The sequence below is a fragment of the Nesoenas mayeri genome (assembly GCF_963082525.1).
Source record: "Nesoenas mayeri genome assembly, chromosome: 4".
Classification (NCBI taxonomy): Eukaryota; Metazoa; Chordata; class Aves; order Columbiformes; family Columbidae; genus Nesoenas; species Nesoenas mayeri.
Genome location: NC_137540.1, coordinates 59938134 through 60514849, shown reverse-complemented (window position 1 = coordinate 60514849; position 576716 = coordinate 59938134). Strand labels below are relative to the sequence as shown.

The window sequence follows — 576716 nt, the reverse complement described above, 5'->3', positions numbered from 1 at the left end:
AGCCCACACTGCCTCCCCCATCATGCTCCAGAGCACATCAAGAACCATGGCCAAGCCTGGACTTGCACCCAGATGTGTTGGATGTGTGACAAGTCTGGGTTCAGGCATATGACTTTGGTTAAAAGGCAATTTATATATATGTGTATGTATGTATATGTATCTACACGTAACCCCACTTCCTTAGATACTTTTATCATAATTATCATAAGGGCATGTAAACATTAAAACCCAAAGCATGCAAAATGATGTCACACAGGTACAGTCATTCCATAACAAAACACATACACATAAAAACTCTGAAAACTACCAAATAGCTTGTCCAAGATTTTTGGAGAAAAACATCCTATTTTAAAAACAACAGGTATTTAATTTCTTCCAATCTTGACAATGTCTGGCTTGCTCTGTAATTATAATTTACCAGACATAAAGCCAGAGGATAATTTTTCCCTGATGTTCCCCTGATACAAATGAGCAGGGAAGTCAGAAAATACACCAATTTTCTTTTTATTAAAAAAAATGAAAAACATAGTTACCTGCTAGGAACCATCTCTTTGATGTAATTTATGCATACAAATAAAACACCAGATCTACAAGTACTACATAAGAAACAAGAAAAAACAGGGGGGAAAAAAAAGCAATTGAAGTGTGTTCATGAAAATACAAAAAGGTAATGGAACATGTGAGATATCGAAGATAAACCCCCCTTGAATTAAGCTAAATAGTTCAAACATAATAGGAGCAAGATAAATTCTGAAACAATAGACCTAGACCTATTTGTGAATGGAGAAGGTGAAAGCTTAATAGATACAGAAAAGGCAGAATTGAAACATTTTTTCCTTACACAATTCAGAAGTAGCAAGTTCAAATATACATATCAAATGAAAGAGAAGATCTTTTTAGCCCATCAGTAATTAAGGAGAAACAAAACTAGTGGCATGAACAGTAAGGATGGCTAAGGGTATTAAATAGTACACAGTGACTCATAAAAGAGATAGCTGAGAGTCTAGTTTCCATCTCAGGCTGGTTGATAATTTGTTAAATAATGTATATGAGAAGCAAATTGGTTTGACCAGCTTTGATATAGATATTGTTTATTTTTTAACAATATAAAAATGTTTGAACTTGATCTTATTGCTACTAGGAGTTAATACAAGGGATTTATAATATCATAAACATTTTTCTCCAAATTAGATTGCTATATAAAGTTAGTGGAAATTAATCTCATCAAATCATGTGAGAAATGTGGAACCTAGACATCCATCTCAGCTAACAGTCCAGATCTTTCATAAATTGGTAAAGAGAAACAGCTACCTACAGAGAAATGAATTCCTCATACCATAAAAGAGGTATCTAACCTTCCATTGATAGCTATTCAGGTTTTGACTGAGTGTTTTGAGAAGCCAGACCATGGTGATTTATGTGGATTAAAATATCTACTTAGGCATCTTTGAAAGTAAGACTTTTCTTTAAATAAGAATGTTTATTACTAGAATTTATACCACTCAAGGTTATGAAGAACAAACAAATAAACATAGAATTATTCACAACGAGTTGTTCAACTGCTTAAGTGAAGGCAACATATAGCAAAAAATATTCCCAGAAGTTTAAAAGTCATTCTAAATTTTCTTACACTAGCTAATCTGAAAACAAATTAAAGCTCTGAAGTGCAGAGCAATTGACTTTCTCAGATATTATATACATCATTTATAAAGCTAATTGCATTTTAATTGGGTTTCACTAAATGGACAGTTTTGCAATGAGATTTTAGGTTTTAAACATTTTTGTTTGTAATGAATGTTAATTTTACTGGTGATTTCCTTCAGCATAGAAGTATCATGACTCAACTCTGTCTGAAGTTATTGAACATTTTAAGGTCATAAATGTTGACAAGTACTATAGAAGATAAGAAAAAAAAATGGGAAGTTCTGCTCAGAAAGAGAAAAATAGCTGGATAAAACTCTTAAGTTGTATTGGCTCTGCAAATATTCTAGGAAATGCATTTTGAGCTGCAAATGTTTTCATATTTTAAAGTAAATTTGAGGAAGGTTTGACCTTTTCTGTCTCTATGTTGTCAGCAGAACCCCGGATTAAACTTGAATACATGAGATAGAAATGTTCCTCTAGCCACACAGAGATTTAACATTGTACTTCTGGCTTCTATTCACTTGACAGTGAGTCTTTCCTACCTGAAACTTCTCCTCATCAGCTGTTAGTTGGATTCCATGCATGTGCTTTATAAAATCTCCTTTTTCCACTTTCCTGGGAGCACTGACCCTTCCTTTCAGGGACGGACACCTGTTGCCCAGTCTATGATCATGACAGCTGGAGTCAGATAACCGAGTGGTTGGGTCTCTTGAGACATTACCCAGAGAGGTTGCCCTCTGAGGCCTTTGCCTCTCAGGGAGAGCATCACTGAAAATCTTTCCCAAATGCTTTATGTCAAAGTTCAGCTGCAGTATCTTTCAGGACAAATCCCAAGACTCTGTTTCATTCGTGATTTTTGTTGTTTGCCTAATTCTGTATGGTCTTGCTGCATGTAGGACTCCATTATGCTACTAGCTGCTACTGTGTCATTTAATTGAACCACATTGAGTTTTTGTTATGTGTTATCTTGTCTCATCTGCAGATGCCACACTTAAGGGCTCCTAATGACAAATAAAGGTAACTTAGAAGTTGTTACCATTCATCCTTATTGCAGTGATTTGATATTCTTGCCTAACAGGGGAAACGTTAGCCTTATAGAATAGTGGTTATGAAATGACATAATACTATAATCAGATAACTTATACTTATGAATATATGTATTAATGAATATGCTTTTCTGTGCATACATGTGTAAAACAAAATAATAATAAAAAATTGGACATTCTTGTGACCATAATTGAAAATTGTTATAATCTATTAATTTCTTCAGCATGTTGTTTACTTTCCTTTTAATGGAAAATAATTTAATAGACTAATAAAGTAATATTATTACCTGATAGAACTGTTAGTGAGAATAAATATATTAAAGATTGTTAGGGGCCGTAGTAGTATATTCAGATGTAAATATATGTACCTAAAATAGACATTTGCCTAGTATACTTGAGGTATTAAACAAACTTCAGGCTATTATCTTTTGATATGATCAACAGATGCCCTTCATCAAAAATGTTACTGTACACAAAACTTCAAATATTTCCATTCTATATGTAACAGCTATTTTAAATTCTACTTCATTTAAGAGTATTCAAGGAATGTTCTTCACTATATAATTATGAACATATACATTATTTCCTAATGCATCTTATTCAGAATAAAACCTCTGAAATGACTATTCAAAGAGGCCACAAACATTTTTCTTTGGCGGCGGGGGGGGGGGGAAGCAGGATTTATATAGTTATTTTAATTTTTATATTTATGGTTCTTTATTTTTCATCTACATGTTTTTCTACCCAAACAGGCATACCATATAATGATGTTACTGTGGGGAAGTCTTTCTGATTCCAGAAATATCTATCATTAGTGGATCAGAATGGTTCAAATTAGCAATATTTGTATTGAAAAAAGTTTTGAAATGAACCTATGCCAAGTAAAACATCTGGAAAGTCAGAATACCAACAATCATAGACTGAAGTACAAAGGGAAATTTTAACTAAAATATAGAAGGGTTCAGTTATAGCATGAATAAGGTGGGTAACCTACATACTGACCTAAAAGACCATTGAAAAATGCGTACTCATTTAGGGAAATCATTCAGATCATATAAAAATCAAAGATCAACAGCTCCAGATGTGCAGCTTATGTAAAGGCACATTTGTACCAAAAAGTGAGCCCTGGAAATGGGTCTGCAATGGAGAAACCTTTATGTATGCTTTCTGTAAGCAAAAACAAAGGCTAAACGGCTGACATTCCAGCAATGCTTAACCACATTTTAACTTTCTTAACTGAAACTCAGTCCTAATGTACCTGTTTGTGTCATGCAACTCCAGACACTTCTAATAACGCTTGGACAACTCAAACAACTGGTTGAATAGGCAGTACATACTAAGTACTTCCAAAATCAGATGGCACTGTGAAAGTTTAGAGGATTTACATTTTTTTTTTCCTGCTAAATTAGTGAACTAAGCTGAGCTGTTCTCATGGAGGAGGGGGAATTATTTTCATTGTTCCAGTTTGTATTTTAAAAAAAGAGTCCCAAGCAGAGTATTGGCTTCCAGATAACTTCTGCTGGAACATCTGGACTGTAGGTCAGCACAAAGAACTATACAAAACATTAAAACTACTGAATCACATGTTCCTTGAGGTTTACATGGACCAGGACATGAGACTGTACTTAGAAATCCTCAGCCAAACGTCTTCAGTCTAGGATTCTTTATTAAAATACCTTCAGTTTACACACAAGGACTCCAACAGAGAATAAGCCATTGACTTCAGAGGAGCTGCCAATAAATACGGGAACATGCCTTGGAAAAGCAATCTATAGAACTTGGGGCCAAAGCACCATCCAGAGGGAGAACTCAAAGGGTGATGATATTAGATTTATGGAGAGCCATCAGCTGGACATAAGTGTGCTGAAATTCCCCTAGACGTTTTGTAGAGAAGTCTTTTCCTTGCTCATATGTTAGGTGTTAACAAACCTTGCCTTTCTACTTATCACCTTGTATTTGTAATTCAAGGGCTATTAACTTTTGTTAATTTTAAAGCTCTTTTAGAAAAAGAAATAATTTTATTTTTATTCAGCTTAATTTGTTCAGCTCAGAATTACATGCAGATACAGACACATGATGGCCTGCAGCAAATTAAGAGCCAGTAACTCAGTTAAAAATATAGCATGGTAGAAACATACCACTAACCACAAAAAACCATGGGACTTTCACTGGAAAGATTAAGAAAAGTATTTTACTTTTAAACTTTTTGTAATACCTCAGTTTTATAAATATTTAAATTTTAAACTGATTTTATTATGGGCAGATCCCCATCTGGTATAAATCAATGTTGCTTCTTTGAATTTGAAAGAGCTGTGCTGATTTGCTCCAAGTAACTCCATGTCTGTCCCTTAATGTTTTTTATATCATTCTTTCAGAGAACCTTTCAAATTCATAGTTTCTTTTCAAATACATGGGAAGCTGCGTTCTGCCTCTCTTTAAACTATTTTACCCATAGACAAATCTGTGCTGTCAAAACAGGCTTTTAGAAGTTGAACAAAATCCAAAAAGCCCAAGCTACGTACATAGTAAAAGTTGGCACCAGTTTATCTATAAATTCTTAAGCACAAGAACAACAGTAAAATCTTCTACGTAAGTGAATTTGCAGGCTATCTTTTTTAGCTCAAGGGCAGTTGCTAATGTAGGCAATCTCACACCTCAGATGCTAAGGATATAAAGACATCACATTTATGCTTTATATTTATTTGTTATGACATTGCCCTGAAGAAAACTAACATTGCTGTTAAAGGAGTAATACACATCATGCAGTGAATGATAGCTTGATCTGTCATGACAGAAGGTACAAAACATGCAAAGTCTGTTATCTTCATATTGGGCTCCTTGATCCTTTAGTAAAAAATGTGTTCCATTTGTGGCAAGTGTAATTAAAACCACACTGATTAATGCAAGACATAACCAAACATCCTAAATCCTGCGAATAATTTACATAGCATTCTGTAGTCTGCTGCTTTATTCATTCTATTTACTACACATGGAAAATGCAGCCTCATCTTCAGAAACACAACTCAGAAACACCATGAAAGGTTCTGGTACATAAAAGCCTTTTTAAAGGTAAAAGATAGAAGAAATTAATGTAATTTTAACAATTCTTCATAGAGTAATCTCAAAAGAGGATGAACTTCAGGGCAGGATCCAGGACAAAGCTGTCCAGTGATACCAAAGTTCTGGTTGCATAGCAGGGTGAGCTAGATTGCAGTCTTCAATACATATGGCATAAAGAGAACCAATCAACACCAGATGAAAGTTCAAGTATTTTGCATTAATTACTGTATGAAGTCACAGATCTTTATGTGTTTTGTGGAGTGCAATATGCACAGATTTTTCTCTAAACTCTCTATTCCAAAGCAAACAGCTATGCTAAACAAACCAACAGAACCACAGTGATTAAGGTTATGTCAACCCCTTTCTGCAGTTTTTCTAGGGACTACAGTTCAATTAGGAAAACTCTACCCCAGCCAGAAGCCTAGTTCAAAGATAAATCAAAGCTTGCCTAATTTGGAAGAAAAACTTTATGACATTTTATCACACACAGGAACGAGGGGAGAACATGACGTTAATGATGTTGCAGGATCTATTTTGCATATACTGGATAATGAAGATATTTTTAGAAAAAAATCCCATGTAATTTCTCAAGATATTTGAGGCCTCTCTACTCACTGCCTTGTGGGCAGACATTGCCTATGAAGTACCATTCCAAAAGCTGTGTGAGTGTACTGGTATTGGTTTAAAAAACAGACTAATATACTCTGCTATGACCACAAAGGTAAAAGTTATATCCTCCCCTGTGTAATCCTTTTAAGGATGCCTTTTGTGCAAACAAATATCAAGAATATTTCTGTCAGTGTTTTGGCTAGTAGCTCTATTTATATGAACATTTTGAGTGGAAGAGGCAGATAAGGATGAGTGAAGAGTAGAACTCTGCATCCCTTGTGTTTTGGGATGCGATGAGGGACAGATCTGCTTCACTTTAAAAGAGATAAAAGCACTGTTTCTGTGAAAAGCAACATAGACTAAGAAAAAATAAGGTGTTTATCTAAACAGAAAGGGAATGAGAGGAAGCCAGGCACAGCAATGTGTTTCCTTTTCCCCATTACCTCTGCAATGCACAACATCCTTACGGCAGAACCCCCTTCTCTTTTTGGAAGAGTGGGTCTGACTCCCTTCGCATTCTTGTCATGCTGAAAGTGTAGGGAGGGCTGAGGGTACTTTTTTTAAGTGTGGAATTTGTGCAGGGCTGACAGGAAGATTAATAGAGGGAACCATAAGGATTCCTGCTGAGCACTCTATTAAGCCAATAAGCACTGAACTAAGAAAAATTTGCACAATGGGCTGTAATGGTTTCTGAACAGCTGTTCTGGTTTACAATGTCCTAACACTGCTTTTGAAATAATTTCTAAAGTCAGCTCCTCTTTATAAGCAAATTCTTCCAGTTTTCACTATAGAACAAGTAAATTTAACACACTAATTCAACAGTTGGGCTTTTATTTTCCCTGATTATATATGGAAGTGATATTCCACCTTAATATATACTCTGCTCATGTTCACATTAATTCCAGTCTCCCTTTCTCTACTGTACCTCATGCCTTTTCCCATATTCATGACGTTAGTCTCATTTTCTTTCCTAGCCTGTGCTTTACATCTTCTCCAGAATACTTGTTTTCCTTTAGCCTTTTTGTTCCTCTTTTTTTTTTTCCCTTTTCTTTTCTGATTTACAGCATATCGTGTTACTCCCTCCCAACTTTGCCCTTACTCTATTTCTGCCTTCAGCTTAACCTCCTGTTCATAAGTCCATAAACTCTAATTTATCTTCCACTCTAGTGCTTGCTTAAGTAAAATTTAAGAATTTTTTGCCCCCCACCTCCAGTATTGTAAAACATGAGAGTTCTGGGGCCCTTAAAAAGGCATCTGGTCCCATTTTGTAAGGAATTAATGCACAGGTGCTTGGAATCATCCAGGGCTAGTGGGTTTCCAGCCCCTAAAAGGAGTAGAAATTTACATATATGTTTGTGGTCTGGAGAGTTTTTAGTTTTTTTTCCTTCCCCTGGGAGGGTTTTGAAACAGGTTAGTACTGATAAAAAAAAGGACTGCGGATGGCAGTAGGATGAGAGGGACTGCTTTCCTATGACAGTCTAACACTATCTGTACTTTGGGAAGTAGTTACCAATTATTGTTGGTCTTTTATATTTAACAGACTGCTATGTGCAAAATATGACATTTGAGATGTACCCTATGTAGCTGTATCAGCAAATTGTGTCTGTGACTGGCCTTGTTACGAACACACACAGGAACACAAGCAAAATGAAAATACTCTGTAACAATCAAAGGAACAGTAAAACACTAGAAGGTTTACTTCTAAAAGGACATTAGAGGATGATCTTGAAAGATGGATTACTATGTGTCCACCTACATATCATGAAGGGTTAATTACTCTGGCTAGGCTCACCTTGTTGTTTGAGCAGATCACCAGGTGTTAAATTGAGGTGTTAAATTGATGAGGTAGTTCCAGATTTCAAATTATAGGTTAAGTCTTTCTTTGGGTAAGGGGAATCACGGACAGGATGATATAAGGCTTTTAAATATACCTTTTAGTTTCTCAATGTATTAGAATTTGGTCTTTTGCCTGATTTATGACATGTGAGATCAAACCATCTGTGGGAGGGCAGATCTGAGGCGTGGATGATGACCTGGCTTCTGACCTAAAATCTGTGGCCCAGAATGTCAGCTGATGGCCTAAACCCTTCGTTCTAACATATGACTTCTTTGAAAGGTTTGAGCAGAGTTTGTGGTTTTCTGGAAGCCACTATGAGTAAGTACTTATAGCTGTATAGTATTGATTGACCCACGTGATATATTCAGGTTATGATGTAAAAATATGTTAGTGGAGGAACTCAAAAGCTCAGCAGTCCTATCTTGTCTGAAATAGAAACCCCAGCCCCAATTAAAGGATTTTCTGGTAAGATCCTCTCTTGGCAGATTAGTAAAATAGTTTAGTTCTCTGTGCTGGGAATGTTTTCAAAATTTACAACTATGAAATCTTGGATATGAGACAGTATCTTAGTTAATCTATCATTTGCTATTAAGGAGCTATCACAGATGTTTATTGGTTTCTAGACACTTGATTTACTTTATAGAAAGCTAAAATTATTTCAACAGACCCACCACAAAAAACAAAGTATGGTCTAAAGAGGATCTACTATATCCTAGCTTTGAGGACAGACCTAGCTTTGAAGTTAGACCTGGTCAGCATCTTTGTCAAAGCAGATTTTAGCCAGCACAGCATTCCTAGGACGGGAACAAATACCCACGCATCTATGAAAGAGAAATTACTTCCATTCACACAGAAATAAATAGCCAAGTGCCTGAGGTTATGAGACAGGCTTGGAGGTCAGATTGTAAGGTTATCCTGATAAACCAGATCTCTGAGGTAAAAAAAGTAAGTGTTGTATTAGGTGTTTTAAGGTAATGTTTGGGTTTTATTGTAGAGGAAAAGAAAATTAAAACATAGATCAAGTGCTTTGTTTCTTCTTTTGGAGGTATTAGGCAACTTCATCTGTATTTCTTAAGGAAGATCTAGTGTGAGAAAAGGAAATAGCTACCTAGCTGTAAGTAGGAAGTATAAGATTTTGAATATTATTTTATTGGATGTATTTTTAATGTTATGCCTCATAAACAAAATAGAGGCACATGACCAGAGTAACATCTGTCTGGACCCTTTGCAAACTGGCAGAGCTCTTGACATTGGCATTAGCACAGTGTATTTGAAGGAACCAAAACCAGTAGATATATGCTGCTCAAAGGGCAGTTCCTTGAAAAGAGAAGACTTAATATCTCACCTAAAGAGACTTAAGGGCAATGCTTCCTGATTCAAAGAAGAGTGTAGAGCTTTTACTTCCCATAGAGTGATTAAAAAAGCAATTTTGCATTAGAGTAGCAGAACGTGAGACCAATTAACACACAAAAACACAGAAACAAAATTTAGGAATGAAACCATTTACTGACATTATCTTTTACCCAACACCCTATTTCCTGTGTGTTGATGAAATTGAAATATGAGTTGCCTGACTCCTTTTATTGTAAAACAACTTTCTTGTAAAACTCCCAGTGAAAATTCTTCAAAACTGATAAATTGCCATTGTTAAGGTATCCATGCTGTGACACAAACACTGAGTTTGAATATGTTATTGGATGCTGGCCCAATTTATATGTGTACTTTGCCTTTTAAAATTAAAATATTTTAATAAATGTGAAGTAAATGTGAATTTTTGCTTGTATTACAGTGGTAACACAAGTTCAGAAGCAGGACAGTAAAACCTGAAATAAAGTAAGACTGCTAGGAGGTTAGTGAATTCTGCAGTGTCTCAGATTCTGTATCGTATTTCCTTCATAAAATTTATCCATTCTCTTCTTTTTCCTGGGGCTGAAGGTACAATTGAAATTTCAGCTCTAAACAGAAACACTCATAAGAAATAAATCTACACCTACACAACAAAAACAGACAACAGACTGTATGCTAGCACTATTAAGTATTTTTGGTAGCACATAGCAGAAATTTAGCCCTTCATTGTGGAGAGGCGTTTCTCAAACTGTTACTGGGATTTCTACAGTTAAGTATAAAAGAAAGCAGTATTTAAAGGCCATGATTTTCTTTTCAAAGCCACACATATACACTCATCTCACCCATTAGTTATTTCTCAGTGTCAGACATGATGAATTAATTCACGTGAGAAAATTAAATCGAAGGCTGTCAACAATGGTGATGCTCCCCCATTTCTCTTTCCCCTAGGGAAACAGAAAGAACTGGGCAATGAGCTTCAAATTTGCAAGAGTTCATTTCGGGGACTGAATTGATTTTCTTTAATCTCACCATGCTCCATATTTTCAATCAAAAAGCCAAGTGTTTAACAAAGGCTCTCCTCCTGAATAGAGGCATCCTGGAAATTGCCCGTTTCCTGCAGTAGCAGTGAGGTTCCCAGCCACTTGAGTTGTAAGAGGCAGAGCTCCTGAACAGGTCTGTGTGTGGCTGCCAGTGGCGATGTGGTAGTGTTTTTCTTAGCAGCTGGGGAACTTTAGAAGTTATAATGGAAAGATTTTCAACGGCTTCCCAATTATATCTGAATATGATTGGAGTGCTGCTTTGATGTTCCCAACATCGTATATGAAAGAATCTGAGTTTTCCAGATGTTTCCTCAATAAAGTAGAGCATTTCAGCTCACGTTGACCAAATTTTCCCTACATATTTAAAGGTCTTTTTCAAGCACAAAAAAAATCCTAAACCAATAAAATTACAGTTAGACAATTCTGTTATCTGTGTCCAAGCTGGGCTGGAGTTCAGAGCATTGAATAATCTAAATCTATTAAGCTCAAACCTTTTCCTGGATGGGATCTAAACTCAAACCTGTTCCCTTTGTACCTGTTGGAAATTCAGGTATGTTCATCCTTCGGTGGCTTCTTACATCAGTTTTAAACTGAGGGGAAGAGAAAGTGTTTTGCACCAAATACAATTTCAGGCCCTCAGGTAACACCACGACATAGATATTTGCAAAGGATTTATTATCCTGCTATGTTAAAATTTAGCTTAAAATAATGAGTTATTGAATGAAATTCTAAAAATAATCAGGTTGTTTACTGAGGAAGTACAATGATGCTGGATTGGCTCTCCAGACATAAGGACAGGTGTATTTTGCAAAGAACATTTCAAAAACCTATTGAGAAGAGATAATAAATTTAGATATGTGCTGCTTCTGTGTCTTGGGAATTCTGTATTTGAGAACTATTGTCTTAAAATATCAGTTATTAAAACTTCTTGCAGCAATGGTTGCAATTGCAGCACAGTTTTCATCACCTCCAGGACAAAATTTCTTACCTTATTTTGGAAGAGGGCCCCTTTTAGTGCCTGGTATATTGAAACTCCATCAAGCAGAGAATGACTTTAACAAGATAATGAATTAAACTTGCGTTACTATGAACCCCAGTTGGAAGTTCATCTGTTGTAACAGGTACAATATTTAAGAAGCTTCAACCATTGCAATGAAAATATTTAAGCAGCTCTTTATATATTTTATGTTTGTCTTATGGTAACCATCCACCATAACTAAGACATCTGTATTCTCATGTGAATAGCAAAAGAAGATAGTCAGTTTTCAAAATTATTTGAAACTGATCATTTAGAGGTTTATCCATGTTTTTATTTCACAAAAACTTCTAAAACACCTCTGCTGCAAAAATCTGAGTAAGTTTTTACTATAAAAATAATAAATATTATTGCTTTAATGTTTTACACAAAATAATTTCCTACCTTTTGTGATATTGGGTTTTTTTAGAGTAGTTTAAAATCTGAGTGAATTGTTTAAAGACTTAGGGATGAACTGTGTTGTCTCTGAGCCTGGTCGTAAAACTCCCATTGTCATCTCTGTTGGTCAGGATTGCAGTTTTCTATGTTTTGGTCTTTTGAACCCTCATCCAACGCCATTTGGCCTATGATGCCTCTGGGGATGGTCCTTAAATTTCTTCCAGTCACATTCAACAACAGTTACTGACAAAGCTACCTCCTTTGGAAATACAATAGGGGTTTTATATTTGTGAATGCAATTGTATCAGTTGTATCTGCAAATACAGTTGACAATTCAACACTGATATTTGCTCACAGATTTTCACTCTGAATGTTTTCAGTCTTCAAAGTGGCAATTATAGAATGAAAGAGTTTGTTACTGGTGTAACTTAGAATTTACAATAGATATCAATAAAACATGGCATATTCCAGATTGATACAATAGATGGATTTAATGCAATCCCTATTTGGACTTTTCCTCTTCTAGATGAAGAAAGTCATAATTTTAGGAAATGGAGTTTTGGGTAGCTCCTTTCAGATTTAAGCTAAAAAAAAAGATTGAAGTGTCAGGGAGAATGTTTAACACTTTTCTCCTCATCCAAGAGAGGTCACCCTTGTGTGTGGCATAAGATGAATCTAAACTCTTTTTCTCGTCCTTCAGAAATTAGTGGCTTTGGTTTAAATGCAAAAATATCATATCCACGCTCTCCTGAATTTGGGGGGCTTTTGGAATCTAGATTGGACCCAGGTTCCACATCTCAGTCTTGTTTACTGGGCAAAGGGGTTCTGCTGATAGTACAAGTGCCTTTCAATCCCCACCATTACCTGAAGCTCCTCACTTGTTTCTCCCTGTGACAAGAATCACATCTTATCTATAGCTGACATAGGTGTAAATGAGGAAAAATGTCTCTGAGAGCAATATAGTTATGTTAAGCGGTAGTTGGTGATAGGTGAAAAGCAAGATTATATCTTTCAGGATAGAGATTTCTTTTATTATTTAGTATTCATTTTTTAAAGGATTATTTTCAACCTTACAAAACTTTTATTTAAAACAAAAAATTATCACAATAAACTTTGTTTCCGCTCCTACTGTTAAGAATTGGAGAAGCAAGAGATATCTTCTTAAGACTATGGTACATTCCTCTATTCCCTAATTGGGTGCAGGGGTTTCTAATGCAAATTCAGTTTATCCTTCTTCTCTCTGGGCACAAAACTATGACTGCTCATCTGGGATTTTTTTTCTTTTTTCTTTATTTCCCTTCCGTAAAAGAAAAGCAGTGTCCTTTCACATGTGTAACCAAGATCTGGAAGTCTGCCAACATCTGTCTGACTCATCATTTTCAAAAGATACTGTGAATGCTGGGAATCAAATTCTAGCTGTGAGACCAAAGGTAGACACTTGAGTGCCAAATTCCATTGCCACTTTAACATTTGAGCCCACTTCAATGAAAGAATGCAAAGCAGAAAGCAAAACAGCTCTTTCTGTTGCTACCCTACTACCAATAGTCACAGAGCCAACATGGCTCTTTATACTAAGAATATGAATAATGTACAAAAGAATTTTAGAAAAATACCTTTAGGCTAGAAACCTGAAACTAATCATATGATTGTTTTTCATGAAAATAAGGCTTGCTTTGAAGTATTTATGCTACTTCCTTACCATTCCCTTGGGTATATTTTGTTTTCATAATGTTTATTCAGTTAAGCTAGTTATTTTTGTACTTACCTGATCTTAATACTTTCTCTTCCCACCTCCCCCCCTCCCCCTTCTTATTTAATTCATTATTTTTTTTCAGTTTTCTCAGGCTAATTTATCTCTGTCAAAAATTGCTTCATAGTGCAAGGCATCAGACATAAGTCCTTTACTTCTGGTGTGTTTATTGCTGCAGAAAAATGTGTTTCACATGGAAGCGGTTTGGGGGTTTTTTTGTTTTTTTTGTTTGTTTGTGGGTTTTGTTTGTTTTGTTGTTGTTGTTGTTGTTTTTCTTTTAATTTTTAAACACTGTTTTCCATTCATAGAGCATGAGGACTAATTTTTAAACACAGCAAAATATGACCTAGGTGTTGAATTTTTAAATTCTTGCAGTCCTAACTTAACATTTATTTCCATAGTGTTCAGAAGATTGTTCTGCTGGGGGTGTTCAGATATCATAAGTACTAGTCATAAACTTTAATCCATATGTAAATTAAAGCTATGCCTTCGGGACCTGCCTATTGTTTCTTACAATGACTGTCGTGAAAAGTTCAGACTTTCCTTCACATTTTCATAATACATTTCAAATGGTGGAAAGAAAATATTAGCTTAGCATTAGGAGAGACAGTCAACATCTACTGGAATCATAACCATAAGAGGCTAATATTCTCACTGGATCTATTTAGAAAAAAATTACTTGTATTTCTGATACTTGAATATAACATAGGGACTGGAAAACCCTAAGCAAAATCAGTAGTGTTTAGATTGCTGAGTCTTGCAGATTACATATCTTGTGGCAAAGGGGTTTTTCTTCTGTATTTAGTTGTCTCATTTCTTAGGTTCAGATCACTGTTCTAACACATAAACACATATAAGCTTAAGCCACTGAAATTAAGGACAAAATTTCTGTTGATCTCAGTGTGTTCAAGATTTCATCCCAGACATCTTGGGAGACAGCACCTGAACTTCACTACATTTCTTTTGAACAGTAACTAGAACAAAATGATATATTTTAAAACCTGTTGTTTGTAAACTGATGTGTTGCTGTGACCAACATTACTCAGTCTTTCAGTATAAGTTGAAAACTGTTAATTTTTTTGCAATAAGGGAAAATTGCAGACATCTATATACTAATTAAAGTGTGTATTTATATATGTATATATGATGCAAAAATCATCATGTTCATTTATTAAAGTCTATTGAAGTAATTGTTATTTGAAGAAAACCCCTATTTTTTCCCTTCATTTGACAACAGGAACAGATTAGAAACTGCTTGAAATGTCGAACTGAACCTTGTGGTTAGTCAAAGTGAACTGCCTCAACCTCTTTGTAAAATGACAGTGACTTCTTCCCTTTCTGTGTTGGAATTTGAATAATATTCAGCCAAAGATTCAAATGTACTTTGATTAAATGTATTTAATAACATATAACATATCTCAGCTGTTAGCTCAAAGGTGTGTATGGTAAGAACAAAAAGTACTTTTACATTAACTGTATAAGTTACTTAAACAAGGAACCAGAACTGCTGTCATTGTTACATGTTGTCTGCCTAATTTCTACAAATGTAAAAGTTAACATGCGTTCCCAAATAAGAAAGTAAATAAACTACCTATTTACCTTCTTGTGCTTAGTTTCTGCACCCATCTCTTATCATACAGAAAACAGTTACTTTCTCAACAAAAAAGCCATTAACCTGGATGTTCAAGACGTGATGAATTATGCAGCTATTAAGTGCATGAATCATATGAATCTAAGATGGTATATTCCTTGCAAACACTGGAAAATGTAAAGGAAAAAAACAAGCATTTTTGCAATATTCATCACATCCTTTCCTAATTGAAAAGTGAGCTCAAATTCTATTCAATTTAAACGGACAAGGCAATATTTTGCTTACTGGAAAAATCAGGCATTTTTCAACTAATACTTGGTGAAAGTGTTGATTTGGTATTGTCAGTATGCACCTGAAAGAACTAAACATGACAAAGTCTACTGGCTTTCAGAAGAAGACTTTCCCCTGTTTTCTTTCTTGTTATGCTTTTAGTGGGTAAATTGCCTGTAACATTATATCAAGTTTTGGTGTGAATTGTGTTGATATAAAACTCTGTGGAAAATTATGTACTCCTGTATTAATTTTTTTTTCTTTTCATATAGGATGTTGTATGTCTCATGTAGAACATAGTTGCTTTTCAAAGACAATATAATATTATTTGGTCTGTATGGGGGAAAACACATTTGATGCTCCACTTTTAAGTAATTGAAAGTTTTTCCTGAGTCTTTGGTATGTACAAATTTGATGATTACTAAGCACATTCTTCCCCTCATTTTTTGTAACAAATATTGCTCACTGAATACTGTTTGACAAAACAAATATTTACCTGAAGTAGAACTTATCATCTTATTGATCAAGTTTGACATTAACTATCTTGCTAACTGAGAAAGGCAACCAATGTGTGAATGTGAATTCAAGGTCACAGCAGTTCAGTCTATAAAACATTATTTGACAGAGAACCTTGGGAAAGATTTACAATATATCTCTCTCCTTTCTAAATGGCACATTTATTATATTCTTCCAGATGTTCTAAGGAATAATGGTCTTCAGAATTAGCTGTTGAAATTCCTCTGAACACCATTTTTTCTGTAAATAATGCTGCCTGAGGCAGACCTCTAACAAGACGTTGACTTCCAAACTGCCTCGAAATGTCCCTCATGTCTTTCTTCCTTCCTTGCATGATCACCCTCACCTCTAGAATATTTTTAAGAGAATCTTTAAACTTCTTCCTGAATGAAAAAAGCAGAACTGTGTCCAGTTCTGGGCCCCTCAGTTTAAGAAAGACAAAGAATTACTGGAAGCAGTCCAACAGAGAGCTACGAAGATGATCAGGGGCCTAGAGCATCTTTCTTATGAGGAGAGACTGAGAGCACTGGGTCTGTTCAGCCTGGAGAAGAGAAGACTGAGAAGCGATCTCATAAATGTTTATAAATATCCCAAGGGTGGATATCAAGAGGATGAGACCAGACTCCTTTCAGTGATGCCCAATGATAGAATGAGGGGCAACGGGCACAGACTGAAGCATAGGAGGTTCCATCTGAATATGAGAAAAAACTTGTTTACTTTGAGGGTGACAGAGCCTTGGAACAGACTGCCCAGAGAAGTTGTGGAGTTTCCTTCTCTGGAGATGTTCAAAACCTACCTGGATGCATTCTCATGCAATCTAGTCTAGGTGTACCTGCTTTAGCAGGTTGGTTGGACTAGGTGATCTCCAGAGGTCTCTTCCAACCCTATCCATTCTGTGGTTCTGCGATTCTGTGATTAGGAAAAACATATCCTCAACAGGTCCAAAAATACTTGGAAGGATGATCCCTTGCCAGACTGCCCATCTGCCCATCCTTCCTATCACAATACTTCTCCAGAAAAAGGAAATGTGTCAAGTATATGCTATGCTATGAAGATACGTACAGAGACATTGTGCACACAGCATTATGGGTTCATCAGTCCTTACATATTAGGATTCGCTGCAAATACTAGTGTTGCCTCTCTACTCTCTTCAGCCTCTTCAGTGACAAGAGCCAGCCAAACTTTGCATTACAGGCAACTCTTCTCAAATAGAGGCTGAGCTCCAGTAGGGATCCTACAGCTGCCTGCAGAGTCTGCTCTTGAGTACTCCAGAAGTGAAGTACTAGTATCAGTTTTCCCTGTGCTGTAAGTAGTTATTATAAAAACAACAAGCACCCTCCTGTCCTGCTCCCTCGCCCTGCCCAATTAGAAAAAATACATGATAGATGCCCCTCCTAAAAAATAAAAGAAAAATAAAAGAAAATAAAAAATAAAATCAGTATCCATTTGATTAGAGAGTAGATAGGCATCTGTGTAACTTGTAAGAAACACTTTATTTTCAAGAGAGCAATGAAAAACTGTCTTGTTCATACTTATTGTCCCCTCCAGTACATATTCAGTTCAGGTGGAAATTCATGCGTACTTCTAAGGGAGGCCATTTTTTGGTAGAGGTCAAAGGAAGACAGGGAAAAGATGGATGGATGCTAATATTTTCAGTATCCATGTCTGAGCCTTTGTCTTGTGAATAATCAGTTACCTTGCACTACAGCTGTATCTCTGACTCAACTGCACAGCTAGTCTTTGGTCTTGTCTTAGGCATATTGTTTTACAACCAGTGCATACAGCACAAATACACTTAAAGGCTGTGGGGCAAGTGAGCATATTAAAGGAAGCAAATTTTCTACCTGAGAAAATTTTTTCTACTCCTGCAAATATATATAACAATGGAAAAAACAAATGGAGACATTGTGTTACTAATGTCTATAAGTATATAAGAAAAAGAATAAAAGTTAAAAAAAGAAAAGAAAAGAAAATGAAACAAAAAAAGTCAGAGAAAGTCAAGAGAAAGCAGACAAAAATCATGCCAGTGAGACAAAGGACATTTTCTGGAGAATGACTGAGTTTCTGGTAACATTGAGTCTCTGGTAACATTTTAGTTAGTAGGTACAGGAATATGTAAAAACATTTAGGGATTCATTTTTGCAACTACTTTTCTAAGTCTACTACAATGAAGAACACTTTTCATACATTTAAATTCTAATAAGGTTTCTAGTACATTTTCTATTAAGTCTTTCTCCTCATTTTATGAACAGAATTTGAAGAACTAGGGAATTCAAACAGGAAATATTAACATTAATTTACTGATCTTTCCTGACAATTTGATTATCCTCCTACCACCAGAACAATCTTTTCAACATGCTGATGAGTAATTTGATGCCAAGTTTATTGTAGCCAAAATGACAACAAACACTTTAATGAACAAAGCTGTAGTTATTTCAAAACTGCTGACCCAACTAATATGTAAGCAAATAGGAAGAAGGTATGATATATCAAAGTGTCTTATTTTGAAACTAATCTTCTGTAGCTAAGACAATCTGAAATAATAACGGTATTTGTAATACCTGAAGTTGTATAACTGGCATTTTTCAGTAGTATTAAAAGCAATTATACATTGAGCTACTGGTGGCACATAACTGTGAGTTGAGAAGATAGGCACGTGGTTTAGTTTCCTTTCATGATTGCAATTTATCTCTCCTAGAACAGACACACAAACCAAAACCAGAACAGACATTTGAACAAAACTCCAACCTTTCCTAACAGGAAGTACTACTGCTTCTCATTTTATGTGGACAACTCCTTTGACAAGAAAATAAATAAGAACAGCAAAACACAGGAAAGTATGCTGAGTACTCCAAAGAAGAAAATCTGTCCCAGTTCTTTACCAATTATTTACAGGGACAGACTTTCTGCCTTCCTGAGCACAGGAGGTAGGGAGGGATGTGGGTCAGCCTGGGAGCTACACAGGGATGGATCTACCAGCAGCAGAGATAGAACTACTGCTCTGTGCCGTCCTTTTGCAACACTTCGAATACAGTCAAATACAGAAAAGCAGAAAGGAAATGTGCCTGGCCGTGCAAAAACTTAGCTGCAGTACAAGAGTTCAGGAGTGAGTTCAGCTGGAGAATGTAGCTCAGCTTCTCTAAGCTCAAAGAAACTTCACTACAGAATTACAGAACTGTTTTGTTTATACTTGTCCACATACCCTGCGCGATCTAGGTGAAACAGAGTAGCTGACACATCCACTCAAGGTTTTAGAAAATTAAACTGAAGGAACAAGACAGCTCTAACATTTTTCTGCTGGTGAGGATCTCAGGAGAAAATCTTGTAACAGTCTGTAATGCCTTCAACCATTAGAAAGAAAAATACCTACAGAAATTTTCTTCATTACTGATTGTTAGCTCCTTCTTACATGTTTCCACCACTGGGTTATGCTGACAATGCAAGTTGCTACAAACACAGAATGAAAAAGATTTTAACAAAATTTCTGATTTTCAGGTGGGATGATCTCCATTCCTGTATTTATTGTATATAATTGCCATAAAGAATCATAGAATGTCCTGAGTTGGAAGGGACCCACAAGGATCATTGAGTCCAGCTCCTGTCCCTGCATATGACAACCCCACAGTTCACACCACGTGTCTGAGGGTGTCGTCCAGTCTCTTCTTGAACCCTATTGGGCTTGGAGTCGTGACACCTGCCTGGGGAGCCTGTTCCAGTGCTCCACCACCCTCTGTGTGAAGAACCTTTTCCTAATGTCTAGCCTAAACCTTCCCTGGCACATCTTCTTCCTGCCATTCCCTCGGGAATGAATGAATGAGATGAAAAGAAGTATCTGAAATAGCTTTTTAGCTTCTTTTTTTTTTTTTTTTTTTTTTCCCCAACATCCTAAGGCTAAGATTTGGCTTCAGAATTCTCGCTTTCATCCAAACTATGGTGAGAGTATGGGTCCTTGCTTTTTTTTTATAGGGCTCTGACAGATGTTTGCCAATGGATGTAACAGCTATATGATAAAAACATGATATTGACTTCTTATCTGTTCTACCAGAATTTACTGGCCTATAGCAGAGGTAGAAGGAAACATGGTTTGTTAATTGACTCACTCAGGTTCACAGCTCAACATCTTAACTCAAGTGAAAAGCAGTGGATTTATAGTACAAAACAAGCTTATGAAGAAAGCCTGATAAGGGGTGGGCATGCATCTGTTCTAGTATATTCAGCATGAGCAGGGAGGCAAGACACACAGCCAAAGGTACTAATTATCATAAGCCAATGCAACTAAATCTAATAGAGCCTTTAGTTTCTACTTCTCATATGCATTTATTTTGTTTTGCTTTGAATAGAGACTTTGAGTAGAGAATAGCTCTCCTGGGCTACAAGCAACTTGTTTGGTCTAGAAGACTGAAAACAGAAAGGAAAAAGGAGCTTAGTAGCTCTTCATTACTGTCACCCCACCCTCAGCTAGATCTGAGGGACTATGATCCAATCAAGAATAACCACTCAGACACTTTACTCAGTCCACTTAGGCAGCACCATAATTTGTCTTCAGCAGAGATACTTATGATTTAATAGGCAGAAAAGAGAGAAGAACCAGATTCAGTGATACTTTGTCTGGACCATGCTGAACTAAAAGCAGAATAAGCTGTATAATATTGTATATTGCTGGATTTTCACACCTTTGTGGGGCATTCAGCTATGGATATTATGAGTAATAACTATAATGGCACTGCAAAGATAAATAAGAATGTGATTCAGAATTCACTGGGTTTCCCATCCAATGGGAACGTTTTTATTTAACCCATCATGTTGTAGATCAGACATTAAAGATGAGTTTCATGCTTTCTGTTGCCAGAATAAATTTCTGTCCTCCCTTCTGCAACTCCTTCCCATCACACAAAACTATTTGCCTTCTGTCAGTGAGGGCACTTCTCTTTCTCCATAGTGAACTAATTAAGATACCAATAAAAAACCACTATTCTCTCCCTCCATCACTCAACTGAATGATTTTTGATCATCAGCTCACTTACCGCGTATCAGATGAAGAAAAGTGAGAAGAAAGGAAGACCCTTTAGCTGAGGACGGGAAAAAGAGAGATGGTGTTGCCTTTTTTGGTAGTGAACATCTATTAGGCTTACTAATCTCTGCTGTGAAATCAGAGACTAAAGCTTTAGGATAGTTTTTGAAACGAATAAACAAGGTAGGACTTGATACAACAGAATGGTACTGAGCAATCTGGCCATAGATCAGCCAAAGACACCATCCTGAGTATGGCTATAAGGAGAATCATAATAGACTCAGCATTTGGGATGGAAGTTAAATAAGTCATGTAGGCTCCTGTTCAAATCCCTGACTATATTTAATTTAAAAATGTAAAAGGTATGGATTTTTTTCAATTACAGCCAAAAGGCAGGGCAGGTGAGAGGGTGGGTGGGAGAGGGGAATATATGGACCGAAAGCACTTAAAAGAAAAAAAAAAAAACATTTATCAGAGAAAATATGAAACCTTAAATATAAATCTTGATATTTCCCAATTATTCATTTATTTTAGAATCTGTAAAACACTGTTAGGTTACTGTTGGTTATTCAGCAGAAAGATCCAATGTTAACTACAACTATGAATTTTTATTCAGAGTGTCACGTCAGCCATATCCATGCAGTGTTACTGCTTGACACATCTTGATTACCGATAGAAAGAAAACAAATCGACAACCTGTGTCTTCTCATAGACCTAACAGTTCAAAAAGTTTTCTTTTGTCTGCAAAGCAAAACAATTAATATAACACCATAAATGCAACATGATTAATTATGGTCAGCACTCTGCAGCTGCCATGCAGGGAAGCTGGCCAAGCAAGCCTATCAGCAGTACTTTGGTGACCTGACCTACTGTGATGAATGAGGGGACTCCAGTTGCTGAAAGACAGTGAACCTGGCCATAGATGTATGGGTGTGCAATTCCAAGGTATGTGGATTTGACAGCCAAGAAGATTATTTAACTGAATACCTGTGAAGTTGCATAGAGGAAAGTGACATATTAACTATTTTGTATAGTTTTGCTTGTAAAGCAGATAAATAACAGAATGAAAGCAATGACTCTCTTTGTCTCATGCTGCCAGTAGTGTTTCTCTGACAGGCCTATATTTCTTCTGAGAAATTCAATTTTAATACTATACCTCAGATAAAGATTCCAGACATACCACACACATTAACTGAAATTCCATTCCATTGCTCATCCTCCTCTGCCTGTCTGCAAAGCCTACATATTTTCAGTATTCCTCATTTTTTTTGAGTTCAATTGTACTGTAAAAATGCTGATCAAATCATGCTCTGTCATTCCACAATAACATCAATAAATTGAACTGCCCTTTTTCAGAGGGCATTCAATGCTGATTTCACAAATGTGTATCGTTAAGCAACCAGACGCACAAAAATATATACTTGAGGTCAAGGCCTGCACAATCTGTATTTTCTTTCCTTCTCCCCCATATGTGATCATTTGTGTCTCAGGATGCTACAGGTCTTTTTTTATCTCACCATCCTCAAATGCAAAGCAAGCTTGATAACTGCCAAAACTTGTATGTTCTGCAGCTTCACAGCTGTGATACATATGCTTGAGGGGCAATGACAGGAGAACATCATATTGAGTCAAGCTCAAAATGGGAAGCTCTAGGCCACCTTCTACTAAGAGACTGAAAAAATGATGAGGTGATCAATTAATCTGATCTTAAACAGTCTTTAGGGACAGAGGGAATCGTTTCATATAGTCTTCAATGCAATTAGAGAAGGAAGGGAAAAGCAGAGGAAGAGTTACTGCAGTAAACACCCTTCAGATAAAAGGCAGGCAGAAAAGGAAGAAGGGTTGTATCAAGAATAGAAAGGGAATATTTTCTGGTTTGATATGAACATTGAAAAAATAAACAAGGAGAAAAGACTATGAGGAGAAAAGTGCCCTGGGCAGGAAATTACTGGAGGGAAGACACTGCTGCATAATGTTAGGTATACAGTGACCTTTATTATGTTTAGACAATGAGCTAACCAAACTGAAGTTTTTAATTATACGTTTAACTTTCTAAGTATAAAAGAAATAAGGATTAACTTTCAAAATGATTGGTAATGTTTAGCAAACCGCAGGCTCACATCTGAATGACATTATGTCCTGATGAGCTCATGACTGTGTCTTTACAGCTAGCCAAAGCAAGTAGTACAATTTTTATTTCTCTGTATGCCTGAGATATTATTCCCCACAGTGAGAAAACGCAGAACATCATGTAGGAATAAAAATGATGTAAAAATAACCATGATTTTTCTTTTAATCATTGCTCTTACTGATTTTTTTTTTTTTTTTTTTTTTACATATACGACTCTTCAGGTACTGAGATCCAAGAATAGAAATTAAAATTAATTAGTTTATCAATCATGAGTAATTTAAAATACAATAACATTGCTATTTATTTCTGTAAATAAACTTACTAAAAGACTGAAATAGGTTTGTGCGGATTTCATGATAGGCCAAAAACATGTTCTTTATTTATTAGTAGAAATTCTTGTATTTACTTATTTACTTGTATTAACTTATTTTATACTTAATCTTTACCAATGCATAAAATTAATAAAGGTCAAAGGACATCTGTTCATTTGCAAATTTAAGACTGTATATAATCATATAAATTTTTATCAGGGTTTAATCCAGTCACCCTCCTGCCAGACGGATTGAAAAATTACAATATTTAGACAACCAAAGTTGTGAAAAATCCACTGCCAGAGTTCACTGAACATGTATAGTGAACTGGAGATATCATCAGCTCATTGAAAACCCTAAAGCAGAAATATCTTACATCATGTCTCTATTTTGCCTACCTATTTTGCCTATTGTTAACGATAAGCTCTAATTCTAAGCAAGGTTTCCTGGTTTCCTTTCGAAATACCTAAGAGAAAATATATTCTTCTGATGATGCAATGTTTTATTCTGTATCTTAAGGTATGGGATTAATTTGCATTTTTATTTGTGTTTTTAATCATTTTGTGACTTGTATTAATATAGGCTTAATATAAACTCTTCTGACATAAATTGTCATTTGCTGTCCAGATTTTAAATGCCTGTTGGATGTCCTTTTATTATTTTGCAGTCTTCCCTTGGGTACATAACTTCTCTCAATTTATTTGCATCTGCAAATTCTGTTAATGAGCTGTTTGCTTCCACCTCCAGATCACTAATGAAGATTAAATAAAGCTGGATGCTACAATAACCCTTTGCATCCTGATTCTCCAGGATATTACACCATTAATAAAATCAAGTGACACCAACAGAAAAATTCGGGAACTCTGGAAATTCAAACCTTGTGGTAACCATCAAACGATGTCACTATTTTTTGGCTCTAGCTGTCTGTAAGCTTTTTAGTAAATTCATAATCCATAGGTTAAGCAGAATTACAGAATGGATGTTCCATATAATGCTACATGAAAGAATGTGGGATAGCTGAATAATAAATTATGATGTTACATTGGCTCTCAAGTGAGGCTATTTCAGTGGTAAATTGTGGGACTTCTCATGATTCTAAGTTAATAACAAGCTGTAACTTACAGAGAATAAGAAAGTACACAGAAATAATAAAGTTGATATTAAGAATGATTATAGGATCTAATATTAAACTTACGCTGCAAAACTTTGGGAAACATTGATAGCCACTTGAAGGGCATAATCTGTTAAATACTGTGTGGAAGTAACCGGCAGTAACATAAAAGGTAAGACTTCAGGATAGAAACCCTTGAAATACAGAAGGAAACAGACAGATACCATCTTTAATGCAAAGAAATGGAAGCATGCATAATTGACATCAAGTAGACTTAAAAATTGAAAACAAAAGGAGAGTATTATGCTACAAAACACATTAACTTTGAAATATCAAGAAAACCCTACAATTTTCTCAGAACTCCTCTATAAGATGGGGGTCACGTGCCACATGACAAAATCTTTCTTCCTGTAAATGTGTGTTCTCAAAGACAGTTATTATATCCTTCCTCTAGTTGTCACATCGGAGTCCACTTGGGCTTCTTGCAAGTTTCTGTAGCCATTTAAAAGGCACAGCTCAGGCTTCCTAGCTCCCCTACTCTCCTGGACATCATCACAGGGCTGGAGGATTGGGGTGGTTCCAAACTAGCAGTGGAAATCTACCACAATGACTCGAAAGGACAGTGCAGGGTTTTAAACCATAGCTTGAGAGGCACTAAAATTATTCATCTATGAAATCTGAGTCGCGCTTAAAACTCACCATCTAGAGTAAAAAAGTTATAGTCAAGATTTTCAGTAAGATGTCCATCATTGAACAGTGTAGAGACGCTGTATCAGGAAAAAATAATCCCTACTTATATCTTAGACTTCCTAGAAGCTCTCTGCAGTCATTCATTTCGCTTTCCTGCTCTCCACTTCCCATCTTGCTATTTAATGACACATTGAAGAATGAAGAATTCCACAAAATGCATTTTGCTGTGCAATCCACAGCCATTGTCTCCCTTAGTAGCAGTGTAGTTGATACAGTTTTGTCAACAATGAATGCCACAGGATTTTCATTTGTTTATTTATTAATTTGCCTTCTGGAACTCAATTGTTTAATACTTGTATTTTAAATATTTCTATGCTGGAATGTATGACTGGAAGAAGAAGCATCTAAAAATAAACATCTGCAATTCATGGAAGTCATGTTAATACCTTAAAATTCTATAAACAAAGCAATAGTCAAGAGCCAGGCTGCTAAGTGCCCTTCTGAGAAGCACATGGAGATTATGAAGGACACTGGGTACCATATGAGCCCACTGTTTTCTTACTGTGAATAAGACACTGTGAATAATTCTGCACTGGTATGGATTACTGCATCTATGTTTAGGTCCCTTAGTTCGAGAAGGATATCAAGAAACTGAAGAGCATCCAGCAGAGTACTACTAGATGGCCAGGGGCCTAGAGCACAGGACCTGTGTAAAGATCATGAGAGAGCTGGGCTTGCTTAGTTGAGTTAAGAGGAGGCTTAGGGCAGCCTAATAGCAGCCTACAACTGTTTGAAAGCCAATTAACAGATTGTTCCTCATTATTATTACATTCTCTGAATATTTTCCCTGCAAAATAATGTCAGAGTTGTAAATCAGCTTTTGATGCATATTAAAATTCATTAGACTTTTTTGACCTGCTTCTTCAGTAACTGTTACCTGTTCCCTAATCTGGTAATGCATCCTCCAGAGAAAGTGAAAAGGGAATCCTGGTAACCTCTGAAAAGTTTTTAATCTTTTACATGTTTCTATAAGAAAAGTGCATTTACAGTGACCTGATGCCTAATTTTCTAGTGCGAGATTAGAATACTTAAAGGACAATGTCTTCTCTCGATTCTACAGAGTGAAGAGTTTTGTCTCTAGTTAATCAGGAGAGAAGAGCAAATTTAAAGGTATAACCGTCAACTCTGGGTAACTGACACGACTTATGAAAAAGTACTTGTGAATTAGTAGCAAATTTATACTCTATTCTAAAATGATTACATTATCCAGTCTCCCATATAAATAATGTATGAAAGGTTCCAAAGAGAATTTAAAACTTCAGTTGCCACTAGTAAGATACAGTGCTTAAAAACAGAGACTGATTTAAATCATAGGGTGATTTTATGAATTTAAAGGCTGATACTTCAATCGGATATATATATAATATATCATATATATCATTGTTTGTTTCTGAGCTGTCTACTAACTCAATGAAGGCTTTGCAGACAGAAATTTACAAATACTGTGGAGGCACCATGCTTTAAAGGCAGATTTCAGTAAACACATTATGATGAATCAAGAAACAATTAATTTCGATAAGGTTTTCCAGAAATTTTGGTACTTCCTCCTCTCTGCTGCTGGAAGTCAATAAGAGTTGTAACATTAATTAGTATGAGAGATAAACACCACACCAAAGCATATTTTTAAAAAATATGTCACAGTGGTATTGGAACATAGATTAGTCAACAAAGGGAAGCAATAAGAAATTAATTGGTGAAGACTGGTCAGAAAAACTCTACAAAGTGCATATTGTAACAAATTCCAGTGAAAAGAGAATTCCAGCAGAGTCTATAAAAGCAAAGATTAACACTATCATCAAATTGACAAACAACATTCACTGCTGTAACTGAAAGGAAGAACACTGTGCCACCATAATTTGTAGTGAAAGTCAAGCATGCTTTTTTAGAATGAAACTAACTTTCTAAAGTGAATGCAAATATACAAAAGAAAAATGACTAAAAATGGATACAGGAGGATGATCGAAGTATTGAAAAGCATGTCTTATAGTCAATGACTCAAAATCTATCTGTTAATAGTATCAAAGAAAAGCTTACAGAGAATTTTGATCACAGTGAATCCTAAGGGACTGACTAATTTCTTAGTGAAAAGCTCTTCAACATTTCACCCAAAAATGTAACAAAAGCCAAATGTTAGAAGTTACTGCCAGAAAAATTAGAACTGGAAATATGTTATGACTTTTACATAGTAAAAATTTTTAGTCGTTGGAATGGGCTACTAGGAGTATTGTGAGTTCTGTATATCTTAATTTTTTTTGCTTTTAGAAATCATCCACTAGTTAAAACTGTAGTTAATTCAGGGAGAGTCAGAGGCTTGTGTCATGAAAGAAGGTCAGGCTTTTTTCTGACCACAAAATCTGGCCTAGTATATAATTTGAATCAGAGTGTTAAAAATTGCCTGATATAACACAGATGCAAAGGAATGTTCTAATGACATGCATTTGTGAATGTGATATCAAACTGTTTCCTCCATATCAAAAATGTTATCTGTTGACTTGTCCCTCTAGTTAGTATAATATGTGAATTTTCTCTTGTTAACCCCAAATAAAATTTTATCAAACTACCTTTGATATGTCAGATGCTTAAACATCTTTCCAAAATTCTCCTTTGCCATAAAACTGCACATACAGCTCAATTAAAGCTGCAGGATTGTGAGCTATTTTGAAGTCCTATAAGCTTTAAAAGCTTTGAGGAAGCTTAAGAAAAGTCATTTGAGAAATCCTCCTCCATCAATGTAAATGCACTAAATTAAATACACAATTTTTGTTATAAATTCATGTATCAGAAGTTCTCTTTTAGCTTTTCGAGATAAAGCAGCTCGTTCAAATACATAAAATTGAAAAGATTTTCTCATAAAGGAACTCTTTTGTGCAGTTCAGGTCTTCAAGAAAAAGCTTAGTGTAGCTCTCATTTTGGGATCGATTCTCACAAAGGTTCAAAAGAGCACAGAGTAGACTTTGCAATATATGTTTTGTTTTAGGTCACTTCACATGTTACTGTTGCTCTCTTTTATTTTATCAAGTTTGTTGTTGTTTTTTTTTTCAATGAACGTTTATTATTGAGGCTGACAGAAAAGATGGATTTATCCCTTTCAGAAGATGCTAAAATAGTTAAGTTTTAGGAGGAAGGGGACAATCTTAGAAGACTGTAAATTACACTAAACATTAAGATTATAAATAAATAAATAAATAAATAAATAAATTGAAAGAAGATTAAGACTTCTAAAAATGTGAAATATTGCTTATTATTGTACAGTGGACCAAACCATCTTTTTTATATTTGAGTTGTTGTTGCTTTCTGCATTTGATGTAATATGGTCATGGGGAGTTAAGATTGAGCTGGTAAGGGTTTCCTGCCTATTTTACAGAAGCTGAAAGACAGTGTGGTTTTTTTGTTTGTTTGTTTGTATTTTTTTAAAATAGAGCTGGTAAACTCAGACAAGGATACCTTCCTATTTTCCTTTTCTACAAGGAGGCAAAAATGGGAGGGTCTAAATACAAAGGACAGACCAACTATATCCTATTTGCAAAACTAGTTTTAGGAGAAAAAATACTCATTCTGTTGTAAAAGATTCAGAGTTTAAGCAGCGGAAAGAAAACATTTTTTTCTAGTTTACTCAGGAATTTATTTATTGTATTCATTCACAGTTCTCCATTTGTCTGTTCATTTTCTTCTGTAATTTAACAGACATAATTTTTAGAATCTTGTATAAAGTAATATTTCTTCCACACAATGTAGATCAAATATCGAATCAGATTGTGTCTTGTTATGTCGGCAATAAGGACAATACTGTAAGAATAAATTGTGCCTGCCTGGCAAGCTCTCATAAAAGGATTGTTTATCTTGTTCTCTATTTTTAAAGGATAACTAGCTAGGCCTAATTTTATCAGAAGTAATCTAAATGGCTATATTTTCTTTTAAGTATTTTTATAAAGTAATATTTACCTTTCTTTCCAGATGTCAGAATAATTTTCAGTTGGTACATTTTCGATAATAATAATAAAGTGGCTGCTGAGTAGAGACAGTGCTTATATGCATCTTTTATAAGAGAAACAGCAATGGGAAAAATATATTTTCTTGAAAGATTCTTGAAGATTTTCTTGGTTTGTTTACACTTTTAGCCAGCCAACAGCCATGTGTCAGACATTATGTGCAAGTGATATTCAAAACAAGGGATGGTACCAATTCTCACATAGCATGCTGCAAGATATATTCATTTTGTATAAAATTCTGTCATTTGGTTTTTCTATGATCTGATTCTTTGAAAAGAAGTTTTCTAAATATCAGAGTGGTGGCCCTTAAGAATAATTTTCCACTGAGACTAATGACTCAAAGTCTAACACAAAATACATTTATAAGGGATGGTGTTACCTGCAAGAAAATATCAAAGCTTCTTTCAACTCCGATTCTGTGATACTGTGGCACACTGTCCACAGCAGACGGGAGAATTATTTGTTTTCCTCCTCTTTGCAGCTTGTCTGACAACTCAAAGATTCAAATAAGGCCATTACTGTGATCTTTTTTTTTTTTCCCCTCTTCTTGAGATTTTCCCCGACTAGTCAGAATATTTCTTGAACCGTTAACTTTAAGATAGAACAAGTAGTGGCCTGGCCAGCACTGCATAGTTTGAAAAGGCCACTTCATTTGTCTTGCAGTTACATTATTTATACATATTGGTATTCTTTGCCTTTCCTTAGTAATACTGCAGCCGTGGTTCACATTCAGCCTGATTTGCTAAAAATTGTATGTCATTTTCCATATAGCTATAATTTAGACCCTTCCACTCCTATGAGAGGCAGCTGATTATTTCTTCTTGTTATGTTCTGTATTTGTCCTTGCTGAACAGCATCTGTCTTTCCAAGGCTTATTTCTCCAATATTAGGATCACACTGAATCCCAGCACTATACTCAAATGTGCCTGCAGTCTGTCCCACTGGTGAAGCCTGCATAAGCAGGGTGTGTATTCTATGAAACAGCTATTAATGATATTCTTAAATAGCTTCCATCCAGATCTTTTTTGAATCTTACTTAAAACATCCGTTCAAGGTGGTAATGGACCGCAGAATTTGCTTTTACCCATCTGTATGCTCATCCTACAGCAGTTTCATCTAGCCATAATAGACAACATTAGAAATGTCAGTGAAGTCAATATATATGACACTATACATAAACTCATCAAATGTCTCAAAAAGAAAAATAGATAACACTTGATTATAACGAATGCTTAGTGGTTCTTACTTGTTTCTTTGTTATCTTCTATGTAGTCAGAAATAATTTGTTTGATTAAATATTTTTTTCCCAGGCATTAAAATTAAGCCAGTCTATAATTCATCAGTTTCTCCTTTTAAAAAGTTCTGTCCCCCATGAAAAATTTGTTAAAGATAATTGTTAGTGGACACCAGGCAGCCTGAGAAAATCCTCTGAGTATATTAGGGTGATTCTAATGGTCATGCTAAACTGCAATCTGTTGTCCTTTTTCTGTGAGTTGTGTCTACAGAATTGGTGCAGTCTATTAGATAATAAGCATGGGAATTGATCATAGTCTAACCAGAGAATTACAGAGTTTAGCAAAACCTATTTTACTGTCCTTGCCCAAAACCCTGTGCTGCTGTGGCTGTGGTACTGACCTGAGAGCAGTCTTATACCTGGTTTATAGTTCTGGTGTTCATAGGTAGTGATGCAAAATAATCCTGACTCAGAAGTATTCCCATGGCTGTCAGATGGAACTTTCATCTAAAATTCGAAACCCACAGTGTGACAAACAGAGGCTGATGGTTTTCATCTAATTCTCCTAAGCTTCAAAGTTAATATCATGTCAGTGAGCCTTTCCTCTGTTGAACAGTCAGGAAACCATCATTTAAATCTTATCTTTTCACCCAAGTTAGCTGAAAACCTTTGTTATTGTTAGACAATTCTTTTCACTGAAAATGGTTAAGGGTTAGCTAATGAAGTATGATCCTTGCCACTGCTCAGTGTTGTTAGTAATAGGTGTTTCACTGCCTTAAAACTACCTGAAGTGCTAAGAGACTCTGATGGCAGGGAAAGGTGCACTAGGGACAAAAATAAAGATAAGAAGAAAGGATTGTTCTTACTTTTGATGCTTTGACAATAATCGTTTTAACTGAACCTTTCAGAAAGACTACATTTATCAGATTTGTAGCACTGCTAAATCACAGGTTGGCTTGAATGGCTGACTCTGACCATGGTTTTTCCTTTCGCTTCTCCCCAAGGATGCTTACATTGGATCTCAATTATTCATCATAGATCTTTGAAGATGATTCTGCTACCTGTAAGCCAGTGAGATGATAATTTGTTAAGCTGTAGTTTTGACGCAGCTGTTTACATCCACACTTCCTGAAATTCGGATATCCACCTGCCCCTCTTCCATGTCCTTCAAATCACATGGGATCATGAAAAGCCTTGTGGACAGGGACAGCTTGTTTATTTGAAGGAGATGGACATAATCAGTGTTGGACCACATCAGCTTACAAGCCAGCTTTTTTCCATACCTGGATTTCTTACTGATATTATATATGATAGAGATATTTCTAGAATGATTATCACAGGAAAAGTAAAAAAAAAAATATCTATATTTGACACTAAGTGAAGCACAAAGTATACTCCATAAAACATGACTCAGTTTTAAAGTAAATTTTGTATGTGATCTTCCACTTCTGTATGTCACATTCATCTCTTCTTTGACTGAGTGTTCCTTTCCCCTGTTATTATGTGACAATATCTTAAAATCCCAAATTACTAATAGGAAAGACTACTAATGTGAGTTTTTATTCCTTTGTGACACCACCGTGAAACCTAGAACATGAAAATAATTGGATTGCCAGTGGTTGATATTGTAGTCAATTTTATTTCAGATGACATTATATAAAGGATAAACCAACCCTTATAACCCTTATAGAAAAACAGTAACAATAAGTAAACCCCAGGATTGCTGTATGAAAGAAACTCAAACCTACTATTTACTTCTTTTGGTGTATTTGCTAGTACTTTCTACAGTCCTTTCCATTAAATTCTGTCTTCTAGTACAACTTTGGTGGTATTTTCACAAAGAGGAGAAGAAAACTGCATAAAAAATGTGTATGCTTACAAACCATCAAGTAGTGGCAGAGAAATTCAATAAGATGTGACGTATCAGGAATGACTACTGTCTTGACTATTTTGTAGTGACACATTTCAAACTGACAACATTTGTTTTAAACCACACCTCTTGAAGTTTTAGAAATACTGGTTATCTATGATATACTGGTTACCTATGATATATTTTAGTGAGAACTATAGCACTGATGCTGCTCATGTTGGAACAAGCTTAGAGGCATAAATATTGCTTATTTGACTGCTACAGAAAAGATGTTAATACATGTTCTAAAGTAAAAAGAAATAAAAAAATTGATGCTCAATAGATACTTGTCATTTTATTTAATACTAAAATAATATGCACTGTGGGTTTGCAGCACTGTTTATTAAGACTTAAATTTCATAAACTGAAGAAAATTCCAGCTCATGCCTTATGTCTGAGTAAGAGGTGCTGTATCGAGGACAATGAGAGAGGGGACCTTACCAAGCCTGCCTGGATGAGTCAGGAAAGCAGTGGTAACTAATCATGGTTACCCCTCTGCTGAGAAACACAAATATCCCAGCCTTATGTTCCATCAGAACAAGGTTTCAGGCAAGAAACCTCAGGGGAAAGGGACAGTCCTAAAAAGCATATTTATAGGGATCCTCTAAGCATTTAAGCATGAAGGTAGGCCAGGAAAATAATAAGTTGGAATATATAAGTTGGAGAATGACCTATTAGAGAGCAGTGTAGGGGAAAGGGACCTGGGGGTCCTTATGAACCACCGGATGACCATGAGCCAGCACTGTGCCCTTGTGGTCAAGAAGGCTGATGGCATCCTGGGGTGTATTAGAAATGGGGTGCTTAGCAGGACAAGAAAGTTTCTCCTTCCCCTCTACTCTGCCCTGGTGAGACCACACCTGAAATATTGTGTCCAGTTCTGGGCCCCTCAGTTCCAGAAGGACAGGGAACTGCTGGAGAGAGTCCAGTGCAGGGCAACAAAGGTGATTAAGGGAGTGGAGCATTTCCCTTATAAGGAAATGCTGAGGGAGCTGGGTCTCTTTAGCTTGGAGAAGAGGAGACTGAGGGGTGACCTCATCAATGTTTACAAATATGTAAAGTGTCAGTGTCACGAGGATGGATCCAGGCTCTTCTTGGTGACAACCAATGGTAAGATAAGGGGCAATGGGTGCAAACTGGAACACAAGAGGTTCCACTTAAATTTGAGAAGAAACTTCTCCTCAGTAAGGGTAACAACACTGGAACAGGCTGTGTAGCCTCATCTAGGTGTTCCTGCCCTGACAGGGGGATTGGGACTAGTTTATCTTTTGAGGCCCCTTCCAATCCCTAACATTCTGTGATTCTGTGATTCTGTGATATTTGGTTGTTTTCTCAGATGTGATCACACCTCATATAGGGTGTTTAGTGGCTGAGCCTTGACCATTGGCAGCATAATAGGAGAAGCCACGTGAACCAGTTAGCCAATAATCTCAGCTTTAACTTCAGAGAGCTAATGTATTCACTCAGAACAGAAAAAACATAGAACAGATATCTAATTGAAATGACACCAGTAGGCCAGCTAGAAAGCTCAGTTTGTGTATAGAATTCATAAAGTTGCTACTCATTCTATATCAAAATATTTCTGTTTCATAATCAGATATTACCTGGAAATCAAAACAATCTGATTTGATTTCTGCAGATGATGGGTAATGCTGAAAAAACAATCAAACCATTTAGTTGCCTGAATATGAATAATAAAACTTTTTTTTTTTTTTTTCTAGGTACTTCTGTTTCACACATTTTGCCTAACTTAAAACGTCACAAAGGAAAGGACATAAAGGACCTTTTCTGCACTGAGATTTTTATACCTGCTCATTCAAAGACGGGGTCACCAGAATAAGTAGTATTAAGTGCTTAGCAATTCAAATCAGGGCCTGGAGCTCCTACACATTCTGTCAGACAGATGGACTTGCAAGTTACTGAGGTGCGCAGACCCTGTATTCTTCAAAAATGCTCCTCTTAAGGAAAACAACTGATTTTTTTTTTCTGTCAGACAGCACAGTGAATGATGTTCAAACATGCCAATTATACACAAGATATTCATTTTCCCACCTTCTGTCCTTCAGGTTGTTTTTCATAAGGTGTGGATCTGAAAGTTCGCAGAGAAGACTGGAAAAATATTTATTTATATTTTGCTAATGCCCACTAACGTATATTACAGCAAGACTCATTCCTTCATAGCAAATTAAAACTATTCACATCACAGCCAGAATACCAGATGTGAATAGACAAGTCATTTGGATAAACTAATACTGTTCTTGTATTATTTCATGCAAAGTGCAATTTCACTGTATTAAAATACAGCTGAAGCATATGCAGTACTGTTAAAATTCTCTAAGTTTGCTCTTTAATTTAAAAATCCATTCTGCTGTTTTTGACTTGGACACCAGAAATATTGCTTTTTTAAGCCTGTTTGCCTTTAAAATCACAAGGGCTAAATAGTTAAGTGAAAGCTAATTTATGTGTTTTTTATGCCCTTGAAAGTGGTAGCAAGCTCCAGGCATATCTGGAACAAAGGCTGTTAGCTGATTTATGCAACTCTGACTCTAGGAGATGCTTTTCTATCGAGGTACAATAGAGTATTCCTCTTCAGCCAAGGTGTTCCAGGTCCTCTGCAAACAGCTGCAGCTGGAAGAAGCCAGCATGTCTGAATACCTTTGTGATGTCTCAAAGACTTGCAACAGGTAAGAGCCCTAGCTACAAATGCAAAAAAGAATTGTGCACCTGATGTGAAATATAGCACTCCCAAACTTCAGATGTATAGCCTTCTCTCACACAAGTAATTAGAGAAGTGCAAATACTTTATCATCCTTTATCAACCCTATACACATCATTACCCAAGAGGGCTCACTTTTAGGTCCAGAGTGAGATTTCAGGAATGTTATGTTACCCATGTATTCCTTTACCTCCCTCCGGAAATTCAGGTGTGCTTACATCCCTGCTGTTACTCTGTAAATTGTACATGAGCTATGAGCAGTTCAAGTAATTATTTCAAAATCCATGAGCAACAAGATTTTTTTTTTTCCTTCTGCATGTACAATGACTAGTGTGCCAGAAATACAAGAGTTAGGAACACATGTATGCTAGAGGTAAATGGCAATAACATTTTCTTCTCCTTGTATCACAGAGGAAAAAGGAACAGTGCAGGAAGATACGGTAGACAGTTCAACTCTGAGAAACTCAGGTTTCTGTGTTTGGAATGCAAACACAAAACAAACCTCTCGATTACTGTATGTTGGATGTAAAGTTCTATCAATTTCAGCCCCTGCACTAAGTTGGCTTTGCTCTTTATACACTCACTTCAACTGTGAGCAGATCAGCCTAAATTTACTATAATGCTGCAAGAGCCAAGATGCACCTGGCTGGAGCAGAAGCGGTAAATGGGAGAAGCCACCCAAGAAAGGAAGACTGTATTTTCCTTCTTTTTTTTTTTTTTTCAGTCCAACTTTGTACACCAAACACACTGAAAATATTTAAAAATGCATACACAGTTTTTGTGTTCTTTTAACTGAAATTGAGGCAGTAGTTATCTCCAGAGGATGCAGGATTGGAAGTATCTTCATGAGCATGGACACTATTTGGAAGAAAATCAGAGAAAGAATTTATACATGGCAGGTCTTTTCAAGTCAGTTGGTGCTAAGCTAATAGGTGGTGGGTCCAGGACCTCACACAACTTGTCTTCTGATTGGCATGCTCACCTCAATGTCATCAGATCTATCCCTGCTTATCACAATAAACAATGGCACACAATATACCTTATTCAGAACTTCAAGTTCCAGATAAATGTACTTTGTTACTTCAATCATAGTGAAAGATTTTCTTCAAAGCCTTTTAATTTCCCAGTTAAAATAGCCATTTTGATTGTGGCCTTACTTTTACCTCCACTGAAAATGGGCTTTTCTCCCTGTACATGTCTGTGGCATAGGCAGATGGCAATGGAATCCCTCCCAGTCTTTTTTATACTAGACTAAGTATGCTATGATTTTTTAATTCTCATAAGGTAAATAATTTATTCACCTTATTATCTTAATCACCTGTTTCTGAGTTCATTCAGGATTGGATCTATATTTGTTATGTAGCATCCACAAACACTGCCACAGAATTCCAGAAGAAGAGTCAGTACTATAGCACTGGTACTTCACTGTGCATCCTTGAAACGCTACAGACAGCATTGATCTCTTTTTTTTGCAGTCACAGCCTATTACTGGCTCACAATAGTCTTACAATCAATCAATATTCCCAAATATTCCTCCCTGTTGTCAGCTGATGAGAATCTTCCATATTTTCATGTGTTTTCTCTGTCTAGAACATGGAAAGAGAAAAGTATGATTTTTAAAACACAGAGGAAAGAACTAATAAGTTAATATAAATAATTTTCTATTCGGAGTATTATTTACTTAGAAAGAAACTAAATCAGCATCTGGTACTGTGTATTCTATGGCAGTTTTATGAAGTTATTGAAATGTTACTGAAACTAAGATTGAAATGGAAGTTTTATTGATATAAAACATACCCAGAGATTAAAAACATAGACCATAACAAATTTCTTATATGGATTTGCTTCTCTATTTTTCTCCATGCTTACAATAATTCATACAAATTTGAATGCTCTTAATGACTCATTTAGTATAATTACTCCTTTACAAAAATGTCATTACTGGTTTTTTGTTTCAGCTGTTTATACAGTGTCATTTTGTGATGTATTTATTCACTCTTCTTTGAATAATTAAGATGTTTAATCAAAATGTTCCTTATCTCTTTTTTAATTTGTTAAAATTTCTCATCAGTCTTCACAGCTTGTAAGGCAGGAAATAGCGTTCATCATTAAAGCAAAACACGGAATATTCTTTAGAAAGAAGAAATGATTAAACAGACTTCATTAAAAAAAAAGAGTGCCACTAGCTGACGATTTAAAGATCAAGAGACTAAGACATCTGTTTTTAATTTCTACACATCCATCACCTGCATTTGTTACACAATTAAGAACCTCATAAATATCTGCTGTGTGAAGAAGAGCTTTTAGTTTCATAATTAAGAAATAATACTCTATAAATGAGTACTTCTTGTTCTACTTCTATAGGCTATACATATTCAGAAACATCCAAACTCACATAAACATGTGTAAAAATGTGTAAAAAGAAAAGCAATCTTTAATTGGGTAATGAGTAACAGAATGATTTACTAATTGGGTGTATTGCAGAAGTGTGTTCTCACTGCTGTATTGTGAAGACCTTGCCAGGGATTCCAGGAGAAGCATACTAATTTAAGAATTTACTAATTTGTGATTGTATAGCTACAGAAAATACAGTAGTTCTGATTTGAAAATTACCACTTGTTATAATTAGACAGTAATGTAGTCTAATTACTTCAGATATTTTGTACATTTTGCTAAAAAAGAGAGCTGATTATCACACTATGCTACGTTTGAAAAAGAAGGTATTTATACCCCCCCAAAAAAAGAAAAAAAAGAAAAAAGAAAAAAGACAAAAAAACACACAAAAAAACCAAACAACCCCAAACTACCAACAAAAAAACCCAGAGCTGACTGATATTGAAAAAGCTTTCCTTCATGATTTATGCAGATAATTGTTTTTGAATCTGCTGCTATTCTGATTATATTTGTGCTTAATTTTTTAGTAAAATGGAAGGTAGTGGAACTGAATATGTTTTTACCAACATAGATACACGTTTATTAGACTTCTATCTCTCACTTTTTTTCGTGAACCACTGGTATCTTACCACCAGATTTTGGGGGGTTCTATTGATGTTAGATATTCCCAGAAGGAGAAGTTTAGAAGAATCAATTTGTTAGTGATCACGACCTGATTCTGAGAAGCAGCCACTCTGCAATTCTAAAGTCTTATGCATGCCTAGTTTTTTCCATCTACCTGTAATCCTAACAAAGGAACTGCACCCTCAGATGGGACATGGTACTTGAATTTGTCACTTTGTTTTCTAGTAGGTTCATTCAAAGGTATAAATCTAACATCTATTTGGTTTATACTGAAAAACTAGGAAAGAAAAATGTCATGTAAATACAAACATTTTCAGAATAAACAGTATGTCATGCCTCATGCTTTTCTTGTATCTTTAGAGGTATGTTGGAATACATAAGCAAAGACATAAGGGATGGTAGGTACAAGAGTATTTTTCAGAAGAAAACACATTTCAGAGCATGAATAGATTTTTCAGGATAGCTTAGTTTACTAGACTGCAATGTCTAGTGGGAAACCTGCATGACAGGTGAAAAGGGCTGAGGGTCATATCATTATTCCAGTACGCAAACAGAATACCAGATATGTTAAAAGCCAGTCTAGATAGCTCAGATATGATCAAGGAGGTAACTTCTGGAAAATGTGTACCTTGTTTACCTTTGGCATTTAACACTCGAAACTAAATAAAGGATTCTGGCCAGTATGTCTTCAGCAAATTGTGTCCTAGTGTCAGAGTTCAAGCAAAACTGTGATGTCCAAAAGAAATGAAATGGCTTCCCATGTTACCTCTTCCCACAGTGGGTAAGTGTTACCCTCAGTTACGTTTTGTACATCAGGAGAATGTCCTGCTGGGATGTTACAGCTTCACGTTGTCTCTATTGTGGGAATAAATACTCAACTTGCCTCATCTAACCTATTTAAATAGAAAGTTATCTCTGTCAGTTAGTGCCTGTGTCTGTTCCTGGAAATCTATATAATCTGCCAACAATTCTTAAAACAACACTCCCAGGTTTGGTCACTTCTTAAAAGACAAAAAAACCCACCCCACCTCAATCTCAAAAACACTTGTGTATTTAATATATTTTTTTCTATTACTTGTAACATCTATGGGTATATAAGAACTGTAAATCAATATGCTGATGTAACATGGTTCAGTGTTTTCCTGCCTTTTCTGAAATAAGAGTGATATAATTTGAAGTGGCACCATTAATCCACCTTAAGCTGCTCTGCACCCTTTCCATTCTTAACCACACGAGAACAGACCAAAAGTCCACCAATCTGGCACCTTGCCATTATGAGTAACCCCTAACAATGGCTTCAAAGGATGGTCTGAAATCCTCTGAGTGAACCTTACTAGATAGACTGTTTCATCAAGGGAGTGAGAAGGCAAGAATTCTGTTTCATTCCATGTGGCAACTTCTTTATCTCCTAAATCTCCTGGTTAAAGCTTTCTGATAGTAAAGGTATTCTGATTTTTATCTACTTTTTATCTATAGTTCTAAAATAGCCAGAACTATAATGTATAAAAATCATTGTTATAGGAGAGAACTTTCACACTCTAACAAATGCAGCATTCATTCAGAAGACAAAATGACTAGTGTATCTTGGTTTGCTTATTTCATAGAGGGCAATTCAAGGATTTTGTATATTCCCTGAAAACAATTTAATCGACATTACTGACAAACAGCATGCAATACTTCACTGTAAAAATCACTCACACCATCACAAAACCAGAAATCACACAAAACCAGTCAACATTTATTGTTTTTCACCTTTACATATTCCAAAGGGACACCAGAGAGTTAAAAACAAAATTTTAAAAAAATTAAATTGCTTTTGAGCTAAGCACTTGTATGCCAAGTCTCAGCATGGAAGGAATTTTAGCTGCTGAGCAACCTCATACAATAGTGCTTTAGAATAGAAATGTCAAAGAACAGACCCTTAACTACAGTATTGTGGCTCTGGTATGGGTGCCACTGTGATGAAAGTACTCTGATATAAAAGTGTCTGCCATGAAAATAAAGACAGAGAGACTGCTTTGTAGGTGGAACTTGGGTTCTTTTATGTAAAGACTGACCCAGGCAGTCAGAAGGGGAGAGTAAGAGGGCAAGGACCACATTATGTGGGCACGTAGCTGCCTGAGTGGGGAGTCAGGGAAATAAGTGTTGTGCAAAAAGGGAATTATTCCAGCATCATTTCCCACACCTGTGGTAACATTCATGATTTTTCACAGCTTTTCTGTTTTTTTTCAAAGATCAGAATAAAGTTATCTACATTGTTTTAAATCCTCTCAGCCTTCATGCAACATGTTCAGTGTGGTACTTCTAGAAATACTGTAGGCCTTAGCCTAGCAAAAGACGACTGAAAGGCATGATGTTTTAATAAAGACAAGTCCTTTGTCCTTGAGCAGTGTGGATGATGTCACATCAGCCTCATGAATGTATGTAGAAGTACCTACTTAAAAAAACTTACTTGGAAATACTTGTGGCTCTCATGGAAATAGGAGGTTTTAAGAAGATTACAGACCTAATGAAGAGAAATGTCAGATGTTAGATAAAACAGTGACTTTAGAGAGGAAGAGTTTAGGTTTAGCTGAGCTACTTAGCCCTTATTTTCCAATATTTTTTCAGATGAGATCTGTTTAGTTAAAAAACACAGTTTTAAAGGGAAAGAAATAGCAAACAAAAAAGTTCTGTTGTTTTCTGTTTAGCAGAGTAATCACAGAATCATTTGAATTATAAATGAATATTCCAACCTTGCATATTCTGGCTTACTTGCAAAACCTGTTGTTTTTCTCTCACATCAGATAAACTAACTGTATTACCCAAGTAACAATGCTATTCATTGCAAAACCTTGGTTGGGTTACTGGACAAAAGAAATCAGGTCAATATGTTGTTTTTTATATATATCTATATTTTGAAGGAGTGAGAGGGAGAATGAAAATTCTTATTAAGAGTTGAAGACTTTTTAAAAGATAAATTTATACCAACTGTTACATATTTCTTTTGTTGTTGTTACCAGGCTGTCACTCAGTACAAGCCAGCTTCCTGTGAATTCATAAAATGATTTCTGTAAACATGTGCTGTATTGCCAAAAAACAGTGAACCTATACATCATCTGTGATTCTTTATGGATATGTTGATGTACTTCACTTTCATAGGGCTTGTTGGTACAACATGGTTTTGAAATAGAAGGCTCATGCCTGAATTAATGCAAATATATGAGAATTAATACAATTACACTGCCTGTTGATAGTTCCTATTCAGGAATACCAGGGAGGATACAAAGATTTTGCTACTCTTGTGAAAGAACTAGAAGTTAATACTGTAGGCAAGAAATTAATCAATCCACATAGGTTAAAAGTTAGAAAAATTTTCATATTTCAGAACTTCTTTCTTGCTTCAATTTTTGTCTTGCAAAGTTTATATTATGAGGCTTAAATTCATTTCCTTATAGCATTTTTGGGCTAGGCAATATTTAAATTAATCTAGAGTGTCAATAACTGAACCAAAAGTAGGTAGGGAATGTCTATATGTTAACCACTTTAATTTTTACTTGGGTGGAGTTTGTATTTTGCCACTTGAGGGCATCCTGTCATTATGTTCCGTTATAGAGCAGCACAACTAAATTTCCATGAAAATAATGGATTTCTGTCAAAACAGTGGTGTTTGCCAAAAGTACTGATGAAGCACTGGAAATGATAATTTGCCATACTAAATAGGCACTTCCAAGACCGTAGGTCAAACAGGGTTGTATTTCAGGAAATGCTAAGTCAACAGAGAAGAAGAAGTACCACAGATGTTAAGTAGATGGAATTTGCCAAGCAGATGCCAAAGCAGACTTCACAGATGTGTAGAAGATTTGGCAAAACTTGATTATGTCAGAGTGAGACAGTTTGAACTGTGCTTGCATGTACAGACAGCAAATGAATTTATCTCCATTCTTGCTAATTCTTGCGTATTTTAATTTTCAGTAGTGAGAATGATGGCAGGGGTTTAACACTGAGTAAGACATTAGGTTGAGCTAATGCAATAAAAGGAACCACTTCAGTTGAGATCTTCAGTACCCTTGTAAGTGTAGAGGTATGACAATTACATATAAAATGTCAGCTCTTAGATGCTTGGAGATGTGACCCTGTTTTGACCAAATTCTACAGTAGCTGTCACATCCAGCTTGCGTTATCTATAGTTCTATAATCCAGTGATATTATAATTGTATGGTTGTACAAATTTATACTAAAATCATGGTAATTCTTTTTTTTTTCTGATTTCTTTTTCAATTTTTGGTCACTTACCTATGTAAATGAATCAGTTTTAACACACAGAGCTAGCTACAAAACTTTCAGTTATTTATACCCTTAATATGTTTTTCTTCAGTGGTATCATAACCTGTTTTCTTTGCACTGGGCTAGAAGTTTTGAAACTTAGGGACACAGAAGTTACAGTCACCTGGGGTGTTGACTATAGTCTGATAATGAATCCTAGTCATGGGTTTACTAACCTTGGTAGTAAAGCAATAGAACATGCCATGTCTATTTTTCCTCTCTGCAACAGCTTCCTCCATATTAAATAAGGAGCACTGATTATGAGCTGTGTCGACATAAGATTTCCTCTTTCCATACTTGGCCCTCAGTCAGGTTTTTTCTCTCCCACCTTATAACTTTTCTCCACCTAGGTCAGAAACCACATGCTGTCCCTTTATTAACCTGCCATTTAATCAGCCCTTCTCACTAGGCCCATAAACACAACTCTCACAATAAAACTTTATGTGCAAGAAATGTGCTTCTATTTAACAGTCAGTTTAACCTCTCCTGCCTTTCATTTTTCTTTCCTCCTTCAAATGATACTCACATGGGGAAAGAGACTCTTTCACACTCTTTTCCACATGTTCCTTTAATTTCCAATCACACTGTTCAACTGACTGAAGTCCTCCCAAGGAGGATCTCTGACTGCTGTTTTAATCTCAGCCTCCCAAACCACCCAACCACTTCCTAGTCTTCTTCCTGAACACCCATCTCACAGCTGCATAATGGCTGTTTCCCTTTTGCTGTGGCCTGTTGCACATTGCTTGCATTCCTACAGAAAAAGGATTCAGGAGAGCTGCTGCCAGTATCCTTCAGATCTCCATGCAAGTGGAAGCACCACAGTATTTCCAGTGCAGAGGTAAGAATGTCATTGTTAAGTTAAATGCCACTATTGTCAGAAGCATTTTTAAGTGAAACTGTCACTGTTAAGTGAAATCCACACTCCAGTGTCTTCCACTCTCTACTGGGGTACAGAAGTGGACTTCCAGCTCCAGAACCCTACTGCACCATGCCATCAGCAAAATTCTTGCTGTGATCATCTCACTTGTCCTCTCTGTGGAACACAGGATGCAAATGAAGTTATGAAGTCCTAGACTGATAACTATCATTTAGATTAGGCCTTGTTATCCATTTCTTTAGCCTCTTTGTACATGAGTTCATTCATAAAGTTTAGTTCTTTCTTAAGGCAAACACGTGCCCAAAGATCTGTGGTATTTTCTGGTAAATTCTTGCACTTAAGCATTTTGAAAAGGGTATCCTTAAAGTTTTATTATAGTGCTGTTCAGATGAAAGCAAGGAAATATGTTCATTCTTCAGGGTTAGCCTCTCGATGATGCAGCCACAGTAACATCACTGACAAGGGAAGAAGGCTGTGGAAGCATCCTGGGGAAGTCTCACCAACTGCTCGTCCTCTCTCTGTTGTACTTCTCCAGGCATCCATCACTGCTCACCTTGGAAAGATGGATATTTATTATGGCCTATTTTATTTCCCAGTGAAAGGAAGGTTTTGGAAAAAGAATAAAAATATGCAGACATAACTTTCCTGATAAGTCAAGAAAAAAATAAAAGTCCCTTTGTCTGTTTCAGAACTTCTTAGCAACAGTTAGCTAGAAAAATGCCAGGGGAAGAATAACTTCCCTTTTTCTGATCCATTTTATTGTGCACACAGGCAGAACTTTAAGACCAATCTCCTCTTGTTTCATAGATGTCAGCTGTAGATTGCCAAACTTCAGTGTTTTCTCTGTCTCTTGCAGTGGTAGGATTGACATCATCTCACAGGAACCCTAAAATTATGTACAAAAAATTTATAGCTTATTATGAAGATTCTGCTAATTACAGAAGGGCAAAAAGAAAGCATACTATTCAATGTTTTTGTAATAATCTAGGCTATCATATGCTTACTGTTTTTTCCTTCAGTTCAGAACTGTCTATCTGCACTGCCTAACTTAATGCATCTGAATAGTAAGAGACTCTGAAAAGCTTTATTTGTATAAATATATGAACAAATATCTAGTATAAAGTATTAAAATATAAGATAAAGTTTGCATTATGTACTGCCATGACAGGCTCACTCAGTTGAAGAGTAGCCATCCATCCGGGATTCTGCTCTGCCAGTGTCTGGCTGTGGAAAGTTTGCACCAGTGATGTGCCTCAGATTCCTGTCTGTAAAACAGCAAATATCTTTTTCCTCTTCACCTGTTAGTTCAAGCAGAGTCTGAAGATTCTAAGTGATGACAATATGCAGCATATCTATTAAAATTATAGATGGAGGTGGTTTTGTTTTGGCACTTATTTTGCAGATATTTCTGGGAGAAAGGCTGTGAGTACAGAATAAAGAGTGAGGCAGCAAGCTTATTATATGACTTCAGAGGCACCATTATTTAACATTCAACACTTTATTTTATGTGTGATTTTCATGTACTTAGCCATGAGGAGGTCAACCACCTCTTTAAAACAATGTATTCCTTCTAGAAACATAGTGTGACTGGTTGTAAATAGCAGCTGTCTGAATTTAGGAAAGTTTATTTCAGTACTGTATTCAGCAATGTTTCAAGCTATGAGATTTTGATTACTAGATTTATTTTCATTACTCAATAGGGATTTTGCTAAGTATTTTCCTTTTCATCTTTTGGATTATTAGAAGCTGCAAAAACACCAACAGAAGGTCACTCAAGGCATGTCATTTTCAAGCAGTTATTGTTTTGGCTCGGTTTCTTTTTCCTGTTATCATGACTACTTTAACCTGTCATGACTACAACTTCTTTCACAGATCTGAAAGCAGATTTCTGCTTTAGGATGTCTCAGACAAATTCCTTCAGCTACATAATGACTTGCCTAGATTTTTCATTTTGTGTCGGGCTCAGAGGTGCCAGTTAGATTGCTATTCAAAATATGGAAAATGACACAAACCATTGAAAGCTAAAAACAGGAAGACCTGCTTTTAGATAAACATTTTATCTTTGTGTGGTTGCCACTTGTCAGTGATTGAAGGATACATTGCTAATGGTAGAGAGACTTCTCTACACTTGGAAAAGGTCTGAATGTCAGAGTGGAACATTTGTCAAGAAAAAAAAAAAGCGTGGCTCTGATAACAGCAAAAAGAAATATGGAAATAATTAGATAATGATAAACATTTGTATTTTATTTTAGAAGAAAGTTTGGCAAACCCATGTAAAACTCATTTAACATATTGTATAATTTTTTTTTTCTCAGGCATCTTAAAATATTTCATAATTGGGAAAAAAAAAAAAATGATACATGGGAATAAATTCTATGCCATCCAAGTAACAAGCTGCTCACTCTCCATGAAATGAAATGAATGCCATGGCCTTTTTAAGTGGCACAGGGGAGCTATTTACTGTGAAAAGGGATGTAGAAATAATTCTGGAATCCAGATAACACCTTTGGCAATAAATACCTCACTGCACATGAGCCCTCAGCATCCATTTCCACCTGAATATTGTATCTTTCAAGTTTAGGTATACCCTACTTCTAAGAATGTGTTTATTCTCTTTAAAAAAAGAAGTTATATACTGCTCTGACACTAGTATTAAGCATTTCCTGGAATTTGAGGTCACAACCATTAAGGCAGCATCTGCATATGTTCAGGAACAAGGGCAGGAACACCTGTTTCCAGCTATGTCATTTTGAAGTCTTTTAGAGCTTAACAAATAATTTTAAGTTAATTTAAATACTGTGAAGAAAATGTTGTGACCATGATCATGCAATGCTTGTGTATGTGCTTAACTTCAAGTGCGTAACACTATCTGCAATGTGAAAAGTCACTGATGGAAGTAAATATGATTGTATTCACAAATTTGAACTGCTAGTGATGAAAAGTTGCTGAGAACACAATAGGATTAGACCCTGTATTACCTGTCAATTTAAACTATCATGTAATTCTTCTCCAGACTTTGTTATTGAGTGACACTGCTCTCCCCCACCCCACCCCCATTGCCTGAAACTGGTACCCAGGAAGACTTGTTCTGTGGTGCACCTGCTCTTAACATGGCTTTGGGATTAAAGTATGAAAAGGTTAGTACATACCTGAGATCTCTTTCTACAGAAATATAGAATCACCAGTACATTCCAGAGAGGCCCTTAGAGTGGTATAAATTGGTTCAGGAACACAATGTGCGCCTCAGTATTGCTACCAAATATGATACAGTAATGGTCATTAAATATCTTTTCACTCACTGTTGACATATGACCTCCTACTATATTGCCACAATGGCCAAGATTTAAAGAAAAATACATGTCTGATCAAAAGAAAAGTATTTGGCTTGCACTGTTGGTCACAGCATACAGCGGTATGTTTTAAATCTCATGCAAAGATGGAAACATTATTTTAAGCCATGTTTGCATACAAATATTTGCTCTCTCTACAGATTTTCTAACTCTTAAGTTTATCTAGAAATCTAAACAAGAGGCAGCTCTGAAAACTTTTTTTTTTTTTTTTTTTTAATTAGTCCAAGGCTATTTATATATACTACGGACTAAAACTAGCAGCCTATCTGTGAAAAAGAAATTCTAACACATTTAGTGCAAATATTGTTTTTAACTCTTTGTTTTATTTGCCACACAAAAAGGATAAATGCAGAAAAATGTTTCCACTTTTTGTGTGTTGATACCCAAATCTGTAAGGATGTGCAATGAAGTCTTAAGAAGGAGTGCATTATATGTTACCTTTTTAACATTCCTTTGTATAGTGGTTTTATCTGTTGATGTGTCTCAACTCTACTCATGCTATGACTTTTTATGACATGAAAAATATGACCTAGAGTATTTCTTCTTAAAGCAACAACTGTAAAGAAAGGGTAATTTTGCAGCCACTTTCTTTTCCTATATGTTCATTTTCTACTGCTTTCTGCATTGCTTGTGTTAATTATGAGCTGGTAGATTACAGTATACTAAGTCAGTAGGAATCCTTCTATTGACATCAGAAACTAGTCAGGAAACTCACTTGTTTCTTCTGGAAACAGACACAACTTTAAAAAAATTCAGCTTTGTTGAATATCTGTCCTGGGTGGGACTGGGTGACTTGTAAACCCTGTCATATCAAGTTCCTCTGTCCTTCTATCCAGGGTTTATGCTCCTGCAGATTTGATTAGAGAAAGGTGTTCAAATGATACATAATTTACTCTCAGAAAAGAATGAGCCCTCCAAGTTACCCTTCATTTATAGGGTAACTATGCTCATATAATAAACAGCATTTAAGTAGCAAGAACTCGACACATTCCTACTTTCTTTTCACTCAACTATAACTCCCATGGGTTTCAAGGATCTTGGGTTTCAAGGTGCTTAATCCTTTAATCTGTGAAGTGCAGAAAAAGCAAGTATTGATTATTAGAGAGGAAAAAAAAATCTGACAGATACGGATAATACTAACTTTTTTTTTTCCCAGATGTCTATTGGAATCTAATAAATAGATAATTTGGAAGACTACATAAATGAATTTCATTGCAGTATGCTGTAGTCCGTAATTCAAGCTTTGTAGTACTCACTGTAACAAGGTATTAAATACAGAGAATTATTAGGGATTCATTCAGACACTTTCTAGACCTTTTCTACAGAACAGCAACGGGAACATTCAATAGAATTGGAAGACAGTAAACATAAAACTGCTAAAAGATAACTTTATATAATATATAATTTGCCTATGTAACTAGTACCATAAGATGTTACTGAGGACAACAATGTGACAAGTTACTGGAAAAGGCAAGGTATGTGTATCAATAAAAATTACATCTTCAATTGTATCTGAAAAGATTAAGAAATTATACAAACAATTGCAGATACACTGTGAAACCATTTGGTGAAATTACTGTTTCACTCTTTCATATAAAATCTAAAAATCCTGGGTCGTGGTTTATTGTACAAGCCTTCTTTCACTCTGTTGAGTGGCTTTATATCCTCACTGTGCTGAATGCTAGAAAGTCATGGGTTTTCATAAAACAAGGGGTTTGGTGTGACAGTTTTATTGTGAAACTGCCCTTATTTTTGTGAAAAATTGAAACACCCACAAATAATGTCTTCAGCAACTACTCACTGATCACGAAACTGATAGAGATGCATATGTGTCCTTTTAACATACTCATTAAATCTAACTGCGGTAAGAGTACAAAGGGAAAACAGACATGCAAATTGGTTTAATTTACCAAATAATGCTTTCTCATAGCGTTTTAAGTTATATTTGGTTTGAGAGGAAACTGATGATTCACTTGGAATGAAAATGAATCTGAGAATAAAAACTAAATCAGCTGTTATCTTCTTTTTCATCAACTAAGAAGGGTATGTTTCACATTACCAGCTTAACCATTTGTAAGATAAAAGTAATTGCAGATTTAAAGAGAAATGCCAGTGGAGATTGTTTTCTACTTTTTACCTTGGAAATTTCAGTAATATTATTTTCTTTTCTTTATACTCTGTCCTGAGCCTGTGTCTTTGCTCTTTCTGCAGTTCTGATGTGAGACAGATCTTTACAAAGCACAGTGATACTTTGAACTTCAGGTACATGTGAATTTGATGTATGATGCACCTCAGCTCTCCTCTGTTATTGAACTCATTGACACGTCTTTTACCATTCTCACAAGTTCAGGCTATTGAGTTTCATACCGCTATCTCCAGTAGCACATTTTTTATCCTCATATGTTTGAGCTCCTCAGGGCTATATCTTTATTTTAATTTGCAAGATACCTGGTCCTGTCCAGAGCCCTAGCATCACTATAATATGTATAAAAAAAATAACAGAACTTCCTTCCCTACATTTTAATTTCTCTCTGACACTTCCTGTCCTCATTTCCTCTCACTTCTATTTTCCTTCCAGAGTTTCTGTTCCTAAACCAACTACAGGAACATGAACCCTGTTCTAATGCCTGCTTAGCCCTATCTTCAGCATCCTGTGATAGCACCCACAGGAGGGAGGAGAAGTCTCTTCTCTGACCATAACTCAAATCCACAGTATATTTCTAGTTCCCTCCAACACATTGCTTTCAGTAAAAGTAGACTATTTTTTTTTGCTGTACTAACCACAAATGTGGAAATTATTATTATAATGTTAGTCTGACAGAGTATAGGCAAGAGATTTTTAAAGGACTTGAAGTGAATTCTGGAGTTTGATTCACAAATTCAGAGTCAGTTTGTGGCTTCATTTTAACACTATTCAGAAAGTCTGGATGTCCAAAACTGTATTGATTTGCCAGTAGTGAATCTCCAATGCAAACAAACATTTTACACTTAAATTTTTAAGGTATAACATTTTAAGATATAATCTGCTTTTAAGTTATATGTTGCTTATTTATTAAAATGAATAAATAAGGTGTATGCCAAGTGACTTTGATGTAAAGTTTTCAGAAATGGGACTCTGATTTTAGAGATGACACAAAATAATAGAGAATAAGATCAGAAGTTTTATTTTGTATTTTAGTTGTCACAGGTATATTCAGACACAAAAAGCAATGAAGTGAAAATTTGAGACAAATTTCACATCAAGTGTATAACAGAAAAGCCTTATTAAAGTGTAGAATTGGTTTATCAGTTGAATGGTAAGCTTTTAACATGTAGTCTTAAATTTTTGCTGAAAGCAAGAAATTGTTTGGCCATTTGTTAGTCACTTAATCTAACTACACTAGGTTTCTAATACAGTCAGAGTAGAGAAAGCAAGAGTTTGCCATAGCCCTCTGAAGAAACCAAAACCATTAAAGCCTTAAACCTAAAAAATCTGGATAGCCCAAGGATCCATTTCAGCAAAGAAAAGCACAAGCACACTGGATGGGAAATGGCCAGTGTTAGTGAGCAGGACCACCATGGGGAACAGGCACATGCTCTGTCTGGGAATGTGAGCCATGGGGATTGGATCACAGCAAGGACAGAATAAAGGCTCGCATAGAGCGAGTGCTGCAATATGAGGCCACTCTCCAAAGCCCACCACACCCAGATCAGGAGAGATGGCAGCAGCGGCAGCAATACTTAGCAGGAGCATTTTTTCCATGCCTTGAGAAAAGTCCCTACTTTGTGGTTCAAAAGCCAATGCTCCTTATAATGTTCAAAGATCCTTATCCTACAGAACAACTACTTTCACAAACTGGCTTTGTTTGATTTTTTTTTTTCTCCCATGAGTGTGGAGTAGAATCATTTAACTAGATTAGGTAAATAGCTAAACTAACGCAACTGGCCTGGTTCCAAAATTGACCCAGCCCTGGGAGGAGCTTATCCATGTCCTCTGCCTCTGTATTGGACATAATTACATAATCCCTCATGGGTGTCTGCACAGTAAGTTTAGTTTAGTTATCGAACAGATAAGAAATTAATGGGTAAAGGAGATTGACCATGTGCAGGAAGAATAAAACTACTGCTTCTTACTGCAAGTTAGATTATATCCTAAGACAATTGTAGAAGGAACAACTTTTTACATGTAGTAGATGTAACCTTTGGAAGGGCCATGTTATATATAGGCAATAAAAAGAAAACAAAACAAAACAAAAATTAAAAACACATGTTATTTTATCTTCATGAAGTTATACTTCATTTTCAAACTAGACAAGATTAGTCATATCAATAGAATGTAAAATCACACAGAGGACATGAATATTTCCTCCACATTAACAACTGAACTTCTTCTGTGGAGATCAGAATCTTTGCACATGTGGTAACCAGGTACTGTAAGTTCACGGTCAGCTGTGCTGTTGTCAAACTATGTTTCAGACAGTACTGGGAACTGCAGCTGTGTTTAAGAAAGCAGACCTCTGAGATAATCAACTCTGTTAGGTAAACTACTCATATTATTCAGAGTACTTTGTTGTGAAATATTGAATAATGAAGGTCATGTCCAAAAAAATCTGATGCAGTAGATTTGTTAAGTAGAAACTGTCTGATAAAAATGGAAGTTCAAACAATGGATCAGAGAAGGGAGTCATGGAACAATTCCAACACCATCATCTTTTTTACAGATCTCGTCAAAAAAAAAAAAAAAAAAAAAGAGGAAAAAAAAAAAGAAAAAAAAAAGAGAACCCAGATGTACTGGACAGTTACAAAATAAAAAACTTCATTCTACAAATCAAGCAAAGATCATATTTCTTTTCCACAGAATAGTAAAGATAACAGAGGGGTCATAAAATGCATTGGGATGAGTGAAAACAATAAGAGGACTTGAAAGTAGAAGTAAAAATAATCCTCATTGATTATACAATGTATATAATCAGACACATGTGCAAATCAGGATGCCTTCAGAACTGATTTACAAAATGTTGGATGTGTAATTTCAGACAAAAAGCTGTGAGCATAAGCTGATAAGGTGCGAGTATAAATACTTACCATCAGAATGTGCATACAGTTACTGAATACTCCAGTTAGATGATCAAAAATTTTCTTTATTTATTGCTGCTCTTTATGCAAACTATAACTGAATAACTTTCTGCAGAAAAGAAAAAAAAAAAGAAAAGAAAAAAAGGTTCAACAGGTTGCTGATGAAAATGGTAGTCCTACACTTTTTTTTTTTTTTTCAGTGAACAAGAGAGAGCAAATGCTTTTCTGTATCATGTGCTACATGGAATTAAAATCTGGGCTGATAAAACATGTGAAGCTGTTTCTGCATCTGAAGTGTAAGAAGTAACGGAACCAACAGACAGTAACATCAGCATGGTTCAGCTGCAAAGTAATGGCTTTCTTAAATACCCATTAATAACATGATTCAGACCTCCTGGAAAAAAGAAAGAGAGAGCAATGAATTTTTACTTTGTCATGAGCCTTGTCTGATGTATGGTGAGCAAAAAGTCTTGGAATAAGAATCGTGGCACCCCTAAAACCACCAGGCTTAATAAGTTATAAAGTGCCAAATTTATGAAGATACAATGTAGTCTCTGTAAAAGTAAAATGCCACTCAGATCTTATAGATGTAACCAACAGTATAAAATGGGGTCTATCAAATCACTTCATAGCAAAATTGATCAAAAACTGTTTGTGAAGACCATGCCTCATTGGAAAAGATCCCTAATTAATACTTCCCAGAAATCAAATCCCAGAGTGGATTTTGGAACTTAATTCAGATTTCCTGTCCAAATACATATATAACTATCTACTTTTTATAACAAAAAGTAAATAGCCTCCAAGCTTATATGAAACAGTCAAACTGACCCCAAACAAATAATTTATTGGAATACAATCACATGCAAAGTATTATGTATAAGCATTTTGTCCTGATTTTGGACCTTTTTTGGTTTTGTTTGGTTGGTTGGTTGGTTTTGGGTTTTTTTTGTTTGTTTGTTTTGTTTTGTTTTAATGGGACAGAAAATCAGTTTTCCAAACCTTTCTTTTCCTTTTTGATCCTTCAGCTTCAGTAAAGTGAAAAACCTACTGACAGATTTTTCACCAAACTGAATAATACCAAGACTTTCACCCAATAAGTTGATTGCTCACTCTTCATGCTAGGACGAGGATTCTGCTCTGTCTCAAAACCAAAGGCTCATAGTTTGATGTCCCAGCCAATGCATCACTAAGCTTTCTGGATTGTATAAGCAGTTTCTTTCTTAAAGCATGAAATTCTCAGGAAGCCTCTATGGCCTACCCCTCAAATGGCCAAGGAGAAAGATGAACAATATTTCAACAACTGAATACATAGAAGCAAAGACCTTGCTAAAATACAAAGTCTATGATTTCAACATTGACAGATTTGGCAGATACTTTCTCACTTCCCAAATCCTTTCCCATAGTTCAAACAAATGTCTGATACAAGAAAAGGTGATTTCCCTTATGAGAAATCAAGTAATGGTAAAAATTATCTCAGCCCAGACATTTGCAAGCAATTTGTTCCTGACAACCAAAAGGACAGAGAGGTATTAATCTGTGATAAATCTGAAAAGAATTCTGGAGTACTATACCAGTACATATATTGCAAGATGAAGGGCTTCATCTCCTAAGAGACACCTCAGTGTGGGACAACTGGATGATAAGATTAGACCTGAAGGATATCTTACTGTCCTGCTGGTGAAAAAATGTCAAAGGTTCCTACAGGCTTTGCTGAGAAGGAGAATTTTGGCAGTTCTCCAGCCAACCATTTGGCCTCTTGTCAGCTCCATGGTAGCAGCCTTCTGTGAGCAAGGGCTTGGGATAATAGTCTGTTTAGACAACATGCTGACTATGGTACAGAACAGAGAGCTGTTAGCAGCACAAGTTGATTTGGTGAAAACAATTATCAAGAGTCGGAGTCGTTGAAAACTTACCAGGAATCAAATCTGGCTGCTGCCCAGAAAACAAAAGTTCCTTGGTTTTTCAGTACTGATGTCTCTACTTCAGAGGCTTTTAGACCTTTCCAGGGTGTATCAGAGAAACTATTTGGAAAGTAAAATGACTGTGAGACAGTCATCTACCTCAAGGGAACAATTCATGTCAGAGTAATTGAATTTCGAGATGCAAATGCATATTAGGTCATTCTGTCTGTCTTGTCATACAGGGGAAGGAAGTGCTCTGATCTCAAGTTCATTTGTTTCCTCACTCATCTTCTTTCAACATTTCACAGTAATGTGCCCACTCCTATGGAAGGAAATTCTATATCCTGTCATACTTTCTTGTTATAAGGTTTTTGTATATGAAAATTATTTTCCTAATCTCTTGTGATGCTGGTTAAGTCTACATATACAATTTTCTTTGCCCCATATTGGTTAGCCCCACATTCATGTGTGTGTACTTGCTCCAATAGAAAAAAGTAGAAAATACAGCAAAAAAATAAATCTTTACTTCATAAATTATTTTCTTCACCTTTTCAGCAAGAGGAAGAGTCTCAAAGAAATATTACAAAGCTCTTTTCCATTTTCAATGGGTTTTTCCAATTTTTAAAGCAAAAAAAGAGGAATCTCAGTGAATTCCCCTTCTCAACATAAACTTTCATTTTAATCCCATTCAGGATTAAAAGATATTTACTTTAAAACCTGCAGCATAAATGTAACCCACATGGGAACAATGAACATGTCTGTATCTTGTTTTTCCTAATTGTGTCTCTTCATTACAGTTTTCATGTCTTCCATAACTAAAGGAAGAGCAACAATAAGAATTTTTGACCTAACAATCTTTAGATAATGTGACTTTCTACACAATAGATTAATTACATCACACATTAAGAAAAAAATTCTGGAGGTGAAGTTCCTGTTAACATTTTGCTCTCTGAATATACATTATCAGACCACTCAAGTTCTGCAATGTAATCTGTCCAAAAATTTACGTTAAAGTAAACATATCCTTAGTACCAGAGTAAAATGCTTCTGAAATGCAGTTTGGGACATAACACATAAACAGGGACAGAGAATGTCCAATGACTTGTTGCCCCTAAATAAAATCTGTTAATACACAAACCCTTGTTTTGTTCATTTAGATTCCTGGAGTTCCTTTAAATGTCCTATCTGTCTGCTGCTCTTATATGACTTACTGTTCCTTACTTGAGAGCCTTGTGTACCAGCAAACAGAATGGGACATGCCTCTCGACCCAGCCTGTTGCCCTCAACAGAGTGCCTAAAAAGATTTAGAGAGATTTAGAGAGCTGAACTAAAGAGAAAACAGTCAGACATTCACCTGATAAAAGTTGGCAAAGCTCTGTTTTTCAGAAAAATATTTAAAATTTAAAAAGTTAGGAAGAGGTGAAAAAAATGTGAAGCAAAGATTGAAGCATAGAAACACAAGCTGAGACTAAAGCACACACATTTAAGCATTTTTCAGTCCTGTCTGTTCAAATAAACCAAAAGTAACTGTATGTGAATGTTTGTGAAATGAAAATTGAGTATTAAAATTAAAATCAACGGCATTGTGTAAATCCTTTTACATCCATGTAAATTCTTAAAACATTATTTTAGAACAGCAGATATTTGTTGACTTTCTTTAGGTTAAATGCACTACAGATGTGGCTACAGTAATTTCACAGTTTAAGCCTTGGGCACATGGAATTTAAAACAGAACTTTATCATTGTAACATTGCACAGTTCTTCCTCCACTGAAAAAGACATGAAGCAGGTACATTAACTCCAAACAATCGTAACTTTAGCACAGTACTTCTTAGTGTTAACATTTCTATTTCCCTACTGAAGCATTATGTACTTACGTCGCCCCTGTTATTATAGCTCTCTCAACCATTTCTTATGTATTTAGCTGCCCAATTGCCATGTGGGACAGAAAAAAAGCCACTTATTCGTATTTTATGAGACGAGGAAATAGGACTCAGAGGATAGGTGACTTATCTAAGGTCACGTAGCAGCAGCTTGAAATCAGCCTTCTCAAGTAATAGGCTCAGCACCTTCATTTCTGAATCAACCTGATATCCTGTTTGAAACAGGCTGTGCACAGTATTTCACTAAATTCCTTAGGAGATCAAAGAACCCTTTTCTAAGATTAGAGCCTTTTCTCACAAAATATTGATTTCAGAAATCCTAATTCTTTCAGAAAAGAAAACAAAAGCTCATTGTCCAGCCAGCAATATCCAGTTTACTTGGAGAAGTACAGTGTTATATAATTGAAAGTCTATCACACCAGATAACAGAACAATAATTATTATTTACAGCATTGATCTGTACTATTCACTTTGGTGTCCTTCATAGCCATACCAGCAATGGGTGGACCAACAGTACACACATCACCCACAGTTCAGCTGTGATTGGGAAGTACCTTGTGCATGTGCAATAGCACACAAGGGATTTCCCTGGACATCCCCAAAACTGCAGACTGTCATGTGACACTACAAAAAACAGTCATTTAGTTGTTAGCTATTTTATCCTTTTTTTCCCAGTGTATAACAAGTTGATCTATGTTGTCAGTATTTTCTTGTTATTTTTCTTGATACTGAGTAACATGCACTGTCCTTGATTTTTACAGTACTGTTTTCTTAAACCCCCATTGTATTACAAAACCACACAGACCCATACAACTCCACTCCAAAAATTTTTTGTTGAGACCTTCAGCAGCTAAAAAGACTTTGAGCCACCATTGCTTAAGATGTAAATATTTCAAGGTATCTATCAGGGACAGTATCAGAAAAGCTTAGTATCACAAAAATTAGTTTACAAGTGTTAATTTCTCTGAGTACAACTTCAGTCAGTTTGCAACATATACACACACAAATGCTCATGCACCCACATATACTCACTTGTATTTGGAAAAGCAGCATAAATGAACTTTGTTACAGTCATTACAGCTAATAAGATGCGATGATTTCTCTTAGTTTAGGAAATTAACTCCATTATATATGTTCCAAAAAGTTCTCCAGTTTCCATACATCAGCTACTTTTAGTTAAGAAAGCTTTATGCTAGAAACCTTAATGTAACCAGATTACACAAGTAAACACCAATGGCCTGGATGAGATCTGCAGTCCCAAATCCTGCCCATGACTATAGAAGATGGAAACAAATATTTTTCTAAAATCTTCAGAAATTGCCAAGGAAGACTAGAAAGCTCATTCCCAGCTTGAGACTAAACTTGCAGATTACCAATCTTAAAAATGGGGAGATGAGTTTCAATGATTAAACAGAAAACATACAGTAGGTACATAATACATATACATATGCCCTTGTTTTATGGAACAAATTCACATTTGTAACTGTTGTAATACTGTGCTTTTAAAAGGGAGAAAAAAAATCTTCATCTTCACAGTTCACTTAAGTGACTGAAAAACAGAACCAGATGCAACCTTCCTAATAAACAAATACATAAATTACCGAGACATTACTACTAACTCTTTCTAGTTACACTATCGTATTTTCTCTGTTATTCTTGAGTTTCAGGAACCTCTGTTCCTGACATAAAAGAGATTAAGACATTCAAATCTAGCTTAAATGTTAGATTACTAAAATTAAATTCCAGGAAATAGAGGGTGACTGTGAAACTGCCAGGCACCACATTTCATACTGGGTCCTATTTTATTTCTGCCATTGACCTCCTATATATTCTCAATCCAGCTGCATCACGTCGCTTTTATACCACATCTGTCAGAGGTCAGATGTTTGTACAGTTTTGTAGTGGAAATTGAGGGATGAAAGTTGCTTTGTAACTTTTTGTTGTTTGGTTGGTTGGTTTTTTGCTACCTTGATATACAAGGTTTGGTAAAGGACTAGATTAACCATGAAACACAAGATACGCTATAGCATATTCCCTTTCCTTCCTTATGAGTGCTTTTTTAATGTCATTACATCATGAGATGTGATTCCACACCAGCAAGTTTTGTTTTCAACCCTGTGCTGCTGTGAATGCAGCACCCTCAAAAGACATTGTGAATGAATATCAGTTTGTGAAGAGATCTGTTAAATTTGGAAAGTGTTCAGAATGTTAACAATTTCCTTGAAATAATAGGCATACAATGTTTTCCATACAGTTTCTTCCACCTGACAAAACAAATAAAGAGAGAAATGAAAAGAAATGATAGCAAGTAGATCAGCTGATCCAGCTCTGATATGAAACTCTTTAGGGGTTAGTAAAATTCATTAATAGTAGAATTACCATGAGTGCACATTCATCCCAACCAAAGCCATTTAATTATACCTTGAAGTTTTGAATTATATTTGCTTCAAACAAATTTCAAATCTGTTTGAGTTTTGGGTATAAAGTTCACCCTGTAAAACAAAGCAATTTGCTTAAGTGTTTGTTTTCTTGGGAAAGGTGTTTTGCAGAGAGCCTTTCTGAAAAACAACAGTTCTGCAGGGCCAATCCTTCCTGACTGTAGAAAAGCCACGAGTAGCTTTTATGCAAAGTGATATGCCAAAGGCCACACATCGAGTTGGTGATGGAGCCAAGCTTTCAAACATGGGACATTTGTGTGTATTTATTTTCATTTTCCTGGAATAAAAACAAAGAAGACTGAAAACTCCTCTTTGGAAGGAATAAGCAACAATGAAACAAACCTATTTCTCTTCCACAAAATATTGAGTGAAATTCAGCAAATGCTTTAGCCTATGCCTGTTTTGAAGCAGAAGAGGATGTCAAGAACATACAGAAGAGCTTTTTAAACTGAGTCTAAAATATGAGAGTACAGGTAACATGGAAAATAATTTAACAAATCATCTCAAAACACTGCAAATATGAATAATTTGAAACCTATCTGCATGCTTTAATCATTTGTTCTGGTGTCTCACGTTCCAGTATGCTATAAATCCATAGAGCTGACAGCATTGTAATGCTAGGAGAGTGTTTACAAATCCACTGCAATGGCACAATGGCATTATGTCATGAATGCTAGTGTATTTACTCCGTTCTGGTCTCCAAATTTGCACTTAATTAGAAAGGTTTTTTTTGCTTGCAATAAAATCCTTGATACAAATGCACTTTCGTTAATGTCAAATGAAGCTATAAAGAGATGACATGCTTACAAAATGAATTGAACACACTGAGTTACTGTGAAAGAGTCTTGTTATTAATCACTACTGAGAGATAGTTCGATTAATGTTTTTAGGGCCAGAACAGCATTTGTAAAAAGAAGTTGTGGCATGTGCAAGGGAATGTCTTCAGACATCACACATGTGATGTTCCAAGATAGTAACAAGAAGAATAGCTCTAGGCAGTCTGAAGTCAGAGGTTGCCCTTACCACATTAATTAGATCACCCAGTGGCTGCAAACTGTTCGGTAGGGAAGGGCACCTTGTCTGTAGCATGTGTCGCCCAGGCTGTCCCCTGTCATGTTCCTTACCGTTGACAGTGCTATTGAGTGCCCTTGTGCTAACAAGAGCACAGGTAGCTGGCTCTCAGGCACCAACACGTTACACTGCAGGAGGGATCCCTGCTGCCCAGAAATGAAATGGTGACAATTTCTGTGAAGGGCATTTAGTCGATGTTACTGACATCTTGCCTTTTAGAAGTACATCTAGTGTTTGGGAGAATGTTGAGGAGTCATCACTCAGTAACAACCTGGGAAGCTGCCCAATGTGTAATGAGTAACCTAATGCTCCCTAGGCCTTTTTTAACATGTAGACTCCATATACAAAGAAAAGTTAATTAAGATTCTGTAACAAAAACCTCAAACAAATTAAAAAATACTACATAGTCTTCTTTTTAATCATCGATCACTACTGCTTTGCCTTTTAACTCAGCCCATTTCTAGCTGTCTTTTGCTTCCCCGGCCCCTCTCTCACAGCTTTCACTGACTTCTATTCAGACCTTGAATTTAAACTCCCTAGAACCCTCTATGATTTCTAATGAAAATGCTGTGGCTCAGCTATACCTTGCTACACATCTCCATGGTTCTTTCATAAGTTTGCAAGCACTCCAAGCCAGAAAACACAGTGGAGTTCTGTTTGTTACTCTCAGGTGACCTCTCAAATGGGCTTTCAGAGAGAAATCTTTCACTTCAACTTGTGTTTTTTCTTCCCTGCAGGCAGAGTCATGGGCTGTGTAATGATGACAACATTAGCATATCCTACAAGTGCTATCAGCTGAGGGAGAGAGGCAGAGGAAATGGAAAAAAAGAGTTCTGTAATCCTGAATACATCTCTCACATGCCCCTGTTTAGATGGTGGGTGTATGTTGAGCTGTTTCATTTAGACCAAAATAAGCCAAAGGGATTTTTATGTTTGCTAAAATAATCTATGCCTGATTAATGCCCTGTAGGTCAATTCATGTGCGTTTATTTTATGTACTATTATCAAGCTGAGATTTGCTGCTTAAAAATGGATTATTTGTGTCAAAAACAAATACAAAACTGCAACTTAAGAAGGAGTAGAAAAGTAAATCCATGAGTGTGCCATTATATTATTTGGAGAATAAAAATCTTCTGTAAATGCAGACAGTCAAATCAATGTTGACTTGAAGTTTGCAATGGTGAGAATTATTCATGAAAGCTGTAAGCTCACATATTATTAAAATAAATACCCCGGTTATTATTAAGCAAACTCAAAAATCCTTTAGCCATATCTTCAGACATGGAGAACAGAAAAGCAGTAATCTTAAATCTTCATGTAGACAATAAAGCAAGATAGGGATTTGGTTTATCAGTTCTTTGACTTGAGTTGTCTTTGTCCCCAGCAGGAACAGATAGGAGTGGGATTCTTATGCCGTATAAAGTATAGCAGGAGAATTAGGCACCTAAAGAAATACTGGTTAATGGAAAACTACAAGTTCACCAGCATGCTGTTTGGACTTTAGGCACTTGAACTCCAGCTTGAGAGATCTTCTGAGGATCTTGATGAGTCTTACTATGGTATTCAAACTGTTCGTTTCTTTAGTCTAGCCACTAAACAATATGGCCTAATGTGCTTATGACCTGTAGGTGCTGGACACCTTCAAATACAAAAGATCACTTTACTTCTTCACCAAGTATATGTTTAGAGTTGACCTTCAAACTATTTGTTCAAAATGCAAGAATATTGCTTGTCGGATGTGGCAGTTGGATTAAAATGAAGGCCCTTGGCCACCACAGTACCACCACAGTAACCGGTTTCATTCATACTTAATGTCTGGATCTCTACACCCCCCACTCTCATTTCTTTACCAGCTCAGCAGATATTTCATTTGTTATTCACAATTGCTTTTCTAAGTTGTGTAATTGCACATCCTTTATAATCTGCTAAAATTGAGTGCTATTTTTTTTTTATTAATGTGTTATAACTTTTGCTTCCTAACTAGAGATAGAACATCTCTAAACAAAGAAAGATTAACAGTATTAGCCTGAAACTTTCTACAGTTTCATAGGCACAACACTTTCTGGGCACATGCTTTCTGTGCAAATCTTTGCAAAATAAAAACTGGCCACAGTTGGGAAAGGAAAAAAAAAAAAAAAAAGATAGATTTTTCTGTGTAGAAGGTATGCTGGAAAAGCTTGCTCTAGGCATGTTGAACCAACTCCCATCGGGGTGCAGTGAGGTCCTGTTCAAGGGAAGGGATGGCAGCCTACAGTCTTTACTGGCTAATCCCTTGTATAGGGGCATATATGTATAATGATCAATTTCCTTTTATTTTACTGGATTTGGGACCTGCCTGGTCTCACTAGATGGGCTCAGAAGCCCCATTTGACATGGGAAGCACTGGCATGGCCTCCCTGTCAGCATCTGGGCTACTGCAGATCATCTTGGGTCTACTGATAAGGCCTAGTTTGAAGCGGGGTGAAAAGAGTCTCTCTGAAAAGCTGTCCCCTTCACAGCTGGAATCCTGAGGACACCTACATAGTTCAGGCTATTGTGAAATCAGTCTGTTAATGGTTCCCAGGGCTGATCCTGAGAGTCTTAGTGGCACAATATTCAAATCAGCGTTCCCTCTTCCCCGCATTATCCTCAGTTCTGGATTTCACTCTTTGTGTTTATGTATTCAACTCAAGAGCTAGTGACATTTCCGGGGAGTACTCTTGTCAGAGGATCCCTCAGTCCTGGCTTCTCTCTGTTCCTCTATTTTGTCCTAGTTTTCTCCTACCTAACCATGCAGCAACACGAATCAGCTTCTATGTCTTTTGAAATGACACTTTGTATGAAAATACTCATGATGGTTCTGCTTGGAGATAGGTACCATGGGCTCTTATATTATTTCATCTAATCAGTTAGTAGATATGAAATACATTCAAATGTGTCAGAAGGATTCCTCTATGCCTAATGCATTAGGCAGTTAAAGTTCCTTAATCAGTCCATGGGCTAACTAATCCTATCCAATCTGATCTGTTTAATTCTGTACATATGAATTGACTTCAGAAAATTTTAAAAAAACATATTAAATAACACATATACCACTATGGGTCTCTAATATATTACCAATTTACTAAATGGAGATCATGAGAAAATATAACAATATGTGTAAGCTCACTGACAATTTGCTTTACTTTGTTATAACGAATGTTTTCTCCTTCCAGTTTGCTTCACTTCCTGCTTTGTAGCCACCCTGTTCATTTTTGTAGGATTTGTTTCCTTAGTGCTTGCGTAATATAAACTACTATATATGTTTAGTCGGTGGATACATACCCACACACCACACAACCCTATCTATTATAACAAATGTAGGCAACTATTAGTTTGCAGAACCAGTAAGGATGACAATGTGAAAACTGGTTTTGTATTGTTGCCTTGGACTGGAGGATCAGACTGTTGCATGTACACATGTATGAGTACATTAATATATTAAGAACTGTTTAGAAAATTTTTAAATCCATAAAGGGATCTGCAAGAAGTTACAAAGCCATGTCAGCTATGCAAAGACTTGATAAAGTATCTGTAATTTTAAGTAGTTTGAACATAAAATATAATCACATATTTAGTTGTTATTTGTGAATAATAGCAACATTACCTAAATACTCATGTCAATGCATTTTTTTATTATTTCTTAGATTAAAATTCTTTTTTGGCCTGATTTGGTTAGTCTTGGAAGTTCAGCTTGTGGCACAAAGTTTATGGAAACCTTTCAGAAGTGAAGAAATAAAATATTTAAGTAACACTCAAAGAGTGCAATTTGAAAGTAGGTGGAAAAATGAGGAATCCTAAGAAGAGCAAGAGACAGAGAGAAACATTATTGGAATAAGAGGACTATGAAAGTAATGAAAGGGAAGAAATTAATAGGAAGTACATAAAAGCCCTTAAGGGGAAGAAATCCATAGGTAAGTGCAAACAGCAACTTGCTAGTATCTTCTTGTTCCACTGTCAGGTTTTAATTCTAGAATTATTAGAAACTCTGAAGTAGCCTCGCCATTTTCTTTTTCTTTCCTAGCCCTGAGTTGTCCTCTCTTGCTTTTCTTCAGACCTTCAGACAACCACCTTTTTTACTTAGAACTTATGTGTAGAAAGAATAAAGAAAATAAGTGATGATTGATCTTTCTATTGTTTTCTTGATCTTGTGATGAGTGTGAGGAAAGAATCCACCAACACAAACAAACTACTGCACCGAGTTGTGCAAAAGTGTTTCGAATGTTCAGCTTTTCAAAGTAGGCCAGACCAAACACTGCTGCTGTATGTGAAAGTCTAAGAAAAAAAGAAAACCCACCATGAAGTCATTAAGTGCTTCAAATTGTTCTTCCAATATTTCTGATTTTTAAGAATGTCTACTATTTATTAAAAAAAAAAAAAACCACACATGTAGCCTAGGTTTTAATAATGGCACACTGTTTCTGTTCAAAATCAGTTTTCAGTTCATTCTCAATAATTGAAAAAAAACCTTATGATTTGCTCATACACCACGCTTTCAAATGTTTAAAATTATTATTTCTTTTGATTCTTCCTTCAACTCTTTTCCAACCACACAGATGAGATTGTTGAATCTCAGTGGACCTGTGCAATATAAATAAATTTAATCAATAAACTCAGAGGACTAATTAGCTGAAGATCACTCTAGGATATTTTTGAAGTCTAGAACCATACAATTACAATGTGAGTTTGCTACAGTAATATCTCATGATTGTTATTAAAGGAAATACAAGCCGCTTTAAATAAACAATGTTTTTGGCAATTCTATACATTAGCATCTAATCATATAATGCTGTTTAACTAAATAATGTTTTCCATGTAAAATGGACCTAGAGGTCTAGAATCTCTTTAGGTCCTTATGGTCCTTTCTGGAAAACCTTGCTAAAATATATTAACACTAATATATTTGTAATAAAATTTGGATGACTATACTTGATTAAGAAGACTTTTTTTTTTTTTTTTTAGTAGACTTGAGCATATGGGTCCACATTTCTAAAATATTTATTAAGCTTTTTCTTTATTCAGTCCTTTTCTCTGTTTGAATTCCAGACAAGATTAATTGCAATTTTACCCAAGAAAAGATAAATTCTGATCATGAGAGCTCCTTCATGACTTGCTATAGGCATTTTTTTTCTATCCCACTGTACATAAAAATGGCTTATCTGAGCATAGGTAACTCTATTCTAGCACAGAACAGACACAGCTTCAGGGTTTATAATGCAGGGATATCACAGGAAAGGAGACTATGGTCCTGAAATGTATGCTTTTAGATAAATGTAGTTTGCAAATTGGTGAGAACACAATCAAGGCTAAAATTCAAAAATGCTGGGAGCATTTTTGTATTTCTGTGTTTAGAGACTCATACGTGCTATTCCCTGTGCACCCAATTAGGGCACGATCAGAGAAATTATCCTGGCAGCAGCACATCTGGGTTAAGCCCCTCAATGCTGCAGGTTTAACTATTCATCTACTTTCTCAACCCCACTTTCTAACGTAAGTGGGGTTGGAAACTTGCCTTTCATCATCACCCTCCACAGATTTGTTGTTGCTGGTTTTGTTTATGCTGTTCCATCCTCTGGGTTGTCACCTCACCTGATCACCTTGAAGGCAGTGCACCTTTCCCTGCATTGCATCAATGAATATCATCATTGAAACTCTGAAACGCTGATAAGCAAAATTACGAGAAAGATACTAAGTCCCCTTGGGTCTTTATAGTCTCTAACCTGTCATTCTTGAGGGCTGGCCTTAGCAGTAAACACAGACTGAAAGAAGACATTCAGTAACTCTGCTTTGCCTGTATCCTCTGTCACCAGGACACTCACCTCATTCAGAAGTGGGCCCACATTTTCCCTGGTCTTTCTTTTGCTATTGATATACCTGAAGAAGTCCTTCTTGCTGTCGTTCAGATCCCTTGCTGAATTTAATTACAACTGAATTTTGGACTTCTTCACTTCATTTCTTTGTGCTGCATTTCTTTGTGGAAGAAAATCACTCTGTGGGACTCTGAAGAAAAATAAGCAGAAGACTACAAGGCAAACAGATACTCTAATAGTAGGGACAACATGAGTAACTTATATCCACAGGAGGAAGAAAGAGATCCAACAGCAGAGCTTGAAGTCAAATCCAACTTGCAGATCACTATTTCCATGCAAAATTTAGCAGTGCAGTTCGGTCTAGTTGGGTAATATGGGACTGAAATATATAAGAAACTAAATTTGGTCAAAAATGTCAGAGACGAATACAGGAGTGAGACATTAACTTGAAATTTTATCTCAAGCAGTATTTAGGTTGTTCAAGATCATTTAAGGGAGAGTTGAAGGAAGAATATTTAGAAGCAGCATTGCTCTGTATTTCAAAATAATATGCTCTTCAGTTGCCCAATTCATGGGTATATTATTTACCACTAAACTTGTACACATAGCAAGTTGTTTTTTTCCTGTAAATGATAGAAAAAAAAAAACCAAAAAAAACAACAACCTCTTTCATGAAGCTAAACAAGTCACCATGTAGTGTGAAAAATGGACAGTAGACACAGAGATTAAGGAGAGATTATGCACACTTTCTTGTGAGAAGCCAAAAGGTCTTTATTCCATTGTTACAGAAGCTCCCATAAGATGCTTTTTGTGATCAGTGTATTCACGGTCCCTTTGGGACAACAGTATTACAAAACGTATCCCAGCATTTGAAATCAGAAGTAAAAAATTTGTTACAGGCTTTATGAGGAGAATATGAATCTCTAGTGAACTCAGTACGTAAATAAAGAAATCTATTATAAACTGTATAAATAAGTACTCTTTTGAATACTTAACACACTCAGTTACAGCTTCTAAATAAACTTTTTGCATGCAATTTCGAAGTCCAGAGATCACGCTGACCTCAAAGACCTAACTTTTCATTATATCTGTGAATTATGGATTATCCATCTAGGCCTTGACTTAGCAAAGCATTTCAGCATGAATTCAGCCACTTTTAAATTCTTTGGTGAGCTAAAGTGATAACAGCATAATGCAAAGTCCTGTTTTATTGAACAAGGTGATAAACAGTAAGTTTATCTGTTTACTTTCTATGTTTTTGAAGAAAGAGGTGCTGATAACCAGTTTGGATGCTAAGGTTTTATTTTCAGACTTTTTATAACAGGGCCAATGGCTCTTTTTTTCATAAATACTTAATTGCTCAAAAATATATCCTTACATGAGTACTATGCATCTAAATGAGTATGAGAAATTCCTTGTTTAAGTGAATTTGAAGAATTAAGATGTACATCCACATCGGGAGTTAAAATTTGGCTGTACAAAAAGAGACTGGTACTCTATTTAAGTATTACAACTAATTCTATAAAGAATAGCTGTTTATTCCTGGGAGTATTCAGTGGAAGAAAAATATTAGTGAGAAAGGCAGAAAATAATCTCCAAGAAGATGGCATGTCCTTTGCTCTTTCAGATGACAATATTGACAGTGTTAAAAGAGTTTTTGGATTATTATAGATTAAGGATAAATTATATACACCCTGCCAGGAATATTAAGCAGGCAATGGCCACCAGGTTAATTTTCCCAGTGCCTCCCGGCTCCTTAGACTACACAAGTAGGAAAAATTTCTGCCTTTATGGAAATCAATAGTAAAATGTTAATTGCTAACAATGGAGACAGGAATTTGCCCTGTATGAAAATCTGCATCCTCAGAAAGATTCAAGTTTTGTCTTTGGGACAATAAAGTAGGGAAAATATTTCTGCAACTCACATTAAGGCTATGAAGGATATAGCTAAACCTCATGACCAGATGACCCCATGGTCAGCCTTGCATATACACCCTGCCAGCTATGCTGCTAAAAGCAAAATTCGGGATATACAGAGCCAGATGCACTCATGATGTGAACTAACAGCTGCTTTGGAGTCTGCACTGTCATACCAGATAAAATCTGTCTTATGGAGGTTAGCAAAACTGACCTGTGTGTGTGTGTGGTTCACAATCCTCAGTGATGAAGCCATCAGAGAAAGCTGGTTTACCAGCAAGATTCAAACCCAGCAGAGAACATGGTGCATATTGTCAGTTATGTCTCAGGTTTCTGATTCCTTCTCTCTGAATGGAACAATAATGAACAATTCAATTGAAGCAGTAGTATGGATAGGAAATGTAGAAGAAAAGAGCAACACAGTTTACACCATTTTAATATATTTTCTTTGAGTTACTCAGTGGTGGGTGTAACAGGAAAACTCAGAAACATACAGGGTTAGAAAAAACATAGTGTTACTGGAGAAAGTACTATCCCAACCTATACCTGCTCACACACTGAAAGGAAGGACTTGTTAACATTGCCATGTTTCCATACAGCACTAGGCATTTATTTTTACATTGGTGCCCTTATTATTGTCCTCAGTATGAATGGAGATAATTTCAATTCTAGTGAGGGTGAAACTTAAAAAGGTTAGGAAATGAACTCATTTAGTGACAGCACTCATAAGTTCCCTTTCTATGCAAACCTCTTTATTGTAAACATCTCTGTGAGATTTCTGTAATTCTTTCTGGTCAGATGGTAAATATCATAAAAACAGACTTAGTGTTTTTCTGGACTTGCTTACTTGTGGTCTCAGAGAGGTCCCAAAAGGACAAAATGAATAAACAAGCTGACTGAAATTTTTGAACCTCAGGGAAGATTTCCATTAGATTAACTTAGAAGAGATATTTGCTGGGTGGAGGGTAGGTTGCTATTTTGTTTCTAATACTTATTAGTGGTGGAAAAGACAACTCATGGACTTTTGCAGTCCTAAGGCTGATTCTGAGGGCTCAAGGTTAGCCAGTATTGGGTCTTGTAAATCACTTGCATAAGTTTCTGAGTTTTCTAACTGGCATCTTTATAACTGAAAATTCCCTTCTAGAAAAGTAATATTGGGATAGTCCCTCAATGCATGTTGATAGCTGCTTCTATGCTTCCACACTGGTATAAAGCTTCTGAGCAGTGGCCAGAATCTATATTTGGACTGATTATTCAACTATTTCCTCCTTTTGCTGTAATCCACAGTTTAGCCTCTGATGTGCTGGTTTATATTTATTCTGCACAATGGCTAAATATTCTAATTCTAAAAGAAATCTCCACATTCTCAACTGAACTGTGTGCCAGAGAGGTAAGTCATGAAATAATACACCTTTGCACAGAAGCCAAACATGTGGCAACCATCTGAGAAAGGAGGCTATGAAAGCAAGAGCATGTTCTGCTACTGCAACAAGAGCTTTAAAAAATTACTGTTGCCTTCTGGCCTGTAAAAATAATGGAAGTTTGAGCAATACCGTACAGTAAATATTTTGTGATTTTCCCATGGAAGTTTTATAACTTTCCTCTGTTTATGACTTCAAAGGCCCTGTTTTCTGAGCTTCCCAGTGTTTTCTTATGCTATAATTTGTAGAATAAAATGAGATTTTTGTGTTTAATGTTTTTAATAATGCCCTGCTAAAAAAAGAGGACATCTATTCTTCCAGAGCAATATTCGTGTTTTCAAAGCAATTTGGATGAATGTTCACTTCCAGTTGATTTCACTGTTATTAAAGATCACATACTGCATTAACATTTCTCTATGTAAATATCCTGCAACCCAACCTACAAATCTCTGTTACTGAGACAGTAATCTGCTCTGAAAGTAGGGCTCATTCCCTAAATCTTATGATACTTCACTGAGTAAATGAAACAAAGAGTTTTTGTAATTAGAGTTATGTATGTGAAGCAAAACATTGCTACACTACTGTTACAGTTGCTGCTGTTTCTTTGTGTTGTGACAGAAACAGAAAGTGTTACATACTTTGTATTCTGATCACAAGTCTTTGTCAACTCACAAACTGTTTGACCGATTGGTCTTTGTCTACCTTTTGTTTTCCTGCTTCCATTTTTGATTAATATTCTAAGAGCTGCTGGCACAAACTGAATATTAGAAGATTGTTTATAGTACTGGTCACACAAACAGCTTAAAAATAGTAGTAGTATTATCAGTAGTAGCAATAGTATTGCAAGCAGTAATACTAATACTAGTGTAAATAATATGGAAAACTGCTTCAGTACATGAGATATTTCCTTGGCAGTGGTCACTTACAAGTCATCTGTGAACAACTGTGGGTACTGCTTAGTGAGAAATCTAGTAAAGGTTCTTGGTGGAACAAGATTAAGAAAGTTTGGATGTTTCAATATAAGAAGTTTTAACAACAAGCAATTCTGTCTAATACAGTCTTTCTATGACCTGAAAGCATGGGAACATAAACCAAAGCACTAGGCAATCTATCTAAGACCTAATGCTTAAACTCCTGGACAAAATCCCTCTTGCAACAATTCAACTCATTGCTTCCAGTCTTGCACTAATGAACACAGAAGTCTAATTACAGACCTTAAGACAGATATTTGTAGAGGATAATTGTGAGCTCCTGCCTTGATGATTTTGTACCTACTTTTCAGTCCTTATCTTTTGATAAGAATGTAGCCATTCAAGTGCCCTTCCTGCCGCAGGTTAAGATAAAAATCCATAGAGTTTATGGAAGAATTTCTTTATGGTAATTGTCGAGGGTTTAGATTGCGGGGTGACAATAAAACCCTGGCAGATGCATTGTTAACCTCCTCTCCCCCCCACTTCCCCCTTTCTCCCCTCCTTCTCCCCCCTTCCCACTAAGGACAGGCGATCGGGAGGGGAAGAAGGACAGAGAGAAGAGAGTTGGAAAAATTAACAATATTTTACTAAGGCTACTAATAAGAACAGAGAAAATAATACAAAATATACAAAACCAATCTTGAAAGTCTCAGCAACTGCAGAGCCAGCACCCAAAGTCCTGGATTAGACTCCACAGCCAGCCAGAGCTGGATTCAGTCTGTCACTAGGCCTCAGTTCGCAGGGACGACTAGCAAGGTCCTCTCCTATGTCGGCCATAAGCAGAAGGGAAAAGGGAAAAGGAAAAGGGAAAAAGGGACAAGATCCTCATGATCTCCCACTTTTATATGAAGTATTCACATGAATGGAATGTTATACACAGTTGGTCAGTTTCTTGGTCACTTGTTTCTTGTTGCCCCTCCCGTGAGATGTCCATCCGTGCTTATCAATAAGTTTGCATTCCATTGCTAGGTTTACCAAAACATGTGTCTGGTTCTCCAGGAAAATGCAGTTAATATGAAGGCTTTAGCTGACAGGCAAATTCACTAAAAGAGAAACTTGTTTTTAACAAAACCAGGACAGTAATATATTTGGTTCCCAGTGTCTACAAGACCTTTAGCCTCTTTAGGTCATTGCCATGAACAGAGCAGAAAAATAAGGTTTTTACTTGAATCTTTGTAGCCTAAGACTGATTTATATAAATAGCCCACCTCAAAGATGTTGAGCCATTTACTTTTACTGTGAAACTGGGCATTTTTTCTTGTTGGTTTCTGTCTTCCACTTTCTTATTGGAGAGAAGTGTTCTTACACAGGTAGTACCTCATCAGGATTAAAAGGATGTTGTATGTGTGTGTGTTCAGTGGAGAATGGACCTTTCGTGTTGAATTCAGGGGTATTCAGTTGACACATGAAGAAAATATATTGGCCTGAGTTAACATGTATTTCAAACTATGTGTATAAAGGTTATTCTAAAGGCATGGTGAGAAAGTAACTGTCCCACATGAAGCAAGCTGAATGTGAACAAGTAAGTTAACAGAAAGGGTACTTCATTACTTAAGTCTTCATGGAATAGTAATAATTTTTTTTTTTTTTTAAATGCATGCTTTAAATATGCTTTTTATTGGCTAGAACTAAAACGCAAGGAGAAGGACTGCATGCACCACAATGTGTAGTGGTACTATACAGCTCTGTACTTTTCATCTTTTCAGATTGTCATCTTTCATCCTTCTCTTCCCTTTCTTCTTCTTCAGTATTAAAAATCTGTTAATATTCTGCACCATTTTCACAGTTAATTGCTACTATGGACAAAATAAATTCACTCAAATGACATGCAGTCAGCAGCATAGGGATCACATGCTTTCCTGAAGAGCTGCCTATGCAACTGGCTATACAAAAAAGTGTCATTAGTCAAAAGGCTGAAATTAATCCAGTATAAGTAGAAAGAACAAAGAAAATACCTGCATCTTTGGAAACAAGTCAAACCCAAGACCAGCTTCAACCTCTTAGTCTAGATATTGTGCAGAGTTCTTCCAAGCAGATTGGAACAATAATATCTAGAATTGAAATTCAGTTCAGAAAGTGCGTGTGTATGTGGAGTGCAGGCTTTTATATTCTTCTGCTTTTTTATATATATATATATATATATATATAATTTTTTTTTCTGTGTGGTCAGCAATATGAACTTAAAGATTCCTAAATGTCCATATGAATCTTATATTGCCAGTGATAAGATGCACAGAAAATCTACACCTCTTTGAATAGATAAGTAGTACATGTTTGTTGTACACAACAAAATATACTGTCATTGTCCACCATTCTTAGCACCTGTTTAAATTATTGCAATGTTAGGATGATAGCAACATGTCATCCATAGAAAGAAGAACTGTATTCTTTTTATCTTGAATGGAGAAATTGAGGGCAAGTATTCTCTCTTCTTCAGCACTTAATTAGCTCTGTGAACATGAGGAACTTCATTTACTAACTGGTATCCAAACCCATTAGTTATGGACTAATCCCAAATCACAAATTTCCACATGGGACTATAGCTGAATAGTAAATCAAACACACATGACGTAAACAAGTGTTCTTCATTACAAAGGTTTTCAAGTATAATTTGCATCATAAACCTAATCTAGCAAGCTACATGATTTTGCAGGCTAAGAAAGTGTGCTGTTCATTTATTTTCCTCATTTTGAAAAATGTTATTTCTAAAATTATACAAGAAAAGCATAATTATTGCCTGATGAGTTCCTTTTTTTCCCCAGTTTGTGAGCTCTGACTTGTCAGAATTTGTTGTTTTGTCAGAATTTCAGATATTAGATTTTATATTTTTGATAATTATATGATACAAACCTGCAAGTAGGCACTAACTTCCATTTATCCTGTTGTTTTCACTATGTCCTCTGTATATTTTTCAGTTAAATGTCTCCTCTAGAGCACAGAAATTCTTAGACCTTTATACCATTTCTGGGAACTTGCTACAGATATACTTATCTTATTGTCTCTTGGAGTTACTTTCTAATCTATCCTGCAACCAAAATGAAAGACAGTCAATATTCAACATTTAACCTGGAAAACAGATCAAAATTACTTTGTTAAGCAATCTATAATGTTAGAAAAAAAAAAAAAAAGAAATTCAGTGTTGAAAAGAGGTGGCAAGCTGTCTTAGCTTGTCTATGGCTATGGAAGGACTACGACAGCAGATTTATGTTGTCCGGCTGCCATTAATTTTATATTTCCTTGCTTTCCAACTTTTATTTACTTAAGTAAAAATTTCCTCTTGAATGGTCAAACTTTCCAGCTTTTAAAATTTGTGAGGTCTGTGGTTTTGTATTTTATCTATGCTGCAATGTCCTTGTAAGGCATTTTCAAAAATATTAGTTTCGTGGCTGTTAATAATTTTTCTTTTTGTGACTAAGGCTAAGAAGTAACATTACAACACAGTGTGAAATATCAAGTTATTTTTATTATTAACAAGATCATCTTACAAGTCTTGTAAATAATGCAAGTCACACACTAGTTCATAAGCATTTCTTCTTGAAAAACTTTATTTCCTCTACTACCTTACACCTACCTCGACTACCTTACAACTGTGACTCCATAAATTGCTGCTAAATTATGCAGAGGAGCTTTCAGGTGGTTTTACTGTAAAGTAAATTTTGCTTAACAAACCATTCTGCAACAGTATTTATGAAAAAACAGATAAGAAAATAGGTTTTGTGCATGTTAATGATGTCATATGAAAAACGTTATAGGTTTTAAGAGGATCACATAGCACAGGAGAATTACAGAATACAGAGTGCTTCATTATACTGACACATTTATGTAGAATTTTCTTTTGAAATTGCATCCAAGATTAAGGTCAAATAAGTTATTTCTGTGTATTTTAGTGGGTCTTGGTTTTGTCAAAAGCAGGATCTTCATACATTCACAGAAGATTACCTTGCCTGGTTCTATATGTCAAAAAACTTCTGGTTCTGGTATTGTAACCGAAACAGCAAACCTCTACTGGAAAAAAAATAAAATAAAATAAAAAAAAATAAAAAATTACATGAGGAAAGCCATTAAAATATAGTTTCTAGTGACACACACTTCGAAATCGGCATACATGAAGATTCACAAAGAATTACAGAGGTTGTTTTAACTGGCTGAAAATATCATCAGTAGCCTTTGAAATTACAGCCACTGGCCATGAGTTAGCCTTGCTACTGAATTCCTCGATGATCAGCAAGGACTGTCATTCTCAACCCAGCCTGGCCTGTTCCTGTCAGCGACCACTCTGGAAATGAAAGGAGGAACACAACCAGTGCACTGCTGCTGTTTTTATCTTTTTTACTTGTGTTTCATACCCATGTATTTTTCATTATTTGCAGGTGGAATTCCAGTATTCTATTTGAAGATGAAGTACAGTTATTGGACAGTCAAAAAAAGCAATCTGCTTGAGAAAACCCTATGAGAAGTCACTTATTATACTTGCATACAGCATAAATTAGTCCTAGACTAGATGAAGAGACTTAGGTAAAGCAGTAGCAAGAAAAGGGATGCTTAATTTGGCACCTTCAGAAACTTGGCTGACAACACAGGTTACAAGCTGCTATTATTATTTATAGTCTTTTGGACTTCATAGTACTTTTCATAGAGTATTTCTTTTTTTTTTTTTTTTTTTTCTATAAACATTGACTAATTGCACCTGCACTAGCAAACACTCTAAATCTCCACATTACAGACAGAATAGGAAAGGTATGAATCTAAGTAGACATTGGTGATATTACAGGATAGGAGCTATTGAGTCTATGGCCATAACTTAAATATAAAGCAGCAGTTCTGGATAGAGATTTGTCTTACCAGAGTCAAAAGGAACTAGAGTAACAATAAAAAGAAAATTCAATTAAAGCTTTAAAAAAAAAAAAATAAGTGAAAAAAAATTCTAATCTGATGTATGCATTTTAAAGCTACAAAGAGGAGTCCTCTTGTGCTCCAAAGTTTGTGCAGCGTGCAAGGTGTGAGAAATGCTCTGTTCTCCAGGCAATGGACATCTAGGGCTGTGGATATTCTTTCATCAATACTGTGTCAGCATCATACAGAGCAGTTACAAATCAGATTGTCAAGGGTAGAAGAGATGCCCTTGCTGGGCATCACTGCAGAAATTATAGAAGTTTGATAAAACATTTAAATTCATGTGTTCTTTGGCAAATAATTCCTTCCCAGAAGCAGAGATGGTAAAGGCACCTTTTCTCCAGGCATTTTTCTACAATTTTTATTTATTTTCATGCTCATTTTGTTTCAGCAAATTGATTCCAGTTTAATGATTCATTTATGGTAGTTGCTCACCAGCAAAAGCAATATTCAGGCAAAAGAAGCCTCGGATGGGTCTTCCTAAAATGTCAGGTGTTAAAATATTTCCACTGCTTGCACTCCAGCACTTGGCTTCCAGACATACACAGCAGGAAGTAACTATTACAACTTTTCTTAAGCCTGTAGTTCTTATTAGTGATAGAACTAAGCTGTACTGATTTCATGTGTAGTCCAACAGCCTTCACTATTGTTTCTCAGAAGGTACAGAAAAAAGCCATAGCTTACATACAGATCAGGGTGAATAATGGCTATAGCAAAAGTCAAATATATCCTGAACATTCTGCACTCAGTGTGAACACAAAGTAAAGATGATTTAATTGTGCTTACAGTGTAAGTATCAAAATTGTTTTCAGATTTGGTGTGCTGGGAGCCCTCTGTCTACATATAGCAACTTTTCTTCAAAGAGAAGAACCAAATTTACAGAAAATTACACCAAATCACAGAACTGACTGTGAAAAGCAGAAAAAAAGTTTTCTGCTCAGGAAATGGTGGCAGGAATTTAGGTCTTTTATCTTGGATAACAAAAAAAAAAAATAATTCTGGAATTTAATGTCTGGCAATGCAAAATTGGTGGTTTCAAGGCATCTGTTTTTACTACTTCTTGTTTGGATTTGATTCCTTACATTTTTCAAAAATGTCTTGCTTCTTTTCCTGATAATAGGTGGATCTAGTTTTCCATGTGGTGGTCCAAAATCTGAGCAGAACATAAACCAGCATGTTACTATGGCCTGATCCAGAGTAATGCCTACACAATTCAGTGGATGAATTCTTATTCAGCAAACTTTGGAGCACACCCAAGTGAATAGTCACAGTTATAATTTCCATCCAAAATAAGCAAAATGTTAATGCTTTGATACTACTACTAAAAAAAAAAGGCTTAATGTAGCTAAAGGAGAATAAGATTTTGTATTCAAAAGCACAACAATAGAGTCTCATAAGTCTTCCCCATCTCATTCTTGTTCTCTGTATTTCTACATAAGCAATGAAATTCATACTATATCCTTTTTTTTTTCTTAAGTATTCTCTGTTCTCCAAGAGGAAAATTGTCCCAATTTTTGCTTTTCATAAAACGTGTTTAACCAGTAGAGATAACCATATTACAACTGTCATTTTAGTGAGTCTAGAAGTTGCTTTTGCTGTTTATTCAAAGTCCACAGGGTATTTAATGAACAGGCATAGGAAAAAATGTGATAATTGATTAAAAATATGAGCTGCACAATATTTCAGATTTTATGCTCTCGTTCTTCTATATATTTTCATAACAATCTCGGTAATAATTTATTTTCATAGCATTGGTGTCAACTCATGATCAGGACCGTTTCATTCTCCCTTTACAAATATATATATATATAAAAAAATATATAATTGTTACAAAGAGGTCGATGTGATATCTATTATACTAGCTTCTTCATGATTAAGGTTTAAGTGGACACTTCCAAAGTTAAAGCTCACTCCTCTCAATAGAAATGTAACTGATTCACACCTTAATGGGCACAAAGAAGGATGGATAAATCACCCACTGAGAGACTGGAATAGTTTAAGCATAAAAGTTAAAGCTGACCAGTTAAATCAATAATAAAATCCATTTACTTCAGAGTCAGTGGTGAACCACTGCAAGTTTCCCGTGAAATAACTCACGGTTAAAATTATTAGTGGGAATAGGAGAGTAAAAAAATTCTGATTCCACAGAAAGTTTCCAATTAAAAAAAAAAAAAACAACAAAATTTTATTTATCATTTTTCAGGTAAGAAACCCCTAAACATCCACTATATTCTGCATCTAAATACAGCTAGACTAAAACAATCAAATAAACAAACAAAACCCAAACAAACAAAAACCCCAACCAATAAATAAAAAAAAGAAAAACAAAACAAAATAAACACAAGGAAACAAAACTAAAAAAGGTAATGTTTTCAACCAACATTGCTCCCAAAGTCCACATAAGTCTCAAACCAAAGGAAAACTCTCTGTGTGCAGTACAAAATAGAATGATGAAAGAGAAAAAAGAAGCATTACATTAAAAGGAACAGCAAGGTATTTGAAGCTGCAATTAAAAAAAAAAGAATCATAGTTAACAGGCAACCTGCCGTTTTGCAAATGCAGGAGAATAAAAATGGGAATTACTGATAGAGAAGTTGTACAGACATCAGGCAGAATTAAGAAAGAGTTTACAATTCTCTGTAATAATACTTTTCTCCCACATAGAAAATGTATTTTACTGAATGTCTGTTTATCCTTCATATATTATTGACAAAATATATTGTCAAAGAAGGGTGTTTTATGGCTTTGACAACCTTTTATCCCCCTAGATACTCTATTTCTCCTCAAAGGCTTCTGGCATTAAGAATCCCATTTCTTCCTCAATGACTCATGCATTCATGAGGTCTCAGAATATTTTGCTGTTGGTGTTGAGAAACTGTAGTACCTGTGCCATTTTGATTGCTTCATTAAGCTATAAAAAATGATAGTATTTTTTTTTTCCTTCAGATGCTATTAACATTTCATTTTTTTAAAAAGCAAAGGAAACCCTCCTGTGTTTGGAAGTTGCATTCTACTCAATATTGTTTAAAGGGAATCAAATCTCTAATTAGTAACGGAGAGGATGTTAGCCAGTATATATGCATGGCCTGTTTTCCCCTTAGGCAGAACATGTCCTTGATTTAAAGACAGAATAACTGTGAGCAATAGAAAGTAAATTTTAACAAGAAGTCTTTACAGTCTGCTATAAAAATCACTAGAACTGAAGTGTTCACAAAATGTTGTCTGTAAGTTAACAACAGCTGAGCTAATCCTACCAATCCCTGTTTTTGTATCCCTTAGCAAACCAGATTTCTACCTGCGAACTGGTCACACAGATCATCCAAAACAAGAAAATGTGGAAAAAAGAAGGCTGTGTGACTATAGCCCTATTTCTCCCTCTTCACCATTAGTTTAATTTATCAGGTGAATTTTTAAGATTCTGATTGTCTTTTATAATATGCTTATATGGTATCTCATATAATTGTGAGTTTATATGGTTAGGCTTTTTAAGAATCGGTATTATTAATTAGTATTTATTAGTCTTTGCAAATGTATATTTACAAGTTTTTGCAACTAAACACAGTCCTTAAGGTTCTGCTTCCCCATGAATGAAAATGGTTTTACAGATTCATCTTTGAATTGATGTAGCATGCTTAGGATGTATTATGCTTAACAGCATGTATCGTGCTGTTGTCTCTGATGCTGTAAATTACTGACATGTCATTAAAGCACTGCTGTCACTTCCTAAAAACACGGTCTTCAGGGCCTGTCTGATTGTACGTGTGTGTGTAACAACAGTGGCTAGCACATTGTGGGTGTCACTGGAATACAAATGACTGTGATTCTATTGTGTGTAGCACTTCTTTTCCTCAGCAACACAAAATGTTTCATTTATCATTATGAGTAAGACTACAGATGTTCTCCATAGTGAGTATCATGTAGTGGGAAGCCGTACTGAGAAAGTCTAGCAGCTATCTAACATCTTGTCATCAGCTGATCATGAAGGACTTTCCAGGGTTATAAATGCCACAGGACTCATTGTGCAGATGAGGAAATTGAGGCAAGGAAAGATGAAGTATCTTGCTTGTTAAGGTAACATTGGAAGCAGCAGGAATAAAAAAAAAATGGAAACCCTTTCAATAATACTAATTTGTTTCAATTTAGATGTTTTAATGCTTGTATACCTCAGCAGCAGTTTTTATTAGGTAATCTTTACTAACAAGCTGTATATAATTGGCTAGTTTTGTTTTGTATAAAATATAAAGCATGATTTTAATTTTATTGTAAATATTTTCCTTAATCTTCGGATATGTAGGGCCCAAAATCATCTCCTTTTTTGTTTGTGCAAATCTTCTTGCTGACTTTAGGGAAAAAAAAAAAAAAAAAGGTCTCTTATTTCATTTGCAGGATTTTCAGAATTTAGAAGCTGAGAATAGAACAAATCTGTTCTCATATGTTCTTTACTAGTTTTTCTCAATGCATGGTTTCGGTCTTTTTTTTTTTTTGTTACTTAGAAATTCTGTGTAAGTGTCATTTCTGTAGCTTTCTTCCACTTGTGACAATTTTGCTATTGCCTTTGCAGCCCTTAGTTAAGCAAAGACATTAAATGCAAACCTATGCCTCCATGACTCTCAATGCCTTGAATACATTCTGAGCTTAAAACATATGAGTTTGCAGTTTTATGGAATACACAATAGTACTGAAGATTTGGGGTTTACATGCAGAGTAGCTTGCTGCCCTAGAAATAGTTATCTCATGTCCACTTTCTTCTTTCAAATTCTTCTTTTAAACATATTCCAGCAAAGTATCAGTGCAGCATTTTTGCAGACTGAAGTGATTTTTGTGAATACCTTTACAAATTATTTCTAAGGAATTACTGTCTGTAGTCTGTTGGTTTCAGACATGAGGAACCTTTTACTGTTTTTAAATTTGTGGTGTCATGAAAGCATAGCCATCTGACATAAAATAGCAATGTTTTGTTTCTACTTTTGTTATTGTCTGTATATTAATATTCATTGTACCATTTTCTGTACACCTTCATATATTTTAACTTTATCTTTTTTCCTGAACTATTTTGTACTTCTGTGTTTGTTCCCTTCACAATCAATACTTTCATTAAATATGAATTTTAAGCCATCATCAGATATGCTGCTGCTGTACTCTATGCAATGAAATAACCTACCTAATATGAAATGTTATCTTAAATACTGCTGTCTGTACTTTGCATGATGACAGCATTATGTAAATGATGTTGGGTTGGAGGGAGAAGGAAAATAAATTCTTACTGATTTTGTCTTTGCTTAGAAACAAAATCTGATTCTAATTGTCATGTCACTTAAAAATATAATTTGCTAGGTTATCATTGGTGTTCTAATCCAAAGTCTATTAGAAACCTGTAGATATTTGTCCAGTAACTTTAACGGCTGTTGATTAAACCTCAAGTAGACAGTGTTTACCAGTACTATTTCTGTCTTGTATTCTGAAAATATCTGTCTCATTACACTCCCCTAAAACTGTTTCCTTCCTAGGAAATAGTGTGTGATTGGCATATTCAAGATTTCAATCTGAATTACACTTCTGTGTGGTTAAAGACTGCAGAGAAATGGGTCTATTTTTGACATCCAGGTTACTCTGTTGCTGCACAATTTGGATATTCTTACACCAACGGTCATGAGCCATCACATCTCCTTTCACCTGTGATCTTCAGTGCAGAAAAAATGACCTTGAAGTAAAGAGTAACCTCCAAGCTGTAAGTGAGTATAATCAAATGGTATCTACATGCATGTGTGTGGGAACACACACCTGCAAGAACATACCACAGGTTTCAACCACATTTGTATTAGTTTGAAATAGTTACAGGCATAAAAATGGAGCTCTGTCAGTCATCACTGTGGTGAACTACTGGAACATTTGATGAACTAGAAGCTCATGGGATAACATTTGGTCAATTCATCATATGCCTTCTGCTAAATTAACTTTTCTGTGAACAGTGACATCTGATAGAATAATTTTAATATTTCAAATTAATTACCATTGCTGAACAATTACTGATTGTAAGAGTTAACACTCCAAAGTATTTTTTCTTCCTTTACTTGAATCCACATTTTTTTCTATAGTACTATAGTTGCTGATGGCTGAAAGACAGTCATATACAAGTGTGTTTCTGGATACATGAAACCCTTACTTCGGAGTAAAAAATCTACAACATCGATATGCCAGAAGAAAAAAATATTCTTTATGGGAAACAACAGATTATAAGCTTCTCTATGTGAACTAGGATTGTATTTCACTTCTGAAAAGGTCCAAGGCATTGGGTGTTTTAAATAACAACATAAGCAAGGACAAAAAAGACTAGTTGAGGGTAACTTAGGAGACCTTTCCCGACACAAAATGTGTTTACCTTCTTTTGTTGGCCTCTCTCTGCTGAAAGGATGTGGCATTGGAGGCAGAAAGATACATCAAACAACCCCGTACTTTTTAAAGACTCTCTCAAACAGACTAAGACAGATCTTCTATAGCATATGTAGTGCATTCTATAGCTTTACTGATGAGCTGTGAAACAAAAAATGGTGAGCAGAATGTGGTCTTTCTGAAATGTATTTTGAGAAGGAAATAAGTGCATCATTGTGTTAGATATCCTGTACCCCAAAAGTCGTGTTGACATCGGCATTATCATGGCACCGCAAGTGTCAAAGACTCATGCTAGTTTATGCTTGTCCTTGTGCATGTGTCCTGCTCCGAAGGTTCCTTCCCTGCCCTAATAGTAACAAAATACAGCTGCCCACAGCCCCTTGCTGAAGACCAAATCCACAGATGAGTCCAAACACCTTATTTTACATTTTTTGTGGTTTGGATTTTAAAGCATCATCTGTTTTCCCATTACTAAGTATAGCGTTATTTTTGCCAGCAGCACGACCACAATGGCTTTTACACTAATTCCTGTTTAAGTCTCACTGCTGTTTAAGCACTTTGCTGCTGCTGTTTAATAGTTATAGATCCTAATTTTCTGAAATGTTCCAAGAGTATGAAGGGCCATCTCTAAATAAAATACATAAAGAGGATTTTGCATGAGTTATGTATACTACATTTCTTTGTGTACCTTCCTAGGTTCTTTTTTACAGTGTAAAACAGTACTATATGGAATTGTATGTCTGAATCTCAAGTATTATAGCTTAAATAAAAAAAAAAAACAAACCACAAACTGTTTATGAGAGGACAAAACTGTCAGACAATTCATGTCCCAAAATAACTGACCCAGAAACAACTCCAAAACCACCAATATAGCAGTATAGCAGCATCTGGAGATCTGTGAAGAACCAGATGCTGCTGCAAAAATATCTTCCACAGTTTCACATTTGGTGCTGTGACTGACGTCCAAAATAAAGTTGTAAATCTAATAGAACATACCACCTCCCTACAGTTACTCCTTTTTTTAATAGAGAAAAACACTATATAACATGATTCAGGACTTCCAAGTAGTTTAGGAATGGGGAAATGACAAGAAACTAAACATCAATAAACAAAATGATTAAATTATTATAATAATAATTGAAGTATCTTGCTGTGTACTTGAGCTTCTAGGCATTTTCACATAGATTAACTCCCACAGAAACTCCAGATCTGACCAAAAGATCTTAAATCAATTCTCAGGTTTTCTCTAAAATGTCTCATCTCAGGATTCCAAAATACAGTTGTCAAACTTCAACATACCTTGGAAAATAGGCATTGCTTATTGATGTATGTTTACTGGACTTGGAAGTTAACTTTTAGTGAAAGTAAATGACTAAAGTAGGCTTTTATCTTGGCTGACAGTATTTGTCACTGGTAATCACTTTTAAGCAATTTAAATAATCTTTCTGTTTCTACAATGTCCCCTTGGAAATACCTGCTTTCTCTTCTCCAGAAGCAGATCCCTTGATGAGGTATATTCTCTGTTCTACTTAAGTTTTACCCATCCTGCTGGCTTTCTTCATTTACTATTAGGTTTTTCTTCTATTAGCATCAGTCTTTTTATTTTCTGAGAGGGACAGGCTGAAGATCAAAACGAATTATCAAGCAGAGCAGAAAAAGAAACTGATCTTGATCATAAGTTGCAAGGAGTAGTTTAGGTAGAACAGGCTCAGAGTAGCATGAGAATAAGCAGAATAGGATGAATAGGATGAGATAAGAAAGTTAACAACTGATGTTTATCATTTAAAAATAAAGTCATCAATAGGCATAAAGTAATATTTAGCTAATCTTTTCTGAACCCATTTGAACTAAGGGTTGAAAGTTTATTACTAAGTTTCTGTTGTTTACCAAATTGCCATGCATTAAGTAGCCTCGATAACCTGTGTATTTGGTCTATCAGCCTGCAACAACTATGAAATAATTAAATTTTAGTTCAGGAAAAAAAATTACACCGAGTCATATTATCCTGCCTTCGCTCCAGGTGAAAAGTATACAAACAGGCAGTTCCCATGGCTCAGCCAAAGTACTGTTAGTGGTTAAACCACAATAAATTGCACAAATGTGTAAGCATTCAGGTCAGATTGTGCGTGCTGTACAGACACTCTCAAGGAGACAGGAAGTGGGGCCAATTCTCAGTGTAGGCATATCAGGAAATCACATTGTCACATCCTTAACTTTCTTTCAATTGATTCCCAGTATCTTTAAACTATTTTATCCTTGAGCACATGCTTAACTTATTCTGAATGGTTCCCTAAATAGTTAGAGTTCATTCTTTAATTTAGGAAAACAAGGACTATACTAACTTACCATATTTCTAGGTAGCAATGGCTGCTTCATTGTACTGTAACTGAGGCTTATTACGTCAGGCTTAATTGTCTGTCTGTTACTTTGTATTTTCCCCATCTGTTAGTAGCCACCTGTTATATCCCATACTGATTCCTGATTAGGGCCTCTAGACACTACTGGAATAAAAAAATAAATAGCAGTCAAAATAATAGCAATGAGTTTTTCAGGATGCAATGAATAAGTGCATCACTCCTGCATTCATTTTGTAAGGGAAAAAAACAGAACAAAACAAACAAACAAACAAAAACCCCACACACAAAAACAAATCCCAAAACATAGATTTAAGGCAATCCATGTACTTTTTCTCCAGACCAAGAAGTGTTGGCTGCCTTGTATATTTATTCCTCAGACATGATTGCACTTGGTGGAAACAATACTAAGACTAATCTTAAAAACTGTCTAATGATCTTTGATTTCCCACTTGAAATCCTTTAGAAAGACCTAAATGTGCTTTTAAATAAATGAATTCATTTTTAGCAAAATCCAAATGTTTTCACTGATGAAATGAAAACCAGGATGTTTTCAAGCATTCCTGAGACACCAAGATATGAGAAAAAAATTGAATTGACCTCATAAACCCAACATATGTGGTTGCTTTCATCCAGGACTGAAGCTGAACAAATGACTCACCTCTGCACCCTCTACAATGTGCTGTGGCTTAAATGCATAGTTGAGATGTAAGTTTCCCAACCAAGTTCTCAGAAAAAAAACACAGCAGTGCCAAGAACAACTCCCCCATCTCCTGTCTGAACCACAGAACCACATCATAGTTTTATTTCATTTGTTTGCTCACTTATATTTTGGAATTTTCTTTCTTCTTTTATTTTTTTTTTTGGTTGATAATTAAATTGGTTTATCATTTGACCACAAATTCATTTTTACTTTATTTTTCCAATTTTCTTATGACCGAAGTAAACACACTAAAATATGACAACCATAATGAACATTTTTGTGAGTACAGCAAATACACTCTGTGATTCTTTCCTACCTGTAATTTGAAAAGCTCCAAGTGGTAGTAAAAGAAGAGAGTGCTTGGGCTGAAAATATGGTAGGAATTGGTTCACTTCAGATTCAGTTAGTACAGGGGTCAGCATGGCTAACCTGGAGGTGGAAATGATGCTGAGGCTGCCATTACGGGAACATGCAGAATGGTTCAAGGCCCAGACAAAAAGGACTTTTTTGGTCAGTGTGATGCAGATGCAATTTTAGAATTTGAAGATTCCATAGGGGTCACTTGAAAGGTGTGAATCATCTGTCTCAACTGATGTTCAGCAGCCATCGAGTGGGGAACAGGTCTCCTGTCCTGAGATTCAGGGCTCCACATGTTCTCCAGTTATTTAGAATCATAGAATAGTTTGGTTTGGAATGGACCTTTAAAGGTCACGTAGTCCAACTCCCATGCAGTGAGCAGGGACATCTTCAACTAGATCAGGTTGCTCAGAGCTCTATCCTTGAGTGTTTCCAGGGATAGGACAACTACCACATCTCTAGACAACCTGTTGCAGTGTTTTACACACTCATTGTAAAAAATTTCTTCCTCATGCCTAGTCTTAAATTCCCCTCTTTTAGTTTAAAACCATTACCCCTTGTCCTGTCACAACAGGCCCTGCTAAGAAATCTGTTCTATTCTTTCTTGTAGGCCTGTTTTAAGTACTGAAAGACCACAATAAGGTCTTCCCAGAACCTTCTCCAGGCTGAACAACACCAACTCTCAGCCTTTTCCACACCTGCCAACTTTCATAGCTCTTTGAGTATTTCCCTTGCATACCCTTGCACATATAACTCCATGTAACCAGAATTTGCCAAGTCCATATGCACTGACTCAGATTGTGGTTTGGAAAAGTGAATGCTTTGGTAAGTTGGAAGTGTCAAACCATGGCAGCTGATCGGAAGTTTCTGGCCAGATGTTTCGCTCTCGGTTGCACTGGAGGTCTTTGCCTGTGTAGGCAGAATGCTAAGTATGTGCAAGGACCCACTTATTACTTCCTAGTCTCTGCATCTACGAATTGAAATTTGCTTTGGCAACAAATCTATTGCACCAAGAAACAAAAGTCTTATCATCCCAAGAATATTTTATGAAAGCAGTATGATTAAAGTCCTTATTCCATCTGAATATGGAGGAAAGGGCATACAGCTTTTGTTGCTGAGCGTGGTATCATAACACTAATATGTTAGGGGAAAGACAAGACTGTAGTTTATCATCCTATCCTCCATTGCCCACATGTAGCGCACACAACATTATCATACTTATCATTTCTTTATTCCCATGTGCCTGCAAGAGACAGACAGCATGGAAAAGTTATTGCTCTTCCTATATATTCCTGCTGGACTGTGTTATCCAAGGCAACTATATCTATATAATTTTGCAAAGTGAGATTCAAATGGGTAAATAATATCCATCTCTCACATCAGCTCTACTTGCCTTATCATCTTTTCTAGTATCTTACTATAACAAGAAACCAACTGAAGTAAAAGCTGCACAGGATGGGTAAATCTGAGAACTTTAACCAGTGCTTCTTCATACCCATCTGCAAATTAGAGCAGTCATGCAAAATTTATTTGTACTTAGCCAAATCTATTTGTTTTGCAAACTAGGCTGGAAATACTGTGGGAACCAATATATTTTGTGGTATTCTTGACACAGTCCTTGCCAAAACCTTGTAGTTCATGAAAACTGAAAAAAAAAACACCAAAAACCTTGAACTTGAGGCAAGGTTCAAGTAATTTCTTATTATATCCAGATGGGATTATTATTCCCTAGTCATCATCAGAGAACACTAAAAATACAGAGCAACAAGATGAGTATAAATGAAAATCTGTGTGTTTGGAGAGCCAGATTTTCAGTTCTTCATCAAGGATCTGCTAAGTTTCATAGAAGAACATTTTAAAACTCAGCCTTCCAGTGGGCCAGAGTTTCTGTGTGATAGCACTGTATCCTGACTAAGGATCTCTCCAGATATTGTTTTTTAGTGACCTTTTTTATCTGGCCATATTAACTCCGGAGAGTTCATTCCTTGCAAATATTTCTGATGTGTCCCTTATCTTCTTGGTATAAAAACAAAAACAGGAAATGTCTGATTCCGGTAAATTAATTGCCCAGTACTGTCATTCAATGCCTTTTATTTTTCCAGGATTTATGAATTCTGAGGTAGCCTTTTGTTTCCAGCCTTTACATCTGCATGAACATAGCAGTTTAGTTTCCATAGTTTCAGTGGTTTGATGGTGGAGTCCTCTATGAGCCTCTAAATCAGCCTTAATCTTGTCATCTGAAGACACTATTTCACCCTCAGCATCCTTACTACTTACTGTCATTTTGGAAATATGTAGATTTTTGACCTTGTAACATACTGTTTGCATTTCATGCTAACTGGATTCTCATTAGATTACTCTCTTCTAACCTTTTTTTGCATAACTAATTGCTAGCTATGTCTTTTGCAAAGTCAGATAGCCTTTTGGTCTCAAACACTGGAACAGTGAGCTTCCCAGAGAGGCAGTCAATGCCACAAGCCTGTCAGTGCTTAAGGGACATTCGGACAATGCCCTCAATAACGTGGTTTAACTTGGTCAGCCCTGAAGTAGTCAGGCAGTTGTATTACATGATCATTGTAGCTCCTTTCCAACTGAAATAGTCTATTCTAATTTCTAAATTGATGTTTGTTTTGATTTTGGATCGATATCAGAAAGAATTGTGTTAGCAAAGCCTTCTATGTCAACATCAAAACATGCAAATCTGGAAGTCAACAACAATGCCAAACTCAAAGATGAAAGTAGGTACCTCTGTCAGCTTTATCTACATTACACCATTCACTCAAGAGTTACCTTAACTCTGCAAGCTACAGCACCATATGGAAAGCCTTGACCTCACACAACTTTGGGTACTACTTCACTACATTCTTGGATATTTTAACGATATGTACTCATTAGGACATGAAATTTATAGTGAGTGACATCGCTATTACACATCAACAGAAACATGATAAAATGAATTATATTGCTAAAACAACATGCACTGAGTTATTGCAATAAGTCATCAGGACACCTTGATACCCATCTGAAAGCCTTGAGCCATACTATGCTCTCAAAATACTCTGATCAAGTGCTGTGTTGGAAGGTGAGAATCCCCCTTCATCGCATGAATATCTGTGGAATTACACTAAGGTGAATAACTTATACACTAAGAGGTTTTGCTTCATAACAAGGTAATTTCTGAGGAAAAATAATTATTCAGAAGAAAATTTACAGAACATCAAGAGATGTATAAAAAGTGCAATGGAAAACTATTCATTTCTGATGAGCTGTTTTGAAGAAATAAAAAACAGAGTGTATAATTAGACTAAGTAGTTACAACACGTTAAGGTATTTTAAGTCTTTTTGTAAAAATAACTCATAACTCTTTCTATCTCATTTTCACAAAAAGGAGAGGTAAACTGTAGTTATGCACTAGGAACTTCAGGATACATTAAGAATGTGGCAATAAATGACTAATTTTCAATGTGAAAAGATGCAAGGGCACCAGTTGGGCAGTAATAGGGACAAGATTATGTATAATTAGGTAAATTTAAGACAAGAAGGTCTGAAAAATCCAGATAATTTTGCTAAATTAATTAGCAGAACTAAGGAGGATGAAATTAATATCATCGGTGTTCACTGGAAGGACACACTGAGCTGCTCTGTCTCTGATAAGGTCTAAATTAAATTCAATTTGATTAAATTTTAAAGTAGTAAAGGAAAACTTTTTTGTGAACAGTTCAGTTAGATATTGTCTTAATAAGGGGATAAAATGACAAACAAACAGACAAACAACACCAAAGAAAACCAACCAAACAAAAAGAACAAAAAACCAAGCCTGGTGAAAAATCACAAATTAAAGGGATATATCACTTAAAGTCACAGTATAAAATATATCACTTATCCCCACAGTATAAAAAAGATGTTAAGCTACTGGAAAGTGTCTAGAAGAGGGCTACAAATTTGGTAAAGGATTTGGACGGGAAACTATATGAGGAGTGGCTGAAGTCACTTGGTTTGTTCAGCCTGGAGGAGACTGAGGGGAGACCTCATTGTCGTCTACAGCTTCCTCACAAGGGGAGGAGGGACAGGTAAGAAGATCTCTTCTCTCTGGCAGAGTCTGATAAGGATAATGGCTCAAACATTGTGTCAAAACCAGTTCATCCAGCCACAGGAAATGGTACATTCTGTATAAGGTGAATTTCAATTTATATATCAATGAGAAGCTAACAGAGCCACAGACAAGACTGGCTGGCTGACGCAGGAGGCATGCTGGAGGGCACGTAGCTCCACCTTCTGATATGCCCAGCATGGCACAAAGGGAAAAGCTGAGACCCCCTCAGCTGGCCGGAGACTTGTCAATCAATCTGTCACAATCACCACCACCCTCCCCCGCCACCCTACCACCCCCCCTGCCCTGCTGACTACTTTTCTATCTTTCACAATAACACCTCCACAAAAGACCACAAAAGACCAAAAATTTCTCAAGCAGGCAACCCAGAGGGCTATGGAGGCCCACCTTGTGCAAGCACTGGCAGCACTCACCCACCATCCTGAGGACCTCTCCGCTCATCAGTCTCATCATGCGAACTGAACAGGTTCTGGAGCATGTCGCACATCTCTGGACTCGAGACTGCGAACTCCAACACAGATAAAGCTGACCCATAAGGATGGTGAAATCTTTCTCTCTCTTATCTTTTTTTCCCATACTTCTACTTTTTTTGCTTTCCTTTTTGTAAGTAACATAGTAACATACAGACCCACATATGCCACAAACTTTTTATGTTTACCAGTTGAACCTACAATAATTTAAATCCTTCAGCCACCAAATCATATAACATTTGGACCAATCTGCAAAATAAAAGCCTTTTGTTTGTGGACCTTAAGTACTCTGTGTACTGTTTTCCAACCAAGGGGACCCACAAACCTGAGTGCCATGTGAAGAAAAGTTTATGAAGAATAATACAGAATTAAACAGTGTTAAAATTGAGTTGTTATTTTTAGTAACCATGGATGGAGAGATCTATGTTATGGTTCTGTTTTACTTCCCATCTTTCTTCCCCAGAAATAAAATGTCTAACTGAACAAAATTGCAAAGATTTTGGTCTAAATTATGAAATTAACTGTATTTTCCTATTGTATCTGTGAAAGTGAATTTAACAGTATTTTGAGGCAAATTGCTTAGAAATACAAAACTCTTTTTTTTTTGGAGGGGTATACGTTATAAATATCATTATGTACAGTGAAAACAAATACATTAGGTATCAGTTTCTGTGTTTAGGTAACAAATAAAGTGATAGCTGTCTTAGACTGGCAAAACAGCCATCATATCAAGTATTGTATAAATCTGTATTATGGTATGTGAAGTGTCACTGTAGGAACAGAATAAGATATCAGGATAATTATTTGACTAGGGTAGTATTTATATTTCTCCAAGGAAGAAGTTGTATAATAAATTGAAAGTGTGTTCTCAAGAAAGACATTAGGTAGATTTTGTGCTTGCTACATGTAATGCAATTGAAGGTATAATTCTTTCTGTGCCAAATTCTTTTAAACATGGATTATTTTCAGCATTAGTGGAAATAGCTCTTTTCAAAAACATTCAGATTCAACTTATGTCCTTGAACTTGGTGTATTTATCAAATTCAGTAACAATTAGAAAGCTACACTTAGTTTTGAGTCAAAACAATACAAAATTATGTGGCTATATAGTTTAGATTTTAAAATGATAAATACCTTCCAGACTCACATAGACCTTCACAAGCATTTGTATTACCCTTGTCTGAATGCCAAGTTTATAATAGATCTGTTTTGCTGCAAACATCTCAGACAGTTTACATAGCCAAAGTGAAAAGCTTTTCAGGTTTTGCAATCACAGAATTTATTTTCAAATTGTAATTGTTTAGCTTTAGGGTTGTACAATGCCTAATCGTGTTTGAATGTATGAAGAAACATCTGAACAGTAATAGATCTCAGGAGGATCTGCCTGTTACTGTTCCTGGGAAGCCCTGATAAGACACGTGAAAAGGCAACACAGACACTCCTCTGGGCAGCAGAGTACAATTTCCCCTATTGCAACCTCCAGCTTGGCCAGCAACTGAGCAGCAATACTGGATCATGATTACAGCTACTGCTTGTCTGGCATGTTCTCTTATCTCTTATCCATGTCCCTGTCAAATGGATATGAAAGTTTGTTCTACATAAGTAACTAAGGAGGAAGGTTTGTTCTACCTAAGTGACTGAGTTTTAACTTTGCAGTTAAAATTTTTATTCGATTTTTTAAATTTTAATTTCCTTTTTCCTTTTCTATGTTTTTATTTTTCATTTTCTTTTGTCTTCTTTTCATTTTTTATTGCTTTTGCTGCTTCTTTAGCTTTTTTCCACTTAATTTTTCTCTTCCTTCTTTTCCTTCTTTTTCCTTCTTTTCCTTCTTTTTCCTTCTTTTCCTTCTTTCTCCTCCTCCTTCTCCTTCTCCTTCTCCTTCTCCTTCTCCTTCTCCTTTCCTTTTAATTTTATTTTTCTTTATTCTTTTTCACATTTTCTTTTTTCCTTTACTCCTTCTCATGCTTTCTTTTTTCTTCTGTTTTCTCTCTTCTTCCAACTTCTTCTTCTTTCTTTTGTTTTATTTTGTCCGTTTTTCCTTTTATTTTTTCTACAGCTACATTTTGAATCAGGAATTCATATTTTACCATTATGCTAGGATAATTGGTCACATTTTTTCTGTATTCTATTCTAGCTCTTTGCTATAAATACAAAAATCATTAACATCACTATGAATCACTCCAAGTCCAGAAAGAATGGACTGAAAATAGCTGCAGCACTATACAAGGTCATAAGCTGTTGATAAAGATAGCATGAGAATGGTTATGTTATTGCTATATTATATAATATGCATTGTAGACTACCAAATAAGAATGTAGCTATATGTTTGTTTCACATTGTAAATTAGATAAACTACTTTGTTGACCTTCCTGACCAAAATCTGGTTTATTCATTTGTCTTCCTCTAATTTGATTTTTCTTATTGAACGAAATATTTGTTTTACCAAAGTTTGTTTGGAATGAATAATTAACTGTCTGCAAAATAAATTTGTTTTGAATGAGTTCCAATAGATGTGACTTTCTTTATTATTATCTTTAGATTCTGTTTTCCCTACAGCAAATCATAAATGAATGAAATGATTACAGAATGACTTTGCCAGGTGTAGCTATATAAACAAATGACATCACATATTAGCACTTTGTTTTTCATTAACTTATTTACTGATCACTTTAATTACAAATATGTGTATGGCAGACAAAAGTGTAACCATATCTTATGCAGTTCTTGAGCTAGGAGTTTCGGATAGGAATAATAACACAACCATAACAGTTATGGCTCTGTACCTGAGTTTCAGCAACACCCATGCTGTATACCACACAAAAGTATCAAAAAAAAAACCCACCCTCAAATATTAGCACTGTCAGTGAGAATGAGTGTCTGCTCTGCAGAAGTTTTCCTAAATGCAGCATCTTGATCAGCCACTAATCAGTGGTCACCAAATCCTCTTACTTTTGTTGCACATACAGGAAATTAGAAAGGTAAAATTTAAGCTAATAAGGAGAGCAAAGTATTACTACCTTCTATGAACAATATGCTCAGTGTGGTCATTCACCAGCCAACAACAGTGGGTAAGTATTATTTTGATGAGACCTGGGCTTCAGAAGTTTAAGGTGCTCACTTTCAAGCAAAATAAAATACATGGGAAAATGCTTTAAAATATCTTATTAGAGAACATAAATTGTGAGAAATCCAGTGAGCACAACAAAAATCATCCAAATAAAGATTAAAGCACATCTTAACACCATCTTTGGAAGTTTGTTGTTTTGGGGTTTTGTGAGTTTTGTTTTGGTTCTGTTTTTCCCACCAAGGGAATCTAGAAAGTCAGAATAACTGAATAATTGAGTAGCCCACATAAAACGTTATAGGTGGATGTTGTCTGATCTGTATATTTGAGTTATACTTACCAAAGAGAATGTTCATCAGATTCACAAACTTCGCAGCTAGCATGGGAGGTGGGAGTTTCTTTTAAACTTCATTGCTAAAAATTCAGGTTCACCACAGTTTATTTCTTATTCTTAGGATTAAACTATTCCTTTCTATTTCTAGCAGTGTAACTGCCTCAAACTGGTACTTCCTAATACTTGGTACTTCCTAAAACTTGGTACTTCCTAAAACTTGGTACTTCCTAATATTTTCCCAGAATTTGACAGAATAAACAACTTAAGTCAGATATGTCTGCATTGTTGCTTTCCTTAGGTAGTATTCAACCTTGAATCAATTTCTTAGAGGATGGTGCTGAATAATTTACATTTACACCCAGAGGAATTAGGTAGCAACATTCCAAGAGCCCAGAAAAATAACTACAAGTGTCAGGGAGTTCAACTGGTTCTTGCTCAGAGTCTGGGGGCAAGCTGGTTGAGAGGAACCAAAGAATATTCACCGCAAGAATAAGAAAATATTTGTATTTTCATCATTCCACCCTTGTTTTATTATTTGAACAGAAGTGTAACAGCAAACACTTGTTTGCAGACAAGCTATTTTTGACAAGTAATCTTTCTAAATTTATGTTTCAGCCCATGCGTCAAGTCAGACATGGATTTACTGCTCCTCAAGACACCTCATTGTCCTAAATACAGAGCAAGAAAGCTAAGATTCAAAACATAAGTTTCAGATATATCTTCATTAATTTAACTGCTATGAGAACAAGCAGTAATAATCTGCACAGTACAGGTCATGATTCCTCCCTTGAATATTTCCACAAGTTGCTGGACTCACATCAAATCCTGTCACTCTCTTACCGGACCCCAAACCTGCTGATTCCTCACTCATTTCTTCCTCACCATTCCTATATGTGCTGAGCACGCATGCAAAAGTGTCTTCTTGTCACTCTACACATCCGGAGCCCCAACGTCATTCCCTCTTCTCTATAGGGAGTGTTTTCACCTGGGCCTGTGCTGCCAATTTTGTTTGATTGTCAAGGAAAAAGACACTTAAGAAGGAAGTGTAAATTGCACACCTGTAACTAGCAAAATGGCAACTTTGGAAGCTGGATCTCCTGACTCTAACATTGTGTTCAGGCAGTTGCAAAGAAGGCTGCCCAGTGGTGTGGGAAAATACATCCTTCCTTCTTCCAGGGAGAGGAAATTAATGAAGTCCAGAAAAGACCCAAAGACCTTATATTATGGGGGAGCAGACTGTATGAAAGAGCATGGACCTGACAGGAGGCTGTTTATTTGCCCTCTCTCCCATGTGGATACATAAGTGTTTTACCATATATTTTCTGTTATCCTGTCTATATAACACATTTCCATCATCAAAGAAAAAGGAAAAGAGGCACCTCTGTACAAAGACATTTTCTGTTTTGGTAGGAATTAAAACGATATTATAAAGAAAAATGTTGTCATAAACTGTCCAGTAATGAGACATGGAAATCTTGCTGCATTATTGTCTGTAATAAAAGTCAAATTGTAACACATGTAATTTTCAGACCATTCATCACTGCAAAGAAATAAAGTCTTACTGAGTGACAAATCCATTGATAAGAAATTGTGCAGTTTGTTTCCATGATCCAGTTAACTATCCAATCAAGTTAAAATCCACTGTTTTATCTGACCCTCTCTGATTTATCTGTAAAAAAAAAAAAAAAAAAATCTCACCCTACAGAAAATCTCTTTATTTTGTTTGTTGTCCTGTGAAAAAAAAAATAATGAATAGACCACCCACCTTTTTGGTAGAGATAATGAATGGCTGGGATGTGCACACCTATTTCTGAGATTAAATCAATCAGAAAGCTTGATAATATGTTAGATCTGATTTTTATTTGTGTCCTAGGTAACATCAGATAAAAATATTATGGTTCCAGTTTATTCTGCTCACACTGTTATTGATTACAATAACTGGTGATTTACTAGAACTGTCTCAGTTTTTCTTGACAAAGTCCAGGAAAAGTATTAATTAAGGTAGTTATCTCACCTTACTTCAAAAGAATATTTGCTCAATAAAGCCAATATTGCAGATAGCAGTAAAAAATAAAGTGAATAATTCAGACTTGAATAATAATATGAATCATATTCCTGGATTATCCCTAATTATCACATTCAGAAGTGACATATTTACACAGAATTCCAACTATGCCATCAATTCATCATAGTCTAAAATGAGAACTTAACAGGAGCTGTCAGGAGGATGAGAGCAGAGGAAGTAGGTTAGAATATTTGTTCCCCAAAAGGCAAGAAATAAACTGAGGATAAAGGCATCGTTTCTGCACAAGTGCACAGCTATGCTATAAATCTGAGAAAATCTGTAATTATGTTTGCAGACAAGTACTTATTTGTTCTTAAAAATCAGGTTAGATGAGGTACTGAAATTATCACAGGTTTCTACAGCACAGTTCCACGACCTCATGAATGGATCATTGCAGTATATAGAGGAATATATCTACTTTGTCTCAGAAAGGGTTGGCTGTTCACAGAGAAGATGACGAAGCTGACAATAACCAGCCAAGTACATCTGAAGAATTGCTATAAGCTTCATTTCAGAATATAACAATTTTGGCTACTTTCAGTGTCTGGTATTTGCCCATCATTTTTAAGACTCTTGCACAGCCCAAATAGAAAGAATAAGTTTGTCTCATTTAAATATATTTTATTTTTATAACAATTATATTGCTACGTCTAACTGCCTTTTTATAAGATATAATGAGAATGTATTCTAAATTAAATAGCTATGTTTATAAAGCTGTGAGATCTTTGTCATCTGTCAATACATCATGACTAAAATATGGTAAAAGCCTACATTTTACTCCTCTACAGTGACTCCATTCAGAGAATAAGTTCTCACATATATTGATAAGCGGGACAATGAACTTGTATTTTCCATTTACATCTGATAAAAAGTCAGACCTTTATGAAAAATCTTATTTCAAGTGTCAATAAGAAAACCAGTAGAGGGTATGCAAATAAGAATTTAAGTATTATGAATCCATCCATTCACATTTTTTATCAGTTCCCCACACTTATAAATGTCAAAGTCAAGTATTTCATATCAGTTACATTGACGGTAGGACCTTTGCCTGAAGAGTAGCTACCTCCATCTCAGTCCAAGAGATTGCTGAATTGTGGCCAGACTAGAAAGAGAAATTGTAGAAACACTAACAAAGCCAGTTCCTTTAAGGACATCTCCCACAGAGCAAACAGTTCATGGTCAGTCCTGTTGAAATAGTTAATGAACCTCAACTTAAATAAAATAATTAATCAGTAATGTCTTCACTTATTTTCCATTATCAAGGCCTTAAAGGATACTATTGTCACTGAAAATCTGTTTTCTCCCTAAGTCCACTTTGTAGCTCAAAACACAAACTCTTCCAAAGGAACTTTATCCCTGAAAATCTTTCAGGCCTTTATACTGCTCCTGGATGTTCAGCTGCTTGGAGAGGCTTGGAAAGGTGTCATATTTCTACTTATGATTTTTTAGATGAATGGCCAGCTTCCATGCAGTAAATCTGATACAGGCCAAATTACATGGCATGTAGAACAGATCCAGCATATCTTGATACTCTAGACATGTGAGTATCCTTGCCTTGTCTGTGTTATGCATGCAAATGGCTGGAGATTTAGACAAATGAATGCTCTCTTTAAATTAAATCAAGACAAAATTTCTGGCTTCAAAGAGGACATGTTCAGAGAACACCTGTGTAGTAGGGGTTGCGTATTTGCATAGCACAGCAAACTGGGAAACTGCTTTTTGGGAAGATTCCCACATTTCATTGGCCGTTCTACAGTTATTTAGAAACAGGAGGGGAATAAGAGCTCAATATTTTGTAAGAAAAATACCATAGCATTGATTGTGCAGCACGTCTAAACAGATACTAAATTAGAAGGTATCAATATATTGCAGAAATGAAAACAATGATAAGAAAATTTCAACCCATTAATTAGCAGATTTTTCCAGCTTTGAGGTAATTACAGTCAAAGGGGAATTTCGTCCAACACATAAATTATCCTTCCACTTTAAAATCCTTGATTAACCTTTCAGTGTACAGATAGATTAAAGACAAAAAAGAACAGTAAATAACATAAAGAAATCATTTGCTATTATAGGTAGCAAGTCTTCACATCAATAAAGCAAAACCTGGAATTAACAAGTATTGCATTATTCTACTTCATGGCTGCAAACAGCACTACTCAGGAAAATTCTGTGGAATAGTTCCTAAATACTAATGTGAAAGTAAAATGTGATATTCAAGGGCAAATGAACAATGCAAAGGATCCAAAAAAAAAAAAAATCCTTGGACACCTCAGTTAAGGGAAATATCATTCACACTTTCAACTTGGTTTGAATCTACCAGGCATTAACTTTTTGCTGTAGTTTTACTTCAGATTAATACAACGAAAGTTGCTTAATTACAAAGTCTGAAACCACCGGTTTTGGAGAGAAAAGCAGATTCCAAAATATTCAAGATATTTTGTGCATTGCTAGAGTACGAACTAGTACACGGAGAAATGCATGTGGCAGTCTATGATCTTTCTTCATATGATTAGACATGACATTAAAAAAATCTGCAGCCTGTGAACTCCCCAAAATATACTGAAAAAAGTCCCAATTATGTTTTCTTCTCTCTGAGCCTACAATTTTCACCATGTCTTGGAAAGTGTTTCCAGATTTATATCTTCTGTGTGCCTGTGTGCAAAGTTTGAAGCACACACCAGTACGGATGCATCTGAAAGAACTCCCCAGGTAGAGGTTATATATATGCTGTCCCTAAATTTGTGTGCAGGCAACATCTGATGTCATCATAAAAAAGTGTATATGAGGAACAGCAGTGCTATTGGGGGTCTCTCCAGCACTCAAGGTTCTCCCTGTCTGTGTCCATATCCTTTGCTGTCTTCCATCCTGCCCTCACATTCTCATCTTCTTTCAGCCATGGTTGCCATAAAGTTCTCTGTCCTTTCCTGCATATCACACACCATTCATTGAAAAATACTGTCATTTAATTTTCATTCCATTCCAGTCAACCATGAGCTGAATCAAATGAGGCTGCTCTGACATAGCACTGAATAAAATTATAAGTCCTGATTAGGTGATCCTTTCTTATTCATACTATTTTATATTATTACAGCATCTTAATCTCTTAAAGCCTCTTTGAGGTGTCCCATTTTAGAAGAAACCAAAGTAGAAACATAATTACAGCAAGATTTTTGGCTGTCTGGTGGGAATAAGTCAAAGAAACTTCTATGGCTTTATACCAAAAAAGGTAAAAATATATTAAAGCCTGCTTGTCTCAAGTTTAAAGAAAGTTCATAAGCTTTAAGTTTTTTTGTTATATATGCCACTCTAATACATAGCAATGAAAGTCAGACAATTTGTGTTAAAATGCTGATCTTTAGTTAACTTTCATTTTTGCAAACCATCATTATTCATTATTCTAGTTCTTAGTTTCCCTGTTGTTCATCTGAGACCATTTATTTGAAGAACTAATATTTGTCAGTGCAATAAGGACTAATCTTGATATCCTAAGAATCTATCAAATATATAATAACACTCCCGGCAGAAAATAGTAAAAATGTCCACAGCCTTCAGGTATTCAACATAGATCACTCAGAGCATTGTGCATGTGACTTCCCATTGCAATAATGATTATTAGAAACTTCTCATTTACCTCATAATTGTTATCGAAAAGCTTTGTGTGGAGTAGATGACAATAATTAAATTACAGACTGTAGGCATTATTGCCTTTAAAACTCAGGAAATGATATTTTAAAAATACAGAATCACTTTGAAGAAACCCTCTAAAGCTACATTAATGTCTATATTAAAAACACTTTGATACTATGTCACTATTATATGAACATTGTTTTCTGGCCTGTGAAAATGTGAGATTTTTAGAAGAAAAAATGTCAGATTAAAAAAAGATCCCCCAATTTTAAAACATTTTCCAAATAGACCTATGCATGCATGTTTGAAATGAAAAAACTCTCATGTTGATAAATCAAATAGAAAACTTTTCAATATTTTTCACACATTTCTGAATACAAGTAACTAAAAGAAATAAAGAAAAATAAAGAGAAGAAAAACAATATATATATATATATAATAAAGAAAGAAAGAAAGAAAAATAAAGAGAAGTAAATAAATTCACAGTCCTTTACATCTTATCTAAAACATTCGAATTGATACAGCAATTGACATACTACATTTCATTTAATAACATTTTCAGAGATAATTATTTTGACAATATCTTTCAAACCTTTAGTACTAAAATCTAAAGAAATCAGAGCAGCCAAAATATTCCATTCGATGGATCTCAAAGGAAAAAACACCTGACTTATACATCTGAAGTTTTTGTTGTTAATAGAGAGCTGTTGCAGGGCACCAAAATCTTTGTGAAGTTCCCCTTCCCACTGAACACTGATTCAATGTTTGTCTGATCTAGATGATAATGATACAGCTTGAAAATAATAAAAAACTGGATGGTGTAGTAAATAATGAAAGCAGCTTACTCTTATATCATGATCTTTATTGCTCAGTTAACTAGTCACAGGCCAAGTTAACAAAATCTAAGTTGTTCAAATACAATGCAGGCTAGTATTTGAAAGGAAAACATGCAGCTTATGTTTACAGGGTGAAAGACTCTTCTGAAAAATATTGACTCAGAAAAGGATTTATAAGTCATTGCAGATAAAATCATAGAATCATTTTGGTTGGAAGACACCCTCAAGATTAGAGTCCAACTATAACCTAACTCTAGCATTAAACCATGTCCCTAAGATTCTTGTCTATATATCTTTTAAACACCTCCAAGGGTGGTGACTCCACCACTTCCATGGGCAGCGTGTTCCAATGTTTCACATCCCTTTCTGTGAACAAATTTTTTCCTAATATCCAATCTGAACCTTCCCTGGTGCAACTTGGGGCCATTTCCTCTCATCCTATCACTTGCTACTTGGGAGAAGAGACCAACACCCCACACGCTACAACCTCCTCTCAGGTAGCTGTAGAGAGTGATAATGTCTCCTCTCTGTCTCCGTTTCTCAAGGCTAAAACATGAAACATGGGCTCAATGCAAAGCTGTTCCAGTAAGAGCTCAGTTGCAGAAATATTGTGTAGGAGCAGGGAAACAGGTCTTGATCTGTACAAAGCACTACTAACAACTCAAGCAAAAAACTGTGTACATTTCTTGTATCTATCCTTGAAAGATATAAATATCTTCTGGAGAACATCACAGAAATGATCATAGAGCTGAAAAAGAAGTCTTTAGGACATGAGCTTAAAGGTCTGAGCATTCAACTGAATATCTGGCTCAGTTCTGAACCCAGAGCTCTGGCCTTCTGAGCCTCTGATCCATTTTTGCCTTGTCCATTCTTAAAGGTCATCAGGCCTCGCTTTCACTTGGAGGTAAGAACTGAGAGTCATACATGTACCTTTCCTTAAAGCAATGGTAGATTATACTAAATTACTTGACCTTACACTCAAAGAAAGCAATGACTTGGCTCATGTCTCCTTTCTTCACTAGGCATGTGAAAAAAAAAAAAAAAAAAAAGAGAAGGAAAAAGAAAAAGCAAAAAGGAAAAAGAAAAAAGGAAAAAATGGAAAAAGAAAAAAAGGAAAATGAAAGAAAAAAAGAAAAAAGGAAAACAAATGAAAAAAGGAAAAAGGACAAAGGAAAAAGGAAAAAGGAAAAAGGAAAAAGGAAAAAGGAAAAAGGAAAAAAGAAAAAGGAAAAAGGAAAAATAAAAAGTTTAGGAGGAATGGAATACAAATTTCTGCTTTGCATTTAAAATATCCTTAGTATTTGCATTTGGAAAATAACTGCGAAGAACTGCTGTGATTCAGGGCAACAACTGACCATCCAGGAAGAATCCTGCTCTTAATCTCTCTTCCTCTCTCTTTCATTTTCCACTGTGGAATGTTGGCAAGTGGCTATAGATGGAAAATTGAATGGGAAAAATGGTTAAGCTAGGACCAGTAAATCTACATCTAGCCATCTAAGTCATACAGTCAGTATCAAACTGATCACCAGATCAATCCAGGTCCTTAATTTAGTTTGGCAGGAATCCATGAAGAGTATTTTTTTACCTTCTAGTATAACAGGGATCATGATGCATTAAATAAAATCATCCTGGAATAAGACTAATCAATTCCCAGGGGCAGCAGTTGTGGCTGTCTCTATGCACACAATGAAAACCATTATTCTACTGAAGATGTGAATATTTGCTTCTTACTAATGTTGTGAGGATCAGTATGTTGGTAGTTGAGTGAATGGCCTGTGGTTTAGACAACATTCAACAGATTTGGATGTCCCTCTGACCTTAAACATTCTGCAAGTATTAATCAAGTTGCTGTCTATACTTTTAGAGATGGATATATTTTGGTTTTCAAGTCTAGAATATCTCTTTCGAATGTGTAAGAAGTATGAGATTTTAAAATGATCTGTTTCCAGCGATGTAAATCTTTCTCAGGAAATCTGCATTTACACTTTTGTTTAGCACTCCAGGCTGTATTTGTTATTTAATCTGCCTAATGTCAGAAGGAAGCCCAGTTCTATAAAACAATTTGGTGATGAATAACAACCCTAATGGAGTTATAAATTGAGACTAATTGGTTTACGTGATTGTTATTAAGTCCTATTTCAGCTAGTTAATGGAATTTTGTTTGGCAGGGGAACAGAGCTAATGTTATCAGATAATTTTCTTTTGAAAATGGCTTAAATTTCAGTCTTTCAGATCCACAGGTTCTAAATAAGTAAGGGCCATTCCACTTAAAAAAAAAAAAAAATCCTTACAATGTACAACACAAGAAAGTTACAGTGTTATCAATCAAGTGTCTTTAATATTTCAGTGCATTTTCACACCCTATCATAATGTCTTATGTTACCTCCAAAAATGGCAAAAACATTCCAATCAGTGAAACATTTCAGCAGAGTCTTTAATCCCATCTCACAATTGCTTGAATGGTTTCAAATGTCACATAATGAACAAATAAATCAACTTTCATGAAAACCAGATTTGGCAGGAATGCACGAGTGCCTAGTTAAATAAGCAAACCGGGACTTAGGGGTACTTCTACCCAATTTGTTGTTTTTCAAGTGCAATAGTTCCTAAATTAGTCTCAAAACATGGACTGGTTTGAAACTTGAAAACAATATCCACATGCAATTTGAAAGCTGATGGCTTGACTGATCATATTAAGGTTCTGAGGTTTTTTTTTTTTTAAATTATCAGTATGATCCAATGATGCAAAAACATGTTGCTAAGTATAATATCCATACAGCAATTTGTCTACATCAATTACTGCTGCTTCCTTTGACTCTTGTTGGTAAGACTAAGGACATTATACTTAAGAATATGTAAGTGCAAAGCTAATGAAGATTAACAATACTAACATGGGTTTCCCTATTTATAAGCCTTAACAAGTTCATACTTCAGTACGTTATAATGTCAACACAAGCACGGCATAGTTTAATAATCACAGATATTTTAAATAAATAGATAGATAAATAAATGTATTCCTATGAGCACAAGCAAGAATTTGAATTTGCACTAATAAAATTCTGAATTCCTATAAATAAATCTTTCCTATATCAGCAGGGTAGGTAGTGTTTAGAGAACATGTATGGTTGTACCTGTATGAAAAGGAAGTGTTCAGAGATTTGTGTAGTCTCTGCTAAAGGAGAGCTACATGAAACTTATGTCCCCAAACATAGACAGCTGTCCTTAATTGTGACAGCAGTGCGAAGGGAGAGTGAAGATTCTCAGACACTACATACCCAAACCAAGAAGTAATTTCTAGACACAGCAAGATCTTGAAAGCAAATCTAGAGGAAATGAAGTTTAATAATATCTCTATAGCTATCATCACCAAGCAGCCTGTCCTCTGCGTAACACACCAGCTGTAGCTTCTGAATGACCTTCAAGTATAATCCCACACTGAATGGATTACAGTAACAGAATCTGGAGGTTACAAAGACAAAGATAATTTTGGAATGGTACACACCAGAGAGCTAATTATAACCATCATAACAAAAGCAAATGTAGGCTGGTGATTTTACTTATGCATGCAACTGGAGGACAACAGCATCAAGGAGGGGAAAAGGGAAGGATGACATGAAGGGAAATTCTAGAATGATGATAGGTACTGGCAAACCATTTGCAAATGTCACTGACCTTGGAAGAAGCTACAATTTCTGCCATGTTATTCCATTATGACGATTGCAGCGTCAACTCAAAATAACTCTAGGTTAAGCCTCAGCTAACATATTACCAGCATAACCAAACATTTGTTTCATTGTCTTTCTACCTGCTTCTTTTTAAAGACTGTTTGTCAGTCAGTGGGCTGTTGACCATATCCCCGTATCACCTAGTCTCTACAGCTCAGATTCCCACAGTCTAGTCTTCAAAACCCTACTATTAGTATTTTAATTGCAGAGTTTAGGCCTTAAGAGTCTCTCAGCTATTAGAAAACACCACCCATAGGTATTTATGTGTAAGTTAGGGTGCATGAGTTCAGTCCCCAGACAATCTTTTGACTGATGAAGCTGATGCTGTTAGAGATACAAATCTGAGAATCAATATTTTAAAGATATCTTCATGCACATTGCTTCAGAAAAACTGTACATGACTGTTCATACAGAAAACTGGGAAATCCCTGAGCAGTAATTTTCACACTGGACATAATAATTCTTAATTATTTTATTAGATTCTGCATATTTCTTCGTAAACTTCTCTGAATATTTATTGAGAAATACAAGTAGAAATTAAAATAGAACCTAATAAATTATAAAATAGTTGCATTACCTGGTATTATTTTCGAAAGGTAAAGAGGTGTTCCCACAGAAGAAGGGATTTTTGTTGTTTTCTTCATTCAAGACATGATAAAAATAATTTTCAAAACACAGTAGTAAAAATATAAAATATTAAATACATAGTTTAGGTCAATTGAAAAATTGCCTTTTAATTTTTTGCTATTTTCAGGAAATAATAATACAAAATATTGAGGTTTTTTAATCAAATAATGAAAATTTGTTGAAATAAAAACGTTATGAAATTATTTTTACAGGAAATTTAATAGAAGTAGGAATAATGCTCAAAAATCTAATTTAATCAATAATGTGATGACAAATGGGCACTTTTTTCAAAAGAAACAGCTCTATTATTTGAGCAGGCTAAACGTCGCTCATTTTCATAATAAATGTGCTTTTCTCAACCATTTATGAAATACATTTTTAGTTTGTATTTCATAGTCCTTTAGTTTGAACCTCTGAACATTTAGAATTACTATCTCAAGAAATATCCTCATATTACCATACTTTATCAGAAAGCTAGAAAATAATCCATTTCAAAATTACTTGCATATTGTATGCTTTTACTCCATTTTATCAATTTGAAATTGTAATTTTGATGCTTATTATTTGATCAATTGTTATAATTTAAAAAACAGACAGTCTTTCAGATGTAGAATATCTAATTAAAAGAGCATAGGAGTTTACCCATATACCTGTCGATCGCAAAAACTTCATCTCTACCTACACTCTGTACTTTGTTATGTCCAAAAATGATCAATACTAGAATTTTGATTATTTTAAAAACAATTAGTTTCATGTAGCAAAGAAGGAAGAGATTATTTATTTCTTGCAAATTTCTGTAGTAGCTTCTTGAGCCTACCAACTTTTGAATGTAATTCACAGAAAAGGTAAAGTTTTCTTCAATGTGTGACTGTCTTTTCCAAGGCAGAAGACTGTGATTGGCGGAATAGGGATTCCTCTAACTAGATGTCATGGTTTTGATAGTGAATTTTTCTGTCAGCTAAGTTTTTCTAAGTAACTGCACTTTTCTGAATTTAGCTGCATGTTTTTTGAGACACTGTGCTCCAGAACTGATTAGATGACCAATGGAATGCAGAAAAGGCCCATATTTAGATTTATTACTATAGCAACCAGGGTTAACTGATAAAATTCACAGAATCACAGAATGCTAAGGACTGGAAGGGACCTCAAACGGTCATCTACTCTAATTCCCCCACTGGAGCAGGAACACCTAGATGAGACTACACAGGAATGTCCAGGAGGGTTTTGAATGTCTCCAGAGAAGGAGACTCCACAACCTGCCTAGGCAGCCTGTTCCAGTGTTCTGTTACCCTCACTGAGAAGAAGATTCTTCTCAAATTCAAATGGAACCTCTTGTGTTCCAGTTTGAACCCATTTCCCCTTGTCTTATCATTGGTTGTCACCAAGAAGAGCCTGGCTCCATCCTCATGACATTCACCCTTTATATATTTGTAAACATTAATAAGATCACCCCTCAGTCTCCTCTTTTCTAAGCTAAAGAGACCCAGCTCCCTCAGCCTTTCCTCATAAAGGAGATGCTCTACTCCACTATCTTCATTGCACTGGACTCTCTCCAGAAGTTCCCTGTCCTTTTTGAACTGAGGGGCTCAGAACTGGACACAATATTCCAAGTGTGGTCTCACCAGGGCAGAGTAGAGGGGGAGAAGAACCTCTCTTGATCTACTGAACACCCTCTTCTAATACACTCCAGGATGCCATTGGCTTTCTTGGCCACAAGGGCACAGTGCTGGCTCATGGTCATCCTGTTGTCCACCGGGACCCCCAGGTCCCTTTCCCCTACACTGCTCTCCAATATCTCATTTCCCCAACTTATACTGGAGTCTGGGGTTTTTCCTGCCCAGATGCAAGACTTTACACTTGCTCTTGTTATATTTCATTAAATATTTCCCAGTTCAACTCTCCAGCCTGTCTAGGTCTCGCTGGATGGCACCACATTTCACACATTCTGTATGTAAGAGGGCTATATTTGCAAGGAGGTGCAGACAGAACAGGTGACTAAAACTGACCAACTGAGCATTCCATCCCATCCACGTCATATACCCTATAAAAGTGGGAGATCATTAGGGTCTCGTTGTCTTCGACCACAGCTAGCATCTGAAGAGGACCCTGCTTGTCGTGCCTGCACAGCATGGCCTGGTTCCAGACCCTATGTCCCTGAATCCAGTTCCTCTTTACTGTGGAGTCCAGCCCAGGACCTCTGTGTACCTGCCCTGAGGCTGCTGGAGCCATGCCAGCTCCATCCACTGCAGGAGGGGAGAACGCTGCTCTACTCCAGGAAATTCAAGATTGGTTTTGTGTATTTTGTATTATTTTCTCTATTTATTAGTAGCATTAGTAAAACATTTAAAACTTTTCAAAGTTGCAAGTCTCTCTCTCCCTTTTCCTCCTATAGCCTTTCCTTAGCAAGGGAGGCCAGGGGGTTAACAGAGAGCATCTGCCACGGTTTGTTGTCACCTTGCAATAAACCTTGACACCAGACTTTTGATTGCAAGTCTTTTGTAAAATGCTGACGGTTCTTAACCATCAGCCTTCAGGAGCAGAGTCCATATGATTCACATGTTTCCATGTTCTCCTTGTAATCTATTTCCCCAAGGGGACAGTTCTACTGTTCAAATTTTAAGCAGAATATGCTGATTTTCATGTGATCACCTTCCATCACCACTTACCTTGACTATTCATTTTCAAAACCATGTTGGAAAAGTTTATTCATTGTAAGTATCCAGGAAATAGTACATAACTTTTGAAATCAGTCTCTATTAAACAATGCAGTCAGAAAAGAAAATTTCAAAGAAGCTTTATCAAAAAGCTCAATAGTTTGACCTTGGCTGACAAATATTTTGAAAAATGATCACGATGCTTTCACCAGCACTTGTAGAAAAAGGAGACAAATTTATAGCTCAGTGTAGTCAAAATGAATATCTATTATTTATTTCATCCATTATAGATTGTGTTTTCCTTGCACAGAAAAATCTAAGTTGTTTAATCATCTCAAAGCTCTTAGTTAAAGACTATACATGTGACTTAAAATGCTCTTATCACTCCTAATTTTTTCATATCTTTGCAAATGAAGATAAAGTTGTGGACTTAATAGTTGAAATAACTTTTTTGAGAGCAAGCATGGTAAGTATCATTTGATTGTGTCACTGCCCTCTCACACTGTATCTAGTATTGTGGCTTTTCAGATGATAATGTGAGTTTATACAAATAAAGACATGTTAGCAAGAAATAACCAACTTTTGTCCCGTGAGCTAGCTTATTATTATAGACAGGCATCTTTTACAGAATACTGACTCCAAACAAATGCAAAGAAAACCAGTATCAAATCTTAATCAAAAAGTCTTTTCTGCTCTCTGCCTGGTTGTCATCTCTGCATCTGTCAGAGACCAAACAAAAAGGAGGCAGGCATAGATTACAAGAGAAAGACTTGAAGAAATTATAAGTAGCACTGGATATTTTCTCTGTGTGTGTTATTGATTTGCACAACAAGCTGCAATGAGGGAGGAAGAATGATAGAGAGAGGTTCATGTTGGTTCATGTTGACCTGGACAGGCTGGAGAGTTGAACAGGGAAAAATTTAACTAAATATACAAAAGCAAGTGTAAAGTCTTGCACCTGGGCAGGAAGAACCCCACGCTCCAGTATAAGTTGGGGAATGAGATATTGGAGAGCAGCGTAGGGGAAAGGGACCTAGGGGTCCTGGTGGACAACAGGATGACCATGAGCCAGCACTGTGCTCTTGTGGCCAGGAAGACCAATGGCATCCTGGGGTATATTAGAAGTGGGGTGGTCAGTAGATCGAGAGAGGTTCTCCTTCCCCTCTACTATGTCCTGGCGAGACCACACCTGGAATATTGTGTCCAGTTCTGGGTCCCCCAGTTCAAAAAGGACAGGGAACTTCTGGAGAGAGTCCAGCGCAGAGCAACGAAGATGATGAAGGGAGTGGAGCATCTCCCTTATGAGGAAAGGCTGAGGAAGCTGGGTCTCTTTAGCTTAGAAAAGAGGAGACTGAGGGGTGACCTCATTAATGTTTACAGATATATGAACGGTGAGTGTCACAAGGATGGAGCCAGGCTCTTCTTGGTGACAACAAGGGGACAAGGGGAAATGGGTTCAAACTGGAACACAAGAGGTTCCACTTGAATTTGAGAAGAAACTTCTTCTCAGTGAGGGTAACAGAACACTGGAACAGGCTGCCCAGGCAGGTTGTGGAGTCTCTTTCTCTGGAGACATTCAAAACCCACCTGACTGCCTTCCTGTGTAACCTCATCTAGGTGTTCCTGCTCCAGCAGGGGGATTGGACTAGATGATCTTTTCGAGGTGCCTTCCAATCCATAACATTCTGTGATTCTGTGATTCTGTGAAACTAGGGAGAAGGATTTTGGAAAAAAGTCTTTTTTGCAGTTACTCAACTCTTATGTTTAACCTCTTTCCTCCCCTTCCCCCTCCCCCCTCACCTCACCCCCCCCCCCCCCCGTTTTTTTTTCAGATCACTTCCTTTATTTTGAATAATTATTGAATTTAGTTACAATGTCTGCTCAGATCACCTACATCCTTCATAACTGCCTTCGGACTGGGTAGAACTTCACAGTCCTCAGAATGGTATCAAAATGGTATCAAAACTCCTATCAGGAAAAACAATAAAGAATATGCATGAGGCAAAGAGAAAAATAGAAGAATCAGAAAATAAAAACAGCTCACATAAGAAAGGAGGTTATTAAAAAGGTTGGCCATTTGTTTGGGGTAAGGAGGAGACAGGAAATGGAAACCAGTAATTTCCATTGAATTTTTAAGAATTATTTTTCTGATTTTCTCACTGAGGTATCACAAAAAACAAAAAACAAAAAAAAATCAAACTGAACAGGGGGTAGAGTGAACTGCAACAGTTTTTATAGTATCTCTTGGTTTCCATAAATATGCTTTGTACTAACAAGTCCCAGGTAACTTTAGGATTTCTTTTAAGGCTCTAATTGTTCCTGGAAGTTCAGCCACCATAGCTCCTCAGCCAGAAGCTTGTTTTGGGTGTGATGTGATGAGGTTGGTAGTGCAAAAGCCAGCATCTCCAAGCACCTAGAAATCTCCACCTGCCCTCATTTGCACTGCCTCATTATGCTCCTTGGGGCAGTGCTGTGACCTCAGGAGACATTGAGACTTCTGTGTCTCACAAGCAGAAAGCAGAGGTTATTGGATTGTGTCATACGACCCATAAAGAAAGGTTAAACTCTGGAGAAGGGAACAACAGGTTATCCTAAGCCTACCTAACCCGACCCTCCTGCTACTTCTCCTCTAGCTGTCTCCACAACGTCTGCTACCCAGCAATGAAAATGTGTTTGGCTGAAGCTGTGTTATCTGTGTGTTTATTTCCAATAAGTCCATCACCACAGGTCATGGAAGCTGTCTAAAATATTAATTAAAGTCATAAATAACTCATAAATATTGTAGCACTGATTGGATCACTGTATTTTAATTGTTCTTCCTATTGTTCCTTCAAATAATTTTTATATTTAAATAAAATTAGTGAAATAGAACACTTCACACCACTCATCTGTCTCCTTTTTCTCCATTTTCTTCTGCCAAATTACTGGGAGTACCTGAGTTCTGTCTGGGAAGTGCTCTCATCTCCCTGGTAAGAAACCATACAGTCACAGAAAATGTATATAAATAGATTACATCTTCTTTAATTTGCCTTTCAGGGGCAGCTTGCTTTTACCAATGCTATTGTTAGTCATGCATCCCCACAAATGGAACCAGCTACTGACACTTTGACCCTAAGTATATTGATATTACTGTCTCCTGCTAAGATACCAGAATTATATTTAATATAGCAGGGAGTCAAACAGATTAGGGCTGCATATTTAGGAAAAACTGGATCAGGCTGACTCAGTACTGAAAAGTGTAGGATCATTTTCGGTATTTAAGAATCTGTGCGAAGTAGAGCAATTTTTGGAGCAAGGCAGGAAGCTTCATGGAGTGACTGGCATGTCATCAGCAACAACACTGCCAGTGATCCAGACCCACTTCTCTTTTAAGATTTTTAAAAGACACTGAAACTTCTCTTTATCCCTCAACAAGAATAACCAAGAGAGGGTTTCCTGCAGTCTTCATATAACCCTGAGGGTTAAGAATGTAAACTCACTACACTGCACCAATGCCATCTGCCTCTAGAACGCAAAAGGACTGAGAGTAGTTAATGAATCAGACAGTGAATGATCCCAGCTGACAAGTGCGACTTAAACTTTAAAATATCATGAAGGAACAATCCCAGATTAAGCATAGTGGTGACTTGCTTGTTCCCATATTTCCCCGCTGTCATGGTTTTACATGTTACACCATGGCAGCCATGCAAATCAATTACAACTGGAAATGACAACTCTTCCAGTAATGCATATCACCATTGTTTTAAAGATGCAAAAAGCATTCCATGAGTAACATAAAATGTCTTGCTTCATCACTGCAGTCTCCACAAATAAAGTAAAAAAAGCATTTCTACTGAACATACAATTAAACCCATGAGAACCAAATGGGCACTCACGATATAGCATTTCAAAATCTTAACTATACTGTGTGAGTCACATCACCGTTTACATGGTACAAACAGAAATAACAATAAAGACACAAAACCTTGTACTAACGTGAGACATGAAATAGTCATGGAATCATATTCAGGTAGCTGGGGAGGAAATAATAACAGTTGTGAATCTAATTCTAATTCTGATCAAAAGTACACACACAAGACTCAGACATACAGTATTTTGAACGGAGGTCTTTGTAAAGAATCAACAGATGATCACCTGCCTTGTTGGATCTTTGAGTGCATAAAATGAACCACCAGACATAGCCTACTTGTAGTACAGTACGTCAGATATGGTCTACTTCATGTCTGGTTTTCAGATCTCTTATACACAAAGTAATAAAGCTGTACGAACATTTTCTTTGTCAAGTTTGTCTTGCAAAATGTATTGTGATGTTCTGTGATCTGCAAACTTTCTGAGTTTTATTACAATTTTACTATCATAAGATTAGATAAATTGGCAAATTTTCTGTTGCCAAGATATTTTTGCTTCAAAAAGGGGATTTTCATTTTTTTTTTTTTTTTACTCAAAATTAGATGCATTTTTATTTGAAAATGAATCTGTATTCTCAGGAAATTAGGGAGCTATTTTTGTTTCAAACTGTTACCACACTTATGGAAAAAATCAGGATTAAAAAAAAAAAGACACACTTGCAAATCACACAAGAGCACAGAAATTCCTAAAACTGAGCAATTTTGTATTTAATTTCTATATTTTGTATGTTCCCAGTAGTCAAAGCTTATATATATATATTTTTTTTTTTCTGATCAGGAACTTTCCTGTGACATTACATAATGTGACACACTGTCATCTTCAAAGGATGCCTTGTCTGCATTGTTTCCCTAGTCTAAAGCCAGAGAGCTAAAAGGGGGTTACAATTTCAGAGTGACTGGGTAAGAATATATAATTTACAGTTTGCCTTCCCACTCCCACACAAGAATCTCATGCCTGCAGTGAACCCCTGGAATATATAAATATTTTAAATAAATATACTTCTCTCTTTCTGGCATTTCTTCAAGCTATGGTTTCCAGAACAGATATCCAATATAAGCTATGACGTATAAATAAATACATTGTGTCTCACCAGTGGTTTTCACCATGTGGGCTCAGGGGCACTTTCTGCTTGTGATGGCTGTTTATCAAACTCTCAGATCCAGAATCCAAAAGGTCAAGTAGTCAAACCTATACTCCTCCATCTGCACAATAAACAGAAGGATTTCATCTGCTGACACTTCAGGTGCCCAACAGTCCTATTTCTTTCTTACCTACCCCAAAATAAGAACTTTTGCTTTTTCTTGTGTAAAGTATCTGTGCCTAAGAATAAAGAAACAAAAATCTTGCTCTGACTTTTCCACAAAACATAGTTGCAAAACAATTGAGGGCCACAGACTTCCTATGATTCACAGACTGTTACATTTCCCTTACTTACATCTATTCAGAATTAGATTTTTGGTAGACAAAAGTTATTTTCAGTCCTTGGAAGATTAGAGATGTGTATTTCTCAGCAAAACTAGGGGAGACCAAAGTGCCATTAATTGCAATGGCTACTCTAGTGCTAGGAGATTGATTAAGTGAGAAATGCATGCTAGGATCATCTGGGTGAGCTACTTTCAAAGCTGTAGACCAGGGGTGTCAAACTCATTTTCACCGGGGGCCACATCAGCCTCGTCATTGCCTTCAAAGGGCCAAACGTAGTTTTAGGGCTGTTTAAATGTAGGAATAGTTACATTTACAGTCCTAAAATTATGTTCACCCCTTTGAAGGCAACCGCGAGGCTGATGTGGCCCCTGGTGAAAACGAGTTTGACACTCCTGCTGTAGAAGAAGGTAAAAAAATTCCAGCCTTGGAAAAAACCTTTTGTGAAAGGCAGCTGCACAGAAACAATCTCACAATCCTAAGTAAATGAGCAAACGCAGCATGCTCACTGCTACTCAGTTAAAGGCACTGTTTCTCATATAGTGTATCTGGTATAGCTCCAATTTCTCTTTTTTTCTGATGTCTTACATGTTGTTTCATAGTAATTGTTTGCTGTGGTTGCTTTGTCGCAAGTAAACACTGGATTTGAAAAGCGAATGGTCTAGCAGTTTTTTCCAAGCAAATATCTGTGCAGAAGACAGAATTACAGCTCACTTTTTCTCCTAAACACAGGGCTGAAATTCCAAATTGCATCTCTGAATACATTTGGAGAAACTGTAAGCAGGGAGAAAAAAGAGGCTGAACCTGCTGCAGCACACAGGAGAGATTACATAACTGTAGAGTAAAGTTTAAATTACAATTTGTCACCAAGACTGAAACAAAGCCCAGAATCTTCTGTCCCACTACCCTCATATTGGTTATTCCATCCTTTCCAAGCTCTGCTGCAGAACAAACTCTGGGATTATGCTTCATTTGGCGAAGAGCTTCTCTTTGCTTGGACAGATTGATTATGAACCAGCAAATCCTATTAGGGCTAACTAGATGGTATCATTTTGTACACTTAAAAATCTTTAGCTCCTTTTCTTGTTCTAGATTAGAATCCAGAGCTGGGGATAGATGATGGCAAAATATATCAAAATAATTTGAAAATCCTCCTTTAATGAATAACCTTTTTCCCTGCTACTCATTCTGCTCTTTTAAGGGAGTATGATTTTCCCACCACCTCAAAATAAGCAGAGTATATTGTCTTGAATATATGAATACATAGCGGTAAATGTGACTTGAACAATATATGCTGACACATTCACAAAGAAACAATGAATCAAAACCAGTTTAACTAGAAAGCTCCCTGATTTGAGGCTAAAAAGCTACAGAAATCATAAGAAATATCATATGAGTTCACATCAAAGACCTTTATAGTTTAGCATCCTTTCTCCTATATTGGTCAGGACCAAATGATTAAGAAAAAAATATTCGAAACAGTAAATAAAAACATTCCCTATGACTGTTGCTAGAGGTTCAGGTAGTCACCCATTTAAGAACTACCCAAGTTGGAGTTTGCATCCAGACCATGGTATTAATATCCCCACTATGTTACCTTCATTTTCTCTAACATCTTTTTGAGTTAATTTGTATTTTTCTCTTCATAGCAACAGATTTTTCAATTTAATGACTGTTCCTTCCCAGTCCTTCATGATCCCCTATATCAGTTGTGTCCAGAATGGTTTCTGAAGAGTGCACCAAGTAAGGCACCATACTAGCATTAAAAAAATCTACCTTCATTTCCAGAAGCAGCTTCTGTGGCAGTAAAAAGCTACAAGCTATCTTTCCCACTTTCCCGTTCTTCCTTTCTTTTTATTCCTTCTGAGATTTTCCTTGTTAATCATCTTTTAATAAAATTATTATTGGAAAAAAAAAAGTACTAATTTTATAATAGGATTTCACACACCATGATTTCAGGTTGGAAACAGGTCCCATTCACCCTGATTTTACACAGTGGAGGAAAAAAAGTCGTGACATTTTTATTCAAAGTCTGTTTCTTGAGTTAAATGAGTAAGATCCCTTTATTCAACCAGTATTTTGCATACAATCTATGTCTCAAAGCATGAGATTCGTGAATATTTCTTGTAAATCCATTAATATCCAGAGTTCCTTTTTGTTTTCAAAGTATTTGTGAGACCTGAGTAATTTCCACAGCAAATCATGCAAATATGCTATATAAGCTCTCCAGCACAGCTGATGGAGTGCAAATCCTGACCTTCCAGCACTCCTGCTGTTCTTGCTTTGGGTTTCTCTTCATCAGGCTGCCAATAAGATGTTACAATGCCAAGTTTTGCATTGCAGATAAGTGTCCACTAGAAGTCAAAATAATATTAATGAGCTTATTTACACAAGAGGACTAAACCTAGATATGAAGATGAATCTGCAGAAAGAAAAATGTTCTGGGCTGAATTTATCCCAAAGCAGCTAACCTTGATGCAAGGATCACTAAATAAAATCTGCAGTCATGTTATACAAATGTTAGACTGAGTAGATTGTTTGATCAGAGGAGACCATTAGAATGATGAAATCTATTGACTTCTTCATCTCCTTATCACCTACAATTAAGAAAAAAAAATGAACAAAAAAACTAATAAATTTTAATTTCAACTTCCAGTAAAGAGTCTCTGGATAATTTGTACTATCCACACATGGTTTGTACTGTAGTGCTTGAGATCAAGTTGGCCATTAAATGCCAAATACATATATTCAGAATTATTGTATTAAAAGATATGTATTTTTTTGCATGTATGGATACATTTGTGCTCTCCTAGGTGGACACCTGTGTGAGAGTCGATCCAAAGATGGAGCAGTATTTGCCTGAACATTGCCATCAAGAACTTAGAGAACTGAGGCCCTGACAGAAAGAACTCATGGGCAATGATTTGGAGAGAGGCCCGAGGAGAAGCATTGTGTTGAACTCTTTTCTCCGATTCAGGGGGGCTGCTGCTAACAATGGCTGCTGTATGGACTTTGCTGTGGAGGGGTTTTGATAGATAAAGATCTGATGCTGAATTAGTCAGGCTCAAAGGAATCTCAAGGCCTCTTCGAGAAGCTGAGAACAGAATCTGCTGTGAGAAAGAGGGGCATTCCTCAATCAGCAGGGTCCTGGCGTGGCGTGAATCATCGAACATATCATCAGTGAGACTTCAGCACATGGACAGCCCACGATACTCATTTAGCGAATCCATGCTTGGAGCGTGGACACGTGATTAGAATATAGTTGCATATATAAGGAGGCTTGTTTCTGTAATAAATGGCTTTAGCGTGATTCACATTGAATCAACTTGTTTTGCTGAGTCCTTATTTCACTCCAACACTTTGCCTGCTGCTTCAGCTAAAACCAGTCCCAGCTTCCTGAAGGCTATTGTTATGAGGGTCTCTTCGACCCAGGAACAACAGCTGCTGTTCAGAAGATGTTTTCTCACCTGCAGTCTCAGTTACACCTGTCCCTCACCTGCTCCCCCAAACAATGGTCAACAAAAAGGAGCATGCCCAGAAGCTCGTCAAGGGTCCTGAGGTCACCCAATGGACCAGAGAAATACCCCTGAATGCTGGACACGTAAGTGTTGGCAAAAGAAAGCATGAATCTTTCGAGCCTGCGCAGTACAAGCCTGGGTTGCGAAATCAAGGTGGAGACTGGCCTAAAACAATGCGAGCAAGGGGGGTGAAGAAGCATAAAAGATGAGACCTGAATGGACACCATTGAAGATCTTCCTATCAGAGGATCCCAAACCACTATGGAGGACCGACAGGACTCCATGGGACCCGGAGACCAGAGGGAAGCTTCTGGAACTGGACTGGTGATAAACGCAACCTCATTTCTCATCTTTACTTTTACTTTTCCCTGTTTCTTTTCCCTTTTCTTTTTCCTACTGTCTCTCTATTACGTGCCGCTTTATGGGCAAATTAATAAAGTAACACTGCTTGATTGAATTATAACCTCTTGGCATTTTGGTCACCTTAATTTTGCACTCTGAGATCAAGGTAAAAGAACCATCACAAGTCCATCATCAAGTGGACCGTGACACACCTGAAAGCATTGTAATAGTTCAAAGAAAGCAATAACAGTTGTGCAGAAAAAAGGCTACACTGTGATAGACAATATTAACGTAATTTGCCCTGGAAATGTTAGTCAGATCTACCATTCTGACTGAAAAATTGAAATTTCTGTCTTTTTTTGGATGGCTAGGTGACAGGAAGATGTCAACTTATTATACTGCTGAATTTTACTTTATAAAGAACCATGTGTAAAAAGATCTATAGGGACACTCAAAGTTTAGATTTTATGCTGTTGCTTTCTTTCCATAAGAGACCAAAGAGGGAATTAATCAAAACTCTAACAAGGAGTTTTCCATTCTTTGTAGGGGAATTTTCTTCCCTTTTTAAGAGTTTGTACAGTGAAATGCTTTGTCTCTTATTGTGGTGGGCTGACCTGGCGGGATGCCACGTGCCCAGCAAGCTGCACTATCGTTCCCTCAGCTGGACAGAGGAGAGAAAGTACAATGAAAGGCTCATGGACTGGAACTTCCACACCTATGTAAGTGCTGAATCTAACAGCATGTGAAAGCTGTAGGCATGGACCAAAACCAGAAAATAGTAGATTAAACAGCTCACCTGCTGCAATGAATCTCTCAAAAGAAGCAGTTGGATGAAAGTTTAGGATCAGAACCAGAGAAATCTAGTTGTAAGACAAACACAGATCTGCTTACCTCTGATGAGAGTGGGGTGCTTGGGAACTTTAAAATCGTGTAAAAAAAAAAAAAAAAAAAGCCATGTAAAGCTACAATTTTCAGACCATAGTTCTTGACTAAGACATTGGACTTCAGTGTAAGTCCCAGTTTAGTCACCTGCTTTCTTTTTAGACCTTTAAAAGCCCCAGATCTCATCAGAAACAATCTTTCCTCTGTTGTAATGTGCTTTGATCATTACATGCTCCTTAGAAGCAAAGCATTTATGTTAATAGGAAGTAAATTGTCCATTTCATCACACCTTCTTTGTAGCTTTCAGCTGACATTTCACAACAAGCCATGGACCTGTTTCATCACTAAAAAAAATCCCGTAGATGACAATCTCATTCTTCTCTCACCTATTTTTGTGAACTGGCTGTGGAAAGTGGCAATTTTCTGCAAAGCACAACACAGTAAGGCAACAGATATTGCCAGCTCAGTCTGTGCCTTCGGATGAATTATCAGCTATGTGTTGTGCTTGTCTGCTTTGTGTCAAAGTGGTTGCAAATGTGCTTGTCTGCTTTGTGTCAAAGTACTTGCAGGTTACCTTCACATCACTTTCATAAACAGTGGTTTCATATAAAGTGAATTAGTATTTTTCTTTTCTGTAGATTCTGCTCTGACCAATGTAATAGCTTGCAGAGAAGGAAACTAAAGAACAAGTGTCAGAGGGATCCATTACTACTTTGTAAAATGAATGCATGATTTTAATTGCAACACGGAAAGGATTTTTATTCTGTTTAAGTAGAGGGAAATTACAGATGTTGATTACTTCTAGTGAGTTCACTTTCAGATTGTGCTTCCAAAACACTGCATTTAGCAGCTAACTGGAAGGATACTTTTTTATTATATGCTCCAGCTAGAAAGATAAACACCTCTACAGTTCAAAACCATCAAGAAGATTCACAAGCCAGCATATTTTGTGACTGAGTACCTGTTCCGTACTTTAATGCTGCTGAAATTTAAAAAGGCAATAGCTCTCCTTAAAAATGCCATGCAGTTTTCAAGAATGATAACTGTTCTGCTTGGGTTTTCTTTACTTATGCTTGGCATTTTGAGACAGTTATAATTGACATTACAACTGACTACCTGTCAGAATCGAATTGCATTTAGCTGCTAAATAACATTATCCCTATTGATAGTATTTTCCATCACTGAATAGCATTACATTAAGTGTTTGTACTGTCATACGAACTCTTGTAATTAATAATGGCCAAATGGCCAGAGCTTGAGATTTGTTTTCATTTGGAAAAGGACCAAAAACATAATCACTTGAGAAACTTTCCTAAAATGATTACACTGCTCAGTCATTCAAAAAGTGTCAGGTATTGTAGATAAGAACATACATTGTGCAACCCAGGATATAGAAAGAAGTATGGTTACACATATATGGCTATGTGACTTTGTTTCCGTGCCAATTTCTAGTAGAGGAATCCCAGCCTGCATCCATATCCACAGTACAGACCTTCAGCCCCTTTTGGCACCACATGTTGCTCCCACTCCTTAGGGGATTCATTGGGCCCTTCCAACATTGTTCCTGAACAAACAGAGAACACAGGCCATGACACGTTCTCAAAGTCAGCAGCCTGAGTGAGACCAAACTAAAACCTTTTGGTCATCAGCCTCTCCCACTACTCTTCAGATGGGTCTGAGGACAGACAACAGGTAGGACATATACAACAGCTCCTTCTTCCAGGAAAGTCCACATGCACAGTACACACATGTAACACTCCGTGCTTTGTTGTTAACTTCTCAACATTCATCCCAGGTCTCAGAGGCCTCTTCTATGTCCCAAAATCACTCAACAACAGGAATGGTTGAGAATGATCCTTTTTGCATCTGAGTATGATGAAAAAAGAAATACTAATGTTCCTCAGGAAATTGTCAGGAAGCAAGCAGCAGCTACCTCCTATTTTATTACTGGCAAGAGCATTCACAGTCATCAAGAAAGGGTGCTCCACTAGAATCTATGACTGCTGGTCCTGCAGAAGATAGAAAGGACACCATCTTTTTAATTGCTGTTCAATATTTTATCAGTGACATTCTGAAATAAAGTCAGGCTTAGACCATCTGTGTCAATGATAGGTAAGAGGAATTCAAGAGGAATTTCTCCACCAAATTATGTCCACTGAAGTCTCAACAGCTTCTGAGACTAACCAAAAGAACTCTCAGAAAATCCACAAGCTTCGTCAACTGTCTAGCTTAATATTCAAATTGCTATCAAGAATGTATGCCCAGTATTCTAGCAAACACTCCTCATGGAGTTGACCTTTGCCCCTTTTTCAATCGTCTTTTCCAGTCTCAGGCTCCTGAGTCATCTCAGTCCTGCTCCCATACTTGCTGTGATTTTGACAATATTTCAAAGCAGCTCTGGAAGTGTTCTTTATGATCATCCTAATAATTCCTAAATGTTTCAGAGGAATTTCTCTGATTTATTTCAAAAGTAAAGAAACATCACCCTTCTTTTGGGAAGATCAAACCTGTAAGGTGTGACTGAAAAATTCTGTCTCACTCCTGCCTCTTCTGTTTCCACAACATGACAGCATGATGATGAGGCTTTGGGACAGGGAAACTGTGAAGAGGATGACAGGGAGATCACTACCTTGGAAGTGGCCTGATTATGTCCATAAAAAGAACAGGAGCATCAGGAAAAGGGTCAGTTCTTTGGACAAAGAAAATTCAGTACCAGATTTGCTGCCTGCAGGGTAATTGTCACTGTCCTCTGTCTATTTAGCCCCTGAGGTTATCATATTCAAAAATGTTATGTTGAGAATGCTGAGAAAATAAGAACTGTGTGAGTAGCTGTTATAACCTTTTGGTGAAATGTCTCTGTGTGTCCACCCTTCCTTTAGAAAAAATAGATATTTCCTGCACTCTTTTGTTCTCCAGAATTCACTCACTGTGCAGTTGTTACTTTGCTATTGCTTCTGTCTTTGCAGAAATCTTTTCACTGGGTAGGCAGTAGATCTGGTTCCCCTATCAAGCTGTTATGCACATTTCTGAAAGAACTGAAAGCAGAAGTTCAATTGCTCCTGCTATTGCAGCATAGAAAGCAAGACATACTTGGCACAAGATGTGTGCCATGCTTCCCTTTCCTGCCTCATACCAGCACAACTGGGGCAGTGTCCCGTCCCAACAGATGGGATGAGGGAGGAGTTAACTCTAGACACAACACGCACCCTGACTCAACAGATGAGACCAGATGTGAGTGAACTCTGGGTTAATTCTGCGTGGTTATGTGAAGTGAATGACAAACAATCACATCCGGGGTCCAAATCAATTGTGAATTTTACTAAAAGTACATGTTGGAATATTGGTTACAGCGAATGGTGATTTGACAAAAGTATAACAGAACTTATCAACACATTAACACTGAAAGTCCTACTACGAGCAATATATTCGCAACCACCAGTAGCCATAATATTAAATTTAACCAGAATCCAACAGCAGAGTTTAGAGATGGTGTTATCCTTATACGTTCAAGAGGGAAAGAGAGAAAGAGAGTGGTAGAGAGGGAAGGAAAACTATGGTATTAGGGAGAGAGAAAGAGAGTAATATATATACGGAAGGAGAGACAAAGAAATGGGAGTATAGAAAAAAGGAGAGAGAAGGAAAGAGCAGAGAGAAAGGAAGAAAGAAAAGAGTGAGAGATCCAGTCTCTTGTGGCCCCACAGTGTGGATGACAGGACTTGTACGATGATGTATGACCTCGGTGTTCCACGGCGAGGATGGTGGGGTTTGCAGTCCAGGAGTGCAGTGTCCTCCGATGTCTGGTTCAGAGTTCTGAGGATGGATTCCCTTTGGTGAGGCTGGTAGCCTGAGGGTCCTCAGGGTGCTGGATTCCCTTGGTGAGGCTGAGCTGGTATTCCCTTGGTGAGGCTGAGCCGGTATTCCCTGCCTGTGCTATTTTTGGTGAGCTTTTTTATAGCTCTTAGAGTAGAGGAAAGTCTGGGGGAAAAAGGGTTGATTGCAAAAGATGGACAAGTCTGGACAAGTCCTGGGCCATGTTGAGGGGTCTCAGCTTTGCCCCTTTGTGTCATGCAGAAAATCCAGGGGGAAGGGGTGATTGCAAAAGATCAACAAGTCTCAACAAGTCCTGGGCCACGTTAAAGGGTCTTAGCTTTTCCCCTTTGTTTGCCGAGCTGGGCATGTCAGAAGATGGGGCTATGTGGCCTCCAGCACATCCTCCACCTCCGGTATTGGTCAGCTGACCTGATCTGTGGCTCATTACCTTGTCGTTGATATGTAAATCGCAGTTCCCCCTGCTCTGAATGTTGTCATCTCCTGGCTGAATTAGTTTCACCACAATGTTTTCAGTCATGATCCTTATCAATACACAACAGGCGGTTGTCCATAAGGTTGCCCATGTCTATCCTAAATTTATGCCTTACTGGGACAACCTAGGCTGCACCGAGTTCTTTCTTCTGTGTAAGAACAAAGGCTGAACAGTGGCTGTTCCACCTTGTGTGAGTTATCTTACTTCTCTTGCAGCATGATGAAACCATAACCAAGGTCAGGAGTGTGCACCTCGAGGAGGAGAACAGCCTGAGGAATGTTTTATATTCAGGAGAGGGAAAATAGGAAGATTGTGTAAGTTTTACAGATTTTTCCTCGGTGAGGGGCGGCTTTTTTTGTTCTGGTTTGGTGGTTGTTGTTGTTGTTGTTTAGTTTTCCCCTTCTTTCTTTTCTTCCAGCATGTTCTTTCAGCACTAGTAACTCAGAAACATTGCTGCTTCCTGAAGCAGGCTTCTTTTGCTATAGCAAGATGGCAGGGTCAGGAAATGGTTGGACGAGCAAGCACAGCCACACCAGGGAGTTTTCCAAGCTGTCTGATGTGGCAATAGGAGCATTCATGTTTGGACTCAATGACCTTGAGAGTCTCTTCCAACCTAAATGATCCTATGATTCTAGGATTTCATGTGTGTGGAGCAGCCAGCTGGAGCACTGTGTCTGGCAGGGCTGTTCCAGGCTCTGCTTGGTGCTTACAGCTGGGAGATTTGGATCTGCTGGCAGCTCTCATCTTGAGGCTTTGCCAGTAGTGTTGGAGGAAAGACTCCAAGTGAAAGAAGAACTTCCGACTGAAAAGCCAAAGGGCTAGCAAGTTGTGAGAGCTGTAGCTGTGCTGGTCATCATTTGCGCAGTTCTCTAGCAGTCCCTGTGAAGGTGAGGCAGACTCTAATTCTGGTTGTGGCTGAATATCTGGTAGTTTCATAGACTGTCTTGTGTAGGGCTCCTCTGTGGTGGATGGACAAATGTCCCATTGCTGTAAGGCAGTGTACTCAGCTCTGCTCATCCTGGTGTTCTGTTGTGCCATCATGATTTCACAGGTGGCTTCACACAAGGTTTCGAGAGCCACGCACTGTATTCCAGTTTATCATGTAATAAAAGCTATGGAATACAGTAGTGTCTGCATGAGAACAAGGTAGAGTAAAATATACAATGTCTTGATACATAAAACCTCTTCTATGAACAAACTCTAGGCTGGTTTTCTTTTTTGTTTTTGTTTGTTTGTTTGTTTTTCCCTCTGGGACATAGAAATAACTGGCCAGGTCATTAAGTTGAGCTTGACTTATAAAACAACAGCAGAGGTGGATTTATTCCTTGAAGATTTAACATTTAAGGATTGCTAGACCATAGCAGAATTCATCCATTCATAAAAAGTATCTGCTAACAGTCCCAGCATGCTTCCAGCATTTTAAAGAACATGTTGAGGGAAGCAAGAGCAAATCAGAGAAATGCTCAGACTGCCATTTCAGTCATACTCTAGCCAACCTCTACCTATATATGGTGCAAAAACAGCACCAAACAAAACTAGCCCAGTTCTCAGAAAAAAAAATAATAATAAATTCTTCGTGTGTTTTACTTATCCAAGTTAAATAATGTAATTTAATAGAATCTCTTAAAAGGTGTCTCAGTAAAGCAATTGATTGATGTTTTTACAACTGCAGCAGAAGCTACAAAAGGGACGTTTTTAAGCAGCAGTTGCAGGCTACAGTAGATCCAGAAGGAGAGCAAAGTCTTACAGGCAAAGACAAATTAATTAATGATGCAAACAGATCCAGCTGAAGGAACTTCAGAAATATTCTGACAGAAGAAACAGAAGTTGAAAATGCAATTTCTTTCTGATGTTTTTGTTTTATTTTCTTTTTTTCTTTGAAAAGATTACCTCAAGATTACTTCAGTGACACCCCTGAAGTATGATTTCTCCTTCTGCATTCACTGTTGTAGGCACTTAAATCCCTGGCTGTGGAAATGGTTTGCCCATCTGTAAAGTTACTTGGAAGCACAAATAAAGTGGTACATCTAGATAAAAGCATGTTAACCAAAGTAATCAATAAAACTTCAAGCTTTTTAGTTCCTAACCTAATTTTGATTACACGGTTTTTGTGGCAGTTCATCTAGAGGAAACACATTGGGGTGGATAATGCTTGTGTCTTTAAGCTTCTAAGCACATATGAATGAATGGTTTCACATATATGTATTGTCCCATGGCACTAATCTGAGTAAGAGTTTGTGGCTTAGAGGACAGAATTTTCTCTTCTCCAATTGATCTTGGCAAGTATGTTTGGACAAGAAGTATAGAAGTCTTTTAAAATAATCTTATGACTTGTGACTGTTTGAACCTTTTCCTGACAGATGACTTTCCAGATAGAGGAATTTTGTACTATTTTCTCATTAATATGATCAACATGAAGCTAGTGACTCCATTGGAAGTTAGTGAAGTTTTGCAGGACAAAATAGATGAGTTACTATGTTTTTTTTAAAAATAAGTTCATTTAGTGACTTATGCCTTCAAAGTTACAAAAAGAAAATCCTCAAAATGCTAGCCTTCAAGCTATTTTATTGATTATTTAAAATAAAATTATTTGCTGCATGTATGATGGAAGTTGCCCAGAATCTGCACTGATCCTGGAATTTATCAGAAGTTTAGAAACTATTAGAAACATGTTTCCAACTGCCCACATTGATTATGAGGAATTCACAAAAGCCCTGACTTCACTAGTAATATGACCGAACTTCCAGAGCTTCAGGGGAAGAACACTTCAGAAACCTCCTCAGCCAACAGGATGCAAATAAATAATTCAAATTCATGAACTGCCTTTGAGAAACTTAAGACATTTTGAATTGTAAAACTGAAAGTAGCTTAAAGTGTTTCAAATGCCAAAAGGGCAGCCCTCCAATGGAATGTTTTGCTGGAGAGAGACACATAAAGGCTCCAGGGGAAACTTTCACTACATTATTAGTGTCATCAAGTTACTGCTCTGTGGACCAGAGCGACCCAATCACCACAGAAACAATGAGAGGGAGGAAGAAACAAAGACTATAGTAGTTGGTGAAAATATGTATGATACTCCCTTTTCTCCTTCCCACCCATTTATTTTTCATCCCACTTCCCCTAAAGCCTGTTTTGCAAAACACTTTTAGTCTTCTTCCACTGTAGAAAGCCCAGAGTCTTTTTATGGCATCAGGGCCCAGCTTTCTCTTGGCCGAAATTCTCCCACATCCAGATTCTTCTTTTCCCAAGAGTTTTTCTTCTCAGACATGGACTAGTTATAGCTATTAAAACTTTCCTCACCAGAGTATTTGTTCCTGATTTATCATCCATGGAAAAATACTGTTAAGATTATGTTAAAAGTATAAGTTAAATTATACATTACTAGGCAGTTAGCATCCATATAGATGCTCTCACATGCTGTTACTATTCTCATTCCAGAACCTTTGTTATTTTCAGTATCTCTCCATCATGCTACAGACTGCCAGTATAGACATGCCCTGAGATTGATTAGAAACGGCTGTCTCTACTCTTAATTTTCACAGATGTTCCATTCTTTAGTTGCCTGTCTGCTTCTGCTGCAGCCCAGATATGTGGCTGTAGCTTGAAGACAAACCTGAGTTGCTTCTAAAAATGCTTGAGCAATAGCAGTACAGAGAGCAATATCAGCTGAGTGTCTCACCAAGAATGAGTATTTGCTATAACTCTTGAAGGCAACAGCTCAGACATGTCTGTGTATGGTCTACAAACACTACCCTAACTTGGCTGATCATCAAGGTAGATATGTTCTTAGAGAGGGTGAAATTATTTCAGTCTGATTTGGTTTTTAATCCAGGTGAAGGCATACTCTCTCACAGAATCCAGTAGAATTCTATTGCCTCCCTGTTGCTCATTGCATTGTCCATGGGAAGGAATAGACTATTTGTCAGAGATCATTATCCTCATGCTTGTCCCCTCTTTGCAATGGAAGTTAAAACTCAAAGAAAATACTAACTGTCTTTTGGTTTTTAATTTGTTGTTTTCTGAGCTCTTGCAGTGATGTAAAAGGGTCAGAGTATGTGTCTCAACAGTAAATCTGGCTGTGACTGGAGTTTGATATTAGAGTGTTAGAGTGGCAGGATATTTTCTTTTTTTTTTTTTTCTTTAAGGTTCTCTATCTGTTAGAATTAAAATCCAATTTTATTTAACTGTAAAGTTATAATAAAATCCACTACAATAAAAATCAAGGCATTTAGTTGCTAAGAATAGGTGTTTATAAGGAAGATATTTATTTACAAAGGTATGTTTTGTGATAACATTGTACCAGAAAACAAATAAAAAAAATGTGTGATGGATAAACTTATTTCAAAATGTATTGCAAATTATTGATTTCTTTCAGCTACCAGAAAAGCAAATACAAAAAAAAATATAGTAATCATATACACCATGGCAAGCATGTGTTTTCATTGACAGTAAATATTTTACTTTAACATTTTCTATTAAAGGTGCATATTGTAACGGCACAAGGGGAGATCTGTACTGATTTATATCCTTAATAAGCTATTGGCTTTTCCTGACAAAGAAAGGGATAGTTTCAAAAATGATGTACTTTATTGATCAGTGTTGATCAACAGATTTAGAGCACTTTATCTGGTGAAGGTTTTTTTTTTTTTTTTTTTTTTTTCTGCATAGTGATTTCCATATGTGTTAATTAAAATTATTTAACAAATGAATTGTGTAAACATATTGGAAATATATTGTTAGAACCCGTTAGTTAAGTTACAGAGATAATGGTTTAAATTCTTCTTTTTTTTAATAACAGGTGGCTGATGCACATTCCTTATTTTTCATCACTGTTCTTTTACTACGAAAGCACTGAAACATTCTCAAAGGTATTATCCTCCATCATTCTTTATTATAACAGATTTAACACATCTTCTGTCCACACAAACATATCATGTAGGACCCTTAACTTCACAGACAGCTTCTGGCTTTAACTGAAAGCAACAAAATATTGTTTTGTTATTGTTTGTCTCTGTTTTTTTTTGGTTGGTTTGGTTGGTTGGCTGGTTGATTTTTAATCTGAAACAACAAAGTATTTTTCTTGATTAAATAACTCTTAACTGAAAGCCTCAAAGTATCATGCCATAACTACTTACATTAACCAAATTTCAGTTCTGTGGGTTATGAAGAGTGGCTAGGAGCTGAGTGCAAGCAAACCGATCTGAAAGACATTTATGGGTACAACACCTTGGCCATAATGCCTGTCACTTATATCACCAGGTATCCTATGGGACACCATTAAAAGAATCAGACTCTCCATCCCATTAGGCAGCCTTAATGCCTTTGTACTGCAAGTGGATGAAGAACACACATTTAACTTATGAGTTCAAAGGAAAATGTCATTGCCTAGAGCTTAGAAATTCCTCCTTATACGTTGGTTATATTATCATAGGAAACACAGAGACAGTTGATATTAGAGTGTCCTGGGATTGTAATAAGCTCAGCTAGACTGATATATCTGAATACCCTTGGTTTGTACAGATTTCAGATAACTATTATAGAACCTCTTTAATTTGGGAAATCCTTAGCTTCCTAAGGAAATAATTTCATGAGTAGTGACTCATTGGTTGATACTGTTGAAAATCTGGCCCTGAGTCAAGAAAGCAGAAGCACACTGTGAGGCTGCTTTATGTTCGTAATGTAAGCAGGGGAAAGAATCTCAAGTGTCTTATGTTTTCCATGACAAAATTTACAATTTTACTTTTCTTTTTTTGTTGTTGTTGTTTTTTAATGGCATTGATACTTAAAATGGTAACAATATGATTCAGTCCTTTGTCCCAAAGATATGCGACAACCCTTAAGAAAACTTAGATATAAAAACCTCAAGACAAATATTTGAATACCCTGCATTCTAATGAGCTGGCTATTAATTGTAGTCATCCATTTAGCTAGTCTATGACTGATTTTCAGTCAAACTTACTCAGTGCTGAAATTGTCATTTGAGAAAAAATGAGCCAGATCACTTCAGAGAACTTAAAAAAACCAAACCAAACCAAACCAAAACAAACAAACAAACAAAAAACCCCAAACAAACAAAAAAACAAGACAAACTGTGTATATGAAACAGACAAATTTTTAGATAATTTTTGAGTTTTCTTTCTTATGCGGGGGTGTGTGTTTGCATGTTTCTTTCATTTTTTTGTTTTGAGCTAGACTTTCTGTTGGTGTAGTTTTTCTGGTTTTACTGAAGCTATGTGCTTTTACCTGGTTGCCACATATAAATAATCTCTTGGTTAGAAGATCCATCATTCTCTGTAAAAATGTTACTGAGGTTATTCTGACAATATTTAAGAAAGTCACAGGTGACCAGGGAGAGACAGTAAAATATATTGGAGATTCTTGCTGTTTCGTGGATTGTTTTTGTGCTACTGATAGAAAATAGCACAGAAATGACTTCATGAAGTTGAGCCAAAATGTATTTTTGGTTAGTTATTACTAGTATGAAACCTTTCACACTGGCAAATAGCTATAATTCCATACAATCATGAATAGAAGTACTCAGAATAATCATCAAAATTTAGAGAAAAAGAGAATGCAACAAAAAATTAGCAGGGATTTTGCCTCATATATACTGTCTTCCCTAGAGCAGCAACCAAAATTTGTTAATTAATTTCATGTATTTCTTTTTGTGAGATTACTGGTTAACACTAGCATCTAAACCTTGCAGTTTTGATTCAAGATTCTCATGACAGTCTTGAGGCAAGTAAATCACACAAAATCGATTTCATTCTTGTAAAAATAACTGAAAATAGAGGAATAAATGACAAATATCAAATACACTGTCATTATAATTATAATGTTATTCTAATTACTGTCAAATGGTCTTTCTCAGGTGTCATATAGTTACAAAAAAAAGAAGATGAATTCTTGATGGGATCTCTTATAAAATTATTTTCACAGCATCAATATTAACCAACAATTTAAATGCATTACATCAAGAAAATTTAAAAGGTTATCTATGAGATCGTGTTATCTGAGATAGGATGGTAATAATGGAACATCATTTTCTGAAGTCCCAAATTTCAGCCATCTGCTGAAGGAAAGATTCCTGAACTTTATACTTGTTAAATTTAGGACTTTTTAATAAATTTAAGACTTTTCACCTTCTGTCATAAGAAAGGGAGGAAGACCCTGGAATTTGTCATCCATTGCTCAGTGAAAGAACACTAAAGTGCTTGCTGGCTGCATGAAGCTCTTTCAGCAGAAAAGGAAGGTTGAACTAATGAGTTTTTCCAACTGTGTTTAAAAATATTCGAACTAGATATAGAGAAAATATAAATTCTGAGTTGCCTAGTAATGGTTAAAGAAAAAAAATAAAATTAATATTTATTTATTGTATATAATTGTCCTTCAGCAAAAATTCAGCATTTGCCACACTACCTGCGAAAACTTGAAAATGCTGAAAAACTTCTAACATTATTAATGTAGACTGAAAAAGTTACTGGTAGATTTAGTTCAGCTGTGAAACTCTGAATCTACTGTTTAGCTCAAGAGATTAGAGGTAGTGACTTTCACTGGATCCCATCCACTGATTTTTTTTTTGATCCATTGGGAATTATGTATCTGTTTCATATAGCAAAAAATGCAGTTCTGTACAGTGAAGTACTGTAACAGATCTATATATGCGAACATATGAAGGTCTTTAAAAGGACTGTTTCATAGTATTTGCTCTTCTGAAAGCACAGGCATCACTAAGTAGTTATGTGAATAAAAAGAATGTCTTCAGCCTGATTTTTAAGGAACTTATATTCTAGAACTACTAATGTAATTGGAGCATAATCATGGTTCAGGCACTTGAGTGGTAATGAAAATGTGCTAGCATGGAAGAATCACATTGAAATTCTATTTAATTTGTCTAGCTGTCATTTTTCCTTACAGTCATTTAATTGGTGTTAAATAGGATTTCATTTCATGCCTTTGAAATCACCTACATATCTTCACAGGTGATCTTTATAATTGACTGAAAACCTACTAGTTAATATACACAATAAAGACACATGCAAATACAAAAGAGTTTTGTTAAGTAAATTGCTGCAGGTAGTAGAATGATCATAACCTATGCTGTAACACTATGCTACGAATGCTGAGGCAGAATGCCAAGGCAGAGAGAGATCTAAAGAACTGTAATTCATAAGTCCTTATCAGTAGACACACAATATGTGTGATATGGCAATGTACCTGACTACTTGATGAAAATAATGGCGACAACTGAAATGTGAAGTTCCTAGTGTTATGAGAAAACTGTAGCATTCAAAGGATCTCATGCAAGAAATGAATCTGTGGCAGCAGAAAATTATAGCTATATCTCAGATCCCATTGCACAGTAGAGATATAGGTGAAAAGTTATGGCATTTAGCACTATGATATGTGATCTCTGAAAACAATTTTACTGGAAAATGAGTATGTATAGAGTTCCACAGCATTTTGTAAGATCTTTTAACATTGAATGATAATTCCAAGTTAACTCCTTCCAAAACAGAATAAATCAAAAATTGGACCCTCAGGCTAACAATAAGTGAAACTTCAAAGGACCCTATCTGGATATCATAGAAAGTAATGTTTGGGTGGTTTTGTTTGGTTGTTTTTTACAGTCCTCTCTCGTACATGCACTACATGCCCAGAATCTGGCCTCAGATTTTTCAGTGTTCGGCACCCCTTTATTTTGTGTACTATCATAGCACTGAAATATACTGAGATGTAGAGATGTATTCTGCTAAGACATTCATACTTGCAAACATGGACACACACACACTCTTTTCTTTGTAAGGAAACCAAGAGTTTAACACCATCACTATATCTGCTATAGTCCAAATTTGGCTATGCAAGTATGGAGTCTTGTTAGATCTGCACAAAGAACTCTATGGCAATGAGTGGGCAAATGTCATCAACTTCAACAAACGTTACAAAGGGCAGACAGCATCCTTTGTTGTACCTACATACCAACATTCAGTAATGCTAAAGGCAGAAGCTCTTAAGAACTCCTCCAGCCCTCATACAGAACTGTGAAAACAAAAGACTTTTTGATTAGGCTGTATAGGAGATCAAGCTCTATGTTTTCACTTGCTTCCCTTCAGGTATTTGTACTGTAGATAAATGTACTAAAAGTAGAAAACAATAAAAATAACTTACTATAGTAATTTCCAAATGAAACTCATGTCAACGCATGAGGCATAAACCAGTATTTGTGGCAGGATATATAATGTAGGTAGTAATGAATTTTAAATAAAAAGGGTTATCCTTTGGAAGCAGATAATAATGGACATCTCCTTTACTTTTAACTTCTTCTTTGTACTCTTTATCTTTTTACTGTTTTCAATTACAATCTGCTTGGCAATGCCAGTGGTGTTGTTTGCAGTGATGTTAGTGAAACCTTGTTGCTGTAAATGAGACCAGAATTAAATCTGTGATGGACCAACCGTGCTGCAGAATCCTTGAGATGAACAATGGTATTGTTTGCACTACATATGTTTTTCCTATAATAATTTAATGTGGAAGACAGTTTCAAACTGTGGCTTTTGCTGATAATGTTATGAATATTATTTTCTTCACAGGGGATTTGGAAAAATGATTTTTTTTCCTATAACTTTTGATGCTATGAACTTCTGAGGAAGAGTTTAGGTCGGTTATGTTTTTAAAGAGGGAACTTAAAAGAAATAAAAATCATCCAAATAAATAGAATAGAAAATCACATTTTAACAAAAAAAGTTGATAGCAAGCTTTTATAAAGAGAAAAAATCTCAAGTTTTAACAACATCTAACAAGTACACAACATAATGTTGCATATTGAGAATTTTTGAAATGACACTCCTGGGGGCTTAAAATTAAGCAAGTGCTAAGAGCTTTACTGGACCATAGCCAGCATTCTCAGAAAACATACAGTTGGTCTTAAGTTTCAAATAGTTTTGAAGTATTTTGTTATATACTATTCACTATCTTCCCCTGACTATTGCTCAGTATAACAAAAAACATCGTACTTAACACAGGAGCATGAGATTTCCCACTGCTGATCACTTTCCATTCTTGAAATTAACAATATATTCATAGACTGTGAACTCGATTCTCCTCTTCGTTTGTCAGTTTCATGTGAATGGAATTATACTGAATAGTTTTTTATTCTAAAGGATTTTGCAAGAGGCTTTCTGAAATCAAAATGAATTACATTGACCTTATAGGCTCTGATCACTACTTTTAAATATGTTTTTACTCCCTATAGCAAATGTATTTTCAACCATTTACATTATTGGTAAAAAATTCTTGCTGCAATTTCTGTAATGCTGACATGCTCTATGAGTCATGAAAATTATCCAAATATAAGAACTAAAGCTAGGGAAAACAATAACAACAACAACAACAAAACAACAACAAAACAACAACAACAACAAACCAACAAAAAACAACACACACCAAAACCCTAACTCCCACCTCCCCCCAAAATCCATAGTTACAGTGGTATCAGAGTAGGAACAGGTTAAAGCAAAATCAACATGTTTATTCGTTAAAACAATCTGAATAACTAGAAGTAACCATGGCATCAAACTGGTAATTTAATGCCAATTTGTCTTATTTTCAACAGAAAAACAAAAACAAAATACACCTGCAATTTTCATTTCTAATTTATAGTGAATCCATGTGCTAGAACTATAGCAATTATCCAGGCACTGTCAAAAATAAAAAAAAATATGTATTTTTTCTTCCTTGGTAACGTTTAACTTAGCACTTCAGATTAATACACTCACTCTAGCATTATTTGACACAATAGGAGCATGACTATTCTGATACTCTTTACAAAAACAAAAACGATATTTTTCAGAAAAAAAATGCAATATGATACAGAATTGCCATTTCTGGCTTGCATATCACAATAATTTCAAAAGCTCTGAGATGGAAACTACCATAGGAAAGTCACTCAGAATGCAGCCAGGCTTAATGGATTTGCATATTTGAACAAGAAATCTCTTGAGGTTGGGTTACATTTGGTAATTCCCTGCATAGTACTTGTGATATAAAATTTGAGTTGCCCACAGTCACTACTCAGTAACAAGATTCCACATTTTGTTCCTGTGTTTGGAAGAAGGTCTTCACCACAAAAAATTCTACAACTGACAATTTTGTGTATCCTATTGAGGTGCAGAAAAATAGCATCAACTCTTCGATGTCCTAGTTCCCTTGAGTTTAGGATAACAATGTTAAAAGCAAGAAGAGAGAGACTGGAAGGAATATGGGAATGTGCATGGAAAAACTACAAGTCTTGACAAAAATACTAATATTGTCCAAGCTTGGCTGGGTGCAACTTAGGGAGAGTTACTGACAACTTACCTGGAGAAGTGGTGGTGATAAGGCCCCAAATGCATAGAAAATTAATTGATTTGAACATTTGAAATTAACATAAAGGTATAAAAATTTGGCTGAACCTGCAGCCAAAGAGAAAATTATCGAAAATATTATGGCTCAAGAGCAGAAAGATTGTGTGCTGGGGATTGTCCAGCAGATGAAAATAGTTGGGTAACAGCTCCAGTATCTGATCTATAGTCCCCTGAAGTCCATGGAAATGTTTTAAAGGGTAAAACCCTTAGGTTTTAGGTCTAGGAGGACAAATTAAGAGCACAAGCCCAGAAGCAGACACGCACTGTCGGTATAGGGTCAATGAGTGGCCATTTGAGAGAGAATAATGGACCCTCAAGTGTCCCCCAAAAGGAGTAGATGTAGAATATGTAGGTGAATTTTCTCTGAGTTCTTCTGTGCAGATTCTTGCCAGGGGGGACAGGAAACATCAGCAAACAGTGTCTCTGGTATTTCATCTGAAATGCTAGCTGGTCTGTGGAGAGCTGCTGGTACTACATGCCGATTGTGACAGCTGCTATGCCAGTTGTCGTGCAGAGGACTGGAGCAGAAGCTCCAGCACTCAGAGCAAAAGCTACTGAAGCTTGTAATCAAGCTTTCTGGTACGGATTAGTACAATCACATCCCGTGAAGACTAAGCACAGATGGAGACCTGTAATACATGTTCACCAGTGAGTTACACAGACACAGACAGGATGCAGCTGACCTTCTGCTCTTGAATTTGTCAAGAGCCACTAAAATTATTATCAGTGAGTTTGTCCACCTGACTTGTGCCTTGAGAAAGAGAAAAACCTCTTCAATCACTAATTCACCATCATAAAACATATTCTTTAATCCCATGTGGAATAATAGCCTATGGGCTTATCTGTTTGCCTTACCTAGAGGTTTGTGGGAATTGAATCTTCATAAATTTATCGACAGAGCAAAATAATAAGTTCTGGGAAAAAAATGCCATTCTAAGCCACTTAAACACAAAAAGCATGACCAAAATTCAGTGCTGATAGCAGGGCTTGCATTTTTACCATAGAAATGTCAACAAGCCCTATTGCTAGCAAAACTTGAGCTCCTGAGTCATGAAAGATATAAACTTACAGAGAAAAGGTTGGAAAGAAATGCTGGCAGATGGGCGGCGCTCCCTCTCCCCAAACAAAATCTTTCACAAAGGTTTTGTTGTCTGACACAAGATGCCTTGTTTGCCAGTTTCCAGAGGAAATATTTCTTGTACTAGTCTCTTTCCCTTCTGCTTAGTCTTTAAATGGAGGTGTGGAGGACAGTGTAATACAATGCTCTACTGTGTATATGTTTATATTTTTTATTGCAATATATGTTAATGGAATATATTTTCATATATTAAATAGAATCATAGAATGTCCTTAGTTGGAATGGACTCACAAGGATCATTAAGTCCAACTCCTGTCCCTGCATATGACAACCCTAAAATTCACACCATGTGTCTGAGGGTGTTGTCCAGTCTCTTCTTGAATACTGTCAAGCTTGAGGCCATGACACCTCCCTGTGGAGCCTGTTCCAGTGCTCCACCACCCTCCGGATGAAGAAGCTTTTCCTAATGTCTAACCTAAACCTCATCTGGCACATCTTTCTGCCATTCCCTTGGGTTCTGTCATGGGTGACCACAGAGAAGAGATCGGCGCCTGCCCCTCCTCCTTCCCTTGTGAGGAAGTTGTAGACCCCAATGAGGTCTCCCCTCAGTCTCCTCTTCTCCAGGCTGAACAGATATAGCGACTTTAGCTGCTCCTCGTACAGCTTGCTCTCCAAACCTTTCACCAACTTTGTAGCCTTCTTTTGGACACCCTCCAGTAGCTTTTTATCCTTTTTATCCTGAGGCATCCAGAACTGCACACAGTGCTCCAGGTGAGGCCACACCAGTATAGAGTGGAGAGGGACAATCACCTCCCTCGCCCGGCTGGCAATGCTGTGCTTGATGACCCCCAGGACACAGTTGGCCCTCTTGGATGCCAAGGCACACTGTTGGCTTGTGTTCAATTTGCCGTCAACCAGAGCCCCCAGATCCCTCTCTGCAGAGCTGCTTTCCAGCATCTTGTCCTCCCGTCTGTACGTACAGCTAGGGTTGCCGTGTCCCAGATGCAAAATCTGGCACCTGTCCTTGTTGAACTTCATGCGGCTGCTGATTGCCCAGTTGTTCGGTTTGTCCAGATCCCTCTGCAGGGCCTCTCTGCCCTCAAGAGTGTCTACAGCTCCTCCCAATTTTGTGTCATTGGCGAACTTACTTTGTATTTGATTAAGTCCTGCACCCAAGTCATGTATGAAGACATTAAAGGGTACTGCCCCTAAGATGGATCCCTGTGGAACCCCACTAGTGACTGGTTGCCAGCCCAATGTAACCCCATTTATTATAACCCTTTGAGCTCAAAATAACAGTAAGGTAGCACTTATTTCATCCCAGGAGTAAGGGTGCACTAAAAATCTGGTGGTATTTTCATTTTTATATGTTAATATGAATGAGAAGAAAAAACAATATCTTGTTTTAAAATGGTGTGATATATACATCAGAAAATTTGTTTAGCTGATTTCTACAAAAATATGTGAACACAAATAAAACCACCCTAACATTAATGTGAAAAGGCTTGTAATTTTCCTGGGTGGTTCTGACTAGTGACACAGTTCAGTTTAATATTGACCTCACATATGCTAATGGACAGAGAGTTGGCCTCCTGGAAGTAGGAGATCACCATATATTAACACTGTAGCAAGGCAGAAGGGCAGAAATGATCAGGGAAGAAGAACTTTTCAAAACATTCTGTCTGTTTGTGGCATCTGAGATACCCCAGTGTATCCCACCCTGTGTCCTGCTGCTGGTGTAAAACTCAGGTCTTGGGTAGATGTTGTGGTATACCTGCCAGGTCAAATGGTACCAGCTGGGTCTGTTTAAGCAACTGCATTGCCCTCTTTGCATTTCTAACACAGCTGGAGATCTAGATTTTCTCACACCTCAAAAAGGTCACAGCTGGGTGTTGGCTCAAGGCCTGTCTTCTCTCTGAGGATATAGAAAGCACCTACTCTGGGCTGTAAAGACTGCAGGTTTCAGTCAAGTTGAGAATAAGGTAACTTTCAGAGAAGTCTGGCCACAATTTCCAAGTTAATACTCACTGGACACAGATATATATTACTGTTTTGCTTTTTCTTCTACATTTAGATCAAAACTTTTATGTAGTTTAAATGCAGTTGTAGCAGTATGCATTTTTTTTTCATTCTTTCCTCTCTAAATTCAAAGACATTATCCTTTCAAGGTAATAAGAACATTTCTTAGTGAGATATTACTTCAAAACTGAGGTGTATTTGCTCTTTTTGGTGGCTCTGAAGGATAGGAAGTTGAGAGGAACTGTGTCTATTTGACCAGTTGGAGTTTTGCTGAACCAGTCACAGCGAAAAGTTGCATGTGTCCAGTACACAGGAAAATATAAATGTCTCAGCTTCCCAAAACTCTGCTAGAAATTGTGAGACATTTTAAGCTTTTAAGTGATAGAGACCTTTCTTACTTAAGACACACATTGTTGGTTCAGATTTATTAACAAAATTTGAACAGCTTAATCATGTTTGAAGTAAAAATATTGCCTCTGGGGTCAAATGCTTTCTGTTCTGAGCCAAACTTGACCCATGTGTGTTCCAGATACCATAGGCTCATTGCTTTCTGGTGGGAATTCTTTGCAACATGCAGCTTTTATTAAAGTTAGGAGTTATTGGATCAAATGTTGATATAAATTCTCATCCTAGAGAAATAATTGAGAATGCCTATTTAAAAAACAAACAAATAAACAAAATTACAACATTTCTTTTACTGGAAACATTTGTTTCTCATTTTAAATGTTTTTAGTTTTGTTTCACATTATTCTGCCTTGTGAAGTTTGTTTTTTTAGTATTGATCATTACAGCTTGCAGTTTGAGTTTTTTCACTAGATTATACTCAGAAAAGCCTGTATATCCTTGTTTTAATCAAAACCACAGGATGTGAAAGACCTTGCTAAAATTCATCAACAGCAACCTGTGCTATTGTAGGACACAGCATATATCTGTCTATGCTGAAAATCCTCAATGTCTTTACAGGTGTATCTTGGAAATAAAATTGTCTCTCAGCCATGGGTTTGCTTCTCAGTTTGACTGTGAGCAGAAAGCACAACCATTATGGATTGCACTCAAATTATGACAAAATATGTTCGTTGTTAATACTTATGTTCAGGAATCTTTGAGAAGAATGGTGCTGACATGAAGTAAAAAGAAGAATTTTAACCCAAATACATTTTCAATGACACTTTCATGTGTTATTTCATTTTTACACATTTCATTCCAGTGGTGTCTTGACTTGTGATGGTACCAGGAATGGTGATGTAATGCATAAGACTCATGCAGTCATCAGGAAGGAGATACTGATACCTGTTTAGTCTTTATCAAAGCTGAATAGCTCTTGGTTTAGCTCTCATGTAGTCAATGGAATTCTTCCTGATAGCAAGGGTATCTGTGTTTACCCAGTCCTAGGAGCACTCCTTGGTTGAAGCTGACAATGAACAGTGAGTATGGAAAAATAGAAGGATGTAGCAGAGGCTTCCCTGGAGACTTCTACCCCAAAGAAACACCGCCTCTTCCAAGGTCTCTACTGGCAACTAATTGGTGGAATAATGGGTTTTCTTACTGTTATTTGTAACTGGACAGATTTCGTATTTGTGTGTGTGTGTCTACAGACAAAATGAAACTTATAGTGAAGGAAATACATTTAGATTGTTTTATTTAAATAAACTGACAGATAAATGTCATATAAGCCTGTCATTAAATATTACAATTTGCATAATAATGGATGAAAGATTAATTTTATATTGATTGGGTAATATCAACTATTTCAACTAAGTCTAAAACTACCAAACATATCAACCATATCAACTAAGTCTAAAAACTACCCACCATAGGAGGACATTCCAATAGGGTTCTGCACATGAAGCTCACATTCCAGTACCATAAGCAGAAAGTTAGATTTTCTAAAGAGGGTTTATCTGTTTCTGACTGCTATAGGAAGCAGTTAAATTTGGTGAATAATGTCACAAAGAATAATGAAACTGTTTCATTAGCATACTCATTTGAAAATGCAACTAAAAAAAATGTGATAAGGAAGTATTTCCTTTCTCCATCCAATTCTGCACACATCTGTGAATGAAAACATAGCATTCACATTGAATTAATCCAATAGAATTTACACTGAGGTTTTTGTGTCTTTCCTTTCATGTAATCTATTTATAAACTACTGAGGGGGTGTAAAACCAGTGGAATTACATAGTATAGATCTACTGTGGAGAAAGCTAACATCTGAACAGTAGTACTAAAGCTTAATTGCGTCTGAATTTGTTCAATAAAGATGCAATCAAAGGAGCAAAATTAGTAGACTGATTTTTGACTCATTGATCACATATAATATCATTAATCACATGTATAGGTACTATAGCATGAATCACTAAAATATAGTTGCTCAAAACATCAAGATACAATATCATGATGAACTGTAAGGTTTTCATTTTTGCTCAGGGTTTTTTTATTACAATAAAGGTTCTTTCTTTGGATTTAGATTCTATATATCAAATATTATAACCACCATTTTCTTACATTAATTTATCCATCTGCCCTTCCTAATTTCTTTCTTATATGAATTTTACAGGTCACAAAAGCATCATGAAGTGCAGCAGAGGTCATCTGACATGTATGAATCTTAACTGTTGAGGAGTTCCAACTAAGGGGAAGAGACTTTGCCTGGTTTTGTCCCATTCCTCAACACGATAAGCACCAATGAGTAGCAAAACACTACAATATATGTATCTGAACATATGCTGTTTGTTTCTGATTAAGGCAGAAAGTGTAGGAAAGAGAGCAAACACCATTCGTCAATAATCTGCATTTATTTGCATATGCAAACACCTATCTCTATATAGGTGCATGTAAAATGCATGTAAATCTTGTACTGTGTTTAACATGTAATTCAGGGAGTAGTGCATCTAAATATTATTCTCCTTGCACTCACAAAGTCGTTGTGCAAGAAACTACTCACACGCATATGAGAAAGAACAGTAAAGAAATAATATGCAACATCAGCTATGCTTCTTGTGATGTTTCTTAGCAAGAAACTCTGTCCCAATCATATTTAAATTGAGACTCTGATGTGCAAGGTGATTGAATCCAAAGTGGATTTAAAGTTCTAGAGCTTGACTGAACCAATCCCTCAGAAGGTCTGCACTATACAATAGTTCACAAAGTTTAGTTTTTTGGAGATGCTTAATGAAAGCCCATTATCATCTCTCCATATAAGCAATAAAATATATAAGAAGGGAAAAGCCCCATTTTTGTGTTTAGTTCCTCAGCAAATAACTGGAATGCTGTCACCTATGGCCAGTCTTCAGGCAAAATTTGCAGATGAATAATGGGAGTTTTGCCTGTTCAAGGACTTCAGGCAAGGTCTGACCAAAAAGCACAGTACAACTCATGGTGAAGAACATAAACAAGGCAAAGGGTAGTTCCTACCCCATAATTCTACATCTGAGCATTCCAAGAGTTGAATCTGACGGGTAGCTTTGGTTACAATGGAGTTAAAAATCAGATCTGAATTTGTTCAAAACATTTGGATCTGGTGATCTAGGTCAAGCCCATCTCTATCTAATGCTAAAATGCTTTGGATTTTGTATGACCTGGGTTTCTTTGTTTGTTTGTTTTTTTTTTTTTCTTTCAAGCTTGCCAAAGTCCACAGAATCAAAATCATTATAAACAAATGAACTGAAACTAGAGACTATGAAAATTAGTTCCTCTCCAGATCCCACCCAAGATGTTTCCAAAAGTCCAGGTAGGATAAGAATATTTCTCAAGAAGTAGATTATGAAAACTTCTAAAATAAGCATAAATAGCACTGGAGTGACCAATGAATGCAACAGACTGAAAGATAGTTTGGCAGAAGAAAATATTCAGGTAGTTTATAAAAGTCATAAGAAAATGTTTCTTAATACTTTCTAGGTTCTCTGTCAAAATACAGGATTACTGATCGTATCAGGACAGATCTTGCAGTGCATCATGCAAAGAGCAAGAAGTGGAATGTGATTCTTATCTCCACTTGTGACAGAAAACCCAATAAATCTGAAAGAAAAGGCTACAAGTGAATTATGAGAGCTTCACTGTCTTATTCATACAATGCATTTTTCTTCTTATAAGAATGATGGTGTTGATTTAAAGGTATGGAGAGAAAGAGAAATGGAAAATACAAAAAAGGAAGTAAAGGGTCTTGATCTTCCACCAAAAAGTATGCTTACTGTTTTCTTTTCACCTTTCAGGAAACATTATGAAAGCACAATTTTATGATTTGTGGAAATGATGGCTGTGGTACAGCAGGCAATGTTTTTAGTTTTTTGTCAGTGTTTAGCTATGTTACCATCAAGAATTGCTATCCTATGTTATACTGGGAGCTTTCTGAGCTCTCTATCCTTGTCAACGTCGCATACATGCTGTAGCTCAGGCATAAGAATCTTTAAACTCTAGTTGTCTGCAAGTGAGTGGATTATGCAGCATGTTAATTCACACATCCTCTCAGACTATCCTGGCAGCTTAAGTGTCCTGCAACAGCATGCTGCTCTGCCTGGATAATGTCTGAGCTTGGGGTAAGGTAGTTTTTGAAATAAGCCCAAAGTTTACTTACTGAATAATGGGTGAGTGTGTTCATGAGGCAAAGCTTGAGCCTGCCTCTATCTGTAGCTAAAACCTCAGATGACTCTGCAAGAAATCATCAATTTTAAAACAAGACACACAATTGCTCTGCATTGAGAGGAAAATACAGTAGTCATTCTGAGGTTACCTGGCTTCTCTTTCATAGAGCATTGGAATGAAGACCACGAGCACTTCAGATGCTTCAGATTAGGTACCTCTTCAGTTTAATGCTTTGCTCTCCACTAACTAGAATAATTAACTTGAAACATTGAGCATATACTTCAGTTTCATCATGCTGAAGCCATAGAAACCCCAAGAACACATTTGACCAAGACGAAGAAAGAAAGATTAAGGAAAAAGAGATAGACAGACAGACCTTCCCAGAAAAATGAAAGTTTTAAAGGAGTAATATTATTTTATAGGCATATTATTTTTATAATTGCTGCATACAGACTTACTTTCCTTTAAAAAATGTGACTGTATTCTCATAATTTATTAGCAAAGAATAATCACACCTGATATAGTCTGATCTATTTCCACTGATATAACTTGTACCTACTAAATTTCTAAGCAATGTAAGTACCTACTGAAATCCAGAGACACATATGCAGTATCTGAGGTATGTACAGCCTCTCTGCCATAAAGTCAGGTCTCTGTGCAGCTATCTAATCCCATCTGCCAAATTTCTTCCTTAACAAGTGACAGTATTAATTTCTGAGCACAACTACTGTACTTGAGTGCATAGGTGGACATTCAACCTGTCTTATTTACAAAACATTTATATTTATTTTAAATGTCAGACTGTGGCTGCTTTTAGTTTAAGGAAAAGCTGAGCAAATATTTTTCTAAAGGATTCCACTCTGTTATCAACAATAAAGCACTCCAGAGATGTCCCACAAAAGCGTATTCTGTTACAAAGATTGCATGCTATAATATTGAGATAGGTTCACTTTAGGCTGTGGACTGCAGCTCCAGGATGGGTAAAAGGATTCTCAGATCCTATTTCCATTTTTTTTCTGTCCAAGGTCTTGGGAAATATGCTTAATTTGCAACTTTCAACCAACCTTTCACAGATGCCAGGAACCGCAGTGGGATGTTTTTAGGATGCATGTGAGAAAGGGCTGTTTGAATGTGAGGTCATGATATGGAATATGTAATCAACTCCTTTCCAACTAGAACTCCATCCATTTAAAACATAAAACCTCTGGTTCTTACTATTGCTTTATTTTTTCTTTTATTTTAAATGCATCCTCTGCAGCAAGGCCAAGCTGGCTCTGTTTCCTGCTAAAACACTCCCCAGAACAAATGAGCATTTTTGTTAAGGCATGAGGATAGTGGAAGAATTATGATTCTGTTGGATAAAACCTTTTTGTTTCAAATAGTTACCATTTTTCCACAGAGAAATCAGAAGCCTTGTTGGTGTTTTCTTAGAGTAAATATAAGGTCAGTGAAAGGAAACAGGCTAGATGGAACATCACTATGGTATTAAATTACTTCCATCTGCAAACACTGTAAATTGTGTAGACATAAAAAGAGAAGTTATGATAAGAACTCTGCAGTGTCATGTATCTGGACTTTAAAATGTTCTTCTGCTAAGGACTTTATTCTATTGCCAAGATTAAGAAACATGAAGTCATGACTCAGGAGCTCGGCCCTGTCAAAGACATTCTGCTCTAGAAATGTACTACTTCCTCTTGAATTTTCTTTTTCATTCTGTATAGGAAAGATGATCTCAGAATATTGTGAGAAATCACTGTTGTGATTTCTTATATACATACACTTTCTTAGACCCTGGCTTGACAGAAGTTCTAAGACTGAGGCTGGAGAAAGTGTTAGGAAAGTATAAGCTTATTTTCTTTTTCTATTTGTTAATTGTCTCTAAACATAATATTTTCATATTTTTAGTTCAAATGTGTCTCAGGCTATGAATCCAAACAAACTGTTTTCTATATACACAATTCTGCCAGTGCTGAGTATTCATAGGTGCGACTTTAAGCACATACATTACTTTTAATTTATAGCACTTGCATTGAAAAATTAGTTTTCCAATTTCATCACAGGTGTTTTGTTCACCCATTTCAGATTGCAGTCTCTTGGTTGATGGTTAAAATGACTTCCAAAACTATAAAACCTTTCAGAATTTCTCCATAAAGACTTTTACTGTATCATCTCATGAAAATATGTGTTAATTATGCCTCCTTCAAAAATTGTATGACATACAAATACAAGGTGAAATGAATGCAGTTCAAAAATTTTGGAGTTCTTTTACGTATTTCTGGGATCAATAAATACATTTAATCTCCATTCCTTGACTATTAAGTACTTTCACTATTTTAAAGGAAATTTCTTATATTAATTGGCTTCCTCTAAGGGGCTTTTACTTCTGATTCTTCAAATGTGTTTTTTGTGCAAAAGGATTCATGTGTTTTGTGAATTTCTATTATTTTAGAATAGCATGTTTGTTGCAGTTCATTGCATGCACTGAGAAAAGTCAACATATGAATTAGAGTTTTTACTCAAGGAGGTCCTGCATACTTGCCTAACAAAATACACTACAAATATAACAAACCCATGTATGTACAGACCACAGATATAAACATTTTACAAGGGTAACTCCCATTCCGGTCTGTCTTCTCCTTGCGTATCAAACAAATTACTGTAATGGAACAAATGAAAGACTGTTCTTTAAATTGCTTTTCAACTGAAGCCTTGTCTTTATCTATGCATAGAGAGAACAAAAATGTTTATTTATACATGTGGTTCTTTATAGTTGCTACTCAAAAAGTGCTGCCTACAAACATCCAGAATTTCTCCAGCAGAAGGAACACAAAGGCACACATTGAAGATAATTACTTTAGGTGAAAGTTCCATTTGGCAGTTGTCCACACAGCCTGAAGATATTAACAAGGAGACTTTAGGGACGGATGCCAGATTTCTCTTCATCGCTACCCAAAGCATTGTTACAGAGATGTCTGGCTCGAAGTTCAAGAATTTCTTTCCAGCTGAAAAGAACTCCAGTAGTTTTCTTTGATTCTTCCTTTGATGGAACCCCCAGTGGCCCTCCCAAGGAGATGATGATGAAAGACAGTGATGAAGAAGGTTAGAAACTTTTTATGGAAAATTACCCTTTCCACAGACCTTCAATCTTGAGGACTAATCTAAGAAAAGAGGAAGATGTAGACCAATAGGTGCCCGAAACTGATACCTCTGACAGTGTTGGAAGAGTTTCAGAATTACACAGTAGGAACAGAACCATTCTTTTTAGTCAAACTGTTTTTCATTCAAATTCTGGCTTCTTGCTGGAATATTTTAACAATATAGAAAATATCTTCTCTCTTCATTTCAAATTGTTTGATTCTGGCAAACTTTTCCCTGCTTTGGTCTTCTCCACATTTGATCAGTTAATAACACTTGAAAAGGATTTGCAGTACAAGATGATTGAATCTTAGGATTTCCATTTGAAAGAATTAGAAACAAAGAAATTTTCCTTCATTCATTTACCTGAAAGGCCCATCTACCTTTTTAGTCAATACAAGAGTGGTTTTTCATCCAGTAAAACTGTACAAGTGAAAGCTAGTGAAAGTTATTTGATTTAATTGGTGGCAGAAAAGTAAGCTGTCCTTCAGTGCTTGCAGGAGGTGTTTCAGAATATTTACATGCTGAAAAAAATAGCCAAGATCTTAATATGAAATGTTGTAACTATTGTAAATGGATTAAGAATGACAAAGGTAAAGTATTTTAGAAGTGGCCATTTCATGATCTGTTATTTTATTTGTAACTTCTGAAATTTGTTCCATCTCTTGAACAGTTGAAATGCTTATTCCAACTGTTATAGAAACTATTATAATATATCTTTTTCTTTCCATCATGTTGATTAAAACAGGTGAAAAAAAGGTTTTTCTTAGGATGGGAGTGTCAGTTACCTACTGACAAATCCTGAATTTTAAGCTAAATACCTCTATGGAAAACAATAGGGAAAATAATTTCCCACAGAAATATGGCCAAATGATCCTCCTGTAATATTTTTACCTCTTTTAAATCAATGGCAGACACATTTACCTTTACTAAAATACAAATATCTGTAGCACAAGTATTTAATCTGAACTTGCAACCCCAAGCCCTTTCATGGTCATTGAAGAGCAATCTTTTTATAAATTTCCTCTCACCCTATTGTAAGTGCCAAAAAGAACAAGGTTTTCACCATTAATGGACTATTTCTCCTTTCATATTTTGCATCAATTTTCTAGTGAAAAACTACTGACAGTACAAAATTATGGGCTTGCCCAGATTGTTACACTTTTATTGCTATGTTTATATAAATGTAAACTTAATGGAACTGAATAAGCTAGAGTAACAGTGTTATGTATTTTGTTTTTTCCTATGTGTTTGTTGTACCTAGTGTTGTCTTTTGCCTTCCAGTACATTACAGTCCTACTGGACAGAGACTGACTTTTCTGAACTGTATATCTACCATAAAATTATACCTTCATCTAGCCATGACTTGACAACATCATAGTAATAGGCTCTATCTGTTGGTGGTAATGAATTTTAGTCAACAGTTTGGAGTAGGCAGCTGAAGGATATATGTTTTTATATCTTTTAATATCTAAGCAATTAAATAAAGTATTTTAAGGTAGACCTTAAAATGCAGAGTACTGGGAGGGGAAACAAAATGTAAAGAAGACATGAGAACATATGTAGTTAGAAAAATCAAATACTGATTTTCATAATAAGGAAAATATTGTAGGTAGACAAAACTTGTTTGAACTGGAAAAGATTATCAGTAATAGAAGACAGAAAATCACAAAATCACAGAATGCCTCGAGTTGGAAGGGGCCTCTGGAGACCATCTAGTCCAACCACCTGCTAAAGTAGGTACACCTAGAGTAGATTGCATAGAAATGTGTCCAGGCAGGTTTTGAATGTCTACAGAGAAGGAGACTCCACAACCTCTCTGGGCAGCCTGTTCCAGTGCTTTGGCACCCTCAAAGTAAAGAAGTTTCTCCTTATATTCAGATGGAAACTCCTGTGCTTCAGTCTGTGCCTGTTGCCACTCATCTTGTAATTGGGCACAACTGAACGGCGTCTGGTCCATCCTCTTGACATCCACCCTTGAGATATTTATAAACTTCTAAGAGATCCCCTCTCAGCTTCTCTTATCCAGGCTGAACAGACCCATCACACACAGTCTTTCCTCATAAGAAAGATGTTCCAGTCCCCTATGAATGTGTAAAGAATGTGTAAAGACTGAATTTTAGGAAAGCCTATATAAAAGCTAAATAAAACCTCTGGGTTTTTTAAGCATAATTTTACTCCAAGAGGGAAAATAAAGGCTGCTGTGGTTTTTCTGTGTGTGAATATGTATACATATGTATATGTTTATATGTATACATTTATATACAGATATATATGGACAAGTGTGTGTATGTATGTATTTATTTGCACACTTTTGCAGAAAAAAATTAGTCAGTATTTTGGGTTTTTTTGTTTCAGAATAAATATTATTTTTTGTCTCAGTGATTTCAACTGCATTCCTCTAAACCATAGTAAAACATAGAACCAAAATTTTAAGATACAAAACCTTGAGTTCTGCTCTCTGCTTGTCCTTTAGATTGTAATGCCCCTTTCTCTGTGTTACTTCCTTGGTGCTTGACAGGACAAGGGGTAACGGTTTTAAACGAAAAGAGGGAAGATTCATGTTAGACTTGAGGAAGAAATTTTTTACAATGAGGGTGGTGAAACACTGTAACAGGTTGCTCAGAGAGGTGGTAGTTGCCCCATCCTTGGAGACATTCAAGGCCAGGCTGGATGGGGCTCTGAGCAACCTGATCTAGTTGCAGATGTCCCTGGTCATGCAGAGAGGTTGGGCTAGATGATCTTTGAAGATCTCTTCCAACCCAAACTATTCTATGATTCTTGAGTCCCTTAATTCCCTGTAATTCCTTGTTCTTCAAGTTTCTCCCCTGCTTCATCACTCATGTTAACCCTCTACCCAAATCTGACTTTTCCTTTAAACCCCTCAAAGTTTAATTCCATAATTATAAATATGCAGTTAATATTTATATACTTATCAACTTTACACACATAACTAACAATTTAGAACAATGACATTTGCCTTTCTTTCATCTTTGTTTCCAGTATTTAATTAATTAATTCAGCTTTTAACATTACACAATTTCATATTTTCTCTCAAACAGTCAGAAGATATGGAAAAGTATCCCAGTCTCATACTGTCCTTAAAATATTTCATAAAGACTTTTCCTAAACACTGATCGTTACTTAGCAACAGGTAAGTATCAACTATAAATGTCCCTTTGCTGTTTGTCTCCCTTGTTCTTCTCACTCTTACAATTATGAATTCCTCTTTATTTTCTTCAAAATAAAACCAAAATGTACATAAACAATAACTAAAATATAGTAAGAAAGCACTAAATATACACTGAACCGTTCCCAGCTTTCTCATTTCTTTTTTCATATTTACATCTTCATTCTCTAGCCTTTATTGCAATAGTATCTTCTGAATGTCTCATTGCACAAGGCAGAGGACTTTTTAGCATCCAACTCTCAGAGTTACCTGGCTTTTACTGTAGGCCTCACTCACTACCATGATATGCACATTTAGTATTAACATTTCTTTAATGACTAAACAGTAATTTTAATCTCTGATCAAATAGAAAACTCTGCTATCCAGAGCTCTCAATAAAGTACCCTAAGCAAAAAAATAAATAATCAGTAAAATATCAATTAATAGCAATTAATCAAATCTTTTCTCTCTCACTGTCTTAGGATGATGAATTCCATAGGGAAAGCATGTAAGTGCAATAAAAGTTTATTATTAATATGCATGGGTTAAAGGGGATTAGAAAGAAAACCAATCAAAGACATAAAGTGTTTTCATTGTGCCTGCTCCAAGTCACTGCAGAATTTCACTTTCTGTCTTATTTATTAAGCAGGAGACAAATTACCCTAATGTCAAAGAAATATAGCAGGGAGAGCAGGGAGTAAAATGAAACAAGTGGCTAGTGTGCTTAGGTATTTCATGTGTTCCCTTGTGGATACAATTTTCTTTTAAGTTTTGCTTTCATCAAAAAAAAAAAAAAAAAAAAAAAAAAAAAAAAAAAAAAGGCAGAGTTCACAGAAGCTCTTCAGCAATTAAAATTCCTCTTTTTCTTGTCAGCTTTAAAAATCAAGGTTTACAGCAACACTGACATCACATCAGACTTATCACTCCTTTGGCAACTGTGCTTCCCTATATCAGAGAAATATTGTAAGAAAGAGGATTGTTATTATATTTCCTTCATTTTTTTTCCACAGATTCATAGAAATTAACACTGGTAGAAATAAAACTATTTTGTCTGACCTGCTTTATATCATAAGCTATTACCTTTCATAAAGTACGCTAATTTGAACCCTGATACTTCTTTTTAACTAAAGCTTAATGTATTTTCATAAAGGATATCATCCAGAAACACATCCTGACTTGATCTGAAGACAATAAAGAAGCCCAGTAAAGTATCTACTGTTTTCTTTGGATTATTTGTTTTGCAAAAGTGATAATTCTAAACAATTTTTTCTAGATTTTCCTCAAAAGTTTGGGTGCCAGTTTAGTTTTCCAATATAAGACCCATGCACATGTTAGTGTAAAGTGCCTAGGTTGGTTATTGCTCATTTTTCCTAATTCATTCTTCAAGGCTTCTTTTGTCACTTATTGTCACAAGTATCCCAAGACCTTTGGGTCTGCTGTGCCCCCTGAATGTTTTCAGAACTAAAATTCTCAACGTCTGAAGGAAGGATCACATTCCTCTTTTTTAGCTAATTTTGTTTGTATAACCAACATTATTCTTTTCCTTTATTATGGATTTATAGCTTTTGATTAATCTAGTAAATTCATCTTGAAAAATTCCTACACTTTTCTATTTATGTGTTCTTCTATATCAATTCTATTTCCAGTTTTCATCAGATGTGACAACAGCCTCCTTTGAATCATGGCCTGTTTCTGTTATTTCTGCTGATTTTGTCTTATTTCCTTACATTGAATAGAAGTTATGATTGATAACCAACCATCGGTTTCGATCCCAGTGATTATTACATTGTGTTTTTATCTCATGATGAAGTTCAAAATAGTGTGGTCCATGCAAATACCTTACATTCTTTTGTGCTAGAAAATTATCATGTATGGTTCTTTAAATAATGTTATTTTACTACTCTCTGCTTGAAAACTTTTATGTTTCCCCAAATGTGAGTCCTCCGGTGTACAGGGTTTTTTCTTCTTTCAGCACACTTTGGGCAGACAATGAACACATCTTGGTTTTGATGTGAGTCTGCGGTCTGCCACAAACTCCTACAGATCCTCCTTTCTGGATTATGTTCATGAACAATGCTTATCTGCAGTTATTCCAGTATCCATCTATCCCAATTGTTAATAGTTTTATAATAGGTAATAGCTGTCATAAATAATGTCATCTGTTATGCCCTTTGTCTTCTCTGTATTTTCTATAAAACTTACAGTCCATGATTTTAGGATAACAATCATATAAGTCACCCCAACTGGTTTCACTGATTCTGTCCACAAAACGTTTTTCTTGCCAACAAGAATTTCCAATTTGTCTCACTTGTTACCCAGATTCCCAGTATCTAGAAGCTGAAAACCAACTTTTTCCTTATGTTCTTCATGATGTTCATGATGTTCCAAGTCTTAGTCTGTACATTGCTTTCCTTTCTCACAATTTTGTAGCGTGTAGTTAGGTCTTTGTGGAGATTAAAGGGAGTTTGCAGCATAATGCTGCTTGAACTCCACAGTAACCACAGCAAAAACTGTGAAATTAATGAGGATGTCCTGAAAATATTCTCTCTCTATGCTCTGGTAGCAACACTGACCTTTAAGATATGAAGACTACCAGCTGGCCTCTGCTAGGCAGGAGAATGAGACTCTTGTACTTAAGTCAAAAACCTTGCAGAGCATCTCAAATGAGTAAAGTCACTTGACAGCCCAAGACACAAAAAGAAAGAACTTTTAAAGTCTCCTGGTGTAGAGGGGGAAAACTGGTACTCTGAAGGCCAATCTTCGGCATCAGGACCAGCATAAACCATTTTCCACCTCCAGCACTTAATTAAGAACAAATGCTGCTGAGCAGGTTCCAGTGCTGGAGGGCCCCTACCAGATTGCTGTATGCTCTAGTGTATTTCTATGAAAAACATTATTTGCATTGTGCATTAGAGGATTTATTACCCTGCTACACACTTTGTGTACTTCTGCCTGTTGCTTATCGGGGTAGGGGAGGGAGGCATGGGGAGGACAAGAAGGTGGAAGTGAAAAGGGAGACAGGATGCTTGTTCATGAACTGCTTACAGAGAACTTGTCTTTCAGTAGCCACTGTCAGAACCTCCTAAAAACATTCCTTTGATTTTTCTTTTCTACCATGAAATGTGAAATGCTGCCAGTGTATATATTTCTCTGCCAAATATCCAACATATTTTGCCTTTTGTGGAATGACTGAAACGGAAATAATCTCCCTGTATGACTAGGGTGATGTTCCCTATATTTCAAATCATATTTGGACTTCTTCCATAAAGATGTTATCTGATTTATGGCAGTACCTACTGTGATGCCTGTCAGGCACTGACTTCCCACCTGACCATTGCCAACAGCTGCAGAGGAGTAACAAAACTGGCAAACTGAATCCAGTGAGTAGGAGGTCAATGCAACATCTGTCTTTCTTATCTTCTGCTTATTTGCACATGACTGCACTTTATTTTTCTCTTTTGCTGGTCAAATAGTCTCTCAAGCGTTTCAGTAATGCTTGCTTCACTGCATGTTTTGTTAGGTTGTCAGATTTCTGCAACTCATTTAGAACTTGTTTTATTTCAAACAGAGAGGGTAAAGTGGATGCAGATTTTTCAGCTTATGTATTTCTAGTATATCTCCTAGAGTTTAGATTATGATAATCAAATCAGTAGGAAGCAGGTTTATGCAATTTATGTGTATGAAAGAATAAGTAAATGTAGTTGCTACTTCTACAGAAGTTGTTCACATCTCACCATTAAAAATAAAGGGAAGCATAAGTACCCAGTGTTAGAGCACACAAATACCTTCTAAGATGATTTTGTATTCTCCATGTTCATTCAAAAAAACCCTTGAAATTGCTGAAGTTTAAATAGTAACGTTTAATTACCATTGTTGGTAGTTTAAGCTGTGGAAAAAAATCTGCCATTTTCTGCCTGTATACTGTCTACAAAGCACAGTCACAGGGATGTGATAAGTGCCTGACTTAACCCTCTATCTGTGAAGCATTCAATGTCTTTGCTCCTAGGCTGCCCTAAGAGCAGGCAGATGTGTGATTACTTGGGTGCATGGCCCATCGCAGTCACAAGGCACTGCAGCAACATGAGCAGAAGCAGGGAATGAAAACATGGAGAGGACTTGCTTCTTCCAGGATAGATCCTTCCATTGCAGTGCAAAAGTACATGGTGATACTGATCATTCAATGACTTACTGTTACACCTTGATCTTAAACTCTTGTATTTGGGAGAGATAGGGAATTGTGAGATAAAGGACTAAAGAAAATATATAATAACATGTCACAGGGAGGATAAAATTTACTAAGAAAAATAAATCAGTGAGACCAAATCTCCTACTACTTTTTTTAACATCAACCTCATATGATATTTTGCATTACGTTATTGTCAAGGCTTAAGGCAAGGCGGCAATAAACCGTGGCAGATACTCCCTGTTACGCCCTCACCTCCCACCACCCCTTTCCTTTAGATTGGAAGGATGATAGGGAAGATAAGGAGGAAGGAAGAAACAGACTTCAAGTTGGAAGGTTTTAAAGGCTTTTACTAATGCTACTAATAAATAGAGAATATATACAAAATATACAAAACCAATCTCAAGTGCTCGATGTGGAGTTGGCGTCACTCCAGCAGCAGAGCTGGGTGTGCGGAGCTGGTGGCTCCAGCAGCTGCAGCTCAGGCCCCCAGAAGTCATGGGCGGGGCTGCACAGCAAACCGGAACCTGGTTGCAGGATGCAGGGCCTGAGGCCTGTAGATCACAGGCAGACAGACAGGGGCCTCTCTAGATGCTGGCCATGGTCGAAGAGAGCTTGACCCTCGTGATCACACTCTTATATAGGGGGTATGATGATTATGGGATGGAATACTCAACTGGTCAATTTAAGTCACTTGTTCCATTCACCTCTCCTTAAACACGTCACTCTCACAACGGAACGTGGGAAAACTTATCAGTCTTTCTTGGCTACCATAGTAATAAATCTAAACATTAACTTCTTCAGCATTCTGTTGGTCTCTTATCAGCACCGAGTACAGCATCCTAGGAAAAATATGCAGGCTAAAACTCAGAAAAGTACAGCCTCCTAGAAGAACTTAGCTGAAAGAAAAATCACTAAAGGAGAGCTGGTCTTGTTTTTAACAAAACCAGGACAATTATCAAATCAACAAGTAACATTAAACAAACTATTTTTAAAATAGTTATTATATTAAACTGAAGTTTACATATATAAAACATTTTACATATGCCAAAGTTTCCTTGGTATGCTTCAATTGACAGGCATTACATAACATAAGAAAGAGGCAAAATATTTAGGCAAAAACTATAGGTGAAAGTAAATGGGATCAGAAAGCAAAAAGTTCATAAAAAATATGAAGTTACATGGAAAAAAAAAAAAAAAAGCATCTGTAAACAGAATGATAAAACAGTAAGGAAGGAACGGAATTCACCAAAACCAAAAGAGAGTATTTGAAATTCATTTAACTGAAAAGTAAAAAGAAAGAGGTGTTCTACTGAGGCTGCTTAAAGAAACAAGACAAAGCAGCTTGGAATTAAAAGCTAGAGCAGATAATAATTTCTCCACTGAACATTATCCAGTTATTTCTGCATCTAGTTTTTGAAAAAAGATCAACGCTGGCAGTTAAGGGAATCCGTGAGCTGCATGATACAAGACATGTTAGAAATATCTTCCTGATGGTAGTGGATAGTATCCAGAACCTATATTTCCAATGAGAAAAAAAAAAAAAAAAAGAAGGTAAACGCATAAACCAAAAATTTATTCTCAATGCCTGGGAAATGTACAAGTATGTCATGTTTTATTAGTCAAAAGCAGTTCACCTGAATAAAGATTTCAAAATTCAGCTAGAAATAAGAACAGAGGAGTTTTGAGCAAACATAGTTGAAGACTAGTAAGGAAGAAAGAAAAGTGAGAAGTAATAATATACTTATAGATCTGTGCAGAAAGTATAGGTCTATGTACCCAATAGACCTATAAAGGAAGTCGTAGCCTAACAAAATCAAGCAGAAACAGTGCAAAGAGCACAGAATGAAGTAGTATAGGTGTATGCTTAAAGATTCAAATGAATTTGTCTGTAATAGCACAGAACTTGTTAAAACTAACAAAATTATAGTGTTGGTGAAATATTTGCTAAAATATGTGGTTTAAGATAGCTAGCTGAATTATAGCAGAAAAATTTTGGAAAGCACATGGAATGAAACCAAAAGATGGTACTACTTGAGATGAGAATTAAGTTTGGCTGGTTTAAACTGTTTATGATTGAAAAATTAAGATTGATCTACATCTTTCTGAAATAATCAGAAAGGTTCTTTTATTAATTCTAATGAGGTTTAGATATCTTCTAATAAGCAGGTAAAAATTTGCATGACCAGAAAAGGTGTCCAACACAAAATGAGAGATTAGATCCAAAGAAACTTAGGGAGTATAGGAACAGAAAAATGTTTTGTGCATGACAGGGGAAATGAAAGAAGAATCAATTCTTTCAACAGTCACCTAAGTTGTAGTGCGAATACTCCTCAGTCATTATACTTTTTTTTCTTTAAAGTTTGTAGCTTTCCAAGTTAGTGTATAAGACTAATAGAAGTGAATGATGTGGATTTCTCTGTAACCTGCTCCACAGAAACATCAATATTAAATTTTGTTTAAACCACATCCAATAAAAACTTGTGGAAACTAATCAACTGTGAGGAGAAGGTTGTAAGATTTTAGTGAGGTGCCAGGATATAGCTTTGATTAATAGGATATTATAAAACACTTGGTAATTTGACTGGTCATGAATTAATCTCTTTTCTTCCTGTTGATAGATTTCATACCTCACTTATCACTATGTCAGACATTTGATATAAGGTATTAAATCATTTTGAACATTTTTTAGATTACTCAATTATGAACTTTGTGACTGTTTTATGTCACATCATTTGTTTGATGACAGCCCATTACACTAAAAAGTCTAGAGGAATCTAATGACTCAGTTATGAAAATTTTGCAGTTAGCAGTAATTATGATGAACACCTGGTTATAAGTAAAAGACAGAAAAAATTTTAGAGAGATGCTCTCATTACAGAATAGAAGAAATACCAGGTGTTCCTGTTGGTGAAAAAATGTGCAAATCCATAGAGACCACTGAAAAAAATGGAAAGATACATTGGAAGACAGGTCATATTTTATCCTGTAGTGTTTTGTTATGACAAATCATGAACAGAAATAATAAAATCATGAAAATATGTGTCCGTGGAAATATCCAGAATGTGCCAGTGTGGATACATTCTCATTCAAGGGCAAGTCCAAAGTAAAGTTCTCTCACTGAGGACTAAAAAAGTGCAGTGAACAGGTTATTTTTCAAATAAAGCATGTATACATATTAGACAGGTTATGTAAGTGAACGGATACACTAATTTTTCAAGTGAGCAGGAAATTTTCAGCTGTATTAGGGTCTACAGAGTTTTGCTTCGATTTGGAGACAGTTTTCTTAAGCATGGTTTAGAAATGTATCCTCTAACCTTGTGTTTTATTTGATTTAAACTGACTAGCTTTGTCCTGATAGATCACCACTGAAATCAGTTAGGTCTACAAATATTTATGTAGAATGAGTTGAAGGACCATGGCTTTGCAGCCTAAAGACAAAAAGCAGTAGAAGGGAAAGAGAGAAGTGTGATAGGTCTTCATTACTTACATCAGACTGGATTGTTTCTGCAAGGGCACCCACAAGAGATTCCCAAAAAGAGGAATGAGAGACCAGGAGACCAACACTCACCCATTTTCCCTGTAGGCCTAGGATCAAGGTGTCATGGTAATAATTGCCAGTAAGGAGAAGGAGAACATGTGAGAACATAATAAATAGGAAAAGTACAATAGTACTTGAAAATCTGTAATAACAATGACCAACGCAATTGACATCAGGCACAACTGTGCATTTGTATAGAGTGATTGAGCTGACAAATTGAATCTGTGTTTCTTCATTTTCATTATAAGACCTAGTATCTACAGTTCAAGCAAATATTTTCTGAAAACACAAAAATATCCAGAACTTATAATTTACATCAAGTGCTTGAATGAGTCATGACCTTGTGAACTTAGTAGTCCCAAAACATATAATTTGACTATTTAGACAGTAAAATTACAGGAGAAAATTGTCCTTGATTTTATCTCATTTTGCCATGCAAACTCATAAACTTTATTTCCCTTTTTTCTACTTTTTGCTTTCATAGGGTAGACTTTGCTTTGTGCAAGTAGAGCCAGAGAGAGGATCTAGGCCTGAGAAAATATTATCTTAGAGTATAATGTCCAAATTTAATTTCCATAGGTAGTATCAACATGGAACTATGTTGTACTGTTTTAGAGATAGACTCTGATCTTGAGCTTTTGATGTCCAGCTGTTCTCCATTTCCTCTAGAGAAAAGGTGGTAATCCCCTTTGGTGTGTGCCCTTTTGAAATAATTTGAGTCACACACCACTATTATGGTAATCAGAATTTAGAGTTAAGTTTTAAGATGTTAGGCTGGAAAAGGGGAAAGTAGTTTAGTATTGTATTACCTACACGATATTAAGCCAAGATGAAGAGGAAATCTACTGCAAACACCACTGTCAAATTTCAGCAAATAGTGACTGACCACATTCTGAGAAACCCATACCTACTACATACATAGATACCTTCCTGGAGTATCCTTCATATATGCAGCTTCCTCTCTGTTAAGATAACTAGGCCAGTCTAGTAACTTCTACTATAAAACATTTGTCTCCATACAAATACTGCTAAAAATACATCTACACAAGACCTGAGGCTTTTTAACATACAATCAGCGGTATAAAAAACACCCAGTGGGACTTAAACAGTTATTCAAAGAGAAACTCAGTTCACCAACCACCTGCAAAGTAACAAACAGTTTATTGCCCCCCAAGACTTAGTGACTCTCATCCATTTCCAAATTCCCAGACAACACACATATTTTGCACTATCCCCAGAAAAACCCTCTAGTAGTAAGTGGGAAAAATAAGGGCCCAAATATGTTGAACTTCAGGGAGAGGTGATATTGCTTGATTGCTTGGTATCTATACAGATAGAGCAGTACAGCAACAGGAGAAAGACTACTTCTTAATCAAGTCATATGCTTTATGGGTCATAATGAAAACAACTGTTGGCAAAAGGATATCCATCTTGGATGTCAAAACATTGTGTTGCAGGTTCATATAGGAATGCTTAATTCAAAGTCAAATGCTGCATTGCAGAAAAGCATAATGCTGGGAATGCTTTAAAACTATATCTCCATGTTGTTTTTTTCTAATCTTGCAATAAGAAAGTCATAGATAATATGTTAAAGTTACCTGACAGACTATAATCGCCAGTTAGAAGCTCCAAAAGGTAGTTAGCTGCATTGCAATATAACAAAGGAGAAGACCTGTCCTAAATTCATATTCTTTAAACTATGAAGAAGACACATTCAGTAAAATGATTGATATTCTGCCTGTCATCCTCAATGTTCTTCCCCAAACTATCCTGGTCACATCAATGTTATAAAGGTCAAGCTGAATTCATTTTTCTCCCACCTCTTGAACCAACAATGAGAGATTATATTGATCTTTGTCCCAGCAATCCCTGATGCAAGGAGATGACAAGGTAAGCCAGTACAGCTTTGCACAATGGTAAACAAAAGGCTCCTACTGTCCCAAGTCTTTCATCTGGTGTGCACTTACAAGGTGTAAAATTACAGAGACAAAATTCTTATGCATTATACCCATGGTAGCATTTAACATGCAGAATGTGGCTAGAAATAGCAGAAGATAATGGACTGGTAGGCCATATTCCAAAGAATACAAAGTTTTAACAAGGTTACAAGGAGGAAGAGCTTTTGCTGTAAGGTTATGACAGATACATCTGATATGTATGTATACACGTATGTAGTATGCCTCTGTAGCAACTCTAGTAATTAACATAAGACCTCTCTTTTGAGGCTTGTGGTATATGCTCAACTGAAGACTAGATTGTCTGTTTCAAATTAAATATTCTATGTATTTATATGTAACTCCAAGCTTAAAAGATGGTTTACATTAAAGCATCATTGCATCAATAAGAAAAGCAATTAATTTAAAAATAGTTATATGGAGCACATAATTACCACTCCAGCTGCTCAAGAGTGGAATTCAAAAAATTCAGCATCACTTTAATGTAGTCCTCAAATCCCATTTAAACTCTCGGGGCCATCGTATCTACTGTGAAGGCACTTATGCACTGACTGACCCTGCCCAGCTTCAAGTGGACCTCGCCCGACTCTGCCTATGGCCTACAGCCCCGTTTTAGCCCTTCTGGGACCACCAGTCACTGTCACAGTGATGCTGTAGGAATGCCGGTATCGGATACTTAGGTTCTGCTGGTCCTGGACAGACCCTGTGCCTAGTTTCTCCACTTGTCATATTTGCTGCGGGATATTGTCAACGGCACCTTTCTCTACCCACCATGGTCAGATGCTTCTTGAAGAGGGCATCACGCATACTGGGTCACCCTTGGTTCCTTGCTCCTTCTCTGTAATAGAGCAGCCCAGCAGTCATTGTTCCCAGGCAGGTTAGTCCAGATCCTCTGAGGTTATCAGGAGTGTAATATTCAGCCACTTTAATCCAGGTTCCCTTTGTGAGAACTTAGACATCCTGCATATGAAATTTAGGCCTTTGTGCCTTAGGATGGTGAAGTCTGCCTTGAGAGTTGCACAACATTCCCATTAAGATGTTTTTCTAATATCTATCCCTCAAGAAGGATTCCACTTTCCATTACTTGTCTTGAGAAATTGTCCTACTGGAGACAGGCACCTATTTTGCAAGATGTTTCTGGAGTTTATTTAGTCATACCACTTAATGCAGAAATGCCTGAGCTAGTCAAGACCTTTTATGTTTCAGCAGCAGAGGCAAGGCTTACCATTTTGAGCAAGGCACTGCATAGTGCTACTGTTTCCTGGGTCAAGCTTTTACATCTGTGGCAGGATATTGTGTTTCGTTTAGACCTGCCATTTGCCACCTCGTAGTCAGAAAATCTGTTGAGTTCAGAACTGGCTATACACTCATCAAATTTCAGACAGCTCTTCAGTCTCCTGTAGGATTTTTAATTTCATTTTGATCTTCTGTGGTCATTTTAACTCTCAATTCTTGGGCTAAAAAGGGAAGTAGGAAAATTTAGTACTTTGTAATACTTTTCTTATGATTCATCAATGAATTTATGCTTTAGAAAACTGTTTTATTTACAGTGTGCTCTCTCCTCCACCCAAGACAAATGCCTGCAAACAATTCAGTCTAAAAACATTATAAATTGCGAAAACACCAATATGAAAAGGTATCTTAATGCCATTGGTATGTGATTGGTGAAGTAACAGGAAATATTTGTCACAAGCGTTTCTGCTACAGTTGTGAGAAGCCTTGTGGGATACTATTCTTAAATGGGGTTAAACTACAACATGACTAAGATGAACTGTTACTTCATGAATAGTCATAGATGTAAAAAGTGTTGCTTGATAAAAGGTCCAAATGTATGCCAGAGGAATGAGGAGAGAAAAAGGAATGACATTACTTGAAACAGCTTCCAAAAGCTGCTGAACAATGAGCACCCTGAAGTTCCATTCTTCAGCAAACCATCAGACTGCACATCTTATAGGTTTAAAAAGAGGAGTGGCTTGGAAAAGAAGATTGAATGAGACTTCCCTTCAGCCAAGAACAACACAAGGGACATACAGCAGTGTTATTTGATTCTGGACACTTAAGCACCAAGAGACTTCTTTCTGCTGTGCTGAATGAATGGAAGAAATAAGGAACTCCTGCTCACTTTAAAATGGCAGGATGACAGCTCACAAAAAAAAAAAAAAAAATTAATTTTCTCGCCTGCCTTCTATACCAATATGTTCACTGAGATGAACAGAAGACATCTGTACTTCAAGGAGGGAATATTTCATCCCCGCTGTTTCACCTTTGTGTCAGCAGTAGGGCTCATTCAGAAAGGTGGAGCTAAGTGTTGGTGCATCTTTCTACAAGGGCCGTAGAACTTCCCACTCTTTCTCCCTACACCTTCTCTTCTTAATGGCTAGAATATAAGACATGTAGATAAAAACTCAGATATTTTAACACAAAGACTGTAGTTCAACATTTCCATTTTCTGTTTTGTGTTTGTTTAGCTGATTACTTTTACTTCAAATTCTCACCATTAGTTCTTGAAAAAATTCAGTTTAGCTGCAAATTTAACATTAAATGGTTAAAATAGAGAGTAATAGAATTATGTGTTTGGCAGGGTGATAATGATGGAAAGGAGGTCATCTAAACATGATGGATGTGTTTCCTTTCCTCTTTCAGTGGTAAGATTCAGGAAACAAAACCTTGGCTTCATTATGCAAGAATGAGAACAAGTAAACAAAATAAAAGGGGAAAAGGAAAGCGAAGAACTGTGAAAAAAATTGTTGGCATTACAGTGAATTATATTACAGTTTTGTGACCCAGTCACGTTTGTTATTAATGATGTATAATTTTAAAGAAGTATTTTAGATATAAACACATCTTTTACACTAACAATGAATACCAGCTGATTTCTATGTCACTCCACAAGACACTTTCTTAAACCTAAGGGAAGATATATTATGCCTACTCTTTCCTACTCAAAGGTGAAGTTTACAATGAGCAAATCAATGCCATCTGTTTATAGTGTATTGTACTTTGCATTGATAGAAGTTGGTTTATACTCACAATACAATATTAAATATTGATAGAACTGTGGACTTAACAGCTGTGCCTATTAGTGGTCATACCTTTTAATATACTTGACTTTGCTATGGACTATTGGGAAATGTTCTGTTGCCTGTAAGGCACGGAGCATGAAATGGTTACTGCCTGAATCTTTGTGGACTGTTACTATAATACAATCAACTAAATGTGGCTACTATGGGATTCTCTCCAGCTGTGAAGGAACTGGGTTTGATATTCCTATGTCCTCTTTCGCTTTTATGTTCCTCTGTTCACTATTTTGGTACACTAATATAGGTGAGACAGGTTTGTTAAGTGTAATGTCAAGAGAACAAAATCATTCATTTGTTGTTGCATCTCAGAAGGAAAACACTGCATTTCCTGCTCAATCTAATATAGATTAAAATTGAATTACATCTGTAAGGTAACTAAATATTTTGGGGGACCATGATTGTGTAATCTGACTGATGTCAGTCTTTCTGCTTCCATAGTGAGAGCTGTTAGAGAGATTTTAAAAGTTCCTCTGATGGAAATAAGCTATTAATTTATTGTTAAAACAAAAATCAGTCCCATACTTTACCAGAGCCAAAATAGCCACAGAAAGGAGAGAACTCTTCTTTCTGCATAATAGCTAAAACTATACCCCAAGGTCATTACTACTACTGAATTCACTAGGAGACATATTGATATTCTTTTTTTTTTTTTTTTTTTAATTCAGAGAGGGATTTTCATCACTAGAAAATGCAATAACACCAATGACTGCCCTGTCCCACTCCCACTGAATTCAATGGTTACAATAAGAGTGGGAGTACATTTGTATTTGAAAATCATTCTAACAGTTATGTCTTTGACACTATTATCTTTTGATCTCTACCAGGTTGTGGGGGTTTATTTTGTTGAAATGTTGTGTCTATTTTAAAATAATATTACTATTAATATTGATACTCCCTCATTTGGTAATGTGGCTTGTTTGCAAACTGTACTGCTGAAGATTCTAAAATTTAACAATTCATCAGTTATTAGTCTAGCTTGTACAGGGACATGAGGTTCTTCCTGTATCCTGGAATTCAACTTTGAGGTTCTTGGTCCTCTCCATGTCATGATTTCAAAACACCTGCAATCATGAGAGAGTCTTCTGAACCTAACAGCTTAAGAAAGAGGAATAATTCTAGACTTCCCAGAAACAAGCTCAACCTTGATAAAAAGTATTAGCCTAAGTTCTGTCACCATTGTTATTTGCCATTAACATATTTATTACTTTATTAATATTTTTAAGTCACATGTATGTAAAAATTTAAAATCTGCAGCTGTTAATTTATCAGATTAATTTTAAAGCAACTTGAAATGCATTTTTAAAATGTTATAGCATTTGTCCTTCTTTGGTAACAAATGCATGTGTTTGTTTTGGAAGTTAATGGTGTAACATATACTTCTGTCAGTGATATATCAACAAATTGGATTTATACTGCATCATATGTTCTTCGAGCACACCACAGCTGAGGTCTTATTGAGACTATAGCCTCAAGTGACTATAAACCAAACAATTATTTTTGAGACTAATGTGTATGTTTCCTAATGATTCACAACATTAAATTCTCACTTGGCAAGACAGCAAAAACTCTCTTATTTTGCTCAAGGCATAAAAATTCTGCAGAACATTTTTTTTAAATGGTCGTGGGTGACCAAAATGCAATTTAAAACTTCAATGGTATTTGCTCAGGGTTGCTTGCTTACTTGTAATTGTTTCCAGAATGTCTGTTTGGAAATTTGTTAGATTATGTAACACATGCAATAACTCTATATGCCAAATTCACTGCTGTAATACTTGGCAGTGCAATCTGTTATGCTTATTTCAGCACCATTTAAAATACCTAGTTCTTTATGTAAGAAAGAATAAAGATGATTTAAGCCCATGTTTTGGTTTGCTTTGGGTCTTTTTGTTGTTCTTTTTTTTTTTTTTTTTCCACACACAATAGCATTAAATGAGTTGCAGCAGGAGTTATTTTTAACCATACGTTTTGCAATTTATTATGGTCACTTTTCCTCCTTAATAACAGAAGTACACAATTTCCTCTTCCTCTTCCTCTTCTTCCCTCCCCTCCTCTCCCCTCCTCTTCCCTCCTTCTCTTCTCCCTTCCCTCCCCTCCTCTCCCCTCCTCTTCCCTCCTTCTCTTCTCCCTTCCCTTCCCTTCCCTTCCCTTCCCTTCCCTTCCCTTCCCTTCCCTTCCCTTCCCTTCCCTTCCCTTCCCTTCCCTTCCCTTCCCTTCCCTTCCCTTCCCTTCCCTTCCCTTCCCTTCCCTTCCCTTCCCTTCCCTTCCCTTCCCCTCCCTTCCCTTCCCTTCCCCTCCCTTCCCTTCCTTTCCCTTCCCTTCCCTTCCCTTCCCTTCCCTTCCCTTCCCTTCCCTTCCCTTCCCTTCCCTTCCCTTCCCTTCCCTTCCCTTCCCTTCCCTTCCCTTCCCATCCCCTCCCATCCCCTCCCATCCCCTTGCTAGGTACCTCTTGAGATCATCTAGTCCAATTGCCCTGCTTGAATAGGGTCAGCTAAAGCAGGATGCCCATAATAAACATATGTATGGATGGAGATTTCATGACAGTTCTGGGAAACTTGTGCCAGTGTTGGATAGCCCTCACAATTTAAATAAATAAATAAATAAATAAATAAATAATTCTTTGTGTTCAGATGGAATTTCTGAATTGTAATTTGTGTTTCTTGCTTCTTGTTCCATCAGTGGACATTACTGAGAAGAGTCTATGTTGAACAGTCTGAGTTCTCTCAGCCCCTCCTCTATGACAGATGCTCTAGTTCCTTAACCATATTTGTGGCCCCGCACTGGACTCCAGTAAGTTCAAATATTTGTTGTACTGAGGAGCACAAAAATGGGCACAGCACTCCAGAGGTTTCTCAGGAATACTGAGCAGAGGGGATGAATCACCTCCCTCAACCTGCTGACAACTTTTTCCTCATTCAGCCCAGGACAGTGTTGGCCTTTTTTGTCATTAGGGTCCACTGCTGTTTCATGATCAGCTTGTTGTTCACCTGGTCTGTGAGAGGTAGATAACTATGGATGACCTAGTTTTCCTTGGGAGACATTTTTCATCTCAACCAGAGACAGAGATCTAAAGAGGTATAGATGCATCATGTTTACTGGGTTTTATTTATCTCCCTGTAGAAACCGACTTAGACAAATAAGTCAGGTTGCAAGGACGCTGTACTAGAACTGGCTCAGATGGAGTTAGTTTTTTCATAGGAGTCCATAGGGTGATGTGGTTTGGATAGCTGTCTAAAACAGTGTTAATGAAACATCAGTGTTTTGGTTATTGCTGAGCAGTACTTTTACAGCAACAAAGCTTTCCCTTTTTCTCACTCTGCCCCCTTGGTGAGCATGCTCAGCAATGCAAACTGAGGGAAGGTGGTTTTGAAGGAGACAGCCACTGCTTGGAAACTGGTAATCAGTCTGTTTGCAAGAGGTGATGAGTGACTCCCTTTGCATCCATTTTTTTTTTTCCTTTCTCTTTACTTATTAAACTATCTCTATCTTAACTCACTCTTTTGCTTTTCCAGTTCTCTTCCCTGTCCCACTGGGGCTGAAGTGAGCAAGCAGTTGTGTGGTGCATAGCTGCTGGCCTGAGTCAACACACCACAGATGTCCACACTGTAAGTCCACATTTCACATTCCTGCTGCCATTCTGATTTCCAGGTAGCAGAAGGTTTATACAGCTTGACTCACTGATTTTCTGATACTCTGTTAACACACTTCTAAGAGCATTGAGTTTCCAATTCCATAAATTTTTTATATGAACAATAGCTTTTAATAAGGAAAATCCAGATCTTTTAATCAAAAGTAATCATAAATATTTACTGTGCATAACCTGCATGTCAACTTTGTGTGGTATCAGCTAAGATAGCTTACCTTTGTCAAAACAACTAAAATTGTAATTTACTAATGATTTACTATGATTTGCATAACTTTTCATACTATGCTAAATAAGTTAAATATCCATTATTCATTATCACCTACCACAGAAACATTATTGTCAAATAGACACTCTGTTGATCTGCCACTATCATAGTCACTTCCAATCCAGTATTTCTAATACAAAACTCAGAAATTCTTGGTTCAGAAAGAATAGTTATACAAGGAGCCAGAATGGGGTACTTGACTTAAGAAGTTTAGAACTTCAGTAACCTAGAGGCAAAAATTCAATTAAACAGAAAATTAATTAGGTGTTTGCTATTCCCAAATCTGTATGATGAAGATTATGAAGAAAGTAAATAAAATTCATGTGTTTTAATGTAACACAAACCTGCAATACATTTCATCACTTTATTGGTGCTATACAGTTAAAGATTAAATTTTTGTCTGAAGGAAAGTAAAGTCTATTAAGTCCAGAAAATCTGTAGCCTACCAGATTAGGAAATTTTACATGCGAAGGAGGATAAAGTTTAGAGGGCTTTTCTTGCAAGTTGTAGTCAGAACTGCTCACCAGAGAATGTTCATTTCTGAAAAATAGATCATCAATACATGAATGTAATTTTCTTTTTCCCTATTTTTAGACAATTTTAGACCTATCTCTACCTTAAAATAAGGGAATGTAAGCATTAACATCTTTTTGCAAGTAAACAAATGAAACTTAAAAGAAGTAGAAACCAAACAAGAGTTGTTAATAAGTATTAGTAGCACAAAATCCTAATTGTGAAATACAGTTCAATTTTCTATTTTATCTCATCCTTTATTACAAGTTACGTTTATGGAAATTATTTTTTTTTCCAAAATTGTCTACAAATGAGGTTACATTTATCCATACATGGTATTTATATATGGATCGGTATATTTCTGTAAGAATATTCATACTAGAATGTACTGACTCGTATATCCTGTATTAAATTGAAGACTCAATCTATAGAAATCGACTATAAATGGTGTCTTTCTATTCACCTTAAGCAAGAATGCATCCAAATATGCTTTAAAATGATGCATGAATACAACTGCAATATATTTCTGCCAGAGAAAAGGAAGATAGGAACACATTTTAAATATTCTGAGTGTTCCAGGTGTTGCTTATCACTCGCTAGGCTGTTTTTTCTGAACTTGCATTTGCCTTTCTCTTCATAATTAGTAGGTCCCTTTCTCCATGAATATATGACCAAGCTTACAATTTTTGCTACTGCCCATAAGCTTTGAATTTTAATTCCAGCTGCCTGAAGGTGAATTATCTACCAGGCAAAGAATATTTTTTCTTAAGAGTAACAAAAAAATACATTTATATAATCCACCATCAGTCTGTCGCTAACTGCAGAATATACAGTTAGTTCAAGCTCCCAGTTTCTAAGGTTGTTGACACAAATTCCCCTCTTCTTAGGGCTCAAGAATTTATTCTGTGCAACTTGTGTGTCTGTGTGGTGCTGCACTTTCAATTTCTGGCTAAAATAGTGCAGATAACATAATAGTTTGTTACTGCTTAAGAATGAATGCAGAGCATCAAGGTTTTCTTTCTTGCCCCCTTGTCCTGCCCAGTGAGTGGGCTGAGGGTGGGCAAAAAGCTGGGAGGGGACACAGACAAGATAGATAACCATAGATATTCCATACCATATGACATTGTGCACAGCAATAATGCTCAGAGAAAAGAGGAAAAAACGGAAACATACATGAGTTTGGTGTTTCTCTTCCTATGCAACCATTAAACATGCTGAGGCCCTGCTTTCCAGAAAGTGGCTGAAATTCTGCCTCATGATAGGAAATAGTGAATGAGTTTCTCTTTTTGTTTTACTTGCATATGCAGTTTTTGTTTTCCTTATTTAACTGTATCTCAGTCTACAAACCTTTTCCCCTTTTATTTTCTTCTAGTCCTGCAGGAGAGATGCATGGTGAGTCTAAATGAGTGTTGACCAGGATCAACCTGCCAGAGCTACATTATTTTTACCTAATCTGTAAATATCTTCTGACTGGAGAAGACCAATACCTCTATTCATGATTAGGGAAAAAAAAAAAGCAACTGTTTCCCTGTTAGCTTGTCTTCAGTACTATTTTAAGTCATATATAATAATTTGGATATGATGATAAATAGAGAGTATGACACATTTTCGGCACGATTTTATGAAGGCTATATTATATCATATAGTATCTTTTTTCTCCACTAAGATTTGTAGATGGCTTAGTGATGTGAAATTAATATATTTAAATTTAAATACAGAAATTGGATAGTGTCCCATAGAAGATTCTTATTTTAAGTATTAGTAGAAACGCTAGCATTAATATGAGTGGTACAAAACGGAGAAGCTACACAGGAAAATAAGTGAGAGTTTTGGTAATTTGTGGACTGTGCTAGTTGGAAGTTTCCACTAATACAGAATATGACAGGATCATTGTGTAGGAATTAAATGGCAGTGTCACCTATACAAAACAGAATTAGATTTAGTAATACAGTGTAAAAAGTCACACATTTTCTCTGTTTTGTGGAGCGAGATCTACAGGCTTCCATGACTTTCCTTCTTAAAGCAAAGGCCTTAAGAAGAGACTATGATAGCATTTCAAACACTTTTGGAGGATAAACATGAAGGTACAGATGAAATACTTAAGTTTCAAAATAACATCAGCACAAGATTTTAAAAAGTTATAAATTGGTCATGAATATAATTTGATGACAAATTAGAAGATAGTTTCAAATGATGTGAAGAGTGATATTCTGGAAGTGTTACAATTAGATAAAAGAAATCTGAATGATCTCAAGATGGAGTTTGATGTTGATGAAAAGGATGAAAGAGGTAAGAAATAAAGTGTACAGTGTGAGTTTTCAGATAGCAAATCTAAGTCAAGAGGTTTGATTTAGAGACTATACCACTGGCATTACAGTCAGGAAATATTGGAAGACAGTATTAATTTCATTTGTATGCAGAGCATGGTCTACTTCCTCAGTTAGTCTGGGAGATTTGTTAGAAAATTCTTCACCTTTGTGGGGATCTAGGACATTAATGATAACCGTCTTGTATTGTGTCTTCCTATACTACACTAAAGTTGTGACTCTGGTCTTTTACTGTGGTCTAAATTTGTTATAGTATATTGGGACATGCTTAATGGTCACTCTTGTGATATACTAAATAAATCACATATTTTGTCATTCTTTCTAAACTAGACATATTTTATGGTTGCTGGTCTATGCCTGATAAGCTCATGGATGCAGGTTCTCCCCTTCATTCTTGCATTCTTTTACCACCAAAATTCATCAGCTCTATCAAACTCTATCAAGTTCATCATCTATCAAAAATAGTGTCATATGACAGATTTTTTTTTTCCCAGGTACAAGGAAATTACATGTGAAAACAAAAATTTCACCTGTTTATGCAAGATGATATTTTATGAAATACTCACAAATATAATACTTTTTTGACATTATTTATTATTTGTACTATGGTGCAAAATAGATGAGTGCAAGGACCAGGAGTTCTCTTTACTACTTATGTTCTAAGACCATAACCTAAAACCAGTAACTTTTCAAAAAAATTTCTAGCAAAATACAATATGTGAACACAAGCAGTAGAAGAAGTGGTACTGCAAGATATTGTCTAGTTCAGGTTTGATTTCTTTATGTTTTGCAAGATAGATGCATTTTTGGAAATCCTTACCCAAGTGTTACCTGAGGGCCAAGTAGATTTGGGAGTCTAACAGTAACAGATGATTTTACTCAAAGTCTAAAATATTTCAAAAATCCTGTAATCACTCAGAATTGTTATATACTTAAATACAGTAAAGGTGAATCAACCCTGAGATACAGAAACTATTAATTTTATTGAGCACTTCTTGCCAACTTTAATACATAGATAAGGAACTCAACATAGAAGTCAGAATCTCTGCTGAAGACAGAGAAAAAAAATAAAATGCAGATCCTTATGGCTAAAGAGGCATTCACAGAAGTAAATTTCTCCTGTAATATTATGCAGAAATGGAAGAAAACTTTATTTACCCTTTCTAGGTTCCTTTGTTATTCCTACAGTATTCCATTTTGCACAAGTAAAAAGGGTAAAATGTATACTCCTTTCAATGTTACCAGCCTCAAAAAAACCAAAACAGATAAAAATAAAACATAAAAGCACATGAGACAAAATCTGCTATCAATTAAGCACATTTTCGTAAATATTTCTTGTTTATAGGCACAAAGATAGGATGAAAAAAATTTAGGTGAAAAGGATGAAGGACAGGATGAAAAATTTGGGTCTCACAGAAAAGCTGTCTTGGATGTCTACTATCCAGCAGGAAGACTTAAACAGCTACACAGTAATTACTAAATTTGTAGACATATGCACCACTGCTTTCAGGATACCTCAAGTTTGAGTGTCAGGCTTGTTAATAGTTTGAAATTCTCTGAGACCGATGCTATATAGATCTGTGCTTTAGAAGACAGATTATCTGCCTTCTGGTCTAGCTTCTGACATAAAATTCCCACCTTGCCTGCTGTCTGGCATGAGTAAGAGTAATTTCTATAGTAAAAGCTAGCAGAGCACAAAGTCAATGCAGGACAGAATTAGTGCCCTATTTAGAGTTGGATAGCAAATTGTCAGCACTGTATGCGAGATAACATAATAATTTAACTGAAATATTTTTAACATAGCATGGGCTCATCAGTGACCACAAATGTTGAAGGTCTCTGATTTTACAGTTTGACTAGTGTGAAAACACCTTCTGGGACATTGGACTTGAACTGGCTGCATCAGTTGATGGAACCTGTTGAGTCAACAGCATCAATCTATTTAGGTTTCCCATGTTTCGTTGATAACTTTTCACTGGGTTTACATGGCAACATGCTAGTTGCAGGGGAGTCGCTGGAGTGGCTTCTGTGAGAAGAGACCAGGGGCTGCCCTGTGATGGTCACAGTTGTTTACAGCTGACTCCAATGGACCCACTACAGGACACAACTGAGTGCATCAGCAAAGCAAGTGGCATCTTGGGGAAAACATATTTAAGAGAGGCCAAAACACAACACAGCAATGTGAGGAGTGCAGAAAAAAAAGGGGTGTGAGAACTATAGAGGGAACACCGAGGTCAGTGAAGAAGGAAGGGGAGGTCGTACTCCAGGTGCGAGAGCAGGTTGTTTGGTTGTTGTTTTGGTTTGGACAGATCACAAGTTGTAAAGCTGTTAAATTTGGCCTGGGTCAATTGTGTCTTGGGCTGCACCAAAAGTAGAATGACCAGCATGTCGAGGGAGATGATTCTGTCCCTTTACTCCGCTCTGGTGAGACCCCACCTGGAGTTCTGCATCCAGCTCTGGAGCCCTCGGTACAGGAAATATACGCACCTGTTGGTCAGGATCCAGAGGAGGGCCAGGAAGATTATCAGAGGGCTGGAACACCTTTCCTATGAGGGCAGGCTGAGAGAGTTGGGGTTGTTCACCCTGGAGAAGAGAAGGCTCTGGGCAGATCTTGTTGCAGCAGCCAATGACAATTTTTAACAGCAGGCACATCCTTTTTTATTGAAATAAAAGGAAGAATCACCACTTAGGCACAAAGCAGGAGTATATGAGTGTAAATACAGTATATTTTGCTTAGTACCCACTAGACTCTGAAAATATTGTGCTTGTTCATGAAGCATAAGGTTAAAAATATACATATTTTACTAACACTCAGGAATCTTCATTAGAAAAAATATCTTCACTGATCCACAGCTTATTTTCTGAAAAGGATAATAACAACTCTCCTTAGCCATAATGTCATGAGAGGTGTGGTAAGAGGCTAAGTGAAAAAGATGAGGGGAGGTAAAAAGCAAAAATGCTCAGCTAGCAAATGCTTTGTCACTTTAAGAAAAACTCGAGAACTTCAGTTGTTACTTTAATACTTTTATTTCTATAGATAAATTGATTTTTGTCTTCCATAACTTTCTGTATAATTTCTTATTTGTGTCATCGTAGTAAGCCCAAATCAAAAAAAAAAAAAAAAAAAGTATTAAATTTGAAAACATACTAGTTTGGATATTCTTTATGTAAAAACTCAGGAAACAGGTTTTTGCTGAACACATTTTTCTCTGAAATAACACCCTCAATGACTCCCAATTGTTGGGTTGTCTCTCTTCATTGGAGCTTTTGTTTCCATGTATCCATCTTGTTCTTTCCCAGCACAATATTAATAACTTGCAAGGGAGCCAGGAGGTATGTCCTTGGTTCAACTAAGTAAAGTAATTAGAATATTAACAGCAAAGCACTGGAATAACAACATCATCTGTGAAAATTTTTCTAGTTCATTAATGGCTTGGTAGCAAAAACAAGATATTGCAGTACATCACACCAATCTGGTCCTGATCAGAAGAAGAGTGAAAATCTGCAGAAAGTTTCCAGTCTTTCTGTGTAATCACTTTCTTTTGGGCTTCTGGTATTAGAAAAATATTAGTGCTAATCCTTGGACCTCTCCACTGCGCTGACTTCAGGGAGCTCTGCACTTCTGTAGAATTCTTTCCGGCCTTTCTCTTCATAATCCTTTTAGCCACCAAAAAAAAACCTATATCCTGGACTAAATCCAAAACTTCTGGTAAACTTTATGATTCACTGTATTCACCTGTATCTCGTTGAAAAGTCTTGCCTGTGTAATGCTCCCTAAACCTACCCTGCAGGGCAGAAGGAGTAGGATGAAAAGGAAAACCATTAACAAAAGAAAGGAAGACAGGAAGAAAAATTGGAAAAGAGTAGTTTAAACAACAGACAAAACAAAGTTTTCCTTTTTCTATTTGTTGAATGTTCTAAGCCACAAGATAGTGATTGTTCGGAGCACTCACCACAGGAGAAAATTCAGATTCAAACTTGGCCTTGAAGTTTGATCCTCAGGCCCATCTCTATTCCAAATGGAGACTTCAGTGCTCCTCCTGTGCCAAGTGCTACTCCAGATCCTCACTCTATTTCTACATATGCACAGACTGCAAAAGCAAATTTTCATTTGCAGTCCTGAAAAGCCTGCCAGAGCCAGTACAACAAATTATGGGGTAAACAGCTGTTGTGCTCCTAACCATTGCAAGTAGGAATGACATGCCTGCTGCTTTCCCCAAGGCATGCTGCCACTCTCTGAATGATAACCAATAGGAGCAGGAGGAGGAGAATTGCTCGAGCATGTCAGCAGGCTTTGCCCACTCAGCCCAAGCCCAATATAAGCCACATCAGTCGAGTCAGATGTCACCAGTCTGTAAAACACATCTGTGTCTTTAATTACAAACTTAGAAAAAACACTAGTGACCATTTTAGTATGCTGGCTGCAGAGACATAAATGCTCATTATAAAATGTTCAACTGTAACAGAAAAAAGAAAAAATGGTTTGTGGTTAGAAGGCTTCCTCCAGGCTATTGAAAGCAGAACGTAATATTTTACCTTGTGGAATTAATTACTTTGTTCTCTCCTTTTGACTGAAATGTGAATTATTAATTTAATTATAATTATTAATTAATAATTTATTTATTTTAGAGTAATAGACGTTGAATGACTTTCCAAACAGTGCAAATAGACCTAAAGAAAAGGATTTCACTTTGTATGTGTGTATCTGTTTTTCTCTCTGCCAAGATCCTGAAACACACTTGTGTAATTTTTATCATTATTATCATAATCATTATTACTGTTGTTTATGTAGTGCCTAATGACCCTACCCCTGTCTATTTGAGGCAATGAACATCTATTGCAATAAAATATGACATTTGCCTCTGGAAATTGTGCTGAATGAGCATGAAAATGGACAAGTTGCATTACAGCATAGAAATTAATTTTTGGAAGAACTGCTTAAAATGTTCCCCACATCGGAGCAGTTGTTCAATTTAAATTTAAATACAATTGATGAACTCAAGTGGAAGGCTTTCCTAAGGTACAATTTCTGCAAATTTCTGGCTAAAAGTGTGGCTAAAAATGGAACTTTCAGAATGAAAGATACATGTCTCCACTAGTGCTGGCATTTCAAAGGAAAAAGCAGTACTGATATTGAATCAATTATATTTAATTTTGTTATAAATCTTACACCCCTCACCATCTTCCTTGAGTCATATAGTTCTTCTGATTACTTTCATGTCTTCATTTTTGCCTGGTATGCCCTCATCTGTTCATTTGAAATATCCTCCTAAACTACACCCAATAAAAAATGCAGCCAACATATGCAACCTTTACAAAAAAGTCCTCAGTAGGGTTTGACTATGCTAACTGTCACAGCTATGTGATGCAGAATATGGAATATTCCACTTTCTCCAACTCCAATATAGCCATGGCTTAGCTTTGACAGTATTGTTAATAACATAGTTAAAGTATTACTTAAGTCACTCAGGAAGGCCACAGAATTATGGGATTTAATAACAGATAGCTCTATCATCAGCCACATTTTAGATCATAAAAATTCCATACCAGTAATTGAAAGATAGTTTACAATATCATGTCCACATAGTTGTTATACTATGGCTAGCAAGATGATGTGTGTGTATATACGTGTGTGCACACAAGCACATACATAGATATGTACACATAAAAGCACTTTTCATGGCTCCTCAGAAAATTCATGATCATCAACACCAGTCTCTAGATACCAATTCTGGATCCTTATGCACTATCAAGTCTGAATAATGTCTGCCTAAAACCACCATGAACACCAGTATGAGAGAAAACCTCACTCAAACCATTTTATTATACTACATAATTAGATGGCATTATCTGAATCCTGTCTCTTTTTTAGTTTTTTTTAATGGACCTTCAAAATAGGCATATGAATGTTCTCAGCAAATCTAAAACCTTTTCCTTTAGTGAGTGTACAACTGTCTCCTAAGTTTCTTTGCATAAGCACAATGTTCTTGAAAGCATATTTAATTTTGACGTGTTAGAAGGAAGAGATCATTAAAAATGAGCTGAGTGGAATCTTGATTTATTACCAATATTACCTCAAAGTTTCATTCAATGCAAAGAGTTAGAGAAAAAATCAGTCCAGTCACTTTATTGTTTAAACATACCTAGGTACAGATAATTTAATTTAGTTTGGGCTTTATCTTGATGTGTAAATACATAACTGAGGAAAGAATCTAGTTCATTAGTGATCCAAGAAAATCATATTGTTTTGTGTCTTATCTGTACAATTCACTGCTTGACCACAAATCTGTGCTTCATTAAGATGAAATTGTGATTTTTTTCTGGTAATGGTGTATCACTTGCCAGCAACAAAGGAGACATTGTACACCAAGCAGAAGGAAAAAAAAAAAAAAAAGGAAAAAAAAACCAAACACCAAAGCTGAATCCTTGAGGTGCCTTTTTTTTTTTTTTTTCGGTTCTGTACTAAACTAGAAGTAATCCAGTGTAACAAGTCAATCTGCTTCCTCTTCATGGATACTTTAGCAATGAATTATTGATGTTCTTTTGCTCACCATTTTAGGATTTTTAGGCAACTGAAGGGTATGATCTACCTTGTCATATGTCATAGTCAGGTAAAATAGCAATACTCTAGTATATCCCATTGGGGGTGCTACTAGAGAGAAAATGAGAAATTAATGTGTAGCTGTAATATATGCCAAAATACCATTTGCAGCAGTTGATAGACAGAAGATTAAAGTATAGAGAGTTGGAAAGACACTAGTTTTCACAGGTCCTGCTAATAATTCTTGCTTCATGTCACAATATTATCACTCTGCAAGAATTCCAGGATATGACTATGCTAAGCTCATGCTTCTCTCCCTAAAGATATGTGTTACACAAAAATACTTTTTCCGACTCAGCTTGATGGACAAATTCCATTCTATCTCTTTTTCTTTAACTTGTCCTAACTTGTATCAGCCTTATAAATATTGAGAAGCACTGTTAAGACTGGTGAGCCTAAAATTAATTCTAACAACTTCATCTGGTCTGCACACGACACACTGCACCTCTGCTCTGTCTGTCTATTTTGTTGCTGTGAGAAAAAAAAAGCAATGTGAATTGCAAGCACCTTTCTCTTGAAACCCAGTGGTGTCTCATTGTGGGTGTCAACGTGATCTGCACATCTGAAGATCTTCGAGTGAGTAGCGTTTTACTTTTAAATCTGTTACATCTTTGTCAGTCTGCTTTCGTTTCCCATCTTCGTCCATTCTTTTGTTGTATTCCAGGTAGGACACATCCTATTCTTTCCCCTTTTCTCTAAAATCAACAACATGAAAATTGAAACACGCAAAGAAAACATCTCCTTTCTTGTACCTAGAGCCAAAGCAGCCTCCAGAAAGAAAGAATAATCACTGCAATAAAAGTCCTCATCAAACCCTTTATTTCTGGTACAGAGCAAATTAATTTTCCCATAAGAAAGAAAACATTTCCAGTCTTATTGCCATATAGGATCAGTCACAATATGATGTGTAAATAGTCCACTGAGGAAAATTTAGTCATCAGGGCTGAAGAAAACTCCACTTAATAAGTGTGACCTGAGATTTCTCAGGGGCTTGCTTTTCAGCAAATTTTTTTACATTTTCTTGAAAGCAGTAACAATGTGAAAGGTATTCTCTGAAATCAGAGTAAAACCAGTATCAAATCCCTGTGTTTTGGCACAAATTGATGCTAGACTGTCTCTACAGAACTGCTGCAGTAACAGCAACATAATGCAGTAAACATTTTAAAAATACTTTATAAATAATATTAACTTAGAAAAAAAACACAAACATTTTCACTAAACCTTACCCTATAGTATTTATTTTTCTCAGTTTCATTAAAAAACACCACATCTTCCAGAACACTGCAAAAATTGTGAAATTCTATAATGCATATTAAAAGTCTTATATTGGACAGATTCACCTTAACTGTTCTTAATTCAACTTAGAATAGAGGGACTTGTCTATAAAAACTGTTCACTATGAATGTTATGGAGAAAACTGGACTTGCTTTGGAATGAATCCATGTTGCCAGTCTCCCCAACAATCTTCACTTCATATATATGTGTGTATGTGTGTGTGTGTGAAATATATATATCACACACATATATATGCATGTGTGTATGTGTTTAGAATAATGTAAAAAAAAAGCAGTTAAGTTTTATATAGCCAGACAGTCGTTGATGAGAACTGCACATAATGGAATCAAGGAAACTGGAGAAGTTCTTAAATAAGGCAGTCTCAACTTGGTCAAAAATATAAAAGTAGCATGCTGTCTGTATATTACAAAATAAAACACAAACAAAAAGAGCTTACACAGGAGAAATTTAGTTAGATCCTTTTCTCAAGTAATGGAATTGAGAAGCATAAGGTAGTTTTATGAACAGTTGTATGCAATGAATTGAAAATAAATTTGTTTAAACTATTTTATGAGAATGTCCCATTCCAGAAAGCAAGAAGTATTTTTTTATTTTGGAAATTTCATTATATTGGGTCATCTACTTTTGCGTGCTAGAGAATATCTTTAAATTTATTAATCTCCATGGCAAAGTTCTGCATGAAGCATGTAGCAGGATTTCCTATGGACTTTTCTGATAAGTAGCTGCAAATTCCAACTAGAGTTTTTCTGACTAGTTGTGGCACTTCTAAGGAGCCTGTTCTGCGTAGATTCTCTAGTGCTTAATAATATCTGAACTATGATGCTGGTTTGGCATCAGTTTGGAAGCTGTGTTGAGATTTAAAGAGTATGCCTAATCACAGGCATCTATTGCTTTCTGAGATATCCTTGTAGTTTCTGATACAGTCAGAGAGGGCCCTTCTGTTATAGCAGCTTGAGGCCAGGCAGGAAACTTGAGGATAGTGCAAATATTAGTACAGCCCATGCTCAGGCAAGTAAATAATGCCCAAAGAGCCTCCCTCTTCCATCTAACCTAGTTTCTATGAAACTTGGAGAAACCTAATACATCTGAAACTTTTGTCTGTCAAATTTTGTTTAAATCTGTCAACAGTTTCAAACATACAGGCACAGGTCCCAAGACTCTTTTTCTTATGAAATCATGCTCAAATGCCATGTTGAAATAACTTGCAAACACTCTAACCCACAAATGTTAGGTTAGGAACAAGTATGAGGAAAATAAGCTACATTCAGCTTGTAGGAGTTCTCCTGCACATGCTCTACTAACATCTGATGAGCTTCAAAATGCAACGGTCATGGTGAACTCCAATACCAGCTGAGAGGGTTAGGGACCATTGCTTGGTTTTCTTTTTCCTTATCTTTACACAGCAATGAACAGTTTATGTTCAGTATCTATTCTCATGCCTCTCATTACTCCAACAGCAGTGCCTAAACTCTTACTGTTGTTGAGGGTTTTGATTGTGGGGTGACAATAAAACCATGGCAGATGTATTGTTAACCTCCTCTCCCCCCACTTTCCCCTTCAGCCCCTCCCTTTCCCCCCTTCCCACTCAGGACAGGCAATTGGGAGGGAAAGAAGGACAGAGAGAAGAGAGTTGGAAAAATTAAAAATGTTTTACTAATGCTACTGATAACAATGGAGAAAATAATACAAAATACACAAAACTAATCTTGAAAGTGTCAGCAACTGCAGAGCCAGCACCCGAAGTCCTGGATTGGACTCTGTAGCCAACCGGAACTGGATTCAGTCTCTCACTAGGACTCAGTTCACAGGGATGACTAACAAGGTCCTCTCCTAATGTTGGCCATAAACAAAAGGGGAAAAGGGACGAGATCCTCGTGATCTCCCACTTTTATATGACATATTCACGTGAATGGGATGTTATACTCAGTTGGTTGGTTCCTTGGTCACCCGTTTCTTGCTGCCCCTCTCGTGAGATGTCCATTCATGCTTATCAGTAATTTCACATTCCATTGCTATGTTTACCAAAACGTGTCTGGTTCTCCACAAAAATGCAGCTAATATGAAGGCTTTAGCTGACAGGCAAATTCACTAAAAGAGAAACATGTTTTTAACAAAACCAGGACAACTGTAAAAAAATGAAATTTACACTTTAGTGGTACTTGCTCCTGAAAACCTTGTGGCATGTAACTCTTGATATGTTGCTTACGTATGGAAAATATATCTTCACTTGTCTCAGGTGCCCAGGTCAACAGTACACCCTGCAAATAATGATGTTTATGTCATCAGTAATGACTCTTTATTCTCATGAGACAGCATGTCTCCTGTTCACTAACATTTTCTAATGTAAATAACAACTGACATCAGTTGTCCACTCTCCACAGATGCCCAGCAAAACTCTGCAGTTTTGTTAACTCAGCTACAGTATGTTATCCGTTATTTTATTTTGAAGATTGTATATTTTTCTTTTTTAAATGTAGCTACTAGTAACCTGCTTTGATGTGTGACTGACTTGTCACCCTGACCTAAACAGTATGACTACAATTTGTATGTGTTGGCACTATCAGAGCACTAACACAGAAGGAGGGAATTCTGTCTGCACACAACCAATTAATTGAATAGCAAGATCTGCTGCAATAAGAAACTAACAAACAAGCAAACAAAGGAACTCAAACAAACAAGCAAAACAAAAAACCCAAACAAAACCAATGCGGCGATTAGAGATGACGCATACCAGGACGCAGACAGAAATTCACGCAGAGGCAGAGGTCTTGTTCATGAAGGAGCGCAGAGCCTGGCCTAGCAGAGAGCTGATTTAGGCCTGGGCTAGCTTCCTTATTCACCATTTACCATTTTATAGGACTTACAGATACAAGCATGAACTAAGATGTTTACACAAGGTGTTTTTCCACTAATTGTTATTAAAAACACACTAAACTCATGTGAGGTTTGTCTCACTTGTTCTTCCACTCATTCACAGACCAGGCCCAAGGACACGTCCCAGACACTTGGGGGCGGTTTTCTGGCCCGAAATACCATTCTCACACGTCTAGGCTGTAACTTTTTACAATTATGAGAAAGATACTTCAAAGCAATCTGTCCAAGGCCTTTTATATATTATTATGTTAGTATTATGTCTTCGACCATCCAGATGGTCATGTTAGTATTGATCTTCCTTTATCGTCCAGGTGGCCGGAACCACACATCTTGTTTTCCGACATTTTACTTTCCAACAAACCAATAAACAAAAACTACCACAAAACAACACCGACAGTCATTTTATCATAATTCCAGTTATCTTCCTATGGTTTGGAAGGTGAAATTAAATAACATAAAAAACCTGACTGTTTTTGAAGCAAGAAGCTACAGACTCTTTTATGGGAACCACCTACTGACCCCTGTAATTTACTTACACTGCTTACTATGAAGATGATGTCCCAGGGATTTTAACCTGGCATACCAAGTGTTCCAAGGCCTCCTAATTATTTCCAGAATAGTGTCAAAAATCCATGGGGAAGCAAATTGGACAGGAAGGACAGAATACCCAAACAAACTAGTTACTTTAACAGAAAGAAAAAGTCTGACTTTTTATTTAATCACTGATTTAGAAAATGTGAATATAACTCATTTTCCTCAGACTTTGAGTTTTTTAATCTAGAGTTTAGATTTGGATGATAAAGAAGTAGTAAAGAAAAAGAAAATTATTGTAGTCTTATTGTCATGTATGACAGACTTTCTTAGAGTAGGTTTTTTTTCCACTATAAGAAGAAAGAAAATAAAAAGGTGAGAAGACCACAGATTTCTTCACTTGTTTGTGCCAGTGAGACCTACTTCTGTTTTCTATACAGCAGATGATGGTTAATTTCTTCCATTTTAATTATGTTTTACTGTTAACAAATCCACTTTGTACTTCTTCCAGTCTTAAAGTTTATATATTTTGTTTCAAAACTTTCAGTCTTACTAGTATTTGTTTTTTTTTTAAAAAAATCCTAGCTCGTTTCCTTGAAAACTTTGAAAAGTCATCAATGCTCTTTCTGTTTTTTCTAGGTTGTGTCTTCAAACCAGTTCACAAGGAGGAGAGCTCTTGGTGCTCAGCTCTACAGAGAACAATTTGGATAATTTATGTAAACAGACATAAATATCATGTAATGTTTAAAAACACTGTAATAACAGTGGAACTAGAGAGGAAGATTCTAAGTAAATTGAATTGCCCTCTGGAGATGTCTATCTCTGTCAAGGGGCCTTGGATAACTGGAAGCAACTCCAGCTGCCTCAGTTAAGGGCTTAAGAATTAAGTGGGATGAATCCTGTCCATGTCCTAAGTTTCCTACTGAAACAGGGATGTTTTTCAAATAGTTTTTAAATGCAGCCTTTCTTCCTTGTTCTTCATTGGAAAATATACCACTACCAGGTTGGAAAACAGGTTAGCATGTATGATTAATAGGGCACAACAAGATTCCAAGACCACAATGAACAAGTCACCGAGCTGAAAAGTGGCTCTTTTGCCATTAGATGTTTCCTGGACTGATATTTCTCGAGTATAAATTACATTAGCAACTTTTTCTATTATTGGTCAGATAATAATTTGCCTTTTTTATATAGATATGCGAAAGAAAAAACATTTTTGAAAACAATAAGATAATCTTCTCTGAAATTCTCTACAAATTAAAGCCATATTGTGCTATATCTCTGTTGATGTTCTGTAGAATAATAGAATACTGATTTAAAATCTTCTGTCTCTAGCAATCCAATCTTTTTGCAACTGACTGTGGTATTTCAGTTGGTAATAGGTAAGACAATGCTTTCTGGTGACATTTCTCATATACAGAAATCAAGCTACAAGCTTATTCTGCATTCTAGACGATACTATATGAATCACCTTTTTTTTTCCTACTTCCTCTCTTTCTCTCTGTCTCTTCAAAAAGGTCTGTTTCTCTTACAGATTCAGGGCCTGGGGATTCACATTCTTTCCAGTCGTACTGTTTTGTTATGTATTAGCTTTTATTATATCTATTGTCTTCATATGAAAGTTTAGTGATAAACAATTATTTTTATTATTTTTATTATTTTTGTTTCATTTTCACAAGGATGACTAGAATGTCTAAGATTATGGCAGGCTAATCTAAATACACATATGTTATATTTTAGTAAACCCTTTATGAGTTTCCAAGATGAGACCTATCCCCCAGTTTACTTACTGGTAATTCTAGAGTTAAATTTCAGATGCAGATGACAACATCATGTAAAACAACTTTAGCTCCCCAAAGCTGTGACATGGTGAATGTTAATTCACTGTGTCTCATGCAGTTGCATTCCAGACTAGGGATTGTTAGGCGATTGTTTGTTTGCTTGTTTGTTTGTTCGTTTTGTTTTGTGGGTAGGTGATGTTTTAGTTATTACCAGTGTCTTGAACTGTAGGCAAATACAAATTGAAAACTCAAAGCTGAATTTCAAGTGAGACATACATTTCCTCAGCAGCATTCCCAGCTAAATAAAGGTACAGGGAGTCACGGTGAACCTGAACACTACCCTAAAACCTATTCAAAACATAGGTTTTTTTCAAGCTATAACTGAATCCCAAGCCTCTATTTGGCACTGTTGTTGAGCATTAATGAAAACGGAACAAACAAACTAAAATAAAAGGTTTAATTCTTGGTTGAGAGCAACAGCCTAGTGAAAAGTTAATGTCCTCTAAAAGGACTTTGCTTGCATCAGTGAAGATTTGCAGGGTGCCCATTAGCAGATGGGTCTCTCCTCTCTGCACTCTGTGCTGTCACAGCCTTTTCTTCTGTACTGGGGGACTTGCTGCACAGCTCTGCACATCTCAGCAATGATCTGCTCAGCAGGAGAACAGAGGTCTGCCTGGCAAATCTCTAGTTAAAATGATCCTAAGAACAGGGTCTTATTAGACCCTGCATGCTTAGAATGCATATTAAAATACATTATAATGTCAGAATCTTATAATGGCATGATTTTAGGCTGTATCATGACTCTAATTTCAAAAGAAAATGTTATTCCTTGCTCTCCTTTTCCACTCCTTCTTGGGCTGGTTTGGGTATTCTGTCTGCATGTGACATCTCATATCACTCACCTGATGTCATTTAAGACTAGGTAAACATTTTTAAAAATCTACTGAAGGCAAGGTAGCTGAAAAAATCTAATCAAGTAAGGAAAGAGTTACATACTTTGTTGGACTCAAAGTATAAATGATTGCATCAACTGAAGTCTATGTCAAATATGATGTGATTTGCAGAGCTGTGTGTGAGAATGTCAACCTTCTTTGTTCCCCAATGTAGTTTAGTGACAGTGACTTTATACAGTCTAGCAGCAGTGTAATGAATATTCTCCAAAGTAGGTGGGTGGCATATTCATTGAGAAATGTATAGTGGATTGCATACAAAACCGACAATATTTTTTGAATAATGTTATTAAAACTGTAATAAATCTGATACTACTTTACATATTTTAGGCTCATTTGCCTCTGTTTGAATCTTAACTATGTTTATCGCAAGCTATTGTTTTAACCAAGGCAGCATTCTTTTCTTAGCCAGAACCTCTGAATTTGTTGAAAGAAATACATTTTAGGCTAATTTTTAACCTGAAATAACCTCGTCACTATATGAACAAGCGAAATAGCCGCAATAAAGCACGATTGATCTTACATGTATTTTTGTTCAAAGTAAGTGTCCTTTGGGTCAATTATCAACCTTAAATGTAGCATGCACAGGAACTCTGTAAAAGGCAGGTTCCCTCTAAAGAAGACATGAATTGTCTCGCCAGTCTGACAATCTATATAAAAACCATTTAGCAAAACCAAAATGATTTAGTTCTAGCTTGCTCTGTAATTTAAGACATTATAAACAGAAATCACTACCATAGTGGTTTGGCAGATAAGCAGAAGGAATGGTCTTGTGGTTGAAACATAGACCTAGAGCACAAGAAAAGTGTTTTCTATTCTTGGGCTGGGCGCTGACTTCTTCAGACATGGGTGACTTACAGCCCTTAAAAGGTGAGCACCCAGGGATCCCAGTGACTTCATCCGGGATGTGGTCACTCACCATTTCTGAAAAACAATCCCTTGCCCTCTCTATAATTTATGAAATGATGTTTAGAGATGATCAGTTTGGCAGTGAGAGGAAGCCATGCCGATTATTTTATATTTTTTTTAACGGTTCACCCAGGGCACAGGAGTAGAATAAGCAAGATGGACAGAAAACATGAGTAAATAAGCTATTCTTAGTTTATTTTCACTATTTAGAAATGACACTACTAATACAAAATGTACTGTTGATTGTCTCCAAAGACCTTTGATGTCTTTGCAATCTCCAGGCATGGTAGTGGGTTTCTGCCCTTTCAGCAACCATATACTTCAGGAATCAAGCTTCTCTCCCAACTCCTCAGAATAGGAATTGAGAAATGTTGTTTTATAGTGCATTAGGGTCAGTATCACCCTTTTGTGAACATCTCTTATGTCTGCATTCTCTAGAACAACTCTTTCTTAGGCTAATACTTCTTATAGCAATTTTTTTATATTACTTTTTTTTTTCAGTGCTCAGTTCAAATATATACTTTACAATTATCATCCCACATTCAGACATATATACTCATACACTGTCACGCACACACACAATGTAGGTACACTTGTAGCTATACACACATACAAAAAGATCTAATTTCATCTCATAATGAAAAGTGGGATACCTTTAGAGTACATACGCTGGCTTTCTTATCAATGTTACTATAGATACAGAATTATTTATTCTGTTAGCAATCCATTTACTTTGGCCTAGTAGCACACTTCTTACACAGTAACCTATGTCAAAAGATTAGTATTCATCGGTACCTAGAAATCTTTCTGTCTGATATTCCTGATTTCAAGAATCTCACCTGTATTTTCAGTTGCCAATGGTAAGATTACAAATACAGAATAAAGAATATTTTATTCAGTTTTGAGATTTTAAATCTTCCTCATCACCCTCTCAAAAGACTGTAACAGGTGCAGTTACCTTTTTCAGCAAAGATGTTAAAATATGGAAGGATATTTTAAAAGTTGTGACATAGTCTCAATCACTTCAGTGGTTAATATGTCTCCCTAGAGAAAAACATTATTAATAAATGTAATTAATTTGGTGAAGCAATGTATATAAAGATATGCAACAGTAAACTCATTAATTTCTGTTGAAATAATTATTTACAAATATTCATCTGCTTTCCCAAGACAGGTTAATGAGTTGGAAAAAATGTTTACATGGTATGATTGGCTGAAAAATGGTTACTGGCTTCTGCTTTCTGAAATACTACTCCCATTTTACAATTTCAGACAGAAATGCTAACTCAATTCCATCTGAGTTAATGCAATTTTTTTAACAGATTACTTATTTCCTGTAAACTGCAGCTTTGAGTCAGCTGAAATTAGTAATAGATTTATGTAAAAATTATTGAATAATGGGCTAAAAAAGAACATGTGTCAGAAAAATGTCATTTTTTCATTTTGTTTTAAAATAATATCTTCATTGTCAAGGTTGCCCACAGCTAATTTTGAAAAGGGTTGAAAACTGAGTAAAAATTCAGTTTGTTATGCCTGAAATATGTTTGCATTTATTTCACCAAGGAAATATTTATTGACTCAATATAATTTAAAAAACATATGTCTTTCTGTAATGTACAGTATAAATCTTGTATTGTTTCCATGGTTTTGCAGCTTAGGCTATTTTCTGATAAGCTTATATCTCTGTTTTCTAGATTTTTCTTGGAGTAAACTGCTCCATCAGTAACATGCAGCCGATGAGAAAGGATTCCTTTGACTAATGATTTCTTTCAGAAGGTATCAATTTGCTAACTCCATTAAGAATTTATGCATAGACTGAAAATCTCAACACTCTCAAATGTTGAGACCAACATTTGAAAAGGATATTTTAATTATATCCTTTCACCATCATTCTGCAAAAGATTCTTTACACATAATTCTGCCTTTCCATTCATTGACTACTGTGAGTTGACAGTGTGAGACTTTTTTTCTTTTTTGTGTCTTTGGCTTCATGCTTCATGTTGCTACTTTTCTGGCAATTGCTCAGATAATTTTGTTTGGAGAGTGTTGACCCAAGACCAAATCATATTAATGGGCTTCATCAAGGGTCAGATTCAGTTGCCTAAATGCAGGCATCTCATGCCATTTTCCCTCTCTAGGGTATCCAGAATATCTGCAAGGAGCTGGCAGATAGGGCATGGGCCCCTCAGGATACCCATGCCTTTCTGGAGTGCCTGATGGAGGTCTGAGACATATTCTTAGAGGAAAATCCTAAACTAAGGAAGAAAAAACGTCCCTGATTGTTTTCTCACAGCATATACTTTTGACTCTTCTGCTGAAAACGTCCAATGCCGTAATTTTGCCTCTTTTGCAACATGTAATCATATTTCTAAGGACCTTTGTTGATTCTTCAGATTTTAACCCTATTTGAGGAAATATAATCCCTTTGGAAGTACCCAAATGACATTTAATGCTGATGGCAGTGATGACGTGGATACTAATGTGAGTAATAAAATAAAGAATTGCATTAACATAGTGTTCACCATGTTCATACAATAAAACAGAACTTCACAGTCTCTTTAAGATCAATCTTCCTCCCTAAAATCTTTCAGCATTATGATGTCATATAACCTGACAGTTCTGTAGGATTTTGTTCACTAAGACAGAAAGCCATAGTTACAGAAAAGTTTATGTTAGTAAAAGGAAAATCAGACACAAGAGAACTGTTTGCAGATAAAGTGTCATTAAGTCAATAATCCATAAAGGCACTAAGTGACAGCAATAGAAGGTAGAAAACAAGAGTTCAGGGTGTAATAAAAATAAGTCACACTATTTTTGTTGAGTTTCAACATATGTACTGTAAGTTTTTTTTAATTTTAGGCATGAATGGAATGCTGTACTTGGCTAATTGGGGCTTCAGATTGGCTATGGGCCAGTCAGGGATACAGGGATTCAAAGACTAATAACAGGACAAACCTGTCTATGTTCTCCAGTGCTCACTATCCAGTTTCAGAAAATTATCAGAAAATTTATGACAGCTATGGTGTGTTGAAGTTTTGTCTTGATGTTTGAAGATAGATGTTATTCATGTCTAGTTTAGTGTCAATTAATTATTTCAATTCCGAAGTTTTTATTCTTCCCACCAGAAATTGTAGAGGCCAAAAAAATTCCAAAAACTCTTCTGAAAAAGTCAGGCATTTAAAGTGTTAGGCTGACAAAAACAAACCTGAATTAAAAATATCAATAACTCTGAAAGCTGATACAGACTGCCAGAAAATTTGAGTCTGGGATTTTAATTAAGATGTTCTGTAAGTCAAATTAAAACAGGTTCTTGTAGATGCATTTTGTTTATCCAAACCAATAAGAATTGAAGTGTTACAAGAAGTATTAAATACTGAAAAAAGTTTTAATTGCAATTTTTTAAAGGCAACTATTTCTTAAACTCCATTTCAGAGCCTTGCTTTTGTCTCAAATCTGGTTTTCAATGGAATCAATGACGTCTAGTTTTAAGAAAACCAAAAATTCAGAATTAGCTGTTAGAAATAGAGACAGTAAGAAAAATTATAAACTTTAACAGTTTATGACAATTACAAGTATTTCTGTGAGCAACAAAACTGGCAAAGTCAAGGTTCCTGCAGCTTTACATCGTATGGCTGGATTATCCTTTGTCTCACAAGGTTTGAATGTTCACAGCAGTTTTCTCCCACAAAGATTCTCCTGTGTCTGATGAACTATTACAGTTCATGTAACACAGGATACTTAAATGAACTTAATTCTATACACACATGCACACACATGTACAGCACAAACCTCACAACGGACAATTCCTTAGCAACTTAGCTTTGTTACATACAATCAGACACATTTATTCTCCAAATGTCTGACCCTAATTTTAATTCATTGTGTTGTTTTATAATGATACCTAAGTCTCTTTTAGGTGCTCCAAATTAACCATACAACTGTACCTTGATTAGTGTGCTTTGAACAGCTTAAATAATTCTGACTAATTGCAGTACTTTGTTTAGAGTTAAGATCATAGTAAGGGAACAGGAAACAAAAGAAACACAGGTTTTGTAGTTTTTCACTGAGGTATATTCAAGTAAAATCTAAAATCTGAAAAAGTTAAAATGTTGGAAAGAAGACCACTGAAGGAGCAGCCAAGGTAATCTGTGGATCTCAGATTTACAACATTTGTCCTGAGACTGGAGGACTTAATCCCACAGGTCAACAAAGAGCTCTCATTTTTTTTACTGTGACATATTTTGTCAAAAATGCTCATTAATTCTATTTTTGTAGTGACTGTGGCTGTTTAGAACCATATAACATGATAACATGGGCTAAGGACTGTACATTGCAGTGGAGTTCAAATAATAAAGCTAAGAGCAAAGAACACTCTTGAAGGTGAACAAGCAAGGAAACATGAATATCACTTTATATATTAATGTAATTATACTGTGGATATTGTCTGTAAACCCATATTGAGGATTTGGCTATGTACCAGTAGGCGCAGTGGCAGTGATAACATCAATACTACTACAGACTCACTGCTGAAGCATTCATTTCATATTCAGATACACCAGAGGCAGGCCCAACTATCATTTGGAAAATGATTCCTCAACCAGCATACAATGACATGTTAAACCTTTCTGCTCACTCCCTCCTGCCCTGAACTTCTCATTACACCTCCCATTTAGCTCATTCAGATTGTATTACTGGTAATGCTAATATCTCTGTATTTCCTCCAAAGCACATTTTAAAGCAATTATTAGAAATTAGCTTCCTATTTCACTTCTCATATCAAAGTACAAAGTACATCATTTTAATATAATTTAAAAATCCATTGGCAGTCAAGATGTGCCACAGATGGAACGCTAATCAGTTCATATTTTCCTGATGAGAGCTACATTTCTGCTCAATTTTGACCCAAAGAAAGCAGGAAAATGGACAAAATAATTTACTCTCCCCTGCTCTCCATAAGGGTAGAAAGAGATGCAATGACATAGTATGAACAGGCGTTAAGCCTTGAGAGGTGCAGACAGCACAGTGACTACTCTGTGTATGGCAGTAGCACACAACAAGATGACAAAATTAGTTATAACTTCTCCACATATGCATCTTCTTATTCTGTAAACATCAATAATTGCTAATTTTATATCTAAATGTTCAGTGAATTCTGCTGGTTTTCCTGTCTTAGTTTAGAAATCACTAATTCTTTAGCTATCACGGAAAGTTAACACACAATGTGGGGTTTGGTTTGGTTTGGTTAGTAGCTGATTTGTTTGTTTGAGAGTTTTTGGTGGGGTTTGTTTTGTTTTGTTTGCTTTGGTTTAGTTGGTTTGGTTTGGTTTGGTTTTGGGTTTTGTTTGTGTGTTTGTTTAAGTTTCACAATATCTGTCTTTAAAAATCACTGTTGTTTCCATGTGTGGGAAAATATGCAATCAGGGAATGGGCATTTAAAAGCTGAGTAAACTGATACCAGTAATAAATCTTGTGTATAGAGAATGAATCTTAAGCCTAGGGCAAAGTGGTAATACATTACCAGATCAGTTACAGAAACAATCAAGTAGAACGAAATACAGGAAGGCAAATACTAGAAATACTAGATATAAAAGGTTGTAAACTGAGCTGTTTCCCCAAGTGTATTGGAACTCGGGATATCAGAGTTAGAGACCATCAAATCATAGAAACATAGAAATATTTTGGTTGGAAGACACCCTTAAGATCATGGACTGCAATCATAACCTAATTCTACCACTAAACCATGTCCCTAAGAACCTCAGGGTTGGTGACTCCAGGGATGATGACTTCATCACTTCACTGAGCAGCCCGTTCCAGTGCTTCACAATGCTTTCCATGAAGAAATTTTTCCCAATATCCAATCTGAACCTTCCCTGGCATAACTTGAGGTCATTTCCTTTTGTCCTATTGCTTGCTACTTAGGAGAAGAGACTGACATCCCCCCTGCTACAGCATCCTGTTACGTAGTTGTAGACAGCAATAAGGTCCCCTCTGAGCTTCTTTTTCTCCAAGCTAAACAGACCCAGTTCTCTCAACCTGTCCTCATAAGACTCATGCTCCAGTTCCCTCAGTAGCTTCATTGCCCTCCTCTGAACTCTCTCCAGCACCTCAATATCTCTCCTGTAGTGAGGGGCTCAAAATAGAACACAGAAGTCAAGGTAGGGCCTCACCAGCACTGAGTATAAGGGGACGATCACTTCCCTGATCATGCTGAACACATTATTCTTAATGCATGCCAGGATGCTGTTGGCATTTTTGGCCACCTGGGCACATGTCTGGCTTATGCTCAGCTGGCTGCCCATGAACACACCCAGGTCCTTTTCCACCAAGCAGCTTTCCAGGCACTCTTCCCCAAGCCTCTGACATTGCATGGGGTTGTTGTGACCCAAGTGCACGGGCCAGCACTTGACTTTGTTGTCCTCAGCCCAATGATCCAGCCAGTCCCTCTGTAGAGCCTTCCTACCTTCAAGAAGATGAACACACCCACCCAAATGAAATGGATCAAACTAAAGAATCTACCAGAATTAACCTTTCTCCAATCTCTGTAGGTAGATCAGGAAACTCAAAAGTGGGCCAAACACCAAAAAAAGACCTATCTAGTCAACATCATTAGAAGCCATGACTTTATCACTGGGTTTCCAATTTTAATCAGAAATATATAAGAAAATAAGCAAACTTGAAGAAAATAAAAAAAAATAAATCCTTTATTCCCTTATTCATACTGCTGTAAACTTTCCTATTTGTTCTCCTAAAGCAAGGTCTGAATGAAGAGCAAGTCATGAATTGCTTTCCAAGATATAATTCACAAGTACTGTTTCCAGGAGAGGGCTCCAAAACAACATTAGTACTCCAGGGAAACTGCCTGAATGTCACTGTCCCACTCAGAAAAAGTTAATTAGTGACCAATTAAAGGGCTTATGCCCTTCTGAACCATGTCTAAAAATCTCTAGTGTGTCCCACACTAAGATGGAAAAATGAAAGCTGTGAGTTAATATGGGGTGTTAATGTTTTGACTTAGATCCATATAACTAAAACGGAAATATGAAAATATAAATATATAAATAATATAAGAATTAATTACTCACTATAGAATAAGAAAATAATTATCCTACATATATTTTCCTAAGCCATACATTTCTGAGCAAAGAGAAGCTGTCTAGTTCTAGAGGAGTAGCAAATAACTAGGCTGTAGTCTACATTCCTCAACAACTGGAAAGAGGGAACAAACATAGAGGAATTCAGATACATTCAAGAGATATTTTAATAGTTTACAAATAATGACCAAGACAAAATATTGGTCAAGATAAGCTTTTAAATTAAATAGATCTTGAAATGTTTTAAACATTTAAATGAGATATAGATTTAAATGAGAGATAATTTTAAATCTTTGAAAGTAGGCCATCTTTCTTTCCCCACTAATGCTACTCCTGCCAAGTTTAAGACTTATTCCAGGGGTGGGTAGTGACTGGCCTGAATTTACACCTAGGATACACAGTCTCAGCCAAACAAATAAGATTTAAATTCAAATTTTCTTAAATGTTGAGTGTTTTGATTCTGTGTTTAATTTAAGCCCAGCATACCATCAGATTCAAGCCTAATAAGGACTTAGGTTTGAAACCAGGATCTAGGGTTTGACCCTGTCTCCATTTAATTGCATAAAGCTGGCTCAGGGATTTTTAAAAGTCTCTGCTGAACATTGTGAAAGATGGATGAGGTGAAATTCCCAGGCATAAAAAATAGAGAGGTGTAATATGTTACTGTATAATGTACTAAACTCAAAGACACAGATTATTCCACTCAGACACAGCCAAAAGAGACACTGATGCCAAAAATTCTAAGGAAATATAAGGTTAGTTTTGAAATTTTTGGTTTACTTCCAAATATTTTCCATCTTCAGGCACACAGCTAGCCAGAGCCTATAAAAAGTGTGGAAACCTAAACATTAAGGCTTCCATGCTGACGTCCTGTTCATAAAACGCTTCATGTGATGGGAAAGGTTTCCCCATGCAGTCCTTCCAGCCTCTGAAGATGTAGGATGATCTCTCTACTGGACCTCACATTGACTTTGTTACAAGATTGTACACAGCAGTTTGTAGAAGCAGGCCATGGGACTTCCTATTAAAGCAAAGTGAGACACAAAACGTGCATACCTGTCATACACTCACCTGTGAGCAACTGCTCAGAGATGCAAATTTACATCAGCTCATGCCTGAAACAAGAGGAAGGTAGAGTTCCTGACCTGGTTTTGTGTCCTTCAGGAACATTATTTCTCTGCCTCTCTGAGGAGCTTTCCTGCCCATGTACTTCTCTAATTTTGAGGAAAGAGCTATTCAGATATTTTGGAAGCTTCATGAGAGTCACCTTCTTTTGAGGTGGTACATTTCAAGTGAGTTAAGGCATTTTGTTGATTTGAAAATCCCATGTAGTAACACATACAGCAGACACCCTCTAAGACCAATTTGTGAAGCATATGCATTTTTTTTAATGCTTATCTCGTGGTTTACAATGCAATACAAAATGTTCTTTTACTGGATTGGTGACCAGTAAAAGAACTGGTCAAATTGGTGACTAGTCAAAATGCTGAATTCCAAAGAAAAAACACAGATGTTACCATGATAAAATCAATGCCTTTTGAAATATATTTCTTCATTCTCATAAATCTCAAGCTTCACTAGTCCAGTCTAAGAAACCTAAAGCATGTTTTTGGGCAAATAGCTATTTCTCTTCGGATAACTCCAGAATGAAAACCTGACTTATTATAGAACAGTTTTGTATCATTTTGGTTTGTCTGGCGAACCATCTATGAGGGCTGAATTAATGCATCTGAACTCTTCTGCTTATTCTAACTGCTGTTTAACATTTTGATTTGATAGTTTAATGCTGTTCCATCACAAAATATATGTTCCCACTGAAAACAAACATTTTTCATATTAGCAATAGAGACAACTTCAAGGGATGAGGTTATCATGAGGCAATTACACCCCAGAGGGATTACAGGCACTTATATAATGATAACCTTATCTTCAGCGTGCCTTATTAAACAGTTACAAGAATGCCACAACCAAGTATAAATACCTATAAGTCTCTCAGCTTTGGGTTTATCACTAAATAAAGGTAAATATTTATGGGAGACTGGAAACCTCTACTGTTTGTGCTAAACAACCTAAACAAGCATCAGCTTTCGATTTAAGTCATAGCAAACAATGTTGAACTGGTTTTACGCTGCCAGGATGTTTGCCACTAGAGACTTGCCCTGAAGACTGAGCTCTTTCTCAACGTTCACAGAAACTTTTAGATTGGAAGAGATCCTTGCAGGCTCACTCACTGCTTTACAGATCCTTGACAAAGTCCTCTGAAGTGCAAAGGCCTATGCTGATAAAGTTTATATTAAGAATGTGTCTGACTCACAAAATCATTGGCCATCATTCTTTTTACAGTGCTGTTTTTAGTATCTGCTCTGCTGGTTACTCTATAATAAAACGTGCCTCTTCACTGCAACACATAGTTTGGCAGAACTGTGCAACAGGTACTCCTGGAAAAGTAGGAATAAACATTTTCTATGCATACATATTCAAATTTCAAAAACATTGAATTTGTTCATGTTCACAGACTTTTCCTCTTCTCTTTCTATTAAAATTTCAGTGATTGAATTTACTGGCAAAAATAAATTTTAAGCTTCGTTGATCCAATATTCACCAAAAATAAATTAGCTATGGTACGTTATAAATCAAGCCTGTACTGATTGATTTTATGACCATAATTAAACAGGAAAAAAAAATTCTAGATCATCCTCAACACTGATTTTTTTAATGTGTCCAGCCATGTAGTTGTATTTCTTTTGATTAAAAATGCTTCTTTCTTTATACTATGCTATAATAACAATACTAATAATAGATAATAGTAATAAACCATAGTAAGAACAGTGCCACTAGGTTACTCTAGTTCAATTCCGAAATTCAGATGCAGTGTATTTCCAAACTGCTCACAGAAAGAGATAAATGTCATAAGCATATCCAAAAAACTGGGAATAGTAAATCAATCTGAGAATGGTTGGCACCGAGAGCAGACTGAGTAAAGAGCTGTTTGCAGCAAGTTTCCCATGTTCCATGATATGCATAAACCATTTTACAGACTGTACAATGAGAAGCAGACTAGGAACAGAATTCCTTTAGTTATCCCACAGGCAAGAGTAAGAAGAAGAGAAAACTATTCTCATAAAAGAGAAACATGGAAAGAGGAAAATAATCCATGTTCTCTTACAGAGCACAAGGGCAAAAGAGTGGTAGTGTGGGCATTTTGTCACATGGAGAAGGGCCTCCAAAGAATGTGGTTTTATGTCTTCAGCATTTTATAATGTATCAGTAGATGTTAACACAACAACGTGACCCTAGGAAGAAATATGTACTAAATGGTGGGAATTAGATGTAACAACTAGTGAAAATTTAACTTGACTAAAATTTAAATCAAGGTAAAATGATTAGACCTCTCTTCGTTTCCTGTCAACAAATCGCTGCCATCTGGGTATATGATATACATGAACTTTTCAAGTAATTCAACATGGTGATAGCTTTCCCACATCCAATAGTCATTTGAGATAAAATGTATAACCTTTTTATAACCTCCAAGTATAGATCCTACTTGTTAAAATGGGCACTAATTTGAACTTACAACTTAATCTGTTTCCCAATGTACACTTTTTAAGAAGATACACTTATTCCATTCTTTAAGACAGATCTAGTCAGGAGAGAGATACTTATATATTTTATTTATTTTGCATAAATCCACAGTGCCTAGAACTGATCAACATATCCTCTTCTAATTGCTTGCAGACTGACAGTTACCAATGTATTAATCACTCAGCTTGCTCAGTACAACAATGCAATTTACAGGTCCATGGTCCCCTGTGTCCTCTTGTTTTCCTTTCTGAAAACAACTCACAGTGTAACAGCAACAATTTTGTCCAGGATTTTTTTTCGAATTTCTTGACTAGACTTTACTGCAATGAAATCTCAGAAATAATTGTCTCCTTTTTCTAGGTGTTCAACATCACGTAAGGAGCGTAATAAAGCTTTCCTTGCCTGAAAACCTAAATGTTTTCCTATTAATTCTTTCAAGGGACAGTTCTATTAGATTTAGATTGAGATTCCTAAACCTGAATCATAAGCTCATGGTCTTTATATCCTCTCCATGCACACAGTAACTATGTTTGTCTATTTATACCATTCTGGAAAGCTAAATTAGACAACTCCCATGAGACAGTAGGCAGTAACTTTGCACACCTGTAACTGTTCAAAATTCAATTTACATTCAGCAGAGGGGAAAGCAAAAAAAAATAAAAAAATAAAAAAATAAAAAAAAAGAAAAAAGAAAAAGGTTGTCAGAAAAAAAAGCACATCACAGATAGAATGAAAAATGTGATTTGACAAGCCCTGGCCTGAAAGTTACCAAAAGGGAACATTTACTTCATCCTATACTACAGAGAAATATCTCTTGGCTTTTCAGCAGATGGTTTTGTTCCGTTGTTCCATCTAATAGACTTTACTTTTGGGAGCACTGCCCATGATAACTACAGACCCTAAACTGGATCTCAGAAGAATCATCAGCCTGAGTAAGCCCTTCCCCTCTCCTAGTCTGTATCACAATGCTTGTTCACTCCCTATTACTACTCTCCCAGTGCCTTCTTCCTGGAGCATCTTTATGGAGAGCTGCCCAGGCTGGCTCCCTGCACAGATGTGCAGACAGCAGCCTGGTGCAAGAGAACAGGGATACACAGATAACAATAAGCAACCAGGCCATGGCCTGGGGAAGGGGGAAGGAAAGAAGTGGTCTTGATACAGTGCATCAAACAGATTCCCAAACAAATCTAGTCTGCAGAGACACCATCAGTATCTCCTGGGAAGGCAAAGACACGAGATGAAGCATTTGGAAGAAGTGATATGCCATCCCGTTATGACCTATAACGTGAGCAATGCAGTTTTTCCTGTCAATTTGCTTTTGTTTGTACTAGGGTGTATAGTGGAGAAAAACTTGACTGAGCCACTGACTCATGTTTGAAACAGAGGTCTATCTACAGACTAGAGTATGTCCATGAGGGTTTCAATACATTTCTTGGTGGACCATACTTTAACAAATCAGCATGGTGTTACCAATCTTAAAACATCTGTATTTGCATTGAAATGATACTGAAATTGTGTTTCATAACTGAGTTTGAGTTTATAAAACCAAGGTGGAGTTAGTGGGAGGTGTGCAGACCCCTAGGGATTATTGATTAATATATTCTGTGTTCACAGAATCACAGAATGTTGGGGTTGGAAGGGACCTTGAAAGGTCATCTAGTCCAATCCCCCTGCCAGAGAAGGAACACCTACATGAGGCTACACAGGAATGTGTCCAGGGAGGTTTTGAATATCCCCAGAGGAGAAGACTCCACAACCTTCTTGGGCAGCCTGTTCCAGTGTTCTGTCACCCTCATGGTAAAGAAGTTTCTTCTCAAATTTAAGTAGAACCTCTTGTGTTCCAGTTTGAACCCATTGCCCCTTGTCCTATCATTGATTGTCACTGAGAAGAGTTCACCCCTCAGACTCCTCTTCTCCAAGCTAAAGAGACCCAGCTCCCTCAGCCTTTCCTCATAAGGGAGATGCTCTAGTCCCTTAATTATCTTTGTTGCCCTGCACTGGACTCTCCAGCAGTTCCCTGTCCTTCTGGAACTGAGGGGCCCAGAACTGGACACAATATTCCAGGTGTGGTCTCACCAGGGCAGAGTAGAGGGGAAGGAGAACCTCTCTCAACCTACTAACCACCCCCCTACTAATACATCCCAGGATGCCATTGGCCTTTCGGGCCACAAGGGCACAGTGTTGGCTCATGGTCATCCTGCTGTTCACCAGGACCCCCAGGTCCCTTTCACCTATGCTGCTCTCTAACAGGTCGTTCCCCAACTTATACTGGAACCTGGGGTTGTTCTTACCCAGATACAAGACTCTACACTTGCCCTTGTTATATTTCATTGAACTTTTCCCTGCCCAACTCTCCAGCCTGTCCAGGTCTCGCTGGATGGCAGCACAGCCTTCTGGTGTGTCAGCCACTCCTCCCAGCTTGGTGTCACCAGCAAACTTGCTGACAGTGCACTCTATTCCCTCATCCAAGTCATTGATGAATACATTGAATAGTACTGGTCCCAGTACTGACCCTCAAGGGAATCTACTAGATACAGGCCTCCCACTAGACTCTGCACCATTGACCATGACTCTCTGGCTTCTTTCCTTCAGCCATTTTACAGTCCACCTCACTACCCAATCGTCCAGATCATACTTCTTCATTTGGCTGTGAGGATGCTGTGGAAGACTGTGTCAAATGCTTTACTGAAATCAAGATAGACCACATCCACTGCTTTACCATCATCTATCCACCTGGTTATGTCCTCAGAAAAGGCTATGAGGTGAGTTGTGGTGAGAAAACAATGAAGAAGAACGATCAGTTTTTCAAGCTTCAAGATAGACTGTCGTAGAGGCAGCTTTTGCTACTTTCCTACACTGTAGGCCATGACTGTGCCACAAAAAGATTGAGGTTTTGATTTACATTTTGATGACTTTTTATTCTCTTCACTATAGAAATAGATGGAAAAAAATGGAGAGACGGCAATTTTTCAACATTGATGCTATGCTATGTGGGGTGATTGCACAGGGACCTTAGGTAACAAGTTATAAAGCTGTTCTGTGTAATTTTACCAGTATTTTTTGCATGAACTGCTCTATAGTTCAAACAGATGTGAACTCTCTGAATTTTCTCCTGTCCTATTAGATCTCATCTCTCTCCTCCTTACCCTCATATTCAGTATAATCTGTATGCCCAGCTCACAGTGAGTATCTCTTCCATTATCTGCATCCTTTTCCCTGAGTGTACATGCAGTAATAACATAATTCATTCTACAAATACCCTGAGTACTCTGCTAATCCCTTTTCACAGCAGGTTATTGTCTTATTATACTTTCCATCTGGGAAGTGGGAGGGAGACAGCACCTCTTTTTATAATCTTCAGAATTTTCACAGTTTGCACCAATAGTTGTTGTTCTTGAAGACTTAAAAGACACTGGTGGCAAAATGGACAATAAGAGATTCTTGTTCCTCTTTGGAGTAAGTTCTGGCTTAAGAGAAAGAATCAGTGGGACCAAACTCACTTCTTTCATTGATCTCAGCTCATATGTTTTGTATTTCAAGTAATTTTCCCTCAGAGGGAGGCCAGCAAAGAATAACAACTGGTAAGGCAGCTTTATGTTCACTAAACTGTCTAAGGGATAAAAAATGTAAAGATGACAAACTCAGAAAAATAATATTTTAAAGTATTAAGGGTGTCTGTTGAATCTTACCTGTATAATAATAGTAAACTATTAATTTACTTGAATACTTTCCTACTGTCTAGAAAATTTGCCCAGTTTCGTCCCTTAAAGAACATATAATCAGTATAAATCAGACTAGCATCAGAGATTTGTGTCATTGCTCCCAAGTACAACAGGGTAAAAACTTATCTATCTCAACCTTTAATTTAATGAAGAATTGTACCATACAGCTTGGGAGTCACAATTAAAGGCCTGAAATGGAACAGTGTGGGGTAAGTACCTCACATCACCATTCCTGAAAGAGTTGGTAGCAAAATAATTGCTTTGTTTTGTTATTTGGTTATCACAGCAGCAGTTTTTGCTGTCCAGTTGTCACTGATATCAAGAAACCACTCAGGAATAAGGTTCAACCTATTGGGCCGTAATCCTTGTTGGCCCAAACCTTCTGTGTCTATAGTAGACCTGTGGCAAAGAACAACAGCTACAAGTCTGTGTCTTGAGTAAAACCTACAGGATTTGGTACATTTTGCATTTGGCATCCCCATCGGTCTAATTTGGCTGTAAACTCATAGTCTGAATAAGCACCACGAGCACAGGTGTGGCCCCATGAATTCTAAGTTGGTGAGAAACACTCTCCCTGCTCTCTATAGAAAGGAACAGTCATTTTCTGGTGGCTTTTAGCAGTAATGAATGATCACTCCTTACGTTGGCTTGGTAAACTCTGCCTAACAAAGAAAGTCAAAGTTTTGCCCAGCGATTTGACTGACCACTCACCTATTTGAGGGAAAAGAGGAGCCATCCACTTGCTTGGATGTGGTCTATGATTAGTACTTACACACTCTCGAGCGTGGTCATGCAACTCTGATTATAATCTTTCTCTGTGTTTGCAACCTTTTTCATTGTAGCAGCCTGCAGTAGTATTAGAAGGGCATTTAACCTGGTTGGGGCTTTCTTGTAGTAACTGTCATGAAAATAATCTCCATTAAATAGCAAAACACAATTGAAACCACAAAAAAATGAGTGGCAAACCATATAGCTAACTAGCTGACAATGTCCATTTAATCACTGAAACTCCTAATGTATATTGTAAGAAACCAGCATTAAAGTAGGACAATTTATTTTGGAAGATGTATGATAAACATATTAAAGTTTCAGCATGGTGCCTTTCACAATTCAGTCAAATATGGATTTTTTCTGTGTTAGCTGCATATTTCCTTGTTTAAAGAGCATCCATTTTCAATGTGTTTCTGTTTTTACATTCACTAGGGACCTGTGTGAGGATCTGAAGTACATACATGAAACATTCAGGACCAAATGGACCAAAAAGATTACAACACTATGGAGGACACCTAAATTAAACATTTATTCAGCAATGATGTAATCTAGTACTTGTCAAATTAACACACACAAAAAGTTGATTTAAAAATGGAAAAGATGACATCCAGTCTCACAGACTCATTTTGAAAATGAGAGTTATACAACAGTTTCAGGATAGTTATTAGTTAATAATATATGCAGAAGAAACACAAGATATTTTATGTATTTAGACATCTATTTTGATTTCTAATGCTGCTGCTTATGTTGGTGACTATTCATCAGAGTGAATAAAATGTTTTCAACATGTCTCTTCAGACTTTGCTCATTACAGCCTAAAAGGTAACATATTCAATCAAAGGGAGCATTTTGCATAAAATTTGTAACAAAGTAGTGATTTTGCAAACATTACCAGATGCTTGCCTCCAGAGCATATATTGTATAGGCTGGTTACCTGCAAGATAAACAATCAGTCTCAATTTCAACAGCGTACAGTTTCAAGACAGTTCAGTGTCACTGAAAGATAGACTTAAACATGCACAATACACATACTTGGGGACAGATTTTTAGGAGAATTAGTAACTAAAATCATGAGCTCTTTTGACACTCAGACTGCCTTGTTTGAGCTTGAAACGGGTGCTGTGTGATCTGCAGTTTAAAGTTTGAATGGTCTGGTTAAGAAGTTTTGAAAATCAAGAGATGAACCCAAAACTGTGGCTAATTTTCACTTCCACAGTAGGGCACATTGAATGGTGGTTGAATTTGATCTGGCTTTCATTTTTAAGACATTATGCATGTGACTTTTATTTTGTGTATTTAATTTAAGCCAGAAAAAGATAAACTAAACTGGCAGTCTTCTTTGATTGAACCCATCATTATGGACGTGGTTTTGTTGCATCGTGTACTTGTAGGTATCATTCGCTTTGACAGAAAATTACGTTTAGTCAAGAGCAGCAGCTTTCGATGTCCAGTACTATGGGTCCAAATGACTTTAAACCACTTCACAGTGCTTCAGAGATTGTGTTTGTCATCTGACAGATGGATCATAATCTAAAGCAAGTGGAAGACATAAATCTGACTACTTATTTTGATATCTACAAACCGTACTAGTCTGGAGGTAATCCCTTTATGTAAGGAAGAGCCACTCAGTTCCATTATTTCCAGAAGACTGTCAGAGTCACTACTGGATTCAGTATCACAGCTTTTATTGTGGAGTATTTTGCTTTGAATTTGTCAGAAATGTCACCACTCTGACAGCTGTTGAGAAATAGCTTTGCAAAACATGACGACATTTATTAGTCATTCAAAATATAGTATCTAAGATTAGACCGGAGAGAAGAAACAAAGTTTACATGCATTTCCTGGAGGTGGGAAAATCTACCTCCCTAAGGGCAAAAGAGGCAGAATTTAGTTCTGTCCACTGTGGGAAGCATTAGTGCTCTTGTACCATCAAAAAGTAAACAACAAATTAAAACTGGTATTCATATTTTTCGTATGTTTGTGGATCTTTTAAATGTACATGTGAAAGCAATACTTTGTAAACTCAGTTATAAGTAGAGGAATATGTCAATTAAATCCCCTTTCTCTCATAAAAAGTGCTGAAACAATTCCTTCATGTTCTACTATTGGGTCAGCAACTTCACACTCGTGCAATGTTGTTCAAGCCTTTTCATGCCTCACCTAGCAGTAGTAATTCAATTCAATGACTCTGTTGTACTCCACATTGCAGAATGTCAGAATGTGTTTCATGCAATGTCAGTCATGTGCTAATTTGACAAATTATTTCGGATTCAAATAGTGAGAATTCCTTTGAGGATATTTAAACCCAAAGCACAAAATACACGTTTGCTTCCCAAAACTCATGTTTTTTAACCCCAGAACTGGAATGAGCAATGCCTATTTCACTGTAGATGTCAATCAAGTTATGTAGGAATTCTTGACCTCCCTTCCAGCAGAAAAATATACCCACAGCATATATACTATATGCTAAAACATCAGAGGACATTGCTGATTTTAGGACACTGACAACTTTAAGCTTTGAAAAAATGTTCACCCTTCATATTAAAACTTATAGTGTCTGAAAACAGTCTCTACCTTCCTGAAAAGTTATGTGAACTTATGGTTTCTATTTTTTTTCAAATGTGATCTAAAACTCACTGAAGCCAATATAGCATTTCTTTTTCTGAAGGGAATATGAATAATGTGGTAACAAGAAAGTAGCTTTTTTCTGTTACTCATTGGTAACTTATTATGCTTGATTATAAAAGAAGCAACAACAGTTTTTCGCACTGCATTGACCTCTGATGTAGCTTTCATCAGTTATTGCCAGCGAAGACTGAAAAATGTTTAAGTAAATTCAGAAAAAAACCTCAGACTTACAACAAATGTTAGACACCTGAAGCCATAGATGTTTCACCAAGGCAATTAAAACTTCTTATAATAAATTCCTTTCTTGAAGAAATAGATGTGTCTGAAACAGAGAAAAACTGGAGCAGAAAAAGAACTTATCTGCCATTTGGTAAAATAAAGTTATAAAAGTGATTGATATATAATATGGAAGTTAAAAAATTCCTTGAGTAAGCAAGAGCAGGACTGTATATTCTGGTAGCATAGTAGATTTTATTCTTCCAGAAGCCACATATTCCCCATGATAGACCTTTGTTTTCCATACATAGCTTCTGCAGAGCACACTCCCTGCCCTTTATATTTTTGCTTCACTTCAGGTTTTCCACATCTTGAGATTAAAAAGGAAGCTCACATTGGATGCACCCCATCTAGTACTATAGTGTTGTAAACCTTTATGGGGAAAAGTCTAGAGCTGAAAGGTTATAACTCTAACTCCTATTTCAAGAATGTAATCATTTATAGGAACTGCAGAAAGGTAATTTTCATAATAATAAATACAGTTTTACATGCTTATAGCACCATTAATCACCTTTCATTCTTTGGCATTATGAGCAACAACTGTTCAGCAAATAACATTACCTCTTTCAGAGCCATATACAGCATTTATATCATCCAACAGCCTGACCCTGAAACATGTGTCATGGGATTTGTATCAGATGTTAACATGTAGGAAGTTTCACTGCATAATCAAAAAATAGAGACCTTTAAAACTAATCTTAAACACCATTGACAGATCTGTTGTCCATTCAGTTCACTCTCACCTCATGAAGCTAAGTACAATCACTCATATTTAAAAGATCTTGTAAAGATGACAAACACCACATAAGTGTTAAAAAGCCCACTTGGGAGCCATCAATTTGAAGAAAGGAACTTAAGAAAAAGCATACATGTATATGTATATGTATAAAGCAATCTCAGCTAGAGGGAGCATATGATATATATCTAGCATAATCTCCCCAGATTTGTAGAAAAACCCCACATATCAGACTGAATGGAAGTTGGTTTTCTGTAGAAGACAGCACAGCTGGACATGTATAACCATAGAAGCTCTGTTATTTGTGGATGTAATACATTCCACAATGGGAAATATTTGCTTTTACACTAATGATTTATATCTGATTAGATATTAAAAATTACTCAGGGTGGGGGGAGGGGGTGGAATCCTTATCCCCTTTTAAAATTTGATTTTCTAAAAATGGCTGTTTTCAAGGTTACTTTTAAGAATAAGAATAAAAAAAACTTTACTTTGACAGAAGTTTTTGAAATGTCCTTTTCTGCTCATCACTATCTGTCAAATTTTTTAGGGTCATATTGTGTCATATCTGACATAACTCAATGTGACATTATAGTTCATAACGCAATACACTCCACTAAGTGATGCTGCCCAATGAGTTTGTGCTAGACCTGTAGAGAGCAGTGCACCAAATAAGCCAACTGGGTAATGAACAAAACCTTCAAAAGTCCTCAGATGTTTGCTGCAAGGTTTGCTATGAGGACTTGATCTTCATTTCTTGCCAGAATGAGCAGGCAATGAAAGTAGAAATTCAATATATTTAGAATGAAGAAAAGGCCAAACTGCCAGTGTTCATTCAGTCAGCAGTAGGGCTAAAACTTTCAAAGCAGGACCCACAGCTTTTCTTCAATTTCTGTATTATTCATTGAAAACATAGATATGTTTTATTCTTTTATGCAAAAAAAACTTGGTACTCTAAAGTCACGGACGATCCAAGGCCTACCCCATGACTGTGCTGTCTTCTTCCGTGTGGTCAACTAACTGCAAGGAACCTACAAGACCTTTCCAAGTTTTTTTCATCTCCATAACTTTCTGCAAAAGATGGACACTTTTCTATCGCAGTTAAGTGAGCAAAATGTCACTGAACATACCCCACAGTTGCCTCACATGGTACCAATCTCTTACCCAAGAATCCAGATTTATACATATTGCAAAGAGGCAGCAGTGGGAAGCATGTTATGCTTTCTATGATTCACCAGCCTAAACACAGAGAAATTAATCCCTAAAATACAAGTTAACAGTTGGAACATCTCCAAAAGGAGCAAAAGAACAACAAGATGATGGATGACTCCAGTTAAACCTCAGGAAATAAGGAAGGTTTAAGCAAACATTTCTGTAACAAGATTTTCTTAGTTTCCCACCTAAGCTCTTGAGAGCAATGACAAGCAAAAAGTCCAAGTCATCAAGGACCAGAGTTAGAATCATAGAATCATAGAATGTCCTGAATTGGAAGGAACCCACAAGGATCATCGAGTCCAACTCCTGTCCCTGCATATGACAACCCCATAGTTCACACCATGTGTCTGAGGGTGTTGTCCAGTCTCTTCTTGAACACTGTCAGTCTTGGGGCCATGACACCTCCCTGGGGAGCCTGTTCCAGTGCTCCACCACCCTCTGGGTGAAGAACCTTTTCCTAATGTCTAACCTAAACTTCACCTGGCACATCTTCCTGCCATTCCCTCAAGTTCTGTCATTGGTTGCCAGAGACAAGAGCCTGTCCCTCTTCCTCCCCTTGTGAGGAAGCTGTAGACTGCCATGAGATCTCCCCTCAGTCTCTTCTTCTACAAGTGATTCTAGTCACTCCCTCAATAGATTTGAAGAAACTTTGATTTTTGAAAAGTATTTTTTAGCTATGTGCTACAGTGCAAATTAAAATACAGTTCTAATAAATCCACCTGGAAAAATATAAATGTATGTATCTTTGGGTTTGGAGAAAGAACAAGTATTCACATGGTCTCCTCAAGCACTGGAATTTTTCTGTAAGAAGCTTGCCAGAATAATGCCAGAATCAGTACAGGGAGTTACTGATTTTTTAATGTCATAGTACAGCATGGCTAGTGAATTATTCAGTGAATCAAACTGCCCATGGATAATTCAAAACTAACATCTTCTGGATACCAAATACCTCATCCAAAGCATCTTTTCTGTTTTAATAGGTTATTTTCATATTAACTTGAAAAATCCAACATTTTTATCTGCATATGGAAGAATTATTGAAGAGTCATTTAAAAAATAAATGCAAGATCTAAATATGAGGGAAAAAAATAATTTTGCTAGTGACCAAAGTTATGAGATGTGAAAGATTCTTCATTGACATCAGAAATTCAGGCACTAGCAAACAGAAACATAATCACGCTCTAACATTTCAGCTCTGCCTGGGGAAAAAATCAAACATTTTTTTAAATTAATGAAAATAGATTTGGAATACTTTTTAAAATTAAAGCTATTTTATTAAAAAAAAAAAAAAAAATTGTTGTACAGTAGAATATCATTGGGCAATTTTTTTTTTTTTTGTTTGCTGTCTGCAGCTACTAGAAGGAATAAAATGTAGATGTGCAGAAGCTATAGCGCTCACAGTTGCAATGCAGTAAACAATTAGCACAGAACACACTTTCAAAAACTCTTTCCATTTCATATAAAAGAGTGACATCTATTTCCACCTTTCATTCAATTGAAATCTTTTAAGAATAAGAAAGAATAATGTTTCAAATTAACTGATGGCATTTGCAGAAATGATATACTACAACTGCAACATGACAATAGTTTTCTGATATTTATTAAAGAAGTGATTTTGAGCTACTTGAGCTTACCGGAAGAGTTTGATGGTGGCAATGTCATTCCCTGTCATTCCCACATCTCTAGAATGCCATATTCAGTATCCATGTAGTTTCTTTGCTACTGAGAAGCAAACATTGAAATGTCACGCAAATTTTATATTGAAAAATCATCAGTGTTGTACACTGAAGCTGGAAGTTACTTTTCTGAGCTTTGTATGAACAGCAGCCTTTTGCCATCATTCATCATGCCCCCTTTACTGCAGATCTATTGATCAGGCAGACACATAAGAGAATGAAGAGAAGTGTGAGCCATTTCCAGTTACAGGTAAATTGATTCATTAAATGTCAAAGAACAAAATATTCAAAGGCATGACTAGGTTCTGCAGTCACCCAGACAATAATGTTATTTATATTATACCAATTCCATTTGCTAAACTGTTTATTTGACATTAAAATATAATGTAAGGAAGATTAAAAATGCTAAATTTTGACATCCTCACTCAAAATGAATAAGGATTTTTCTGGAGGCAATGAGACAATCTACAACACAGAATTAATAACCATAGGAAAGCTAAGTAATATATTAATGTGGAGCATGATAACAAACTGCAAATATTTTACATTTGTCATCACTTCAGAGTGAAATAAATTATTAAGTTTGATAAAATGTTGTGTGTTTTATTATATAATTGAAGATTGTATAATTAGAAATAATTACAATCAATTAGAGCATATCAGGAAGAAACTTCAGACAATAATATTCATTATCTTATAGGAAATTCATCAAACCGAGCACATATTACATAGCAATTTCAAAAACAAAAAGATAAAAACAAAAACAAAAAGATAAAAGCGGTAAAACTGGCAGTGAATTGGAGTCAATCACTTAATATACCAGATATTTGCTACCACCCTTTAGTTAAAGGACATTTGAGGGAGGAATGAGGTATCAAAAGGTACTATATTAAATTATCTTTCCATCCTGTTGATCACTGAATAATTTATCATCTAAATGCATTTATGAAAAAAAAAAAAGGCAACCAAACAAAAAAACAAACACATTTTGAATCTTCCTGTGTTGTCAAACCAGGCTGAATTCTTTAGCTATGTCCTTCATATGATTTTTTTCAATATAACTAACACTGTGAGAAAGACTTACAAATGAGACAGGGTGGGAGAATAAACCATGAGAGTGGAAGAAATTACTTTCAGTTAATTTTAGTGGCCCTTATAGCAGAAAACAACTGAAAACCAATCTGAGTTATGAATATGGATCATATTTTCATTTCATCGGAGGTAGAGGATGCATCACAATAGAATACCTTACTCAACCACAGAAGTAATGTTATGTGTTGTGAGATAAGATAACAAATATAAGAAAAAAAACTTTTAAAAAGGTAGTGAGACAGTATGGCTTTCTGGCTTTCCAGGCTTAGTCTGAAAATTCTGTGTAACAGAACTCTAAACCAACAATATTTACTGTATAAAAAACTTATTCTCTTAAGTTATATGGCCAACAGAGGTGAGTAATACCAAAGATGCAGGGAAATCTGTAGTCAAAATAGTCATGGGATCTTTTGCCCTCCAGTTCCCTCCTGCTGCTAGCAGGGTCACTTCTACTTCCCAACAGCGGAGTTACTCCTTTCAAGTGCTTCATAAAATGAAGAAGACCTGCAGGTGGTCCTTTTCTTCTCGCATCTACTACTTTTATTGTTTTCACTAAAAAATCTAGGATAGATTACAAAAAACACAAAAAGCTTTGAATTTAAATTAATCTAACTTCACCAGCTCCGAATATCTTGTGAAAACATGGACTTAAGCTCCATTGGTTTGGATCCTAAAACGCAGGTTTATGGCTCACCAGAACCAAACAGTAGATGTAACCATGACGGCAGCTGAAAACTACAGTCCCAGTGAAACAGCTCTTTTCCTTCTTAAAGCAAATTGATGTTCAAGATGTGCAAACCAGTGAAGTGAAAACTGGTACTTCTGGGGTTTGGATAGAAGATTTGGCTAAAAGTAGACACATGTTACATCTGGGCTGCTGACTGTGATGCAGGGATACTGCCAAGACATCTTCATATTAGGTAGCTGAGATACCAGAAGCAGGCTTGCTGAGACAACATGGACTTCAAAACCAGATGCCCAGCCCACATGAGAAGCAGACTCGGAGGTCTTTTGCTGCTTTGGCTTAACAGTTTCTTGTCTTTTTAAGCTGTGTTGCAGTTTTCAGAGCAGACATGCTCACCAGCAAAACATAAATTACTCAATATTAAACCTTGAAGGTTAGAGGCAGAAGTGAATCTGAGAACATATGGATGGTGTTATTATGGGTGGACACTGATGATATCTAATAGTCAATGCACAGGCTGACATCAGGCAATGCTGTTCTCCAGGTCTGCAGCCTTAGCCTGGAGACTCTGGCCAAACATGTTAACTTCTTTGCTTAATTTTTAAAATTAGATGATTGCTTAACTACAAATCCCATAAATGTTTGAGAAAATTATTGCAACATTTTTACTTCACACCAAACCTTAAGCACATCTGTAGCAAGTGACTGGTAAGGGATGTGGAGAGAAGAGCAAAAGAACAGGACAATGTTCACAGAGCTTTCTCCCAGATTTTAGTGAACTGCAGACCCAAGAGAGATGACAGAGAATGTAAGAATGTTTATTCCATGAAATTTTGGGTCACTTTTTGAACCCATACAAATTTCTTAACATACATCATACCCTGCAGCTAAGTTAGTGTGAAAAAATAATGCTTTTAATACTTTTTTTTTTTTTTTCCTTAAGCAGCTGTTTACTGATTTCATTTGATACTTCCATAGCTATTGTAGTGGAGGACACAAGGAGCAGCCCTTCCCTATGCATTTTCTCCATGCCACTTCATTTTTTATACATCTATTAAATTCTTAATTGGTCTTATTTTCATCTAAAATAGGACATCCAGGCAATCTAAATAGAGCTCAAGTCCGTTCAGCTGTTCTTTCTCATTGTTCACATTTTCCCTGTCCAGACCCTTTCAATTCTCACACACACTTACTTGAAATGTGGGATGAAAACTGTGCATAAAATGGAAGATACTGATCAATGTACTTAGTGAAATTACAATGTCTCCCATTCTGTTTTTTTGCCATTTTTGTAATCATTACTGATTTTGCATTATGATCAGGGCTATTTTTTCACAGAACTGTCTATTATACATCCAGTATTTAATTCCTGAATGGTAGCCATCAGTTCTGAGCTTATTACTGTGCATGCAACATAGAGATTTTTTTTGATCACTTTATACGTATTCATCATTTTTATTCAACTTTATGACTCATTCAAAATTATGTGATTCTCCTGTAATTTTTTAATGATACCTCAATTTATCATCCTGATAATTTGATAAAGCTGACAAACATTTTTAGTTCATTGTTAATTCACTTTTCCAGATGTTGAATAGCACACACCCAGCACAGATTCCTGTGCGAGTTCATTCTCTCTTCTATGAAAACTGCCCTTTTATTTCTACCCTTTATTTCTTATCATTTAAACACCTCTTTTTCCTTCTGATCACATTGTCTTTCATCCCACAGCAGTCTAGTTTCTTTAAGGATTAAAGCTTTTAAAAATCCTCACCAAAAGGTAAGGGACATGGTCAAAGGTGTGGGTTTTTTTTGTTTGGTTTGTTTTTAAGGAAAATATATTTATCAACCAAAAGTATACCTGAAACATATTGATATTATAATGATGATGATGATAGCAATCAGATAACAAGAATGTTCATAAGTCAGTGAGCTGGTCTGCCGTAGTATCAAGGACTAAAAGAAACCATCAATAACAGTAAGGACATTGCAAGGACAACACACAAATGCCTTCAGCAATCTTAACCATTGACACTTAACCAAAGGGACTTCTTTCAGGCAATGAAAAAGTCATGACTTTTGGCTAGGGTCATGAAATAGAAGGTGCTTAGAAGAAATTAAATAATTTAAAGTGTAGAACATCACTAAGATGAATATCACTGGAGTCACACTATCCATTTGTGACCTTCACAGAACACAGTGACAAGCTTCTGGGGACAATGTACAAATGCCCCAGAGAGAGCAAAAATTGATAGTCAGGAGATTATTTCAAAAGTTCGTTTAATCTGAATATTCACAAAAACTATGCAGATTTAATTACACATTTTTACACAGGGTTTAGTCATATGTTGTTATGGGGTTCTACATAAATGAATCACAGACTCATCATCTATAGCTAGCAAATAAATTAATGTACAGGTATCTTATGACTGTCTATCACTCAGTTTCTATTAGGCGGATATTGAAACTTCTTAATCTTTCACTATTCTGATGTAAAATTTTATAGGAGACATAAACCATTCAGCTCTTATTCCAGATCATTTTCATCACAGTGTGGTGTTGAATTGTAAGGACTGACTTAAGTGTATCTAGAGCTTGTTCAAATATAATTGAACAAGACAAAAGAGGTAAAACTTGCATTTTATTTTCTATTACTTAGAAAATGTGGATTTCTGCTATAAGTTACAACACATTAGTTGGATGGTTTTCACTTCTGCAGACTGACTTGACTCCTCCTTCAGTAGCTTCAATGACTTGCCATGTGGGATTCCACACAGCAACTTTCCAAATCCAATGTTTTCCTACCACATGAGAAAATCTATCAGTAAACAAAGAATGACACCTTTCATTTTCTGGTAAGTCATTATGTGGTTGTGCCTCTTGGACACAAGCCAGCTCCTCAGGCAGCACTCCAAAATCTCTGACTTCTTACCAGTCCATGATCACTTCCAGGATTCCCGGGTGGTTGGGTTTCCTCAGTCAAGCTCATGGTGTGGTCAACACTACCCGCTTAATCCATGTAGCACTGGTTGTGTGATATGTAGGTATTTCCTTTGAATATCCAGTGTAGTACAGGCAGTCACTTTGCCAAGAGGAGACATACTTCTGTACCAACAACTTCTGAAGCTGCTTGAACCACCTCACATGCGGCTCATATCTCTTTTTCAGTTGGGGTGTAGCAGACTTCTGATCCACAGCATCCCTCGCTCCAAAACCCTAATGGTCAGCCTCAGGTTTCTCCTGATGTTTTCTGCCAGAGACTCCAGGTGAGACCATTCTCCCCACCTGCAGTGTAGAGTACATTTTGCACAGCTGCTCCTGTCCGTACAAGTCCAAGAGCTACAGCACGAGCTGTTTCCTGTTTGATCTGCTCAAGGGCTTGTTGTTGTTCAAGGCCCCACATAAAATGGTTCTTCTTTCAGGTTATTCAATAGAGAGGGATCACAAGTTCTGGCCCTAAACTTAGGAAGTTTACTTCATCTTTCTAAACACTGTACTGCATTTGGTTGTTATCTGAATTCACTTTGTGATGAGTGAATTTCAGGTTGCCAAAAGTGAGAGCAAAAAGTTGATGTTCTTCCCTTGTCTTGCTTCTCTTACTCATATACAGTTTTGAAAAGTCCTGTTTCATTATGAAAATTTGGACAGAAATGGATCCTTTGAAAAGAATGTTAAAAATAAATCTTACATTATCAAGGGCAGCTGTCTCTTGTTTGTCTGTGAAAGTAATCTTCCTTCATATCCTGATATCTCAGACATAAGGAAATGATTCACCTTTGACACAAGAGAAAAATGTGTTTAGTTCTAAGGCTGCATTTTTTGTAATACTGGGATATATGATTGAATTATATACACTGGTATTCACATAGCCATATGGGTCAAATAATAAAAGTAATTTTGTAGATTAACATAACAAATATTTATAAATCTCATTGCTTTTGAAAGCGTAAGTTTCACTCCACATATTCTGTTTGATTTTAAATTCATGCAGTCCTCTTCCCCTCTCTCCCGAGAGCTAAAATAAAATAACAACTAAATATTCTAATAATAAAACTTGTCAGAGAAGCGGACTGATATGTATTTTCTGGAAAATAATACTGTTTAAAGACTAAATAAAAGCAATGTTCTGACAGCCCAAAGTCAGTATGCTGTCTTTGATACTATCCACTCCCATAATCATACTTCTAAGACAGTGAACTGAATTTGATCTCTAACATGTCACCAAGCTTTTTGGTTTTGTTTGAGATAAGAAAGCTAACAATTGATTAAAATATGTTATAAAATTGGTCTGTACAATAGTTTAGTTTTCCAAACTCTTGCTATCAATTAATTTAGAGAGAGAGATTTAGATATTAATTTAATGCCACTTCACACCAAAGATCCAAGATAGATGTGAAAAAATGCAATAAACAATGATTTTAAGGAAAATATTAAAAAATACATTTATGGATTGACTTACAATAGAGACAAAGAAACATATCCTAAGCACTTGGGGTCAAAAGGGTTGTTAACCAATTGCGTGTTCCAAACCAGTCCCAGAATGCCTGATAATTTAAAAAGAGCAACAAATATAGATGTTAGAGTTCATTCAATGAATGCTTGCTTTATTCATCTTCCATTCTATTTGAAAAATGTCCCAGGACTACAATGTCTGCTTTAGCAAAATAGTCCACCATGAGCTTGCATAAAATTTTTGGCTACAGAAAAAATGTGTTTAACTGAATGTTAGTGATATTTTACTGACCTTTCATAAGTATTAGCTGTAAGCCATCAACTACAGCAAAGCAAAATGTAAATAACAAGATGGTCAGGGAAATATTAACTGCAGTGACATTTTCATAAGGAGTGTGTGTTCAGAGTGTTATACAGCCAGTCATGGCACAGCAAGAAGGTCCTCCTGGCAGCTGAGAATCTGCAGCCTCATTCTGACTACTATCAAGATGGCGGATTTTTTTCTCTCACGAATAGGAGGAAGAAAGTAAACATTTCTCCATTTATTTAATTCAGCTGATGGTCTTTTCACTAATCATGAAGTATTTTGTAGAATTCCATGTTTTAAAAGCTTCATATGGGCATGTCATCATTCCTGATGACAATCTAATCACACATCTAAGCGCATGAAAAACATTGCCTTTAATCAGAACATTGCCAAATCTTATATTTATTTTCATTAAGTACTTTTGGAATACAAATTCAGCGCAGGGACAGGGCAGGGCTCATTGGTTTTCTTTTTCCTAGAATTATATTTTATTTTGAGGAAGTCATTAATCTAATGAAGTTATTTAAGAAATAGACAAGGAGAATAACATTATTGAATGGAGTTATGATAAAGCTTAGAAAATGGGACTGAAAATGTTTTATTTAGTTTTTTACTGTTACTATAGAGCAGAGTAGGCTGCAAAAAAAAATAATTATTTTCCATGCCAAATAAGTCTATCCATACCAAACTGCTTTGTAGTTTTTGGGACACTTTTTCCCTCCAGTTGCACTATTATTTGGATGGCTTCGCCTTCTCCATGGATGATTAGAGTCTGGAACAAATTAGGATCCAGCTTCATATCATTCATTGTCAGAATTTTCAGCCTCACTGGCCACCTTTTAGGCAGAGAGTAAACACACACACAAAAACAAACAAACAACACCACAGCAATTTAATGTTGAATGGACTGAAATGTATGTAGTTATTTCTTCATAGAAGAAAAACACTACAAAAAAAGTATTCATGGCATGTACATATGTTTTTGTCATAAATATAACTAGCTACTTAATTAAAGATATGTAATGGCAAAGGAGAAATATATAAGGAATTTCCATTCAATATTGCACGTTTTCACGTAAATATCTGACTTCATGTTTTGATTTTAGCAAACAAAAATATTTTTATCTTATTCATTGACTTCTTCTGCAAAAAAGCATGACTTAAGAAATCATAAATATTATAGAAGGGTTGGAACTTGTCAAAAAGTTGAATATTGAATGTTTGAGGAATATTGTATCATGAATGATTTAAGGAAGTGTGTGTATATGCTTCAGCAGCTTAATGATAGAAATTTTCACTCAATACCTTAAAACTTGTGATATTTACTATATTCACCGCTGTCACAAATGCAACAGTGGAATAAATCTAATAAATATGCATACATACATGTGTTCCTTGTATAAACAGACTTGATGTGATTGCAGAATCCTACTAAATATTCTGTTGAGGCTAAATTTCTAATTAAAGTTATTTCCTTCTATCTGAAAATATTTTAACTGTTCTCTCACTACATTTTCATTGTTAGAAACAAAAATGTATTAGACATATAAACTGACAATATTATGCTTTTCAATTCTGAATTAACTTCACAATAACTGAGTTGTGTAACTGAGGTCAAAAGATGATCATTTGAGGGAAAAGAATTCTGTAGAGTTAATAGGCTGTATTTTGGAGCTTTTATCAGATTTCTTCATCCATGGAATTAACTTGCAAGTTTCACAAGAAGAATCCTGTGTTCAATGGTTCTGTTGCCAGCCTGGCTATAGAAGCAAAAGCAAGTGAGAAGGATGTGTGTATTCCTGCACATATTGAATCGATTAGGGTCAGGCTCAGTGACTTGAATACACAGACAGACATGCCTCCCTGAATTTTGGAGAACAGTGAGCAGACTGGAACAGAGATGATCACATCAGCACTGTCGCTTTGCTGCAGATGGCCGTGATACTGCTCAATATTTCCAGGACACCCACTTAGGAATGGCCAAGTGCTAGAATGAAAACAAGATCTGGCTTACTACCTCAATAGCCACCATTTTATCATTCAAACTGTTGCAACAAAGATTTTTACCCCTTCAAGTCCAACCCCGGCTTGGCTGAATGTGTTACATAGAAATTAAGAGGATATGAATGTTTACACAGTCTAAAAGTTTGCTTAGTAATTCTACTGTATTAATACTTTATGACATCCTCATTTGGCAATAGATGAATTTTTGCATTGTTGGATACTGCCTATTCTAGACAAGGTGTACTTCTTAGAAGACCTTTGAGGAACCTGCTTATAAGGCCCTCTTCACCCAAACTCTGTTAGTGGTAGTTACAGTCTGAGTGTCAGACAGGTGCAGTGTGATTGCCCTCTGTCATGGGCAGTTCCCCAGAAAATACCTCTCACAGTTAATTTAGACTGGTTGGCTGGATGTGGTGTTTCCATGGAAGGCAAAACATTTATTTAAAGCTAAGGTTCACAGGAACAGGTCCTTGGTTGTTTAGAAGTAGTAAAGGTTCACAGGAAGGTAGCAAGGTCAAGGTAAGATGCAAACACAACTGTTTTATTTTCTCTGTGTATCCACGGTATATGACTGTTGTACCTGGAGTCAAGTAGCTGTCTGAAATCAAAAGGACCTCACCGTTTCACCTTTACTCTGCATACTACAAGTCTAAACTAGGATGAGAGTAAGCAAAACTGAGCGGCTATTCCAAACAGTAGAACTGTTTTTTATATATCTATAGTTTGCTATAGAGCAACAGCTAATTATTACTTTGTAAAAGAAGGATGTGCTGAACAGCAATAAGAAAAGCTGCCTGCTTTTATGACCTGGGCTGATGTATTTTGGTTCAGGTCAGCCATTCTAGGAGAAGGGGAGATTGCTTCAACCTGAAAACAAATCAATGGGCTTAACTGGGAGATGCTGAATTTAAGAATGGGCCTGGCAAATTTATTAAGCAGGATGAATGAAAAGACACAGTTTATAGTTCATTGGTAGTAGACTTCCTTGCAATAAAGCCACAGCTAAGCCTCAGCACAGGAAGAAAGACACATTCTTAGCCTGAGTAAACTATTCAAGGTTTATACCTTCAGAAAGCCACTCGCATCTTCTGGAAAGCCAGACTGGAAGAGAAAGGATTCTCTTCCAAGCGTACAATGGACAAGATATAGGTCTGTTTAAAGTGATTCTTATTTTATATATTTGAACGAGAAGGTTTGAGTTTCTTGCTGTTTAAGAGGTTTCTGTATTCTCCTTTAGCTTTTTTTTTTTTTTTAGCTAATAAAATCTAGCTTTGGGAGTTAGAAGCCTCTTAAGTCTATTCATTCCTTTTTGCTACTAGAAGAAAGCTATAGTGATATTACCTTTTTGAAACTGCATGAGAATATGTTGACAAAATAGTGTTGACTTAAAGGCTATACTTTTAGGTCTTCTGGAAGAGGCAGAGTCTGAGTTTTGGCATTTCATATCCAGATGCCCAGTGCACCCACACTTGCTTTCACAGCTCTGTGCTGCAAAGACCAAAGTACCTTCAGTATTCTTTCCTCAGACTTACCAGTCCAGTCATCTTAGTGGAAACCCCATAGGCAATCCTGCAGGTAAAGAATGATTAATTGGCACACCTGGTGTCAAGGCCACAGATCAAAGCAGTCTTATGTAGATATAGCTGATGTGTTTCTCTAGGTGCCTGACCCTTTTTTGTGTTCTTGAATTACTTCATCACTGTTTTTGCATTGCTTATGCCTCAGTCAGTTTGCCTCAATCACATCTAACAGGCCACACAGTTGATACAAAAGGTAAAATGAAAATCAATTAGCATCACCAGATTTAGTTGCCACTTTAAATGAACTTCAAGATGACACCAGCAAATAAAAAGCTCCTTCTGAGACTGCTACACTAATGCCAGAGGCTGTGTTCCCAGGCCGTCTGTCGACAGTCTATCTCTGATGATTGTGCTGACAAAGCATTTGAAATGAGCTTTGGTACTAAATTAAATTAACAATTTGTAGAAAACATTTTCTGTTATGAAAGAGACAGAGGTACCCTGCATTTGACAGTATCTGTCAGGCCATTTAAGATCACACTACTTGAAAATAAAATCTGTCCATTTTATTGGAGCATCTTCCCTGGAGCTCACTTCTGTCAGTATATGCCCATCAACACAAGGTCAGACGGAAACAGTCTCTCTGCCTTACCAGTACAGTTAATATGATGGTTCACAAGATTGAGTTAACACTATAGATTCCCAAAATACCCTCAGCTATAAGAACAAAACATTATTTGCAATGTAAATTCTCATGCAACTTGTAACATGTAACTTGAAATTTTCACTGTTTGGGCTTGATGTAGTCTCTTGAGCTACTTAGAGGAATTGGTGTAACTTTTTTGTTTTATTGTCTAAGTTTCTTTTGCTCAAATACTATCAAAATGAAATATTATCCAGTGTAAGATTTTTGTCATTGGCTCTTGCTATTCATTGTTTCTGTGTATTAACATTTTCTTACTGGTGAAAAATGCCAAACAAATTGAGTTTATATTAGATAAAAAATGTCAATCTTACTTCTACAGTGAATATATGGTAGAAAGCTTACTAAGATATGTGCAGGCTACAATTTTTTGGGGGACAAGAAGTAGAAAGATAGGGAAACAAAGAATTTTTTTTTTGCCTATGTGCAGATTGGGGCTGCTGTCCAGATTTCAAGCCAGAAATTGGGCTAGTGTCTTCTATTTCAAAAGAATGCAAATTAAAATAATCTGAAACTATCACAGTATTCATAGGAATAATTTTCAGGCACTAATGACAGAGGTATCAGTATCTTTAATGAGCAGTGTATTCAACTCTAAAGGTTTTATTGTTTATTTGTATTTATTTAATATTTAATTAGTGGCTTATTTGAGGGGGATTGAGTCATGTGATGTCATAAGAATCACAGCTACCAACTAAAAAAATTTTATATCACAACTTAAACTATTATTCCATTGCTAGCATCTAATTAGATCTAAAGTCTCCAAAATCAACATACCTGGCCTGAGCTTTGAATATTTTGTTTTAGAATTGTGACACAGTCTAATGAAATAAAAATAGAGATTTAAAACTTCATCTAAAAATAAAAAACTTTTGCAAATTAGTAAAGAAATTACTTCTTTAAATTAATTATTAAATTAGTTCTTGAAATTATTAAAGAAAGTGGTAATGCATTAAAAGTTTGTCACCACATTTCAAGGATGTATATCAAAATAGTTAAGCACAGTGGTTCCAGATTATAGCTTTGTCTTTTTTCTTAACCTTTCTTAATTTTTCTAATGATATATGAACAATTGATTCAGAGAGACATATAATTGAAGACCCGATCACATTCCTCTTCATCCATTTGAAGTATGAATTTTGTAACAGTCTTAGTCTTAAAGTAAAAAAGAAAATCAATTTGATGAAGGCTAAGCACTCACAGGTGTGTATTTTTAAACAGCAGATACATGTATAAGAAAAGGAATATAGCATATTTGATATGGGCATGAAGTGAACAGGTTTGCATGTAGCTGTACCATAAATAGGGGTGCTGTCATATTCATAAACTGTATTATATTGGTTTATACAAACAATGTCTGAATCCAGTCCATAAGACAGATATGTTGTAACTGAAAGGAAGTTAGGAAGTGAATCAATTGTTTTAGCATGTAAGTAGGTCTCAGTCACCCAGATGGTGCTTTTTTGCTGTTGAAAACATGTTAACTAAACTATTTCCATATGTTGATTTACCTAGTTTTATTGCTGCAGATTGTAACACAGCTCTTGACAAGACGGAGCAGATCTCAAACCTCAGGGGGAAGATGGAAAATCATAGCTACTGGTACATGGGATAAAAAAAAGAGATTTCATAGGTAGTATTTATAATTTTGTGTTTAAACAATTATAATATACAGTTTATTACTTGGTATCAATATAACTTCTAACTGGCCTTGTTACTGATCTTACTGATCTTACAAATTTCCATGAAGAATTTCCTTTCAGGCTGCTCTGTAGAGCACACTCATGCATCATTAAAAGTTCACCTATCTTCATTTTGAAGATCACAGAATCACAGAATGGTTGGGGTTGGAAGGGACCTCTGGAGATTATCTAGTCCAACTCACCTGCTAAAGCAGATTCACCTAGAGCAGATCACACAGTAATGTGTCCAGGTGGGTTTTTAATGTCTCCAGAGAAGGAGACTCTTCATTATGAAGTGAAGAACCAAATAAATGCCCCAAAAGAATTTGTTTAAACTGTAGAAGCAAAGAGCGCATATGAATCATTAGGATTTGTCACTTGTATATGATCTCAAAGTAAATACGCAGTATTTAAAAGACTTAGAGTAGCAGACATAGAAGTTTAAGTTTGCTCTAGCAGTGAATTTGAGTATAGGTTTTTATCCTGATGAAGAAAAAGAGTGAAAAAAATATAGTCTCATCTATATATTTATATAGTCTCTTTTGTACGCAATTTGTTCTCAGAAGCATTACAAGTTTATTTTAAAATAGCAAATCAATAGCAATTTCACAGCAGAATTAAACCAAATATCGTGGCAGAAGTTCAAACTTGTAGAGGGAAGGAAGGGGACAGTTTTGTTATCAAATAAAATTGTGTGAGAAGAGAAGAGAAGAGAAGAGAAGAGAAGAGAAGAGAAGAGAAGAGAAGAGAAGAGAAGAGAAGAGAAGAGAAGAGAAGAGAAGAGAAGAGAAAGAAGAGAAGAGAAGAGAAGAACTATTTTCCCTAAAACTTTAATCACAAAAGAATTCTGGGATCCGTGATGGAATCTTTCATCAAAACCAGGTGCAAGCAAGCTAGTGGTTGGTTACTCCCAGTTTTCATGTGGAATATGGTGCCACTATCTCCTTCTTCTAACCATCCAGTAATCTTATATTCATGGAAAATCAAACAGATACAAAAGAAGATATAGAAAGAAAATTTCAGAATAGCCGAAACCATAATAGTTAGAATACATTTCTCCTGTTTCCTCTGCTATGCATTCCCTTTGCCCTCCAGTACAAAGCAAAGCCTTGTTGTAGATTTTGTGAAGATAAGAATTCAGACTGGCACAATTCCAACAAAAAAATCTGATAAAAAACTCTCAGCCACACAGACAAAAGCGAAATGTCTTTAATGACAACACAATCAAGGTACTCAAAGATACTTTCTCCATGTTAAACCTTTCCTTGTGTGCCAATTTTCTTCATCCCTTAGCCAGATCTATGGTCCTACCATATAAAACTGCAAAGTACAAACTCAGATTTTTATGCACTCTGTCTGTTCTTCCAAAGAGCTCAGGGTGTAAGATGTTTGCCATTTCTCTACCAGTACAGAATGTGTATGGATGTGTAGTGTCTCAAGTTTCAGTACAGGCTACTAATGGAGAGTTTAAAGAGAAAAAGCACAACATAGAACTTCTTTGCTCTCTAACTTTGATTTTTCCCAGTGGGGAAGTAGCAAAGGTCTTCCCTGCCCAGACTAAATCCTCTAATAAATCAGTCTTTGGGACAGAAAGGAGTTCTGTATCATTCGTGCTGAAGTGCCTGTGTGAGCCGAGGAAAGTATGTCTATTCTAAACCACTGGAAAAAAATGGGAAGAGGATATTACCAAAAAACGTGTGCTTAGAAAATCTATAATGGATGGTGGAAAACAAAACCTGTAGGGGATGGAACATTTTACAGCTACGTTACTAAAAACCACTCACTTCCAATAGAGCCTAATATATTTAAATTCCTTGGCTTAGTTTTAAATAAGGATATAAAGGTATAAAAATACTGACTTTTTTTTTTTTTTTTTTTTTTTACAGGACCTCTTGATTACAGTGCAAACTGGTAAGATCACATCACATGAGGATGATATCACTTTCATATATAAATTTGCTTTTACACATTTGCCAGAGACAATACTGTCCCTCGTTCACTTATATATTTACTTTATATAATAAAAACTTCCATTTCATGATGGTCAAGAGAGACAGAAGAGTGAATGGTTCTGACAAGAAATCTATTACAATGTGATGAATCCACCAAGCATTAGACTTGCTGTTTGGTTTTGTTTGTTTATTTGTTTGTTTAATTCTCTACAAAACTAGAGGTCAATAGGAAGGCAGCTGACTGGAAGAACACAGCTCAGGCAATACCAGCCAGGATAAGATGTGAGAAAAGGAGGCAAAAATGTTACGAGGAATGTGTGTACTACTAGTCAAGAATAAGGAGGGGATTCACATCACAAGGTGCAAATAGCTAGCCTGGAGCCATTGATAGAGATGTATAAGAACAAAAATCTCAACCCATGAGTTTTCTCACTTTCACCCTTTTAATTCTCTCTGACATTTCACCAGGGGGGAGGAATGAGCAAGCAACTGTGTGGTGCTTAGTTCACAGCTGGGGTTAAACCACAACACCCTTTGTTTAAGTTTATGATCAATACTGCCTTTACAGAAGGACCACATTAGCAATAATTAAGGTATGTGTTCAACCATCCAAGGTCCATGGCAAAGTCAGCAGCTTGACTCATGTCAGTGAATTATGTGATTTTAAGACTAGGCAATACGAGGATTGCTGAAGAGCAGGTTAACTCACTTATAAGCAAGTGAAAAATTGGAAATATGTGGCAGAAAGCTACTAAAACAGACTACACTATGAAGTATGAGACTCCTGATGAAAAGAAAATGCTATTATATGAGCTTGGCTCAGGTGCAAGCTAGGCTTTTGTGCCTAGTGCTTGGGCCAGTTATCAGCAGGGCAGAAGAAATGAAATATGAGGGGAATACAGAAACCTTAATCTTGTGCTGCTTGTCCCGTCCCTTAAAGCATCCACAGCCATAACCTGGCTGTTCAAGCCAGGCATGAGCAGACAGGTAAAGCAGAAGGAAATGTGGCCTGAGGATTTACATGCAGTAGAGAGCTGGTACAATAAGATGACTGGAATAGTAATATAAAAGGGAGGAAATTGTCCTGTAAAGATTAATAGGGAAAAAGGAAGGGGTAGGGACATGTAAATCTATATTATCTATATTAAGGATGTCATCTCTTAAGCACAGTAAAAATCTTGGGTGATGTCAGAGGTGAAAATACTATATTGCTGTAATAGAACCTGCCCCTATATATAACCAGATCCGGAGAAGGAAGTAAATGTGAGGTTATGTGACCAACAACAGAAGTCATCCAAAACACTAGGCTTACAAATAAATGAAAATTTTAATAGTCCATAAGTCTGTGAAAAGTAAAATAGCAAAGACAGTGACTCTCAGTTAATTCATATGCATCATTAACAACTTTAAAATACAAGAACTGGAGACATCTATAGAGACAAAGTGCCTCGAAAGGCAGGAAATAGTTAAAAGCACCTAAATAGAAAATATCTTGGGAGACAGGGAGACAGTGAAATGATGGAGTTCATGATCCTTAGGAAAAGAATGAGAAACTATACAAAACTAAACCAAGGCATTTATAGAAAGTAGGCTTCAGTAAATTGATAGACCTGGTAAACAAGGAGTCCTAGGAGAGAAAAAAGAAATTGAAGTAAACAGTCAGCTCCGTAAAGAAACAATATTAAGGTCATGAGTGTAAAATATACTATTACAGAGGAAAGATTAAAGGTGCAATAAGAGATGAGTTTGATGAAATCATGGGCTTTTTGTGAATTTCCAACATAAAAAGCAAGAGGAAACTAGTTCTAGTTACTAAGGTCAAATATAAAAAGTAGAATGAGCACATCAGGAGAGAGTAAGAAGATACAATACACACACACAAAACAGTCTTTAATTAGGAAGCTAAATTTTAACAAGAAATCCTTCCATAGAGGAAAGAGTTGGTTGGGTACTTACTGTAGTAGCGGCCTATTATCAACTGTTCTAGTCCAACACTTTTTTTGCAAGTTATTACTGAAAATGTCATAGGGATGTCATAATTAATACAAGTCAGAGAGGGCAAGACCTCCTTGTTGAATAAGGAAGGAACAGGTCAAAGAATTTGTAAATGTTAGATGTTCTCAAAACATTTGAAACAGCTGATCTTCATTGCAGTGCAATTAAAAAGTTGGCTGATGAAATCACAGTACCATTAGTTGTTATCACTGAGGAACTGGCAAGAGTAGGGAGACAGGCAAATATACAGTTCAAAGAGATGGGAATGGGAAAAGAAGAAGCCAGAAAATAACAGACTAACCAGCTTAACATCAGGTTCTAGAAAAATACTTGAAGAGCTATTCAAATTGTTTTTAAAAACCTAGAAAGAAACAGAAAAATGAGTAACAGCTGGCATGTTATAAACAAGAAATAATGCCAAATCATTTTGCTTTCTCTCTCCCACAAGATAGCAGACTACATGGTTAGAGGAGAAAGGCTTGTGTGTAGCTTGACTTCAGCAAGTTTTCAGAACTACTAGTATATAATCTTCAGGAGAAAAACATGGCCTCAATGAAAATATCAGAAGAAAGATACAAAGCTAGTTATATCACATTCTGAAAGCAGTTATAATGAGTCCTGTGTCAAAAAAAGAAGCATGTAATTAGTGAAATTCTGCTGGAGTCTGTCCTGAGTCAGTGTTCTCATTAGTTATGTGATATAGATTTATTAAATGCATAGATAGCACGTGGGTGGGAAGGCTGCCAGTATAGCTGAGGATACACCTGGAACTCAAAACAATTGAGAGAATCCGGAGGTGTCTTAAAGAAAAACAAAGTATTTAATAATGACAAGTGCAAGGTATTAATCCAAGTAGGAAATATCAGCTAGACAGTAATAGCAACCATTTTCAAATATATAATTTTGCTGTATGGAGCAGTAGATTTGATGGTATTCTGTGTTCATCATAAGCAGAAGAGGAATTAATATGACCGAAATTTAGATAGATACAAACAGTATATCATTGAAATGAAAGTTGTCTGAGAAGTTTGTATCGTCACAACTTCATCAGCAGTGTCTTCAGTCTCAGCAAATGTCAGTCATCACTGGCCTATATAATTCTGCCTTGGACAAATCAATGGGCTGAATGATATCTTAGGATTTTGCTTCTCTACAGTATTATCATCCTGTGTCTGCCCAGAAGATGCTGCAGCCACCTTCAGCAGCTAAGAGGCAAATTCATACTGCTTTCCTACATGAGAATCCAGCTGAGATGCAGGAATGCATGACAGGATCACCATATGGTCTGCTCTCTCACAGTAATATTGACAACAGTTCCTTCCTGCCAGCTCTAGAGTCTACTTCATTCCTTCTGTATAAACCATATGCACCGGGAGAGTGCTGATACGGAGGCACCCTACAGCTAGTGCCAATAGGTTTCAGCAGATGATGCCTGCAGTACTTGCTTGTGATTTGGCTTTACATTTGGGATTCTGTAACCTATCTGCAAGCACCAAATACAGCAACTTGGCTAGGTAAGTTCACATAGATACAAGGATCCATACAAAAATTGAAGATAGAAGAAAATAGTAATGAAAGAGAGAGAAAAACTGCAGCTAATGCAGAGCTTTTTCAGTCAATCCAGGCATAGGTGGAGTGCTCCCATAGGTACAGCACGCTTGTTCCTTGGCATCCCTATAGTCTTCAAAACACCTTTTAAAGATATTAGAACATCAGTAGCTTTTAGCATCTGCAGTAACGTGAGAAGACAAAAAAACACAGGAACACGTTTGCATTTCCTTTAAAAAACAGATTCATATGCCAAATCTAACAGAAAAGACCCACTCATCTATCATAACTAGGGGAGTTATATTCCTCAAGAAGCATTCAAAACATTAAAAATGTATTTTAAAGACTTTTTGTGATAGATCTGTTAGAGACTAACATTTAGTGTTGGTTCACTTCTAAGATCTAGTAATTAATAAGCCCCAGTATGTCTTTTTTTGCATCCCTCTGATGCCTAAAAATTAATAACAGCCAGTCTTAATTTCCTGTGGAAAAACAAAAACAAAACAAAACCACACAAAAAAACCCCACCACACTCAGGTTCCAAAGGTATTCTGATTATGAGCTTTAATCCATTGAAGAACATCTGAGCTCTTTTAAATTAAGTAAGCTGAACAACAACATTCAGTCTAGATAAAATCTCTATACACGTGTTGTGATCATGGTAACATAACCAGTGGGAATATAAATTCACTATCTATGGCTTTGTCACAGATATAAAGGTCTTCTGGAGAAGGAATGTACATCAAGCATAAGAATATATGACATTTCTCCACCTCTGCAGGAATCAGTTCTTCAGATAATCTGTTTAAGGAAATTCCAGGACTGTAATTTGCCCTTTTGCTTTTAAGTAACAATGCATTAATGCAGAAGCCACATTCAATGATTTAGAATGATTTAGTTTGCAGGAAGCCCATTAATTTAACCATATTTTCCCATACTTTTCAGCACCATGTCCTGTCATCTGGAAATAATAGAAACCACAGTAGTAAATTTTGAAAGCTAAGAAAAAAACATGCAAGTACAGTTCACATGGTATTTACTGGTATGCTAATGTTAGCCCAGCCTAACCAAAATTAGAGTTTCTTGGTAAACCTGGATTAGCTTTCTAGTGAAAAGGATACTGAAGTGACAATCAAAAACAAATGTGTTGTATTTCCATATTTATTTATATGAGAGTATGAACATAAGCATGGATCCTGAATCAAAAATATATGGTTAGCATTTTCTTGCTGCTGCAAAGGTGAATAATATTGACTGTGTGAGTGCAAAATACAAATAAGAAAGACAAAGGGAATTACCATATTTCAAGTGTAACTAAGTTTTCTTCACTTCTCATTCTTAAAAAATGTTGCTCAGACAATGGATTTAAAAAAAAAATCTGATATTACTACATTTTTATTGTAAATTTTTGTTTTCTGTATTCTTTAAGGAAAACTTTCCATAAAGTATTTGAATCTGCCACTTCACTATCAGTAAAATCAGTCTACTCACAACATTTTTCAGTCAGCATATCAGAACAAAATGAAGAAAGACTTTCTAGTAAGACCCATAACAAAGCTCACATGTTGGATTCTGTAGCTTAGTTATAAGCAGTAAATATATTTTTAGATTTTGGCCATTGGAATGTGTTTCAAATGGATTTAATGTTCTCTAAAGGCAGTTCTCTTTCTTCAGATTAGAAAATAGTAAACTAAAGTGAACAAAAAAATTCACTGTCTACAAAAGAGGGGGGAAAACAAAAAAGAGGAGAAGTTTTGCAAACTTAGTGTGCTTCCACTGTGCTTATTATGGCTTGTGATTTCTAGGAAATGGTGTGAATTAAAACGTCTCTAAACATTGGGTTAGTTTTGATGCCCTTTAGTTAATTGAAAGTTAAGTGATTCCTTGCATCCCTCAGTGTATGACTCTATACAAATACATATGTATACATTCACACACAAATATACATAGATTTTTGCCTATTTATTTGAGCATAGAGATAGGGGGATAGATAGATAGATAGATAGATAGATAGATAGATAGACAGACAGACAGACTGATAGACAGATTATGTGGATACCAGTGTGAACCTCAGATAGTTCTTTTTTTAATAGAATATAAAGCAAAATGGGGTACAGGACATCTCAGAGATGCCAGAAAAGGTTGCGGCATCTTCCCTACTTACATTATATAAACCTTAATGGCCAGTTCAGTCACAGATGCAAATAATTACTATGCCCTGTATTTTAATTATATTAGATCAGTCACAAAGTAGCTGCATCATGAACGTGATTGTTATTTTGCTTTGAAGTAAAAGACCTTTGGGGTCCTTATCAAATTTCTTATCAAATCACTGTAAGATCTGTCTTAAATAACGATAAAGAAAGAAAAAGACTAACAGAAATAAACTCCCAGGATTACTTGGCTTTATAAGGTGTACTTAGTTCTTTCAAATTTTCCTTTACTGTTTTCCTAATTGTTATATATACTTGCAAAGGCGATGTTGGTGGTAGAGTGGCCAGTGGAACCGATGATAGTGTTGTTGGTCTCACAGAGGAGTGTGCAGCTACTCTGATCAAACCTCAATTCCTGTTGAAAGGAATTTGAAATTGAACTCTGTTTCGATGCCTGGTATCCTTATGACAGAAGCCTGCAGCCTTTTATGCTGCTAAATTTTAATCACATGAATAATCTGTTTGAGAAGAGGCTACTCACAAGTTTAAAGTCATTTCCTAGATTTAGGTCCTACCACAAAATCTGGAAAACTAGATAAACTTTTGAGGAGGAAAAGAGGAATTTTCCCTCAGGACTGTAAGGACATTACCTTAATCAGTAAACACTCAAAAGCTGAAAAGTGAATAAAGATGATGAATAAAATATTTTATTTTTTTCCATATTACTGCTGGAATAGTACTCTCTATCGAAGAAGTTTATGGCCCACAAATACTTTTATGCTGATCAGAACACCCAGCATGAAGGACAAGTTGACATACATTTTTATGTAGTTCAAGAAACTGAACTTAAAAGAACTGAGATAGGAAAACCAGAACAGACTGGAATTTTTTCCAAAGATACTGTATTTGTATCAGGGCACTGGATGACACTGACAAATTAGAAACATGTAGTGACAATTTTTCTTAACTTATATTTGTATTTTTCACCTAACATGTGAATGAGATGAGGTACTTGAAAACATAATGGGAATGTTTGGTATCAAGTAGTTTTTCGTTTTAAAAGATTTTTTAAAAAATATCAGTGTTTATCATAATTTTCTAACAAGAAAAAATAATTTATTATGATCAGTAGTGATCATTGCATCCATCTACAATTCACTATTTTGCTCTTTTCATGAGTAAGAAGAAAGTGAACAGTTCCCTAAAATCCACAAAATATTTGATATCCGATTCAAAGTTGTATGATTATAATGAAAATATGCAGATACAAAATTGCACACTAATTTATGGTTCCTTTGACACTGTGTTTACGGACACACTTTGGTTTCAAAATGATAGTCTAAAAAGAAGTCTGGGTTATTAAGTTTAGCAAAACCAGAGATATCTGATAAAATCTAACTAAAATATATGTATTTTTATTTTTAAGAATTTTGATACAAAATGAGAATTTGCAGATATTTCTCTAAAAATAAGAGAAGACAATACATTTCCCAAACAAATAGCAACTTATGCCATAAAAAGAACATAATATGTTAGTTTGAAAAAAATCTTGTTTGGAAGGGAAAGAAAAGATTAAGGCCACAGTTTACATGTGCCAAATATTTAGATGACATTTGTATCCTTGTTTCGTGTTCAGCAACAGAAACTTTGTTAAGGAATTCCTTTTAATCCTGAAGTCACCGTGTGTGAACAGAAAGAACCAGTCTCTGAGATACTGGGATCATATCATTATGTTCATCTTCTGAACTAAGTACCAGGATTTTGAACTAGAGGTAAAGAAGCAGGTGTTAGGTTGTGCTTCTTGGTCCGTGTGTGTACAACATCAGCAGGTGTACTCCTAGGCACCTCTCAGCAGCTACAGTTCCCTGGGTTTTTTTTTCTGAAAGACAGCCCTAGTAACTCTAAACAGCTAAAAATATCTGTAAAGATAATTCTGCATGTAGAATCCAAAAACACAGGCAAGTTCAGTAACTTAGAGCAACAAAAGAAAATGAATACTCCCACCATACTCTGAAGTCAGAACGGCACATGCAAGCCCTTTGTCATATACAGACTTAAATTGCATCCAGAATTTTTCTTTATATGTGTGTTAGCATGTCTGGAAAATATCTCAATCCTGATTACAAAGGTGTATTTTCAGACAACCTTCTGATCAACTTCTGATCAAATCTTACGAAACAGGAAAGATTCTGGCAGAGTAAGTACTGAATCAATGAATAAAGAAATGATGAATTAATTTCATCCATTCTAAACAGTTTTAATCTGTTAGCTCATGTGATAATGTTATTGAAGACAATAGATAAAAGAGTGACAGCCTGGTGTGTATTATTTCTATCCACACTCCTGCTGAAACTCTCCTTCAGTACAGTGAGTGTACTACAGCCAGCAATGTTGTCACTTCTTATTGAAATCAATAGCTTAGAAGGCTGAGGATAAACACATTGCAGGAAACCACACGTTCCAGGATTTTACAGCAACCACATTCTCAAGAAAGTGCAGACATGAATATATGATTATCTGTGTTCCAGATAAAATAGCAATTCCCTGCTGTATACATACTGTAACTTTAAATCCCTCTTCAAACATTGGTTCAGGACACTTGTCTAAGACTAGGTCCTCCCAAAGACCTTCTTTAATGAGGCTTTTTCTGGATGATCCATGATGAGATTGAACAGCACATGATAAAGCAAGCTGCTTCCTCCAGCGGTGTCATATTTTTCTTCCACAGGCAGGAAAGGAAGAGAGGTCATTCAGACCGGGACCTTTGTATCTGACAGATTTAATAAGTGAAAGGTGAAGCTAAAAGTTACAGCTAGCTATGAAGTAGGATACTGACTGCTTTCAGTGATGGGATGAAGTCTGTCTGTACATCATGCTTGTGTCTGTACCAACATGCTGGGACCAAATATCCATAGCTGTTCAGGCTTCTTACTGACAAGTAAAACTGCCTGTGGAATGGATCAAGACATCTGTTTCTCAAGGCAAAGAAACTCCAACACACAGGTAGTAGCTCACAGTCTAGATCTGTCCACAAAGGGAAGAAGACTGAGTGTGCCTTGAGTACAGACACTCAAAGGCAACAGAGATAGCCGAACTGTTCCCTCCAATCAATCAGTGAATAGTTGCTTGGAAATGACGCTTTGGCTTGGTGCCAATAAAACACTGTGAGGAAATGCAAGACCAAGATCAAGAGTTGGTTGCTCTTCACAGGCTGAGTGTTTTGGAAGAGAGAGAGTTTCAGTAAAAAACAAAGCACTGAGATTGAAGTGGTGGTAGGGTATGTTTGTGTGTCTAGGAGTTAGAGAAAAATTGTTCAGAAAGTAAATTAGCTATCTGTGGTTGGTGGCTGCCCATAGAGTCACGACATTAATCTTCTTTTGACAAAAGAGCATATTACACTGTATTTAACATTACCTGATCATTCAACTTTCCTAAGGGAAACATCAGCAACAGATTCAGGAATACCTCTATATAACTGGGCAGTGACTTTCAATTATCTTTGATATGTGAACACAAAAGCATTTCCTAGGGAAGATATAGGCCGTTATTAGAAATATAAGATTTATTAAGTATAAATATGGGAAATATTCTCTGCAATTAGGATTTCTTATGGATTTTAGTAGATGGAGTGTAGAAATTTGATATATCACTAATCATACACATTCCCAGTGAATGAAAAATGGTGCATAAGATGCCCTTGTAACAATGGCTATTTTCTTTCCATACGTTAGTAAGAGTGTGAGGAAAATAAGCTGAAATAAGCAGATTCCAAATACTGTTTTATTAACAAGATGGAGATGTATAAGGGCTAACTTTTGATATAGGTAGCACCTCCACTAGTGTTTAGATGACTACAGTATTCTCTGGGGCCCCTACATAGTCATTCGCAAACTGACAAATCTACAAATCTCCAGTATTGTTCCCAAGGGGCCATAGTTACATTTTGCAGAGAGTTGTATATTTTCTCTATCCACTAATTTTTTACAGTTTTGCTCTTGACCTATATATATTATGAAACCATACCTGGCATTCAGCTACACAGTCGGTGAGTGTTTTCTGCCCTAAGCTTTCTGGTAAAAGCGTAATGTTTCTCCTGCAGAGGCTTTGTGACCCTGATGCTTCTCTCTGATGTATTTAGTCAAAAGTAACTATCTCATGCTTATTTTAGGGTCATATCAGTCTCAGTCACTAACACTTATTTTTTAATTGATATACTTAAACCAAATTTTGCCATTTTTGCCTGTACAATGTTTTAAACTGTCATGGACTTGACTTCATTATTTTCTGCAGTCAAATTTTATAAAGTAATAGTTTCATTTTTCTCCATGCTATTTGTACAAATGTCAAAGTTCTGCAGGCATTAGTAGCTTGGGACAGGTTTTTTAGCAGGATTCCTACAATCTCTGAAAGTATTCTGCTCTCTTGGCCAAGTCATAAAGATGATTATAGGTTTTAGCCCCTAACAAAATCTGCCTGCTTTTTATATCATCAATAATTTCATCAGCTATTGTTATTCAAACCTCTAATTATAAATGGCCAAGTCTTTCACTCAGCTATTAATAACCCACTGTTGCCCCAGCAAAGACATTTAAAGCTTTTCACTGAGTATTCAAGTTTTATCTGCCATAGTTTCATAAATTCTAGTCCTACAGTTCTGCATTTGTCTCTGTCTTTGCTATCTTCCTAGAATAAATTCTCACTTTCTCTGTGATGTACACAACAGTTATAAAGTAACAAAACCACGTGAGTACATTTGAATTTCCAGTTACCATGCTTATTAATTATAGACAAAGATCTGTATGACATAAATAATTGCTGGTATGCATGATTTAAGATCACAAATAGAGTCATTTGGAGTAGAAAATTTAGAGGGAGTAAAGACAAAATCCATCCAGGTGGCCTAGGAATTCAGAAAATATTTTCAGCAATATATACAGAATGATTTGGGGAAAAAGAAGCTTCATTTTATATTCTTCCAGTTGCATGCCTAATGCCATCCTCATAGCTGGATAAGACTCTTCATACTGTGTGTCACTTGTTTACTTATTTCTTTTTCAAACAGTAGAAATGTTGACTTAGGGTTACAAATACCAGAGATACAGTGGGAAAAGTAAAGAACATTCAATTTATATATGTTTTCCAGATGAAATGTTAATAAGAACTCCTTTATTTGTGATGAAAGAATGAAAATAACAAAAGTAACTATAGGCATTCTTAGTAGGTAAGAATTTCTACATTACTCATTAAGAAAAGACAACTTTCTGAGGTACTGAAGCCAGTCCCCTCCAAGTGCCACTGAATACACCCAGAGTGACAATCAGAAACCAATCAACTTGCCTTCTAATACTCACTAGATATTTTGTACACCTAAATAGGTTTATACACCTGTTCATGGACTTTCTTCCTACCTTCCTTAAATAAGAATGTAACAAGAGCATTTTTTCTGGTTATAGGAAAACATGGTGGCCACAATTTTTCATGAATGAATTCTATACATACATTTTCATAGATAACCATAATCTCAGTTAGTCTACTTTGTCACAATAAATGCAAATATACTATATCCCAAATGGTTCCGGATTCTTAAGACAATTATTTTGTATTTCTATATATTTATATTTATTTATTTATTTATTTTTATTTATATTTATATTTTATATATATATCTCCAATGACCCTTTTTTGATACCAAAAAAAAAAAAAAAAAAGTGAGTTCTGTACCTACTTTTCCTACCCAGGGAACATAGCTGCTTGTTTGTACCTAAGAAGTGCAAAGCACTTACAGAAGAACTCATGAAAACTGCTGATGCATTGCAATGTAGGATTTTTTTTATTTATTTATTTTACAATGATTCTGTGATTTGGTGAGTTACCTTCACATTCTCCAATCTCGTAATATTTTACAGAAAGCTAATTTTGAAAAGATTTCCCAATTTTTAAATGCACTAGATACACAAAATTTGTCAGATCACCAGCAATACTCTTTCATTTGCATTTTTTGTAACACAGTATTTTTTTTATGCTACAGTCGTCCTTCAGGCCAAATTTTATTTCTGATGTAGTTTTTGTTGTTTTGGGTTTTTTTGTTTTGTCTTATAATAGTTTTAATATCACATAGAAACCACATAAATTGATGTGAAAATATTATTTTTCTTTCTCTACTTTACCTTTTCCCAAAAACATTATTGAATGAAAAGAAAGTGCTCTTCCTCCTCCCTAGCCTCACATGCAGCTTTCCGTTCTAAAGTGGAGTGTTCTGTTGAAGCAGAGCTCTGTAACAGTACAATAACAAGAGAACTGGTACCCTGGAAAACTAGACTTTTCTCCCTCACAGGTTCACAGCACAAAATAGAACTGATTTTATAGCTTGCTGACCATCTTGAAACTCCATCAAATAAGGCTGATATAAAATAAATGAAGATTCCTTCACATAGAGGCACCAATTGGGTAATCTACATGAAGCTTAAGGATATTAAAAAAATCTTTGTAAGTAAAAAGGTTACTGCTTCTCTGTCTCATTTATTTAAATTGTAAGCTCTTTAAATCAGTGTACAAGCTAGCAAGAAGTTCATCTGTTTGAAGGGACCTCTGCTTAAAATGTATGCAACTAATTGCAATTGATAATTATCATTACTGTAATTGATCATTATTAGAGATTATCATTGAAATAATGTTAATTTATTTCATACCAGGTTAATCTTTTTAAAAGAGGCACATGTATAAATGTATGAAGTTTCTTTTTCATTCTTCTTGTGATCACAACAAAGAAAATGGATTTTAAAAGCAGATGCCAGCCAGAAAACATATGACACTGCATATTATAGTTTAAATTAATCAGCTTGGCTAATATGATAATGTCTTCACTCAGGGTGTCATACTGTCAAGGACAGGATTGTTTTCTGCTTACAATCAATCTATTTTTCCCAGAGTCAAGAACGGTCACAATTCATGTGCAGGCAACTCAGCCCATCATTCTTTCACCCGTCGTTTCTGAACTGCGATTGAGCTTTTATCTGGCAGCAACAAAGAGAAATCATTACAGGGATAATCACAAGGAAAAATGCACAATCAGTCTAGTGGGAATACCGGCAAGTACACATAAATCTGACACACACACACAATACTTTCTGCCATATTTTTAATCAACATGTACAGAAATCTAAAATATAAGGGAATACTGAAGATCTAACATTGTTAGCTTTAGGGGAATAGCATTGGTAGAAAATGAAGTAAGAACTGACAATAAAATGAATACTTGATGCAGAAAATTTAATGAACACACTACAAAGGCTTCATAATGGCCATGGCCTTGCAAATATAATTCCATTATTTTTTATGTGTAGCAATAAAGATTTTGACAGCTAGATGAAGTCATTGCAAAATATGCTTCCAGCCCTGAGGTAATTGATATTATTAAAGCATTGCCTCTGATAGACATTTAGGAGGTACAATAGTAGTCACACTTTGCATAGTATTATAATATATTGCATCATTGCTGGGATGTAATTGTAGAAAAACAACTTGAAGAGCCTCAGATACGGGAAACTTTAAAGCGACTGTGATTACACATATGCATTATTAGCATGTTCAAAAAAATGTTGTAATTGCTCTTCACCATTGCCATATGTCCCATTTCCCTATCTGTATATCATAAACCATGCATGTGTCTAGTAAAACACTTAAAAACCTATTATTACAGACAGCTGTTCATCTGTTTTCTGCTTTCAATTTAATTTAACTTCAAATATAGGGGAAAAAATGCACAGATTGTAGACTTCCTAGGGAAAGATGTGTTACCATTTTAATTAACAGAAGTAGCATAAATACATAAAATATTATACTTCATTCACCAATAACATCAGTGTAGTCTTTCAAATGAGCATGGGTTTATTTTGTTTGTTTAGTTGGTTTTTTATTATTTATTTATCCTGAGACCTAACAGAAAGGGGTCATGTAACTGAGGATGACTTAGTAAAAAGAATATGAAAGCTTCATCGAAGTTCAATGAAAAGAAAGAAGTCAAGATTCAGTGAAAAAGAGGAGAGGCATGTAATGGAGCAGGGCTTCTGGGGAGTAGCAGAACAGAGCAGAAGTCTGAGGCCCTAATGAACAGTTGCTCTCCTGCTTCCAGCCTAGAACAGGGAGAGTGTTGCAAATCCCTGGGGTTTTGTCTGCGCCAGGTAAAGCTGGCAAAAAAGTCTTAACACTATGACCAGTGGATGAAGAGAAGCCACAAAAGACAGAAAGAAAGGACATTTAAATTTGGGGTTAAGTTTCTTATTTTTTTGTTGATTTTGGAAGAGGAAAGTTTCCTTTAGCTAGGAAATTAAAATAATCTACCCAGGCTAATTATCCAATCACCCCAACAGGACCATGGACCACTGCAGGAATCCAGGTATCATCTTCTTTTCAGCTTTTGCTGTGTTTAGCAATAACAGGTTCTGCAATATGTAACACAAAATAACTGTTGATTTCAGTCTTCTCCCAGCTGGAGAAGCAAATCCTTCTCAAAGCCTCGGCACAGCTCTGCTTGGTGATAAGCAGCATATCATGGTGCAGCATATGCCCTCACCAGAGACCTAGAGGTGTACCAACTCCCTAAACAAATTCAACTGTGGAGAGATACAGGTATTTAATGTCAACTGGCAGATTATAACTTTCACTTCCTTTTACAAAAGGGAAATATCTTGCTACAGAAACAAGCTCTATATATATAAATATATATATATATATACACATATAAATACAGGCATTATCACATGGAGCTGGTTCCCTCACATGCAGCCACCGGTAACATAATAAACATTAAAAACAGCAAATATAGCATAATTACCATGTTTCTTCAGAAAACCTACTCACAACCGTCCTATGGGAAGAGAGTCTGACACGCATTTGGAATAATTTTGTTCCATTTCAGAAACAAATATAACATGAAACCTTACAATAATCAAATTCAAAGAGATCAGAGTATATGAACCATCAAAGACTGCTCTATCACTAACAGTTCATAAATTTATTTAATTATTCCTTAGATCTTTAACAAGGGATTATTCAAATTTATAATCCCAGTGTTTCATATAACAGTGCCTAAATTTATTTCATATTTGAGGTAGTACACCAGAGAACCCAGACTTGAACAGGACATTTTTACTATGCAATGACATAGCATCTCTGAAAAATACCTCTGAAAATCTTGCACTGATACTTAGAACTAAAATTTCACATTCCGTCTTTGTTCCTGAGTGGAGGAAAAGTAAATCCTGGGTTTTGTCTCTGAACTGGTTATATTTGAAGAATCAGCAATTGCTGTACAAATAGACATTTGTTTCCTTTGGTAACATTTCTTGTTTACTTGTATAAATATCATTAACTATTTCAAGACTCCGGTGTCTTAGTGGGCCCTAAGAATGCAAACCATGTAAGAAAGGTGTAAATTAGATCTGTAAAGTGATATTTAGTATCCTTAAAAATATGTTGCTTAGTAGAATGAAAGCTACTCACTCCTGACGAAGTCCTCTTGATGGGATGATGGAATAATCATCAATGTGTGAAAGCAATGAAAAAGGTATCTTTAGCTTCAAATGTAATTTTGATCATTTACTGAAAGAAAATGAGATAAAAATGCCAGTCATCACATCATAAAGGTGTAACTCTTCAAGTTGACATCTAAGAAACTGTTCACCAGGTTTCCACTAAAAAATAAAACACTTCTAGCAATTAGGATGAACAGAAGCAGAAAATTGTCATGGTAGCAGTAAATTTAGACACAACACCAGACTAAATAACACGTTTTGGAGTAACAGCTTCTAGCCATTAAACATTTATTTATTTACTTCTTTATTTACTTATTTATTTATTTACCCATTTTTTAATTTAAATTTCTATGTGATGCTGATTTTGAGTGTGGTGATAGAATCACTAATATTTTCAATACCTATAAATTGGGCATTGGCCTTTCAGAGCAATTTCTACGTTCATTCTTACTATTGCATATCTGGTGTTATAAAGAATTCTCTTTTTGTAGAGGATTGACTCTGTTGGTCCTGTGTAGCACAGATTAAAAATCACTATGCTGGTACAGTGAGGACTATAAACAAGCACCTATCGGTATGAGAATTATTGTATGATAAATTATAATTTTCTTTTTAAAATAATTGGTTCCATACATGTGACTAGATTAATCTGTCTCAGGCTTACAAGACTGTCATAGAGCACATAGAATACAAATGATTTTAATCACCAAAAGGAAAATATCTGATATGATTTTTACTCAGAATATGGTACTGAATTTCATCACAAAAAACACAATGCTTCCTATCAGCTGCTTAGCCTATAGCGGAGAATGCTTTTACCTTGGGTAAAAATCAGTATGATTGGACTTCTTTGTAATTTGCTTCTCCTTCTTTCCAAAAACACATGTTCTGTTTTCCCAAATATCTACTCTTTCTCCACATAACAGCAGATATTTCTTTCCACCATGTAATAGATGTAGTATTGTCCCTGACCCTTGGGTGTTCCAGCTGGATGCATTTGACAAGCTCCAGGAGTAGAATCTATTTGCATGACCTTAGAACTTGATATGTCGAGTGTCTTAACTTCCTCATGACTCTGACAATCATGTTTTGATGGATAGGGGTAATGAAACATAATTCTGTAGTTATGAAGCCCCCTTGTGCTAATAGTTGGGTTAAATCTCTTTGAAGCTGGTAGGCACAATAGCTGCTTCTTAGAAGAAATGTAAAGAGATATTGAACTCTTTAATGGAAACAAATAACTGAAACAATATGAGCCATGACCAAAATATGTCTACAAGGGAAGACTGCCATGGAAACTAAGCCATCTGTCAAATGGCCAATAAATGGTAGAGACAGTTTGGTGGGAAGAAATATAAATTTGCCCAAGGACACTATCACAGAAGCATCCTTGAAGCTGTTGTGATTCTCAGGAAAAAAACAAACAAACAAACAAACAAGAAAACACAACTAACTTTAAAGAAAAGTTTAAATGTTAAAAACAGAGCATGGAATGATGACCATGTAAAAGTTTCCCACTTTCTTTGTTCCTGAAAAAAAAAATATACACAAACATGGTAACCAATTTACCAATTTGATCTAACTAATAATTCAGCTTAAATAAAAAGATTAACTAAACAAGGATAAATTTCAAAGAAATGAAGAAGCTAATATAAGCAGAAGATAAATGAAGTGATAGCACTTCATACTTTTCACCTAGAAAATTTCTTTACTGATAGATTAAAATAACCCCCAAAATCATTTTTGCAATGCTCCCAGAATGAAATGAAAAATAACATTACAGATTTTCAGATATAAATCACACCAAATTAATTGATCTACTATGATGCCAGCTAAGCTTAAAAGCTTGCTTCCAGAAAACAAAAAATCAGAACAGCTAGTAAAATTATTCTTATTGTTAATGTCTCCCCATAGTTATTTTTCAGTAATGTTCCAAGATTTCTTATTTTAAACAAGCACTGGGTATAAAACATTTAACTTTAGTATAGAGTTACTTCACTAAAAATTTGCTATGGCTTTTTTTTTTTTCTAATTTACCTGAACTGTTAACCTCTAATTATTGGGTTACTATTCTGAATAAACATTATAGAGGTTGTTTCCTCTGCAATTGCGTTCAAAATTCTTAAAAGATGAAAATAGTAAACTCCATATTCATCTCTTTTCGCACAAGAATAGCTTAGCCAGATTAAGGCACCACCTACCTCAATGTCAGGCCATGTTTTCGGTTTCTTTCTACAAGAATGTGGAAGTAGATATCTGCCATAAAACAAAAACAAAAACAAACAAACAAACAAGCAAAAAAAAACCCACAAAAAAAAGTATTTTTGAAGTTTTCTCACTATTTCAGTTACAGCGAATGGCACTGACTGGCTACAGTTCTGCATTTTAAGTTTCTTCTCTCTTTGCTGGTGGAATATCTACCTGCAAAATATTCACCCTGTAATATTGCTGTCTTAACCTTTAGGGATCTTATTTTAAATGTAAAAATGCAGGATTTTTTTATTTTTATTCATTCTAAGTACTGAATAAAATGGAAGCATAAGCTAAGGATGAGGCAATTAGCTCTGCTGAGGAAACTCAGATATGTTTCATTAAAAGCAGAGACTTGAGTATGTCCCTAGCTTTGCCTGTAGTGATAAAACAAACATGCGACTCATCTTTTCAGATTTGCGTTGAATTTGTCCACAATACTTCATTGTTGTGTGGCTTTTTCTGGAGAGAGTTGATTGAAAGGTAGAACCTCTGATTCACAGTGAATCATAATAATATTTTCAATCTTGTATTTTGCAAGGGATGAACATGTTCAAACACAGAAATGGAATTAACATTCTGACCCAACATTGATTCAAATACATGCATTGATTCACTAGGCTTTGAAGCATACCCCAGATAATGAGACCCTATGAAAGACAGACACACTGATTTTAACAAAAGTTCAATCTAAATTGAAAACTAAAAGAATAAGGATTTGGGGATTAGTACTTGTGAACATAGTGCTGTTTCTGTTGAACTAAGAGCTCATTTGGGAGAGGGGTACACTGTAAATGCAGATGTTCTGCTTGGTATAGTAAGCCCTGATCCAGACTAGACTGAATGGCCAAGGGGATCTGGGTGCACCATCATCATCCTGACCGACAGAAAGCTGAGATGTATCTAGCTATCACAGGCTGAGAAGGGCTTCTATGTGCTGCAAACTTAATGACAGACAAACTAATATAAAATGGAAGAGTCCATCACAGTTAAAAAATACAAGTGAGGAAGTATTTCACACTATGACAACATGAAAAATTCATAAGTTCCTTTACCATAATCATGTAGAAGTTGAACAGGTCTGATCAGCCAGTGGATAAAAGAAACAAAAGGTATTTTTGATTCTTCAAGAGAAGCTGAGATATTGTTGAAATGGAGCACAGAGAACAAATTTGAACTATCCAATTATACAAAACTTCTGAGCTGCAGTTTGTGAAGTCTACGGTAATTTAACACATGTCATGGAGCAGTTAGAAATGTAATAAAAATCCTGTTTATTACCAGTGCAGCTCTGGGCCAAAGCATTCATGTGAGACTCATCTGATCCTTATAGTTGATGACCTTAGAATCTATCTCCATCAGGAAGAACAAGAAGATTTATTGTTATAGGGATTTTTATACCCTGCAATACTTTCACAGGCAGATTTTATATAAATATGATTGTTTACTAAAGCTTAGACTCCTCTGTGTGTCTCAAAATAGCCCTCTGCAGATCTAATGTTCTTTTACAAAAGTAAGATTTCACTGCAAGAACAATTTCCCCCTCCTTTTTCCAGATGGTTACCCTCCTCCTGAGGAGCAGGGACAAAGAATGGATAGGGCTGAGTGCCTTCACTCATAGATTTCAGCAACGAAAATTCAGCTGTCAGGTAGCACAGCTCTCCCCACTTGTTCTGAATCTCCTCTTAATTTGTCTTCACAAGAGGAAGATATCTAGCCAGTATAACATGACTGAACATTGTGAAAAATCAGAGAAATAGAATGGCTGAAACCTTAGCATGAAGGAGTTGTAGATAAACCTACACTGCAGAATTTGCCATCTCTCTAAACCCTTTCCACTATAAGCATTCCTATAAGGAGATGAGGAATTTAACTACATGAAGATTCTCTTCTTCAGTATTCCAACTTCCCTTAAGATTTTCCATACAGTATATTGGAACAAACACCCAAATGGTGCAAAAGTTGTTGCAAGAGGACCTTGGGAAAATTTTCTCATTAGTTATTTTAAATTGTTTCCAAATTGTTCTCTCAACAATTTTTTCTTTATTAGAACTTGCCCTTCTGATAGGGATGTAAAGTGCTGGGCTCAAGATAATGACAGTTGCTCTTTATGAGGCACTCGGCACACCTGGTTCTAAAACAGCTTTTCAGTCTGGATCAGACCACTTAGCTGATTAATGCAGCTTAAGGCTAAAAATAAGGTGAGGTGGTATGAATGTTCTCTGGCCCTTAAGCTCTCATTTTTTATGGACATTAATATATATGAAAAAACAGTTACTGATATGAAAGCCAAAAATTATACCTGAAACACATCCTTGAGCTTCTCATCCAATGCAGCACTCCAATCATATGATCCCTCCACATAATTCAATGCCACGGTTCTGTCACTGCAGAATTCTAGTTTCTCATGTTTGCTTTCCATGTCGCATGTGTTTCTGTACATATACTTGCAGAATTTCACACAGCTACATCCTCTTCTTGAGTATAAAACCAAATATAGCTTAGTGTAGCATTAAAGCCTGTATCTCAGCATGTTCAGGATGGCATCTTTCCTTAAAAATGCTGCTTTGTTTCTTCTTTGGTACTTTTTTCCTTTTAATATCAGTACTGTTCAGAGTGGCGTCCCAAGTGACAAAGATTATTGAAAACAATTGGTGTTATGCTATTGAGGGAGAAAAAAAAATAACCCAGACAAAGAAATCTATAACTAAATTATTTATTGACCCTGAAATGCTCCCTGGTAGTGGGACTGATGATTTTTAAAATCAAAAAATTACTTTCTTTCTTGCCTCTCTGTCTGCCTAGCTTTAATATAAGACAAGAATCTGAAAACTTCACCTCATGGCTCTTCACAGAAGTTGCAGTAAGATCAAACTTAGGGCATAGCACTTCTGAATCCTGCTATACTGCATTCAGGGAAAGTTTCTAGGACCTCTAAGCTACATTTTGTCATCCCTTGTGTCTCCTCTATTTTGCTTGCCAGCAGTTTCCCAAGAGAGACATGGGGGTGGTGAAAGCAGGGGAAGATGCAGACCCAGAGACTACACTCTTCATACTGACTTCCCAGCTTCATAAGCATGCCATCAGGTGGCCTTGGATTTTCTGCTATTTGGGAGCTCTTCATCAGCTGCATGTTGATAAGACAGTTATGATCAGAACCCTGGTCTACCGTGTTAGCTGATACAATGGAGGACAAACATGATGGGCTTTTGCACAAGCTTCCTCAACAGTAACGTTCCTGTGTCTTCCAGGGAAGGGCAAGAGTGGGCCCTGTGCAGCACAGAAGTGGGTTTTGACTGGAGTAACTGATGAGCATGCAGTTAAACCTGAGACAGCCTTGTGATTTATTAGGGATCAAAGAAAGAAGACAGAGTGGGACAGGAGGGAAGAATGGCAGAATATTTCAATCTTTATGATCAAAATGGATATAGAATAATCCGCTTTTAAAGTCACTAAAATGTGGAGCATTACTTCTCTAGTAAACTGCGTTACATTTATTAAAAGAGGAACTAGTACCACCAGCTTTTATTGACAAACCTAAGCCAGTTCCTGGCAACAGTGTACAACAATCTCAAATGGGAAAACCCCATCTTTAAAATCAGAAAAAAACTAGCAGAATTTCACCTTGAAAAGTTATTTTAATGTTCTACATTTTTCTCATACAGACTACTAAATTCCTACACTGAACACTGACAAAAATAAGAAGAGGCTGACATTCCGGAATGGTCCAGATAAGACAATACACAGAGTTCTATTGTTCTAACAAAAATTTAAAACTATCAGTACTAGAAGTTTTGAAAATCAACAGGTAAGACATTCAGCAACCTTATATCTCCTTTAACAATTCACCTTTATTCTGCATTTGCTCAATTTTACTTTTATAAACACATATAAACAAAAGGTCTAAACAACAGCTAGAAGATAAAAAAAAGGAAATGCAGTCACTTTTATCCAGATGAATGTATCACTTGCAGTGATGAGGAGATAAAAAGATGCTTGAATGATTATAGAAAGTATTTGATCACCTCAGGCATTAGAGGTGTTTGTGCATGTACGGTTTGACCTGTACCTCTCAGTCTCTGTTTGCACTTGCCAGCTGCAGCCTTTTTTTTTTTTTTTAATATGCCTCACTGTCAGACAGAAAAAAACTGTTAATGTCTATTGAATGAGGCAGAGGAGACCGTTTTTCTGTAAGTTAATCACACACATATATTTCTACATGATGGTACAGAGTTAGAGAAAAACTTTCTTGAAACACCCCTAGAGCTACACACTTCCTTAAAACAGACTATTTGAGGAAAAGAACAACAGCTCTTGTAAGATATACTTACATGTCTCTTTAACCTATACTTCTTTGTTAACCTACATTTTTACTCTTTTTTTTTTTTTTTTTTTTTCCAAGGAAGATCAAGGCTTGGCTTTCTGTCAGAATTCTGGTTACATTCTGTACCTAGAGAGAAAAAAGTACTCCTTCCTACACCTTCACCATTCAAGGCTGAGGTATTTTCAAACTGTATGTTTAACATTTCTATATTAGGTCACTCTTCCTAAACTTAAGTATAGTAGTTCTGCAAATGTCTGTTTAACCCTTCAAGTTAATTGGTTTCTATTGCGCTTTACCTATTGTTTTCAGGGAAGTAGCTTAGTTTGGAATTTTGGAGTGTTTTTCTAAAGCTAACATTCAGTTCCTAATCTCTCTTGATTGTTAAATATTAATTTATTGACAGACCACACTCAGTGTGTCATATCTGATATTTCCTGTGCCCAGAGAACCAATATAAACTCAGGTCTAGGAAGAAATTCATTCCAAGTCTTGTAGCAGTTGTCTTTTTATTTTTTTTTTAATGTGTGTTGATATGACTGTTGTGCCTAGCCAGGTCAGGACTCAATTACATTAAGAGCTGTATAAATATTAGCATCCACTTCATCCTTCACAAGGTTCTTGACCACAATGAAAGGTGTGAAAGATCATAAAAAAGAGGTAAATTAACAGAGGACCTTGAAGTGATGTCATCATGGTGGTATGCATAATTTACTGAGCAAAGGCAGGAGAATATACAGGGTCTGAGATCTATTCTAAGGGTTAGTAGACTCTTTTTTTTACTTCATTTTTTTTAATCATTGTCCTTCATATTAAGACTTACATCACATCAAGTGCTATAGCATCTTGCCAGATCATTTATTTATTTTTATGCTGTAAATATTTTAGTAGCTTCTATCATTAATTTGATTCACTTATTGCAATAAACTGCTTTTTCCTCCATCCAATTAAAACCTCCTCTAGTCTGAAAATAACAGTGTTCTTACCAGGCAAGCATATCTAAGCCTTTGCTAAATCTTCCAGCTTTACAGGAAATCATAAAGCTTAATTAAACTTGAGACACAGATGTCAGTTAAAAAAAAAATTCTTGGAGGAAAGTGGAAGAGCCACAAATTCTTTTTCATCTGAAAATTAAGGTAAATGCAAAAAATGTTTCATATGTGAATAAAATACTTCAGTGCACTGTTTATTCTTGTTATATCACATTAGAGCTATCCTCTTATGTATTAATTGAAAGGTTATCTAGCTTCAGTGCAGCTTTGAAAGTGTGTCTGCACTCTGTTGAAACTTCTTATAACAATACTCCTCAGTGAATGACTATCTTTCTCAGCTGCAGTAACCCAGGGAGACTACTTTCTTGCTTTTCTTCAGATAGTGGAACAACATTTTTACAAACAGCGGGCTGCAGAGCAAAGCTACACCTCACTGGCAATTGCTGTAATTAATTCTTCCTTGCACAGTGCTTTGAAAATCTCAGACTGTGCAAAGTTATCCAGAAAAAAAGATCTTCTTAGTGAGATTTAGCAGTAAAAGAGTCATCCTTAGGAGCCTGAACTTTATTAGCACAGTGCTGGCCTTGTACCTCTCTTTTATTTTTTTCTTTTCCTTTTTCTTTTTAAATTTCAGAATTACATAAGATTCTACCACAAGGTTCATCTCTTGCATAGAAAATTACATAATACATCTGTACATCTAAAATGCAGTACTTGAAGAAAGTAAAATACATTGTATTCAGTGTCCTAAAGATTTCAGCCTGAGAAAGCAAAGGCTGGAAAGTATAAATGTACAAATTCAAAAATCCTGTGGACTATTCCAACGCTTAATCTTGAGTTTGATGGACTGTCAGTGCTCCCTCAATGAAGAGTTGCCTGAAGTTCCCAGTATAAAACTGACAATTTATTTGACTAGAGGGAATCTGCAGAATTTTTGCTAATTTAATTTATTCACTTCATGTTCATTTGATATAAAAATGACTTTTCAAGTGAGGATGATTTTATTGTATGCTTTAAAAATGAGCTATCTCTTACCTTAAATCAGACAGTAGTAGAATTTTTAATGATAGAATTCCTTGAAAACTTTTAAAACAAATAGGCATTGTTGTAAGTCTCCCAATTTGCAAATGCAAGTTAGATAGTAAGGCATACAAGCCTTGCCCCAGAGGAGTGATATTCATTTACATTCAGGCAACAGTACAAATGAGCTACATAATTATTCTTATAAATTTTAAATCACAATTTGGATAAAAGTACAAAATCAGACCAACATTTGTTCTGTTCAGGTAGTTATTGGATTCCATTCAAAACCCTGGAAATGTCTACCTGTCTTATTCAGTATCATTAATCATTCAAAGAATTACAGTGATGATATCTAGCAAAAAAAAAAATAAATAAATAAAAAATCAGAATTATATTTTAATCATACTATTAGCATATGTAAATCAGCATTCTTGTTTTACTTAACATTTGATCCTGAATTTATAATGTACTTTACCGTTATTGTGCTTTTTAAAGACCTGTGCTCTTAAATCACCTGCTTAAGGAGTAATGGAATCATAGAATGACAGAATCATAGAAATGTTTTGGTTGGAAGAGACCCTCAAGATCATTGAGTCCAACCATTAACCTAATGCTGCCACTAAACCATGTCCCTACCAACCTCATCTACAGGACTTTTAAACACCTCCAGGGATGTTGACTCAACCACTTCCCTAGGCAGCCTGTTCCAATGCCTGACAAGCCTTTCCGTTAAGAATTTTTTCCTAATATCCAATCTAAACCTCCCCTGGTGTAACTTGAGGTCATTTCCTCTTCTATCACTTCCTGCTTGGGAGAAGACACACCTGCCTCAGTACAACTGCCTTTCAGGTAGTTGTAGACAGCAGTAAGGTCTCCTCCCAGCCTCCTTTTCTCCAGGATAAAGAGTTCCCTCAGCCACTCCTCATCAGACTTGTGCTCCAGATCCCTTACCAGCTTTGTCACCCTTCTCTGAACTCCCTCCAGCACCTCAGTGTCTTTCTTGTAGCGAGGAGCCCAAAACTGAACACAGTATTCAAGGTGGGGCCTCACCAGTGCTGAGTACAGGGGACAATCACTTAGTAACGAAGTAGCAGATTTATCTTTACCTCCTTTCTTCCAAAAACATTCTTAAGACTTTTCTATTACTTTCACACATCTAACGTGCCCTTACAAGACAGGAAAATCTGGAACTCACCAGTACTACTTATCCTGCCACTGATGGAAAGTGTGAAACTAAAGCAATGTCTTCTCAAGATGGGACAGGTGAACTTCAGCAGACACTGTGGAAAAGGTGTGGCTGGTGCCAGGTCATGTGATCTAACTATTAATCACTTTCTAGTGTTCCAATTTCTACTAAGCTGCTGCAATACCAACTGGAAGCCACCAAAGAAGAGTAGCCCTGCTAAGCTACCCATTTCCAGCCATATGGTCTTTTCAAAAGTTCTTTGCCACTGCAAACTGGCCTCTTCCTAGCACAAAAATAGTTACTTTCATGGCATTAGGATCCAAACTACATAGAACACACATGAAAGAATTTTTCAACTCCATCTGCTTGTAGACCATAGAGAAGTGCAGGTAGGGTTATTGATATCACTGGCCTCCTTGACAATACCCCTCATTCATGAGAAATAATATTTAAAAGCCTTCTAATGCAGGATGGGAATGGTTGCTATGAAGCACTCTTCACTAGATCATGTATGGAACAGAGCTGATGTTTCTTTCTGAGAAAGCTGCTTATTCTGCTTGCTTGACTAGTTGCTATGGTTCAGAGAGAACAGCAGCTGCTCAAGGAAAAGGAGGGGGAACCTCTAACAAAAGGACATGAAAACCATTAGTCTAAAAAATTGATTAACTGTGAAGGTAGTGATGTCCTGGGTATATTCCTCTGACAAAGCTGAGAAAGAAAACAGAAAAGATGGGGGAAAATTAAGGACAGAAGCACTATTTCATTTCATTCTGATACTAGAACTTACATTATTGATATTATATTTCTCTAAAGCTTAAATGAGTAATCAAAATGTGACAGTGGATTGGCTTATCTTTCTACATCCATAGTGCTGATAGTTAGTAAATAAAGGTATTTGAGACAAAATTGCCATTTCTTATTCTAGCACTGAGAAAGATGTGGGGTATTTTAGAAGCTGCTGTATGATCACTGTAGGTAAGTGTTATTTGTTTCACAGAAAAAAGATCTCTCATAAATAAATTAATACCTTTCATATTTTCTTACTTAAAGTAACATGTCTCCAAAATAAAAAATAATGAAGAATGCTGTGAAAAAGCACAGCAGAACAACATTTTAGTTTGCATTTCCTCCCATCAGAAAGTTGAAAAGCAAATTAACAGTGTATAATTTTACTAAGTTCTAGTTACTCAGTTCTAGTCAAAAAAAACATGAGGTCAAATGAAGAAATAAATCCAAACTATTTGAAGCTGGGAGAAGCAGATCATTTCTCCATAAAGAAAATGGAGAAAATTAACAAAACAATGGTTCTAAATGCTTTCTCATGTAGGAAACAGTTAATTCTATTATAATGAGAAGCTCATCCAAAAAGAGACATGGAAAGAAAAGCTGCTCAGTGGAATAGTTTGTGATCTGACCTACAATCTTAGAAAGAGTCAATCTATTGCATGACTATTTTTACATTAAAATTGCAAAGAAAGCTTTCTAGTAATGTTTCAGGGATTTTATAAAGTGGTTTTCAAAGAATGGCAATGTAGCAGATTTATCTTTACCTCCTTTCTTCCAAAAACATTCTTAAGACTTTTCTATTACTTTGACAAAGTAACTGAAAAGTAGGTAGATTCTTTGGAATAAATGCATAGTGTTTGTATGCTACTGAAATGAACATTAAAGATTCAATGTTACTTGCTATAGTTCTTTGCACAGAACTGAAATAATGAACATTATTAAAGCAGTTTATGAACTAATGGAACAAAGGTTTCACTGAAATTTTAGTTGTGTCATGAATACCAAGAAGTATTGAGGGTGTACTAATAAGCTTGTAAAGGCATAAAAATTGACATATAAACAAAGCTGAGAATCACCAAAGCAAATCATGTCCTATATATTATTTTTCTTTTATTCTAACCCTAGAGCTTTTAAATGCTTAAAGATTGTTTTTACTTCACAGTTCTTTAATGACATGCAGACAACAATGTTTCTTTTAATTTAATTTGTAAACATTTTTAAAACACATTTAAGATTTCTTTGTTACCCATGTTCACTGTGCACACTGTTTATAAAAACACTTTTCCCTTACTGACATAAAAACTTGTGCAATTTTAGAGAATACTTATCGCTGATTTTGAATGTTATTTTTTACTAAACTATTCCTATAGAATTTGTGCATTTGTGGGAAGTTTGCAGCTTATTAGGTATCCTAGAATCTGGATGTACCCTTTCCTTACCTGTCCAGCAAGTAATCAGGGATTGACTTACTGGATCACCAAACCATGCAGTGGCTTTTAGACACTCAGTGACTGGAGAATTTTTCCCTTCCTTCTCCTCCTCTCCTCTGTCCCTCTCCTCCCCTCCCTTCTCCTCCTCTCCCTTCTTCTCCCCTCCCCTCTCTTCTCCTTGATTTAAAAAAAAAAAAAAAAAATTAATATTCATATCCTACTTACCTTAAAAGTATATTAAAAGTCAGATGGCTAAATGTCTTCATCTTGGAAAGAAAAAATGACAAACCAAAAAATTACAGTTCTGAAAGTGTTAAGAAAAGTTAAGTTGGCATTTTTCTTTAGTAATTTCTCTTACCAAGTATTTTAAGAGATTATCTCGTTTTCAAAGAAAAACACCTGGTTGTCACTACTCAGCATAATGCTCAATACTTTACAGGTATTTTTTACAAAGTCTGTAATTCTATAATTCTGTGTATTATATTAATTCTGCCAAATAACATGATGTAACTGAAGTCTAAAATGATTTGAAGGCTGGCATACTTGCAAAAAAATTGATCAGCAGTTTAATAACAGCATTGTCTTCTGCAGAAAAAAAAAGACAAAACAGAAGATTAATATCTATAGTTGTGTGTCTTCCCCTTTTGTTTAGCTACTCCTTTGGTTTTTTTTATGTTTTCTCTGCTTTATACTTACTCTTACTACATTATCTAGTTGGTGGTTGTGTATTCTTGCACACTTATATCAGATAGTAGAAAAAGTCTGAGCACATTTGAGGAAGATATTTTTCCTAAAGTGTCTGTCAAAAAGACAGTGAGGCTCATATAGATCTGAACAAATGGGTCCAGCTGCAGCCGTAACATTTGCAAAGTATCATGAAAATTAGGAAATCTTTTGTCATTTTTCCAAGGACCCTCTCTGTGCTGTTCTTGTTTCAGTGAGGATCACCTTTCAGTAATAATTTTTCAGCACATATCACCACACTAGCCAATTAAGCTATTTTATTAGATTATCATGATCTCATCTATTCATATAAAACCCATGACTATTTAAAATGAAAATCTTTCTTTTTAAAATGTTTTACTTTAGTTTAAGACCTCTACATTATGTGGAAACTAAAAAAAAAAAAAAATAAAAAAAAAAATATGGGGTTCACACAACTTAATACAAGCAGAAAGATAATACAACCTGTCCCCGCCAAAAAAAAATATTCCAATAAGTCAGGATTGCCTTTTTTGTTTTATGTTGATCAGGTAAGCTAAAATCTCTTTTCTTTAGTTCTTAATGGGGATCCTGTTCCCCTTGGGGTTGACAGCAAACCTACCATTGATTTTATAGATAATAAAATCAGTCCTTAAAACATGTTATCTCCTGGAAATGAGAAACAAGACTTTCAGATTTCTGACCACACTGTGATGAAATCCAAGTTTTCACTGCTGCTGCTCAGTTATCTCTCTTCATTCTTGTGAGGACAGTTATCTAAAATGTCAAATCAATTGAAGGAAAGCTTTTGGCAATGGAAATTAGCATGCAGAAAGTGACATAGCTGAATGGGAAAGATGCAGAAGAGAAACATTTGTTTTACCTTCTAAATGAAATAATTTCTCAGGAAATACTTTTCTGAGCCATGTAATGCTTCAAATGGTTTTGACATTAACACAAAGCATCTAGCTTGAGAAGAAAACAAATGTTTAGACATACTAGCAATGTCATACTGAGATAAATATCTTTAATCCTCCTCTCTCTCTGTAACAGTGCATGCTGTATTGTTACAGAGATATGCAAGCTACCATGGCTACCACGAAACTATGGAAAAGGGTTTTGGAGAAACAGACCCTGGAAGGAAAAGAATCCAAAGGCTAACACTTGGTGGTTAAGCAAATTTGGTAACTTACAGGTATGGGAGTGCTAGAGTTACTCTTCCACTACAATACAATGAAAACTCTGGAAGGACCAGGAATATGGTCAGAAATATTGGTAACAACAGAAGAGCAAGGTTGAGCCTTTTAGAGAGAGACATACTCAAATGACTCTCAAAACCAGAACCTCAAATCTAACTTTGAAGAGTGACCTATTTTTAGTCAAAGTGAATACTTCTGGTTTTCCTTCTATTTCTTTATACCAGATGTAGTGAAAAGCGATACTACAGCATGACCGGTTACAATTATCCCTTTTGTAGAGATGAGAACCTTGTTTTTACACCAGTAAAGACTGCCAAAAATGACTTAGGAAATTTAAAAGGAATCAAAGATTTCTAAAGTCAAGTGAAGTCTCTGACTTCAGTGTACCTGAAATTAGGCCCTGTTTTTGAAGCCTGCAGAAACTCTGTGTTTATAGAATGTGTTACAGAATGTTTGTGCTCGTTTCATAATTCCGCATCCTTCATCTGTGCAAGAAGTTTCTGCAGATCTTGCTGGGAGTTTACATGGAACAAGCAGAGGACTAAAAGTTTCAGTAACTACACAATGATCATATAATTAACAGGTAGTTTTGTGTTTTGTTTTGTTTTGTTTTTTTAATTCATAAAAACATGTTTGATTCAGATAGCCATTATTCTTAGAATAGAGAAAATGGTAGGAAGAGACGTTGTAGTTGATGAAATGTTAAAAAAAAATACTCAAAATGAAATATCATTCAATTGATAAGGAAGGCCACTCCTATCTTCTCTGAAGCATTAGCATTAGGAAATTACCACTGTCAAAGGAAACTTGCGAAAGCAACAAAACTGGTTATTAGCTGCTATTTTATTCAAAACCTACTGCAGCCACAGAAGTTCCTTAATCTCATTAGAGTTTCTCCTGTACTTTTTTCACTCTTCAACAAAATTATTCCAGAAAAGACAAATTAATCATCATAGTGATTTATCTTTACACTTAACTCAAATTGAAATTGCTATCTCATATACAGTAAAAGTAGATATTTTGAACCACTATTATATGAAAACACATTTTAAAATATTTTGTACAAGTGCCAAATCAGTCCTTAATCATCTTTGCATCTGCTTACCATATTTAATACTGTAGCTGCCAAAAGATGTGCCAAAAGACACATAAAGCCTCATAAAGACTGGAACACTTGACAACCACATAAGTTTAAATAATCGCTTTATATCCCAAAATAAGTGGAAGTGGTACTCAGACCAGTCAAGTGCAACTGCACAGAGTAAAGAAATTGGAGTTAACTGTGAGGGAGTCCCAGGGCAGGAAGGATTATTTTGGTTAATCTGGCCTAGAAAAAATTAAAATTCCACAAAGATATTTTATCAAATTACTAATAATCTGGGAAAGTAAGAGGAAGGAACTTACTGCAGAGCAACACAATTACACAGAACCATGAATAAGAACCAAAACTTCTGAGGAACTGTATGGATTGACTGGTGAGTGGCGCATATGTGAGGGGTGGCTGTTCCTGGATAAGACTATAGCTCAAGATCACCATCACAAGGTTATTAAGTATAATACAGTGTTAAATAAGGCGGCTTTCTAACTATAATCAAGCCAAGGTTTAGAGAAATTCAATTAGCCTACCTTTTACTTTGAATCAATTAACAGTACTAAGTCCACACACTGCTGTCTGCAGATAAAAATGTGCTTTCAGTGACAGGAACCATGAAGTTTACTTTTCTGTATGAGCAGCACAAGGGGAAAAAAAAACCTTCTTAGACTGGACCTAACCTGGATAGGTACAGGAATTAGAAGAGCCCTAGACACAAAACCAAAGTTAAGAATCTATAGGTAGATTAGATGATGTCTCAAATCTGCTGTCACAACTGGCTGGACCTAGTTAGTTAGAAACACATTAGTTTCTCCTATAATCCTCTGAGATAATAAACAAGCCATCTTAGTAGTGAGACATGCTTTTGCTCTCTTTTGACTACTGTTCAGAATTGTTTGAGAGCATGAGAACTGTTCAGTCTTTCACTTATCAATATTGTGTTTCTTTTTGCTGCTAAGAGATAATAAATAAATATATTGGAAAACAAAACAAAAAAAATGCCACTGAAAAAGAAAGGTTAGATGAGGTTTTAAAATAGTGGGTTTTTTTAAAAAAAGCCATTTAACAAAGTTAACACAGATTATATAGTATGAGTTGTTGACTTTCTTGGTAACAGTTGCTATGTAAGGTAATCTGGCTTGATGTCATCAACTATAATGAGTGAATACTTCAGGATTATTGCATTACATTAAGAAAAGAACAATGCAGAGACTCCAAACAAATAAGTACAATGAATTTTGACAGTCAAAGGAAAAAGAATACAATGATGAGTTAAAATTACAAAAAGAGAAGAAACAGAAAAGAAAGATGGATGAAAAAAAGCAAAAATGTTAGGCACTGATTTAACTTTGGAATTCATTTCAGTATATCGTTCATTGGAACTGTTATCAAATGACAGATACCACACATAGGATAAAAACCATGATTCTGTCTTCAAGCATTTCTCCATTAATAAGAAAAAATGATTTTGTAGAAATTCACTTGCCCTTTACTCATTTCTTCAACAACATTTCATTGTTCATTAGCTTGTGAATATCAGAATAATATTTTCTGTACGCAAGTTCATTAACAGTCTTTCAGTTCTCCAGCAGCTTTTTCAAATGTTCAGCAGATACTGCCTTGATTTTACTGCTTGCATTCATTCGCACTTACTGGTCTAATATTTGTATACAAAACTGAAATTTAGCTATATTTGATGGGGCTATGATTCAACTGTGATTTTTGTAAACATTTTTCATTAAACTCCTTTTTTAAAAATCTGTATACATAGTTTGGACATGACCTAAAAGATTCTCAGAATTGGTTTTGAACCTTATCCAAACTCAGTATTATGAAATTATAGATGAGATATCTCTCATGAGTAAGCTTTCTTACAAGTTGTGTTGTCCTTACTTTGATTATAATATAAAAAGATACTCCTTAAGGCTGTGATTTGATTCTACAGCTGGTGATCCAGTATTCTGGTCATGCAAAGATGCGAAACTAAAATATTGACTAAAATTTGAAAAAAAGGCAAAAACTCAATTTTTTTTTACACTTGGATTAAAGTGTTGCTGATGCTTCTTGTCAGCCTTCTTTTTTAGCCATGTCATTCACCTCTGTACATTTTCAAATTATAACCTTTTAAGCATTTTACAAATTCTCAATACTTCAAATATTTAGTTTTTGCAGTAATCTTTTAGGGTATCTTAAGTCTAATTTTTCATCACCATTGATCGTACACATACCAATAACTTATCTGCATAGCTCTTTTCTTTAAGTAAACAAATAAAGCTGTAGGTCTGTCTAGATGTTCAAGCAATACGTATTACAGTGACTCTCAAATTAGCCCCTTTCATGAACACTTCATGATTTTCATATTTTGAAATGTCAGAGTACTTGGGATCCCTTATTATAGGCATTGTAGTGCTTATACTTCCTGGTTTAGATTGTCATTCAGGCCTACAAAGTTGTCAAAAGTTTTCTGTAATTATTTTCTTGGCATTTCTATCTTTCATTTCAGTCCAAATGGTTTATGTTGGCAGGAAATTTGCAAATGTCATTCCTTTCCTTTGATATGCTCCTTTTATATATACTATACCACATGCTCAGTCATCCTGAATCACCCTTTCTAATGGGCTTTACATCTTTATATTTTAGGTCTCTTTTCAGATTAAGCCAAAAGTAATTTCTAAGTAATTCATCATGTTTTGCTTTAAAAAAAAAAAAAAAAAGAAGTTCACTTTATACCTACTGTTCGGCCACTGTGTTCTCACTACCCCTTCTTGTATCTGAAAATAAACAATATTTCAAAATGCTTCAGGTCTTTTCTTTAGGAAACTACCATGATTTTCATTCTACTTACTACTTTTTCCCTCATTACACAGTTCTGCTTTAACAACACTTACCTGCCATCAATTTCCTTCTCTTTCTTACTTGCTTGTTCAGATGCAGCTGCTGTTCAATACCTCTCAGCTTCTACCTATAACAGGCAGGAATGCTTAAAGTACAGCACTGCGCCTTCTTCTCCACAGTCTCAAGAGGAGATGTCTGAACTACATTTTCAAAAGCTCGAATCTCCATTCTTTGTCATTTATACCCACATATACATTAGCTGCCTTCCCTTGCCATCTAAATTATCTTATCACTGAGCTGTCTAGGACTCTCTTTAGTGTAACAATTTCATTTCACAGCAAGTACTGCACTTTCCCTGTCAGCTCTTTAATTACAACGTCAGGAAAATTGGCGGAGGTTGAGGAGGAAACGACTATCTCTCTTCTGCTTCAAGGGTGGAGGTTGTCTGTGTTGGGAGGGGGGAAAGGAAGATAAAGGCAGTGAAGAAAAAAAAATGCCTAAAAAAAAGGAGAAAACAGTTCTTTTTCCTTACAGGACAATCTCAAAAAGAACTATTTATGCTCTTTCCTGGATTTTGATTCTCTCAAAAACAGGAGTCTGCATATCTCTAAAACCATCTGTAGTACCATTGATTATCCAGGTACTCTCTATAATTTTGTCAGCACTTTTTAACTTGTCCTTGGAAATAGCTTGTATAAACTCTCCTCTGAATATTTTCATCCAAATAAAAACATCTCATTAGTTGTCTAAGTAAACACATTACAGATTCCATATTTTTCTTCTTTGAAGGGCTTTACTATTTTATTTCCAACTGTACAGTCTCTGCTTATTGAAGTGGTTCTAAAATTGGTCCAGTGGATGAGAAGATACTGCTATTGTCCAGATCCATTATGGGTTTTAAGTATTGTAGCTCCCGTCTTCAGTGTAAGTGATGGAGGGATGCTAGTTTGCACTGTTGAGAACTAAAGCAGCAGAGCTCAAACCCAGAAAGATCTAATGGCTTAGTTTTCTGTGTCACTAAGCATTGAATAAGATAATTTGAGAGTCAGATCTTTTGACCTTCCCTGATACTTTTCTGATAATCATTCACAGAACATGACGTTGTGCATGACCCTAATTGCAGATAAGAGATTTTGTCATTTACATTTGAAAGGGGGTTTTGTGCAAGTGAGGCCTGTAGAAGCTTCTGGTGTTGGAAGGATAGATCTGTGTTTACAACCTGAGCCTTTTGTTATTATTATTCCTTTGATAGATAAACAAGTAAACGAAGCAAATGCATGCTTTCCTTTGTCCTCTGTAAAACATTGCTTCCATTTTTTTTCCCCATGAACATTACAAATTCTCTTTATTTCCTATCTATTGACTGTGTTTATCTGTCTTTTCCTTTTGGCGATGATACAGTGAATCATACATATTCTGAAGTAGGACAATATTCTACCAATAAATGTCTCAAGAATTAGAAGTTTATGTGTATTGTACATCTGAGCATATCGATTTCGAATTATTAATTGTTTACTTAACACTGGCAACAGTGCTACACACACTCTGGTGTGCTGACGTTGGCTGGATGCCAGGTGCCCACCAAGGTGCTCTATCACACTCCCTCCTCAACTGGACAGGGGGAGAAAAACATGACAAAAGGATCATGGGTTATGATAAGGACAGGGAGATCACTCAGCAATTACCATTACAGGCCAAACAGACTCAACTCAGGAAAATTAATTTAATTTATTAGCAATCAAATCAGAGTAAGATAATAAGAAGTAAAACTAAATCTGAATACACCTTCCCTCCACTTCTCCCTTCTTCCTGGGCTCAACTTCACTCCTGAATTCTCTGCCTTCTCCCCGCGAGTGGTGCAGGGGACAGGGAATGGGAGTTGTGGTCAGTTCATCACCTTGTCTCCCTTTTCATGCTCTTCCCCTGTTCCAGTGAGGGGTCCCACCCATGGGAGACAGCCCTTCATGAACCTCAACATGGGTCCTTCCCACAGGCTGCAGCTCTTCACAAAATGGGTTCATTCCATGGGGTGCAGTCTTCAGGAACAGATGGCTCCAGTGTGGCTCTCCCATGGAGCCACAAGTCCTGACAGCAAACTTGCTCCAGCCTGGGTTCCTGTCTCCACAGGGTTCCAGGTCCTGCTAGGAGCCTGCTCCAGTGTGGGCTCTCCACAGGGTCAAAGCTTCCTTTGGACACACCTACCTGCTCTGTTCTGGGGTCCTTCCTGGGCTGGAGGTGGACCTCTGCTCCACTTTGGACATTCATGGGCTGCAGTGGGGTAGCCTGCCTCACCATGGTCTGCACTACTGGCTGCAGGGGTGTCTGCTCCAGCAACCGGAGCATGTCCTTGTCCTCCTTCCCCAGTGACCTTGGTGCCTGCAGAGTCACTTCTCTCACATACTCTCGCTCCTCTCTATTCTAGCTGCTGTTGCACAGAAGTTTTTTCACCTTCTTAAATACATTATCACACAGGTGCTGCCACTGCCACTGATGGGGTCAGCCTCAGCAAGCAGTGGGTCCCTCTTGGAGCCAGCTGACATTGGCTCTATTAGACATAGGGGCAGCTTCTGGCATCTTCTCACAGAAGCCTCTTCTGCAGCTCCCTCACTACCAAAGCCTTGCTGTGCAACTCCAATACACACACAGAGCCCATGGCCAGGATTATCAGATCCTGCCTCAGTATATTCACATGGCTGTGAGAAAGCAGTAGCATGTAGCATATAGTTTCTATTACAGGAATATATTTAACGGTAGATGTAAGTGCCATAAGTTGTCACTATAACATAATGCATTCCTCTACTTTAACTGGGTGAAATGGAAAATGGTAGGCATGCCCAAAATGTTAAGTGCTTAAAATAATAAAAAAATTCTAGAAAAAAACCTCACCACTACAACAACAACAAAAAATTACCTTATGCAAAGGCAAACATAGGTATATGATTTATGATCTGTAAAGCATATCAATAGAGCAGTGCATCCCAGCTATCACAAATTACTGAAAAATAGAAACGTCATACTTAACAGACTGGTTCTGAAGTCTATGTTAGAACTTCAAGAGGCATTTAGATTCCAAAGATCTGTTGTCACAAATAGTTTGAAATGTTAATTTTCCTCTCTAAGCAATTCTTGAAGTTACAGTGATGTGGATGGAGATCATCCAAAAATGAGAAACTCAAAAGCCCACTATCAGCCCAGAATTTTTTTGCTTATTTTAAAACTTTACAAGCTTGTGTGACGTGTGAATTTCGAACACTGATTACTGAAATGAAACAGTTGAACATTTAAGTATCCTCAAAAGGTAAAAAAGCTGGTTTTTTTAAACTCTTCCTTGATTCCTCAATTTTGATTTCATGCTATTCCATAATTTTACTGTAGACACTATTTGCAGTTCCATTTTTAAGGTAACATGTCAGTTTAAAAGTCAGAACAGTACCATAACAACTTATCACAACAACAATAGATTTAATATATTTTAAGGAGAAAATTGATAGGCTAAGAAGATGAAGAATGAATAAAACAACATGTAAATCAAATTAAACTTGACGTTTTTAAGGAGGTTTAATAACTTACAAGTATAATATCAAATATATAAGCTCAGAATCTGAGCTGATATCGTTTATTCACATAATGTACATTGTGACAAACTTAAAAGCATATGCCAATTAGAGCATATGGATGCCTTACTCTGTGTATGTTAATCCATACAGTTTTTATGATCAGAGGAGGTTGTATTAAGTATTAGGACAACATGAGGGACTTTGGAGGCCTGAATTCCTTTCCATGCCCAAATAAAGGTTGAACTTGAGCAAACTAATTAATTCCAGCTCTTCATAATTGAACATTTCCTGGCTCTCAGTAAATTGGGAATTGCCATTTCTCTCTACAAGTCCAGAGATTACCCTTTTGCTTCTTTGATTATGGCTAATTTGCTTATTGCCTTTTATTTATTGTCTTTTTTTCCTTTCATTATGAGCTACCTAGATGCCCACAATTCTACCTCTGCATTGGGAAAGTTCAAGTAGAAACTGAGTATTTAAAAAACTCAATATCTCTCAGAAATAGAACCAGCATGACATGTAGGTAATTGCCCGTAGACTATTTTGAGGAGCACCATGCTACCTGTTAAAACTGTGCATGTTTTAAAAGATCCCTGGTCAGAGGAAGTATTAGCAGTAGAAGATATCTTGGATAGCATAGGAAGATGAAAGGAAAATATTGGCTCTGATTAATACTGTAAAAATAACTTCTACAATTTTTCCAGTGACTACTTTACAAAAAATTCATACACAGACCTTGAACAGGGTCTGCATCCCACTACTTTCCTCTTTTAGAGACTAGAAATTGCTCATCCATCCATTATCTAGCTAATATTTCTCTATATTTTTCATACTTTTGTTTTAACAGCAGTAAGAAAACCATAGAATCATAGAATGGCCTGAGCTGAAAAGGATCCACAAGGATCATTGAGTCCGACTCCTCTCCCTGCATATGACAACCCCACAGTTCACACCATGTGTCTGAGGGTGTTGTCCAGTTGAATATTCTTCTACAGGCAAAATAAACCCTGATCTGGTGATAAGACATTTTCCAAAATGGTAGGATTTATGGTTTCAAAACCGTCAAGAGTTGAAACAGGATTGCCAGGTGTCAAAACTTGTGTCTATCATGAAAATAATTGAGTAAATGCTTTTTCCTGTGCTTTCAAAGTTACAAGGCACTTTTCTAGATACCTAGTGCCCTAGCATGGTTAGTTTCTAGAAAATATTACACATACAGATAAATTTTCCTTGTAAAAAGTGTGCATGTCAGAACGATGCAGGCACTTTGGACACCGAGAACTGCAACAAATTACAAATTTTAAAGCATGCAGACTTTAATTAAATTGCAATCATTGATTAAAAATACATATTTGTATTTCTTGAAAAAGAGACTGGCTCCTGTAATAGATTTTAAAAGAGCATCTAGAGAGGGACCAGCCTTTCAGGCATAAATAAACAAGAAAACCTTCACTGTACTTTAACCTACATATTTAAAATGTATTTCAAGTGTTTACAGTTTGTTGGGTTTAGATCTAAGAAGGCTGCAATGATCTGTGACCCATTTCCCTTCAATGAGCTGACAGTTTTGGGTATCTTTTGAAGCGTGCATCTCTTCTTAGAAAGCTTCAGTCGTATTATATTTTCTTATTTCCCTTTCCTATTTCTGTAGTGTGTAGGCTAAGCCAAATTCTACTCCTCCATACGCAGGCAGTGTTGCAAGGATAGTTCTCACAATCCAAGTTAAAGAACAGCAGTCTATAAGAATTTCCTCATACTCCATAACTGTGGCCCTCAATGTATGATGATACATTGAACAGTGACTTCCCAGAGATGTGTGACTGCTCTCAGATGATCTGAATAAGTAAACCTTTTTGGAGTGTATAACTCTCATTCTTCCATGTATAAGTCAAACTATGCTATCGATAATTAATTTTTTTATATTTATTTCTATTCTATTCCTATTTATTTCTACACAGGCTTTTACTGCTTTGTGGACAATGTCTTCAGCACAGTTAAGCTTAGACTAAAAATAACTTCGAATTCTGTTTAAACAATCTGATGGACCTTTTTAATGGCAAATTCCCTTTAGTCACTCTGTCATTGTTAGCTTGGTAAGAAGGCTAATCAGTCTGAAAAAAATTTCTCCATTCTAGAACTTTCCAGTGAGAGGTCTTGGAATGTGGCAACTTGGTAACAAATTCCTATACTTGTCCCATGGTGTTGCTGTTAAACAAGGTCGGTGTGAACTTTTAGAAAATAAACCCAGAAGGACAGAGTGCTGCATGAAAGATATAAGTAAATGGAAACTGGTATTCTGTTTTGATTAGGTGTCTGAGTTTGCTCTTTTCTGTTCACAAAAATAAGATGGAAATATATTGGTACTGTGTAATTCTAGAGTGGCATAACTATTGGTTTTGTTCACTATTGATAAAATGTTAATTAAATTATGCAAATATGGAAGTGAATATTTTCTCTATATGTATCTTAAAGCAGAATTTTTAAAGTGTTTAAAAAAACACTGTAAAATTTAAAAATAATTTTAAAAAAATAGCATACTTTTGGCCAATGTTAATAGCTTTTAAAAATCATTAGACATGGTTTTCCTTCTATTATACCTTTTGTACAATATTTCTATATATCAGTACTTCATTAATGCTCATGCTTTTAATCTATTTTTCTTTCTTCAGAGTATAGAAGGAGCACAATATAGACTATTTTGAAAGCCTAAGGCAAGTAGCGAAGCAGTCCATAACCCCTTAGTTTTTTTGAGAAAATGAAGCGTACGTTTTTTCCATCCATGTTTCTTCCGAAGTTTTGTATAAACAAAGAACAACAGTTTGATTTACTAAAAGCCTAATATCAGATTGTGCCTGGGGATCTGTGGTAAATGCCTGTTAAATCTCTAGATCTTGATCCCAAGCCAATGGAAAGACTCCTGCAGACCTTAAAGTTATTAAGACTTGTTTCATTTTCCTTAAAATTAGGGAGCAGGCAAATTTTTCTTTTGGGGTGTCCTTAAATCTATATCCTACTCAAAGGCACCAAGCAGGGAAACAGTACAAGCCCAAACAGCAGCTTTGTGCATCAGGAACAGGGGGTGGGAAATGAGCTGGACCATTCACCTACTCTGCACTCTTACAGAGCAAAAGCATTATGATATACCACTTGGTTATTGACAAAGTGTTTCTTTTATACATCTAATTATATATTGACTAAGTCTATTGAGTATAGAGTATATTGGTATACACAAACCTGGTGTCCTGAAGTTTAACCAGCTGAAAGTTAGCAGTTTGCCTTTGCAGTGAAGGCACCCAGCAGAGTACTGGACTGTAATGGCAAGAGGGAAGCCAGCAGGCAGAAGACAGTGATCCCTCTCCTCTATTCAGTACTTGTGAGAGAGCACTTGAAGCCCTGTATCCAGTTCTGATCCCTCCCAGTACCAGCTGGACCATGGAATGCTGCAGTCAGTGCAGACAGGGGCCCCAAGAGGGTGAAGGCCCTGGCACACCGTGTACTAGGAGAGGCTGGGAGAACCTTAACCTCCTAATCAGAAGGTGCAGGGAAGGCAGAGCCAGTGTCTCCTGGGAGACGCACAGTGGTAGGACATGAGGCAGCAGTCACAAGCTGCAGGATGGGAATTCTGGTTAAATATAAGGACAAATTTTTTCACAGTGAGAGTAATCAAACTTTGAGAATGGTTATCCATAGAGGTTATGGAAACTCTGGAGATATCCAAAGCTTGACTTGCCTTGGCCTTGTTCAGGCCCTAAGCTCTGGATAGGAGTTTGGACTGCATGTCCTCCAGAGAATACTTTTAGTTATTCTATGACTGTGATTAAATCAGTGGAGTCAGAGCTGAATCTTAGACAAGGAAGAAGTATTTCCTAATCTTACTGAGCCCTTTGCTTCAAAAGAGTGGGAAATGGAATATTAATCCTGTTCAGACATTTACGTATTGTCTTGATATCATGCTAGAAAGTGAGTCCATTAGCTGTGACTCTTTGTTCATAAAAGATCTATTATTTCCCTGTTTTACAGACCAGTGTCCCATTCTACTGGGGACAGATCCTCTAGATATACCATCCACATACTAACGCTAATAAGTGCATAAGGAAAATATATCCTCAACAGTTTGAGAAAAATTTTTTGAGCTTTACAACAATTAGTCAAACATGTTTAAGTATTATCTTAAATATTTATTGACTCTCCTAAATGTGCCTTAGAGTTCTGGTTTAGAGTGTGCCCAACTTTGAAGTCCATAGCAAATGGTAATAAATTGTGAACTTTTTTCAGTAGGACAATTTGACAGCATGCTCCTAGAGACTTGCTTTAATACGGTGTCTAAACTACAAGGCTGTCTAAAGGGAGTGGACTATGTTTTAACTCTCTTCCTCCCCTGCAGTCTTTTATCATTTTCTGGAGAGTAAAATACTGTAACACCTCCAATCTGATGCCTCAAGAATTTTCTGCTAGAGAGCTAGAGATTCTTACCATTTCTAGATGTAGGAAGTTCCTGTTTTTATCTCTGTGTGATTTTAAATATCATACTGTGTTATGTCCTTCATACTGTTTAATAGTGTAGCATAGGCAAGGGAATATTGGTACTGAGTTTCATTTTATAAAGTAGTCCTGTGAAATATGCATGCTATTTAAAATCCTGAAAACTATCCTGCTGGTGACAGACCAAGATAAAATTACATAGAAGAAGATTTCTCTGGTCAACTTCACTACAATGCTTGAGGAAGAGGGAAATAAATATTAATAGGATAGTTACCATTTTCATTACAATTCATATTATTGATTTTAGTAGATTTTTTTAGCACATTAATGAGCAATACAATCTAAAAGAAGAAAATCTTTGAAAACAAACAGCATAGCTAATGCATATATAACTAAATATCTACCACAATAATTTTTGTCTTCTTATCCATGCTCATTGCATTCATAACACATCTAATTGATTTATAATTCAGTCCTAATGGACTTATGGGTTCTTTTCTCACCTTTCTCAGTTTTGTGAATCTCTGTTTACAGTATGACTATAACTGACAGAAGTAGGAAAACTGGGTGCACTGGTGTACTGAATGATAACGTTTATGTATAATGGAATATATGTTGTATGACTGTGTAATGTATAATTAAAAACTTAAAACATTGCTATTGTATGCGTGAATACCTGATGAGTGGTAGTTTTATGTCAAAAAGGGGTCATTTAAGAACTAAAAATAAGCTAAACGGGAATGTCAAAATATCAGAAAGCATATTAAAGAGGAACAGTCCATTTTGTATTCTATATATACCATGTACATTCTAGAAAGATGACAACCACGAATGTTTTATAAGGTTTTAAAAATGCTAAAAGAAAGACAAGAATAACAGTCCTGCCTGTAAATTCCAATATTATAATCGTTAACATAAATTCAAAGTGTACAGGGCACAAAGGGCACATAAAACTTCTTTAAATGATCTAAAGTAACTACTTTCTTTCTCAGCTTAAACTCAAAATTTAAAATCCTAATCAGACTGGAAATCAGTTTATGGAATCTCCTGTGTCTCACTGAATGAAGTTTCATTTTCAAACCCAGCATGGGCAACTGGTATGGGACTTTAAAATTATACAGCAGCCATAATGTCCAAAAAACTCCCAGTAACCCAGATCTTTACCTAATGGAGCACCAAGGAGATGTGAGGCTCTCTGGCAGAAATCATTTTTTAAAAGAAAACTACTTGAGTCTATTGGGGATTTGGACAATTAGAAAAATTGTTCTGCTAAGGAAACTGAGATTCACAGAGCAGATGAAACAGAGAAAGTCCATATAGGTGAGTAGTCCAGTAATGCAGTAAGTTGAGCTGTACAGACACTGTGAATTATAAGATGTTTATTAATTTAATAGATATGCACAATATTTGCAGATAGCAAGAACATGACAAGCTTATTAATACTTAAATGTCATTGAGTACGAACAAATGCATACAATCCCCCTTCTCTGACTCAATAAGGAGTATGATTTCTTTTGGCTCCTTTATCAGCAAAATCAATCACTGTGGCTATTCACTGGACAGGCTTGGAAACTGCAGGAGTTAAATGATTCACCTGGGAATCTGCTTTCCAGCACTACATTATTGCTGTCAGATTTGCATGATTGCTATTTCTTTGGCCTCTTGTTGACTTATTTTTCTATGCTACTCAAGCTATTATGCTTATGAACATGGTATAAGAATGTTTCCCAGCAGCACAAAATTAAAATATGATATTTATCTGTCAAATGCAGTTCTTTTTTTCTTTCCTTCTATCTCTATGGAGAAGAAATCAGATGTGAAAATATATTATCTCGAGATGGGGGGGTAGGAGGGATGGAAGGTCAAAGCAGCACTCCCTTTAGAATGGCAATGAATGAAACATATGGTAGTTTGAGATCTTGCAGAAATTATTTCCACAATCCGTTGTGGTATCTCAACAAATTATCTTTGGGTACATGATGAGATCTTGCAGAAATTATTTCCACAATCCGTTGTGGTATCTCAACAAATTATCTTTGGGTACATGATGGACAATCTCATTGTGACAAGGGACTTGGGTTGCCATCTGTTATTGCTTCTCTTTGGCTTTTCCTGTGTTATTTTAGATGGACTTATGATCTCTGGAGCCAAACCATAAAGCAAGCCTCAAGATTATGAACATGATAGTATAATAGCCAGTACAACAAGCAGAGAATAAAGAAGTTGTTTTCATGGAAATCAATGTTAATAAGGATTGTAACATTTTACTATGGCTTTAATTTTCTATCAAGTGAATAGCAATTCTGTGGAATGGACAAATACTTCTCATCAGGTTATATGGTCAATCTGAGGACTGCAAAATTCAGCTGTTTCTGTAAAAATTAAATACATTATATACTAGCCTCAAGTTTTTGTAAAATCAGCAGTTTCTGTGCAACTTGGTTTTGTTTTTTTAAATAACGGGGTTCAAAGACTTAGCAAAATAAATTTGTAACAGTTTTCATATATATTAAACCCAGAAGGAGCTATTTTGATTACAGTCCAAATTCTTGTTCAATAAAAGTATCTGATTCTTGCTCAGAAAAACATCACAGGCCTTATCTTCTGTTTTGTTATATAACGTGTTTTCAAAACAACCTCTTTTGCTGGACAGAAGACTTGAGGTGATGGATGATCCAATGCTCCTCATCTAATTTTAGTTCAAAGGATAGTATCCTTATTTGCTAATAAATAATTAAAAAAAAAAAAAAAGTAAATAAGAAAAGAAAAAACTGCACCTAAAGAACTTACAGTTTGCCTCTCTTCAATTTCCGTCTCAAGCTAGCTGCAAATTTCCCAGAGGAATACTCTTTTTTTTTTTCCATTGGAACTGGCAGTTTGTCAAAGCCAGAACATTTATTAGAGGTCTACTGCTTTTCTTAGGAAAGGTTTTCAGGTACAGGATGGGGAGGCCTTAAAATAGCAAAACCTTGATAATTCAGAAATTTGCACTGAATTACAGGGACACAAGTTTAAGCTCTTCATGATTTGCAACACGGATATAAACCATAGTATGCCATTTTCCACACAGATGCATGGGACACCGACATGCAAGCATTCATACCTTTTTCTGAACAATATGAGAACATCCTGTTTTTTAATCCAACTACAGATGAAAATATCAAAATAATGAAGCTTACTACAATTACCCTTGCACTCCCTTTGACCATTGCTTTTGCACACACCTTCCCACCAAATTGTGCTATCAAATGTTTGCTCCATGTCGGGTCTGTAAATAAGCGACTCTTTAACTGCACAGGAAGCTGTACAATGAATGCGAAGCAACTCTTGGGTTATTTCATGAATATTCAGTCCCAGCCTAACTGAGGATGAGGAAAACACTAGTTTAGGGTCAACTTTCTTCTCTCCATCATTCAACCTTCCCCAAAGACAGAATTTCATGCACCAGGAAAATACACAGTATACAAGCAGAGGATGTGACAGAGGTGGACAATGCAAACTGTTGTTGCCTTAAGGCTCCACTTGTCCCATCCCCCAGCGTGAATGACCAGGGTTTAGACAGCTGTGCTAACAAATAGCCAACTTCCACTTGTGACGGTTATTCAATATCATCCTGAAGAATGTGCTACATTACTCAGAGAGGTATCTATGGGTAAACTTTCTGTGGGAATTACTTTTACCTGTGAGACAGCTGAGCTGTGAGCTGCAGAGAGACCTGCTGTACCAGCCAGATTAAATATCCACTTTCTGTGAACACATCATTTTCTTCACTTAGTGCTGCATTGGTTTTGTCTCTTGTGGGCTGAAATGAGAAGATGGCAAAACATGCTTTTCTGACATATGTATGCATCACTAACTTTCTGAAATAACAAGTACACTGCATGTCTGCACAGGGGCAATGGATGGTTCTTAAAATGCACATACATATTTTATAGCCTCATTATAGCAGATTGGCTTTATATTTCTCTTTTAAAGTCTTGTATTTCTAGTAAGGTATTTTCCCATTTTGACAGTCAATCTAACAAAATTATGATAATTGGATTTATCAACATATCATTTATTGCCCTCTGGGTGAAATTCACATGCTCCCTAATGAACTGATGAGATTTGAATGAATCACATATTTCTTACATGTGAGAGAATCAGATGTTTTCCAGTGGCATAAGTATATACAGTTATAATTCTTATACTTGATTTTGTCTGAAATGTGGGAAGAGTTTAGGTAGAGAAAGAAAATAACTTCACGTATCATTGCATTTTAAAATGTGTAATTGCAGGTACAAGAAAATCAGACTTATTAAGTTCTAGCAACCTGAAAAGCAGGGTTTATGAATCCAAGCACATGGTCAAAAAGGTTTTCCTGGAAAATATTTACCTGAATGCGCTGTCATAAGATTGGCACTCCTTTGGGTGCCTTAAATCTTGTGCTAAAGATAGAGCTCACAAGAATCAGCTTACTGTTGGGAAATTTACCTTCTAAATCATATTTTCCCAAATGCAGTATAGCAGCAATGCCTCTCCTTGGAGCAGACCTGATATCAGTTTTATTTCAAAGGTGAGATCCTATAACAAGTAAGAAGCAGTAGCTGTGGCACTGCACCTGACTATGATGGAATTACAACATCAAGTGGGCCAAAGCAGAGAGTTTCATCCACAATCTAAGAGCTAGCAATTTCACTAAACAAAAAGTGAAAAGTGAATGAAAACAAGCCTCTTATGATGGAAGCCTATCACAATATTGGCTCCCTAACCAATGTAGTAAATATTTGTGTATTGACAGCACAAAATTGAAAACTGTAAGCCAGGCTTCAAAATAATTGCATCCACAGATCACAAATTTTGATAATCAAGATTATTATAAATTGGTCTGTTTTCTAATTTCTAAGGGGACTTCCTCTTCATATTTTCTAATACAGCACCTATGTGTGAATCATGCCAGTTCTTACTCCTATATATACCTTGTACATTGTGTAGAGTACATAATGTATAGTACATTGTATTGTATATTGTACATTGTATATAGTACATTGTATTGTATATTGTGTCTCTCTGCTTCACAGTTTTATTTTTTTGATGATCAAACTAAAACAGATGACTCACTAGATTGTTAATAAATTTACACAGACACATTACACCAACACCTTTTAGACCAATAAGAAATTATAAAGTACCACTGTTCCAGTCTGAGTTTCTTGCCCAAGTAACAGCAAAAAAGACTATATATGGTTATATGTGTTGTTGCCCCAACAGCAGGACTAGTGAAGCCTGATTTCCAATATATCTGTGTCCTTTCACCCCTAAAATACATCTCTTTGCCTATTTCAGCAAGTACAGCTTGCCACCCTATCGTCTACCAAAATTTCACAGAGCAAGGAACAGCAGTTTTGTTCTGAACGATGTGCACGTTAACTAGTTGGCCACTATGAGGACGAAGGCGAATTTGGGTACTTTTCCTTTACTCAGCTGAGGACAAATACCCCATAGAATTGTTGAGTAACCACATAATCTGCTATTCTTCCTAAGTAAAACATGTTGCGTGTAGCAAAGCAACTGAAATATTGTTCAGCTATATTAGTAGACTGACTTCTCTAGCTCAGGTAACTTCATTCAAGCAGTATGTGTTGTCATTGATGAACAATTATGAGAGAAGAGGGATGAAAACTAATGTTGAGGTTGGTGAGTTACAGCACCTCTTCTAATTCATAAGGCAATGAGAATGATGTGGACCTCTAATAGGCTTTCTAATAGGCAGCCAGAAGAAGGTATCAGGGAAACAGAAGCAAGAAAAATGCTGTTTGAAAAATAGTATAGAAGTAAACCCTTTGTCCATGTCACATCTTCAGTCAAAAGTAAATGAGAATAATGGCCTCCAGTTTAACCATGAAGTAGGTAATGAAAAATGGCAAAACTACCCAACATACTTGTACCAATGTAGTTTCATTTTAATGACAAAAAGAGAAAACAATGTTTCTGTCTTGAAACTCTGTTTCGCTGGCACAGATAGGCTTTGCTCACAGATGTTCTTATCTGCAGGTATTATTAGATGCTTCATTTGTCAGGACTCTGAAACTAGTCTTATCTTAGTAGGCTGATCATCTGAATTTTATGGGACATGAGGACTTAGATATTTTAGATGTTAAGGTTTGTTTCTCCATGTAAGTTAATGATTATCATACTGCATGTATTCTTTAAACATGTTATGTATTTTATTGCTTCTTGTTCAAGATTTCTTTTAAGCTAACTGATTTTGAATAGATTGGTTTCTTTGGACAGGTTCTTTAAACTTTTCTTGTCCACCCCAGGGTCAACAGAATTAGATTTCCTTCTAACAATTCTCCAAAATTCTGTCAGGGCTTCATTTCTGCACTTCAGGCGTCTGACCATGATGATCAAAAATGCCCTCCATGAAAAAGTTGATAGAAGGGCTGATTACTAGAGGCAAGATAGCTGTGTAGCTGCAGGTAGTCCTGTAGGGACTTAAGGACATCTGAAATGATAAATAACAGTAATTGCCCCAGACCTGCCATTCTAACTGCATTAGAGCAGCAGACAAGAACCTACTGTTCTGCCTGCTACAGCTGAGCTGACATAGGGCAGGTCTTGTAACGTGCCCCCTGTAAATGACTATGGTACCTGACATTCCCTCATGCTTGGTTAATAACACCACTACTTCCCATCACTGTTCTAACTTCACAAAGCTCAAGAAGGGGCCCTTACTGTAGCTATCTGGGACAAATTCTTCCCCTGGATATATGTATCTGATTCAGACTGAGATCAGTGTTTCTTGGGTCTTAAAAGAAGATGGTGAAAGAATATCTTTTGTATCCTGAATTGAATCATTTCCTAAAAACAAATGAACAAAATCATCATACAAGAACATTAAAACCTGCTCTTCAGAAGTACTAGGACAAGCAAAAGTCCAGCTTGCCAGAAAGTAATTTATCAGGAAAGCTGTGTTGTTGTTTTTCTTTGTTTTTTGTTTTGTTTTGTTGGGGTTTTGTGGTGTTTTTGTTGTAGTTGTCGTTTGGTTTGGTTTGGTTGAGTTTTTTGGCTTTTTTTTTTTTCTTTGTGTTTTGTTTGTTTCTTGGTTTTTGTTTTTGTTTTTTTTGTATCAGTATATAACTATTGGATGAAGATTTTCTAAATGTAAGTATCAATTAATGGTATTAAAAAGTTGCATAAAATATATATTTTTTGTATATTAATATATGTGTTGGACACACAATGCAGTGATGCTCAGTCTTAAATACTCCAAGCATCAAAAAATAGTCTAAAGCCTGAAATCCTTATTCACTCCTCAGGAGAAAAAACAAACAAACAAACCCAAACAAACAAAAAACATCCAAATAAAAACAAACCAACCAAACAAACAAACAAAAACAAAATTAAAAAAAACACACACCAAAACCAATCTGCTTCAGTAAAAACTTGGTCTTTAGCTGCTCCACAGGAAGAGTAATGGGATATTTTTTCCTAGCAAATCCATACAGAGCAGACAACTTTAAAAGCAAATAGGCATCACAAGTTATTAGGCACTTTTCTTATGCCTAAGATTCACACACAGATAAAAATGTATGCGCATGGGTTAAATTATAAATTCTAACATTTTGAATTTTTAAGTCAGTGCTCTGTATAAATCAAGTGACTTGCATGGGAGGAAGGTATTCTTATCTCTTAGGTTCCCTACAGATTGCAGATTGTTTCTCATATATCCAAAGTCTCTTATGAAATGAAGCATTCCATTTTGGGTTTTGGAGGTTTGTTTTGTTTCGTTTTTAATAAATGTGTCAAGTGTTTTAATAGCTAGGTAAGTTTATTTGTTTAAATAGCTCCCATATACAGATGAATGATTTGAAAGGAAATATGAATACTTGCATGATGGGATATGGCTGCTGAGTGATGTCTGTGGGGACTGCTTAGTGTTGATAAATATCTAAGGAATTTGTCTATCAACATTTTGCATAAATGTCAGTCATAGAACTTGGGGTTGCATTGAGGCAGCCCTGAATGTCAATGTATTTCTTATTTACGCATAAGCTTTAAAGGGGAAGAATAGAGAAATGGAGAATTTATCTCAGAGCAGCACACGTTTTTTGAATGTGGGTGTCCTCCAGCAGAGTCTTATCCAATTGCTTCCTGTGAGACTTTGCAGAATCCAAATAAAACCTGGACCAACTCATGTTCTCTGGCATGTTAGCAAAGTAGTATGAACATGCTCCATGCCTAAAATATTACATTTCAGAGTCTTTTACATTATTGGAGTATCAGATTTGTCAAGTCTATATGTTCTTAAAAACAAGACTGTCATGTCAGACGTGAGAGGAAGCTAGACCGAAAATTAATTAATAGCCTTTTTAAGGTTTACACTTATTCAGATAACTAACAAACTATATGCAAGAATCTGAAATTCCCAGATACATTCACAGAGCTAGAACAGTAACAAGAAATAAATGCTATGAGGATTAAACAGATATTTTCACAGACTGTTTCTCCTTGTATTTATATAAAAATAGATGGTTTTGTATTAGAGGAATAGTGTAGCTCTGTTATCCTTCCAGTACACTGAGCCCACTCTGGGTTAGCTCTGCCTCCAAATCAGTTAGGAGCACGCATATAATGTCCACAAACAGGCCCCAGTGAGCTGATAAACCACAGACTGATATTATTTCAGATTAGGAGGGCCTAGAGAACTTCTTTAGTATTCAACTTTTCCCTAATTAGTCAACTCAAAATACCCTGAGACTGGTATGCATAATAGCTATTACAACATCTTCATAGCACCAAACAATCTCTTTGCTTTTAAGATCCCTGGCAAGTGATATACATGGGCTTATCTCCTCTCTCTTTGAAAATGCTGTAAAGCAGGGATAACTTGAGGTCTCTCTTGGTTTACACAAATACAAATGAGAGCAGAACTGGGACCAAAGGTCTTACGAGTATTGTTTACCAGACTGCAAAGCTACAAAATGCAACATCCCAGAAACTGTCTCCCACTGGGCCTGAGAAGTTTCAGGAAGCTGGGTTAGAATTCCTCTTTCATAATTTCCCTTTATGAATAGGGTTTAAAACTCTAAATCCACCAAGACTCATCTTTTCTAGGTGAGTATCAGCATTTGCAAACATACACAAAATCAGTTTCATCTGGCTTCAATATAAGCGAAAAAAGACAATAGCTTTAGGAAGTGTGAATGGGACTAAGCATTTAGTGAGGCTCAGTTTACTGAGTAGGAATAAGTGACAATGCTCTTCTTACTGTGTACTTAATATCTCTAGTAATTTTAGTTGATTCTGATAAGCCCTGAGCCTGAAAATACTGAAAACACTTCAGTCACTCTGTTCTCTACTTAACACTGTTAACATACCCAGTACTTTTCTATATTCCTGTCTCCCTCGAAACTCAAACAAACATCAAAGATGAAACAGGAAACCTGTGAAAAAGAGGCTTACACCTCTTTTTAACAAAGTTTATTTTCAGTTTTGTTACTTTTAAAAATACTGAGTCCTTCAGCACAGCCAAAAAAATCTCCAAAGGAAATGACAAATCGCATCTCTATGGAACACAGTTTCTCATATTAGACTAGTTCAACTTAAAAGCAACTCCTTGATAGCTGTGGAAGACTAACTATACATATATATATTATACTATTTCATACAGTCATATACACTTCCTCTCTGTCCCGTTCTCTATGTATATATCACTGTAAGTTTGATTCTAGATGCATTCTCCACTCTTATCTGATTAAGAATACACATCATCTCAGTGGAAAACTGGTGAGGGAAGGAATTATAATCTTCTTAAAACATTCCACCAATGATTAAACACATCAGCTAAGTTAATTATATATAGACTACTATTCTAATTTTACTTGCTTATGTTCAGTTATTTTTTAAAAATCAGATTTGGTTTGGTTTGCTTTTGTATTTTTCGGTTTGGTTTGGTTTTTAAATATTCCTCCCTAGACACTGTGTATTGTACAAATTATATTACCTCTAGTTTGCATTCATTTAGTGTTTTGGAAAAAAAAAAAAAAACAACATTTTAAGCTAAGAAAAAAAAAATCTGATCTGAAACTACAAATGTTGTTATTCCAGTTGGCATATTCAATATCAAAAATCAAAAAGTTAATGGAATGTAACTGGTAACAGCTAGTTAACAAATATAACTCTGCAGAATTATTACATTTAGAGAGCTCTTATTGTATTACTTAACCTTGCAGTGAACTAGAAAATGAATGTGATCATTCTAAACTGGTTAAACAGGAAAATATGTTTTTTACAGATGTGTTTAATGTAGTTTTCTGAAAGAGGACTTGGGTAAAAATCTTCACAATAACACAAATGTGTTTTTAAATTAGATTACTACTTTTAAATCTGTTTTAGCTTTCTGCCTTTCGTCTTTCAATTTTATGTTAAACTTATTATCCTTTATTCATCATTTTAAAAACTTTTATTTAAATGTTTCCTTTTTTTTTTCCTCTCCAAAGTCTTATTGTAGTATTAAAAAAAAAAAAGATAATTTTATTCAGAATTGGAGGACATTTTCTTAATCTTCTCTGTAGTGATTCATCCTGAACACTTTTTTTTTTCATAGAGCCCTGAGTGTTAACTAAGGATTTTCTCCTTTTTCCATTGAAACCAGGCAGAGACTGAGAGAATGCCTTTGATTTCTACCTGACAATACCCAGCACTCGAGCTGTGTCTACCTGTTCCCTCAGATGTTGGCCCTGTTCAGCAGAAATGAGGCTTCTCTGTGAAGACAGCTAGCCCATAAATTTCACAGAAATTTTCACCTGATACAGCCTTTAAGACCAGCACCACGTGAAGCTTGTCTGCACCCACACTACTCGTGACCCTGTGGAAGTACCAGTAAGGAGAGGATCTTCCATGAGGTGCATCTGAGCTCCCTGCAGGCTGACACAGCCTCTGTCAATTCAGCAGTGCATTTCTGAGTGACAGGTACTACTCTGTCCCATGGTGTCCTCCATGGCAGTCTGAACAAGGTGCCTGTGGTGAGGTGGTGGCAGTGGCAGGGCTGCAGGATGGCCTCTGTGAAGAGAGACCAGAAGCTGCCCCATATCAGACACAGACAGTTCCAGCCAGCTCCACAATGGATATTTAAGAATGGGCAAAATATTTAAGAAAGAGCAAAATATTTAAGAAAAGCAAAACACACCAGATGGAGAGAGGAGCAGGGAAGAAAGAGTGAGAAACAACAGCATGAACCCTAAGGTGAGATGAGGGAAGGAGGCACTCCAGGCACTGGAGCAGATGTTTCCCTGTAGCCTGTGGAGGGGACCGCTGCAGAGCAGATCTCCATGCTGTGGCCTATGGAGGACCACACGCTGGAGCAGGTAGATGTTTCGTGAAGGAGCTGCCACCCATGGAGAGCCCATACTGGAGCAGGTTAAAAGCATGAGGAAGAAGGAGCTGCAGAGAGGAACTGATACACAGCTACCATAACCCCAGTCCCCCTGCACCACTCAGGGGTGAGCAGAAAAACCTGGAATGAAGCTGAGTCTGAAAGAGAGATGAGGAAATGTTTTAATGTTTGTCTTCATTTTTCACTACCGCAATCTATTTTAAGTGGCAATAAATTGAATTCATTTTCCTGAAGTTCAGTCTCTTTTGCCCACAACGGTAACCAGCAAGCAATTGTCCTGTCTTTATCTCAACTCATGAGGCTTGTTGCCCTATTTTACATCTCTCTCCACCTCAAAGGAAGAGTGAGTGAGTGGCTGAATGGGAATCTGGCTGTTTGCCGAGGCTAACCCACCACACAGTCCTAAATTTAAATTAGCTGTCCAGACTACCTGGGTACCTGGAATTGGAGCAATCCACATTTGTGGGGGCCTTTTTGTTAGGGGTTTTTTTTTGTTTGGGTTTGGATTTTGATTAGGCTTTTCATGACTTTGTGAGAAGGGTCCTAATAATGCCAGCAGGTGAGGCTGGTTTGCAATCTTCATTCAATCCAGACTCAAAGTGTCTACGGGGGCAATGCTAGTGACTGCAGGAGAGTGTAGGAGTTTGCCCAGGATACAGGGTGTATTCTGTAAGCACCAGCATAGACAGGTTGCCAGAGCTGGCCTTGGAGATGAATCAAAGCAGACACGAAGAGATGCTGACTCCAAGAAAGGAGTCTAGGGACTGTAGAGACCAAAAGCAAAGCAGCTCTTGCAGTATTCTCTTAAGTTTTCTGAAAGCTGGCTGCAGCAATATTTTCCTTATATCATTTTAGGTGCCAAGAACAAACTCACTTTTTTTTTTTTCTCTCCGATATTAACAGCTATCTGACCATGATGACTGGACAAATATGGTAAGATAAAGGACTTTCAGGAGAGATAACTGCTGGCTTGTAGTCAGCAAAATGCATTTTTGCCAATAGCTCAAAATGTTCAGGACAAGAGGATGGGAGAAAGAAATAAAAATGAGAAGAGCTCGGTTGTGGACAGATTAAACCTGGAACTCACCTCAGTAAACTCCTGAGGAATAATCCAGTACTTTATTTAGTACCATTTCTGAGGGATTTTTTGACCCATTTGTCTTGGAGATGTGTTATTGAGACAATGTGCTAATTCGAAAGCTGTCTGAGCTTAAACATGACCTAGCTCACAGTAAGAGTGGTACAGTGACAAATACATTTGTGAAGTTTCTGATAGAGATTCTTTCCCTTCTGTCTGGCTAACCTCTGAGGGTATGACAGAGAGACCCTGTGACAGTGCTAAACTTCTAGGTAGGCTTACCTACTCTTTGGGGATATTATTAATAAACCAATCCAGAGGTAAATAAAGGTTGGTTTCAGTAGGTTGATTAGACACACTTCTGACAGAGATATGAAATGTTGTCATGCAGCTGTGACTATGTGTGGAAAGAGGCATTTTCAATGAAAAGACAGTACCAGCTTGGCCAGCTTTACAGATTTCCAACAGCTCAGACTGAGTTCCTGAGAGGTTCACTTTCTTAAGATCAGAAATGTAATATGAGTGGATTGACAGAAATGGTTGAAATCAGGCTAGACCTGTAAAGAAACTGTGAAGAGTGAGAGAGATATGACTCAGTTAGAAGCTTGTTGAACCAAAAAGATATTAAGGTCCTGGGCAACCTGTTTTGTATTGAGCAAGGGGGTTGAACAAGATGGCCTTCAGAGGTACTTTCCAACCTCATCCAGTCTATGATTCAGTGATTCTGTGAGACCACAAGTGTTTTATCTAGCCTGGAAAAATGATCATACCAAGTTAGGATGACTGAAACTGCTTTGAACTATGTTTCTAACATAAGCCACAGATCAGGCCAGTTGGTAACTGGAAAGCTCTCTAAATTGCATTGGAGTACGAACATCACTTAGCTTTGTTCTACGCCACTCCATCTCAAACTGGATGAGAAAGTTAGAGGAAATAAAGTATGATGAAGCCTGGCAGGACAAACTGAAATGGTGTGGTAGCCAAGCGACCAACTAAATCACTGTCATTTTTTTTTTTTTTTTGTCTTCCTCCTCATTAATGTTCCTATAGGTTTTTGTATGCTGGATAAGGCAAAACCAGTACCTTTTTCAAAGTGATGCAAGTGTCACATCAATAACTGGGAGAGAAGAACAAGCTGTGGTTGGTAATAGCTGTTAGCATTTATGGAAGAGGCTAGGGTCAAAGACAATAAAAGCTAGCAGTAATATTGGACAGTAAGACTTATTGTGATTGACTGGTATCATGTTCACATCCAAGTAGTTGTTAAGCATATTTTGATCACCTGAGTCTGCTGGAGCTTTTTGTGATTTTGGAGCAGAGGCCTCAAGCAGCTGAGTATGTGGTCAGATACAGGCTAAGAAGAGGGCAAATGCTGCTGATCTTTCTAGGTCATTCTCCACTTTTCAATGCAGTGGTAAATTGGGACCTGATTACTGTCAGGGATGTAGCCCTATGACTGTGCTGTATGGAGCAGTCCTCTGAGGTCTGGTGGCAAGGTGTTTCCACCTGGGGGGATTGCCAGCCAAGAATTAGTGCATTGAGGGTATTACAGAGTTTCTGAAGAGGTTCCCTGGGTTTGAAGGTAAGCTGGTGGCAGGGTATAGAGATGTAAGATGTGATGAGAGCCTCTGAGATAACTGCCAGCAAATTCCTGGCACATCAAAAAAGAGGTATTGTGAAATGGAGTGTTCATGTCACTTGTGCCACCAAGGGCTCATCAAGAATTGGGTGCATTCAGGGTTTCTTCCCTTCCCAAGTAAAATCAGCCAGGACTCTTTCCTGATGCCCTGGAAGAATTATTTCATTGTACATTGGGGCAATGATGGAAAAGAGATGTGAAGAATGGTATTACAGCACCTCCATTTCAGTCCAGGCCAGATTCTCCTGAAATCAGATAGAGCACTTCCAGGTATTTCAGATGTAAAGTACCAAGTACTAATTTAGCTTTTGTTACTCAAGACAGAGAGATACATATACATTATGCTGTCTTGACAGTTTAGATGTTGCTGACAGAGGACTACCTATAAGTAAACATGATGATTTGGGGATCTTGTTTCTTGAAAAGGAATGAGTAATAGCCCCAAGGGTTGAATTTAAATGACTTCAAGAGTGGGAGTGTTCGTTAGCTCAGCCATAGACCTGATATTTGTTCACCTACAGACTGCTGCCAAATTACATACTGAATGAACATGAAGTGGAAAGAAGGACTTTATGACTTCCTTTTTCTATTTACTCTCTTGGCACCTTGGAATCCCATCTACCCCAGTCCTGCCCTGCAGACAATTTTCCCATGCATTTAGTTCATTAATTTCTTTAAATATTTTAAATGTCTTTATATTTCAGTTTTGAAAAACAGATTGAATTTTCTGATGCATTTCTGTTGACGTTGCCTAGAATATTCAGCCTTTAAAGTCATAGTGAACCCCATCAGTCGCCAAGACTCTCAGAATGATAGTGAATGCACTTTTAACTCTTTTTTTTCAATTATCTTCTAGCTATATCAGTCATCTTTTGGTGCATTTTCATTACTTTTCAGGTGCTATAGCATCACCCTACCTATTTAAATATGAGGAATATTCTATACTGGATGATAACAGTGTGCCCTCAGGATATATTTGGATATCAAAGTCAATACCAGAGGCATGCTCACTTGCTTTTGGTGAGCACTGATTTTTAAATATGATGACATAATTTAATTATACTAATAGATGAGAGTGTCCTATGATCAATACAGGGAGGCTTTGATCTTAATGATTGATCCATTTTTCATAAATATGCAAATTTTTCAGCTGTCTAGTAGCAATGATAATGGGAAAATGTAGGATTTTCTTCTATGGCAAAAGGAAAATAAAATAATTTCACATGCCTTAAAAGCATGATAAAACTGGCAGAGGGGGTAAATTACATCACAAAAATGTATTAATGTATTCTTAAAAAAATAATAAAATGTATGGTTACAGCTACCATTCCCTATGAAGATGACTTAGTTCCCAAAATCCCACAGCAATAAATTAATTTGGAATTTGTTTGTTTCCATAACTAAGAAGCCACACCAAAGGCTCTGATGACACTGTAAAGGAGATGAGCTCCATTACAGGTAATACAGTTGAAGTGAAATATTTAGGTCCAACCAAATGCTTTCGATCAATGGAATCAGCCTACAGGGAAGGGAAAAGTAAACAAAACACCACCAAAAAAACCCAAGCAACTGAGGTTAGTTAAAAAAAAAAAAAATTTTGGAAGCGTAATGTTGGAGATGACTGGAGGAGATGTTTACTAGCAGATGCAAGTACTCGAATGGAATTACCTTCAGTAGGTGAACAGGAGGAGAATAGTGATGGTAAAATTCCAGAGGAAATAAGGAGGGGGCCTTGGGTTTTACAGGCAGATGGTGTGTTCAGCCAGGCTATGAAGTTAACAGAAAGGTTTACTCCACTGCTGATTAATACCTGAACTGCAATGCTCTCATATGGCTTTAAAATGGGATGTATAACAGGCAACAAGGTGGAAGAAATTTTTGCTCAAATAAAACTGAGGCACTATCAAATTCTGAAAATGGATCAACGATGAAACTGCAAAAGTGTGATTGTGAAACTTTCAGGCATGGAAACTACTGGCTCTCGCTTAATAACTCTGGTGACTAGCTTGATGTTCTATAGAGAAAAGCAGGAGCCAAGAAACACCTGTAATCTTTTAATCTCATTGGTGGAATCCAGGTCTTAGATTTTCTTCCAACCACTTGACATTTTTTCCTAATCTCTGTTTCCACTGGTGACTAGCCCTCTGTTAGCATCACAGGCCTTCTTCTCCCTCTTCCTTTCTCAGTTTCTTATGCCTCTCCCAACCTCCTTCCCATTCTCTTAATCCTTCCCCCTCTCACTTCAATTCTGATTCCTTCTGTAACATTCATCTTCTTTTCCCTCCCTGAACACTATAATCAAAACATTCAATTTATAGAAAAACTTTTGCACTATTAGTACCATTGACTTGTCAGAATCCTAGCCATTGTTTTGGTGTTTTTATCCCTTATTCTGGTCTCATTCTTTGCACATTCTTTTTTTACAATATAATGCTTTTTTTTTTTTTTTTTTTAAAGAATTCATATAATGTTTCACTTGAAAATAACACCTGAACAATAGCAAATATGATGGGAAAATATATAAAAATCATTAATAAATTGCGCTTTTTTCTAAATTTTGTAATTTGGAAAGAGAGGAGTAGAGGAGGGTTTGTACAAAGGAAAGTTGAGGTTCAAATTTTGTCACAGATTCCAAGACTTGAAAAAAAACTTTCTTATCATCCAGTCTGATATAATCTTTGATTGCTTGACAAGAGCTGGAAGATTTTTTAATTAATTGATGTTATAACTGTGTGCTTTTTAGAAGGAAAAGCTTCAATCTGTTTTTTTTTAACTGTGTGGCAAAGATGCACATACATAAGTTGTTCCAATTCTTAATTACCCTAAGTGCTATAAAAATATGGTGGTTTTTCTCAGGTCTAAACTTGTCTATTTTAACCTATCAGGCATGGGAATTTTTTTTTATGTATTCATCTGATAAAGAACACTCTAATCAAATTCTCTTATGCATTAAATATTCTTACATTGCTATCAGCCCACCTTATAAACTTCTCTCAAAAAAATTTAATCTCCTTTACTATTCTTTTGTAAAGGAAGGATTCTTCCTTTCTCCTATTTTTTTCCTTGCAAACCTCATCATTTTTCCCTTAGCACTTTAGCCACCCATATTAATATTTAAGTTCAGTTCTTAAATAAATTACTTGATTTTTCAATATCTTTCAGAGATCAATAGAACATACAGACACTTGGCTCCTTTCTAGATCAGATCAGGCATTGTCATTAAATTTGGGCTTATGAATTTAACCCAATTCAACCATTCTGGAGAGAGACATTCTAGCCATGCATCACACCTTCAGAGAGTCATGCTCTCTTGTGATTTCACCTGATTTGCATGGGCAGTAATTAAGATTATTACTAAAAAAAAAAAAAAAAAAAAAAAAAAAAGCACAGTCTTGCCATTGATCTAATCTTATTATAATGTTAATATTTGATACACACAGACTCTTATCTCCTCTGTTTCACTGCTCTCACTGCATTCATTTCAGTATTTCTAATAAGGAAGTAACATCTCCTAAATTACTCCTACACAGCAGAAGGAAAACGGTTATTAAATGTGGGGTTTTTTTTCCCCAAGGTTGCTATTTCACATCTAACCCACACAAAATCCAACATTCCAGTTCTAACCCTAGCAATGTGCTCTGTCTGTTCTATTTATTCTGTTACTTCATTGACCAAAGATAAATACAAAACTCTCAAGCACTAAATGCACAGGATTAGGCCAAGTTTATTTTATCTTGGTGTCATTTTGTACTTAGAAGCCAATCCTTGCATCATCAGGTTAATCTTGGAAACCAAAAACATGCAAACAAAAAATTCACAGTTCTCATCCTGGACAGCTCCTAAGTTTTGTGATGAATATGCTGGATTTGAATTATTTCTATTGAGATCTATAACAGTAGATATTATCTAATCTATTATCTATGTAGTTCTTAAAATCTTATACCAACAATTTTGCTGGTATTAAGTAAAGCTAGAGAGAAAACTGGGATACAGACATAGCAACAAAATCAAGAACTAATTAGAGCACAATTGCAACAGCTCACTAATAGATTATGGAGGAATGAACGTTAATGTTCTCTTATACATCATTACAACGTTTTTTACGAAGTACTTCTCATTGAGGAGGTTGTTAATGTATTCATGGAAAATGGCTCAAATATAATTTCTCTCCACACATACATATTCATATAAGGAAAGGATGGATATAAGATACTGTGGCTGAATTGCATGATTACATTGACTCAAGATGACAAAGTAGTGCCTCAGAGACTATGAAAAGTTGACATAACTTGAAGTGGTTTCCAGGCTGCTCTGGTTTAGTCTGGGAAGATTAAATTTTTCCAGGTCCTCTGGAATCTGGAAGGCAAAAGTAACTCATAGCTATTTCTACCTCTGATCCTCAAGTTATGAATCTGGAAAATACTGATCTGACTCAGAGACGGTGATCTTGTCTCGAAGGCCCCAAGCTCATGGGATGGCTACTCATGTCCGCGTTCACCTGGAGATATCAGATACCGAATGCTGTTTTGGAGAACCACCAGCTCAGAAATACCTTTCTATCTTCCTTGTGTGAGCTCTCCTCTCACATTTATATTCATATATATCTTCCTTTCTTTTAGTGATCTCAGTTATAAAATCCCTTTTAAAAATGCCTTTAACATAAAAGGAGAATGAAAAACATTCTCAAATGCAAGTCACCCTCACTCACTTATTCACACCTCGTATAGCTTTTCTTGTTTGTTTTTAAGGCCACAGGCTCAGTTCTACTGTTAATGTTCTTTTGTCAAATACTTAGAAGAATAATCTGTAGATAGACATAAAAATTTCTCTAACACATTACAGTGCCACCATAAGGTCACTTTAGTAACAAGCAGCATAAGCAATTTCTGACTATTGTTGGGGTTGAATTGTGGTGTGGTGAAAATTTCTTTCTTCTGTACATTTTACGTCATTAATGACTGACATTCCTTTATGTATATTTCCGTGCAACTTTCTAGAAATAATAGAGCCGATGACAAGTATGCAGTAATATTTTCCAGTCTTCCCAAATTTGATTAGGCCACTTGAATCACAGGAGAGGATGCCTGTTGTCTTTGAACTGACTCTTTAAAGCTTAAGCAAATTAAATCATTAATGAACAGCATTCTCCTAAATTATTCCACATATGATTTCACAATAGCTGGTCAAAAACCGCCAGAAAATTAGAATGGTTACAGGAGGAAAAAAATATCTCAAAGCAAAGCTTTAAATACCAATTTTCAGTTCCTGAACCAAAATAAGCTGCAAGAAATCACATATCATTTTATCAAATTAAGTGCAGCATACCATAAATGAAAAAACTAAGATAAATCTAGACAACGTTTGCCATGTCCAGCATTGTCCAGAGAAGCATACTTATTTCTGCACAGCAAATTCATACTAGACATCCTACACATATTTAAAACCAGAATCCACTTCATCTCAGGAAGGAATAATGGATTATTGGAGAAATACTCTGTCTCTGAGGAAAGTGTTCCTGGAAGCTGGCTGTGGTAATGTAAGACATGTTGAGATAATTCTAATTCAGAATGGTGATTAAGGCTGAAAATTCAATAAGCATAAGAAATTAAATAAAGATTCCTAAATTCTTACCTCTCATTCATGTATCTTATAGAAAATGCTATTGATATTGGGAATAATTCTCTATGTTTCAATGAATGTTAGAGCACTTTCAGGGTAGGGCTACTTCCCATCATATGAATGTTGCCATATCATAACTTTCTGGTATAGTTCACTGAGTCCACCATCTCCTGTCTTAGGCTTAAGCTGGTTGGTGAAGTGACTGTCTAAATGACACAATTACTTCAATACTTGTACCATGGAACGATATCTGCAACATACTGTCTATACACATAAGTACTAATAAATTAGGAATCAGACTAGTAGTCCATGGATTGTCTCCAAAGTGAGACAAATATCAGGATAAGATCTGATAAAACTGGTAAAGTATGAGATTATTTTTTGTTGTCCTCTTACTAAAATTTCTAAAAGTTTTATTTTGTATTCAAACACAGTTGAATTATTTGGTTTTCTAATAATGTATATATAACATAACATAACTCCTTTCTGGACATTCTTTAAATATTCATTCAGTATCTTTCTGATGAACTTAATATGGATTTGTCCTTTTCTTTGCTTTATCCATGCTGTGAAAATTGTAAGCAAATTTCTGAGGGAAAAGAGGTAGGATAAAGAACACGACATCTCTTGAAATACCTAAATGTATTATACCAGAATAATCACAGATGCATTATTCTTTCCTAAGCCTTATTTTCAAATATAACATGCATTTTAACAGTGAAGCACAGTTTATAATAAATTCCTTTATTATTCGTTTTACTTTTTATTTTATTCTGTCTTTAAGAGTAAAAATGTCAAAATTCTTCTCTTAAAAGATCAGAATCTCATTGTAATAGATTGCTCAGATAACGGCACCTATCAAGAACACATTTCAGGGGCACAACGGTCATTAGTCTTATAATAGCAGTGAAATATATGTTATATCATGTATGCTATACCATCTACACATCAAAAAGACTTTAAGAAACCAGTTCTATAATTTAGCATTCTGAAAGAATTACTATTAAGAGTGGTTGTGATAATTGTATTGTCACTCTGGATAGCACTGAGTAGATTCACTGCATATCCTGCAGCGATTTCCCTGTGCAACAGGCCTCCCAGTTTCCCTTTCACAAAATCCTCAGTTCTTTTGCCTACTCTTGCTAAAAGCTGTTTTTTCCTCTGTTTCCCTCTGCCAGTTTCTGTCTGTCACATTCTTCTTCACATCCCCATTCCATCAATGCATCATACAAATGCCTATGCATTGGGCTTTACTTTTCCACATGTATCTTAATCTTAGCCACATCTTAAAGTTACCTACATCTGGATTCTCTACACTCCTTCCTTTTAACCTGTATTTCCATTCCTTGTTTTCTTTTGACATCTTCCTCTCTCTTTTTTCTCCTGGAAATAAATAATTCAGGGACTGAATAGCTGTAAAGTGTTTGGGATAATGAATTGCGTTAGGATAATTAATACAATGCTGTTGAGCAACTGGACATATACAATTAACAATTGATTAGCTGACAATTATGCAGGTAAGTGAAACAGATGGCTATGCTAATCATGTGCAAGAGTTGCATACATTCCTCTTCTCCATTTCTGTTTACATCAAAACTGACTAGATTTCCATGTCCTCCTCCTTCCCTCCCCTCCGGACATCACTGTCTAGAAAATCCTCTTCAGCTTTAAAATGGATTAGCTTACAAGATGCACCACATTACTCCAAGAAAAAAAGGAGAAATAATACTGAGCCTCACCTCAATTTGCTAGATCAGACTGTACAGGTAATAAAACTGAGAGTGAAAAGCCATATGTAGATGTTTTGATAACATTCTGCCCTACAACTTGAGAAGAGTTAGGCCATGGCTTCATCTCAAATCAATGAGCATTGCATGTGCTCTTTTAAAAGATTAAATTAATGTATGTAGCAACCCTAGCATCTGTCCGTGCTTCTGCTGAAGTCAGTGGAGAAACTTCTGCCACATTCTGGGGAAGCAGGCTCTAGACCTTAATATTATTCATTATATTAATTGTTATTCATGGTTCTGTATTGATTAAACTGTCTCTAAAAAAAAAAAAAAAAAAAAAAAAAAAAAGAAAAAGAAAAAGAAAGGAGAGAACAAAGAACAGAAAGAATTGTATTACACGGAAGTTGCTGATCCCAGATTCTGAAAAGTGCTGTTGGCCAAATCCTGCCAATAGTTCACCCTGAGTGGTTGCAATGAAGTAAAAACTAAAAAACTACAGCCTAGATATTTTTAAGAACACACAGTTAATTTAATTACATCTGAAACTTACAGGTACAACAGTTGAAAAAATAGCTATCTGATCACTGTTCCTATGTTAGCACTATTCAAATAGTTGTTAATCTAAACAACTGGTTTAATAATTTGCTTTTGTAACAGTGTTGCTGTGCTGAATGAATTAGTCTCTCAAGAAAACCTTTTCCCACTGAGCCAGGCCAGTAACTTTGCTACAGTGTGTCATAGGACAGATTGGTTACTTTAGCTCTTCTCTATTGTGCAACTAGCAAGGGAGCAAGGTGATGAAAAAACTCCTTTGAAGAATAATGGAAGAAGGAAATCGCTATGGTAGATTACTCAATTCCAGGTTGTTGTGTTGTTTTCTTTTGTTTTTTTTTTAAAAAAAATTCTTGTAACAAAGGGTCCTAGTCTTGACTGTGAAACAGCAGCATGCAACATCCACTTTTCTTTCTAAATCAGCTTTTACAGAAAAAAATGCAATAAAGCAAATGTTCCTCATGTCTCTTTAATGACCTATAACTCAAAAAGCTGTTGAAAGTATTATGTTGAAAACTTTTTTCAGGAATACTTCTTTCCAGACTTCCAAACCTACATTTTAGATCTGAATTTCCTAAGCACCTTAAAAACCTGAGTTTTGAATGGAAGTGATTATGTATCTCTGTTTTTCTGGTGAATGTAATAGGGGGATGTCTCTCTGAAATGAAGAGAACAATGACAGCACAGAAACTTCTTCAATCATGCCCTAACATTCAAATGGAATGATTTGTAAGAATTATTCCATTCAGATATAAGGCAAAAGTTTAAAACTGTTTTTCAGAAATAAATATTAGTTTTTCATGAGCCTCTTAAAATTACTCTATAATGTTTACATCTATGATTTCTGTGCTTTAGAGAGGAAAATCTTGTGTCAAATGATGAAGTGCCTCATCTAGAAAGTCTGTATTCTAATATTCTCTTGCCTAGCCTATATCCTCAGGTAAGTAACCTAGACCTTCATACATGTCCTCTACAAATAAATATGAACTTTCTTCTCGAATTCCATTTGCTGACAGAGCAGATTTTGGGAGGCCAGTTGAAACTCATAGAGCTATACAAGTTTATACCAGCTGAACAACTGACCCTAATCCCCCATTTTTCAGTTTATCTGAAAGTAAAAGACTCCTTTTTACACACCAGTTAAGTCTGCTAAGTGACAACAGTGTATTTATCCAGCACGTCATTTAAAAAACCCAAGTGCTTAAAACTGAGGAAATGAAATGTTAAGGATGTCATAAATCTTAGTGTTCACAAGGAATCTGAACCAGCTCTTACTGAAGTCCACATGAGTCTTTCCACTTATTTCAGTCAGAGCTGGACTGGGTCCATAATAAACAAGTATTATGTCATATGTATGTCCAGATATACCACTAAGGGATGCTGCCCTGTGCATATGAATATGGCAGAGGCAGTAGCAAGAGGGTGTTTTGTTCTAGACATTTAATGCAAACACAAGCTCTATAGAGAGATCAGAAAAAAATGTTAGAAAGCACCATTTCCCAAGTGTGGGTATCAGCTACTTTTTTTTTCTCAGATTTATTGTTGTGCACTACTTACTCAGATCAAAGAATCTGAAGCACAATGCAAAAAGGCTGGCACTTGTTTCTTCTCACTCACCAAGAGTCCTTATAATCAAAGGTGAGAATGGTCTATCACTTTTCACTACCTGTGCAATCTATGTACTTCACACTCCTTCAAAGAAATAAGGTTCTTTCAAACATTTGAATAAATGTGCAACTACATAGTAAAAAAATGTGGCATAGTATGTACAAAAGTAATTAATCTTTCACATTTATTGAATACTCGATTAACATATTAAACCCACAGAACCACAGCATTCTTGTAATAGGTTTCTGTGAAGCTTTCTTATTCAAAATTAGCAATAATGGATCATATGTACTCTCTACACAGCTCACTAGCACATACTAACTGAGTAACTAACCTTAACATTTTAAATGTTGGCAGAAGCCTTTCACTCTTATTCATTCAATTCCATGGCAAACGCCCATTAACAACATGATTAAGCAAAACAACTTGAAGGACTCTGAGCTTATCTCTTCTGAGGAAGAATAATTCGTTCATATTTATTTTTTCTTAAGGCTTCTTACATTTTTAAAATGTAATTGGCATTTCTAAATTCAAATAATAAAGATGTGATTAAAATAGAGTAGAAATAAGCAAGCAAGACTCAATTTCATAGTTAAAAGTTTGCTCTGTACATGTAAACTGGGTTACTAGTGGTACAAAATTCTTCAGTGAAAAGAGGCAATGGCAGAGGCACCCATAGAAACACCATTAAAATGCAGCTGGTCCAAACCTGTGGACCTCTCAAAAAGTAGATCAAATAAACTTTTATCAGACATTGACAAAACTAGTCCACCATAATTCGAATTACACAGACCTAAAGTGTCTACTTTTCTACTGTAGTCTTGCGAAATATGATGGCTTGTAGCAAATTCAGGTTGCTAAAATATATTTTCTTCTTCTAGGTAAACTGCTAAGCGGCTCAGTAGACTTCCAGTTTTCGTTATTACTTTTGGAGGAAAAGCTAACATTTAGGAAGGAAAATTACAGATTAAGATATTCTTCAGAAGCATTTGCATAATAGGACCATCAAATGATAACAGAACTGATATTTTACAGTAGCACTCCAACTATTATATTTATCCAGACAAAGGATGTGGCTTAGGGCTATGATCTTCAACACTGAAACAGGTATTTCCAGTAGAATAACAGATACTATCACAATATGCTGAAGAATTCTTATTTTTCTCATGCAAATGATAGAGATGTTAGATACAGTTTACAACACAGGAAATCAAATCATTTCCTTAAGAAATAAAATAAATTCAGTCCCTGGAACTACTTATAATCTGATTATAGTTTTGATACACCTAGTGAGACAAGAGGAGATGCAACATATACGTTCATTATATTCCAGATTTACTTACCTCCCACGAAGTTCCTGGTTTTATATATTCAACATATTCACTTTGGCTTAGCACTAGAACTGTCAGACTACAGCCAGCTCCTTAAATCCATACATAATGGATGTACAGTAAGCCTGATTGAGAGCATACTATGTTTTTACCTAGTTGAGCCCAAACAGTTATCTTGAAGCACTCATTGAACATAAAGACAGACCTTGGTGCATTGAGTTGGCTTGCTTTTATCATGAATTTTAATGGTGAGAAAATTGCATCTGTTCCTAACTGCCCTTCAGCTGTTAGTTGCTGCTGCATAGCCGATACCAGAAACAGATGGGGAAGAAGAGAGGTCCTAATTTTGTAATCAAGTATTGAACTCATCTGGGACACCAGTTTGTGGAATAAATGGCCATACTTCAGTATGCTTAACCCGAATCCCAAACTCAACATCCAGGGAAGAGTATCTGAGATGACGCTGGTTGTTTGCACAGTGTTGTACTTGAGCTAATAAGCCTCAATGGAGATCGCATGGGTCTGCATGGAGTTAGTCTTTTTGTAGCAATTTCTGTACATATGAAACAATTAATCTGCAATCCACATGAACTATCCATTCTGATTCGTGCATGTGAGTGTCTAGATACCCTCATTTGTGTGAGTACCTATGTACAAAAGGCAAGATTCTTAGCATTATTTCAATTTAAGTTTTCTGAATTTTTACCAGATCTGATCTAATTTTTCAGGTACTGTGATGGATGATACTGATTCTTTTTATAAAGTTTGTTATGTTTAAAGAAAGCACCTAGGAAGCAGACAGGAAAGTTGTCGGTTGAATTTTTTTTTATGTTGTACTCTATAAAACTCCAGAGAAGATAACTCCCTGTAAGGAAGAGAGAGTTCAGTCCTCTGCTGAGGGCAAATGAGCATAGAAAATTAGGCACAGAAGTTTCCAAAGCTTGGTGTCACACAAACTGGCAAAATAAAAGATTGAGGATTATATATTCACAATGTGAATTAAAAAAATCCACCTTTTTCTAGGAGCCTAGAGAGGATTCAGGATTTTTTTATAACTTAGAAACCAATTAAAGGGTTTCCGGAATAATAGTATATCTTCTGGAAGGGTCACAGTAAGTAAAATAGAGACTTGGATATGAACTCTTTTATTTCTATTTTGTCTTATTCAAAATTCTCCCTATTCTAAGCTCATTGTGCAAACTATGCTAATATGTAGCCTAGCTTCACAGATTTTTGTGTATTTTTTGCAAGAGAAAAGTTTAGGTGTCCCCTTCTGAAAGCACAGCTTGATTCAAATTCCTGCAGAGTTCTGTCAGACAGAGGGAAGGCATACTTGTAGGTAGCCCTAAGCCTGAAATCAGAAGCTAGTTTTACTGCAGGCAAGTAGGTTTCCACTATTCTGAAAACTAGGGTTGAGAAAAAAAAAATCTCATCAGAAAATAACTTCAAATTTGTCAAATATATAGAACAGATCTAAGTCTTCCAGTTAAGTAGCTAAAAGATGAGAAGTACTAGGTTATCAGTTTTAAAGTAACCTCTGAAAGACCTCTCTAAGAGAAAGCTTTTGCCACAAGCATTAAATATATTTAAGTGATGTATCAGAACACTAAATGATAGCTTGAAGAAAAGATTAGTTTCAGATTTAGTTTTCTTTGGTAACCCTTTCAAATCAAGAATTTAGCTCCATTGTTTTTCTGGTGTTGTATAATACTACCCTTCTAAAAAAACCCTATTTCCTAATAGCTGACCTGAATTTCCAAGGTTCAATAAGTGATTCTCACCCATTTTTATAACAAAACTTTTTTACACATCAACATAAAAAGCTCGACTCCCTCATGTCAGTAATAGCCCTTTTAAGTAGTTCTAGGCAGCCACTAGGTCACCCTTACTCCTCCTCTAAGCAGGCCCAACCTCTCCTTTTAACCCATGTATTCTAAGATTCTAACTATCCTTATAGGCATCTGCTGGACTCTCTCCAGTTTCCAGAAACCTTCCAGAGCAGGGTATGGGAGTAAACTAGAAACATTCTTATGTTGGTGGAGCTTCACCAGTGGCAAGTCAATGTGACCATAATTTACCTCAAGCTGCTGACCACATGCTTTCTAAGACATCTCAGCATGTGATTTGCCTCACTTGCAATGAGTGCATCTTCGTCTTGTGATACTCAACCTGGAGGCCACCTTTATCCTCTAGGCCTTTTCCAGCAACCTCCTCTTCAGCCACCCACTTCTCAGACATTCACAGATGCATGATATTTATTCTGTGCTAGATGCAGGACCTCGAAAATCTTGTTAAACTTCAGGAGGTTTCCATAGATGCAGACCTCAGGTTTCTCAGGGTAACTGGACTGAGACTCTCATAATTGTCATGTTAACTGATGCCTTGACTTAACAAAAATTCATAGGATCTATATGTGTGGTCATCCAATGTTGGAAAAAAATGGGGCCCTATATCAATACTAAAGTATCCTGCTGGTAGTCCGTGTTCATATTATTTTACTTGACATAAGCATTATATTTGGTAACATTATTAGTGGTTTGCCTTTGAGGATTTAAACTGCATTTTTGTAGGCATGTGATTATTAGTTTGTGGATTTTATGTTTCTTTCTTTGTTTTAATTAACTCCCTGACTTTAATTGTCTCTGTGGTCTTTATGGCTCAGACACCTTTGTGAAGAACAGCTTCAGCTTCTGTTACTGTTACTCTGTTCTGTCTAAACTTAAATTAAGACTTTGAGAAGAAAGTTTGGACATGTAGTCTGAGAGTCCCTATCACAGGAGGACTTAAAGGTACATCATGAACTCAAAAATGGTAATGTGCAGTTTAGTATTTATTTGAGTTTGCTGCTTCCTTGTAACATAACTTGAATTTTCATGAAAAACAAGAAATTCCCCTAATTGGTATCTCAGGGCAAATTGAGGCAGGCTGGAAAAGCCAGGCTGGATTCTTTGCTTTTCATCCATTGTTATTACCCGTGAAGGCTTTTACACTTAGACTAGACCTCCTTCGGCCTCTTAGCTCATTTGTAACTCAGTGGGCTTAACAATTACGCAATTAAGCTATTTATTCATTTCCTAGTAGTATTGGCTCTGCTGCCCTAAAAAGTGCTTAGACTAAAGTTTGAACAATGTATGCAGAAAGTGGGAATTATGAACTGATTTCTTAAAAGCTTTCTTCAAAGTACAATAACATTTCAATATACGCTTGAATTTGACCTGTGGCCTATTCCTAAAAGTAAAACTTTGAATTAACATCAAGCTTCTCTCCTCCAAATGGTGTGCTGTATCAGCCTTTGTTCAAAGGGGTTTTATTTGAGTGGTATGTTATATAAGTGATTATAAAGTACTCTGGGAATTTTTAGATAGGAATTACTGTTTACTAGCTCTACTTTTGGATAATTGGTCATGTTACCCATTACTGGCTTTTACTGCAAGTTCACAATATAATTTGTTCTGGTACATTTGCCTGACTGTTTTATACAAACTTTTTTATGACTTAAGTTAGACTAACAGATTGCCTAGACATTGAATAGATTTTGATGTCTTCAACTATATTGCATTTATATATACATTATTTATGTATACTATGAAAGCAGTCCAGCTCCCTCAGATTGCCAGCTTTTATGTTGGTTCTTTCCATGTGGCAGGGTCCATATTTGGTTTGGGTAAACTAATGTTACCTAGACCATAAGCAATCTTCCCCATTTTGTGCAGTGATTTTTGCATACATTTTCTATAAGGTGAGGAAGGAAGTACTTGATCTACAGTCTGACTCTTAGAGGTAGTGAAATATAAAATATTTTTCTGTAGGATTAGTGAGTTAGCCCCTTGACCTCAGGAAAACTTTTTCAAAATTATTTACATTTTATTTCCTACTACGTTATGTTTTTTATTCTGAGGGGTTTTTTAAGTATTATTTCAAGTTTTCAGAGGTCTGCAGGAGGAATCGCTCCTTTACTATCTTACTTAGGAAATTTTCCCTTCATGACAGAATAATTATGTTCTGCAGTGGTACACCATCTGCTTACCTAACCCAAATTCCCTTTCTTTTACTTGACACCTGTTTACTGAGCGGCAAATTCTTTCTTTGGTAATAAGTTCAAATTTGCAATGAAGTCCCCTGGAACCAAAACTGTATAAAACCACATGAGACTGTATACAGTCCAAACTAAACTTTTCTTTTTTTTTTTTTTTTTTTTTTTTTTTTAAGACTATCATGGGCATGCAGTTGTACTGAAGAAAGACGATTAAATGTTCTACTTTTGTATTTGTTTCTCTGCCTGGTGATCACAACAAGAAAATCACCTGTTGGTTCATAAAGATCTTCTACTTTTGCCTATTACCATGAATTCATTTACCACCAAGGAAAAATGTCAACCACAAGGAATGACAATGGATTTATACTGATTCTTGTTTTATGCATCCCCATAGTAGAAACCTTTGTTTTGATATGTAGTGTGGTATGAGATTAGCAGAGAGAAAGAGACTCGAGCTTCCTCTACTTGAATTAAACTTTGAAATTAAGAATTCCTGGAAAATGAATATGGCTGCCTTCTATTTGCACTACAGAAAAAACAAATTTATTTCCAATAAGTCTGATTGACTGTATGTGAGTTTAACTGAAATGTAATTCTTGTGAAGACAGAGCACTTTCAGTTCCTTTAACTGCTATGCCTGTGAGAAATAGTAAGAAGAACAAAACAAAAAACCTTACATGCTGTATGTGAGTGAGGTTATGTGCTTTAGGCTTTTAGAACACAAAAGAAAATTAGGACTGTGGATCAAGGAATAGCTCACTATCAATTCATTGCAACACATTGTAATTTCAAGGTCATTCAAGGAACAGCAGTCCACCTTTAAGAGGTTGTCAGAAGAGAATGGTAAAGGTGTCAAAATAAAACTCTGCCCAATACAATGTTTATGGGCTGTGCTTGGATCGACATAGCTTCTGATTACATATTTTTAAAGAGCAATTTAAAATAGTTTGGATATTATCTAGGTTTTTCCCTTACTATTCACATTTTTATGGCTTGAGGGGAGGCAAAAATAGGCAATGGTGATGGAATTGCAGAGCTGTTTAAAATTATAATGTGTTTTGGGAAGAGAAGCTACTTGTTACTAAGAACCTAATTTACATTTTTGGTTCCACATATGCAATCTCCCACTCATTTGCTTCTGTCTTCAAATCATTAAATTAATGTAGTCTTACAGCAGTGGTGTTAGAGCAGTGCATTGCTTTGACAGAGCTGAGAATCAATTGCATGGATAACAGAGGTTGTGCCTATTTTTTCCAGTGTGAGTTCTAGTCTATAAGTTGATGTGGGCGTATGTTGGTTGGTGGTTATTGTTAATTAGCCTGTCTGTTTGATTGACTGGGTCTTTCTGAGACTCTTGCTCCACCTGCAGATCTGTAACTACAGAATAGGCCAGTGTCCTGGGAGCAGATGAAAGATTGGGAGCTGTGTCCCACAACGTCTCCAAGCCAGCTGAGCCTGAGTCATGTAGCAGTGCCAGGAGGAACTGGTGGGATATTGCAGTGGGACACTCACTGCTGGGGTGAAAGGAGGTCTCTGTCTGCTGCTCTGACCCATTGTGTGAGGAGATTTGCTACTTGCTGGTGGCTCATATCTGGGATGTGGTAGAGAGTCTGTCAAGGCTGATTTGGCCCATGGACTATTACCCCCTTCAGTTCTTCCACTTGGGCACCATCAATACTGCTGGTGTAGACCTGCAGCATATCAGGTGTGACTGTATGACTCTGGGAATGAGGGACAAGAATAAGAGGGCCCAGGTGGTCTTCATCTCATACCTGCCTGTGAAAGGGAATGGCTCGAGGAGGAGTGGACGTATCAATAACTGGTCATTGTTGTGCAGCTCATGTTAACAACTGGGATTTAGTTTTTAGATTTCTGAGGATCAAGAAGACAGGGATCTATCTGACCAAGCTAGGTAAAAGCATCTTTGCCAATAGGCCTGCCCACCTGATGAGCAGAGCTTTAAATTAAGAATGGAGAGAGAGAAAGAGAGAGAAAGAGATGATGATGCCCAGTTCAATAAGGAAATGGTGGACAGTGTTGGCAAACAAAGGGTGCAATGGTGGACAAGAGAGACATCATAATCAAGAAAACAGCACTAAAAAGTGGTCCATCCTGAGTGTTGCACACAAATAAGGAAATGCAGAGAGGACAACATGATGGGAAATGCTCTTGCCCTTTTCCCAGGAAATCAGAATGAATGGAGCCCTTCTGAAATGCCTGTACATTAATGCACACAGCATGGGCAATGAACAAGAGGAACCAGAGGTTCGTGTATAGCTTCAGGGCTATGACCTTGTTTGGATTACAGAGACATGGTGTTACAGCTCATATGTGCTGCCAAAGCTGGATATAGGCTGTTTAGGAAGAGCAGGCCAGGAGGACATGAATGAGGACTCACTCTTCACTTGAGTGAGCAGCAGAGATGCACACTGCTCATGCCTGTGGAAGGGTGAGCAGTATTAGCAAGCACAACAGTGTGAGTGGAGGGTGTCTGCTACCAACTGCTTGATCAGAAAGAAGTAGGTGAGGCCTTCTTTGGACAACTGGAAGAAGCTTCACATTCACAGACCCTGGTCCTCATGGAAGCCTTTAATGACCCTAAGATCTGCTGCAGCAGCAAAACAGCAGATCTCAATCAACCCAGGAGTTCTACACCAGTACATGCTGGGGACCAGCTGGACAAAAGAGGCTTTTCAGAGAAGGACATGGGGGTTCTGGAGAACAAGAAGTTGATCATGAGCCAGCAATGTGCCTTTGTGGCAAAGAAAGCTAACAACATCCTGAGCTCTGGGGTGTAAAGAGTTGCCAGAAGGGTGAGGGAGATGATGCTTCCCCTCCGTTCACATCTGGAGTGCTCTGCCCAGTGCTTGGCTCCCCATGATGGAAAAGACATGGACATACTGGATTGAGTCCAGAGAAGAGCCATGGATATGACTAAGGGCTTGAAGCCTGGAGCATCTGCCATATGAGGAGAGACAGAGAGGTATGGGACTGTATAGTCTGGACAAGACTCAGGGGAATCTTATCAGCATGTATAAATACCTCATGAGGAGAAAAAATTATATGGAGCCAGATGCTTCTCAGTGGTGGCCAGTGAATGGACAAGAGGTAATGGGCACAAACTGAAGCACAGGAAATTCCACTTTAAATAGAAGAAAATGTTTTTGTTTTTTTTTTCACTGTAAGGATGATCACACACTGGAGCAGGTTGCCCAGAGAGGTCGTGGAGTTTCCATCCCTGGAGATATTCAAAACCTAACTGGGCACATTCTCAGGCTAACTGCTCTAGATGACTTTGCTTGAGCAGAGGGACTAGACACTGTCCAGAGGTATCTTTTGCCATTTGCCATTTGGTGATTTTCCAAAAGCAATCCTTTGCAGAAAATAGGAAAATATGTCTTGAAATTCAGTTTATTTTGCAAACCCATGGTAATCTGAGCTAAATTTTTTAAAAATTATGTTTGGGTTCTCAGAAAACAAAATAAAAACTACTTGAAATGTGTACTAGAGTAGTGCTAGAGTTAGGTTATGGTTGGACTTGATGATCCTGAGGGTCTCTTCCAACCAAAACTGTTCTATGATTTTGTAAAATAATTAAATGGAACATAAAATCTTTATTTAAAAAAGATGTGAAACCATAAAGTAAAATACAATGTCTCAATTGCACCTACACGGTAAATATCAGCAGGCTTTAGTGTATTTCCACCAAAGCATGATGTGGAATGAATGACTTGAGACTGTGTCTCAACATATAAATAAAGCAAGGATCTAGCTTTGTTTCATGTGGGAGACTATGGTGGGTCCTTGCATTCCCTGACAGAGGGCATGGGAACAGAAATTAGCCTTGAAGATATTAAGGCCTACCCGTGAGAAAGATGGGAGTAAAGGAGTATCCGGAGATGTTAAGGATGTACCTGTGAGAGAGAAGGGAGTAAAAGAGTAACATTGATGATAGCAAAAATACCCAGTGAGATGTTACTGCTGTAACTTGTAACTAAGAGTGAAGAGACACGTGAATTGGTAAAACTGTATAAAAATGCAATTGTGGCAATAAATGGCATCTACTACTTTCATCCTGGAAGAACTTGGTCTATGTTGTTTGTCCGTCTCAACCACGACAGTTTCATAACCAAAACATTTCTCATTCCTAAGAGACTGCGTGCAGAGATTAAGCACCTGCATAATTTAAAGGAGAAGTTGTTTTATTGGCTCATATTAGCCTACTTAGTTAAAGTCACATCTAGTTATGTTTATAAACTGAAACTTCAAAATAACAAATATGACATCTTCAGCTTTATGTCTTGCTCGATGCAATTATTATTGCTTTTTCTCCTATCAAAACAATATCTTATTACTAATAATTCAAAAATTCAATTCTAGATTTTTAAGAAATCAGTCTAAATAGCTTTTCTTCAAATATACATGCCGATTTTAAATACAATAAATCTGATTTCAAAAAGATAGGCTTTTATTAAAAATCCTGTCTTGACTATTTAAGATTTTGTTGTTGCAGCTGATTATTTCCCTTGCCTCCTTTTTCTTCACATGTAATGTGCTCTAGAATAAAATACTATATAGAGCTTCCAGCTCTATAGAATAGTAGGCCTGAAAATTACAGTAAGGATTGTCATTATGTGTAAAATCAAATCACAGACTAATGGTGCAAACTTACACCATTTTAATATGCTCAGTTGACAACTACATTGCCTTACAAGCACCATATATAGTTTTAGATCCTTTCTCAATCAGGTCTAGCAGCTAATTAAACCTAGTGCCTAATTGCAACTTTAGTAGATCAGAATCTATTAATAACACCCTAACAGTATATTGAAACCAGAGAAAGTATAGAAAAATAAGAATAAAATACTGCCTAAGCCATCTTGGGTTGCAAAGACAAAAATTAGAGAAGCAATAAAAGCAAAGACTTTTTATCACTAAGCCAGCTGACTGAGAGCTACCTTTAGGTTTATTTATAGGTATATGCTTATATGTGTATGTATTTTTTTAAATCAGCCAAAACAATTTTGTTTGAAGAAAGAATAGGAGAAAAACTCCCCTCTCTCTCTTGCGTTGGAGTCACATTTATGCAGAACTTCTCTCCTGAAAACTACCCAAAAGCAGCTTTGAAACTAAATCTCTGACCTGAACTAAATCACATTACATTTCTTCTCAAGTAAACTAGTCATCTGTTTGTGACCTTCAAGGTAAAACTTAGCCATTCTGAATGCCAATATTCAGATAGGTGGACACCGATCTCATATTCTAACCATGTATGAACTTTGTCATATCCGTATTTCACTGTTCTTCAGCTGAAATCTTAAAAATACATATATTAAGTGAGTAAAAGTGCATATTGTGTGAGTAAAGTTTGTTTTGTTTCCTGCTGGCTTTCCTTGGAGCCAGCAGTTGTGAAAGCCTGGTTTGCTCTTTACGGTGACCCTTGCCAAAAATGTTAGTCTGCGATAGTGCCAGGAGTGTGAGTTTTCAGAGTGGATGAACTGAAAATATGTTTTTGTATTAAAACAGCAGTAATCATAATGCTGAATTGTGAGGTTCTAAAACTGATATCATGAGATAATTACAAGGATCATCATGTTTTGTAAACACAATGAAGTTGCATTTCACAGGAAGTATTTGTAAATAAAATATTTTTAAAGAAGAAAAATATGGGTAGAACACTCATTTTAAGTTGCTCATCTCTTTTCTTCCAAATCCTTGTGCAGGAGGCTATTGGGATAAAGAGAAGGAAATGGGGTTCCCAACCATTTAAGCCCACTGCCCAACAAAGATTCTTCCGTGACAAGAAGGGTGCAAAACAGGGAAGGTATAAGGATAGTTTTCTTTGCGCCAGCTAAGTGTTGAACCAACAAACATTGAACCCCATGTGCTTCTAGCATCCTTACTGAGCTAGATGAGACTCCTAGAAACCTTATGTCTAGCAGTAGGTATGACCATATGGCTCAGAGTGAGGTGCAAGAATTCAGCAATGCAGTGATGGAATAATCTGCTCATATGAGAAGCTTCCCCTGAGCATTTACAAGAGGATGTTCTTGGTACCCATTTCTACAAAAGTGACATCATCTGAGAAAGGCTTCACAAATTAAATGAAGTAGAAAAAATATAAGAACAAAAATTATTTACAGAAAGGTATTATATCAGTAAATTACTGTACCTAGAAATAAATGAGGCTTCCTGAAGGGAGAAATGATGCTTTTGTACATACCAGAGGAAATTAAAACAGAGGTGTTATGTAAACGCAATAGACAATGATGCAGGGAAGTATACTTTTATCTGCTGTAGATCCGAAAGAGGAAAAGCTCTTAGACAAATATAGTATAGTGACCATGTCATTATTCTATGTGTGGCTATTAAAACATTTATATAACCTATAATTACATATGAGCATATTTTTAAAGAAAGAAATGCATTTTGATTTGGAGCATCTGAAAAAAAAAGCTGAAGAGTTAGTTTGCTTTAATAAACATTCATGTAGGAAGACTGCAAAAGACCTTCAGAAGACAATTACTTGATGGCTTAACTCTCTTAAATAACTCTTACTTGACCTGTCCTCATACAGTTCTCTGAATTTTATCAGATCTGTTGTTTTTAAAATTCTGGAAAGTGAAGATGAAAATATTTTGAGTAATTAAATATTCTGCATGGAATTTTAACATAACCTTTCACAAGAAACCTTTTTAATTCAACTGTGATCCAGCTCCTCAATTTTCAGGTTCAACAGGAGACTTTGGAAATTACTTACTTCACTATTTCACCCTGAGATATTGTTACATTGTTTGCAATTTTTAGCTACCCAGCCTCACATCGAATGTAGATGATTAATTTGTTACAGTTACAAGTTACCTTGGAAAATCTACACCAATGGGAAAAATTAAACAGGAGAAATTAATTCTGTCATATATTCTTTATGAGTAAAAAGTCAGAAAGGATCACAATGTGAAAGATACTGTAACCTGGAGGAGAAAGGTATTTCAGAAAAGTACTCGGTATGCTCTCAAGTGTCACATAACCCTTAATTTCACATAACCTAAGCATTTAAATGAAATACCTGAGTTAAGAGATGATTCCAGCGTAGGAGTACTCCTACACTTCCTCTGTAGTCAATGAAAAAGGCACCACTGAAGCATGATTCAGATTTCAGATAGGATGAGTCACTCTGAAGAGATGCCTTTCACTTTCTATTAACTATTTAGAAACACCAGGCTTGTAAATTGGCTGTCTAAATTTAGATAAGAGAAACCCCCTTACTGAAGTTATCTAGTCAGTTGGTGAAAAGAGCTGAGCAGCTCTGCAGGATGATTCCTTCTACCCTAAGAGAGATGTCTAAGACATGTAGGATGTTTCACATTCTAGAGATGCTTATCTCTCTACAGTAGTGCTGTGAGATCCTAGATAACTAGCTCAGCCTCTAGTAATACAGTAATTTAACTAGGTAAAGTTAAGTGAGCTTAATCTTTTTGTTAGACTAGTTCCTTACCTAAGTATTTCACTGAGAGATCTAAAGTTGAGGAGGACCCTGAAATACAACACAAGTGCTAGAGTGCAATAATTTTGTTGGAAAAGGTTTGCCTTAGTTTAAGTTGGTCACCCACAATCACTGTTGAGTTTCTGGATTGTATATATTCTTGCATTTTTCCGAATATTCAAATATGTCCATAATACTCACCAGAACACCGAAAGGGTAAAAGCTAGACTACTTGAAGCACTTAGGCCTCTAAAAATGTAGATACTTCTAAAAGGCATTGTTAGTCACCTCTCTGCTGTCTTAAAAGCTTCATTAGCTTTTAAAATCTGGTTCCGTGTGGCTAGTTAATGCCCTTATACTTTTTCCTCTACTAACTTCTTCAACTTTATAACCTTTGAATCAAAACTGAGCTACAGCTGACTCACACTGACACGAATAAATCAGACAGTTGAGAAGGAAATTCTTCCCTGTACAAAGTTAAAAAATACATTTTAATTGTTTCTTCACTGAAAGCAATCTTCTCTCCCCTTCCCAGCAAAACAGTGTGCATATTCTCCTAACACAGCACGGTGACAGGTGTAGGGCTTCAATGTTGTCAGTTATAATCCTTTATATGTCACACCTTCAATCATGCAATGGGCCATGCATTTTAAACAGAAGTCTGTTTTCTAGTCTGTGGCAACAGAGTGCCAGGACATACACTGTACAACCATATGGGTGTCTCTTTGCAGGACATATGTTGTACATCCTTAGGCACTAAAGCAATTAACAAGCAACTGTAAAGTAAATGTGATCTCTGAAAAGCTTCAGAGAAGCTTTCAGTTTTTAAAATTATATTTCTAATTTCTGCCACAAAGAGACTGAGAATGTCAGAGGCAGGTACAGTGAGGTAGGTACTATTTCTATTTTGGATTTTCTACTGTCTTTGTGAAATCCACTGTTGAACCTGCTAACAATCACTGACTCCCACAGCTCAGGGAAGGCAAAGCTGCTACAGCTCCCTGTGTCCAGCTTCACTCAGTACTGGGCTGCTTCGCAGTTGCCTCACAAGCACACAGAAGAAAATGGGTCATTCTGATAGCTGGTCTAGACCCAAAACCTCATTGATAGATGACACCAAGCCTGTCTCTCCAGTACCTGGCTTGGACCTCCTACTTCCTCCACCAAGCAACTCTCAAACCCTTTTGTCTCTCCAGTATCCAGCTCAGACCTGTGGCCACTCCAGTATCAGGCTCCCAAGCCTCATACCCTCCCCACTGCTGAGTTCAGCATGGTATTCACTAGCAGCCACACACTGAGATATACACCCATGCAAAGCATTTGCACTCCAGTTTCTCCAGTTGTGCAGGGCCACAGTTACCCATGGTCCCCAGTCCAGGTGCTGGCCCTTAGACCTTCACATACACACATGCACACAGGATCAGCAGCTCCTGATCCAGAAAAACAGAGTTTGATGAGAAGACTGGACAGATTGCAGTCATCGGGCACAGGGCACAATGACACAACCGTACTGACCAGCAACCTCTTTGTTCATATCTTTTATTCCTTTTTCTCTCTCTTTTTTCCACACACTTTCCTCCTCAAACCACCACAATCCCTCCCTTTTCCCGCCTTTGATCCTTCCCCTAAACATCCCATTGTACCCATTCCCTTAAATATCCCATTGTACTCATTCCCTTAAATATCCCATTGTACATTTCACATTACAATCGTCAAATGCCCCTCTTTCCATTCCATAATGAGTCCCATTGGCAGTAACCCCCTCTCAGTCCAAAAATGCTCTGGAGACCCTTTCCACTGACTCATCCCAATGGGTGTCACCCTCACCCAGGGGGATGCTCCCCTGGGACAACCTTGGCTAGGTTATTGGGGTACCCCCAACTCTGCTGCAGTGTCCCTGCACTCCTTCAGCTTTCTGCCACAGAACTTAACATGCTGGCACCATATTTACTGACAACTGGTGGCACAAAAAGAAAAAAATAGTGCTGGATTAGACCAACAGACAGTTTAGAGTACTATTTCATCTTTATCACTGCCCTGTTTTATTTACTGACAAAAATGTTCAGCAAAATTCTGCTGAAGGCAAATGTAAGAGAATCTTCCTTAGGAAATGGATGTGATCTATAGGTAGAGATATTAAGCCAATAATTTGAAGCATTTTCCAAAATTATGATGTTAAATTTTATTCTGGGCAATCTTGAAATATATGTAAATATGTGAAGAATTTTCAATTGGGCACATCCTTGGAACTTTCTGTGACTAACAGTGCTGGTGAATAATTATGTACTATACAAAAATACTTTTCATTGATTTTTAATTTGACAATTTTAACTTCAGTTGAATCTGCCATTTTCTTATTTTCTTAGTAAAAAGGAAGCTCCCAATATGTCTTTCTTTGTACTACTCATAGTTTTTTCTACTTTATTATAGCCTTGTAATGCACTATATTCTATATAGGCAAACTTTTCAACCATTATTCATGTACATTTTTTCATACTCTTAATCACTACTGCTTCCTCTGAATCTTTTCTGGCATATAATTGGGAAACTTGTGCCCAAACATTCTTATCACATGAACTAACATAACACCCTGCATGCAAGTGAGAAGAGAAAATATATAAAATAAGAAGTGCATCCTTTTCATCTAGGAAAAGCATGGTATAGAAATCAGACCATTTGAAAGATGAAAAATAAGATTCAGCAATTTATATTGCTGATTGGTGGTAAAATTAATATTATTATTTGATTTGCTCTACTTGTTGCATAGATAGAAAATGCCAGTTTTCAGGGCCTTTTAGGGACAGTTTTCAGAAGCCTTTCATAAGTAAAATGTGCAGAGTACAAAAGGTTAATGACAGGAAGTATGTGTGAAATAGTTGCAGCTCTTTTATATGTTTGAAGCTAAAAAGATGAGAAGAGACTATTACTCACTAGTTTTTCTTCTTCTGATGCTGAATTTCATTTCTGGAAGCCAACTTTTGTCTTTAGGACTTCTAATTTGTCCTCCTCAGCCACAGAGTACACGCAAAGTGCTGAAAGCCAGCCCTAATGTCTGCCACAGCTGTGGTGGGGCAACAAAGATTAGGAACACCTTGTAACTTTCAAGTAAAATAACTGTTCTAAAGGTACTTGTGTAGTTTGTGAGAGACCTCCTTTGTTGTGCTCTGAGGCTTTGCTCCCAGTGACATCCTTGATGACACAGAACAGTCATAAGTCTCCCCATTTTATTGTCTGTGAGTTTGTAATAATGGAATCCAAAGGTCCATAGTCAGTAGGTTCATACCTCCAGGTGGCCAAATATACAATGATCAGATAGATGAATGGTACTTGGAAAACTAAACTCCCTACATTAAGAAATTTCTGAGGCCTCACTTTATAAGCTTCATTTTCAGAAATGTTTATTTGTCTAAACTGTTCAGATGTAGCATAGAAATAACTTTGATTTTAGGCATGTATAATTCATTTTTAATTGCACAACAAAAATGCTTAACTTCCTCTCTATTTTAGGCTGTCTTATACTATTTAAAGAAAAGACCTCTGTGTATGAGGAAAAAAATATTTACTTCAAAATCGAAAACATGTTTCCACTTGGGTGTTCCAGGGTTCTTGTGGGTTGCCAGTTTTAGAAATATTTTGGCTGAAAATGATGCTGTGGCCTTCATGAGGTTTTGAAATTATTAAAATATTTTAGCATTTTTCCATGGTTTGGTATTTGTTTTTATGCATAATTTTTGATTTAATTTTATTTTAATTTATAGCATTCATGTAGTTTCTTGCAAAGTTTCCATTTAAAGTAAAGATCGAGAGTGTGAAAAATTTACTGCTACAGAATCATTTTATAGGATATTTCTACACTAGTGAACTGTCTCAGCTGCACATGAACGTAAATAACAGACAGAAATCAATCTAAGTACTCTGATGAAATCCCATTCCCATGAAAGACAACAAGACTTTGACCACTGGCTTCATTGAGGCCGAGAATTGACTCTATCATGAGTTTACATCCTTCTGTGTTACAAATCTGAAACACTCCTGTTGAGCCAAGCAGATAAGAACAACATTTAAGTATGAGAAATAGATGCTGCATAACATTTAGTTGATGTTGCATAATCTTTATTAAATTAAGAATAAAAATGAACATCTGTTTACATGGTTTGCTGATTTTGGTTTGTTCAAAATAGGCAGTATGCAGTGTAACTGGAACAGGCCAGAAGAGAGTTAATGGAGGAGAGTGTCAATTCACTGGGCCTCCTACAGCCCCATAACACTTGGCTCAGCTCTGTTCTTCTCTCATGCTTGTCAGTTCCTCAGCTGAGTAATCAGTTCCTATGCTTTTTTTTCCTGCTGGAAAGAGTGATTAAAAAACCCTACCCATCTCCTCTTACAGCTACCTCTTCAGTCTCTGTTTCTTATTTTCTTCTAGTTATTTAGTTCTTATTTTTGTTCTTCTGTCCTTCTAATGTCACTCCTCACTTGTCAGTCATGACAGTGGAGGACTTAACATCATTGGTTGTGAAGCTACAGTGAAAATGGATAATTTATAAACAAAAACATATACATACGTATATATGCGTATATACACTCTATATACTCCTTCACCTGAAGTCAAATTATTTACTTCTGTTCAGTGATTTGTTGTCCTTTGCCCTCTCAGCTGTATGCACAGTCTTCTGCAGGACATCTTGTAAAAGGAAAACAGGAGTGAATGAAGAGAGAATGAGGTAGGTCATTTTTCCATAGGAATGACATTTAGATTGGTACCATGATTAGTTGAGGAATAGCACATTGAAATTTCTAGAAAAGAGCTGTCTTTATAAGAAGTAAACACTAACTATATGTTTTATATTACAGGTAGGGCTAGTGGTACCATTCATCACAAGTTTTTCTTTACATTGCCTTATACATTGCCTTATACATACACCAGCCACCAAACAAAAACTCTATGGGACTATTTCACATGTCATTTTTAGGAGCAGTTTCAAAGTGGTTCAGGGTGTTGGGTTGTGCCCTTTCCTTTCCTTTCCTTTCCTTTCCTTTCCTTTCCTTTCCTTCCCTTTCCTTTTCCCTTTCCTTTTCCCTTTTCTTTTCCTTTCCTTTCCTTTCCTTTCCTTTCCTTTCCTTTCCTTTCCTTTCCTTTCCTTTCCTTTCCTTTCCTTTCCTTTCCTTTCCTTTCCTTTCCTTTCCTTTCCTTTCCTTTCCTTTCCTTTCCTTTCCTTTCCTTTTCCTTTTCCTTTTCCTTTTCCTTTTCCTTTTCCTTTTCCTTTTCCTTTTCCTTTTCCTTTTCCTTTTCCTTCCCGTTTATTTTTTGTTATGTTTTGGTGGTGGTGGTATTTTTTGTTGTTGTTGTTGGTGGGTTTTTTTTTTTGGATGGTAGTAAGGGGCAGTAAGGTTTGATCTCTTTTGAAAATCTTTGTACACTTTGTCATCCATGATTTGAAGCATCATCTTGAATTTCAGTTCTGGTGGGAGTAGTCTTTGTTAGAGGCACGCCAAGAATATATACATTCTTCTGCCTCAATCTGGATGGGAATTAGACACGGTAAATTATGGAAAAATTGCTTTCTTATCCCTCAGATAGCACTGCATGTGAACCTCTAAATGAAAAGAAAGGCTGATGTCTTTTGTGGGACTGCAACGAAGTACAGAGAGTGTGGTGCAGAAGAGGTGTAATACTAATGACCAAAGCTTCAGGTCACAGGCATCTCAAGTTGGGCACCTAAGATTTAGTGAAAACTTCAGACCACAATTTCTTTGTGCATATAGAATAGTGATTAAATAACAGCTTCTCATATAGGTATTGTAAATATTTACAAAGTGCCTCAGATGACATGCAACATGCAAAAACTCGGGATGAAATTCACCATTTTGTTTCTAGCAGAGGATATGGTTTGTGTCCACATAGAAACAACACAGGGGCTGAGAAATACCACTGACCACACAATGAACAATATGGGAAAAGCAAAATAGTGTTAATTAACTAAATACCACTTATTTTGTGTAGTGTAAGAAGTGGAGACCTGTGGAGAATGTCTTTGCTTTTATTGTCACCATACATACACCACAAGGACTGAAGTAGCAGAGGCACTGGAGATTTTACCCATGCTTCGAACACAAAAAATATGTGATGATTCAGATAATGTTGATTGCAAGTATGTATTTTTTTTTCCAGCTGTTAACGTCTGTACTGGTGATCTATAATTCATGGGTCCCACTGAGGTTTTCTAGGCTAGATAGAATCAGCCTATTGCATTCAAATTGCCTACATAGTGTGGAATTTGTTTTGTCTGCCTTCTGCTGGTTACTGACAGTGAATTTGTGTGTGCAGAAAGGCTTCTCTTTAAATCAACACTCCTGTACAATAATATTGCCCCAATGAGAGACTCCAATAATACAAGAAACCAGCACGTTTAAATACATAAAAGCCACAGTAGGATAGAGAAACCACAACAACCCAGCAGGCCCCTGCAAGTGCAGCAGTTACTGTACTGTGAGGAGGATCAAGGTGAAGACTGTCACATAAATTCAGCATTTATTGGCTTGAGGAACTTAGTTAGTACTGCTGAGATTGCAAAATGAGAGTGAGAGGTGGTAAAATGGAGTTTCCAGGCTGAAATAATCTGGGACTCTCAGCAGTTTGAAAATAATTTCTCAAGTCTGCCTCACTCTTGTTCTAATAATCTAAGTCCTGATCAAAAGAGTTATTCGTTTTGTAGATGCTGAAAGACTGTTTCTGGGGAAGTCAGCATTCACAGAAACAGTTAAAAATTGTATTAGAGGAGCAAATACTTTGTAGTGTTTAAATTGTTGTTTAAACACAGGAAAAAATGTCTTGTATTTCATGCAACTTTCTTCCAGTTTCAAACGTAGGTGTGAAGTTCTTTTCATTCCTCATGACTGTGTTAATAAAGAGCTAAACATTTCCCTGATGTGGCAAAGAAGTATGCTGCACCAATGCCATAGACAACGTGAATTTCTCTGCAAACAAACTGTATGGTTAAGCTGCCCTTGCTTTCCATTGTGCAATCTTTATACACTCACCAAAAGAAACAAGAAGTATTTATTTCCAAATTGTTAAAATCCTCTTTTGTACTTTACATGAAGTCACGTTCATATTTGTTAGAAAGGCAATGGCAAAGTATTTGTGATTCTGTGAATGTTAGCAGGAGAGCCAGAAGCAAAGCCTCTTACTCAGAATTGAATTAATATTCTGCCTTAGTATCAGGCTCACTGGGCTGGTGGAAGCGATATATTTCAGATGAGACACATTGTTTTGCATAACTGAATTCTGGTGAATAGTACCCATGTTATCAGGACACTGGAGTATTTCAAATGATGAGTGAAATTATTCCATGATCTCTAATCCTACATGAGAGGAATCAGATTTGTCTATATTTTCAGAAAAAAAAAAAAGGTAGAATACCTGTAGATTTCAACAAAAGTGTCCCTATATATACAGCTATACAAGTATCTCTGTCTTTGAAACACTGAAGAAAGTCTGTTTAAACCCTCCCTTCTCAACTAAAAATCATAAACAAAAAGTTGCAGTTTCAAGTGGATGAAATAATTTTCATTTTCTTATCCCACATTGCCAAAACTACTTGTAATCCACTTTGGCAAAAAATAAATATTTTTTAGGTACACCTACAAGTTATCCTCAGAAGTAAGTTAACATACAGAAATAGTGAGTTCAGCCAAGGAGCATACGAATGTTTACAAATTACCTTTTCCAATGTATGTTTGAACCTTATCTGCTTTTTTCTTCAAAGTGAATTGTGCTTCCATGATCATTTTGGTTCTTTTTCTTATATTCTAAATTCTTATGTGTACCTAAATGTCTAGTTTCATACCTGTGCTAACCTTTTGTCTAGGATTAAGCTTGTATAAGCATAGACAATGTGGTCTTCATTCAAGTATATCTAGAACATATTCTGCTTCACTTCACTCTCAGTGGACCCCACTCCTTTCTCTGTTCTTTATTTTTATTGATATAAACATTTTGCTCTTACTTGAGAAGTATAAACCATATTCAAGTCTGACACTTCTGCTTCCATCTCATATTTTTTCAGGTGTTTATTCATAATTTTGGATCTGAAAAAATTGTCCCCACTCATTGTTACATCCTTGGAATAGAGATGAAAATTCAGTTGTTCACTTAAAGCAATTTCAAGCCGCCTTCTCTTTAAGGAATCGGAGTTCTCAGATCAACCAGGTGCATAAACTAGCTTCCAGAATATATCAAATGATCTTATGCACTTGTTTTTGTTTCTCTTCATTTGAGTCTAAAATTATCAATCACTCAATCTAGTGTTATATTCTATGACCATTTTTTCTGGAAATATTTTATAAAATAGCACACAAATCTAGACTAGTATAATCACTGCTTGGTAGTTCAGGAATTGCTTGACAATGCAATCTGCTGCTGATTGCATTCAGGAATATCTGATTCTTCCCAATACTAGTGGAAAACTAAACTAGAACCACACAATTCTCAGTAGTAATCTTTCTTGTAATGCTGAAAATATTTATCCATTTCTGACTTCCACCCTAGGTGACTGTAACAAGCTCCCACCATTAACACAGTAAAAGCTTCCTTCTTTACATACAGCCCAGGTATTATCCAATGATTCTGCATATTGATGCCTCAGGAAACTGGAGAATGGATTTATGAGACTAATTAATTTAAAGTTTAGTGACTACAGAAAAACTGGGGAAGATATTTCACGTGAAAATTTGGGTCAGTGTGAGGATTCTGCTTTCAAATTATTACTTTTTTAATCTATCAGGCAGCAAATCATAACTTCAAATGAAAAATCAAAATATTTAGATTAAAGCATGTAAAAATAAAATTTTCAACTAAAATAAAGTATCAGTTGTTATTTCAGTCAACACTGCTTATAAAATCATGTTGAATTCCCAAATATCATTTGTTAACCTGGAATTGTATTTTTCAGTGCGAGAACTGTTCATCTGAAGAAATTTCCTTGTCCCTTTTAATCTTCACACTACTCTGTTTTCTTGGAACGAACTTCATGATTCTTGATACAGCTGTGAAAAAATCTTGATATGCAATATGGACAGACTAAATATCTTTCATTATGTACCATTCTAAAGGTCTGCTGTGAATCTTGCACTCCATACCCTTAACATACACTATTAGCAACAGAGATTTGGGTGGTGAAAAATTTTACAGTTCAGAAATACAAGTCACAATTTCTACCCTTTCCATTGGGAAGTGAAGGTATATATTTCTGCCCTTCTTCTCTCCTGTAGTCTTTATTTTCTAGTATCTTCACTTTTATCCAGCAGGTATAATGGAGGGGGAAGAGAAGAAAAAATAAAGGCCTTGATCCTTCCTCTTATACTCACACCGTTTTCTCAGAAGAGCTGAATGCCAGACTGGCAGTTCCTCCTCTTGAGCATCTTACTGCCCTTTGCAGGACATTTGAGTGTGCTTCATTCCTCTCAAATACAAGCTGTTCAATAATCCTAGATGCAAGTGTTAAAGGGCATGCATCCTTAACGTTACTTGTTTTAAAATAAATATTTGCAGGTCACCCTCTTGCTCTGTTTAGAGAATCTTCTCCTTTCCAGAACCCTTTCCTAGTGGAACTGCTTCTACAATAAATTCTTCCCTGTTGCTTGTGTGTTGTGTTTTCCGACAACAGAGCAAAGTGTCAGGTGCACAAAAACAACGGGAGGGTGAGAGGTAAAAATATTTTAGTGAAAACACTGAGTCACCAGCATGACTAGGAGGAATATATTTTATGATCCTATTAAACCGTTGTTCTTCAATGGTTGTGGCTAGTGAGTCAAAATTTGTTTATGAATAGAATATACCCAGCTGAAAATACCTACCAGCTTTTATAGGTAAATATTATTTGCCTAGAAAATGTCTTTTAAGTTATCTACAGAGAGAATTCATGTCCTTTCAGAAAAAAACATGCTCTCACGTAATAATTTTTAAGCAAGAAGTGCAAAACAAAGATACAGCAATGTTCTCTCTAGGGCTGATACAGTGTCAGTCCTAATCAGATACAATTGAAACACATTATCCCATCCTAGGTGGTGATAAAGAAACAAAAATGAACAACAGATACATAATAAAAATAACATATGTGCATAGAAAGATTTTGTGTGCTTTGACATAAGCAAGTTACAACAATTTTTTCTTCCACGAAAACTGCCAGAAAAATTTGAGAGATCTCAGCACTTAAAGTATGCTTATCAAGTCAGACATTTTACAAGCACCCTCTCCTCCCCTTCTCCAAAAAAACATCTCTCCAAACCCAAACTTCTTCCTCCTCTCACAAGATATATACTCTACAAACCCCAAACAAATACAGAAATGTCCAGTGCATGTTAGGTTATGGCAAGACCAATAGGTAGAGTTATTTCAACTGAAATATATACTGGAAGATTTAAAAGGAGATTTTTTTGTGTGTGTCTGTGTGTAGAGTTGAGTCTTCAGAAAGAGGACAGAAAGAGCTGCAGCTCTGGTTGCCTTGGTATGCCAAACAGAAGAATTAATAGTGAACTGACTCCATTTTATCTCACAGAGAGGCAAAGGGGAATGACACAAACACTGCCCATGCTTGTTCATAATATTTTTCCACTGACATTTTTTTTTAAAGAGAACCAGCCATCTCAATTTAAAATCGAAGAAAAAGTACCCTTCGTACTATCATCAAATCCCTCCATTTGACATGGACCCTGAGAGGGAAGGAAAAACTATATAAAATCTAAAATCTATTGTTTTGTAAGTCTTCAATGATATTAACAACTATGAGGTGAACCTGGAGAAACCTTTTCCAATTACATTGGAACAGATATGTTTCTGCGAAAGTCTGAAGAAAAGCTGAGAAAGATTTGGAAAGGTCATTATGAAAAGATCAAAAAAATCAGTTGTAGTTTATTCCCTTGTGCCAGGAATAAGTGTCCTGCTGTCAGATGACAGTGAAAGCAAGTTGTTAGTTGCACTGATAGGTAACAGTTAATTTCAAGAAGTAATGCCTCAGATTCAGTTACAACAGAGGAAGCTCAACAAAATGAAAGTTGCAAGAAAGGATATGTTCTCTGTTTATAACTACATCATGGTGGCAATTCCCAGGGGAGGAAAAGAGCAATTTAACTTAAAGGCTAGACATTAAAACTGAAACAAACATATATAAAGTAGTGTGACTACGCTTGCTGTGAATATTAAGTTTCTGTTTGCAAATAGCCAAAATGAAGCCAAACCCAAATTGTTTAAAGATTGGGTTTTCCCAGTTACTTTTGATGGTAAGACACTAGATCCTCCACCCTTCAAGGGTATGATTAGCTTAGCACAAATTATCAGCTTTCATGCAGAAATATCAGCTTCAGTGGTCTGTCTCATGAAAAATGTCAGACTCAATAATTTGAATAATCCCTTTTACACTACAGTGTAATGAATTTCTAAGAATTGCGTACACTAAATTGGGAGTTAGGATTCTCAAATTCCTCATAAATTACAAAAGATTTTTTTTTTTAGTTGATATGATGAAGTTCTTAAACTGCATGAGGTGGATGAGGTCCCTTGTGCCATCCCATGCAAGATAAGGAATTTAGTGTGTTCATTAATCTATGTCATAGGAGTATTGAACATACAACAACTATCAGATTTTCTACGTTTGTTAGCACCTGAGAGGTCACTGGTAAGGGTTAAAGACTTTGCTAGCACAAATTATGAGACTTTTACTGGTAGGTGAAGATACATGATAATAAATACTGACTATAAAACACCTAAATCTGGGTTTCAGGTAAACAAAGTAATGAAATGATTTATCTTCTGTGTAAGAACTTATAGAAAAGATTGGCAATGTTGGACTAGTTTATCTTTTTTAGTTTTCTCTGCTGAATCACTTATTGCATATCCCAACTGTTTATTCTTTGGAAATTAATCTTCTTAACGCAGATTAGGTAGATTTATCAATGTATGTAGTGTCACATGATTATTGCTGGCTGGATAGCCTTTCATACAGCTCCTTAATTTACTAGGAAGCATAAGCAAAACTTAGCCTATCTATCTTGAAATAATCCCATGTGAAACCTAAGCAGAAGTGAAGCAAACAGAACATGAATAAAGTAGTATGCATAGTCTGGGTTGTATGATAGGGCTGGTTCAATCAGCTCCAACACTTTCATCCTTTCCCAGATTTTTCTATATGCAGCCATGATGTATTGTAAATATTTTTCATAAATGGCTAAATTCTAATGAGAATCTAGCTATACAACAAATCTGCATGGAGTAATTAAAGTTCTACATATTTGAGAAACTGGAATAAATCCACTCTATTCCATTAGAATGGTAATGGAGTGATTCAAGGTTTCCATTTTCAGCTCCTAAAACCCAGGAAATTTTTCAAATAAATTTCCAGTCATACTTTATTGTAAAGCACTGTGAGACTCTAGATAGCTCCATGGGAGCCTGAAGGTTTTACACGTGTGAAATCTGTGACCTTAAAAATTTGATAGTGTCCCTTTGATATTGGATAAACTTCAGGTCACTCAGCTTTAGATTAAGGATACATTTCTGAAATATTTACTACCAGTTGTAATGTTTATTATGGGTGTTGTTTCAGAGAAGTCAAGAAGTTTGATCTTTAGCTCCCTTGGAGAAGTTGTACAAACACAGACATAGTCCTATGTTCCCTTCCTGCCAGCTAGAGTTTGCTTTAATCTTGTATTTAATTTGGAGGCATTTCATACCTGCTCAAAACTAGGCTAGCTAAAAACTAGAGAAGATAGCTAGCAACTAAATAGAGTCTTCTTTCAGCTAAAATATTGTGTGAATACACTTATGACTTCCAAGTTGCTCTTTAGGCTGTAGCCCACTGCAAAATATCAAAACAGTCAAAACTCAGACTAGGATTAGTCCAAAAAGACTGACACAAGTAGTAAATGTTTGGAAAGATTAAAAGCAGAGTACTATTTAAATAACATTTAACCATAGTTTCCAGTAGATTGCACCTATCCCTTTGTGTCCGTGTTGTAACAGATTCTTACAGAAATAATATTTTTTTCACACATTTTCATCTATGCAATACATGTTTTCCCCATCTCCTATGTTGCAAATTCATGCTTTTTGTTCTCACTGTATGCCCATATTTTTCTCCAGCATTCTTTTTTCTTTCCTATATATATATATATATATTATTTTTTTTTATTTCTCCATCCTCCTTTTACTGTGTATGTGATGTTAGCTTGTTGTTCAGGTTCCCCTCATGACTTCTTTTGCACTGATCATGACACAATCTTCCTCCTCTGATCTAATCTGAATGCTAGCGTCGTCTCCCCATTGCTTGTTCCACAAGATCTATGCTTGCTTACAGATAAATAGCCAATGAACTTCACATTAGCTTGACAGATGAAAGGATTTAGTTGCCAGTTTGTAAAAAAACTGTATTACTTTACCTTTCATACATCACGTCTGCTTAAAAAGAAAAAGCTAGGGGGCTGTAATCATATTTTTGTTGTACTACTCCCCTTCCTAGCACAATTCTGACTGGAAGTGTTGGATGATCTTGAATTATAAGTACATTATAATAAATAATAAGCAACTAATACATGCAGCCAGATATTCTCTTTAACAATGAATATTACTAGTAGCGGCTGCTTATTTAACAGCCCATGGAAAATCATAGCTAAAAAGAACCTGAAAGGCCAATTAGCTAATGTCCCTACTCAGACAGTGTATGTAGTACATCTGGATAATTCCTATCTAGTATGTGTTTAGACTGTTTTAAAATCTCCCATAAAAATGTGGCTTGGGGGACGATGAAACAAAGACCAATATCACCTTTTGTGACAGTCTTCTTTACCACCAGCTTTTCTGATCTATAAACCTTCGATCCTGAAAATGAAGCCCTTTCCTGGTTGTGAATATTAACTGACTGCTGTGCTGCTTACAATTTTTTTTTTTAATGTTCGGAACTATTATGATGCCTCTCCTTTTTTCTGGGTTGTTTTGTGTGTGTGTGTGCAGTTGTTTGTTTGTTTGTTTTTAAACGATGTAAATGTACCTTTTTCAAACTTTTTTCATAGTTCATGTTTGCTAAAACTTTTATTCTTAGTTTTGTCCTCTGGAGTTTGTCTGTTTTATTTAAAGCATATTTTAGGAATGGTGTCCAAAACTGAACACTTCATCTGACAAAGGCTTTTACAAAGCTTTAGGAATTGGTAAGCATTTAAGAATGCTTACTTCCTTTATGTAATATATACCTTATCAGAATTATGTTTGCCTTTTGTAATGGAATCTCCTTTATCACAAACTTAAGATACGTTTTCATCTCCATATCCTTCTCTAGAGTGCTGCTGCCCAGCTTGTCATTTTGTCTTTATACATTTGAATTTATTTTTTGAGTGCAATGTGATGTTCATGTCTTCTTTAAGATTTACTAATTTTATGTATTTTCTCCAGTTTATCAAAATAATTTTGAATTGTGGTTCTGCCGTGTAAACTCCTTACACTCCTTTCCATCCTGGCATCATCTGTTAATAGTTATACTTAATTTTCAATCACTAATGGAATAATTCAGTGGCATAATAGTCTTAACAGCTTTTTAAAAGAGTCTACTTTCTGTGCACTCCCGGACTAACCATCAACTGTACTCTGACTGAGCGTATGGGGTTTTTTACTTAGTTAAGTGTCCACATTCCAGCAATTAGATTTTGACTATGTTAAAGGAGATTGCTCAGAAGAATGTTAATGTGCATGGTGGCAAATGAAATGCTACCACCACCATCTATCATACTTTCCCCTTATCCACAAAGCTAGTTATCTCCTCAAAGAAGAAAACTAGATTAGTTCATACTAATTATTCTTGATATGTTTATTTGCCATTTTTCAATTGCCTTATTGACCTTCAGTTATTTACAAACTGATGAGTAATTTGGTGCAGTATTTTTCAGGCATACTGTCCTTATAAAGTTATAGTGATGCTCATCGAGCTGATATTCACCAGGCTCATTCAGATGTATCTGCAATGGTGCATAGGTTTGTAATCACTGTTACCAACCTCAACTGAGAGTAGCAGCTTTCTCCATTTTCATATTCTGAATCCTGTTTCGAAGATGTTACCTATTATTACTGACTTTGATCTCATGCTAATACTTCTGATCTTCTTATCTTTTTGAGTGTCCCTTTAGATTATCCTACAAAGTGTGGAATGTTGTATAATGAAATCTGGAGATCAGAAAACTGCTTTTAGCTGCTGTCATTATTTTTTGAAATGGCTGTAATAAAATTTTTGCTCTTCCACTGATGAATGTTTCTAATTGCTTTTCTTTTAACATATCTTGTTGTTGTAATTTTTCCCCAGCTTCTGCCTGTGTGGGAATATTTTCCCTTATAACTTTGGAAGTGTCTTAGAATTCATACTGCAGGCAACTGAGGCAGCCACAGGGCATTTCGTGGGGCAAGGTTCATACTCCAGCAGTGATACTACACTGTGTCTGACAGAAAGCCTTGTCCTCAGACAATTTCAGACACTGGGAGTTCTCCCATTAAAGAGTTTAGATCACAAAGAAGGAGTTTCAGTGTGCTGGCAGGTAAGACATTCAGGAAAATCAATCTGCATGAATGAAAGGTATGCTTCAAAGGTGGGTATGTGAAAAATCAATGAACCCCCCAAACAGGAATAAAAATTGATCTTGCTTGTACTTCGTATACTTATCTTTGAAAACAAAGTATATTAAATTAAGACCACTTTAGATTTCCAATCAGGTCTGTGTAGAGTTGTTTAGCAATGTTTAACACTTTAAGAATTGATTCAGATTTTCTGACAATTACTATATAAAAAAGATGTATTTCTTCTCTTTGTGTCTTCTGCAACACTAGGCACATTGCTGGTACTTGAAACAAATAATGAAAAATACTGAATGGTTAACATTTGTATTTTCTGGTTTTTTCTCTGCCTGGAGTTACAAGATAAAGGATTTTAGTAGAGACATGAAAACAATATGTTGGATTAAGTTATTTTTTTCTTTCCTGCTGCTTGCTATAAAGTTGCAAAATCCTTTCTAAAGACCTAAAACAATCAAATGGGAGAAAAGAGTGAAAAGCATTTATACATAGAAGCTGATGTAGTCACTTTGCAGTCACTGAATTCACCCTCCTGCATCAATCTAAACCTGGAATATCTCTGTAACACCCAAGATGCCATTATCAGCATTTGAAAACAGTGCAACAATCATATTTACTGGATGTTGTCCAAACAAATTGATAAAAACCTTGAAGTTTCCTGTAGGTATGTACGTTTTTAGAAATTTTCATTTTGGCTCACATTCTACAGTAAGAGAAGTCAGGAGTAAATTTGCTGGCTCCAACTTCAGCAGATTAACTCGGATCTAGAAAAGTGTTTCTGAGAACAGAATTTGTCCTCTTGGTAACAGGCGAAAAGAGACAGTGAGCCTCTTGCAGGGATTGTGCAGCGGAGACCCCAGGGATGAAGAGACTCAGCTGGACTCAGCCATATGGAAGAAACTATGGAATCCCTTGAGCATTTCCAAACTACACCTTGCTGAAGGCTTAGTCATCCCTGCTGGGGGTTGCCATCTATGAAAGACAAATCACTTTCACCTATTACTGGGGTCTCCAGAGCTGTTACAAATTGCATGGAACTGCAAGCACAGAAAACTAAAACCAGTTAATCTTAAGAGCCTGATGCACTTAGTATTTTCCTAAGAACACTGAAGACACACTGACAATAATCACCACTTCAGGAAAATTTATCAAGAACATTGTGTGAATTTAGAATACAATTTCTTGAAATGGAAGGTGTTTCCTAATCGAGCACAGCGGTGTTAGTGTTGCTACTCAACATATTTTAGTGCATGGAATAGCACTTGTCCATTTTATTTTATTTTGGAAAATAATTTATGAGAGATTCCGGTGTGTTTCATGGTAAAACTGCAACCGAAGAAACTGCCAAGAAAATCCTTTCTCCCTCTGTAGCGACTGCTGCACAAAAGAAAAAAACAAGACCTTCGGTGAGATGCCCGAGATATTTCCAAGTGTAGCATGCGACGATCCAGCCCTTCTCCCTCCCCAGGCAAAACACACACAGACACCGCGGTGGACCCCGGCCCCGCTTCCCCCTCTCCGTTCTCCCTCGCGGGGCGCTTGACACCCGCAGGCCACGGCTGCGTGAGAAAGTCCGCGCAACAACTCCACACGCCATGCGGCCGGGGGGGGGCTCCGCCGCGCTCCGGGGGGCTGATGGGGTGACTTGCCGCTCTCGGCGCCGCCGCCGCCCCCGCTCTCCCCCAACTTTCATTCATTGTTGGCGTCGCCGCGCGGCCCCCCCCCGCCCCTGGCCGGGGCCGGGCCGGGGCGGGCGGCGGTGCAGCCAGTGAGCGCGGCGCGGGGCGCTGCGGGCGGGGCCGGGGAGGGGCGGCCCCTCCGCCCCTATATAGGGCGGCGCGTGGGGCACTCCTGGCTCCGTGGGAGTGGGGTGAGGGCGCCGCGCCGGGCGAGGCGAGCGGTGGGGGGCGCCGTGCAGCCGCGTGGGGAGCGCTCGGCGAGGTGCCGGCGGCTGTTCGGCTGGCGGCCGCGCTCGGGGAGCACTTTCCGCGGGCGGCGGCAGGCACCTTGCAGAGGGGAGGAGAGCAGAGCCGGCCTGCGTGCGGCGGTGCCATCCTATTGTTCAAGCGGAGAGACTCGGGGTGCGAGGGAAGGAGCCGGCGTGTCGCCTCCTTTTTCCCGCTCCCACACCCTCCCCCCACAACCCCCCGCCCTCTCTGCCGTTTCCCTCTGCGCCGGAGGAGCGCCGCCTCCAGGGAGCCGAGAGCCGGCCTGGGCTGTTAGGCACCGACAGCTCAGGTGCACCGGCGGGATCGGGAGAAGGGGTGCAAACCCTTCCCAAGGCGCTGTGCCTCGGCGGGCTCCGAGAGAGGAGGAAAGTTGCTTCCTTTCCTGCAGCAACATCAGGAGCTGCTGAACTGGCCTCACCTGAAGGACTGAGCAGTTCCTACCTTTTCCATCAGGTGCCTTTGCCGCAGCAAAGCCACGGTATCCGGGAGACCACGGGGACCAGAATAACGCACCTCCCACCCCTCCCGCTGTCGCCGCACATCGCTTGTTATCTGGTCTGTCTCGCCGTGCTCCCGGGATCACAGGAGGATCTATAGCTGTGATCTGTCACCGAGGAGAAGGAGGTCGTGGATGAACTCCCTACCAGCAGAGCAACGAATCACTTCTCGAGCTGCTTATTATTATCGTGCTCTAGGACCAGCCCTTTCCTGCTAAACTTGGCTTGGGAGCTTACAGCAGGAGGGGGCGCGGGGGGTGGAAAGCCAAGCCCAACATCATCTTGTGTGTTTGACTTTTTTTTTTCTTCCCCTCCCTCCTCCTTCCGTGAGACAGTTTGATGAATGCCTGCGAGAGGGGTATGATTTGCTGAGGCGCCTCTGGCAGGGCGGTGTGTACGCGGTGTCAGCCCCGCCGCCGCCCCCCGTGGGGCTGTGAGCGGCCCGCGGCGGGAGACGCGCGTGGGAGCGGCTGCTGCGCTGCGCGGGCTGCCGCGCAAGAAGTGCGCCGCTTGGGCGGAGAAGGGCTCCGAGGCCTTTAGCCCAGGGGCTCAGAGGGAAGTCACAGCTTTGAAAGGGGCGAGGAGGAACATAAGGAGCCAGCTCAACTCTGCCATACCCTGAGCCCGTGGGTTTGCTTTGCCTTCGCAGAGAGTGTGAGAAGACGAGACTCAAGTGCCGCCTCTCTCCGCCACCCGACGGGCTAGCGAGGGAGGGCCCGGCCCCCCTCCCAGCGAAGTTGCCTTCAGCAGCGGATCAGTGCCACCCACCTCAGTTTTCCGGGGCTGTTTTCTTGGCTGAGCTTTGGATAGAAAGGACTTCGCTTTCTCCGCACCCTGAAAGTTGCCCGAGCGCTCCCCGCGGCGAGGAGGAGGAGGGCGGCGCGCCCCGCGCCTCCCCGGGGCTGAGGCCAGCGGGCCCCGGTCGGGCGGCAGCGGGCGGTGATGATGTGCGGCTGGGGGAAACTCACCCTGTCCCTGGGGCTGTTGCTGGCGATGGCGGGCGAGGTGGCGCCGCAGCCGTGCCCGGCGCAGTGCTCCTGCTCAGGGAGCACCGTGGACTGTCACGGGCTGGCGCTGCGCGGCGTCCCGAGGAACATCCCCCGCAACACCGAGAGGCTGTAAGTAACCCGGCTGGGGCGGCGAGCACCCCGTAGTCCTCGACGCCCGTCAGGGCTCCAGCTGGCAGCGGGGCCGCGGTGGCTCCCAGAGCCGGCCCGGTTTGGGGTCCCGACGCCCTTTGGGGAGTTCCCGTTCCCTTCCCGTGCTGCTGGCGGTGCCCGCTTCACGGCGATGCGCAGGATCACGGGAGAGGTGGCTGCTGCTCCCGGCGCGCTGCCTTTCATCCCGGGAAGCCGCGGTGAGGAGCGCGGTTCCCGCCGCCGCGGGGAGCGGGGGTGGCGGGGCGGGCACCACTGCAGCCCGGGGGGCGCCCCGAGGCGGCGGCAGAGCGGCCTCTCCCCCGCCGGCGCCCATTTCCCAGCAAACTTCGCTATTGCGGCTTTCTTTCCCCGAGGCGCCGGGGCAGAGCCGGGCCGCGGCGCCCCGCCGCGCTCCGCGGGTGCAGGCAGGCCCTGGGGCGGGCGGCGCTCGCTCCCGCCCCGCCGGCTGCCGCGGTGGCTTCGCGCGGGGAGGAGAGCGGGGACGCGCCGCTGCCCTGAAGCTGGAGCCTGGCGGGGATCTGCCCCGGCGCAAGCCCGCATCTGCCTTTTGGCGACGGCACGCTGGGGTGCTTTAGCCTTTTTCCCCACTCACGGCACTAAGTTGTGCCTGTACTGATTCCTCCGCCCCATCCGCTTTTTGAGATTGTTCGAGTACCCTCCGGCTGGGGCATTTTCTAGTCTTGAGAGAGAGCGAGCATGTGGTCGGTTATCTATCATCTCAGGCTGTCTTTCAGGAGGGTCTAAGGAGTAGAAGAGGTGAGCGCACTATTACTTGCTCTCTAATAAGTCATTTAAATGTTGGCGTATGAACACATCATGAGTGATGAATTTCACTCAGTATCAGGGACACTGATTTCTACTGAGACTTGTGCGGTTTCCTTACAGTGATGTTTTGGCCACATGTGGTATAAACACACACACAGAAAAAGTGTGGTGTGGTTTTTTTTTGTTTCTTTAATTCTTCTTAAATACGTTGGGAATAAGCTGCAATTGTTAGGGTAGTGTCCATGTGATACATGTGATACCACTTTTTAATGGCTTACCTTAGGAATTGCCAAGTCTTGTTTTATTTGTAGTGATTGAAATTGAAGGATGTTTATATGTTGACCCTAAAATGTTTTGAAAAAGGGACAAATGACTCCAGAAAAGGAGGTAGTGCTGAAGTATGAACAGAAATGCTAGGGCCTAAACACATTTTTCTGTTGCTTCTGAACATGCTTTGCATTCTGCATAGCTTTCTGTGCAGCAAGTGAAGAGTTTAGTTTTCATAAAATCATATTTCTTATCTCTTACTCACCAACAATCTTAGGTTTGTTTGAAAGCTAATATTTGTTATGTAAGTTAAGCACTATTCTTCCTTTGTAGGAATACTATGAAAGTAGAAAGTTGCTTAAAAATGGTGATAATTTTCTTAATGTCAGTAATTTATTATTTTTTTTTTACAGTCAAATTAATATTGTAGTGCATATATTTAGTTGCTCTAGTGGTTTTCTAAATGCAGTTCTAACCACGTTCAGACAGGTTTTGACTCTTCTGTATCACTGAAGATAAATGTGAGCTTTATTATGGCAGGCAGAACTGACTTTGTTAAGAGCCTGTTATTGCAAAGTCTGAAACTACTACTTTCAAGATAAACCTTTATTTAGTCACTTGGAAATCATGAACTCGTGCAGTGTTAGTTGTAGGAATGGTTTGTTTGGTTCATTTACATCTCCTGATTTGTGAAAATACTGTGCCTATGAAAGCAGACAGAACAATTTGGAATAACTTTTGAATGTTTTAATTTTGCTGCTTATAAATTATTCTTCTTAGGGATCTTAATGGAAATAACATCACAAGAATCACCAAGACCGACTTTGCAGGTCTAAGACACCTTCGAGTTCTGTAAGTTTTCTGTTTCTGTCACTGATACCTTTTAGGACTAATGCTACAGTTTGTTATAAAAAACATTGAACTAGTTATCTTTTAGTTTATAAGCTGGATGGGTTATCACTTTTAAACTATTGTGCTACTGCATCTGAATTTACAGCTCCTCCCCCATGTTTTATACACTAATATGAATAAGTTATCAGTTGCCTTAAATGTAATTTATTTAAAATCTTAACATCTTCCCTTAAGGTTGTGGAACTTGAGGATTTAATTTAGCATGTAGCTTATAAGTAAGAGTTGCTAAAATCGGTTGAATAACTGTTGGAATGAGTTTAGTTTAAAACCATCAGATTTATAGTTCAGGCTGAAAAAGGGTATTCTCATCTTGAAGAGATGAGGGAATTCATTAGGAAAAAAAGTTATTAACTGAATTTAAAAGCACGTCCCAGATGATGATTATTGTTGTCCTACAATTTTGGAGCAAAAAGGAAATACTTTAACAGTGAATTTGAGGAAGGAATGATTTGATTTGCTCTTTGTTTTGTGAACGCTTTTGTTTTAGCATTATGAAGATTTTAAAATCCTGTTGGGTATGGTTTTGTTTTTTTAGGGGGTCAGGGGTGTGGAAATATGACTAATACCAAGTTTGAAATACTGCAAAATTTAATTATTTGTTCAGGCTATTTAATTTGAGAAAGTAGTAATACAAAATCCTTTTCCATTTCTTTATGAAACAGAATATCATGTTGTAGTAATTTTGAATTTTTTTACAAAACAAAACTACTGTTATGGTTACAGTCTCTGTGAAGTCTTCAACTAGTGCTTTTTCCCAACACCACAGTTCAGTATTTCTGTTGTTCTCATGTGAGACTAACATTGCCTTCCTACTGTTCAACTGGAGTCTTAAAACTTGCTGAAGAGCAATGATGTATGTGCGTGTGTGCAGACATCATGTATGCATATGTGTAATTTTTTATCTTGGGACTCTTAAAGTAGATGAGCAAATGTAATATCTATTCCTGTTTCTTTTGACAAGGATTATTTTTCTCATTTTGCATGTAGGAGCCTGTGTAAAGCATTGATGACAGGGGTCTGGAAGGTTGAGGTGGATGTCACTCTAGAATAACTGTTGTACTGCTTTAATGAATATGTGGTTGCCTTTAAATGACTACTGTTAATGCAACAAGTTATCTCAGAACTATTAAAATATATATATATTTCTATATTTCAGTCAGCTCATGGAGAACAAGATTAGTACTATTGAGAGAGGAGCATTCCAGGATTTAAAAGAACTGGAGAGGCTGTAAGTATTTTTTATTCTAAATGCATGAGTTTTGTTGTTTCTTGGGTGTTTTTGTTTTTTTTTTTTTTTTTTTTTTTAGTTGAATCAGTTGTCTTAAGGTACTCAGGCCTCTGTTCTGTGGTGTGCTTTTTCTTTTTTTTTTTTTTTTAATTTGGGACATCTGTTCTTTTTGAGACACAAGAGAAGAAATTCTCGAGCAGTATGTATGGGACTTGGACAGGGGAGAACTTTCATGTGCAGTCCAGATTTGAGTTGTAAACTGTAATTGTCTTGTAGGAAATAGCTTGAATACTACAAAATATTTTCACTTGAATACACAAGGACATTTTCAAACATGAATACACCTAAAAAAGCCAGTTCTCTGAAATACAGTGTTAGATGTTAGTCTTGGACATGTTGGATGTTTTATACAATGTCTTATTGGAAGTAACTACTAGTTATAAACTGTTGACTTGTTCCATAGTATGAAAGCAGTAATTGAATTCTACTCAAGTTTTTATATAATTAAAGATTTTACAAAGGCTTAGGAAAAATATGAACTGTTTGCTTTCAGAAATTATTTGCAGTTGGACTTTAATAAAAGGATTAAGTACTGTGGGCAGAGAGGATGGAGCGGGGATGAGAGGATCTTGTCTGGTTCAGTTGAAGTGCAGATATCTGCTTCATTTCAGTAGGATGTAGAAAATATAATTCCAAAACTTTTAGCATTTTTTAATAGATGCTTAATTTTCAGGATGTACCTCCTTATTTTGTTGCATTTCCTCAAATGAAAATATTTTCTAAAATGTATTGTACAAGTTGGGTTGTCAGACTTGTTAAAGGCAAGATGCTGATTGTTGCATATAGTTTCAGTTTGAAGCCCAGAAAGTCTAAGAGTGTCACTTTATTAATATATATTCACGTAGAACTTCATGTGCAGAGTAGCATCTTCATTATTCGGCAACTTAGTTGCTGCATTTTCATTCTATCACAGTTTCTTTAACCACGCCTCTGAGGTCTTGTTTAGTTTTTCACTCACTGCTTCTTTGACTTCATAAAGGTATTTCTACTGTACTCCATTGTAAAGGAGCATTGGCCTATATATTCTATTTGTTTTATTGTAGCTGTGCTCTGTGTCCACAGCTGCTGAGTGTTTTTAAGCAGAAAAATCCACACAAACTCTTATGGTTTGGTTGGTCTTATAGAAAAAGCTATCCGAGACACTTAGTAACCACCAGTGTAATGATGATATTTCTATAATAGCTGAAATGTCATAGACTTGAGATAATTGCCTCATTTTTTCAAATAAACCAAAGTAATTTTTTGACCTAAAAACTTAAAGTGTCGTTAAATAATGCAACCGTTTTTGAATAAATTATATTAAATTGATTGCTCTTAGAAATGCGTAGTCAGATTTTTTTTTTTTTAAGTTGTATTAAAACACTTAATGCAGTGCTTTTTTTACATGCTAAAACTTTGTACAAAGTATAGGAATTTAGTCCAGTTTCTCCTATTCAGGGATATATTGCAATAATATATGCACACTACTAGATATAGTTTATAGGGTCTAGCTAGAAAATTAAACAGCACAGTTCATGTTGTGAAAGTACAAGTACATGAAACATTAAAATATCCATGCTTTCACTGTGAATGTTTTGACACTGATATCAAATACTTGATAAGTTTCACAACAGTATATAGTCAACTTTATTTCATGATTATCTCAAAGCAAGATCGTACTGTTGTGATTTATTTACAATATTTCAAAAATTATTTTAACTTGTGTCATAAATCTTGCCACTAAATGCCTTGAAATTCTGAAGCACAGAATTGCAATACTAGGAAAAAAAAACACAAACAAAAAACTTGAGTAGTTAAAACTTGTCTTTGTTCACCTTTCCGCATTACATTTCCTGTATTTTTTATTTGGTTTTCTCGTGATAAGTCTGTAAAATCTTTGGAAAACAGTAGATTTTTTTTTTTCAGTTACATAAGTTATTAGTTAAGAAGAGAAATTCTGATAAGTGTGTCTACTTTTGTGGGTTACTTTTATTCACCCTTCAGCAGGCAAACTGTGTTGTTTGAAAGTTTAGTCATTTAGATCTACAAAGTTAAATTCTGTTTTGTCTTCAGAATTATTTTGCATCTGTTCCAGTACTAATAAAAATTTCTGTAATTTGCTGGAATTCAGTCAAGGTTAGGTGTGTGGGTGAATTGTCATTTGAATGTATATGCAAGATGTCTTTAAACCACCCCAGCTGTTGGCTAAGAGCAAATATTTCATATTTGTGAGGAAAAGCTGAGAAAATTCCTCTTGTTTACAACTGCCAAGTCCATCTGATGAAGGTACATTGTTTTCTGACAGCCAATTCATCTCCTCGGGATTCTGAAATTCAAAACAATTTCTCCAAGAAACTTGTGGATCCTTCCTTCAAGTATTTTCTTTTATACATTAAATAGAAAGCAAGTTAAAGCTTTTTAGTTTTTTTCAATGTGTAAGTGTAGGATCTCACATTTCTACTGTAAGTGTAATGTGCCAAGCCACTATCAGAGAATACCCGATACAGTCATTTTAGCATGCCAGTGGAAGGAGTAAGCAAACCTTACTGCAAGTGAAATGAACTCAACTTTGTTTGTAATATTGTTTACATGAAATATTTCTTACACTAGAATATTTTGTGCTAGTGTGTGTACAGGCTGAATTTTAAAATGTGTTTTTTGTAGTTCACTGCTCTCTAATATGAAGAACAGTTCTTTCCATCTATACATGTTAAGTGGTGCTTTTGGATTTTTTTTTTCTGTTGTATTGTACTGAAATTTCAGTTACAAAATTATTTCTTTTTAGACCAGTTACTCTGATTTCCAAAGAACTGTTTGGTTGATCAGTGAGTTACTTGTTGTGAATACACATTGGTAGATCTTATGCAAAATGCTGAATTTTTGCATGGATCATGAAACAGCTCCCTCTAAGAGAAGTGAAGACCCGAAGCACTTCACAAAATTAATCTTGAAGAGAAAAATTTTCAACCTTCTCTTCCGAAGAGAATTACTTAAAATACAATTTGACTAAATCTATGTGTACCTCAGGTGGATAGAAATGTTTCTCCTGCAGTTTAATTAAGCTACAACAAGTATCTAGTACAATAGCTATATATAGTACTATATACACAAAGCTATTTTAATGTAATATGCTCCATGACAGGAATTTGTGTCACACCAGTGTAATTGTAGAAGTGCAGTGGAAACCAAAATCACAATAAATACTGCCATAACAAGTGATGGTTACTTCAGCAGCCCTTCTGTAATTTAAAGTAAAAAGGTTCAGTTACCGGTAAGTGATCAGATAGTAGTGCCTACTACGTAAGAACTGTGAGGGAGAACAAGATGGAAACTAGGAACTTAATCAGTCAAACTTTAGGTTTGTGGAAACTTTAGTTGTTGAAGAGACCTTGGTGAAGCTGAAGGTGATTTTGCTATAAGCCTTTTAGTTGGATACTTCTCTGAAAAGTCTTCGGTCAAATAAATGGGTATATGCTGCGGTGTTCTCTTAGTCATAATTTCCAGCAATCTTTTCTGAAGGTTCCGCTCCTAAGGGGCTGCTAACTCTTGTCTGAACTAATTTGGTTCAACATTTTCTGAGCTAATAAGTCTGCCATGAGTGTGCCTTTCTTCATGGCTGTGTCTTGAATGGCTGAATCATGTGGTCTGTCGTATAGATGTTCCATCTGCTGAAACAAGCCATTGAACTTCAATACGTACAGCCCATTTTTCAACCAGTGCAACAGTTGTACCTTTGTGTATCTTCTGAAGCAGTGTAAAAAATCTCTTGGGTTAATTATAGTCTTGCCTCTTCTATATTAATGTCTACAAGACTTTCTGTTCTAACTAGTAACCCAAATGATGAGTCCACTTTCCTATGAGTAGGGCTTCTAAGGAGTATATGGCAATTCAGTATCACTGGATCACAGAATGTTAGAGATTGGAAGGGACCTCAAAAGATCGTCTAGTCCAATCCCCCTGCTGGAGCAGGAATACTTAGATGAGGCTACACAGGCATGTGTCCAGACAGGTTTTGAATGTCTCCAGAGTAGGAGACTTCACAACTTCCCTTCAGCAGCCTGTTCCAGTGCTCTGTCACCCCTCACTGAGAAGAAGTTTCTTCTCAAATTTAAGTGGAACCTCTTGTGTTCCAGTTTGAACCCATTACCCCTTGTCCTACTGTTGGCTGTCACCAAGAAGAGCCTGGCTCCATCCTCGTGACACTCACCCTTTATATATTTATAAACATTAATAAGGTCACCCCTCAGTCTCCTCTTCTCCAAGCTAAAGAGACCCGGCTCCCTCAGCCTTTATTCATAAGGGAGGTGCTCCACTCCCTTTATCATCTTTGTTGCCCTGTGCTGGACTCTCTCCAGCAGTTCCTTGTCCTTCTTGAACTGAGGGGCCCAGAACTGGACACAATATTCCAGGTGTGGACTCACCAAGGCAGAGTAGGTTGGAAGGAGAACCTTTCTCTACCTACTAACCACCTCGCTTCTAATACACCCCAGTATGCCATTGGCCTTCCTGGCCACAAGGGCACAGTGCTGGCTCATGGTCATTCTGCTGTCTACCAGGACCCCCAGGTCCCTTTCCCCCATGCTGCTCTCTCATAGGTCATTCCCCAATTTATATATGGCAAGTCTCACAAAGAAAGGATTATGTGACATGTTACATTGTTTGAACCTCTCTTACATAGATGACAGTAATGTATCAGTGATGGGTTTCAGTGTGCTTCATGGCAGGAAGGCACAAAGGATCAAGGTGTGTAGAATTTGCACAACATTTAAGAAGTTCCCAAGACGGCTGCTTGTTATGTGAGACAAAACCTTTTGAAACAATTCCTTATGAGAATGTAAAATTAAACACTTGTTTCTTCTTTCTTTTTAAAACTGTCATCTTGGGTGTGATGTTTATAATAGTTTGAAATAGTCTCTTAAGAAAGCAAGATGAAGATAAAATGAAAATCTGAAAACTAACACCAGTATTAGACACAGCTTTAAAAATTACTTTTAAGAAGTGTAGTCAATTGCTGTCCCCAAGACCACCTTCCTGCTCAAAGTATCCTAGTGTTTTTACAAGCTATTGTCATCTGGTGGGAATTACAAAATTTGGTTGAAGACAGCTGCTATCAACTAAACCAGCTCTGTTATAAACTACTTAAGTCTAAAATTTTCTTACAGGTCTTTGTACTCCAGAAATACAATGTGGTCAGGTTTTGAGGGCTAAATATACTCTTTACTTGTTTATGTAGCAGAGCAGTTACCTTTCCATTGAGGAAAAAACTTTTTTTTTTTTTTTTTTTTGGCTGATAGGGATGTTCTAATAATATTTTTTCCTAATAATTTTTCTATGTCTAGTAGTTGGGATACCAGGTATGATCATTCTAAGACTATGCTAAACATGCAAAAGATGTCAGGATAGGAAAAGTGTACAGCAGTTTTTTGAAAACTACCCACATTTTTCTTGCTGTATTTGTGAATAATCCATTGAGGCAGCCGTATGCCCCTAAAATGCTAATTTAGAGTCTGATTCTGCAGACATTTACCACGTGAATAACTTGGTTTGCATGAGTAGTCCCACTGATTACTCTTGTGAGAAAGGTTACTCGAGTAGCTTAAAAAGTTTCTAGGCCAAGCCCCTACACTTTGATACTTGAATTAATAGCATTTATTTCTAAAATGTCCTTTTTGATCTTAATCGTTCTAAAGAGCTATCTGTGTAGACTTAAAAAAACCCCAAAACCAACAACCAAACAAAAAAAACCCAAACCAAAACCTAACTAATAAAAAAACCCCCAAACCTTGCAAAACTTATTTCTGCTGAAAACTAGTGTAGAGGTAAAATGTTGCTCTCACAGGCTGTAGAACTATTGCAACTTTTGAGTTCATAGCTGAGCTAAATATTTAACCCCTCCAAGCCTCCACAAAAAGCAGCCCCTCTGAGCTACATGGTGTGAGTAAGCTGAAAGACTAAGTTCTAGAAAAGAATGCTGTAAGAGTTGAACTTCAAGTTGGTACTTGAAATAGCTTTTAGACTGAAAGGTATCTATGTTGTATTTTCAAGCTTCTTACAATGTATTACCGAATGATGGAGAAAGAAATATTTCAAGAATTAAATGCTTTGTTACAGTTCCTGCATTTTTTTATATTTTTACGACACAATTCTAAAATAACAAATAGAGGAATTGTCTGTACCTGCTATTTATTGAGGCTCCCTTTCCACAAGTGCATTAAGACAAGTAATTGAAACTTAAGATGAAGAGAGCATTTACTTAGGAGTGTACTTATGAGTGTTTGTGTAGTACTGAAAATTATTAAAGTTTTGTTCTTGCTGTTGATGAACAATTTGAAACTTGGAAATGTGTCACAACACAGAAGGAAATGTATGTTTCAACTACATAGTCTCAAAGAAAAGTGTTGGTTTTGTTTTGTGTGTGTTTTTTTTTTTTTTTTTTTAAATTTTTTCCTATTTAGTAAACTGAAGTACTACTCGGGTTTCTTTCCTGGATATAAATCTCATTATATGAACCTACTATGTTTGCAACTTCTGCAGCAAGGGCTTGATTATAACCTCAATACGTAGGAGTCAGTCTTGTCAAAGATATTAAATGGGATTCAGTATAATGAGTAGGTTTATTTTATCTGTGTTAATGTGGTTATCTGTTCCGGCTCTAACCTAGGCTGATAAATGTCATAAACTGTTTAGCTGTATTAGCAAGTTTTGAAATTATAAAACCAAAACTCATTTATGAGTTACCATGATCTCTGAATATGTGGTGATTTACGGAACATCTTATCTTACAAAGATCTGCATAGCAGGATGGACTAGGAAATAAAATGTTCCATCTAGGATAAAAACAAATACAGCTTGTTTTGGGCAATACCAGACCTAGGCAATAATTTAGGGAAGTAGCAGCTCTTTTAAAATGGGCTAGATAAACTAGTACTGCTGCTTTGTCTAGTCTAGGAAAGGGCCACATTATGTTATGTGTCTGTTCTTTCTTAGGTTGCAGACTTAATGTATCACTGATGGGATAAAACATGCTTTCCAGAGATTAAAATAAGCCCACGTGCTAACTTTTTATTATGTATTGATGTGTTGCATGAGATTACAGTTTTTATTCCAATTATTTGACTAGCTCTATCCATAGAAAAATGGATAATAAAATAAATTCCAGGTAGAAAAACAGTAGCTTTAAGAAGATGAATAGCAAGTTTTTCCATGATTCTTTAAATGTGAGCTGCATAAAAAATTAATCCTAGAATAATTAGTTTTTCTTTTTGGATTTTGAAACTCTAATAGAATATAGTCCTTTCAGTTGCAGAAAAGAAGTGTTAAAAACTGCAGATTTCACTTCCACAGAGCTAGGGTGTCAAAATTCAGGAGCAGGGACTCCTGGAAAAACAAACAAACAAATTTTGTCTATTTTTGATTCAGTTTTGCAGTTTTAACTGAAGGAAAATCTGATTATTCCCACTCCCTGCCCCCCAGTTTACAGAGGTTTAGATGTGAAGTTTAAAGACTAATACGGAATTTTAGGACCCCTTGTGAAAAATGCTGTGTTAGCAGTGGAGTCACTGCTACTGTTCCAGGAATTGTTTGTATCCCTATCATAGCTAAAAGAACAGCCAATGTATCAACAATATTTCATCTTCTTGTGCTTGACTGTATGTAGTCTCAAAGCTACAGAAGCTTTTTTGGTGGTAAGACATTGAATTATATAGTATGGAAGTTGTACTAAGCTCTTAGAATGAGTTCTTAGCTCTGTAGCTAACTAGAAGTTGGTTTCCCATTTCTTTTCTCACTGTATTTGTATTCTTTTCGCACAAGTCTTTGCTTGGTGTGCAAGTTCATTACTGAACCCTGAGCATTAATTTTTCAGGTGGAGTACATTCTGAACAGTTTCTGCCTGCTGTAGTCAGGAAGGTCTAGTTTGGACTGCCTATAACCTAATGCATCTGCTTGTTTTTTACGGCTGCTTGATGTTTTGATTGTCTACCTCTTAAAGCATTGATACGTAACCACCTGTCTGGCTTCAGTCTGAACATAAGAGCATTTGAAGGGTTAATGCCTTAATGCATGTGTGATAGGTAGTGGAAGAATAATGAGTTCAGGTAGAGAATACATTTTTGAACAGCCCTGAAGGGCGTGAACAGTTATTCCTTGTTAATCGCGGATGTGAAAAATCCTTCTCTTAGCTAATCCTACATAGTTTAAGGGCAGTGCACAGCGCATTCCTGATCTTCGAACAAGGAGGAGACCATGAAGCCTGCGGTGCTAATCACTTACCAAAGGAATGTGAGACCATTTTACATGAATTGTACTGGGGCACCTATATTTATATATTAAAAAAAAAATACTACAGTAGCTATTCTGTATTAGCAGACTTTTCTCAAAGCAACTTCAAACATCTTCTCCAAAAATGTCTGTTAATCAGAAATAGACAAAGGCTGTCTTTGAAGACATTCTTTAAAAAGATGCAGTATTCTAATGGAATTTTAAAAATTGGATTATAGCTACATTTTGATTGCAGAATACTATAAAAAAGTTTGATAAAACTTTAAGTCCAAGACTGGTATTCTTCTTTTCAAAGCCTTGTAAATGTTTACTATTATTTTTAGTATATTTTATTCATCTGAGTCTTTTCTCATGGGACTCCTTTTAGAGGTCTAGAAGTCAGATTGCATTGAGAAGTCCTGTTTGCTCTTTGCAGACCTTTTTACAAATTCCAGGGCAGGAAGGCTGTTTATTTTTCCCACATCTGTTTTGTGCTCATCCTTCGTGACTTTGTTTGCTGGATGCTCTTCTTTCTTGCTTCCTCTGAAATGGGTAATTTGCACTGTTGCAAAATGTTGAAACCAAATCTGGTTCTACAGAACTGTTGTGTCAATGTTTTTGTTTCAAATAGTGTTTTGTGTTCAGAAGCTATTTTAAATTGGTGCTGTAGAGCACTGATATTAAAATTAAAGCTATACGTTTTAGTTTTACTCTGTAAAAATAATATTTTTCTGTTGCAGAGACAGTTCATTTTATTTTTTTTTTTAAAACCAGATTTGATGTTAGATGGCCACAGGTGAAAACTGAGTTGTCATTACATTTTAAGATAGCATATTTCAAAAAACATCTAAGATGCTCCCTATTTTAACTGCAGAAGCCACAGTTCTATCTGGAATTTTACAGTTAAACTCTAAAATGTGTGAGGGATTTGGCTGCATGGCTGCCACTTCAGTGACTCATTCTGTTATATTACCTCATTTACTCTGAAGAGTCTGGTTGAAACTTCATCAGAACAAATGCTTTATTTTCCTTCATAGTATGTAGTGAATTGTGCTGGCTTGTCTTTAATAGTAGTCTAGACTAATAATCAAATACACTGTGACAAAATCTCCCCTAATTTTTTTAAGACGCGTCAGTGTTTCTGACTTCAGTTTGGCAGGATGCCTGTACAGGTGCTACAGAAAAATACTTGCGTGAAGACTTACTGTGGTGACTCAATGCAAGAAAGACAGTTACAAGTCTATCTAGTCTATCTGCAGGCCCTTCTTGCCTTTCTAAACAACCCATCCAAACTCTAGCTAAATTCCATCTAATAGATCTACTTTCCCTCTCTGCTTTCTTTGCTTCTTTTTTTTTTTTTCCTTGTAGGTAATCTCAGGTGTTGTTGAAGATCATCCTTGTTTCATCTGATTCGTGATCCTATATTACTTTATGGAGGCTTTATAATTTCTGTTTTCTTCTTTGTGGTATACTTTGTAAATAAAATCCCAATGAATTAGCCACACAGGATTGTGAAGGTGTGAAGGAGCCCCTGTAGGTTGTCTGCTCCCATGCCACTGATTAACGTAAGGTTGATCAGAGCAGGTGGCTGAGGGTTGTTTCCAGTTGGGGTTTGAATGTCTCCAGTGATGGAGAATCTATAGCCTCTCTGGGCAACCTTTTCCAGTGTTTGACCACTTTTTCTGCATTTACATGTAATTTCTTGTATTTCTATTTGTGCCTGTTACCTCTTGTCCTTTCATGATGCACCACTGAGAAGAGTCTGGCTCAGCCTTCCTTCCTTGGGAAAGAACTGCATCACTTATTTATGCACATGATGTATTTATATGCATTGAGATCCCTCTGAGCCTTTTCCTCCCCAGCCTAAACAGTCCCAGCTTCCTCAGCCTCTCTTGCTGTGACAGGTGCTTCAATCTGTCTGCTTAATCATCTTCAAGGCATTTCTCTGGACTTGCTCCAGTGTGTTCATGCCTGTCTTGTAGTGAGTAGTCCAGCACTGGGCACAGCTCTCCAGATGTCTCACCAGTGCTGAGGAGAGGGGAAGGATCACCTGCCTTGACCTATTGGCAATATTTTTCCTAATAAAGCCTAGGATGCTGTTGGCCTTTGCTGCAAGGGAACATTAGCGGCTCCAGTTTAATTTCTTGCTCACCAGGACTCCAGGCCTTTCTTTGTAACGCTGACTTCCACCTTGTGGTTCTCCAGTGTGTGCTGCTATGTGAGATTTTTCCTCCCCAGGTGCAGGACTTTGCATTTCCATTTTGCTGAGCTTTGTGAGGTTCCTTTTTGACAAATTCTTCAGCCTGTCCAGGTTCCTCTGACTGGCAACACACATACCTGGTGCATCAGTCATTTCTTCCAGTTTTGTATAATTTGAGAACATGCTTAGGGTGTACTCTGTTCCATCTTTTGAGTTGTGGATGAAGATACTGAACAGTACTGGCTCCAGTATTGACCCATGGGGTACACCTCTAGTGACTGTTGTCCAGCTGAACTTTGTGCCACTGGTCACATCCCTTTGAACTTGACATTTCATACAATCTTCAGTCCACCTCACTGTCTGCTTTTGTAGCTTGTATTTCATCAGTTTGTCTATGAGGACAACTGCTATGAGAGACAGTGTCAAAAGCTTTAGTGAAGTCAAGATAAACAACATCACTGACTTCCTCTCATCTGCCAAGTCATTTATTCATTGTAGGATGCTATCAGGCTGGTCAGGCACGATTTTCCCAGTTGTAAATCTATGCTGACTATTCCCAGTCATCTTGTCCTTTCTGTGTCTAGAAATAGCTTCTGTTTTGCTTTATCACCTTTCCAGGCATTGAGGTGAGGCTGCCCAGCCTGTATTTTCCAGGCTTTTGCTTTGTTTTTCACACTTTTTTTAGTGCCATAGGCATAACTAATGAGAGTAGTGACCAGCTATTTATAGAAGTATCTTTTCTATTGAAACACTAATGAATACAGAAGCTTCCAGAAAACAACAGCCTTAGTTTCTTTCTTTTCTTCTTAGGGGAAAAATAAAAAGCCAAAACCCAACTAAAGAAAGAGCTTTTTCTAGCTCTGTTTATATTGGAAAAAACTCTTAAAAAAGCAAATTGAGTATAGACTGCTGATTCTCTGTGCAAAATGGTGTTCTGCATAATGTATGGAGAATTGACTGGGGTAGGGGACAAATATGGTAATTTTGTACTCGATGTCAGCCCTGTGTGAGAAGAAAATGGAGGATAGAAAATCTGTTAAGGTTTGAGTAGTATACACTAATACAATGTAGTACTATAGTTTGCAAAGTAACTGTCACCACTTTCTACACAAATAAAAAACTGAGTTGCATTAGTGTCTATTTCTTTTTTTCTTTTGTGTTTTTTTTTTTTTCCCTAAAACAAGTGTCTAGTTCTTATTTGATATTAAATTGAAATTAACTCTCATATCTTTCTTAGCTAGTCACTATTTATCCTGGAAAATGGAGCCCTGATTAAATGGTTCTTGTCCTGGGGAAAATTTTGACTTAGGCATCCAAATGCTGATAGATCAACCCTGAACTTCTCAGATTCCAGTTTTTATTCATGTGGTCAGTGAACTTGATATTGCTAGGTTTAGTGAGATTATGAGTAGTTTGACTAGAGACAAGAAGATCTTTACAGAAAACTCCTAATGGAAAAACTGGCACAATCTTTTGGTTAGCTCTTGGTTCTTGGGTCTTCTTCACACTTCATAATATGTTCATGCAAGTCACATTCACAGACAACAGTTGCCAGATGTGTTGAAGTTCAGTGGCTTTGGACACAGATGCACAGATGTTCTCTGCCTGTGGCAGATACAGCACGAGGTTTTTTGTAGAAAAGTAATAAGGCTTGACTTCCTTGCAGATATAAGCCTAAGCAGGCATCACTTATTCTGATATCTATTATTCTGACTTTATCTAGGATCAGGTTTTTAGGACTTGATGGTTAAACCAGTTAATGGAGATGATTTGGGTGCTGATATACCTTCCCAGTAGATGCATATCCCTGTAACCTGTTAGAACTAGTTGAGGAGCCTGGTGGGCTCAGTCATTGTGAGTAGAAAGTGCTGTTGCACAAATGGCTTGCTTACTGACATGTCATTTCGTTTACAATGTAAATTTAATGAAAAAAATATGCATGTGCTTTTAAAGTTTATGCATATTTTGTAAATGAGCTTCAGTGAAAAGGTGTTACATGATATTTTAAAATGGATGTGATAGTAATGTCCTCTGCTGAGAAACAGAAGGTGTGGATGTGTTCCTTTGAAGACCACAATTTGTTAGCTATACACTACTGTGTTTTACTGTATGCAGATAATGTATTTACTTCTCTCAGCTAACTTTGAAGGAGGAATGAAAAACAATGGCTTCTGTTATCATTAACTTTGAGTTGGAAGCTACCTGTTCTTCTTGAAGCAATGGTGGCAGAATAAAATGCATCTATGCCTTGTATTTAGGGTTTCAAGGGGCTCTCAGACTCTGTGCAGCCAAAGGGATAGGCTGTTTCTAATTAAAGAGTGCAGCTGATTTATAGTTTACTTGGAACCGATCTTAACTTCGATCTTTTCTTGAGTTATCTTTGAGGGCTTCTGTTACTTTAGAGGGCCTACAGTTAGAATTGTATCTACATGAGCTGAAGCTCCCTGGAAGATGACTTGTGGGGGACAAAATAGCAGCCTTCCAGTACCTGTGAGGTGGTTATTAAAAAGCTCAAGCCAGGCTCATCACTGTGGTGAGACAAGCAGCATAAATTGCTGGATATAAGGGCAAAACTTCTTCACCATGAAGACAGTCAAGCACTGGGAGAACTCATTTGCCCAGAGAGGCTGTGCAGTTTCATACAGCTTTTCTGGCCTTAGTTAGTTGATTTCAATGGAATCAGAAGCAACTTACAATGAAAGTTCCAACAAGTCTTGGAAACAAACACAGATCTGCTTGTGAGTTATAACAATTGCAGATTATTACATTGCAGCCAGTTTAACTAAGAAAGATTTGTTTTGTTTTGTTTTCCTCTTCCATGCATGATTGATACTGGATCACAGTTACTGTGGCATGAAAACTTGAGAGATACATCAGAATGTATTGGTGGCATGGCCATACTTCAGTGGGTTAGGATACATGCCACTGGGAGAGTAATATGCTCTCCCCACAGTTTACCTCTTATTCTGTCATCCTCTACATATCCTCTGGCTGCATGCAGAAGACAAGTAAAAGCCAGATGTGCACCCATTTATGCAAACCTAGCCTGTTCTCTAGAACCAGTAACTCAAATCAAGCCGTTTGTTTTTTGCTTGCCTTACTGTTGTGTGTTTCATAGTATAACCTATTGCTTCTCTGTACCTACTTTTTATCTGCCTATTGGTATCAAGCTTCCTTTAAATAGGAAGAAATTTGTATACTTTAGGTAGTATATGGATTTTGCTTGAGTTAGTCATGAAGAGCTCAAAAATTTACCTTTGTCTAATGTCTTTCTAAAAATGCATTCAGTAACAGAAGAAAAAGAAATTATGCATATATTAATTGCAACTGTGCCTCACTTTTGTTAAATTGAAAGAATTATATGATGTTGGACCTTCATCCATTTACTTCTGGCCACTACCAAGGGACTTTACAGTCTAAGGTATTGCAATGTTAGAATTGATTCTCCAGTATATTTTCTGTTGCTTACACCACTAACACTTCATCTCTTCTGAGCCCTCTCCCTCTGCTTGAGAAACACGATTTTTCCAGCTTGGTTGGGAAACTGAATGGTAGCAGTATGAAATATTTCATCACCGTTTCTTCAGTGCTTCACCTTGAACTTCATGCCAGTTCTAGGAGAGCAATTCAGTTGATGCAATTGAAATTTCATGTTGTCCCAGGGGAAATGCTGCCTGCTCGCTAGCTGCGGTGAGGTCTCTGCCAACACACATTGAAAGAAAATGTGGTGGAGTTTTTCTGGTTGTTTTTACTTTACAGTATCTGTAGTTCTTCAAAATCTATGATCGTGGATTCTGTGATCCATCTATCCTTACCTCAGGTTTCAGCTCCAGGGAGAAAGGTGATCATGCCTGTCTCACTCTTGTTCCATTATGTCTGTATGTTCTGGATAGGTGTTGCTATTTCAGACAAATTTAAGGATGAAGTCACCTGAAAAAGTGGAAATATTGAAGAAGCATGTATATTAGTGAACTATTTTAAAATAGGAATGTGTTTTCTGGTCGACTTGTATGGCTCTGTCTCAAAGATTAAAAACTCTTCATAGTGACTATAGGACTGGAATCTGTTATGTACTGTGACACTAGTCTGTGTATTCTAGATTTGCCCTGCATCCTTTTTCACATTAACTTATGTATGAATTCATAGCATTTTTTTAAGCAGAAGTCTTGAAAAATTAATCTCGGTGAATTCTAGTTTATAAGATCACTTTGTAGAAACAAATGCTTTAGTTTTGTGAAAGACAAAGTAAAAATGTAGGTTGAAACACTGATGCTGAACTCACTTGGTAGAAACTGTTGAGTTACGAGGGTAGTGCTATTTATTGTTAGGTTAATTTGTAAACTTGATTTATTGTCTGTAACTTAGATTTTGAAGTGGGTACAGCAGGACATGCATCAGTATGTCACTAGACATGTGAATCATGTGAACTATAGGTAATAACAGAAACAGAAACATACTGAACTACAGGTAATAACAGAAACATGCAGTATTAACTGCATGTGTAGAAAGTTTTGTACTAGCACAAGTATTTTGCCTGTGAAATATCTTTCTAAAGTGATGCTAATTGTGTCTTTGTAAGATTGTTGTTGCATTTAGTGAAAGGCAGCCTGCCTGAGAACTTTATCATCAGTTCATATTATGTCATTGTACTTTAGGGCCTTTTTATATTATATGGAACTGCTGCACAATACAGACACTGAGTCATTTCATTGCCCCTTCAGTTACAGCTCACCATTATCATCTAGTATCTCAACCTAGTACAGTCATTAGAAAGTATCAACAGAAATTTTTGTCCTGAATAGTTTCTAATTAGAGAGTAACTTCCAGAAGTCTTTACCCTACATGTTTTCCCATGTACTTTTTGATCTGTAATCATGAACTTAGAGATTTAAGTCTGAACAATCTATTTAGCAAGGAGAAGAGATGAATGAATTCTGTTTCTATTTAACCATTTTTTCAGGCTCAGTGTTGAATAACTCCATTATCACATTATTCTTTTCTCATCACAAATGTAACTGTTACTTTGGAACAACTTTCTTCCTACTTCTTTAGTTTTGTGGTCCTAGTCTACACTTTTATATATAAATTTACTTAAGGAACTGTCTATTTTTAAAAGACCTTATTTTGAAAATGCGATAGAACCACAAAGACTAAAATGTATCACTTTCTTGCTTTTATGTAGGTAAAGTTTTCTTTTAAAGGAATGTTCAAAGCAGAAGTCTTCCACTAGTGATTACACTTGTTATAGCTCTTTCTCGTATATTGAAAGCTTTCTTTCTACTGATTTGGAAATATGACTTACAAGATCACAATTCAGATTTTTGTTGTTGTTGTTGCTGGATTAAGCATTTTTTCTGTGTTTCTTATTGAGCTTCATCTTTACTCATCTAATTTATCCCAGTACTGTAGTCCTTAATTTTCTTTCACTCTGATTTCTTTTTTAATCTTCTAAATGTATGTTTTCAGTTTCTTTTGCTTAAAGAAATTAGAATTTCTTCTGCTTGACTAACAAAAAGGAACCTGACAAAACTGGAGAATTATGTATATCTAGGTCTCAAAAAGCTGACTTCTTGCTTGTGGTTTGAAATGTGGGATAAAACCCGTGGGTACAAAAGACTATTTCAGATTGTTTTACTCTTATCAGTAGTCACATTGAACTTTAAGGGAGCAATAACTAGGTGAACTAAACCATGGAGCTATGTAAAACTTGATCTTAAGTGGGTGTGTGCATGAGAATTTATGGGAAAACGTTTAAATTGGAAAGACCTTTAGATGGAACAGCGTTTACGAAAAATGAACCCTAAGAGGCTAAACAGGCTTAACTGTTCAAAATCAGTCTTGAGACTATCAAACAAGAAATTCAGAAGGTTTTTGGAATTCTGAAACTTAATTTTGCAAACCTGCTGTCCAGTATCTTTTTTTTTTACTTTGTGGAGTGTCTTGGTAGCAGTTTATTAACCTATGTAATGTAACCACTTTAAGAATAAAATAAATATTAGATAAAACTGGTGTTCAGGAATCCCTTGAATTACTGTATTGAGAAGGTACTGCAAACTGAGACTTGTGATGGGGATGATGAAACAGAATGTGGTTTTTTTGGTTTTTTTTCAGTATGTTGTTTTGCTTGAATGACAGGTGTTGTGTGGTGCTTTACTTAAAAGCAATCAAAAACCTGCTTTGAGCTTGAATTCTGGACTGATGTAGCTGTGTTCTCCAGGACTGTCACTTATACACATTAGAAAGAACAATCTGCACTGTATATTTTAAAAGAGGTTATGAAGATGGAATATATTTGTCTTTGGTAGTGGTTGTTCCATTTCCTATGGCTGTAATACAATGGGCTTTGAACTTGTCACCTCACACTAAGCAGTCTTGACCCTAGTCAGCATGTTCAATGAGAAGCTTCATAGACAAAGGGCTACCTTCAAGATTCCCGTTGTTTTTCTTTTGTACTGTCTTATGTGTAAGTGTTTTATTTTATTTTTTTTTAATTTAGCTTCCTTTTCGTGTATCTTTACACTTGTAGAAAAAAAAAAATATATGTATGCACAAAATCCCCTGTAATGGCAATTATAAGATGGGACTTGTTGATTTTTCTGATTTTTATTTGATCAGGGTTTCTGTAACAGATTCCTTTGCTTTTTTATTTAAACAGGTTAAATGGATCTCTAGATACATTATCTCATTACTTAACTAATTTGCAGTTGATACATGTTCCCTTGAACCTTTTCATGGTCACAAAATGTCTGTCTGCTTCATTAGAGCAATACAGAGTTGGTGGGCAATCAAAGTTACGGTGCTGACTTTTTATTTTTAGTTTTCTGGTTGTTTATGCAGGATAGAGTCCTGACTTAGTGATTGATTCATGCTACAGAGATTCAAAATCTTTCATAAAATAGGTAATATGGTCTGTTGGGGAAACCAGAAAATGTAATTAGTCCATGGTAAATTAACTGTTGGACCATGTCTCCGCTAATGGACCAGCATTGCATAGCCTTTCTGGTCTTTAAAATTGGCTTGTTTCAGCACTGGGATGCCTGCTTGAAGTGGTTACATCGCATTGCTGTAGCACTTGTAATTTAACACAACTTTTTCTTTTTCTTTCCAAAGGCGCCTAAACAGAAATAACCTCCAGTTGCTTTCTGAACTGCTCTTTTTGGGGACCCCGAAGTTATACAGGCTGTAAGTACACACAGCCCAATATCTGTTATTCTGAAACATTTGAAATTGGTCTGTTTTTCTGTCCTGTGTTAGACTTTTCTGTCTTTTCCCTCAAACAGGGCTAAAATGCATCTAGGAAAATGGATGTTTTGTTTAAGCTGAGTACTTTCTTTGACTGCTTTTAAGATTTTTTTTTTCTTTTTTAATCAAGGTTAGATACTGATAGTTATATGAGACAAATTATTGTTTCATCCATTCCTGCTTCTGTAATGAAATTTTGCTGAAAGAATACTTCGGCTTTCCTTTTCTCCTGTTTGTTTCCGGTTTCTATGCTAAAAGAAATAAAAAATGCCCATAGAGATTCTGTCCCAGAGATACAGCAATGTATAAGCTCTTTGTTTTTGTGATGTTCTATTGTTTGGGCTGTACACACTTGACCAGAAAAATCATAGCGTTGGCAAATAGTAAGTCTGGGGAGAAGTCTGTCCTGCATCCCCTCACAAAGAAAACAAAGATAGTAACTTAAGCTGTGGGAAGAAAAAACTATGAAATATTTTACCTTAAATAAAAACTGTATCACATTGGGTAATGATTTTCTGTTTTGATTATGTTCTTTGGTTTGATAACATTTTAATCTCGGTAATACTTTCAAATTGATGTTTTGACCCATTGGCCCTTTTAAGAAGCCGTTTATTTCTGTTGCAGTAAAAACATGAAATGAAGTTTAGATACTGATTTCTGTATTTATCTACATGATCAGTCATTGTAACAAAATAAATTTGAAGATACCTTTGAGTTAGAGTATGTGGTATGGAAAGGATACAATGTGACATACTTAAGTAGGCTTTGAAGAGGTGGTACAAATTCAGTCCTGTTTTAATTAGATTAGTTTGACACATTTCCTTAGACTTCAGGTGAGATTTCTGTTGTTGAAATTGCTCATTTTGAGTTTCACCCTGTGTGTGCTTGGGGACAAAAAAAAGAGTGAAAGTAAAGGAAAGTGTGGTTCCTTGGGTTTGTTTCCACTTTAGTTTATGGAAATATTCTTGAGAATAAATGTTGTAATGAAGCTTTTATGCTTATGAGTAGATTTCTCTTTTAATATCGTGAAATAGTAGTTCTTTTTTACCCCTTGTAATAATATGAAATGGTAAACTGAAAATGACGCTATTATTGGTGTAAACATTTAGTTCTGTGTATTTTTGTTTCTTTCCTTTGCTTTGAATGTATGCTTTGTTTCCAGAACTTCCCTGTAGATGCAATGAGTTGTTAAATTACTAGGCCAGAAAGCTCCTGAAGGCTTTTGTTCTGACAAACAAAAATATTTGACTGTGCTACATAATATATTCATATGTGGTTTTATGTATTAACAGTTGAGTCTCTTTTATAATTTCCATCAGCTGTGATAAAGATATTACTTCCATCAGGAAGAAAAATAAAAGGGGTTTATGATCGTTTTATTATTCCACCTCTCGTGTAATGGTTGATATCTAAATTCATATAAAATAGAAATGAGCTGTAATTTGCAGGCAAAAGATGGATCCGCACTTCAGGCAAAATCATACCTGAATATATTTAATTCAGGATTGTATATTGGGTAGATGCTAGTCCTAAATCTATAATGTCCTTTGACATAAAGCACACAACTGCTCATAGCGTATATGGTGGAAAGTAGGAGATCACTGGCTTCACAGTATTAAATTTCCTCTGCCTAAGGGTTATTGTTGATCAGACCATGAAAGTAAATGTCTGGTTATAATGTATTCAGGTTTAAAAGAAAATATGAATGATAATGAAAATCTACAGTCGCTTAGCACTAAATTTGTAATTAGAAAAATGTCAGGGCAACGAAGAGATTGATGCTAATTAAATGTTCTTGGTCAGTTTTCAGATTACATTTAGCTTTATCACTGTAAAGAATATAAAATGATTTGGATTTTTTTTTTTTTTTTACATGTATCATTGTATATGCTTACATGTATTTACATCCAAATAAATGTATTTCTAAGGAGAATTAAAGTTCTCTAAACATGATAAATAAAAAGTATACTGTGCTTTGGTTTTAGTATTTATTTTTGGCATTTAACAGCTAATCAAACAGTGTGTGTACTGTGAGTTTTCAACATACCGTTGAGCTTCTGTGAATAATAATTACCATTTGACCCTTGGCTGTAAATGAGATGCCAGGTGAAGAAGCACATATGCTTGTTGTGTAGCCTAAATGCAATATAAAAGAAAGAGGGTACACTGTATATGAATTATGATTAGACACAGTTGGTTGCCGCCAGCGGCCAGCTATGCTTTCCCTTTGCTGTCTGCTCCAATTTCTCTTTGGACGGGTTGAGAGAGCACTGCGTGTTCAGGTCAAGATGTTTGCCTAGAAATAGTAGTACAGTTGCAGCTGTGTTTGCTGGAGCAGGAGACTAGTTTAAATAGCATTACCATTTATCCAGTCCATTAACAGAACTCTGTAAAATAATACGAACTCTGCATAAACTACAGGACAGTGTAATAAAATTACAAGCACTTGTTGACAGATGAGAAGTGTAAGTAAAGGAAAGCAATAAGTTGAGAGTTTAAAAGAGACAGTGCATTATTTTCTGTGTCTAAAGACACTCGATTTTCAACAGTAATTAAATGAATTATTTTTCAGGTTATGTTCCTTCCGATTTAGCAGCCTTCCAAGAAATCTGCTGGAACTAGTTAAAATGGATAATTTTAGTCAAAGCAGAAACTGATTTTCCCATTAAGAGTTATCTGCAAAGGTGTTTTGACATAAATATTTCAATAAGAAATACTTAATGCTAAAAATAGTATGTGTATTGCTTTAGGGTATATTAATCTTACCTTTCAAGGTGTCTTTCAAAGCAAAATGTACATGAACCTCTGTTTTGATCCAATACTGTTAAAATGAAGGTGCTCTTGTAAATCCCCTGGAGCAATACGAGCACTTGTTCAACAAGTATTTTTCCTGTAAGAAGGGGATGCATTGTTTTCAGTGACCCCAATGCCCGCTCACACGAACTTGTCTAGCACCAGTGATGGTACCTTGGTACGGAGAACTCCTGCAGCCTAGAGGGTGCTTCTCTGAGGCAAATAGATTTTGACTGCTTACTTTGGCTGCTTAGATCACAGTTCATTGATTGCCGTTTGCTGCAGGATACCAAGTGCTGGATCCAAAGCTGCTTGAAAATTCAGCTTTAAAGGATACCTTTATTAATCAGTGGTGTGTAAAAGTTATTGAATTCCATGCCCAAAGCTTGTCCCTTTTGATTCACATTTCTTGCACATGGAATGGGGTTAATTTCCTTACTGACCAATATTTGCTGTATATGTTAGGCAACGTTAGCTTTGAAAAAAGTCTTTCTAATGGATGAGGTCTGATATTAGGTGTGTTTTCCTTCTAATACAAATCCTTGAGAAGATACATGTTGTGAATAAGTTGTTTCTCCTTTAAAGGAAAAAAATCTTAATGTAGTCTGCTTAATAAACACTCAGGTTTTCAGATGTCTGTTAGTCACTTCAAAAAAAAAATTCCTAACAGCTATTAATTAAAGGAAAAAAAATCCTAAACATCAGAAAAAAAATCTTAGGGCAGAATAGCAGCAGCAGCAACAACAACAACAAAACATGCTGCATGGGGGGCCTTTGCAAAAATTCCTCCTGAATTAATTTCTGCCAGCTATGATTAAAGTGTGTGGTACTAGATGTGTCAGACACCATAGTTCTCTGCTTCATTTTACTCTTGGCCTCTTTGGCCCCTGCCACAATAAATCCCACAATGGTTAGGCAGGAATTGCAGGTTACAGTTGCCAGGGTTACCGTTGTCCAGTCGGACCGACATCATTCCTCATCCCGAGCGCCGCTGCCCACTCTCAGTGTGGGGAAGGCTGCGGGCGGCTGACGCAAAGAGGAGGAAAGTTCTCCAGGCAGCTCTCGGATCTGGTTTTCCTGCTGCTGCAGGAGAGCCTGAGACTTGCATCATCTGCTGAGCATTGTTTTGTTTTTGCCTTTGCCATGAGAAAAAAAATATACATCAGATAGGATTGAAAAGATGATGAAAATGTGGTATATGTAAGATGCTAAAACAGCAACTTTAAAAATATTTTTAAAGCGCTCTTCTCCTTATTGTCAAGGTAGCTGTATTTGAGGCTTAATTTATGGTTTTGTCATATCCCTTTTAACAGTTAGCATGGCAAGTAAGACTGTAGTAGTAATTTTGTAGATAAGATATTTATCTTCAGTCTGAATCTGTTTTAACAACTCTGGAGAAATTGCTTGTTAGAAAAATGCTCATTATCCCAAAGCCTCTGAAATCTTATTCCAACTGCTAACAGGTGGCTGTGGATGTTACAAATCCACTGAGGAGCAAGAATGAGTTTCCCCTTTTCAAAAAGCAATATTGGTGAACCTCTCTCCTTGTGCAAGTAGATCAGTTGTTGGATACGAGTAATAGGTGGATTGTCACTGTTGTGTGTGCTGCAATAACACTACAGTGTGCTCCGTTTACTCCATCTTGTTGCAGGATTTTGCTGGATATGCAGCAATTAAAGATTTGAAACATGAATTGTGAAGCCACCTGTTGCTAGATCCTTATTGGAAAAGTGTTGGATTTTTTGGGTCATTTGTTTCAGTTTTTATTAATTGCTTTGAGGTATTCTAGTAGCCTCCATACAAGGAAACTTGATTATTTTTTTTTTATATGATCAATTTGAGTCTCATCCTTTTAGAGGTAAATAGGAACCAATAAGTCTTCCATACGTTGTGTTGATCCTGCCAGCATTATGATTTTTTCTGTTTTTCTACCACAATGGTTTAGTTCAAAAACAATGTTTAAATTATTTTATCAAACAAATAATAGGTTCATGAACAGGAAAATTGGTAAGAACATACCAATTCTAATACTAGGTTTTATTACCAGGATTATTTTATTAGCATCACTTTTGAACAGTGACTATAGTTCTTAGAAAATATGTATATTTCAAAATTATTACTGCTAATAAAGAGCAACTGCATATAGTCTATATATAAAATGAGTATACAGTTTTAGCTTTGTGGTATTGTAAGGCAGTAACTAAAAAGAAATCCTTTATTTAATACATGATTAATAGCTACTTTCTTGCAGTATGGAAGCACCATTATCACAGCTTTGCTATGCTGGTGCATTGTTTCTAGTAGAAGGTATTACTGTCTCAGTCTAGGATGCTTATGGAGTGAATCTGGTCCCCTGTGTTGCAAGTGCATTATTGCTGTAATTATAATCTATAGACAAACATAGGACTATCCAAAAATAGGTATTATACCTGAAACAAAGTGACAGTGGTATCGTTGTTTTGCTCATTACGTTGTAAAGTATAACTAAGTTCTCAATTTTCAGATTTTATAGCAGAGAATGAGAACTGAAGGTAGAATCAAGTGATGGCAGGACAAGAAATGATGCACATGCAAGCCAAGTTGCATAAAGTACTCAAGCTCCTAACTGGTTTTTCACTCTAGATTAAAAATAAGCAAGTTACAGACAATCAGTCTTCATGTATTTCAAAAGTTTATATCCTAGATCTTCATACAATAAATAAATGCCAGAGACAAGGTATTACAAACCTAGCATTGAGGCAAAATGTTTTTAATTACTTTAGATTTTTCTTACAAGTAATGAACCTAAACCAAATTTTTTTATCCCTATATATATGTATATATATATATATATGTATATATATGTATATATGGTTAGAGATAGCAAGATGACTTTTTAAACATTTTGGAAGTGCCACAAAGTCTTGTACAATTCATCAGGTGATTTATTTTTTTGAGCCCAGAAACAAGAATTATATAAATGCATTTGGTGTACAGCTTGTAGTAGTTATATCCTAGCAACAGCAAACATTCAGCCTTAGATTTAGCTGAGTGAAAGTGGTAGTGGAACCAGAATGAACTTTTAAAATGTAGTCAGAAAAAAAAAGTAAAATGTATTATCACTGTGTGCAATTTTTGGACTTCAAACTTCACTACATTGCTTTTCCTGCTCTTTGTTTTGGTATCTCGGTCTGTAGACTTTTCCTGAGCTATGCTTTCTTTTGTATTTTTACAGCACCTGCCATGGTGCTGTGCATGAATAAAAATGGTGTACCAAATATACAGAAATCAGACTAAACATTATTACATGAAGCAATAGTATGGGATTTTAAAAGTTGGAAACAAACTTTCATCTTGTGAAATGACTCTCTCAAGATGGATGTTTGTATTTTTAATTTTGAGGCAATTGGGAGGTGTCTTTAAAATGCAGTTATATTTGCCTTTATTTCTTTCATTATAAAACCAATTTAATGTATTTTTTACAAGCAATATTTCCTTTGCTATGAGATAAAATGGCAAATTGGATGGACTTCTGGGGCTGTAAGCTAAGTCTGCTACTGGGCAGGTCACTAAATCTTGACGTAATCTGCATTGCTGAGTGATAAGTTGACTAATTTCAGCAAAAGGCTTCTCTAGGGATACTTATAACTATTGATTTTTCATTAGAACAAACACTCCAAAACTGTTTATAGGTGCTTTTAACTAATTTGAAAATCATGTTAAACACCAAGCAAACAAAAATATGACTTAAGATGATTATTCTGGACCAGCATAAATATCCGTGGCATTCAAAATCTTATATGCTGTTAGGTGTTAATATTTAAATATGTCTAATGTGAAAACATGAATCATTAATCATTAACTTACTGAAGCTATAGTACTTTTAAAGTGATCTGGTGGTCTTTAGAGTAAATGGGAGACCTACTTTAGCTATTAGGGTTTTGTTATCTTGACCTGTTTGTCCCCAAGCATAAATAATTATCTTCTGTATTTTTGTTGACATGATAGCAGTCAAAGAGAACTGAGATAATTGCTTTTTAATATGAAAATGCAAGTAACTGGTTTTAGGTCACCTGTAACCTTTTTCTTCTCCAGTCTGAATCAGTCCCTGGGTTGTTCCTGGAGGGTTAACCTTGAAAGCTTCGGAAAATTGTGATATAGGAAACCTTTTAGGCAGGAGTTAAGTAGGAAACTGAATCTTAGTGAAGGAAGTAATGAAAAGTAAAAAGGCATGTCGGAGGAAATGCCGTTATTATGTGGTGCAGAAACTTGGTGTGAAATGTTATAAAGAGGACATCTGTAAGTCTCGGCTTGCAAAGAGTGGACATTTAAGTGCAGCCGTGTCATCTTGATTAAAAAAAAGAACAGAAAAGAGGAATAAAACGGGCCAAGGGAAAATGTAGAAGTGTAGAGGCTTGTCCTTATGATGGTAGGTTTCTTCTGCAAGTGGAAGATTAAAGCCTAAAGTAACTGAATAGCTGAGAAAAGTCCAAAGAAAGGTTGATTGCTTCCCCTCCAACAGTTCCAATTGATTGAAAAAAGCCTAATTTAAAGTTCTGTTTGTTCTGTGTCTTAAACCATCAGAATTTTCTTTTAGAACTGGGGGAATGCTCTGGAAGAGAAAGAATCCAAGGATAAAAAGTCATTGCAGGCCAACAATTGTTCCTAATCCTCACAAAATGCTGGAGAAATTAAATTTATTCTTTATTGCTCAAAGTGTTACCTAGGTCACTGGGCGATGGGAAAATTGAACTGGAAGTCGAGTAGGCACAATCTTTGTTTTGTGTCTAGATGCTTAACCTTAGACACGACAAGGCATCTTGGTGTGTTGTGGGAACTTGGTTCAGAGTATTAACACCAGGACGTTTATTACCCTGGATTTATAATAGGCTGTGCTGTCAGGAGATGAAAATGTTGTGTTTACATTTCAGTGTTAAATGATCATTTAATTAACACCTAAGGAAAGAAAAAAAAAAAAAAAAGAAAAACTTGTGAAATTCTTAGCAGCTTTTGTTGTTGGTTTCCTTGGAGGTTTTAATATCCAAGTTGCGCTGCAGTTGCTTCTATAAGTACAGCTAGAAGAGACATTTATGAATGTAGTCAAGAAGGACAGACAGTTTAACCCCTGTTGACCCTTCATCCTGAATGTTGATTTATATAGCATTTTAAATGCATTGAATTTGTTTTAAAGCCTCTCTAAAGTTACTCACGCAGCATTCGAACAACACATGTATTTTTCATTTTAAAAAAATTCACGAAGTGTACCTTCTTATGAAGACCATAGATTTTTTCCTAGAAAATGACTAATATGTACAGAATATATCAAGAAATATTTTACACTAATAAAAATAAATACTCTTGTTTTGCTAGATTTGTCTGGTTCTCGATAAGAATATGTGAGCTTTTATAAGGAAAAAAAGGTTTGAAACAGACAACATATCATGCACTGGTTGTAGTTGCCACTGTCTGAATTCTTCAAAAGGACTAGGAAATTGGCAAGTGAAACAACATTACTACAAAAATGCATATCCACTTCAGCCAGCACAGATCTTCTTTCATATGTTCCATTGTATCAAAGAAACTCAAGGCTATCTAAAAGCTTTAATTTGCTCTTGGTCCTTAATAATGCTTTTTGTTGTAATGTTGAGCTACAAATGCTTTTTGCAATAATGTTGCCCTACAAAGCATGTTTGAATAGTTTTTTGCATTGTAGAGCTAAAGCTAGATGAAATGCTCTTTGTTAAAGAGCAGCCGGTCTTCAACTGATGTGTTTTTATAAACATGCAGTAGTAACAACTGAAATTACATTAGGTTTAGAGAGAGAGGCTTTTTGGAGGGTTTTGTATTTTTTTTAGTGGTGTGTTTATAATCAGTCTCTGCTCAGGGGATAAAACTCCACACTTTAAAGCGTGGTTATAGATTAATAATAATAAAAAAAATCCGCATAGCTTAACTCTGTTATTGATGACCCACAAATTTTTTTGTATACTTTTTGTTTTTACTGATGATCATATCCTTTACACCTGTCAATAACGGGGCTGGAAAACTTAGGAATCTGCTGATACTGTAAATGTTCCTTTTCTCCACACAAATGACATAAAACATCCAAGACTTGATGAAAAATTACAGCTGCAGTCTGAGTTCTATCTGCCAGTGGGATCTCAATGTTTTTCAAACTTCTCTGAATATATTTATTAAGTTGAAATTTAATATTCAGATAGAGACTTGTCGGGGTACTTGCATTTGCTTTTGTCTGAAATATTTGACCACTTAAAATTAAAGCAGTGTATGGCCATTTGAGTATGTTTTCCAGTGTTTTTAATTAAAAAATATTTCTGCAATATCAATTTCTTGACTTGACATGTCAGATGGAGTACTTAGGATATGCTTTTGATAGAGAATAGAGGCTTATACCGTACCATGCTTAGATTATTCCATTCACTTTGCAGTCCTGGTAGAGGCTTTAGTAGAGTGATTAAGACATGTAGTGTGCGCAGGAAGACATAGGCTAAACTTGCCCTGCAACACACTCATAGACTTCAGCTGAAACTACACTGAACTGTGTGGGACTGAGTCCTGGTGGGCAGGTCACGTTGATTAATTAAATACTGATTAAAGGGACTCTCATTATGGTAAGGAAAAGTGCCAGTATACAAAGTGCAGTATTTAGTCTCAAAAAGGAGAGCTGAAGCAAGGGTTGCAGCGATGAACAACCCAGACTGTTGTCCTGATCCTTGTAGCTGTTGTGAGGATACCGGGGCTGGTGGTTTTATTTGGGAAAGGCTGCTGATGAATGCTGAACAGGGTTTATTCTCTCCCTCAGACACTTGAGGGGCCTGCTCTGCTAAGGGCTGTTCAGACCCACCTTGTGGGGAATAAAGCTGGGACTTGCTGAAATCTTTTCATCTTTACAGCCAAGCCCAGGTGCAGGCTCTCCCTGGCTCCAGGTTTTTTAAAGGACCATGCTCTGAAGGCTTCTTTCCATGGCCCTTAGTCTTTAGCTGGAAGGAAAAAGGGGCTGAAATGGGAGGGTAAATCTTTTGGCTAAGTACTCCTTGAGGATTTGCAGGGTAATACATACAAGAGACAAAATCCTTGCCTCTTTCTTTTCATTTCCCCTTCTGTCCAGACAGTTCAATGACATTTTTATTTTTTCTGTGAATATGTAATCCATACAGTTTTAAGGAAGGGCTTCTCGTGCGTTGTAAGTTAGTGAGTATGAGGAGAGGTTTGATGGCAGCTGTTCAGTGCTTTTAGTAATTTAGTACAGTGGAGACAGAAGAAACATCAACTCTTCTTTCCACTTCTGTGTATTATTGTAGAAATGGTGAATAGCTGGAAGGGCTTTAGATAGTTGATTGACCTCAAAACTGAAAAGGTTGCATCTCAAGTTTGAGAAGGCCCACAGGGAAAGGTTGCAAAGATAGGATAACAGCTAATGTAATGAAGAAGTATTTGTAGTAGCTGCTTCTCCGAGTATGAAGATATGAAAGGCTAAATGGAGAGGAAAGGCTGTAAATGTGCATCTTAATGTGGGAGAAAAAAAATCTGGAAAGCTTAGCAGAACTAAGTTATTTACGTTAACTACAAAATGGCACACTCAAACACACACTCGTGTATGTCGCAGGAAACCAGTGATCATTTCTGTGAGTGGAGAAAATTCCTGTCTGATCCTTACTATATATACATTACTGTTAAATCTAGTCCATGATTAATTGATTTTGTCATATTCTGATGTATTATGAATTGTGCATTCTTTTAAAAGGCAAGAGACTGACTTCCTTATTTTAATCATGTGTCTATAAATTCAATAGAGCTAATACTTTTGTGTAACTATCCTATGCTCTATTTTAATATAGCTGCGGTATTCCCCTCATCATTTATGCCCCTACAACACAAGAATAAAATAAATACCACTCTAAAAAAATGCTCATTTTTTAGATCAGAATGATTTTTAAAAGTGAAAAGCCAGAACTCTTACAAATTGGAGAGCCTACCAAATCTATGTAGGAGTGCTTGGCTTTTTCATCTCCAGTACAGCTTGTGCCATGTACTGCTAAAGTTTTAGGTAAGGCACTGGTTGAAGTATTTGTTATTGGGTCCATCACTTTGTAGCCTGTTGACTACTGATCTAGACTCTAAACAGCACACCAGTAAATTTTGTTGGAGAAAATAATACCAAGGTATTTAAAAAAAAAAAAAAAAGGTGCCAGACTTGTTTGTCCTGTGGATATGGGCTGGAGAATGTGGGAAATGCAAAACATGGAAAAATTAAGATTGTGATCACTGGGGAAAAGACTGTTGTAAGAGACTTGATGATAACAATAGCCATAAAGTACAGTGCAGCATGGAACAATAAGATCATGCAATTTTGTGTTTATGCATCAAATACACTGCAGAAAATGGAAAAGAAAGTATTTTTAACTACCACTATGTAGTTTTGCAAAACCAATGGCAAGGTTCGTTGCTTTTCTAGCTAATGTGGGATGTTCACTTCAAATGCATTTTTTCAATTTTGTTGCAACATTAAAAACATTTCACAGGGATTTTGGCTAAACTGAGTTTTTGTCTGTTCTTGTAATCAGGTTGCAAAACCTATTGTGTGGTGTGTGTGTGGTTTGTTGTTGTTTTGTGTGGTTTTTTTATTATTATTTTATTATTTTCTTTTTTTTTTTTTCTTTTTCCTCAGAACTGAACTGGATTCAAGTCATGGGGAAGGCTTTAAAATAACTGTGCTGTTAGCTTAGTTATGTCAGACTGGTATAGTGGAAGAATGGCAGTATTGTGTGTGTGCATATATGACAGGAACAAAGTGCAAAACTGGGAGAAATGTAATTGAATTAGGAGGTTGAATGGTCAAGAAAAGATTTCTGCAGCAAGTTGCAAGTCTTTGAGATGGGTGACCTAAGAATGATCATTTGGCATATATTCAGTACTCTAGTTAAAATACTAGTAATACTTCCAGATATGAGTTCTTATTAAAGAAATGGAACTTGACAGTCTGCAGGAATTATAAATTCACAAGACTTAACATTTAGGAATAACAATGGATGTTGGATTTTCACTGTAGTAGCAGAAAATCAAAGCTTTTTCTTCCATTTTATTCACTGCTGTTGTCCTAACCACTGTGCTACAAGCTGTCTTTGCAGTGATTTTATCCACAAAGGTGCCAAGTGGGGAGAACAGCCTAATTCTGTTTTGCAGTATGACAGCTTGCCCTATTGTGTTTCATGTGATGTATTTGACTAGGATGGTGAAATGGAGTCGGACAGAGCAAGCGTTACTGACAAGCAGTAGTTCTCATACCTATATAAAGTCTAAACAGTGAATTGCTGATAGGGAGGAAATAATGAAGCATGAATAAACTAACTTTTACCTGAAAGTGGCAAGTACTCTATTAGGAATCTGTTGATTATTGATTTGCTTTGTCATCCAGGGAAGACTATTTGTTTTACAAGAGCTGCAGATCACCATGATAGTTTGTTGGGTAGGATTCAGCCTAGAGAGCCTTTCAGCACTTGCAGAAAAGTGTTAAATGTTACCAGCAAATCATTTCACGTGATTACTCTAAAGAAATTTAGATTACCATATACAAGAACTGTTGTGCATTTTATAAACAAAAGTAGAAGGCATTTTGTAGTGAAAAAAAAAATCATAAGGTTATGTTACTGTTGCTGTAAAAGGCTTCCAAGTTTGTTTCCTGAATTAAAGAACTGTTAGGATAAGCACTGAGTTTTGTGTATTGCCTGGAATAGGGGTTTGAGTGTTCATAACTCTGCCTTTCATGCAGACAGCAAGGCCTTAGTGTGTGATGTGTGGGTATGCAAATGCATTAGTACTGATAATTCTTTAGGCCTTCATTACTGATGTTTAAGATGTCAACATTTAAAACCAACCAGAGTAAACAAAAAAACCCACCACCAACAAAACACACAACTCACCCCTCTCAACAAAAAATCCCCAGTCTTTGAGAAGCAATCAAAGGGAAAATGCAATAAAGCTGGAGATGCCTGACTTGAAGAGATTTCTTTGAGTTTGTCCCAAAGAAAGTAGTTATGAAAAATATTATCTGTATCCATTAAATGCTGCATTATTGTTTGATGAATTAGAGGTCTGCATTTGGAATTAATTTCTCCACATGAAGAAAATGATACTATAGTTCCAGTTTATGGTTCCTTAAAATGTAAAGCTTTTTGACTATGTACTTTTTTGAAAACGGAGCTTAAACTAGCTTCCTGTAACAGTATTTGGTGTCTTTTTTTTTCTGCATGATCTAGCTGTGTGTGGGATTGTTTTGTAAGAAAGTCTGCTGTTCTTAATCTTTTTGTTCACTTGCATTTTTAATTGTGGTTATATGGCTGTATTTGTCTATTGTGTTTTATTTTGGCTTCTGAACTTCGGATGACTTTCCAATTAGTTTCCTAAATGTGAATGCTGTGGAAAACTCCTTTTAATGGTGTAACATCTCATTCGGCACAGTAATAGTGCAGGTCCCATGTGAATTTGGCAAGTATTTAAACAAAAATGGAGAGCAGTTTTGCTGTGCCCAAAGGAAGATAACAGAGAGAAGATAATCTATGTATCCTTAGTGCTCAAATGTTTGCTCATCATCATTTTGGTATGCCATGGTTAATGAATTTGCCTGGATCTGCTAGGAATCTCCTTCTAAATCAAGAAATGGAAAACCCTGGATCTATTTTCTGTGGATAAAGATAAGAGAAGAAACAGTGTACACAGAAAGCTATGACCAATAATTAAGAAAAAAAAAAAAAGAAAAAGAGAAAAAAAAAATTGAAAATGTTTCAGTTTAAGCTGGGTGGTCCAGAAAAAGATTGAAAGGATGTTCTGAATTTGGTTTCAGTTCGTTACCAGAGGAAAATATTGTATAACCAGAAATCACATTTTAATTGACTCTTTGTTTTGCTTTATCCTTAATTACAATATCCTGCTGGGTGCAGTTTTATCAGCAGTGCTTTTGAGATTGTGTAATGTTTAGAGAGTATTATGCTACGTAAAACTTTCCAAATATGAGACTTTTTTTTAAAAAAAAGGAAATGTGGTGTGAATTAACTGTAGTTTTGAAAAGGAACATGGTAAGCTTTTTGAGGGGGTTTAAAGCATGTGTGATAAATGTTTTTTGGTCTGTTTCATGCCTTTCGTTCTTGGATGCGGGGTCGGAGATGTGAATCTGTAGAAACTGCTGTAGAAGGGATGAACTGTAAAGGGAAAGTAAGGAAATATCTATTTGTGCTGAAGTTTTATATATAATTGGTACTCTGAAATAAGCCTAGGTAGTGTTTGAACACATGGGAATTTCTTAAAATAAACACAGCCATGAAGGGAAAATGTGATAATGACTTGATGATGATGACTGTCTGCTGTTACGGGTCCAGTGAGATGCAAGTGCCAACACCCCAGCCTCTACACCATGATCCAAATTGTAATGAAGGAATTTGGCAGCTCTCATGCCTTTATGTGAATGTATTACCATGGCTATGAAGATAAATAGTTCCAAAGTGGAAATACTAACAAATATTTAGTCATTTCCAAGCAGATTAGAAGTGAAAATAGGCATACTATAGGAACAAAGATAAATAGGAAATGTATCTTCTGTGTATGGGTGTTCCATCCCTGTTTCCCTGGGCTTGCTCTTCCTTTTTAAAAATTAGTTTATTTAGACAGATTGCAACGTGACCTTTACAAAGGGAATACATATAATTTCTTAATTTCTTCCAACTTCCTTTCTGCTCTTCCTCTCCTGTGACTCTCCTCTTATGCAAACATCAGCCCTGATTAAAGCCTAAAGCTTGCTAAAAGCTTTTTGTACTGAATTGTAGACTGGTGGGCTGCCTGGGAACCATAAACTGTGTAATGAAGTGCAAGAGTTCAGATTTATTCTCAAGGGCAGGCTCCCCCTTGTGGGTGCTCAGCCAGTTACTTCCCAGCCTTCCATGAGCTTCCTAGCACTGCACTAACTGAACCCATAATTCCACCCTTTTTTTTTTTTTTTTTTTAGTTAAATCTGTATGTAATTCCGAAGCAGGGCTGGGGTTTTTTTTGCATCCTCAAGTACTTTTCAAGCTAGACTGGCCTGAAAACTCTTAAGTCAGAAAGCAGACTTTTAAGTGGGAAGAATATTGCCAGAATACAAACATCTTAACTTTTTTCTGTTCCTGTTTTTGATGCAGCCCCTTCTGCTGCTTTTGCATATAAACAATTTCCATATAAGCTAGATATATTAGCTTTTTCTACTGCTTAGATTCTCTGCTGTATAGGTTCATGTCCTGTAGTGGATGTCTACCATATGGTACTGATACCTGTGGTGAGTATCAGCACGGGTGGCTGGCAGATTATTTTCCATCAGGTTCTCCAGGTTCCTCTGCCAAAGATTAGGGAGGGCTGTATTGCTTGGGTGGAATGAGGCATCTTTTGTTTGTTTTGAATGATGATGCAGGATTTTGCAATGGAATCTGAGCCATGGCAGATTGTAGAATTTCACAATTTTAAATTCAGGATTTCAAGGTTAGAATTTCAAACTGCGGTAAAGACAATTTTTCTGCTCTCTCCACTTGGCTGACTGTTTCTTGTAAGGTGTTTAATGCAGCTCACTGAGTTGACTTATTTACATGGACTTAAGAGGCTTTTATCCTTGCTCGCTAACCCAAGCTGAATGACTCATCTGAGATCAAGCTGTTGACAGAGGAGATGTTTTTGGAACTGCAGATGGCACTGCCAGCATCTTAATGAAATCTGGTGCCAAGGGAAGCATATGAAAAATGTAAGAAACAATACTGTAAATTGCATGTGAATCTTGAAAAATAGCGATGTATCTGTAGATGAAAGATGTGTGTTTTTCATAATGACAAGGAAATCTTCACCACTTTTCCACTTCTATCAGCACCAGCTCTAGCCCTGAAGATTTCTTTAGGGTCTGCAATTAATTTGATGAACTGATCAATGCAATGTATTTGGACATTGTCTGTGAAGTGAATGTCAGTCTGGTAGTAATATACTTAATGTTTTGAAATGCAGAATCCTTCTGGTCTTTCCTTCTTTCCTATCACAGTACTAGTCAGTACTATTCTAATGTATGTATATGAGATCCTGGCTGAGGGAGCTAATTGTCCTTTGTCCTCTGATTCTTGTCACCAAAGTTATTGTTTGCTGTTTTAATGTATTTTTCAGTATGAAATAGCTAAGATGACTTCATAAGGAGGAAGCAGCAGACTAGACCACTGAACAGTGTAGTCTGCATTGTGAACCAGGACCAAGAAATTTAGAAAACTATATAACTTGCTTTGTTGTAGGTGGTCACTTGAAAGTGCAGAGTATAATTCCCAGGAATGTTGCTTAGATATAAAATATTACTAAAAAGTTTCAGAGATGAAGAATTCACCTTGCATGTCCAAATTCTGACAGTGTTACAAAGTCATCATCGTGTTTATATTTGGAGAGAGATGCTATGGTTTCTTCTGTTTTTGCGGACAGATATTTTGTTTGGCCAGCTGTATGAGTTGCAGAGTTTTTTGCTTTTTCAGGAAATGCAAGCTTGCCAAATCTGAACTCCGAGTAATAGCACAGGGAATGTTTCAGTGCAGAAATGTGTATTTCCTCAGTGATACAAACTCTGACTGCGTATTGCCATCAAGCTCATAATTTTACAGTGTTCCAGATTGAGATTCCTGGGGAGTCAGGAGGAACTTTATGTTACTCAAATCTACTTTTTAAATGTCATGGATCAATGAAAGAAAAAAATGCATGTAAAGGAATAGAGGATCATTTAATTGGTAAGATATTAGCAATAATTTCTGATGACACTTGCTCTTCTTGTATAACTTGTCAGAGCTCAGGGGATATCGTGTTTAGTTATGTTTCTTCTTCAGTTATCAACTTCATCAAATTCTTGGGCACAGTGAAAGCTTTTTGACTTCTCAGTTTCTTCAGCATAGTATTTCTTATCAATGTCTTGAACTTTGGTGTGACCTTACTTGTTGGTGACTTTCATTCTGATCTCAGCTAATAGCCACTGTGATATCTAGATCTCTGTCTTTTCTAGAGAAGATGTCTTTTTCTCCTGAACAATTCTTAATGGAAAATGTTAGTCTAGCTTTCTTTACCATAAATGATTCCAAGATGCTTTGTGTAAAAGAAAGTATTTTCTTATTTTTAATATGTGAAGTACACAGTGGAAGAGAAAAACAAATATTACCTGCTGACTTTGAGCATGCATGCATACATGTGCACATTATTAATAAATTTTTTAATAATACCTGAAAAATAAACATCCATTTTAAACAAATAGCTATAGGAGGTAATTACATGTAACTTTACTAATTGCAGAAAACATAACCATGACATTACTTTTTCTGCTTTGTGCATGTTAGTGGCTTTAACTTAGTAGATTTGCTAATTGTGTCTATCATTGTGTTAAAAATTTTAATTACTGAGGCTGGTGAAACTGCTCCCAAATACAAGGGGTATTTGTAGAAAGCTGGATAGATTGACAAGTGATTGACAGGGTAAACAGTCTCGCAGTGCTCTAATATCCCATGCTGTGGTGCAATGCTACAGATACCACATAAGCCTCAGGAAGTAGCTGCCATCCAATTTTTATTAAACTCTTAGTACCGGTGTATCTTGACATGATTGTTAATTAAGAAATGAAATGTACCACTGTCGTAATTTTCTTCCTTTCTTTAGAAAGCTTTGCTGTTATGTTTCATTGCTATAAAGCCTTAGCATGATATAACTCAATAGTGATGTATTTGTATTAATAGAAGCAGCGTTAGCAAGAGGAAGTTCAGACATTGCACTTTCCCATATTTGTTTCTGATAATTTCATTCTTCTATTCTTATAATGAGATCATTAAATGACAAAAGCCTTGCTTAGTATGGAAAGTGCAGAATAGCACTTACTGTCCTAATCTGACTCCAAGACCCACCTAGAAAACAGCAACTGGTTGAATCTATGTAGCTCCTAATGTTCCCTGACAAAGCCAGGTGCAGTTTCACCTTCTTCTCATGTTCTTTCCCCTGTGTCCCTCTCTGCCATATACAAGAACAAAAAAAAAAAAGAGAAAGGGGTGGAGGGAAGCAAACAAAAACAACCCAAACAAAATGAAAATGACAAAATCAAAACAAAACCAGAAGACAAAAGCAAAACCCACAAAAAAAACAAACAAAAAACCCCAAACAAACAAAAAACGAAACAAAACGAAAATACCCAAACAAACAAAACTCAAACAAACAAAAAAACAGCCTCTGGAAATAACAGCTTCATTGGTTCACCCCGAAGATCTTTGTAGCATGAAGACAAGATTGCTAAGTCTCACTATGTGAGTATCATCATGATAAATACTGTGTTAGGCAGCTGAAGATGATTATTGACACTTAAGCAAAGAAAGATAACTTGCATATATAGAATGCTTTGCAATTTTAACCTAACACCTATTTTTCTTCTAGGGAGCCAGAAGGCAGCTTGTATAAATTTTGGGACGATACTGCAATTTAATCTTGAGGTGTCACTTGTGGATCCCATAGGTGCATATCTACCACATCGTTCACATCTCAGGTTAAGGGGTCTGGTGGTGTTATCTTGCAAACTGGATCTATTGCTGTGAGCCAGGCTCCATATCTATTTTTAGACTAGGCTCTAATTTCAAACAAGTAGCCCTCTTTTCCATATTGCCTGGAGATTTCGTCCAGTTTGTCAACTTACTTTTCTTTTCCTGCTGAGTCTGAACTGAATGGGCCATGGCCAACTGTGTTAAACTATGTTAAGACTGTGATAAGGAGTACTGTATTCAGGGTGAAAACTTCTTTTCACCTTTTTAGTACAGCCAAGTCCAAAATGTCAAGTGAATAGAGCCTTCTCAAAGTGCTACTGTATTTTTTTTTTAAAAGCAATATCTTTAGGTTTTTACCCTTAAACATCTCTCTGTTAAATATAATGAGTATTTCCACTTTGCTTCTTCATAAAATGCCAGTGTCCTGCTGCAACCTTGCCATATAACTGAAGAGATTTTGGTTGTGGATGATTAGATAGTGACGTACATAGTGGACTTTGGCCTAAAAGTATAGCTTTTGTGGTTGTAGGTGTTAAATGAGCCAGGATAGACTGGGGAACTCTGAGCATAGTGCAGAACTTATAGCTGCAAATGTTGTTATGGCTGAGTTAAAGGGAAAATGGATTTTGGGAATGAAATTAAAACTTTCTTTACACAGTATGTGCCTACTACCTCCTGTTGGACCTATCTGTTACCTTCCGCAAGTGCTTTGTCAAGTAGCAGCAAACCCTGCAGACCTGGATCATGCTCATTCTGCTGCCGCTTAGCAAAATGCTGAGCAACAGTGGAGATGTCTGGAGCTCTTGGAGGATGGGGGACCCGAGTAGAAGGTGAAGGAGGAGCACACTAGTGTTCAGGCCCTTCCTGTTCCTGAAGAAGCATGGGTACTTCTGGCCACTGGGGAAAGGAAGGCAAAATCTGCTTTTTTTTCGATTACTTTTCTGTTGCAAGTAGTGTATTAGCCCCTAAAGAGTTTTTAGAGAAGACTGTTCTAGGGAGAGCTGAGGAGGAATACTAGCTCTCATCCTGAAGGTCACTGTTGGGGAAAACTAGCTTTTTCATTTATATTGCCTTTGGGCTTGTTGGGCCCTGTCTTCAAATGTTTTTGATTCACTGTTCCTACATCATCATACACAAAGTTGTAGTAGCTGTAAACCAATAATGCTGCATCTAGGAATTTACTAACTTGTATGTGGCAGTTAAGTTTCAGGTGTGTTTTTTATGCTTTGGCAAGAGTTTCAGTTTCTTGCAAACTTTTTACTTTGACAGTAGATAGTAGGAGAATTCTTTTATTTTAATCTTTCATAACAAAACCCAGGTATTTTAATGACAAAACTACTATGTTTCCTCTAGTAACCTGACTCACAAAGGTAAATGTTTATTTTCTGGAATCTAAAAATTCCTCATGAAGAATATTCCAAAATAAGAGAGAACTTTAAAAGCATTTTTTGTGTAACTTTTTCCAGCTGTATGTGCACTAATGCCTCTGCTATCCAAACATATAACTTAATATGAAAATAACTGGATTTTCAAAAGGTTTTAGAACAAGTACATGTTGTGTCTGTAACCTGCAATAAAGAAACTTAGGAACTAGCAACATTTTAAAAAATATATGTGAATGCAGAAGCTAGAATTAGTATGAGTAATTTCTTGCACTTCAGAATGATGCTGAAAATATTACAAGTTGATGTTATTTGATTCAGATTGCAGTGGTTAAGTTGGGCATCTAATTGGTAAATTAATTCAAAATTCACAAACTGGATGAAACTTAAAAATATTTTCAGAAACTATTTTATTTAATAGAATCAGGTTGCCTGATACACTGTCACTGCTGTTTTCTGAATGAAATAATTTGCTTTTATTTCTTTTAGATTACAGAATATTTTAGTTCCAGAATTTGTAAGCTAAAAAGTGTTCTTCAGGATTTCCTCACTCATATTTTTTAGTCTGTATTTTTGCCTGTAGAAAAGGCCTGATAGATAGTAACTGGTGTTCTGTTCTAAAATAATTGTCCTTCTGCTTTATCACCAGTTTCTATTAATTGAATGCATTAATGTAAAATTATGCTGTCTCTTCATTTTCAGGTAAATATCTGACTGATTTCTAGTGAAAGCATTTTTGTTGTGCAATAGTTATTTTAGGTGTTTTGTGGGAAGGTAGCTGTAATTACAGTGGATTTTACTCTTCTGATAACCTAGATTGATCTGCTGCTAGTTTATTTTTTGTGCTGTAAAAATACCTTTAATAAAACATGACTTTAAAACTGCATTTTTTTTCCCAGTAGAACATTCTAAGATTCATACGTAGGTCACAGTCTTTTTGGGAGAAGTGTCCTGAATTCTAAAGAAAGGTGGATAGTAAAGCACATTACTGTAATTGCAACTGAAGGATTGAGGAGAAGAAAAAAAAAAAAAAGGAGTAAAAAAGTGATTGCATTTCCTTCTGTCTTCAGGGTTCTCCATTTCCTCTTTCCTGTTCCAGAGGATAATATACCTGCCACCTTTCTGGAAGTCTAGGGGCTTCCTGGCAGCAGAAAATCTATTTGCTCGAAGTCTAACTTTCCTCACCTCTGTCTCCTGATCTGCTACTGGAATGTTCTGCCAGTCTGTGCTTTGAGTTAGCAGATTAACTTAAACTATTTTGTATATATATTTGTGAAATCTCAGAGATCTAGATGAAAAGGGCAAAGCTGGAAGGGTCATGTCATAAAAAGCTTATTTCTGACTCCTTAAATGGATTTGAGGTGATGGACACAGGGACAAATGGGCTATCCGCTGCAGTACATTACTTTGATCACAGTGTCTTTGCCACCATCTATCTAAAGGATGGTGACATCTTTTTAAAATAAACTGTGGAGACTCAAAAATTCCAAGTAGGTTTGGTAGCTCTAATCTGCTAATGTTTGTATGTAAGTGTTCATTTCTGCTTGAAGGTCAGCAGTGCTGTCAGGATGAGGTTAAGGTTGCTGGGAGCCTATGTTGCTGCTAAGTTTTTCACTCCAGTGAAACGCAGTATCATGTTTTTCACATGTTTGTCTTAACAGTGTAAGGCCATGTTGCAATCCAGTGAACTGATGTATGGTCACTGGCATCAGTAGTTTATGCACTACTTTTAAGTGTGTGTTTTCTGGGAATGGGACAGGAAAACTGGCTTTCTGGATAAAAGTAGAACAATGGATGTGACCTATGTACTATTTGTTATTTGTTCCATTTTCCCATGGCATAGTCATAAATGATATAAGAAAACAGGTTTAGATAAATCATTTGGCTGTCCTCCTAGTTGAAACTTCTTTCTTGGGAACACATATCAGTCATTCACTGTTAGACTGAGAAGGTGTCTCAAGTGCAGTCCTAGATCCACTTACATTTTAACTACCTGGGAAATGGAGTTAGCCTACCTTTGTCATGTACAAGAATGAAGCCATGTGGTGGTGAGTGGATGCTGCAAACATCTTTGTTGAAATTGAAGTTCATGATATCTCTGGTGTATTGGATAGATTACCGAAAATCAACTCATAAAATATAGTAAGGACTAGTGTCGAGAAGCAGAAATGAAATGTAGAAAGCATAGACAGGTAGCATAGCAAAATACAACTTGTGAGTGGTTTGAGAGTCACAGAATAAATCATCACTTGTAGTTCTGTTGCAAAAAAATCATCTACTACCTGTGACCTGCTAAAGCTCCTGCTGCACCTAAGACACTGAATTTATCCACTGATTTATCCTCTTCTGTTTGTTGCTCATCTGTGGGGAACTGTTTTTAAGATTGTACAAAAATTTGGTCTAAAAAAGACTAAAAATGAGTAGTGAAAAATCTAGGAAAAGTAGGTTGTGAGAAAATCTTGCAATAGTTGGGTTTGCTTATCCTAAATGGGAAAAGACTGGACAGAAAGAGAAGGATGTTACAAAGTTATTAGCAACCAGTTGTTTTTTCCATTTCTCTCCAGCAACTGAATTTGAGATGATGAATTTAGGTTCAAAACTAGGAAATGTTTTCCAATGTCTGACTTAGTGAAAGGCTACAAGGGATCTTGGCAAACATAATTCAGTGGTTATCCTAAAGAATGGGTTGTTAAACATCTGGTAGTGGGTGGTTTAGCTGTAAAAACTGATTCTGAGGCAGAGTGATGCTTTCCCAATATAAACATTAGAGAGAGCTCTTTTCAACACATTATTCTATAATTGTAAGAAAACTGTAGTAATTCTAATAATTACTGCTGATGTTACTGTACTTAATATGAAATCATACTTAATCATACTTAGTATGAAATACTTTCTTATGCAAACTTGGTTAATTCACAGCATAAATCTTTTAAATGATAAAGCTTTCTGCTTCTTTTTTGTTTCATCTTATTAAGCTACAAACTAGGTTATAGAAAAGCTAAATTATTTACTCTATTGTGACTTCATTCCTATTGCTCTTGTTAATAATGTAACGGAACACAGATTTATTTCTTGAGCCGTTAAAAGAAGGGTCTTAATCAACCTTTTTCCCTTCAATGGATTATTCTTTTTTTTTGATCTGCATGTAAGTTACAGCATCTCTGTATCAGGTGCTCTTATGTGTCATATTTTAATTCTATTGAATACACGAACAACTACCCTCCTGAAGTTGTAATTGGTTTAGTAGGTGGAACATTTTTCATTGAATATAACTATGCAAAGCTGTAGAATAGCTTTTGGCAAAAGGTAAAGGTAGTGTTCCAGCAGCAACAGTGAAGTTAGGTGGACTTTCAACCCATTCATGAAGCTCCTGCTTTTGACAGACAGAACATCATTAAAAAGAAAAATGCATGTGTATTCAGAATAGTGTGGAAATGCAAACCTTCTGAAATACTTCAATGGTGACAAGAAATATAAAAGTGGAAAGAAAAAAAAGGCTTAGAATTTTTTGCCTGAAATTCCTCAACTATACCTTATTTTAAAATTTCTACTGAAGGTTTTTATTTTTCTACTACTACATTTTCCGTTTTATTATGACTGGAAAACACGTATTATTTAAATTGACATTAGAACAAAAAAATGTATTCAGTTGTTCTCACTCCCAAATAATGCTATATGTGTCACTGAGGATTTTCAGATCGTTTTCAAGCTGTTATTAATTAGCTCAAAGATCTGGCAATTTCGGTTATTGGAGAAAACAAACAAACCCACAAAAAATCCCTTTAATTTATGTCTAGAGTATTCTATTTTCATCCTTCAGTATATTTTATTGTGACACATGCAAATGTATTATGTTCTTCCCCACATGCATTGGAAGTGTGATATATTTCAAATCGCTGGTTATCTGTTTCGGATAATTTATGGATCAACATGTAGGACTATTTTCAGAAGAGCAGAGGACTCAGTCTTCTCCCATTAATTTCTTCAGTTTTCTTATAAGTTCCTTAATTTTTTTGTCACTTGTACAACTTTTTTCCTCCCTTCTGATTTATTTCATTGACTAAAACTTAATTTTTCAACTTTTTAGGATGTTGAAACATAGAGGTGTATCATACTTGTCTCGTGGTCTTCAAGTAACTTCTTTTTTACAGCAAGCATGGCATAACTTCAGCTTTAGTTGTGAAATTTTTCTTGCATTGTGATTCTTGTTAATTATTGTGGGTTATGATCTCGTATTTTCATTTAGTTGACAAAATAAGATAAGAAAGATATCTCCCTTGCACCTTGTTTTAGGAATAATGTTTTTACTTTATTGTGACAAAGAGTTATTATGATGGGAGGAATTGTTTGTGTTTTAGTCAAATAGTTGGCTATTGCTAGAACATATTTAGAGTATACTTCTGGAATTTTAATTGTGCTTTCCTGAAACATAGAGGGAGGGAGAATTTGTGCCCATTTGTGATATGGAGTAAACAGAGGTCATGTAGTGAAACTGAAACAGAGTACGCTGATTTAGGATCATGTGTTTCTAGTCTAAATTGGCAAAAGACGAGGTCACTATTCACATGCTACACTGTAGGATTTTCTCAGAAGAAGAATATCTTCAGGTTTTCTGTACGGCAAAGAGACTAAATGTTTCTTGATTTCTCAGAGGCTGTCTGTAACAGTCAGGTTTCAGGGTTTTCTGAGAGTTTTCTTTTTGAGAGCCAGTTTTGCCATTTAAAAAAGGTGAGGTTAAGGGACCTGCATTAGAGATCCTGTTTTGGAAACTAAATGGGCAAGATGGGTGTTTCCAAATCCCAACAGAGGTGATCAACAAAATTACAGCTATGTGGCCCTGAACAAAAAGAAGCCTTTTGAACAAATTAAACCAGAGATTACGCATGCAGTAGCTCTTAGGCCAGTGTGGAGAGGACAAGATCCTTCACTACTTAAAGAATCTAAAGCAAATTGAGTCAAAGAATGTAACACAATATTTTAGTGTGTACTCTACAAGATTGGGTCCGTACTCCTCAGCTTTTTCAAGACTGGGATGATTTTTGGCGTGAAAAAAGGCAGGAGTGTGATTGCATGATATATTATGGGTAGCATGGTGCCCAGGAAGTTGAAGTGCCAACTGAGAATGATTTAGGTTTACAGCTTGCACCTTCACGCCTAAATCTTTCTTGAAATCTCATATTTTTATGGATTTAACTTCTTCTTGAGTTGGTACCCAGGTCCTGGTCTTTCTTAAGAACTTGCAAGCTCGCAGGGAGTGATTTAAGAAAAAATGGTAGGAGATGCTGAGGGCAGCAGCATGGCTGAAGCCTTCGCCCTCCAAACCAACGGGGGACTCTCCTTTGCTTTCTTACTGGTGTACTTTATCTTGATGTTGCGATAGCCAGGATTTTCTCACAAGAAAAAAGAGAAAGCTAAATAAAATTATCTTAACTGGAGAGATGGCATCTTAGATTTACTCACTAGATAATTAGAACATTCCCATTGACGGCTTTTTTTCATATGCCCTCATATCTTGAAAAGACACACTATGTGTGCCAAGACATGGTTCTACAGACGTACTCGATGGTTTGAAGCTAAATTCTTCTAATGTTTGGTTTTGAAAAAGTTCCACTTCACAGCAAAAATATAGCTGTGGCTGCAGCATGGTTTTAATCCTGCTTTCTGACATTGCAATGTCATTGGTACGCCCCTCTCCTTCTTTTCTCCATTCTTACTACTGAGTATTTGGTTGCTCTTGAAGAGTAAAGTAGTTTGGACAGGAGGACTGAAATTTAGTGCAGAAGCAGCCTGGTGGTTAGAGCAACCTCCTGAGATGAAAAACATCTAAGTTTAAATAACTTTTCAAAAATGGTGATGTGAGAACAACTGCATGGCCTCTCCAGATGCTAAAATCAGCCTGGATACTCATCTGTTCCTTGAAACAGTGATCTTCTTATGCCTAGCTATATTTTGCACAAAATTGTTAGTTTGAAGAAGGAGTTACATCATTTTGTCAGACATTAGAATGGGTGCAAGCATCTGTTAGAACTTAGGTGGTCCTGTATCTAAATGTGCCTATTGTAGAGGTTTTACTTGTGTAAAGAGTTAGGTCGCAGTTGAGCAGGAAATTTGAGGATATCAGTGACATCTGAACATTGGTACCTGGAACTAATTTTGTGGATTTAGCTCTTGGTGTTTATTACTAATTGACATTATTCTTTAAAGCCCAGCAGTGGGAGTCCGTTTTTTACCTAGGAATCTTTATTATTTGGTTATTAACATCAAAAGAGCTTTTGCAGTTTGTCAGGTTAAAAGCTTTTAATGACTAACCTGAAAGATGATTCCATCTTAATATATCATAGTTTAAGATGCCCAGATTCCCATCATACTCGTGTTCATTTATTGAGATGGAATGGCATTAGTATCTATGAAGTTCATGACTTATTAAAATGTTATCATCCATTCATCAGCTCACAGAAGGATATATTTTAAAAGAAAAAACTCATGCTCTAATAATTTAGAGCTTTTTGTTTTTTGTACAGGAGAATTTTTTTTCCCCGTATTTAATAAGAACATTTCTCAAAGACAACATATAGAATTTATTTATAATAACAGTTCATTCTGTTTTTATACTACTAATAAAATGCTGGCACTTGACAGAGAGCTTTCAGGTGCTAGATTTATTAAGAGCTTTTTTTTTTTTCCTTAAGGCTAATTTTGGAAGCAGGCCATTTTGAATTTTATGAGGAGAAATTTGTTACAGTTGAGCCAAGATCTAATATCTGTGATGCAGTGTTAGAAATAGAAGCCCTAGCAAAAGTGTCTTAGAGTATTTTTTAGGAATTGAAATGTTGGGGTTTTTTAAAATATATATTAGAAATAACTTTAAGTATCTGAAATTTTATATGAAATTAAGTGTCTGATTTTTTTTTTTTAATGTCTGAGGACTTACAGAAAAGGCATAGAGTTTCCCTTCCCTCCTTCCCCTTTTACAACTTTTTAGTGCATTTTAAATAGCATCACTAAGAAATGCATCAGAAAATCAAGGACCAATCCTGACACCTGATTTGTGCATTTCGCAGGTGGCCTAATCTGGAGGAACTTCAAAACTAGGCAACACCTCTCATTCTCACTCAGCACCAACTATTCTCTTGGTGTAGCTCTCCACTAGGTTTTGTGTTTAAATTGCAGTTCCTTCTCCTTAAGAGAGTGAGTTGGTCCGTATGTGTCTAACTTCATACATAATAAGTCTCTTCATTAAAGCAAGCAGTCCTATTCACTGTTGTATCAATGTAATTTTTCCTCCTAAAACTGAAAATACCATTCTCTTGACAAAGGATAATGTTTCTGAATGTAAGTACTGTATCATGTCTGGAATTTTTATGGTGGTGTGGGCTAACTGTGCAGAGCCAGTTAATCCAGAAATGGGTTGATATTCACACGTTTCAAAGCAAAAGATAGCTTTTCAAAGCCCAAGATAGCTTTCACACTGAACAGTTAGTTATGCTACTACTACTTTGAACTTACGCTGTGCCTTTCATCCTAGGATTTTCAAGTGTAGAAGCAACATTAGCCTCACAGCATCCATGTCATTGATGTAGGTAACAGTAATAAATCACTTTGAGGCTCGGTTTACTTTTTTTGTAAAGTAGGTAAATGGGCAAAGTGTAAAAACTTAAGCATCTGATCAGGAACTGCATACAGTCCTGATTCTCAGCTTCCATCTGTATTACTTCATGAAATACCTGCTCTCAAAGAAAGATTTTGGCACTTGCAGGGGCTGCGTTGATCTCCTTTTGTGTTCTCAAACAAACTTTGGGGTATCTCCACTTCTCAAGTGCTGAAAGTGCAGTTTCTAGCAGTGGGAAAACTGCATTGGACTATACACAGGTGCATTGATATTGTCTGCTTTATTGTAAAGTGGAAATGTTTGTTAAAAAACAGCAACCAATTTAAGAAGTAAGCTGTGTGCCATGTTGCCTGCTTAGACCACCAGAGTTGCCATGCTTAACAAGCAGTCCCAGTGGGTTTCATGCTTGGCAAGTAGATAGATCTCTTAAGGGGACTTGACAAATTGCAGCTTGTCATAATATTGATTCTCTGCATTGGTCTCCTTGGAAAAAGAGCTTTCCTATGTATAGATGGTGGTTAGTGCCACACCTGAAAATTCAGAATTAATTTAATTCGATGATGTATTCAGCTTTCTAAGTTAAATTGTAGTGTTTTGCAGTAGATATTTCTGGATATGTTCCATTGACTTGAACTGAATGTATTTTTGTATCTTAATAGGATTTTTTTAGGTATTACATAAATAAGGTGGGCATTCATTCTGGTATTATTGAGATATTCCTAAGCCAGCAGAGGTGTGACATAAATGTCACTTTTACTGACATCCCCCTCTCAGTGCCATTAAAATGTAGATTAGTTGCACATTTTAAGAGAGCTGAGTTGGTAGGAAGGTTGAGGGTAGTGGGGTAGTGCCTTTTCAGCATTTTGCTAGTTCCAGGTAGGTATCATAAGGTATTATCTGATTACATTTTCTTGTGAAGTTGTGGTAATTTGGCTTAAATAATGTGCTTGTCCTCTTTGTAATTGCATTGCAAATTCACGCTTTGCCAAAAAAAAAAAAAAGGCAAAAAAATAAAGCATTTTTTCAGCAAGAACAAACTGAAATGATATGTTGATAGGATATTATTGTTTTGGGTGATTCTGTTTCTTTCTCTGAAGCATAAGATTAAAAATTTCCTCTTCAACACGCTCCCTCAAAAAAATAATACTCAGAGCATTTTGGGGTAAAATGAGTGGTTTAAGCATAGAAATACAGTAGGTGGAAAGATGTGCTTCAAATCCAGTATCATGTACAGAGATAACAATATGAGAAAATACCTGTGTGGTTTTAGTCAGAGGTGAGAGTTTTCAGTCTGAAAGCTCGTCTTTCTTTCTCTTCCTACAAAAAAAACCAAAAAAACAAAAAAACCAAAAAAACAAAAAACAACAACAACAAAAAAACAACAACCAAAAACCAGCCTAACTTAGAATTTTTAGTTGGTACTATTTACTTTATTCAAAAATGCTATAAAATTATTTTCTGGTATTTGTAACTTTTCAGCATGACATGATGGAGCCTAGTATAAAGGAAATATTGTAAGAGATGCCTTTACTTCTCAGAGATCGCCTTCACTTGTATTTACCAATGAAAAACATATGTACTAGAGTCTCTGCTCTGAAGTCTGGGTTTAGATTAAGAAAAAATACATAGACATCTGAGAAATTATAAAAATACTAACCTCTAACACTCGGTAGTCTTTATATAAATGCTTTCTTATAGCTGAATGTGTGTCCCCCTGACACATTATTTCAGATTGTTCAATTCGTAGGAAGTTGTGTAAGTAGAGGAATATTTGTAGATCTCAGTGAATACTTGCTATTTCTTTGCTAGCTGAATCTTTGATCTGTATCTATTTTAGTATGAGCAAGATGAGTAATACCAAAGTCTAGACATTTCCTGAGAGCAGGTTATATGTCTGGTCTGACATCCAGCCTTCTGCTCTGCTGCATGCTAGACTCTCTGCAGAAATTTGCATGCTTTTTGCATTTTTAGTTCAATTTTTTTAAAAGTGTTGCCTTCAAATTATTTTGATTCAAAAACCTCACTTCTGTAGTGTTGTCAAGTGTACAATATAAATAAGGATATACAGGAAGAGTAATACGGATTTTGAAAAGGTTTTAAGGGAATAGAAAAAGGAATTGTCTGTCAGTCTGTCATTCTTATTCTTAAAGTTCACTTTTTGCTTTGTTTTGCATGGGAATGTGCTCAGAAACATGTTTGGATGTTGTGGATGTTTTATCATTTTAGTGTTGAAACTTGTGGATGGATATATGTCTGTGTCATGTGTGTCAGATCAATGAGACTATTGAAGTTCTTTAAAAAAAAAAAAAGGAAAATAAATGTAAATACTGTCTAGATAAACATTAAGTGATTAATGTGTTCTTTTATTCCAATCTCTTTCTTCAAGAGATCATTCCTGCGATTAGGTTTAGTGTTTTTGACTGTATAGTCACAAATACTGAAGATCTCTCTGGGCACTAGGTACCCCAGACCAGAAGAAGGAAGCCTTTCTCTGTATTTGTAACTGATAAATTCAGTTTATCAGGTGTAATTTTGCGGAGTTGCAATGCGGAAATTTCCTTCTGACCATTTGCAGGCTGCACTAATTTTACATGCATGGAACATGAACGCAATTAGTCATGGGCATGTTAAGGACAGGTTCTTGCTAGATATGTGTGGATTGAATTTCTTTTTGGCTCTGGCTGTTGTAGAATCATAGAATAGTTTGTGTTGGAAGAAGGGCCCTTTAAAGGTAATCTAGACCAAGCCCTCTGTAATGAGCAGGGGCATCTTCAAATAGATCAAGTTGCTCACTGTCCTGTCCAACCTAACCTTGAGTGATTCCAGGGATGGGGCATCGACCACCTCTCTGGGAAACCTGTTCCAATGTTTCAGCATCCTCATAGTAAAAAATGTCTTCTTTATATCTAGCCTGAATCTCCTGTCTTTTAGTTTAAAACCATTACCCCTTGTCCTATTGTAATGAGGACAACTAAACAGTCTGCTGTAATCTTTCATATAGGCCCCTTTGAAGTACTGAAAGGCTGCAATAAGGTCTCTCTGGAGCCTTTCCTTCTCCAAGCTGAGCAACCTCAAATCCCTCAGCCTTTTTTCAATGAAGGGGTGTTCCATCCCTCTGATCATCTTTGTGGTCTCCTCTGGACCTTATCCAATAATTCCTATGATTTATGTCAAGGGTTCCAGAGCTAGTGACAGGACTCCAGGTGAGGTCTCACCGGAGTAGAGCAGAGGAACAGAATCACCTCCCTTGACCTGCTGGCCATGCTCCTTTTGATGCAGCCCAAGATACAATTGGCCTTCTGGGCTGCAAGTGCACATTGCCAGCTCATGGCCAGTCTTTCGTCCACCAGTACCCCCAAGTTCTTCTCCGCAGGGCTGCTTTCAGTCCTTTCATCCCTCAACCTGTATTGATACCGGGGTTTGTCTCGACACAGGTTCAGGATCTTGCACTGTGTGCAGACCTGTACACTGTGCATATGCAGATGCACTCGAATATTGAGAGATGTATAGTAATTCCTGTAACTTTGGGATAAGAATTTTTCTCTTGTCCCGTATGGCCAGCAGCCAGGTAATGCATTGACTCAGTTGTAGTGTGTAATTACTTGGAATAGTCAGATAATTTTTCTTACTATAGGTTGATAACTTAAAAGGTAATTGTAGCATTCATTGTATGACTAAAATCACTATTAATATCAAAATAATGTCTTTACAGTGTTGATTGTATTCTAGGGAACACAATCTCTAAACAGCAAGTGTATTTTGTGTGCCTTTTTCACTTTGGAATCAGTTAACATGTGACCAGAATTTTCAGGAGTACTAGTAACTTGCACATATATTGCCGTAAGTTGATTTATACTCCATTGATACAGCATAAAACTGAAGGGAACACACAAATGGGAAGCAGAGAGCTTATGAGAACACATTTCAAGTTCAGAGGCTAAGCAGCTCAAAAACAATTGGAGGACAAAAAATAAAGGTTGAAAAGAAAAAACTGGTTGATTTTACTATATACGTATGAGGAAATCCACATTTTCAGTCAGACACTTGAGCATTTTGAATAAACCATTTAAGGAGTGCTCTAGGAACACTAATTCTTGAAGGCAGTTTGGTCTTTTAAACACTCAGATATTCTTGGCAGATGCCTCCATTTGGAGTTCAGAGATTCTTTTATATTAAATAGTAGGTGCCTAATTAGAGTGGTTTAGAATTGGAGAAGTTTCAGTGTAAGCAAAGAGGGAACTTTAAAATGTTAAGCTATTCATTTAACTTCGTGTAATGTCTTAGAGCAGTAAATGTTGAAGATGGAAGAACAACATTTTTTTATTGAATCAGTGCTAGTGCATGAACATTAAAATGTGGAGTTGCAATGCGGAACTGAGAATAAAACGTGTGTGAATTTATGCACATTTATTTATAGAGTAGTTATTTACGTTATCTTTTTTATGTTACATGATAAGCAAGCTTATTTTGTGATTAACTCATTATCTATTTTAATTAAATGTTTACATTTTTATCAAGTTAAACCACATTTCATTGGTGGCTTAAACAATGCCATTATAAAGTATGTTTGTAATAAAGACTCGCTTTATGAAGGCAGAGTAACAAGCAGAGTAACTATTTCTTCACCATCACTCTGGAGTGCTCTGAGTGCCATTAGTTATTCAGAGAAGAACCATATTTCAGGAGTAATACTTTTGCTACTTTAGTGGAAAATATTTTTCTTAAGTATTTAATCACTGAATGAAAGGAAATATCTTATTTTGATATCGTACCAATTTAGGAAGAGTAAAGATAGCATTACATTGAAGTAAATTGGAATTCACTAATTTCTGTTGTAATCAAGTAAATTTTTTTCATTTTGATCTATTTGTGCATAATCTCTGTGTTATACAGAAACAAAAAACAAACCAAAATGCTCCAAATAATATTTAAGGCTAATAGCTGAATATAAAATCAAACCAAAACAAGTGAGTCCAGGTTTAACTCTTGTGTGAATCCTGCCCACAAGTGATAAAGCAGTCACAGAGTTTATAGAATAAGTTAGGCAGGCCTTTAGCCCAAAGCAGAGCAAACACTGAATTTGGAGCAGGTTGCTCAGGGCTTGGCCCAGGCAGGTGCTGCGGACCTTCTTGGCTGGCCATCCTGCAGCCTCCTGAGGCAGCTGGGGCCAATGCTTCACCAGCCTCATCCCCAGAGGCTTTGACTATACAGATTCTACATCAACTACTTATTCATTGAAAGTTGTAGTGCAAGAGTGACACACCCTGCTTAAGGTGTGCCCTAATTTCATCTGCGTAGCTATTAACGGCTATGTTTCATTTCATCTTATCAAATTGAGTAAAATGAATTGCTACACCATAATCAGGGAACCTGCTTCCTCCCCTGCAGCAGCGGTATGTCTCTGTTCATGAATTTTGTATTTATTGATCAATATATCACTCAGTTTGAAATACTGTAGAGTTTAACAAACCTGAACTGAGGAGAATGAAATCCATTGAGAATTTTTAATCCTGCTATTTATCTGTTTCTTGGTATGGAACTGCATGGCTTGAGTCTTTTGTTCATTTAACACTTTGGACACTTGAGTTCTGATACAAAGTCTCCTAAGTTCATAACAACTTTGTACCTTTGTCTTCAGATTTTTCTTTGCGTTAAACTGCATACTGAAACAAAATCATACAAATATACCACAGACGTGGATGGGTTCCTTATCAGTGATTAAATGTGTTAGCATCGCTTCTGTTTTCTTTATTACTTGCTTATCAGTTACATTTATTGCATCATTTGGGATGGTGCATGTAAATCATTATTTCAATACATGAGTGCACTATGAACCAAAATCCTTATCATGCAGGTGTAGGCTGAATTTGAGATGAGGCAGTAAGGAAAGCCTCTACTTTATGAATGCCGTCTTTAGATTTTTGGCCATTTAACAAAATTCTGAGCTTAGAGTGGAGAAGATACCCTTTGTTGAGATGGTGATGGCTTCCTGATTTGCCTTCATCCAAGAGAATGGTGCATGTTCCAGCTTGTAGTCATGGTCAGGTGCCAGCTGGCATCAACAGGTCCAACTCCTTAAACTCCAGGATACTGTGGTTATTTCCATTCTATTCTTTCTCCTACCAACTTGTCACTTTGCTCCGTGCCTACCAGGAAGATTTCATGCAGTAGTTATTTCTGCTCAGTATCTTTATTGAGCTAGTTTGGTGGCTTGTGGGCTTGTGCCAAGGGATACGCCAGTACTGTAAGGATTTCTTGCTCTTCTGCCCTGTGATGTGTCTTGATTGATTTGTGCCTGTATTGTTTACTCTCTTCACAATTTGGTCAATTCAATTTTTCATTTCCAAGACAGTTTTCTCATGTAAAACTTATTGTATTTCTCTATGCCAACATCTATGGAGGAGCTGCTTGTTCTTTCTCCTCTGTCAGGAATAAATTATTGTGTTGAGCATTTAACAAAGCCCAGTAGGTTCCTTTTCACACTATCGCTAGTTCAGTGGACAGAACTTTCTCTGGTTCGAAGAATTAATACCAGCTATTTGATAGATGTCTAAAATAACATGCAGTTGCATTATATGTATTTTCCAACAGAAGCTTTTTTCCTAGATACCTTCCTGGTGTGTAAGTTCAGTGTACTCTCTCTCACCTCCTCCAGAGATCAGCATGCTAACATGAGGTCACACTTTCCTAAATGCCACCATGAATTGGCCAGTTTAATTTTACTTGCTATTGCTATTGTTGAAAATGTTTTAATTTTGGCCTTCTCGCTTTTGTAAGCAATTAGTGATTCTATTGAGGTGCAAGAGAGAGGTCTGTTTAGCTGTTGCATGCTAGTTTTATTTCTGATTGAAAGAGACTGGGAAAGAAAAGTACATTTATTCACACAACTATTGAAGGAAATATTTTAGAAGGATGGTAGGAACACTTGGAGGAAACAATGCATCTTATTACAATCCTGTTTTAAAGTCAGATGAGTGAATGCTGGTCTAGTATAGAATTCACTTTTTAATATTTACATTTATTTTTTGACATCTTGATTTTTTTCTAATGTTAACAAATAACTAAAATTAGGGAATACAATAGAATTAAGACAAGGAGGTGAAGAGTTAGCAAATCTTAAGAGAATTACAGAAATTTCCTAGAAAGACTTTTCTCAGGTCATGTATTTTAGCCCTTTTTCTTGTTACTTTGAGAAAGTTAAGTTGCTACTAAAGACAAAAGAATGGGACTTCTTAGGTATATTAAGGAGGAACAGTACAAAGGGGAGGATCAATGAGGCAGGCAGTACCTCTTTACAGAGTGTTTTGCTGTCCCTTACCATTGCTGTCAGCTCAATTCTGTGCATAGGGATACTGCAGTGAAAGCCCAAGGATGGCTCATCTCTGGATGTCAGCTTATAAACCTCATATATTAAATGTGAAAAAAATGTTGTTGTGATAATTGTTGTTTATTAATATATTAACTATGAAAAATGCAAAATAATAGTATTCTCTCTTATCTGTGATGCATAATTGTATCTGAAAAATGCCCTTGAAAACAAGTTTAGGTATTCTATTTGAGCAATATTGCATTTCTGATTCTAAGCTCCTACTTACTGGAATATAGACACCTTATAATTTATATTTCCTTGTTACTCTTTTGAGTTGCTAGCCTGCAAAAACTGCTGTGTAGCTCCACAATGGAGAGTAGGTCTGCAATCAGAAAAATGAGGGTATTAGGTCAGCGCCAGTGACAAATCTTGGCCTATTTATGTGTGTACTGCACATGAGATGTCAAAGTGGTCCACAGGGGCAAAGAATTGATTACATATTAGAAAAAATGCTTTTGCTACTGCGACCAGTTTGTTCTATTCTAATCAGCTTTTTAGAAGATGTAGCAAGAATAAAGGGAGAATAATTCAGTGTAGACAAAGTTTTTCATATGGTTTGTCAAAAACTTTTTGGCTTTTAAGAAATGGCAATTTTTCTCTTTTTTAAAAAGATTTTTTAAAATTTCTCTTCAATGTTGCTTGATTTATACTTGAAGTGCTAGCAAAAAGGCTATGTTCTAAGCCATGAAATTTAAGCCACTGAGATGAAGCAAAATCAAAGAGGTAATATTCCACCTTTCTAATTTTCTCAAGTAGATTATTCTCACAGTCAATACTTATGTCAACAGTGGATGATAGGGTAGCCAAACATGTAATTTATATCATACATTTTAAATAAATTTAATTAATATGAACTCTCTGCATAATTTTTACTATTCTGATAAATACATTTTAAAAATTAAGAACTAACATTTTAAGAAAATAGTGGAGCATCCTTAATGGGAAAAATGTAGGCGTATAAATGCTATTGCATCCCTTCCCCTCCCTTAAGAAAGAAAGACCTCAGGAAGAAAAATGAGAAACCTTTTATATATCTAGAAATACCAAAAAGTTCTTTTCAGCTGCTTTTGGATGAAGGGTGGGAGAAAATGAGGCCATTCCACCTTATCAGAGATGGGAGGAGAAAAAAAGTCTTTAGAAACTTGAATCTGTTCTGATTTGCTAGAATATATAAGTAGGGGGACAGTGTGGAGGGAGTTAACCTGCTCTGCCTTCTCTTATCCATCTTTCAGAGGATCTGAAGTCTGAGATGAAAAATGTTATGGGAAATGCTAAGGAGATCCTAATTTTGAAAGTCAGGGAATCAAAGTTGGTATGAAGATCTTCTGCTCCTGTTTAAGTTAATTGCCCAATTTGCAAAATTGCCATAAGTTCTCAGTACTGTCTGAGTCTTGCAAAACCAGCCTCTAAATTCACTAAATTAATTTTTCCTGTGCTAGGAAAATTACTGTTCCATGTGTGAACTTCATTACTTTTGCAGTCGTAAAAAGCATCATTTAAATAATGATGCTCTTTTTAAAGTAAACACAGAAGACAAATGTTTTAAAGCCTGTTCCTGTTAACAGTTTAAAAACACTTCAGAAAAACAGAACCTGTCTGCTGTAGTCTGCTTCAACTGTGATTAATGTTATCTCTTAGACTTGCATAACTTTTCAGCAGCCGATCCAATTTCAATTCATCAAGACAGACTTAAAACAAAAGCAAGTTATATTTAGAAACCTAAATTGTAGAAATGTTGACTGATGCTTTCCTGTCTAGTTCTCTCTTGGAGGAGCTTAGCATGGTGCTTAAAATACACTGGTTTGTGCTGTTCATGTAAAATAATCTTCACTTCTGAAGAACAGGATTTCTAAAGGCTAGGATTTTTTCTGTAATTTAGCTGACATGTGCAATTTTTTACTGTTGAATTTGTACTAGATCGAATATGTTATATTCATTTACTTTTATAACATTAGAAGTTTTCTCTGCGCCGAGTAATTTTTCAGAAAGCTTTAACTCTTTTATTTGCAACTGGAAATAGTAAAAAGTATCTTCATCCATAGGAGAGTGTTTGGGAAGAGGTACTTGCAAACATTTTGCAATGGCATTCCAAATCATGAAGCGTGTTCAGCCTGGGGTTTGTTGATTTACTTTTTTCATTTGTCAGTTTCAAGTTTTGTACAACATAAATTTTAGTGGTGGATTCAGGGAACATAAGAGAAAGTGTTGGAGCAATTCCAAAGGATTCTGTTAATATTTCCAAACTTGAATTACTGAGGCTTGAGTTCTAACTGGCCACATACATGTATATGTGTTGCAAAACCTCAGATTCCATTGACTTTAATTGAAATTTTCAGCATTTGGCACCTTTCCACATGAAACACTTCACTGAGGATGTAAAACCCCAGCTTTCTGCAATCATGTTTGATTCTTCCAGTTTTCATTCCTCAATTCAATATAATTAAACTAGTTGTGTCTAGAATAGAAGACAAGACCTCCTTTATACCACTTGATCACTTACAGTTATCTGTTTTGTCCATTTCTCCAAGTTTGCTGATCTTGTCAGGAGTTCATGATGAGCTTTTTGGGTAGGCTATTTGTCCATTTTCATGTATTCTGTATGAGTCTGAAAATGTGGGTCTGTATGAAAAGCATGTAGTGTTTGCCTTGTTCTTACATCAGAAGAATTTTTTCTTTTGTCCATTTTATGCTTGTTTCCAAAGGCTTAAAATGCAGGCTTTGTTTCTGCAATAATGGCTTAGTGTAGGCTTACGTTGTTGATCCCCTCAGTAGATGCAATGTAATCCACTTTGGTAATGTGAATTTTTAAACAATCGTCAGCCTTTGCTATTAACCCTTCTATACTAATGGTAATACCCTAGAAGAACTACAAAGGAATTCGGTGCTCAAGCTTAGCATAAGAGGTGAAGGACACTTAGGAACATTTACATTCCTTAGTCTAGTCACAATGAATTGCAGAACTGATGTTGAACTTGATTGGTACTGTATTCAGTATAAAATAGTTGATTGTGATGTTGATTCTGAAATATAACTTTGCAGGGCATTTCTTTGGGAAAATATGAAAAATTCCTTGAAAGGTTCTTAGCAATTAAATGCTACTTGAAGACTCTTCTGTTCCTTGCTATTGTTTGCTATTTAACTAGGTCAGTACTGTACTTTTCTCAGAATGCTTGTTTTTTCTTTGAACTGTATACAAACAACTGCTGGAAAAGGATATGCAAGAAGTATTCAGTCATGTTTTTATTTCTCAAGCTATTTGAGAATGATTTTTCTTAAACAAAAACAGGAAAAAATACTTAAGGCGTTCTTTTTCCTTTTAATTAGTCCTGTTACATTTTAGTAGCAAATAAAAAATTTTATTGATGCCTAAAAATGTGGAGTTTTTTTTAAATGCTATTTCTTGCCTTTTTATTCTTACCTATTGACTATTCTCCCTACCTACATCTGTTTTTGTTTGAGAAAGCTGATCAGCCAAATGAAAACCAACTTGATTACAGTGCATATAACCTCTATTATGAAAATAACATGGATGACTGGATTTTGTGTCTTAGCAATTGGAATTACTGCCCTGGTTCTCAGTAGTCCCACTGCAAAGATCTATCAAAGTTAATCTGTGCTGTATCCCTTGGAGTATTTTAGGTATCTCTTGTGATGCAGTGCAATGAAGAGCTTTCTTCTGTTTCAGTGCACTGTGGGAAAACTACTTCATGTTTATTGAGACCCAGCTTTTAGGAGGAATCACTGAAGGACTATTAACAGTGTCAGTAACTTATCTAACATCCTCACTACAAAATTTTTAGGTCAGTTTTGTGAGCTGAACTCTCACAATCAAAAAAAACCCATGCCGCCTTGTTGAACATCTCAGCTAAGTAGTATGGTTTTCAAGTTTTGGAAGGGTTAGGAGCAGTGCAAGACAGAAGACTGATTCATCATGAAACATGCAGTGCAGATTTTCTTGATGATCTTACAAAATAGGGAGCAACTCAAAAGAACATGCACCTTTACAAACTTTCAGAAAAAATATTGTTACAGCGTTTTTAGAAATGAGCATAGATCCTTAGCAAGGACAGTGCTAGTCCGGCAGCTTCACTCTTAGAATACCTGAAAACAGCTGGACAATTGATATGTTAAAAACAAAGTTCTGGTTTGGTTTGGTTTTGTTTTCGCATCCAGACTGCTCAGAAAAGGACAGTCACCATGGGGTAATCAAACAATCAAGAAGTCTACAATGAAGTTAACTAACAGGCTTTATTTTACAGTCTGTGTGAATGGAACAGCTGAAGGCAGAAGGAGGGAGGTCTGTAAAACCATATTCTGTAATATAGGAGTATTCACCAGTTGGAGATTATTGCCTAGGAGACTAGAAATTTTTTTGTTCTGCCATAGCTATGTCTATATGCAATGAGTTGATTATTCACTGCTTTTGGTTATATAAAACTGAAGTTCCCTTCCAGTTTAGCTTTTAATTAAAAAAAAAAAAAAAAAAAAAAAAAGAAAAAGAAAGAAAGAGAAAAGGCTATAAGGACAATACATTGGGTGGGAATTAGATAGTTATAAGTTCTGATCTTGTTCATTGATCTACAAATTACTTGACAGCCAGTGTAAAATATTAATTGGAAAAGGAAATATTTTCTACCTAGGTATGTTGAATGGTTGTTGAGTTTCTTGAGTCATCCTTAAATGTTTGGAAAGTTTTTTTTTATAGTGAGAAATTGAACAATGCAAAAACATTTAGCCTCAAATCTGAAGGTATCAGATTGTTTAGATCTTAGATCCTGTGAAAATGTTATACTTAGTTTTTATTAATGTTCTGTCACTAGATTTCAAGAAATAAAGTGATGGACAGAAGAATTATCAAAATAAAAAATTAAATTGAGTTTAGGTTTGAAAGCATAGTAGTGGATCTTTGATTTTGTTTTTTTGGCATTTTTTGTTTGTTTGTTTGCTTTTGTTTTATTTTTGTTTGTTCATTTATTTTAAAGCCGTTCCCTATTCTTCTATTATCACATGGTGAATAATACTTACATTTTTTTCTAAATCTAAGGAGAAAAATTATTTCTTTAAAAGGCACAAATCAAAATACAAGAAGTTTTTTGCAATAAGGATGATAAGCACTGGAGCAAGTTACCAAGGGAGGTCCTGAAGTCTCAAGTACTTGACTGGACCCAGTCCTAAGCAACTTCCTCTAGTTGACCCTGTTCTGAGGCGGGTTGACTAGATGACTTTCAGCGGTCTCTTCTAACTTCAGCCTCAGTTCTGTGATCATGAACACAAGTATTTAACTTTATAACTAAGCAAAGCAAGTATGGTTCTACTTCAGATCTAAGAAGTCACATTTCCGTGTGCCAGTTGCAGGCTGTTATGCATGGATCGGTTTGAGAGGCAGTCATTGAACTGTGGAATAAACATTCTCACACTTTTTCCTTTCTTTTTCTGAAATGTGTTCATTTTATCTGTTACAGTAGGAAACACTTATTTTTTAAAATAATATAATGAAAAAGAATTTCTGAAAAAGAACAAGAAACATTTTAGATTAAGGTACTGAAAGATCTGGATTTACTAAAGTAGACTTTATAGGATTAATATAGCTGAGGGATCTTAGCGGGAATGTGCAATAATCAGCCAAGCACACAATTAGCAATAATTGTGTATCAACACATCCAAATGTTTGCTTCTGACTTCAGTGAGTAGGTTTTGGAACGTATTGGAATAATAGATAATTATTTTGCAAAAAGAAACAAAACAGTGGGCCATTGCTTTGGAGCAGCATCTTCAGAATCCAGCTTGGAAAGCAAAAACTCTCTGATGAGCATTGCATTGCACTTAAAACAACTTTTAAAACTAGTTCAACAATGTATCAAGATAGAATTCATTTCTCAGATACCTGGGCAGATAATTTTTCAGCTACTGTCTTCCATTGTGGAAGCTGAAAAGGTATGAAGAAAGCTGTGTGTGCTTAACTGTGTTCTGCTGCATTAGGTGGTTCTGTATGGTGGTTATGCCCATGGCAAATGAAGCTTTAAAAAATGAACATAATGGAAACCAATTAGGATTTAATGAAGGATTCCACTGCACCCCAAAGTCAGTTCTGTGTTTAGGAATGTGTATACTTTCACACTTGGGTGAAAATTTGGCATTCTGATGATTATGGAAAAGGAAGAATCCTTACAGTGTATGTCTCAGTAAATAATTTTGTTTCTATTCGTTCTTTAAAAGTTGTTGGTTCTAAAAAGATAAATAAAAAAGTCAAAGCAAGCACTGCTGGATTAACTGTGTGAATTTTATGCTCTTAGCCAGACACGGTGATTAATGTTGACAGGCAGCTCTAAGTTGCTTGAATCTCATAATTTAACTTCAGAAAACAAGAGAATATTGCAAGCATTTTGCTAGTGCTAATTTTTTGTATTTTTTTGTAAAAGGCTTTTTTCTGAAAGAAGGTGTAATTTGAATGCCAGTTAGGATAAAGGTGCCAAGCCTGTTTTGCAATCCAACCTGAAAGGACATAGGTTATAAAAACCTTGTCAGTAGTTAGAAGTGCTGAAGAACTTCAGATCTGTGTGGCACTGGTCCAGAACAGGTTTAGTATGAGAAAGACTGAAATTTGGAATTTGTGGATCTGTGTGAATATGTATGGTAGTATTTCCAATTTTACCATTGCTAAATGTGGGTGTTGTGCATGTTTTGTCTCTTGATGCTCTATCCTGTGTCTGAAGTCTGTATGAATTGTGGGATGAGATTTATGGAGTGCATCTCCAAATGGATTTTAGTCCTGTAAAGTCTCACAAGCTGTTACTACCTTTGGGGAAGGATGGAGATGATAGGGATGTGTCTGAAAATTACAGCCAAGTGGTGATGAGTTGTGAATCGTATCTGATTTTGTATCTGTATTTGTCAGAAACTCTGTGTGCAAGAGAGACTACAATTGAATATGGTACTCTTATACTTTTTTTAAACATCCGTTCTATATTGTAAATCCTAAGAGCAGTTATCCAGAGCTAATAATAGAAATATTTAAAACTTTATGAACTTAGATACATGGATCCAGCCTTGTATGGTTTGCCAATTACTGCCTGGACAGATTCCTCTGCCTAGTTGTTACACCACACAAGCAAAAGATTACCCATTGAGAAAATCTCATTACCTGAAAGTGGTGATCTGGGGTTATGTTATGTCAAAAATTATTAGATGTTTTAAAAGAAAGGGATAATCGCTAGCTGTTTCAGGAAAAGAGACCAGAGAAGGAATCTTGCTACAGGAGATACTCAATCCCAGGAGGGGTAAGAAAAGAAACAAAATGCTGGACTTCAAAAATCAATCTCAAAGCATTAAGAGTGAGATTTGACAGGAGTCAGAGAACCATAATATTGCTGTGTTTCTTGATAAAGACCTCTGTTTCTTCTGCTGCCTAAAATTCTTTAGGAGACAAGACTTACATACGAAATGATCTGATTAAACTGACATTATCAATAATGTTTATAAAAGGGGAAAATTCTATTAAGAAATTTATTCAGTGAAAAATGCTATGTTTAAGAAGGAAATGTCAAATACACTTAAAGTAAGAGAAAATAGCCTATGCAGAAACAGTATCCAGGATATTAGTGCATTGCTGGGTATTTGCTCAGTATTGAGCCAGGATGTCATTCAGAAGTGCAATATTTTTTCTATAAATTGCATTTTAAGACTGCAGTGTACAGTATGTGCATTTCAGACATAGCATAGGCACAGTAGGCTACTTATTGTGGTCAAGTTGATATTGGGGCGATGTCTGGAGTGCTGTAGAAGGTCTCTTGCAGAAAGGTGTGGACAAATTAAAAGAAGGGTGTGGTGGAGAACAAAAGAAGTTGGAGATTTAGTAAAAGCAGTGAATGAAATAAATTTGAAAGAATTATTTTGGTTTAGAAAAGAGAAGATTCAATATTCTTCAATATAGCAGCTTTCAAACGTGAAAGCTTGAGGGAAGGCTGGTACTTTGATCAGGACAGAAAGTAGGAAGGATATTTGACTTAAATATAAGAGCAAAACCAGTAGATTGCTTAGATAAGCTTCTTGTGAGGAGTGCCAACTCAAGACTACTGAAGATGGACACCTATCAGTAGAGCTGAACTTACAAGAGAAGTTAGGAAAACAGGAATTCTCCTGGAATGAGTAAGATATACAGGGATGCTTTTGAGCTCCTTCCAGATTCTTTATTTGCATGTTTTTTTCATATTGTATTATAACTTGAGAGTCATACAGCTGGAGGATGTTGCAGTAATTATTTCAGATTATGAATTTTAAATATATTATGTAGGAAAGAATGAATTTTAAAGATATTACACAGGAAGAATATGAACGTTTTTAGAGCAAATTGGAAAGAGGCCCTGTTAGCTACTACTGAAGAAGAATTATGGTATTAGAAACATTGGCAAATCTCTCTGCTATGGAACATATGGATTCAACATGCGTAGTGTTTGTCCAGCTGGGAACTTGGCATGCATATTGTGGACTGTTTCTACTGGCATGATCCAGAGGTCCACAGACTGGTTGGAAGTGACTGCTGATCTGCAGTGCCCTTTCTTTTTTGCTGAATGAAGCACTAAGAACAAGCAACAGAGGAATACTGTAACCTTGAAGAACAGATGGAGTTTAGAAGATCGTGAACCTGTGTGATCATATTGAATCTATTTGAGAGAATAGGAATCATCAGGACAAGTAATGGGCTGGATGTTTCAGCCTTAGATTTTAGGTTTTTTTAATCTTTCTCCTCTTTGTGTTGTTGCTTCAGTCAGTTAGGCTACCATTGCTATCTGCAATCACTCTGCCTCTTTTCAAGTTGTACTTTGGAGTACAGATGCTGTAAATTTAGTTAAATCCTCTGTATGCTGTGGTGCTACTCTATTCATTAACCGAGTATGGATTTTTTGTTCTTCACATTCCATAGAGGTCAGTATTCCAGCAGAAAGGACAGAGAACTGTAGCAGTTCAAAATAGGTGCCCATCATAGTATGCCATTGATAGGAATTTAGCTTGGTTGAAAGTATTGATGTGACAATGGTATTGCATAGTATATCCATCATCTTTGCACAAAGTTAAATAAAAAATGAACCAGATAAGATTGTACTAATTAAAAACAGAAATCCAAACAAAAACCATGAACAAATCAATCCGAAACAACCACCAACAAAACACAACAAAAAAAAAAATCCATAAAAATAAATGCATATAACCTACAGAGCTTACTCAGTACTGTATGTTCTGTGTCAAAAGCTGGCAAGTTGCTGGTTTGGTTCACTCACCAGTCTTTATTTTCAGGTAGATCTGAGTTGCATGAAATGGACATGGGGCAGGTTGTTGATTTTTGGTAAGGCATTGTAGTGAGAACTCTTGCTTGATCATCCTTAGCTTAGGTTGGAGAAAGAGTCAATACATTGAAAATTCTTGTCTTTTTTGTGCACTCAGTTTTATTATTATTATGGACTGTACAGATTGTAAAAGCTTAAAAAAATACACTTTTCTGTATATTTTCTGTGTTATTTTCTATTGTGTGTTAGCAATATTAATACATTGAAACATGATAAATGTAATTAAATTTATAAAATGTATTCCTATACCTGTAAACGATAAGCCCATTAGGAAAAATGAACATCAATTCATATTTTCTGAATGAAAAATATCACAGCAAACTTCTAGTAAAGTTGGAAAGGTCTTTTTTGTTATAGCGTGATGGAGTAGTTATTTCAAGTGGCATAAACTCAACAGAGGAATATGACATCTCACTGGTTTATACTTTAAAACATTAAATTAATTACTAACCTTTCTTCTGGATTGGGGTGATTATTTCCAGTAATGTAGTGTGCCTACTCAACTCTTCTTGTTTATTGGAAGTTGAACAATTTTGGATAAGTCTCAGATTACTTGGTATTCATGTTTCATCCAACAGGAACAGTTGTTGATCACTTCTCTAACCTTTGTCCAAACCAAACCAGCTAATTTTAGAGCAAGAATCAGTGCAGCTGATGAAGCAGTGGTCTTAATACAGCAGAAATAGACAGTACAATGAATGATGGTATCAGCACTTGATATTCAGTGAATGAACACATAAGAGGGTTAAGACGTCACTAAGAAATACAATATTGTGAAAAATTCAATGTCAGGTGATGTACGTTATAATTTTTCTTAAATGAATATTAGTGAACTATGGAACAGCAATGTTACTACAGTTTCTCCTAGCATTCCATATTAATTGACCATTTTCATGTCAGAATTGTCAAGCAGATTTTCTGACAACATAAATGAGGGAAAGCAATATCAGATGTGTGGCATATATACCTGAAACGTAGTGAAGGGACAGGCATAAGCATCAAAGGCTTGCCAAACCTACTTCCATGTTAATGTTGTTAAACTGAAATTTTGCTCTGTCTACCAAAGATGTTTCAGAAAAACAGAAGAGAGAACGAATCTCTTTATATGTACAAGTTCTAGTATCTGCCAGGGGTGAGATTTCATTTACAGGAGTAATTGCATGTGTGGGCCAGAAAAAGAATCATTATTTATCTAGGACATTTTGCTTGTTTATAACTCTTAAGAACACTGAAGCTACATTGTGACTGTTTATTAGGAGGTGTAGGCCTGTAAGACAGTAACCTGTTTATTGTGCTTTATTCCTCTGATCCAATTCTCTGTTCTACATTTGCCAGTAAACATAAATATGGGGGGAGTACTAAAACAAAAATTTTTATAATACATTTTTAGAATAATGTCACGTTCTTTTGATAATATAGGTCAGTTTGCTAGGAAGTTATTGCATATTTATATGAAATGCAGAGGAATTTCAGTTATGAATTGCTAGACAGTGTGTATAATCTTCACTTTTAGATTCTACTGTCTCAAAAAGTAGGAGTGAAACTGTAAAGCTGGTGACTTTTTGCACTAGCCAGCAGACTTGCCAAAGAAAGAAATTCAACTGCGACACCACCGTAAGTGTAATAGCTGGATGACTTGGACACCACCCAAAAATGTTTCTGTCTTAGTGGCATACCAGAAGAGACTATGTGTCGGTGACTTGTATTTGCATGAGTAGTGCTTTGTCAGATGTAATTTGTCTGGAGATACTGAGAATAACTCTCCCTTGCACTGCAAGAATGCAACCCATTTTTTGTTTCCCCTCTTTTAAGCACAAGTCATTACTATATTATTTGTATTATGCTAGAGACGCCAGTGGGTTTTCAGAGAAATCCACTTTTCTGAGCACTTGGCAACCATACAGCAAGACTATCCACGATCTCAAGACCTCACATAGATAATATGGGAAGTAAGCGCCCAGGGAGACATGTTGATTTGTTCAGGGTCATGCTGCTTATTCATGCTGGTCAGAAGTACTCATGTTCTTCACAGTTTCCTACCTTGACAGTCTACTATGATGTTACCAGATTTTCAGGCTAAAAACAATGGATTTAAACTTAAACAGTGCAGCTCTGCTGACACGATGAAGCTTAAGGGTCTAAAAAAAATAAGTGAAAATTGAAACAATAAAACTGTATAGTTTATTTGTTGTACGTTTTGGAAAGTTGAAGGACTATATTCTCTTCAAGGAGAAGATGCTTTGGAGGTAGGAATTCATAATTTTTCAAGACACTTGGATGGTCTTAATCCACTACTTGAAAAGGTATTTCTTCTCAGTTCTTGTTTTTCACTCCAGAGAGACTAAGATGCTTTCTATATTTTTTTGTTTGTTTTTGTTATAGTCATAACTTTAATCTGTCTTTGGAAATGCAGCTTGTCATGTGGCTGTGTTCTATGATTTTAATCTCTGTCCTTATGCATGCATCATGTTTTGTGAACTAGTAGTGACAGCAGCATCTATTGGAGGTGGTGTTTATTGCAACTTGAACAAAGCCATTGACTTGCAGCAGATTGGTCAAGTTGGTCTGACATTTGTCAAAAATATATTTAAAACAATGTCTTGAGCTAACAATAATAAAAGTCTGGAGGTAGCTTGTATGTAGGTTAAGGAAAAATAAGTAAAAGCAACCAGTCAAACCTACTCAGCTCAGTGGGATTTTCTAGATGTTTGGCATGTTTGAGATCATTGCATTCTAATAGCATCATTTTAGAGGGACCTGATTTTAGGCTTCCACAACTGATAACATCTCAATGACTGAGTTTGTGGAATGCGGATATTGTTAATGCTAAGTATCCTTAATGAATTTTCCTTTTCTTACCTTTTCTTTATGGTCACAGGGTTTTTTTTTGTGCCAGCTGCACAGGTTAGGGACATGGCTCTCAATCCTCAACTCCATTGTTATTTTAAATCTTTTTGTTATGATTCAATGATCTGGTTTGTTTGTTTGGTTGGTTGATTTTTTTTTATACTTATTGGCCCTCTGCTCTTTTTTCTTTCTCTGTGTCAGTGCTTCTTTTCTTGTATGGAGGAACAAAACTCTTTCTGATTTTCTGTCTCTTTCCTGATTATCTTCTTGGATTTAGCTCCTAGCAAATTTATTCAGGAAATAATTTAACCTAACCTGATCTCACACTGTGTTTGAGTTCAGGACAAAAAAAAAAAAAAAGTGGGATCTTCTGAAGAACTCAGGAAGAGACCTGGTTATACCAATGGTCTCATCAGTGCAAAATTGAAGAAGCTAATATAGAACATTACTGATTACTAGAATTGCTGTAATTTAATGTGTCACTGAAACAGCCATATTTTTCTGTCTGTCAGTTAAAGCATGTTAGCCTTTAATAACCAATTAAGGCTAATGTTCATATTGGCTCTTACAACAATCCAAGGAACTTTCCATTTGCTTGAATGAAACGTGCTTTCAGTGCCATGGGTGGACTACATTATAGCCTGAGATTTGTTTTTACAGATCTTGATTATGACAGGTATGTCAAAATTCCCTGAATTTAAAATCAGTGAAGTAACCAGGTCAAGAAAAAAAAGCTAGTCTATGTAAAACTATGCTTTGATTCTTAGAGAAGTTAGCATTTAATCTGGTACAAACAAGAATTGTTTTGAACAAAGATTTATTAATTTATTTATTCTGAAAGTGAAGACATTTCTTCAATAAGTATGTTTCTTTTTTGAAAAATAATTCATGAAACTTTTAATGTATTACTCAGATAAAGCCTGTTGGTTCCAACTGAGATTTGCTATCTAATTTTAGAATTCTGTCTAAAGTGTTTATGTATTTAGTTTTTTTTCCTAGCATATTATTTTTCTTGAAAAAAAATATACTTGAACAGCATGCCTCTTCAACAAGGATTTTATTTCATATGTTTGCTATGAAGTTTCATGAACAAACTGGTTCTAGTTAGTCTTTATTACAAGAAGACAAAAATAAATGCTGGAAAAAGTCATGTTTTTTCCAGTAAAGAAGTGCTAAATAAGCAGGCTTCCATTGAAAGGCACTGTATGGCAGAATTTACCCCCTTTTAGATGATCAGATTAAAGAAAATTTATAATTGCCATTTGAGTAGTTTTGTATTCATCTCTGCAATTAGCAGTGCTGTGCTTAACGGATAGCTTTGCAATTCTTAACGGACCTAAACATTTGCATTTTTGAAGGATGAAAAATGGTTTGTAGGTGGAAGTGAGTGTATCTCAGTATCTGAATTATTTTTAAGGTACCCTCTTGAACTTAATGTCTAGAGACAGACAAAAAACTTAGCACTAATGTTTAAACTAAATAAGTGCTAATAGTGGCATTACTGCTTTCTGGTTGCTCTTATTTAGGGAGCAACAAATCAAACTATAAATATTTTGTCTTGTCAATTGGCAGTAATTGGTCAGAATGACCCTGCCAATGCAGTCTTCCTGCAGAATGTAGGGGATTTGGAGGCTGTCAGTGGCAGGTGTTAAGTTTATAATTTCCCCATGGCCTTCTTACTCTTAGCCAAACTGTATCAATTTTTGTACCTGTCTGTTTTTACTTGTTTTCTTTTAACAATCTTCATTTGCACTCTTACTTTATAAAAATCACTCAACTGGAAAGAAGAGTGGGATTCTCCTGGTGAGGTTAATATTTCTCTTGATTTGCTCTGAACTACCTTAGTTTTTTTCTCTTTGATCAAATGTTCTGTATTGCTTCATAGAGCAGAACAACTTCTGACAACAAAACATTCAAGCATATCCTTTTTCAATAAATCAATGCTTTTTTTTTTTTTTTTTTTTAATCAAAGTGAGTGTCTTCTGATTAAAGTGACTTAGAGCCTTCATATGACAGATCACAGGGGTGGTGTGCAAGTATCCTTGGTGTTGGCCAAGGGGCAAGGAAATAAAAGGGGCCTTTGATCTGTCTGAATCCTAGTGTCTACTCTCGTATTCCCCATCATCACAATCTATTGCTTGGAAGAGATGGCATGGAAAACAGGCAAAATTATTGCTTCATTCAGCTAAGCCAACAGTCTCTTTTGTTGTACTGATCACATACATGTTCATGCTTTCAAACATTCATCAGGTTCTGGCATGGCTGTCTAGCAGTCCAGTTTAGAAGACAGCACGGCTATTCTGTAAGCAGAGCTCCTTCGGAATTGCATGGGCTAGTCCTCTGGAGTTCTTGGTGCCAGCACATTTCAGATAAGCAGATCTGTGCCTTTGAAATACAATTAAATCATAAAGGTATATAACTTTAATAAATAAACAATAAAATAAATCTTAAACAACTGCATGTAGTGATTTGGTGATCTACCTGGAATGAGAATAGCTGATTTTAGCATCTACACCTACCCCCCTAATTCTGAGTTTTCTTGATCAGTTGTTTTCAAAAGTTTCCATTTTCTAAATGTTGGTTTAAACATTGTATGGATACCTTCTGGAAGGCTAAAATCCAACTTGTTATTTCTGCTTCCCATGGAAACTGTTGATTTTTATGACTTAATACTGCTGTGTTTTGATTTCTTTTATGTAGATGGAGTTCAATGCTGTATTTCGTAGAACATTTGAAAAAATGCACTCAATGAAGGTTTTCTCTCTGAACCATTTGTAGTCACATAGCAGGTTCTGGCATTACTGGTTTTGGAACTGTTGTACTTTGATACTAACTCCTGTAGAGAAGTAGGACATGAAGGACGTACATCAGCCTAGTTTGTGAGGTGTAAATAATATAAATATTATAAATGTAAATTTCTATAGATATGTATTTACACAAATTCACCTCTACAAATAACATATTTAAATTACTTTTAATATGATATTTATAGTTTATATTCCCAAAGTGATGCATTAAAAATCTGGCTAATAAATGTTTCTTTATGGTTCATGACCTTGCATCTTTTTTCGTACTTTCAAGTCTTTAACTCAACTTTGCCTCCATCAGTATATTATCAGTTAAAAATCCTTATTCATCTTCAGATTAAACATTGTGAACTTTTGTCTGGTTGATTATTATCTTCCCATGTTTGGATTTCTTTGTATTTTAATATACTTCTTTGCATGTGTTTGGAAAAATCAGAGGTGGTCTCAGTATTTTTCATTCTTTATTTAGACAGGAATTCACTTCAGCAGAATAGCAAGTGGATAAAATGAGCTGTTTTCATCCAGCTGAAAGTTTAGTCTACCGGAACACTAGTGATTGTATTCACTTGACGTGGTTAGTAATTATATTTAGGGAAGGCATATTCTTTCTTTCCGCCATGCTGCCATAAAATAAAGGTTTGTTGATTGTTGTTGCAAAAAATGGACCCTCTTTATATTGTAATATTCTAAAAATAATAATGAAGTTCCTAGTGGAATCTGATACTCTCTGGGCAACCATTCTGGTTTATAGCAACTGATGTCACAGAGATTTCTGAAATTATGCCCGTGTGTTGAACACCCAGAATTTTCAGGCTTTTTTCCATTTTAATCAAAACCAACTGTGCTATTATTCTGTTTCTTCTCCCCTTTTCAACCAATATTTGGTTTCTGTTGCATGATTTATGAGTACCTATTGTAGTCTTTTGTGTTGATAGTGTTTACCCATCTGGGCTGTCTTTATTTTAGCCCAGCATAATGTATCTTTTGGCTAGTTCACTCTATGCTGTCAGTTTATGTTTCCTGAAAGCAGAATGCAAAAGGAATTTAGCACCTGTGAAGTGATTCCAGAAGGAGATAACATCAGTGAATCCATTACTTACTCTTGTTGTTGCAATAAAGTAATGTTTAAGATCAAGTAAAAAAAAAAAAAACAAACCCAAAAAAACAGAACAAAGCCAATGATTTAACAGTCTATAAGAATAATTTAAAAGAATCAGGATTCATTTCTTGTTTAATATACCTAAAGAAACAAAGCTCCATTCTTCCAAAGTTAAAACTATTTTCTCTGTATGTTTTAGTATTTTCCTTTTTGTAGTCTATAAGAAAGGATATTTACATTGAAGGGTGTTGTTCTGTTCTATCAAAGTTCTGACTATTTTACTAGAAAATAGAATAAATTTATACAAACATGGAATGCACTCTAGATTACAAAAGAAATTTTTCAAACTGAGATGTCAATTCAGTGAGCCAAATTGCATTTAGAAGAAAAGAGCTTTTATATATATCCCTTAATTCACAAATTTATCACAGGCTCAAAAGTCATAAGCACCTCTTCTTGTGTTTGAGTTTCATTGTACGTCAAAAGTACTTGCTGATGACCTGGTTAAATGGTGATGGAGAAATATCATCTGAAATTATTTGTCAGATGGCAATTTTGCCTTTCCTTGACCATAAAGGTTTTCTCCCCTACATTTGAGAGCCCTGATAATTGAAAAATGTACATATAAGTAATGTGAATTAGATTACACTAAAAAGTGGTGTGGTTAAAGAAAACATACATAAGCACTTCCTTTAGTCTTCATGCATCATTCAGTTTAAATAGGTAGATCTGACTGATAAGACAGGCTAACAGTTAGTGGAGAGCAGAGGACTCTTTCTGGCAGGAACTCAGGAAGGAATGTGTTTTTAATCCAGTGTGCCCCTGAGTGACATCTCTCCAGTGGCTGAGCAAGGAGCCTTGAATCTCTTTGCTTGGTGTGTTCTTGCCCCCCTTCCCCGCCCCTCCCCCCCCTTTTTTTTTGTTTGTTTTAATAAACCAACCAACCACTTTTTGTAAGCATTTTAATTCTTATTTTAAAAAAAATCCCCGTATAGGTTTTACATATTGTATGTATTTATTATTCATATAAATGGGATGGGAATAGAAAATATTCACAGAAATTATTGTGAGAGGAGAGTCTATCATCTTTTCATTTCATAAGAGAAATAGTCTGTGCTAGCAACATTTTTTTTTTTGTTCTAGTGTGGAAAAGATCTAAGAATTTTTGAGTCCTAAATTGCTTTCTTGGAGGAGTTGGTTATAGTACATAGTACTTGGTGTGTTGGTATATTTCCCCACAATATTTGTTTTAATTCTGAGTTCATATAAATCATAAATATGCTTATACTTAATCGCCTGAATTGTTCATTTTTTACATCTTCACTGTCTTCTAATATCTGTAGAAATATCTTCACACTGATATATTGTTTGATTTTTTTTTTTAAATTATTTAAAATGCCTTTTGTTTATATAAGGTTAGACTGCTGGAAGGGAGCACTGCATATTATTAGGGCTAACATGATTGAGTGTTTTATTGTATACCTGAAGAAGCAGATAGGTTGTATTATGGAGCTGTTGACTACACAGACCTAAAAATATTCATGCTGTAATGATATGAACCTGATTGATGATATGAACCTGATTGTTGCTCTGTGCCTTTTGAAGAAATTCATAAAAAATTCTAATTATACCATTCATATCAAAATACTGTGTTTAAGATTCATCTTCTTTTTTATCTGATGTACATTATCAAAAGATAAACATTTGGGATTCCTTCTTTTTCAAATCCAAAAGGACGCATTAGCAAAATGTTTGAACATTCCTGACACAAAATATTTTTCTAAATATACTTCAATTTTATGTATTAATTATGCTAAGTATTTATATGTGTGTGCACTATTTTGTGCTTTTATAGTGTGCTTTCTGTGTATGAAGCACTAAATGCTTAATCATATCATACTTAACAGAAATTCCCCAGAAATTAAGCAAATAATTCATTCAGAAACAACCACCTAAATTGAGAAATTAAAGAATTTTGCAGTAGAAACATATTGGTGTACCTAGGATATGCAAGTAAATGCAGCCTCTAGTGTACATTTGCGAAGTTAATATTAGCACAAAGTGAGGAACAGTGCGTGTCTCCCAGTCAACTGTTAAAGGAAATATTATAAAGGTTCCTAAATTATATCAAGTAATTCAAATTGAGTCCCCTCACTGTGCACCCAGCCAGTTTTTCTTGAGGATTCAGTAGATCTCTTTCTCTGACCTTCTGATTACTTTGTCTTTCTCTGTTCAGGTCATGGAGATTATGAGCAGTGATCCTCTCTGCTGCCGTTGGTTCATGTTTGAACCTTCATTAATGTAGGCCCTAAACATGAAGCGTGCTGCTTCATCCTCTAAAGCAGGGGTGTCAAACTCATTTTCATGGGGGGGGCAGATCAGCCTCACAGTTGCCTTCAAAGGGCTGAAGGTAATTTTAGGACTGTATAAATGTAACTACTCCTGCATTTATACAATGTAACTACCCCTACATTGATACAGTCCTTTGAAGACAACCATAAGGCTGATGTGATTCCCCCACCCCCTCACCCCATGAAAATGAGTTTCACACCCCAGCTCTAAAGCAGCCTATTACTTCATTAATTATCACTGGTTATTTTCACATGGAGGCCTGTTGAAAAGCATCTTCTTTTGATCTTATTGATCTTATTGCTAGCTCCCTAGCAATGTTGTTTTCTGACTTCCACAGTCAGGGGCAGTCTACATTTCATCTGCACCATCTCCATCTTGAAATTTTAAATTTACATTAAGGCAGAAGACAATGTCATCTACCCATTGAAAAATAACGGTAGTATTTGTTGCACGTGGCTTACATTTTAGTGAGTGCAAAGACAACGTTACCCTTCAATGTGACCCTTCTGCCAGTCATTGGTTGGTATTAGAATCATAGAATACTTTTGGTTGGAAGAGACCCTCAAGGTCCTCAAGTCCAACCATAGCAAAACTTTAGCAATGAACTATCTCCTTAAAAAAATTGTCTATACCTCTTTTAAGCACCTCCAGTCACCTCCAGTGACTCCACCACTTCCCTGGACAGCCTGTTCCAATGCTTCACAACCCTCTCTGTGAAGAATTTTTTCAAAATATCCAATCTGAACCTTCCCTGGTGCAACTTGAGTATTGAAGCTTCAGCACTTGGATGTGGTGTAATAAGTGATCTTTGTTTCTTAATGACCTGTTTGTGGGCTCAGTACCTGACTGAATGACTAAAAGTGTGGGAGATGAGTTTGTCACTTGTACTCTGTCACACAGAGGTAGTCCAAAGCCTTTCCTTGTTCTGGTTAAGCAATAATGAAGCAGATACTGACTTGACTTAAATTGAGATCCCTGTAATCAAAATTTCTGTTATATATGAAAAATGCCTACTACAAAAATCACTTTTGATGTAATTTCTGGTTACACTGTTTGGATTATGGCACATCGTAATAATGATATTTCTGTCAATGGGCTTTGGAGAAAAGAGGACAAACTTTGTAAGTTTCTGAACCTTCTTCATTACTGTGTCTTTGAGAACGTGACAGTAATATCTATCATTATGTTGAGCTATGGCTTTTGTATTGTTTGTATGTTTTAATTTTTGTACAAAATCGAAAGGATGTAACATCTGCTCTTATTTGTTGAATGGTCTCCTAGTTGCTGCTGGTATGACATAGGCATATGGGACTGATATCTGTGTCACATTTTTGTTGCTTTTTCTCTATCCATTTCTTTTCAGCTTTTGGTGCTTGATTGAACCAATGTGTCATAGTGATCAGTAGTTGTTGTCAGTTCACAGATCTGAAAAATATATTGGTGTGCTCAATTTGTGCTTGATCTGCTCAACCTGTCCAGTTGCTGCTCAGGACATGTCAGGAAGTTTTATTTTTTCATATTTCTTTTTCCAGTGGATTAAGGATTAGTTAATACTTCTTTCTTCTCTGATGACACTTTTCACATTTTCAATAGGTAGTCATAACTTTGTTAGGTAAAAGGTTAATGAGGTTGTGTGATTTTGTTAGTATGTAGAATGAGTTTGTAGTTTGTGGTGTGCTTTTTTTTTTTCTTTGTTTTTTGTAAATAATTAGGATGAAAGGCAAAATTTGGACAGCGACTTTTTAACTGGAAAACAGCTCTTCCAGTGCTGATGGTGACCATGGGAAACTTCCCAGTTCTGTTACATATTTTCACACTTCCGTAACTTTTAAACCGTGAAATATTGTGCAGAGAAGAAGCAGGAAGTAATGACAGGAATGCTAGACGTTTTGACAAGTGGAGCAAAAGGGCTTATGATACCTATTTCTTTCCTTATTTTTCTTAAATTTTAAACAGGAAGATTAACACCAAACACAGGTAAGTATTTCTGAGAGGTGCATAGAAAGTACATCTGCAGATATGTCAAGAATGGGATATAGCTGGCTTCTTAGTCTTGTCCATGCTAGATAAGGAAGTGGTTTTTCCTTGGAGAAGAGGATTAGGAATCTATCTTCTAAAAGAGAGAGGAGGACTAGATCCAGATTTCTTTCTTATAGACATCAAGAGCTTGCAGTGGGTGTACAAAAGACCTCCCTCACTGCTCTGAAGTAAAAGCTGTGAGAAAAGCTGTAATGCTATATATTTTTATTCGTTGCCAGATTTCTACTTTCTAATAGAAGCTGAGGTAAAACTGCCACTACATTGTTGTAATTTGAGTAAGACAATATGTGTTCCCTCTTACTTAACATCTATTTGTGTCATTTTAAGTTTGTTACAGTGATTTTGAGTATCTCAGAGTTACAAGGAATAAAAAGTCTGGATTTAAGAATCCATGATTTTTTCCAAACACATAATGTATCTTTAGAGAGTTTGACAAAGAACACAGTGTAATGCGTCTCTAGTCCAAACAAGTCATTTATATATTGTAAAAATAATTACAAACATGTAGGGTGAGTTTTCATTGAAGTATTCTCATTATATTTTGTTATCTGCTCTTGTGGGCCCGTGATAACAAAAATGACCGTACACATCTAATAAATTTTAGCAGTGAGACTGAAGTTGTGAAGTTGTTCCGATTCTGGTCATGATACCAAAAGTAGTTCTGTTGGTGTGTTTGAGTGGGAGGGGAGAAAACATTTAGTATTGGTTTTGCTTTCTATTGTCTTTTTTTCTCCTTACAAATAATTTGTGAACCCAGCAAGGAGTCTCCTTTTCCTCCAGATGGTTGTGACATTTGAGTAAACCTTGGAGGATTAAAGGCACTCTAGTGAGCACTCACTGCAAACTCCTGACACAACATGACAGTCCTAATCTGGGTTCTGGGTTGATTAGCTGGCTAAGAGCTCAAAGTGTGTGTGTGTGGAAATCCAACTGTGCAATAACCATTTACGCCGATGAAAGACACTAGAAAAAAAAGCCTTGTATCCTAAGTTTAGGCTATAGATTTGATATGTATACAAACGTATGCAAATTAAGTTTTCAAGTATAATAATTGAACCACTCACTGTACAATAACTTTAGTTTGTGTAAAGCTTTTCTGTGTGTGCCTGAATGAGCATAGCTTGATGCAAATGTCTTTTCTGTATATTAAATATGGTTTGCAAACAATCTAAATGGTTAAATGATGGTAGAAATTCGAGAAATTGATCTGAATGAGACTCTTAAATCTGATTATGTGTCATCACCATCTGCTGTAATAGGATCATAGAAAGATAAATTCTAGCCTTATTTGGAATAATGCTAAAAAAATCACTAGTTTACATTTTTTTATGCAAGAACTTGTTTGCGTAATGGGAAACTCATCAAAAATTATGCTCTTTATTGTTCCATATGATTCTAAAGAGCCAAGAGAAATACTGATGAACTATTATTTTGATTTGATTAAAATAAGAAAATAGGGGTTTCAATTACTTGATATTTTTTTTCCTCCTAAAATTTAAAAGAATTATACTAAACTTTCAAGCAACACGTGTAGTTATTCAGCATTACATGTGTCTGAATTTATTTGTTTTGGCTTAATGACTGTTAAATTGTACTGCTCAACACCTTTCTTGGTGCAAGAACAATGCTTCAATCATGGCTTGTAAATTGGCCTCACTTATCTATAGGTTATTTTTACTGCACAGCAACTGAGTAATTTGTTCCTTTGTGTTGATTTTTTTTTTCCTAAGTCTATCAGAGCATGACAGACAGTCCAGTAGTTTATTTTCAAAGGAGAACCTGTGGTATTTTTAGTTTCACAATCTCTACCTTTCTCAGTTTTTTTTTTCTTCCTAAGATATTTCAGCACTCTGGTAAGGTGTACCAGAAGATATTTGCTGAGAACAGGAAAACATGCTTGATGATTTATTTTTGCAAATGTAATTCCGTTGACATTGTAGGAAATAAACAACACTGTTCAGTGCCCGATCCAAAACCAATGGTTTTACCAATCATATTTCAAAATGTCAGTCATTTGTTTGGTATTACAAGATTCTGTGTTGCTGCAAAGCTCAAAAAAATCCATAATATGGTTATATATTTGCTGAACAAACAAACAAATAATCACACAAAAAACCCCCAAAATAAACAAAACTTAAACAGTTGCATAGAAGCTGTGAGAGTTCAAAGGAAGTTTGATTGGATTAAGTTATTTAATGAAATCTTCTAAATTATTTCTCTACATACTGAATTTTCTTTACAAACTTTTCAATTAAAACATCCAACAATCATAGGATTTCATACCATATAACATAAATGCCCCATAAAGAAGTCGAATATAGTGTTTAAAAGGAAATGGCTTTTAGCACTTTTGTTTAAAACATGGCTGTAAGAAATAAAGAAAAAAAATAAAAACATTATTTTACTAGATTCTTAATTCTTCTACCTGTCTTGCAATTTGCTGTGTAAAACCTCTTGAGTAGCCAAGTTGCATCTCTTCAGAACCATCACCAAATCATTCAGATATGTGAGCTGGATTTCTTAGATTTTGAGAAATCCTCTGTAAATGTGAGATAAAAAATGTTGGAAAGACCAAGCCTCACCTACCTTAAAATGTCCCAGCAAGGGTCTAAATTATAGCTTTAAAGGTCTGAGATAGTAATGTGTCATGAGACTGACTAGTAATTTCACAACACCTAGTTATCTTTGCTGTATGTCAGGACTGTGCTTAGACCTAAACTCCAAATGTATTAGAAATATTACAGAATGAAGTTTTGTGCTCTAAGCAATGCTTTTTAATCCTTTTGCTGTATTCTGCAAGAATTGGAGTTAAAACAATGCCAAAAATTAGTCAGTCTGCACAGCCCTCTGCTTACCCTATTCCCAGGTTTATTTTTCTTTTATTTCTTAGCCTATTTAATGTTGCCTGTATTTATAGCTGCTGGTGGAGGGAATACAATGGTGTTGCTGCAGGCTTCTCTTTAATGGCTCCTTGCCAAAGATAGCCATTGTTCCCATTGCTTGAGGCTGCTCAACTGTGCGAGGTTGCTTGGAAACCCTCTACTGAGTAAAACCTTCCAGTCACTTTCCTTTACCTCCCAAGTCAGACCAGTGAGTGCTTAGGGATTCAGAGGAGGATCACAGTCAATGTGGTTGCTTTTCGTGACCTTTTTGATGCTAAACCAATGACCTCTTAAATGCAGCAGTGTAGCTGCATATTGTAGCATGCACGACTATCTAGCTAAAAAACAAACACTGCACCAGCCAGGAGGTAACGTCATTGGTTGCCCACAAAGGTGGTTAGCTGATGATTTTTAAAATGCTGGAATAAAGAAAAAGCCTAACTAGTAGGTTCTGTTTTATGTTATACCATTAAGAAAAGCATTACTCTTATGTTGTGCTGAGGTGGTTTGTCTTACATGTTATGTAACTAATGATAAAACAACATTGTCTGGCCCTGAAGCTCAATATACTTTATTGTGCCATTGCCTTTTCTCACATTGCAGAAATAAGTTGTTTTTGAAATAGCATTTCAGAGTGAATTGGCCATTATAATCTTGAGTGAGGTGGTCAACAGGACAAATCAAGTCTCATTCTTATTTGTAACATTTAATTTGACCTACCTTTCTAAATAAGTGACCTAAATTATCTCACTTGCTCTTTTTCTGTTACGTTAAACCAATGACCATTCTCAGCAGCTAGATATTTTCAATTGATTTATAAGTACATTATTTATATATATAAGTGCTGAGGCACACCATTGGAGCATGGATTGCATGGTTTCTTGGTAGTAGGCATCCCCTTAATATGAATAATACAGTCTGTAATGTTATCAGGTGAAATATGGGCTGATATTGTATTTTCTCACTGGGAAACTGAGTATCACCATTGCTGTTCTCCAAGTAGCATGAACTAGAGATCTGTGGAAGAAAATTATTGCTATTTCTACATTATAATTAATGTGTTTTTCTGTTCCACTATAATGTATTTGCCCTGTGGCTTTTCTTCCTGACACCCAGCCTTTTCCTTTCCTCTTAGGGCTAAACCTTTACTGAGCTAACTGGCAAGTAGGTCTTTATTGTGCCTACCTAATCTTAATAGTTTAGGAATACTGCATGATGCTGTGCATTGAGTTCTGAAATTACAAAAAGATGAGTGAATAATGCTGGAAGGATGAATTACATGTATTACCTCTCTTTGCCTGCACCTAAACATTTTAATTATTTCAAGGAAGCAAAGTTATTGGGTTTTTTCACTAAAGAAATTAAGTCCAGTTGTAAACATAAGATAGCAAATTGAACTGAAGCAGTAAGACTTCTCCAGGATATGAAAGAGGGAGTAAAATGACTGTAAGACTTCCTAGCCTGTTATAAGCATTGTGTAAAATGGAAAACATAACTAGACTTACAATGTGCTTGTTTCTTTCTTTCATCCCTAATAGCATCCCTAATAGAATAGTGGTTGTAACTTGGGGTTACAAACCCCCAACTTTACATAGTCATGTGTGAAGTCTAGTCATATGTAAGCCAATAACTCCATAACAGAGAAACAAAAGATTAAAAAAAAAAAAAAAGACTTCAAAAAAAAAAGGCATAGCTACTTGTCCCACTGCTAGTGTGCTGGAAACCTTGTCTTGCAGTTTCTCATTGATGCAATTTAATAAGATATATGGGGGTCCATAAGCAGAGCAGATTTATAGGATGTAGCCATGTTTACTTCAGTATCTGAATTAGCCTCTTAATTTTTTTTTTCCCCTAAATTAGTTGGATAATACTTTGAGTGCAGAAAAAAATAGGAACTGTGAGAAAACTCTGAAGGATTCAGTCACTCCAGCTGCATGAACCCACAGGCGTTAAATGCAGTTTAATACAGAAAATGTAAACCAGTTGTTCTAGGACCCAGAAACTATCTAAATGCAAGAAAATCCACCCTGTTATGGGAATCAGGGTTTTCCCTTGAGGAAAAAAAAAAGGAAACTACACATGAAATGCAGACACAGCAGGACTTACGTGGAGTAGGAAATATGGGCTGCAGGCACCTCATAGAAGCTCCATTTGCTGGATCTGTATGGCTGCTTCAGTGGCTGTGCAGAAAACTGTAGTAACTATAGCATAGTACAAAGATGGTAGTATAATCCTATCAGTCCAATGGGATTAGTTGTTCAACAAAGTTATGGAGGTTGGACCATTAGTTGCCTTGAAAACAGAAAATTTAGTGGAGAATGGGTAAAGAATTTTGAAAGGTCGTCAAGGAGCAGTCTGGTTAATGTACATGTGCTGTTCGCACGAGTCAAGGGAGATAATGCTGTAACATCAATGTACACAGAAGACACGGAACTAGGGGAAAAACTTATGCAAAGGATTATGTGATTCAACAAGGAAGCTACTGAAGAATTTCCTATCTCAAAACCAAGATAAATATGCCTCTAAATTCAAGAGGGTTAAAAGATATTTATGGAAAATCAGAAAGTAAATTTTTTGCAGTAGATACTTAAGGTGATGCAGATGATTGCTTTGCCAAACATTTTTTTTTTCTAAAAAAAACCCATTATTAATCCACATCTATTAAAATGAAGCTTGTTTTCACAACTATTTGTTGCCCTAATACCATTTTATTTAAAAGTCTTTAGAAAGCTAAATATAAGAATATAGTCTCAAGTTTTTGCAGCAGCTTTTTCTATCTTAGTGTTTGTTTTGCTTTTTAAACTTTTATCTGTGTTTTCTTTGGTTGGGATTTATTTTATTTTATTTCTCCCAAAAAAGCAAGTAGTCCCTGAGAAGAGTTCAGCTGCACACCTGATTTTTCTTAACTATCTTTCAAAATAAATATGGTACAGGAACCTAGCTGTATTTGGACTTTTATGTAAACCCAGCAATTGGGATATTCCATATTAAAATGGCGTATCTTCCCTCTACAGTCACTCAAAACATCATAGGATACGTGCATACATAAAGTATTTTTGTTCAAGAGAATTCATTCTTAGAGGCAAGCAAGAACTGAAAGCACAGTATTGCCAGGCGGGTGAGGGAGGTGATTGTCCCACTCTGCGGCCTCACCTGGAGCACTGTGTGCAGTTCTGGGCGCCACAAGATAAAAAAAATATTAAGCTGCTGGAGAGTGTCCAGAAGAGGGCTATGAAGTTGTTGAAGGGTTTGAAGAGGAAGCTGTATGAGGAGCAGCTAAAGTAACTTGGTTTCTTCAGCCTGGAGAGGAGGAAGCTGAGAGGAGACCTCTTCACAGTCTGCAGCTTCCTCACAAGGAGAGGTGGAAGGGCAGACACATATCCCTTCTCTCTGGTGACCAGTTACAGAACCCAAGGGAATGGCAGGAAGATGTGCCAGGTGAAGTTTAGGTTGGGCATTAGGAAAAGGTTCTTCACCCAGAGGGTGGTGAAGCACTGGAACAGGCTCCCCAGGGAGGTGTCACAGCCACAAGCCTGACAGTGTTCAAGAAGAGACTGGACAACATCCTCAGACACGTGGTGTGAACTGTGGAGTTGTCATATGCTGGGAGAGGAGTTGGACTCGATGATCCTTGTGGGTCCCTTCCAACTCAGGACATGCTGTGATTCTTTGAAAGAGAGGGAGAAGTTCCCCAGACTTTTAATCAACCGGACCCATTATTGATGCTGTCACTCTTGAACTAATTGCCAGGGTTCAGGATCTGGGTTTTTTTATTCTTAAGTATTAAAAGAATCTATGGGAGTCTTTGGTAGTATCAGAAGCTCAGAGTAATACATTCTGTATTGAAGACTTCACCCCAGAGTTTGGTGATGCCCCAAGCGGGAAAATTTCTATGCATCTTCAAGAGAGACAGGACCAAGGGGCATTGGAGAGAGGAATGATATAGGAGGGAATCTGACAGAGATGTTTAGACATGAAAGTATAGTAGAACACAAATCTAAGTCTCACAACAAATGACAGTATATATAAGAGGAAGTGTATTAATGAACTACTCCTACATTTATACAGTCTTGAAATTACATTCAGCCCTTCGAAGGTTGATGTGGCCCCTGGTGAAAACAAGTTTGACACCCCTGAACTAGGGATTAGGAAAACGAGGTAATACAGTTGACCTCTGTGAATGCTGGAAGGAGAAGTACTGTTTTTTGTTGGAAGTTGAGTCACTCGTCGTGACTTTCCCAAAAGGAAACTATAGTTTCCAGTGCCCAGAATCGCACTTTGAACATTGAACATAATCTCTCTTTATTCCTTTGTACGCATACTTGTAAACGCATATATATAAAAATGCAGGAAAATATCTCTTTTTGCCCTGGTGTGTGGCATAGCAATGAAACCCTGTTTACAAGGTTAAACAATATTGTAAGGTGGTCTTTTTCAGTCATAACTTAGTCATTACCCTAAAAATGTCTTAGCATTGGGGGAGTGTTTTCAGCTATGATCTCATACACCTTAGGTCTTTTATTTTAAGAACTTGCTTCTGGAATTCTCACGGTAATGTGTAATATGATATAAGATCATATATACATATGCCTTCCCAGATTTCCTTCAGGATTTCCTGTCATAATGGTGCTTTAGTTCTCTGGCATTAAGTCTTAAATGACATATAGTTCCTAGATGAATTTAGGTTTATTGTCAAATACAATCTTTGAGCAACACTGTATATGTTTATAAAAGCCAACTTTGTTACTGATCATCTAGCAAGATATAGTAGGAAAAATTTAACAATGTGCAAGAAGGCTTCAACCACACTTTATTAACAGTTGTGAAATTCTCATGTGGTACGTGCTTCACGGCATCCACAGACCAACTGGGAGTCCCACAGAGATAGGTATGTAATGCTCTCCAGTTGAAGAAGTACCAGTAGAGATGAGTAGATTTCAGTCTCCAGCTTCAGCAAAGATTGGAACAAGCATCAGGGTCATTGCCCTGACCACAGAGAGGTGTGTCAGTAGGAGTCTAATGTTTCAGTAGATGTCCTGTTGCACTGATGTTGCACAAGGTGTGATTCCATTGATTCCAATAGGATTACCTAAACATGCCAAGGTAACACACAGAACAAAAACTAAACAACCAAAAACCAAACAAACTAAAAACCCACCAAAACAAAAACCACACAACCAAACCAATCAAACACAAAGGTAAAACCTGGGAAGAATAAATACAACAACACTTTGAACAAATTATTTAACAATTTTCCCGAAAAATTTAACAATTTAACAATTTGCTGAAAACAAATCCAACGTAGTTTTGAAAATTAAAGTGAAATCACTGATAGCTCTTTTAAAATAATTTGCTTGGTTTTGTTGAGTATAGAAAATGCTGGCATATTTTAGCACTGAAAACAGAGAACTTCAGTTAGTGCATTTTTTTCTTCCTATACACACATATCTTTGGAACTACTTTAAGCTGGCGAGGGAAGGACAGTCTACCTCTGGTTTTCCTTGCTGTTGAATTTACTAGTGCACTTGACCTGCACTACTGGTTTGAATTTTAAATGGATACATCTCACATCTTTTCAAGATTGAATCAGATTAGTATAAGCACTATGGGTGGGGAAAAAAAAATAAAGTATTGAACTATCACTAAACAAATAACTAGAATAATGTGTGGATTTCATTTCAGAAATACAACCTGGAAAAACCATAGATCATTCATTATAAATTTGAAATCATTGTGCAAGATGAGTCATTCTGTGCCCAAAAACATAGAGTTTCTGAACTGGTACGAGAGAAGTTCAAAGGAAGGCAATAATAACTGTATAGTTATGAATGAAGTTGCGTTAAATGTCTGTTTTTAAAATGCAACTGCAGTTACAGATTCATCGTGTGCCAAATTAAAAGGCTCATTTTTAGCTGGAGTAACAGATGTTGAAGGCCAGATCAAAGAATTGTCATGAAGTATAGCTGCATACAGAGACTAGAATTTTATGAAGTGATTCCTGTGTTAAACTGTTTTTTTTTGTATTTAACTGAGATAAAGCAGTAGAAAGGGGCCAAGATAAGAGTTTTGAATTAGCCTCCTTGTCTTTTTGTCCAAATGAAGAGAAAAGCCAGTGTGTGCTCTTAGCACTGGGAAGTAGCAGTTAAATGTGTACCACCCCTTGAAACTGTTTCTGCTCTCTAAGCCTCCATTGTCTGAAACAGTGGGAAGCAAGATTCTCAGCAATCGAAAGATGTAAGGGGGAAAAAAAAAAACAACCTACATTCTTATAGATTCCAAATAGCAGTGAATAAAAACTGAGCCATGGATTTTGCTCTTGTATTTAGCCTCCATTAGCTGGAGCTTAAATGAAGTTTTTAATCTCCTACTTCTGTTTTTATTGTCAGCTTTGGTATGGTAAGGAAGCTTTCCAATGGAGATTAATACAAGCAGTGCAGATTTGTTGAAGAAAAAAAATTAAATCCATGTGAATGTAAAACAACTAAAAATTCATATTATGAACACTGAAATGAAGTGAAACTTTGTGAATAGCTATTGGTCAGATGTCTCATGAGTATGAAATGTTCCACTTAAAAATAAAAGAAAATCTTTAGGATAAAGTTTTTTATTAAGTGAGAGAGAAAAGTTAGAGAACTATTAGCTGTACAGACTAAACAATCATGATACTATAAACCAGAATCCAATACATGTGGTAATATTTTTATAATGTAAAACACTTGAATAATGTATAGCATACTGTGTAGGTTTAAAGAAAGGAAAAAAAAAATCTGCCAGTGTGTACAAAGAACATGAGGAAAGAAATGGGGTCATATAGGTATCATCATTGCTTTAGATCTTATGTTAGCAAAAAAAATGGACTTGGAAGAATTTATATCTAGTTTTCTCAATTTTAAATGAACTTGGAAGAATTTATATCTAGTTTTCTTAATTTTGTTTTGTTTTTCTCTTGAGTTTTAGTTATGTCCCAAAGTAATGAGTAAAATTGGGGCCACCTGTTTTCCACTGGGGCTTTTTTAGTTTCTGTAAGTTCATAATACAAGATGCAAGTATTCCTATCAGAGTAATTTGTGAAGGCTGTTGTGAATTAATAAAAAATAAATAAAGGAAATAATGAACTGCTATTCTTTCTAGGTGGCAAGGAAAACCCCACAAAAATGGCTGCTTTGTGGTGGAAACCAGTGATGTTTTAGGAAGAAACTTGTTTAGTGGCACACAAAAGATTCAGGGTGTTCTAAAAATTATATCAAAGTATGTTGTTTTACTGACCTGGATTTTTTTGTTCTTATGTGGCCAAGTGTGTACTGTGAAACTCTGAGGCTCTGGAACTTGACAAAGCGGCAAGATTTGAGACTCAGGATATTGCCCTGGGGGGGAGGCTGGGAAACCCTCATCCAAAATCTGACATTTGGTATTTGAGTTGCTGAAGACAATGGGGTATATTTTGGGGTGACACTGAGGAAAAATAGTTGACTGTTTCGAATCTTGCTGGGCTGGTTTCCTGGTATTTTGCGTGACCGTTTGTGTTTCCTGGCCATTTGAGCTGCAAGTGGGTGCAGGAAAAGGCTTCCCTTGGCATTCAGCAATATGGGTTGTAGGCTTCTCCTGCCCAACCCAGCGAAGAAACAACTTTCTCATCTCCTGAAGTCTCTAAAAAAGGCATTCTACTACAAAATCACTCATGAAAAGGAAGAACTTGATCTGCTTCCAGGAAGTTTAAATGACCTATGTAAGAATTCAGATAGGACCATATCGTAATTGAAAAATTAAGGGTATGTAAATCAAAATTGTTGAAAAGAGTTTCTGGTAGTCTGAAACACAGACCTTTCTCTTAAAGAAATAAAAAGGAGAAAGAGTCATGTGTATGTAATGTTTATGTGAGGAACACCAAGTCAACTGCATGCATATCTTTTGCTCAATGTTTTTTTGCAGGGTGGTTGAAAGAAAGAAGCTCAAGAAGTCAGGTAGCACTACTCTGTCACAAACACAGAGAGGGGGAGGAGTGAGGGGAGGAAGAGTTATAGGTAGAAAAATAGATAAATTACTGTGAGTTGATAAATAATGTTTTTACATTTTATTAGAGTTAAAACTACCTTTTTTTTTTTTTTTTTTTTTTTCTTCCAGTTTTTATTTCCCTTTTCTTCTACAGTTGTCATTCCCTGGAAGAATCTACAGTTTCTGTAATGCTATAGAATCATAGAACAGTTTGGGTTGGAAGGCACTTTAAACATCATCTGGTTCCAACCCCCCTGCCATGGACAGAGATACCTTCCACTAGAGCAGGTTGCTCAAAGCCACATCCAACCTGGCCTTGAACACTTCCAGGGATGGGGCATCCACAGCTTCTCTGGGCAACTTGTTCCAGTGCCTCACCACCCTCATCATAAAAAAATTTCTTCCTTATGTCCAATCTAAATCTGTCCCCTTTCAGTTTAAAACTGTTACCCCTTGGTCTGTCACTATAAGACTGTGGTAAAAAGCATCTCTTCCTTTTTCTTAGAAGCACCCTTTTGATTAATATTTGCATCAGATGACATAAGGCGCATTGTGGCAGCTTCAGCCCAGCCAGTTGGTAGATTTCACTGATTTCAGTTTATGACACCATTCCGGGTCTGTGAGTAAAGGTGAGCAAATTACTGAAGGAGAGGTCCTTTGCCCCAGCCCTGGATGTTGCAATTAGCCACTCCTAAAAAAAAAATAAAAATCAAAAACTTGGGAAGAAATGAAGTTCTGCATGTTGAAATAAAGGACTTCATAAATGTTCAGTATCTGGAAATGTTAGAATACTTGTGAAGGGTTTGGGGATTTTTTTCAATTCAATTCTGAAGTTCTACCAAAACATGAATGTGAAGATGTAAAACGTTGAAATATCAATGTTTTCTGTAACATGGAAAACTTACATTTTGTTCTGGATTACACATCATTATTCAATTTGCTTTTCTTTTAGATATGTTTTTTGCATTTGCAAATGATAGATACATTTCACAAAAGCCAATGGTCATCTTTAAAATTCATACTAGTCCACATTAGGGTGATAAATGACATTTAAAAAACAGCATCTTCAGTTAATGTTAAAATTTAAAAGCATATTTCATTGATACTTACGATCACACTCTGTTTTGATGAAAATTTTGTTTCCAACTTTACTCAGTTGATTTTTTATTAGGTGTACAAGTTATTTTTTTTTTAAATTATTTTTTTTAATTGGGAGGAGGATTGGTCAACTAATATTTTGATGGATCAGCCTGTGGATTGCAAGTAGTATGACTAGCATTTGTGAAAAGCAATTATTTTGTTTCACTAATACTTACGGATATGTTTCTATATATGCTTGGTGACAAGAAATTATTGAGTTTCTCAGTGCAGTACTTTTCTGGTGAGTTTATGGAGGGGTTTTATGGAAGCAGCTGGGTTAACAGTTACAGGGTGAGATCCAGTTGCCTGTGCTACACTGTGTTTAGCCAATAAAACATCTTTTTCTGTTGTTGGGCAATAAGTGATTATTTGCACTGAAAGCTGTGCATGATGGGACATTGTATCTCCTGTGAAGGTAATAAGGGAAGTACCAGTTCTATTGGTACTTATATGAGCTGGAGTTGACTTTAAGCAAGAAATTATGTAGGACTGTCTCCCTCTACTCTTGAAATCTTCTGAGGTTTTATGTTTTTATGCTTAAGTATCCGTGGTTTATTTTTTTCATATAGGATATAATACCAAACATCTCTTGAGAGAGTTTTAGGGCATTTTTTAAATTATCTGCCTCCTTCTCAGATTTGGCTGCTGCTAAAACAGCTATGAGAATTTGTTACATTAAGACCTGACTTTCTGTACTGATTTAAAAAAAAATATAACAATAAATATCCATGAGCTTAAATGTGTTAAACTTATTTGAGAATTCAGTAGGTTTAGTGCGTCAGAACTCAAATATTTAAGGAATTTCTGTATCTGCAGGTTATGAACAAGAACCTCTGGTTATTAATGCACTCTAGATATATCATTTCTTCTACCCTTTAAAGTAAATGTAAAACTTCTGTTCAGTCCAGCTGAGTGGTAGTAACACCTGATTTTTTTTTTTCTTCTTACCATTTTTTTTCTAGTTGAATAGTACTGTCTTTTTTTTTTTTTTTTTTCTTCCGTATGTGCAGAGCCCTGAGCAGGTCCATGAGCTGATAAAGTTAATGGTCTTGAAGCACGGTTGCGCTAAGACCCATAGATGTCGAAGTCCTATTGAAATCAAATAAAATTTCCATAACTAAGTATTTTTCTACTTTGCTACTGAATTTAATTACTGAATTGGAAAGGCAAGCTCCCATGAAGCCTAAGGAACAGAGTTGTTCTCTGCAATGAAGACATCTGATTTAGTGCTATTCATTTAAGCTCCCTTTGAGTCATTTGAGTGAAAAAGGAATCAAAGGTATACATGAATGATGGGTATAATTTGTCTGATACTTAGAAAGTCTGCAGTTGTTGTGATCTCTTGCATCTTAAAGATTTCTGTTGCTCTCTGACTATAAAACAAGCATAGATTAGTTACTCTGTAGTAGTCCATATTAAATAAGACTGGAAGCTCCATGAAAGACCTTTGCTGCTTCCTTGTTTTCATAACTAAACATCCTATTCAACTTAGATTTTATATTTCCCTCTTGAAATATTTGTGTGGTTTTTGTTGTTTGTTTTGTTTTTGATCTGCCATGCAACTCTTAATTTTTTTCAGTTTCTGTATATTTTTTGTTTTAAACTTTTCTCTTTGGAACATATAAAAAGCGCACATTTTCAATACTTCCTTGTTTTGCTTCCTGAAGAGAATAAAAACCATTTTAGAAAAAGGTTAACAGATTAATCTGTATTGAGTGCAGAAAATTAGTCCACCTAGGAAGAGAAAAGGAAGGATAATATATAGTTGTTGATGTCATGGTAAAAATACCATCTAGTATAGCATACACAAAGAGGTCACTGGAGCATTCAGGTATAAAGAGTGAGTCTGAATGCCTGTTAGAAGACTAAGTACTGCTGCCTCTGGGATATTTAATACATGCCTTGCATTTTCTCATTTCAGCAGTTCATGTGAGCTATATCTAACCCCTAGGGTTTAAAGAGGGGAGGTTCATTCTGACTATCAAGTTTGAAGATTAACAGTCTTTTGAATTACTGGATATCCTGAATGCCTTTGCCTTTATATGAGGTGGTTTTATTGCTCCATAGTTAAAGTTCCACTTGGTTACATAAGTGATTAATTTGCTTAATCAGCACTTAGTTCTGTGCTCTATACATCGTGCCAACAAAATCCAGTTTTCTTTAACCCTAATGTTGTTTCTGTTCCAGTTCATCGCTATTGTATGTTAATTTTTCATATCAATATTAAAAAAAAAAACCACCATGTTTTGTTAACATGCCTGTTAACTAGCAAACCTCTTTACCAGCAATTCTGGGGTGGGAGGAAAGTTTGGGAATGATGATTGACTTTTTGTTACATCTTCACCTAGTCATCATCGACCTGCTCAACAGTGAGTAGGTCAATGCCGTTGATAAAAAGCTTACAGAGGCTAGACATTCATTTCATCCTTTTGTGCTTCTTAACACTGTAATGGGGCCAGGAGTTTATTTCATGTGAGCTTGCTCTGCAGGAGTTTTTGCCTGCTTCTGCTTTTGAAAACTGGTTTGGGGCAAAACAAAAAGAGAAGACTCTTTTCCTCACATCCCAGCCCCTTTGTAAGTGATCTTTCTGTCCTGGCAAAACTTAATGCTCATGGTATACGGAGACCCAGAACAGAGTCAGCAAATGACACGGCAAGTGGCTTTCTAAATCTAAAATGACATTGGATGTTTAGAAGGCACAGACAGTTCAGATGCAAATAATCTTAAAAGTGCAAGAATCTGTGCTTTAGATGGTTACAAATCATATCAAGATGGTGGCCAATGGCTGTTACTACCTACCAAATCCCAACTGAGAATGTATTCTCTTGTTCATTAAACACTAAAAAAATCATTATTGATCACAACCTGATTTTCATTTCATTGATAACTGAGGATGGTGGTAAGATACAGCTGCTTGAAGTAGTAATTTTAAATCTGCAAATGCAGATTATTTGCATCTATGTTTTTGAGTACTTTGCTAAGGAACTCTCTGTGCTTTTGAATACATAATGAAACACTAGGAAGTTGCAGTAAGCAAGCTGTGTTTTAAAAGGCTAAATAGATTTGCACTTAAAATCAAGATTGTTAGTGGCATTTCTCCTTAGGATTATACAACTTGCAAGTAAATACAGAGGATGGTGATGGAAAGGAGTGAGAGATGAGACCAGTGGTCCCCTTGGCTTTTGATCTGTGAGACTGTGTTTCAGGATCATGGAAAGAACATGGAAGACTTTTTTTTTTTTTTTTTTAAATAAGGACACAAACTAATTATTAACTTATTTCATTCTGATGAAGAGTGAACAGACGAATCAGAAAGGGCCTGATACCTGATATTAATTAGTGGATCTTTGTCTTATAGTTATCTCAAAGTCAATTTAAGTTAATTTATTTAATGGTATTTTAAAGAATGCTTAATTATCTGAGGTTTGTGTGATCTTCATCTCTGTGTATCTGGCAGCCTTACAAAACATTATAACAATGTGATGAAAAGTTTGGCAGAAGAGATAAGCTCTACCTCAAAAATATAATTTGGGGTTAAAAGCAATTTTGTATCTGAAAACTCTTTCACCATAAGGAAAAAAATAAAAACAAGACAGTAAAGAAAACATAGATTGTTAAATTGTATCAATTGACGTAGCTCCAGCAAAGTCTATGAGATGAAGATAAGTCTTCTTATAGGACTTGAGCTTCTTGCCTGACCTTAGAGGGGGGAAAAAACCAATGCCTTTTCACCAGTGAAAATTTCATTATTTGCAATAGTCCTAGAGCAGCATCAGTTAAACTGTTAAAAACATAGTACAAGTTCTTTCACCAGGCATCTCCTGCCTTTGTTATCAGCAAACTCTATTGACAAAACATCTTCAAATTTAATAATGTGCAGAATGCCTCAGATAGCCAAGAGGCTTCTTCAGCATCACAGTAACATGAGATGCAGTTTGTTTTTTTTCCTGCTTCATGCTTTGTTTTAGCTCTTAGATCATCTACTCAGATCTTAAATACATTGTTTATATATTCATGAAGGCTGTGAAGCACTGGGAGACAGCTGTAAGTTGCTTTTTAAGTGTTCATGGGACATCTTACAAAGAAAATAAGAAAAAAAAAAATCATAATTTTTTCTACAATGTTACTCCATACATATGTCACAGACTTCTATGACAGTTTTGAAACCCATGACACCATAGTTTCAGGAAAGAGGGCAGAAAGTAAATAGAAATGCTTAAGCAAAAGGACTTCATATGTATATAATTTGAGATGGGTTTTTTAATCTTTTTTTTTAATCTTTTCTCCTGAAGGCCTTCACATGTACTATGTAAACAGCTATAACTTTCCTTGCTGAAGGTTCTGAAAACTTGTACTAACTTCTCTGCTCATGACACTTTTTTTCTTCAAGAAAGTGATCTCCTTTTGGTCACTAAAGAAGGTTCCTTTAGGTACAGTCATTAACAAGTCAGTCAGTAGGAGTCCCAGGCACATAATAGGCAGCTCAGGTTTTGCTCATCATCTATCTATATCCTTTATTAGGAAAATATTGCGGAAGCATTTCACTTAGCAAATTGAAAACTTTATTCAAATACATGCTTCTAAATAGAATAATGCAATGTTTTCAATATGAAAGTGATTTCCAAACTCCAATTTAGGTATCTTTTAGTTATTTATTTTTTTAAGCACTGACTTCTTGTTGCTGACAGAGGACTTTGTTAGTACTATGGAAAAACCCCCTCAAACTGCTTATATTTAGGTACCTATATATATACTGATGGAGATGCATTAAAAAAAATCACCTCTATAATATAAATTTCCATATTAATAAAGGTGAAAGGTTAAGATACTAAACCGGGTTTTTGTGTAGCTTTTGGATTTGAATCAGAGATGGTTAATATAATCGTGGCTGAGGCAAACCATTTCTAATTTATGGTAATACATATAAACAAAAAACAGATTGTAGTTATTAGGCATTTTAGCATATTTACAGGAAACTAACATTTTTTTTGGCATTTTATGCCAAATAAGTTCTTTCACTACTTGTGTCTTATTTCTCATGTCACATCTTCTATGACTGCATTAATCACACACACATGTATAGCATAACTCAGAGTCAAGTAGTATAGATCCAACTATTCATGTTTACCAGTATGCTCATTCTGACTGTCTGTAAGTGTACAAACACGTTTATATGGTTGCTTAATTCCCACCTCCCCCTGGGCATTTCATATAAAAATGTCTCAGATTGGCAACTTTATATGTTCTTCCTGGAGATCTTGCATTTTCAGGGTATAAGCTTGTGGAGAAAACACACTTTGGAAATCAGAATCAATCAGCTGCTTTTTCCATTCCACTTTTTGCTTACAAAAGCAGTCAGGCAGAGCTTCTAGACAAGCTGATGTGTCATCAGGTCTCAAAAAGTATGTAGAAGACAGAATCCTATGCTTCTGCTGCAAGTTGCTGGTCTCCAACATAATAATGCTTAGGTACAAATTGCTCCTAAGTTGCTGTTGACAATGATGAAACCTGTTGTGTTTTAGTACAGCAGTCATCTCTTAATTTGGATGGAGATCTTGGAACTATCTTTTGATTTACATGTCTCTGAATATCCAAAGGTCAGTAAAACCATCAGTCATATTATATCTACCTTTTTTTTTTTTCCCCCAGCTTCAAGTGGAGGCTTGAAAAGACTATTTCCACTTGGATTAAATAAAGAAATAAAAATTATTTGTAGAGTATGCTACATTCTGATTCCCTGTAGTCTGAGCATTTGAACTCAGCTACCATTGTTATGATAGCTGTGTCCTTCATCTGATTTCTAAAAGTTAGTTTGTGTTATCTTTATCTCTGCAGATATTTCCTAGGAAGGATCATGACATGGTTCAGTGATCACAGTGGGGTTTTTCCTTCTACAATTTGTAATATTAAAAAAATACCAGAAGATTACTGTATAGACTTTATCTGTGTCCTTTAGTATGTACAAAGAATAGCACAATTGTGGTTGTGCATTGGTGTGCAGTGATATGAAACATGAGCAGGATTTGAAAAGGTAGCGCTGCCACAAGGAATCTATGAAAAAAAATGATGCATATGCATCAGATATAGTATTCTGGTAATGTCCTGTGGCATTAGTTTTCATCTCTGAATGCAATGATTAATTAACAAATAACTGTGAAAAACTCCGTTAATAATTTCATTTTGTTTGTTCATTGTACTGGGACCTCAAATCATTGAAATACAGTTTGTTAAATCCGTATTTGAGTGATGATTACATTTGAGTACTGGATATTTCCCTTGTACCTCCTTAGGAGTTTAGATCTTTAAATGACAAAAATTGGTAATGATTGTTTAAACATAAGGCCAAAATCAGAGAAGCGAGTATTGTGTTTTGTTTTTTCTAATTCACCCATCTTGTGTAGTTATTCCGTGCATTGAAAGCATAACTCTTGAGAAATTATGTTAAAGTATACATGGAGTGCCATGTTTTGTAATCATGTTTATTTTTAGAATTGGGTTCACCTTGAATAATTTATGATGTATATTTAAATCCTGCAGAATATTTTCAGTATCTAAGACTGATATTTTTAAAAAGGCATAGGAAGAGTATAATTGTATGTATACAGAAAGTTGATTGTTCTTTGAAAGAGCTATGAAGAGGAGTATAGCTTGAACAGTATATTTACATAGAAGATATCCCTGAAAAATTCATTACTGTGGAGAGGAGGGCTTCTGAGATTCGAAAACACCAGCTTTTTGCTTCAAGCAAAGTGACTGAGTTCTGATTTGAGTCAATGGTGACAGAAACTCTAACTGGGATCCCACCCTGAGCCCACTAAAATCAGTGTTGCTGTGTCACAATTTATTTGGAGTAAGGATGAAGCTTTCTATGCAGCATTCCCATGCTTTTCTGTTGTAGGTTCTGACAGCTCATTGTGGTATTCCTTTTTTCAACTCTGCAAGTGCAAAGCAGAATAAGCATACTACAGTATGTGTTAACAATCCTAATGGTTTTGAAGTTAGTTATTTTACTGCATTGCGATCCTCTCTGTATTTAGAAGCCTTTAATGACCGTTGTCATCCTGGTGTATTTCTATATTCAGAATAATTTGGTAAGATTTAATATAATTTCACGGATTTATTTTGTGTGCGTGTTACATGGGTAGTTTAATGACCTTTCTATTTTTGATAGGTAGGGCAGTAGTGGTAATGTAACTGTGTTCTTCTGTACACACTGTCAGTGCCATGGATGTGGGCAGGGGTTAGAGCTGGGAGCAGCTCCTTTAAGAACAACATGATGTGCAAGAGAGAAACCTTAAGAAACCTGTGCAATTTGTTAAAAGGGAGAAAGGTCATTCTGCTCCTAGGTGCTGACCTGCCTGGGTTTGGAAGAGGACATGCTGCTTGCTCCTTCAACAGCCGAAGCTGGTAGCTGAACCTATCGGATGTCACGGAGTACTTGGTTACTATTCTCTTGGTGTATCTTGGACTATTTTGAACAACTACATTTGTTCTGTAGCTAGCTGATGGGGAGCACTGAGTGCTTAGAGAGAGCTTGTTATTATATCTCAGCTGCATACCAAAAATTAGACTTGTGGATTTGTCTCCTACTCCTCTGGGAGCTCTGTTGACAGGATGTGTTTTGGGTTTCCTTTTCCACTTTAGTTTTTCCTTTCTTGTTACTGGAATGGTTTTTAAATTGCCGTGTGCCCTCTGTTTTCTCCCCTGGAGGAGATACCGTGCTGTCTTTACTCCTATATTGATTATTCCATAAAGTCTTCCCCATGAGTATACTGGCTTAAATCCAGACACTCAGGGGTCAAAGATAATGTGGTATTTTGTTCTAATTTATTGATATTAACAGTTCACAATGCACATTGTAGGTAATAATGCAAAAAAAAACCCTGAAAATCTGTTAGAGGTTCTGACAACAAGGCACAAGCATGGTAAACCCTGGATCAAGTTAGGCACACATGGGAGAATTAAGGCTGCTAGTATTACCTGAATAATGTGGTTTACAGTTGATTTCAGGAAGGAAAAGATGTAACTCTGTGTGGTCGTGAAGCACAGTGGATGATGTTTTTCTAATGCATGATTTTATGAATAGCATTTCAGTGGATAATGTTATGAGCACAGTCTGCATTAGCACATAATTGTAGTTGATCCTGTGTTCATATGATTTACTACCACTTATTCCTGTGGCCAGATTTTGTCTGCTATTTGCTTCAGTTTTGCTGGGGATGTAATTTCCCATGGTGGTGGATCCAAAAATGAAGATGTGTTACTTCTAAAAGGTGGTGTTCCTCTCACTTCCCAAGCCTGTGCCTGTGTTCCTGGTGCTCAGAAGGTGGCACATCCAAAAGAAAACATGATTAGTTTTTCTCTGGATCAGCAGCCTGGTTGGACAGGCTGCATGTTTACTAGAGAGGATGTGGGGGAGATGGCTGTACATACATGGGTGGACGCTGTGGGGAACAGTCCTCAGTGAGACTGGATTAAGCAAAGCATGAAACTTTGGCCTCTTGTTTGTTATTAAACAAAAGCTGCAAATTAGTAGATCTCAATGTAACAATTACTATCTTTATTAACATTCTGTAAACATGCAGATGAACTATTTTTGTGCATCCATGTGTCTGTTTCTGAAGCTTTTCATTACTCAAGTAAAACCTGAACTGATGGTGATTGTGGATATCTATATGCACAGATGTACATATAGACTGTATACATCTATATATATTTCCAATGATTTAGGCAAGAATAGGGTTTCAAGACTGATACTTGAAAATATTGCATAGCTGTGAAACTCATCCAATGCAGAAGATCTTTTTTTTTTTTTTTCCCCTGCTATATAAATGAAGCTGAAATGAATCTTAGGGTCTTTTGCACTCTCAGAACAGAGGTTAATATAATTCTGTAAGTATTATTTTGGATACTACTATTTTTATTGTAGGTGCATGTGTATTTGTATAGCCTGTTGTGGCATAATAGTGAAACATAAATACTGTAAGTTTGTTTTTCACCAAATTTTTTTTTATACTGAAAATTTCTAATGTGCCTGTTTCATTCTCCTGGCTTCTTAAAAAGCAAGGTAAAGGATATTATCTCTTTGGAAGGAGAGAATCCTGGGCCTCTTCTAAATGTCTCTGAATTATATGTTAATTAGTGTTGTGTATTCATAACTACCCAGATGATATATTAGCAAAAAAGGGAAAGTGGGGTACGTAATCTTCTGCTTCTAGTTTTAGAACATATGTGAGAAGTGTGTACACGTGTGCTGCCTTTAGTGTTACTTTAAAAAAAAAATATGGCTTGGTTTCAGAGCATATGTTACACAATATGCTGTAGTATTTGAATTAAATGATTCCATGTGGAAGTGCTCATCAGGATTGGTGTTAAGCTAAGGGGAGCTGTAAGGTGGAAAGTCCGCTAAAAACTGAGAAAAAAATCATCCTGCCTCTGTCCTGTTATAAGTGGAAATGAACCGCTATAACTTCTAACTTAATCCTATTTGAGCTTTTTTGCTAAACTAATGGTACTTTTATTGTATAAACAATATTGTGCACAGCTTTCCATTTTTTATTTCTGCTTACACTTCCTCATGAGCCTTCAGAGTACTTTCTGCTAACCATAGCTAGATTTTTCTTTCTTAAGAATTATAGTAGTCATGGTTTGCATTAGATTTTTCCATTTTCCTGTTCCACGCTGCTTTGTAAGCCACAGTGATTGTCCACAGATAAGAACACTGGGAGGAGGCTTAAAAGAGGTTGGTTTTTTGGATCTAATTACTCAGCCTGGCTCTGGAGCACACCCTCATGGACCTCAAATTATTATCTATCCAGAAATCATTACTCTTACAGTAAGTATAGCCTCCAAACTGCCTTCTGGCTTTGCAGCTTTGATGAGCTGACTGCAGGCAAAAACCAACTTTGATAGTGGCAAGCAGATTTCTTTCTTGGCTGAGATTCTGTGGAGATTCCCCCATGTCAACTACATACGCTTACACCAACCTTCAACCAGTTTTCATGAAGTCTTTGTCATTAGTCTGAAATGACAATGTGTCTTACAGTGATGAAAGAAAATACTTGAAGACCATTAGTGAACCTTGGCAAGAGGTAGAACTCATATGGGCAATTGCCCGAAACAACAGACAGCATGGTTGGCAGATGAATGGGATTGAGTGGTAGTATTTGCCATTATAGGTAGTGGCTTTATTCTCTAGTGTGTGTTTTTTGTCTGTCTCTCTTGAAACTAGTTGATAGTAGTAGTTCAGACCTGTTGATCTCAAATTTAGCACTGAATTTAATCTTTGCAATTTTACATATTTTGCCAAAATCGATACAAGAAATCTGCATTCATTTAGTAGATATACATGATTGTAATGCATTTGAAAAAAACCCAATTACTTAGGTTAAAATGCAGAAAGCTATCTTTTAAGCATTGTATTTATTAGTAGAAACTTGTATACTAGCTCTACAAAGAAAATAAACATTAAAAAAATGTGTTTTATTCATAGTGCTTTGTATACTGAATACTCTGTCCTGTAGAGCTAGTAGAGCTCTGTCCTCTTGCAGAGCTAGTAAGTACTGTCCTCCAGCATCTAAAATTTATGCAGCTTTGGAAGCAAAAAAGTATTTTCTAATTGTCCAGCTTTAGATGAGCTGGTCATTGAACTGAATTACTTGGATAAATTAAAATGAAGGATTTTTATATCAACTGATGAAACTGCAAAGACACAGTTGGCATATAGCCTTACATTGGTGGTGCAGTAAATTTTGATCCCAGATGCTTAGCCGTAGTTTTCAACAGTTAAAACTTCAAGTGCAAACACAGAGGTGTAGCTTCACTGAGAGCTATTTGCTAAGGAATTCAAGCAGCTGAGTTTACTTTTTTTCCTGGAGAAAGACTTTCAGAACGTAGCCTGGTCTGGTTACTGCTGCTTTTAGAGGTGCCGTATTATGTACCACAGATTGCAGTATTACAGGATTTAGCCAGTTTTTCAGTTTCTTGAATCTATGGAGAGTAAGCAACAAGAAGCTTTACAAACTGCACTGGCTTGATGTGGCATCACAGAGCTTTTCCCTATCCCCATTCCTCTTCAGAATGAAGTAAGGAGAATTAGATATTTGTTGTTATGAGAAGTGATTGTTGGCTGTGACTAGATGCTACAATCTATTACAAGTACATAGTAATAATTATGTTCTGTAACTTGATCAGTATCCAGTCATAGAGCATAAAGACCAGGGTTTCTTTTAATGTTTATTGTCTTTAATGTTTTAATGTCTGTAAATGCATTTTTTGGAAGCTCAGGTAACTACATGACCTCAAGAAAAAAAATACTAGTCTACGTGATGTTTTTCTTTTAATGATTTAAATAAGGATGCACTTAAGCCTCAGTTAATATAACATGCACTTTCTTAATATATGTTGTAACCTGGTTTAGAGTAACTATAAATTTTGCTGGTAAGTATATTCAGTTTTGGTTTTGCCTAAAATTTCTATTTTGTGTTTCCCATTAAGGATGGGTTAGCCCCATTCTTCCTTACATCTCACGGCATCATCTCATCTCGAGTTCTGGTTTGTCTCTCATACTACCCTTCTGTGGTTATACATAATGACCGCCTAATTCAAATGGCTAGGAAAGGCACTGAGTTCCATTTGCTACAAAGGCTACTTCAGGTAGAGAGAAAGAAAAGATCAAACTTTTTTTCTGTTTAAGAACAGACTATTTGAAACTAGAGAGCAAAGATAATCTTCCAGCCACTTCCCCTACTGGAGGAAAAGCAGTTCAGAATTTTTTGTCTCCCTCTTTTCCATTTCTTGGTAGAAAGAAAAAACAGAGAGTCAGAGAATTTGCTGTAATTTCTATACATAAATACTCATGTCTGCTGGCACATTTCTCAATATACCACATACCTGAAGTAAATAAACACTTAACTTAGTCAAACCTCCCATGGTGTGGAAATAGGAATTTGACACACTCCATTGAACTACATGAACTGATTGTTTTATAGCTAACTCAAACTTTACATCTCTTTTGGAAAGCCATTAGTATTAGACCAGTAGAAACTGAAAAGCCTAACTTTCAAGTTGTTCCAATGAATTCAGTTAATCTTTTACATTTAAAAGCTTCAGTTAGTGAGACACTGCTATGTACATAAATGTTGTAAAATGCTACACCATTTCATTTGCAGTGTCACAAGATTTGGACCATGAATATGAAAATATACATACACGTGCAAATGTAGAAACAGACTGATTGCACAGTAAGAATATTAGGATGCATCCCACGGTTTCTTTGATAACTGCTGGCACACAGCTTCAGCACATGAATTTGAGTTCCTAAAACCACCTGGTAGGTTGAGTTGAAAAACCTTTTGAAAAATACATCAAAAAGTTGCTATGGCACTGCAGGGGATACTTATGCATAGAATAAAAGAACTAGTGTGGTGTTCTGTTCAGCAATTCTTCACTCACAAACATTTCTGAATTCTAAAAGTATTTTGACACTTCTGTATTAAAACACTACTTAGTATTTGTGCTTAGCATTTTGCTCTAACTCTTTAAAAGTATTAGATTTCTTTTTATTCTGCATCTTTAAAAATATCTTGTAAAAAGTTTTGGATAAATTCACTGTTTCCTTTCCTGAAAGGCAGTGTGGGTGCCTCTGAAAAGTAGTAATCTACTGAATTCTTTTAATAGAATTCTAAGTATATTGTATTAAAAGGAGAATACAAGTGCATATATGAAAATCAAGGGGAAGGGAGGTTTCACAAATTTTATACGGTAAAGCTATCTGAAGATAGCAAGGGAACAGATTACATGGCTGTGTGTTTCTGTTGTTGACTGCAGGTAGACTTTGTTGAGGTGAGTGTGTAGAAAGGACCTGTGAAATTTGCCTGTGGCATATCCAGTGGCCCAGATTATTTGCATTGAAATAATAAAAGTAGCATCAATTGTTACCCTGCGTCATTGATAGCTGCAGGAAGTGTAGACGACATTGAGGTTTTACATAGCTTTTTGCTTCTTTTCTGTTTCTACTCTGACACACCTAATTTTGTGGAGGTGCTTTTTGCTCAAAATTGAAAATACAATTTAAATTAAAAAATACTCCTAATTCTAGCTCCTTTCTTAAAATGTATTTTGCAAACATAAGTTGGATAATAATCATTTAACAAAGGCAGGTATTTTCTAGATTACATTATGAATTCATATCTTTATTCAAGCTGTCATTTATGTCAGTTTCAGTCCTTTCTTAAAGTAAATAAGTATAATGTACTGACTTATCCAAGAACCATTACAATATTCTTGATGCATTAAATGACTTGTGTGAACAATAGGAACACTGTGTGATATGGACATCCAGCAGACAGGAAAACAGAGAAGATCTGATACCAAGTGAAATTCCACTAGCCGTATTTCTCCAAAAATTAAAAAACATGACAAATAATACATTTTGGCAAAATGTTTACATTTTTTGTAAGACATTGATTGCATTTTTCATTATATGTCCACTGCTGGTTGTTTATACAAGGCAATTTTACTGGACATTTTAGGTAAGAAGCATGAAGTTTCAGAATCAACTAGAAGAGAGTTCTTAACTACCTAAGTAGTTCTCAGTGTGTTTTGAAAAGGGATGTTAAAAAGAAGATTTTATAAAAAGAGAAGCTTTGTTCATGTAAAGACTCCATGAAAAGCTGCTTTTTCCTCAGTAGGTTTTCCAGTTTCTATTTATTGTTTACTATTAAAAATGTACTTGCCTTTCTATGGGTTATCTATCTTCAGATTCTAAGTATAGGATCTTTTAAATTTTTCATAGTGTCAGTGTTCAGTTAACCTTCAAAACTTCTGCTGAGTACTCAATTTGAACATCTGAAGTATTGTCATTACAGAGCCTGCTTTCTAGATTGCATTAAATTTAGTTTTCTCTCTTCAGATTTTTTAACAGAGTATTTAGAAATGTTGGAACCAGAAATAGTGTATTTGCAGAAGAATTTGTTGGGTTTTTTTTAATACACACCAGGTCAAAGGAATATCACTGCTTGTGTTACACAGAGTTTACAGAAGTCTGTTGCATTAATGCTGTTATCTTTGTCAACTGATCTGAGTCCATCAGACAGAATGTTTTCACAAGAATTATTTTTATGAGATGTCCATTGATGGGAGCATTCATCATGTTTGCATTCTTTATGTACAATTTCTCTGTATGTCAGACTGAATTTGAAGTCTACAATCAGGTGGATTGTGGTCACTGTTAAACAGCATAAAATCTAGGATCTAAAGCATTTTCTAATTAAGTGGCCAACATTGTATGATTATCTGGTCATTTAGAGCAGCTATCCACTTGCAGGGTTTAACTGTCATTTAAAATGATGCCAAGTTCAATTGAATGATGGTCTGAAATTTATGAAAGACGTTTTCAAACCATTGTTTGAGTGGTTCGTATACCAACTCTTTGAATGTGGAATCTATTGTAGATAGAAATAAAGCAATCATCTGAAGTTCGGTGAGCTAATAATTGCTAATAGGCACACAGATGTGAAGACTATAGGGCAATAATTAGTGCCCCTGGCAGCTGTCATATGGAAGTATCATCAGTTGTAAGGGACACTTTCATGTTCCTACAATAAGGACAGCAGCCTTTTTATAGTTTCCGGAATGTGTCCTCCTCCTGGGAATATTTAAGAGAATTAGTAGACAAGAGAACTTGTGGTTTTGTGTACTGATTTTTTTTTTTAGTTGAAGAGAAGAACTGGTTCTATCAGGATGAATTGAATCAACTTGGGGTTATGACTCCACTTGCCATACTTTTTACTGCAGTGTATGAAAAAAGATCAGATATCAATATTTATGCATGTAAACAAAACCAACTCATATGAATTATTTGTAAAACTTGCTATTAGCAAGATGTTTCACACAGGTTCCTGTGGCATTAATTCTGCATCTCTGCTGGCATGTGGAAAACTTTAGGACTGTGATTATGATGTTTGAATTATATTTACATACTCTTGACTGATCCATGTGAGGCACTCCTGGATTGTATTCTCAGTCCCACCTGACATAGTCTCTTAGAGTTGTCAGCAGAGCATGGTGCCTAGGAACGTAAAATAAAGTGTTACAACACATAAGCTTAGAAGCTAACCTTGTGTAGCCTAGCTCAGGTTTACCTTCTGCTTGCCATCTTGTGTGTGCTGTCACTTCAATTCTCCTGCCAGAACACCCTACAAAGGGATTGAAGTCAGTATCGTTTCCTCTTTGAAAGGTAAGAGTTGTTCTAAACAACAACTGTCTTAGCAGTCGACATTTGGAATGTGATCATCAGCAGTTTCTCCCATCGGGTTACACTCTTCTCTAGTTTCAGCTTTGTATCAGAACAGCTGTGTAATTTATCAAATGTATATGGTGATATTCAGATTTCCAGAGTAAAAGATCCTGCTTTGATATCTTCTGTGTAACAGTCTTACCAGCAACAGCATAGCTATTAATACTCCAACGGCTAGTGCTGAGTTTAGGATGCATCATCTTCTGTGACTTCGTTTAAACAGTCACACATAATTGCTCTGTAGAAATGCTCAAATTATTTCAAGATGCTGCAAGTAAATAATGGCTTTTTAAAATAGAATAAGCTAATTAAATGAAATGGGAATTCTAAAACCTCTACAGGACTGATAAACAATCAAAGTATTATTTCTAGGCAGACAGCACAAATAGTCTTTACCTAAATATTTCAGTGCATGCTTTTAAATTAAATTAAATCTATTCTTAAGGCCATAAAATTAAATATAATAATCTAAAGGTAATTTTATGTGAATAGAAATGGTAGCTTTAATCATTCTTTCAAAAGAAACAAGAATGCATTATCTCATAAATATACTGTATTATTGTATCATCCTATTTCAACCCACATGGCCAGAGAGAAAGAAGGTGCATGATCAGAGTTTCATAAAAAGATAAAGCTTGAATTTTCTTCCTTCTCTTTTTAATGCTCTTTGGGATTGAATCCATTCGGAGCCAAACAAAGCACATCTGTGTTGTTGTCCCTACTGACTGTCAGCATACAGTACATTCAAATATTGCAGCCAGAAGGTGTTTTCCATAACCAGCTTTCAAAATGTGCTCTTGAAATGCATTCGTGTATTCATTATGCAGCACTATCTTTTGTCAGTGGGGAGTTCTGTAAATAAAGCACCAAGGTCTAATATTGCAGTAGCTGATAACGAAAAGTAAACTAGAACCGAATAATCTGCTTTTCTTTACACAACTTCCTAGTTTACAACTGTGACCAGTGTATAGCAAAAAAGTATAAATGTTATTTTTTTGTTATTTTTGCAAAACCTTGGAATATCTGAAATGGCTTTGCAGGAGCAAACACAGTAGTTGTGTATAAACGTAGCAGGATTGACAACAGTCTGCTACTTTACCTACCTTACGTTTGACCTGCTTGGGTAAAACAACTATTTTGCCTCAATATATGCAGGCAGAAAGAGTACATCTGCCTGGAATTTTTAGTAATTTCTGTTCTCAAATTCAGAAGAATTGTTAATTCCAGAGTCCCACTGTGAGGTTGGTAAAAATGAGTTCTGTAATTCAGATTCTATAAGTTAAAAAAACAAAATGGTTACTTGAAAATTTTGAGGACATTCACAGGATTATAGATGAAAGTTTGGAGTTTAAACAGTCTGTTAGACCATCTTTTCTTTTGAAACATAGTCTTCTGGCATAAATAACAGTGCTTGCGATTTATAAAATTGGCATTGAAGTATCCAGTTCTTGTTCAAAATATAAAGGAAAATAGCTTAGCACAGGTGCATAATTTGCTCTAAGTGCTGCTTTGAAAATGAAATTTAAATGCTGTCTATTACATTACAGTATTATTGGATGGCACTGTAAGAAAAAGTGCTATTAATTATTTTTCCCACGTTTGTAAAACAATACTATATAATAATCACAGAACATGAAATAATACTAAGGTTTCAGAATATTGAAGCACTTCAAAAAGATAAAAAACAACAGGTGCAGCGCTGCACTTTGACTTTTCAGAGAAATGCTTGCTTAAAGGTACTTACCTCTTCAATAACATTTTGATGAGATGAACTTCTTTTGTGCAAGGAGCGTTCATTAGAGATCTTACAAAGGTGGACTGCTTCTGCTGCATTCACATGAATGAATCTGGCAGTACGGGAATATCCCCCTGGCTTTTCAGTGCTGCTGCCCTACTTTTATACTCAGTAAATGTGCTTTTGCTGAAGCTAACAATAGTATCTACTGGAGACTGCCTCACAACTGGGCATTGAACTTCACTTTTTCAAACCTTTGTTGGTGAGACACTGCTTGCTGGATTGCTATTCTGTTAGCATGATGAACTAATTGACCTAGCAGGACTCTCTGTGGAATTGCAGCTTCTGCTTAGATCATCAGGAGTACAATTTGTTGTTTCATTTCCTCTTCGAGCCCCATCAGGGAAACTGAATTGTGAAAAGGCTACCTACTGGGAGCATTCAGCCCTCATGACTGAATAAGTAACTTTATTTTTTTGGTACTGTCTTAATTAACAACAAAAAAGAGACTTTGTTATGAGGGAGTCTGCTGTGATTCTGATACAGATGACTAACCCCAGTTGTAGGAGCACTTGATCCACATGGCCTCCTGGAGCCTGGGGGCCCTGTGCAGGTGCAAAGTTAACACAAAGCTTCAACAAGCTCTAAGTGCTTTATTCAGGAGAACTTGTCAAGTGTTACTAGACCATCACCAAGACTGAAGTCTGCAGGTATTAACTGTTTGGCAAAAACATTCCAGGGAGAGAGGACTGGCTTGTCTAGACTTTTAATTAGTAACATTAATTAACGTTAATTGCTTGGAGCAGTTTGTACTTCTCTGTGAAAAGATATGGTCCTTAGAGTTTTCTGTGCTTGACATCCTAAGACACTGATGTGATCTTATTATTAAAAAGGCTGTATGGTGCTTGCACATCTCTTACTTTTCCTGTCCTTGAGCTATATTCTGTTAAAATATGCTGAAAATAAATCCATTTAAATTTTTATCTTTACAATATTAGACTTATTTTTCCCCAGTCTTTTCAAGCTCGCTTTTGTGTACAGGTGAAAAAGGACAATTTTATAGTTGTTCACTGAAAGGAAAAAATCCTAGGTTTTTCTTAAGGAAAGAGGTGAATAAATTCTCCTTTTTGAAAGTTTAATGCTGACAAGTCTTTTCAGGATACCAAGTGCCAAAGTTAAAAGTAGAGGAAAAATAACACTACCGAAACCCATCATGATGTGGAGGCAGTCTCTTCAGCATAAATATTCTCTGTATCCTCAGTTGAGAAATTTAACATTTTGAAATAATAATAACTTTGAAATAGTAAAAGCTGTAGATTTACTGTGGGAAACCTAAGGCCAAGGAAAGATGACATTAGAGAAACAGTATCTGTGATAAACAAATCTGTCTTCATAATTAAGTGGAATTCACAGGGAGGAATCAAACTTTGTTTGTGACACACAAGTTCATATTACTAAACTTATGAATCAAAAGTAATCTATGATGTATGATTTTGACTTATGCGCTTATTTTTAGAGTTCCAGGACTGAGACTAGTATGAGTGGAGACATGGGTTGGGGGAATCCCAAGCACAAATACAGGCTGGGCAAAGAATGGACTGAAGGCAGCCCCGAGAAGAAGGGCTTTGTTGATGAGAATCTCAACATGACCCAGCAATGTGCACTTGCAGCCCCTGAAGCCAACCATATCCTCGGCTGCATCAAAAGAAGCCTGACGAGCAGGTCGAAAGAGGTCCTCTCTCATGAGACCCCACCTGGAGTACTCCATTCAGTTCTGGGGCCCCGACATAAGAAAAGCATGGACCTATTGGAATGACTCTGGAGGAAGACCATGAAGATGGTCAGAGGACTGCCTTCTATGAAGTCAGGCTGAGAGAGTTGGGGTTGTTCAGCCTGGAGAAGGCTCCAGGGAGACCTTGTAGCATCCTTCCTGTACCTAAAGGGTCTTACAAGAAAGCTAGAGAGGGACTTTTTACAGGGCATGTAGTGTTAGGAAAAGCGGTAATGGCTTTAAGCTGAAAGAGGGCAGATTTAGATTGGACATAAGGAAGAAATTTTTTTTTGTGATGAGGGTGGTGAGACACTGGAACAGGCTGCCCAGAGAAGTTGTGGATGCCCCATCCCTGGAAGTGTTCAAGGCCATGTTGGATGGGGCTGTGAGTAACCTGGTCTAGTGAAAGGTGTCCCTGTCCATGGCAAGGGGGATGGAACTAGATGATCTTTAAAGTCCCAACTGACCCAAAGCATTCTATGATATTCACTGGAGCTCACTGAGGGAAGAATTTGCCATCATGGAAGAGGGCAGATCCTAATTCCACTAATAGAAAGGTATCTTAATCTTGTTTGTTTCTGTGCCTGAATCTGGTCTTTGTTAATGTGATGTTGAGTTCAGAAGCAAAATAATGCTTTCATTTTTCTCAGAAAACTAAAAAGGAGACAACATCTCTAAATTCTCCTTTCTTTACCCCTTTATTGTCACTATGCCATTTTATAACTGTCTCATATGATTTCTGAATGTTAGATGTGAAAATAATTAAATGTCTCCAAAGCTCATATAACTGAATTGTCCATCACTGTAAAGGTGATGTGCAGAGTTCCAGCCGGTGAGCTGGGGTAAGAGGCAAATGTTGGTGTTGGGAGGTAGGAAATGGGGCAACACAGCAGTGTGAGCAAAAGGGCATGAAGGGGTAGGATGGTGAGCAAGGCCAGCTTCATTTTTGTGTCTGAAAGCATCATTTTTTTTTTTTTTTTTCTATATTCCTGGAGAAAACAGAATTCAACTTTCTTCAAAGGAAAATAATAAAGATACAGGTTAACTTCTGGACCATAGCATTTTTTTTGCCATGCTCATTGGTCATGGGTCAAAATTACATATGCTTATTTGGATGTCATAGCTTAAGGAGTACCATTTCCAGAAATTTGTAGATAGCCATTCTATGGGTGTCATGTTTATTCTCTTTCCCTTGGTTTCCTTGGTTTCATCCATAAAACATACAGATACTTCAAAGCAGGAGCATATCAGAAAAAATTCTTTGGTTGAAAAGGCTGAAAAACTGCCTGTAGTGGAGAAGACGGCATTAGAATTTTGTTGAGAGTAATTTCGTGATGGCTGTGGTGTTTTTTTCAGTTTCGTATTATTCCAAATGGACATGTCTGTGCTGCTGAGTTTCAATGCCTATTGAAAGACCTTCCAACAATGTAGTGGAGGTCTTTTTGTTAGTGTTATTCTACTTCCTCTGTATTTTGAGGGTCTGGCTAAATAGATTTTCATTCCAATTTGTGATATATACAAAATCCAGGAATATAACACACAAGGAAACATTATTTCAAAGGAGATAGCCAACTGAAGAAGGTAATATTGACTATGGTGAAGGAGTTCTTCCATGCCTGAGTTACACAATTATAAATGGACCACTAATCATGTTCTTTACTTACAAACATTTTCCTATAATTTTCTTTAGGTTTGAATGGAAATTCCATAAAACATGACATTTTCTTGACTTCCATGTGAGGAATAGATGTTGCAGAAAATATGCATATAAAAAGTCACGCTAATAAATGCAATCTTACTGAAATCAGTGGATGTCTTATATGAGAAAATTCACTTAATTTTTGTGAATATTAGCAGGGGTTTTCACTCTTATAAACTGGCACCTAGTTATCATTCCCTTCTCATGGAGCTTCAAAACTGAGCAAGTCCCCTGTTTGATCAACTCATTGAATGTCTTTTAAGATTCTAATTTCAGAAAAGTTGAGCAAGCATGTCTAGAAGCTTATTAAACAGATCTGTCCTAGACTGAGAATATTATTTATATCAGAGAATTTCCTTTTTTCATTTTAGGGAAGTTGGTAATCTAGACATTTTGCAGAGAATGTGTGTGTCTGTGTGTGTGTATACACATAGATCTAAACATGTATCTAGAAACACACAAGTCTATGCACACGATTTTTAATATGTGGAGCGAGTCTATTAGTCTATATCAAGTTATTTATCAGCTTAATTAAAACCTTCATTTTCTCTAGGTTTTGAGTTACCAAATAAAACAAATCATCCCAGTTTCCAGGCAAATGGATTAGCAATCAAAAAGACCCCTTTGATATCTGCATATTCGCAGGCGCAGTCTGCTGGAGAGCTGTTATACACTGGAAGGAGGTCTTTAAAACATATTTAGTTATCCTGGATGGTGGATACTCTGCGGCATGACTGGTCTTGGTGAAAGCTTGGGAGCCCCTTGTGTTGCTTAGCGTTATGTTGGCTGTGCTTCTATCCCAGGTAGTTGTATTGTAATACATCTGTCTCTGTGTGCTGGAAAGTCTTATGTGAGATTGAGAATCTAGCTAGCAGTATTGCGCTGTTTCTGATTAAAATCTTGCACGTAACTTCCATGACACTGTGACTGACCCATAGAGATATTTTGCTTTTTGATAATAGCTCTGTCTATATGCTGCATCCAGCGTGATTGGTTTAGAGAGGTGGAAAACAAACATATATTAGTCTACAAGAAACCTCTATGTAGGAAGTTTTAAGAAGTATTAATGTAGCTCACATACATGACTCTTCTACTGTTGTTGCTTTTTGTTTTCCCTCCCTCAGAAGAAATCTATAGTAGAAATTCTAATGTAATTATGTTTTAATTTATGCCAGTAAATTATGCCAGGGTAGGAGGTGCTTTAAAAAATTAACAGAAAAGTAAAGGCAAATACCTGCTATTCTATTAGAACAGACATTAATGTAAATAATGCTATTAAGAAATCACGTATGTTTACGCACACAGCAGGGTTTGTTACCAAAGAATTTCATACTCAATTTTCATTTTCTTGTTTTCTTAAATCAGATACATTGATCAAAGCAGGTGGCTTGCCAAATAGCTTTTTATCTTACAATAGAAAAAAATAGTGTAAAATATCATGTAATTAAATTTGAAGCACCTCATAACAAGGTGAAGAACTGTATTCAAGAGATGAAGTGAAATGAATTAATTATTCATATTCATGGGTTACTTGCATTGTCCTCTGTGTCAGGTATTTGTGTTCCTGTGAAGTCAATGTCAGTAATACTAAAAGTTTCCAGCTCTCTTGTTTCAGATGTTTAATGTTTTTGTTCTCTATTTTTATAACAGTGTTGCTGAGGATAGGCATGCTGCTTGTTTGAGAAAAATAAATAAATGAGAGAGGATCCTTTATAATTTGTATAAAGATGTATTAAAATTGCAACTTCCTTTCTTATAAAGTCTTTTAAATGTAATTTTACATTCTTCTCCAACTCATCTGTAAAACAGGATAGCATTCTGCTAAAAGAAAACTATGATGTAATTTAAAAAAATAAAATAAAATTGTAGGAGTGGTAGTGTGTCTGAGAGCACTTTTAAGATGCTACATAACCATCTGTACAATGTAGCCTGTCGTTACTGGGCTCCCTTTTTTACAGTTTTCTGCCTAAGGAAAATTTTAAATATTTGTACAGAGAGCATTAATGGTAACTCGCATCCCAAAGCCATAGTCGTGTGATTCTGAAGTGAGTCCTCTGTGTGCAGAGCTAGCCGAGTTCCTATAATTGTTTCTTCCTGTATTTGGTACAGGAGATGAGAGAATCTTTCAGGCCAGGGGAATTCCCAAATAACTGCCCTTCCCATATTAATTACAAGTTATTTCTCAGTTAAGAATTTCCTTCCCCTCTTCCACTTCAGCCTTGTTTGGTTTTCTTTCCTCGAACCTTCTCTCCTGCCTTGCTGGCCAAAGAAGGGTAGCAACACTGTGACTAGTTTTTAAATAGTAAAACAACTCTGTCATGAAGCTACAGTACTCATGAGAGTTGTCAATTCTTTTGTAACTGGTCAAAATCACTCCACCACAATCAAACTGTCTCCATTCAGATACAGTCCCATAGTGTGACAGTTTATTTTCTTAGAGGTGTTATTACTGGCTCTGCTTGGAAGGCTTTGGACACACAGAAACAGCCCCAGAGCACAGTGGGCAATCTTCATAATCTATGTTTTGTATGGGTGTTTCTTTAATGTTATTTCATTGTCAAATTGAGTGGACATATTTGAACCTTTCAGACGTATTAACTGCTAATTGTTATTAACTTCAATGAATATTGTAAGTATTTAATCAAACCTCATGTACCAAACTCCAAGGATTTTTTAGTGGTTTGCATTAGTGCTTAGATGCTTAATGTATAAACATTTTGGCTAACCTTTCATGAACAAATAAAAACAAAGAAACTAAGTGCATTATTGATATAAAGAAGATGAGAAAACGGTTTCTTAGAGTACTTATTCTTACATATTTATTTGTTTATATTAAGTTGGTTTCTATTGATTTTTGTCAGAGTGGAAAAATAATAGGTTTAGAAGTGGAGGAGAGAGAGACAAAGGCAAAAGGAGTTTAAATTTGTTTTACTAAATTAGCAACAGTTGTCGCTTTAAATTGCTTTGTTTTAAGTGCAAATAGATATTACTACTGTCATTAAAGTTTGTGGTGTGTAAAGCGGCATAGGGCTTAAGCATGAAATATTCCTGAGATCATGCAAAATAGCATGGACAGGCAAAATGGCTCAAATGTAGGAAATAAATTTGTGATTCAGAATGTGTGTTTGAGACTTCTTTTGTTGTGAATTTCTTGCATGTTTTGGCTTGAACTGAACATATTTCTTTCCCGTCTCTTTCTTCAGCCTTCCTCAAACAACTCCTGTCTTCCTTCTATTCTGTCTCACAGCTATTCAGTACTGAGAAGATCCTCCTTAGTTGATCAGCAAGAATATATTACATGTCATGTGCAGTATCCCCTGTAGCAAGATCAAGTTCCTGCAGATATGTACGTTGTTCTTACTGTAATAGGTAGTGCTTATGGATTGTTTTCTCTTGTACTTTCTGTGCTTTGGGTAGGTTGTTCCGTACTTCTAGACCAGTGCTATCACTATTTCATTGAATAACTGATGTTTTAAGCTGATTGGGTAAGTCACTCAGATAGGACTTTAACAAGATTTAATTTAAACTCCAAATTACATTTTCATACACCATTAAGTGCCAGATGCCATGAGAAATAATTCCGTGTTGGAGATTAATTTGTTTTAAGAATGTGTTTGAGGGAAGTATTGCAAGCACAATGCAGTGAAGTATATTTAATATTAGATATAGTAGTCAGTGCTACCTCTTTCTGTACTGGTTGAATTTTATTGGCTTCTTTGCATCTTCACTGAGATTTTAATTTTTATGTTGATAAATAATAACCTAATGAAATTTAACAAGGAAAAGTGTAGAGTCCTGCATCTGGGCAGGAACAACCCCAGGTTCCAGTATCGGTTGGGAAATTACATATTAGAGAGCAGTGTAGGGGAAAGGGACCTGGGGATCCTGGTGGACAACAGGATGACCATGAGCCAGCACTGTGCCCTTGTGGCCAGGAAGGCCAATGGCATCCTGGGATGTATTAGAAGGGGGGTGGTTATTAGATCAAGAGAGGTCCTCCTTCCCCTCTACTCTGCCCTGGTGAGACCCCATCTGGAATATTGTGTCCAGTTCTGGGCCCCTCAGTTCAAGAAGGACAAGGAACTGCTGGAGAGGGTCCAGCATAGGGCAACCAAGATGATTAAGGGAGTGGAGCACCTCCCTTATGAGGAAAGGCTGAGGGAGCTGGGTCTCTTTAGTTTGGAGAAGAGGAGACTGAGGGGTGACCTTATTAATGTTTATAAATATATAAAGGGTGAGTGCCATGAGGATGGAGCCAGGCTCTTCTCGTTGGCAAACAATGATAGGACAAGGGGCAATGGGATCAAGCTGGAACACAAGAGGTTCCACTTAAATTTGAGAAAAAACTTCTTCTCAGTAAGGGTGACAGACACTGGAACAGGCTGCCCAGGGGGGTTGTGGAGTCTCCTTCTCTGGAGACATTCAAGACCCACCTGGACATGTTCCTGTGCAACCTCACTTAGGCGTTCCTGCTCCAGCAGGGGGATTGGACTAGATGATCTTTTGAGGTCCCTTCCAATCCAGAACATACTGTGATACTGTGATACTGTAAACTTCTTCCTGCCTGATTTTTGTTATACGTGTGCTAAACTGTACATACACTTTGGTCCAGCACCAGAGTTATCCAGACACAGCTTTGACTTAGAAAACTGCATTTTGAACATTTCCGTGTTACCCTATGGAGAGGGTGATCGTAGCTGGAAAGGGAAGTTAGGTACCTGGGCCTTCTGGGGAGAAGCATGCGTGCCAGTTGAAGGGCAGTGGTGTCAGCAGTAACACGTAACGTTGAATTCCTGACCATCTTTGAGACATCTGGCACAAACAACTTCAATTTTCTTTGCTTGCTTCCTCTTTATTTTTTTGTTTTTTTCTCTCATCTACCTGAATCCCTTTCTTGCTGCACATTTAAGTGCTGTGAGGCAGTTCTGCCTTTCTTTCATTTGTGGTTTCCAGATACTACTGCATCCAGGTGAAAAAAAACAACATTATTTATAAATAGGAATATTGGTCTTAGTAGAAGTCAGTTAGCTCAAGGTTATATTTAAAATATACAGTATATGTATAGCTTCATTAGGAATCAAGACCACCCAGTGCAGCAATTTTAAAATGCTAGTGGCTGTCACTGCACCTCATTCAGCTCAGTTGGGGAGGAGCTTTAAGGCAAGGCAAATGATTAGCAGAATAAGAATTTGGCCTAAAATGCATAATTGTAAAGCTGTAATTCAGTAGCCAAACTAATATTTCTATCCATCTACCAACTCACCTCACAGCAAAAGACTGTAAACTATTAACTCATATTTGTACTAATCCAATTCCAGGTGCATACTGCATATTTTTGAAGTAATAAATATTAAATACTATATATTTTAAAGAACGGTGTGTGTCTTAGCATTCATGGTAGGAAAAAGGAACTCATAAATTTTAGTCCTGGCACTGACGTTGATTCACAGCATTGCTATGGGCAAGTCACTTAACTTCTGTCTGTGTTTCTTTAGCTATAAAATAGAAATAACAGTTCTTATTTTCTTGCTTCCCACAGGAATTGAAATAAATTTTAACATTTGCATAACTCTTCAAAGAATGTTAATTTAATGTCCATTTAAGCTTTTAGCTGTATCCAAGATAAACATATCCAACATTATTTTTACAGAAATTATTTACAACACTTTTACAAATCTATTCTTTTTGATATTTTACCTGAGTTACAATCTTTTCATGGTAATAAAACATGGTGTTTCCTTGTAAATAAGAAAGCTGATTAACTTGAGGGGGAAAATGAACATGTTTGTATTGTATGAAAAAAAAACAACCACAAAAACAACAAAAATCCAAATTCTTTACATTTCAATATTTATATGCATCCAGTCCTGTAAATGGTAGTACTGGGAATTCAGAAGAGTATGGGCATACCGATTACTGTGTATACAAGAGGAACACTACCAATGCATTTTAGAAATTTCAATTGTTCAGCTGAAAATGGATGAAAATAACATTACTATTATTCATGGAGATTTTCATATGATTGCTTTCTGCCCACTTCTTTCCTGAAACATAAATTAGTGGTGAAGAGATTAACTTAACCTGCAGCTGGAAATGGAATCAAGAAGAAGATTCTGGAAAGTTCATGTGGGTTTTGGCACATGTGAGTAGGGTAGCAGTTTGAGGTCTGCCTCAAGATATTAAGGAAGATATCAGTAAGATGTTGCAGATGGTTGTATTGGTAGAGTGAAAAAATTGGCCCTGGAAATGATATTGGATAGAATGAAAGCTGCAGACACTTGAGGGAATATGAAAGAATAAGTTGAGCAAGCAAGGTTACATCTTGAGTGGGAAGTCCTCAAGATGACATCAAATGATATTAATGCAAATGTTGGCCCACCTGTGTCAAAATTAATAGTTTTATGATTGAGATAATACTTAAGAATCTGTATTCTGTAAGTCAAAAAGTTCAGTAATGTTGTCCACTGACAGGTTGTTTTAAGCATAAACTTCATGAGATGATCTACAGCAACTTGAAGTTACACTTGAGAATGTGAGAATAGTAAAATGTGGACCTACTAGCTGAAAATTGGCATTCCAATGAATTGGTTAGAAGAATACTAACATCATCATAAGCTTATGAGATAAAATTTTTGCAAATCTTAAAATATGAACTGAGCAGCAATCACTGGAAAGACTGAAAATCACCTTTGTAAAAGAAGTACTTGCCTTTTAAGATTTACTAAGCTGAGCACATTGGCAAATATAGTTCTACAAGATAGTAACTATTCTTGGGACGAAAAAAGGAAGATGCAGTCAACATGGCTGGATAAAAAAAAGGCTCAGTTGACTGGAGAGGCCAACTACTCCATTAGTTTTGGAAGGAAAATTATGGGGTTGTTGGGGGAAAGGGAAAGCATTGTGTGCTTGTGATTTTTTTTTCTTTTAATCAGTTTCCGAAAACATATGGATTAGAAAATTTAAAGGTTTCAAAAGAGATGCTGCAAATTTTCTTCTTTCATCCTCTTCTGTAACAGAGTTTTGGCAAGTCATGTCCTGTTGTACCTGCACAAATCCAGTCACACAAGTATCGCTGAAAACAATTTATTTCTGTGACTGAAATGAAAACAGCAGGGAATGAGGAAGCAAGAGAGTGAATACTTTATTTCCTGTTTAAAAAAAAAAACAAAATGAATTTTTTTTTAATAAAAACTTGCATTAATAAATACTAATGAGTATATTGTTCTTGCAATGTTGTATGTAGGTGCCCAATATTAGCTGCTGTGATTAATCCAGTGTAGCTGCTGTAGAGGATGAAATCTTGGTTCTGTTGAATTCAGTAATAGATGTCCTGTTGAGTGTATATAATTAAATGATTCCAGGATTAGGAAACTCAGGAAATATTTAGAAAATTTTAATGTGTCTGAAAGGTTTTCTTTGATGGCACAGTTTTGGAATGTCAAAATTAGAATGTATTTGAATATTTTACTGTACCAAGGTCTGCTTGGTATAAGCTGCTGTAGCTTATATTCAGCATAGCACTGTAAGGGAGTTAACAGTTTTCTGTAGCTCTGAGATCTGTATATTAAAATGACTGGTTTACTAGGGAAGGGTATAGGATGTTGGGAGTCGGGGAGAGCAAAAAAATAGTATTGCCAAAAAAAAAAAGAAAAAGAGGGATGGTTGGTCAGAAGATGCTATAAATCAAGTTGTGTGTATCTGTCATCTAGCAAACATTTTAAAAACTATCAAACAATAAGGAGAAAAACCTGACTTATTTTTTCAGAACACCGAGCAGTCGCTATTGCTTTGACTTCAGAGAAAGGTGCAGGTCTCAGTCTTTGAGTGATTGACTGCTGTTGACTTCTGTAACTTGGCATCTATATGTCCAGTGTTCTTCAGAGTAAACACTTGCGAAGAAGTAATCCAGTTAACAAAATCTAAATACATGTTAAAGTTTTTTCTTTTTTTCCACAATACTTGTTTTTCCTCAAAAAAAGATGAAATCCTTTTAAACTACCTAAGATAGTAGACTTAAAACAAACATTCCACTTTCATGAACGAACTTCATGATTTTCTATAGGAGTTCTACAATGCTTCGTTGAAACCTTGAATGATGCCTGGACATTAGTGTTAAAACAATTCCTTCAAGAGCAGGAGACACGAAGATTTCCCTATTTACCAAACTTAGATGCAAGCTACTTTAAGTGTCACATGGAGAAATCTGTCACTTTTCAGAGCAGCCTGGCAATAGGCAAGCAGATCTGGCCTCTTCACCAGTCTCTTTACCAGACTCATTGGAAAGGCATAGTTCTTCTCTTCTGCTCTTAGAAAAATGGTGTACTTTATACTGCTGCAAACAGGAAACATTTTAATCCAGTGCCCATTGCCACTGAACGTGGAAGGAGCTAAATTTTTTTTTATCATTTTCTGGCCTACCTGAAGTTATGTAAAACTTTAATGACTTTAAAAGTTAAATCCTGGTCAAGTTCCAGGTGCATGGGAGAAATGCATCATTTGGGGGGAAAGACACCTGAAAATCTGCAAAATTTGACAGTTCTTGTGGAGAGTTCATGGTGTAAATTCTTATAATGTTGACCGTTCTTGATTTTTTTCTGGGGGGCCCTAAAGCAAAGTGGGAATGTACTGAAAGGCTTTGCAAGTCCCACATGCTTTCAGTTTTTCAGTCTGTTTTCATGAACAGATGGAGTTCTGAGAAGTTATTTCCATTTTAGCTGACCGGTATTCAAGCATTACTTTGCTCTTTTTAAAAGATGATAGTAATTTGTAATTGGCAGTAAGTAATCTGTGATTAAATTGATGAAAGGTTTTATGTAATTAAAAGTTTATTTTCTGTTAATATCTAAGCTGATTTCCAGCGAAGATTGCTTACATACATTGCTTTTGCTATTCACTTTAAAGTCAATTATTCAGCTTGAAACGTGACATAGCAAGAAAAAAAAAAAAGAGAAATTCAAAGTGGACCTGATTATGCAGATTTTCTTCAAAGACAAAATAAGTTGCATCAAGAGAAGTTTTGTGTGTACCAGGATTAAAGATTGTGTCCTAAGTCTGAGGTTAGATAAAAGTGCATATGAATGTATACTTATATGCACTTTTATCTAACCTCAGACTTAGGACATGATTTTTTTTGCAGCTAAACTTTACTGTCTATCAGTGTTAGTATTGTAAAATCAAAAGAAAAATAAAAATCTATTTAAAGAGCATATTTTTTTCACTTTCATGAAAAATGGAGAACAGTCGCTCATAGATAATGGAATTTGGTTGTTCGTGGTAACAGTACCAAATACAAAAGACCCATGCAGAACATAATTTTAACAGGATTTTAAGGAGGCAGAAAGTGGCCTTGGAAGTGATCTCCATAGAGATTCTGTTTGGCATTAATAATATCTAATGGAATGGTTGTCTTAATGTCTTACTCATCTAGTGCCTTATAAGATGTATAACTGATTATTTAAATTCTAGTGGCATGTTACAATCTATAGCATTGTTTGGAACTGTATTCTTTATGATCAGAACAAATTAATTATGAAAATTAAATCTGAAAAATGATGCAGATTAAAAAAATTGTAAGATACTAATGCTATCTTCCTTTTAGCATATGTTTTAAATCAGTACTTTAGTCAGCAGTCTTTTCATATGTGTATTCTCAAATAATCCAAAAACTGTATCCAGTTTTCAGCTCCTTGTTAGAATAAGTTCACACCACAGTACTTGGGAGCTGGAGCATGAGACATAGGGAACTGGGTCTGTTTAGCCTGGAGAAGAGCCAGTGAAGGCAGACCTGATTGCTGTCTGCAACAACCTGATAGGAGGATGCAAGGACGGTGGAGCCATGCTCTTCTCAGATGTGCACAGTGATAGAACAAGAGGCAATACAGACATTGAATACATGCAATTCTGATTATTTAGAATCATACAATGGCTTGGGTAGGAAGGGACCTTCAGAGGTCATCTAGTCCAACCCCTTTTTAGGGGGGAGGGGGACACACACAGATGTTTTATTTTAGGCTTTGCACGTAAAGCTGATTTTTAACCAATTTGGTTTTGCTTTGCAAACTGCTGATTAGCTTTGAGGCAGAAAGGAGTGAAAACAAAGAGATAGATCCCCAGATCAGAGGGTGATAACCCCAGAAGCTATATGGATTTTTGTTAGCTGAAACTTTAGGCTATCAGGTCTGCTACCACTGTCTAGGGAGCTATTTGAGATTTAATCATATGTGCTAGCAACACAGCTAAAGACATCTTTGGCAGTACCTTTCCTTGCAACTGATAGGTAGCAATCCTTGGCTTTCTGCAGGAGATGACCACGCTCACAAGCTGGTTCCTTGCCTGGCCGCAGTGGAAACGCCTTCTTCCACGTTCTGTCACAGCTGACAGCCTCCTCTTCAGAAAGGAGAAAACGGTGGCTCTTGCAGCTCCACCACACCCAACACCTCTGTCCAATGAGCTTTTTTTGCTCAGGAGTAGTGCACCAGCTGGGCTACCTCAGATGCCTGTTTTTTACGTGCTTTGCTAAATACAACTCTGGAGCCTCTTGGGTACTCACTGCTAGCTTCAGCCACCACAGCTTCTCCTGTCCCTCAGACAGCAAAGATGAGAGAACAGGAAATGCCTGGCAGGTCTTTGTGGTTGAAACTCATCTCTGCCCAGGGACTCCCACAAGACCAGTGAAAAACAATTAGCTTCTCTTTATACCTATATATATTAGGGGGCAAAAGTTCACCATGAGGGATGGTTGAACACTAGCGTGGGTGTCCAGACTGGTTGTGGGATCCCTTTCTTTGGAGGTGTTTAAGACCCAAGTGGGTATGGTCCTGAACAACCTGATCTGGTTACAGACCTGCTTTGAGTAAGGAGTTGGACTGGAGACCTCTAAACGTCTCTTCCTGCCCAAATTATTCTGCATTCTTATAAGTAAAATAATATGAAACAATAGTGGAGAATATGTGTTAAGTCATCTAACTCGTTTTGCTGCAAGGTAAGGACTTCTCTTTGCTGAAGCTAATTTAAAATACCAGATCCTAGGGTGAAATATATTTGTTGTGTCAGAAATATTTTCTGTGTACATCTCACAAGGCACTTTTGTCATTAGTATTTCCAAAACTAATCTCCTTTCTGTAGAAATTGCCAGAAACCCATATGGTCACACTCTTGCCTGCATTGTTCCTTCTTAAAGGGATATTTTTCAGTATCTTCAGAATATACAAATTCTGCATTTAATGTGACTTTGGTTGGTAAATCTCCAGGATAAAATTGACAAGCTATATAATAAAGAAATCATTAGGTATGTATTGCTTGTCCATTTTCCCCCACAGTACTGAAGCCTCCAATACTTAAGCATCTTAGTTGCTTAAGGTACAAGCTTATGTATATTAAATAGCTTTCTAAAGATTACAAATGCTGTCAAAGTAGTTTCTGTATACAAACAAATTCTGACTTCAGAAACTCTAGCTATTTGAGAGGATTCTTCACCTCTTCTTTCACAGAAATTGATTTTACAGACAGCTTTTGCTTTTTCCTACCAAACTCAATTTGTGGGCAGTTGCAGAGGCTTTACTAACCCCCCTCCTTGCAACTGTGTTTATAGGTAAGCAATTTTATGGATTATGTAAATTATTTATTATGTAACACCTGAAGCCAAGAGCAAGCTTGAAGAAAATTGGAACACATAGACTTATGACTGAAGACTGACTTAGCAAGGACTGTAAAATATTGATTTGATTAAATATTTTTAAGGGCAATTCTGTCTGGGCACATTTGAAATAGAAACCAAAAGAATAAGAATTGTACATTTTTAAATGTGTTCTTGTGAGGCGTTGGCACAAGACATCTTAGAGCTATTGCAAGCATATCCATTTGCTATGATATGCTGAATACAAAGGTACTAGCGCATCTGCATATAAAGCATGATTTTGTATATGATCAAGTGATGTAGTTGGTAATGGGTCTAATTCTGGGGTCAACAAGTGCAGCACTTCAGCCTTTTTCCGTCCACGTTAACTTAGAAAGCCTATGTGCTGCTTTGTGGAAAAGCATATTATAATGGTTCAGAGTCTGTGAACTCTTGTCAGCATAGGCTATTGAGTATCTTATTTAAAGAGTATCAAACTTTAAAATTGTACTTTACAGCACAGAATCATTATTTTTAAGTAAAGAGTTTCTGGGGTTTTGTTTGTTTGGCATTTGTTTGTTTCTTCCTTGTCTCCTGATGCTGCTTGGTCAATCTATGATGATACAAGTGCCGCCTCCTCTGAGCTTACAGCAAATGCTGTCCCCTACATTAGCTCACACTAATTAGCAAGGAAGGGTCTTTGGAATCTCACTGAATGACCATCGTTTGAGAAGTGCAATGCCTTAGGTTGTACTTTGGAAAGTGATGAAGCTTACAGCAAAAGGAACATACTCCGCTAAAAAATCTGTCAAAATATGTACTACTGGAATTACTATAGTGAGGCTATAGAGTAGGAAATTAGAAAAAAATTTTGAAACCAAAAGTGCAAGCTTTTTAAATTCAATGCAGTAATTGATATGGAAGCACAAAGACAATACGCAGGCATTAGAAAGTATTAAGAATTTTCTCTTTAGATGCTGGTTACCTGATCTTTACGTAATATAATGGATATATTATTTCTTACTTCCATTAAATGCCCATGTGCCCACTTGCAAATCTAAATAAAATAAGAAACACTACTGCAGTTCATTCACATATGTGTATAAGTGATGTAAGTTTGCTGAGCCAGAGAAATAACTCTGCTGTAGCTTGCAGGGATTGGCAATGAAATGCTCACTTCGAATACTTGGCATAATACTATTTTCTGTGCTTTGAACGCGTAGCAATACTCATGGTAACTGTGGTAATGCAAACCTATTATAATCCGAGGATTCTCAGCCTTCTAGTTTTTGGCATCTGGATTCAGATGACGAAGGCTCTGACTCTGGAAGTGAAGGATGAAGGCTTAAGTTACAAAGCCTGACTAGAGCTGCTGCTCAACCAAAGTCTTCCAAGCGCTGCTTGAAATCCCTTATGTCCAGTTTCCAAGAAATGTGCTGAAAGACAGATGTAAGATAACCTCCTAGAGACTAACATTTTTGGAAGATGATAAGATAGCTGTTTATCTTCTTTTGGCATATGCGTTGGTAGAGATAAAGATGGGAACATATTATACAAAGGAGCTTAAAATACAAAATGAAATAAAATCGTTTGTGACCTTTTTTGTCAGGTAGTTGAAGGGCTAAGGTCTTTATAGATACATGGAAATCTGTTTTTACAAGTAATAAATGAAATATTTTACTCTGGTTGTCTAGTGAGATGAAAACTGTCTTAACCTATATAAAGGATATACAAATTTAAAGTGGATTTTTATGTAGTTAGATCTCAAAGCGTGTAAGTCACTGATGGTAAAGGAGAGATGGCTCTTTTATGAGTTCGCCAGTATATACATCCACAGGCAAAATTATTTTCAGTCTGAGAGGAGGATGAAACTTGTCTCAGTTGATAGTTTAACTTCTGATGGTTTAGGGTTTTTAAAGAAATATTATTTTGTGTTCATCAGTTCTAACTTTCCCATGTCTTCTACCTATGTAAATATGCTATGAAGAGTAACTTAAATTTTAAATATACTAATAATTTATAGAAAATCCTTATTTATATGCTGGGGAACTGTCATGGTTTTAATTTTTAAAACCCTTTTCTAGTCTGTGTAAATCTCATCTTAATAGGTCATATATAATTAAACAATTTATGTAATCCCAAAACATGTTATTCTTCTGTCAAAAGGAGTGGGTTTTATTATCCTGTTCAAGGTCCCTTATGTTAGTCAGCCATTTGGGTCAAGTTAAGCAGCTTTTACATATAACTGATATTTGTAAAATGGGAAGAAGAGAGCTTGGAAGTATCTTAACAGCTTTAATTGTAAATACCACCAACCTGCAGCTTTATAATAATATTGTTTTGTCTTTCTTCTCCTGGCTGCTCTTTTTGCTTCAAATTCAACTGTAAATTCTCTGGAGTAGTGGCCATATTCTTTTGCATGGTAGTTCTTGTACTCTGTGTAACAGTAGAAACAACTCTGGTTTAGGATTATGAAGGGATAGTAGTAGACAGAACTAAGAACACAATATGGTTTTATAACAGCTGTGGCATATAAGTAATTTCTGGATGCATACACAGTGTGCAATTTCAGTGTTCCAGGCTGACTTATTAATTATTGTGAATTTGCTAATGATGGTTTCTCCATGGTATTGATAGGCATTGTTGAGCCAGGTAGAATGCAGTAGCGTGTACCCAGAGAGCTCACAAGAGGGAAATAAAATCAACAGGAAAGTATTTCCAACATAGTAGAGCTTCTGTGAGGATAAAGTCATTGATGTTTTAAACACATTTGAGGATTATCAGATAAGGGGTACAATGTAAGTGTGAAGTAATAACATATGTATGTGTATTCATAATGTAAAATACATTAGTGCAGTTCTGTTTCCATTAACTATCTTATGTATGTTAAGTATTTTCCATGGGGAAATTAATCCTCATTTCCATTCTGCACTGGCATGAATTATTTTAATTTTACTTAAATATAGGTAGGATCTGATGAGTATTCTCGTCCTGAATTAAAATTTTTGCTTTTAAATAGAAAAATAAATCCACGTGGAATATTATTTTTGGAGAATAACTGTGAAGACTCTTAATAATGGCCAGGAAAGGCCTTCAAAAGCCTTACAGTTATTTTTAGGGACAAGTTTTTGTAATAGGGAAAATAATACTAAAATGTTGAGTAATTTAGTATAAAAATTTATAGTTTGACTCAGTAGGAATTTGTTACAGATTTCCTTGCTACCTGCTTCCATTCCCACTTTGATATATGAAGAGGCATTCTGACAGCTCAGAGAGCCATTCTGACAGCTACACTGAAGTGATTTCCATGGAAAGTTTTGCAAGGGGATGCATGTGATTTTCTCTATTTTTCCTTTCTTCTTCATTCACCCTTGGAAGAAGGACAAGGGAGATCTCAACAGCACACTGAAATCCAAAATCGTGGCTTGTTTTAGGAATCAATGTGAATTTTGAGAGACTTTCTTCACTTAAAAGATCTTCAGCCTTTTAAAGAGAGTGCTGAGGGCTTGTAAGCATCCTACAAAGAGCTGTTAATTCTGCAGACCTGGTATCCGTGGTCCTCGCGTCTTCTATCTCTTGACTGAGAAGCTCCCTGGGAGCTTGAAAACCACAACCCTACTCAGGGACTCCTTTTTCACTGTTTTTTTGTGGGCCACAGCAGCCTCTCAACAGCCCTTCCAGGGATAAGTCTGTGCCTCTCATCCCTTGGACAGGTTTTGTTTGTGAATTTGTTTCCCATGCTTCCCTTTTAGTTTCCTTTAAACAAATACAGGAAACTTGGATTTACTTTCAGTCAATTACTTTCAGTCAGGAACTTCCTGGAGGTGTAGTCTAGGCTCTAAGGAGAAAATACTGAAATGTGGTATGCTTGTCTCCTCTTAGCCATCTTTGGGCTTCTTAAGAAAATGTCAGCAGTGCCCTAATGCTCTCCTGAAATGCCATTTTGATGAATGACCTTGATTATATCCTCATAAAAATACTAGATTCAGATTGTTTCCCAAAGGTTTTTTTGGGACAGTGGCAGTCAACTGATGTCTTGATGCTTTGAGCAACTCCTACTGGTTACTAGTAATACCTCAGCATCTCATAAGAGCTCCAGTTTGGACAAGTCTCTGTTTTATAGTTGATGCAATTAAAATATGTAAGATCCCTGTTGATTACATATGTAGGTAGTTTAACTATAGTCAAGTGTTGACACACAATCATACTTTGTTCAATGTTTTTCTCAGACTCTCTGAGTAATCTGTCTAATCTCTTTGCTATTTTTGATACCAGAATCTGGCATGGCTTCATTTCAGTTCAACACTGAGAGCCAATATGATTCTGATTTAGATGCTTAGTGCTTTCAAGAGTTATGTAGTGTCTGGCAGTTCAGATGTTTTCCATTCAAGATCATTTCCCAGGTAGAAGAGACTTTAACCACTGGAACTAGTAGACTTGAAGGTTGGGGGACAGATCTGCTTCTAAATTTTGCATCATAGCCACAGGTTTTCATTAACAATAGATGCCAAAAAAGTTAGTTCTTTTGAGTCCTCTGATTTTCTAAGGTTTTTCCTCAGCCCGTTTTAATGCCTGTGAGAGGGAGGGGTTCTCCTCTGTTTGAGGCTTTATAAAAGTTACTAAAACACTCAAAACTTTTTCAAACACTGTTCCATTTTATTTTCTTCTCCATCGTCTTAATTGTTAGAACTGCTGGACTATGTCATATTGATTTGAAATACTTATTTTACAGCCTAGCTTTGTATTTTCTGTCTCTGAGCAAGTTTTTATGAAATGGAGGAAAACAGTTCATTCAATATTAAGCAAATCTATATCGTGCCATAAGCCATGATTTTCATGCAACCAAATAAGGGTCCTACATAAATAACTAGGCCAGTTATCAATGGCTTTACATGCAGTGGAGGTTTGGGTTGTATATTTTAAAGTTATTGTTTAGTAAAGTAGTAGCTTATGTCTACAAATCAAGCACAAATTTTATGAAAAACTAGAAGCATAGAATGTTTTGGGTTGGAAAGGACCTCAATGATCATCTAGTTCCAGTGCCCCTGCCATGGCCAGGGGCAACTTCCACTAGATCAGGTTGCTCAAAGCCCCATCCAACCTGGCCTTGAACACTTCCACAGATGGGGTACCCACAGCTTCTCTGGGCAGCCTGTTTCAGGGCCTCCCCACCTTCATGGTGAAGAATTTCTTCCTTATATCTAATCTCAATCTGCTCTCTTTAAGTTTAAAGCCACCACCCCTTGTCCTATCACTACACGCCCTTGTAAAACATCCTTTTCCAGCTTTCTTGTAGGCTCCCTTTAGGTACTGGAAGGCTGGTATAAGGTATCCCCAGAGCCTCCTCCAGGCTGAAAAATCCCAACTCTCTCAGCCTGTCTTCATAGGAGAGATGCTGCAGCCCTCTGATCATCTTCATAGCCCTCCTGTGGACCCTCTCCAACAGGTCAATGTTCTTCTTATGTCTGGGCACCATGGCTGAATACAGTACTCCAAATTCCTATGTGACTTGCACTTCAGAGGCTCAAGAATTAAATTCTTGAATGGAAATCCATTTTCAAAGAAGCAGACGCATACTATTCCTTCCACTCCTCCACCCTCAGCTACAGCTTCAAAACATCTGTGTTTCTTGGTGTTTCAGTGCTCTTTAAAATAGATTAGGTTACAGAGTGGATTTCAATATTTCCTAAATTTATGAAGTAGAGAAGCATATCACAACCATCTAGAATATGTATGCATGGAATTTTTTAATATGTCATCTCATAATATTCTTTAAGATAACTTTAAATAAATAAGAATAAGGCTGAGGGATCAATTGCTGAAGCATTCAGTAGCTTGCTAGTTTGCAAATAATTAAAGAATTTAATGTTAATGTTTGAAAACTACTTATGCTTACATGCTGTTCTTAGAATCACTATCAAACTTCAAACCTAAGTTTTAAGTCTTTTTTATTAATGTCTAGCTATTTAAACTATATTTAACTTACTGCAAATTGAATCCTTTAGGCCACTGCTTTCTAGACTGGCTGCTGCTTAACTCTGGACTAAATTTTAAGTTGAAGTGGGGAAAAGGGTTGTAACTGAGTAGACAGAAAGGTCAGAGAAGAAACCTTGGTACTGATTGCAGTTTGTCTCTAAGTGCCTGTATGTGAGAAGGTTATAATTAGGTTAATCTAAAGGAAAGTTTGTAACTCTATTCTCTTTATGGGAAAGAGAGATGCTAAGTAAAGAAATAAGAAATATTCATTTTCAATTTATCATTTAGCTTTCCATTTATTTCAATTTGTGTAATTTCTTCTGAAGATTTCAAAAATAAAAATGATATTTGTTTCTTGTGTTTTTTTGGTTGGTTGGTTGGTTGGTTTGTTTTGTTTTTCTATTGTGAATGGGAAAGAGAAAAGCTGATTTAAGCTGATAAGCAACTTGTGATTCAGTAATGCAGTACATCAAATCTACTGCAGACAAAAGCTGGTATGAAGTGATCTGAAATTCCCTTTGGCATAGTTTTCTTTTTCTTTTTGCTGTTTTTGTAGAACTTGCACAGGACCTGATGGCATGTATGACACATCTTTGCTCTCATTTCAAAACTGGTTGGTATCCCATCAAAGCCTATGGCTGTCAAAGGAATGTGTTAAAGGCTAGCATCAGAATTTCACTATATAATTTGTGCATATTTGTCATTTGTATTTTGCTGATGACTTCAGAAAGATGATTTCTCTAAAAATTCTGTTGTTTTGTTTTGTTTTGTTTTGTTTTCCTAGAATTAACTCTTGGACATAGACATCAAAATTAGGCTTGTTTTATTATGAAGTATAATATCCGTCACAGTTGTCATAGGTGCTAGCATGACTCTGGTTGCTGCTTTCTTTTTCATTCTCTCTCATAGTCAACCAAATATGCTTCAGTATAGAGCTGTGAAAACAAGTTTTAAGGAATAAGACGTATGCACTCTGTTGGCAGCCTCTTGGAATAGAGCTCTGGTCACAAAGCAGAGCTCAGTTTAAACCATCACATGGCTTCTGATATTGCATTTGAAATGTGGGGGCAATTAGTTTAACATTGTGCAGATACAAGGGATAATTATGCCTTGCAGTGCTGCTGAGATCTCCAAAGAGCTTTCATGCCAGGATTCCTGAAAAGTTGATTGCTAACATATAATAAGTAACAAAAGAATTATACATAGGAAAACAATAATTATTGAAAAAACCCTCATAAATTTTCCTAATGATATTTACTCATCACCTCTCTGTGAAATACCTTCCTAATGCTTGTTGGAACAGGAAATTGGGCTGCATTTACTCTAAAAAGCTGTTGGTTACCTGTAAAGTATATTCACACAATTGTTTCATAGTATCCATGGCATGAAACATAATACTTGTGCGAGTGACCTTGAAGACCTGATTGTTGAATAGTGGATTTTCAATCTTTGCTTAGTCAGTTGTGTGACACTGTATGATGCTATTGACGTTTGGATAAATAGGCTAAGCCTGCATGGTGGTTAGCTGCATGAGATGGAATTAGCATCCCCTGGTAATGGAGGTCCCTGCTGTAATAGTTGCCCTGATTTAAATCTAAACCCAGGAAACAACACAGTGGAATAATCCGTTAAGAAATGCCTGCTCTTTAAAGAACGATATTTTGTGCTCTCATTCAAGAATTGCTCATATTGGCAAATTTGTACTGATGTTAAATCATGCATGAATTAAAGCATTTTTCGTATGTTCATTAGAAATGGTACTAGTATTTCAAAACATGAATGGAAAGGTAGAAGTTTAAACAAATTGCTGTATGTTGACAATGCTGTTGATCTGAAGACATTTTGTTCATTATCTTTTTATTCAGCTTAATCAAGACTGATGCTTTCCAGGACCTGGTGATTTGAGTCCCTCAAACATATTATGAGAGTTAGTAGATACAGCCAAAATAACTTGATAAAATATAATATGCTTGTTTTTGTAAAGAATACTGTATTTTAAAGTAACAGAATAGGTTCATTAAAGTAATTAAATTTACAGTAACTGAACTTCAACTTACTGTGGCTTTTAGTGATGAAAACAGAGCTGTGTCTTGGCCATGGTGTCTTTATTAGCTTCAGATAAAACAAGTATTCCCACTAAATCACAAGTTTCTTCTATATTTAACCCTATTACTGTTCAAATAAACATTTTACTATCATATATAGGAAATATGTCTTATTTCACATGGCAATAAAAAAGTCTGTTCTCTAAAGAAGCTGTTTGCTTATTACATTGTCTATTTGATGTACCATGTAATTATTAAATGCTCTTTTTAATGTTTGCAAGTATGTTTAAGATGTAGAATACTTTATCATTGAAACTTCCATTATAGAGTTAAAATATAAAAATTTTATGAAACTAGTCAGGACGTTGTTTTGCCTTTCTGTGGCTCTCCCACTCTCATTACTGGTGGCAAAATACTTTGAATTTTAAGTAAAGAGTTGTGGTCTATTTTTACCAAGCTTAATTTAAATTCTTGGGTTATTTTTACTGAAGAAATTGTAAAGGACTTACTGTAAATACTGACAACTTTTTAGTCTAGAATAGCTGTGAGTCACTCAGTAGTCTTACACAGAGAAACCAATTAACACAGTAGTACAGAAAGGATTTTTTTTTTTTTTTAATTAAAACAGAGGTCCCTATTCCAAAAGCAGTAAATTTCCAATACTGATGAACTGTTTGAGAAAAGTAAAGAGAGGTAGTTTACACCATGTACTACTGGCTAAATCCTCATAGGATGTGGGGAGGAATGCCCATCAGAATATCCATCCTATTTTTACTGATAATGTAGCCTTTATATATCCATATGGAAGGGCAGGTAAATTTTAATTGGTTGCTGTAGTTGGCTGATAAGGATTTTGGAAAATGACTTGGGATTTATTAAAAGGTTTGAAAAGTATCTCTGTTTTCTTCTGTTAGTTGCCTATAGATGTTTGAAATACTTTTAGTATTTTAAGTAAAAATGCGTCTTTTTTTTTTCTTAATTATTTGTTTTTAATTTTTAAATGCACCGATGATATATGGAACCGAAATAAGAGGAAAAGTCTGTATCCATTTAGTGGATATTGTGGAAGTTCCAGTATGTGAAAGTTCACTTTGGGACTTTGATGCTAATGGATTTTCTTGTATCTTGTATTTTTATTTTTTTTTTCTCAAAGAGAAAAGATAAGTTAGAGGCTTTTAAATTATTCCTGGAAGGTCCACCCTGAATGTTTTTCCAAACTTAAAAAATTCAGAATCTTGTGTTTGATTATTCTGCAGGAGAGCAGAGGCTCCCTCAACTGCCCTGATCGCAGCAGGTTCCCTGGGCTGCCAGGGTGGCTGGGGGTAGCGGGAGGCAGGGAGGGCTCCAGTGGAGCATCCCCAGAGCCACCCCACACCAAGGCTGGCTGGCTCCTGGCTGAGTGCCAGGGGATATTACATTTGCAGAGATGGACCCCTTTCGTGAACCTCCTGTGTCGTGTCCTTGTGCAGTTAGTGGAGAATGAGAATCCTTCCCTTCAGGGGTGCCTGTGTAGTAAAAGCTGTGTAATGCTGGAAGACAAGGGCTGTCTAGGAATTTGTCCACAGGCCAGATTAAAAAAGCACCACAGCTAAACAAGCACACAAAAGCAACTCAATGCACGCCTCGCCCCTTTTTAGCAGAATTTCATCAGAAGAAAATGTTTCCATAAGTTGACAAATGCTGCAAAATGATATAAACAATAGAAAACATGTACTCTTTATTAAGAAGTCCTTTTGGCCAGCTTAAGATGAAAGTTTGCTTGGACGTTCAATAGTATTGTATTGTCTAAGTCTTAACAATTTGTCATATTATTATATGGGTCGAATTCATTTGTAGAAATGAGATGTTTTTGAGCCTGAAGTGGTAAACAGATTTGCAAGATCAAGTGCCAACTTTTGATCCAGCTATTTATTTAAATGAAAAATTTGGCAGAATTGGTGACTAAAGAGAAGGTCTAAGTGGTAAATAGTTTAAAATGCTATAGATGCTAATCTCAGCTGCCCCTTGGGAAATGGATAGGTCGTGTTCCTTGTGTTTAACATAAAGATATATAGAGCTGGCTGTCATGTAAAAGTTCTCAATTAAATGGCTTGGAGGAAGGGGGAGTAAGACTCTGTGGTAATTGGCAAGGCCTCTAGCTTTGAGCAGTTGTGGGGTTTTTAATACAGGCTGTCCTTCTGTCATAGTGCAGAGCAGTTTGTGTAGTTCAGGAGGTGTCCATAGTTTGGTTAGAGGAGAGCAGAGTTTTCACTCCTCAGAAAAACCCTGGATAAACCAGCGCCATTAGAGAATGCCATATTGTAATGTCCAAACACTTAGAGAACTACCCTGGTATTTGAGAGACATCAGTTCAGTACATGATTGACATGGGCTGCTTTTGTGACCTTGGCTAGGCAGTGTGCCAGGGTTAGTCTGTGGATTTGTAGCTTGACCTTCCTGAAACTGAAGTTCTAAGTCCCAGCTCACTTTCAAAACGTCTTGTATTCTCAAATGGAGAGATAGAGATAAAACCACCTATGTTCTAAAGGCTCCTTGACCATTCTGTAGACACCTAACTTAAGACTAGATTTCTGATTTTCAGCTGAATAAAGACAGGTGAGATGACTACCCACTGCAAGTCTCTTGGTACTCACCCTTTCCCCCATCTTAAAATGAAATTATTATACTGTATTTATGTACTTTGCAGGATGAGTGTTTATTTTATTATAATTTTATTATAAAAGTTTTAAATATATATTTTATCTAGGCAACTTGATAATGGAATTCTGCAGGTACTCAAGATAGACAGCAGATTATCCTTTAGTAGCTGCATTTCTTCTAGATCTACCATTTGCTTGGGTTGGACGGAAATGCTGTAATTCTGCCCATTTATCTCTATATAATTCTTGGTAGCGCTAATGGTATTCCAATGCAAGTTCTGTTATCTGAGAAGTAACATCTCTGACATACCGAATATGCCTGGATTTTGTGAAAAGTCACCTGGACTTAAATATTGGAAGGTAAAACTCATTATGGTACAAGAAAAATTAAGTTACCTGGTCGTTTCTTGTCATCTGGTAGAACAGTAGCTTGGATTCATAAACTTATTTCTGGTTTACTGTTGATTACTGGTTAGAATATTTTGCTACAATGTGAATGGGAAAATGTTCTTGCATAAGGTGATTGATTACATGGTAATGTTTTTTTTCATCTACCAGTCTGGATAGGCATTTTTAACCCACTGATAACTTCGTCTTAAAAACTAAACTTCCATCAGTATTCAGTGGTCTTCCTCCCGTAACTAAGGAAATCTGTACGGTAGCTTTAGAATCTGAAATCTGTGAACTCGGCTCTGATGTATACTGAACTGAGACTCACTAAGATCTTCACTAAACACTGTTAAGGTATTTTTAGAGAAACACATGGCAATCTATAGAACAGAGACATGAAAGAGTTCAGCCAATAACTGGTTTTGGCTTTTTTTTTTTTTTGGGGGTCATTTCAACAAAGTTAAAAATATTGAAAATCCATTTCAGCCATTTCAGCCTATGTATGGTACAAGGACTGGTCCAAGTACTTTGGTGAGCAAGAAAGGTTCTGTGGAAAGTATTACTTGTGTGATGAGGCTGTCCTTGTCCAGAGATGTAATATCTTTCAGTAAACCAGCTGATCTATCTGGATAAAAGGGACAAGGAGTTGAGCAAACAGATCCTCCTTCAGATGTGAACTGGATCACATCATTGAAAACTAATGTAATGTACACTCACATAAGGCCAAACTTAAAGTGTAATAAGCAGCACTAGTTTTAGCTTTCATTAGGGAGATAATGCTTTTCTGCATAATAGAAACATTCTCATGATACAGATTTTTATTGTTATTTAATGCTGTTTTTAAGAGTATGATGGTTTTATTTTGTGTCCAGTAATAAAACCTGTTGAGATCTGTATACCTATAACCAGTTGTTCCTTTCGCTGAAATCAGATCCTGTCTTTGGAAAACTACAGTCCCACTGTAAAAATGAAATATATATTTCATAACTATCAAGCAGTAGAAGATAGAGAGAAGTGTTGGTTTATGTGTAAATTAATTTTTATTTTTAAAGTAGTGAAAGAGGGTTTTGCTTTTTTTTTTTTTTTTTTTTTTTGAGCCTTACATTGTAGGTTAAAGAAGCTGTAAGCATATGGTAGCAATTTTTTAACCTCTCTACATGAGGTGCTTGTCAACGGAGGTCCATACGTCCAAAGCTAGTTAATAACAGCTGCAGGCCAAAGTTCCTTTAAGAGCTATTGCCGTGTTCCAAGATTCTCAAAGACTTTGAACAAGTGAAGTTGGCCACAAGGGAAACCAGCAGGTCTGCATTCTGCTTGTTAAGTGAACCCTGTTTGAACAGAAAAAAATGTGGCAGAAAGTCAGAATTTTCATACTATAAAACCTGACCATAAAATATCAGATAGGATTGGCTAGCAGACTGCTGAAGCTTAGCCTAAACGAACCATTTCCTTCAACCTAAAAGTTTTATTTTGCTGATTGCTTCAATGCTTCAATTACTTCAATATTCAAGTTTTTTTTTTGAAGAAAATTTAGAAAACTAATTATAAGAAGTGCTTTTTTTTTTTTGAAAGAATTCAGAGAATTCCAAAACATTGGAATACAATTCTATTTGTGTTTAAATTTTATATGTAAGAAATATGAAGTAGAAAGGGAAGAATGTATGCAAAGAAGAAAAAAATGCAATCCTCTTGACCTTGTGCTGTTTTCTCAGTTTTATATTAATTTCCATTTTTGCCACGTCCTTTTCAAAGCTATAGTGAATTAAAATTAAGATAATTCCCTCCAGACAGCTTTCCATACAGTTTGTAGTTGCCTTGCAGTTTGGAAGAAGTCCAGACTTGAAATGTGAAATCACTTTCTCAAAGATATGGTCTGTATATTTTTGCCAATTGGTTAAAAACCTTCATGGTATATTAAAGCCTTTATCAGAAAAAAAAAAAAAAAAAAAAGGTCTTTAGCAGCATTTAGAGGGAACAAGGCTGCCTGATTGGTTATCTGCCAGTAATAAAATATCAATAAACAATACTCATCGTTGTTGTCGAAGTAGACTATAAGGCAGGAAGCCTGCAGAGAATATGTTTTTTGCTCTACACCAGAATGGTGCTGGATCAAAATCTGAGATTTGCGATACATTTCTAGGACGCTGAGTGCCCCTAGGTGGTCACAACTAAAAGTACAGCAGCAACAGTTTTCCCCTGCTCATCTCTTTCCTGCTGGCGGACAGCTAACCTCTGCTGGGCACTGGGCACTGAGCTCGGCCTCTGTGGCACATTTCTGTGAGATGTTACTACTAAACAATCACTTCTTTTCTTTTGATAACTCCCCACTTTACAGAAGAACGTTTGTATGGTATTAATTTTAATCTGGAAATTGCTGACATACTGAAGTGGCAGTCTATCATTACTCCCACTTATGGCTCCAATTTAGCCCTTGTCATTGCAGTTGTCAGTATCAATTGGGGATTAGATGGGGTTATGGCATGCAGAGCGGATGGTCAGTGAATAACTACCACTTTTCATTCCATTTTAACACAATCTTTTTATTATCAAGCCCATTGATACAATTTTGTTTCTGCTTTCAAGTTTTTTTATACATAAAATGTTTGGGGGATAAATTGCTTCCGGAGGTGTTTTGGGGCTCTTTGGATTCCATTTTTCTACTGTATTTGAAATATGTAAGTAATGAAATGACACAGAAGTGGTGCTGCTTCTAAAATATGTGTTTCTAAAGTCACACAGTCAGTCGTTTTGAAAATGCTCATTTATAATGCATTGATCCTTAGAAAAGACATGCATTGTAAGACTTGTCCTTCCAAATTCCATGCAAATGTTTCATTGATTTGCCATTGTAAAGGAAGTGAACATTGTACAAATAATAAATATGATTTCCAAAGATTGTAGAGCCAATTCCAAATGTTAAGAATTTAAACCAAATAATGTAATGATATGCAATAATACAGTTCATTTCAATCTTCATCAAATAAACAGTGTCTCAAATCTTTTAGTATGTAAGAAAACAAACTATGTTTTACACTAAGATGTAGATTTTCAGAGGCATAGACATTTCTGCAGGAAAGGAGAGGAGGAAAGGTAAATCTTTCTCTTCTTCTCTGAAAATCCTGGTGAATTTGCTTCTATGGTAACCAATTAGCCAGAGCCTATTACTCATGTAAAACAGGAACCATTTGCATTTTTAAAACCTTCATTTGCAAAACAGCATGTCTAAATGATAAAGTTAAATTTCTTTCCCAAGGCCACAAGTCTTCTTTGTAGGTAGAAAAAACTAAGTTTACAGTTTAGAAAAGCAAGGGAAAAGGCGCTCCTAGGCAGCAGCATCCATCCACGCTAAAAGCAAATATTTGTTTTTAGAGGAGAGAATGGCTGTCCCCGGAGCAGCCAGTTTAGCAAAAGCAGGAATGGAAGGGCAGAGCTCATCTTTTATGGAAGTCAGATAAATTTCATGCTCTTTAACATCGGCTGTGACTGCAGGCTTTTCACTGGAGCCTGGCTCCTTCCCTAGTGTGAACAAAATAGGAAAAGTGATTAAAGTTCACTCAGTTCTGGACAGCAGGAGGCAACTGCTCCGGTATCTTCAGCTGAGGGAGAGGGCGAGAGGGCTCTTTAATAAGACTTGTGAGGCTGCTTTGAAGAAAAGAAATAGGACTGGTAGGTCCTATAGATGCCTACACCAACATTCATTCATTTCCTGTACTTCATATGGCTTCTTTGACAGATTGTAATATTGTCATCCCCTTCATTAAAATGTTCATTATGAAAGAGGAAAGAGAGAAAATGTAACTGTTAGCTGGAGTCAAGGGTCAGCAACTTCTGCTGAGAGCAAAGAGCTCAGAGCTGCTGTGGATAATAGCAGTGGCTCTGGGGCAGATGTGACAGACAGACAGAAAATGGAAAGACGGACCTTACAAATTGTCCTGTTGAGCATCCCGTCCTGTGACAGAGGGGAGACTTGAATGTCCTGACAAGTCTCGAAAGGCTGAAGTGGCTAGCAGATCCTTCTGGATCCTGGCTTTTGGCTTTTTCCCTCTGTCTCTGTCTTTTTTTCTGTTTTTCCCTTTTTTAAGTTGTGCAATCAGTATTCACACATTCTTACAACTAATAGGATTAGAGGCGTTGCAAAGGGATTTGAACAAGATAATTAGTTTACTGCTTAGCCCACAATATAACAGGCAAACCCCCTCTGAGAAAAGGCAGACAAAATGGGTCAGAAAATATGTGGGAAATGAGGTAAGGCCTCTCAAACAGGGCCTCAATCAGCTATACCATTATGAAAGGGTCCTGGAGTATTCATTTGTTACTGCAGACTGTTGACTTTTTTGGCTCTGCCACCAGAGGTGTCAAGGAAAGAGACAGAGCCAAGCAGTGGGGTGTGTTGCTGAACACCAAGGAGTCCATTTCAAGTGCTTAAATGCAGTTTCATGTTCTTTGCCACCATGCTAGCTAGAGCAGTGCTGGAAAATCAAGGTACACAGCCTCGAGTGCTTTAAAAACCTAGGGCATAAAAGCAGAGCTTCTTGTAAACATTGGGCTGATTCACGTGCTCAGAAAGAGACAGGCAGCTGAACTGTCAAATCAGGAAACTTTCTTTTCAATATTAAGTTTGAACCTCTGTTTAGCGGAGTTTTTTAAAACATAGATTTTCTAACAGTGGGTTGAGGCATTACACTTAAATATATCTTTCTTGGTTTAAGGTGTGCCACACAGAAAAAGATCGCAAATGCAGTCTCCCCCTTTCCCTCCTCAGTGATACCAGTATGGTGCATGAATTACTAAGCGATAGTACTTTGTTTCCAATGGAGCAGCAGGAAATACTTCAGAGTTCCTGCCACCTTTTTTTTTTTTTCTTTTTTTTTTGTCTCCTGTGAAACTGGTATGAACCACCAGCCTGATCAAAGCTGCCAGAAGTTGTTATGAGACCTGTCGACCTGGGCTTGCCTGTGTATGGTAACTTAGAGGTGCCTCCTCTTCAGTGGAAGAAACAGCAGGAGCTGCTCTAATGAACTGTCCAGTGGCTCCATCTTGCAGTGTATATACAACCAGAGGTGAGAAGAGGTTAATCCATAGGGGAACTAGTTAGGAAAGCAAAGCAAAAAATACCAGGGAATTGTATGACCAAAATTCAACTTGAAGTCAAAGATGTTTGCCGACATTTTCTGTTCTTTTAATGAAACTCTTCTTTCAATCTGTTACTTTTTCTGTCAGCTTGTAAGCTCCAAATACTTCAGCTGCAGTGTAGGAGTATGCATTGTGTACAATACAGAATGTCATGTTGCCTATAGCAAATTGTTCCCCCATTCATTTTAAATATCTCTGTTTTATTTCTGGGAGTAATTGAATTTTCCTTATCTTAAGATTAGGCTAACTTTTATTTCAGCTTAGGAGTTTATTGCTGTAATCTTTATCTGCTCATAAATGTAAAGAAGGCAAAGACATTCACTATTACACATGTACATACCTGGTAGTAATATGCAATCCTTATAGTATAATCCTAGCTGTTGTGATTTTCATCATTAAGCACATTTACCCCAGAGTGTTATCCTGGGTGGTTGGTTGGTTTGTTTTATCTGGCAGTTTTGAATACTGGTGCTGAATCTGGTATGTCCTTTTCATTGGGGTACCAGGATTTTAAGTCTCTTTAGGATAGGATTATCTAATATCTCTTTTCAAGTGTATATTTCTGTATGATTGTTTATGTTTGGTTAAACTGTTTCATTAGTATAGCTCATCAAAACACTTCTGGACATATTTTCCCTTCAAATATTTGTGTAATACATGATATCAGTGAGGAAAATTTGGCTTGTGTTCATTATTTATAGACATGGATGGGAATATGGTTAACAGAGGGCAAAAGAGATACAGAAGGACGAATCTGAAATAAAATAAAATCTGCAGATCCAGGGCTTAATTAGTTATTCTCTATCCCTACTGAATACTGAATTTGATCTCTTTCTTTTCACAGATTGCAGACCTTTCATTCTCACCCAGGGTCTAGTTTAAATTGAGACTAAGGAAAAATATTTGAATATTTTTATCACTGTTTAGAGCAAACATTTGTAGATATATCCTCATGACTCCTTGGTTCCTTTGGTGTTTTTAATGTATTTTTAGTTTGCCTATCTGAAGCACTCAGTACCACTGCAGTCCAGCTCTCAGACTTATCCAGTTGTACATCACAGATGAATCCTTATATGCATGTATTGTAGCTCTTCCAGTGTATATTTTAACAATTTTTGATTCTTCTCAGAAGATCTGCCACCTACTGTGTTGTCCTTGGTAGCACAGATCCTGTGTTATTCTGCAGGGATGCAGACCTGACACAAATTTTGAAATATTGTATTATCTTGAATGGTCAGTCATCCTGAAATACTGACCTTCTACCCCAAAGTTTTTCTCTGCCTGGCCAGGAGCTGGAGGAGATTTGTCTCTGACACAAATCCTTTAAATGTTGTTGTAAGGAGTGCTAGGGTGAAGCGTGTGAGGACTCTGCAATTTCAGAATTAACCTCCCCACTACTTTTTATAGGGAGTAATTGAGAACTTGGCAAGACTCAGCCCCGACATCCCAAGAAAACCCGTAAAACAGCATCCAAACTCTGAATGTTGTTAAATATAAAATATAATTTTGTTAAGGACTCATGCATGGTACGGCTGCCTTAAATATGATTTGTGTTGTCACAATAATTGCTCATCATGGGATAAGATGAAAATTTAGAGAGTGATTATGGAAAAGAAAACCGTTTTGTTTCTCCATCTGAGGAGGATTTAGTCTTTGTGGATACATGCTTTGGATACATGCTTAAATTAGGGAAACCTGTAACTAAAAGTGTTCACTGCTGATTTTCAGTAAGTAGTTTGTGATTCAAACATATATTTGATCACATGGATAACACTAAGCTTGTGAGTAGTTACAACTAATTCAACAAGATTTAAGCACATACTGTAAATTCTATGTGCTTCAGTGCTTTCCTGAATTGGGGTGAGATTATTCCTATGTCTGTGGTTTAATTAGGGCTATGTTTAGCTGAGTTAGTATAATTTTCCATCCTGCATCTCTGAAGGTGCTGTACCATAAAGTATACACTTCATGTTGTCACAGTCCATCTTAAGAGACTGTAACAGATTTTAATTTAGTTGATAATTAAGAGCTTTGAAGGGTAATGCTTTTGTTTCTTTTCAGAATTGGTGGGGATGAGGAGCATTCTCTTAAATACACTTCATTCCTAACCTATCGAAATTAGGGATATTACTTAGAATAAGGAACAAACAAACAAACAAAACCACCAAAAAAAACCCTCAAAAACACAAAGAAAAACCCCTACAACCAACCAAAAACCAAAACAAAACCACAAAACAAACAAATAAATACACACCGACAAAAAACCCTAGAAATTAATATTAAAGAGTTTACGTGTTTGGGTATTTTTTGAGTTCTCGGTTTGTTTGCTTTCTTTTGAGGCCAAAAAATAGGAGCACTGCTCAAGTACTTTTTCTTTTTGTAAATGAGGAATGAGAGGTAAATGCTTGGGTCAGGTGTGTCTAGGAGTCGTGAGAAAAAAATGCAATAAGTGATTTTGCTCATACTTTTGGAACATGTGTTCATTGAAGACAGTTTTTCATTCTGTAAGAGGAAGAGCAGAAGTAGACACTTTCTGTCTTGAAAGTTTCTTCAAAGGAAGTGTAAATGCTGGTAAACAGTGGGTGCATGTAGAAGCTACATACCATTTCCGTCTCTCTTCCAAATCACCTTGAACATGCAGAACAGATAATTTGAATGAAGTTGTGGCTGACCTGAATTTACTATGAACATCTTGATTTTAAATTAGGGAAATGAAGTTGTATATTTCTCATGCACCAGTTAAGAATTAAAGCAGGAAATCATGCTGACAAATGAAGTGAATGGGATACAGGGTTACTCTGTGATTTAATACGTTGTCCTAAATATGTTAGATGCATAACTCTATAGAAATTTTAGCTCTTTACTGCCATAAAGCTGTGACTTTCTTAAGTGATATATCTTCAATTATTCTACAGTATTTTGATTCATAAAAGTTAAGTAGATTGGAAAGGGCTTAAAAAATGCATTTTAGTAGGCCTTTTGACAGATGTAATTTAAAAGCTTAGAGAAAGCAATGCACCTGTCACTTTTAATTGCAGAAAGCTTTCCATCTATTAACTTTATTTTGCCAGAGACTTCTAATGAAAAAGTTCCAGTATCTAATTTAATTTAATTTTCTTTGGGTTTGCCAGAAGAGCAATTAATTTTTAAAACTTCCAACTATTAAGTTGTGCTTTAGAAAGGAGTCTCTTTATCTTACCTACCATTAAGTTTCATCATATGCTTGTCATACCTTAGGAACCTCTTGTTATTCTTGAAGAAATGTGTCAGAGCAATGTAGACATATTGTCTGTAGCACTAGGTAGGGTTTACAAATACAAATGTTCATATGATTGGTTTATTCCTATCCATCATTATATTGCATCTCTCTAGAGTTGTATGTACATCTGTGCCTGGCGGACTCATATTATCACCAGTGCATCTGGGGACCATGTGCCAGTCTTCCAACAAAGATATATAGCCTTGTGTAGAAGCAGGATTGGATATGCTTGTATTTCAGCCTCTAAATCAATTTCTGGGACCTTTGCTACAGATGTTGGAAGCTGCAGATCTGTAAAACAGTATACTGTAATATGAACTGCAACAGAAGAATAAGCATAAGAGGGAATTAGCCATATGGCAATAGATAGCAAGTGTGGTGGAGCCTGTGTAGAAGCAAATCCTCACACCTTCTGAGCTATCCTTGTAAATATCATTTAAATTCAATCACCTCAGAGCTCTGAGTTGGTCCCATTCTCAGAGGAAATCTTTTATTACTCAGCTGAAAGAGTGAGTACATATACATGCGCTTGCTATTGTAAGATACATGTCCTAGGATTTTTCAGCTGGTGAAACTCTTACTGAATTCCTGAGAAACACAAATAGATTTACACAGACTACTTTAGCAGAAAGTCTGGCTGTGTAGTTCTGAGATGTTGTTTCCTTTAATGACTATTACTGATATGAGTGCAATGCCCTGTGTTCTGATATCTAGGCTTATTTCTTAAATCCATTTGGTTTTGGTTTTTTAATGTGTGCTTTAAACAAAATGCAATCATTTTAAGTCTTTAATTGTTTCTAGGCATATTTCAGAATTAGTCCTCAAGCAATAGTGAAGCTTTTCCACTGTTTGTTTGGTGTTTTTAAGTACATTTGCTAGCTCTTTATTGCCATTACCATACCTGTCCTCAGTCCTCTGTATGGTTACCTAGATCTTTGTGTCCTGAAGTCACCTGTTTACTCACCACAAGAGTGTATAATATCTTGTGAATGGAGACATCAGTGTCACCCTTATACACCTTAGGTATGCTGTGATGTCATTTGATTGCAATTACTTAACTGATATCCATCCATCCATCCAACTGCATTTGTGCCCCCAAATAGCAAACCAAAACAACTGCCCTTCCAAATTAAAAAGAAAACCCCTCATATGAAAAAAGACTGCAGCACACACACAATCACTTTTTATCCTAATTATTAGGGTTCCTCTGTAGGATTTTCCGGATATTTACTTGAGTAGAAGCTTCATCAGCCACTTAGAAGGGTCCGGAAAATGGTCAAAGGGAAAGAATTTTGCATGGAAATAATTTGGAAAAAAGACTCGAAAACCTTCAGATAGAGGAAAAAAGTCTGAAGGAAGGAGGGGAGATGAGTTCTTAAAGTGCAATTAAGAGCAGCCACTCTGATGATGTCAGAGAGAACTGCAGTCTCTACTATGTACAGCTACTGAATCTCTGGGGAGTCAACAGGGCAAATGGAAATCTGAGAAAATCTGAGCTTTGTGGACGGACATTAAGCTTAAAAAAGTCTGAATGAAAATTATTGCTAGTGAAGCAAATGAATTTTTTTTTTTTTTTTTGTAACTTGAGGGGAAAAAAAAGGGATAAATAAGGCAGAAGTAGCGATGCAATTCAAGTTTTTCTTTAAATGATAATAAATTCAGCTTTGCATGGATTATTTTAGAGATGAGTTTTTGTTGTACATTTAATTGTGATTTACTTACTAGTATTGTGGCAATAGCATACAGCCGTGGCTGTAACATGCAATGGGATTTTGCACGTTCTTATGCTTCAGAGAACTCTGATCCAGGTTTTTGTCCTGGGTAGTTCTTATTTTTAGTTTGTTATTGATAAATAAATTTGTTGGTACCAGTTCATTCTGGAATTACCAGTTTTCTTTTCATTGCTTACGCATGTTTTTACCCTTTTTACAAGGGTTTTCAATTCTAAACAGTGCCTGTGTTCAGGGACTGTTCTTGTCTTACAGACTGATCGTGCTGTCTCTGCAGTGTTCTCAGCTCCTTTTACAATGGGAAACCATCTCTTGAAATTCTGATTCTTTGCACGGCGTTGAGAGGAAAGAGATTGTGGTGGAAGGGGCTTGGGGAAAGTGGCTGGAACGGCCACAGAAGGAGAAGGCAGGCTCTGACTTGGAGCCCTTGAACAGCAAATTGAGACTTGAGGCTTCTGAGATGCTTGGCTAGAGTATTAAAGTAATTTAAACCTGGTCAGTGGGAAGTTTTAGTTCCATTAATACTTGAATATTCTTATCACTAACTGACCTGAAGTTTCCCAACATTTTATTTTCCTTTTTTTCCCAAGAGCTTCTAATTGGCTTGTATTAACCAGCACATACACAACACACAAGACATAGAATAAACAAAAAATCCAATCAAAACCCACTATCCAGTTACTCAAATAATTCAGCTTGTTCTTACTGTTTGTATTTCATTATCAGTGGAGGATGATATGAACACACATATTTCTGTCATCTTTCCCGTTATTAGTTTACTTTCATAACAGCTTAAAGTCCTAGTTCTTTGGGCCAGAAACCCAAGGGTGCTAGGCGCTGTACAAACAAAGGGGACAAAAGTAAAAAACACCCAGCACCGTGTAAAACAAAACAAAGTATTTCTGTGAAAAATATTACAGTATAAGAGGTGACAGATGGGTGAAACCCAGGAAAACAGTGATATTAATACTGGTCATCTTGATAAGCCGTAGCTATGATGGTAGCTTAGCTTGTCAATTTTTTTAATCATCCATGGTAATCCTTTTATAATTTGCTTTGGTTTCTTTCACTGTTCTTAGCATACTTTTTGGCACTGACAGGCAACAGCCTCAAAGCCTGAAGCATCAGTGCTTCACATACATTATATGACTACACACATATTGTATAAAGCTAAGACTGTACAATAAATCTGTCTTGTTAAGCAATCAGCCTGTCTCAAGAGACAATAGCCAAATTGCATCATTCGACTCAAGTGAAGGAAGAGTGAGCACAGTGCCATTCAACATTAATGATCTGCAAGATCATTGCTCGTGTACTGTTCAAATTTTGGCTGTCCCTTGACAAGCTGTTCAAGGTTAGTTTAACTGTTAGGAAACACTTGCAGTACTCATCTTATTAATAGACTAACAGTTTGGAGCTATACTTGATGAAAAAATGTCCAGGGAGGTAATTATTACTTTCCCGTATTGGAATAGCAGCTATACGTGATAAGACTGAATCAGGAACCTGTTCTTGCTCCATTTTGAACAAAGAAATGTCATGGTTCACTGAGTGATATTTCAGAAAAGAATATACAAGGTTGTAGACTGCGTAGTGGAACTAGACAACACACCAGACAACTTTTCAATCAGTTTCTAAAAGTGCTTACGGCTTCACTTCCAAAGCAGGTGAAACAATATTAAATATTAAAGACATGTTGACAGCTGTACGCTCCTGCTGAAAAAGAAGTTTTGTTACAGGGAAAAGTACTGATAGATTTTTCAGATACTGTTGAAGTGGTCTTTTGGAAAGTTAAGTATGCCATCTCATCTATTCTTAATGTGAGCGGATCCCCAAACCAAGCCAAATGGATGTTTCAGCCATGCATATGCTGAGTGCATAATGTACCAGAAGAAGTGAAAGTTACCTGGCAGCATCTTACTTTATCCTTTTTAAGTCCTTAACTTGTAGAGCATTTTCAAGTCTATCAAGTATAATAGTTGATTAAAAATTAATCACCAAATCACCTATGAGAGACTGGTGGAATTAAAAAAGCAGAATCTTCACTCTTTCCTTACAAAGAAATCGTCTTTTGTGGCCTTGTATGAAACCATAACACATAAAGGTTTAAGTTGTCTTCAATTCCAAATTTGTTAAATAAAAAGGAGGGAAAAGTGGATGAACAAAAACCATATATGCTTTACAAGTTATTGGCTGGACTAAACTATCATTTTTGAAACATTAAATGCAAGATATACAGATATATGCCTGTAAGTCATGTTCTACTCTGTAAACTCCAAGTAGGGTTTTGGATTAATGGTGCCCTCAGACTTCACAGCTGTGCCACTGGCTCGGACACTGCTGAGAGAATGGTACTGCTGTTGGAAATATGCACAAGCAGCAGTCAGTAAGTTTTGCTCAGTATCTTCCTTCAGCTTGATCAGTTTGAGACTCTATAGGGGATGAAGGATCAGCAAGTTTTCCTCTGAGGGGGTGTTCTTAAGAGCTTCAAGTTTTTCTGTCAAGGGTCTTTTTTTCTATCAAAAGGATTACATTGAAGCCAAATTTGAAGTAGTATTACAAATCTTTCTCTTTGAAATTATGGGTGGTCCTTTCCTCTTTAAGAGCTACAATGTGTAATTATTTCTTCTGTTTCTTTCTTAGTCCTAAACAGAAGAGAATTGCATATTAATTAATTGGAACAGACTAATAAAGACTGCTTTCCTTTTCAAAAATAATTTCTAAGACTCCAGTAAAAACATGTGTGGTCCTAATCATCCTATTTTGTTTCACTATTAGGATTTGCCACACTAGGACACTCTAGCACAATAAAGAATAAATTGTGAAGTTCCTTAAGCAATTATTTTCAAACGGTACCAGAGTATCCAAATTGATTTAAGTGCATTTTTGCAGACATCGTAGAGTAGGATTGATTTTTATGGTCCGTAGATTGACTTCCATGCCAAGACTGAGACCGGAGGTTTTGGCTTGTTCCAAACCCAAAATATGATCCTGTGAAAAAGACAGGCCTGGTACTTGCACTCTGTGATATTTTCATTCTGCAGAAATTGCCAACTAATAATAGTGAAAATTATGAACAAGTCAATATTGTATGATATTGGATAGGTATGAAGAGTCAAGCTGTTTCTCAAATAGAAAAAAGAATTAGCACTAATTGTCATCAGTTACATTTTTGATGAGTTATCCTAAATATTAAGGTTGAAGGTACTGATGAACTCTGAGATTACTGCCAGTACTCCTGTTGTTTATTTCATTAGTTCTCTTTTGTTGCATGTATTCTATACAGTATGCATAAGTGACCTGCACCTCTGCTTTAATAAATAAAATATCTCTTGCTTAAAAAACCCAAATGATAATATACTGATAGCTATAATAAGAAGTGCATTTCCATTCAATTATAGAGTTATAAATTGATAATGTTTAAAAATCTGAAGCATTAAGAATGAAAGAAGCTTCAGTGACATCATTTAAAGTGGTATCATTAAAAACTGAGAGATGAAAGTGAGCAGGGAAATTTAGTCTGAATATTCTTAGGAAAGTGGAAGATTCATTCCTTACTATAGAAATTGCTGCAACTGTCCGGTGGTGGTTGCTCTCTGTTGTGAAATATGAAATTGGTGGGAGGGCAATGTAGTATATGGTGGCACAGGAAGTGATCCTGCTTTACTGCGGGAACAGATTATGTCTCTACTATGTACAGCTACTGAATCTCTGGGGAGTCAACAGGGCAAATGGAAATCAGCAATGCAGAGAGAACCTGCAATTCTGTGATCTAAATTTTTCTCATCAGCTTTGTGCTCCCTGGCATGGTACTGATATGTACTACCACTGGTATACACTAACTTGGTTTCTCCATGGTAAAAGGAAGTTAATAGTGAAGTTAATAGTACCTTTATTAGATGTGAAATTTTATTTCCCCTATGGGAAGCAGATTGGAATGATGATATGACCAGCAATAATGATGTACAGAACTAATGCTAGAATTTATAATTCAGATTTTTGATCTTTGCAAGGAGATAAACATGTACCTAGAGACATATCAGCCATTGCTGATAACATTGGATGCCTTTGGTATCTTCACTATGAAGAGGAATAGCTGCATTGAATGTTGTACTGAAGAATAAAAGAAAAAAAATCATTGAAATTAATAGACTAAGTTGTTTATTTCACAGTCAAAGAATAATGGTAGAGCACAGTTCATGTTTAGTGTTGATTGGTTTTTGTTGGTTTTTTTCAGATCAAGAATTTAGACTGAATTGTTAGGCTTTTTTTAAAAAAAAAACACTTCCTTATTGTATCTGTCTTAATTGATCTGTACACTGGCCAAAAAACCTACGCCTTGCTAAAAGAACATGAGAAAGCCATTTGGGTATCCCATGATCTTCATAAATAAGTGATGCAGCATGGTAACTTGTTATACGGTAATTCTATAAAACCAAACATATGTCATATGTATTGTAACAATTAACAGGATAAGCCTCATTTGACTGATGGAAAAGGTACTTATTTGTATATATTAATACATTTACTGAACATGGTATAAAACCCTGTTTTGTTATAGATTGAAACATTCATGTTTGTTTAGTAAGCTCATGCTAATGTTATATATTTCTGCCATGATGGAATTCCAAATGTACTTCAATAGGTTCAGTTCACCTAAGCTATTAATTTTAGAGGAACTGTCTCTCCAGGATACTTTCCCTGCATTTATACAATAATTAATAGTTCAGTAGCATTTCTATTCTTGAAGACTTTGCACTTAGGCTTGAGTCTCATTACATATTCTGAGAATAATTTTCATGCTTATATACCTTATCCTTGTGGTTGCCAAAGCAAGCCTCTGTAGCATTCAAAAAAGGTCTCAGATTAAATTCATAGTCATACTGTAACTTTGCAACTTAAGAGTATGGTGTGTGAAGGTTCATGAGCAGTAAAAAAAATCTGATCAAAAGTTTTCCATAATAATGTAAACCACCTAATATGAAGTAGAAAGACATATTAATTATTCAAATTTAGAAAGTGGAAAACTGGCATTTTTGGAGTTAAATCCAAACCCAGCAAAACACAAAAAAACTGCCTTGGTTTTACATTCTATCCTCTTCATGCTGGACAGCCCACTGCTACAGCAGCTTTTGCTAACAGAGGCAGCTGCCAGTGTTAATTATAATGTGAAATAATCTCTATCCTTCTCTCAAGACATACAAAGACATAGTTGAAACTTGCGGACATGGCTCACTTCTCTTACGCTGTCATGTTGCAGCATGTTCTTGCCCCGTGGGAGCTCAGGTTTTACCACTGCTGTCTGCAGTGCCTCCCAGTGAGGCAGAGTACTTAGCTTTCCATAACATCAAAACCAGGAGAATACAGAATAGCTCTTGCAAACCTCAGTCTTCCTCTGCAATAGTTCCAAGGTTTTAAATGACATGCCTTATTAAGGTGACTGTGGCTGGAGGAGTGACTCGGGCCATGCAAAATCAAAGTCATTGTAATGAAGTCCAGAGTCCAGTGAGTAGCATGTGCCGGTTCACATTCACAGCCTCTCTCTGTAAAGAGCTCCTTAATCAACAAGTAGTGTCTGTCTTCTCCCTGCCACCTAAATTTCTGTACTTTTTAAGGTGATTTTTAAGGTATTTAAGGGCTACAAAGTTGGTGAAGGATTTGGAGAGGAACTCATATGAGGAAGGGGTAGAGTCACTTGGTTTGTTCAGCTTGGAGGAGACTAAGAGAGACCTCATCATGGTCTACAGCTTGCTCACAAGGGAAGGAGGAGGGGCAGGAGCCAAACTCTTCTCTTTAGTGACCAACAACAGAACCCAAGGGAATGGCAGGAAGATGTGCCAGGGTAGGTTCAGGTTGGACATTAGGAAAAGGTTCTTCACCCAGAGGGTGGTGGAGCACTGAAACAGTCTCCCCAGGGACGTGTCACGGCCCCAAGCCTGACAGTGTTCAAGAAGAGACTGGACAACACCCTCAGACACATGGTATGAACTGTGGGGTTGTCATATGTAGGGACAGGAGTTGGACTTGATGATCCTTGTGGGTCACTTCCAACTTGGGGCATTCTATGATTATATGGTTCTACTCAAATACAGGTATGTTGTAGGAACACTGAACAGTACTAATGAAAAAGTAAATAATATTGAAAATACCTGAAAAGGAGAGAACCATTTGATATTAATAAATTAATAGAACCATTTGATATTAATAAATTAATAGTTTAGTTAGTTTTATTATTTTTGGATAAATATCTAATTGATACTTAGGTTTATAAAAATAAGCTGTTACTAAGCTTTTATTGTTCTACCGAAATCATTTGTTTTGATGAGATGATCATTGTAGGTCCTTTCCAGTTGAACTGTTCTAAAATAGTTTATTTTTTTGTTTGCATTTTTTTGTGTTTTTTTTTTTCTTCTTTTTAACTACCTTTCTATTCCAAGTGAAAATCCCCACATCCATATTTATATATTTGATTTTCAGAAAAAGAATTTAAAGAAATTCTCATTAAGTTTATTTATTCAAATGTCGTACAATCTCATTATCTATGATAGTTTGCCACCCTGTACGGACATGGGCGATTTCATGCAGAATATAGTTAGCTAATGTTATAACTATTGTTTTCCAGTAAGAGAAAACTGCTAAATAAGGCTTACTTTATTTATGTCAGATATATTTAAATAATTATTAAGAATGTTGATCATAGAATAGCCACCTTGTGAGCTGTTTTTGTGAACTGGTGTTAATAAAATGGTATGTATTCATTACTTAGTTTGACTTAGTATTTCTGCCTTTTCCTTAGAAAATCAGGGCACATTACTCATTCCCAGTACTCAGTATTTTACAAAGTAGAGAATGGCAGTATAGATTTATGATATCACTGGTCAGACACAGAGGGAGGTTAAACCATAGAGGAAAATAAAATTACAAGTAATTAAATTTACAAGCAGGTTTGCCATCTTCAAAAGATTTATTGTTTCAGAATGAACAATGGTTTTAGCCACACAAGAAAACTGTGATACAACCTTAACAGCGTATGATATAGATATTATATGTGGTGTTTCAATTTATATAATTAAAAATGTAGCACTCTTTTTTAAGGGTAAATGGGATATTCAACTGGGAACCGTACATGGTAATAAAATAGCTGCAATGCAGTACTGTCTGCATTTTTTAAGAGCTGAAGCACTCTATCAGGCTCATTAATATCAGGTTATCTGAGGGCTTTATCCTCAGAAAGAAAAGCAACAGCCTATATAAGTTTTTGAGGTTTTCTGTGGGAATAGGTTATTATATTCTAGTGGTATGAATTTCAAATGTTAACAGGAGTCTCGGTTGTTTCTTTTTTTTTTCCTGATACTTCTATCTACTAACCAGTATATATGTTAAATAGAAATGTACCATTTCGATCCTGCTCTTCAGAAGGATTCAGTAATAGCAAGGTTTTGGCAAGGTCTTTCTGCTACTTCTACAAAACATGATGCATTATGACTACTGATGTATTTGGGGTGGGGAGCTGATTTTTAGGGGGATGGTGGGAGGGGAGATTTTATTTTTATTTATTATATTTTTCCTATTGCATTAGTTTGTGAGATACAGAAATCAACATTCTTTCAGGCATGATTTGAAATCAGACAAGTTCTACTGTAGTGTAATTGAAAGTATCAGAATTAAATCCTTAATCTTTGGAAATCAGTTCAAAAGCTGAGGCGTGTGTGATTATCAGTATACAGTGCATGTAAATTGCTTTTACCTGGTTTGTTTAAATTTTTTTTTTACGTAAGCACAATAATTCCAGGATTTACTTGATCACAAATCTTAGAGACCCTGTAGTATTTCTCTGGTTTTATTGCTGAGTTTGAATAATTGGATAGACTACATTAATTTAAAAATAAAAAGAACATATTTAGTCTCCAATTTAGAAACACACCTGACATTCTATGGGGAAAAGAAATATATGTATGTTTTTTTAAAGAATCACTATAGTTGGACCAAGAATTCAGAAATCTTTGCACGTTCCCCTCTGTGTATGTTCGTTTAGGGCGGGATTCAGCTGGGTTGGATAAAATGATTTGCTTTTCGTTTTTGCAGTTTTGAGAAAATGCCATTTCAGTCAGAATATTAAAACTCAGAAGAATGATGTATACTTACCTTAAACATATCTGAAACAAACCACTACAAACAGGGCAGTGCACTTGCCATCTAGCACAGCAGAGGTGCTTACCTGGGCCTTCTCTGAGAAGAGCCTCTTTGAGCTGCTGCCAACCTAATTTGCCCGGATGGTTTTTTGTTTGAAAATCTATTTAACCCAAATATCACTGTGCCACCTTTTTGGCTTGAGGACATCTCAAACTAAAAGAGACTGAAGTTGTATATGGCAGTGCTGGCCCTGAGCACGGGTTTTGTAATGAATAAGTGGGGAGGTGCATTGAAGGTGCTCTGCCAGCCAGTGAATGAGATGAATTAAAGCCCACCAAGTTCTACTAAGGAATTTTCTTGAAAGGTCAATGTCTAAGGTATTCCACTTCAGACTTAATAATTTGGAATATATTTCTCTAGGAATTATATGATAGAGTCAAGAACAATTTAGTTGAAAGAACAACTAGAATCTGCATAAAGATTAATCAAAACATCTTACTGTAGAGCAGGGTTGTCAGACTCATTTTCTCTGGGGGCCACATCAGCCTCACGGTGGCCTTCAAAGGGCTGAATGTAATTTCATGACTGTGTAAATGCAAACTACTCCTACATTTATCCAATGAAAGTATCTTGGTCACGTTGCTGGTTTCAAATGTGAAGATGGGTTCATGCCTCTTTTGGAAATACAAGTTTATTCTTGTAAAAGTGGGATGTTCTGTTGTTTAGTGGCTTAAATTTTATTGGAATGCTTAGACTTTTTTCATTTTAGAGGTGCCAAGTGCCGTCTTAATACTCAATATTTAACTGCTGCCTTTTTGAAATGGGAGGTAAAGTTCACACAGTTATTATTACAGTAGAACAATGATGATCAGATTGAAAATGAGATTTGCACCTTTCTTCACTGCAGAATATAAGCTGCAAAGTCAAACCAGTGTAACATGGTGACTTGCAGAGTTGTCTGGTTTTATCTACAAAATAGATTTTTGCCCTATTTCCCCAGAAAGTCACAGTGCACCCTGTGCTGCTTGTGACCTTCTTTTTTGTGAGCAATCTAAAAATCACAGTGAAATGAGTTAAAATTTCATTAAAAAAGACCGCACATCAACTTCTTACTGAATCCTAGATCTGCAGTGTGGAATGTAGGTGTAATTTGTTCAAGAATAAGTTGAATATTTGTTTAAGCCCCTTAAGGTTTTTATAAGGAAACCTTTTTAGACAGAGCAGATGAAAACTTGAAATGATCAGTAAATTATTACTAACAATTTTCCTGCTACAAGTAGGCATAAACTGTGTGTTGAAAATCATGGGTTTTGTAAGTGTTAGAATTTTGCAATGGAGAAATGGATTAATAACTTACACTTCCATTATGTAAAAAAATTCCAGAAATGTTGCAAACCAGCAGATGCATTGCAAAAAAAATTATCTTGGAAAACAACGTTTGCCAACCTTACTTACTTCTCCATGTTTAAAGAGATGCTTTAGACAGGAAGACTGAGAACCTTTTCAATCAAGCAAGTTTACATTTCAACAGGGAACACTCTACTTTAATCTACCTGAGCCTGTGGTACATGGAAATGATGTTGAGTGTGTGCACCCAGAGGTAAATCTAGTGTGTGATTACTTAGTCTGCTGTCTTTTGCACAAGTATACACACAGGCATACATATGCACACATACAATCTCAGTGTAGTGTTTCTTGAGGAACCTGACTCAATAGCTGTTACTTCTACGTTTTTGCATTTGTGCAAAGATTTGCATTTTGTCAAAGAAAGAAAGATTTTGACCATTGATATTTTTATTAGATCTTGAAAAGATAATTTACTTATTGTCTCAGTCTTGTTCATCATCCACTTTTTTAATTATATAAAACAGTGAATGATGGTATTCTTATTAACTGTCATAAAAAACATAATGCACCATTACCCATTACCTCCTGCAGTATATATTTATGAGTGTGGCAGTAGTTAACATATATATACATATATCTGTATTATAAACTAATGATTGATCATGATACAAATCACTGCTGCTAACTTAACCACTTTATGCCAAGTTTTTATATAGGTAAAATATATTATTCAATTAAACAGAAGTGTAAATATAGATACTGTTTATACTTTTAATGGAAATTTTTGAAGGAAGTAGACTGTTAAATCATGTTACCGTAACAAACGCTGAAGGCTGCTTTTTCATTCATTGCCATTGAATTTATTGTCAGAGCAGTGCAGTCATATCCCATTTTGAGATTACTTAGGTGGCTTGAAAATTAAATCACAACTCACAGATTCTCTTTTTTCACACACTGTTAATAATAGTAAAATTTGGTCTAGTTTTAAATATACATCACAGAATATTGCAGTGCAGTTAGGTGCATGAACTATGAAAGATTTAGTAAACAGAATGTGATTTTCCATAAATTACCAATGAATTGGGTAAAACAAAGTTACTCTCAATGTATGTAGAATTATTTTCAAAAGGATTATATTGATATAAATTTTGCAAGACTCAGGCAGTGTGGGGTTTTATAAAGTCCTCAAATTATTTTCTTTCCATTCATAAATCTGAAAGAGATCTCCAGGAGTTATTATTAATACAGAAACATGAGCTCATGCTAGATTGTCTTTTAGGGAAAGTATATGTCAAAAGCATGACTGTTTATGTCTAATCAACTAAATAATTCTTGCTTATTCACTTCATCTGAGCTAGTTCTGTTATTTCTATGCACCATTTTGCAATGTTTCTCCTAAAAGCTGTCTCTGAAGAGGTCATCTAAAAGATGCCTGTAAAAGGCAAGACACTGTGCAACTTCTCCTGTTGGGGGTGGGAGTGCATTTCATGGGCTTCTGGAGTGAAGGTCCTGATTTTGTTTCATCAAAATGAAATCTAGTTCTGCTCTGCAGACTGACTGAAAATTCTAGTATAGGCACAGCCTGTATGCATCTGATTTGTTTCTAAATTTTATTCAGGTGCTCTAGCAAGCTTCTTCATGTAATTTCATGTGTTCCGGTGGATATGTTTTCTATAGATATATGTATCTCTGAAGGCCTCCAAAAGAAGATCTGATTTCATAATTTGAGGCTACAAGATAGAAAGGTCCCTTTGAAGGACAGGCTGTAGTCTGAATTGAAACCTTCAACCTGCCTACAGGGTAGATAACGCAATAATGACTTTAAACTACTGATTATCTCCTGTAGCACTGAATTACTTTTTAATGGAGTTTAGCATATGTGAAAAACCCTGGGTTCTGGTTTTTTTTTCAGTGTTGGGGATTTCTTTGCTGTGTCATCTTCTGCTTTCTTTACTTCAGTTCTCTAGGTTGCATTTCCATATGGAACTGTGAAGACCAAAAATATTTCTGAATTTCAGAAAAGGGATTGCTCATACTGATAGAAAAAAACAACCAACAAACCAACCACCACCACCACCACCAACAACAAAAAACAACACAAACAACACTAATATTTCTCTTTTAGAAAATATACTGATTTCGGACAGCCTACTACAACTGATCAGGCAGGGATTTTGGGGAAGAACATTAGGTATCTGCCGCAGGATGGTATTCAATGCCTTCTTTTAAAATATATAGTGCTTGTCACTCTGAAACAAAATTCAGAAACCTGTTCGTCTCAGACATTACACAGCTTGATAGTTGTTTCTCAACAGCTCACTACTCATTCTTTTTGCTTATTTTCAGTTTTCCTTGCATAAAGCTGAACATACTATCAAACGTTTGATGTCATAGGTTTGGAATGGGTTGAAAAGGAAAATCAATTTGTTTAAAATTAAATCGGTTTGGCCTTCATTGTTAAATTATATAATGCTTCTGCTTTTTGTTTGGCATATGTATTGCTGTTTTGTAAAGGACCTACTTAGTGCAACACAGATAAACTAATTTGAGTATTATTGCTGCTTCTTTTTCTTAAATTACAAATCAGTTAAGGTAATACAATAAGTTTCATTGGAAACATTGACTGAACTGTAATGGCTGAAATTACTTCCTTATACGTTCTTTTTGTTATACACACAAAGAAATATATATGGCAGATTTTAAGTTTAATTTAATTTGTTTGTCTGTTTGTTTTTAGCGATCTGAGTGAAAATCAGATTCAAGCAATACCAAGAAAGGCATTTCGAGGAGCAGTAGACATAAAAAATCTGTAAGATTTTCCTTCTTCTTGCATATATTCTGATGGTAATGCTTTGTCAATACAATGTCTTTTTCCTATGTACTTTTATAAGTCCTAAAGTAATCTCTGCATAAAAACAATAGTTAACATTTGTTTTGTCAGACTGCTTTAATATAACCTAAGAATTCTAAAATTTCCCTGTATGAAATCTAAAACATCGAAATGCATTTGAATACAGCAAGGTGTTATAACTATTTGCTTATGGTAACCTGAGTTTAATATTTGAATGTCAGGCTATTTTAAATTTTTCATTGTTTCATGTGGAAAAAAACATTTTGCATTGGGTCTAAGAGTTTGCCTTTTGTTGGCTTATATAAAAGAAAGAAAGAAAAATCATGCTATTATCTAGTTTTGCTAGCATATATTTTTGTACTTGTGTGACTACTTTACTTAAGCAGTTTTCTTCTGCGGTAAAATGAGTCTTTTGGAAAAGATAGATACTCACTTTTCTGGAGATACTGTCTCTGAAGTTCATGGGCACGTTTTGAATTCTTGTGGCTTCTGAATGTGGAAATATGTGAATTTCAAGACAAAAGAAAGCAGTGACATTTCAACTTTCTGTTTAGAGTGGTAGATCAGTTTAGCGGACTGAAAGAGCTGAATGACCTGCATCCTGTGATGAACTTGTGGGAAACGTAAGGTCATGCTCTTAAAAGCTATAACCCCTGCTGTAAGCTGAGGACTCATCACTTATAAAGAACCAATGAAGACAGAGGGCACACACTACCAGGTTCCAGAAAGATTACAGAGCTGCCAGTGTGATGCAGCTGTGAAAAAAATATAATTGTTATCTTATGTGGCATCAATAAAACCAGGGAAGTATTAGGCCATTGTATGAGGTTTTCATGTAATTTCTATTGAAATACTTTTTAGTGGTTTAAGTTGCCAATGTTAAAAGAAAGATGAACTTTCTAGTTCTACTACTTTGAAAATGGAGCGTTCAGTGATTCAAAAGGGGACAACGTGATGTCGTATGTCCAGGAAGAGAGGAGGGAACCTTTGCATTTCTGCCTTCCTGTGATGGACTCCACTTCCTTCTGCTGCCTGCAGCATACACATAAATTAGTTAGGAGGATGTTTTTTTTCAAAGATTTAGCAGAATGCCCAGGAGTTTGACCGACTTGATATGATATTTAGAAATTTTGAAGGTTTTTTTGTTTAACCATGTTTATGATATGGTTCTTCCCAACAGTGAAATCCTACCACATCTCAGGGGACAAACTATTATGTTCAAAGTAGCTTTGTTACTTTGTTTATTTGAAGTTTTATGAGTTTCTATTCAGAATTGATCCCATCATTGTTCCTGGTTTCCAAAAGCTTGGCTACAAAGAGAAGCCTAGATTTTTCTGCATGATCTTTTACATTTGAAAATTAATACAGCTACGGAAAGGAAGTTTGATAATAAAAATAACAGAATCATTGAGAATCTTTTAGTGACAGAACAGTATTTTAGACTGTAGTAAGTATACGAATATAAGTATATTGTGAGATAGCTCCAGTCAGAAGCCGAATTAGGACGCTAATCTTTAGCTAAAGTAATATTTATCTCTTGGTGTGTATTTTGAAGGTAAGGATCCTGAATAATGTCTAAATTTGCGTAAAACAGTAGAGCTGACCTTTAAAGCCTTTCTCCTTTGGGAGATAATTAACAAAACTATTCATAATTGCCATAGCATTGCCACAAAGCCCAAATCCTTTCTGTGGCACATAGCTGTTTATTGTGATAGTATAAACGCTACAGATATTTCCTTTATTGATCATCCCAGGGAAAACAAACAAAACACCAAAACCCTAATCTGAAATCTTTATAATCCCACTACAATTGAAAATACTAAGAAACACATTTCTACGTCTTGTAAATGCTACCTATGCTCCTATAAGGAAGAGCACCTTATATTGTGTGATGTATCAGAAAGATGAGTGAGGATGAATTCAATGGATTCTAGCACACCATTTATGTAATGAGATCAGGTCATTGTACCTTTCCAGAAGCTTAGGCAAGAAGGAGAACTGAACCCTAGCCTTGGACATCACACTTAAGAGAAGAGTGAAGGCAAGAATTTTACAATTTTCATTTCATTGTTCAAGAAAATTAAGGAGACAATTGATAAGTGATAGGTATAGAAAGCATCATTTTGCAAACAAAGGAAACTATGAAGTGAACTACCTGAAAGGAGGTTGTAGCGAGATGGCTTTCAGTCTCTTTTCCCAGGTAACAAGTGATAGGATGAGAGGAAACACCCTAACATTGCACCAGGGGAGGTTTAGATTGGATATTAGAAAAGTTCCATCACTGAAAGGCTTGTCAGGCATTGGAACAGGCTGCCTAGGGAAGTAGTTGAGTCACCATCCCCAGAGGTATTTGAAAGACATGTAGATGTAGTGCTTAGGGACATGGTTTAGTGTTGGATTTGGCTGTGTTAGGTTTATGGTTGGATTCAATGACCTTAAAGATCTTTTCCAATGTAAATGATTCTGTGAAGGAATTTAGTGTCTATTGGATGATTAACCAAAGGTCCAGGAACCAAATAGTTGTATATACTTAGAGAGAACTATTATAAACAGAATTCAATATTTATTCTGATTGTGGCATTTCTTTTGAAATTGCCCAGTAGTTGAGCATTATGTTAAAGATGTTAACCAAACTTATGGGAGAGATAGGTGGAGGTACAAAGAGTAAAGAAACCTGTATTAGACCATGTTGTAAAGTCAAGATTTGCTTTTTGTAATAACATTAATGTCGAGGGTTAAGATTGTGGGGTGACAATAAAACCCTGGCAGACGTGTTGTTAACCCCCTCTCCCCCCCCACTTCCCCCTTTTGCCCCTCCCTCTCCCCCCTTCCCACTCAGGACAGGCGATCGGGAGGGAAAGAAGGACAGAGAGAAGAGAGTTGGAAAAATTAACAATGTTTTACTAATGCTACTAATAAGAATAGAGAAAATAATACAAAATATACAAAACCAATCTTGAAAGTCTCAGCAACTGCAGAGCCGGCACCCAAAGTCCTGGATTAGACTCTGCAGCCAGCTGGAGCTGGATTCAGTCTGTCACTAGGCCTCAGTTCGCAGGGATGACTAGCAAGGTCCTCTCCTAATGTCGGCCATAAGCAGAAGGGAAAAAGCAAAGGCAAAAGGGACGAGATCCTCGTGATCTCCCACTTTTATATGAAGTATTCACGTGAATGGAATGTTATACACGGTCAGTTTCTTGATCACTTGTTTCTTGTTGCCCCTCTTGCGAGATGTCCATTCATGCTTATCAATAAGTTTGCATTCCATTGCTAGGTTTACCAAAACATGTGTCTGGTTCTCCAGGAAAATGCAGTTAATATGAAGGCTTTAGCTGACAGGCAAAATTCACTGAAAGAGAAACTTGTTTTTAACAAAACCAGGACAATTAATTACATCACTTTCAATGTAAATTTTAGAGACTTTTTTAATGCAGTGATTGATAACCAACCCATACAGTAGCTCTAAGCTATTTCAAAGGCAGCTAGGAAATCTCGCAGAACTTCACCTAATTACATTTTTTATGTTCCTGAATGGAGACTCACCATTCTCTCAATCCTCCTAAATACTTCCCCATCCAAATCAGGAGTTGAAATATTTTGGAAAACATCTTACTCTATGTTCTTCTAGGCTTCATAGATCAAAGGGATCAGATTATCTGAAGAAAATTGCTTCCTTTAGGGTTTATGCTACCACTATGATCTTTTTATTTCCTTCTAAGATGTTACCTCTAGAGTTCTCTTGATGCTTCTCAGAAGAAGCTGCCTAGTTTCCTTAAAGTGTGGTCATGATATTTCCTTTCTAGATGATTTCTTAATAATGTTCATAGTATGGACTCTGTAGAATATAAAAGCAAAATGGCAAGGCATGAGAATTGACAACCTGGGCAACCTGCCACACTCTCGTAATGAAAAGAACAAAAAAAAAAAAAACCCTGAAAAACCATCAGGCCCCAAAAATCTACTTTATACCTAATTGGAATTTTCAGTTTTCCAACTATTTTCTTGCCTTTTATCTTACAACTACGAGTCCGGCTCTGTCTGTATCCTCCCTTTAGGCAGTTGTAGGCTGCAGTAAGATCCCCCATTCATCCTCTAATCTTAAGGCTGAACAAATGCAGTTCTTGTAGACTCTCCATGAATGTCACCTACTCCAGCCTTCATAGCTCTGGTTGGACTCAGCCCAACATGTCAGCATTTGTCTTCTACTGGGGAGGCTGACACCAGATGCACAACTCAGGTGCCATCTCACAAATGCCATAAAAAGCATTGTGTTTTCACTCTCACCAGTACAGCCCAATTGTTGGTAATAAGTTCTTCAGAAATGACAAAAAATGAAGGAAGCTTATGTTGTGCAGATTCCCCAGACTGGAAGCCCATTATCCAGTATGTTCACAGTTAAAATGTAGGAAAAAAATTGCTGTGCTGTTTCAAAATCTTGATTTTCCTGTTCAAGGGCAATAATTTGAAGAATAATCCACTTTTAGTATAGTTGCTGATCTGGCAATTGACAGAAATTAGGGTGCAAATTCTGGGAATATGGTTCTGAAAGTTACTTCTTACTTAGTACGTTTTCAGGGAGAAAAATATGCACTGAGAAGTTAAGTTCTTCAGAGATCACAGTGGCACCCACTCTTTTTATAAAAATAAACAGAAATTATCATATAAATTGGAAATTAAATACAAACTTTTAAGTATACATGTTAATTATAGTTTCATAACCCTCCATGGTGAAACAGTACTCACACTTGATGTGAAACCTGGGAATTTTATTTGTATTTAAAATGGTAAGAAATTGCTTTAGCTGCGCAGATTATAAACTTGGATGGGTTGTATCTTGAATCTGGTTACTAGGAAGAAAAGTAACTGGACTTAAATAGAAAATAAACATGAAACACCACTGAGTAATATTGCTATGCTGAGTTTCTGAGAAGAAGATTTTGGTCCCTGCTCTGATGATTTTGATAAAATTATATTATGAGATTTCTGTTTGAAGTATATAAAATTTTCTAAGATTCAAACTTTCTCTTCTGCTGTGTAATTGATATTTGGCAGAGGATGGAAGGGAATACACCAACATCATGGCAGACTCATGATGCTAAATATGTGCAATATCAATACCAAAACAGGAAGGAAATTTTTCATCATATCTCCTGCAAATGTCTTGTGCCCTGTTTTTATTGTCATAATCTGGCCTAACTACCCTGTTCTTTGATGCCTTTGTGTTCATTTGGTTCCATTTTTTTCCCAGCAAGTGAGGAACACTGTAACTGTCACCCCAAGGATAAAGACTGCAGGGCCATGTATTAGCTTCACAGATTAAATTGCCTGGGAAAATAGGGAATTTAGTGGAGAGACAGGCATCAGCATCCGCTCTCAGTCCTTCCCATTACACTAACTTTTGTCCAAAACATTAATTTTACTTTTTTTTGTCCAGATGCATCTTTTATGCCTATTGTGAAAGATTTAAAACTGGCATTTTCACTAAAGGCATGACCGAATTTTGTATTAATCTTCATTGACAATGATTGGACATTTTTTTAAGATCAATTTTATTAGCAGATGAAAACCACAGAGTCCTACTCAAGATGTTCTAGTTCAAAGAATCACAGAATGGCTGGGGTTGGAAGGGACCTCTGGAGATCATCTAGTCCAACCCACCTGCTAAAGCAGGTTCACCTAGAGCAGATCGCACAGGAATGTGTCCAGGCGGGTTTTGAGTGTCCCCAGAGAAGGAGACTCCACAACTTTTCTGGGCAGCCTGTTCCAGTGCTCTGTCACCCTCGAAGTAAAGAACTTTCTCCACATATTGAGATGGAACCTTCTATGCATTAGTCTGTGACTGTTGTCCGTCATTCTATTGTTGGGCACCACTGAAGAGAGTCTGGTCCCATCCTCTTGACACCCACCCTTGAGATATTTATAAACATAAATAAGGTTCCCTCTCAGCCTTTTCCAGGCTGAACAGACCCAGCTCTTTCAGTCTTTCCTCATAAGAAAGATGTTCCAGGCCCTAATCATATTCATAGCCTGCCGCTGGACTCCCTCCAGTAATGCTTTGTCCTTCTTAAACTGGCGAGCCCAGAACTGGACACAATACTCCAGATGTGACCTCACCAGGTCAGAGTAGAGGGGGAGGATAACGTCCTTCAGCCTGCTGGTCACACTTTCCCTAATGCATCCCAGGATACCATTCATCTTCTTGGCCACAAGAGCACATTGTTGAGTCATGGTCAACCTGTTGTCAGCCAGAACTTCCAAGTCCTTCTCTGCAGTGCTGCTTTCCAGCAGGTCCACCCCTTACCTGTACTGATGCCTGGGGTTATTCTTCCCCAGGTGCATGACCCTACCCTCACTCTTGTTGAATTTCATCAGGTTCTTCTCTGCCCAGTCCTCCAGGCTGGCCAGGTCTCACTGAACGGCAGCACAGCCTTCTGGTGTGTCTGCCCTTCCTCCCAGTTTGGTATCATCAGCAAAGTTGCTGAGGGTGCACTCAGTCTCTTCATCCAGGTCATTCATTAACAGGTTGGGCAGGACTGGACCTAATACTGACCCCTGGGAAACCGTACTAACTACAGGCCTCTGAACAAACTCTGCACCATTGATCACAACCCTCTGAGCTCTGCCATCCAGCCAATTCATGATCCATCTCACATCGCACTCATCCAGCCCACAGGTCCTGATCTTGCCTTTGAGGATGTTGTGAGAGATGGTGTCAAAAGCCTTGCTGAAGTCGAGGTAGACAAAGTCCACTGCTCTTCCCTCACCTAACCAGCCAGTCATACCATCATAGAAGGTTATCACGTTGGCCAAACATGATTTCCCTTTGGTGAACCCATGCTGACTACTCCTGATACTTACACAAAGTTTTACGTGTTGTCTGAGTTTACCCTAAAGAAAAACGTGGCCTATGCTTTTACTAGAAAAAGTACCAAATGTTGCTGTGGTTTATGTAGTTTCCTGTAGATTTTTCTGTGATAATACAAAGCAAATTGAAGTAGATTGATTTGAACCGAGTTAGTAAACTCTGCTGTAGGAGGACTTGGATTCAGTCTTATCCTTGCATTTTATATGTCTATGTCAAGTACTAAGAATAATGGAAATCCTCTTTGAAGATTTGAATTTTAAAGAAAAGTAATTCATACTCCTGTTTAGTGTTCAAGTGTCATGAAAAAGTTAATTGGACTCTCAGCAGCCTTTAGGCCCCTTTGTATCTGCACTACTTCGGAAAGTGACACTGCCTCTGCTTTACTGAAGAAGATGGCGTAATCATGCCAAGGAGACTTGCAAGGAGGTTTGTTGCTATGCAGAGTAATTAGGTAAAAATTGTTCGACAGATAGAGCTTTTCTAATTAATATTTAAAGAAACCACTCTAACAGAACTTTCCTGGGATATGTGCTTAATATGGCTTCTGTATAGAAGGACAGAACAGGAATACATTTGCTTCCCCATTGTAATGATCTTGACGCTGTTTGTTATCTAGTTGTGAAATTGCATTATTTCTGGGAAGTCACACCAATGTGATAGTATCTTTGCATCCCATAACTTACAGATTGTTCATTCCATGTTCAGCTTCCTTTCCATAGCATCTTCTAGTTTAATTTTGACTCTTTTTTTTTTTGTCCTGGAAGATACTTGTGGGCTTAGCCAAGTAGAGTGCTAGATAATTTTAAGAGGATAGAGAGCCAGTGAACTATACATCTATTCTCTCATTTCTTCTAGTTTATTCAGTAAGTATGCCTTGCTTGGAAGTATTTGTAAGTCTTGCTTTTTAATTTTGGGATAAAAGAAAAAGGTTAATCATTTGCTATATTATGTGTGCTGGTAAAAACAAAAGTATTAATTCAAAATATTTTACAGTGAAAATTTAGCAAAACCCACAATGAACTACGTTAGCAAAATAAACATCAAGTAGAAAAAAAGCACTTGACTTCCAAATGAAAGAATAATGCAATAAATAGTAATGGACACAGGAAACAAGCAGTTCTCTGAAGTTTGATAAAAAACTTAAAATAAATTCTTATATGATTTTGTTATATCTGTCTCAACTAATGCCTCTGAAATTATTGATTCCTCCTGAAATTGATAAGGGAATTGAGAAACAGGAAACATAACTAATTTCTGTTGTAAAAATACAAAGAGACATTAAAAACAGTGACTGTTCCCAAAAATTATATTGCAGTGATAAATACTGCACACTCTGTTCTTTTCCCAAAGAAAAAAATTACTGATACAAAATACAGCATACTATGTACTAAAACTAGAAATATTTTCTAAATGTTTTACTGGGGAGCAGGCTAGTGTAGTGATCTAGAAAGGCTTCTGACTTTTTTTGATGACTTCTTAAACAATGTTTACTGTTAAGTTGATAAACTAAGAGAATGTAATAGTTTCTGAACAAAGGAAGAGAAAGTAAAGCAGTGTGGTGCCTGTTGGATTGGACCACAACTTATCCTCAAGCTGCGAAGAACAGGAGAGCAAAGCACACAGACTGAATGGAATTGTCCAAAATTTTAATGTAGCCTCTTAGAATGAGTAAAGAAGGTTTTCTGTCAGAGTTAGATACCATTTTTTTTTTCAGTATGCAGGCAGTAGGTTTCAAATGTATGCAACATCTTCTGTTAGTCATTAAATGCTCTTCTTGTGGGATAATATTTTTAGATATTCGTTTACCATTATCTGGTAGACAACATATGCTAAAAGGGAAGAAAATGTAAGTTAGCAACATGTTTCTACAGTGTAAGATGTCTCAGCAAAAGAAATAGATAAAAAACATTTTAAAGCAAACATTTTCTTCTTAGTTGAATGTTTTTTATTTAGTTCTGTCTGGTTCTTATACCTGAACTCACATAAACGTTAACACTTTAAATAAGAGTAGATTAGTAAGTATATGAAATACCCAGGTAATTCTGCCAATAGGGGTGCAAAACCTAATGAAGTCTTTGCAACAAAGGAAAGATTTTGAGTGTAACAGCTGTTGTAAGTCATTTGATGAGCTTCACAGGCGTGGCGCTGCCTAAGGTAATCAGCTGCTGTGTGGAAGGGGGAGCAGAAAGGGTATAGGAATAAAAGAACTTTTTCTAAAGGGTGGAGAGACCCCACTTAAAGAAGACCCAACCTGGAAATGGGGGGGGGGGAAGATGCTGAGGGAAAAACTGGGGAGAGGGGAAGGATGAGGATGGGTCCGAGTTGCCAGTCCATGTCCAATCAGCTTCCGTTCTCGGGATGTTTTAATAATTTGAAAATAAGCTCTCAGGGGGAAAAAAGAAGGGCTTTCTAAAATGGAGTTAGGATTATTGGTATGCTCAATAACTTAATGGTGAGAAAAGTTTCATTATAGTATTGTAGGTTTTAATGTGTTGTTTTCAAAGTCATCATGCTAAAAACAAGTTATAAAGCCTAATTTAAAATGAGAGATGTGCTTTCTTTTCTCTAATATTCTTGCTTAGGTCATAAGTCATAGCATTCTCACAACTTGCAGTCAGCAACCAGTCTTATCCAAAAAACCTCAGACTGCTTCAATATATCCATTAGAGGGACATCATAAGTTAGTGATATACTGGTTGTGAAATATTGTTTAACTTTCTGCTTGGATTATATATGCAGTGGATATCTCTACCTTAACACAAATACCATAAATTACTATTCAAACCAGACACACATTCTTCAATGTCAGGAACCTTTCATAGCTTAAAAATTATGTCATGCCAATTGTGTGTGTCTGGTCACTTTATATCATGGCCATAACTGATGAAAGATCATCTAAATCATAAACAAGGTGGTATCTTTCAAAGACAATAATTCATAAAACTGGGAAATATTTTTCTTTTCCCATCCTCAAAATTCCCTTCCCCTAAACTGAAACCAAGTAGTTAGTTCAGTGCAAACAAAGTAATCTTTCTGGTAAGAAGACTGAAATGAAAACAACTCACCCTTCACTAAGGTAGTGGTAATGATGACTCACTAGAGGAAGAAGTCTAGAAGTTTTCAGGTGCACCACAACTACTGCCAGTCTAGTGGAAGAAATCTGCCTTTCAGTTTGTGTAGGACAAGATTTGCTCAAGTGCTTTCCCTACTGTTCAAAGATTTTCCTTTGTGTATAATATGAATGATTTAGAAGAAGCTGTGTCAGCACTGATTTATACATTGACAGCTAAGGATAATAAGATATGGGCAAACATACAGCTCACCCTTTTACAGATTAACCTGCAGACTGCATTAGGCAAATTTGATGACATTAAAAATTTTTTCCAATTTGTCTGGAAACAATTTCTCTTTTGTATTGTGTCAAGGGTAAGATTTCATGCCATTGTACTAATTTAAATAGCTTTGATAAATTGTTCAAGAGGTTAGAGAATTGTACTGTGTATATATTTTACCTCTTTAAAATAAAAAGGCTATTAACTTAATTGTTACATGAAATTCATTAGTAAAAATTGAAGGAGCCTGAGAAAGTAGGTTTAAATATTCCAACACTGCAGCACTGGTGCTGTAACATTGCACCAAAATGATTAAAGATCATATTCAGGAAATGATAATTTGCATTTAGCTTTCTGTACACAGAAACACAGACACTGTTACAGTTATGATATTTTATTCCTGTGTAATAGTAATTCAGATCAAAAATATGGGTGGAACTAGAAGAACTTTATAGAAGTTGGTACATTACATTCAACAGTGGGTGTGATGATTTATTTATAAAGTAAAACGTTATCATAGATTTAGAAGAATCACAGAAAATGCTTTAGTAAAAGCCTCATTAGCCCTGCTAGCTAATACATAATTGAAGACAGAAGGGCAGAGTTCATTTGTATTTTGTTCATTTTCTTAGTATTGTTCACACACATTTACTCATATATATATATATACATTATCTGACACTGACAAGTTATGAGCTTGAAGAAGATCTTCTGGTTGTTTAAAGTGAGGTTGTATCATCTTTGCTTTGCACATTGTGCCCTGAAATGCATAAGACGTGGCAGTATTTATAGGGAAAGCTTTTATCAGCAGAGGAACTGGGATTTTGTATTTGCCTGGCTGTTAATTTCAGCAGACTTTTTAAATTGGGCAGTACGTACTGTATCAATGTTTTGAATTTAAAAGGTAATAATATTCTTCAAAGAAATGAATGTAAATTTTTCATAACTTAATACTTAGAGATTAATAATATATGGGATGGGTAGCTGAGTTTTATGTCCAGAATTCAAGTTCTCCGTTACAACATCCTATCTGCATATAATTGCAGAGAGCACAAAGTACATAGAAAACCACATACTGAAGGTTGCAGCAGAAATACTAGTTTTACTTCGAGCAGAATTAAAGGAGATAAGTAACCAAGTATGTAAAAACCTTGAACACTATGATTTCTATATGTAGAAATATTCTAGAAGGTAATTATTCTAAATCCCCCCCCAACATCCCTGCACCCCCCACATTGTCCAGGCATGCACGCATGCAGAGAGACCCCTAAAAGTGGTGTCTCTCTCGCCAGTCCCTGCCGTGGCGGGTGGAATTAACATGCAGCTGGGCTGCTCTGATAAATGGATTCTGTTAGGTCACCGAGGGGATGCATGTGACATTAAGTGATTTACCGTCCTTTACCTTAATGAAATTGTTTCAGCAAGATGACGCTGAGAGCTTTTAATGGATAGCTTTTCTTGATGTAATGAAATTGCATTCCTTTGGCATTTAATATAAGGTGCAGTTATTATTTACTGGAGCTTTCCCAGCGCCGCTGTTTTGCGCAGACAGTTGAGAACAAAAAGGGATTTCTGTGGCAGCATCCAGGCCAGCATGCCGTCTGACGGTCTCGAGCATACGAGCTGATTTGCAAAAGCGTTTTGGGTTACGTGGCCTTGCTCTGATGGCCCTTCGGGAGGCTTTTCTGGGCACCTCATGCTGCCAACGCTCGTCTCCCTTACAAATACCTTCCTAATCTGTTTAACAGGCAACTGGATTACAACCAGATCAGCTGTATTGAAGATGGGGCATTTAGAGCTCTGCGCGACCTGGAAGTGCTGTAAGTATTCCTGTATCTCTTACTTGTAGCAAGAGCTCCGTATCTGGGGAGTACTAATGTAAAAGCTTATCTACGAGCCGCAGCCTGGTGTCACGATTGTCTAGTGAAAAGATGTCTTAAAATAATCCACTGCAATGTGCTATACAATGGTCAAATGATGTGGAGAGGCAGAGGTATTCGTTTACTCTGAAGGACAGCCATTAAATACACACACACAAAAGGCAGATGGCATATGCTGTAAGAAAATAATATATTTTCTTTTGAAAGGGGGGGGGGCAGTATTAATGAATCCAATTAATTTTGTAAATTATCCATCACTGTTGAAATGCTGAACGTTTTCAGGATTGCCTTTGTCGTATACTCAGACATCAATTAAACTCTGTTTAAGGAACAATATACTATATGTATTTGGCAATCTGGATGTTTTCAAAGAGGCACTTTTCTATCAAACGATACTGTTATGTGTTAAGATGTTTAACCATGTGCACATTAAGTGTTGGGGTTCTTTTAAACATTTTAAAAATTATGTGTATAAATACATGTGTGTGTCAAAAAATATCTTTGCCACTGAAGGTTAATATTGCAATACTCTTTTGCATACTTTTTCTCACTGTCTCAAAGTGGCCATCGGTGAGGTTAAAGGTAACAAAATTATCATGAGTGACCTCTGACCCAACAATAGTTACTGTAATGAGCAAAGTGCCTCACTTCCCAAATAGTTTGAGGCACAGGACACATTCCTGAAATATTTTCTCTTGTCACATTTTTTCTGGGCTTTCTGCATTAAGTGAGAGACTGTGTATCAGTGAGTTACTTCATGTTCATTTGAATCACACTTGGTAAATCACAACACTTTGAGGGGGATGAGAAGTGGTTTTTGTTGGTTTTGGTTTTTTGTTTGTTTCTTTTAAGATTCTGAAGTAAATAAACTTCTTTGGCAATATATAGTCTCTATATGTCCAAGAAACTGAAGAATGCGTGAGCTGCTGGTAGTAAAGGTTTTTTTATTATTTAGATATAGTGGTATTTCTTATGAGTGAATGGATCTTACAGCTAAGTTTGTTTGGGTTTTTTTTTAAATTATAATTATAGAATTATAGAATAACAAGCCTGTTGTTAACTTTCTGATATAAAGCCATGTAAAATGTACTGTAGATTCAGTATTACAGCTAGTTGTGAAGTTGATGAATTGTTGGTTGTCTGTCAGTAAACGTGATGTTCTGTGAGATTTTTATCTTTGGAACCCATCTATATGACAAAATAAGTTTTCCAGTGATGGCTTAATCTGGTTACTGTGTTTTTTAATACAAGCCTTTCTTTACATGTGAAAGTATTAAATGTATATTTTTTAAAAGATAAAGTATCTTCTGCATTTTTTAGTGCTTGCAGTTTTCAGTGTTCTAAGAAAGTCATTCTTGCCAGTTGAACTCACTGGTAAAATAGTCACATCAATTTCAATAAAAGCAAAAAAGGAAAAAACCTGTTAACATAATGGTCTGCTGAAAAAGTAGGTACTTAGAATTTTGAGAGTGAATATACATAGGATGTTGGCAGTGTTCAAATATACAACTAAATGTTCACTATCTTGAATTATGTTATATGAGAAGCAATGATGTAAAGATTAAGTTTTTGAAAAACAGAAATAGGTATTTCAAACAGTGCTGAAGAGTTTGTTTTTAATTCAGACTCCTTTCCAATATGGCTTAAAGAATGAAAGATCTGTAGATCAGATAATACTGTATATGTTAATTATTCTAAGCACATACTGTGTATATTACTTTGAACTACAAGTATAGGATAAAGCTTTTAAATAATCTTTGAAGTTATTTAGGTTGTAATCCCGCTTAGTGATAGTTTGGAACATTAGCCAAAGTAACAGGTCTTGTGTATTGGTGAAATAATTGCAGAATCTTAGAGGCTGTTAGTGTTAAAGGTAAAAAATCAACCCCAAATACAGACAATTCTGAAAGATGAAAGCAATTATAGGTGTAATCTTCCCTGTGAATTTTTTTCCTTTTCCTCTTTCTCTCTCTCTCTTTTTTTTTGTTTTAAGAGAAAATCTGCTGTATTGGGGGAACAGTGACTATGGGAAAATATATAGTGCTGTTGTATTAAAAAAAGTAAAGTATCAAAAAAATTTAAAAATGTCTTTCAGTTATCGCAGTCTGCAATAGTATCTAACAATGAAATCAAGTGTTTTCATCATTACACAGAAGCAGTTAAGAAAATAATTTAATACCTTATGTATCTCGTATGTCTAGTCCTGACACTTTTTTACACCCTTACAAAAATAAATTAATAGCTCATGTATACAGAATAGCAAGGCAAACATCAAACATTATAAAGTGAAAATTAAAATATTTGTAGATACATCTTTAAACATCTAGCAGCTGTGGAAATATGTACTGTTTTCCATTCCCATTGTTGAAAAGATGATTTTAAAATCTTGTAAAAAGTCATTTTGGAAAAATTATGGGAGCTGTCATTTACCCTGTGAACATTGTAAGAAAGTCTTTCCAAGATTTACTGATCGTCATTTATTCATTAAGGCACCTTTTGTGGATATACCCACTTGGCCATTTTTTGTTGTTTCATTTTTGTCCTATTTTGCAAAAGGGCACGATTCTCCCTTTTCCTCTTCTTTTGATTGTTTTCCTCTTTGTTTATGTAGCCCTAAGGGCACACAGGGGAGATCCCTTATGCATGGTGAAGAAAACATTTCGAACGTAGAATGAGTAAGCACGAAAAGGTAAAATGCAGCCCATTGCACCAGTAATTAATTGCTTGGTTAATGTAGAGGTGTGTAGCCTGATCCACTTCAGGGTGCTGTCAATTTACCTTTCTGTGTTTCAGAAAGTACTTAAAAATGTATTCAAAATGAGCACAAACAAACAAAAAAACCAAAAGTAAACCATAAAAAATAGAACACTTTTTGTTTCGAGAGGATAAAAAAAGTTGGTCAGTGGGAATTATTATTTATTAGTGTCATAGTTATGTGTTTAAAATCCCAGAGCACATTCTCCACTCTGTTCAAATGAGTAATTTCTAAGTCAAAACTGTAAATTCTATCACTTGTTTCCTTGTTCTGGAGTCAAGCTTGTTTGCATTTTATTTGCAGCCTAAAGGCAATATATAACTGCAGGACTGTTCATAAAGTTTCATTATCTTTACAAACTACATTTACTGAGTATGACGGGACTGTGCTACCCAACAATTGACTAAGATTTGTTCCTATTTGAAGTTCCAGGCATCATGTCCAAAATTTAAATTTTTAGTTTGCTAAAATATTAACATCCCTGACTCCTCCCATTTTCTAGCAGAAGTTCTCCTATTATTCATGCAACTCTGCATCATCTATAGCAACTCTGTTCCATATAAAACCTAATTGCAGCCCAGAGTTAAACGTCTCCTGAAATTCTTGAAAAAAAAGGCAGATTTTGTCATTGTATTCTCTATCAAAAATATCAACTCTTGGAAGCTAGAGAGAGAAACCAGACTCCTAGAATGAAACAATTTTCTCTCTTTTTACATTGGGATGACAACCTTAGCTTGAATGCTGTACGTGTTCTCAGCATTGGTGGAAGCTCAGTTACTGGGACCTTGAATGATTTAGGATTATTAATGGAATGGGCAAACCATAATGTTTTACCAGGCATTAAATAGGAAGATAAAATATATCTGAAAGCATCATTTTTTTTTTCCTGATACCTGTCCCTAAAAACAGTACACCATTATCTTAATTAGCTATGCATTTTTAAAAAGTATAGCAAATGTGACATAATTGTAATGTGTTAATATACTTCTTCTTCACCTCACAGCACTCTCAACAATAACAACATCACTCGACTGTCTGTGGCAAGTTTCAACCACATGCCCAAACTCAGAACATTGTAAGTAGTCCCACTGAAACTGGCTGCCATTTTTATTGGTCCAGTATATCATTTTTACCTCTTTCAAGTTTTGTCAGTGGTCTATAAATACATATACAGGTAAAGAAAGCATAAGCTCAATTAAAAAAATACTCAAGTATTATGAGGTTGACAGTTGTTAAGTCTGTATGTGCACGTATGGCAGCTAATTCTGGAAGGCAAAACTAACAAGTGACCCCAAAGGTGCTGCTTGGGGATCAAGAGATAAAGAAACATTTGCATGCTTTTTCATCAGCTTTTTTAGGATGTGGGATGAATCAGTCTGAAAATGATTTCATGGCCTTTACCCAACCAGGTCTTCCGTAGTGCTGTATTCAGTCACAGAAAAGCTTCACCTTCTAACAAAAAAGATGAGGGTGGGCAGGATTCTCTTTTATATGTTACAGCTGTATAAAGAAAGAAATTGATGTTTTTTGAAAGTCAAAAATTTGTTTTACTTTGAGCTATTGAATGGGTCACTTTTCATTTAGTAACATGGAAGAATCTTTGATTGGCTGTCAGATGTGATAAATGGGAAATCTTTATGCTTTTATTACTGTACTGCTAGCAGACCTAATTAAACTAAACCGGCTCTCCAACATTCTTTGTAACATAAAATTATAGCATCATCCGGTAGTGCCATTATAATTAAAGTTGTGTCAGCATTTACAATAAGGTCCCCATTTTTAGAGGTTATGACTTTCACAGAACACCACCTCAGGCTTCTAAAACAAAACACAGGGAAAAGAGTAGGTAAGCAAACAATACAGTTTGGAGTTATTTCTTTTATATATACTGAACTAAGAATAAATGCATATTGTTTTGAGTGGCAAAACCAGAAGATATCAAGGTTTAGTCCTGAGATTCATTTTCAAAAAGGTTTTCCAGTGAAGTGGGAATCAAAACTGAATGAAACAGAGTTCAAGAGTAGCTCTTATTGTTGAAGAACTACTTTTACAAAGCCAATCCATTTTCTTTTCATCATTTTGGTTTACACAACTGTTTTGAAATCAGTGGGACTATTCACTTGAGTTTACATACCATTTCTAACTGAAGAAACTTCATGAAGGTGAGTAGTTCTGTTGTTTTCAGAACAGAATTGTAACTACTCTTGCTTGGACAAATACAAGAGTACTTAAATCATGCTGAGCGTGGGCTTTTGGTGGCCTCAGTTATATTTTGAGAATAGAATTTCATTCCATTCTTTCAAGTCTGAGACTTGAAAACATGAATGTCTATATCTCTTTCAAACCTCCAAATGCAGTTTATATTCTGAACCACAAATTATAGTGAATCAAATTTGCAACATTTACACTTTTTGGTAGGATTTTTCATCTTTTGAAAATTTACTTCAGAAACAAAAGACAACAGATACACAGAGTCCTAGGTTATAGCTGTAACATCCCATTTTCAGTCAGAATATGCCTGTATAACCATACTGATTTCAGCAGCATTAGTTCTGACTTGCAGTGGTGTTCCTGCCTACAGCTGGCCACAGATTGTACTGAATGTGTGTGCTGTATTGTGAGCTGTATTTGCAAAGCATCCACCCAAGAATTAGTAAGAGAAAATACATTGCCTTTAATTTCTAGTCATTTAAGGGGGGAGTGAAGTGAGTTAGTGAAAAATCTTTTGTTTATGTAGGTTACACATTCCATGTTTCTTCACAGATTTTTTTTTTTTATGGATTAATTAGATCCCTTATCTAAATTCTGATTTTATTGCACTTCCTTTCCAGTTATTTAGTTAGGATTAACCACATCAGCTAAAAAGAACCAAAATGACATTACTCTGTTATGGATGATTCTGAATGAGGATTTGATTTATAGCTGTGGACATCCTTTTCCGTAGTTTGAGAAAATGTAAGAGCCAGAGAAAAGTAATTTACCTAATTTAGTGAATACATTTGTCTGATATTTTATCAATGGCAAAGTTTTTTTGCTACTTGGCAAGGAGCCATGGTCTCGTGTTGGACCCTGCCAAAAGAGAGGTGACTTAATTCTATTGCTTGCTGCCATTTGGTCTTTTAATTTCAGGCACTGCTTAGAATGTAGGTCCCTAGGAGCCAAAAGCAGTTAATCCTCCTTTCTGTGATTAAACAGAGAGGAAATCAGAAAAGGAATGTGAAAGAAGGTGTTTTTATTGAGTTATTACTCTGTCTTGTTCAGCAGAAAATGAATATGAGCTGTTAAAGGAATTTTGCAGACTGTTTCTATAGTGACTAATAATGGCAAAACTTACAGATATATCTACTTGGAAACAAAATCTTTTATTACCTCTTTTTTTTTTTCTTTTCTTTTTTTTTTTTTTTCTTCCTGTCAGTAGATTATAGAGCAATTTACTTGAGACAGTTTTGTCTCATTCATGATTTTTACAGATCTGGACTGAAGAGTCCCACAGCAGCTTTTAAGCTCTTGCATATTTACTTATTTCTTTTAGACAAGAGAAAAGAAATTACAGATAGGTTAGTGTGAAGCCTTCTTTTCTCTTACAATTAATTAGACCACAAATAAAAAGTAATTTTGCTGCTTGTATAGTCTTATTTATCAGCCTTTAACTCTCAGACTTTCTATGAAAGATCTGAAAAATTGATTTCTTGTTAACAATTTTTATTAATAAATTGGCATAGTTGCTTGCTGAAGGGAAAGCTGGGCAAGTTGGTTGCTTTTCTGTTTGTTCTTGCTAATTTGAAGGCATTGATGTGTTTCTTGCCATGCAGTCGTCTTCACTCCAACAACCTCTACTGCGATTGCCACCTGGCCTGGCTGTCAGACTGGCTGCGGCAGCGGCCGCGGGTGGGGCTCTACACCCAGTGCATGGGGCCCTCCCACTTGCGGGGACACAACGTTGCCGAGGTCCAAAAACGGGAGTTTGTCTGCAGCGGTAAGAGATTCGCTCGCTGAGTCCTGTTTTAAACCACACCTGCCGACAGCTCAGCAGTGATTGCTAGTGCTGCATGTTGACTTTTTCTAGCTTTTGCATAATCAAAGCATTAATGTTTATTAAAAAAATAAACTAGTTGTTTTTATCATTATTTGTATATTTGGGGCGGGAGGCGAGGGGTGCTTCTTTCCCTACAAATTTTGTGTAAATACTGCATTCATGTAGATTATATAGCCTCCTAAAAGTATAATTATGGGGGAGAGATGTGGAGCATTAAATTAAAGGTATAGTGACTGAGAATATAAGGCCTTTAGTAGTAAGGAGTTACTCTTTTTTAACTTTACAGTTTGTTATTTTTTGTTATTTTCTGCAATTTAAATAATATTCTGAATCCCTAAGTAACTTTCTAAATGTTTTGGGTATGCATTATTGCATCAGGTCACTTTCTGATATGAAATAATGAAATGACTAACAGTTCATTACTAATAACTTTTTCTCTATTCAATTTTTTTCCTTTATTCGTATCTTCTAGATGAGGATGAAGGCAAGTTTATCTTTCTTATTTAAATAGTTTTAGACTCAAATTGGATTTTTTCTGTAAACTTTGACTACTGATTCAAGTTTCCTCAAAAACATTAAAAACCAGCTGGAGTATAGCTATCTGTCTTTTCAGTGATTCAGCAGGATTGTTTTTGCTGGTTGATTTTCTGCAGATCCCCAGAAGCCTATTGCCAAATATGTCAAAATTTGCACAGATCTATGCTTTTAAAAGAGTTTTATGGAGAGCACAATGTTTTGTCCTTATTAAGCGGCTTCTAACATCAAAGTGTAAGGCAAATGCTAACAGTATTCTTACCATTAATTCTGCCTTTAGGTAGACTTAAAAGGGCTCCTAACAAGATCACTTAATGTATCTTACTTGTAAATGGTCTGGCTGTAGAGCACAAGTGTCAAAAGCACTTTTATAACTTGGTCATTTTAATGCTGATTTTGAGGCAGGGGAACAACTGTGCTTTCTCCCTGGATCATTGTACTTTTGTTTAATAAAGGCAGGTGAAATATTTCCTACCCTTTAGTATAAAAGGAGTATTATGTTTTATTAGTTTTGGCAGCTGTTTGTACTTTTGTAACACATAAATGTGAAATCAAATTATTATATTGCAAACTACTGTCTCGAAAGACTAACCTTTTCGGTAATTTAAAAATTGAACAGTCATTATTTGAGGTTTTAATTAGGAGCAGCACTGGCTGCAACTTACATTATCAATATACCCTTCCTATGTTAATATATGACATTTAATATAGTGAGAGAGACCTTAGATTAATTGTGGTCTCATGGTCAAGGAGGTTTTTTCCCTGAGATTTTCAAAACAGGGGCTACTACTGCTACATTTATAAGTCCTAAATTACAGTTGGCCCCTTGAAGGCAACCAGGAGGCTGATGTGGCCCCCGATTAAAATGAGTTTGATACTCCTGGGCTACAATGTTTATTTTAGGAGTTTTGCCTTAAATTTTTCAAGGAGTTGTAAAATCTGATATTTTATGGTTGAGGTAAACTGGACAGTGTTGTGCAGTTTTAGGAGAAACTCTTTTCCTTTGCAGGTCACCAGTCTTTCATGGCTCCATCCTGCAGTGTCTTGCATTGCCCTACTGCATGCACCTGTAGTAACAATATTGTGGACTGTCGTGGGAAAGGCCTTACTGAGATCCCAACAAATCTTCCAGAAACCATCACTGAAATGTGCGTAATCTGACTTTTTCTCTATAAACTTGCAGAAACCATTTTTTTCCTATGTATTCATTTTTGCTACTTCTAAAAATTCATGCTTTATACAGGGTAGAAATTTTGGAATGCACATTCAGATATAAAAGGAATATGCAGGTTATGAAAATATTTAAGATCTTTATGTTGTGTTATGAATTAGTTTTATATTTTTTCTACCTTTCACCCCTCTCAGAAAAATCTCTCTGCTTGCAAATAAGTGCCTACTTCAGAAAATCCATGCACAGTGCCTGGGAAGGCTGCACAGACTGTTTTCATTATTTAATGGGTTATATACTGCCTTTCTTGCTTGTGTATTGTACATCTGTGTGCATAGAGGAGGAAAAATATTGCAAGAAAGAAGTACAGAGTATGTCTCAAACATTGTCCACTATATTTCTACTGCTAGCCACTAGAGCTAACCACTGAATCGTGGTACAGACACTGGAAGACTGACTTTCGTATAACTATCTTCTAGACCTACATAGTTTAGTGGGGGTACATGCTGTTAACATCTATACTTCCTTGAGAAATTCAGTACTAGAGATTGTAAAGGTGTTCCTGAGTCTTGTCTTTAAGGGTCATCACTCCCAAAGAAATGATAGGATGTGGAAGCTACTAGTTGACTGTGAATCCACTGTTAAAAGAAATTGGCACAACGTAAAAGCAAATGGGAATTTACGGAATGGAAAGGTGCTTTCCACTAATCTGTTCACTGTACTTTCTACATAAGAAATGCTGTTCAGTTTTAAGCATGGATTGGTATGATGTTCAGCAGTTTATTGCCCTGGAGAGTAAAAGCAACCACATAACACCCCTAGCATTTGGGTAAGTATTGAAAAGGTTGCAAATTGAGGCTCAGTGTTTCCTGCTAGGCTAGGCAGTGTTCAAATCCCAGAATGAAGCCTTTTCACATTCTGAGATTAATAATCCATTAATATAGATAAATATGTATGTGTGTGCTCACATAAATATGTACAGTATATATACTGTGCTAGAAAGTATATAGTTTATAGTCATACAGTGTAAAACCTTATTTCTCTGTATTGTATCTAGTTTGTAAGTGCTGGCTAAATAAAATGCAGATCACAGTACTTTACACAGGTAAATAACACCATTCATGTCATAAGACATTTATTGAAAAGCTAATGCAAGAAGAGATAGAACATTAGAAAGCCAGACTTTAGTAGTGATTTTATATTAAACAGACATACACCCATGAATGCCAGCGTGACAAGAAAACTGGACTTCAGTAATTGACTTAGATTTTGAGAGAAGCAAGCAGAAGGACTGAGATATGATTTGAGCCAGAGGTGGGCTGCACGTACCACGCAGTGAGAACAAAACTTCCCAGTTGAGTGAAAGGTAAAGAGAGAAATGTACAGAAAAATAAAGAAATAAAATAAGGCACATGAAAGGCTCTGAAACTGAGGGATAAACTGAGTGGAAGAATTAGAGTAGAGGATCTTGTGAGTAATTGATGAGAATCACATGTTCTTTGCTGCCTTGTCAATAGGTTGAAGAGGAATTGAAATTTTCACAAATAACTGTATTTTAATGGTTGTATGAGGAAAGCTTAACACTACACAGGTTCCTTGAATGTGGGGAAAATAATTAGTGATAGTTCTTTTACGACTGTAATGAGTGGTGGGTATATTTATCATCTTGGCATAGAAGAGAATGAGAAGGAGAAAAGAGGTTGAAGAATGAGTGATTTATGGAGTAAAAAAGGTTTTACCGATAATGAAGTGAGGGAAGTCTACAAGACTGGATCAGACCAGAACACCACCCTGGCCATTGACCTGCATCAGTTGTTCCTGAAGAATGTTTTGGAAAGAGCAATATACAACTTCAGAAGTAAAATACCAATATGACACCTTGCTCCTGATATATTTTGGGGTTCTTTTTCTGGAACATGAAAATTTGCATAGCTTTCAGGAAAAAAAGATTTTGTTTGAAACATCCAATCTACTTTAAACCCTACTGTGTTCTTAATCTTCATGTTATTTTAAGCTAATAAATTTTGAGGGAGGGGGCTGCGCTCAGAATCTTCCAGTTTAAAATATAGTCTTTAAAAATTTCATTAATTTTCCTTTGTCTTTGTAGAAGGCGGGAAAATGGATTCTGGTTCATAATTTGTCCTGCCAACTTCTATTTTGCATACTACCCACATTCTTCCCTTCTCTAAAGTAACTGTTTCAAGTCTGTTCAATCTTTTAGAATGTCAAAACCTTCCATGTCTTAATTAATCTCCTCATTTTTCTCTGAACTCTCTGTTTTCTAAATATTTTGTACCTGCAGTGACCAGAGTTGAAGATGACATTCCAGATGATTGTGAACCATCATTTTCTATTAATGGCATTTTAGTTTTCTTTCATTTGCCTTTTGCAACCTTCATACTCACTTGATTCCTTGACTGATTTCCATTGATTCCACCATGTTTTCCATTGAATTTATCAATGAAGGAGTCCTAGGCATTTTCTCTTGGCTCTCACAGTTTTGCCAGGAAACAGAAGTTCATACATATAATCCTATTATTCCATCCACAGACATTTCTGAACATTAAATCCAGTTGTATGTTATTTTTTAAAGCTGCTCTATGGAAGACTTCAGTCCTCTCTGCTTTCAACTTAACATGCAGAAAGACTGTGACTTTCTTAAATTGTTATCATACAATAAAAAGTGTTTAAAAGCTTAATTTTTAAAGAATTACTTTGCAAATGTTGCTTATAGCAACTTTAGATTAGATTAGATTAGATTAGATTAGATTAGAAAAAATGATTGTATCTCATAAAATAATTTTGTTTTTCACTTATTCCTGACATGGCAGTGTTGTCAGTATGCCAAAATGGTAGCTGACAGTAAACATTTGAAGAGATGAGACCATGCTGTCACAGTAGCATTGACAGTGCTGAGGAGCTGCTCAACACAACACAGGATATAGTGAGCACTCTATTTCCACCACCATTTTACAGTTCCCACACACGGCTTTATTATCTTAATCACTTTTAAGCACATGCTTTGGCAGGAGCTCCCCAGTTCTCATGGAGAGAGGGAAGGAGAAATGTACTGGTTCCCTGTTGTTTTCTGAAGGATGTACAGGCTTTAATAGCCAAATCATTATTTATTCCATCATTTTTGTAATACTACCATCACCAGACTCTTGTGCATACCACAAGAAAATTGGCATTATATTTCCATTTTACAGGTGCCAGATGATGTCCAGTCTTTTCAGTACTTCCATATTTGTTAATATTTTCCTGCATTTTCAACTGAACATTGTTACCTGATTTTCTAAACATGCTTCATTGAGAGGAACATTTGAGAAATCCATAATTACTTCAAATCCCTTTACTTCGGACAAGTTTCTCTGCCCTACAGTGTTGTCATGTGTTATAGGCTGTATTTGCAGAATCTGGTGCTGAGCACTAGCAACCTGTTATGTTGTCTTTTAGCCACCTTCATGGTCCACAAACACCTCTGGTGCTTAAATCTTTCCTGCCTTTTCTCTTTATTGTATCTCTTGTGAATAACTTTTTCCTGTCAGGCTGACGTTAAACGTTATTCTCAACCTTCCTTTGTAGAACTGATTAAAATTTGACAGCCTTTTTTGTGAGATTTCGTTTTTTCACCCATTTCTGCTGCTTATTTCTTTCTTCTTATATCTATAGCAAGTTACTCTTAATAAGAATACAATGCATATTTAGTTTTTGAAGGTCCGTAGTCCAGTTATAGTTTTTCTTGAGGTTCTTGTGAAGTTTATCTTCAACATATGCATTTGGTTTTGTGATGTTTTGCCATGTTCTCCATCTGTTTCTTCCATCCTTTCTCTAAATGGGAAGTCTGACCTCATTCAGCTCCTTGGTACCTTATGAAACACTGATTTCTTCCTCTTTGCCTAACACAAATTTCCTGCAGATAAAATGTTGTCTGATCTGTTTCTGCATGAAAATACTTTGGATTCATTACGTTGTCAGTCCGTCTGGGACAATGCTACAAAAAAATCCAAGTGGCATTAATACTGTTCTTTTCTGTCCGTCTGGTGTATATAATTATACTGCAGGTTTTAATGTGTACATTCCATATTGACGGTTTTATGCTATAATTTATTTTTCCAGGGGGTTGATAAATTAACCTGTATCTAAATAATGTGCTAAAAAAACCCTTTAAATGGAATGTTGAATTTCTCAAGTATTCAACATTGGCAGTTTCAATTGAGTAAAATTTTGCATGTTGAAACTCTGATTTAGCTCTTTGGGGAAAAATGAAAGAAAAGGCTTTCTGTTTAGAGTCTCATACTGACGTCATGACTTTGCATTGCCTTGATAGTTCTGCTAAACAACTGTTTTAAGATGATGTTTTAAGACAGTAAGAGCTGTCTTATTTGCACTACAGCGTCCCTGTCTCTGCGTTTGGTGTAATAGCCTAAACCATTGAGGAAAATGAGTTTGTACTGGAAGTGGAAGTAGTTTAGGTGTGAGCAAGTATTCTGTGATGGTGGGAGCAGGAGGAGACAGAGTCAGTTGCTGAAATACTGTTTCATTCTAGTGCAGCTGGGTTTACCTGTGAGCATCACTGTTGCTGAGAAGGTTTTGTTTGACTTCTCAGCTAGTACAGAAATCATTTGGCTAAAACTAGCAATTCCTATTGCATGAAGTCAATTAGCAGGCAATGCATTGTCTGCCAAATATCTCTTGGGAAGATGCCTTAAGTAACAGGACTGCTTATCTCCAGTAACTACCAGTGAAAATGGAAGGAGAATAAAGCCTCTGGTGGTCTTCTCTTTTTCCCTTCTGGAGTGATAAAGCTCAGAGCAAAATTAAGTATTCAGCATCTCAGTAAACGTAATTCTTAATCTTTATTGACTTAGTACAATTGTATCTGTACTAGTTACACCCTTTCTGCAAAATTAATTCTTCTCTTTATTATCTAAATAAACTCACACACAGCAAAGCCAAATAAGAATACATAAGCTTTTATTTTCAGGGCCTGTGCAATAAATGTGATATCATTTGAGAAAGAAATACTTCGTATTTCACATATATTTAAAAAAAAAAAAATTGTTTGAGCACCAAGATTCGCCCAGTTTTAGTGCACCTACTAATTCTGCAGGAAGCACACAATTACAAAGGTACACAGATGCACCTTTGCTTCTAGGTCAAACGAAAAGGCCTCATACCATGAGTGACCTGCAGGAAACATCTTGGGGACATTAAAAATTTCCCATAGCCCTATTATTTTATTGTCTGTGTTGTAAACATTGTAAGGAAAAATACATTGCCCACAAATGTTACATATTAATAGTCTTCAAAGTTTTGTTATTTAGTGTGCCTTACTTTAGCCTTTTTCCATTGGCTTAAGCAGACCATGATGCATTATTCATTCCTTAGAAAAGTCATAATCTGAGTTGATTTAAATTTGTTATTTAAATCTCTCCTCTTTTCCAGAAATGTTTATGGGATGCTCTTTCATTGGCGTGTTTGTTCTATTGAGCTTAACCAACTCCAGTGGTCTAATGCACTCAGTGCTTTCCTCCTTTGTCATACAGCTCATACACTAAAGGCATTAAAGGTCGTTCTTAAGGTTCAAAACTATTACTTTAATTGGTTTTAGAAAGTATAGCCTTTCTAATGGTGATAGCATTTATCAGCCTCTATGCAGGCATTCCTTCCACATTTTAGTTTTTCAGCACCATTAATCTCTTTACACTTGGTTGCATTTTAGAATTCACCTTCTGCTTGAAAATTCTTTGAATGATTGGCAGAAATAGTTCTGGTTCCCTTCGAATAGAGACTTTTGGCATGTGTTCAAACAGACTATCAGAAACCTTACAAATAGTGACCCAGCCACAATTCTATTAATTGTACTGGTACCCTCTCCCAGAGTGGTGTGACAGGCTCTTATTTCAAAAGAAGAGGCCAAAAAGCCATTAATGAGCTAGACAACCTCATGAAAATGGTAGTTTTACATTCTTCTGGTTTTCTCTCCTCTTCAGGTTCTAAAACCTCTTTACTTGCTGTAGTATTATGAATAAAAGAAAATAAATACAGTTGCAGTAAGTGTTTCTAAGGATGGTGTGGTAGGGAATTACCTGCTCTGATGACCACAGCTTTGTATAAATGGTTATTTAAGCAAACACACGTGGATTTTTTTTTTTTTCAATTTTTGTTTATATTAGAACTATTTAAGTAATCAGAAGAAGGATTTAATTAAATATGCTTCTTTTTTAGAAGAGTAGCAGTCACTACAATGGTGTTTTGGGGGAGGAGGAAGGTTTGCTGGATGGAAGGGTGACTGGAGAGTTGCCACTGTTAACTAAGTAACAGTTGTATAAATAATTTTGTAAGGGACAGAAAATACTTTAAAATGTATAATATAAGAATTTTTTTGTTTTCTAAGGAAAAACCAAACAAACAAAATCCAAACATAGAACTAATGGAATTTTAACAATTCACCTTCATAATCCAGTATAGTGAAAAGTCACTGACTTCCTAATTACTATGGCCTTCAAGATAAAGTTGTTCTTTCTTGTGAATGGAACTTTCTAATGTTTGATTACCAAAACTAGAAACTGTATGGTCGTCTCATAATAACTTCATTTACATTTCTCGTGGGTTTCCTAATTTGTCCCCTCAGACTTTTCCTCTGATTTCTACTATTTTTCTTCATGTTTTCATCTTCCTCCATCTCATTCTCCCTTATGCTTTGTTTGCATAAGTCTATTGATTAATGATCGTGCATTATGCCAGGCATTCAACGGTGTCTTTGTGAACCATGTGATATTAAGCAGGATTAAAAGCTCCTGAGATTGCTTCTCACAGTAATACTCAAATTATATTAAAGAAGAAGGGGGGAAAGAAGAAAGGGGAAGAGAGAAAGGAGAAGAAGAAGAAGAAGAAGAAGGAAAAGAGGAGAAAGGAAATGAGATCTGACAGAACTGAACTTGACAGCTGGACTTAACCAAGACAGAGTGACTAGTGACCTGATCATGCTGCAGGCACTGGGGAAATGCTTTGCATAAATGCAGAATTTTATTTGAGAACTGGGAGCTCTATGTATGTATCTTTTCCAAACTAAGCTTGGCATGTGTACAGTTTCACTATTTTTGTTGTCTTTAAACATTCATCCTTCACTAAAAGTCCAAAGTACAGCCATAAATAAGCAGCTGTTAGACTCTTACACTGAGATGCAAAAAGGCTTCTAGGAATGACCCTTTATAGAGAAAAATCACTTAGGAAGAGTTTAGGCACATTTATGGAAGACAGTTCAAAGACTCACAGAACAGGAAAAATCTAAAATGCCAGAAATAAGGCAGCTTTATCTATTTTTAGCAGCTAAGAATGTGATTTGGCTATCTACAGGAGCCTGACAGGAATGAGAGCAAACCCTGCATCCTTCCAGCTTGAAAGGCATGGGTCTGAATGCTGAAGGGAGGGTGCAATAAGTTACGAGGCATTAAATTTATGATTATTTTCCAGTTTCAGCATTTGTTTCTGCTTTCTAATTTAAATCAAAACATTGATCTTTTTAGGACTTACACAGAATGTTAGCTCATAAATATCATTTATCTCTTAAACGGTTAAGTTGTCAGCCAGAAATCTTACACATCCAGTGAAATTCTAGAAAGGCTTTGCCAAGTTGGTTTCTATATATACATTTGTATTACATCGTCACTAGTCTTGTTTCATGAAGTATTGTTAAGATTTTTAGTAGGTTGGAAGAATCCTCTATAACTGTATCTGTCTTTTTCCAGAAGATACATGTTAACCTAACAATGCTACCCTAAACAGACAGATGTCCTCAGTCTCACTATACAGTGTTTCACAGCCATTTAATTATTCTTATGGCTGTTTTCAAAACTTTTCTGATTTATCAAAATCTTTTCTTAACTACTGACGTAACGAATGCGTACAATACTGCCGATGTATGGAAGTGTGAAGTGAAAAGATCATGGCTAATTATGGATTAAAAAAATTAAAATGTTTATAGTATTCAATTGCTTATGAATAATGATACATACTTTAGTCAGTAGGAAGCAAGAAGAATATGTCAGTTTTTGAATTTTCAGAAATTCCTGGATTGAAATCAAGTACATTAAAATAGACATAAGTAAGTACCTTGTGGAGGTGTTACTGTTTGCTAAATGCCTCTGATAAATTCACATGATCTGATTAATATTTTCTCAGTTCTTAATCTAACATTCAAAACTTTTCAGCAAATTCATATAGCTGCCATGTTTTAAAATTAGCTTTTCTCATATATACTTCTTTTCAACTGTACTTTGTGTGTACTTTTCTTGAAATCTTCTCTTATCTTCCTCCCTTCCCAAAGGTTTTTAAGACCAATGTTTCTATGGCCAATTCTGACTAAGGCATTGGAATTGATATTCACATTTTTTTACCAGTGGACTGGGGAGGCATTCCACTTTTCAGTCAACTATAGAGCTTTTACTTCAGTTTTGCTTTAAAGTCACTACATTTTTATGTCCAGAAGCTTATATCAAATAAGAATACATGATTTTTAGATGCATTATGACTTACAATGTATTACTTATACACTTATCGTTTCCCTAGAAGTTTGATGAAATGAATTCACAGGAGTGTGACTTTCACATGGATGAGGACCAAAAAAGGATTGCAATGAAATGGAAATATCTGGTGTGAAATACCTGACATGAAACTAAAATTCTAGTATCAATATACACTGTGACTGAACTTTTCCACACACTGCATCACCTGATTTTAAAGGCCTCCCTGTTTAGTCAGTGCAAATATGGCCATTAACTTTCAAAATCTCTGTATGAAAATAAACCTAATATTGCTTCATAATTGTACTATAAAGGTTTTATTATTTGCCACTCCCTATCATAAGTGACACTTGCTTTAGATCTGTGGCATCCATGATGTGAATACAGTTCTCTCTCTGTACATATTTTAATCATGGGAAAGTTAACTACTTATCAAAACCAGTATTTATGCCCATTGCAATATAAAACAAAACAGTTTGTTTTATTAAAAATGTAGAGTGCACTAAAATCTTAACATCTTTCATATGATGTATCCATATAAAAGCACAACATTTATGGTTGAATAACAAAAAATGTGTGATCCATGAAACAATGTATTGAATAAATGTGAAGCAAATTAAAATCGGCTAAAGGAATCTATTGAGATATTAACTTCTTTACATTAATATATTTAATTTGACAATATAGATTTCCCTGAATTACATTTAACTGATCTTTGGGATTCCTACCTTAATATTTCTCAGGCAAAACTTCAAAAATATGCCATTTGACTGCTTCAAAAATAGATGAGTTTGCTAATTTGATAGCTATTCCTATCTGCTTAACACACATAAGGGAAATGATTAGTCATGCTCTTACTCAAATATCTTGCTAATCTGAAAATTACTGGTAAATCATGTGACTTTATGCTTTTTTTTTTTTTTAAAAAAAAGGAGGGGGTTCTTATTTTAGGTGTCAAACATAGTGATTTTTATAGGTAGAATATTTAATTTGTTCTTTAGTAGCATGTGTTCTGTGCTGCTCTTGTTCATGTCATTGGTTTTCTTCATGCCCTTGTCCCCTATCTTACAAAGTAATTAAATGCAGAGAATGAGGGATAATTTCAACAGTCAAGAGGATGTAGAGACAGAGAACACAACAACTGGAGAAGAAACATATGAAACCAGTGCTAGTTTCCAAACATACTGGGAGCAGGTACTGGTGAGCATGAACACCATCCCACCTCTGGCAGTTTCGTGCAAGCTTCTGGAGGGTACTGAAGTAGAAGAGTCACCTTGAGGAACCTCTGTGTACTCTTCCAAGGGAAAGAAAATAACTCAGGCATGGAATAAATGAATGTTTTTACAGCACGAAGCAAAACTGGAGAAGACCCATCTAACTCTTCCAGAAAAACCCTCATAGATCTCTTGACAGCTGTGCCACACTCCAAAGGTGTTGTTACTCTTAGATTTTATTTTAATATATGGCTCTTCACTACTGATAACTTCTCCTCAGCAATAATGTGAGTGAAGTTACCGTAAAAGAAACTGTGGATACTGACTTTTCACTATTTTGTATTTCATCATCAATGAAATACTTTTTTCACTATTTACGTGTTGCTAGAAACATGGTCTGGAAAGCATCAACCACTTGTGAAAAGTGTTAGCAGTAAAAGAACTTTGTGTACATTTTTGTGACAAATTTATGGTGCAAGTCTATATATTGTTTAACAGGTAGTAAGGACTTCTGCTGCACTGTCAGTCTCACACAATCCTGGGATTATCAAGCTACTCTTTCTGCTTAATGAGAACGGGTTGACAAGCCACTGCTTGTGGTGAGCCAAGAGTACAGCAGGATTTCATCTATTTTTTTGTGAATTTAATACAGTTACTCTGAACAGCTCAAGTAGTTTATGTGCCATAACAACTCTCATCAAAAATTGGCTAATTAGAGGGGCTTTAACTTGACTCTAGGTGATTCAGGCTAATTGCACTGGAACCGCACTCTGACAGATGCCAAAGTACTGAGCAAATAATTCTTTAAGAAGTGGTGCATTTTGCCTACAAACTGAATCTGTAACAATTAAGGAATGTAAAACCTATCATTATTAATGGTGCTGTAGGGTTCAGAGCATAATATGGCCCTTTTTGTGATGAAAAATTAAACAAATGCAGGTTTGGGACTTGCTTTTGAGTGAATGCGTTAAATTGTTTAATAGCTTTAGAATGACAATGCTTGTTCATTTTTGATGTAATGCAGACTAAGGAGTCATCTGTCATTTACAATCAATCCCCTGAGGAAATATTTGATAGAACAATTATACTGGGTGGTAACATTTTGGCAAGCTTTAGGGCAACATTGACAGTGATTCTTTATATGCAAATATTTAGGAAACTGTCAACCAGATTTATTAATACACAGAATTAAAGCCTGAAATTCTAAAATGCAAGTAATATAGTCCTTCAAAATACATCTTTTGTTTTGTTAGATATGGATGATAACACAGAATTCAACAGAATTCTGTTGCTGCTAAAGTGACACTTTGTGGATATAAGTACTCTGGAGGTGCAGTTGTTGAGAAAGAAAAAAGGTACTTTGTTTAAATAGCCTCAAGGATTCCTATAGCAAAGGGAGAACATTACTGTTTCCTTACTTTAAAAACAAATAAAAACCCCTTCAAAACCTGGCAGATTATGCACATGATGAGAGATGTGATGGCTGTATATTGCGGTTCTTCAGATTCAGGAGCTGCACTGAATCCCATCACCGAAATCTATTTTCTGTTTTCTGACAGCTGTTTTTGCCATTTACTATAAAAGCAGATGGGGAAAATGCAAAGAAGAGCTGTCAATTTTATTACCATGTATAATCAGCATCTGTGCAATACATCAGACTCATTGCATAGTTTACACTTTCTTCTCTGTAGTAAAAATTCTTTTGGGGTTTCTTGACAAGCTTCTTGCAGACTTTTTGTAAATGAGTAGATGGTGGAATTAAAAGTATACATTAATTTACTGCTAAAGCAACTCTTGTATTGACCAAATTTACTCAATCGAGATATGTTCTGACTGTTTAATTATAAAATATGTAGGTAATTTGCTGCTTCATATTCAAATTTGTCTTTTCTTAAGGAAGGTGGTTTATATTTTTGTTATTAAATATTTTTATAGATATATCTCTTAACATACACTTAGGTGCAGCACAACTCAGTGCAGTATTTTTTACCTTCCTCTACTGAGCAGCCTTAGTATATTGTACCCCATCTGCATGATTTAAAATAAAAATTATTCTGTAGAGAACAGGGTGTTCTTCATTCCCAGTCTGCCCTCCTTCCTGGTGCGGGAGACTTTCATAGTAATGGCTTTTTATAGTGGGAAAATAAGCTAGTTTAAAAGTGTCAGTATAAATAAGCATGTTGTCTGTCTCTGTAAGTGCGGAAGTAGTAATCAGTAATGGTGTGCTGCGGGCTGATAGTAGAGAACAGCATCCTCCTGGAAAGTGTCAAGTGATTTACATGTCACAGGGCTCTCGGGGGACTGGGTGGGAAGAATCCATCTGTGGGCTGGGGACCTACTCTGATGTGATTTGATAAGGTTGGAAGTCACAACTGCAGAAGTACCTTTGTTTCTTAGAATAGTAGATGGTTGTACATTATGGTGTCTGCTGTGATAAGCAGTGGGGAAAGATTTAGAAAAAGAAATGTTCACAGTACTTTTCCTAGACAGGAGAGATTAGGGTATAGTCTTCAAAAAGGCTTCAACCAGTTTGGCAGTGTTAAAAGACAGTAAAACACTTACGTATTGATGCAGGACTTCTTTGAAGTGAAATGCTAAAAGGAGCAGGAGGCTTAATACTAAGAGCATTAATTAATGTTTGTGTGGTGATGGGCAGAGTACTTACACATGAGGCAGTGCAAGCTTTGATGAAGCATGTACTTAACTGTCTTCCTCCATTATCTTATCTTATTAAATATGCTACTAAAATTGACTGTGGCTTTTGAAAAAGACACCACCAAGACACTGTTTATGATACATAGATGATCATTTATAAAAAAGAATGATTTCTGGGATGACTTTGAAAGATGTTGTGCACAAAATTTAAGTTCCATGGAAAAATACTGATGTTAGCTTTTTGTTCTTCTGTAACATAATGGTACTTCTGGCTATGTCATTTGCACCTAATAGCTGTTTCTTTGAGTAGTAGATAACTACAACAAACTACTCCAGAATTAAAAATGTTTCGTTTAGTATGAGGAATTAATATAAAGGAGTTTTTAATTACTATGGGTTTTATCAGTAGAATGCAAATTTCCTTTAGATATTAGTCTATCTGAGCTTTGTGACCCTGGAATATATCTAATTAGATTTTCTCTGGAGTAGTGGATGCAAATTTGCACTCTATGAAATTCAGCTGATTCTAGGAAGATAATATAGATGATTAGAGGATAACAATGCTTGAAAATGTGAATTTGATTTACTTTCTTTACGAAGTGGGGTATAAAAAAAAATTATTTATATAATCTTATTTTTTCTTTCTTATACTGTTCTCATTTACTAAAATGTGATGTGTTTTGGTGCATATGCTTTGGCCTAAGTTAAGATAATACATACTTAGATGATCATACTAGAACAAATCCTTTTTCCAGAAGAGCTTTTAAATTTATCCCAGCACTGCACAGTCTGTCTATTAGACTATAAATTTCTCACCAAAAGGAAATGTTAGGTAAAGTTGACATGAAGTTCATTGTACATAACCACCAGTGAAACGGTAATTCACTCTACTAAAACTGATAGAAAATTAACTTTCAGAATTATACTGTAGGAGGACTTCATCAGCTTTTGGACCCAAGTAACTTGTAGACAAATTGGACAGCAGTAAATTAAATCTACTATTCTGTCTTCTCATTAAAAAAATGGGATACATGTATCCTGTAAGGTACTTCAGTTTATAGAAGTAATATATTTTTGAATTAAAAGAGTAGAGTGGAAAATAATTTGTATCTCAATTTAATGCTACGCCTTGTCTTTCTTGAGTTATATGCCATATGATGTCATTATATGTTTAAAGATAGGTGAATGTAGACTGAAGCCCCTCCAGCACTATGTTGCAAATCTCTACATCATGGGCTAATAAGCAGCATTTATAAATGAGGCTTGTGACAGCTTCACGTGGAAGTATTGCCACCACAATACCTGTCTTTCCCATACACACAGAGGTGTTTTTCCCCAGTGTCTCTCTCTCCAGCAATTCAAGTCCTCTGTAATATGGCCTAATCCTTCTCTGTCGTTTTTACTGCCCCCTCCCCTTTCCAGTCCTCTGCCTTACATGTTTCCCTTTGCAAGAGATTCTTTGGCTGTTTTTCAAAGCTACACACCTGATAAATGTCTGGTCAGACTATCCCTGGTGGTTAGGCGCTTGGTTACTGCCAAATAGAGTGTGTAACAGGAATGGATGTATGGCTGCCATTCCTTTCATGGCTGGGTTAATTTGGCTTCTCAGCTCCTTCCCATTGCTAAAATAAGGAAATTCTTAGAAATTTATTATCTGAAAGTTTTACCTCTCTTTGACCTAGCCAGCTGAGTAGAAAACTACTGAGATGATAAGCATGCATAATCTTTATTTTTCTGGAGAAATAGGGCTAAAAAAGTAGTGTAAGAACAGAAAATACTTGGATTTGGTCTAACTTGGTGTTGACCTTTAACTTAAACAAGTTTCTATTTATTCAGATGTTTGTCTTCTACATTTACTCACGTGTACCAGAAAAGAAGAGTGACCTTGATGTTTTATAGCCTAGTCAGTACTCCTGGTCAGATGCAAAATGTGTTTCATGGGTCCAAAAGGCTCAGCCAAGGCAAAGCAAGCATCTGGAAGAATATCGTGTTTATGGAAAAAGTTAACGGTCTTGTGCCATGGGATTCCCTGCAGTGTTTAAAATATACCTGAAAACTGTAGCAAGGTGGCAACATTTTCCTAGTTAAAGATATTTTTTTTTTTTAATATGAACCCTGTCTAAAATAGCTCTGATGAAGTGAGATTTTCTGTATGTCAGGCAGATTTTTTTCAGGCTTTTTTTTTTCTATTTTTTTGTCTTGGCTTCTTTATAAGCCATTCAAGAGCAAATGCTGCTAAACTAAAGCACAGTAAAACTTAAGAGATTTTATTTTATTTTATTTATTAAAAATATCTTTCTTTATTTCAGCTATACTGTGGTCTCTGGGTAAACTTTACAAAAAGAAATAATTTTTGTAACAGTAGTTTCTTGGAAAGTCTTACTCAAAGTGAATAGGTGAGCTTATTAGTTAACACTGAACACACAGAAACTCGTGTGTCTCTTTATCAAAACAAAACTGAAACACAAGAGAGTTAACAATGTAAAAGGAAAAAAATAGACTAATTCTCCTGCATTTAGATTTAAAAAGGCTTTTTGACCTTAGATTGTAAGAATTTTAAGTCCTTATACAAAACCAATTTTGGGAATTGTCTTTATATACTTAGACCACAGTAAAAGTTGATACCTGTGCATGAAAGAGGGAAATAGAAAGCTTATTAGATAAGCGTGGTGTGTACATTTGAATAATACTGCCTTTTCCTGCTGTAGCTTTTAGTATTTTCCTTCTTTATGTCAACATAATAGAAGCTTTTGCACTGCCATAACCATGAAATACTGTGGTACATGAAGAAGTAGTTTCTATTTTAAATGTGCTTATTGCTGAATCTGTTTTGACTTGTTGAGGAGTGGGCCATATATCTGTATCAGCATAGATTTCTCATATGCAAAGCTCTGGAAATTAAAAAAAAAAAAAAAAATTTGGAAAACTCACTTTGCAGTATGGCAAGTTTCAGCCAAAGTCGCTATACAAACATAGGAAATATGGCCAGTAACATACACTACAATTTTAGATAAAATGCATGGCTGTGCAATCTCAGTATTATATCTTAATGAAAATGTGTTAAGTACTGTATCTAAATAAATGATGCGTGCATGTTTAAAAATATGGCCTTTACCTTACTACAGGTAGGAACTTATGTTATTTGTTCTATTGGAACATTCTTCTCCCCTTTCTTATGGTTTGCATATTTAAATGATTAACTCACAGAAGTCTTCAGACATTTCAAAGTAAAAGTTACTGTAAAAATGGTTGTATGTGAATAACTGGGAATCAATTAACACTAGCTCAAATCTGATTTTTTTAATGGCAATTCTAGCTTAAATTTTGCAAAAAAACTGGTGTGCTTTCTTTAGATACAAAATGAAGATTGGTTTTGGTTTAAAACATTACATTCTCTAGTTTAAAAGGTTTCATTTTACAGAAAAAAAACCTTTTTATTTTTGTAATGAAAGCTGAAAAGAAATGACCTTGTTTGTTAAGATAAAAATTATACTGAAAAAGAAAGCAAAAGCAGACTTCCTTGCTAAAGTCTGTCCCTTCTATTTTATGATGGCTCTGGATTGTCATTTGGCTTGGGTTTTGTATTTTTATGTTGTTGCTATTCTTTTCCAGACGGTTAGAACAAAATTCAATCAAGATCATACCTCCTGGAGCTTTCTCACCATATAAAAAGCTTCGAAGAATGTATGTACCAAATAATTTAGGTTTATTTTTTTGAATTGTCATTTATATATCCACATATATGTATATATATATATAAATTATTAAAACAATTTCAGGTCATACAGAGGAACTGCAGTCAATATGTGAACATTTAAGAAAGTTTGACTGCTGGAAGATTAACTGATATGGCAACCTGATTATTAAACCATATAGCACCTTTGTCACATTGATAATAGTTGTTTTTTACCAAGTATCAAAACTATTGAATATGGTACTGTGTACAATCAACATGTTATTGTAGTAAACGTTCTAGTAAAGGAAAAAAATATATTAATGGAGATAAACCACTGTTTTGGAATACATTTCAGGCTGTATAGCCCCATGGCCATAGCAAACAGAATTCTTTATAGAATGTACTTAAGCAATTAGGAGAAGGAAAACTTTTGTTTGGTTGGTTTTGTTGTTGTTTGTTTGTTTGTTTGTTTTCAGGCATTTGAAAGGTCTGCTTTCAGCCATGCATTTTGTTTCAGTGTAATGGCAATTTTAGTGTTTTTGTTATTAAAATTCTTTGGCTGTGTTTCACATAAATATTTTTATTTCTCTCTGCCTTCCACACCTAATTCTAATTACATATTAATTTAATGTTCGCTATCTTGAAAACAGCTTGAATTAATGGAATTAAATTCCCTTTATTTCAGTGACCTGAGCAATAACCAGATCTCTGAAGCAGCTCCAGATGCTTTCCAGGGCTTACGTTCACTCAATTCACTGTAGGTATCTATTTGACATGTAAAAACAGAAGCAAATTTCTCATATTCTTATAGTGAAATTATTTTGGATTTGTGGCTCTCTGCAGAATTTTCATATAAATTTGATCAATTCTGAAAGCTGTAAAAATAATTTCAGGATGTTAGAGTGATAATTAAATATTGTATCACAGCTCAACACTGAAAATGTATGGTTTTATCATAAATATATCCATGGCAAAGACTTGGACAAAATCAAACATTTATTTTATTCTCCAGTTGTTTGTTCTTACAAACAGCATATCCCACTTACCAAGGTCCCTTGGTAAGGCTGTAAACATTGGGGTGCTGATGCTACTGAGAGCTTTTTGGGCAACGCACCTTTTGGGAAAATATATGATCCTGCTACCGCACAGGACCACAAGGATCTTGCAAGTATCAAGTTGTTGCTGTTAAATTCCCTTCAGGAAAATGGAAATTTCTTTTAAGTCAAAATCACGTATTATATATGCCTTTCATAATAGCAGCTTTGTTTGCTTTATTATTTCCTGGTACAGTGTCCTCTATGGCAATAAAATTACAGAACTTCCAAAGGGTCTATTTGAAGGACTCTTTTCTCTTCAATTGCTGTGAGTATTTTTTTAATATTTATTCTATTTTGGGATATCTCAGAAGACTAAGAAGTTAGATATAGGCCTGGAGAAGAACTGGCAGGAACTTGTGTATATGAGATCAGAGTATAATAAAAACAAATTATGTTAAAGCAAACTGAGTTAAAACTGTTGTAGGCCAGCTTGCCATTCATCTACAAATATGATCATATCTCAGTTAATATCTCAGCCTAAAATGATTAAAATGAAACTGTTCTTTGTGTGGATAAAATACACAATAAGGATAAAATACACAAGATATGATACTCTCTTTTCCTGTAAACAGAAAATAGGATGTATAAAGTTGTATAAGAACCACAGAAGGAATATTTGTATGTTTTATGCAGAGAAGATGTAGTAGAAGTGCACACTTTGGAAATTTCCATGTGTAATCTTACAAACCATTTCTATTTAAATTTGGTACTGGAAGTAAAGAAGAATGTCATGGTGATACATTTTATCAAATATTCTCAATATTTAGCAGAAGGGGCTATGCACTAGTTGTACTGTGTAAAAGAAATTTGCGAAGTAGGCCATAAAACAACAATGGTGTTTTTGGAAGAAATGGTTACAGAATAACTGACTTGTTGATTTAAAGCTTCTTAAAGAATTTAAAACTTCTTCTCACTTGATTAGAAGTATTTCATGTCAAGACTTCATAGCATAGTGATTGGCAAAATGTGTATTGTTAATAAGCCATTGAAGATGGCAAAATAGTAAGTAAATACAAAGAAAATGCAACTTCTAGCACCACCTAGAGGCTCACATTTTTGATTTATGTTAGTCACAAACTAGGATAGTAATGGGCAGATCTGCACTCCTGTTTTCCTTTGAAGAGTTTTTAGTTACAAAAACATATTTCAGAATTTGTAAAAAAAAAAAAAAAAAAAGAGACTTCTCTGAATTTCTGTTTGTTCTGTACTCAAAAAATATCCATAACTTGATATACTTTGCATAGACAATACTTTTCAATTTAATTACATTTCTACTTGGGTGCTGAAAATGTTTATCAAAGCATTGATTTTCAAGTCTACTATTCCATTCAATTTCTGGCTGGATATGGGAAAAAGATTAAAAATATTTAGTTATAAAAATGCATCTAGTTTTCTCTTCTTAAGCATGAAGGAATTGGTCTAGATTGGCTTGTTTGTTTTAACTTTAGAAGTCTGGGAGGTACAGGGAAGAAAAGGTTACCTTTGAAGATGGAGAGGAAAAAGGATCCAAGACAGATTTGGATATGTTCCATGCCACCAGTTTTTACTACAGCTCTGTTAATGCGGCAGCATGCTGATTAGTAACATATAATTAAATGTGCCACTGCACATCTCTTCCAGCTAATGAGCACACTATTCAATTCCTTTTCTGTTTGTTTATTAATTTGGCAAAAGCTTTCCTTGCAGATACTTGATTTTTTAAGCTTGTTTCTTTGCACAGACAAATACTACGCACACACGTTCTACCAGCACATACAAGAAATGTGATTTTAGCTGAACAAGCCCACACATTTCAACTCCAAGGAGCAAATATTTAGGAATAATTTCAGAACACCTAACTAAGGTAGTTCAATTCACTGAAATCCCTTATGTCACTGTCAATTAATATTTGTTACTATATCTCTTGCTCTGGTTACAAATGCACACAAAGAATTATCTGTGAAAAACACTGACGTTGCAGCGACACTGATTGAATTCATTCAGTTTTAGAATTGTCTTTCATTAAACAGATTATTGAATGCCAACAAGATAAATTGCCTGCGAGTTGATGCTTTTCAAGATCTACACAACTTGAATCTTCTTTCTTTGTATGACAACAAACTTCAGACCATTGCAAAAGGCACCTTCTCACCCCTACGTGCAATTCAGACCTTGTATGTATGCTCTTGTTTATGGTTGTCTTTAGTATTACTTCATATTCTATAATGTACTAAAAATAACGGGAACAGCTGAGACCAAAGGGAAATAATGTGTGAAATTATGATTTTTTCTTTATGAAAGGCATTTGGCTCAGAACCCGTTTATCTGTGACTGCCATCTGAAGTGGCTGGCGGATTATCTTCATACAAACCCCATTGAGACCAGTGGTGCCCGTTGCACCAGCCCCCGCCGTCTGGCAAACAAAAGGATCGGCCAGATCAAAAGCAAGAAATTCCGCTGCTCAGGTAATTTTCTTAGTTCAGCTGCCATTTCTCTTTTATTGGCAAAAACAGTGGTTATAGAAGTTCTAATGAAGGCAGCTCACTCTCTACTGAATTATTAAATGTTGCAGAATCTTTTTTTGTTATTTGACTGAAGCGGGGAAACCATGGAAGTCATAGACTGTTGAATCATGGAACATTACTATAGTTAACACATTTGGCACTATTTCTGAGTAGCACTAAATCTAACAAAAGAAATGCAACACATAATACTTCAGAATGAAATGCTAAAGTTATTCATTACAAGTATCACCAGCGTAAACCATTTTGTAAAATTCCCACAAGGCTCTAGAGTATGTGAAAGATGTAAAAATTTCTAGCTAAATATGGAAACATAACATATTCATTTTATACAGGGAGCTTACCTCATATAGATATTCATTTTCTTTTTCTAATCTTATTCCATTTCCTACTTATATTTTTCTAAATCCTAACTTTTGTTATATAATATCTACCTGTTCCAGGTACATTTCACATTATACAATTTATTCAGACTCAAGTGCAAATATCAGATGAGAACTGTTTGTTATCCATGTTCCAGATAAATTTATGACTGTTCACATTGTGTTGTTTATCAGCTCTCATTGTGAATACACATTTTTTCACTTAATTATCGGTAGTTAACTGTAGTCCATACTTTATCTAATAAAACTCATTCTTTGCTTGCTGACATTCAGGTGCATCTTCTATTTTTTTTTTTTTTTCTCTTTATTTAGCTAAAGAACAGTATTTCATTCCAGGTAGGTTTGGCTCTGCAGTAAGATTGACTAACTGCAGATACTCTCTCCCTTTCCCCAAAAAGCAGTTTGTTATAGCTTTTAGGAAACTGATGCATGTATATTAACATTAGTCAATACCTGTAGCTAGACATAGTTTTCCTTTGTAGATTGCTGGTACTTCTGATTTCTGAACATAAGAGCTTAGCATGCAGCTCCATTTGGGGTTTTTTTTTGTCTCACAAATTTGCACACAACCTACCAAAATTATACCTTTACTTAAATTATTTAGAAGTTTGCACCTGCTATTTCATATTTCAATTGACACCTTTACTTACCTTGTACCTTGCCTTTCTTCCACTACTGTTTTTAAAATGTAGCTCCTGAGCTGCTTTTAAACACAGGAAACATCAAAGAGCTAGTACAACTTTAAAAAAAATAAACATTTAACAAATTAACATTTTCTTGCCTTGCTTTCATGCTCTAAACTGGCTGCAGCTACTGCTTGCTCACCCTCCTTGTATTTATGAAATCACAGTGGAATGCTTGGAAAAGAAAGCTGATATTCTTCATTAATGGCATTCTGTGGTCACACACATACAATTAATCAAAAATGCTTTCTGTTAAAGAAAATACGGCATTAAAGTTGGGGTGGAACAGCAATTTACACACCACTTTAAGCTACAATACGTCTACAATATTTTCACAGAAGATTTACTGATGTTGGCCCTAGCTCTTTGAAATGTGTTTCTTTATTTTACCTTGCTTGCCAGATATGTGCACTGATTTCTTAATGGAAAAAAAGAAAAACAAAAAACAAACAAACAAAACAATTCTGCACTTGCATTACGTTCCTAACAGATTATAAATGATTGACTGGCAAAATAAACAAGGGAATAATGAATCTATTGATGAATTACAGTATGTGATTTGCAAGCAGGCTTCTCTACCATAGTTTAATATCTAGAAAGATATCAACAATAAGTGATTATGATGCCAGTGCACTTGTTCTTTCACGTACTACAGGTATATTGTCATTCTTCTTTGGTCTTTGTCTTTTAAGCTGGTATGTTTAACAACTCTTCATTTAAAGCTGTGAGATGTATCACTTAAATTTGCAGCAACCATGTGAAGTTCTTCATGCGCTCATACTAGTATGTCGGTTTGAATATGAAGAAAAAACGAAATGAAATACAAAATAAGGCAGCAATTTGTCAGCATTGGCAGCCGTAAAAATGTGTTTTAAAGCAGCATAAAACAGAGGGGGATTCAATTTCTCAAACCTGTAGTACCACTCAGTTCCTTAATGAGTAGAACAGCTGTATTCCTGCCACAGAGTGGCTTCTACTCAACCTTGCCAGCACAACTTTTGTCTCCAAGTTAGAAGTGTTTTCTTGCCAGCACATCTCTTCACAGCCTGCTTATAACATGGCCACACATGCAGTTTAAAGAATGGTATTCCTGAAACAAACAAACAAACAAACAAAAAAAAAAAAAAAAGAAGAAGAAAAATAATTAAATTTAAAAGTGCTACAGACTTGCTTCTTGCTTCTTGAAATACAGCTTCTGTGCTTTCTTTTTCCATCAGGCTATCAGGGAGATACCACATAAAATTCTTTTAGTTGTTGAAGACTTTGTCCCAGAATATTTTAGTTGTTTACTTTAAACTGCTGACAGTGATTTACTCTGGACACAAGAGGATAAAAGAGTATTTGTAGCCTTGCTTATTGGATATTTGCTAAAATCATATCTTTACACTTCAGTAAATACTGTAAATATGTTACCATTTCTTTAAAAACTTTTTATATTTGTTTTAAATATGTCATTGGGAGATCTTGCTCTGCAGACACTAGGAAGTCTTAGTAGAGCTTCATTATAGTCATTTGGAAGACCAAAGTTTGTACAATATTAAACTGCTAATTTGAAAAAAATATTGTTTGTCTGCTAGGTCATAGACATATTCCATGTAGTTATATCATATGTGTTACTTAGGCATTTACAAATGCTAGATAACATAATATGTGATGACTGTTGATTTGAGGTTTTTTTTCCTCCCCTGAGGAATCTGTTTCTCCTATGTTTCTTTGGTTTTAAGTGGCATAGCATGTATATATGTTCAAAGAAGCAGCTTTTAAAGAATATATTCAAAATAGTTAGGAAAAATACATGGGAAGCATTATCATCCTGTATGAAATCTGTAACTAACCTCAATCTTGACTTCATTTTTTAATGCCACTTAAAATGACTTATTCTTTCTCTCTGCTGAAGATGGTACCGCTTAGCAACATCTTCTCTGTGTAGAGAACATGAGAGCTTAGTTCATGTTTTTGTCTTAATTGGGATTACTCTGTCTTTCTTTCCTTCTTGGCTATCTTTACTTTTGCAGGAGTTCACCATTTTGGCTGTAAGTAAAGTTCAGTGTCTGAGCTAAATCACAATGTACCTCCCAGCCCTGATGCACCTTCTGCTAGTCTCAGTCTTTTCACCTTTGTCCAAGAAGAACCCACAGGTCCTTTCAGCTTCTCTTTGTTTTCTTTGTCACCCACCCTCAGTTCCTTACTGGATGTTTTCTCCTGAAATGTTTAGGATGTTTTGTTTGACTGACTCTGGGAAATGGTGGAGGAAACTTTCAATGTGGTTCATTTTTTGTACTTTTTATTTAATCTGTGACAGTAATACTGTTACTGTGACACTGGACATTCAGTAATAAGAATGCCATGTCATGTAAGCAAATATTAAACTTCAAATGCTTCTGTAACTTATACCTACTCCTTCCTCTTTTCCCTTGCTCTTATCCTTGGCCTAATGGATGGGTTTTGATAATGTAGCGAGATTTTCTGTTGTGCTTGATCTAACCATGTGGTTGTGAGGTATGAGTAAAACATGGTTCTGTCAAGCACCATGGAACGTCACGCAGCTTTCTACAGCATGGCAAGCTGCTGAGGCTTAAGTCAGGATCACACATTTCTTTAAATTAAAGCTGAAAACAGGGCTTTCAATCTAACACGTTTGAGATGATATGGAGTATCGGGACTGTGAAAAAAAAATAAATCACAGAGGTTAATGAAGTCCAGTCAACAATACAAATTTGTAACAAGAGAAAGAGAAAAGGTGGCATTCAGGACCTATTTAGTTTTGATACAGAGAAAGAAAGTCTAAAAGAATTAGTGGCATTTGTGTGATTAGCTATAAACAAGGCTAGATTGACTGACAACATAATCAGCAGAAAGTACAGCTGTGAAAAGCTCAAGTTAATGTTATCCTGTTACGTGAAGTTGGTCACAGTTTCTTTTTCCAGCATATATTAAGCCCCTATATTTAACCCTCTCTTGAAGCCCTTGTGTCTGTTCAGTATCACAAAGTTTATCATACATTTCCCAAGTTGCCCACCTATTATCTGCATTGCAGACATCTTTTCAGCCCTCTCACAAGAAGTAAATCTTTGCTTTATTGACTCAGTATCTGTGTTTTGACTTGACTCTTCCACAGGCACTGAAGATTACAGATCCAAATTAAGTGGAGACTGCTTTGCAGATTTGGCTTGCCCTGAGAAATGTCGCTGTGAAGGGACCACAGTGGACTGCTCCAATCAGAAACTCAACAAAATTCCTGATCACATCCCCCAGTACACAGCAGAGTTGTAAGTTGAACCCATAATAAAGCATTATTTGCTTATGGAAAAACCAACAAAAATTTTCAAATATAAAACCACAGCTTTACTTTTTTGAACAAAAAAACCCCTAAGTGTAACCTGTGTGGTGCACTTCAAAGGATTAGATATTAATAGCAATTATTTATGCATCATTTCAGTACCATGTAGCCTTAAAAATTATGATAAATAAATAAGGTAACTATTCTGTATCTCTAGCTCTCCAGTACATGAGCGGCCCACTTGGATTTTTTTGAATGATAGTGGGGTTTACTTTGTTTTTTATTTTAACTACAAGAGCAAGTAGGACATCCAGTAACCACGAGTCTGTCTTTGAAAGTGCTACGTAGGTGTTTAATAAAACAGAGCTGATTCTTTTTATGCAAAGCACACATTATGTGTGTCAGGCAGGAGACCAGAGAAAGATAAAGCAGACAAACAACAGAGTTGGGTTAAGAAGATGAGATAATAATATAATGAACAGACATGAGCAGAAAATAAGTCACAGATTATTACTTGCTTAATAAGTGCCATATGGAAATGATTTGTAGGCATTACAACTGAAGTAGTCTTCAAGGAGGGATTGAGAGATAAAATTAAGACAGCTTTACAAGGTTTTCCCATGTACAAAGTATAGTATGAAAGAGAATGCAGAGATGCTTGAAGGATCAGCAGAAAGGCAGGAGCTGTAAGCGGCCATCATTGACAGAGCAAAGGCAGGAGGAAATAGCTGGTTTTCCTGGGAGATTTAGTGCAAAGAACAAGGCAGAATGATGAGGGGCAAAAGAGAGGGACTTTGATGTGATGTAGTAAAGCGAGGACAGAGATGTGGAAACAGGAGTACTGTTATCAAGTTGTGACCTACAGGGGTGAGACGAGCAGCAGTATGACACATCTCTTAAAAGATAATCAGTCTGCAACTGGCATCAAAGGAACAGTCCAGCAGTGAAGGTATGAAATAATGAGACCATGGTTAAAGATTTGGAATATGTGGACAGGAAAGGAATTTGAAACTGAAAAGTTGTTTAAATAGATATGGAGATTTTTATCTTTCTCTGAACTGGGAGGAGGAGTTGAACTTAGTGATGTTCTAATTACAAATCTGAGTGGTAATTCTAGTTGTGCCCAGAATAATGGCATATTCAATTGAAAAAGTGGCATATGTTGGAAAAGCAAAGCTTGGCTTTTGGCTGTATTAATGTTGTTGATTTACTGTTCATGAAGTAGTGCCAGAGGAAAAAAAAATTGATACACAGTCTTGGGTAAAGGGAAATCAATTTCTGTGGAGAAATACTTTTTTTTTTCATATAAGATTTCCTAGGGATACAATATAGAGGATGAAGAACTAGAAAGGAGGAAAAAAAAGACAGCAAATACTCATCAAATATATGTAATTTTATGCTATAATATTTTTAGATAAAATTAATTGAATTGAATAAAAACTGATGGAACAGGTAGCAGGTTAAAGTGTAGGAGGAGATCATAAAGTAATGATTGTCAAAATCATAATAACTGAACCGAGAGATGAGAAATAGAGTTGTTGAAGTCATAAGCATGCATTGTCTTGATTTTTAGTAAGACTGATATTTAATTCTCTCTGCTCTGAATAAATAATAATCTTAATTTAGTATTTTAGTTGTTGAATTTCCTATTCATTTATTTACATGTGGATGATAAACTGTCAAGTGTTTTCTTTCTCTAATTGCAATTCATACATATTACATTCAGAAGAAACAAATCACCGAGCGTCATCAGCTGTGTATCCTGAACTCTCAAATTTCAGTCAACAAAAAAATTGTGTTTGACTAAAACATAATTTGTGTTTGGTCAGAGCACTTCTTTCAGAAAACATCCAGTCTCGTTTGAAGATATCAATAGATTAAATTTTGACCATTTCCCTGAGATTGTTGTAGAAGTTAATAATCTCCTGTCACTTCTGTTAAAGTCCTTTAAAATGGGAACTTTTACTTAGAGATGGAATCTACCTTTCTCCAGTTTATGTCATCGCTTCATTTCTATTTTTTTTGCATTAAACAGCCCTATTTAATACAGCACTTTATCCAGTAAGATGGTCTTAAACTGTAACAAAGCCACTATTCAACCTTCTTGATAAGCTGTACATCAAGTCCTTTGATGTAACAAAAATTTTAACAGCCTTGCAGGTATTCTAGAGGTGATAGAAGAATTATTTCTGCATTTTTTTGCTGCTTCTAGAAATCCAGTTGCTCTAGCTAAATACACTCTTCTGGTTATTTGCCTCACCGGGGCAAAAGTTACAGCTCTTTCTCTTGTTTTGTTCTGTTATGCCTGGTCTTTGATGTACTGCCTTTGTTGCTCCTCTTAGGACTTCCCAGTTCTAGGGCCACTCTCTGATTTCCACTGTCAGATACAGAAGAGCCGCTAGGTAGCCTTCTTCTCTTTTAGCCACCATATGATAAAGATACTTGTTAGAGTCAAATGATATTGGTGCTTCTATAACAGTGATGAAGAAGGATAGATTATTGTCTGCAGGGTGTTGTTTGGAGCTGAGACTCAGCTTGGAAATTAAGATCAAAAGTGAGGAAAAGAGTATTGATTGTGTAGATTGCAACCGTAATAATATCACATCAAGAAACCTATTTCTTCAGAGTAGTCGTTTTATAAAAGAGCTGAAAATAATAATGTAGTTCAAGACAGATACTTAATTGTAAAAGATGAAAAAAATTATAAATAAGCCAAGTGTTCTTCTCTTTCTATTTTGTCTCTTGCTCATAGTCTTCCAGAAAACTAGTGAAACATCTGTTTAATCTGCCATTCAATTATTTGAGATAAAGTCAAAGCCTGTAAATGCATCCCAGAAATAATATATTTTTCAGACAGCATTCTAATGTATAGGAAAATTCAGGAAGCATTTGACAGATCACTCAAACCAGAGTCCTCAGGAGAAACACTAAACAAAAACAATTTCAGTCTTACATGTTCAATTTTTGTAGCTATTGTGCATGATATAATACCAGATCCTAACAAGATAGTTTTCAAAAGCATGAATATGACTGCAGTACATATCCTTCCAGGAAGGTCCAGCTACTGTACCAAAACATGCAAGTATCTTACCCGTTGTGTTAATAAAACAGGAAAAAGCACCAAATAAAACAGAGAAACAGAATATTTAGACATCATTATCAATGCTTCTCTGTTTCCTTTTTGTTTTTAGAATGACATTTCAGTACTTTTCTTTGAATAAACCAGATACAAGTATTTTTAAGATCCTTTTCATGATCCAGTGATTGATAGGTAATAGCTATCATTATTGCCTTTACCGGTAAAGAGCACTGGGCTCAGAAAATAATGAAGGAAGATACAGCTACATCCATATTTTCCAATTATCTGTAATAATTTTCATTCCTCTGAGTGTGGTATCGCTTACAATGATAATAGAATGAAAACTTCTTGCCCAAGTATTTAACAATTGCAGATCCAAAGCCAGCAATCTCCAGCTATAGAAAAGCCATGTGATCCAAGTGGTCATTCCTCTGACCAGGAAGCCATAATCTGTAACTCTCTATGTCCTTTCATTTAGAAATCTACAGTCAGTGATGATGAATTAATTGTGATATCACCATATACACAAAGTTAGAGGGAAGGTACAATTTGTGCTACAGTTTTAACCATCCACATTACAGTGATTCAACCTATGCCTCTTTTCCATCATAGATAATTATGGAGAAACTTCTCAAACATGGAAAATCTTTGAAACACGTGGAAAATTCTGAAAATTGGCCTCTAATGTTTATAATAGACTAAGACTACTTTAAATAAAATAAAAATTCAAATTCTACGTATGACATTAGATAGAACTAATTAGCAGCACAAATACAAGATTGAGAAACAACCAGCAAGTTGTTCAAGAGAAAAGGCTATGGTGCTGCTATCATACGTATTAAAGCTGAAGGAGTGCCATTGAGTAATGCTTCAAATTTCATGTTGGGATCTATGTACATGAATGTAGTATGTAAGTTATATGAAATCATTGTTTTACTCTACCTAACAATAGTAAAATATCAGCTGGGATACTGGGTCAGGGACTTGACTTCTCAAGATGGATATGGATCACCTGGAAAAAAAGTCAAGAAGAAACAGAATCATCTAGAAAAGAGGACTTCCAAGGAAAAAACTGTAAAGATTAAATGCATTTGTGTAAAGGAAAGTTGAGGGAAAGACAAAGTAATTTTTTTTAATATGTAAAAGGTTGATGGGAAGAGGAAAGGATCATATTGTTTGTCTTTTTCAATGGGGTTAGAAATGTTTACATTAAAGCACAGCAAGGAAATATTAGAATCAATTAAAGTTTTTCACAAACAAATCATTCTACTAGATGATGTAGCACTTGAAAAGTACTTGAAAATGTCAGTATTTATAAGACACTTGGTGCCCCCATTGTTGATGGACAGAGAAAAAAAAGGTTGTTTACAGTTATGATGTATCTTTGTGAATTGACACTGTGAAAAAATTCATTTTATATGGTCCCACTTAAAATCACATTAAGTCATCCAGCTGATTTTCAGAGGCAGTACCATCTTTTGAAATTCACGTTCCTTGTACTTCAGTGTGGTATACAAATGTTTCATGTATATTCAAAAAACTCTTTCTGTCTTCTCTCAGTTTGGTTCCATGCTGAAACTATTGTACAGCCTTGTCTTCAGATTTACAACCTTAATTTCCCTTCTGGCTGTCATTGAGAATGAGCAGGAAGGAAGGATGAACGAGCAGCTTTCTTTTACTTTCTAGGGGATTTTTTAATCTTGTCTTGCAGTAAGGCAATTCTGAAAAGCATTCTGGGTTTAGAATTATGCCGAATTTCATTTCACAGTGATATTGTCAGTCATCTCTTTTCCTTCCTATTTAAGATCTCTAAATAAAAGCTGGACAGACTCCCTTCCTTAATAAGATGACTCCATTAAAACATATAAAGAATCTAAGATTCGTAATTTCCGTTTTCTTTTCAAGAGAGGAAATAGGGAATACTGGGTTAGTGCAGCTATTGTTTGGAACATAGATATTCCTTTAAGCTAGCAGCTGCTAAAGGTACTGCTAAAGGTATACTATGCTGAAACAGCCTTGAGACCTGGGCAGGAAATATTGGTATCCAGCTCGTATTTGTTGCTCATTGTACATCTTCTTGTAGGGTTACAAAGCAGCATTTAATGCTTCCTTATGCAATACATATACATTACATGGAGTGGTCTGAAGATAAGCCATGGTCAGAGAAGTGTTTTTAATTTCTTAGGAAGTCCTATGCTGTGTGTTTCAGTCCGTATTCAAAAGAAGCATTGAGCATAAAGTAATTATTTCATTCTTGTAAATAGTGTTCTGTGAGCACCTCCAGATGTCTGGCAGACCTCACCTGATGTCCTTTAAAGAAGAGTAAACTAATCTTCAGTGGTTTATATGTACTTCTTACAGATTTTTATTTATATGTTGCCATGGTATCCTTCCTCGGTTACGTTTTTGGTTTTGTTTCCTTAAAAGAAAAATTTAAAACATCTTCTTATATTTCTCAGCAGTTTTAGTTGAATGATATTTTGTGATCTGGTTTTGATTCTGTATGTTTAACTAATGAGAATGTTCATTCACAGGAATTATCAGAGTTAGAAATGTCAGTATATACGGAATTGTTCTTCAGCTACCAGTTGAATACCAGCTATTCAGTTAAACCAGCCTGAAAAGCTTACTTAGGATGGAACATTCTGTACCAATGCCTGAATGTTTTTTTTCTGAAATTGATGTTATTTCTTGTAGGCGACTAAATAACAATGAATTTTCAGTCCTGGAAGCTACTGGAATCTTTAAGAAGCTTCCACAGCTGCGTAAAATGTAAGTGCAACTTCAGTGATCCTGTCTATTCAGATTAGCATGTTAGTTTCTCCTTACTGTGTTTCTCCACCTTTCTTAGTTCGTATCTCTAATTCAGTATATTCTAATCAAAAATCAAGAATGGGTTTAAATTAATCACTAAGGTAGATGAGAGTTGGCAGCTCTTCTCTGTGTGGCTGGGCACAGCCAATAACAACTTCTCCGACACTTCCGCTGCAGTGTCCAGCCAGCTGCTCCGTTCTGCAGCCACAGCAGGGAGCTCACAGTATAAGCTGCTCAAAAAAAGGTGCCAGCAATCTTTTGTAACTTCCTGTACTACTCCCTAACCAGGCAATTTTGCCTCTTTCAGCACATTCAAGACATCTTTGATTCTGTGCTTCATTAAACTGTCATTAGATGAGGGGAATATCAAAATTAAATGACTGAGAAAAAAATGGTTTAGTAGCTCATCCATGTAAATCCATGTTCACAGTTCATAATCTAAGAGGAGTTTATAATCTTACCAGTTGCAGATGTTATTAAAAATAAATCTATGGAAAGCTTTTGTTTTGCTTATGCAAAAGACATATTTGAGGATAGATCACTTAATTAGACTTAGTGATTCCATGCTCAATCTTTTCAGGATTAAATCCAAACACAAATAGTAAGTGAAGAAAAATGCAAGTAAAAGTAGATCAGATTAATGAAAATTATGCGCTGCTTATTGAGTGTACTCACCAAGTTAATATCATTTGTAAAAGTCTGTCTACATTACTAGTGACCGAAATCTCAAGGGGAGCAATAGTATTACGTAAACTATTGTTAGCCATATCCAGATCCTTGCTGGCAGCTGTCATGATCACAATCAGTTTAATAGTTATTACTGATTTTTTTAGCTAGTAGCCCAAAGATTGAATTTTACCTTGCCACTTTGGATTGGGCTCAGATACTTAAGAAAAAGATGTAGAAATGATGGCATGGCAGTGTTCTAGTGTTATACAGTAGATACTCAGTTTTCTTCATTCTTCTGGGCTCTCAGGTAAGCATGTTTTGCAGCTACAGAGTGTCTTTGAAATAAATAAAACATTGGATGTGGCATAGATACACGGGCACACATATACTAGTTCTTCATATTTAAGAAAAATAAGGACAAGGGAGTGGATTGTCAGTAATTATATGTTTTCAGGCTACAAAGGTATCTTAATAAACATTTCATGTCATCTAAAGCTGACGAAAGAAAAAAAAGAAAGAAAAGATGAAAGAAAAGAAAGGATATTAGTCAGTCTCAGTGTACCTGACTGCTGGAACATCCAAGACCTTTGGAATCTGGATAATTGAGGAGGAACAAAATTGAGAAAATGTTAAATAAAAGTTACCATTTTTAGTAATGCTGCTCCGTAACTTTCTAATATATTTATCAGTTGTTACAATGTTCTTCATTTTAGAGAATAATACAGTGACTAGTTAAGCATGGCTGGAAAGCAGTAAAGTAGTGATGTTACAGAGACACCAATACGAGTGAATTCTATATTTTTATGGAGCTCATATTTCTTCTCAGAGTTCAAGTAGGTGCAGAGGTCTTTCTGCACAGATGACATTGGAAAATTGGGGCCTAAATGTTTAATCAATTTGATGGTTCATCAGTAATAAAGCATGTGTATGCACTGCATCATTGATTAGCTATGCAACATTAATCCTTAAAATATCCCTGTGAATTGGGTGAAGTATTATTGGTGTTACACCAGGGACAAATAAGATTTTAGGACACTAAGGACTTGACATGGATAAGCCTGCTGAGATGAGAAATAATGAGTTTCTTGCTTCCAGTTTTGTGCAGCACCTTACAGGAGGCTGAGCAGCTCCACTGTGAAACTAAATTAAAGTGATGATTGTATCCTTCATCACAGGCAAGGTGTATGTTAAATTACAGCTAGGCTAGAGATGAGCAGTCAGCACTCAAGATTAAGCCACAATTCCTTGAGATAATGGCACCAGTTCATTCTGGCAAGTGTATGAATTTTTGTTCTGACTAGTAGAATCTTTCTTGATTTGAGCAATTAAAATACTGTTCTAGAAGTTGCATCAGTGTTTGATTTTTCTTCCCAACACTGTTAATTCCATCAAATAAAAACTTTATAGCTTCCTTTCATTTTATGTTATCTCAGAGGATTTTTAAGAGCTTATAAAAAAATCACTTGTGTATTATAACACTGCTTAGTGTGTAGATATTTGTTCTGTAGTATGTGTAAATAGTTATATGAAACAAACAAAAACAAAAGGAGGTAAGAATAACATGTAAAGTCTTTAAGAAAACGTGTTGTTGAGTATGTATGCTTTGTATATATAGTACAGATACTACCCATTTGGGATGTAATTTCCATATTTCAACTAAAAACTATAAACACTAAATATTTTGGCAGTATCTTCGGTCCTTTTCCCACATTTTCATCTGCTTTGCATGCAAATTGCAGATAAATGAACTGTCTTGCTTATAAGCCCTCCTTTTTTACTAATGTCATGAATGGTTAACATTTCCTTTACTGTTTACATTCACACATTTCATTAACATATGGTGCTCTTTATACTGTTTTCTTATATTTGTGTCTACGTACATGAAATAAAGAAATCAGAGTCCTTAGTTGTGTGGGTACTTACACAATATCAATTTGTTATTAATTCATCTAATAATGTTACAAGGACTGGAGATATGAAAAAAAAATAGTCACTGACAAGATTCAAAATTATAAAAATATATTCTTGTGTGGCAGCAGCATGGAGTAGATAATTTTCATTATTTAAAACATCTCCTAAACACTGCTTTACTTGTTTAGTTAGCAGGGCATTGAATTTTGCTTTTATTGCTCTGAAGTTGAACAATACATTTGTTGCTTTTACACAGTAACTCCATATCATGAAATCTATGCAATCTGCAGCATTTAACAGTTGATTTAGGGTATTTTAAAAAGGAAAACGTATTTTTGTCTGTTTCTGTTAACATGTAATAGAAACCTGAGCAATAACAAGATTACTGATATCGAAGAAGGAGCATTTGATGGAGCCTCTGGTGTGAATGAACTATTGCTCACTAGCAACCGCTTGGAAAGTGTTCGACACAAAATGTTCAAAGGACTAGAAAGTCTTAAAACACTGTAAGTGCAATTATTTGGGTGTTTTTATTCTTTCTGCCTTTCTTAAATGTAATATTCTGTCCTAAAAGCTTTTATTTTGGAGGAATAGCTATTGATTATTCAAGCATGTCTTAGTTTTTGTTCATATTTTACAAACAACTTATCATACATAATATGAATTAGTAATTATGGATAGAATGTGGCTGAAATTCTTCATTATGGTTACTTGACTAGAGAAATTGTGTCCTCTAAAATGATGAAATGGCTGGAAATCAGTCAACATCCAACAGGAGAAACAGAAATGGGAATAATCATCTGCTTCAAAGTAACAGAATTTTGCACGGGAATTATACATTTTACATAATGGAGTCTGATTCAATTCAGCTCAACTATTATTGGGAATTTTGCTAGAGGAAAAAAATTATTCTGAAGGATATTGAAATGTGGGAAATTATTCTCTGCTAAGTAATTTTAGTGTCATTTCAACAGTGGAGGGAGGAGTAAGAGCAGCATAGCTTGAACGCAATTCATTATTTCCATAAAGGCAGTTTTTACAACCCACAGCTTCTTGGCCTCTTTCAGAGAGCCTTTCCTTCTGATCAGCAGAGCAGAGCCAACATTTAATGGTATTTGGGGCTTCAGCTGTCCATAGACATTAGTTATTTTTAATAAATCAGCTCCAGAACCGCCACATATATGGAGCAGAAGGTTGCATTATACCAGCTGATCTCCTCCTGAGGCCCCTTCAACCTGAATTTGCTTAGGATAAATTCTATAAACCCCTTCTACTACACTCGCAAGTGTTTCAATTAAATGAAATCAGGCTATCCTGACTCCTCCTCAAGCATGACTATAAGATCTAGTAAAAATTTCAAAATATTAAGCAAGAAACATGTATTCTAAAATCTCATATTTCTGTAAAACATGCTAGCTTTGAAATGTGCTGGTTTCCTATCTATCCATCAATAACTGAATATTTTTTCCTCATGAACTTTTCTAAGAATAGCTGCTTCTAAGAATTTTTAGCAGCTTTAAATGCAAAGTTAGGAATGACAGGGTCAATAGGCTTGGAAACATGAAGAGGAGGCTGCTGTGTATCTCTGGTTTGGGGAATTTGAATCAATTTGATTTATACCTCTTGGCCCCTGCTTAGGCCACCACTTCAGCTCCATCCCCTGCTCAGGCTAAGCTAAGCAATGCTGATCGTTCCTTTCTCAGGATGCTGAGGAGCAACCGTGTGAGCTGTGTGGGGAACGACAGCTTCACAGGGCTGAGCTCGGTCCGCCTGCTCTCACTCTACGACAACCAGATCACCACTGTGGCGCCGGGCTCCTTCGATACATTACATTCACTCTCCACATTGTAAGTCATGGTCATGTTTTAACTGACCCAAGTTGAAAGATATAATGTTTAAGGGACATTTCTCCTGTTGGTTTACTTTATAATTTGACAGCATGAGGTAAATTAAAGGGAACATAAAGTTTATGGAGAGATTTTTTGGAGGATGTTTCTATTCTGGACCATCTTAGACACATGAAGAGTATGTTTTCATGGTGCCCTTTGATGCAGAAGTGCCTGAGAAGGCAGGAAAAATGTCCTGCTGGCCCCCTTGCAGAAATTCCCTGAACTGAGCCAGGGTAGAAAGCCACATTTTGTGTAGGCATCACACAGTCACAGCTGGTTGAATCCACATGTTGTCTGTCTTTCTGCACTGTACCATCCAATCATTATCTTATATTTCCTCAGCCTAATCAGGATCTTAATTCACACATGTTTTATAATGAAGCTTCAGTCTCACTTTCTATAAAAAGACATCCATTTTTTATTTAAATGCAATGTAATTTAAGGGAAGGGAAGGGAAAACAGTGAGAAAAGCTGCCACTTGGTTTACTGAAGAAATGCATTTTGTAGGTAGCATCATTCAGGAAAGTACTTAATCCCATTTTTACAGAGAAAGTGACACTTTGCACCAAGTGACTAATTTGTGAATATTAAGGATGGCATGTTTATAAACAATGGAATTGTCAATAGGTCTGTGCTGAAGTAAGGAGATGCCAGAAGTACTGAGACTTCTAGAAGTGAATTCATTTTTATAACTGGCATGTAATCAATTTAGCTGTCACTTCAGATAGGAAACTTATTCCCTGGAGCAAATAAAAGATGGAAATCTTGGGATGACAAATTAATGGAATAGCTGTTTTCAGGTTAAAGCTAATAATGTAGAGTAATCACCCTTCATTTCTATATGAAATTATTACATTATCAGTACAGAGTGGCTTGACAACAAGTCAGGTCTTTGACAGTTTTGAATTATTTCTAAACGAGTTATATGAAGATTCACCACACAGAGCCTAGATAACGGCTTTCACGTATGGTTTGTACATAGTATTGTTTGAAGAATGGTATTTAAGCTTAGCTTTCTGAAAATAGAAATACATTACTTAGGATGACAAAATGGGCTCATCTGAAGTAAACTTTCCTGTGGTTCTCAGAAACCTCTTGGCCAATCCCTTCAACTGCAACTGCCATCTCGCGTGGCTTGGAGACTGGCTGAGGAAGAAACGCATTGTAACAGGGAACCCTCGCTGCCAAAAACCCTATTTCCTCAAAGAGATTCCCATCCAGGATGTGGCAATTCAGGATTTTACATGTGATGATGGTAAGAAAATTATATGAACTTTTTATAATTACAGCTTTCATATGTATAGCTGCATGATTCCCATAGATCCTAAAGCGTTATGCATTAATTAACTTCGCCTGTGTTTCATGTTCAGTTTCTATGTCAGCTTAAAAATCTTTCACCCATGCTTTGATGATCAGCAAGCACATAGCTATTCTATATATGTGCTCAAAGGTTTTTCTTGGCTATATTCAGTACCGTTAATCATAATTTAGAGATAACAGAAAAAATAAATAGATTGATCAAATGTTGTAGTTCAGCTGAGAATATTCTCAAATGCTGATGCTTGAATCAAGTGCTCATTCAGGTTATTTGATCAAATAACAAACCATTTTACTTAATTTGTGACTTCCATTAATTAGTTTGACAATTTTCAAGGCGCTAACGTTTCTGTAAAGAGAATATCTTTGGTTTTAATAATTTTTTAATTTTGAAAATCAATATTTTTTTGCTTTATTCTCTTTTATTTTTACTTTTTCTTTAATGATCATTTTTCCATATAATAACATTTTTGCCTACTAAAACGGCATTGTACTAAAAAAAGCATCACTTGAAATGTGAATTCTTGGAGCAGTGGTTTGCAGAGATGACTTAAAGATTTCCCTACCGAGAGATATCATAATGTAGAAATATCATATTTGCTTATAGGAATTCCAGGTGGGATATTAGGATATTATTGCTTCTGTTTGTTTTTATTAACCAGGAAACGATGACAACAGCTGCTCTCCACTGTCCCGCTGTCCTGCAGAATGTACTTGTCTAGACACAGTAGTTCGCTGCAGCAACAAAGGCCTAAAAGCTTTGCCCAAGGGCATCCCAAAAGACGTAACTGAACTGTAAGTGGCACACTTTTTTTCCTTTTGTGAAAATCGATGTCAGATTTATATTGCCAGGTTCAAGAATGAGGGGAGAGGAAAATGAAGAATTTGATTTAGTAGATCAGTTCAAATTTATTCATATACAGCTTTATAGGTATAAGACTGCCACGGTCCCTTCAGAAATTTGAGGTGAATTTTGAGTTAGAAATGCTCTATAAGTTTCAGAACACTCTAAGAACTATCTATTACTGAAAAGCTCTAAAAGTATATGTGTATGAAATTATAATCACTCTCAGATTTGATAATGCCAACATTGAAATAACATATAACTAAATGTGGATATCATATTACAATGGGTTCACAACAGTGAATCTGATTCTATGGTCAGTGTTTAGGAAGGATTAGAAGAAATGCAATTACATGAAACAGCCAAAAGAAACAATCTATTACTGTGTTTGCATATTTTCCTAATAAATACAGTTTTGTGACATTTTAGAAAGAATGGTCTTTTCACATAGGCGATCTTATACAATCTGTGATATTTTATTGATCTCCTGATTAAAAAAATGGTAAAGATTACATTTTATGAAAAAGATAGAATTTGCATATGCAGATGGACAGTGACAGTGATGTGACAAAGAGCTTGCCACATCACATATTGTTTGAAGATAATAACTGGATGAGCCAATTTTTATGCATTATGGAAGGGAAAATATAAACCTAAAAATTGAGTTAATCAGCTCATTTGCATCTTGATCAGATAGGACACAAGATAGAAATAAATAGAAATAATTGACAAGAAAAAAAGTTAGATTTGTGTTACATATGGCAAGTGTTTAATATTAAATTACTAATGCTTCATAATCACTGATTAATGCAGTGCTTTTCAGAAGAAATCATGACTGTGCATCTTATGTCACTGAAACAGTTTTATTCTTTTACTAGTTGGTATTGTGGAGAAGATTCTGAACTGTCCACTGTAGTTTGGTGCTTAAGAGCATCCAAAGGCTTTAGTCATTAATGAAGAGAAATTACCAAATCCTCAAAATAGCACACAGCTATATAAACATATAACTTATTTCATCAGGGTTTGTTTTTTTTTTTCTCGAATCAAAGATGACTTACTTAAATGTAGCCTGGCCTAATAAATACAATTTGACAACATGAGGCTTCAATGCAATGTAAAATTAAGCATCTAAAGAGAGATACTTTTGGAAGTGCAAGTGGAACCCTGACTGTGACTGAAAACCCATTTGTGTACAATTTGGCATGCTTTAATTAGTGTCTGTGCATGCAATTTAGCATATTTTTCAAAAGGATAATGCAGGTGGTTCCTGTTAGCAGTTGCATACTGATTGATTCTTCTTGTTCATTAGCATGCATAACCCTTCCAAGATGTACTCTTTGTGTGTTTTATAAAATATCTTAATCGCTGTTTCATTTGAACAAGGAGAAATTTTTATCAGCCGAGTAGACACTTGTAGTACTTCAGTTCTAATGAAGCTAAAACAGCATATCCTAATATATCTGTTGATAAAAGAGTATTCTCAGAATACTTGCTCCTTTGAAGGGTTTAAATATTGGTTTCTTTTTTAATAATTAAGTATATGAGCCCATGCTACATTCATCCTCATTTATGTAATGACATTAGCATATTGTAACCATGAAACTTGTAGAGTCACATATTTTGGATTTGGCAAGCAGCCCTAAGGAAGGCATGGTCTAAGTTACTTCATTAAGTTTAACTGTGTTTCAGCCCATCCATTTAGTCAAGACGGGTTTCCAAAGATGGTGAAGCATGCTTAAAACTTTAACCTCAAAATTAATATAAGAACGTCTTTATCAGAGACTGCTCTTAACCAAAGTGTGTTCCAGATGTTTGGATGGCTAATATTTCTTTTTTGTATAGGGATGATGAGGGTGTGGTTTTTACTTGAGTTCCAGGAGACACAAGTAATACCATGATAATACCACCATCAGCAAGTTATTTGCTCCAGTTGAGAAGCTGAAGACCTTTTATCTTCTTACCACTGTTTGCTCCATTTCAGAGAATCAGATAAATTCAGCACTTGCCTTGGTTACATGGACAGCCCCTCCACTTGTACTTTGTAAAGACTGGCTGCACGCTGGAAGCTTTTTAGACAAGGCTTGTTACCTTCCTTTGCCTGTGACTCAGGTGCTGGTACCTCTTGATGGCTCTGCACCCGTTAACTCTAAGGATGAACATGTCTGTTAATGAGAATTATGAGCACAGAAGAGGAGCAAGCAATATAATACAGGAGCTGTAAACCTACAAAGAGGGGGGAAAAGTTTAAAAAAAATATCTAACTTTTCTAGTGAAGAATAATTGATGATGGCCTTTATTCCCTAACATCCTCCATGGGAACAGGCTTATAGTGTGTCATGCCTGATATATCATGAGATATACATGGAGAAATTAGGGAAGGTGACCTGAACTACAGGCATAACAAGTGTATTTACTGTTAGAGATGGGACCAGCCCTTCCTTTTTCCACTATAAAGGACTACCTCTGCAATGTCAGGGTCAGTGTCTATTTGCAATAGCTGAAATTCCACACTTAATGTGACTTGCAGAAGTCAGATTTACTTTTTATCTGTGTGTCTGTGAAACAGAGATGATAAAGCCCTCATTTTGCAAAGTCTTTACAAAATAATAGAAAGCACTATGTAAGAGTTGGTTGTTATTGCTGTTACTTCATAATATCTGACACAATAGAATTTAGACCTTAGGGTGCAGATCCTCAGCTGTGTCTCTAAAACACAAAATTTACAAACAAGGTTTCATATAAAATAGAAATACTGTGTATTCGTTATTAACTTTACTGTTGGATACTAAGATTAGTGGATTAAGATAATACCGTTATAATGAAAAAATAATGCTCTTTTTTTTGTTTGTTTGTTTCTATTTTAGGTATTTGGATGGAAATCAGTTTACCCTTGTTCCAAAAGAGCTTTCCAACTACAAGCATTTAACACTCATGTAAGTAGTTTTAGAGCATCATTCTCTACTGGCATGAAAAGAAAACAAAAAACCTTACTTCATTATATTTGGGTTTCATTATAAGAAAAAAAAAAAACAAACATGGAAAATGTATCATATCTGTTAGTAAATGTAATACCTAACCACATTTTATAATGGAGGATGTGATAAGTAGAATATTACTTATTCTACTTACCACATCCTACATATAATATACTCAGTCACATTTTATAAACAGAAGTATTTCATTCGAGTGATTCCATCACAAAGTAAATAAGCAAAAATTATAGTTAACCTGAAAAGAGATGCAAGATCTTACAAAATGTGTTAGGGTAGTACAGCGTTTTTGTTATGCAGCTCCATAAAGGCACTACAATTATTCCATTTACAAAAGAAGCATTCTTTGATATGCTTCACTTCATCATATGTTTCACATAGGAATAGCACATACAGCTGTTCCTTCACTTTAATGTAACCCCTTCTGTTTCTCCCACAATATATGATTTAATGACTCAAACAAAGCTTGTCTAGAACACCTCACTCCCAATTATTGCTGACTCACTCTGTGATTTAAGGCAAATCACTAGCTGCTCTAAAATGTATTACCTCTACTTCATGAACTATTTGAATATGATTTCTGTACCTTGTAAGAGTAGAGTGAAACAGGAAGACTGTCTATGTCAGTGGCCGTAATTCCATGGCCTTTGTTAGGGCTACAGAAATTTATACCAGCTGAGGCTGAACTGTGTAACATTCTGAAAGCAGTTTGTGGTTTCTTTGTAATCAGAATAGAAAGTGGAAGGGAGTAACAAAATCTCTTAAATTTCTTTTCAACTGGGTTTAGAGCTTTGCTGCAAAAATTGACAATGGTTTTGCATTCAAAAACAAGACCTGTATTTCCTTTATTTACCTCATGCTAGACAAAAGTTGTCAAAGTTACAGCTTTAGAAAAAACTTGTTTACAAAACTTTGTATTTTGTAAGTATTGTCAGGAAAAAACCCTTCCAATATTCTGAAATGTATATAGCATAGAACCTGCAGGACACCTTTGTGGATTGTTTAGAGAAGTTACTACATAAGACCTAACTTGCAGCACACAGAAAATATAAACTTTGCAACCTCAGTACAAAAAGCAACCATATAGATTGGACTGTGTGCAGTAACAGTATCAGTGAAGAGTGGATATATGTCACAGAGATTAGGTACTCTTGGTCTATTTTTGACACGCATAGCGAGAAATCATATAACTTTACCACCTAATCAGAAAATACAGACAACTTAGCAGACAAATGTAATAAGATAAATTATAGATGAACAATAAATAAAATTCAAATAAGATTAGTATTAGCAGTGTTTATATACCAGACCTGTGGGACACTTTATTGTGATCTCTTCTGAATGTATCCTTATCCTGATGTTATGAAGTTAAGAATGTTCCTCAACTATGTCTGGAAAACCAAAACACTATGCATAGCAATTCTGTGGCCAAACAAGGAATTACATACGTGTCTCCTGAGTTCTAGATTAACACGGAAAATTGTTTATTTCTAAATTATTCCTTCTCTTTTGAATTTTGCTCTACTTGCCTAATATGTTTATTATTGTCTTACATGCTTTCACGAAATTTAAGGGGGAAAATATATATTGCTATATATTGCTATTCAACAGTACTCCTGAGTTAAAACACCAAGGTGCCCTCAGAAACAAATGCTATATTTGACCACAAGATACAGTATACAATAGTGAAATAGTCAACATAAAATGAAAACTAAAGTACAATATGAGAATAAAGAACAAACAGTATTGAAGTTTGATAAAGCTTCTTTGAAGCTGCTATCTTTGAAGCTACAAGCATACCTCTCCACCTTCCATCACACTTATGGTTAAGATTTTATTCACCAGAATATTGAACAACAAGAAAGATGTTAAGGCTTTCTCTACAGATCTTAGATAGTGTTCTTTGTAATAATAGGTCTGGGTTTTGATGTCTTCAGCATATGAGTGTTAAGAAGAGTATTAGATTATATTTACTCAGGTGTCATAAGGGACAGGACTAGAATGATTTCCACTTTAAAACACCACTTTAATTTCTATACTTGAGTTCATGTAGGATCTCATTAACTTAGTAGCATGATGGACATTGCTGTGGTATAAGAATGCATTGCACTGCTTTTTCATCTGTGTTTAAATGAAAATGCTTTTCATTGATCAGGCTGAACTCTTGCTGGGCTTGTACGTGGCATGTGAAAATAAAAATATGTGTTGCTTTAAATATTGATGCCAATGATCATACTACTTTTACTAATAAAAATAATGTGTCTGTGAGTTTTAACTTACAGTGTTTCGGGAATGGGGCAGTCATTTTAAGGTCTGAATTTCTGCATTTATTTTTTATAGAGATTTAAGTAACAACAGAATCAGCACTCTTTCTAATCAGAGCTTCAGCAACATGACTCAGCTGCTCACCTTGTAAGTTTAAACATGTAACATTGACTCTTTGGAAGCATTGCAGTGGGGTATTTTGTCTTGGAAAGAAAGGACATTTAATTGATAATAAAGCTTGCTTGTTATGGAGGCTATAAAATAACTTGTTTCCTAACTAGCTACGTGTGCAAAAGCTGGTTCTGATCATGCGCTGCATTGTTTACTGAATGGCTGATATACATCACTGATAGTATTTTTTGTATTTCCAGAATTCTTAGTTACAACCGCCTGAGGTGTATCCCTGCACGGACTTTTGATGGCTTGAAATCACTTAGGTTATTGTAAGTATTATTTTTTAACCATTGCTATTTTACAGAATTTTTATTTGTGTACAACAGATAGCAAATCTGCAGGAGGTTACTAGATTTTAAAAAATATCAAGCATTTGAGAAGTGATATTTACGTATCCTTAAAAATCTAAGTGGCTTCATTCTGGGGAAGTACATTCTCAAAATACTGCACAACAAGTTGTGGACAAGTTGAGGACCCTGGGCAATATTGTATATACAGACATACAGTTTTTCTTTAATTCTTTTTAATCTTGGCTGTATTTCTTTTCTTTGTTACATTATTCCTTGTTATAAGCATTTAAGTCCAACAAAAATGCCATGTGTATAAATTCCTCAGTATATATGAGGGTGTTTTGCAGTTGAATTTTGAATATTTTTATTCCAAGAATAAATTTCTTTCTTTGTTGTTTGATTTAATTTGGGAGTATTTCCAAAACTATGACATCACAGTTTACTATTGAAAAATCAATAAAATTACTCTTTGTTTCCAAGAAAACTTTCCATTTTAACACCAGGAGAAATATGGTTGAAAGGGCACAAAAAGGGACAAAGGAAAATAAAGACCAGTCAGTGTAGTTTACAGCTTCAGTTTGTCATTAAGGAAAAAAACAACCACAATACTGCAAAAAATTATTTCTCAAAAGTCCCCAGCAAAACTTGTAATTTTTGCCTCCATTTGGGTAGTTTCTAATGATTTAATAGCTTAGTTGGATTAAATGTGTCAAGCGTGGCATTATTTAAATGTACTTGCATAATATCAATTATTTTATATAAATGTGGATAATTTCAAGAACTATAGTCCTATATGTGCTAGATACACGTGTAACTGAATGAATTTATAGAAGAGGACAAATACTTTTGTGCAGTTTTTCTATAGGAAACAGAGATAACACTAATCCTGGTATTGATTCTTAATATGGTCTTTAGTTCTTTACCTTTGCTATCAAATTAGTACTTACATTAATGAACAGTCAATGCCTATATTTTCCATGAATCCATGAAAGATTTAAAAAAAATGTATGAACATAATTAATGGGATTTTCAGGGAATTGGTGAAAAAGTCAGAAATAATAACTCTTCTGCTGTCCCTAAATCCAATCAGTACTTTGCAGATGTACCTACTTTTACTGACCTTTATTCTTTCAATTTAAAAATAATCCTATTAGTAACATTTCTCATGAAAATTAAGGATGAAAAATATCAAGTGACAAGCAGGCTGCCAGTTAAAGCTTAAAAAACAAACGAAGAAAGAACACGACAGCTGGAAACACTGAGGAAGTGAAAGGAAAACAAAAAGTAAAAAGTTGAAAACTGTACCGAAGATGAAATTCGCAGTTAACCTGCTGATTTTTATGCATTGTTTATTTTCTTTTTAAGATCCTTACATGGAAATGATATTTCTGTTGTTCCTGAAGGAGCTTTTAATGATCTTTCGTCATTATCACACCTGTAAGTATTCAGATAGCTGCACTTTAAATGTTATATTTAGCAAATTTCACACAGTTGAACAAAGACAAAATGCGAAGGCCTGCTCTGGAACAGGCTCACGCATCAGTATAGGCTGGGGTCTGGCCAGAGCCGCTAGCAGCTCAGCAGAAAAATGCTGGGCCTCTTGGTGGGCAGTAAACTGAACACATCTGACGTGTGTTCTAGTGGCAACGGAGGCTGAAGACTCTGGGCTGCATTAGAAGCAACGAGCCAGGTGATTGAGGACAGTAGTCACTCCCATTTGCTTGGCCCTCTTAAGGCCGCATCTGGAATATGTGTTCAGTTTCTCCAGCAAAAAGCAGATGTGTATGAACCAGAGCAAATACAGGATAGGGGCAAGCAAGGTGGGGAGGTGGCTGGATTGTATGGGCTGTGAGGAGAGGTTAAAAGAACTGGGCTTATTTAGCTTGGAGAAGGAGATGCCAAAGGACCTAATAGTTTTTAAGCCTCTAAGGGGATTTCAGCAATGATGGAGACAGTTTTTTCTCAGAGGTGTGCAGTGAAGAATAAGAGTCACAAGCTGCAACAAGGGAAGTTTGATTCAATATAAATAAAAATTCTTTACGGTGAGGGTGGTTCAGCTTTGGAAAAGGTTGCTCAAAGAAGCAAAAAATCTCCATCGCTGGAGAGTTTCAGAGCTCAGCTGGACACAGCCCTGAGCAGCCCCGGTCTGACTTTGAAGTGGGCCCTGCTTTGTGCAGGAACGGAGACTGGATGACCTCCAGAGTGCTCTAAATTATTTTATGATTCTGTGTTGGTGTCTGTTAAGTTTACATGAAATACATGACATCTGATTTCAGAAAACTATTTGAGACAATATTTTTCCCATTTTCAATTTTCAGTGGGAACCTAGATTAGGACTGGTAAACCATCTTGTGTTTATGGATAGTTATTAAATCTTCACTTGCAATTGAGGAGTAAGTTGACTAGTGCTTTTAGATATATCTGAGTTTTATGTTTCTGAACAGCTGTCATTGTTTAGAATGTAATTATCTGCCTCTGCTTCAGTAGTGGACATTTATGTTTAATTTGCTATTTGTCAGAGATTTGATGATACTAATTAAGCTTCAAGCCATTGATAATTCATTGAAGTACTACTATTAAACTAGATTATCTGCATCAAATATCAGTAAAATTTACATAGATTTGATTATTGTTGCTGGTTTGGTTTTTTTTTTTACTTAACAGGTACCACTTATCCTTGCTAATATTCTGATTTCAGAAAGGCAATTGTGTTAGTTCAGGCTGACATTCACTCCTGCAAATATGGAGTGAATAAATACTAGGTATTTCTCATTGCATGAGAAGTTCCCTGACACTAAGTCTGAGTTTGGTTACTGCTCTGACTTAAGGCTGACTGAACAGGTGTAAATCATTTCATGTGTTGAGCTGGAAGTATGTAGCAATAGTTAAGAGAGGGTTTCCTGCTCCGTGTGGCAGAAAAGAGTCTTCCAGCAGTGGTAGTTTCTACCACCTTTGCTTGCCAAAGATTTTCTTGTATTTCTAGAAGATTCACTGATCAAAAGTTGTGGAACAATCTGGGAAAAAGTGCGGAAAAATCTGTAGAAAGGAGGATGTTCTAATACTGCCATTTGACAGAGTGTGCGCATGTCAAGATTATCTGTTGAAAGTTCTGTGGTTATTGTATTTCTTAAAAGGAATACGAGTACATCTTTACAGAATAGCACGATGCTTTTATTCTCTAAATTAAATACATAACATATCATTGTTCTCAGAGTTTTTAGAGTATTTATAGTTTCTAGCAGAGTAAATAGACACTTTAAAAACCTTTACAGAAATTAAGTCTGAGAATCTCTAGCTAAATTGCTTTTTAATTAAAAAAAACCCAACAGATTTATTTAAAGAAATTTGTTTGCCTTCGTATTAGGGCAATTCTTATGTAACTACCACAAAGCTAGGATAATGTAGTTTTATTTACTCATGCAGCAGAGACCTCTTACAGAATGCTGTACATAGCTGTGAGTTCACTGAGAGAGCTCAAGAGAGGAAATGATTAAATCAAATTTGGAAGCTTAGAAACAGATGGTTTGTACCAGCCTGGGAGCCATAAACTGAAAAGGAAAAATATCAGGGTGGAACTCTGTGGGGTTGCCTTGGCTGCTTCAGAAGAAATACTTTACTCTTGCTAACTTAATTTCCCAGTAGCAGTTTCATTCTGCTGATGCAGCTGATCTTAGCCATTAGATACCAACACTGAAAGAGAGGTAGTTAGCATTAGCTCTCCAAACTTCACACATAACACAGCTAAGAATAGCTAAATTTCTGGATCAAATTTATTGCTAAAACTGTAATTTCTTGATTTAGAACCCAAATCCAGACACTTCGTGCTTTTAGGGTCAATTTGGTGGAGAGAGGGCAGGTTTGTGGTTTGAAGGGGTTTTTTTGACAACCTGTTTTCTGGGTTCTGTTTTTAAAAGCACCCCTTTAAAACTTTATTCGCTTTTTGTTTGTCTGTTTTCCATAGGGCTATTGGAGCAAATCCTCTTTATTGTGATTGTAACATGCAGTGGCTATCTGACTGGGTCAAATCAGAATACAAAGAACCTGGTATTGCACGTTGTGCTGGTCCTGGAGAAATGGCAGATAAACTTCTTCTCACAACTCCTTCTAAAAAATTTACTTGCCAAGGTACTGTTCTGTTTTTCTCTTCGAAGTATCAGGTTTGAATTTTTACAGATTGTTGAGATGTGAAATAAGAGTTATGCATACTCTAAATACATTTATTATAGCATCTTCACTCAGCCTTGTCATCATTCCTCCTTGAACTGAGAGATGTAGCCTTTGGTTCCATTCAGGGACTGTATTTATTTTAAAGACTTCAATGCCTATTTCTTTTCGCACAGTTGATGGAAAACAAAAGTATTTGGATTTGCAGTAAAGCATTTCTTGGTACATGGATATACATAGGTACTTGGTACTGTCTCAGTCATGAACTACAATTTAAACATCTACACTTCCCTTAGCCAAAGAATGTTCTTTTCCTTCAGATTGTTTACAGTAAAAACTGTAAATCCTTGCAGTCTACATTATCTCAGTGGTATGTAACTGAATCAATATGTTCAGAATGTTCTCTCTGAGATTTCAGGAGAAAACATAAAAAAAAAAAAGGTAGCTAAAGGGATGTGATTACCTCTGTAGAAGTTTCATTCTAAAATGTTGTTATATGTAGAGGTTTCTCAGGGTTTGGACCAAGATCATTTATCTCCATGTTGGTACCAATGTTGCTGGCTTTTATAGCACAATTTATATTATTGTCTATTATTCTTAGGTTCTTTTTCTGAACCTTGCTATTTTTTGATTAGAAAAGTACCTTTTTTACTCATATGTGAGAGAACTTAGTTTATTTTACTGTTTAATCTTCCTCTCTTCCATCCATTTCTCCTTTCTTAAATGTTTTGAAAACACAGAAAAGGCTGTAGCTTCATTTTTCATTGTTCTGATTTAAAACCATCGAAATCTCCAATTAATAAAACCAAAACAAAACAGACAATTACATGTGCTTATACCTGTAAGCTATTGCTAAGTTTATAGTTATTTCTGAGACATCAAAAACATGTCATCTTAAATCTTATAGAAATAACCTATTCTCACAGTCTAGGTAATCTTCAAGCTCTCTTGATTTACCAGTCTGTTAATATCTCTTCAAAGGTGACCATAATCCCTTTGTAATTTCTTCCTTAAAAAAGTGATCAGACTTTTTTGGAGTTCGTCTCATCTGGAGTTGTCCTTTACTGCATGTTCATTCTATTTAGTCTACTCTCCTTAGGTGTCCTGTCAAAAAATTTTTTTGTAAACAAAAGCCACAGGAATCCATTTTGTTATGTGTAATGTCTCTCTCTCCAAATCCTTCTTGCAATTTTTCAACAGTACGTCTTTGAGGTTATGCCAGTGTTCATTGCAGGTGACACTCATCTGTTGCAAAATCCCTGTCTCATTTCAAATAGGACATTTGCTGGCCAGTCATTTTCTCTACAAGCATACACCTAGCATAATTGCAGATATGCTCTTATTACACACTGTTGTAGGGATATAAGTGAAAGAATATTTGCAGGGACATGAAGGATTTCTTGGTTGTTTTCCAGCTCTGTCAGTTTTAAAAACTGTGTCACCCCTGCCTACAGTCATTGTTATGTTTCTGTCAGACAGTCCAGAAAGTATCTCTTACTCCCTCTTGCCCATCAGAAAATATCCTTTATATTATTATGCAGGGTAAGAACTGTATTTGTTTCACTTCCAAGAGTGGAGATCTGGTATTATGGATACCTTTGAGAGAAAATAATTTTCCTGCTACTGTCCTATGAAGATGCTCATAATTACAGATTGCAAATCAGCAGCTTTTCAATGACATGATGGCCCTGTAAGACATTATGTGTCTGTTACTCAAAGATAAGTAATTTTATCTTTTGCTTAAAATTGAACTGCTGAATAGAAATTAGGAAGATGCTATATTCCTATTAGAAACAAAATTTTAAGCTATGAGTGAGAGGACTTTTTGGATGTATCTGTTGATGGTCTGCTATTGTGTATATATTTAGAGGAAAAGCATAGTGTGTAATTCCCTCTTATCAGTTTCTCTGGATTCAATTGAAAGTGAATTTGACTTACATAATGAATAGTTCCCAGTGAAAATGGGCATTTTAAAATTAAGTCTTATCTTAGTTGTAAAGCTCCATAAAATCACTCTAATTCTATGAATTCTTTTACTCCAGGAATCATCCCTTAGTATTTTCTTCTTTCAGTTGTTTCTCTAGGTTTATGGGTGTTTTTTTTTCTCTTTATGTGTCCTCTAACAAATTCTCAATCTTTTGCCCCTTTAACATCCATGCCCTGCTTCTAGAGATTCCAGGGCCTTGTGGTTTTCTGATACCAGGTAAGGTTATAAGCAGATCCAAAATGGGTGATCTGATTAAGAATGGACCTTCTGACCTTCCTCTTGTGTACCTTGAGTGGACTTCTTTCCTTTGACGTGCATGATTACTGTTTGTTTTCCCCTTTGATGAATTTACAGCTGACTCTTCATGAGATATCGTTTAACACATTGTATGAATAGTTTTGTTATTTTGAAAGTCTGGGTTTGAGGTCAGAAAATTGCGTAACTGAAGTGATGGTTTCCACTGCATTGTACCAAAATCAGTGCTTTCATTAGCAGCTTTAGTATAAGTGACTCAGTGTAAAGACTGACTTTGAGGCCATATGTAAGAGAGTAGGAGTTCCTGAGTCAGAGTTTAAAGTTTTTCTTACAACAGGTTTCTCTAGAAACTGATTTTGAGAGGGTTTGTGTCATATTTTTTCTTCAAAAATATTAGATAGCTACACATGCATGCTTATGTTTGTCAGTAAAATGTGATTAGTTTTTCACTGTTTACAAAAGAACACTGCTTATTTTTTCTTTGATTTTAAGGATGTTTTTCCAGTTAGGCCTTATTCAAGAATATATATGTCTACAATATGAAAAACTAATCAATAGTTTATGAACCTCATTCTTTTTCATATACAAGACTTTGAACACACATAAGTAGAAAGAGGAAAGGAATGATATAATGCAAATGAAAATAGGTTCCAGAACTTCCTTTTTGTTAGACTTCAGTAAAAATATTTGAAACATTTCCATTTTTTGATCTTACAACTCAAGAACGATAAATCAAAATGTTAATTTTTATTGGATACTACATATACAATAGTTTGAAATAAACACAGTACAAAATCAGATACAATGTTGTTTACTATCTTGTTGAGACTTGGGTTCCCATTTTCTGGCTCTATTTCAGAAGTGAAATTTAGATTGCTAATCTATTTAGGAAAATAACCTTAGTTGCTGAATGTTTTTTAATTCATGCCAAATAATTAGCATTTTATTGCATAAGAAGTAGAAAAGAGGATATGATGTTCATTATAAACAGTTGAGGCAAGGAAGCATAGGTTTCCAGGCTACAGCATGTTGTTTTGGTTTTGTTTGTTTGTTTTTAATTATGTTTTTCACATAACTTATTAATGTACTCTACAAATAATCAGCAATAATCTAGAGTACAGAGGCAGGACTTTCTAGATGTTAATTCTATGGTGTTTGTTTCAGCTCTTCTATCTATGCCCTTTGCTAGTCTAACAGAGATAGGCATAGATTTCTCTTTCAAAATAAGGTAATGAAGACAATGATCTAGATAGATAGATTGTAGTTTTGACAATAAGCATCTTATTACATATTACTGTTTTTATCTCTCTGGATTTGCTTGCAAACTGTGACACAGAAGAATACCAGTAACTGCAGATTTAAAAAAAGATAAAATAAATGTTAACCTCCCCTTGTCTAATATCCCCTACTGAATGCTTATAATCACATGGCTGCCTTCAGTGCCAGCTCCTTTAGAATGACATATTTGAGATTAATTTTGCAAATAAAATTGCATTAAGAAAGTTAAAAAAACCCAAACAAACAAACAAAAAAAACCCCCACATATATCTAGTAAAAGTGCCTTGTTAACTTGAAAAACTTTATAGTCTGACTCACTCTGAGTACAGCCTGTTCTGAAGTAATCAGGTAGTTCTATTAATACCAGTAGGTCTCAGGAGTTTGCTTTCTTGTGTCTAGTTAGGAGAAATCACTGGTTATTCCTTAAAATGTACAAATCACCTGTGGATAACTAAAGATTTTTTTCATAGTTGAAATCTGAAATCAAGCTGGAGGCATTAATGTCATCAAGCAGTAGAGCTGGAGATAGTAGAGAATGCATGTTCATTCTCTTAATAGGCATTTGGCCAAGTAACCCCCTTTTCTCTTACACTAAACAGTTTTTTGAATATCACAAGGTGTATGAAAATGAATCATTATTCATACCCAGGTGATTCCTAACTTTTAACAAATAGCAAGTGATTTCTTCGGGGATTTGGAAAAGAAAAAAAAAAAATTGTTTCTAACTTGAAAATTCACCATGAAAAGGCTGTACTGAAATTGTAAAACAACAGAAAAATAAATGTCTAAAAAATAGGTATATAATAGGGATAAGATTTTTGTAGGCTAAAGCTCTAAGTCTGGCTTCTGAAACTTAAGATTTTATGAATATTCATTTCTGAATTCCGTCCTTATAATCTTTGTTCAACCAATTTACAGGTTATTTTACTGATTCATTTTGTCACCTCTGTGATCCTACAGATAATAAATAAATTAAGAGAAAAATACATTTAAAACAGTATTCTTAGTAACACCATCAAGGGTGAGATTGCAAACTGTGATAACCCTTTTTCTCATAGGTAGGTTTTACCCTCTAACGAGACAAAAGCTGAAATTGTATTCTTCATTTTTTCAATACAAATAGAAGGTCATAATCATGGATCAGAACTGTACAGATTTCAGAGAATGGGGAAGTGGGAGTTATTTTGGGACCAGCTTTTTTTTAAAATATTATAATTAAAACAAAAACCCAACCCAAAATATACTTGGTTATGTCAAAAGAATTAAGAGTAGTCCAGCATTCCACTCATATAGAATCACCATGAAGTCTAAAATATAAATTTCATTTTAAAATTTAAAGAAATGTGGCAGATATGTCCTGTGAGATACATAGTTGTTTGTTTCTGACTATCAAATTTGTATTTTTAAGGGCCTGTGGATATTAATATTCTTGCTAAGTGTAACCCCTGTTTGTCAAATCCATGTAAAAATGATGGAACCTGCAACAATGATCCAGTTGACTTCTATAGATGTACTTGCCCATATGGTTTCAAGGTAGGTACTGCATGAAGAGGAAAAAGCTTACCGCAATGTAAGCTTCTCCTTAACAACCTTGAAGTTTTATTTGACTCCCTTCCACTAGTGTCTGTGTTTTCTTCTTAAATTATAATTGTTGTTCCCTGATAGGGTCAAGATTGCGATATTCCCATTCATGCTTGCATTAGTAACCCGTGTCACCATGGTGGAACTTGTCATTTGAAAGAAGGAGAAAAAGATGGTTTCTGGTAAGTCGTTTTAAGTTGTAATAAGAGGATGGAAAACTACTGAGTTTTATATGCTGAAATACTTTTGGTGTTAATCTTTGGGTTCTTTGTGTTTGCTGGTATATGCACCGCAAAGGCAGATTTTCAGTGCTCCTGAAGTTTTCAGAACATGTTGCCGTCCTTGGAAACCTAAAGCTTTGAATCTGTTAAAAACAATAACGAATGATTGTGATTAGTTCAGGCATATCAGGTCAAGACAACATAGTATTGACTCCATTATGCTAATTAATAGCTAGCTAGATCCCTGCTGAAAAAATCTCACAATTCATCTGTTGTCGTGTGTATTACTTCAACAAACAGCATGTAAATGATAAAATGCAAATCCCAGTGAAACAGAAAATTAATGATTAATTTGAAACTCACTATGCCAGCAGATAAACATGCTGTGAATATTTTTAATCTTGAGTTATTTAATCACACAGTACAATTACGCCAGATGTACTTCATGAATTATGAAATAAAGTTCTTTAGCATTCTTATGTGAAATTATTAGTCATTTAATAATCAACACCTCAAGCTTGTTAGAAATGACACTTCAAAAAGATGCAGTTCACTATCCTGCAATTCATTATGACATTATTCTTATTTTTACTCCAAATTCTACCTGAAGATTAAATCATTTTCTATCAAAAATTAAGCATATACAGCTTACTGTTATGCCTCTAGAATTTAAAGTGACATAGCCATGTCTCAAAATTTGACCTTTTTCATTTATTTGTTTAAACACTACATATTTTGAAAATCAATGTGATCTTATAATCAAAGCTGCAGAAATTATGGATAGTGCCTGTTACATGAAAATGTATGTGTAGTCAAATTTGAGTGATCTTTTACATTTACAATCTAATTTGATGTATTTGGTTTGTATAGACATATGTAAAAGCAAAAAAAAAATTACTGCCTTGAAGAGTTTATACAAGGTTTGTTTTTATATATTGATGCATGTATTATGTATGGAATCTTAAACAGAACTTTATATTGGTTTATTTAACTGAATGATAGTGGAATACTATTTCCACAGTCTTTTACATGTGTTTAACTGTTTAAAAAAAAAAAAAAGTCGTCACTTTCCATAAGAAATATAATCTGATCTTACAAGATGAAGTTAGTACGCTTTTCAAAAAGAATTTTCAGTGATTTAATTTAAGAAGCTCCTTAAACTAAAGATTAAAGCACAAATTTAGAAGCCTTTTTTCTGTAATTTAAAATATGAAAAATAAACATTTATTATATGGTGGCTTACATTATAGCAACCTTGTTCCTTTATGAGATAATGACTATGAGTTATTGTACCTGTTAATTGCAGAACTTCTTGTCTGGTCTCACCAGCTAAAATGTCAGTGTGGTTACTTTTATTTTCTGTATTACAGGTGCACTTGTGCAGATGGATTTGAAGGTGAAAATTGTGAAGTAAATGTTGATGACTGTGAAGACAATGACTGTGAGAATAATTCTACTTGTGTGGATGGAATTAATAATTATACTTGCCTTTGTCCACCTGAATATACAGGTAGGAGTATAAGAGAAAGTACAAGTAATTAAAGAATTCCTAGCAGAACAGTAATATTCCTCAGTTTGAAGGTGAATTAGTAGTTACTCTACAATTGACTTAAAACCAAGTTTCTCCCCATATTTCTCTCCTGTATGGCTTGTTGTGTTGTAAATTTAATACCCACTCATTAGTTCCTTTCTTAGTTTTGAAATTACAGCATTTGATATTTAAAAGATCATTCAAAATGTGTCTCTCCCTACTGTTTACCTACCCAGACACCCCAATGAAGAACCTCTGTAGCTGCAGAAATCTGAAAAATATTCTGCTTTTATCCTGTATGCCTCATGTTACCTATTGGGCAGAAAAGAATCTATCTGTGCCAGAAGGGAACTGAATTTGGCATCCTTGAATGCTGTCCTACCCTCTGTTAGAAACATTAATTTGGAGTGTGATGCTTTCTGTTCTAGTATGAAAAAAAAATATCATTACAGAGTTTCTAATTATTTGTTTCTCTCAGTTGGCAGCCAGGCCAAAGCATTCCCCTCTCTTTGAGACAGAGAGTCTTTGTTTGCTGTCACCATCTCTGTGGGAATGGAAGATAGTTAGAACAGCAACACTGGAGAACAAGAAGTAGGATCTATTCTTTACATTGATCTGATTTGTAGTTTTTATGACTAGATAGATCTATTTTCTGTCAGCTAGTTGACCACTAGGAGAACAAATTGCTTAAATTCACGAAACTACTATTTGAAATGGATAAAAAATAAATGTAAAATCCACCATAATTAACTCAACTCAGTCATCCTATATCTTTAATCAATCCTATTGCCTCTGTCCAATGAGGTTTTCACTATCCTGAGGGAGCACTAAGTTTGAGCTCTGGAAAACTGGGAGGAGAAGTGAACTCCTGAATTAATTTAATTTTAGAAAACATAGCTAATTCCTTTTAATGCAAGCTATGTCCATCATTAGTTCTACAACCTGTTGGATTGCTCAAATGTTTTATGCTATTCAAATCTAAAGTAAATATTTAAATCTTGGAAACCCCTAGTGAGTGAAGATGACAAAACACAGGTATATAGGAAATACAGCTTCATAATCTCATATATGTATTTATCCTGTACTTATGCTGGGTAAATGTTTGGAAGAAATTTCCCCATATAGCATAAGCTATAATATCTACAGCAATGCAGGTTAAAAGTATAAGTAGCCAGCATAAGGTATTTAATAATAAGTGGATGGTCCATATCTGGAAGAACAATCTTCTGCTTAGACAAAATACTATTTTCCCAAGTACTGATACCTTAATACCTAAGAGCAATTGACAATTCAAACCTTAGAGACAAATAATAGGTAACAGCATCAGTAAGTAGAGACAGGTATTTGCTATTTCTCCTCTAACTGTATTTGAGCTCTATGTCGGTCAAGCTTCAGCTACCCTGGGATCGATTGCCGTATCCCTAATAATGTGATCAGATGTTCTACTGTGTAGGCTGGAAGAAAGCAAATCAAGGTCACATCAGTGCAGTATTCCTCTTCAGTGGCTTCATGCTAAGAGGTTTCATGTATCTATTAGATAGTGGGCAATTCATGTGCACGTGCGTTCCTTCTGTGCAGCTTTGCAGGTGTTTTTGTGTCATTTGTTTCTTCATTTTTGACATTACTCTAGGTGCATTTAACTGCTTGAATCAACAGCTTGCTGTATTCGCAGTATGTCATGGGAGAGACCGTTTTGTATTGAATATCCATGGAGCAGATACAAAGGCTTGTATTATATGTGATAGCCTAAAACTTTGATTAAGTGTTGCATTTCTATAGTATGGTAACTGAAATTTGCATTTTACATTTACAATTGAAACAGCAATTTTAGCATTTCTCTATACATATATATGGGTAGAGCAAAAAGGAGCACATAAACGTCGTTAACATTTTTGTCTATTGCAGTTGTCCTGCTTCACTCAAAACACAAGAAAGTGTATTTTTTAATTTGATTCATAATTGTGGGAAATTCTCAAAGGACAATGCTATCAGTTTACATGGCAAGAGTTTTTGTTTGCTAACTGTATTTCAGAAAAAGGGATTTGCTTTTACCAGTGCAATACCTAACCATAATTGCTACTGAAGTCACTAAGTCATGTGAGTAGGTGAGAACCTTCTCATCGGCTCTAAAATAAAGAAAAACAATCTACTTGTAATCACTAAGTTTAGTTTTCTGTTTTTCAAAAAAGTTGAGCATTTACACTATCTCACTGGATTTTTTCCAGCACCATACCAAAACCAAAGACACGTGGGTTTTAAACATAAAACAGCAGAGCCTCAACTCATTTTATTGATAAATTGGACCAAAATTGTAACAAAAGTTTGGGTTTTTCATTCCATAGGGTACAGCACAGAATTCTACAATATACTACTTATCTTGCAAAGCATCTGAGGATAGGACACAACATGTGAGATCCAAAGTAATTTTTGAGATTAATTGTAAAGAGAAAATATAAAACATTGAAATAGTTGAGGGGTCTTCACATCCATCATCCTTGAGCTTGCATAATAATTAAATAACCTTCAGTGTTAAGAATTAGACTGGCAGTAGTCTGGACACATCAGGATCTAGAAATGGTAGTGTTCAGATATAAAGTAATCTTACAGTTGCCTCAAGTGTCTGTGAGGTACCAAAGTATTTATAGGAATTTTTTATTATTTCTCTGGCTTATAGCCTAATTTGAAAGATAAGTAACAGAATCCCTGTCCAGTATGGATACAGTGTTTTTCATGAGGAACTTTGTAAAGATCTGGATTTTGGTATCTGTTCTAACAGGTTAAAATCAAATCTCCATATTGCTAATGTGTTTTGTTTTGGTTTTTATGAAAGGTATTTTTCATTAGGTAATTTAATGTGCTAGCTGGGCAAACTTACTAGGAAAACAGGCTATATATTTAGTCGGTAAAAATATTTTTAAATTCAAAGATACTTGATCTCTAGTTCAGAACATCCCTGAGTTGTTAAGTTGCTGGAGACTAGAACAGTATACATAGCAGGAAAATACCACCATAGGTTTGTCCTGTTTTCTTTTAATTCTATGGGCAATACTTCAAATTCTCTTGTGTTCAAGATGTCACAACAAATATATATATATTGCATGTAGAAGTGCACAAGCCCAGAATATTTTTCTGGGTGAATGGTTATCTGCAAATATGCTTTAGATTTCAGTAGCACAGTATAAGGAAGAAATCAGCTGAAACCTGGTTGTATGAAAAGTACATCATTCTTCTTTAAAGTTTTATTTTCATGTGGAGGGCTTGTTAACTTCTCAAATTAAAATACACGCAAAAGCTGTGAAAAGTCTTGTAAAGAATGTTACAGTGCAAAACCAGTCACTTTTTGACTTTCCTAACAATCCCTTGAAAATTTTGGAAGTGTGAAAACACTTCTCAAGTACAGTGTTGAATTAAAAGAAACAATTAAGAAAGCTTTTTTTTTTTTTTTTTTGCTTAAGAATCAGGAATACATTTTTCTCTTCCTCAGTTAAATTTTACATTACCTTCACAGCTACAGGTGGAAAGACAAGAATGGTATTTGCACTATACCATGAGCTTTCTTCCGATCACAGACTAACTCTGAGACAACAGTATAAGCCAATGGAATCAGGAGACACTCAGAGTGCCTGATGAAACCTTGAGAAATAAAACATTTAAAATACCTCACTATGTCCTGCACTCTTTAACTTTGCTATTCTCTTAACATTATCATCTCCTTTATTTTAATCTCAGTCTACTACACTTCAGGTCATTTTATGTACACTCTGCAGATTACAGATGATCATTTCTCTTGCTCATTACCATCAGTCATTAGATCACAGATCTAACTGATCCAGAAGTAAAACCTTTCTTAGGCCACCAGTGGCATGGACTTCTTACCTTTCCTGTTTGTTTTGCTCTGCTGTAGGTGAGACTCTGAAGCTTGCTTCATTTTGTTATATCAACCTCTCTGCTGCTGTAGTTGTGCATTAGCTTAATGTGCTATGCTGTTGTATTACAATGTAAAAAGTCTCTTGTCTCTTCTGTCTTTGTCACTGCAAGCTGCTAATCTGAATGAAGTGGAAAAAGGTCAGTTGTCTTTAAAGCCTATTTTCACATACTTTCGTTTCTCACTTTCCTTTCCTTAAAGGTGCATGGATTTGAGTTCTTACAAATGATCAAATATATCATATGTAGATATAATTTAGAAAGCTCACTGCAAATCCTCAAAGTAGACACTTGGCCCTTGCTGTGAATACATGTCAGAAGAATGTGGTTGAACATGCAGATCGCTGTCCAGGAGCACTTTAATACTACCTTCACTGTCTTTTTTTCAGATATATTAAAATTTTATGCAGCCACTGACAGGACTAACAAAAAAGTTTACCTGGTGATCTTCTGAAATATTTATTCTCATCACCTTCAAGACATACCTTGGTTCTGTTCTTATGTATTCTCTGGTTTATAGCACTGTTTTTCTTTAATTTCTTTGTTAGATTTTAGTACTAGAAAATATGCTGGAGTTTAAAATGACAATCTTCCTGCTTATAATTTCTATGGCCTTTTTTTTCTGCAAATATCTATAGAAACTACTACAGTAAGCCAAGGCTATGGTACAAGAAAGGTAATAGTGTAGGAATTTATGACACTTACTTTGGGTATTCCTGATTTTTTTTTCTTTCGAGTTTCTGCCTAACACCTATCTCACTAGCAGACGTAAAACATCTTCTGTACAATCTGATAACCTACACAATCTGGAAGCTAACATAATCATTATGATATATTTATGAAGTTGCATATTTAGTTTTAAAAGTAAATGTAGTACTGTATTTGCCTTTAATTTGATTAATATATCGTGTAGTCTATAAAGCAATATTTCACTAGTAATAAAAATATTTTCATTATCCATGAAACAGCATGTTGAACAAGGCTGCAATTATACCACCTATGTTGATTAATTTAGACATCTGATGAATAATTCTTGAAACTTAAACTCTGAGCCTAAATTTCCTCTGTAACTGATGAAAAAAACACGAGATGTTTCCAGAAAGTGATTCCATCCACAGATGTTCCATGCTTAAAGCTGTATTCCATTTAGACATGCTGTCATATTTGCATTTTATTATTACTAATGTGGACAACAGTTATAGTGTTCTGTTTGTCTTTCTACTTCCTAAGTTGGGGGTTTTTGTGTGATTGTTTTTGTTCGTGGTTTTTTTGTTGTTTGCTTGGTTTTTGGTTTTGTTTTTGTTTTCTATATTGTTCTGTTACTATCCCAGGGTGAAATTGGTTGATTTTATGAAAGAGTACTTGTCCTTAGAAAAAACTAGAAAAAGTGCAAGCTCAGTATAAATAAATAAAAAAGTTGAGTTCTTTTTTACTCTTGTTTTTAATTTTTTTTTAAAGGAAGCAGATTACACTAACTACTTCAACATCTGTACTTCCTGGGGAAAATTTTGCTTTGTCACTGATTTCCAGTAGCATAAATTACAGAATTTTAGGATTTACTTCTGGAAACAAAAAAAATTAAATTCTATGTCCATGAAAAATAGCATTTCAAATGGAATATAAAGGGAAGATGCTACTATGAAGAGACTCAATTCTCCATTTCAAGTTCAAGCAGCTGCTACCTATGTATAATTAGTCTTGCTGATAGTTTAAATGTCTGTAAATGTGATTAAAGGTAGAAAAACAATGAATCCTAAACAGAACTGTAGTCACAGTAAATGTATTACACAAGTGTGAACTATAACATATTAAAATTACTTATTATATCAAGAACAGATTTCTCACAAACAAATTATCAAACACCCAGGGGATGTGAACTGAGTTCAGCATCAAAATCAGGCAGATGAGTATGTGATAAATATTTGTATTAACTTGTCAGCTGAACCTGAAAGTTATTAGTGATCTACAGGATACTTGGAGGATTTTAGTAGTAGGAAATAAAAGGATGATTTTAAGTAATCATCTCAGTTTTGACAAGCCCTAGACAAATATATATATATTTTTTGTATTTTGCAAAACTTCATTCCATGGCCTTCTTGCTACTACAATAAAGGAGTTGAGGTGCTATTATACTTTCAATTCACTTGGTAATGAAATAAGTTCCTGCCTAAAATTTAAGCATGTGAGTAATGCAAATCATGACATATCAAGCTTGATAAAAAGTTTAACTATTTTATTGAATCAGGATCATAATCCTCATTCTTGTAAGAATTACACACAAGTGTTACAGCTTAGAATAAAGAGATACCTTTGCTACTCTTGCTTTTCATCACTCGTAAAATTTTCTGTTTCATCTAGCTTAATATACTTCAAATTACTATTCTATATTTAAAGCTCAAGTATTGAAGTCATTTTATTGCATTTTCATAGAAGAGGAATATACATTATATCCTTGGCAAGCTGAGCTACCTGCTACTAGTTTGGTTATTGCCATTAATGATTCTGATCTATGATCCATCATTTTGTTTTCCTTAATTGTGTGAAAGCTTACCGGCCTTAAAGTTAATATTTCTTTGTTGTTGCCAAACACCATATGTAAAAACACGAGAAATGTTAAACTAAATAAATCGTATCTTACACTGAGATCCACAAGCATTGTGCACAGATGAACAGAGTTAAGCAATGGTGAAAGACACGAACAGTCCAGCAATGAATTGGATCTAGAATTTTACTTTAAAATCAAATTTAAAAAAAAGTTCAGATTTGTGGGTATAAACTGCATCCTACTGTGACTGTGAACTTTTTTGAATTTGCTATTCTTGCGATTATCAATAAGTCTGTAATATACATTTGCTATTTTAGCTTTGGAACAGCGAATAAGTCTTCTACAAGAATGTGATTTTGATTAAGAAAACAGAGAATTATTTCTTTTACATTCTGTCTCTAGATTTTATTCTAATATCATACTCAGATTTGCTAATACACTAGTGATTTTAAGCTTGTTTCTTCAGTTAGCTTGCTTGTAATTAGCAATGTGCTATTATATTCAGAAGCCCTTGTCTATTTGTGTTAGAGCTCTCCTCTTCATTCAGAAATATAGTGGCTGACATGGCTATATTTGACTGTATTTTGAATTTATTGCCCAAATATTCAAAGTAACAATGATGTAAATCCTTTTTCACCTCATTGCATTGTTCTTCATTATTTGTGGTGCTACATCTTTATATATTGGAAAATCCAGAGTTAAGTTTTTCTGTGATGTATAATCTCACCAAGACATAAGAGTGAATTAGCATACACAGAAGAAACACAAAATAACCTGTAAATCTAGCAAACATATAACTTTGGTTGGTTAATCAAGGATTGCACACAATTAATCATCTGTATTTAATAGTGTTGTCTGGCTGCTTAAGTCTGCATCATCCTGTAGATCTAGCTGCAAAACCGCAGTAAATATTCCAGTCTTGACCTTGGAGGGTGGTGTTTGTTTGGACTGTACTGACCCCACAGAGTTCCGCTGGTTACAGTGAGACTCCATACCAGGAGCCAGCCTCCCCAGATTAATTAAGCAAGTTGTCTTATGAAAAGAGTTATTGCTGGTTCTGATTAAATTTTGGAAGCTTTTCACAGGATTTTTGACACTTTATCCACTGCTTATTTTTAAACAAACTAGTCTGTTGCTTATTTTCCTACATAGAGAAATGTTCCCATCTTTGAAAAACATAATTACTTAGCCAAGCTCCTACAGAAGCCTCAGTTACAATATTATTAGATGTCTAAAACAATGTACACACACATTGGTGTCAGGCTTCCTTGAATTGAGACATTTGGTTCACAATCTTTTTTCATTATTTTCAAGTGTCATTTTTAAAACATTATATTATGCTTCCCAAATCAGGGAACTCTCTAACATTTCCCTTCAGTAAAGCCAAGTAGCCTAACTCAGTAAATCTGCTATTTCCCTCAATGAGTATTTCACTTTCATCCCTATCTTTTCATTTCAGCAAAATTACTTTCTCCCCTTCACCTTGTCTCAGTTAAATTCTGAATAACACACTGGTTATTCAGTACCACAGAAGAGATGTTGCTTTACCAGGAAACTATTCATCAGTGGTTTAGATTCCATGTCACATATTTTTACTTACCTTCTCTATTAGTTTTCCTGTGAACAGTTATATTTTGGTTATGGGAACACTCCATTCAGAATATAAATCTGTTAACAGTGCACATGAAGACCTTGAGGATTTTGGTTATTTTGTTTTGTTCTGGTATTTATATTTTCATTTGGAAGTGTACATGGTTTGGATTCCATCTTGAATTTTTTCTTGTTTTTCTTTTTACCGATCCTGCGTGCAAGTCTGCCATGAATTCTACTTTTTCTTTATAATGAAAGTTTGTACTTCACCTAAAGCTGACTCTTTTGTTCATAGGGTTTTTTTACATTTGTTTTTCACTGCATGGACCACCATGTTTACCATGTCCTTTCCTTGATTCCTGTTTCCTTCCCTAGTCCTAGCTAAACAGCCAATCCTAGCTACTGGTCTGTTTAGCTGGAAACTCACTCCAGTAATATGATTCTGACTTATTTCACAGTGCATGCAACTTGCAAATGCAATGGGAAACTTTCATTCCTTTCATACTATCACAGCACAAAAAGTCCTGTCTTTTAAAGACAAGTGGGTTTTTGAATCACTGTTTCTCTTCTTTTTCAGTCTGTGCACTTTTCTACAGGGTACTCATACCAAAGTCTGACCATAATATAAAAAATATCTGATGGTGTTTGCAAGCCATTTGGCTGCAGTAGGCCTGGTAGTGTAACATTGATCTGAAGTGGACATTTTTCAAAACTGTAAGCCTGTTTCAAACTTAAGCTTCTAGCTTGACGCTCAGTCTTTATGTGGGATTCATCGCTATGACTTGGAAATTAAGACTTTTCAAGTGCCTCTAAGCTTTTCATGAGGTTGATTCAGCTTTCAATGCAATTCAAAAGATATTAGGGCAATCAACCTATGACTACTAGAATCAGTGGACTCTAACTAAGAAATCATGTATTTTGTAAGTACCTGGATGGGAGGAAATTAAAAAAATGGACAGGCTTAGACACCACTCAATAAAGCTGTTTATCAGACAAAAAATTTCAGAGATATGTGCCAATAATAATCTAAACCACGGCTCAGTTATGATCCAGTAGAAAAATCAATGCCAGTTTGGTAAGGTTGACAGCAGTGGTGAGATTGCTTGCTCCTATTATGCCAGTCCAACTTTCCCTTTTTCTAACTACTTTGGGGATATTCTGCTGGACTTTTACTGTGATTCTCACTAGAGACAGAAAACTTCCAGCCCTGCCAGAAAGATATATGTTGTATATATCAGATATATCAGAATATCTTTTTCAGAAAGTCTCTGATATACGGATAGAATTAATAATCTTGGGAATGTTTAGAGGTGGTTTTGTACAAGTCTTGTAAGTACTGAACAGCCATATTTATATAATTTGTAATTGGGGTGTCATATATTTTCCAGTTCCGCATATAATTTAATATAGAATATATGCCATAAGAAGATATTTGCATGAGGAGGGGGGTCTATATATGCATGTATACACATATATGTTGCCACACAGATACATTTCTAAGGCACACTAATGTGTATAAACTACGTTAAAAAACAGCGATTTTTGCATATTCCTCTTCATGTTCTTGAAAATCTGAAATCTCTGTTCCCATATTTATATCTTACTCTTGAATGCTGCTGGCCTTTAGATGGATTTCAGCTATTACAAGTTCTGCAAACTGACTAAATGTTGGTGAAGAATTACTTGCTCTTGTGCATGTATTTGTTTGAACAAAACCCTTTGAAAAGAGAAAGGGATCTGTTTTTTGTTTGATATATCGTGGGATGCAAAGAATCCCTGGTATTTCGGAATTCTTTGTGCACTGACCTAGTCATAACAGTTGCACATTTCCAGACTCATAAGTCCATTGAGAGTTTGAAGAGGCTTTGAGGATAAAATTAAAATCCTTTGTATTAGTCATCTCAGTGGCCTGCATTTGATCTCCATTCAGTTTCCTACATATAATGACTAAGTTAGATTGATACTGACAGTTTTCCTGAGGACTGTAAAGTAGCCTGTATTTAAAGGCCATTTTCTTGTGTTAAAGCTTTATTTGGTTTTGTAGGGAAAATGCACTACTTGCAAATTGGTAATGTGCTACTTTTTTTTTTTATTTTAAACAAAAAACAAACAAAAGCAACCAACCAAAAAAATATGATACAACAAACAAAAACCGCCACTTTGTGTAGAACCAGTCTGGATCTTTTGGATGCCTCCAAAGTACTTGTCTAGCTGGTTTTGGCTTCTCCTCTCATTTTTGAATATGTAAAGGTCCAATGTCTGATCACACTGACCATACATGTTTTGGAAGTGTTTTATCCAACATAACCATCTTAGGCTCTGGTTCAGTTTTGCCTTTTTCTCTGTCCTTGCTTTAATGTAGACTGTTTCACAGCTCTTTAAAGTTTTTGTTTATTTGTCCATCATTTGAAATAAGTTCAACATACTCTAAGAGATAAATCCTGGAAATAATATCTCAAGTCCTGGGTAGTCAGTATTAATATTCACAATATGGAGTTTTGAATGCTAGTATGTAAGCACACTTGCTATGGAAAGGACAAATTTCTCAGGAGGATCTATTGAACCTGTAAAAACAAAAGACAAATGGAACTTCGTGTACTGTTGTTTATTATGATGTGTACTTCTGTAATTCCAGAGAAGCCCATCTAAGAAAGAAGGCAGCTTGTGCATTGTGCTAGGCACTTGGCAAGGAGCAGTGTAATATGTCAGAAATCTTATTGCTTAATGACAGTAGTAGCTGATGAGCTGATACGCGTACTCATATGTATTCTGGAATATATCTTAATTCTTCTCCTAAATCTCCATTCTAGTGTTGTTATCCTATACATTTCTCTCTCCAATTAATCTGTTCCTGATTCTACCCAAGTTGTGTCACTAAATGGTCTATCCTTCTTTTCCCACAACGGTATTCATGGTGGTGCAGTCTTTATCCTCAGTACTGTATTAACAGTTACAGGAAAGAGGTGAAGCCTTTATATGCTATTTTAATCTCAGGCTGCCCTCCAGCAGATACTGATTCTTCACCTAACTATGCTGCAGGCCACTACCACACTCAGATAAGTAAAAGTGAGGGATATCAAATATTGTGCCTCTTTCAAGGAAAGTTCAACTTGAGCAGTGAAAGCATCTGCTCATCCGCAGCTGCCTTCTGGTATTCATCATTTTGGTGTATAGTTCTACTAGACTTTGCTCACTAGCTCTTTTATTATATGACAAGTGACAAGGGGCAACCCTACTCCTTCCATAGTTTTAGGGCCTGATAGACCTGTGAGTCCCTAAATGCAGCAGGTACAGGTTTTATACCTGTTGATTATGCACATATTCTTCATACAGATGCTGGAATAAATATTTCTATCTTACAAACTGGTGATAAACTTTGCGAGTGCACTATTCACAGAATCTTAGAATCTTTTAGGTTGGAAAAGATCTTTAAGATCATAGAGTGCAACCATAAACCTAACACTGCTCAGTCTACCACTAAACCGTGTGCCTAAGTGCCAAATCTACACATCTTTTAAACACCCCCAGGGATGGTGACTCAACTACTTCCCTGGGCAGTCTGTTCCAATGCCTGACAACCCTTTCGGTGATGACCTCCTTTGGTGCAACTTGAGGCCATTTCCTCTTGCCCTATCCCTTTTACTTGGGAAAAGAGACCAACACCTTCCATGTTACAACCTCCTTTCAGGTACTTGTAGAGAGTGATAAGGTCTCCCCTGACCCTCCCTTTCTCCAGGCTAAACAAACCCAATTCCCTCAGCTGCTCCTAAGAAGACTTGTTCCCTAGAACCTTCACCAGCTTTGTTGCCCTTCTCTAGACATGCCCCAGCAACTCAATGTCTTTCTTGTCGTGAGGGACCCAAAACTAAACACAGTATTCAAGGTGCAGCCTTGCCAGTGCCAAGTGCAGGGGGACGATCACTTCCCTGGTCCTGCTGGCCACGCTATTCCTGATACAAGCCAGGATGCTGTTGGCCTTCTTGGCCACCTGGGCACACTGATGACTCATGTTCAGCCAGCTCTCAATCAACGCCCTCAGATCCTTTTCCACTGGGCAGCTTTCCAGCCACTCTTTCCTGAGCCTGTAGTGTTGCATGGAGTATCTTATTAGTCAGGGAACAAGATGTTGATCTGTTCACTTGCCTGTAAGTGTTTAATTGTCATAAAATTGCAAACGAAATTATATTTAAATCATATTAAAATATTTTATAGCTTCTACAGCCTGTGTTGGAAATTAGAGCCACTGTGAGGCTTCTAGCGACACAGAAGGGTAGACATTTGACATACACTATTTTTTTCTTTTGACAGAACAGATTATAGATAATTATGGTACATTAACAAATGCAAAAATTGGATTATCATATTTAAGAAAAAGTAGAAAGCAAGTTTTCATTTTGCGATAAATGGAATTGTATTGACATGCAGTGATATATACAGGGTTTTTCAGGTAATAGTTTACTTCTAGTGCAAATCTGGGTATCTCTGTGTGTAGTGTGCTAAGAAGTAAATAAGAGAAAAGCATATTGATGGCTTGTTTGTCCTAATGAGGAGAGATTCAGTCACTAGTGTTTTGCTATACAGTGTAGCTAGATAAACATTGTAAACAAAAAATATTTTTTCACAAAATTATCATTTATATCCATAGATGATTCACATTGAACTATTTTTTTAATAAAGGAGTTATCAGAAAGATGAGTGTGTGTTGTTAATGTTTATTTATTAGTATTTATTTATTAGTATTTGTTATAAAGGTAATAATTGTTACTATATCATTAAGTATGCATTTTTCAGTTAAAAAAAAAATGTTACTTTTAAAATAGAAACAACTCTTTTCAGGTTACTGTGATATTTTCACTGAATTGACAGAATTCATTATATTTCAGGTGAGCTTTGTGAGGAGAAACTAGATTTCTGTGCTCAAAATCTGAATCCTTGCCAGCATGACTCAAAGTGTATCTTGACAGCCAAAGGATACAAGTAAGTCTACAAGTTCTGTTCTCAAGATACTAATTTCAGTTATTATCAAACATTACGGCAGAATAGGCCATTATTTTCATGTAGATCTACATTATTATCTTAAATATGTTGTACGGATTTTTACTGATCCTTAACAGTTCTACTTTCAGCCAGATTTTAAATAGGAATGCAGAGTAGAGCAGTTAGTTAATGTGACAGTCAATACAAAACTCTTTTAGTAGCTTGGACAGGAGGAAAATAATTGCATTTCATTTGAGTGGAATAATTATGCTGCTTTCTGAGAAGTAATTGTGAAAGACCTTATTAGCAAGGCATACTGAAAGATATAAACCAAAAAAAGTCCAGCCCCAGGAAAACTAATCTTAAATTATACCATATCTTTATAATAATTAGTATGCACAATTTAACCTTGTTGTAATAGGCTTTAGGTTAATAAAGACAGGAAACCTACGGCTTCCAATTGTTGTCATAGGCACCTGTTTTATGCACGGTATGCTCTTGTGATAAAATCTTATACTTGTGAAATGATATTTTATTTAAAATATGGCAAAAATTATTCAAATATATTAAGTATTCAAATGCACATGAAATGAAGTTGATAATTTTCAGCCGGAAAATAGAAAACTTGATACATTGAAATTGATGTGTGTTATGTTTATTTTCGTCATGCCACTTCAGTAAACCTAGATTGGCATCTTATATTTTACTGCCTGGTTCATTAATCTTCCATGTTACTTTCTGAGATTTTAAATCAGAAAATAGCAGATGCAGTAACTTCAAGCATGTGTCTCACTTATTCAGCTTTTTAATAGCATGCTTTATTTTTTTTTCCTTATTTGTATATGTTATTGAATAAAAATTGAGACATTTGATTGAAGTACTTAATTGAAAGTTACACAGCTATTTAAAACCACTCTTGGAACTTCAGTGCAAATTTTAGATACTCAAAGAAACAACACAAGGAAGGAATCACAAGATCTAATTAGATCAATTACATACATCCTAACTAAAAAAAAAATGTGGATGCACGAATTAGTGATCTTTTCAATTCATTTTTCACAGAGTTCTGGTCATTCAAACAGTCTAATATATGAGAGTTCCCTGAAGAACTGTCACTAGCTTTAGCAATGAGAGTTGCATGGGGAAAAAAAATTAAAAAAACTAAAATGAAAAAAAAATTACATACCGTCTTGAGGATTTGCTGTGGGGGCTCCGAGAGGGCAGAGGATGTGTTTTGAGACTTCTCTTAGTCCACTAAGCATGCACCTATTTATAGTAAATCAGGCTGGTGGAACTTCAAGGGGAAAAATGTATGCATAATCGCTAAACTGTATAAATTCAGCCTTCGTCCATTCATAGCCGTTCAGCTGACAAAGAAAATATCCAGCAGTATAGTACAAACCTTGGTTTATTTGTCTCAGTTTCAGCAACTAAGCATATTGATTGTTTTTAGTGTTTGCAGTCACTTACAACATCCTGTAACATTCTGCATTACTCATTAATTCCAAGAAGAACTGTCAAAATGATTCATGAGGGCTTTCTAGATTTAAACCACAATTCATCAATATAATGGCAGATGAGTAGGCATGTGTAACTAGCAAACCTGTATTCATTACATATGCAAACTAGCATATAATAACATGATTAAGCTACATAGTCTTTACACACAAAGTCACAGTAATGCATTTTTTTTTCTTGAGTTTTAAACAATTCACTAGTTCCTTAGCTTTGTCATAATTACACAGTATTGCTAAAATACACTGTGCTATCCTGTTTCACAGATGTGATTGCACACCTGGATATGTAGGTGAGCATTGTGATATTGACTTTGATGACTGCCAGGACAACAAATGTAAAAATGGAGCACAGTGTACTGATGCAGTTAATGGATATACATGTATTTGCCCAGAAGGTTACAGGTGAGAATGATCTAAGACAATACAAACATGTATGTCTTATATCGAAGTTGCTTTTCCTGGAAATACTAATTTTTCTGTTTGTATTTAGTGGCTTGTTTTGTGAGTTTTCACCACCGATGGTTCTACCTCGCACCAGCCCTTGTGATAATTATGAATGTCAAAATGGAGCCCAGTGTATCATAAAAGAGAGTGAACCCATCTGTCAGTGTTTATCAGGCTACCAGGGTGAGAAATGTGAAAAGCTGATCAGTATAAACTTTGTCAACAAAGAATCCTATCTACAAATACCTTCAGCTAAGATACGTCCCCAAACCAATATCACTCTACAGGTAAGATTGCTTGTGTTGCAGATTCTGATCTGGAAAAGCGTGTAAATGACTTTACATGGGGTGGGAAATCAGCCAAAGTTGTCATTGGCTCACTTAAAGAGCTTTTCAGAGTTTGGGATAAAAATCTCGAAGAATCACTGGAATAACTCTGTATTCATATTGAAATAGATGGGCTTCTTGATAGGAAAGAGGCGAGAACTCAAGAGGTTCCACTTAAATTTGAGAAGAATCTTCTTCTCAGTAAGGGTAACAGAGCACTGGAACAGGCTGCCCAGGGAGGTTGTGGAGTCTCCTACTCTGGAGACATTCAAAACCCGCCTGGAGAGGTTCCTGTGTAACCTCATCTCGGTGTTCCTGCTCCAGCAGGGGGGTTGGACTAGATGATCTTTCGAGGTCCCTTCCAATCCCTAACATTCTGTGATTCTGTGAGATGTTGGAGAGCAACTCTCCGGAGAGGGATCTGGGAATTCTAGCTGACGGCAAGTTGAGCATGAGCCAACAGTGTGTCCTGGCAGCCAAGAGGGCCAACTGTGTCCTGGGTGCATCAAGCACAGCATTGCCAGCCAGGCGAGGGAGGTGATTGTTCTGCTCTGCTCTGCACTGGTGTGGCCTCACCTGGAGCACTGTGTGCAGGTCTGGGTGCCACAGGACGAAAAAGATATTGAGCTACTGGAGAGTGTCCAGAAGAGGGCTGCGAAGTTGGTGAAGGGCGTAGAGGGAACGTCATATGAGGAGCAGCTAAAGTGACTTGGTTTGTTCAGCCTGGAGGAGACTAAGAGGAGACCTCATTGTGGTCTACAGCTTCCTCACAAGGGGAGGAGGGACAGGCACTGATCTCTTCTGTCTGGTGACCAGCAACAGAACCCGAGGGAATGGCAGGAAGATGTGCCAGGGGTGGTTTAGGCTGGACATTAGGAAAAGGTTCTTCACCCAGAGGGTAGTGGAGCACTGGAACAGGCTCCCCAGGGAGGTGTCACGGCCCCAAGCCTGACAGTGTTCATGAAGCGATTGAACAACTCCCTCAGACACATGGTGTGAATTTCAGGGTTGTCATATGCAGGGACAGGAGTTGGACTCGATGGTCATTGTGGGTCCCTTCCAACTTGGGGCATTCCATGATACTGTGAAGAGAAAAAAATTTGTCAGGTTGTCCTTCAAGGAAGAATTTTATAAGGACTATGGCAGTAAATTCAAAGATTCACTTAAAACAGCATGTTGATTTGATATTTATTTTTAGTTCTTTCTAAGTGTTTCTTTCTTTTATCTAGATTGCCACAGATGAAGACAGTGGGATCCTGCTCTACAAAGGCGATAAAGATCATATAGCAGTAGAGCTGTACCGGGGTAGAGTGAGGGTCAGTTATGACACAGGATCTTATCCAGCCTCTGCTATTTACAGGTGAACTCAGATGAAACAAATTTCCAACTGAAACACAATATGTATTAAGTCCTTATATCAAACACACGTTTTGGAATAGGTGGTTAAAAAAAAAATATGCAAATGAATGTGTTGTCAGACATAGAAAGACTATCGCCAAAGGACAAGATTTGGCCTGGAAAATAACTCTACTGCAGATAAGTCAGAAAGATAATATATTATTTCATCCATTAAAACTGAGTAAGAGTTAGCTTTCAGCAGAATATTTATATGTTTGTGTAAAGCTTACATGTGGAAGTAGAGTTTTTTCCATTATGTTACTGCCAAATAATTTCCTCTTGCGTGGGGTAAAGTGCAGAACTATACTGCATAAGCAGAAATTAAATGGAAGTTTCTCTTCGGTGTTAGGCAATCATATAATGTGGGACTTTTCCCTGGCAGATGAAGAGAAAGCTAAAAACCTGATTCTGAAAAAAGGCATTACCCTTGAAAAAGAAATGTTGTGAGGTTTTTTGCTTCCAAAGTCTTTAAAAGGCAGAATCCACATCTGCTTCTGGAGCATAATTTTTCAGGTTTTTTTTAAGTCAAATTCCTCTGATTCTCTGAAAAATTACCACCTGAATTTCCAGAGAGGTTTTATGTAACTTCTCAAGAATTTGAAGACAGACATTGCAAGAGTGAACAAAAAGACAACAGTGTGTATCCAGTGTATGTTTACTTGCTGGAGCTTGTAGCAGCTACCATTGTTCTGCATTCTATAAGGGACATGTCATTGAAAATAAGTTTTAGAAATCATTGCACTTAAATGGCAGTATAAAATCAAAAGCTTAAGTTTATATAGCAGGAAAACAGTGCTAAACTTTGTTAGGTAATAGCACCAAGGGAAATATCATTTTAGTAGATTACTAAAAGCATTCCGCAGAAAAAAGCTCATTCCTATAAAATACAATATAAAGTTGTTTAGTAAAAACAGCCTTTTACAATAAGCATCTTAAGGTTGCTTTTCTTTTCTGATGCAATATGGATTTCATAAGTTTTTTTTGCAATTCCATGACATGGTTTAACATATGGAAATAGTATATGTATTTTAATTGTATAAATTTTAATATATTAAAAATAGGATTTTACTTTACAAGAGACTGAAGTATTTAACACAAATTTAAAATTGCATGAAACATTCATTTTTCTCAATGACTACAATTTAAAATAAGATTTTTTTTCTTTTCTATCTGGAATAGTACTAAAGAAGAAGTTTAGATTGTTTTGTTCTGGAGTTTATTTTTGTTAATTTTTATTTTGATAGGTACAGCTGTCTGAGAATAGGAAGCAACAGAAATCAGGATCATATGTAATTTCAAGTTATTTTTGCTCCTATTTGTTTAATCTATTGAGAATACTTTGTCTCATTCAAAACAAATATTTCCTTATTCAACACTTCCTCCGGTATTACTGGAATATAATATATACTGGTAATTCACACTTGTCGATTTTAGTTTTCTAGAAAAAGATTGGAAATCAATACTCATGCAGGTAAAATGAAAAACCATAAATGTAGAAGAGACTAATAACAAATCAATTAAAAAACGGTCCTGTCATGGAGGCACACCAAAAGGCAATTTTAGGGAGACATCAAGTTTCAAAACAGACTTTATTCTAGCCAGAAAAGTGTAACCAATAAACCAACTAGAAATGGGGTTTATACAATTAGTTAGCACTCCAACAACATAAAATACAGGTTCAGGTATCAGTTGAGGAGATTATTGGGTAGGACAACAGAAGAATCATGAGGATCCACAATGTGCACACATTCACTCACGAGAAACAAAACCAGAGGCCGCTCACTCCAGGGTATCCACAAGAAATAATCACACACCTTGGTTAGGCGAGGGCTCACACTTGCCTGGGTTAGGCAAGGACTCATTCAAAGATATATCCAATAAATAAACACTCAGCCAAATGAGGCGGTGAGGCGCTTTCAATCTCAGGAAGTCTCCTTAAACGGCATCCCAGTCTAAGGGTAGGGCTCTAGTTTACAGACTCACTGCTCCGAGAAGAGCACTCCAAGGGGTTCTTCATCAGGGACCCTGTTCTATAGCCTGTTCAGATCTGGCTGTGACATTACAACAAGGTCCAGAAGCTTCGCAGCTACTCTGGGCACCTCCTTTGTTAACCTCTGTGCTGGGCAAGGTCATGGAGCAGATGATCTTTAGTAACATCACACAGCACTTATGAGAGAACCATATGATCAAGCCCAGTCAACATGGTTTTATGAAAGGCAGGTCCTGTTTGACCAACCTGATGTCCTTCTATGACAAGGTGACCCAACTAGTAGGTGAGGGAAAGGCTGTGGATGTTGTGTACTTAGACTTCAGTAAGGCCTTTGACCATATCCCACAGCATTCTCCTGGAGAAGCTGGCAGCTCATGGCCTGGCTGGGTGTACTCTATGATGGATAAAGAACTGGCTGGAGGGCTGGGCCCAAAGAGTTGTAGTGAATGGAGCCAAATCCAGCTGGCAGCCAGTTACAAGTGGTGTTCCCCAGGGCTCAGTATTGGGGCCAGTTCTGTTAATCTCTTTAATGATGATCTAGATTAAGGAATTGAGTGCACCCTTACTAAGGCTGCAGATGAGACCAAATTGGGTGGGAGTGTTGATCTGCTGGAGGGTAGGAAGGCCATACCAGCTGGATCATTGGGCTGAGGCCAATTGTAGGAGGTTCAACAAGGCTGAGTGTTGAGTCTTTCACTTGGGTCATATCAACCCCAGGCAGTGCTACAGGCTCGGGGAAGAGTAGCTGGAAAGCTGCCTGAGAGAGAGGGATCTGGGGGTGTTGATTGACAGCTGGGTGAATATGAGTCAGCAGTGTGCCCAGGTGGCCACAAAGGCCAACAGTATCCTGGCTTGTATCAGGAATAGTGTGGCCAGCAGGAGTAGAGGAGTGATTGTGCCACTGAACTCAGCGCTGGTGTGGCCCCACCTAGGCAAGGTTCTTAGGGACATGGTTTAGTGCTAGATTTAGGTTAGGTTATGGTTGGACTCAGTGATCCTGAGGGTCTCTTCCAACCGAAATGATTCTATGATTCTATGACCCTGTCAATTTACTGAGGATGCCAGCCCTCCTGCTCCACCAACTGAGTAGAGGTGAAGTCACCCTGCCCTGGGATAGGGGAGTCTGTGACTGTCAGCAGCTCGTTACCACCCCGGGCGTGTACATGGGGACAGGCACAGTGGATCAGAAAAGGTGCTAAAGAGCCATCAGCAACTCCATTGAAGGCTCCAGATCTCAGGGGAATGTGCAACTGTCACAGGTCCCAATTAGGTTAATATTAAAGATCAATTAGAAGCAACTCCTCTCTGTAGTTTTGATCTGCTGTTTTGAATTATGCGACAAGAGGAGAATGCAGGTGCAGTAAAAAAAGGGATGAGAAATCTAGTGAAGTGTTACAGGGTGACACAGTTGTAAGTGAAGCAGATACACGCGTGTATTTTATTATTATTAACCTCCCTTTCATTTCAAAGAAGCATGATGGCAATTTTTTAAGAGGATATTTGGATATTTTTAGGAGGATTTTTTAGGATATTTGAAAACATCATATAATGGTACTGAGATCAATGGTAGCACAGTCTTGCCCTCAATGGAAGTGCATATGTAGGAAGCAATGTATACATTTCCTCATCTGTATGTATGTTTGTGTGTCTAGTGATCACTGTGTATTTAAGGTTCTAGAAAGGAATATGTTTGTAGCAAAGGATCTTTTACACATGATACGCTAATCTCTTCATCCTTTCCAACCTATGTGTATTTTTCTAACTTCTGTTTCCAGCCATCCCTGTTTCCAGTTCTTACTGTTTTTACCTTCGTAGGATATTTGTGACAATTCCTGCCCTCTTTCAGCCCTTTACTTCTTTTCACCCCTTCATTGCATGTTGTCTTTCTGTGCCTTTGTTACCTATTAAAGCTGTCTCCTATCATATTTCCTGTCTTTCTTTCAGTCCCTCCCTTTGATTTCTTTCCTTCCTCCCTTTTTTTTTTTTCCTAAGACAGCTAGATCTGATCATCTTTGTTCAAAAACTGCTCACAGGCATAATCTACATTAACCTACTGATTCAATTTTCTTCTTTGTTTTGTCTTTCCCAGTCTCCTCCTTGACTCAATTTCCAGTTCTGTTTTCCATAAAATCCACTACCAGCCATTACTCCAATTATTGCTTTATTCCAATCATTTCTTGCCCAGTCTTACCTCTTCTTTCTCTGTAGGCCTAATTTTTGCTGCTTCTGACTGAGAACCACACAGTTTCTTCCTCTGTCCGTGTAAACTTGATCTAGCTAAGGCAATACCTTCTTGTTGAATGGGTTGGGTTGGCAGACCCAGAAGTACAACTGTAGGGAAGGTGCTAAACATCTGTGTGTTGAAATACAGACAGCACGGACAAAGATTTTGGACATCTAGCCACCTCGTTTCTGTAGACTTCCATATTTTCAACATTTTAACACCTTGCCTCAGTATATTTTCAGAAAGGTGACAAATGGATAGACATGATGCCAGCCCCCTGCCAAATATTATGACCTACAAGGCAGGATTAATAGCCTAAGACTTAGAAGTGTGTTCCCTTCAGTTTGGGAAACTATCTAGTCTGTTTAGAAAAATAAAAATCAGTTTCAGGCACCATTCAGTATGGAAAATTTTATGAACAGAAGAAACAGTTGAAGTTTACCAAAATTATAAATAGGTAAAATAATATTGTGAAACAATGTTGTGGGTTATCTCTGTAGGTAGCTAAGTGCCACACAGCTCCTCACCTCCACTTCCACCCCCAATGGGACAGGGGAAGAGAAAAGGAAAAGTCAGAAAAATCATAGGTTGAGATAAAAATAGTTTAATAACCAAAGGACAGAGGAGAGGAGAGGGGAAGGGGAAGGGCAAGGGCAAGGAAAGGGCAAGGAAAGGGCAGGAAAGGGCAAGGGCAGGGCAGGGCAGGGCAGGGCAGGGCAGGGCAGGGCAGGGCAGGGCAGGGCAGGGAAGGAAAGGAAAGGAAAGGAAAGGAAAGGAAAGGAAAGGAAAGGAAAGGAAAGGAAAGGAAAGGAAAGGAAAGGAAAGGAAAGGAAAGGAAAGGAAAGGAAGAAGTGGTACAATTGCAATCACTCACCATCTCCCACAGGGTAGACTGGTGCTTACTTAGCCAGTTCCAAGCAGAAGATGGCTAACCTACCTGCACCCCCACCCCAAGCTCCATTTTACTGCTTAGCATGATGTTATATAGCATGGAATGGAATACCTCTTTGGTTAGTTCAGGTCATCTGTGTGGTGGTTCCCCCTCCTAACTAACCACATCCACACCTCTAATCTATTCACTGCGAGGGCAGAGTGGGAAACAGAGAAGGCCTTGACACTGCGCAAATATTATTATGTAATAGTTAAAACATGAGTGCATTTACCAGCATTGTTTTGGTCACAAATCTAAAACACAGCACCATATCAGCTGTTACGGAGAATATTAACTCCATCCCAGTCAGACCCAGTCAAAACTGAGGTACTAGAGAGAGTTCAGAGAAGGGCGAAGAAGCTGGTGAGGGGTCTAGAGAACAAGTCTTATGAGGAGCAGCCGAGGGATCTGGGGCTGTTTAGCCTGGAGAAAAGGAGGCTGAGGGCAGACCTTATCACTGTCTACAACTACCTGAAAGGAAGTTGTAGCATGGAGGGTGTTAGTCTCTTCTCCCACGTAGCAATTGATAAGATGAGAGGAAATGTCCTCAAATTGCACTAGGGAAGGTTCAGATTAGGAAAAATTTATTCATGTGAAATACTGGGACAGGCTGTTCAGGGATGTGGTTGAGTCACCATCCATGGAGGTGTTCAAAAGGCATATAGATGAGGTTCTTGGGGACATAGTTTTGTGCCAGGGTTAGGTTATGGTTGGACTCGATCTCTTCCAACCAAAATGATTCTATGATTCTATTCTAAATAGGTTTTAAATTACAAAAGCAAATAAGTATATGTATTGTGTTTTATTGGAGAGATATGAAGAAAAGACTATTTTAACTCCTAATGTTTAAGAACTGAGAAGTTTATCAAGAGATTTACAGATTTCATTAAGTAAAGGTTCATGGATAGTATAGGAAAAAGAATATGAGAGGTTGCACTCCACTGAACAGTGATGAGATGCCTGAAACAGAGGCCAAAATAAAAAAAAAAAAAAAATGAACCACTAAAGAGATTCAAATAGTTACATAATATTAATTACAGTCAAGGAATAGTGTGTTGAAAAGGAATCACATAGGACTTGTAAAGCCTACAGAGATGTCTACAGTAGCAACACAATAAATTTACAAACAGATTATTTAATCATTATAAATATAGAGGATCAACAATAACAGCAGTCTAGCTATGTAGAGTGAATGAAAACTGCTTTACCAATGGGATTTGACTGCCATCATCCCAAAAGCACTCATCAGTCAGTCTGAGTAACAAGATGAGATGATGGCAGTGACAAGACCAATAAAGAAAAGTAAATCATTAGAGATAGTTTTTTGGGAAGAGGTGATCCACTTGGGTTTTGTTCTCTCTGGACATCCTTTTTTTTTTTTTAAACACACACATTAAAAATACTTTTTTCATTCTGTAAACTAGTTGTCTTCATATACGTATTGAAATTATGGGAATATTTCTTCTCAAATCATTATTCTTCTACAGAGTTCCAGAAGCTTTAAAACATTTTTTCTTACAGCTTTCCACTAGGATCTATGCATTCAGCTCTCATTTCTCCAATGGGAAATAGACTAGAAGTAATATGAGTGCATTGGCAGGAAATATTGCACAGATATACCTTGTGTTTATTTCCCCTTTAATTTAAACCACCCTTACCTAGGAGGGCTCCTCTTTCTGCAGTAAATTTTTACCAGTAAAACAGTTTGAACTAGAAGCTTTTAATAATCACTCTTAACAGAGACACATTCCATTTACACATTATGTTTTATACATCCATGGAATGACCTCTTGCTATAAAAATGCATGTTCTGTGTTGCTCTCATCCTATTAAATACTATTATGTGAAAGGTTAATATGTTGTAAAATAACATGAGTTTCCTTAGAATAAGAACTTTATATTAGGGTTTCTTGGTCACTTAAGTCAAGAAGCCATATGCATTTTGATTTCTTGGCACAATTTTTTTTCCCAGATTCATTGAAATACATTAAATAAATGAATCCTGTCACTTTTCCTATTGCTTGATCACAGCAAACAAACCTCTCAATACCTTGAATAGAACTTAGTCTTTATGAATTATGAACCCCGACCTTTTCCTTCCCCCCATGAAACCTAGCACTCCTCAAAAGTGTTTATTCTGGCAGTGTCTGCTCTGGTGTGTGTTTGCACTTTCATATAGAGCTGAGTTTATGTAAAGCACGCATGCTACCATCCTTTATCCATATTGAGCTGAGCCCATCCACGTACTTAAAGTTGGTAATAAATAGTGAAGAAGCTATTTAATGTGTCACAGCTGTAAATGACCGTATTAGTGCTTCTGATCTGTTCCAGGACAAAAGCAGTTAGGTTAATTAAAGCTTTGCCAAGGATGTTATAAGATAATTTACTTGAATTTTTTTTGCCTTGAGGTTTAGGAAGCTAATCCCTTTCAGCTATACTGCTTTTCTAATGAGAAGAGCTAACTGACTGTGTGACTGCTCAGTCCGTCTCAGGCTATCATACAATTGGTTCATTTAAATAACTTTTTCAAAGGCTTAAGCTCACTTATTTGATGGTGCCCTGGAGCAAATAAAGGTCCTCATGGGAATGGTTGTAATGTCTGGTCTCTAGACTACAGCTCATTGCCATAACTGCCATGCAGCCATACATTCATCTCTTTATTCTTCAGTGGAAAATGGGCTAGAAGTCATGTAAGTACAATGATATATTCAGCTTCTGCACTGAGTAATAATATCCTTCATTCTGTGATGTACTTCAATTTTATTCAAGTGCATAGTAGTTACCCTGCACTTAAACATTTGCTGATATTGAGTCTGGTAAGCATAGGAAGCCATTTCTTCCACTTAGTAACGTGTAGGCTTTTCCTGACACAACATAAGCACAAACAAGCTGTGTCTACATGACACCCTTTGGGCAGTGTTCATATCTTGTGCTAGCATTTTATATATCACTGTAGTTGACGCACGCCTTCAGACTTGCAAAATATGTATACCAAATACTATGCAACATGTAGGATACACAGACGTTTACGCATGCATGTGTACAAATAGTATCTTGAAATAATGTTAGAATCATAGAAGGGTTTGGGTTGGCAGGGAGCTTAAAGATCATCTAGTTCTACCCCCCTTGCCATAGGCAGGGGCACCTTCCACTAGACCAGGTTGCTCAAAGCCCCATCCAACCTAGCCGTGACCGTTTCCAATGATGGGGCACCCATGACTTCTCTGGCAACCCGTCCCAGTGTTCCATCACCCTCATATTAAATAATTTCTACTTTATGTCATCTTCTTTAACTTTATAGATTCTGTCTAACTTAAATCTACCCTCTTTTAGTTTAAAATGGTTACCTCTCGTCCTATCACTACTGGTCCTGGTAAAAAGCCTCTCTCCAATTTTCTTATAAGGACCTTCTTCTAAGTATTGAAAGGCCACAAAAGGTCTCCCATGAGCATTCTCCAGACTGAACAATCCCAAAACTCTCTCAGCCTTTTTTTCATGGAAAAGGTGTTCCAGCCCTCTGATTATTTTTGCAGAAGAGCTCCAAACTGCTTTCTGTTTTTCTTCCTGCCTAGTAGATATATCTCAATGGATGTTTAGAATATAATTTATATTTACACAGTTCATTACTTAATGAGTACAGGAATAACTTTGAAAGAAAAAGGGCTATTAATTTACAATACTTATTACTAATAGAGTTTTATTGAATGAGTATTATATTAGCTCTTAGGCATATATACACATCCTTACTTAAAATGTAGCTTTCAGGAGACTGCACTCCTGGAGAAGTTCTGTTGTGAAGCTGTAATAACTATTAAAGAGGAAGAAGATCAAAAACTATTCTAACTGTTTTAAATTAATAATAATGTTTATTTTACAGCGTGGAAACTATTAATGATGGCAATTTTCACATTGTGGAGCTGCTAGCTATGGATCAGATTCTGTCTTTATCTATTGATGGAGGAAGCCCCAAGATAATTACCAATTTGTCCAAGCAATCCACTCTGAATTTTGATTCTCCACTGTATGTAGGAGGTAAGAGGATCATACAGCTTCTTACTAACAGTTTCATAGCTAGTTTACTCTGGTAACATACAGTAATAAACACATGGTGAGAGACTCCTTCATTGAGATAACACTTCAAGATGAAACCTCAACAGATAATGTGAAGAGTTTCAATTTTAATAAATAGTATATCCTCAAATTGCACCTGTTGCTTTTTTATCAGTATGGATATTTGATGCCCACTGTAAAATTCTATAATTTTCTACTGTTGTGTACCTTTCTATTATAGTGAAGAAGTGTGTTTAATATTGATTAGTTACCTGAAGATGCAGTAGTCACCTATTCAGAAAACTCTTCAGGAAGTGTAGAACGGTGACATTCTGTTTCGATCATGTTTTGCATCTCTATTTCACTGTACACCTATCTGCAGGAAATGGCAGTAAGGTGTCAAGCCATGAAGTATAATTTCTGTCTGGAGATTTTAGTGCCTAGGGCTGATATGAGTTATGATATAAGAAGGGAGCCATTTGGACAGTTGCCTCACAGTATGTGGCAGGGTTTGGATTTTTTGTTTTGTTTTGAGAAGAAAGAATTATTTGTTTCAGTAAAACTAGTAGTAGGTGATTGTGGAGATAAACCATTTGAAACATTTTTGATCATTTGCTGCAATTTACTTTGTAGAGCAATGGACTCAAGCCTATGGTTTTAACCAGGAGTGTCTGTTAAATTTTTGATGGGCCTGCATGATGTAGGTAAAAGAGTCAGAAACTTCAGCTACCACTTTTTGCGTTCCTACTGTCCTTGGTAGCAAGTCTAAGTTCTTAGTGATCAGTGTTTTGTGTCTGAGTTTTTAGACTTGAGCATCTTGTCTCCTTGCAAAAAAAATCATGCTATCAGTAGTACATTCATGAGATGCCTATTTCCTCCAGCAAAGATGCTTTTTATCCTCTTTTATCCTCTAAATACATGGAAAACCTCAGGCTGGCTGCTTAGATCTCTCTCTGATAGGAAAGAAAAACAGGAAGCTACTTTGATTCAGATCAAGAATAGTCTGTTTCTCCTATAAAACCGGTACAAGTGCCTTGGTTACAATTGATGAGGGCTAAGTTGAGTTTTGTCTCTGAAAATCCCCACTCTTCCGTTGAAACACTTCAGCTTTTTTGTCAAATCTTTTCAGAATTTGTTATTACTTCCTTCTATGTAAGATGGAAAGACAGAATTCAACATTAGTCATCACGCCCCATACCAGCAGAGAAAAGAATTAAAGTTATCCAATATATAAGCTGCCTTTAAAATTGCTTCATATCATGACTCTTCAAAGGAGAGTTGCCTTGTGGAAGCACATCTGCATTTTCTCACATGTATCAGTTCTACAGTGTTGTTTGCACAGTGTCCTATGCCACATGTTTTGGAAGGAGAGACGGTCCTAGATTCTAATAAGACACTGTATGCTTGCTTACTTATATTGTCAACAGCAGTTTGTTATTTAATGACTGCTAAGGCAAATTTTGCTACTTCTTGAAAACTAAGCATAGTGCAGAGTGATCCCTCTGTCTGTTATGGGCACTTTTTTAATGAAATGGGGCTAGACTTGCAGCTAAAAACATTTATTCTGTGCAGTGCTAACACTTACTTGTTGATTTGTGACATGTGGTTCTCCTCCCTACTTCTTCACCTTACGGATCTATGTCTCCATTAGAACAACCATATTAATCTGCATCATCATTTGGAAGTATCAGAAGAAATATTTTTGGAAATAAACTTCTTCAGTGGTTTGATTCTTAAGAGCAGGAGGGTTTTTCATCCTAGTTCATATTCCTTAGAGAGGGCCTGTGTTCCTTCTATTTCTATTCTTCACATTCAGGCTCCAAACAGACAGTTATTTCCACTGTCATAGAAAATATTGGTCCAAACTGGGATGAAAACTGTCATTAGAAGCACATTAAAAAATAAAGCAAAAAAACCAGGCTGGTATTCAATTGTAGAACTTTTCTGTTCTTTATCTATGTTTATCTATTTATGATCTTTAAAACTCTGGAGACATTTAACTTTCAGTCTTGTATCTTCATATTACCCATCTTTTTGAGATTTGTTCTTTTTTTTTTCTTATCCAACTGTATCTAGAATTTTTAGAGAATTCAGTCACACATTTTCATCAGTGAAGAACTCAAATTCTCACTAGGATTTTATGCAGCATTTTTATCTTTGCCAAAGTCTTAGTTTGACACCTATATCATCATGTAGCTTACACTTACTCTTATCACCTTCCTGTTAAAATGGCATTTCTGGTAAGCATCACCTCAGCTGGCAGGATGAAATTCAGACTTGACAGCAAGGCCTTGTATGCTTTTCTCTCTCCTCCGCCCTCCTCTCCCCCCCTTTTTTTTTTGACAAAGTTATTCTTGGGTCACAACATTTGGGTTGGTTTGGAAAGGATAATTTAACTTTACTTTTACAGAAAGAGGGCTAATTGATTTATACTCTTTACTTTTTTCCAACTGTATGGCTCTCTTGTGTGGTCAGAATCCACAGACTATATATTTTTCAGTCTTTCTATAACAGATTTCAGTAAATCATATTGAAAACCTGTGGCTTTTTGTAAGGAGTCTTAAGGGACAATCTGTTTCTTCTCAAAAACTCTTCAAAGGGGCCGCAGACTTCACTGATACTTCACATTCTTCTCTCAAAAATTAGACCATATTTTACTAGCTGAGAGTGGCACCTTGTTTCACAGAAGTCCCTGTTTCTGAGACAGGTAGGGCATCAGCTGCTTTCCATTTGTGCCTACTCTGTTCTAGCAGCTTTTGACAGTGTTACTGTATGACCGTTATTAGGAGTCTTAACATTTGCCTCCTTGAGCAGTGATTTGACAGTTTACCTGTAGTCAGGTTCAGTGACCAAAAGCTCAAAGGGGGATGGGAACTACCTTCTTACCTTTCAGAAAATAGAGCTGAAATATTTGTCTGCGTTATTTCTGTAGCAGTTTTTTTCTAACTGTTAAAGAACCTTTATCTAAAAATTATCTAGGGGATATTGCTGAAGAATATGAGCAGCTTTTGCACACACTTTTGCCTTCTAACACTTGATAACTTGCAAGAAGAAGCAAAAAGCTTGTGTATATGCATGCAGCGTGTTTCCAAATGTCTTCTGTATTAGAGATCATAGATAAAAAAATCTCTGAATCACATGTGATATACCTCATATTATCTTATCTGGTGTGATATGGTTCCCAGAAATCATATCTAACTTTCCTAATAACATTTAGTTAAGCATTGCCTTGGTGTACTTAGTTTTATGCAGCTTTTATTTTTACAATGGATAAATTCAGTTCATCTATTCTGCTATTAGATACCTCAGGCCATACGTCTAAACATTTGCTGAGTGTTACTTTAAAGGGAGACATCAGGGTGATGAGGTCTTGATGAGTCTGCCTTGTCCCTGGATTTTGAGAATATGGCAAATAGTGTTGAGGAAATGGAAACTAATGATTGTTTGCAGTTTCAGTCCTTTAATGTAAGAGTCCCAAGTGTGTTTTACTTAATTGATAAGATCAAAGGAGATTAGGCTCTTCAGGATTATGGATGCAATATTGTTCATTTCTGTAGTCACTGAAGCTTAGCACAACTGAAATTACAATAACCTCTAAATGAAAGGCAGGACTTCATTAGGTTGCATAACACTTCTACATTACTCTTAACTATTCAGAGTTACTATATAAAACCATTAGAAGTATCAGTTTACTTGGTTAACGAGCAACAATGCAGAACATTACTGCTTTCTGTGGTTGTTATCTAAGTAGCAGAATGAAATTTGTTAATTTTGCCTATGAATAAACCCATGTAGCTAATAGGTGTATTTATTTTCATGTAAACAGATCCTTCTCAAATGCTCAATACACTGTGATTTCCTTTACTTACTAGTTTCAGGGAGCAAGAGCAGAAGAAACTAGTGCAGAAACTTCATTTTTGCAGGGAAACAACGTTTAACAGTAATGTTCCTTCTGAAATAGTCTTCAATGATTAACTGATCACAACACAATAACTGCATTGCTTATACCTCCTGCTCCAGTTACACCTGTAACAGTTACAGACTACAACAGAGGAATTATTCTGGAAATGGTCACCATCAGGGGCGTTCACACCATCTAGAAATATTTACACATATGTATATTGATGTTGAATGATACTGTTGACTATCTTTGTTCAAAACTGTATTGGCATACTATGAGTGGCTTTTTTATTAATCTGTTTTTGAGGCATGCTGAACAAAAATATTTTTGAAAGTAATGGAACCTAATCCTGTTGAGCTTTTCTTTCCAGTAGTTTTCACTAGCAAACTTTCACATATAAAATCTGTATGCCAGCTCCAATTTAATGAGTTGGTCCTACTAAATTCTCCTGGATTTGAGTATCTTAGCAGCTTACAAAAAATAATTTATCAGCTGTTAAATTTCAACTTTTGTGTTTCTGAAATTCAGGAAAACTATGTAATCTCCTGTACTTAATTGCAATAGGTCAAAACCAGGCATGAATCTGAACCTTTTCACAGTTGTGAGCTTTCTATGGGAAGTCCTGTATACATCGCTTCAGCTGGATCTGGAGACTTATAGGTCTGGACCTGGTTTACATGCATGCTTAACAGCCAGGACAATTTCCAAATACGAGATCGTTGCTCATAATTGTAGGCTGAATATCTAAGAATAATTAATTAGGAAGAAATATGTCTTTTAAAATGTTTAAAAATAGGTTAAACAATATAGAAAATTGTACCAAAGATTACATTGATTATTTGCTGTTATTAATTCCTAGGAATGCCTGTGAAAAATAACATAGCAGCTTTACGCCAGTCTCCAGGACAGAATGGCACCAGCTTCCATGGTTGCATCCGTAATCTGTATATCAACAGTGAACTCCAGGACTTCAGAAATGTGCCACTGCAAGTGGGAATTCTGCCAGGTTGTGAGCCTTGTCATAAGAAAGTTTGTGTGCATGGAACATGCCATGCTACCAGCCAGTCAGGCTTTTCCTGTGAGTGTGAAGGAGGATGGACTGGACCCCTCTGTGATCAACAAACTAACGACCCATGTCTTGGAAATAAGTATGTCCTTCCTCAAGACAGTACTATAATATGTATATAAGTCTTCTGCTATGTGTGTTTTTTCATAAATGTTTGCATTTTTTCAGCAAGAAACAAAATATCCTGGCCATGTACAAGTGAAAACCTTGTCCAGGTTATAGTATAGTCTTTCCATAAATTCAATGAGGAAAAGTCCCCAGTTTAGGGGAGCAGATACACACATCTCCCTGAAGTTCTGCCTAAAGCCTGGGATATGTTCTTACATGGGCAACTTCTGTAATGAGTTACACCGATGCAAGTGTTGGTACAAAAATCATTTAGAAGAAGTTGCAAATGGAAAAAAATATATATATATTTGCTTATTTATAATTGTATAGAATGAGGAAATATAATTATTATTATTAATCTCTAATGTCTCTTAAAAACTTGATATGTCTACTGTTTTAATATTTTCACAGTACCCTGGGTTTTAGCAGGAAAATAGATTTCTACCCTTATGTTAAACTTCTGTTTAAGTCCTCTGTGATAATTCTTTTTGCTGATTTGACTAGAACTTTTTTGGTGGGTCAGTTTATGTATGTTTATATAGAGGGTCATGTACATATATGTGGAGAGAGAGAGCAAAAGATATGTCTATGTGGGTATATCAGAGGATTGAAATCTATGCATATTCATCTTTCAAATTTACTGTAGGGACAGATTCCATTTTTTGGCTCATGGTCTCCCAGCACAAGAAGATCAGAAACTTCAGAAATTCGAAGTTCTTTAGGACTTATTGGTCATAGGCAAAAACATGTCATTCTGTTTGCCCTTACCATTCTCCTTACTACAGTTTGGCAAACTTCTCTCTCTCTTTTTTTTTTTTTTTTTCTTGTGAAGTAAGACTGCTTGGATCTTTTGGCTGCTGCTTTTTTGGTGCTCTGGCCTATATAACGTTTGAGGACCAGTGGCCTGATTTTGCTGAGAGATTCTAATAAGATGATTTTCAATCTCAATATAAAATTATGTTAAGTGATGTTTTCATATAGTGTGTGGTGAGTTTATGGCAATTATACATCTAACTTGAGTGCCTGACATAGGTACCTAAAATTAGAGAAGAGGAAGCTCTCCCTGAGAATTTGCACTTGGCCTGATGTTCCTTTCAGTACATTCTGAAGATGAAATTTAGAGCTTCAAAGAACAGGTGGAAGCAAGAGTATAAAAGTTGACATTAGCTAAGATTTAGTCATCTCCTGAGTCCAGGAGAACTTTACCAAAGATCCTGACACAGATTGCTTCAATATCTAAACCAGCCTGTATAGAGCACAACATGATGCCAGTGTCGCCTAAGCAACTTTATACTTCAGATATCCTAAAAGTGTTTTATATATGGTGAACAGAGCAAATGCTAAACATAATGAAAACTAAACAAAAGCTATCTGCTTTGTGATACTGTCTAAGCCCTCCATTTTGAGTTGCTTAATCTAATTGTCTTGGAATATCAGACTTCAACCATGAAACAATTTGGAATCTTCTAGGGAACTAGTTTTTTCAGAAGTACAGACTCTTGCATAACAGGAAAGTTGGAAGTGCTTAAGCTGTTAGTTAAGTTTTATATTTCTAGCTTTTAATCCTAAACTGGATACGTGAATGGAGGCTATGTGCTGTGCCTTCCATTTAAATATCTTGTGATGAAAATGACGTCCTATACTCTTTTTCCACCAAGTTACACCATGCCTAAAGCACTTGCACAGAATTAAGGGTTCAGATGGAGAACTGTAAGGTAGAGTTCACTGGTGCGTGGAACTTGTTGACTTTTATAAACTGAAACAGTTTTAAATAGTTAATGCAAGTTTATCGAAGTTAAAAGCTCTTGTGCATTCTTTTCAATTTTACCAAATTCCTTACTGTACTGATGTAGAGTACAAAGCAAAAAGTTTCCAGAAATAGACTAGGTTACCTAAAAAAATTCAAAATGAGATATTGTTTTTAACAGAACTCTTCTTTTACTATGAAATACAATTTTATATACATTTTTGCCGTCTTCAAATTGAAAAAAGGATTTTATTTTATATAAATGTTGTTGGTTTTTTTCTTTTTTACTAAAGCTTTTCATTTACTTATATATTTATTTAGGTAGTTGCCACAACCTACAAAGGAGGTTGTGGGCTCAGTGATCTTACAATACAGAGAGGAAAACCATTAGAGAGGATAAACTGTGACCTTGAACGTCAGGATTACATTTTTCCCTACAGAGGCATGTTCATTGTGGTCTCCCTAGGAAACAGTATGTAGGTAGAAAACTTGTGGATCAAGGCAACAGTTAAAGAAAATAACATTATTTCTAGGAAGAAAGTTAATCAGTCATTGATGACGTTTTCAGAAGGTTAATTCCCCTAATATTCAGTTTGCACCTACGAACAGGTAGTTAAACATCCTCCTTTTGGGAAACACAACTTCTCTTACAAGACAAGACAAGCTATGTGTTCCCATTCTGTACATCAGAACTTAGCAGATGCAGCTTAACTTGCAGCCTTTTTTGTCTAACAAGTTTCGAGCCTGCCACAAATGCTTATTATCAAAGCTCAATGGAGAGAGCAGCTAGTTTCATCACTTGGGTGAGACTTGATAATATGCAACCTCATCTGGCGTGAGTTTCTGCATGAGTGCTAGATGAGGGCTGGTGGCTTTCAGTGAAGTGGAGACTTGCCTTGTACATTGTATGACCACACGACTGGCACTTGGCAATGAAGACTGATGTATTCGAAGGGAGAGCACATGTTCAGCTTCAAAACTGCCATTGCTTGGGTCAGAAAAGTTTCAGCTAGGAAGTGCCTGACCTGTCTTTGTGCTGGGAGGTCCATATTCAATGAGTGACAATATGTGGTGGGTTTTTTAAATGATACAAGAACCAGAATTTCAGGTGAGTATCCTTTTTCTCTACTTAATTGTAGTGGATTATATTTGGTCTTGATTTTGCTGTGTTCTTCTCAAAAGCATGCTGAAAATTTAGGCAGACAGGAAATGCTGGTTTTAATTACTGTGGCCTGTAAAAATCTTCCATAACACATCTACAGTGGCTGTTTTCTGGTGAGATAGATTTCCGTACTGCAGCTTTTTTTGTGTAAACCTGCATACCAATTATCAACCACTTCACTGCATCTCACTAAAAAAGTCCATTAAAAACAAAACCAATTTCTTCTGAGTACAGTCCAAAGTATTTGTAGTTAATGTTGCTTAGCCTGAACTTTGATGAATAATTTATTTTTATTCTCTTGGGCTTGTTTCCCCTGTAGATGTGTGCATGGTACCTGCTTGCCGATCAATGCGTTTTCATACAGTTGTAAATGCCTGCAGGGACATGGGGGAGTCCTCTGTGATGAAGATGAAAAGCTGTTTAACCCCTGCCAATCCATCAGGTGTAAACATGGCAAATGCAGGCTTTCAGGACTTGGGAAACCATATTGCGAATGCAGCAGCGGATACACAGGGGACAGCTGTGATAAAGGTAAAAATATTAAAAGTCATGTTGTTGTTGTTTTGGTCGTAGAATTTTTTTTTTAATCAAAACATGAACAGCCAAAAACATTACCAACATTTTTTCCCCACAATACACACATCTGTTAGTTTTTTGGTTTTTACCATAAGAATTTATCTCAGCGAAAAATCAACCTTTTCCCATGAATTTGTTTACATTTTCAGGATTTTTTCATCAAATGTTTTGCTGTGAAAACATTTCTCTTTTTTGCATTTATTCAGAAACACATTTTTGCAATATTTAACTATTACCTTTTACCTGCTGTATCTTTCTGTATTGTTTCTCTGCTTTCTGCAACTGAGAAGCCAAATCCAATGATTCTGCTCCTAGTTTTATCACAAACTCTACTTTTGACCTCTCAGCTTCAACTGATTTATCACAGCGAATTATGCAGGTGAGATGGATGAAAACAGGATGACTTTTCCCCCTACCTTTTTATTTTTCCTTTGTCTATCAAAGCTCTCTCTCTCCCTCTTTTTCTCTTTCTCTTACCCCAGATGGCATTTATTTCATATGGTACATATATGTGGATAGAAGAATATGGCTGTAGAACTTTTAACAGATGTCTCATTTTTAGCTGGTTTTATACCTGAGTAATTTATGAAGTTAGTGGAATGTAACTTGTATTAAATAACAGTTTGAATAATATTAAACTCCAGGTCTAATAAATTAAATTGCATGCTCTCCGAAACATTTCCCTATAGTAAATAGAACCAGCTGCAAGCAATGTAGGAACAGAAGATGTGTATTTTTTATAAAAGAAGAAAAGATTTAAGCTTCCAATTTTCTTGTCATTGTAATAGCTTTGTATTTATGGTTTACATATGCATAATATAAACTTTACTGAAAATAGGAGGTATAAGAAGTAAAACTCAACATTAATCAAACTATGTTTCGTAGAACCACTAATTTCCAATATACAGTCTGACTCAAACTTTAAAATATCGATCCCAACTGCAATTTGAAACACAGAATCTTCCTTAGCAATGTCAACCATTCTTTGACCTGTGTCTCAAAAGTGTATCTCTTATTTCAAATGTTGTTTTCTACAGAAGTCTCTTGTCGAGGGGAACGAATCCGAGATTACTACCAAAAGCAGCAAGGGTATGCAGCGTGCCAGACGACCAAGAAGGTATCGAGACTAGAATGTAAAGGAGGATGTTCAACCGGGCAGTGCTGTGGACCACTAAGGAGCAAGAGACGGAAATACTCTTTTGAATGCACTGACGGGTCGTCATTTGTGGACGAGGTTGAAAAAGTAGTGAAGTGTGGCTGTACAAATTGTCCCTCCTAAGTGTCCCTGTCACACTTGTCTTTTGAAATGTTGTATACTTATTGGCCGTGTCGGACTAATTAATGCTTCATAGTGGAAATATTTGAAATATATTGTAAAATACAGAACAGACTTATTTTTATTATGAGAATAAAGACTTTTTCTTCATTTGAAAAAAAAAGAGATTCAAGTGCTTGAACTGAGACTTCTCATAGCCAAGAGGAGCTTTGAAGAAAAAAAAAGACCTGGTAACATTGCAACAGAGATGGGAAACTTTAACTGCTTTTAACACGGATTCTTCTTTATAACATGCTGAAGATACACTGACACTACACACATGTGACTTTCAACTTAACAGCTCAGAGATGAAATATTGACCAGAACATGAGGCTTGTTTTTTCACTTTCGTATCAGTATATTTTATTGTCTTGACAGACCGTACCAATCATTTTACCTATGGATGAGGAAGCATTATGAGTGAAAAGAATCAGATTATGCAGAAATAACAATTGTATGAAATAGATTTTATCTTTTGGAATTATTAAGCATCTTGAGAAGATGGGTCCCATTTAATGGATGGGAAATGGGAGATACAAGAATATACTATAATCCTGAAGTCTCCTGATGATGTATACTTTTATGTCAGCATGTTAGCAAAAGAAGCATTAAAAAGTGTTTATCTGCCCTTTTCCAGTATTAATTTTTTGTAATATAAATGTTTGGGGGATGATAAAAATAGATTATTGATGGATAAATTAGTAATAATATGGATTTCTGTTTCTATGACTTCTAAACAACTCTATACAGTATTTGGTTTCATTGAG

At 36.2% G+C, this 576716-nt stretch overlaps 1 protein-coding gene across 2 annotated transcripts; it reads left to right on the top strand.

Moving 5' to 3' along the window:
* Positions 1–312364: 312364 nt before the first annotated feature.
* On the top strand, positions 312365–575913 carry SLIT2 (slit guidance ligand 2; the record flags this gene model as incomplete). Of its 2 annotated transcripts, XM_080343318.1 has the most annotated exons (37): positions 312365–312540; positions 314395–314466; positions 315683–315754; positions 333363–333434; positions 466199–466270; positions 478258–478329; positions 482148–482219; positions 484957–485120; positions 486724–486862; positions 502892–502963; positions 503641–503712; positions 504246–504317; positions 506062–506205; positions 506333–506496; positions 507249–507272; positions 510738–510888; positions 516676–516750; positions 519735–519878; positions 521076–521219; positions 522350–522516; positions 523241–523373; positions 526287–526355; positions 528753–528824; positions 529049–529120; positions 530507–530578; positions 533103–533266; positions 538234–538358; positions 538491–538588; positions 539998–540137; positions 553101–553194; positions 554976–555113; positions 555202–555442; positions 556711–556841; positions 565902–566056; positions 570835–571123; positions 574378–574589; positions 575672–575913. In XM_080343318.1, 37 exons carry the CDS (start codon positions 312365–312367, stop codon positions 575911–575913), a joined length of 4587 nt encoding a protein of 1528 aa, XP_080199444.1. The 2 variants fall into 2 exon arrangements, with proteins under 2 accessions (XP_080199444.1, XP_080199445.1); XM_080343319.1 differs by lacking the exon at positions 507249–507272.
* Positions 575914–576716: the final 803 nt, after the last annotated feature.